Source organism: Budorcas taxicolor, chromosome 8 (assembly GCF_023091745.1).
Source record: "Budorcas taxicolor isolate Tak-1 chromosome 8, Takin1.1, whole genome shotgun sequence".
In the NCBI taxonomy this organism is placed as follows: Eukaryota; Metazoa; Chordata; class Mammalia; order Artiodactyla; family Bovidae; genus Budorcas; species Budorcas taxicolor.
Genome location: NC_068917.1, coordinates 26,987,282 through 27,563,997, shown reverse-complemented (window position 1 = coordinate 27,563,997; position 576,716 = coordinate 26,987,282). Strand labels below are relative to the sequence as shown.

The 576,716-nt window shown below is 40.0% G+C and overlaps 1 protein-coding gene across 1 annotated transcript; it reads right to left on the bottom strand.

Annotated features, from left to right (window-relative positions):
- Positions 1-295,454: 295,454 nt before the first annotated feature.
- Positions 295,455-569,585, bottom strand: MLLT3 (MLLT3 super elongation complex subunit). Its single transcript, XM_052645059.1, has 11 exons — positions 569,545-569,585; positions 567,966-568,146; positions 416,217-416,299; positions 404,896-405,039; positions 365,311-366,018; positions 315,446-315,515; positions 313,525-313,654; positions 310,270-310,369; positions 304,914-304,985; positions 303,688-303,759; positions 295,455-295,722 (listed from the first exon to the last, which is right to left on the bottom strand). Exons 1-11 carry the CDS (start codon positions 569,554-569,556, stop codon positions 295,591-295,593), a joined length of 1,704 nt encoding a protein of 567 aa, XP_052501019.1. The 5' UTR covers positions 569,557-569,585; the 3' UTR covers positions 295,455-295,590.
- Between the last annotated feature and the right edge of the window lie 7,131 nt (positions 569,586-576,716).

The window sequence follows — 576,716 nt, the reverse complement described above, 5'->3', positions numbered from 1 at the left end:
CCTGGATGAGAACCAGCCCCAGCTGTTGGAATGTAGGGTCCCTGAATCTTGTTACTTACAGTTTCAGGCCCCAGTCACAATTTCCAAGGCAGCAGGAAAAGTCCCACTATCTAAGACTATATTTGCATAAGATTGTATTTTATTATAGCACTTAAGCTTCTAGCTTACAATCCCATTACATAGGATTTTTTTCTATTTTAAATGAATTTTTCTGAGTGGGATGGGATCAGTATTGGACTGTGCTGGTGTAGCTTTAGCTATTTAGACATTTCTATGATCACCTGAAAATGTTCACAAGTGTAATAAGCAAATTTTAAAAAGTATACATGACAGTTTTACTAATGTAGGTCTGTACGACAGAATGCAAAATCTAAACCAGTGCTTTTTAAACTATGAAAGGAATGTAAAAAATGAAATCAAGTAGATCCTTGTTTATCCTAACTATATAATCCATCCCCTTTCTTAGCAATATCAGATTTCTACAGGATCAAAATGTTATTTTTAGCTTGATTCTATTGTATTATTAAAGAACTCAGAATCCTTTCACTAGGATATTGTTTTTAGGAAAAACATGAAACTGTAATAGATACTCTATTGATTGATACATACAATATCTAATTCTAGGACTTGGATTAGAAAGATATTTACTCAAGATATAAGTGAGATGTATAATAGAGAAACTTATGAAGCAGTTCATGAGGTTAAGTGAATGGTGTTCTACATTGATTCCCAAGTGATTTCCTGAATATGTTTTGCTTATAATTTTTGCTACATTCAGCCATATCCATCCACTACCAAAAAGGATCTGAGGTGACTGATTTTCTAGATTTAACCTAATCCTATGCATAATTCAAGATAAATAAACTATGAACTATGTATGATTTATTTTACTCCTCAACTAAAGCTGTATAAATATTTTCTCAAAGTATTAAGTGTTTTTAAATCATGGAGGATGTATTTAAATTCAGTGACTGATTTGTTGAAAGTGAATATAACAAAAAACCTCCAGCAACATACACACACATAAATGTTTAGGAAAAGGTATGGGAGGATCCACTCCCACCTGTGAGTGGCAGATCTTTGGGGAAGACAGTGAGAATGCACAGGGAGGGAGAAGGGGGTAATTTGGTACTAAGGAAGATAAAAGAGGGCTCCCTGTTATAATTTTCACAGTATAAATGTGTGTTTTATTTACTACACGTACACTTAAGTAAACAAGTACTGTTCTAATGAAAAGATGACAGATTTAAACTTCAAAAAGGCATAGGTCTGAATCAAAATAAAATCAATCTAAACATTCATAATAGCATGTGCATGTTAATAATTATAATCTTTTCTATTTTAAAGTATAATTAATTTAAAAGTATTGAAAAGCATGCCTTGTGTGATTTCAATTTTATAAAACTATAATCCATCTACTTATCTACCTATTATCTAATCTATCTGTGTATCTATCTGTCAAGTACGTGTCTGCTTGTGTTTCACATGTGTGTGCGGAGGAATTGGTACAAGTGTATACACTAAGGCATTAAAGAGCTCATCTCTAAGTGGAGACTGCAGCCTGTCTTCCTCCTCTTAGGCTACCTGGACCTTTGTTTTAAAATTTAGGAAATTTAGGTTAAAAACTGTTAAATCATAGACTTCACTACATTCAACAGTGTTTAAATGAGAATATACGGGAGGAGTGCTTCCTACTTGGCACTTTCCTTCTAGTCTTTATTTTTCATTTGTCCCCTTGAAGATCAGAAGTTGAGTCATCATATACATTCATGAGTACATGAGTACTTTTGAGACCACATACTGTGTATATAGACATAATATGAATAAGTGTATTTATATATTTTCTGTATATACATATTGAAATATAGGAGTAGTAGACTGAAAGATGAATATTTTCACGTTAAAATAAGTAACTATTATACAAATAATTAAATGTCTTTCCTTTTTAAAGGAGTTACATAAATTGGGAGGGATGTGCAGGTAGATGTGTGTGTGTGTACAATCCATTTTTTTTTTGGAACAAAAGCGTTTAGTGATATTTATTCCCTTCTTTATGAGGAATTGTGGGAAGGCTATATATATATATATATATATACACACACACACACACACGTATATGTGTGTGTGTATAATTTGACACAGATTCATGCATGCACACAAGATAAAATCCAAGGCAGCTGTCACAGCTGTAGTGATCCGGGTGGGTTGCAGTACTGGGAGAAGGCGCCTGTTTCTCTTTGCTCTGGAGTGTCTCCATGGTGAGAAAGTTGTTAGGGAAGAGACAAAGCAATGAGACAACACAGGTTCACTCAGAATCAGACTGTAGTACCAAAGAAGTTTGCAAGCACTCGGATGGGTTCAGTACAGCCTCCTGTATGGAAAACTCTGTCCGTCGTTCTTGGGCTGTTTTCTTTCCAACTTCCTCCTAAACTCCAGCTCAGGTTGTAGCCCTCATGTATTGGGCTACTCCTAAAAGCCATTTACTTCTTTTCCATCTGGCGTCTCTCATCATATTATTATTAGTTGAGGAGCCACCGGTCCCCTCTGCACTAGCATCGCTTCCCACTCTGCCTGTCAGGAGCTGGGAGAGGACAGTCAGTGTCAGCGTTAGCTCTCAGCAGACTCGCCTCCACGGTTGGACTCTGACTGTGATCCAAACTCAACTCCCTCAGGTCCCTCCCTCTAATGGATCTTAATCCAAGAACTTGATGTGAGGAAAGTGAGTTGGTTGTTACTAAAAACAAGCCCAGCTAACAAACCTGGCGTGATGTTATTATCCAGCCTTGGATATTCCCTTGAACAGGCATTTACTTGCTAATAAGGATGAATATTACAGATGTGAAAGGGGTAAAAGCATATACTGAAGTACCTGTTATACACCAGACATCTGTCTAGGCATGTTCACCTGAATTAACTTGTTTGATTTAAGAAGATAATAACGGGTGGGTATGACTGTGAAATGGGAGGAGGTCTGGGGTCAACACTAGAATAATCAGAATGAAATATTAAATTTAATTAGGGCTATATGCTTCACTTACTAACAAGAGAAAATGAAATGACACTGTGGATCTACCGTCATTCACATACTGAGCAGTCTGAAAAATCAGCCTACTCAATTATAAAAACTACAACAGACGGGACTGTTAAAGCACACTCACTGTATATTTTCACAATAGATTTGAGCAAGAACATGGAAATAAAATACTTTCAAAGGTTTGAAATGATCCATTTGACATAATATCAAAGTAGTGCAACGGAATATAGTTAATAAATTCAATTCACAAAGGATGGGTTTCCCATACCTGCTTTTAAAGCGTATTAATGTTAACCCCTCTGCATTTGCATGGAAACACAAAGGGAACTCCAAAGTGAGGTAAACAGGAGGTGATAGAGAAAAGGGACAGAATTACCAGCCTTGGTTGCTGTTAATAATCACCTGGGCAGCAATGACTGCTTCTGGAAATTATACAGTCTTTGTAGCTGTCACTCATTTGTGACTTCAGATTTCACATGGACTGGAAACCAAGGAGTTTGGTTCATTTCACAGGCATTCAGAAACCCCCCCAGCTACCATCACCAATTCAAGTTATGGTCAAGTACTTTTTCTCGGATCTTGCTTAGAAAACATTCAACTGTGGGAGAAAAGGCACAACCTGCTTGGCCTTAAGTTACCTACTTTTTCATTTACCCAGCTCTTGGCTCCTGGTGATTTTGTTCAGGATTAGAGAAGAGTTAGCCAAATGCCCAGAGAAGCAGCTGTTCCTCAAAAACAAATCAGGAAGCAAAACAATAGGACCTCCTGCCCCTTAATCAGAGAAGGCAAATGGCCGGGCAATGTGTCCAAAAAGGGGTGTCTTTAAGGAGTGCCCACCATTCGAATTGAAAACATATTTTCCAATGAGCTAAGGCCCATGGACATCCTAGAGCTAGGAACTTCTGTACTGTAAAAGACTATGGCACTCAGGCAGAAAAAAGAGTCAAAGAAGAAGCTGATTACTCTAGCCTTTAATTTGCCGCATCTCCACGGAAATGCTTTCCCATTTTCCCAGTTGTCTCTGTAAATCAATTTAGAGCTGCTTTGCTTAGACACCAGGCAGACAGAGTGGAATCGCAGCCCTTCCAAGAGGTGTGAGTTTCTCCCATTTATCATCCTGGGGGCTTGCTTCAAAGCCTGGTTGGGGGACTACTTAAAGGAACACAAATCCAAACAAAATGGGACTGTGCTGTCTGGATTTGGTTAAAAATCTTGAGAATGTGTGGCAGAAAATTCCAAGCACAGACCTGGAAAGCAATTGGGAGGAGACCTCACAAAGGGCTTAAAAAAAAAACAAAACAATTGTTGAACTCCTACCCACAAACACAGATACACACACGCAAGCGTTGGGACTGGAATAGATATGTGAACTTTGTTGGAACCCACAATTGGTTTTTCCGGCTTTGGCCTTCAGCAAGTAGGTTACTCCTGAATTACTGACACTGCTGCCAAACTTGACAGCCTTTTCACATTTATTGGTTCCCATTCAACCCTGTAAATATTTAAGCTGTCTGTGGCATTGGAATGTGATTATATGATCTTACATGATTAGAGTTAGTGGATTCCCTGATAAGAAAAGCCTTGTAGTTTACAAATGTAAAGAAAGTATAACAATATATGCATGTATGTGGTATGTGTGTGTTTGTATATTTAGCTAATTTCAGTCACTGTGAAAAGAAGAGACAGTTTTAAGGCCAAAAAAGAGATCTAGTCCCGAAGCATGGAGCATCTGAACCTAAAGAGCTTCGGACTAGTATTTTCAAGTGTTTTTCAGTCTGTGGACATCTGCTGACTTACTGGAAAACACCTGAGGGGCAAAGTAAAGCCTCGTAATTCAGCCATCTGGTCATCTTCTTGTTCAAGCAGCTGTCCCTCTATAGCCCCTTCCCTAGACCACCAGACCAGTAGCTTTCAATGCTTTTTGATCTCAGTCTTTTGTAAGAAATGCTTTTTACAATGCCAAGCAGGATGTTCACCATGCATTCATAGATCCTGTGGAAAGAAATGTTCATAAAATAAGACCCAAAGTGCACTTTGATATTTTCTATTCTATTCTGTTTTATTTTCTTTAGTGCTTGTCATGACCCACTAAATTAATTTTGTGTCTCACTAAATTAATTTTGTGTCTCCCTAATGAATTGTGTCCTGCTGCTTGAAAACCCTGTAGTAGAATTTATACTAGAAATTATAATTGCTCTGTATCCCAGCTCCTAATACTTGGTCACTTGGTAAGCATTTGTTAAATAAATGAGTGGTGAATAAACAAATGAATACGTTGAGGCTAATATTCTATATTCAAGATATATAAGGCAGGGATGTTGGCCAACCTGGAAAACTATCATTTACAAATTAATCAGAAAAGATACAAGCATAAAATAAAAGATAAGTGTCACCCTTAGGTGGTGGGTGATTTTGGATATTTGGGAGAACATTACTACCTGTTGGCCAGCTCTGCCATTGTTGTCATTGTCTTCACTGCTGTAGCAGTACTGGTATTCAGTTCAGTTGTCAGCCATATCCAAACCATTTCTACTCTTTGGTAATAATATTAACTAAGATAGCAGCAGTAATGCTAGCCCACTCTTGATCTGTGGCCATGGACCAGTTTCTGGGTCACCAGATAAAGCCATAAAGATGGATGCCACTAGTGCCACTCTTTTGTTTGGAATATTTATTTATTTATTTGGCTGCACGAGGTCTTTTTTGGAGAAGGCAATGGCACCCCACTCCAGTACTCTTGCCTGGAAAATCCCATGGATGGAGGAGCCTGGTAGGTTGCAGTCCACGGGGTCGTGAAGAGTCAGACACGACTGAGCGACTTCACTTTCACTTTTCATTTTCATGCATTGGAGAAGGAAATGGCAACCCACTCCAGTGTTCTTGCCTGGAGAATCCCAGGGATGGCAGAGCCTGGTGGGCTGCCGTCTATGGGGTCGCACAGAGTCGGATACGACTGAAGTGACTTAGCAGCAGCAGGTCTTTGTTATGGCATGCGGGATCCTTAGTTTTGGCACGTGAACCCTTATTTGCAGCATGGGGGATCTAGTTCCCTGTCCAGGGATCGAACCCAGGTACCCTGCATTGGGAGTAGAGTCTTAGCCACTGGGCCAGTGGCAAGTCCCGCTGTCTTGTCTTAAAAAGCTTCTACTATGGCATTTTTCTCATGCATCTTCCAATCCAGAAACCAAAGGAACTGAAATCCTAATCACAGGTGAGTTTACAGCTATTGGCCAGTATAGAAAAATGGCAGTGAGGTTTGGGAGACAGGCAGAAGTGGGAGGGTCGACACCCCCATGCCAGCAGCTTTTACAGACAGCTGCTCAATGAGCAGAGAAGCGAGGGGACAGGAAAGAAGGGATGACGCATCGTGACCACTGATGAAGTGTTTCAGACAACTCTTTTGTCCTTAGACAAAAATACTAAACCATCCTGTGGAAACCTTGCCATGACAGTAGGGAATACAGTGTGTTATTTAAGAGCTTGTTCCCTGGTCAGAAGAATTTGTTTTCAAATCCTAACCTGCTTACCAACTGTGTGGTGTTAGTTAAGTTGCATATTCTTTTTTGGCCTCAGGAATAAAATGGGGACTATGTAGTAATAAAGTGGGGACTATGTATGATTTATTTCATCTGTTTTAGGCTGTTTGAAAGCAGAGGCCACAAATGCAACTGCCTCCAGGGGTCTGAATTGAAGGGGGTCAAAATTAGGGAGTGCTCCAGTACTTTGGCCACCTCATGCGAAGAGCTGACTCATTGGAAAAGACTGATGCTGGGAGGGATTCGGAGCAGGCGGAGAAGGGGACGACAGAGGATGAGATGGCTGGATGGCACCACCGACTCGATGGACAAAAATTTGGGTGAACTCTGGGAGTTAATGGATAGGGAAGCCTAGCGTGCTGCAATTCATGGGGTTGCAAAGAGTCAGACACGACTGAGTGACAGAACTGAGCTCAACTGAACTGTGAATTATAGAAAATTGAAGAACGCAGGTCCCATTTAAAGACATTGAGATTTGTGTGCAGCAGAGTTTCCACCAGTTTGGACTGCATGCCACCAGTCTGCAATTATTTAAGACAATTATCATAAAACGCTTCACATAGAGCCTAGCACATAGTAAGCACTCTATAAATTGGAGCTATTATTAGCTATTATTTTATCACTTAAAAAAAAAAAAGCCTCTGGAACTATTTGCAGATTCTCTTTAAGAGAGAAAATAAATGGCCTCAGAATTATTCCTTTGTATGCCTCAGTTAATGGCATCATTAAAAATAAACAGGCCTCAGGCCAACCCAGGGATGAAATAAGTAGAGGAGCCTGCAGTCTACTGTCTGCAGATGAGAGAATATATATAAGCTCATGGTTAGAAAGCCAGAACCATCCCTGAGGGGCAAGGAACTCATAAGGGAGACCCTTGGACCCACGTTTTGGGGACCCGTACTGTCACAGGGCTTCCCAGGTGGTACTAGTGGTGTAGAATCCATCTGCCAATGCAGGAGATGAAACGGAAGAGACACAGGTTTGATCCCTGGATTGGGAAGATCCCTTGCAGGAGGGCATGGCAACCCACTTCAGTATCCTTGCGTGGAGAATCCCTTGGACAGAGCAGCCTGATGAGCTACAGTCCATAGGGTCGCACAGAGTTGGACACAACTGAAGTGACTTAGCACGAACACACTCATTGTCGCAACAATGAGCAGCAATACAGTCCTTTAAGGGAGCAGAGAAGAATGCATTCCTGCCAGCTGGTATTAAATTCCAGCCCTCCCTTCCAAAGCAAAGTGATACTAGACGGTTTTAGAACCAGGCAGACATGGGTACAAACCTCAGTCCCCCCAACCACTTGCAATATACAAGGTGGATTCAACCAGTCAGCCCCTCAGGAGTCTCCTCTGTCATGTCAAGGATGGTAATGGGTTAGCATTAGTGATCCAGCAGCATAAAAGGGGCTCAATACTTTTAGCCTTCCTTCCTGTCCATTTCCTGTGGGTTGTTTTAAGTTGTTGAGGCTTATTTTTTGCTCAAACATCATCTTGATTTCCGTGTGTGTAATAATGGGGGCAGGACAGTGCCCAGAGTCTCATCTGTCCTGCAGGGTCCTTACCCCTCCACTCCCTTCCCAGATTAACTCCCATGGGTCCCAAATGACCCAAATGGCTTCCCACCCTTTCCTCACTCTGCCATCCTTCACAGAAACATGCCATTCTGCTGGGGCTTCCGCCCTGCTCACGGAGCCCATCAGGTTTACTAGAAAGCTCCCCAAAGGGCAATAAAAAGTTTATGTCAATCTCACGCCCACCTGCAGCATCTCTAGAGTACACAGCCTCGTATCCATCCTCCTCCTTTGATTCCGGGCTTTGTAAATCTTTTACCAGATGTTGTCAAAAGCCTGGCAGACCCCCAACTCCTTCCCTGATAACACTTGGTCTCTTTAAACAAGCTGGCAGCACTTCTAAGTGAGAAAAAGCCCTAAAATAAAATACACCATGTTTAGTCTCTAAGGTCATTTCCTGGCTTTGTCCTGCAGTTTCTGTTTCCTCTAACTAATCACCAAGCGACAGTCCTGGATTTATTGTGGAGGCTACTTGAAAGTTTGGGTGAGCTTCTCAAGCAGACTACACACCCCCTCCATCACTCTTCCTCCCACTCCCCAGCCATTTATCACTTGCTATGATTTAGTGAGGAGGCTTGAGGTGCGACGGTAGCAGGAGCCAGATCTTTGTCACTGGAGCTTTTCAGAAGCCAAAGGGGCTAAACCCAGCTTGATCTGCAATGTGGAGCATTGTGGGCACAGTGCAGCCTGTGGATCACTGCTGGTCAGGGCAGCTGCCTGCCTCATTCCTGGCGGAAACTGTCAGTGGGAGCTGTGTGTTCACCTTGACATGCTCATCATTCATTTCCAACTTTTATAATGATACCTAACTTTTTAAAAAGATTTACATGGGCAAGGTGAATCACTTTATTTCATTGACTATCCACAGCAGGCATGCGACCTAAGAACTCTTATTATATGATTTTTCAGACTCCATAGCTCAGTATGGCAACCTGAGTGTCTTACTGCAGAGGTCATGCTCTTAACCCAAATCTTCGTTGAGCTGTCCTATACTTGACCTGCAGTGCTGATCCTCTAACGCTGAAGGGTTCCTGATTGTGAAGAAAAATAATATAGTAAAATTTACTGAGCACTTATGAAATGCCAGGCAGCTTTGAGAAACTATGGATTATCACATTTAACCCTCACAATAATCCTAGGAGTGCTAGCCCTTATGAGATCTATCTTACAAGTTCCAGTTCCATTACAGAAGCAGAATTTGAAGCCTTAATTCTGATCCTAGCTAGTTACTGGGAGCTGTGTGTGTGTCTGTGTCTGTAGGTATGGTACGGTAGTAAAATAAAACAAGCAAACAGTTTGACAAATATTACAGTGTGACAAATATTACAGTGTGACTTGGCTCATGTTAGAATTACACAAAGGGTGCTCTGCATGCATTGAAAATGGGCCTATTGTATTAGTCCATTCACGCTATCATAGCAGAATACCACAGACTGGGTGGCTTACAAACAACAGAAATTTAATTCTCACAGGTCTGGAGGCTGGGAAATTTATGATAAAGGTGCATAGATTTGGTGTCTTGTGAAAGCCCACTTCCTGCTTCATAAATGGCCATTCTTTGCTATGTCCTTACATGGAAGAAGTTTTGAGGGGGCTCTTGTTTGTCAGACACCAATCCCAGTCATGGGGAATCCATCTTCTTTATCTAATCAGGTCTCAGATGCTCCTCCTCTAAACACCGTCACATTAGGGGTTAGGTTTTAGAACACAAATTTTGGAAAGACACAAACATTTACAGCACTCACATTAAACTGGAGGTTTTGGATTGGCATCACAGAGAAGGTGATGTTAGAGGTGACCTTCGAGGTGTCACCACCACATTAACATGTTCAATGGGGTCTCTCTGGAGCCCGCATGGCAGACACAGGGAACAACATAGGCAAAGGCCTAAAGCCAGGGCAGGCTGGGGCCGGGTGCAGGCATGGCTGGAGGGAAGGGGTGTGGCGGGAAGTGGCTTTAAGAATAAAGCAGAGGCCAGATGTGAAAGGCCTTTTTAGCTGTTCTATCGCATGAAAGGTATGAGGAGGTTTGGAGGGTTTTGAGAAAAGGAGTAGGGGGGTCGCATGTGTGTTTTTGATAAATTACCATCTAAGGGAGAACCAAAGAGAGGAAGTCATACCTGAGGTCTGCGGAGAGGGAGGCAAGGAAGAGGCCGCCTTAGTTACTGAGCTCAGCAGTTACTTATGGAGAACTGAACTCCTCTCATATGATTACAATCACATAGGAATGTCATGTCCTGGCTGGTACAATTTCATCTCTTAGGAAGACTGAATCAGGGGACCAAAAAAACTGGAGGGTGAGCCAGTCACTGGTCACTTGCCATGTTCCCTCTGCTCCTGTGGGCTCGAGGCCTCCACAGTTTCCCGTACAAACCCCACTCTTCCCAGCTCCCTGTCTTTGCTTAGGAAGCAGCAGATATATTGTCTCTTAGAAGGTGATGCAGCGTAGCTAAGTGATGACTTTCCCCAGCCATGGCTCCCATTCACTGCTACCTCACACCCTCACCAGTACTTTCTGCCATAGAAATCCCTCTCTGTGAGGAACATGTTTGTTACCGAGCTTGGTCTTTGCTCCCAATAGAAATGTCATGTATGCTGTGACAATGCCACTCTGCCACTGATAAAACATAAAAGGACCAAAGACATAAATTTCATTCTGAATGCATACGTACACATACTTCATAAGCAGAAAAAAATCTCATTTATTGAAATGCTAAGAATTTGTTTAATTAAAAAAAAATTAAGGAGTAAGCCACTAACAGATTATAAATAAGTTTTAAAGTAATAGAGAATAATTGTGAGGGAAGTGTGTACTGTTTTTTTTTTTTGTTTTTTTTTTTAAATCAAAAGATTGCTGGGAACAGTAACTGTCTGTGACAGAGTTGTTTGAGGATTCAATGAGATGGGCTGTGCACATGACTGGATGTGGAGTGCAGCCTCATAACATATCAGGTCCAGGGAACAGGTTCCGAGGACAGAGCTCTAGCCTGCAGGTAAGCCTCAAAGCTGACCAGGACTCTAGCCCGGGTAGACACACAATCCAGGACTCAGTCACAAGTTGTCTCTCCTTCTCTAGGGGTAGTAGTATGTTGGTAAATGCTTAATAACCAGCACTGGGGGGAAAAGGAAAAGCCCTCATCTGAGAGTGTCCCAATTTCTGAGGGGTAAATACTCCCACAGTGACTGACTTCAGGCTGCTAATGTGATGTCAAAGGAAGCAGAGTTGGGAAGATTTGCACACCTGTCCCTTGTGACCCACTGTCTGTTTCCCACACACAACTGCTTCAGGGGACTCTAGGTGTCCAGGCTGCCTGGCTCCTGCCTTGCTCCTAAGCCCTGACCTATACCTCGGAGAACTGGCTATTAACCAACCATCTAGTCTGGTGCTTTGGTGGGAATTACCCTGCCCCACTGTAACTGGCGTGCTGCAATTCATGGGGTCGCAAAGAGTCGGACACAACTGAGCAACTGAACTGAACTGTTTGGTTCATGCTTTGGGTAGGAATTGAGGTTGGAGCTCTTGTCTCTTTCAAATGAGAGATGTGTGTGTTAGTTGCTCAGTCGTGTTGGACTCTTTGCGGCTCCGTGGACTGTAGCCCACCGGGCTCCTTTGTCCATGTAATTTTCCAGGCAAGAATACTGGAGTGGGTAGCCATTCCCTTCTCCAGGGGAACTTCCTCTTCCAGGGATTGAACTCAGGTTGCCTTTAGATTCTTTACCAACTGAGTCACCAGGGGCGCCCAAATGGGAGATACTCTAATTTAAATTCCCTAATTTTCTCTGTTACAATGATTCTAAATCTTTTCACTGTTTAATTAACAGAGAAGATTTGTTTCTCCTGTATTTTTGGCCCAGAGCAATTAAGCCACCAGCAAAGTTTGCAGGGGAAGGAAGGATGATCATTTAATTAGAGGTTAAATAATTAATTATTAATTATTGAATTGAGTTAGCATTCATTAATTAGTTTGTAAAGTGCAATAATTACATCTTTTGTGTTTTAATAGGGAACTATTTTATAATTATCTGCTAAGTCAATTATGTAGCCATTAGCATTTTGCCCAAGGGTTAGGTTACCATTGTTTTTTGTCTTCTGCAGACTGCAGATGACAGAGAAATACAGTAACTGGGTTCTTTCACATAAATGGTATCCTGTTTACAGTAAAATGTTAGACAACTTGGGTCACTGAGTCAACTAACTCACTGCAGTTATGTAGACAAAGGGACAGACAACTCTGAATTATTTACAGTAAAAAGAATTCTGTTAAAAGAGAGTTTCCTGTTGTGAATGAGATGGTTGTGGGAGCTGGTTCTAGTGGGAAGGACCCAGGCCAGGGAGGAGTGGTGCGGTGAGGTGATGATGGGTGTGGGGGTGGGGAAACACACAATGTGAAGACTGCTTCTATCTCAAGCTGGCTTAGTGCAGTGTGTATACTCAGTTGTGCCCAACTCTCTGTGACTCCAAGGACGGTACCCCACGAGGCTCCTCTGTCCATGGGATTCTCCAGGCAAGAGTACCGGAGTGGGCTGCCACTTCCTCCTCCAGGGGATCATCCTGACCCAGGGATTGAGCCCGGGTCTCTTGCATTGGCAGGCGATTCTTGACCACCGTACCACCTGGGAAGCCCTTATGATGACCTAACTATTCCTCATGCCCAGCAGCTGATCAAGATTAGGAAATGACAAGGCACAGTTTCAATTTCTTTCTTTGTCGGCTACTGTTTTTTGCCTTTTTGGGGCAAAAGACCCCTTTGAGAATCTCAAAGATAATCTCTGAATAATGTACCCACAACACCAGCACCAAACTTTGAGTGCAGTTTCAGAGTTCACAGGCTCCTGGACTCCCCTCCTGAACTCATCTAAGGATTCTCAAATTTGGATGTCAATGAGGATTATTTGGGAAGTCATGTTAAATGCAGATTTTGAGCTCCACACCCACATATTTGGATTTCCTGGGTTTGGAAATCTGTATCTTAAACAACGACTTAATGGAATTTTGATGTGTCTGAGAAATGTGACCCATGGTTCTTCAGGTTAAAAATCCCGCTTAGTGTTTTCAAATAGACTTTGAGCATCCAACTCAGAGACCTAGACCCAAAGTCAGATTTCTCCACTTAACTGCTAGGCATGTCATTTAATTGTTTTAGGGTTCTGTTCTTTCATCTGTGAAATGGCTGAAACCTAACTTGAATGGCAGCTAAGAGAGAAATGAATAAGAAAACCAATTGGAAAATGCTGGCCATAGAAATGTTCAGGATCTCCCTTTTAATCTTTAGTAGATAAGGTAGAATCTTGACAGAAACAATTTGTAACAATGGAAAGAAAAAACTGAATAGTTGCTGAAGAAGTACATAATTTTTAGTTTATGTTTGTGGTATCTGCTATCGAAGTACATCATTCTAGCTTTGATATGGTCAATTATAAATATCAAGGCCAAGGGGGGAGGGCATTAGAATGGAAAATATAAGGACCACCTTAGTGTTATAAATATTTTTTAAAACTTCATGGGAGTAGTGAGGATGAAATTGGCCAGAAAGAGAAGGTTACAGGCGTGGGGGTGGTTTTATCAAAGATCTGAGAAAGAACTGAATACACCTCAGAAACACAGCTCCAGACCAGAAGCCCTCCGTGCTTGGTTATCGACATACCCTTTCCTTACAAAATGGTTTCAATCTGCCTAAAATTTTCCTTTATCACAGGAATATTCTTCAGGTTTTGTAACAAAAGTCGATATAAAGGCATAAGATTTGCTATACACAAATTCCACTTGTGAACTACACCTCAGATGAAATGAAAGATGCTTGTATTGATTTTTCGGCAGCTTTCTTTAAGTTACTGCATTACATTTGCCTTCACCCCATTCTTCAAGATATATTTACAAATCGACTGAGCTACAGGGGAAAATGTGCTTATTTGTAAGCACTCTGGTCACTTTAAGATTAAAAAAACCAGTAGATACTGTAAAATAGAACTAGTATTGATCCCACATTTGGTGTGAATACTCAATAGGAAAAAAATCTCAATTTTACAGGAGTTTATATTATAAAATAATATTAGTGAACATGGGTATTGGAAATTCATACTGTATTTCCTCTATGCAAATATAAAAAATCATAACATTTCCTGGGTTTTCTCAAATAACCCATTGTTGTAGAATGTAGTTAAAATATACTATGTAATTAAATAGAAAAGATAGTAGAGAAAAATGCTATGCTCGTTTTAGAAGTATAGTATAGTAGGGAAAAACAGAAGCAATAGATTTAGTGGAATAGTTTTGACCAAGGTTTGAGTCCTGGTTCTGTCTTTTACTGACTTTAGGAAAAAAACATTTAAGTTCTCAGAATGTCCACAGGCTTTGATATGCATACCCATAATTCGATGTCTAGAATGACATGCTGCTGCTGCTGCTGCTAAGTCACTTCAGTCGTATCCGACTCTGTGCCACCCCAGAGACGGCAGCCCACCAGGCTCCCCCGTCCCTGGGATTCTCCAGACAAGAACACTGGAGTGGGTTGCCATTTCCTTCTCCGATGCATGAAAGTGAAAAGTGAAAGGGAAGTCGCTCAGTCGTGTCCAGCTCCTAGCGACCCCATGGACTGCAGCCTACCAGGCTCCTCTGTCCATGGGATAAATTCTAAATAACTTAAAGTTAAACTATGCTGATTAAATAAGACAGTACTTGTAAAGCACTTAGAGTGCCCATCATAAAGTAAATACTCAGTAAGTACTAGCTACTATTACCAATATTCTTCCTTTTCAATTGTTGAAAATGTAATTATATAGGTTTGCTAAGAATATGCTGCTGCTGCTGCTGCTAAGTCGCTTCAGTCGTGTCCGACTCTGTGCGACCCCATAGATGGAAGCCCACCAGGCTCCCCCGTCCCTGGGATTCTCCAGGCAAGAACACTGGAGTGGGTTGCCATTTCCTTCTCCAATGCATGAAAGTGAAAAGTGAGAGGGAAGTCGCTCAGTTGTGTCCGACTCTTAGCGACCCCATGGACTACAGCCTACCAGGCTCCTCCATCCATGGGATTTTCCAGGCAAGAGTACTGGAGTGGGGTGCCACTGCCTTCTCCAAGAATATGCTAGTTCTGGAAAACAGAGACCTGCAATGATAAATAAAGCTGAAGAAGAAAATTTCTATCCAGATTTTAAAAGGGGCATCTGTCTACTTTTGAAAGGTTTCAAAGTTGATGATGCTAGGTTGGTTTTCATCTCACCCAAATTTCTCAGCAACACATGTGCCTTAACTTTTCCTGGAAAGGGAATTATCAATAACAGAGCAGTTCCTCCTTGTATGAAATGGCTAGGATTATATTTTAGCTCATAGGAGTAAAGAGGGCAAAGAATAAGGAAATGGAGAAATAAAAATGACTTACTAAAGGTCATTAGAAAAGAATTAATAAAACGAGAGGATGTAGGGAGGGTATGAGGTTGCTAAGAACTCAGTGATTCTCACTAAGGAGAAGCGCGGAACTCAAAAGAAGTGGATTCGAATAGCTCTGCATGCCATCTCCCAAGTGGCAAGGACATTTTGCTTTAGCTCTTGGGCAAGAATGAATAAAGCACTGGTCCCATGCAGACAAGTCAGGTGCTTAGGATTTGGGCAATGTCTAACACAGTGGTTCTCACCTAGGGTTGATTTCACCTCTCAGGAAATATTAGGCAATGCCTGGAGACATCTTTGATTGTCATGACTCTTTAGAGAAAGAAAGGAAGAGCAAGAGCTGAGATGTGTTCTCAGGCTCTAGTGGGTAGAAACCAAGGATCCTGTTTGATAGCCCATGATGAACAGTCCAACGTTCACAACAAAATGATCCAGCCCAAATGTCAACAGTGTCAAGGCTAGAAATCCTGACCAAATGCTAGCTCACAACATTATTTTTAGGATTATGATGACAATATTATCATTTTAAAAGGCTAGGTCCGATAATATCAGAATTGGCAGAGTTTAGAGAAAAAAGTGATAATTCTCCCTTGTTTGATAAAGTAAAGGTTTTGGCCCTTTGGGCTCATCTTCATTCCAGAACATGATAAACTATTTTAAAAATCGAGTCTTCTCAGAATATTTCTGAAAACTAGGGGCGCTGGCTATGGATCTAGGCTTCCTGGATTGAATTCCAGCTCAGCCACACTAGCTGTTGAGGCCTGGACAAGTTACTTAACCTCTGAGCTTCAATTTCTTCATCTTTTAAATGGAGATCATGAGGAGACCACCTTCAGGAGGTTGTGGGAGATGAACAAGCTGAACAATGTAACATACTCGGCCCCAAACCTAGCAGCGGAAGTGCTCCTTAAATATTTGTTATTATCCTACTCACTGTTCTAATTGTTCATCCTCAGGCTGCCATGCACAATAGCCCAGTAGGGATGTTCTTTTGTGACTTCTAAGGGTTGAAGTGTACAGGTGAAAAGTTCAAGACAGGAAGCCTGACTCTCAAGGCAGAGCTCTTTGCACATGACCCTTTGACCAAAAATTCAGTACATACTTCAGAAACACTGAGCGGGAGGCAATCTGATACGTGGTGCTGTTACTTCTCCTGCCTTCTTCCCTTCTATGATCTTTCTTCAGCTGAATCAGTAAAAGTACCAGAAAAGAAGGCTTTCCCCCCAAATATAAAATCAGGAATTAAGCTAAAACCACCAGCCTCCTCATTTACATTTAAAAAATACTGGTTTCACAGAAAAGAAGCAAGAATGGATTGTTAGATTACAGGCTTGATGCTATAGCGGCATGGATAATAGGAAGAGCAAAGCTACATCGAGGCAGAGGATAATTTCTGCTACTAAAGGAGGCAGGAAAGATAAGCCAAGAAATGTGCTAGAATGAAAGAATCAAATGGATTTTTTTCTTAAAGTTATATAAATTTTTTAAAAAGCAGACTCAACATGTGTTTTTTAAGTAAGAAAAATGGATGAGTTTTAAATGGAAATGGAAATTCAATGTAATATAAAATGTCACAGGAATAATAGACTAAGAGGGAACAGATGTTAAGACTTAAATTAAGAAGGTGTGGGTGAGGGAGAAATAGAAAGCAAGAGGAAAATATAGACAGAGTGGGGAGAAGGAGGTGAGAGAGTGTGGTGGAAAGATGCTGAACCAGTCTGGACCCGTGAGTCCTAGGTTTGGTGTGTCTTACTCTGTGACCCTGGCAAAAATTCCTGAACTTCCTTGGTCCATGACCCACACGAGGGGTGGGCTAGATGGAGTCTGCTCTGGGCTTGCCTTGGTTAATTGCAAGAGTCTAGGACAGAGCTGGAGTCTGGAACTGGGCATGTCTGCTGGAGTGGGGCAGTTAGAGGAGGGATTGGGTGAAAGGATGGAAGGAAATCCAGTCCAGGGCAGAATCCAGTGTCTGGAGGGTATAAAGATAGTGATGCACACTAGGGGACAGAAGGAGCTGCAAAGGTGTTCCTATGGGTGACTGGCTACAGCAGGTGAAGCAGGCAGGCAGGAGACTGACATTGTGGAAACTGGCAGTGGGACCCCAGTTCCTGGGCTCTGGTTTGTGGGCATGATGATACTCTTTAGTGACTCACTGGTGAAACAACTTGGAGCTCAGTGCTGGAGACATGGAGGAACTGGGCACAGAAGATGACGATGGCAAGCAGCTGTAAGAACTAGGACACAGTGGCCACCAACTCACAGAAGGGAGGATAAAAATCTCTCCCGTATTGAGAGGGGGCAGGGCTGGAACTATAGGGAAGGAACAGCAAGGATCAAGGGTGGCATTGAGAAAGTTCTCTAGAGCTCTAATATCCATCCATTCATTCACTCAGCCTTGGGTCAACATCATATGTGGGGCTCTTAAAGTTGTGCTGACTTGTAATCACATCTCATGCTGCTACTCCACAGCTTTGTGACACTGGGCAAGTGACTGGACACTTCTAGCAGTGTATTGTGAAATAAGGTTGAGAATATCTACCTCATATGGTTGTTGTAAAGTCTTTAAATGTGTGCTTGGCACTGCTAAGTCGCTTCAGTCATGTCCGACTCTGTGTGACCCCATAGATGGCAGCCCACCAGGCTCCTCTGTCCCTGGGATTCTCCAGGCAAGAATACTGGAGTGGGTAGCCATTTCCGTCTCCAATGCATGCATGCATGTTAAGCCTCTTCAGTCATGTCAGACTCTGTGTGACTCCATAGACGGCAGCCCACCAGGCTCCGCTGTCCACAGGATTCTCTAGACAAGAATACTGGAGTGGGTTGCCATGTGCTTGGCACAGTCCCTAACACAAAGTATGCCCTTTGTAACTATAAGCGATCCTCATGCACGCAGTCAAGATTTACTCAACACTCGCCATCTTATGAATCTAAGTCAAGAATGATGGAACATTTTGTTGTTTTCGTTGTTATTTTAGAGAAATCGTGGTGCTAAATAGAACAAAAGCAGGTATATGTGAGAAGTCTGAGAGCGATTTTTGCTCTGAGAAATGTGAAAAGCAGCAGAGAAACTCATGCTAATGCATACAGTGTAGAATGATTCCAGGTTTAGGGTGGGAAAGAGGGTTGGTTAAGATGGAATACAATGAATCAAATGCTGGCTGTTTTGTTGCCAGGACTTCTGAGCTTACAGCAAGACGAAAGAGAGCCTTGCCAGCTCCATCCCAATGTGCGTCACCCAGTTCTTTTGAACTTCCACCAAATGACCGAGGCAAGCATAGCTTCAAGTAGAGGAATCTGAGTTCCATTTGGGACTGCTTCTGCAAGCTCCACTGTCAGACTTGTCCTTTGTGCCTGCAGGAAAATATATCAAGTAAGTTGGGTAGTTCCAGAACTCTCTGGGATTGTCCAGAGCTCCCCACAGCTTCCACTTGATCATGGAGAGGTGAGTCAAGTCATCCATCAGGGCTGTTGACAGCTGGTGTCCCACCTGGCAAGCTGACCCAGGGAAGGAATACTACTTAACAGCCTACTTGAGGTGCTTTCCATATACCCTATGTGACTGAATCCTCACAACAAACCTGAGAGTTAAGCCTTTTGTCCACTGGTGGCAGATGAAGTCTAAGAGTTAAGTCATTTTCTGTGGGTCACATGGGCTATACAACTGGGGGACTTGAGCACAGGCTTGCTTAACACTCTCAAGGTAGTGCTTTCATTCTTTTTTTTTTTTGCTTTCATTCTTTATTTTACAAGAGGCCTCTCTGCTAATAATAGGCTTTGAATTTTTAGAACATTTAGTTTTTTAAAAGAAGTAAAGTCTAAAAGTCAGGCAAGTTAACCTGTATACATGCACATGAGCTGAGTGGTGTGTGTGAAAAAGAGAGAGAAAGAGGGAAAGAGAGTTATTTCTTCTTTCACGTATAGAGCAACAACCCCTCCCCACTCGTTTTCATTCCAGTGTAATCTATGCACATGCAAAATAATTACTTCTTCCTGTAGGAAGTGTCAGTCCTCCAAGCAAAGAAGAAAAGGCTACAGCATATGTTACCGACACATGTTTTCGCTAGGCTTGTCTCTGTTCCGCCTGCTGTGGCAATCAGCTTTTGCAAATACTGTCACTTACCAAATACAAAAAGCATGTGAATGCCCAGCCAATGGCCTGGGATAAACACAACCAGGCTTTCTGACTTGGAACATCCACCCAGAACAGAGTCTTTGTTTCAAAAGAACAAAACCAGCCTTGTATCATCAAAATCAGAGGGGGCAGTGAGGGTAGAGGAAAGACATGGACCCAACCCAACACACGGCTTTGAGTCAACCTCATACATATGAAGGAAAATTGATAGTATCTGATAGTGGGTGTGCTCAATCCAGCCAAGTCAAAGATGGGGTGGGGCTCAAAAGCACTGCTGGAAGAGTTGGGATCTGGCCAAACGGCTAAGTAGCCAGTTGGGGGTCTGAGAAGCACATGCACAGAAGGGCTTTGAGCTCTGCCTCTTGGCTGGATGCCCACTCGTCAAGTTCTTGCAGAGGGTGTGTTGGCAATGGGCACTTCTAATCCCAGAAGCCCTTGACAGGTAGGCTGTCTGCCGAGACTAACCACGCCCCCCACCAACCCCCCTCAGGTGCCAGACTGCACTTCGGACACGGCAGTTCTGAGAACAATGATGAGACAAAGGAGGGGAGTCTGGCACTTAGAGTGGAGAGCCTGTTGTTGCAGGCATTTGTTTCATGCTTCCTGGCCTGGTGAGTGTGGTGCCGAGAGGTGCATTGTCCCTGGTGGGAAGACTGTGGCAGGATTGGCTAGGGTCAAGAGGGCACAGCTCTAGACATCTCCAACCTACCATGAGTCCAGCACTTTCTAGAAGGCAGCCTCCAAGTATATTAATATAGTAAACAGCAACAAGAAGGTGGAAACTCCTGGTGCTGGGGAAAGGACAAGGACAGTTTCATTTAAAGAGTGTCCCAAGAGACTGACATATGAGCGTGCATGCACGCGTGCCGTCGCTTCAGTCGTGTTTGAGTCTTTCTGACCCTGCGGACGGTAGCCCGCCAGACTCCTCTGTCCGTGGGATTCTCCAGGCAAGAATACTGGAATGGACTGCCATGCCTTCCTCCAGGGGATCTTCCTGACCCAGGGTTTGAACCAGCATCTCTTGTGTTTCTTGCATTGGGAGGCAGATTCTTTACCAGTGACACCACCTGGGAAGCCCAACTGACGTTTACATACTACTTTATATAAAATAGATAACTAACAAGAACCTGCTGTGTATAACACAGGGAACTCTACTCAGTGCTCTGTAATGGCCTATATGGGAAAAGAATCTGAAAAAGAGTGGATGTTTGTATACGTATAACTGAATCACTTTACTATACACCTGAAACTAACACCTTGTAAATCAACTATACTCCTATAAAAATGGAGGGGGGAGAGTGTCCCAAGAAAAATCTGAATTAAGTTTGCTTCCTATGGAGCTCTGGGATATTGAAAAGGCAACAGGGGTTCCACTTGTATAAGGACATTTGAGCCTTCTGGAAGAAATGCTAGAGAGAACTTTCAGAGTCTATAGTTAAATACTACAATCCCTAGAACTAAGGTCCCTGAAGGGACAATGGAAACCAAAGTGGCCTAAGCCTTGAGGACTGAGGCCTGGAGGACATACTGCTTCTTCCAGGTAGGACTGGACAAAGTGCCAAAGAAATACAAATGATTCTTTTCTACCGCACAATCAGAACTCTTCTGATTATCCTATTTTATTTACTTGTCTGTCTTGATGCCACCATGCATACAGCTACTACTAATTCATTGGGCTTCTATAATCTCTAGTGAAGCCAAAATCACCACAGGAACTCATAAACTGGTCATTGTTAGACTTGCACATGGCTGATGTAAGCTTCATCTTGCTGTGCTATGATTTGTCTGATGCTTCAGAAAACACAGATCATGGCATCCGGTCTCATCACTTCATGGGAAATAGATGGGGAAACAGTAGAAACAGTGTCAGACTTTATTTTTGGGGGCTCCATAATCACTGCAGATGGTGACTGCAGCCATGAAATTAAAAGATGCTCACTGCTTGGGAGAAAAGTTATGACCAACCTAGATAGCATATTCAAAAGCAGAGACATTACTTTGCCGACTAAGGTCTATCTAGTCAAGGCTATGGTTTTTCCAGTAGTCATGTATGGATGTGAGAGTTGGACTGTGAAGAAGGCTGAGCGCTGAAGAATTGATGCTTTTGAACTGTGGTGTTGGAGAAGACTCTTGAGAGTCCCTTGGACTGCAAGGAGATTCAACCAGTCCATTGTAAAGGAGATTAGCCCTGGGATTTCTTTGGAAGGAATGATGCTAAAGCTGAAACTCCAGTACTTTGGCCACCTCATGCGAAGTGTTGACTCATTGGGAAAGACTCTGATGCTGGGAGGGATTTGGGGCAGGAGGAGAAGGGAACGACAGAGGATGAGATCACTGGATGGTATCACTGACTCGATGGATGTGAGTCTGAGTGAACTCCGGGAGCTGGTGATGGACAGGGAGGCCTGGAATGCTGCGATTCATGGGGTTGCAAAGAGCCAGACATGACTGAGTGACTCAACTGAACTGAACTGAACTGAGCTGGCTGTTGACCTCTGACTAGGGCTTCTTGAGATCAAGAACCATCTTTTCTATCTCTGCCTCATGATTGGCTAATAGCACAAGGTTTGGTACAGAATGAGTGCTCAGTATATTTTTGTTGAATTGGACACAGACTTACTGATTTAGTTGCTCTAAATGTGTCTGTGTGGGGGTCACTCACTCATGCATTTGGCAAAAATTTATTGAGCATCTACTATGTGCTAGAGTCTGATCCAGTCACTGGGTATACAATGATTAAAGGAAGGTCACAGCCCAGTGGAGAAGACAGACACACACACCAAGTGATTACATTTATAAACCTATGATTGTGAAAGAAGAACAGATTTCTCTGAGGACATGTAGCAAAGTGAGGTGGAGAAATTTCCCTTAAAAAGTGACACATAAGCTGAAATTCAAAGGGAGGAAGGATGAGGATTAACAAGGTTAAGTAAGACATAAACAGGGAACACTTACATGCTACTCTTATGCGCCAACACTGTTCTGCTCACTTTACATACATGTTTATTTTATTCTCCCAACAGCCCTAGGATGGAGCTATCATCATTATGTCTAATTGTATAGGTGAGGACATCAAGGTGTAAGAGGTTGAAAACTTGACTGAGGTCACAGGCAGTGAGTAATAGGTGAACATGGTAGTCAGGCCTTGGAGTCATGCTCTCCATATATGGAAAAGCTTGTACAAAGGGTCTGCGGCTTAGCAAGCAACAGATCTTCTTAACCCCAGGCTAGACAGGCTCCCAGCTGTCATCTTATCAAATCCTTCCCAACACTGACAACTCTCCTTTCCTGAGAAGAATTCTGGCAAGGGCAATATTTTCCCTTTTGTTTTATCTGTAAGGCATCTTTCATGGTGTTAACTCACAGCCATTTTTAGAGCCAAGTCACTGAGGATGAGTGACCTAAAGGAGGAGGAAAGGCAAGTGCCCACTCCGTGGAGTGGCCAGGAAGTGTCTCATCACTTGTTGAGAGGCTTGCTGGTATCTGCTAATTGCTTTGGAAAAAGAGAAGAAAGGAAAGGAAAGGAACAGGCTGACCCAGCAGATTTCTCCATTGCATCTGGAGACTGTAAGCCACAGAGCAAGGAAGTACTTAGGTGGACAAAGCCAAATCTTTGCCCAGACTGGTAGCACCAAAGGCTTTTTCATGGGCACTTGAAATTGGTTGTCAACAGAATGTAAATTGAGCCCATCTTTGTCTTGAAGCCATATGTCCGCTGGGACAGAAAACATTTTCCCTGCTGAGAATGCTGTTCAGGGTTTACTTGGTTACAGCTTGAGCAAGTACTGCATGGTAATCAAGGGGGAATGGTAAAGGGAAGATAGAACACCCAGAGAATTATAACCAAGCTTAGACAATCTTTAGAAGGAAAAAAAGAATTCAAAGCTACTCATCCCCCATCCTCAGAGAATCTCATTTGCTGTTTGATCTCACTTACTGCCTTGCCATTTTTTTTCAAGCAAAGTTTTCTCTCTCCTTAAAAGTGTTTCTTCACAGTAAATTTCCAGGCTATTATCCTGTCTATCTACTTTCTCTTAAAACCTAGGACTCTTTTTGTTTTTTAATTTCTAATTCCACTCTCCACGTGGAACAACCAGGAAGATCATGTAGGGAGCCTTTGTTTCTTAGGGGATTGCTGTTCCTCTCCTTTCTTATGTAATTCTAGTTCAAGGCACTAGAGCTTGGGAGGGGGTCATGTTCAGCAAGAGTCTATCAAGGAAGACTGAAGTTCAGAACAATATCTGCCTTATCTAGGATTATGGGATTATCCTATTGCGTAGGATCCTTTGAGATGATCTTTAGGCAGTGCTTAGCAAAGCATATCACAAGAGTGAAAAGTCAGGTTAGATGTTAGCTATTATCATTATTAAGGGGACCAAAAGCAGTAACTGGAACCAAGATTACAGTAAATAGGTTAGTTGTGTGTGATCAATGAACAAAGTATATGTGATCAGTTGCTCAGTCCTGCCCAACTCTTTGTGACCCTTTGGACTGTAGCCCGCTAGGCTCTTCTGTCCACAGAGTTTTCCAGGAAAGAATACTGGAGTGGGCTGCCATTCCCCTCTCCAGTGGATCTTCCTGACCCAGGGATCGAAGCTGCACCTCCTCCGTTTCCTGCATTGCAAGTGGACTCTTTACCACTGAGCCATCGAGAGAAGATAATAATATAAATATATAAGTAGATAGGCTGGTAGTTAGGAGTTAGGTTAGAGTGCATAATATGGGAAGAGAACACAGGTGGGGGAAGGATCAGGTGGATTGTATATCCCTGCTTGATTGCTTGTGTGTTGGTCGCTCAGTAGAGTCCAACTTTTGGCAACTCCAAGGACTATAGCCTGCCAGGCTTCTCTGTCCATGGAATTCTCCAGGCAAGCATACTGGAGTGGGTAGCCATTCCCTTCTCCAGGAGATCTTCCTGACACAGGGACTGAACACATGTCTCCTGCATTGCAGGCTGATTCTTTAACATCTGAGCCACTAAGGAAGCTTGATTCTTTACAGCAGGGAAAGCCCAGAATCAGGATGTAAATTCCCAGATTATCAGCAATAACTGCCATGTATTGAGCACCACTATATGTCATGAATAATGCAAAATGTTTTAAATAAGTTGTTTAAATATAATCCCCATCAAACTGTGAATTTAGCTATTATAACCTTGGAATGCCTAGCACAGTGCTCAGTAAATATTTGTTAATTTTGAAACATTTTGCAACATTCTTAGTTTATCCCTTTTGCTGCTAAGTCGCTTCAGTCATGTCCAACTCTGTGCGACCCCGTAGACGGCAGCCCACCAGGCTCCCCTGTCCCTGGGATTCTCCAGGCAAGAACACTGGAGTGGGTTGCACATAATTTGCTTGGCAATTCAAATGTGGAAGCAATATTATAGACATTTGCCTTTTAAGCATCTGAAGCACAGAGCCCATGCTGATGTTAATCAAATCTATTGCTAAGGTCTTTGTTCATTGGTGACAAGACTTTTCTACATTGGCCTAGCCTGAAAGAAAGCAGCACAAGCCAATGATATGCCAAAGGGGATATTATGAAGAGAGACTGCTTCAAGTTTTACAGACTAAATTGGTAAATGAATAACAAAGTGATTAAGGGAGTCAACGTTCAAAACAAGGAAGTGAAAAATCTGAAACAGGCACCGAGACAAATAAGAGTATGGCTTCAGCTGGAAATACCAATTGATAGAACTATCCAGATACTAAAAGGAAAAAAAAATGAATTTTCTAATATAATTCCTTTTAGTATTTTTTCTTTAAACAAGGATCTCTACTTCTCATGTGAAAGAATTTTATAAGTAGTGAAACCAAGGTTTAAAAATTCTCCTAGAATAATTTAGGCCTGGGATGCTTCCTTCCAGTCCTATTTTTAACTGTTTGAGGGTAGTTTATCAACAATCCTGGGTGTTGGGTGAATATTGGAATCTTCTATCCCATTTAGAGGACAGATACCGTGGTTAAGAATAACTGTATGTGGCAAGGATTTCCCTGGGATTTATCTAGCAATATAAAACTTATTGAGATGGACAGCATACTCTATTGTCTTTCAGAAAAAAAAGGATATAGTCTAAGCACGAAATGGATTATTTTCTGTTTTGTAATTTTATAATGGCTATTGTTCCAGAAGTATCACATCAATCAGTCAACAACTATATGTTTGAACACCTATGAGAATGCCCATATAATTCAGAATGTCACAGTCACTGAGTAGGTATATTAAGTCATTCAGTGATTCCAATGATTTTTTTCCCTTGGAGATCTTGCTAGCTCGTCGTTTAGCAGCTATAATATTTTTGGCAGTGTATAGGAAGCCACAGTCACTAAAGTGGGTGACTCTAATGCATCCCTAAACATAATCAATCTCTCTCAATTTCTTTGTCTCTCCTTCCCTCTTTCCCTTCCTTTCTGCCTCCCCCCCCCCCCACCTCCACGACACACACACACACACACACACACACACACTCAATCACTCACATGGTTTCAATCATGGTCCAGCCAGGGAAACTGAAGCCACACTAAGTATTTATACAAAAAGGCATTTAATCCAGGTGACTGGTTACAAAGATGATGGGATACATGAGAAGTTGCATGGCAGCCATGGAAATAACCCAGAGATTAGCAACATCAGAAAGAATTACCATCCTAAACTGGAAAGATTTTAAAAACTCAACCATCGTCAGAAGTCACTAGGTGGAAGCTAGAAATGTACTGCTTCTGTTCAGAGGAAATTGAAGCAATAAAATGGAAATAGCCAGCTGGGAAGATGGCCACAGATACAAAGAGAAGCGGAAAACACCATGGCTTCTTCTGCCTACAGCCTGGCTAGAGTGACCCATTGGCCAAACGTAGCAAGAACCCAGCTGACAGGGGACACTGGGAAATACAACTTTCAGGTATCAGTCACCGTGATGAACTGGGCAGAGCAGGGAAGGGACAGGGGACACACCTGGTATCCATAGGTCAGAAACTAACATAAGGGTATACCCATATATGCATGTGCACGCACACACACAGCTTGGTTCCAACACCAGAACTGTCCCTGTTTGAATCTGAAGATAATTGAATCAATATAGAATCAGGCTAGCCATTCACAAAATAATTTGACTTTCCAAGTCTACTTGACTCTAAGATTCCGGAGTATTGTCTTTTAATCTGGTCAAGGTATAGCCTAGAAAAAGAAAGGGATAATAGAAACCCAGTAGTTACCATGTATTAGGATCAGTATTTAGTGCTTTTCAACATTATATCACTTTATCTTCAACCCCATAAATTTATCACAGTTTAAGCTTACAGTGGTATATCCACCTCATTGCACAAGTGAAAAAACTGAAGAAAGTAAATACATTGTCCAGGATAAGTTTTGGTACCCACATAAGATAGTCTGACTTAAAATTTTTACTGACAATATACAGGCTGTGATGCAACTGACAAAAGGTGTAAGCTGTTCATTTGCTTTGTATTTTGCTGTTTATTGTAGTGATATAACTATTGAAAAGAGGAGAATAACAACTTGAACTAAAGAATAATAAATAAAATATTATATGACTTTCAAATTAACAGGAAAAATTATATAATCAGAATAAGGGAAGAAAAGGAAAGATTGACTTTAAAAAAGAAGACTTATTGGAAAGCACATAGTAATATAGTAGATTTAAGCCCCAATATGTCCCTAATTCTATTAAATGTTAATGAACTAAATGTACCAACTAAAAAATTATCAGACTGGCTAAAAACCTAAAACTAACAATGTGCTGTTTCAAGTGACACACAGAAAACAGAACAGAGATAATTTAAGTGTAAAAGGATAGAAAAAGGTTAAATATAAGAGGATAGAAAGAAAAGTTATTTGGATAGCAAAACTAACTAAAATAGCAATGATAATAATACCAAGCAAAAAAGTTTTATTAAAAATAAGGAGGAATATTCTATGATGATAAAGTTTTATCAGACTTAAAAACCAGTCTAAATTTGTATACATTATGTAAAACCTTTAGAGCATATAGCGGAAAACTGACAGGAGTATAAGAAGAAACAGACAGTTATCACAATACCAGGACATTTACATATCTGAGTAAGTGGTAAAACAGACAACGAATCAGTATGGATAGAGACAATGTGAACAACATAATTAACAAACTGAACAATGTGATTTAAAAACTTGACATAATGGACACATATAGAACAGTATTGCCAACAACTGCAATAGAATCATTATAGTGAAGCATATGTTGAAATTCTCATACGAGTTACCATATCCTGAGCCATAAATTAAGACAAAGGCACTCTCTGACATGGTGGGTTTCTTTCTTTTCTTTTTTTTTTCATTTCCCACCCCTCTTTACTTGCCTTGGCCTTCATATTTTCTTTTGAAGTATTTCTGAAATTTATGGTGATCTTGAACTATCTGCTAATATTTAGGAGTGAAACACTAGGCAGCTGGTTTTAAGCTCTGAGTATGGGAGGCAGGGCTTTCCATCATTCATTAGGGGACCTTAGTGTCACTGTATGTGGTCATTTCCATGATTCAGTTTCACTGAGAAGGTACCTTTAATCCCCTGTTTTCTCATATGTAAACTCAGGATCACAAGTGTCCCTGGTTCACAGGGCTATATTGTAAGGATTAATGAGACAAGCACTTGATGTGTTCCTGGCATACTGAAGTATTTACTATATATTAGCTATTATTATTTGAAGTTTTCAACTACGCTCATGGTTTTGGTATCATTGATTCAAAATGTTGATGGTACCCAGATGTATACAAGCAATCATTTCTGTAACATCTCCATGTTATAGAAATGATTTCTTTCTGTAACACCAGCCATTTCAAACATAACATCCACTCTTTCTTCACTCAGTAAATAATCACTCAGTAAATCATCACTGTCTGAGTAAGCTCAAGCTGCCATAACAAAATACCTTAGACTGCGTTTGCATAAACAACAAAAATTTATTTCCCTCATTTCTGGAGGCTGAAAGCCTAAGATCAGGGTGCCAGCATGGTCAGGTTCTGGTCAGGATCGTTTTCCTGGCTTTCAGGTGGTCGCCTTCTCTCTGTGCCCTCATGTGCTGTAGAGAGAGTCGGTTTAGTCTCTTCCGCTACTTATACAGACCCTAATCTCATCATGGCCTCCCAAAGGCTCCACTTTCAAATACCATCGCATCAGGGCTAGGGCTTCTATACAAGAATTATGGGGCAAATAAACTTTAAGTTTATAACAACCACTTTTGCAATTGCTCAAATGAGAATCCCAACTCATCCTTAAATCTTCCCTTTAATTAGTTTATGGCCTTTTCTCCCCTAATCAAAATGGAAGCTATTAGACAGCAAAGACATTCTCTGTCTCCTTTTTGGGGGGTAATGGAAAGTGTGTCTCTGCTTTGGCTGTGTCTGAATCAGCGTGTAAAATAGAATAAAGGCACTGAAATAAGGAGCCATCGTACTTTACAACACTGAGTTGTGAAACTTCATTCTTTAAAGGCTGGGTTTGTTTCCAACTCCTTGATCGTCCTTTTTTCCAAGTTTTTCTGTCTTTGTTTTTACTTGTTTCATTCACTTCCAATTACTTTAAGATACAGCCTCATTCTCTCCTCCATTTAGATTTTGTTTAGTCTTTAGTTCTCTCTCCTTTGTGACATTTGCTGGTGAGAGCTTTACTTAGTTCCGAATTATGTTCTGACTGCCATTTCCAGGGCCCCTGGGCATCATAAAAAAAAAAAAGTCCTTAGATTCTTGATGGCAGACTGTTGAATTTGGAAATGTAGACTCCTTTTAGTTATTTCTGGCTTTCTCTTTCAGACTTGTGCTGGTAGGCCTTTGGGGCTTCATATTGCTTATTCTTGGAGACTTCCTGGAGCGTCAAAAATGACTTAAAATGATTACTATGCTGTGCATCCGCATATATGACATTCAATCGCCCTACTCTGAGCTGAATTTCAATGAGATTTGTGTAAATGAATCAGAAACATATGGATTCCATCCTCCCTAACTACCTCTACTCTTTAAAAGAAAAACAAACAGGAACTCAGCATTTGTGTTTCACTGGATATGAAAGGTTTGAAACAGAACAAGTTATGGCAAATCAGAGTGAGAGAGGCTTTCCCATTCCTGATAGCCATCTTGTCTCTCACATATCATCCTAGTCCATGATTAGGGGTTGTTAATTTCTGCTAAATTTCATTGTCCTCTTGCCTTGAGATTTTCCTTCCTTACTATAGTTCCCTATAAACCAACCCCTTACCTTTTGTCCTTCTGTCCTAGAAATAGTTACCTGTTGGTCACTTCCTTGCCCTCCTGGCCACTCACATCTTAGAGAGATGACAGAAGGATATATTATTATAACCAAGGAATTCTAACACATTGTGAAGGCGCCACACTAGAGGAGCATACAAAGAATTCTGAGGAGACAACAACTTTGGGGGCATTTTGTTTTTTCCTACCTTTTGTTTGCTTTACCGTTTACTCTATTTAACTTTATTTCCTTGCTCTGGTTTCCATTTCCGGTCTTTTTCCTCCCACCTGAGTTTTCTCCAGTCACGTTGGCTTTTTCCAATTCCTTGTAAAAATTCTTTCTCTCCTTCTAGTGCTGCATAAGGAAGGCACTGGTGACCCACTCTAGTACTCTTGCCTGGACAATCCCATGGACGGAGGAGCCTGGTAGTCTGCAGTCCATGGGGTCGCTAAGAGTCAGACACAACTGAGCAACTTCACTTTCAGTTTTCACTTTCCTGCATTGGAGAAGGAAATGGCAACCCACTCCAGCGTTCTTCCCTGGAGGATCCCAGGGACGGGGGAGCCTAGTGGGCTGCTGTCTATGGGGTTGCACAGAGTCGGACACGACTGAAGCAGCTTAGCAGCAGCAGCAGCAGCGCTGCACATGCATAAGGGGTTTGGTACTTTCCTCTCCTAAACTCTTCTCCATTGTCCTGAATGGAACCCTCACAGTTGGAGCCTTTTGCTGCTCTTAGGCTGCCTCAGTCTGGTGTAGGTCTCCAGAGAACAGAGCCAGCTCCTGTGGGGCACAAGCTGAGTGACTGCATTGAGATCTCCAGTTGCACAATACAGAATATGTGCCATGAGTGGCCAAGACTGATGAAATCCTGTCACCGTGAGGAGACAGAATGAAGTGTTGAGTGAGTTACATGAGTATATATACTCATAACAGATACAGTACATAGGATAGTCAGCAAGTCTGATTAATGTTGCCCTTTTCCCGACCAATCCGTATCTTAATTTAGTCACAATGCCCCCAATCATAAAAAAAGAAATATTCCTCTATGTAGTGTTTTTGTTAACTACAACAGTGATTGTGTCATCTCTCTTCACCTTTACCACATCTGAAGCATTCTACTAAAAGACAAGTTAATTCTATCAGCCATGTATATGTCAAGCCAGAAGGTTCAGATTCTCGATAATGTCCCTCTAAATCACTCATGTTATTTTTAATGCTGTCATTTCTAAAAGACTAAATTTGAGAATATGACAGTCTTTATCATTTATAAAGTATTAAATAATTAGTTATAAATATTAGTGGTCCAATCCTACTGTTTCAGGGTACCTGACAAAGTACTTCACTAGCATGAACTTTGCACGTATAACCCATCCATAAAGGAACTTGTGTCTTTAGCTCCTGTCTTCTGTAGTAGGGGTAGATTTACCTATCCAGTCTTTCCTAACCAGATACCAGTCACTTGTGAGATAGCTGATCATAGTTGGGACTGTGGTTAAAAAGTAGAGAGAAATCTCACTGGCTCAGCTCACATGGAGATAAATGGATATAATGTTTGCATTTGTCCCATTAGCCTCCTAACCCAGACATCTGAAACTCATTGTATTCTCAGATGGAGTTCTTATTCCCACAGAATATATTCATCCTTAATGATGACAATTCACATATGTGTAATTCCATTAATACCATTAAAGTTGAAGTTGTTTGTTTGTTTGTTTTCATTTGAGAGGAATGATGATCCATTTCATTTGTTTGGTATTTGACAGTGTTCAGAACATGTTCTCGTAACTCTTAAAACTGTCTGAGGCAGATATTATTATCCTCATCTTACATATGAGAAAACTGAGACTTAAAGAGATTATTCGACTCCCCCAAGATTTTGTAAATTGCAAGCATCAGAACCAGGATACAAAACCACATCATCAGACTGTACTCTAGTAGCTTATCAAAATTATTCCCAGGTTACTTTCCATTGCACTTTGTGGTTACCCTTCAAAATTTCTCTTTTTGGTAAACAAAGACTTTAAAATAAAGTCTAACAAAGGAGCTCAACACTCAACATTAAATTTACTGTCCAGAAACTTCCTGGCTCACAACTGGAGACTTCTAAGTGATGGAGAGAGGGCAGTTAACATGTTGCGATGTTCTCTCTTTCAGCCATAACTTTTCTTCTAAGTTTATGGTTATGGTTTGGCTTCGGAGTACAAAGCCGTAAAACTTAATTGAATATAAGTCAGATCAAGGTCTTTGCAAGCTGGACATAATGTGAGTAACACAAACAGATGAATCAATATTTTCTTTTAAATTTCAATTACAAAGACCTCAGTGGAAAACATAACTCCCCACTTAAAAAATCTGCCCACCATGACACTTATATTGTGTGACATACACAGGATTAGGCCCATAAGTATTATTATTAAATATTAGAAGTGTACTATAAAACTCATATCTAGAGGCCTGAAGTATACTTCTGATACAAATCTATGTCCTTAAAAAAAAACCAGAAATATTTGTGGGTGAAAATGCAGAAGAAAAATTACTTCCCCACGTAAAACCTTTTACCAAGTCACATTTAAATACATTCAATAAATACATTATAGTTTCCTAGTCTAATTTCTACTGTCCTAGAAGTTAAGCCCCTTTTTATTATGACAGAATAATATCCACATTCTGATATTTTAGAATTTTTCAAAATGCTACTTTGATGTTATATTTGCATCATATTATTGTAGTTGCATGCTCTTTTCCCAGTTTCTGAATCAATGCTGTCCTATATTAAAGGTAGAGAGTGTGCCAACTACAGATTAAGTATTTAAGTATTAAGTATTTAAGCTAAGTCTGGATAGTTACTATGGTAATGGTCTCCCAACTATGTTCACTTCCTTTCCCTGGAACTGGTAAATATGTCCCCTTAAAAAGAAAAAGGAAGGTTGCAGCTCTGATTAAGTTAATCGTGAGATGGCAAGATATCCTGGATTATTTGAGTAGTCCCAATGTAGTCACAAGGGTCCTTGTAAACAGAGGTAGAAAAACATCTAGAGAAGAGATCAACAAGGATAAAGAGAACTTGAAAAATGCTATAAACCAACTAGCAGACCTAACAGACATATATAAAACACATCATCCAATGACAGTAAAGTACACATTCTTCTCATGTGCTCAGAGAATATTTATTCTCCAGGATATACCATAAAGCCAGACAACAGATCTCCATAAATTTAAAAAGATTAAATCATACCAAGTATCTTTTAAAACCACTGTGGAATGAAACTAGAAATCAATAATAAAAGAAAAACTGAAAAATTTTACAATTATGTGAAAATTAACCACACTAAACAACCAATGGATCAAAAAAATCAAAAGGGAAATTAGAAAATACTTTGAGATAAATAAAAATGAAAACACAACATACTCAAACTTATGGAGTACAGCAAAAGCAGTGCTCAAGGGAAATTTATAGTTGCAAAAGCCTACAGCGAAAAAGAAAGTCTCTCTCTAGTCAGTGGCCTAACTGTACCTAACTTTACTCAAAGAAAGAGAGAAAGAAGTGCTGCTGCTAAGTCGCTTCAGTCGTGTCTGACTTTGTGCAACCCCATAGACAGCAGCCCACCAGGCTCCCCCGTCCCTGGGATTCTCCAGGCAAGAACACTGGAGTGGGTTGCCATTTCCTTCTCCAATGCATGAAAGTGAAAAGTGAAAGTGAATTTGCTCAGTCGTGTCCGACTTTTAAACCTAAAACTAGCAGAAGGAAGGAAATAATAAAGAATAGAGCTGAGATAAATGGAATAGAGAGTAGAATAAAGTAGAACCAACAAAATCTAAATTTAGTTGGAAAAATTTGACAAATCTTTAGCTGTAATAACTTGAGAAAAAAGACAGAGGATGCAAATAACTAAAATCAGAAGCAAAAGTGGAGACATTATTATCAAATCTCACAGAAATGAAAAGTGTTAAAGAATACTATCAATAGTTAAAAGCCAACAAACTGAATAACATAGATGAAATGCACTAATTTCCAAAATCATATAAATTACCAAAATTGACCTGTGAAGACCTAGAAAACCTGAACAGGTTTATAACAAGTAGAGAGCTTAAACCAGTAATCAAAACACTCAACAAAGAAGAGTCCAGGACCAGGTGGCTTTACTAGTGAATTCTACCAAACATTTAAAAATTTTACAACAATCCTTCTCAAAATCTTCCCCAAAAACATAAGAAGAGAGAACACTTTCTAACTCATTCTATGAAGTCATCATTATCCTGTTACTGAAGCCAGACAAAGACATCACAAGAAAACTATAAACCAGTATTTCTCACGACCATCAGTTCAGTTGCTCAGTTGTGTCTGACTCTTGGCGACCCCATGGACTGAAGCATGCCAGGCCCCTCTGTCCATGACCATAGATTCAAAAAATTCTTAAGATATTAGGAAACCAAATTTAGCAACTTACAAAAATTATTACAGTCAAAAACCAAGTGAGATTTATCCCAGGAATACAAGGTTGACTTAATATATGAAAAATCAACTAATATAATACATTATTGCAGCATAATAAAGGACGAAAACCTATGTGGCCATCTTACAGATACAGAAAAATCACGTGACAAAATCCAACACTATTCATGATTAAAATCTCTCAGCAAATCAGGAATAGAAGGGAGTTTTCTGAATATGATAAAGGGCACCTATGAAAAATCTTCAACAAATATCAAACATAATGGATAAAGACTAAAACTTGTATACTAAAGAAATTAAAGGAGGGAAGCAGACTATTTGCCGACGACATCATCCTATACATAGAAATTCTTAAGGAGTACACACACATATGGACACACAATGCAAAACTACTAAAACAACTTTGTGCGAGGTTATAGGAAGCAAGAGCAATATGAACCACTCAATTGTTTTTCTGCAAATTAGCAACAAGAAATCCAAAAGTAAATTTAAGAAAATAATTCCATTCACAAAGAATGAAGCAGAATAAGATACTTAGTTCAACAAAAGAAGTTCACGATTTGTGCAATGAAAAGTACAAAGCACTGCTGAAAGTAATTAAAGAAGATATCAATAAATGGAAAGACATTCCACTTCCATTGATTAGAAGATTCAAGAATTTTTTGTAGAAGTGACAAGATAAGACTAAGATTTATATGGAAATGAAAGAATCTAGAATAGTCAAAATGATTTTTAAGAGAACAAAGTTTACTTACTATAAGGTTACAGTATCAAAATAGTATCGTATTTGCATAAAAATAGCCCTGAGGATCAGTGAAATAGAATCGAGTTCAGAAATAGAACCTGACATTTATGGGCAATTGATTTTTAACAAAGGCTCCAAGACAACTCAATGAAGAAAACATAGTTTTCAACAAATGTTTGTACCAGCACTACACACAAAAAATAACTCAAAGTAGATCATAAGTATCAATGTAACAACTAAGAATATAAAACATCCTGAGGAAAACATAGAAAATCTTCATGACCTTTGGTTAGGTAATGATATGTTAGATATGATACCAAAAGCCCAAGCCATAAGAGAAAAGCTGGTAAATTGGATTGTATCAAATTAGAGCTTTTGTACTTCAGAACACACCATTAGGAAGATGAAAGGACAAGCCACTGAGTGGGTGAAAATATTTTCAAATTGTATGTCTGATAAATGCCTTGTATCTAGAATATATAAAGAAATCAATGTTCAGTGAGAAGACAGTCCAGTTACAAAAAGAGCAAAATTGCATATGACTGGTTAACAAGTACATTAAAAAGTGTTCAACATCATTAGTTATTGGAAAAATTAAAATCACAATAAGTTACCATTGTATACCCACTAGAATGGCTCTAATTCAAAAGACAGAGAAGGGAATTCTCTGGCAGTCCAGTCGTTAAGACTTGGCCCTTTTACCGCTATGGGCCTGGGTTCAATTCCTGGTTGGGGAATTAAGACCTCACAAGTCACACAGCGCCCCCTCCCCCCAAAACACACAACATCAAGTGTTGGTAAATATGTGAAGAAAAATGTACAGCCACTGTGCAAAAGAGTTTGGCAGTTTCTTAACAGATTACACAAGCTTATCAAAGGACTTAGTGATTCCAGTCTTAAGAGTCTACTTGAGGAGTGAAAACACGCACAAAAACTTGAATATAAATGTTCATAGACGCAGTGCCACAACCCAAACAGGAAATAGTCTAAGAGACTAGCAACCTGGCAGTGGATAAAAAAACAGGGTACCAGCACACATGGACTATTGTACAACAGTTAAAAGGAATTAAACAACAATACACACTGAAACACAGATGAGCCTCAAATACGCCATAATAAATGAAAGAGGCAAGATCTACCAGAAGCTACACTGTGTGATTTCATTTGTATGAAATGCATGGAAATGCACGTTTATAGAAACAAGTAGATTAGTGGCTGCTGAGGGAGGGGGTTTGTGAGTGAGGATTAACCGCAAATAGGCTTGTGGAACATTGTGAAGGTGATGAAAAGGCCCTAAGATCAGATTGTGATGATGGCTGCACAACTTTGTAAATTTACAACAAAACACTAAATTATGTACTTATAGTATATAAACTGTTTTCCAATAAAGTGGTTTTAGTTGTTAGAGGGAAGATAGGTTAGCCAGGGGAAAAACAATGAAGATTAAGCTCTTCTTTGATCACATAGCCTACTGTGGTTACTTCTATTCTACCGGTTAATAATACTCTTTTCAAAGCAGCTGCCTTATTCTCTGCTTTACATTTCCCATTAGAAAGGTCAACAGAGCAAGCTGATGAGTCTGGTAACTATTCTTTCCTGCTCAGGAAATTCTTCCACATTAGGTCTTTAGGTGGAGTGTACCAGTCTCGGCCAACTGACATCTCAAGCACCTGGCACGGAAACTGGAAACAGAAATCAGGAAGAGCTGGAGACTATAGAGAACAAGGGCACGTGATCTGCCGTTGCCAAGAAGATGTGGTTCGTGGGACTGTTCAACGCCCTCCATGAGCCTGGTGTGAGAACTGACTATCAATGTGCCTACCAGTCAGCCTGAGGCAGGGAAGCGATCCCAGCACAGAAGAGAAAAGGGGGAGAGAGGACAGGAGGAAGTGAGGAGAGAGAACAAAGTGTTGGCAAGTCACCCTGTTGCAGGCAATTTCTGCTGCTCCAAAAACAGTATCCAACTGACAAGCCTCCAGAGACATGTGAAGGCCATTTGTATTACCAGACAAACTGAAAACACTTGATTCAGGGCCCTAAAACTGTGAATCCTAGAACGTTATGATCACATTTTATAGCTATGGGGAAAATCAGAACAGGAAAGACTGGGCAGAGGTTCAAAGAGGAAATGCCTTCTGCCAAACCAGGTCACCTGAGCTTCCTGTCTAAGCATGGACCCAAGGAGAGTGGGTGAGACAAAGTGTCTTATTCGTGAATCAAAATTTACTTCAACAGCAAGGCAGGCTGGGGCAGGATGGGACTGGGTTCACATCTCATTTGTATTTTTCCCTGTGAAAGGCAGAGGATGCAATAAGAATGCTTTTCCTATGGATGTGTGCGTGGATATTTTCATGGGCCAGGCAGAGGAAGAAGAGACACATGGGAGGAGGTGATGCTCAGAGGATGCACTTGTGTCTTGGGGGCCTGCATGATGAGCGCTGTTGGGCACTTTTCCTTTATTTAGTTCTGCTGGCAACTTTGTAAGATGTGTGTTATTATACCTACCTGATAGATGAGGATCTGAAGCTCAAAAATCTTTCCTACCTGTAAAATAGGTAACATTATCCATGATACACATTATTTACAAGTAAGAACTTCAGGCTCCAAATTTTGAATGGCCAGTGTTATTGTTGATCAGTCGCTCAGTTGTGTCTGACTTTGCGATTCCACATACGGCAGCATGCCAGGCTTCTCTGTCCTTCACCATCTCCCAGAGCCAGTGTTACATACTTAGTAAGTGGTAGAGCTGGGCTTTAAATTTAGGTCCATGTAAGCCTGGAGCTCCTATTTTTCTTTTATATAGCTCACTGCCCATTCAGGTTTGGATAGTTTAAAAAAATGTTCAGCTTTTCAGCTTTGACTCTATTTCTTGTTTCTGGATGATAATAAGCCAGCCAACAGTCCTCCTGGGAATTCTTTTCGCCTCTAGGGCTAGAAGAATAGAAAAACACCACCATGCCCTTGAAGCCTCACTAACAATCATGACTATAAAGGCTGGAGTCAGTGCTGAGAGGATATTATTAACAAATGGCTTAAGAAAAACCTTCAGAGCGTTAGCAGCCACCCACACTATTTGTAAAATCTTAGGGAGGAAACCTGATCCAGAAAATGGTTGGAAAAAAACAAACTCCAGTATCAGAAAAATAAAAGGAGGGGGATCATTGCCTTCAGACAACTTGTTTTATCAAGAGCAATAAAAGCGTTCCAGTTGATTCAACAAAAAATAACCAAAAACAAGGTCATTTTTAAAAAAGGCATTTACAGGACTGTGGGTTTCATTTCCTTTGCTTTTAGATCTTTAGCCTCTCATTCTGAGCAGCAGATGCGATGCTGTCGTATAAGGAAGACCACCTGCTTTCCAGGGCATCTCTGCAACAAATAGCTTTGAGGGAGAGAGAAGAAAGATCACAGGATGAAAAGGAAAGAATTAGAAAGGGGGAAACGGGAAATTAAGAAGTTGGCTTAATGCACATCTTCTGAATTATTCAACTGCTAAAAAGCCGACAGATTTCTTTTGACACTTGACTGTCTCACAGTGTCGATATCCATATTCCACTTTTTAAGGACCTACTTAAAGAGAATTCTGTCCATCTGCACAGCCCAGTTTTGTGACATATTTATCTTTCTTTGCAAAATGGAGGCATAAAAAATTTATAGAACATGGGTATTAATTAAATGGTGTTTTAGTTGAGGAAAGTTGCTCAGCTTTAAAATGACTCCCAAGGGTGAATCTTTTTGTAAAAGAAAGTCTCTTTTGGAAATTAAAATAACCCACAGTCACTCATCCTTCTCACCCACCACCACACACAAAAAAAGGGCTTAGTATTTTTAAGTTTCAGAGTTTCTAAAAATGTGTTAAAAACTCGTACTTGAGGCAACAGGTATGACTTGATTCACTTGAAATTATAACCTCAGGGGCTAATCGTTTGGAGAGAACTGTATCCCCACATGCCAAGGGAAATAAGACATTAAGGGAATTATTCACACAATTCCGATCAAATTAACATACTCACCTGAAGCACACCAGTAATAAAAGTAATAACAGGAAAATGTCTACAGTTTGAAGTCTCAGGAAATAATTTGTTCTAGAAAGTTGTATGTTCCATATAGTGAAGGTTTTCCTTTTATTAGACACACAAATATTATTTTCAGTTTTAAATAGTTTTAAGATTTTTGTCAAATATATCATGCATTGCTTTGCCTTCTTAAACAGTGCTTATTTAGTTATAATTCATTCTATTAACACTTTTAAAAAGGATCTCAGAGAACCATTAAGCTATAGGCTAAACATAATTAGAACTCTCTTCAGTGTTGCAGGATCTTCATATTAAACATCAGCAATAGCACAAGACTATAATAAGGCAACGCCCTTAGGAAGATAAACAGACTTGGTCCTTTACTGTGTGGTGGCCATATCCTCCTTTAGTATTTTTTTTTTAATTTAAAAAAAAATAAAGAGCTTATGAATATTCAAAAAAAATAAAAAAAAAAGAATACAGAGCTCCTTTAGTGTTTTAATTCTTGTGTCTGCTTCTTGAAGTTGCTCTGTCTCTTCCCGTACTGCCAAGCAATCTCTTTTTGTTCCTGTTACAGGGCTTTCTCTGACGGTACCCTCCCTCTCTTAAAAAAAATTACTTCTAATATTCTACAAGCTCAGAAACCAAATGATCCACTAGAACAAAAAGGTGCTAAGTAGGACCAAGAGAGAATTGCTCTTCTAATGTATAGCCCAGCAACCAGAAAAAAGCAGGTTGGAATAGGTTTTTATTAACAGTAGCATTGACAGATGACATTCAAGGTGCAATATTTGGGACATGTTTTTGTTTAGTCACTCAGCTTTTGGAGGGATGCAACACTTACTTGTATGGCTAAAGGAAGAGCCTTTGAGCTAGGCTGGAATTTTTCCTTTCTAGATTTTGCTGATGTTCTTGTGCCTATGTTTTCTGTGCTTGGGCATTCTTAGAACTTGAAACTCTTTGAAGAATATTCTTTGCTTCTGTTAAGGTAGTTGTTTAAAAGCGACTTCAATAAACACACATTCAAATGTTGATTTTGGGGGGTTATTTAACCTCCTGGAATCTACTTTGCAAAATGAGCATTGGAACTCATATTTTTTTACCTGGGACAGCTTGCTTCACCCAAGACACTGCCAAGATACAGAAGTTAAGGTCTAAGCCTTTTGGCAAGGAGATTCTTCGACGGAGCAAACTTGGCTGTCACAGTACTTCCTATGCAATACCACCAATATCCCTCCTCTCCTCCCTTCAGAGGAGAAGAGAATCCAATCAGAGTCGCACAAAAACATCTGAAAACTGTGGATGATGTATCGTTGATTTTGATGACACATATGCCCAATAACCATAGTTTTCTTTTTGGTTATTAAATATATTCCAGATAAAATAGTTGACAATAATTGAGATCTGGATAAGTAAGATGTTTCAGCACTAGAGAAGACTAGATAAGTCAGAAGAGTTCTCTACTTCGACACTCAAAAGACAGATGAGGCTATCGCTTCTGTGGTATTACTGCCAAAATGTAGAAGCCAAATCTAATCATAATGAAATAAATAAATACCAAATAAGGGCCATTTCTATAGAAGGCTTACACTCTTCAAAAGTGTCAAGATCAAGAAAGACAATCTTAGGAACATTTCCAGCCTGAAGAGTTAAGAGACAGGTTTTTTAATCAAAACCCCCCCCAAAACCTTAAAATTGAAATACAAAGAGATTTAGGGCAACTAAGTAGGAGAAATGTGGTAAAGAAAAATGAGTGACTACCAATTCCTTTTGATAATACTGTATCTTAGAATTTGCTCTATTCTGATTCTAAAAGGAACAGATTCAGTTCATAAATGTTGTAGGAAAACAATATATCACAAAACTACATTGAATTTCTTCTTCATACACTTTCATAATGATAAACCCCAATCCAATTATCAAGATCCAAAAGTTTTCTTGAAAAATTCTTATATCTACGTATCTTTTAGAATGAGCTGAGATCATGGGCCTTCCACTTTCCAATTCTTCTTATAAGGAATTTGAAAATCCTCACTCTGTTCTCACAACAAGTAAAAAGATAAACAGGTTGAAAAATCAACTCTTCTTGGATACATAAGAGAAGAGACAAAAAACAGATCTCCATGCCCAAGATTGGAGAGACAGACAGGTGAACACAGGGTGTCACAGCTTATTGGAGTAGAGATTCATGAGTGGAAACCATCTGGTGGGAAACTACTTAAGTTAAAACTGCTCAGGAACAAGTGCCAGGGCAGGGAAACCTAAAGTTTAATTGACAATTACTACAAGCTTAGTGTGCACAATGCTGAGAGTTAAACAAACTTCAGGTGACTTAGTAATTGGTAGCCCCTCATGCTTTTGTCCCTGGAGAAGGCAAAGGCTACCCACTCCAGGATTCTTGCCTGGAGAATTCCCATGGACAGAGGAGCTTGGGGGACTTCAGTCCACGGGGTCACAGAGTTGGACACGAAGGAGTGACTAAGCACATGCTTTTGTAGGGCTACCTAGGTGACTCTAGTAGTAAAGAACCCACCTCCAATGCAGGAGACATGCGACTTGGGTTTGATCGCTGGGTGGGGAAGAACCCTTGGAGGAAGGTATTGTAACCCACTCCACTATTCTTGCCTCGAGAATCCCCTGGACAGAGGAGCCTGGTGGGCTACAGTCCATAGTGTCTCAAAGAGATGGACATGACTGAAGCAGCTTAGTAAGCATGCAGGCTTTTGTAAAATTTACCTCCAGAAACTCAACCATGTTCTCATAATGAATACTGAGGAAAATCTCTTACTTCTGATAGGGGTGGGAAAAGTAACCTGTTTGAAATATATCAGAGCATATTTCTTAAGGCCTGCTCTTAGGAGAAACTAGCTGGCTAGAGCCTAACATGCTGAGATGTTATAAGGGAAATGTCCAACTGCAGTCAATGTTAGCCTTCCACATGGAGAAAGAAAGCATTCAACACTGGCACATTCCCGCCATTCTGTGTCACCTAAGAGGGGAGAAAAACCTGAGAAACGATAGTGAAGTTCACAATCCAGAGACATACGTTCACTAAAAGACTAAGACTTAATCACAGGATTATAAAATTCTTCTTCTTTCCCCACACCATGCCACCACTTTACTAAATGCCTATTTATAGCAGTTCCTTTCACACAGTATGTCATGTCCAACTATTAAGAAAAAAATTACAAGGCATACTAAAAAGCAAAAAACAAAAACAAAAAACCCACAATATGAAGAGATAGATCAAGAATCAGAAGCAGGCATGGCAGGGGGATTGAATCTGTCAGTCCAGAAACTTAAAACTGGATAAAGTAGATCCCATGCAAGAGCAGAGGGACAATGTAAGCTGAGAGATGGAAATCCTAAGAAAAAGCAAAAATGATTTCTAGACATCAAAAATATTGCAACCAAAATAAAAATTCCTTTGATTGGCTTATTCTAGACTGGACATGGGTGAAGAAAGAATCCCTGGGCTAGAGGGTATATCTATAGAAGCTTTTAAAACTGTTGAACACAAAGACTGAAGACAATGGGACAGAACATCCTAGGACTGTGGGATAACTACAGAAGACGCACCACATGTATAATGGGAACAGCAGAAGGAAGAGAGAAAGGAACAGAAGAAACATGTGCAACAATATTGGCCAAGAATGTCTACAAATTAATGTAACAAAATAATCCATAGATCCAGAAAGCTCAGAGAACAGTAAGCAGGATAGATGCCAAAATACCCGCACCTAGGCATCTCGTTTTCAACCACAAGAAGTCAAAGAGAAAACTCCTGACAGAAGTAGGAGGGGTAAACAAACCTATAAAGAAACAAAGATAAGAATTATACCTTCCTTCATCTCGAAAATCATGCAAGCAAGAAGAGAGGAGAATGAAATATTTCATGTTGAAAGTCAAAACCACAACGACAGAATTCTGTACCCTGAACAGTTACCCTTGAAAAGTGAAGGTAAAATAAAGACTTGTTCAGACAAACAAATTGGAGGGAATTAGTTACCAATAGACCTACCTTACAAGAAATGTTTTAAAATGCTTTTTTATAGGGAAAGAAATTAATATGTCATAAACTCAAATCTTAAAGAGAAAATAATGTAAATAAATTAAAAACTTTTATTTTTCTACTTAATTGATCTAACAAATCATGTGGGCTTCCCTGGTGGTAAAGAATAAGAAAAAGTGGTAAAGTAGTAAAGAATCTGCCTTCAGTGGAGTAGAACACCTGTAATGCAGGAGACACAGTGATCCTTGGGTCGGGAAGATCCCCTAGAGAAGGAAATGGCAAATCACTCCAGAATAAAAACTTTCATTTTTCTACTTAATTGATCTAGCAAATAGTAGTTTGAAAATAACAATAGCAACAGTGTATGTTTACATATGTGTGTGTGTGTGTGTATATATAATTTGTGTGTGAAATGAATATAAGAGATAAGAGAAGGAATTAATATTATTTTTATAATGTACTAACACTACCTGTGAACTGATAGCATTATTCGAAGGTGGACTTCAATTAGTTGTAGTTCCCAGGTGGCACTAGTGATAAAGAACCTGCCTGCCAATGCAGGAGATGAGAGTCGTGGGTTAAATCCCTGGGTTGGGAAGATCCCCTGAAGGAGGAAATGGCAACCCACTCCAGTATTCTTGCCTGGAGGATCCCTTGGACAGAGGACCCTGATGGGCTACCGTCCACAGGGTCGCAAAGAGTCAGACACAACTAAAGTGACTTAGCACTAGCACTAGTATATTGCAAATTCTAGGGCAACCACCAAAGAAAAAAAGGAGTTAAAAATAGAAATATAATATGCTAAAAAAGAGAATGAATCAAATAAAATTCTTAACTAAAACCATGAGAGGCAGAAAAAGAATGGAAAACAAAAATAAGAAAATACAAAAGTAATAAATAGAAAATAGTAACAGACATGGTGAATAATGGGTTTCCCCAGTGGCTCAGTGGTAAAGAATCTGCCTGCAATGTGGGAGATGCAGGAGATTTGGGTTCAGTCCCTGGGTTGGGAAGATCCCCTGGAGGAGGACATGGCAACCCACTCCAATGTTCTTGCCGGTAAAATCCTATGGACAGAGGAGCCTGGTGGGCTCCAGACCATAGTGTTGCAAAGAGTCGGACATGACTGAAGCAACTGAGCACACACATGGTGGATAATAATCCAACCATATAACCATCACTTTGAATGTCAATGGTCTAAATACAGCAATTAAAAGACAAGGATTGTGAGTGAATCAACAAGAAAGACTCAACTATATGTTGTCTCCAGGAAAAATCCCTTTAAATAGAAAGACACAAGCAGAGCAAAAACAAATGGATGGTGAGAAACACAGCATGGTAACACTAATCAAAAGAAAATAGGAATAGCTATCTTAATTTCAGGTAGAGCAGACTTCAGAGCCTGGAGCATTATTAAAGATAAAGAAGGGAAACACACAATGATAACAAAGAGTCAGTTCTCCAAGAAGACATAACAGCCTTTAGTATGCATGTATCTAACAACAGAGCGTCAAACCACATAAGGCAACACCTAATAGAATTGCAAGGAGAAATAGATTGATTGTCATAGAGACATCAATACCCATCTATCAGAAATGGACAGGCAGAAAATCAGTAATGACATGGTTGAGCTCAATAAGCCCATCAGTCAACTGGGTATAATTAAAATCTGTAGACTATCTCACTCAACAAAGGTGAAATACACTTTCTTCTTGAGCTCACATGGAATATTCACCAAAACAGATTACATTCTGGGCCATAAAACACACCTAACAAAATAAAGAATAGAAATCATACAATGTCTGCTCTCAGATCACAGTGGAATTAAACCAGAAATCAACACAGAAAGTTAACTGGAAAATCCCCAAATATGTGGATAACAAACAACACACTTCTAAGTAACACATAGGTCAAAGAAGAACTCTCAAGAGAAATTAAAACATTTTGAACTAAATGAAAACACAATTTATCAAAATTTGTGGAAAGAAATTGAAGAAGGCACAAATGAATGGAAAGATATTCTGTGCTCATGAATTGGAAGATATTGTTGTTAAATGTTCAATATGCCCAAAGTGATCTACAAGAAAGCAATCTACGTTCAGTGCAATTCTATCAGAATCCCAAGGACATATTTCAAGAAACAGAAAACACATTCCTAAAACTTGTGTGGAACCACATAAGACCCCAAATAGCCAAAGCAATTTTGAGGAAGAAGAATATAGCTGGAGGCACTCATTTCCTGATTTCAAGTTATATTACAAAGCTATAGGAATTAAAGCACATTGGTATTGGCATAAAATAGATACAAATATCAATGGAAGAGAATAGAGAGCTCAGAAAAAAACCACACATGGGTATCAATTGATGATTAAGAGGCCGAGAGTACACAATAAGGGAAGGATAGTTTCTTCAATTTTGGACAGCTACATGTAAAAGAATGAAAGTGGACCACTATCTCATACCATTCACAAAGATAAACTCTAAATAAAGGACTTGAACATCAGACTTGAAACCATAAAACTCCTGGGAGAAAATATGGGTAAATTTCCTGACATCAACCTTTGCAATCATTTTTTAATTTGACACCAAGAGCAAAGCCATCCCTGGCACTCTCTTCGAGGACTTGCGTCTCTATCTTTGTCTTCTTGTATCCACTGTAGGTAAACTTTTGAATCACAATTCTTTCCCAATCCTAATTAAGCTCCCACATTGAAAGTATTGCCTTAAACCAGAGTCTAAAACTCCATAAATATTCTAATTTTTCCCTCTGCCCTCTGAAAGGCACTAGAATTCTGTCAAGACAAGACTGCTTAGCCCACAGTTTATGCTTTCTACAAAAAGGTGAGAATACTTTCAGGGTGCTTGGACAATATGTTTCATGGCCAACAAGCTTACTAATGCCTCAAGCACACTGAGCTTGAGAAATTGGAGGTGCATTCATTAGCAGAGGTATAGGGTCCAGAGTGGCAATTACACAAGTATTCGTACTATAAATATTACCTTTAGCATGGGAAAAATAAACTCAGATTTGTCTTATTAAGAGGTTGTTTTGATGATATTTTCAAGGAGCCATCAGAGTACGTTTGATTGAGTTTGTAAATGAACCAAAGAGACCTCAGGCAGCATATTCAGGTTAGAGAGTGTGTTTTGGCATAGCACAGCATTCCTGTGAACTGCTAAAGCACCTAACACTTTGCAAAGAATAACAGAGAGAGGCAAAGCTTTCCATGGAGATCAAATTATAAAGGCCTGATCCTTAAAGTTTCTATTTAATGCAAGAACATTAGGAAAGTCTGGACAGATCCACAGAACAAGATATTAATATTAACGATTCATAGCAGCTAAGGAGCTACAAATAGTTCTTTAACATGAGACTGCTTATCCCACATTTTATGCTTTCTACAAAAAGGTGGAAAGAGTACTCTCAGCATGTCTGGACAAATTTATTTCAGGGCCAGTGAACTTTCTAATGCCTCAAGCACACTGACCTTGAGAAATTGAAATTACATTCATTAGAAGAGGTATAGACTCCAGAATTTCTAACCATTGCCATCACTATCATCAATAATGCCTCATCGTCATCCTAAAGTCATATCAGGATAAAACAGTACAGTGGCTAAGACTTGGGCACCTTAGGATGGAAGGACTGTATTTGACATGTGAGATGGATATGAATCACTGGGAAATAGGAGGTGGACTGTAGTTGGATGAATAATGACCCACCAAATTTGTCATCCTAATTCTCAGAGCCTGTGAATGTTACTTTATAGGGCGAAAAGGGCTTTGAAGATATAATTGTTAGTATTGAGATGGGAAGATTATCCTATATTGCCTAGTTGGCCTGATGTAATTACAGTATCTTTATGAGGGACATTGGAGAAGTCAGATAGATTATTAGAGTTCAGAGTCAGAAAGCTCAGATTATCAGAAAGTTCAGAGTGAGAGAAGGTGAAATGATGATGGGAGCAGAGAGGGGAAGGATGCCCTTTGAAGATAGAAGAAGGGAGTCATATCGAGGGGATACAAAAGTAGCTCCCCTTAGAGCATTCAGAAAAAAGCAGCCCTGTTGACACTTGAACGTTAGCCCGGGGAAACTGATTTTGGACTTCCGACTTCCAGAACTGTAAACGAGAAATCTGGAGTGGTTTAAACCACTAAATTTGTGGCAATTTGTTACAGCAGCCAGAGGAAGCTAACACAGACAGAGACATTACACACAGTTCCACTAACTAAATTCAGATACTACATTCATTTTTGACTTCTCATACTTCTAGGATTGCATAACAAATTATTACACATGTGAAGTCTTAACACACATGCATTATCTGTTTTCATAGATCAGGAGTTCAGGCATGTCTTCGCTGGGTCCTGTGTGTTGGCTGGGGGTCTCATCTGTGGCTTGAGATCCTCTTCCAGCTCCTGTTGTTATTGGTAGAATTCATTTTCTTGCAGCGGTAGATCTCATGATGTCTTGGAAACTGTCTGTTTCTTCCATTTGACTCCTAAAGACTTTTTTAAATGACTCATCTGATTAAGTCAGGCCCACTCAAGATAATCTTTCTTTTGATTAATTAAAAGTCAACTAATTCAGGACTTCAATTAATCTTCAGAATCTTCTCACCTTTGCCAGGTAATATAACCTAATTATAGGACTGATATCTTATTCTATTCGCAGATCCTGCTTACGCTCAAGTAGGGGATATCATACAGTGTACATGAGGCAGTGAAAATATTGGGGGCTCACTTAGAATTCTTTCTAACACAGACACATAAAATGTCATTTTTAAGACATTTTAGATGATATAAAATCTTAGATTCCTAAACAAAAGTTCTCGTACTTCTAGGATTTACGGAAAATCTAATCCTAGCAATTGAGGAAGTTATCTTTGTAGATACATAAATACGTTCAGTGTATGTGTAGATACACAAAATATGAATACAGTTTTATATCTGTCTATATCTATATATTCTTTGGCAGGAAATAATTGTTTTACTCATTAAGAATCTTAGTCCAACAAATCAAATTATGAAACAAGCAATCCACTGGAGGCCTAGGCTCAAAATTCAGATCTCAACAATTCTTGCTTAAAGTTTTACCCACTATACCATAATATAATCAGTATTTGATTATCAGGAAACACATTATAAACTCAGAATTCAGATTTATATGGTGTTGATGTCAATAATTTCCAGCAGGAGACTATAATACAAGTCCTCATAAATGCTGGTGTTTCCCCTTCACACCCCAAGGGAAGCTTTAATCATCCAACATTATCAAGTAAGTGATAACACTGTGTTCTTATTGCCTTTTTGTAGGTATAAGAAGTTGACATGGCCTCATTACTCAATGCACACACACTATTTATGAGGTTCATGTCCTTACCATTTAATCATGGAGCCCAATAATTTATTATTCATTTAGGAAAATTAATAGTTTCGTTGACAAATCACTTTGAAGCTATAATTTGGCATTCCTGATTAAATCATGGCCAGTAGCCTCATGAAACTAATTGGAAGAAATAAGAAAGGGGGAGAGAGAGAGACAGACAGACAGAAGCAGAGAGGGAGAAGAGGCAGGCAGGGAGATAGGACTTGTATCTTTATTTTTCAGTCTTTTTAGTCATAATATTTGCTGGTAGAAGCCAGCCTGTCAGTACAGATCAAGTTTTTATTCAATATTCCCTCTAGTCATAGTAGGGATCTAGTAGGATTAGAATTTTCTCTAACATCCCATATTGCTTCTATTTTTCTCTCCTCATTTGTCTTTTCCTGGAAATCAGAATTTCTACTGCAACTCTACAAAACTCTAGGACAGAAGATAGGGGCTGTGGTTTCTGTTTTCAACTCTGCCTCTAACAGCTTATGTGATCTTGGCAAGTCATTGTTGGCCTTGGTTTTGCATCTGAGGAATATCAGAAGATTTTAAAACTCCATCTAGTTCTAAAATTGTATGATTCTCAATTGAACTGAATCCAAGGGAAATTCAGGATCTATTTTGTGAAACATTATTTTGTATCACAATTTTGGTATTATTACTTTTTATTGTTTTTTAATAGCTCAGAGGCAACTCATATTAACTATAACTGCAAAGTAGAAATGAAATCGGGAGCAGAAATAATGATAAAACTGCCATCTAATGAGCACTTAGTATGTGTCTGGTGCCATGCTAAGTGCTTTAAACACTTTATTTACTCCTCAGGACAATATTCTGATAGAATTATTATCTCTACTTTACAAACGGAGAACTAGAGGCATCTTAAAATGGTTAGGTGACCTCCCCAAGCTTGCATTGCTAAGCTAGTCAGCAGCAGAGCTCAAAGTTGAATCTGTATCACTAGAGTCTGAAGACTGTGCTTTTGGGGTTTAAGCTCTTCCAGTATCACCTGCTCCATTCACTTGCATTATGGCCAATCAAACCCAACATTGTTAGACAGTGAGGTTACCCAGACTAGGCAGCACGTGCTTTTGTACACACTCTCCCTCCCACACCCTTTGGAGCACACCGGTGGGAGACTGAAAGGCTTACAAGTGTGGGCTCATTCCTTCCTGCTTTCAAAAACTCCAGAGGGTCTCTGTTTCTCTTGTCAGCATCACCATGACCTTTAGAATCAGGGAAGTTCAAAGGCAGATCTTCCTCTGGAAAAATCTGGAAGACCGCTTGCACTACTGCAGTCCTAACTACTTGCCCTTACTAATGTACAAGTGCTGGCAGAGAGTGACCTATCTTTCCTTCCCATTTTAAAAGAAATTATTATAAAATTAACACATGACATAAAAACTTAAGGCTGATTAAAAGGGTAGAAGTAAAAAGTTAGAGCCCCCTAGAATGTGATAGTTGGATGAACATGAGAAATCACCCTGATCCTGGGAAAGAGTGAAGGCAAAAGGAGAATTCTCGGACAGCAGAGGATGAGATGGTGAGATAGCATCACTGAGGCAATGGACATGAATTTGGGCATACTCCACGAGACAGTGAAGGACAAGGAAGCCTGGTGTGCTGCAGTTCGTGGGGTCTCAAAGAGTTGGACATGATTTGGCAACTGAAAAACAACAACAACAACAAAAATATGTTGGTGAGTTTGTACAAGTCACTCAGTTCCTCAGTATGGTAGAAATAGAACTGGTGCCTAGTTCCCTGACTCTACTGCAAAAGCTACTGCTGGGGAGTTCTGATTAAGGAAAGAACACAATATACACAAGAAGAGAATGCCAAGGAAGGACCAAGGTAGAGACTGAAAGAGGCAGACATTGTAACTGCAAGCCAAGGAGTGCCAGAGAGTGACTCACAATATATGTTGTCCTCTTCTTTCAGTCCTAAGGGAAGACCAGCCTCCAGCTGAGTACCTCTTGCCTCCTAGTTGCCCCCAACTTTCTGGGGGAAATATGAGATGGGGAGAAGCTCAGAGGCATTTTTTAGAGTCTCATTCATAGCTTGACCAGATGTAGTAATGCTCTGACATCAAAGAGTTAGACATCCTTTGCAGCTGAGGAACTTTGGGGAGGAAGAGACAAATATTACCTGGGAAAGCTCCCAAGAGCCTCCAGTGGCTGCAAACTTGATTTCTATGATTCCCAGGTCAGCCCTAGTGAACCCTTTCTGATGTTCTTGTTTGTTTGTTTCTTCCCAACTAGCTCACTCTCTGCCTATTCTCTCTGAACATCCCTTCCCAAAACAGCAGGGGGACAAAATAAAACAGATGCAAGAACTGATTCAGAACTGGAGTTTAGGCTCCGTCAAAGAAAATATGTGGGGAGCATGTAAGTGCTGGTGAAGGTGGTGTACAGAGGGGTGCATCTCTGGGAGAGGGTGTGGGGTTTGTTCTCTGGCACTGGATGGAACAGGGTTTTCCAGTAGCCTCTGGGGAAAAGGGTTTTTTCCAGCCTGTTAGCATCCCTGGTCTTTATGAGTGCTGGTGGAGGGAATCCCCACTGGCCTCATGCTGTACTGGCTTGGCCAAGCCTGTGTGGTTCAAGTTCACTGTAAGAAGTAGGAGAGAGCCTGAACAGAGTCCTTTGGTAGGAATTATAATTCTTCTATCCTCCCTAGAGAATATTTCTGGGGTCATTAAAGGATTCCCCATTACTTTCAGCCTCTCCCCTCCAGAGTGGGTATGGAGGAAATTAACTGGAACAGCAACATCAGTTGTTATTCCTTGTTCAGCAGCTCAGTCATGTCCAACTCTTTGTGACCCCATGGACTGCAGCATGCCAGGCTTCCCTGTTCTTCACCAACTCCAAGAGTTTGCTCAAGCTCACACCCATCGAGTTGGTGATGCCATCCAACCATCTCATCCTCTTTCATCCCCTTCTCCTCCTGCCTTCAATCTTTCCCATCACTGTGATCTTTTCTAATGAGTAGGCGCTTCACATCAGGTGGCCAAAGTATTGGATCTTCAGCTTCAGCAGCAGCCTTTCCAATGAGTATTCAGAATTGATTTCCTTTTGGATTGACTGGTTTGATCTCCTTGCAGTTCAAGGGACTCTCAAGAGTCTTCTCCAACGCCAGCAGCATCAGAGCAGCTCCTATTCTACCCTCTGCAGAGAGCCTGGCTCTGTGCTCAGTGTGGGGCTTCCAGCCCATCTCCCCACAGGTGAAGTGACCTGAAGCCTAAAGAGCAAGATGGTGACATTCACCTTCTTGCCCTTCTTCCCTTCTCCAATACAAAAATAGCCTTCAGAAACTCTAGCTGTGAGATAGGCACCAAAATCCCACCCAGGCAGGCTGTGAATATGAACTGGCTGCTACCAGAACCATTCCACACTCCTCCAGCCCCTTCCTACTACTCCTTCTGTGCTAAGTTGGCTCCCTCTCTCCTCTGCTTTCCAGTTAGCCTCTGACCTTTCAAGTCACCTACCCTGGTTGCTCTGACCTTTTCTTTTTTCTGCAAAAGAGTCCCTCCCTGTCCCTAAATCCTCATCAGTAAACACTCCCCATGGTACCCCTCAGTCTGTACTTAGGAAGAAAACAACTGGGAGATAAGCTGAAATAGAGAACAGGGTTTCTAGTGAGCTTTACATGGCTATGCTCCCTGGAGTATGTATACCTTAAAATACTAGTATCTTGATGTAGTGAATTAAATGTTTGTGCTTGCATGCCAAGTCACTTCAATCGTGTCTGACTCTTTGTGATCCCATGGACTGTAGCCCATCAGGCTCCTCTGTTTATGGGATTCTCCCATGGGACTACTGAGTGGGCAAGGATACAGGAGTGGGTAGCCATTTCCTTCTCAAGGGGACCTTCCTGACCCAGGGATCAAACCCACCTCTTATGTATGTCTCCTGCAGAAGAGTTCTTTACCATTAACGCCACCGGGGAAACCCCAGTGAGTTAAACGGTCCCCTTGATATATATACTCATACCCTAACCCCTGGAGCTTGTGAATATGATCTTATTTAGAAAAATCATCTTGGCATATGAATTAATTAAGGGTTTAGGAATGAGATTATCCTGAATTTATCCTGGTGGTCCCTAGTCCGCTGACAAGTATCCTTATAAGAGACAGAAGAGAAGAAACAAACACAAAGGCGCGCAAGGCCACGTGAAGCCAGAGACTGAAGGGGCAGAGACTGGAGTTTACAGTCACAAGCTAAGGGTCTCCTGGAGCCACCAGAACCTTCCTAAACATAACCATGCTTAGCAGGTTTTTGCATAAGACTTCCTGCAGGTTGCAGAGCAAACATCAGTTTACGTGTGCTCATTCTTCTGTTTAACACAAGTGGGATTATATGATCCTGTCTTGCCTCTTGTCTTTTCCACTTAGTATATCATGGATATATTACATGTTGGCCATAAAAAGATTTGCTCACCTTTTGATGACTGTAATATTCTCATTGTATGGCTCTATCACAACTTGACTATTCTCTGTGGAAGGACATTTAGCTTATTTCTAGAGTTCTGCTCTTTTAAATAATGGTAAAATCACAGCAGTATACATATATCTTTGTGGTTTTGGCAACATTTTTTAGAAATGGAAGAAATTTTTTAGAGTAGGTTAAAGGGCATGTCACCTAGTTAGCTTCCAGAAGGATTGCACCCAGTTGTACTTTCACAGGATTTGAGAGGACCCATTTCCCAGGTCACTGACCATAACAGGTATAATCAGCAATTTTAACTGCTACTGGCCTGTATGTTTCATATTTTTCATGTTATTGGGTGGGGATAGGGAGAAAAATATTCCATGCCTGGGAATTATGACCTAAAACTCAAATAAAAATTCTAATTAATGTTATTTCTTCCACCTAAGGGAAAATATCCTTCCCAGACAGATTATATTGTAGCTTTATTCCCTCAACCCTGACATGTACTGTTGGGTTAACCCCAGCTGTTCCTCATCACCTTTCAGGGGATTCTCACCATGACCTGAAAAATATTTTGACTTTTCAAATCCTGATGTGATGACTTGAATGGATTTCATGCTACTCCATTAATCTTAGGTGAGAAAAACTTGTCTGTAGCACATTGTACCTGAGGTCTTTGTTCCAGTTGGCTCAGATTTTATTTGGGGCTTGTTTGACATTGATTGACAACATTCCAGGAAATAAAGATGCAAACTTGATATTCTCAACCAGAGTGCCTGCCAGAGAAACACAGGCTGCTGTATTTCTTTGGGATAAATTGCCTCCCATTAACCCTGATTTTGTGTGTGTGCACTAAAGACTTCTCAGTTGCACAGCAGCAGATCTAGGTCCTGAAACCTCCTTTTTAAGCTAATTCCCGATTCCCAGGCATGTCACATGGAAAGAATATGTTGGAGTGCCCCACATAACCTCTGTCTTATTGCAGTTTAGTCAGTCACTCCTGTTTGCAGAGCTTTGTGACTGACTCCCAAGGCAGCAGATCTGAGGTTCTGCAAACCCTCCATTCTCCTCGCATCCTTGCCAGGAGTGCTGTGGCCCGAGATCCCACCAGCTCCCACGCTCTGCGGTGACTTTCTCTCTGCGTGGCTGCTCCCCAGCACCATTACCGGTTGGCTGCCTGTCAGCACTGTGAGATATGCATGTTCCTGCGCTCTGCCCTCCTTTCCCATCTCTTGACGTTTTGCTGTCATCTAGAGATGGAGAGAGAGGATGCTCTGGATATCCCACCTCTCTTCCCCATGGTGGGGGTGGGAGTAGGCTCCTGGCTGTTTCTTAGAAATGAACTTTAACTTAGCTTTCTAAGAACCAGTTAAGAATGTCACGCTAGGTATATTTTACCCAGTAAAACAGCCCCAGACAAACAGAAAAACAAATTAACAGCTGAGTGTGTGTGTGTGTGTTAGTCATGTCATGTCCGACTCTTTGCGACACCATAGACTATAGCCCAGCAGGCTTCTCTGTTGATGGAATTCTCCAGGCAAGAATACTGGAGAATCCCCTTCTCCAGGGGATCTTCCTGACCCAGGGATTGAACCCATGTCTCCTGCTTTAGAAACACAGTCTTAATCACTTGATGGCCAGAGTGTCCCATTATTTTCCTTCCAAAAAAGCCACCAAAATAAGGTATTTGATCTGTCTGCTCCTTTGTGTTATTATGTGTCTTAATAGAAAAACATGAGGGCAATCAGGCCTCGCCTTGACATGCCTTCCTTGATGTCCAGGGTGCTGGTTAGCTAAGCTAATGAGGAACTATACTGTTGGTACTGGGGATATTAAGCATAGTAGATATCACTGGGGCAGCACATGGTGAGATGAATTTAAGCTTCTGAAACTTTCGTGTCTTGATTACAGTAGAGTCATGGATATTTTCTCCTCTGGATCCCCTCTAAGCTCACCTTTGATAACACTACATAGTATCAGATCACATGAAGTCAGGGGGAAGGCATGATAAACACATGCATTGCCAGACCTTTCATTCTTCTTAGCCTTGCTACGTCCTCTCTGGAGTTTCAGGAAAGGCTGCCTTCTACCTCTGATTTCCCCTTCTTAGCAGCTCTGCAGCACCTTACAACTGAGAATAAATAGCAGACCACATCTTTTTCATACAGCAGCTCAGGTATGAAAGGAACCTGAAAAAAAGGTGAAAGAAGTAAGAAGTGTGCCAGAAATTGGATAGAGGTCAAAGATGGAAGTGAAAAGAATAAGAGAAAGGACTTTGATCCTGGCAATGAGGCCTGATTCTAGTACCTTCTTCTGTACTGTATTAGAGATGCATTAGCAGCTGAATCACCATTTCCTTGGGCTACTGGTGTCTGGAAATCATTTTAAATACCATTTAGTAGCATTTAGGTTATTTTATGATAACACGGTACCCATCGAAAGGATTATTAAACTCGTATGTGCAGTGGCCTGGGAAAAAAAAATAATAAACCTTCTCTCTTTGAATGATAATTCCCACAATTGCCCCTTCAGCAATTATTCATTTAAAAGCCCTTCTGCCTACATTAGAACCCGAGATAAATCGGCATGTGCTAATACAGGCTTCTGCTGTGGGTTTCTCCTTGAGGAGTCCAGGCTGTCATTACCTACCAGCTGATGCTCAGAATCCTCTACCCCATTCCCTTTAGTTTGTTGTCACTGTTATGTTGTTTACTCTGAGCCAAAGTCATTTCTTTTCTATTCCACATACCTATTGCTCCTTTGACAATGGGTTTCCAGGGCAGTATTGCAAATAATAAGCCCATGGTCAGAGCTCTCTCGCTTGCCTCCCCAGATAATACCTCACTAGGAAATAGATCTCGGCCTTTCACTATGGAATGGGGAATTTTGTAAAAAGCATCACTTTTCATGGCTCACAGAAGCCCATAACTCACTGGAGGGAGACGATGTTGCCAAGTGAATCCTCAGCTTCTCTGTGGATTCCTGCAAGATGAAGCAGGTTGGCAGTGTGCTAGATGACTTGGTGTGCCTTGGGAGAGTCCACATTGATCATCTCTCCCCAAGGCCAGATTTGGTGACTTGGGTGTGTGTGTGCGTGTTAGTCACTCAGTTGTATCCAACTCTTTGTGACACCACAGACTGTAGCCCACCAGCCTCCTCTGTCGATGGAATTCTCCAGGCAAGAACACTGGAGTGAGTTACCATTCCCTTCTCCAGTTGGTGACTCAGTTCAGTTTAGTTCAGTTCAGTCACTCAGTAGTGTCCGACTCTTTGTGACCCCATGAATTGCAGCACGCCAGGCCTCCCTGTCCATCACCAACTCCTGGAGTTCACTCAGACTCATGTCCATCGAGTCCATGATGCCATCCAGCCATCTCATCCTCTGTCGTCCCCTTCTCCTCCTGCCCCCAATCCCTCCCAGCATCAGAGTCTTTTCCAATGAGTCAACACTTCGCATGAGGTGGCCAAAGTACTGGAGTTTCAGCATCAGCATCATTCCTTCCAAAGAAATCCCAGGGCTGATCTCCTTCAGAATGGACTAGTTGGATCTCCTTGCAGTCCAAGGGACTCTCAAGAGTCTTCTCCAACAACACAGTTCAAAAGCATCAATTCTTTGGCACTTAGCCTTCTTCACAGTCCAACTCTCACATCCATACATGACCGCAGGAAAAACCATAGCCTTGACTAGACGGACCTTAGTCAGCAAAGTAATGTCTCTGCTTTTGAATATGCTATCTAGGTTGGTCATAACTTTTCTTCCAAAGAGTAAGCGTCTTTTAATTTCATGGCTGCAGTCACCATCTGCAGTGATTTTGGGGCCTAAAAAATAAAGTCTGACACTGTTTCTACTGTTTCCCCATCTATTTCCCATGAAATGATGGGACCGGATGCCATGATCTTTGTTTTCTGAATGTTGAGCTCTAAGCCAACTTTTTCACTCTCCACTTTCACTTTCATCAAGAGGCTTTTTAGTTCCTCTTCACTTTCTGCCATAGGGTGGTGTCATCTGCATATCTGAGGTTACTGATATTTCTCAGGGTAGCCTGTAATTGGCTGGGAAAATTGGGAAACACTACAAATCAGAATTTCCTTCCTCCATCCTTTGCTTTCTGTCTTTCGTGCTTTTCCCAGAGCTGACGATTAAACATTTGCCACACCCAACCACCTCAACAGACTCTCCAGCGTGAAAAGTTCTCTATAGACACAGCTGGGAAGAAACCAAGGCTTGTTCACTGCTGGAGGCTCACTGTGTAAGTGGGCTGCCGGTTCTTTTCCCTGGGTAGCAGCACCAACTCTTTCGTGGCTTATTATTTCTGTGCAACTTATTCAGCCCAGTACCTATACCTTTAGCTTCTCACATATTCATCTGAATCATAACCAAAAAATTTCTGCAATGAAAGTACCAAGAGCCTGATTGTACTTGGTTTTGAAAAGGAAAATTTTTAAAATCTTCTTCTCAATGATTTAATTATGAAAGATATTGAGAGGTTGGGAGCACAGTTGAAGGTTTTGAGAGCTAGAGGAGAAGGGGAAAGGATTGCTTCTACTATTACATCTATTATTTCCCTAAAGCACGGTAAGCAGGACAAGTCCCAACATCTGTTTTAAATTCCTTTAACGTAAGCCTTTAATTATTAGTGAATCAAAATTTTATTATTTAAACTCTTATCTTTACTCTAATGTACAAGAGAAAGATTTTGATGGAGGATGAAAGATATGGAGGAAAAAGGGTTTGTGAGCATGGAGCTCCCAAATAAAACATTTCCCACTTTATTTTCTCATCATAATTCCTAGAATTAGCCTAGACTATATTAGTATTATCTGACTAATATTTTAATTACACTGTTATACTTAAGTATCACGAAGAGTACAAATGAAAAGTATACTCCCCTTCCTACTGTTCATAATTATTGGCAAAACTTTATTGTGTACCTTTCCAATCAAAAATAGAATATTTGAATGCTAAATAGACTGTTGCATTTGTTGGTTAAATATTCATTATAAGCCCACAGTAGTTTCAAAAAATGTTTTTCCAAGTATGCTTTTACTCAGACATACAGACATCAAACAATGTTCATTAATATTAAAAACCTGGCTAGTTTGCTGCATTAATTACAAAAGCCTGTGGTTTTGCTGCTTTCCCTTTGGATTTTTTTTTTTTTCTTTCAAAGTAACCTGAATACAGTAGAGGAAATGCATGGGAAGTGAGAGTCCAGAGCTGACTTAGCTTCTCTTGGCAGGATTTTTTGCCCTGAAAGATACAGGATACCAGAAGAGTGTACCCTGCCTACCTCCCAGGTCCTCCTACACCACTGGACTCATAAGACCAAACAACACCATCTCTCCTCCTCTCAGAGCAAAGGACTCTTCAGTAGAGTCCTATCTACCAAGAATCTCACAAAATGTTCACAATGGCAGCCATTGGATATCTCCTCTCCAGTAATACTAATGGCCTGTCCTCAAATGCTCATTCCTCCTCTCTCCCACTGTTTCATTTATTGGACCACAAGGGCTATGTTGCCAGGGCACCTGCTTCAGGGCCTCCCGTCTCCCAGGGCCCTGCAGCTTGAGATTCCTCCAGGTGAAGAAGAAAGTGTGGGGTTCTGATCCTGTCTAAGTGGCCCTTGCTGCCTTCACTTGTTTAGACATAGCCTCTGGACAGTTCTTCTGTCAGGAGAAGTGGGAGTGACCAAGTTCCTAGCTAAGGGCTCCTCTGTGGCTGGGGGACCTCTCCTCACAGGTATTGTTTCCACTGTTACAATCTCATCTGTCTCAGCAACAAAGCATCTACTTCTGGGCCTCTAGCCTTTGCTACTTCATTGCTCCATCCTCTTCTGGGTAACTCTCAGCTTCCTTGTGACACACAAGTCCTAAAGCCTGAATGTACTCTCACTCAGTCATGTCCAACTCTTTGCAACCCCTTGGACTGTACCCCACCAGGCTCCTCTATCTATGGGATTTTTCAGGCAAGAATACTGGAGTGGGTTGCCATTTCCTCCCCCTGGGGATCTTTCTGACGCAGGGAGTGAAGCAGTATCTCTTGTGTCTCCTGCCTTGGCAGGTGGATTCTTTACCACTGTGCACCTGGGAAGCCCAAATAGCCCTAACCAATTTGATATTACATTCATCTTTTTGCATCTTATTGAAGTCATTCATACCCTTAAGCACATGAAGGCTTTCCTGGTGGCTCAGTTGGTAAAGAATCTGCCTGCAGTACAGGAGACCTGGGTTCGATCCCTGGGTCGGTAAGATGCCCTGGAGAAGAAAATGGCAGCCCACTCCAGTATTCTTGTCTGGAGCATCCCATGGACAGAGAAGCCTGATGGGCTACAGTCCAAGGGATCGCAAAGTGTCAGATACAACTGAATGCATGACTGAGCACAGAGCCTCCAAGGGCGGCCGTGAAGATTCAGTTTGCCATAGTGAAAACAGTTGCTGAACCGCATCTACGTGGTTCTTGTCTGGAGTTTGTGCTGATTTTCACTGCCTCTCCCCCTCCCCAACACAGTAGTCTAAGGATTAGAAGTTAGAGAGAGACCTTGGTTCATTCTGGCTTCAAACAAGGACATTCATTCATTCAATAAATATTTATTGAGCACTTACTGTAAGTCAGATATTGTTCTAAATGCTAGATATATCAAGGAAGATTCTCAATCCTCCTTAGCTTCCCCATAGTACAACTGAAACAAGAATGGAATGTTTACATAAGGATAGATGTTACTAACAGAGACATAGATACCGAGAACCCAAGAAATTGAAATTATTTGGTTGACAATATACACTTGATCTCTGTGTAGATCATGTATCAGGCCACATGTGAAATCTCAGCCTTGATTTTAGATCCAGCACTCGGGAAACCATTTACATAAATCTACTGCCTTCAAAGCCTAAACCCCTTTGCTCAAGTCTCAAAGAAAGATAACATTTCCTCTCCTTACAACTGAAATCCTGTCTTACTCTGCCTTGCTCTTACTTTGCAGGAGGCAAAGTTGGTATAAAATCATCATGTATTATTTGGATGCTCTATAGCCTGTCTTTCTTTTCTTCCTACTTGATCTAAGAAAGATTTAAAAAAGATTTGTTGGTCTTCTATTTCTAGTTATCTTTCTTTCAACTTCTACTTGTAATTTGTATGCCTATTTTTATTGTTTGCTTTAATATATAATATATTTGGTTCATAAAACTTTAGGGCAGCAGCTTCTTCTTTGTAGAATGAAACCACGGCCAAGAAAAATAGCTGTCTTGGTTCTGTTTAATGATTTCTGATGTGAATTATACTTTGATAATATTTTGATTCTTGCTTCCTTTATGTTCTCAGTTTTTTAAATTTACTTATGCATCCTTTTCATTTTTGAGTTACATTTTTGATGTCTTTTTGAAATAGCATATAAATGAATTTTGTTTTCCATGAAATATTTTTCTTCTAAGAGGGTAGGTAATACAAACACCAAAAAAATGTTAGACATCTTGGGTTACAAACTTTGCCTCTCGTAATTTCTGTTGCTCCATTATATTCTCACATGTAAAAATTTTACATGTGAGAATACAAAGGTTTTTAAATGCCTTTATAGTAAACCTATTTTTGTCTGTCATGATGCTTAAGTTCAGTCACTCAGTCCTGTCCGACTCTGTGACCCCATGGGCTGTAGCACTCCAAGTTTCCCTGCCCATCACCAACTCCTGTAGCCTACTCAAACTCATGTCCATCAAGTCAGCCATCCAACCATCTCATCCTCTATCACCCCCTTCTCCTGCCTTCAATCTTTCCCAGCATCAGAGTCTTTTCCAATGAGTCAGTTCTTTGCATCAGGTGGCCAAAGTATTGCAGTTCAGCTTCAGCATCAGCCCTTCCAACGAATATTCAGGACTGATTTCCTTTAGGATTGACTGGTTTGATCTCCTTGCAGTCCAAGGGACTCTCAAGAGTCTTCCCCCACACCACAGTTCAAAAGCATCAATTCTTCAGTGCTCAGCTTTCTTTATGGTTCAACTCTCACATCCATACATGACTACTGGAAAAATCATAGCCTTGACTAGATGGACCTTTGTTGGCAAAGTAATGTCTCTGCTTTTTAATATACTGTCTAGGTGCTCACAAAATAGTGATTCTAGAAGTGTGGTCTGAGGATCCATGGTGGTCCCTGAGACTATTCAAGAAGTTCATAACCATTTTCATAATATTACTAAGATATTCTTTTGTGGTGTTGACATTTGTACTAAAGTGCAAAAGCAATGATACTTTAGCAAGAATCAAGGCAGTGGCACCAAACTGTGCTATTAGTTATTGTATATTCTATTTAATGATAATGAAGGAACACAAGGCATTTCTGCAGCACACCTGAGTATGATGACTGACTTGAGGAAACAACTGGGGCAATTGTTTGAGTAGCAAACTGAACTAGCCACTTCATGAAACACTCCTTTTCTCTTGAAAGAACAACTAAGAGACAAGCTATGGTAAATCAGACTTCAGTATTTGTCAGGCATTGTCTTTCAAATGGACTGAATGAAATTCGTTTTCAGGGAAAGAACTGACTCTATTTGTTGGCAATAATAACATTCCAACTTCCAAGTGAAAAGTTAGAGCTCTGGAAAACTTTTAAATGACCACTGTGACCTCGTTAGCAATTTGTAGCAAAATCCAATAACTGGATTTTTTTAATGATATCAGTGTTGATATTAATGAATGTGATCTTTAAAATTTGTATAATGAAATGTGTCACATTTGGAGATCTGTATAGCTCAGGGAAACAATATATTTTCAAATGATTAATGAATGAAGTTGTAATAATAATATATAGGTGGAGATCCATCCAAAGTGTAAGATAGACTAGTGGATTTGGCTATAACTGAGTATGAAAAGCTATTTAATATGACTTCAATTTCCATATCACAATTAACCTTTAAAAACTACCACATTTTAAATTTGGGTGCAGTATTTTTAAAATATCCACAATTGTCTGGAATGGCTTATACTCTTTTTACCACTACATATCTGAGGGATGATAGCTATTTTTCACACACTTCAACCAAAATAGCATATTAAAACTAATTGAATGCAGGAGTAAATGTGACTGCTTCTGTCTTCTACTAAGTTAGACATTGAAGAGATTTGCAACAATATAAAATAGGGTCACTCTTTCCAGAATTTTCTTTGTTTTGGAAAATAGAGGGCTCTTTTCTCACAAAAATATGCTTCTTATGTTTATATGAAATGGGATTAAAAAATAGATGTGGAAATGTTTTTGTTAAACTCTAATTTCTAGTATCGTAAATGTTGATAAATACAATCTATATATAAATGAAGTCCTCTGGGGTCCTGAGTGATTTTTAGGAGTGTAAAGCCATTGTGAGACCAAGAAGTTTGAAAATGTTGTTATACAGTATGAAACCTTATATGTTAAAAGTACTGCCAGAGTGTGACCAAAAGTGAGTCTTTCTATAGACTTTGGATGGGTTAGCCACCTTAATCTATAAATCATTCTTTCTGTCAAGCATATCTCCTTGTGTGTATCATTTATTATTACTTGTTATTTATTTACTATCCTTTAGGGACACCAGCTATCCATGTTGAATCCCCATTTTCCATCCTCCTCATCCTTTCTCATCAGTTTTGCTTTCTTTTTTACTTTATTCTATGGATTTCCAGTCTGTTATCGTATTTTATATACCTCTTGTTGAAACTTATGTTGCATTTTTATCCTGGCATTTTATCTCTTCTTGGCTTTCTATTTCTGTTTCTTTTTTGCAAATAGTTTCCTGATAGTTTTTTCTGGAAAAAAATCTTATAAAAAAAGAGAACATTATTTTGGAAATTTAACTTTTCTCTGTCTTCTAAAAAATTACTATGTAATACTTCTTAGGTTCAGGCTGGATTTTCCTTTTGTCTTCCTTTTTCATGTTTGTCTTTGTTAATTTTTAATTAAGTTCTTTAAAAATGTATTTGTTTTGTTTCCAAAAACACAGTATTTGGCTGAGGTGACACTGGGCCTGCTCACCGCTTTTTCTGTGTCAGTCCCTCCTGCCCCCAAATCCACACCTGAAAAGTACAATGACACGCGAGAAAAAGTGAAAATGAAAGTGTTAGTCACTCAGTCGTGTCAGACTCTTTGCGACCCCATGGACTATAGCCTGCCAGAATCCCATAGAATTCTCCAGGCAAGAATACTGAAGTGGGTAGCCATTCCCTTCTCCAGGGGATCTTCTGACACCTAATACACTGACATCGTATAAAGTCTTAATTCAATTTCCAACTTCCTGTGAACTTTCCCCTAGTTCAAAACTACTTTACCAATAGTCCTTTTATTTTTCCTCCATAATCTGATTCTTGGTCCTTTCAATCAATATTAGGTCATGAGATATATAATGTATAATTCTTAGCTTATACTTTATAATAAATATATTCCACTTCTCATTTACTTAGGAGCTACAACTATGAGAATTAACTGTGCCATTACCATTACCCCTCATCTGCCTCCTCTAGGGATCCTTAATGTTAACCTATACCTCTGATGGGAATAATCTAATGGTTGAGAGCAAGGTTGATGAACAGAGTACTCAGGTTGCCCAAGAATTCATCACACCTCGAGATGCATTCTGAGAAATTTGTTTTCAATATAACTCAACCTGTCTACATTTAGAGTCAGCAAAGATTCACCTCTAGATATTGGCAATGGGTTATCTAACAGATTTAGTGTTCAGTGTTGATATGAGTTTTTTCTCTTTTTTCTGTTTCTTTATAAATACTCTGATGGATATTGGGAAACAACATAGTAGAGACTAATAGATTCCACTTTGAAATTGTTGGCAATATTAAACCAGTCTCCAAGTTACTATAACTCTGTGTGTGTGTGTGTGTGTGTGTGTGTGTGTGCACGTGTGCATGCAGTCAGTCATGTCTGACTCTTTGTGACCCCCCTGGACTGAAGCCCACCAAGCTTCTCTGTCCATGGAATTTTCCAGGCAAGAATACTGGAATGGGTTGCCATTTCCTACTCCTGGGGATCTTCCTGACCCAGGGATTGAACATGCATCTCTTATGTTTCCTGCATTGGCAGGCTGATTCTTTACCACTGTGCCACCTGAGAACCCTATGAAATAGTCCTACAGTTTCTTCTACTGAAAATACAGATCAAACTTCTTGTAGGATAAACAGGGTACCCGAACTTCCCCTTAAGGTGGCGGGGCAATCACAATATGGATGACACCCAAGTAGATGGGTATCAAGACTGGATCCAGGATTTTAGAACTTTGAACAGTCTGAAGCAAATGGCACCAGGGAATAAATATAAAAGTTGGGGGAAAGACTCTTGGGTCAAAGCAGAGACCACTTAGTCATTAGTTCTTAGAAAGGAGCAAAGGGCCAGATATAGCTAATGAAACTCAAGGTCATTTATTCAACAATATTATTATACATATTTGCTAACTGTAAATTATATTATCAGTGCTTAAGCCTAGGGAATGTAGAAATCAAACAGGAAGCAGGAATAAAATAAGTGGGGGAGGTCTAGAACTTTTGTTGGAAATAAGGCTATGATGCCCAAAGTGTTTTATTCTCAGTTGCTAGGTATCCTGATTTTAAAGATTTAAGAACTAGATACATACTGAAATATTTCCATGACATCATACACACCCTATGTATCTTTATTTGATCTCCTATCAGTACCAACTGAATTCAGATTTAACCCAGTTTGTTCAAAGAAAATAATTGACCCTGTGTTCCAAATGTAAGTAACTCAGCATTGCGCATGACCGTTCAGTCGTGTCTGACTCTTCGTGACCCCATGGACTGTAGTCTGCAGGGCTCCTCTGTCCATGGAATTCTCCAGGCAAAATACTGGAGTGGGTTGCCATTTCCTTCTCCAAGGAACTTAGCATTAGGGTCTAGCAAAAGGCTTCTGGTCAGCCCCCTAAAGATACTGCCTGGCTATTTTCTCTTTATCCCTAAAGGGGGAAGAAACATTCGGATTCATCTTATCTCTTGAATAAACATGCTAGGTTATAAGTCTGCCTGCAAGTGATTTCTGCAGAATCCATATCCCACTAGTGGCTGTCTCTTAGTAGAAGGCAGAATAAAGATACCCGTAAATCCAAATCAAGCTCTCCTGCAAAACCTCTCATACTTTCTTTACTTACACAAGGAGTAGCTTGGGGTGGTATTTTAAGAGGTGCTGCTAGTTTCTCTTCTTTCCTCCTCTGCCATTAAATTTTGGATGCAGCGCTCCTTTTCAAACATTGATTTTAGAATACGTATAACAATGAAAAGAAAGCCAAAGAGAAATAAAAGCTTTAAGACACATCATTATGCAGATAGTAATGCCTTAGCTGCTTCTGCTGTCAACAGAACAAAAAGATAAAGGTGTATGTAGCAGCTGACAAATTTAGGTTAGACACCAGAGGAAATGAATATTACCAATCAAAAGATGACAAGAAGAAATAGGTTCCCCAAGGGAGATTGCATGACTTCCTTTGCAGGTTTTTGAAAGAAATGGTTGACAATTCTATTTCTCATAGAGAAGAGAGTTCTATCAGGGCATAGGGGAAAATACCTAGTCACTCTCTGGCCATCCCTTACCAACAGTAATTGTAAATCATATAACTGTAATAATTCATTCACCTGGAAAAGGACACTTGCCTTTATGGCCTTCTTCCTTAATTACCTTTCTGAGTTGAAATCTGCTCACAGGCTGGTTTTGGGTACTGATTTTGCCATTCATTTACCAGGCTGATGAAACTATATATCCCATAAAGTCTTTAAACTGTAATGAACTTCTAGAACTCTTCCCCTTAAATGAATAAACAAAACAAGGAAAATAGTAGGTTGTCGCAGGATAAAATGAAGACAAACTGTTCCATGTTTGTGTCTAAGGTCAGACCCCAAAAGCTCTCCTGAGGTATCTTCCATGCTTCTTCTAGGGCCAGACTGAACACCAGACCTACATAAAGCAATGAAAGATTGGACCTATAGTTTTTATTTTTATTTTTTTAATGCCTGCAAAGTAGCCTGACAAGACTCAACTGTACTTTCTAGATACCTCTAGTTTTGTGATGTGTACTGTTTGGTTCCATAGAAAAATAGCTTTGATATGTAATGCTTTGATAATGATGGAATGTTAATAGGGTTTTTTCCCCCGCTCTGGTCCTCTCCTACCCAGATATGCCCAAATTCTATCTTTCCTGACAATTTCATGTCTCCTCCCATAACCACTCACTCCTGAGCATGTTGTGCAAAATTTCTGTGTTGTGCTGACAAGTTGCATTTTAATCCCTTGTCAAGAAGTTCATTTCCATCTCTTCTCTCTTACTTATCTTTCAGTTCTCAGCATAAATGCCCCTTCCTCACAGATTTCCCTGATGTTAAGATTAGATTAAGTATCTTCACTGTACACTCCATGCTCAGCTACATTTCCCTTGCACAGCTCTCATTGTGAGAGATATTTGTACAAAATCTGCATCTCACTAGATTCAAAGGTCATGAGGGTTGGAAGCTTGTCCAAGTTCACTGCTCTACACAGTGCCAGACACTTAGTAGGTATACAGGCAAAGTTTTAAATAATTCATTCAGTTGCAAATTTTGAAGAAACCCATGCCACCATTAACACTCAAGAAGGTCAATAATACTTCTTACGACCCTGTTCTCAAGTTTTCAGGCTTCCCTGGTGGCTCAGGTGGTAAAGAGTCTGCCTGCCATGCAGGAGACACAGGTTTGATATCTGGGTCAGGAAGATCCCCTGGAAAACGGAATGACTACCCACTCCAGTATTCTTTCTGGGAAATCCCATGGATAGAAGAGCCTGGCAGTCTACAGTTCACAGGGTCGCAAAGAGTCAGACGTGACTGAGTGATTAACACACTCAAGTTTTCAGTCTTAATATTCTCTTTCACATTAGTATTTAATTAAAATTCCTTCCACCCTGATTCCTTCTCCTGTTAGGGATGGTTTCTGGGCCTTGGTTTTGCATTTTGTTTTTCTTTGTCATTTCCTCCCACCACCATGTCATCTTCCTGGCTCTTTTAGTTTGGAAACAAATAAAATTCTTTAAAAAAATTTTTTTTTTCTTGGGGGGGCCGTTCTGTGCAGCTTGTGGAATCTTAGTTCCCTGACCAGGGATTGAACCTAGGCCCCCTGCAATGGAAGTTCAGAGTCCTAACCACTGGACAGCCAGGGAATTCCTGAGAAAGAAGTAACATTCTTAACGATATACTTTTCCTAGTTCATGGAGACTGCTTACCTTGGAACAGCTCTTTGTTCTCAGAAGACTTTTGTAACAGCCCCCTGAGGTAGGAAAATAGACAAGAAGATATTTATTGCTCTTGAGGAATGGTGTGATGGATCACTTTTGGCCTCCTAAAGACCATCCCACCCAATACCCACTTGGAGATTGAACTCAGAGCTCTCTGGTCAGGCAAATTTATAAGCAGGCCAAGGAATTTCCTGGAAGGAAAGGAATGGAGATTTGACCTTTTCCCTTTTGAAAATGAATGAGGCTATAACCTCTAATAACTTGAAATGGCATCAGCTCAGTATGAAAAAAAATTTTTAAAGAAAATGATAGACACTAAGAACTGCCAAAATAAGCTGACCACGAGGGAAGAAGGAGTACAAGCATGGGAAAGAGATCATGGTGGAAACACAGCCTCACTATTGGAAGCCTGGATGAAGATCTGAGAACACTTAAGTCTAGGCTTCTGGTGGCACAGGATTAATACATCTGAGATTAACTCTAAGGAGAAAGACCTCCTTTTTCTCCTTCAATAATCCTTGAAGCATCCTTTATTCTAGTGAACAGGGACAATATCTTATGGTACCAGCTCTTTCATTTTACAATATGACACCAAATGGTAACCACAGAAGCTACAGGTCAAAGCCTGCGTTCTCTCCAGTAGACTAGACTCCTTAGTTCTTTCTTTCTCTGTTCAGTTCAGTTCAGTTCAGTTGCTCAGTTGTGTCTGACTCCCTGAGACCCAGTGAATCGCAGCACATCAGGCCTCCCTGTCCATCACCAACTCCTGGAGTTCACCCAAACTCATGTGCATCAAGTCAGTGATGGCATCCAGCCATCTCATCCTCTGTCGTCCCCTTCTCCTCCTGCCCTCAGTCCCTCCCAACATCAGGGTCTTTTCCAATGAGTCAACTCTTCGCATAAGGTGGCCAAAGTATTGGAGTTTCATCCTCAGCATCAGTCCTTCCAATGAACACCCAGGACTGGTCTCCTTTAGGATGGACTGGTTGGATCTCCTTGCAGTCCAAGGGACTCTCAAGAGTCTTCTCCAACACCACAGTTCAAAACCATCAGTTCTTCGGTGCTCAGCTTTCTTTCTCTGTAAGGAGTTGAAATTTAGCCTATGCCTTCTGCAATGAGTAAGTCCAGAGTGTACTAGAATGAGGACTCCCATAGCTCATAGCTGGGGCAAAAAATATTCCATGAAATATATTAGATTTTCTACCTCTCTGGGCAGAGAGAGGGTTGAAAAATTAATATGAATAAAAATAATTCAAGGAATATGCATAACCTCCAGTCTTCTCCAGACTGGTTAAGCAAGTCAGACAGAAGAGAATTAACATAGTAGGCCTGCAACTTAGACTTAAGGCCTGTTACTCTTAGAAAGGCTTGTTTGCAAGACTAGCCCTTGGCTGGCATCTGGTGACCTGGATTTCAGGAATGTTCCCATGACCCTAGCTGATAAGAGGGTCTCACTGTTCCTAAACTGTTTGTACAACCAATATGGTTTACACCGAACATCTGCTTTCCTTCTAGGAGTCTTGTAAATTTCAGTACATGCTAAGTAGAAGGTATCTCTATGACCAGTCCCCATGAAAACCTTGGGCCCTGAGTCTTTAATGAGCTTCCCTGGAGATGTCACATGCATTGCCACAACTCCTTTCTACTGTGAGAGTGGGAGCTTGTGCCTGGTTTCCTCCAACTTTGGCCCATCGCACATTTCCCTTTTGCTGGTTGAGCTTTGCATCCCTTTGCTGTAATAAATCCCTGCCATGAGTCTAACTGTACACTGAGTCCTCCTAGGGAATTATTAAACTTGGGGCATTATCTTGGGAGCCCAAGAAAAACACAAGAAGAGCACACAAGTAATATCCATCACATGGGATGTCACTTTTCCAATGTGAGGAGCAGATTTTGCCAGATATTTCCATCAACATTTTAAAACATTTTCTCATTTTATGTTTTACTATAGCATAGTTTTGTGTACAAACTTTTGACTCATTTTCCTTACACATTAACAGAGTTATGTTAATTTTTGAAAATGATTCCTGTTTCAAAGTCAAGCCATCTGAACTGAAAGAGATTTTAGAAGAAATATAGTCCTACTTACTCATTTCAAGAAGAAACTGAAGCCACAGTAGAAGAAATAAAAGATGGGCTTCCTAGCTTTAGAAACGAGGACTCTGGACATGCGGCTTTTGGAAACCACTTAAACCCTGCAAAGGAAGTCACTGTTTACAATATTTGAATTTGTGACATTAAAGCAAGAAAAATGATTGACACATAATGTAGTTACAGAAGGAAATTTTACTCTTACTTTAAAATTGACCCAGTTATATTAGGAGTTCAAGAAAATCTGATGATATGTAGTACCATCAGCCTGGTAAAAAGTTTTATAAAAACTTAATCAAATCAACTCCAAAATAAAATCTCACCCAAAGTAGTCTAACTTCTTCCACTACATACATTGCTTTTTTCACTCTTACCTTAACTGAAATAATTGTTTGAAGGCTGGCTTGGCTACTTTTACCATATTACAGTCCTACCATTCTTTTCCTCTTCTTGGTCTCCAAACTACATGAGAACTGTCTGCAGCCCAAACAGTAATACGTGAGGCTATTGTTCTTACATTTTCCCTTTAGTGGATTATTATGACTCATTGGTACATGAATTAAATTTTAAATTACTTTGAGGGAAGAGAAAATGTTGGCCCTTTGAAAATTCATTAGCCCAAGAATACTGGAGTGGGCAGCCTATCCCTTCTCCAGCAGGTCTTCCCAACCCAGGAATTGAACCGGGGTCTCCTGCATTTCAGGTGTATTCTTTACCAGCTGAGCTACCAGGGAAGCCCTTGCATCCAATTACTCAGAGGATTATAAAGTTTCACATTGATCTTTCCTTGGTTTGGGGCAGGATTTAAGAAAAATACATTTCCATGTTTCACCAGTTCTAACATATACATTTTTTTTCCAAATTTTAATCTCTTGAATCAGGATTCATTTTACAATCAATGGCATATCAGGTTTGATTGACAGCACTTTTCCTTGAAGTAGTGTTAGTCATTCAGTCATGTCCAACTCTTTGCGACCCCATGGACTGTAGTCCTGCCAGGCTCCTCTGTCTATTGAATTCTCCAGGCGAGAACACTGGAGTGGGTAGCCATTCTCCTCTCCAGGGGATCTTCCTGACCCAGGGATTAAACCTGAGTCTCCTGCATTGTAGGCAGATTCTTTACCATCTGAGCCACCAGGGAAGCAAGAATGCTATTGGTTATAAGTGAAATACAGCAGGTATGTTTAAAGTATCTATTAATTCAAGTAAAATATGCTGTTGAATATGTTCCTTCTCTCCTTCCAGTTCTACTTTCCCCTTCTCCACCTTGCTTGGGGCCCAGGAAGCTGAACTGTGTACATGGCATCAACCAGGCTCCCTTGCCATACTTGCTTTTGGTTAGATGTGGTTAGAGGGAGGCACTGGCAGGCAAGCTGGAGGGCAAGGGGAGAGTGAAGTGGGATATATATTCTCATTCTACCTCCTTAAGGATCACCATGAATTGGATGGGTCCCCCCATTGAAGGCCAAGGCTGATGTCAGTCCAACCATTACCCTCCAAGTTGTTCTTTGTCTTTGATTCCTGAGATCTAGGGTTAGCGTCACCATCTGGGTATTGCACCATCTCTTGCTACTTCTCTAAATGATGCCTACACATCTATAAATAAGTCCTTTATTAGTCTCTCCTCAAATTTCAATCTGAATATGCCATCTGTTTTTTGCCAGGGCCCTAACTGATACATACTTTCTTTAGCCTTTGGATTAGAAGCATCTTCATCAGTTGGGAGCTTTGGAGAACTTCAGACACTTGGGCTCCTCCCAGTTCAGTCACTCAGTCATATCTGACTCTTTGGGACCCCATGGACTGCAGGATGCCAGGCTTCCCTGTCCATCACCAACTCCCGGAGCTTACTCAAACGCATGTCCATTGAGCCGGTGATGCCATCCAACAATATCATCCTCTGTTGTCCCCTTCTCCTCTTGCCTTCAATCTTTCCCAGCATCAGGGTCTTTTCTAGTGAGTCAGTTCTTCACATCAGATGACCAAAGTATTGGAGTTTCAGCTTCAGCATGAGTCTTTCCAGTGAATATTCAGGACTGATTTCATTTAAGATTGATTGGTTGGATCTCCTTGCAGTCCAAGGGACTCTCAAGAGTTTTCTCCAACATCACAGTTCAAAAGCATCAATTCTTCAGTGCTCAGCTTTCTTTATAGTTCAACTCTCACATCCATACACAATTACTGGGAAAACCACAGCCTTGACTAGATGGACCTTTTTTGGCAAAGTAATGTCTCTGCTTTTTAATATGCTGTCTAGGTTGGCTGTAGCTTTTCTTCCAAAGAGCAAGCATCTTTTAATCTCATGACTGCAGTCACCATCTGCAGTGATTTTGGAGCTCAAGACAATAAAGTCTGTCACTGTGTCCATTGTTTCCCCATCTATTTGCCATGAAGTGATAGGACCAGAGGCCATGATCTTAGTTTTCTGAATGTTGAGCTTTAAGCCAACTTTTTCACTACCCTCTTTCACGTTCATCAAGAGGCCCTTTAGTTCTTTGCTTTCTGCCATAAGTGTGATGTTATCTGCATATCTGAGATTATGGATATTTCTCCTGGCAGTCTTGATTCCAGCTTGTGCTTCATTCAGCCCAGCGTTTCTCATGATGTACTCTGCATATAAGTTAAATAAGCAGGGTGACAATATAGATTTGATATACTCCATTCCTGATTTGGAACCAGTCTGTTTTTCCATGTCTGGTTCTAACTATTGCTTCCTGACTTGCATTACAGATGTCTCAGGAGGCAAGTCAGGTGGCCTGGTATTCCCATCTCTTTCAGAATTTTCCGCAGTTTGTTGAGATCCACACAGTTAAAGGCTTTGGTGTCATCAATAAAGCAAAAGTAGATGTTTTTCTGGAACTCTCTTGCTTTTTCAATGATCCAGCAGATGTTGGCGATTTGATCTCTGGTTCCTCTGCCTTTTCTAAAACCAGCTTGAACATCTGGAAGTTCATGGTTCATGTACTTTGAAGCCTGGCTTGGAGGATTTTACTTTGCTAACGTGTGAGACGAGTGCAATTGTATGGTAGTTTGAGCATTCTTTGGCATTGCCTTTCTTTGAGATTGGAATGAAAACTGACCTTTTCCAGTCCTGTGGCCACTGCTGAGTTTTCCAGATTTGCTGGCATATTGAGTGCAGCACTTTCACTACATCATCTTTTAGGACTTGAAATAGCTGAACTGGAATTCCATCACCTCCACTAGCTTTGTTCGTAGTGATGTTTCCTAAGGCCTACTTGACTTTGCATTCCAGGATGTCTGGCTCTAGGTGAGTGATCATACCATTGTGATTATCTGGGTCATGAATATCTTTTTTGTACAGTTCTTCTGTGTATTCTTGCCACCTCATCTTAATATCTTCTGCTTCTTTTAGGTCCATACCATGTCTGTCCTTTATTGTGCCCATCTTTGCATGAAATGTTCCCTTGGTATCTCTAATTTTTTTGAAGAGATCTCTAGTCTTTCCCATTCTACTGTTTTCCTCTATTTCTTTGCATTGATCACTGAGGAAGACTTTTTTATCTCTCCTTGCTATTCTTTGGAATTCTGCATTCAAATGGGTATATCTTTCCTTTTCTCCTTCACCTTTCACTTCTCTTTTCTCAGCTATTTGTAACTCTCCTCAGACAACCATTTTGCCTTTTTGCATTTCTTTTTCTTGGGGATGGTCTTGGTCACTGCCTCCTGTACAATGTCACGAACCTCCACCCATAGTTCTTCAGGCACTCTGTCTATCAGATCTAATCCCTTGAATCTATTTGTCACTTCCACTGTGTAATCATGAGGGATTTGATTTAAGTCATACCTGAAAGGTCTAGTGGTTTTCCCTACTTTCTTCAATTTAAGTCTGAAATTTGCAATAATGGGTTCATGATCTGAGCCACAGACAGCTCCTCCCAGGCCTATTGAAATGGAATCTTCATTTTAACAGGATCCACAGATGATTTGTGTGTATATTAAAGCTTGAAAATCACTCATTTAACATATCAGTGGATATAATCAAATATAACATAGAATGTTAACAGCTTATTCAGAGACTATTTTCTGGTCCTCACTGTCTGTTGATGTATGCTTTCCCAACTCTTCCTCCATTCTTTGAACCAAAAAGAAAATACAAAATCTAAAGTGAAAATGTCCTTATTTGGCAAACCTAGAGAATCTTATGTAAAAAGTTGTTGACTCTCATCTCAAAATAGTTTAATTTAATTTCAGTGGAGAATTTGGAAGAAAAAGGAGAGGGAAACAGTACTTACAGATATAGTAATGAACAACAACTTGGCCTGTCTGTGCCAATACCACTAAAATAAGAAAATAGTAAAGTTAACTGGACAAAAATGTTTGCCAATTGCATGCAAGTATTGGTAATTGGAGCCTCATTTGTCAGCACTAAGCCATTCACATTGATTTTTCTACTTCTGCAAACTGGAAGTCGGGATGCAGAATGAAGAAATAATTGTTAACAAGATCTCTCTGGATAGAAAAGAACAGAACATTTAGTCAAATGAAGAAAGCAATCCTCAGTAATTTTTGACACTTGTCTGGATGTAGAAAGCAAGGCAGAATCCCCAGGAGGTTTTAGAACCTGCAAATTTGCTGGTCTGTTTAAAATGCTCCACACATTACTCAAGGAAAAATCAGACATACCATGTATGTAGGTAGCTTTTAAGGCATCCTTCCAGGTTCAAGAAGTTTATGAAAGTGCAGCTGCCGTTACTCATTCTCCTTACCATGTAAGATTACCTCACTTTGCACTAGGTGTTCTTGAAAATAATCGAAAACTTCCTTACATTAAAGGAGAAATGTTTGATTTATAACTTGAATTTAAACCTATAATGAGACATTGTATTCTGAGTGATCTCATGTACCTGAAGCAATGACAGACCCAGGGTTTCAGTGAATGAAGAGCCCTGCCTGGATGGACGTTCTGTAGAGTTTGGGTCACACTTTTTTCTCCCTGCTCAGAAAGTGTGGCCTCTGGGGCTCTGGGAAGGGGCTTGGCTGAAGGTGAACCACCTCATTTTTCATGGGTCAATCTTGAACAGCTCTTCCCCAACCCTCATGCAACGCCCACCTTCATCTTTAACATCTTTCTTCTATCTAGGTGGTAGTGGCCTTCAATCTCTAGATGACAGGCCCACAGTTATGTGCTGGGAGGCACCTGGTTAAAGCGGAAAAGTAGAAGTGAAGCAGGTAGCTCTAGGTTCGCATCATGGCTCTGTTGCATTAGCTGTTTGGCCCTGTTGACAACCTAGTCATCTGTTTGATGCCCAGAGTTTTTCTAACACAAAGCCTTCTATTGCAATTGAGTACCTTCCAATTTCAGTGCTGATGCCTTGGACTTCCAGGATTCACCTGGAAGGGCTCTTTCCCAGGCTTGGTCAAGAAAGCTTCCTTAGTCCTTTCTACCTCATAGTTCTAGGTAGCAAAGCAGCATAGTGTGGTGACAAAGAACAGACTCTGGTCTAGCCTGCCTAGGGTCAGATCCTGACTTTGTCATTTAGTAACTGGGGAAAGTGACTTCCGTGCTCTGTGCCTCAGTTTCCCCTGCTGCTACTGCTAAGTCACTTCAGTCGTGTCCGACTCTGTGCGACCCCATAGATGGCAGCCCACCAGGCTCCACCGTCCCTGGGATTCTCCAGGCAAGAGCACTGGAGTGGGTTGCCATTCCCTTCTCCAATGCATGAAAGTGAACAGTGAAAGTGAAGTCGCTCAGTCGTGTCCGACTCTTAGCGACCCCACAGACTGCAGCCTACCAGGCTCCTCGGTTCATGGGATTTTCCAGGCAAGAGTACTGGAGTGGGGTGCCATTGCCTTCTCCAAGTTTCCCCTATGAAGACATAATTATTACTCTTTTAAAGGCTTGTTGTAAGGATTCAATGATTAGCATGTACAAATAACTTAGAACAGTGCTTGTTGAATAAAAGTGGGCTTTTACAATGTTTATGATTACTCAGTTCAGTTTAGTTGCTCAGTTCAGTTCAGTTCAGCCACTCAGTCGTAGCCGACTCTTTGTGACCCCATGAATTGCAGCACACCAGGCCTCCCTGTCCATCACCATCTCCCGGAGTTCACTCAGACTCACATCCATCGAGTCAGTGATGCCATCCAGCCATCTCATCCTCTGTCGTCCCCTTCTCCTCTTGCCCCTAATCCCTCCCAGCATCAGAGTCTTTTCCAATGAGTCAACTCTTCGCATGAGGTGGCCAAAGTACTGGAGTTTCAGCTTCAGCATCATTCCTTCCATCATCCCAGGGTTGATCTCCTTCAGAATGGACTAGTTGGATCTCCTTGCAATCCAAGGGACTCTCAAGAGTCTTCTCCAACACCACAGTTCAAAAGCATCAATTCTTTGGCACTCAGCCTTCTTCACAGTCCAACTCTCACATCCATACATGACCGCAGGAAAAACCATAGCCTTGACTCGACGGACCTTAGTCGGCAAAGTAATGTCTCTGCTTTTGAATATACTATCCAGGTTGGTCATAACTTTTCTTCCAAGGAGTAAGTGTCTTTTAATTTCATGGCTGCAGTCACCATCTGCAGTGATTTTGGAGCCCCAAAAAATAAAGTCTGACACTGTTTCTACTGTTTCCCCATCTATTTCCCATGAAGTGATGGGACCGGATGCCATGATCTTCGTTTTCTGAATGTTGAGCTTTAAGCCAACTTTTTCACTCTCCTCTTTCACTTTTATCAAGGGGCTTTTTAGCTCCTCTTCACTTTCTGCCATAAGGGTGGTGTCATCTATATATCTGAGGTTATTGATATTTCTCCCGGCAATCTTGATTCCAGCTTGTGTTTCTTCCAGTCCAGCGTTTCTCATGATGTACTCTGCATATAAGTTAAATAAGCAGGGTGATTTAGTTGCTCAGTCGTGTCCAACTCTTTGCGACCCTATGAATTGTAGCATGCCAGGCCTCCCTGTCCATCACCAACTCCCGGAGTTCACTCAAACTCATGTCCATCGAGTCGGTGATGCCATCCAGCCACCTCATCCTTTGTCGTCCCCTTCTCCTCCTGCCCCCAATCCCTTCCAGCATCAGAGTCTTTTCCAATGTGTCAACTCTTCACATGAGGTGGCCAAAGTACTGGAGTTTCAGCTTCAGCATCTGTCCTTCCAATGAATATTCAGGACTGATTTCCTTTACGATGGACTGGTTGGATCTCCTTTCAGTCCAAGGGACTCTCAAGAGTCTTCTCCAACACCACACCTCAAAAGCATCAATTCTTCAGTGCTCAGCTTTCTTCAGAGTCCAACTTTCACATCCATACATGACTCCTGGAAAACCCTTAGCTTTGACTAGATGGACCTTTGTTGGCAAAGTGACGTCTCTGCTTTTTAATATCCTGTCTAGGTTGGTCATTACTTTTCTTCCAAGGAGTAAGCATCTTTTAATTTTGTGGCTGCAGTCACCATCTGCAGTGATTTTGGAGTTCAAGACACTAAAGTCTGTCACTGTTTCCATTGTTTGCCAATCTATCTGCCATGAAGTGATGGGACCAGATGCCATGATGTTAGTTTTCTGAATGTTGAGCTTTAAGCCAACTTTTTCACTTTCCTCTTTCACATTCATCAAGAGGTTCTTTAGTTCTTCACTTTTGCCATAAGGGTGGTGTCATCTGCATATCTGAGGTTATGAATATTTCTCCTGGCAGTCCTGATTCCAGCTTGTGCTTTATTAAGCCCAGTGTTTTTCATGATGTACTCTGCATATAAGTTAAATAAGCAAGATGACAATATACTGCCTTGACATATTCCTTTCCCAATTTGGAACCAGTCTGCTGTTCCATGTCCAATTCTAACTGTTGCTTCCTGCCCTGCATCCAGATTTCTCAAGAGGTGGGTCAGGTGGTCTGGTAGTCCCATCTCTTTCAGAATTTTCCACAGTTTATCGTGATCCACGCAGTCAAAGGCTTTGGCATAGTCAATAAAGCAGAAATAGATGTTTTTTTCTGGAACTCTCTTGCTTTTTCAATGATCCAGCGGATGTTGGCAATTTGATCTCTGGTTCCTCTGCCTTTTCTAAAACCAGCTTGAACATCTGGAAGTTCACGTATTGCTGAAGCCTGGCTTGGAGAATTTTGAGCATTACTTTACTAGCGTGTGAGATGAGTATAACTGTGCAGTAGTTTGAGCATTGTTTGGCATTGCCTTTCTTTGGGATTGGAATGGAAACTGACATTTTCCAGTCCTGTGGCCACTGCTGAGTTTTCCAAATTTGCTGGCATATTGAGTGCAGCACTTTCACAGCATCATCTTTTAGGATTTGAAATAGCTCAATAGGAATTCCATCACCTCCACTAGCTTTGTTTGTAGTGATGCTTTCTAAGGCCCACTTGACTTCACTTCCAGGGTGTCTGGCTCTAGGTGAGTGATCACACCATCGTGATTATCTTGATCGTGAAGATCTTTTTTGTACAGTTCTTCTGTGTATTCTTGCCACCTCTTCTTAATGTCTTCTGCTTCTGTTAGGTACATACCATTTCTGTGCTTTATTGACCCCGTCTTTGCATGAAATATTCCCTTGGTATCTCTAATTTTATTGGAGAGATCTCTAGTCTTTCCCATTCTGTTCTTTTCCTCTATTTCTTTGCACTGATCGCTGAGGAAGGCTTTCTTATCTCTCCTTGCTATTCTTAGGAACTCTGCATTCCGATGCTTATATCTTTCCTTTTTTCATTTGCTTTTCACTTCTCTTCTTTTCACAGCTATTTGTAAGGCCATGTCAGACAACTATTTTGCTTTTTTGCATTTCTTTTCCATGGGGATGGTCTTGATCCCTGCCTCCTGTACAACGTCACAAATCTCCATCCATAGTTCATTAGGCACTCTATCTATCAGATCTAGTCCCTTAAATCTATGTCTTACTTCCACTGTATAATCATAAGGGATTTGATTTAGGTCATACCTGAATGGTCTAGTGGTTTTCCCTACTTTCTTCAATTTAAGTCTGAATTTGGCAATAAGGAGTTCATGATCTGAGCCACAGTCAGCTTCCGGTCTTATTATTGCTGACTGTAGAGAGCTTCTCCATCTTTAGTTGCGAAGAATATAATCAGATTTTGGTGTTGAGCATCTGGTGATGTCCATGTGTAGAGTCTTCTCTTGCGTTGTTGGAATTGTTATGTGTGTTGTTATGATTATTAGGTTCATTAAAATAGATTCTCCAAGAAACATCATGACTTATGGTAAAATTAAGCTTTGCTGGTCATTTCTTTACTGAAACCCTCATTTTTGAAAAGTTTTATTAATATTTTTACTAGATAATTATTGATTATAAAAATCTGAAGAATGCGGCACTGTTAACATTTTAGTGGATTTGCTTTCAAATCTTCTTCTCTGAACATATTTTTGATTAAAATTGAAATCATAAAAATAAATTTATACGTACACTTTTAAAACAAACATGATATTACATATATTCCCATGCCAGTAAGTATTCTTTGAAAATGTATTTTGAAATGGCTGTACAATATCACATTATACTGATACCATAAAACACATAATATGGATATCACAATTACACCATCCTGTTTGCTGTTTTTATCCACTTTTATCCTGCTTTTTGGTCTATTTCTAATTACTCTTCATAAACAATAATGCTTTGATGAATGTTCTTCTGCATAAATTTTTATGCACTGATTTCTGCTTTCAGTCAAGATGGAGTAACAGAGCTCAGATTTAATATTCCCATATTGAGACTAAAACAACAACAACAAAATGAAACAATGGTTTCAGATATTGAACAACAGGCAACTTAGGACAGTGATCCCTGGGAGTGGAGAAACAAAGGAGATAAGTCTTACAATTTAGATTATTACCTTAAAAGAGGTTACAGATCATATCCCTGACTGCGAGAATCCAGGTGGAAGACAGTGGCTATTCTATGCTGTAGAGATGGGGTTGGGAGTTCAAGAAGTCCAGGTGGCAGAGTGTTAAAGAGGAGAGAGCCGCATCTACTAGCTGGACGTTTGACTGGCTATTACAAATAATGTTGTGGGAATCCCACCCTCACCCAGTACATGTGTGAGAAAACACTCTCTGAGACTAGGGAAAGAACCACATCAAAGGAGCGTTGGAATAACACATGCAACTCATACAGAGCCAGGGAGAGTCTATGTCCCCACCAGCCTTATGCAGAAACCTCATAATACCTGGAGTATCAGGACGAGTACTCAGAAGGGAATCACCTCAGTTGTGGGGTAAAATTAGCTGTAGACGAAAAAGACTGCTCTGGTCCCGCCTAATAAAGCCTAAAAGCAAAGACCAGAAGGAACAAGCTTTCCAAGGAACTTAACTGCATCACTTGCTAGTGTTTTCTCATAGATGAAATCAGAGGAATGAAGTACATAATCACAAAAGTGCCACACTACACCTAGGGAGAAACGTCTGGAGGAAGGCAAGCTGACACTGCTGTAGAGAATGGGCAATGTTCTGGTCCAGCCATGTCCATTCATTTGTTCATTCACTCATTCAAGTATATAAGGAGCACCTGCCATGTACCACGAGCCTCCATACATTTTAGCATAAAATAGTGGAGTCAGGCCATTTACAGAGCTGGTGAAAGTGAGTGTTAGTCGCTCAGTCCTGTCTGACTTTTTGTGTCCCCATAGACTGTAGCCCACCAGGTTCCTCTGTCCATGGAATTCTCTAAGCAAGAATACTGGAGGGGGTAGACTTTCCCTTCTCCAGAGGATCTTTCCAACCCAGGGTCTCCTGCATTGCAGGTGGATTCTTTACCATCTGAGTGCTCAGTCACTATTTTAGGAACCAAGACATGGCCAATTGCACTGCCCTCTGGCCAGCCTTTCTGGAATATACCTGTCAAATGAAGGGGGTGAGACATATCTGATGGACATATCAAACCTGGTTTCCTAAGACCAAACTGCTTCCCCTGAATGTTTGATTTGATTTGTACTAAACTCACACAAGCATCTGCTGGTTGAGACCACCCTGTTATGAAATTTGCTGATGCACATTTCTGGGGCAGGACACACTGAAAGTTCTGGTTTTCTCCTGTTATTGGATCATAGGCTCAATGAATGGACTGTTTGTGGTGTGTTGAATCTCTCCCGTCTTCTTCATTCCAAAACTGTCTATTAGATGGTTTCAATTTGAGACAATTTTCAAGCAATGATTGCATCAAACTAGAGTCTAATTGGGGGAAAGTAATTTCTGGCAAAATCCCAAGCCAGGAGATTTTCTATCTGAGAAAATTATATACTGAAGCTGCCAACTTGGAATGGAAAGCTTAGCAGCCTTAAACACAACTCTGCCATTGTCCATTTCTGCGCCCTGTGTTTGGTGAAGAGCCACATGGAACAAAGCAGAAGTTACTAGGATCTATTCTGCAGTTTTTTCAAGACCGCAGAATAAATATTTGTTCCATTGTAAGGAAACTTACTGGTAATGTCTCGTCTAGTCTCCCACCTCAGAAACTCAGCACAGACCATGCTATTGTTCAAACTGCTCCCGCACTGGATTGCTATTCTCACAACTCTAAATCTATCCAAAACACATTGAAACTTACCTTATCCAAAAGCTTTTCCTGTCTGCTCCAGCCCTCATGTATCTCCTCTCTAAATGCCTGCAGATCTTAGGACCCATAAGCATTTAGTGAGGTGTGGATTTCAAAAGAGAGCATACATTGTTTATGGACTGTTGTGAAGGAGAAGCCAAATCATCCATCAGAGCACAAATCCAACTCGGAGTCTACCTCCTCCTTAAGTGGCATTCTCCAACGGGCCCTCACAGTGTCCCAGGCCTACTTCCTTCTCAGTACCTACTGCACTGTGTAATGGTCTTTTCAATGCTGGTCTCTCTCAACCACTAACCAAGAGTTCCTTGAGGCCTGAGATCATGGCTAGGATGTATTAACATTCCCAGAATATAGTACAGAACAGCACTGCAATGGATACTCAAGGAATGAGTGCCAAGTGAGAAAATAAATGAATGCATAAATGACTGAATTCTAGAAGCCCAGTTACTCCTTGCTGATCAAGTCATTGATTCTGGTACAAGGGAGCAGAAGAAGGATTGTTTTCCTCTGTGCTTAATGAAAGTTGAGGATGGTAGGTAACTCAGATCGTCCTTAGCAAGCATGCATTATATGAAGGGAAAGGAATGAGAAACAAAAGCAACCATGTTCACAGTCATGTTAAGCCCTGTGAATACCCAAAATCTATAAGATCAGTTATGTAAGACTTGTCTCCATCTTTTGTACAATTGAATACTGTCTCTTTTTTTCTACTCTTATCCTCCGGAGAACCCACTTCCATCACTTTAGAGGGAAATCAAGCCTGTCCCTCTCACTTCATTTGGTAGGATTAGGCTAGAAATGTATTTTGGCAGAGATTGATAGCCCCATGTACACCCATTATCATTTCCAGCCAAAAGTAACAGCTCCTTTCCTACCAGCTGAGTGTGGTCTAGTAACTAGGTTGTGGCCAGTGAGGTATGAGCAGAGGGGAAGCATATGACTTCTAAAAATTTTCCACAAACGATGGAAGCATGTTCTCCCCTCCTTTTTATCCATCTTCCAGAGGCTATAGTGTGGAGGAGGACAGAGCAACGGCATGGAAGAGACTGCATCCCTGATAACAAGCTATACACCAGCCCCTTCCATGAAAGGAGATAATTTTGTTATTTTATGATTTCAGGGTTTTTGTAACAGTGGCCTAACCTATATCTTAACTACTACTTGTTCTTTAGGCAACAAGAATCTAGGTCCTACGTCTGTAGGATAATACGTCTAAGAGGGGACTAGAGAAAAGATATTTTATGACAATCCTAGAAAGCACTTACAATAGTCCTCCTTTTAGAAAATGAGGACACTGAAGTTCAGAGAAATCACCTACTGGTACAAGGTCACATGGCAACTAAAGAGCCTCTTGATAAAGGTGAAAGAGGAAAAAAGCTGACTTAAAACTCAGCATTCAGAAAACTAGGATCATGGCATTCAGTCCCGTAACTTCATGGCAAATAGATAGCGAAACAATGGAAATAGTGACAGACTTTATTTTCTTGGGCTCCAAAATCGCTGCAGATGATGATTGCATGAAGGTCCATCTAGTCAAAGCTACGGTTTTTCCAATAGTCACATATGGATGTGAGAGTTGGACTATAAAGAAAGCTGAAGAATTGATGCTTTTGAACTGTAGTTTTGGAGGAGACTCTTGAGAGTCCCTCGGACTGCAAGGAGATCCAACCAGTCAATCCTAAAGGAAATCAGTCCTGAATAATCATTGGAAGGACTGATGCTGAAGCTGAAGCTCCGATACTTTGGCCACCTGATGTGAAGAACTGACTCATTGGAGAAGACCTTGATTCTGGGAAAGATTGAAGGCAGGAGGAGAAGGGTATGACAGAGGATGAGATTGTTGGATGGCATCACCGACTCAGTGGACATGAGTAAGCTCCAGGGATTGGTGATGGACAGGGAAGCCTAGTGTGCTGCAGTCCATGGGGTCACAAAGAGTGGTACACGACTGAATGACTGAACTGAACTGAACTGAGTGACTGAACAACAGCAACAACCTGGGTCTTATTGAGTCCAAAGCCCGTACTCTTTCCACCTTATAATAACAGGAATAGTGACAGTCATATTAATAGTCGGCATCTACTAAATTCTTATCACATGTCAAAATCTGTGCTGAGCATTATGTGTGAATTATCTCGTTTAATTCTCAAAACAGCTCTTTGAAATACCAGCTACTATAGTGTCATTGATTTTATAGATGAGGCAAGTGAGTTTACAGTTTAATTAAATAACTTTCCTAAAGTCACAAAGCTAGTAAGAGGCAGTTTAAAGTGTCACAGTTTAAACTATTGTCTGACTGACTTGAGCTACAGGTCCCACCCTCTGCTTGACTATGAGCACATCCTTAGATTAAATTCTTACTCAGTTAGAAAAGGAATATCCAGTTCGCAGTTTTTGCCTTAGCTTGTAGAGTAAGTCATCCTTCTGAATTCAAGGGTCTAATCACCATTTGGTGACACACATGTGGCCAGTTCGACCCAGTGTAGAGCTGGTGAAAAGTCAAAGGAAAAAAAACCTCACATTTTCTTAAGTTATCTAATGCATGAGACCTATATAGTAAGACTCATTTGCATACCTGCCACTGCCCGTGTACACCTTCTTCACACAGTGGTAATTTACACATCCAGATCAATGAGTTATTGAATAGAAGTTGAAAGAAATTCACTATATACGTTTAGCTGTTTAAGTTTAATCCTGCTAACATCCTATCAAGAAGCTAGGGATCTTATGAAGGGTGACTGACAAACTATACACATGAATAAGCTTTCATAGGCCTTTGACTGAGGCTTGAATGACAATCAGTACATTTTTAGTGGCCACTGTGGACTTCCTCTTTTATAAAAAATAAAACTATTAGTGTTGTTCTCAAACATAGTTTTGTTTTTTCTTTCATTTTAAATAATATATTCTACTATTCTGTGATTCTTTTAAGTCATATGTCCCTATCAACAATTCAACCTGGTATTTGCTTCTGAAAATCAGTTGAAAATGAGAAAGAAAGAAAGAAAAACATGAGAATAAAAAGCATTTTCAAAACTGATTTGCATAACTCAAATAACAAAACCTGACAAAGGCATTATAAGACAAGAAGATGGTAAACCAATATCTCTCATGAACATACATGCTGTGACGAACAGATCTGTGGGAGCTCCTAATGTTATTGCCCCTGTATCAGTTCAGTTCAGTTCAGTCACTCAGTCATGTCCGACTCTTTGCGACCCCATGAACTGCAGCATGCCAGGCCTCCCTGTCCATCACCAACTCCCAGAGTTCACTCAAACTTATGTCCATTGAGTTGGTGATGCCATCCAGCCATCTCATCCTCTGTTGTCCCCTTTTCCTCCTGCCCCCAATGCCTCCCAGCATCAGAGTCTTTTCCAATGAGTCAACTCTTCACATGAGGTGGCCAAAGTACTGGAGTTTCAGCTTCAGCATCATTCCTTCCAAAGAACACCCAGAACTGATCTCCTTTAGAATGGACTGGTTGGATCTCCTTGCAGTCCAAGGGACTCTCAAGAGTCTTCTCCAACACCACAGTTCAAACGCATCAATTCTTCAGCACTCAGCTTTCTTCACAGTCCAACTCTCACATCCATACATGACAAGTGGAAAAACCATAGCCTTGACTAGACGGACCTTTGTTGGCAAAGTAATGTCTCTGCTTTTCAATATGATATCTAGGTTCGTCCCTCTAATTTGAGTGCTGTGGGAACTGCAGCTTGTTTCTAATCAACAGAATATGGCAAAAGCAATGAGATGTCACTGCATAACATTTATGTAATATGTCTTGTTAGTTGGGAGACCCGAATGGCAAGAAAGTGAGGGTTCACTCAAAGAACTGAAAGCAGCCTTCAGACAATAGCCAACAAGCAACTGGGGCCTTCAACTGTACAACCACAAGGAAATGAATTCTGCCAACAACCTGAAAAGGTTTGATAGGATATTCCTCCCTAGCTGAGCCTTCAGATGAGAATACAGCGTGGCCAACACTTTGACTGAAGCCTTGTAAGACCTTAAGCTTGGACCCAGTTAAACTGCAGCTATCTAACCCATAGAAAACTTGTTATGCAGCAATAACGCGCATGTGAAAATTGTGAAGAAAATATTAACAGATTAAACTCATCAATACACTTCAAAACTGTGGAATCGGTTCAACATTCAAGAATCAATTAAAAAATTTGTCACAAATGGCAAATGAGGTAGCATCATATCTTAAAAGGTGCAGAAAAAGCACTTGACAAAATTTGATACCTCCGTAACAAACATTCCTAAGCGAACTAGGGAAAAAGAACAAATACTTCTGCAATGTGATAAAGGGCAGACCTGCAGCTAACATCATATTAAATGGTGTAAAACAGAATGCTTTCCCCAAAGATTTAGAACAAGACAAGGATGTCTACTCTGACCTTTTCTGTTCAACATTGTACTGGAGTTCCTGTCCGGCGCAATAAAGAAAAGCAAAGACGTAAAAGTCATAAAGATTAGGGAGCAAGAGGTAAAGCTGTCTTAAGGCAAACACGACATGATTGCTTACGTAGAAAATCCTAAGGGATTAATTTCCTATTGCTGCTGTAACAATCACCACAAACTTAGTGGGCTTAAACCACACAAACCCATTATCCTCACAGTTCTGTAGGTTAGATGTATATGAGTTTCCACAGGACTGAAATCACAAGTGTTGGCAAGGCTGTGTTTCTTTCTGGAGGCTCTCAGGGAGACCCTGCTTCCTCAACTCTCTGCCTTCTAGAGACCACCTACATTCCTTGGCTTGTCATCCCCTTCCTCTTTCTTCAAAGCTAGCATAATTGCAGCTCTCTGACCATTATTTGCATACAAATATTTTTTTTTCTCCACAAGTATTTTACCTTTTAGTTTTCTTCATGGTGTCTTTTGAAGACTAGAAATGTTAAATTTTGATTAGGCCCATATAACACATTTTTCTTTTATGGTTAGCTCTTTTCCTGTGCCCTTGTAAGAATCTCTGGCTAACTCTAAGTTCCATAGGTTCTACAAGGTTTACAGTTTTATCTTTTGTATTCATGTCTATGATCATTTTCTGATCCATTTCAAATGACAATTTTTGTATTGTGTGTGAAAGGGGTCAAGTTGGCTATCCAACTGATTTAGATCATTTATAGAAAAGATTAGCCTTTTTCCATTGAATTACCTTGGTGTCTTTCTTGCAAGTCAATTGATTATTTATGTGTAGGCCTGTTTGCAGACTATTCTATTCCTCATATATTTGTCTATCTTTTACCCAATATCACACTGTCTCAATTCAGTTCAGTTCAGTCAAGCAGTTGTGTCCAACTCTTTGTGACCCTATGGACTGCAGCACGCCGGCCTCCCTGTCCACCACCAACTCCTGGAGTTAACTCAAATTCATGTCCATTGAGTCAGTGATGCCATCCAATCATCTTATCCTGTGTTGTCCCCTTCTCCACCTGTCTTCAATCTTTCCCAGCATCAGGGTCTTTTCCAATGAGTCAGTTCTTCCCATCAGGTAGCCAAAATATAGGAGTTTCAGCTTCAGCATCAGTCCTTCCAATGAATATTCAGAACTGATCTCCTTTAGGATGGACCGGTTGGATCTCCTTGCAGTCCAAGAGACTCTCAAGAGTCTTCAACATTACAGTTCAAAAGCATCAATTCTTTGGTGCTCAGCTTTCTTTATAGTCCAACTCTCACATCCATACATGATTACTGGAAAACCCATAGCTTTGACTAGATGGACCTTTGTTGGCAAAGTGACATCTCTGCTTTTTAATATCCTGTCTAGGTTGGTCATTACTTTTCTTCGAAGGAGTAAGCATCTTTTAATTTTGTGGCTGCAGTCACCATCTGCAGTGATTTTGGAGTTCAAGACAATAAAGTCTGTCACTGTTTCCATTGTTTCCCAATCTATCTGCCATGAAGTGATGGGACCAGATGCCATGATGTTAGTTTTCTGAATGTTGAGCTTTAAGCCAACTTTTTCATTCTCCTCTTTCACTTTCAAGAGGCTCTTAGTTCTTCTTCACTTTTGCCATAAGGGTGGTGTCATCTGCATATCTGAGGTTATGGATATTTCTCCTGGCAGTCCTGATTCCAGCTTGTGTTTCATTAAGCCCAGCGTTTTTCATGATGTACTCTGCATATAAGTTAAATAAGCAGGATGACAATATACAGCCTTGACATATTCCTTTTCCAATTTGGAACCAGTCTGCTGTTCCATGTCCAGTTTTAACTGTTGCTTCCTGCCCTGCATCCAGATTTCTCAAGAGGTGGGTCAGGTGGTCTGGTATTCCCATCTCTTTCAGAATTTTCCACTGTTTGTTGAGATCCACACAGTCAAAGGCTTTGGCATATTAAGTAAAGCAGAAGTAGATGCTTTTCTGGAACTCTCCTGCTTCTATGATGGCCCAGCAGATGTTGGCAATTTGATCTCTGGTTCCTCTGCCTTTTCTAAATCCAGCTTAAACATCTGGAAGTTCATGATTCACGCACTGTTGGAGCCTTGCTTGGAGGATTTTGAACATTGCTTTGCTAGTGTGTGAGATGAGCGTAATTGTGTGGTAGTTTAAACATTCTTTGGCATTGCCTTTCTTTGGGATTAGAATGAAAACTGACCTTGTCCAGTCCTGTGGCCACTGCTGAGTTTTCCAGATTTGCTGGCATACTGAGCGCAGCACTTTCACTGCATCATCTTTAGGATTTGAAATAGCTCGACTGGAATTTCATCACCTCCACTAGCTTTGTTCTCATTTACTGAAGTTTTATTGTAAGTCTTAAAATTAAGTAGTGTGGCTCCTCCAACTATGTTTTTCTTTCTCAGTGTTTTGTCAAAATTCTTTTGGATGTTCCTGATGCTTTGCATATCCTTGTACATTTTAGCATCACTCTGATTATTTCTACAAAAAAAGAAAAAGCCTGCTGGTATTTCAGTTGAAACTACATTGAATTTATTTAGATCAATTTGGAGTAATTGACACATTAGCAATATGTAGTATTCTAACCTGTAAACATTGTATAGCTCTAATTTTTTAAGGCCTTAATCTTTTAGGAAATATATAGTTTTCAGTGTAGACACTTTAGATTTATATGATGCTATTGTAAGTGGAAATTTTAAATGTAATTTCACCTCTGCTTGTCCAGGGGCCAGCAAAAAAAAAAAAAAAAAAGAAAAAAACTAAACTGAAGTTAAAAAGCTTAGGTGCAGATTGCATTTACAATGTCCTTTAACAAAAGAATTAACATCATATTTGATGTTGCACCTGTCAATAAAAGTTGGTTGAGTGCCTACTAGTTGCAAAACTCTAGTTACCCCAAGAACACAAAGTTGATCACATACAAATCCTCCAGTAGATATTTTGGAGACATTGTATCAATGCTTATCAAAACCATCTACTTCGTCCAGTGAGTTTTTAACTCAGTGGTTCCCAATCATGGTTACACATTAGAAAGACCTGAGGTGCTTTAAGAAAACACCGATACCCATATCCCACCCAAAGCTACCCATAAGCAGAAATTCAAAACTTCTCTCTAGAGAACTCATTCTGAAGTATTACTGTCCTCAGCACATTCATTTTGGCCATAGTGCTGTTATTCTTCCTTCCTAAAAAAAACACTCAGGCCCCTTTTTACTGTATTACTTTCCTTCATACTCACCTAGAGCTTTATACATAGCACGCATTATACATAACCTCAAAGAATGGGTGGGTGATCGTTTGCTAACGAAAACAAAAAGAAAAGGGGAACTCTGCTAAAGCAGCATTCCAAGCCATCTCCTGAGAATGTGTTCATTGGACTGAGGACATTTCAGTGAGGTGAGCTAGGAGACACCAAACAAGCCTGGCTGCATAATTTGCCCAGCCAGGTGCAAAATGAAAATGGAGGTGCCATGTTCAAAAATTATCAAGCATTTCGAGACAGTGATAGGAGAGTATTTTTAGCCAAGCATGGAGCCCTTCTAAGCACTGATTCCTTTCTGACTGCACAGCTTACTTGTCCATGAAGCCAGCCTTTGTTCCCAGGACCAGAGGGCTCTGTTTACTTGCTGGTAATCAGGAAGGCAAAGTAAAGAAGTTGATTGTATTTCCATCCCAATGGCCTTGTCGAAAACAAAAACAAGAAAACAAAAAACCCTAGTTTAAAATTTTTGATTTATCCCTACCTTGACTCCTAGAGAATTCACGGGAGACAGAACCACCCTCTCTTCCTGTTCTTGTTTTGAACAAACATACATATTTTTAGAGTTGCAAGTTTTCTTTACTGACCAATTTCCATAAAGCTTGAAAATCTGAGTTAAGGACTCAGTTCAGTTCCACTTTTTTTACCCAGAGCCAGTCACTAAATGCCATTCCTGTAGCTTTCAGCTTTTAGCTTTAAAAAAAGCAGTATCTACTGAGCACCCTCTAAATGCTTTATATTAATTTTCTCCCTCACAATAAAACTATAAAGCAGGAAATATTTTCTCTATTTTTCAAATGACAAACCCAAGGCTCAGAGAGGTTAAATGATTTGTCCAAGAGGGTACAGAGAAGTAATTAACATCATAAACTTGAAATCAGGCAGATCTGGGTTCAAATCTCATGTTTGCAGTTATATGCATGAGACTTGGAAAAACTACTAAACTCCTATGAACTAGATTTTCTGTAATTATACCATGGAAAGAGTAATATCTACCTTGTAAGATTATCATGTGGATTGAGATAAGTAAAGTGCTTAGTACAAGGTAAGCACACCATAAACAGTAGTGCTTATTATTAAAGTCACACCTAGTAAGTAGAAGGGCCAAATTTTTACTCTTTGTTTGAAGATAGCATTGGTAAATTTCCACTCACTTGTTTTAGATAACCCCTGGATTAAAGAAAAAGCAATAAGCATCAATTACCTTAAAGTTGAGCTTAAGGCTAGGACAAGAAACTTTTAGAGGTAAATATTGGGGAAAATCAAAATACAGTCCTGGATAGCATTTTGAAAATAACACACCTAAGTGTTCAAGGCCTCAACTTCTCTTTCCTATTCCTGATGATTAGGCTTAAAACACCAAAAGTATCTTCAACTCATAGAAGAATATAAAATGTTGTCTTATAAATGCACTTAAATGAGTTGACAGCTTTTCCAGTACTTTTTATCTATTCCTTGAATGCTTGGCCTTTGTTACCTCCTATTATGATACAGTTTTTGATGAGAAAGGGCGAGGGAAAGAGAATGGGACCAGAGGATTTTCCAGGTTCCTCCAGCTCAAAAATAATCTGTGATTTTGTACTGCAGACCTATAGAAAGAGCAAATATGTCATTTTAAAAATTTAAGCTTACCAGGTGTTGTTTTTTTTAATTACCAAAAAACACCCTGCTTATTATAAAAAATAATCAGATAATACAGGAAGTTAGAAAATTTTCAAAGAAAAAGTCAGCCAAGTTTCTACCCTCAAAGCCAATCTTATTCTGATGCCTTTTCTTCAAGGACTTTATTACCAAGTCTTTGCCTGTACCCTTCTGCCCTTCCTTCCTCCTTCCTTTGTCACTTACCTAGGTCTTCATGCTGTCTTTCATTATTGCCACCACCCACACACTCCTTGTGTCTATGGTCAAGCACTGAAACCTGACCTCCCAGAGGGTCCCCGTCCACCAGACTTCTCTAATCCTCTCACTCTCTAAAAGGTTTTACAAGCACTGGGCTTCCTTCAGGGCTTCAGCCCTCTGCCCAAGCTAACCTGGTAATGAACCTGCTTTTGGTTGGCAACTATATTCCATGGAGGCCTTACTATATTCAGAAGATAAACCAGAGGGTAAGAATTTCAGGTAGCCCAGTGAAAGATCCATTCAGTGGAGCTGAGACCATTGAATGTATTAAATAAATGTGTGCTCAATACAACTGGAGGCAGGCATCATGGCAGAGTAAAAAGAACATGGACAAACAGATGTGCATTTAAATCCAACTGCTCAGTAACAGGCAACTAACTTAACTTCTCTGAACCTCTGAAAAGTGGTAAGGCCAACTTCATAAGCTTGCCATGGAGCTTTTAAAAATGCAAGTATAAAATACCTGGTCTATAACAGTTCCTTTAAAAGACTAAGTTAGTGAAAAGTGCTGTGAAATTTTTAAAAATGAATCAGACATGATTCATGTCCTCAGGGAGCTTATTATCTAAGAGAATAAATAAGATATACATAAAAATAACATGAATATTGATTTTAAAAACTCATTAAGACCCAGGTCCATAGACTCATTTTATTTTATTTTATTTTATTTTTTTCATAGACTCATTTTATAGGTGAGGAAACAAAGGCTCAGAGAAAGGGAAATGATTTGACCAAGTTTACGTAAGTAAGAAATTGCAAGGCCAGAATTTGAACCTTTGTCTGCCCAAATGTATACTAATACACCAAAGGTGCTTGCTTTTACCCCTTTTTATAAGACTAACCCTGGATACCAGAAAATACCATCTTGCTCAAGCAACACTGTAGCTTCCCTGGTGGCTCAGACTGTAAAGAGTCCATCTGCAATGTGGGAGATCTCTGGGTTTGATCTCTGAAAAAGGAAATGGCAACCCACTCCAGTATTCTTGCCTGGAGAATTCCGTGGACAGAGAAGCCTGGCGGATTGCAGTCCAGGGGGTCTCAAAGAGTCAGACACAACTGAGCAACTAACTTTCATCTTCACTTTCAACCTTGGATGCCAGAAAATACCATCTTGCTCAAGCAAAACTGTAGGTCCCGTTTTGAAATTTTTTCTACTATTTAGGCTGTGACCCATCACAGAATAGGGTTGGGAGTTGAGGCAGTAGACTTTAGGGCCTTGAATTTAGATTTTTGACCCCCCCCCTTTTCAGATGAGACTATATATATACTCACAGAGATTCACTGTGACAACTTCAATCACATGACTTAAAACTAGTCCTGCTACTGGTTCTGCAAGGTGGCTTATAGTGGTTCAATTTAAATATTTAAAATGTACCACACTTTTATTCTGCCATTTTGTTATTTTTATCCTGAGAGCTTCAAAAAATGGAAAAGGCTGTACTTCTCTCCATTAATGTTCTGATTTTCATCAAGGCTCAAACAGGAAAGAATCACACCATCATAAATGCAGGGCCTTAATCCTTCCATGTAGCCCATGTACTTCCTCAGTAACACTGTACCCTAAGAAAGAGGAGCAAAGAATTAAAAGACTAGGGAATTTCCTCTAGAACAGTTACTACCATTATCAGGTGGCCAGGCAGCAGGATGAGTCATCAGCGCCTCTGACTCTCTATACAGATCCTCTGGGTCTTACCCAGGTAAGGTTGTCACACACGCCAGATAGCAGCATCATTATTCTCAACCACATTTTCTGATAACAGCATGAAACTCTGACCAGACTCATTTTGATTGTGAGGATGTCCATGTTGAATTGTCATAAAACTTTCTTTTCTATGAAAGGTTGTGGGACTTCCAGTTTCTGCTTTGGCAAGAAAGGAGCTTGGAAACTGCTGCTGCTGCTGCTGCTAAGTCACTTCAGTTGTGTCTGACTCTGCAACCCCACAGATGGCAGCCCACCTGGCTCCGCTGTCCCTGGGATTCTCCAGGCAAGAACATTGCAAGTCTTTCCTAATAAGAAAAAAATGGAAGAAACTTAAAAATCAGCAATTCTAAGAGAAGTTGTATCATGGAACAAACCAGTGCCACCCAAATGTGAGAGGTAGACAGACAGACAGACAGACACAGAGAATCACAACTCACCAGAGCAGGAAACTCTTTGGGAACAAGTGCCAGGGTAGAAATATGTGAACTGTAATTGCTGTAGGCTCAGTGTGGACAAGTCAGAGTTCAGGGGTACCCAGACATCTGGGATGGGGGCAGCCACACTTTTATGAGTTTTTACCTCTACCAGCTCACCTCTCTTGCTTCCTACAGGAGGACTGGAAAGTAACCACTTTGAAATATGCGAAGCACTGTGTTCTTCTTTAAAAGGTTGCTCTCAGAAGAAACTTTCAGTTCAGTTCAGTTCAGTTCAATTGCTCAGTTGTGTCCGACTCTTTGCAACCCCATGAATCGCAGCACGCCAGGCCTCCCTGTCCATCACCAACTCCCGGAGTTCACTCAGACTCACGTCCATTGAGTCAGTGATGCCATCCAGCCATCTCATCCTCGGTCGTCCCCTTCTCCTCCTGCCCCAATCCCTCCCATCATCAGAGTCTTTCCCAGTGAGTCAACTCTTCGCATGAGGTGGTGAAAGTACTGGAGCTTCAGCTTTAGCATCATTCCTTCCAAAGAAATCTTACCCAGAGCCTTTTCTGTAAGGGTTTTTATCAGAGCCTAAATGACCTGGAGGAAGGGAAAGACCCAACACCAAGTGGCTCTAGACTTCATATGGAGGTAAAGGAATATCCAACTCTAACCCATTCTAGCCATCCTGCCCCACCTAAGAGGGGACTGGGAAGTACTTGTGATATTTCCCAGTCCAGAGGCACAGACTTACTCAGAGACTGAGACCTAATCGTAGGACTTAATACAAAGCTTGCCCTCCGCCCACATGGCATCACCACATTACTAACGGCCGAGTTATAATAGTTCTTTTTATCTCGTGCATCATGTACAGCTATGAAGAAAAATTGCAAGGCATACTTAAAGGGGGAAAACAAAGTTTGAAAAGATAGAGCAAACACCAGAGCTAGACTCAGATATGACAGAGATGTTGGATTATCAGATCAAGAATTTGAAAGAACAATGATTACCATGTTAAGGACTTGAATGGATCAAGTAGACAGCACTACTAGCAAGGCAGTTATCAAACTCCTTCCCGAAGTGATTCAACCCTTTTATACTTCTCTGGACACTGTATGAGGTTCCTGTGGTTCTACATTCTTGCCAACCATTAGTACTGTTCAAGTTTTTGACAGGTTTGTAGGTATGAAAACATATCTTTCTGTGGTTTCAAACTGCAATATATTGGTTAGGTTTCCCATCTCTTTGTATGTTTTTGAAAGCATGAGTATTTCTTCTGTAAAACCCTGATTATAGCTTTCACCTTTCAAAAACTAGGTTGTTTGTCTTATAGGCTTGTAGAAGTTCTTGTCTAGATATGAAACTCTCTCAGTTAATTGCCTTTAATCTCCCCATTTCCACTAGTTTATTCCTGGAAGTCAATCAATATGGTTAACTTTCTATAGGAACTTTCATCATACATGCTTTCCTAATTGTCTCAGAATTCTTTTCAGAATCTGGCAGGTAAAATTTTAAAAAGACACTTGAACACGATTAATACAACTAAACATACTTTTTCTTTCATTCTCACCCCATAGCTAGGGAAAGTGCCGGAAATGAATGAGTCTAAGGATCAAAAGTTTTCAACAGAATCTTAGTTGAGGAATTTTGTTAATTCACTGTTCCTCTTTATATTTTTGGTTTGTGAGCACAATTAAACATACATATATTTTATATTCATGAGTAGCCTTAATTCCCCTAATTATACCAGCTCTGAACTGTAGCAGCAACAGAAGGTATCAGGGGAGGGCAGGGAGAATGTGGAGCCAGAGGCAGGAAACTTTATTGATGTTGCCTCTGTCTATAGGGTGTATCATATTTTTAGGAAGAGGAGGGAAAAACACATTCTGAACTGGTTTCAGTTACTTATGTTACAAAGGGGATATCCATGCCTAGAACAGCTTTCATGGATTTATTTGCCAATTGACATAAATTAAAACCAGACCAAACATCATTCCAAATCTTGTTTTTCCTTCCAGTGATTTCCCTTTTCTTCTCCCCAGTTCTCTCTACCCCACCCCAAACCCTTCTTCTCTTAATGTCTTTAAAAATAATCTTGCTTTGCATACATTTTCTGCTTTCTCAAGAAAACATTTTCCCATTCCATTCTGCCTGAGGGAACGTTTTCTTCTCTCCTTCATTCCTTGGTTGTAATCCTCTCAATTATCTATGAGTCTCTGCCTCAAATCTCTAATAAACATTTGGAAAGAGGGAGAGGGCTCAGGCTTGTTGATTGAGTGGTTTTGATGCTTTGGTTTTTCTTTTTTGAGACCAGGAAACTTCAGTTTAAGTCTAACATCTTCTTTTAAGAAAACATCCTTTTCATATTAAGGCAGTCATTTACATTTGGGGTCATTTTAACAACAAATGAGAACTCCTTAAAATCATAAAAACTTCTAAAGCACAAAAGCTTATCCAGCTCTGGAGAGACAGCCTGAAATGATGGAAAAAATAAAGAACATTATCCTTATTAAAACCTGTGTTCAAAACCCGATTTTCTCTATTCCCAGGGTAGGGCCTCCCTGTGAGCCTCAGTTTCCTTCTCTATAAAACATTTAACGCATAGCTATGTTGTAGAGAGCTTTCCAGGTGGAGTTAGTGGTAAAGAACCCACCTGCCAATGCAGGAGACATAAGAGATGCGGGTTCGATCCCCTGGTTGGGAAGATGCCCTAGAGGAGGGCATGGCAACCCACTCCAGTATTCTTGCCAGGAGAGTCCCATGGACAGAGGAGCTTTGTGGGCTACTGTCTAAGAGGTCGCAAAGAGTTGGACTTGACTGAGTGACTAACTTTCACTTTAGCATGTTGTGGAGATTTACAATAAGCTGAATAAAAAGCAAATGTTTTCTCGTTGTTCTAGTTAGAGTTATAACTTACACTTGATCTTAGCCAAAAGGCCAAGAAGCGATTAGAGTTATCACTTAAAGTGAAGGAAATTAGAAGGATGATGGGACTAAGAGGTGGATAGAAAGTGAGGAAACATATATCACTAGGAGCATTAACTGGGAAACTCTGAACATCAGCAGCTACAGTAACTCCAGACAGCAGGCTTGGAAATGAATCAGCTAAAACCATTACTAGTCCCATGGCAGCTCCTTATCTGAAGGAGAAATGGTCCCCCTATCAACAGCCAAACCTTTCCCCCAGTCAGACAGCTAATGTCCCAAGGAAAATGGAGATTCTTTTTGGAAGGGAATGAGCGTGCCTGATAGCCAAAAATTAATGAGAGCTGTCTACATGGGTTATTAGACCTAATTTCATTCCCTCAGTCTTGATTTTACTTAAATTCCCTAAAATATAATTCCAAGGAGGAGATTCTAGAGATATACCTACTTCATGTGAAATACAACAGTCAACCACCCATAATATTCCAGTTCTTCTGTCTGCTCAAATCTTAACATCCTTTAAGATTCAATAAACCATCACCTCCTCCATGAAACTTCCCTCTGCCATCCGAAATTGAAGGATTTTCCTCTCTCGGAGCACCACCAACCCAAACTGACACCAATACTGAACATACACACGTTGCAGTCCTAGCTATTTGCACATGTGCGTGTGTGTGAAACAAAAACCTTATAAAATACTTAGCCTTAATATGTATGATGCATGTTGATATTTTAAGGTTCTAATTATTTAGTCAGCACTAAATAGTCATACTAAAATGATCTCACAATCCACTGATGAGTTTCACAATCCAGTGAGTTTCAAATAGTTTGAAAAATATCAGAGTATTCAGGATTGGGAACTCAGGTACACCCGTGGCGGATTCATGTCAATGTATGACAAAACCAATGCAGTATTGTAAAGCAAAATAAAGTAAAAATAAAAATTAAAAAAAAAAGAAAAATATCAGAGTAGTAATGGAATGTGGACCATAGACATAAAAGAACCAGATTCAAGACTTGGCTCTGTCACTTAGCTGTGTGGGCTTAAACAAGCCACTTTACCTCTCTGAGATTCAGACTGTATCAAACAAAAATCATAATAAACCCTTTCTTCTACCTACAATGACTGTGAAATGATACACAAAAAGCATATAATAACATATTGCCAGAAAAATACTAATGTTAGCTATTATTAGTATTAAGTACTTAATAAGTAACAGAATTGGAATCAAAGATTAGAAGACTGTGAAGTGGGAAGAAAAATGTAAACTCAAATACAGTAATTTTACATCATTCTTCAAATGGACAGGATCTGTCTACAAGCCTCAGGTGACTTCACTACTATTGGAAAACCCAGGAAGGGAAAGTCATGTGTATAGACTATATAGAGCCTTTCTTTTTAGTCAGATTATCTGAATAGTTCTCTCTCTTGATCCTGCCATGTGTAAGGATGGAGAGTGACCTGGAGTTTGGAGTTTTCAAGGTTATTAACGTCTTCATGGATCCATCATCTTCATTCCCATTCTCCCCATGTATGTGGCCAGTCCCGTTTCACTTCTTATTCTCTGTCTCCACTCTCTGTATCATAGTCCACCTGGTAGCTCAAACTAGAAACTTGGCCTCACTCCTCAACAACCCAGTCTCTTTCTCTTAACAATCAATTCTACCTTCAAAATATTTGTATTCACACAGACATTGCCCTAATTCAGACTTTGCTCAATTTTCCTTAGACTGTAATCGTCTTTTAAATGGTCTTCCTGATAATCTCCCTGTCCCCAAACCCAATTTCTGCTTTCTACTGTGCTCCCCGAGTATTCTTTCTAAAACATAGATCAATTTTCATGTAACTGTTTGTATATCCCACTTCTGTCACCAACCTGGGCTTATATATGATCCATGGTTCCCTAAAGCCTGAAAGATAATCTTCCAAATTTCTTTAATATTACATTTGAGGCTCCCTACAAATTAACCCTTGGCAACTTTTCATTCTCGCCTCCTGCCATCCACACACCCTCAGACTCTTCCCGTCATTTGCCATCCAGTGAATGAATCACACTCATTACTCTGCACTTGTATAATGCTGTCACCCCAGCCTAGAATTCTCCTGTTCTCCTTTTCTGTATGGAAAATTCCTATCCGTAATTCAGGTCTTATCTTACCCATTTATTTAACAAACATTTGTAGAGCACATAAATGCTCAAAAATTCTCAGCAATGGGGTATGAAGATGAAGAGAGAGTTCTTACGCTCAAGGATCTCTGTCTAATGGAGGAGTTGTGAAGCCCTGGGCAGGATTAATCACTGTCTTCCCCATGCTATCCAAATACTTTGTACATGACTTTGATTGATGCCTTTATCACCTTATACCATAGCTCTATGTTTATCTATCTATGTCTCTCACCAAATAGTAAATGCTTCAAAAACATGAATATCTTTCAGATTCTTTCAATCTCACAATACACCCCAGGGCCTGAGAACCCATAAAAAATATCCACTCTAGGAACAAGAGTATAAGCCATGTAAAACGGAATAGTGTGATCAGAGATTGATTTAACCAGGACCCATATTATCAGCTCCAGTAGGCTCTAAGTCTTCATGATAAAAGAAACAGTAGGAAAGACAGGTAATTCACATGACTTAGAAATGAGTACATATTATATTCCATGCAATTTTTCTTCTCCCCTCTGTTTTTCAGTTTTTATAATTGTGGAGGGACTGGTGTGGGGGAAAAAAGTCAAGTGTGGCTGGATAAGAGACTCATGCTCTGAAAGTAACGTTAACCTAATATTTGTTACTGGATCATATATCTTAAAAGGTTCATGTAAATAGGAACTGCCTAGAATTCCTAGTATTTTACTACTAATAATAGTGTTAATATCATCTCAGCAGGTATGATCCCAAACTACAGTAATTATAATTTACTTGACTATTAGCCTACATTCCTATAATGTGTTAAAACCAGATTATTCAGAACAACACTCAAAAGAGAACATGGAGTTTTCAAAGGCCCCTTCCCCCATGATCTCAAAATGTATTAGTAGCATCTCCATTTTTTAAAAAGTAAGATTTCCTATAGAACTGAGAGTCCAGAAATTAATCTATACATTTATAGTCAATTGATTTTCAACAAGGATGGTAAAACTACTCAATGGGAAAAGAATAATATCTGCTACAAGTCATACTGACACAGTGGATATACACATGCAAGAAAAAATGAACCCTGACCCTTATCTCACACCATATACAAAAAGTATGGTATATCAAAGACATAAAACTCTGAAAAAAAATAGAGATATGGGGATAAATCTTCATGACCCTGGCTTTGGCAAAAGATTCTTACTTATGATACCAAGAGTAGGAACAACAAAATTTAAAATAGATTAAATGGATTTCATCAAAATTAAAACCTTTTGTGCATCAAAGGATACTATTAAGAAAGTAAAGACAATCCATACAATGGAGAAAATACTTGCAAATCACTTATCTAATAAAAATCTAGTTTCTAGAATATAAACAACTCTTAGAATTCAGCAACAAAAGTGGCAAAAAAAAAAAGCAAAGCCCAATTTTTAAATGGGCAAAGGACTTGAGTAGATATTTTTCCTGAAAGAAATGGACATACAAGTGGCCAAGAAGCACATGAAAAGATTTTATAAATCCTTAGTCATTAGGGAAATGCACAGCAAAATAATAATGAAATACTATTTCATACCCACAAAGATGAGCTATAATTTAAAACAAGCAAAAAATGTTTTTTAAACACGTGAGTTGGTAAAGATGATGTGAAGAGACTGGAATCTTCACCCTGGTAGAAATGTGAAATGGCACAGCTGCTGCGGAAACCCATTGGTGGTTCCCGAATAGAAACAGGACCAATAGGAGGTATGAATAAGTTTGTTATAAGGACTTGGCTTACTCGATTATGGAGGCTGAGAAGTCCACGATCTGCCATCTGTAAACTGGAGACCACAGAGAGCTTGTGGTGTGATTTAGTCTGAATCCAAAGGCCTGATAACCGAGGGAGGTGCTGCTATAGATTCCAGCCGCAGAACCTGGAGCCCAGAACGCTAGAGTAGGTCAGTGTGCCAGCTCAGCGATCAGGCGGAGTTCTTCTTTTTCCCACCATTTTGCTCTGTTCAAGTCCTCCATGGAGTGGATGATGACCACCCGTATTGGGGAGTGCAACCAGTTTACTGAGTCCACTGATTCAAGCGCTAATTTAATCCAGAAACACCCTCCCAGACCCACTCAGAAATAATATTTAGATAAATATCTGGGCACTCTGTGATCCGGTCAGGTTGACACACAAAGTTAACCATCACAATAAGCTTAACGTAGAATTACTGTATGAGTCAACAGTTCAGAAGAATTGAAAACAGGTGTTCAAACGAAAACTTGTGCGAGAATATTCACACAGCACTATTCATAGGAACCAAAAGGTAGAAACAACTCAAATGTCTACCAGCTGATAAGTAGGTAAACATAATGTGGTATATCTGTAAAATTGGATATTATTCAGTCAGAAAAGTGGATGAAGTATTGACATATAGTACCACAGGAACCTTGAAAGCATTGTGCTAATCGAAAGAAGCCAAGAACAGAATACCACATGTCACCTGATTCCATTTACCGGAAATATTCAGAATAGGAAAACCCAAAAGATAGAAAGTAGATGAGTGATTTCTGGAGGTTTGAGGTAGAGAGGGGAATGGAGTGACTTCTTCATGGATGTGTGGTTTCCTTAGAGGTGCTGAAATTGTTCTGCAGAGAGGCGATGATTGCACAACATTGTGAATCTCCTGAACATTACTAATGGCAAAGTTTATGTGTCATTTACCACAATACAAAAAGTCAAGATTTCCTAAAATGTTTCTCTGGCCTACCGTTCCCAGTCTCCAACCTGAACCTGCTGTGAAGAGATTTTCTTCGACTCTAAAACAGTCCTCAGCCAAACACCTTTGTCACCTTACCTCAATTCTCCCATGTATAATTCCAAAAATAGCTGATAATTGTATGCCAGGAAAATTTTATTTATTTCTTAATTACTTAAAAAACTCCTATTATGTTACACCCCCTATATAAGAAACTGGAGATAGCACAGTGATCAAGACAAATGAGAAATCTACTCTCAAAGAACTTAAATCACAGGAAAAAGACAGGCAGGAAGTAGATAAATGAAACAGATAATTTTATGAGCACTCAGTGTTATGAGGAGGATAAAACAGAGTGACATGATGGAGAAGGATAGGGAAGGGGGAATCTAGTTGAGCTGAGATTCTAAATGCAGAAAGAGCTGATTAGGAGGAACCTTCCAAGCAAGAGTCCAAGGCAGGAAAGGCTCCAACTTGTTCAGAAAAGGCTACAGTGGCTGAAGCAGAGTAAATGAGAAGTGTAGGCATGCATCAGGTCCTATAAAGCCTGTAAGTTTATTGGGAAGCCACTGGAAGGTTTTAGGAGAGAGAAACCATGATCCGACTGATGGTTTAAAAAGACCACCACTCTGGCTGCTGTGCGGAGGCTCTGTAGGATGCAGAGTACAAGTGTGGAGACCAGGTAGGACAGAGTTGTGTTAGATTTCACATGGGAGACAGTGGTGGCCACAGCTGGGTGGGAGTTGCTGAGACAGAAAAATCACCCAGGACTCCTTGCCCTGTCTCCCACTTCTCTCTCTCTCTTTTTTTTTTTTGCCACTCCTGCCTTTTGGACATCATACAGTACGGTATGCCAAACCCAGCCTCGGGACCTTGCCTCATCAGACTTTCCTGCCACTTTCTCGGCAGGACCTACCCTGTCCCGGTCTCTGTGTGAGGGCAGAGAGAGGCAGAGGTCTGAGCACATCCATGAGCAGCAACAACAACAAGAAACACAAGAAGGCACAGTAGCCAAGATTTCTTCTGTTTTCCAGAATGCGGGCTCTGTTGCAAATACACTGGTCCAGACACTTCCTGTTTATAGAAAGAGATCCTGCCGTTTAAAGCAGAGCAGGCTTTAAAAGGAGGCTTGGCCTCTGACGTGATTCCATGCGGGCGATCCCACAGACCACAACTTGGAAAGCAGTTTATTTATCCCATTATCAATGGGGAGGGCAGACTGGGTGCCCAACTTCTGGTCACCTCACGTTTTCTTTCTGCTCATTCTCAAACTGAACCAGAGGCAGGTAAACTAGACAAGGAACCCAAATTGGAGAATTTGAAGGAAGGGAAAATGACATTCATCAAGATATGCCTTGGTAAACGAAACTTCTTCACACTTCAGCTTCCTTAGGGAAGACCCAAGTTTTTAAAGGAAGATGCCTCACATGGATCTTGTGTTTAAAGAAAAATATAACTTTGGTGTAACAAGAAGTCAACAGCCTAAAAAGTAAGATGAGAGAGAGCTGGGGGCTACAGGAGGCTCCCAATTATACTTATTTCAATGTGTATAGAAAAGTGGAAAGGAAGAGAGGCTGAAAGCTGGAGGGCTCCAATAGATATTTGCAGAGGTTCAGAAGTGTGGCAGTCAGAGGGACAAAGTTCACCCTAACTTTTCTTAAATTTGTAAGCAGATAGCCAGACAGCATGTGCAGGCTATTGAGTAAAAGAAGCAGTAATCTAAGTGGGTTGAACATACAGATTTAGCATTGTAATAGAATAGCATTTACCGGCAGCTTAATCTAACATATATAGCTAATGGAGTGCATAATCATGACTGTGCTTTGGGGTAATTAGGCATAAATGGTAAACAGTTTACATAATTAAGCGTAATTGGTTTTACCTTTACATAACTGAACACATTTTAGCTTTTCTGTTCTCACTTTAAGTTTTCTGCATCCATTCTGCTATTAGAAGGGCTGATTTTCCCTGATATTAACACTTATCAGTTACTTATATTGTAAGGAAGGAAGACCCAAACCAATTAATGTATTACTGTGAATGTTCAGTTTCTCTCTTCTGCCTACTTCAAATACTTTAGACAGCCTTTGTCCTCCAGAGAGATTCCTTCTTGGTTAACAGTTATTGGGGCTTTCCTGTTTAGAAGGAGAAAGAAAAAAAGAAAACTGGTACTAAAAAATTAACGAAAAATTTGCAGAGGAAAATGTAGAGGTGCAATGGAAGGGAGTTGGATGATAGACAAAAAGAGGGTTCTTCGAGTGATGTATTATTGCATCAAGAAATATAAATAAAACCTTCAAGTTGTTTTGAAATTTCTTTTGATGGCTAGATATTTATTTTATTTTTTTTTTTTTTACCATGATACAGCTTTGAAACTGGACCACATGGATCTTGATGGTGTTGATGACATTTTTAGTGTTTTAACAATTGCTGTTATCAAACACTGACACAAGTATCTTTTAAAGGTCTCAGATCTTACTCAATAATCATCTAAATTCTATTTTCTGTCATTCCCAAACTATATGTCAAGGCTGAGGACTCTTGTGTTCTATCCAATTCTCCTCTGTCAGTCTGTCTCACACAGGATTTTCTTTTTCATATGTGGAAAGCCTTGTGCACAGAAAATACTATTTACAACTATTTGGCTGATTATAACTGCTGAAACCATAAGTACTAAAACCTAGGTTTCCTCATGTCTTTCAGTTCAATTCAGTTCAGTCACTTAGTCCTGTCCAACTCTTTGTGACCCCCATGGACTACAGCACGCTAGGCTTCCCTGTCCATCACCAACTCCCAGAGCTTGCTCAAACTCATGTCCATTGAGTCAGTGATGCCATCCAATCATCTCATCCTCTGTTGTCCACTTCTCCTCCTGCCTTCAATCTTTCCCAGCATTAGGGTCTTTTCCAATAAGTCAGTTCTTCACATTAGGTGGAGCTTCAGCATCAGTCTTTCCAATGAATATTCAGGACTGAATTCATTTAGGATTTGCTGGTTTGATCTCCTTGCAGTCCAAGGAACTCACAAAAGCCTTCTCCAACACCACAGTTCAACAGCATCAATTCTTCGGAGCTTAGCTTTCTTTATAGTCCTCTCACATCCATACATGACTACTGGAAAAACCATAGCTTTGACTACAGGGACCTTTGTTGGCAAAGTAATGTCTCTGCTTTTTAATATGCTGTCTAGGTTCGTCATAGCTTTTCTTCCAAGGAGCAAGCGTCTTTTAATTTCATGGTTGCCGTCACCATCTGCGGTGATTTTGGAGCCCAAGAAAATAAAGTCTGTCACTGTTTCCACTGTTTCCCCATCTATTTGCCATGAAGTGATGGGACTGGACGCCATGATCTTAGTTTTCTGAATGTTGAGTTTTCTGAATGTTAAATTCTGAATGTTGAATCTCATGTCTATAGGTTCAGTTTATAAATGGTGTCATTTTATTTGGAAAACTAGAAATTCTATCTCAAAAGAAAATATAACTTTTTTATTTTGTATTGATTTTAATTATAAGTTTAACAGATTTTTTTTTCTAAGTCGCTTCAGTTGTGTCCAACTCTGTGCAACCCCGTAGACAGCAGCCCATCAGGCTCACTGTCCCTGCCACTAAAGGGAATGTCAGGTCCATGAATCAAGGCAAATTGGAAGTAGTCAAACAAGAGATGGCAAGAGTGAACATCAACATTCTAGGCATCAGCGAACTAAAATGAACTGGAATGGGTGAATTTAACTCAGATGACCATTATATCTACTACTGCGGGCAAGAATCCCTCAGAAGAAATGGAGTAGCCATCATGGTCAACAAAAGAGTCGGAAATGCAGTACCTGGATGCAATCTCAAAAATGACAGAATGATCTCTGTTTGTTTCCAAGGCAAACCATTCAATATCACGGTAATCCAAGTCTATGCCCCAACCAACAACGCTGAAGAAGCTGAAGTTGTATGGTTCTATGAAGACCTACAAGACCTTTTACAACTAACACCCAAAAAAGATGTCCTTTTCATTATAGGGGACTGGAATGCAAAAGTAGGAAGTCAAGAAACACCTGGAGTAACAGGCAAATTTGGCCTTGGAATACAGAATGAAGCAGGGAAAAGACTAATAGAGGTCTGCCAAGAAAATACACTGGTCATAGCAAACACCCTCTTGCAACAACACAAGAGAAGACTCTACACATGGACATCACCAGATGGTCAACACCAAAATCAGATTGATTATATTCTTTGCAGCCAAAGATGGAGAAGCTTTAGACAGTCAATAAAAACAAGACTAGGAGCTGACTGTGGCTCAGATCATGAACTCCTTATTGCCAAATTCAGACTTAAATTGAAGAAAGTAGGGAAAACCACTAGACCATTCAGGTATGACCTAAATCAAATCCCTTATGATTATACAGTGGAACTGAGAAATAGATTTAAGGGCCTAGATCTGATAGATAGAGTGCCTGATGGACTACAGAATGAGGTTCATGACATTGTACAGGAGACAGGGATCAAGACCATCCCCATGGAAAAGAAATGCAAAAAAGCAAAATGGCTGTCTGGGGAGGCCTTACAAATAGCTATGAAAAGAAGAGAGGTGAAAAGCAAAGGAGAAAAGAAAAGATAAAAGCATCTGAATGCAGAGTTCCAAAGAATAGCAAGAAGAGATAAGAAAGCCTTCCTCAGTGATCAGTGCAAAAAAATAGAGGAAAAGAACAGAATGGGAAAGACTAGAGATCTCTTCAAGAAAATTAGAGACACCAAGTGAACATTTCATGCAAAGATGGGCTCGATAAAGGGCAGAAATGGTATGGACCTAACAGAAGCAGAAGATATTAAGAAGAGGTGGCAAGAATACACAGAAGAACTGTACAAAAAAGATCTTCATGACCCAGATAATCATGATGGTGTGATCACTCATCTAGAGCCAGATATCCTGGAATGTGAAGTCAAGTGGGCCTTAGAAAGCATCACTATGAACAAAGCTAGTGGAGGTGATGGAATTCCAGTTGAGCTATTTCAAATCCTGAAAGATGATGCTGTGAAAGTGGTGCACTCAATATGCCAGCAAATTTGGAAAACTCAGCAATGGCCACAGGACTGGAAAAGTCAGTTTCCATTCCAATCTCAAAGAAAGGCAATGCCAAAGAATGCTCAAACTACCACACAATTGCACTCATCTGACATGCTAGTAAAGTAATGCTCAAAATTCTCCAAGCCAGGCTTCAGCAATGGCACCCCATTCCAGTAGTCTTGCCTGGAAAATCCCATGGACAGAGGAGCCTGGCGGGCTGCAGTCCATGGAGTCACTGAGAGTCAGGCATGACTGAGCGACTTCACTTTCCCTTTCACTTTCATTCATTGGAGAAGGAAATGCCAACCCACTCCAGTGTTCTTGCCAGGAGAATCCCAGGGACGGAGGAGCCTGGTAGGCTGCCATCTATGGGGTCGCACAGAGTCGGACACGACTGAAGCGACTTAGCAGCAGCAGCAGCAGGCTTCAGCAATACATGAACCATGAACTTCCAGATGTTCAAGCTGATTTCAGAAAAGGCAGAGGAACCAGAGATCAAATTGCTAACCTCCGCTGGATCATGGAAAAAACAAGAGAGTTCCAGAAAAACATCTATTTCTGCTTTATTGACTACGCCAAAGCGTTTGACTGTGTGGATCACAATAAACTGTGGAAAATTCTGAAAGAGATGGGAATACCAGACCACCTGACCTGCCTCTTGAGAAACCTATATGCAGGTCAGGAAGCAACAGTTAGAACTGGACATGGAACAACAGACTGGTTCCAAATAGGAAAAGAAGTACATCAAGGCTGTATACTGTCACCCTGCTTATTTAACTTCTATGCAGAGTACATCATGAGAAATGCTGGGCTGGAAGAAGCACAAGTGGGAATCAAGATTGCCGGGAGAAATATCCATAACTGCAGATATGCAGATGACAGCATCCTTATGGCAGAAAGTGAAGAGGAACTAAAAAGCCTCTTGATGAAAGTGAAAGAGGAGAGTGAAAAAGTTGGCTTAAAGCTCAACATTCAGAAAATGAAGATCATGGCATCTGGTCCCATCACTTCATGGGAAATAGATGGGGAAACAGTGGAAGCAGTGTCAGACTTTATTTTGGGGGGCTCCAAAATCACTGCAGATGGTGACTGCAGCCATGAAATTAAAAGACGCTTACTCCTTGGAAGAAAAGTTATGACCAACCTAGATAGCATATTCAAAAGCAGAGACATGACTTTGCCAACAAAGGTCCATCTAGTCAAGGCTATGGTTTTTCCAGTGGTCATGTATGGATGTGAGAGTTGGACTGTGAAGAAAGCTAAGTGCTGGAGAATTGATGCTTTTGAACTGTGTTATTGGAGAAGACTCTTGAGAGTCCCTTGGACTGCAAGGAGTTCCAACTAGTCCATTCTGAAGGAGATCAACCCTGGAATTTCTTTGGAAGGAATGATGCTGAAGCTGAAACTCCAATACTTTGGCCACCTCATGCAAAGAGTTGACTCACTGGAAAAGACTCTGATGCTGGGAGGGATTGGGGGCAGGAGGAGAAGGGGATGACAGAGGATGAGATGGCTGGATGGCATCACGGACTCGATGGACGTGAGTCTGAGTGAACTCCGGGTGCTGGTGATGGACAGGGAGGCCTGGCGTGCTGCAATTCATGGGGTCGCAGAGAGTCGGACACGACTGAGCGACTGAACTGAACTGAACTGAACTGAAAGGATCCAGTAAAAGTGTTAGTCACTCAGTCGTGTCCAACTCTTTGCAACCCCATGGACTATAGCCCACCAGGCTCCTCCGTCTATGGAATTCTCCAGGCAACAATACTGGAGTGGGTAGCCATTCCCTTCTCCAGGGGATCTTTCTGATCCAGGAATCGAACCTATGTCTCCTGCATTGCAGTCAGACTCCTTACCATCTGAGCAATTGGTAAGCCCGAAGGGTCCAACCCATTTACAAATTAATTAAAACATGTTAAACACTTTATGATGGGGTTTTGATGTGTCAACTTGGCTAGGCTACAGTTTCCTGGTTAATTAACCAAACATTAATCTAGGTGCTGCTGTGAAGGGATTTTGCAGATGTAATTAGCACCCTTACTCAATTCACTTTAAGCAAGGGAGATTATTCTGTGTGAGCCTGACTTAGTTCAAAAGCCTTAAAGGCAGAGCTGAGGCTTTCGCAGAAGGAAATAAAAAAGGAACTCCTCCTGTGGACAAAGCTTTGGCCCATGTTTATGGAGTTCTAGTCTACATATGGTCTTCTCCCCTAAGGACTTTCCTAACCTCTGACCTCTTAGCCAGCGCCCACAATCACACAAGCTAATTTCCCTATGATAAACCGCACACCCACACATATCATATATTCTCCTGGATCTGCTTCTCAGATTGAACTCTAACTGATACACATTTCAAACTTGGTAAAGCTGATTCTCTCACAAACTTCAAATAGATGACAGGGCTGACTTATAAACCCTATGAGCAAAACTTTGATTATTCTAATAGAAGAAATGGTAAATTTAACAAAAACACACCAAAAAAAAAAAAAGGTTTTCTTAAGCTTCCAAAACTGTTTACAAAGCTAATCATGTTCTTACTTTTTTCAAATTTAGAAAATCACAAATCTAATAATAATTAAGCATTGTAAATTAAAATCACAAAGCAAAGATGCCAGCTTCTTGAAGTGTCAAATTTTCTCAAAGTTTCGAATGCCTAAAATAAGTGATACAATCATCATGATAATCAAAACTTTTTTCCTAAAACACAAAGTATAATAACTATAGGTTTAATTTATTCCCCTATATCTATATTTATTTATATAAGTTGCCAAAATTGCAATGTTGTTTACCCAATTTTTTAAAAAAATCGTAAAAGTAAAATTGGACTTGAATCAGGGTAAGAGAATTTATAACTCAGGCAAATGGTATGAACAACTGAACAGTAATCTCAGCCAGTCTAAAATGTGCTCAAGAAACTTCATCTCACAAATGTGTCAGAGAGTTTTATAGACAAATACTTATGAGAAGTAGCTGAACATGAATTTCAGTTTGACCTAATAAGGTAAATTCTATTTGAATCTTTCCTGTTTTGACAGAGGAAAAACTTCCAAAAAGCTGGAGGTGTCTGAAATGAAGAGAAGGGGATGTTAACGAAAGGAAACAGGAGCAGAAACGAGAGGCCCAAGTTAGGGAACTGATCCAGCGAAGGGCAAATATTTGTTATAAACTTCATGACAACTATAACACTGAGCCGACGCTGTACAAATGGAGGGAAAGGGAAATATTCAAGAAAGCTTCCTGCAGAAAAATCGGCAAAGCTTGGTGTGGTCACAGGAAAATTCTAGTATAATTTGAGAAACGATACTTCAGGTCAGTGTCTTGATTCTAAACCCTACCTATATCAGGACTTCCCTGGTAGTCCAGTGGCTGGGACTCCATGCTTTCAATGCAGGGGGTGTGGAGGGGGGCAGGTTTGATCCCTGGTCAAGGAACTAAGAAACTATATGCTGCAACTACAGATCCTGCATGCTGCAACCAAGACCTGGCCCAGCCAAATAAGTAAGTAAATACTACCTATATCTCAACTTTGGAAGAACTATGTCAGATGAAGTTAAAGGGAATGGAGGGAAGGGAGGAAGAATGGAAAAGAGAAACCAGCAGAAAAAGAAATTAACTCCCAAGGCTGAGGAAGAGAGGTCTGGAGTCTCAGAGGCCAGGAGAACCACAGATCCCGCAGCCACTTCCAGGAGAGATGAAGCCACTGGGATCCCAAGAAAAGAAGCAAAAACAACAACAAAAGCCTTGGGTTAAAGGATCTAAAGAGAATTTTGCATAAAGTTTTGAGAATGTGGATTTAGAGATTGGTAGGAGTGAGAGTCTTTAGTTTACCAATAAAGGTCCATCTAGGCTATGGCTTTTCCAGTAGTCATGTATGGATGTGAGAGTTGGACTATAAAGAAAGCTGAGCACTGAAGAATTGATGCTGTTGAACTGTAGTGTTAGAGAAGACTCTTGAGAATCCCTTGGACTGCAAGGAGATCCAACCAGTCCGTCCTAAAGATCAGTCCTGAATATTCATTGGAAGGACTGATGCTGAAGCTGAAACTCCAGTACTTTGACCACCTGATGTGAAGAACTGACTCATTTGAAAAGACCCTGATGCTGGGAAAGATTGAAGGCAGGAGGAGAAGGGGGCGAGAGGACGAGATTGTTGGATGGCATCACCGACTCAATGGACATGAGTTTGAGTAAACCTTGGGAGTTGGTGATTGACAGGGAGGACTGGCGTGCTGCAGTCCGTGGGGTTGCAGAGTCGGACACGACTGAGCGACTGAACTGAACTGAACTGAGGAATGAGAGTAGCTAAAGATGTAAGAAAATTGGAAAGAGAGAGAAGAATTTTCCAGAATGTTATTAGATTCCCTTTAATTTCCTTTGAAAATTCAAATAAAGTCCTGAACTACATTTTAAAGACTCTTTTTTGGCTGGACTGTACGTCTAACTACAACAGCAGCCTAAGTCCAGGCCACTAGGCAGCCTGGGATTTATTCAGATCACATATTTTGGAAAGTGATTCACTTAATTCTTCGATGCAGAAAGAGAGAAGAATTTTCTGTTGCTGAAAAAAAGTACAGATTTATCAGTTGCTTTTTCCAACAGAGCCAATCTGCTTTACACAGGGTCATCTCTATTCTTTTATTTGGGGACTAGAAACCTATTGCAGATATACTTCTCAAGGCAACACATTATGTAGGTTTCAAAGAAAATCTATAACACTGGTGATAGTGTCCATTATTTAGTAAGTTATTCAGCAAACATCTGTGAAGAAGTTATCACATGCCCAGCACTGGGCTTAGGTTCTAAGATTAGAGAGATAAGACACAAACTCAGAAATTTGCAGGCTGGTGAGGAACATTGTGAACTGATTCCTCTAGTCATTTTGGAAATTAAGTTAGCCACAGCTATTAAAAGGAATAGAAATTTCACCCAACTCAGTAAATCCATGCCCAGAAATTTGACCAAATGAAATAATTTAAAACCTTTGACTCTTAATTTAATTTTTAATTAATTTCAACTTATTTGAAAATTTTTGTATTGAATAACGTTAGTCAGCCAGATGTCAGTTCAAATCCTGTTTCTGCCATTTATAAGACTATGACTTAGCTTCCTGGAATTGTGCTATTGGTAATATAAAAATAAGGATTCTAGCATCCGGAGTCCTTGTAAGTCATCGTAATTTACCGAGACATGCAGAGTTTATCATTGTGTCTGGGACATGAAAATGCTTAATAAACAATAATGTCTCCTCTGAACCACAGAAAGGTTGCATTACATGTTGTTTTGTCGCTAAGCTGTGTCCAACTCTTTGTGATGCCATGGACTTTAGCCCACTAGGCTCCTCTGTCCGTGGGATTCCCCAGCAAGAATACTGGAGTGGGTTGTCATTTCCTTCTCCAGGGGATCTTCCTGACCCAGGGATCGAACCCGCCTCTCTGCTTGGCAGGTGGATTCTTCACCACTGTGCCACCTGGGAAGCCCTACATCTCTACATGCAAATGAGGCTGCAAAAACATGTACTTTTGGGATTGTTTTTATTTTTTTTAATTTTAATTTCCTACAGTGTTGTTCTGTAGATGAAACTTTGAGCCCCAGATTCTGAATTATGTTAATTTATTTCATTGTGTTGGGGAACGTAATGCTTTTTCTTTTTCCAAAGGCAAGACGCATTTTGACACATAATAAGGAAAGAGCAATATTTCTTGGTATCCATGTACCCTCATGCTTGGATGCTCAGCCTCACTACATTAGCCATGCAATTATTAGCCACTCAATAAACATTTAGTGAAGATCTACAGTGGGCTAGATACTGGCCCATGGTTTCATTCTAAAAATGAAATTTTTGTCCTCAAGGGGGTCTTGTCCTCAAGGGGTCTATTTCTGGTATTTACAGACAAATAAATCTGTTATTACAGGACAAGTAAATCCTATCACAGAATTACATCCAGTGCTACTATGGGAGCCTGGAGGAGAGGCACCTAAACCAGACTGGTTGGTTAGAGAGGGCTTTCTGAGGTTGTGCTTAAGCCTAGTCTTTAGGATGATGAGAAGTAGTGAGATAAAAAAAAGCAGAAGAGTCGTGCCAAGAAGAAAGAAAAGTATATGCAAAGGCAAGGAAACAGCATGATTGATCATGGACAGCCAAAAACAATCATTCCGCACTTCACACTTACATTATATTCTCTGGAATTGTTCTTCAGATGAATTCAAACCAATTTTCTCAATTACCAGATATTCTCACAAGACAAGAAAGGAAGACTTAACTCTGAAATTACCCCCCAAATATTTCACCACTTTTGCTCCTTGATGTTGGCCTCTCTCTGCGAAATACAGAACAAAGCAATGATTCAGAAGAGCAAGGAGGCAGAACATCAACTAATACATTGGTTTTCTTGGCCATGTTAATCTGGCAGAAGATTGACTCCATTGGAGGAACCAAAAGCACTGAACATTTACCCAAAATGCATCTGTGCACTTTTCCTGTAGCGCCTTTCACCTCCAATCATGAACTTTTCAATTGCATTAAAGATAAGAGGTAGGAATGGGTAAATTGAGAACAACTGGCCAAAAGGGCATGTTTCTTGAAAATATAATAAATGGAGTCACATCTCGCACAGGGTTTAGTTTTAACAGTTAGAAATAAGACACAATGAGTGTGGTCAAAATACTCTTGAATATCTTATAAGCCACCCACAAAGAATAATGTGTATATTTCATGTTGACAACCCTGTTCTTCAGTATTGTGTGTGTATAAATGTATAAGGCCTATAGTAATAAAAGTCTATAGTAAATGGCACATATGCAAAATAACATTTAAGCCATTTTTATGTAAATTGTTTAGACGAGCACTTGGAGAGTTGAATTTAAAAACAAACATATGATGGGTCTATACTTTATAAATCCCTGTTCAATATGTAATGTCAGTCCAGGAATTTAAGATCTTTGTAGGCCTACGAACTAATTCCAGCAGAAAGAGCACTGGACTTGGAATCTGAAGAGCTGGAATCAAGTCCGGCCTCAGTCACTTATTGACACAAAGGTCCTAAGGGTTTATAAATCCTTTGGTGTCAAAGCCTTTTGTAGTATTTTTCCAAGACAGTAAACGTTCACGTTTCTGTTAGACATTTGATGTGTTGGCCCCACCCACCAGATGTGGATATGAAAGAGCACTGGGCAGCTCAACCAGGAACCCATGACTTCTCCCCCTTTCTGTGCTTAGGAATCAGAACTAATCAAGAATCTTTTTATTTCCCTTAAGAACCTTTACTCATTCTCTTATTTACTGCTTAATAAATGTTTAGACTATTTTTAGAATGGACTGTTTTTAAATATATACCACAATCTTTAAAGAGAATTAAAGAGGTTTCCCCACTTTTTATATGGAATGAAAAACAGCCACAGGAATCACGTGTATGATAAGTTGACCACAAGTTATTTTTCAGAAAGCAAGTCTCATTCAGGATAAACAGTGACTGAGTTCAAATATTAGAGAAAAGAGCAAACAATGAAGCGTTAACCTATCTGCCAAATTGGTACTAAGAGGGAGAGGGGAAAAAGAGGGAGATGGAGACAGAGGGAGGAAAGGAGACCAACCTTGGCTTCACTGGCTGTGCCCTGAGAATTCCAGAAAGTTATGGGTATGATCATCACTGTCTCAGGTCCCCTGATCTGTGGATCCCTCAGAACTTAGGAGAACCAGCTAATCTGAATCTTAACCTCTACACACTCTAGCAGAGATAGCCCTTTTTATATGAATGGCTATATTTCATTTTTAAAAGGTGGTTTGTAAACTGGGTTCCTTTGGGGATTTCTACAGTATCATGGATCTGTTTTCCAAATAATTCAGGCTCAATAAAACTGCCAACTGTGCTTTGTCATTTGATTTTGTTTTTCAAGTATGGGTAATTTAATCCATATGTTGCTCATTCATAAAAATCTCTACAATGCAGTTTAAGATATTTTAAGAGCCACTTGTTTTCCCAGGAGATACTGGGGCTTACTTAATACTTTTCTAGAAACTATTTTTAAATCCGATTTCAAAACAGGAGGCTCTCTTTTTCTTATGAAATCTGGATCCTGAAATTTTAGGTTGGGTTTGAAAAGTGATTCCAAATGTTGGGTCTTGTATTTTGTTTGTAGACCACTTGCTCTGAGACCCATTTCAGTGGGTAAGTCATCTCAGCTTTGTATGGAGCTTAAAATCTCTTTAAAGGGAAGAAGGGTGACCAAAGAAGGCGAGCAATATTAGTCAGACCCCATTGCACAACTTGTTTTAGGAGCAGGCATCCCAGGAGCTAATGGAAAGATCCGAAATGTCCTTCCATGTGTGCTGACTGTATTTTCCCAGGGAACTAAGGTTTCATTTAGAAAATTACTTTTTTTAGGGTTCTAATTATGCTGCTGCCCTGGAAGGTTGACTCACATCATGCAGACATGAAGTGACACGTCTGTTGCAGCAAGAAGAATCCTCCCCCAATGGAGGCGGCTCAAATTTTAACCTCAGAGAAGTTGTTTCGCTTGCAGGCAAAGGCCTCCTTCATGATGCCAATTCAGAAGCTCTGCCTTATTTCCTCCTCTTTCCAACTTTAATCTTCAGAAAGATAAAATCTGCCTCAAGAACAGAACAGAAATCTGTGCTCACCCCCATGTTCCCCTGCGTCACGGTCAGCCTCCACTTTCTTTGGTCTGAAAACAGCTGTGTAAATGCATTCACTTCTACATCGCTAATTGCTGGGGAAGCTGAGAACTCAGAGGCTGCAAACGCGGCTTTGTTTTTCCTTGACATTTTAAAAAGGAGAGCTAGTCTTTTAACTGCTTTGGGGAAAAAAAAAACCTCTACTACCCAAATGGAAGAAGCCTGAGAGAATTCCCTATTACATCATGATTAAACTATAGGGTCTCCAAAGCTGACTGCCCATGTTAAAATCCCAACTCTGTCACATACTAGCTGTGAGAGCTCAGTCACTTCAGTCCCTCTGTGCCTCAGTTTCCCATATGTCAAATGGAGATGACAACAGTACCAAATAAAGAGATTGCTCTGAGTAATGAATGAAATTAAACAGGCATAGAGCCAGGCATTCAAAACACACTGGTGTTACCAGGATCTTTCTCCTTTCTGACTAGTTTTGTCCTGTCAGCCAGCAACACCCTTCTGAGAATCCCCAAAGATTTGTTTCAGGAGACATACACTCCATGTGTGTGTCTACTTGCCATTTATTCCACAGATATCTAGCTAGGTGGCAGACTCTGTTAAGCGTTGGTGTATTATTTTGTTCCCCTAAAAATACAGACTCAAGATTCACTTTCATCAAATGGTAACAGAGAAAACCCACTACTCCATTCAGCCTGTCCCCAGCTTCTGTCTGATTCAACATGCTGAGGCTGGAGGACCCAATTTCTCCCAAAGGTTCGCCTATACCAGAGACTCATTAAATGAAAAGAAGCACGGATGCTTCTGAGAGAAAAAAGCTAGATAACATCAGCACTTTGTATTAACATCATTCACTTGGTAGACCCAGGCTCCTGACCCAGCTAAGAAGCCCCTTTCGCATGGGACGAGCCCACACCGCTGAAGGAGACGAAGTGATGCGTTCCCTTCCGGTGCCCAGGGACCTATGTGTGCTGCTCATTAACGGTAAATGGGAGGTGCGTGTGGAGATGTGGCTGGAGAGTTGTTTGTTCAGAATTTAATTTGATGCACCAGCCATTGGATCGGCTTTTATTTGGTGTTAAACTGCTACACTTCTAAGCTACTGAAGCTGACTCAGGTGTTCTCGAGGTTTTGTCTTCCTTCCCGCCCTGCCTCCCACCCCCAACCCCTAGGTTTGCAGCAAAGAGTGGAATACATTTCTTTCAAAACTTGCTTCTGCCCATGTTGAAAAGCACCTGTGTCGGGGGAAAACATGCTGATCAAGTGACACAGTAGACTGTGGTGCCTGCAGCAACTGCTGGGCTCACAGCTGGGCACAGCTGGATGAGGGTTAGATTTGGCATCTTCCAGGGGTGACCTCTCTATACCCTTATAAAGATGAAGGCCCACTGGAAAATACAGCCCGGTGTATTTATAGCTGTTGGATACAGTTTCAAAAGCAGGATAAAAAAGAGAAAGTATGAGCCCCTTATTTCCAGCCCTCAGCCACCTTATTTCCAGCCACCTGAAATCCTGACCATAGAAATTTTCACCTTCTTCCTCTGCATATCCGTGCATCTCCTTCCACACTAGCTGCTCTCTTCACCAAGCTTAGCCTGAGCCACCCATGGTCATACTCCATCTCCGAGGACATGGTGTTCCTCCTCTCTATCCACACCTTCCCGCTCTCCCACGTCCCTGTCCGGCTCGGGTGACTCCTCTCCTGCTCCTTCGCTCACTCCCTACCTCAGCTGTCCATTGGCTGGCTTCTGACTGCACTTGACCTCCTGGCTTAACCTGGGCTCTGAGGTTAGCCATATTTAGGTGACCTTTACTCATTCATCCCTTTCAGATGCTTCCATACCCAAATGGTAATCCACATGCCCAATCACTCTAACCATCTGTAGGAAATGCTCCATTTCTGAGCTTGTCCCACAGGACTTGAGAGAAGTCTTGAATTAATTATTGCAGTTATAGTGAGCGACTTCACTTTCACTTTTCACTTTCATGCATTGGAGAAGGAAATGGCAACCCACTCCAGTGTTCTTGCCTGGAGAATCCCAGGGATGGCAGAGCCTGGTGGGCTGCTGTCTATGGGGTCGCACAGAGTCGGACACGGCTGAAGCGAGTTAGCAGCAGCAGCAGCGTGTGCCCATAGAGGTCATCCTTCCAGGCTCCTTTCCAAGCCATTTCCTTCTAGATGCTCTTCTTGATGGGCTCAGCCAGATTTGAATTCTCCCACCTATCAATTCCCACAGCTCTTTTCTCATAAGCCTTTTACCTCCTTAAACCTTTTAGTGTTTCCTTTGTCTAAATTATCTCCTCTGCAAGGTTATGACCCTCTGAATGTAGGAACTATGTTTTTATTCATCTCAAGCCTATTCTTTTACTTTTTGCTATTGTACATGTGTTTTGTTTGATTAATTTGGACTGAGCAACCAAATTATCACTTGATAGTACTGGTAATCTTCAACCTTTGCACATTGAAGGTAGATGTTCATAAATCAATGCTTTTTATAAGTGGTATCTGCAACAAATATTTCTACATGTTTCTTTGCTGTTATGGCTAAGTCATGGAGCTTGAATAAGTGACAAAGAAGATAAAATTGATGAAAAACCCCACCCAACAAGAAAGAGGAATAGCAATCCTTCAGCAAAAAGGGGGAATTCAAAGAGAAGAAAAGGAAGGAGATCAGAAATGGGAAGACACTGACTCACCCAGGATTCAACTCGCTTGGATGGGGTTTAGCGAGTGAGAAATTTGAAACCTTGGATGAATTCGAGAGGAAGGTAGACAAGCAGAAATTCTAATTTACTATGGTTATACCAGATAGTACAATCTTCATAAGAAGAGATGAATCCAACATAGTCACCTGGGAGTGGTGTAGTGGTGGCCTCAGAAAATTGGGTAGCGAGAGAGCCTGAATGAGTATATTCATTAATATGTACAGTTGACTCTTGAATAACATAGGTTAGGGGTACCAAACCTCGAGTCTTTGAAAATTCACTGATAACTTCACAGCAGCCCCCCAGTATGTATGTGTGATTCTACATACGTGGATTCAACCAAATGTGTATGGCATAGTTCTATAACGCATATTTATTGAAAAAAAGCCAGTATGAGTGGACTGATGCAATTCAAACCTGTAGTGTTCAAGCACAGTTGCGGGGGAAAAAAATCAATTTCCTTTATTCCTACTTGAGGGACCCAGCAAGCTCTAGCATAATAACATAAAACTGTAGGCTGAAGTAATGAATCCATGCTGGCCCTATGCTAGGTTGGGACTAATCTTTGGACTTAATTTTCCTATCCCTGTAGTCAGCTGGTGGTTGCCTTCTGCCCCATCTCTGGCCCCTTCAAAGGCTTTATTATCTCCTGGATTTTCCACATTCAGGAAGTCGGTGTCCAAACAAGATTATTATTAGTGATTTTATGCTTTTCAAATGCCTGGTGGGCTATTTAGTAGCTATGTGACTTGAGCAAGTTTCTGTGTCTGAAAATTGATGATCATTATTTCTATGGCACTTAACTATTGTGATAATTAAGAATTAATACAACACGTGATGAATGTGCTCAGTACACCCAATTTCACCACATTGGATTTCTCCATCTACTACATGCCTTTGCTGCTTCCCATACCTCTGCTCTCTACTTTATTCCCTTCCATCATTTTATGGACTTGCCATCACAATTATCCTTCCTCCCGTAAGACTGTTCATGGTCCTCTCTTTTTTGTGGTTTACCCCTTAATCATCTAACATACTCTGATCTTCCCTATCTTGAACAAAATCTACTCAAGTTCAACTGTCTTGGCTTAGTACACACAGCCTGCCACACATCTTTCCTGTCTGGCTGTTTATTTAGACTCATATAAAGCCTCTTGGCACCCATTTTTAATTTTCATACTTTCACTTCCAAAATGATTGTTAAGAGTGTTCAGCTACATGCTAACTCCATGTCACAGCCTATAATCTCAATTAACTATAATCTAGGTTATAGATTCTTTTACTAGATTCTATCCTACTTGAAAATGCCCTTTCTCTTGATTCTTTTCAATAACCTAGTTTATCACCAGTGACCCACCCTTCCAAAAACATTACTTACATCCTTGAATCATGACACTTCCCTTTCTAGAAATTTCAGTGCCTTTAAAGAGTAAAATTCTGAGTCTTTACTTTAGCATTCACTCTCCATGACCCCAGTTTATCTTTCTACACCTGATATTTCCATAAAGACAAAATTAAAATAGAGTCTCCTGATGAAAGAAAGTTCAGAAAACTTTGCTTACTATTCCCTCTTTAGAGAGTCTCAATGTGTATTGTGATACTAATGGCTCTATGAGGAGCTCTGGGGCTTCCCAGGCGGCTCAGCGCTGAAGAATCTGCCTGCAGTGCAGGAGACTCAGGTTAGATCCCTGGGTTGGGAAGAAACCCTGGAGAAGGAAATTGCAACCCACTGCAGTATTCTTGCCTGGGAAATCCCGTGGAGAGAGGAGCCTGGCAGTCCATGGGGTCTCAAAAGAGTTGGACACAACTTAGCAACTTAACAACATGAGGAGCTCTTCAGGAAAGAAAACTTATTCAATAAGTAATTACCTATTGCACAGTAAAATCTACAAAATATTTTAATTACTATTTGACTTTTTAGTAAACAAGTCTTGTTTCAAGTTGTTTTTAAGCTACTAAAATAAGTATTTGGGGCCCTATATTTGTTTGCAGCCCTTTCCAAGCCTGTTCTAGGACCTAGATGTGGTGTGTGACCAATATCAACTGGATTTCTAGGTGGCTTCCCATCACTAGTATAAGCATGACTTTCTCTTATTTAAAAAAAGTTTTATACCACATTTGTCTGAAATGAATAGGAAGGCGATGAACTATAGAGTCTCTATGACACAAATATTTTCTTAACTCTCCCAAATGGCTCATTTCTCAATATCCTATGTGACTCAAAGGGAGGATGAACAGACTTTTTAAAATTACCTCCTAAAGCCAGAAGTCAAGCTGATTCTGTTCAAATACACAATGGTATGTATAATTTACAAGTTTATGAAACAGACATGATTATACACAATTTTACCAACGATAAACCAAGGCTCAGTGTCACCCACCAATTAAGTGACACTTTATTCAAACTCAGAAATGCTGGTTCTAAAAATCTTTATTCTTTGCACAAAACGGAAGCCTTTACCAATAGTGAGGCAAACAACAGTAACATGCCAATGCAGGTGATGAAAAGGGAGGCCACCCAAGAAAAGAAAACCATTTGGCCTGGGTGATTATCTTTGCCAAGAGTAGTGGGAGGAGCAGGAACTGTAGGCACCAGGTGCCAAATCCAGTCTTACCATGAAGAACCAAAATGAAAGAAGCCAAAACAAAGAAAAAAAATCCAATAATGTGCTCACATTGCCTCAACTCTGGCAAAGCTATTTGCTCTAGGAAAAAATCAACTGCAAGCCGTTTTTCTCTCCTTGTCTTCATGCTGATTATCTAGTATAACAAAAATTTGACTTGACTATGCCAAGTAGGTTATCTGCTGCAGAAGATGATGAAAGAAGAAACTGTAAACTTCCATTAGAGCCACTAACTGTTTTACTCTTTTTTCCCATGTGTGTTCCCCACTTCCTAACAATTAAATTCTTGAATATTCATTGAATGCTACTTGAATGAATGAGTGAATGAATGAAATAGGTTTGTATAAGAGAACTATTTAAATTCCCTACCAACCCCTTCATTAGTTTTGGCAGCCTCAATATGTATGGGGGCTTCCCTAGTGGCTTAGATGGTAAAGAATCTGCCTGCAATGTGGGAGACCCAGGTTTGATTCCTTGGTCAGGAAGATCCCCTGGAGAAGGGAATTGGCAACCTACTCCAATATTCTTGCCTGTGAAATCCATGGACAGAGAAGCCTGGCAGGCTACAGTCCGGAACAAGACATTTACAAGTAAAATGCTTTCAAAATGTGTATTCTGAAAAGAAGAAATATATCAACATTGCTTGTGGGTGGCTGAGTACATCAGTCATCAACATGTCAATATTTTTACACATATGACTGTAATATTTTGATAGTGCTTTATCACAACACCTAGTGTTCATATAACACTTCCATGCATTCCTGACCTCAGAAGCAAATCAAACTATATCTTGTGGATCTACATTGAGTGCAAGCCCTACAGATGGAAAAACCTCTCTGCCTACAAGACACTGATATTCTTTATATGTTACCTGCTGAGTTGGAAGAGTACAATGAAAAAAAAGTGGCTTGGTGGCAGCACTTCACTAGATGTTAGAATGACATGATCAGAAAATAAAATAAGAAAACTTTTGTTCTTGACGCTTTTCACCAAAGATTCTTGGACCTTCTCTGAAAATCCAGTTCTACAAGGCTTTTTCTGCAAAATTATTGGCAGATAGGAACTTTTCAGCTAGCACGTGTCAAAGCCTCCGCCAGGAATGTAAACTGTACAATAATTTTTTTCTGTCTTCAGACACCTAGAACAGAAACCTTAAACACCCAAGTGTCAAAAGAAGACAGATAACCCAATAAATTTGCTAGAGCAGGGACAGGGGAAACAAACACAGCCCTTCTGTTATACAGACGTCTGTTAACTCGCTTGGACCACTAGCCTGAAACCTCAGCCTGCCACACGTCTTTCCTGTCGGGCTGTTTATTTAGACTCCTGTAAAGCCTCTTGGCACCCATTTTTAATTTTCAGCTTGCTTCTTGTTAGTTTTCTGAAAAGCATAGCAAGATCCACTGTTTAACAAAAACACACACAAACCAGGGAAGGAAGAGATGGATAGTGGGAGGCAGTGGGTGCAGGCAACTCCGGGCAAGCACAGGAAGACCACATTCCTGGTCCCATTTGTTTGTAACGGGGTGCAAGGTTTGCAACTGGGGTCATTCCATCACGTGTGCTTGGGTTTAACCCTCTGTCCATCCTCAGGAATGGTTTTGCCTCATGTAGTCTTGTAGTCTGCGTTTACTCATGAAACATTTTCTTCATGCTCCTTGCTAATGTGTAAGAAAAAGAACCTTCAGTGGCACTTTATATTTCATTCTGGTGGCTTTGATCAGAGGGCTCGAAGAGTCTGCAAGCAATCATCATGTCCCGCTAACGAGGAAAGATAATAGACTGTTGAATTCAAAGATCATCATCAAGTAGAAGTATTTTTCTTCAATGTGACTGATAATCCATGAAGCAGCAACTATTTATCAAGCAACTGTTACATTCAAAGTGCTGGACCTGATCTATGGGTAAAGTGAACATATTTTGGGAACAAAAAATTGGAATTCAGAGTCTTGCATGAAATAACTGTGGCAGGTTCCAACTCAAGAGGCAGTCCAGACAATGAAGTGTGGGTGCCTAAAGTATTGGAATTCATAGGCATTTTGATGACTTAGGGGAGCCATGTTAAAGACTGTTTAAAAGTGGGCTGCTTGTTCTGCAAAAGCATGGCTTAGGATAAAATATCTTCATCTCTCCACTGTCTCTTGGCTCCCAGCTTCGTATAGTTGGAAGCAATCTCTCAGTTTCCTACAAGCCCAAAGACTCAATTTATACTTCTTTTATAGTGTTCATCAGTTTCTACAGTGAATAGTAATTTATCCTAGAACATAGTGATTTCCTTAAAACTGTGAGGTTGTCAAGGACTGTTGGGTAAGAGAATGAAAGAAAGAGATTCTTAAAAAAAAAAAAAAGTAAATTTCACCCATAATTCCATTACATGTGTGTGTGCGTGTATGTCTGTGTGCCCACATGCACTTATGTGCATATAAAGGAAGAAGTGACAGTCTCAGATTATCTCTAACAGACAATCCCACCCCTCCCCTGGGATTAATCACACTAGTACTTAAAGGCATTACTTTCCTAGATTTTGTTCTGGTGCTTAAATCTGATCTATAGGTTTATACATATATTACACAAACAGCCACGTATGTACTTCTTTTCCACAAAGATGGAATCTACTGTATCTATTGATATACAATTTGTTTTTATAATACCACTGTACTATATGTATCTCTAATGAAGTACATATTGTTCTATGCATCCTTTCTAATAGTTGCATAGTATACGTTTGAATAAATATACCGTCTTTTATTTAACTAATTCCCCAGCTGGATGAACATGAAACTCATCGCCAACTTTTGGTTTGACAAACAAGGCTGAAATCAACATCATTATGTATATTTTTTCATGGTGGTGGTTGTTGTTTGTTGTTTAGTTGCTAAGTTGTGTCTGACTCTTTTGAAACCCCATGGACTGTAGCCCACCGGGCTCCTCTGTCCATAGGATTCTTCAGGCAAGATTATTGGAGTGGGTTGCCATTTTCTTCCCCAAGGGATCTTCTTGACCCAAAGGTTGAGGATAGCATCACCAACTCAATGGACCTGAATCTGAGCAAACTCAGGGAGACAGTGAGGACAGAGGAGCCTGGTGTGATACAGTTCATGGGGTCACAAAGAGTTGGACACGACATAGCAAATGAACACAAAAAATGTATTTTTTTCACTGATTTTAGTTACTGTTTCTGAAAGATATTAATATCTTCCTAGAAATGGTGATGCTGATAACTGGGACTTGCCTTTAGTTATTCATGTCTCATAAGAAGGAATTTGAGACAGAAGGGGAAGAGATGATCAGCAACATAAGCACAGAGGGTCTGGAAGACAAATGTCAGCAGGGCCCATCCACATGCTGTTGGGAAAAAAGGAAGCCCGAGTCTCTAACTTCTGGTGTCTGGTCTCATTGGGAAAGGATCTCTGAGCGAGCAGTGCTTCCAGCTCTCTTAGGTGGTCATTTTAATTCTAATGATTATTTAATAGCACCTAATTCCTATAACTTATTCAGATTCTATTCTCACTAAGCGACATTCTCTGCCAAGTCTGTCTTCGGGTTTGTGTAACTCCTCCCTTGAGACACAGATCCTCCCAGCATGCCCATGAAATCCTTGAATGTACAGAATTACTGTCCTGTGGGCCATTTGAAAGCCATCTTGTTGTTAATGGGGCCAACAACTTGCCCCCATGCTATATCTTTAGTTACATGCTTGGATAGATGATGGCAAGCTTTCAGAAGGCAAGAGCCACAGTGGTTTGAGTTTGTCAGTCCTATAGCTAGAGAACAGTGGCAGAGGGGGCACTAACTGCTAAGTCAGTTTCTCAGCATCTTCAGATTGAGATCTTCCTGGTTCAGGCTGTTAGCCATGACATCAGTACTGCCTGCCATTGACTCTACTGTCTTCAGTTTCACTCTCTTCAAAAGTGCTCTTAAAGAGCATCCTATTGTTTATAAAATAAAGTACAATCCCCTAGGAGCTGGCATTTAAAACCTGAGTCCATCTTAATTTAGTGGTCCAATTTCTCACTACACTACACACTTTTTTATTCCCATTTCCAGGTCTCTGCTTCTACTATTCTTTCCACTCGAAAGATGCTTCCATTCCCACCACCCTGTCATTGAGAAACACAAACTGTATTTGTAAGATAGAAGGTAGAAAAATCTTACTAAAGGGTGGGAACTTCTGTGGAGACGTGAAGGTCTGACGAGGTTGGAGATGTGTGGGGAGGGAGAAGAGTTTGGGACAAACCAGTCAGAGTCCTAGCTCCCTCCCTCCCATCCCTGGTTTTTCTTTTTGAGCTATGGTGGCTAACCAAAGAATAAGGTCTTTTAATAATTAAAAAATATTTTCATAAATAGTCATTGTTGTGTATTGTTTTTATAAAGGTAAAACTGGCATTTTATCTCAACCTTTCTTGGGTGGCCAAGGTAGAAAAGCTGTGAAACAGACATTAAATCTTTATTTGTTAGATTAACATGATAGTGTCCCTTGGGACTGAATAAAAAGTGAATTATTCAATGAGGGGGAAGAAAACTTTCTAAACTCAACCAACATGATGCTTAGTTTCTTTTTGAATTTGGTTCATTGACACTGCCACCAAGCAATCATTTTTGAAGTTGTTTTAGAAACAATTTGGCCAAGTTGGTCAGATTCATGTTAATACTCATTATAAGTTTAACATTTTTTTTTTCTTGAGAAAAACATAGAGATTTTTTAACAAGTCATTAAATATTATTCTATAAGGCAATTCAAGATCTAGAACACTTTATTCAGAAGGACTCTTATTTCATTTTATTATATTATGTGGATATAATAATGTATTATATATTATATATAATATATTATATATAATAGTAATATGTTATATTAATAGAATAATATATAGTATATATAATATATTATGTAATGTTTTATGTATATTATGTGATATATAATATTATATAATGTTATATTATATAATATTATATATAATATATAAAATTATATAATATATTATATATTATTATACATAATATTATATTATTAATATAATAATATATTATATTATGTAATGTTTTCCAAGTTTCGAGGATAAATCTTTCCTAAAAGTTGCCCTGACTTGCTGTTTACATTGCTGTAAAGAACAGAGAGAGACCCAACCATGAACCCATCTCAAATGAAGTTCAGAATTAAGGTTGGATACCTTTGCTGCCAATCAGTTCTGCCCCCAAGAAAGTTATAAAAAGATCCAGGACACCTCTCTCCTTTGAATTGGATGTCCAGTTCTCTGAATACCCACACCTCCAAAGCTGAGATACCCAGATCTGCTATACTTATGAAAAAGGTAAAAATTTTTCCGGAGCATTGAAAACTACGTGGCAGCCTATTTTGTGCAATAAACCTTTGACACAAAAAGAAATGGGCAACATCCTATCAACTTGACTGGTTTCTAGAGCTCTTGATGTCTGGAGATTTCTGCTTTATATCTTATTTTAGAAGAAATAAAAACTGGGCCGAAGCTGGAGAAAGGAGCTAATTCTGAGTTCGGCAAGTGTCCAATATAGATGTGCAGTAAATATGTGATCAAACAGAACAAAACTCCAAGATTCAAGCCCTTAATCAGAGCTAATGATTTCTTTCTAATGGAAAATTTTACCTACCAGTTTCGGAGGACAGTCTGTGTTCAGGACCTATTTTACCAGACTTGAGCAGATAGGATCATAAAAGAGTGCAGTTAACCAGGGCAAAGGAGAGGGTGGGATGAACTTCCGAAAGCAGCATTTCCACATATTCACTACCATTGTATAAAATAAATAGCTAGCAGGAAGCTGCTGTATAATGTAGGGAGCTTAGCCCAGCACTCTGTGACTACCTAGAGGGGTAGCATGGCAGGGGTGGGAGGGAGGCTCAAGAAGGAGGGGATATATACTTTCAACTGTTAGCACTGTTGTATGGCAGAAACCAACACAACTTTGTTGGAAAGGCTTTTAAAAGAAAACCGGCCAAGCACAAAAAGAAAGAGAAGGCAAAATAGAACTATCTCAGGAGAGGAAAGGTACAAAGAACTATAAGAGGAATCTGTTTTCAAACCAGGTACAACTTACCCTTGAAGTTAGAAAAAACTATCTGCCTGTACCTTTGATGATGGCGCAAAGCCATGAGAGACATTTTTTCCAGTGAGAGTCGAATGTGAATTATGACTAGTTTAGAAGAAAATGCCTTTCACAGGAAGTCTTTGGCAGCTGTGGAAGCTGGATTTAGAAAGGAGTTAATTTAAGTGCACAAATAAATGGAATCTATATACATGGGTATTAGGAATGTCATTTTTGACATTTAAAAAGAATAGATCTTGACCTCAGTTGGAATATATATGTGATGTGTCTCCCATCTCATTCTTAACGTCACTAACTGGTGCATTACAACTTGGAAAGTAAATGAAGAGAAATGGCATTCCGTCACTGGATCAACATGTTATTTTAGAAATCCCAGTTTTAACACAAGGAATATGTTGACAATGGATGGAGAGTGCACTCTCTGAAAACCTCACACAGTGCAGCTGGTAAATCACCCAGAAAGCCAATTCTATATAAATGCTTATGGAACCTCTAAGGGGAAATCCAAAACTTTTTTTTTTTTTTTAATCACATCAAAAGTGAAACACAGTCTTCCAGCAGCAACAAACTGGGAAAGTGAATGGCAAAACTTGGGTTTCTTCTTCCACTTGGGAAGCCAATCTTTTCTTCCTTTAAGTTATTTATTTTAATGGGAGGCAATGAGGGCTTGTGTTTGTATCCAGGTTGATTCTAAAACATTGAGTAGATTTATATAACAAATCCTCAGGAGGTACAAGATCCTGATGAGAAACTCATCTTGTCTAACTTGAAACCACAGTATCTAATTCAGATGACCTCTTGGTAATTCCAAGAGCTTTCCTCTCTAATTCCATTCCAACTTGACTGTTGGGTCTCAATTTTCATCAAGCTTCTATTCAGGGCTCAGCCACACACACAGTAAACATGCACATCAACCATGAAGAGATTTAATATTTTTGTTTGTTGGTTTTGAATTCAATGAGCTGAATTTGAAACAGTTAGCAAATAATCACTTTCCAAGAGGTGATTTTTTTCATCTTGAAATGACCATTGTTTTCTTTAGTGCCATGTCTAAGATCAGAAATTGGCCAACTTTTTCTGTAAAAGGCCAGATAGTAAAAAGTTTCTGTTACAACTCCTCAATTTTGCCACCGTAATACAAAAGCAGTCATAAACAGTACATCAACAAGTAGGGCTGTGTTTCAATAAAACTTTATTTAGACATGTATTTGAATTTCATATAATCTTCACGTGTTAAACAATATTATTTTTCTTTGGCTTTTTTCCAACCATGTAAAAATATAACAGGAAATTTTAACTTGCAGACCGTGCAAAAACATGACACATTTGGTCCAAGGCCCAAACCTTGCTGACCCCTGTCTGAGAACCTCAGAAGGGAAGAGAGTGTCAAAGGACACTTCCAGGAGTTATTAAAAGATGCAACCCCTTCCTCAAAGATTAAGATCAACTAGGTATGATAGTCAGTATTGTTGTCCATGAACTATTCTCTGATTTGTACCTGGGCACAAAGATGATAACATCATCCTTTCCCACAGCTCCATAGTCAGTGTGGTTACATGGCTTAATCTGGCCAAGGAGCTATGAGAGCAAGTGACAGGTGCCCCCCAGGTGAAAAATAAAAGAGCAAATACATGACTTACCAGATTCCCTTATCAAGTTTAAAGCAGTTATAAATGGCAAAGTACCAACTACTGACCTTTAGAAAAAGAAGTAAAGTTCTGTTGTATTAAGCCACTGAGATTTGATGGTGATTTGTTATCATGGTTTAGCCCAGCCTGTACTAAATGAAATCAGCTTGTTGTACATTATGATTAGAGAACACCTATGGCTTCTTAAAATGAAACATTTAAGCCCATTTCAGCAGGAGCCAGTCACTTTGCCAACTAAAAATCAGCTACCAAATACATCATGAAGTTATTATCCTTGAGTCTTTTTGACTGCAGAGAGAACCATGAAAAGTATAGATAATTTTAAGTGATACTGTTCAATGTAGATGAAAGCGTTATAAGATAAGTCATTTCATAATCTGCTGCTTAGAAAATAAACTTCTGGAACCTTTCTGGAAAGCCACTTTCCTACACATCAAGATCTTTTACAATTTTTCCAACTTTTTGATCTCCAGGCAAGACAGAGGAGCCTGGCAGGCTACAGTCCATAGCGCTGTAAAGAGCTGGACATGACTGAGTGACTGAGCATGCATGCACACTGTAACAACAAAGCTCAGGGGCTTAATGCATTTCCTGCTCACTTTACAGTCTGATCAATTACTCGGGGGCAGCCTCTGTCTAATAATGCCAGCATCCAGTTTCTGCCATTTCATGGGACCACCATCTTCCAGGGCTTCCATGATGGATCCACTGCATTCAGCTGGCCATAAAGCAAAGAGAGCTAGTTAGGAGGAAATGGCATACACACTACCTTCATTCCATTGTCAGAGGACAATCACGTAACCCCATGTGACCACAGGGGAGGCTGGGAATGTAGTCTCCTTATGCGTTCAGGAAGAGGGAAAGAGGTTGGGAAACATCTAGGCTGTTTCTGCCATGTTCACTGCAGGCAACTGCGAGGAACTGTCTGCTCTCAGTTCTCGATAATACATACTCTACTTCAGCTCCAGTTCTTTACTAAAAGGACTCCTCCACACAGTCAAGCTTTTCCTGCCAGATTCCAAATTGGTTTTGAATCTGACCTCTGAGGAGCTTTTCTAAATTGCTCCAATCAGAATGAACTTGTCCCTTTCTCCATGGTTCCGTTGCATGAATCTCTACTACAACCCATCTCAGAGACTGACTTATATTAGAGGATATCATGTTATGTTTCTCCATCAGAGAGAAGGTGCTCTGGTGCTTTCACACAATGGGCTCTCAGCAAATGTTAACTCCCTTCCTTTGCCTTTCAATCAACATCTGCGAAAGCTAACGGAACAAAAATGCACTGACCAGCACTTCACATTAATGCTGCGGGTTTTAGCTCTCCCTCTTAGCAGCTATTATATGAAGAACAATTATAGGAAGGTCCAGAAGAACCATCCAAGAAGCGCATGGGCTTTAAACCCTCGTTGGGGATTGATTTAAGAACCAAAGGATCTAGCATAAGATTTCTTATTCCTCTGATAATCTTGTCGTATTTTGCAGATTTTAAAACCCTCTGTGGATTTTTCCTTTTCCTGGAAAATCCAAATTCTTCTGTAAATCAACTTTTCAGCTCAGTGGGTATAAAAACAGCCTGTGTAGTGAATGGGCTTCAGCTTTGCTGAGTTTGCAGGCAAACGGAAAGAAAAGCAAAGAAATAAAATAAAAGTGAGAGGTGTGAACCTTTCCCATCCATCTTAATGGAGTGCTAACCTTCCTGCCTCAAGGTGACCATTTGAATTCTAGAACTATTAAACAATGAGCTGAAATCCAAACACTCAGTCTGGGAGTGAAATCTCCTTGAGAAAGGACAGCTGTGTCCAGTTTTGACTACGGTTCGGGCTTAAGAAAACAAACACACACCAAACGAAACTGATCTTGGCTGTCCTCTGTCAGCTTTAGGCTCTAGAATCTCCCCTCTTTGCTCTGCCCTGAAAAATTAACCCTCTTTAAAAGGTGGGTGGGATGCCAAGCGTGGTCTTGCTGTTCAAGATGGCACCTGAGTTGGGGAAACTTAGAGACAAGCTTTCATCAAGGAAAGTGCCTGTTAGAATTTAGAATCTCAGCAATGGTTGGTGTCCACCATTTGGAGTGATTGGTATGGTGCCAAGTATTATACTTGGCCCTGCTCGTTTGAATCAGGGCTCAACAAACACACATGGATGATAGGGTAGAAAGGGGCCAAAAGAGAGCAAAGACTAGCCAAAAGAGCTTAACAAGAAGCCAGAAAGAGTGAACAAGAGTACTCATTTCTAGAGCATTCTGCTTGATAGCCTCCTCCTTTACAAAATAAAAGAATTGGAACCAAACAACTGCCTGCTGTTTCTGATGTTTGGTGCTGCTGCTGCTAAGTCACTCCAGTCATGTCTGACTCTGTGTGACCCCATAGATGGCAGCCCACCAGGCTCCCCCGTCCCTGGGATTCTCCAGGCAAGAACAGTGGAGTGGGTTGCCATTTCCTTCTCCAATGCATGAAAGTGAAAAGGGAAAGTGAAGCCGCTCAGTCGTGTCCGACTCTTAGCAACCCCACGGACTGCAGCCTACCAGGCTCCTCTGTCCATGGGTAGCGGGGTAAAAAAAGAACACCTGCCTGGAAGTCAAGTCAGACACGGGCTTCATTCCCAGCTTTAGGACTTAGCAAGCTGCTTTACCTCAGGCAAATGCCTTAATTTCCCTGACCTGGGCACCTCATCCTTAAATTATGAATTATAACATTGCTTCATAATTTTGTTAAATTTTGAGAACTAAAGGATATCTTGGATATAATCAGCAATCAAAATTGTACTTACTCGTCTGTGATGAATAGGGACTCAGGAGAAATTTTCAGGGAGTCTTTCCTAATAACAGACATCCCTTCAGATTCTCCTGCCACCTTCAATTTGCCTGGCCAATGGCTGCAAACAAACCAACAAGCAAAATCCCACTGGAATCTATATGAAGAAAAAAAAGTATTGGAAAGCGAAACACCAAAAGGTGAACATCATTTTGGATTGTAGGGAGTTGGCTGGTTTTGGGGTTTTCCTCTTTGTCTGCAGTTTCCAAATTTCCTACGTAAGCATATATTAAACATTTTAATAAATACTTTTGACCAGAAAGGGAAGAGTGAAGAATCAACAAACACAGAGTGATCAGTAGACTAGTTTATTAAGCAGCCATTTGCAGGTTATTAGACATAAACCATGCAAACCTACTCTCCAGGTTTTATGGGAGAGTTCTAAGTGTGGCTATTCCATTCCACATGCTTGATCTGCTCCAGTGTATATAGTTACTCTATATACCAAATGCTGTAACACATTAGGGAAAACACACACAGTCCCACCTATCTGAAAATTTAGATCCTAAAAAAGTTCTGTGTGCATATTATAAATCAAACTATGTGATGCCTAAGCAGAAAGTGAGCCCATTGGAAAGTGGTAAGTGAGGAAGTTATACTAAATACAGACAGCACAGTGTGTTTTTAGACAGAGAACTCCAGTTCCCATGGAGTACTTCATGTTGGCGGAAGAGGCGGCAAAGGAGTAGAGAATCCAGGGTAGGTGAAAAACAAATTAGGAATGATTAAAGACTTTACACTGAGGATGAAAGGAATGCAGCAGAGAAGGGGTATTGGGAACAAGATCCTGGAATTACGATGACTGTAGAGAAATTCACATATCTTCAGCCCAAAACAAAAGAGGTGTGATCCTACAGTTCCGTTAGATAACAAAGTTACCTATGGTGCAGCTAAAATCATGTTAACTTTTTTTGCCGTTAGTGTTGTTTAATGTGAAAAATTGGATACCCTACTTAATCAAAATGTGTTTGGCTGTATATAATAGAATGTGTCACTAAAAGTGATTTGAATAACAGAAGCCTAGAGGTAAAGTGGTCTCAAGGTTAATGACTCAGTAACATCAAAGATCCAGACTCTTACAGGTAGGTTTCTCTCTACCTCCACCTGAGTGCCACGACTCCCTGCATAGCTGCAATATGACCGTGACTATTCCAAATATCATATCCCTATACAATCTCTGACTCTTTGCAGACCCCATGGACTACAGCCCACCAGGCTCCTCTGTTCATGGAATTCTCCAGGCAAGAATACTGGAGTGGGTAGCCACTCCCTTCTCCAGGGGATCTTCCTGAACCAGGGATTGAACCCAGATCTCCTGCATTGCAGGCAGATTCTTTCCCATCTGAGCCACCAGGGAAGCCCTGTACAACCTCCTAGAAAGTAGGAAAGAGTCAAAATGGAGGTGAGCAAGGAAAGCCAGATCAGCAAAGGATTTCTCCCCATATGTCTCTCCATCTTTATCAGAGAGAAAGGTATTTCACAGAAATTCCCCTACAAACTCCACTGTATATTCAATGGTCACCACTGGGTAAATGGCCGCCTCCATCAAGGAAGGTAGCAGAGCAAGTATCTGCATTTTCCATTTCTGATGTGGGCTGTGATCTCTACCTGCATGAAAAAAACAGGGTAGCAGTTAGCTGTTGTGTAGACAATCAACAGTAGGCATTACAACTACTGTTTGTAAAATAAAACACGTTCCTTCTGTTAACTTACTTTCAAGTTCTCTATTCCTGCAGAAGATTCGCTATTTCAGCAAGTGACTCAATGGGGTTACTTTAGCAGATATTTCTTAAAATAAAAGTACTTGGACTCCATACTACGCCCCCACTACATACACACACGTGCGTGCACACACACAGCAAACACTCCTAATACTCGCCTCTATTTTATTTTATTTTTCTCCTTGCTCTTTCCAAAATATTTGTTCCTTGGCTGAAATTACAGAATAAGGTAATCTTACAATTACAAAAGATAGTGTTTATTTCTTGTCTTTTGGATTTTTGTGGACTTTCCTTTTTGGTTTCACATGCTATTACAAAAATTGTGATAACAACAACAAAACCCCCAGAAGCCAGGAATATGTGGTTTCTATGACTGTTTACCATTTTTTCTGCAAAGTTTGAAAGCAATATTTCACAAACACTTTTGAAATCCCACAATAAATGATGAACATTTATTCATCAAGCACTGAAAGAAAACTAAGCAAAAATAGAAGTTAGACAAAAATATAGTGCATACTATAGTAGCTTCTATTAACTTACTCAGATGCCATGAACATAATTTCAAACACCAAAGGTGAGTATACATTCACAACAGTTTAATTTTTAAACAAATAAAAATGATTTCTGAATATTATTTGAAATCAAAAGTTGTCTGTCCAGAAGGGGTTAAGAATAATTAAACAGTGAAACTAAAAATAGGCAACAATTTTTTTATCTGTTTTGTTTTACTTTAAAATAAAAACTAAATGCAACACAAAATAAGAAGAGCAATTTAAAATTGTCATGCATTACAATAATTGCTTTGTAATTAGAGCACTTCATCTTTTATAAGAGCTTATTACCTGTATAGTTCATTCATCTGGACAAATATTCCTGAATTCCCTAAGGTAATTAGCTTCATGAAATACTGCTGCATGGCACATCCTCCCTCTTCATTACTCCTGAGATTTTATAAAATACAAGAACTCTTACCACAGTGTTATGTTATGAAATGTAATTAACAGAAAATGTTGTACGATATCCATGTCAAACATTACTTGCGCAAAATGCAGAGACCCTAAGTATTCCTAGATGACCTAATTAACCAAACCAAATTTATCTCACAAACCTTGACACCGTAAACCTTCACCAGAGAAGACACAAAAAGCCTTGGAAAGCATCTGATTCTGTTAAGCATCTCTTAACCACCCAGCTTCCCAAGACTCCATATCACACAACGAATCTATGAAATGACCCAGGAGAATTCCCTTCAGCTCCTTTTCAGTGAAGTCCTTATCTCTCTAATCCACTAGGGCCAATCCCACTTCCCTACTGGCTCCCCTTTATGATGTCTCCACTACTGTCTTCTTGGAAGCCGTAGACCATAAGAGATCTTTGACTCATCAGTGCTCCACTCAAGGCACTTATGTTGCTGAATTCTCTCCAGTAATTTAGAAGAAAGGAAACTTCCTTTTGCTAGATAGTGACATCATAAAGTTTTCTTTCCCTTTCTTGTTCATATTGAATCCTGCCTTTGCTTTTCTATCTACTAATTGCTCCACCAATGTCCAGAATTTACCTCGTGTTAAAGTCTTGCACCTTTGTACTATTCTCTTAGTACTCGAAACAAGAAAATTATTTCTTTTTAAAGGTAACTATTGTTCAGCATTGCAGCATATCAACCAACAGTTCCTGAAGTCAATAGCACAAAGATCCAAGACCGAGGTAAAGGAGGGAAATGTTTTGATTCATCAAAATCAAAATTGCAATTGCTTTTCCAATTAAGAGCAGCTGTCATGAGAAGTTTGGTTCTGAGACTAGGGTGTCTGCTAAAGCCACTATCACTTGTATCCAAAGCAATAAGACAATAAAAATGATTTTTAAACATTATTATAATTTTCTTAGATCAATTCATTTGTTGGGCATCAACTAAGTCCTCATTATTTTGATAAATAACTAGGGTCAAGACCTAGGAAAAATAGAAAACACAATAACTTTGTTAAACTGAAAGTATTTTCTATTCAGGAGGATTATTACCAATGGAATCAAATCTCCATACAAAACTATAAGATCAATAAGACAGAATAAATAAAACTTCACATAATCTACATTTATCATTATCTGAAAATGCTACATACTTCAAATTACCCATAATAAATAATACCAATTTTCAAAGTTCCTTGGAGCTCCACCTTTACTACATATTTATGAATACAGAAAATAGAATGAGGTGGCTTGAGAGACTCCATGAGAAGGGGTGAAGAGAGTAGAGTACCTGGGATGAAACACAGAAAAACAATCACTCTCAAAAAGATAAAATTATCATTAATTGCTAAAAGATGTGTCATGATATTTCACAACTATGTGAAAGCGACTTGAAAGTAAAAGATGTTGGGGAGGGCAACTTCAGAGAAGCATTGCTTCGAAGAGAGAATCAGATAAATATAGAAAATAAGGTGACCTTTGGAGCTATAACAATGAAGAGAAAGAAAGGAGAAATAAAAATTAATATTCTACAGAAATTAGATAAATAAGATACTGTAATCATTCTTCCTACCCTTACCACCATCAGCATCATACTTTACAGAAATTTCACTACATGATACTAAGGAGGGCACTTTTGGAACTAGAAAACATGACCACAAATACCTAGAAATGAAATCTAAAAAGCAATCCAGATTAATGCAAAGATCCTCCAGGATAACATAAGAAAACAAAAACCAATTCTCAGTTGAAAATTCTGTCCCATGAAACATAGGAAGAAAAAACAATAACCCTCAAAGTAAATGATAAATCCTTGAGCAATCATTTAGGGAGATGTTTTAATGCCTAGAAACAGAAATTTAAAAACTAAAAATAGTGAATTGCTGGAACTCAGGAAAGAAATTTAAGAAAAAAACAATTATGAAACACTGAATAAATTACTAGTTACACAAGGGAGACTAGATTTAAATGAAAATTAAATAAAAGATATTGATGAAAGTTAGGGAAACAAGTAAGAGAATGAAAATGAGAAAAGAAGGAACAATGACAAGAGTAAAGAAGGCAAAAGGAATCCAACATATATGTAACTGGAAAACAAAATTATGGCACATTTGTTCACAGTTAGTGGGAGTGTAAACTGGTGCAGCCACTGTGGAAAATACCATGGAGGTTTCTCCAAAACTTAAAATAGAACTACCATATGAGCCAGCGATTCTACTCCTGGATTTACATCTGATAAAATCAAAAACATTAACTCAAAAAGACACATGCACCCCAGTGTTCTTAGCAGCATTACTTACAATTGCCAAGTTATGAAAGCAACTTGTGTCCATCAGCAGATTAATGGATAAAATGTGAATACACACACACAACACACATACAATGGGATACTACTCAGACAGAAAAAAGAATGAAATTTTGTCATTTGCAGCTGGGTGGTCTGGAAGGGTATTATGCCCTCCAAGTGAAATGAGTCAGACAGAGAAAGACAAATACTGTATGATATTGCTTGTTTGTGAAATCTAAAAAATACAAAAAAAAGAAAAGAAAAAAACCTAGTGAATATAACAAAACAAGCAGATATGGAGAACAAACTAGTGGTTACCAGTGGGGAGAGGGCAGATTGAAGAGGGGAGGGGCAATATAGGGGCAGAGGATTAATATATACTGTGAAATACAGGGAGAATAGTCAATATTTTGTAATAATTATAAATGGAGTATAACCTTTAAAATTGTAAATCAATATATTGTACAACTATAACATATAATATACATCAAGTATACTTTAAGGAAAAACACTGGAAAAAATGCTGTATCATGGAAGTGAATGTTTAAACTCTAACCAAGTAAAATGTTCCAGAAATAAAAGAGCACTTGACCCTATATGCTGAAAAGGCCTACCTTATGTTGGGAAAAATTGAGATAGAACTATTCTGACCAACTACTAGACCTAACCTATTAAACTATTACCTTTAAAAAACAAAGAAAAAAAGTCACCAGGAACTCCAGGCAAATGAACAAATTACCTATGAGGACCAAAAAGTCCTTAATCTGATATCAGAGTTTACAAGATCTATTTTAAAAATATATCCATAGCGAAGCTGAATTTTCAAGAAATTCCAAGGAGGAAGTGCAAGTCAAGAATTTTATGCCTATCCAAGGTTTGCTTCAAGTAAAAATTATAGAAAAAATCTTTGAACATCAGAAACTCAGGAAATATACACATGAGTCATTTCTAAAGAATCTACTAGAGCAATGTGTCTTAACTTTTTATTTTCCCATTATTGCCCCCTAAGGAGTCTTTTATGTTATGCCTGCACACACACACCCACAATCATGAAATGTTAACGTCTCACATACACTGTATATCTGTTTATGTACTATTGGTTTTTTATTTTTCAAGATCATATATCTAAGAAATTTTCACCCGAGCCCGAAGAACCAACTTTTACTCTCTTGGATGTACTGAAGAACAAACTATTCTTTAATTAGGAGATAAATGAAAAACCTTGGAAAAGTACTGATGAAGCATGTATTTCATTGTAGAGTTAGAACTAAAGTAAATGGTAGGGACATGGGTTGAAAAATAGTATTTAAACATCTTGTGTTCTGACAAAGTATAAAGAATATTAACCACCTCCCACCAAAAAAAAGGAAAATGAAAAAGGAAAGAGAAATGGTAAAGTCAAATAAGATCAATTTATTACTATATAGGTGAGAGGTTGATGTCGACAGATATCTATTTAATACAGGCAAGCCAGAGAATAAAAGAATAAGCAATATATATTTATAAACCACATATGAGATTCCAGGCTGGAGGAGAAAAAAAACACAATGAAGGACAGCACTGGAACAAAACTGGCATATGTTCAATAGAATAAAGCACTGTATGAGTGTCAATCTTCCTGAATTTGAGAACTGTATTTTGGTTATCAGTTCAGTTCAGTCGCTCAGCAGTGTCCAACTCTTTGCGACCCCCATGAACCTCAGCACCCCAGGCCTCCCTGTCCAGATTTTGGTTATATCTCAGGTTACTGATATTTTTCCTGGCAATGTTGATTCCAGCTTGCGCTTCATCTAGCCTGGTATTTTGCAGAGATCAAATTTCCAACATCTGTAGGATCATTAAAAAAGCAAGAGAGTTCCAGAAAAACATCTACTGGGCTGGAAGAAGCACAAGCTGGAATCAAGATTGCCAGGAGAAATATCAATAACCTCAGATACACAGATGACCCCACCCTTATGGCAGAAAGCGAAGAAGAACTAAAGAGACTCTTGATGAAAGTGAAAGAGGAGAGTTTAAAAGTTGGCTTAAAACTCAATGTTCAGAAAACTAAGATCATGGTATCCAGCCCCATCACTTCATGGCAAATAGATGGGGAAACAGTGGAAACAGTGGCAGACTTTATTTTTCTGGGCTCCAGAATCACTGCAGACGGTGACTGCAGCCATGAAATTAAAAGACACTTGTTCCTTGGAAGGAAAGCTATGAATAACCCAGACAGCATATTAGAAAGCAGAGACATTACTTTGTCAACAAAGGCCTGTCTAGTCAAAGCTATGGTTTTTCCAGTAGTCATGTATGGATGTGAGAGGTGGACTATAAAGAAAGCTGAGAACCAAATAATTGATGCTTTTGAAGTGTGGTGTTGGAGAAGACTCTTGAAAGTCCCTTGGACTGCAAGGAGATCCAATCAGTCCATCATAAAGGAAATCAGTCCTGAATATTCATTGGAAGGACTCATGCTGACGCTGAAACTCCAATACTTTGGCCACCCCATGTGAAGAGCCAGTTCATTGGAAAAGACCCTGATCCTGGGAAAGTTTGAAGGCTGGAGGAGAAGGGGATGACAGAGAATGAAATGGTGGGATGGCATCACTGACTCAATGGATGTAAGTCTGAGTGAACTCCAGGAGCTGGTGATGGACAGGGAAGCCTGGCGTGCTGCAGTCCATGGGGTCGCAAAGAGTTGGACACGACTGAGCGACTGAACTGAACTGCTTTATTGACTACGCCAAAGCCTTTGACTGTGTGGATCACAACAAACTGTGGAAAATTCTAAAAGAGATGGGAATACCAGACTACCTGACCTCCCTCCTGCGAAATCTGTATGCAGGTCAAGAAGTAACAGTTAGACCTGGACATCGAATGACAAACTGGTTCCAAATTGGGAAAGGAGTATGTCAACACTGCATATTGTCACCCTGCTTATTTAACTTATATGCAGAGTGATGGCTACACAACATTATAAAGCAATCCTAAAGGGGATTTGATCTGAGCTAAGAGGACATGGAGGATTTGGAAGGGCAGAAAGTGAGGGCCCATTGAGCATGAAAAGCAGAGAGGACTTGACAAGTTGCATGCTTCCATGAAGCAACACGGCACTAGGACGTTTTTGTTCTTACCTTAAAGGCGATTCAGTAAAACCTTTTCTTTCTAAAGTAAAGCCTCAGTGACGCTCAGGTGGGTCAGGTGATCAAATAAGCAGCTTAAAAATGGAGTACGGAGCCTTCTGTGTTACTCACTCAGTTGTGTCTGACTCTTTGTTGTCCCATGGACTGTAGCCCACCAGGCTCTTCTGTTCATCAATTCTCCAGACAAGAATACTGGAGTGAGTAGTCCTTCCCTTCTCCACGGGATCATTCCTACACAGGATCGAACCCAGGTCTCCTGTATTGCAGGCAAATTCTTTATCATCTGAGCCACCAGGGAAGCCTCCAATGAGCCTTCTATTCTTCCCCAAATTAGCCATTTTTCTGAGTAAAGTGATGTCTTCTGATTTAATTAATCTTAAATTAAAGTTAAGTGATTTATGGTTTACAAACTTCTAGCTGCAATTTTAGTTAGATGAGTCAGATGGTAAATCAAACCACAGAGAAAGAACCAAGAGCCTGAGGATCAATCAGAGACCATTCTAACTGAAATTTCAAGTATAAAAAGAGAGGTCAGCAAAGGTTTGGGAGAGTAGTAAGAAAGCTCTTGCAAGAACATAGTCATTAAAATAACTTCGTGTAATCTCCCCCACTAGAAATAAACTCTGGAAGGATCTGGAAACAGCAATGTCTTGGGAACACAGTGTACTATCTTGCAGATGAGAAATGCCAGCCATAGACACTGTTGGACACGCATAAATTTTATTTCCAGGAATTCAGCCAGGGATACAAAGGAGAGAGTTAGTTGATATTGATGACTATGACTCTTAGGGCTATTTTGAATATAAACATCCATCTCCATGCCTGTTCTTCTCTCACTAGTTTGAGAAAATGGCTAGTCTTGATCTATAACATACGGAAATTGAAAGATGAAAAAGTAAGTTGCAAAATATGTAAATACACAATAATGTAACACTTAAAGTTCTGGAAAATATACAGTAAACTTTTAATAGTTACTTACAGTGGGAGGTGTGTGGGGAGGACGGTGAAGCAGGGAAAATTAGAGAGAACGTCCCTACTATTTATTGTTCCTCATGTGTTTTTTTCCTCCCTTGTGTGCTTTAAGAGTAGCAATTATTTATCAACACTTGGTATGTACTAGGTGGGTTTCCCTGGTGGCTCAGACAGTAAAGAATCCACCTACAACACAGAGTCCAATCCCTGGGTTGGGAAGATCTCCTGGAGAAGGAAATGGCAACCCACTGCAGTATTCTTGCCTGGAAAATCCCAAGGACAGAGGAGCCTGTCGGGCTACAGTCCATGCGGTTGCAAAATGCTGGACATGACCGAGCAACTAACACTATGTGCTAGGCACTCTTCTAAGTGTACATTAGATGCATTAACTCATATAATACTCACCTAAACCTCATGAAGTAGGGACCATCATTATCCCCATTTTGTAAATAGGAAAACTGAGGACCAAGATTAGCAACTTGCCCAAGGTCACACCCCTGGTATGTCAAAGAGCTAAGAGTCAAACACAGGTAAAATTGCTCTACTGGACTGTACCTTCAAGCACCCAACAATCGGATACTCAGAAAAGAAGCAAAATTATAACTCATGTAAGGAGTATGACACTTATAAGGAACTATTGATATCTGGACCATAAATTTGTGAGTCCTCCTGCCCAGAACCATTATCACCCATGTAGTAGTTGCTGTTGAATTTCTTGGTCTCATCACAATTACCTGAGCCTAATTGGAGAAGGAAATGGCAACCCACTCCTGTATTCTTGCCTTGAGAATCCCAGGGATGGGGGAGCCTGGTGGGCTGCCGTCTATGGGGTCACACAGAGTCGGACACGACTGAAGCAACTTAGCAGCAGCAGCAGCAGAGCCAGAATGGGTAGGGCTGGTGACTCAAGCTGTCCAATCAGAATTGCCCTTCTGAATTTCTTCAGCTAGTGATGGAATTCCAGTTGAGCTATTTCAAATCCTGAAAGATGATGCTGTGAAAGTGCTGTACTCAATATGCCAACAAATTTGGAAAACTCAGCAGTGGCCACAGGACTGGAAAAGGTCAGTTTTCATTCCAATCCCAAAGAAAGGCAATGCCAAAGAATGCTCAAACTACTGCACAATTGCACTCATCTCACATGCTAGTAAAGTAATGCTCAAAATTCTCCAAGCCAGGCTTCAGCAATACGTGAACCGTGAACTTCCTGATGTTCAAGCTGGTTTTAGAAAAGGCAGAGGAACCAGAGATCAAATTGCCAACATCCACTGGATCATGGAAAAAGCAAGAGAATTCCAGAAAAACATCTATTTCTGCCTTATTGACTATGCCAAAGCCTTTGACTGTGTGGATCACAATAAACTGTGGAAAATTCTGAAAGATGGGAATACCAGACCACCTAACCTGCCTCTTGAGAAATCTGTATGCAGGTCAGGAAGCAACAGTTTGAACTGGACATGGAACAACAGACTGGTTCCAAATAGGAAAAGGTGTACGTCAAGGCTGTATATTGTCACCCTGCTTATTTAACTTCTATGCAGAGTACATCATGAGAAATGCTGGACTGGAAGAAACACAAGCTGGAATCAAGATTGCTGGGAGAAATATCAATAACCTCAGATATGCAGATGACACCACCCTTATGGCAAAAAGTGAAGAGGAACTAAACAGCCCCTTGATGAAAGTGAAAGAGGAGAGTGAAAAAGTTGGCTTAAATCTCAACATTCAGAAAACGAAGATCATGGCATCCAGTCCCATCACTTCATGGGAAATAGATGGGGAAACAGTGGAAACAGTGTCAGACTTTAATTTTTTGGGCTCCAAAATCACTGCAGATGGTTACTGCAGCCATGAAATTAAAAGACGCTTACTCCTTGGAAGAAAAGTTATGACCTAACTAGATAGCATATTCAAAAGCAGGGACACTACTTTGCCGACTAAGGTCCATCTAGTCAAGGCTGTGGTTTTTCCTGTGGTCATATATGGATGTGAGAGTTGGACTGTGAAGAAGGCTGAGCGCCTAAGAATTGATGCTTTTGAAGTGTGGTGTTGAAGACTCTTGAGAGTCCCTTGGACTGCAAGGAGATCCAACCAGTCCATTCTGAAGGAGATCAACCCTGGGATTTCTTTGGAGGGAATGATGCTGAAGCTGAAACTCCAGTACTTTGGCCACCTCATGCAAAGAGTTGACTCATTGGAAAAGACTCTGATGCTGGGAGGGATTGGCGGCGGGAGGAGAAGGGGACGACGGAGGATGGGATGGCTTGATGGCATCACGGACTCGATGGACATGAGTCTGAGTGAACTCCGGGAGTTTGTGATGGACAGGGAGGCCTGGCGTGCTGCAATTCATGGGGTCTCAAAGAGTCGGACACGACTAAGCGACTGAACTGAACTGAACTGAACTGAGACCTGGAAGGGCGTGGAGATCCCCATTCGGTGGTGGGAGCCATGGGCTAACAGGCTCCGAAGGGCTGGAGCAGCCATGTTTCACATCCTTTGGCGGACACACAGTAAGTGAGAAACAAGGCAGCGAGTAAACAGAGAAGCATCGGAGACGGAGAGCTTCAGACAGGGATAGCCTACACCTTGAGCTACGGTGGCCCCCAAGGCCAAGGGGCAGGTCTGCCCTGCCATAGCCTGCCTGTTCCACTCCTCTGTCACTCCCGAAGGACCTCCCATCAACCTTACATTCCCTTTCTTGTTTACGCAATTTTGACCTGGGTTTTAAATGTTTTTGCCTCTACTAGTTTGATCTGGAGAAGGCAATGGCACCGCACTCCAGTAGTCTTGCCTGGAAAATCCTATGAACGGAGGAGCCTGGTGGGCTGCAGTCCATGGGGTCACTAAGAGTTGGACACGACTGAGCAACTTCACTTTCACTTTTCACTTTCATGCATTGGAGAAGGAAATGGTAACCCACTCCAGTGTTCTTGCCTGGAGAATCCCAGGGACGGCAGAGCCTGGTGGGCTGCCATCTATGGGGCTGCATGGAGTCGGACACTACTGAAGCGACTTAGCAGTTTGATCTGGTTATTGCATGTGGCAACAATAAATCATATTTATCAAGGGGAAAGGGAAGCATTTTGATATTTTTTCTCTAAGGGCCAAGAATTTCAACTTTTGGTGCTAAAAGAATTTCATGCAGTAGCTCCAGAGAACAAAGAAAAATGTATAGTCACTTTAAAGAAATAAATTTACTAGTTAAAAAATTCATTGATTCACAAAAATTTATAGTTCTGAGCATAGTTATTTTGACTGTATGTCTCCATAGAAAATATTAGATGAACTGGTATTTATTTTTACTCATTTCTTTGAAGTGCTTTAGTTTTTTCACTTATTCTTCATAATATTTATCAAATATATGTGTGTGAATTTGTTTTATATTTTCATAAGACTTTTTATATAAATGTAAAAAAATACCTTATCAAACTTTATTTCCTGGCTCCTAAAATAGTCACCAAAAGTTCTGCTGGTACTGTATTTACTTCACCTATTTCTCTGCTCACGGTCTTTAGAAGGAAATATTCATTTCCTTTCTATAAATTATTTCTCCCCAAGGAGCTACTTTGTCTTCTCTGAAGCAACAGAACAATACCTACTCTAAAGACTCAGATCAGAGCAGATAAAGAGGTACAAATGACCCTTTTTCCTGAGGAGCAGGACTTCAGGAAGAGGTGTCCACGCTGGTTATGCAATCTGATCAAGTCTTGAGAGGAAGTGTGTGGTGTATTTGGAACCTACCGCATAAGGCTAGGGAACCAAATTCTAACCTGTACTAGCTCAAGTGAATAATAAATTAATTAAACCTATTCTAAAATAAAAGTAAAATATGAAAGACAAGAAAACTAGTATTTATTGAGTGCCTATTATGCCATATGGGCTTCCCAGGTACCTCAGTGGTAAAGAATCTGCCTGCCTATGCAGGAGACACAAGTTCGATCCCTGGGCTGGGACTATCCCATGGAGGAGTACATGACAACCCACTCCACTATTCTTGCCTGAAAATCGTGTGGACAGAGGAGCCTGGCAGGCTACAGTGCATGGGGTCGCAAAGAGTTGGATACCACTGAGCATGCATGCATTATGCCATATATGGTATACTATGTGTGATTTCAACAAATACTCAGAATAACTCTAAAAGCAGGAAATAAGCACCCCTCGTTTGAAGATGAGGGAAGCTGCGTTGCAAAGAAATTACATAAATTGCCCAAGCAGACATCCTCAGGAAGTGAAGAGCCAGAATTTGAACCCATATCTGTAGGCCTCCAGAGTCCCTGCTTTTCCCACTCTATCACACTACCTTTGAGCAAACCGTTATTCTACTTCATCCATTCTAAGAATTACTCTACCGTTGATAGCATCCAATATGCAAGAATTTGGATTGAGAAGTTTCTATTTATTCCTTTAATATAAGCTTAAATATTTTCAGTCTTACAGTACAGGTAAAAAGGTGATGATTTGAACACATCATGATGAATCTATATCCACAAACAAAATCACACTGGTTTTCCTAAGCTGATCTTGGCAAGACAAAATGTTTCTTTAAAGGCAATAAGTCATTGCAAGGGTCCTGCAGCCCATCAGCTGTAACTGTCCTCGAGCGTGAGACCGCTGTCTGCCTCCCCACGGCAGCCTGCAAAGGGCCTTATTATTACCAGCCGAGAGCCACAGCAGCTGAAGGGCACATTGTCACTACAGTTTGCTCTTCCACATGTCAACATATACTGAGAGCTAGTGACATCTGATTTTAGCTCTTTGCTGCCTTCTGTTCCTCTGGCTTTGACAGATTTTAATGAGACAAATGCTAGCTGTGGGTTTCCTGTCTCCGTATTCTTCTACCACCTTACCCCTCAGAAACTCACTTTCTGCTGTGGTCTTTGGCAAAATGGCAAATTCAACATGACAAACCACTGATGAGGAGTAGACTCATGCCCAGAGGGTAAACTTAGCAGAGCTTTCCCACCGCATCTGACACTGACTGACCCCTGCCTTCATCTCTTCAGTACTGGCAACCAGACCTGCTCCTGACATTCAGGGATGTCAACATCCAGTGCCTTGTGAGAGAGCAACAGCTGATGCTTCCAGGACTCGGATGTAATAGAAATGCTAGGATATGTGCTGGGAACTGTGTGTGGCTCAGGTTCTTAAGCAAGTTGATAGATTAGTGGTTTCTTAAGGAAACTTGGCTGGGTCAGCCCAAATACCTAGGAGGATGCTCAGAATAATGACCATTTATTGAGGATTAGTTACATGGCAGTTATTTTGTGTATGTTTTTTTTAAATCTGTGATTTAAGCTTTTTAAAATTTTAAATGTATTTATTTTTTAATTGAGGGCTTCCTTGGTGGCTCAGACAGTAAAGAATCTGCCTGAAATGTGGGAGACCTGGAAGGATAATTGCATTACAGAATTGTGTTGTTTTCCTGCCAAACATCAATATGAATCAGCCATAGGTATATTGTATATATTTTCTTAATTATCCTCAAGGTTGAACTATCAACACAGTCCTATGACACTGAAAGACCAGCTTTCAGGTTGGACAGACTTGTATCTAAAGTCATATTTCTATCACTTGGGGAGATTCCTTCAGTTGGAAAAGTTTCTTTCCATATGGCTGACCTTCATCTAGGTGAACTGAATTATTGTGACCACCTCTTCCCTAATCTGCTACCAGGTTTCCTAATACCACAATTTAGACGCTTAAAGTTTGGGGGCAGCTGGAAGAGAGAAGAGGTCTTAGAAATCCTGAGTAGGTGGGGCAAGACTCTTGGCACACACAAGGTTTATGCCTTGCTCTCCTGGAGAGTGATCACTCATAGACTGCCCTGTGGTGCAGCGGAGTGGAATGTCATCAGGACAATGGTTCTGAGGTAGTGTTCCCCATTCCCTCCAGCTTGGTCAGAGCATGTGAGATACTGAGAGGACAAAGGGAATGAAAGACAAGGTCGGGGTACCTACAGGAGAGCCAGACTATGACATCATCACAGCTGAGAGCCAGGTAGGATTGTCACACACCAGCAGATGCTGGTCCAAGTCCAGAGGCCAGGTTGGGGCCCCTTTGACCACCAAAAGAACCTGGAAAGGGACACAGAGGCCAGAGAGCCCTCCTCCTGTGGCCATGTTTTTATTTCTGAAAGCTTCCCTCTGTGCACAGATGTCTTCTGGAAGAAACAAAACAGGAGAGGGAAGGGGAAAGAATTCCTGAAAGACTGTGCTTTATACCAAATTGAATGGATTAAGACTGAGATAATAACACGTAAACTGACTAGGAAAAACCAGCATCACAAAATGGAATACAACAGATTGTGTGCTCTAGGACTTAAAAGTTGAATTCAAATATACAAAAGAAAAAATTACATTTTGGTACCTTTGAGTTGCAGAGTATGCTAATATTACCTGATAGACATGTTCTTTATGCTTTTATCTATTGCTTAAAATTACTGAACAAAACTGGACAAAGGAGAGTGCTTGGAACATGACTAAAGAATTGCTTCTAAAATGACATCAATCTATATGTCAATATCCATTGATTACATTGGTTCAACTAATTACAATGCAATATATTTACAGTCTTTATGTCCCATACTTTCCATGAAGATATCAGTAAAAAGTTGGTCATTGCCTGGATGAAATCAAGATACACATTTACATAAAGTTTAACATAATAAATAAGTGTTGGCATTGGAGTTAGAAAATCTCTTGAATCCTGTAATTTACTAGCTGAGGAAGATTCTATAAATTGCTTAACTTTTCTAAGATTCCATTTTTAAAGTTTTATTATCTGTTAAATGAGGGTCAAATTCAGCAATAGTACCTGACTCAAAGATTTGTTATGAAGATATGAGCATCAGCTGAGTCACATATGTAGTAAATATGAATCACCATATAGATGTCAGTTGTTACCTCTTGTTATATGGGTGAGTTTTACTTAAAACTCATTATTTTAGAAAGAAATGGTTGATTTAGGTATGTCTTTGTATTCAACCCATGTTGGCTCCCAGTGATCTCTAACTTTCTAAGTGCTTATAAGCCATCCATTTTAAAAATTCCAAAAATCCAAACATTTTGCCAAGGATCATTTCAGAAATCCTTTGTCCTTTCATACTCAGGAGACTGAGTATATCTACTTCTCGGAAACAAGGACTCTTTCGGCCTCTTTCCAGCTCCCCTTGATTCCATGGAGATTATTGGCACGGTTCAATGATCACATCCACAGTTCTTATGTTTCCGGAGATACTAACAATCAGAACATTAGAGACTTGGGTATAATTTTCACCATCCTTTTTGCTTCTCAATTAACCTGTTTTTCTTTCCCTACATCAAGTGAAATACACAAACCTGTTAGCCATATTGGTTTGCATCTCTCCAGTTTGAAGATACTCTTCCTTAATAGAGGGGAGGGGACAAGCGAGAAGTTCAGAGATCTGCTTTCTCTTCATTCACTTGTAACATTGCACAATGTGTTGAGGACAAGAGACCTTTCCTTCCCATTTCTCTTCCTGGCCCTGAACTAACCTCAGCTCACCCTGGGGCACTAGACTTCCTCACACGGACAGTCTTTGTGGGAATTATTCTCTTTGGTTATGAGCCCTTCCTGCTACCTTCGGCACATGCTCATGTCAATAGAAACTGTCTTCAGAGAGAGCCTATGCAGGAAGGCTCTTGGCATTTGAAACAGCTCCAGGTACCCATCCAGAGCCTGGGATCATGAGCGATACTGACTGGAAGCCCCGTTGGTGACCACTGGCAAGGCCAGTGCAGCCCGACAAGCTTCCAACATCACTAAGTCACCTTGTCCTGGGGGGCACATAAAGAAACTCAGGAGAAAAGGAACAAGTTCATGTCAGTACATAAGTATCAAGATGAGGAAACAATTTAAAGTAAATAACCAAAATCTTAACAATTGATATATTTGAGCAATAATCTGATCTTCTACTTGTCTGAATGTTCTAATATCTCTTTAAGAGGCAAGAATTACTTTTAAAATTGTTTTATAAAAACTATTTAATAGTTCAGTGCTCCCTAGAATGATGATAAGACAGAAGTTTTTTTTTTTTTTTTTTAACTGTCTTATTTTTAAAAGTTACTTAGAAGAAACACTTCCTGGAGAGAAGACAATGTTCAACTGACCCTAAAATCGAGATCCAACTTAGTGACTCATAACGGGATGTGGGAAAAGAAATTTTATTTTCATTTGAGCATGTATTGAGTTCTTATTATGTGGTCAGTCCTCAGATAGCTGGGGGGAAGACTGAGTATAATACCTAATTCCTGATTTCAAGAAGCATTTTTTTCCTAATTAACTGCAATAAAAATGTGTTCTATTTCGTGTTATGAAACATAAATATAAGAAAGAAGTTCAGAGAATAGGAAGATGGGCATAAATGGGAGAAAAATGTCTCCATGTGTTCTCTACAGACACACAAGGGATCCCCCTCAAGGACAGTCATATGTTTGTTAGTATATTTAAGGTTCTGAGATGTCTACAGTAAAGGGAGTCATTTAACTCTGAATAACTATTAATGCTATCATTTTCCAAATGTATTTGGCAATAGGAGCTCTTTTCTCATGGAATATCTTTAGTATCTTGCAGAGTTGCCCAACCTCAGAGCTAATGTTTGCCAGAAACAGATTTATGTAGGATATGCTGTGGAAAATTCTTCAAGAGATGGGAATACCAGACTACCTGACCTGCCGCCTGAGAAATTTGTATGCAGATCAAGAAGCAATAGTTAGAACTGGACATGGAACAACAGACTGGTTCCAAATCAGGAAAGGAGTATGTCAAGGCTGCATATTGTCACCCTGCTTATTTAACTTATATGAAGACTACATCATGAGAAATGTTGGACTGGATGAAGCACAAGCTGGAATCAAGATTGCCAGGAGAAATATCAATAACCTCAGATATGCAGATGACACCACCCTTATGGCAGAAAGCGAAGAACTAAGGAGACTCTTGATGAAAGTGAAAGAGGAGAGCGAAAAAGTTGGCTTCAAACTCAACATTCAGAAAACGAAGATCATGGCATCCAGCCCCATCACTTCATGGCAAATAGATGGGGAAACAGTGGAAACAGTGGCAGACTTTATTTTTAGGGGCTCCAGAATCACTGCAGATGGTGACTGCAGCCATGAAATTAAGAGACAATTGCTGTTTGGAAGAAATTTATGACCAATCTAGATAGCATATTAGAAAGCAAAGACATTACTTTGCCAACAAAGGCCTGTCTAGTCAAAGTTATGGTTTTTCCAGTAGTCATGTATGGATGTGAGAGTTGGACTATAAAGAAAGCTGAGCACATAAGAACTGATGTTTTTGAAGTGTGGCATTGGAGAAGACTCTTGAGAGTCCCTTGAACTTCAAGGAGATCCAATCAGTCCATCATAAAGGAAATCAGTCCTGAATATTCATTGGAAGGGCTGATGCTGTAGCTGAAACTCCAATACTTTGGCCACCCAATGCGAAGAGCCAGTTCATTGGAAAAGACCCGGATGCTGGGAAAAATTGAAGGCTGGAGGAAAAGGGGATGACAGAAAATGAGATAGTTTGATGGCATCACTGACTCAATGGACATGAGTTTGAGTAGGCTCCAGGAGTTGGTGATGGACAGGGAGGCCTGGCATGCTGCAGTCCATGGGGCCTCAAAGAGTCAGACACAAGTGAGCAACTGAACTGAACTGAACTGTGCTCATGCTGAGCTTTGAAGAATGGATCACTTTTTTGATGGGCAGAGGATGGAGGATGGAAAGAATCCTATGGAAGTGAACGCACAGACTCAAGACATCATAACTAGGGTCCAGATTGATACTGAGAGCTGGAAACAGGCCTCGAGGGAGTGAAGGAAGTCAAGTGATCCTGATGTAAGGATCAGAGGGATGTTGAACAGTGGTTTACAAAACATGCACGTGGACCACCTGCACCTGAATTTTCTGAGGTGTTTGTAGTAAACTCTTCAGCCTCAACCTCAGTTCTACCAAAGGTGGGTCTTGGAAATTTGCATTTTATAATAGCAGCCCAAGTGATTCTTAAGTGCTCTAAAGTTTATAGAGAGTGAAAGCCAGGCTAGAGAAGGAAAAAGAGATTTGACAGGAAAATGAAGTTCAATGGAAAAAGCTGAATCCCCACACTCGTGCTTTCATTCATCTAATGTGTATTGAGCACTTGCTGTATGCCAAGACCTACCCGAGGTGCTGGGTCCACCTTGCGGATTGTGACTGGAAAACCCCAGTCATGGAGTAAATTACATCCAGTGATCAATTATGACACACTGTATCTGCCTCTGGCCACTTGACGAGTTCTGAAATTTTGGCTTCTGCCTCATTCTCGAAACCCAACCCCACATACTCTGCCCCATTCAGGTAAGTGAATTTCTGCCACAGTCCACTGCTTTGTGCCTCTCTTCTGTTTACCCACCTACTTCTGGCCCCCTGCATCTTCTCTGCACTGCCTCTGCATTCTTGCCTTTCCCACTGGAGCATCATAGCTGAGCTCCTGCTAGCTAACAGACTGAACTCTCTGGTGCAGGCTGCCTCCTCTCCATCTCCCTGCCTGGAGCTTCACACGCGTCCACGTGCAGACTCCCAGTCTCTGTGCCTGGACTACCTCACTCCTCCTTCATGCTGAACCCTTTCTTTGCCGACCACCTACCCAAACTACAGTTGACTTTTGCTGTTGATCCAGGTGGTTTTGTAGAAACAGCTTTGGGGTCAGTCCTAAGTCCAAATCTTAGTTCCTACATTTTTCAGCCATGTAGCCTGAGGAAATAGAATTATTTCTCTGAACCTTAGTTTTCTCAACTGAAAAATGGGGATGGGTAATAATAATGCCATTCCAGACCATCAGGAATGAAACATGATGGTCCATTTTAAGCTCCAAGTGCAAAGCCTGGCACATAGCAAGTGTTCAATCAATGAGAGGCATTTTATTCATCTTGGGCATCTTTGCCTTCCAGGTTGTAATTTTCTTTTAGCACCTACCTCCATACCTGTTTCCTCAACTTCCAGGGATAGGGGCTGTTTTCTGAGTCCTGGCTCCATGTACTCTCTGCAAAAGTGGCACCTATACAACTTTCAGAAGATGATATGTGACTAGTCCACCATAAAGGCTAAGATGAAAAGCCATGAGAGGAAGCAGTGTGAAAACAAAACATCAAGATAGTGTCCCTCAACCAACCAGCAGAGCAGGTCCTGTTCTCCCCCACTCCCCATCCCATCCATGCACCCAGGCTTGTTTCCAATGGTGTCAGCACCATTTCAACCCCTGCCACCACTCTGCCACAAAATGGAGCTTAGCTGACCACAAATATGGCATTATCCTGATAAGCTCATGGGTTCTAAATAAGTCCAGTTTTTTTGAAGGCAAATTTCCTGTCCTTCATTTAATTGCCCTATAATCTGCCAATCAAAACAAGGCTAACATTCCCAAGAACAGATAGTAACAGGGATAATTCTCTGCCTGCATGTTCTTTCTCTTAGGTTAAATATCTTCTCTCCATCCCTTACTTGATGAAGTCCGTACTTCTTAGCCTAGGGCACAAGCGCCTATATGATCAGATGCACGTTGCTTGCCTCAACAGCCTCATCTCCCGCCACATTTCCATTCTTAAGCCTTTTGCTGCTGTCATTCTGAAATTCTTGCAGTTCTAGAACTCTCTTGTCTCCCTCTATTTGTACGTGCTGTTCTTTTTGCATCCTTTCCCCCAGTTCTTTGCCTGGAAAACTTCCATTCAGACTTGTCATTTCCTCTAGAAACCATCCCATTCCCTGCCCACCCAGCCTTGGCTAGGTGCATCTTCATGCTCAAAACATTTGTGGATTTGGTGGCAAAGCACTCATCAGACTTTATCATAGTGAAGCATGGGTTGATGGTCAGTCTTGCCTACACCTTTGCCACTCAAAGTATTAGAAATGCAGAATCTCTAGGTCCATCTCAGAGTCGCTCAATCAGAATTTTTGTTTTAGCAAGATCTGCAGGTGATTCCTAGGCTCAGACAAACTTGGGAGGAGCCTCAGGAGGAGAACTTGTCTTTCAACTCTGAATTCCCAGTACCTACGATAGTACTTAGCACATCATACGGGCTTTTTGGCACCATGCCTGTAACTGAACCCCACCCAGCCTCCCGATTTGGCTTTGTATCCCTGTTGAGAGAGGATTTGAGCAAAATCTGTTTTTAAGAGAGGTTTTTGTAGGACTCCTAACACAAGAAATGTTTTATGGGGCCCAGATGACAACATAGAGCCCCAACTCTGGGGCCTGACCAGGATCACAATGGTCCTTACAAGAGGGATGCAAGAGGAATCAGAATTGGAGGAGTAAGAGAGATGACAGCAGAAGCAGAGGTTGGAATGATGGAAGAAAGGGATGAGGAGACAAGGGATGAGGCCGGGGATCTAAGGGACGAGGACAGCCTCTGGAAACAGGGAAAGCAAGGGAACAATTTCTCCCCTAGAGCTTACTGTAGAAACCAGCCCTGCTCAAACCTTGATTTTAGCCCAGTGAGATCCATGTTTTAGACATCAATCCTATAGAACTGTAAGCAGAATAAATGTGTGCTGTGTTAAGTCTCCAGACTTGTGGTAATTTGTTACAGTAGCACTGGAAAGCTGGTATAAGTAGGAAAGCTGAGTTATTCTTATTAATGTGAATTTCTCTGTTTAGACAAGCTGGGGCATGAAGGATACTCAAGCTAAGCTCCAACAGCCCTGGTCTGCCAGAAACTGGTTATATTTCCAGCTGATTGGCTCTTGGAAAGCTCTAGAAAGAAACCTACTCCCTTGGGTGGGTTGGAAGTGGGAGGGGAACAAGGGCCTGGTTCTATCTTAGTTTCAGAAGCATTTTTTGAGCAAATTTACTACTCCATGCAAGAATGTTCTCCCAAAGGCATATTCCTAGCCTAATACCCCAAGCAGTTCTCGAGAGCCGAAGCTTCCAGATAACAACGATGAATTTGTCATCCTGCATTGATGAATCGACCACTGAGAGCTCTGGAGTCTTGATGGGGAAAGTTAGTCATCACAACCATGGATGAAAAGCCTGGGGACCATCAAGGCAGAAAACCAGTAGCTTCTATTAATAAATCAATCCTTTCCCAGAAGAACGTTAAAATTTTTTATGACTGTTGGTTTATGGAGAAACCTTAAAGAAAAAAAAAAAAAAGGAGCGGGCAATTTCAGATCTATCTCGACCATGAAATCCACATGACATTATGATTCTTATGGGCCATTTGAGCTCTTCTCTTTGAAAGATCTCATTAAGAGTGCAGCTCTCTCCGCAGCTTTGAATTTCACATGGCTTGAGCCTCCCTTGGGAGAGCTAACAATGATCTGGGTGCCGAAGAATCTCAAACACTGAACAGTTTCCTTGGTGTCCACAGCTAAAGTGACTCTCTCAAGATCTCGGCAAATCGCATTACTTTAGCTACGGGTAACTGATTCTGAGCCCCCGTAGAGGAGGTTTCTCCTGAATTTCCAACCCTACAAACAAGCGGCAGTGACCGCCGCAGGATGTTGCTTCTAAAGGGGAACTCCCATCTTACCTGCTTAGATCAGTGTTGTTCTCGGTCCAAGGGCAGCAGGGAGGGGAGGGGAGATGGGCTGTCTTTCAGGGTCTCTGACAGCCACCGACAGGGGCCCGAGACACGAATCCAAGAGGAATGACAGCTTCATTCCCAATTCCCCACCGGGAAGCTGAGGCAGAGGTTAATTAACTTCCTCTCCATCAGTTCCTTGGGAGAATTTCCATTGGTTCCTAGATGTATGAACCCACAGTACTCCCTGCAGGAGACCTGGGGAAGTAGGCAAAACTAGCTTGTTGCTCACTGGGTCTTTGTTTCTCCACCTCTCAGGAGAGCCAGGTAACTCACTGCCTCTATGTGGAAAGCACGACGGGCAGCATAGTTGTCAGGGAGAATAGACTAGGTTTGTATCTGGCTTCTTAAAGGAATCCTTTCAGGCCCCTTCCTCTTACAGACATCTTCCTACTTCTCTCAGATCTATGCCCTGTCGAATGAATCCAGTTGAGACAGGTAATATATGAAAAATGTAATTGCCTGTTATATACATTTAATAAGCATATAAATATCTACTCTGTGCCAGAAACTAGAAAGAACAGGTTAATAAGGAAAATGACATTTAATGAGCATCTGCTACATACCGCATCACGTGCTCTTTTATCCTTACAGCTTCATGGCCTTCTTTTTTTAGATGAGGAAAGCAAGGCTCAGAAAAGTCAAATAATTTACCCAACATCATACAACTAGTAAATCATGCACAAAGCAAGAATTTAAGCTGATTCTCTCTCATTCCAAGCCTGGGCTTTTTCGTACTAATTATGAGCTTGAAATCTGGAATGAAAAACAAAACAAAAAACCTAGGTTCAAATCTTGGTTTTGCTATTTAGTAATTATATGACTTTGACCCAATAACTTAAATTCTTTAAATCTTAGTGTTTTCCTCTTCCAAAGGGGGATGATAAAAATAAAATCTATTTCAAAGGATTAATGAGGGTTCAATGAGATAATGTTTATGTGTTGTTTAGAACAGTATTAGGTACACAAAAAGTTCTCAAAAAGTATTAACTATACATGATTTTTTTTCATGCTATTCTCAAGAGACTTATCTTCTAATGCTATTCCTTCACCAACACACTTTCACTCTTCTAAAATTAATATCTGTGAGTTGACTTTTGAAGATTGTTTCTCCAATAGCAAAAATCGCAGATTGAGTGATCTCGAGTCACTCAAGGTCATAAAATTGGCCTATGAAAGTTGTAGCCACCGTGTTTTCTAGACCACTTTTTCTTGGGACAGACTTTTAGATGTCTCACTTCCACTCATGAAAATATCCATTATAGCTTTTAGTTTATAAAGTATCCTTGATGATCTCTTTAGTGAAGGTCAAGTTTTTTATAGTCATTGTTTTAGTAGACATAAAAATATCTCAAAGAATTTTTGTAGAATCACAACTTCAAGATCCTGACTCACTTTTTTCCTATAAGGTCTTAAGTTCATAAGTGGTGCCCTCCCTTGCCATGATGGTTAACAGGGACTAAATCCTCACCAAGAAAAAGTGCACATATGAGGGGGTGGTTGCCTCAGACTAGAAGAAAGGCAACTACACAAAGAGATGGGGAGCATTCTGGGAGTATCTGGTGAAGCTGAGAAATCACCTATGACTAGGTAATCCCGTTCTTTAGCTGCTGTTTCAGAGAAATTCTCACATAGATCCATCCGGGCCTCTCAAGGAGTGGCCTTCTTGAGAAAATATAGTTGTGTTGACAGGTAGAATGTTGTGGTGAACGTCCCCTGAGGATTACTATGCAGCAGGTAAAAGTGATAAATTCGACTTAATTTCAGCAACATGGATAGATCATTAAAAAATCTAGGGTGGAAAAAGGGAGTGAGGTTTCTAGCAAAAAAAAAAAATAGGTCAGTTAGAAGCATCTACACACAAGACAAGACTTATTTTTGAGGGTTTGCACATATTTATGGATACTGTCCAAACATATTAAAGGGGCTTGCATTGACCAATGAAGATAATATGCTGTGCTGCGGGTTGGGGGCAGGATGAACTTAGCTTTCCATAGCTCAAATCCAACCAAAGAAAACAAAATACGAGAGAGATGCAGGTCAGTTGCACTAGGCATGAACAGAAAAGCATTAATAACCCAAATTTGAAAAGAGGAAACAAAGCTTCAAGGAAGCCATGGCATTCTAGTAGCTCAAGAGCAGGATTTCCACGGGCTGAGGGGGACAGGCTTTTGAAGGCCGAGGCATAAACAAAGGGTCTGAAAGAAGAAGTTAATTCCAGGAAAAGATCCAGCATGCATATCAGAGAGGGGTTGGAATAGAGATGCTGAAAAGGTCAAGAAGATGAATAAAAACTGGAGGGGAAGGCCTTCAAAGCCACCATAAAGACTACATTTTGAATACATTGGGCAATCAGGGAATGTTTTAAATTTGGGAACATGTACGTATTTAAGAAAAGATATTCTGTGAGTCAAGTTAAAAGTAGATGAGGAGAGTATAGACTACAGTAGGTAGAGCAGAAATAATTTAGATCACTGTCATGTGGGCATTTGTTATAAATGCAGATTCCTAGACCCTATTTCAGTTCACTGTACCTGAAGGTGTCTAAGTAGAGCCCTGGAATCTATATATTTTTATTTTTATTTTTTTTTTAAGGCATAATGTTTTTATTTATTTATTTATTTTTAGTTTTTTATTTTTTTAATTTTAAAATCTTTAATTCTTACATGTGTTCCCAAACATGAACCCCCCTCCCACCTCCCTCCCCATAACATCTCTGTGGGTCATCCCCATGCACCAGCCCCAAGCATGCTGTATCCTGCGTCAGACGTAGACTGGCGATTCAATTCTTACATGATAGTATACATGATAGAATGCCATTCTCCCAAATCATCCCACCCTCTCCCTCTCCCTCTGAGTCCAAAAGTCCGTTATACACAGCTGTGTCTTTTTTCCTGTCTTGCATACAGGGTCGTCATTGCCATCTTTCTAAATTCCATATATATGTGTTAGAATACTGTATTGGTGTTTTTCTTTCTGGCTTACTTCACTCTGTATAATTGGCTCCAGTTTCATCCATCTCATCAGAACTGATTCAAATGAATTCTTTTTAATGGCTGAGTAATACTCCATTGTGTATACGTACCACAGCTTTCTTATCCATTCATCTGCTGATGGACATCTAGGCTGTTTCCATGTCCTGGCTATTATAAACAGTGCTGCGATAAACATTGGGGTACATGTGTCTCTTTCAATTCTGGTTTCCTCAGTGTGTATGCCCAGCAGTGGGATTGCTGGGTCATAAGGCAGTTCTATTTGCAATTTTTTAAGGAATCTCCACACTGTTCTCCATAGTGGCTGTACTAGTTTGCATTCCCACCAACAGTGTAGGAGGGTTCCCTTTTCTCCACACCCTCTCCAGCATTTATTGCTTGCAGATTTTTGGATCGCAGCCATTCTGACTGGTGTGAAGTGGTACCTCATTGTGGTTTTGATTTGCATTTCTCTGATAATGAGTGATGTTGAGCATCTTTTCATATATATTTTTAAACTATCTCCCAGGTGACTGTTAGCTCATTGAGGATTAAGAACTATGTCATTTTCAACCATGGCAGCATACAAGAATCAGTTGGGAAATTTTTTAAATTCTTAATACCCAGGCAACTCATCAGACCAATTAAATTGAAATCTCTGGGGTGGGGTCTGGGCATCAGTATATTTTAAAATTTCATAAGCAATTCTAATGTGCAGCCCAGACTGAGAACATCCTGTACTCCAACAAGCCTTCTTTAGAAAACTCAGGAGCCAGCAAGACTTCTCTTTATTCCATCTTCATTTAATCTCCAGCTAATTTGATTCTCTACTTAATTGGATCAAAGCCGCAGGCTCTAAATCACTTATATTAAAAATATAAATTACCCAACCTTTTATTTCAAGAACCCCCAGGCACCCAGTATAGTGCTTTTCCATTCCTGGTTCTGGACAATTGACATTTGATTATCATAAAAGGACTAAAGTTGGAATTAAATAAAAGTAGCAAGATCCTTGCTCTGGTTTGGGCTGATGAAAAGAAACAACACCAGGTGGTAGAATACGGCCACATACTTTGAATAGTAAATACACCTTGAAATCATATACATTTAAAACTCAAACATATACAGATATGAGATGCAAATATCAATTAAAGTGACAGGAATGGTTTTGAAATAAAGAAAGAAACAGGCTAGATCTGCAACCTTGAGCAGCACTAAGATACATAAATTATGCCTTGGGATTCATTGGTTTTCAGTCAGTGAACAGACTTCTGATTTAAAATGGTGCCTGGCTGGAGTTTTCTCCTGTATCCTCCCAGTTTCCCACTAAAATATCATCTATGGAGACACAGAAAAACAGGGAAACTTGAAAACTCAAATTGCCCAAAACAAAGACTGTCAACTCAGGGCCAGAATCTGGGAAGACGTGCCAAATATTAAACAGAAGGAAATGGAATGTATTTTTTAAAACCTCACTGATATCCTCTAATGAAATGCAGCTAATCCTTTAATGAAAAAAATAAATATCTATTAAATGAGATTCTAAAATGAATACTGGATGCTGAAACCCATAAACAGAATAGTTTGTTTAGAGATGAGAAATATTTAGGATGATTATAAAGAAAAATAGAAAACACAATAGAGAAACATACAAAAATAATTGAATAATTGGAAACAGTAGGTTCTTGAATAAGAAAATGCTATATTGCTACTGAAAGTAATCTGTGAATGCAGTGACTTCTCTATCAAAGCCCCAGTGGGGTTTTATTTTGATTTTATCTTATTTTGCTTTAAAACGTGGCAAAATGATTTTAAGATGTATTTGATGCAATCATCCAAGAAGAAGTGGCAAGAAAATACTGGCAAGAAAGATTTTTTCTTATCAGATTTTAAAATGTATCTTAGAACAATAGTAATAAAAACATAGGAATAATAGAGGACTAGAACCAGTAGAATGGAGAGTATGTAAATATGAAATTTAATCTGTGATCAAATGAGGCATTTTAAATTATCAGAGAAAAGGACTGAGCTGGCTCTCTGGGAATACAAAATTGAGCTTTCCCTCTGTTTTTACCCTGGGTAGGATTCTAAGCAAATCAAGGACTGTAAATGTTTAAAAATGAAGAAGAGTCTTTCAAGCATATTATGAAATACAAAAGTCAAAAAGTAAAGACGAATAAACTTGATTATCTGTAAATCTTAAATTTGTGTGCAGAATAAAGAAGTAGCAGGAAGAAGAAGAGAAAATCTTGTCATCAACCAGTAGTTATGGGCTGCAGATAGGCAGTACTCTTTGGAGGCTTAAGCCCCGACTCCAGAGTCTGCGAGGCCCTCTGCTTCCTCCCCAAGATATCTGTACACACCCTGCGCTCATATGCTCATAGTCGCTACTCAGCTTTCTCAAAGAACCCTTGATCCAACTCTACATACATCTCCCTCTCTTTGAAGGGAGAAATGAACCAATTTGGTTACTTTTCTTTGATTTCCTCGAAATCTCAGACAAAATATTTACATATTTAACGAAATTTATTGAATGTCTACAGTGAGGAAACAGGTACAGCAATAGCAAATTGAATATTGAATAATTTTGTCCTAGAAACTACTTCATACACTCCACTGATTGGAAGAAATCATTAACAGTATTTTTCTGCAGGCTTCAGCCCCCTGCGATGTCATCTAGCTCCTTTTCTCCCAGTATTTCTTTTTACTTCCTGTATCCTCACTTCTTTGCATTTTTCAAGCTTCTGAAATCTCTATTTTATTGCTAAATGTAAAATACATCAGAAAAGTTTAAAAGTTAAATAGCAAACACCTACATCAAGAAAGAGATCATTGAAACTCTAAGACACTTCTCAAAAGAAAACCACACACACATACAAAAATACTCTTCCCCATCACAACCACCACCCCTAGAAACAGCCAATATTTTAATTATTGTGCATTCTAAGCTGCTTCAGTCCTGTCCAATTCTTGGTGATTCTTGGGACTGTAGCCCACCAGACTCCTCTATCCATGGGATTCTCCAGGCAAGAATATTGGAGTGGGTTACCATTTCCTTCTCCAGGGTCAGATTATTATTTGTGCCCTTAATTTTTAAAATAATTAGTAATCATGTCCTTGTTTTTCTTTGTAGTTTTACTACCTGAGCATACATCCCTAAACTATATAATTTAGTCTCTTGTTTACCTTTGTATATAAAGAATAACACCTGCTGTGTTTTTTATGCCTCTCTTTTCTTTCTCCCAATCCATGTTAGTAAGATTTATCCATGCTGGAGCATGTAGCTTTAATGTATTTGTGTTCACAGCTGTATAGTTTTCCATATCACAATTTATCTATTCTGTGCTAATGGCTATTTGAGTTTTTTTCAGTTTGAGGAAATTATAAACAAGGCTTCAGTGAACATTATTGTGTGTGTATGTGTATATATATCTATCTATCTGTATAGATACATACACATATAGATAAACATATCTTGATATAAAAAGCACACATATTTGTAGAAATTTATATATGTATATATATCTCCATCTCCCTTGGTCATGGGATATATGTATCTACATTAGGAATTTTCCTAAAGGTTTTACACTCCCACCAGCAATTCTGAAGAATCCCTGATATTCCATATTCTCAAAAACATTTAATGGCAGTAAACATCTGATAGGTTTGCTTTTCTTTATGTTTTAATTTACATTTATCTGATTATTGATTATGTTTTTAGAAATTTTCCATATATTTATTGGTTTTTGGATGTCTTCTTTTGTGAAGACAAACTCCACTATATTCAAATATTTTGTTCATGTTTTAAACTGGTTGTCTGCTTTTTTCTCTCAATTTGTAGGAGCTCTTTAAAAGTTGGCTATGTTGGCTTTAAAAAAGAAAGAAGTTGGCTTAAAACTCAGCATTCAAAAAACTAAGATCATGGCATCCAGTCCCATCACTTCATGGCAGATAGATGGGGAAACAATGGAAACAGTGACAGACTTTATTATTTTGGGTTCCAAAATCACTGCAGATGGTGACTTCAACCATGAAATTAAAACATACTTGCTCCTTGGAATAAAAGCTATGACCAACTTAGACAACATATTAAAAAGCAGAGACATTAGTTTGTCAACAAAGATCCATCTAGTCAAAGCTATGTTTTTTCCAGTAGTCATGTATGGATGTGAGAGTTGGTCTATAAAGAAAGCTGAGTGCCAAAGAATTGATGCTTTTGAAGGGTGGTGTTGGAGAAGACTCTTGAGAGTCCCTTGGACTGCAAGGAGATCCAACCAGTCAATCTGAAAGGAATTCAATCCTGAATATTCACTGGAAGGACTGATGCTGAGGCTGAAGTTCCAGTACTCTGGCCACCTGATGTGAAGAACTGACTCAATGGAAAAAAAAAAACCTGATGCTGGGAAAGATTGAAGACTGGAGGAAAAGGGGATGACAGAGAATAAGATGGTCGGATGGCATCACCAGCTCGATGGACATGAATCTGAGCAAGCTCCAGAAGTTGGCGATGGACAGGGAAGCCTGGTGTGCTGCAGTCCATGGGGTCACAAAGAGTCAGACATGGCTGAGTGACTGAACTGAACTATAGGAGTTCTTTATGTATACTGAATACTAATACACGTCAATTATATGTGCTGGAAAAATCTCCCACTTTTCTCTATTTTATTGTGTCTTTTGTTTAACATCTTCCAGCACTCCACTGTGTTTAGCTGTCTCTGGGCTTCACTGTTTTCTTATAAACTGAACCCTCATGTTTATGACCTAAATTACTAATTAATGCATTCTCTTTAGAAAAATTAAATTTCCTCTTCAAATACTGTCATGGCAGGTGCTAAAATGATAAAAAATTTTATCTCACTATACAAGGTTATGAGACAAATGAGTAGTGTTTTTAAATTTTTTTTATTGCAGTATAATTGCTTTACCATGTTGTGTTAGTTCAGTTAATATTCTGAGTATACAGAGAAGTCCTAAGCCATAAGAAAAAGTCAACAGACAATTTTTAAATGGGTAAAAATATGAACAGGCAATATAAAAAATGAAAAATGTATACCAAAGGTCAATAAACACATGTCTGCTTAATACCATTAATTAAAGAGATGTAAGTAAATATAATTTGATATAAATATTCATCTATAAATCAATGATATTAAAAAGTTACACTAACCTCCATGCTAGTGAGAGTATGAGAAATGAAGACTCTTGTGAACAGTAAACATAAATATAAATTTGTTTTAATTTGGTGGAAAACTTTGACATAATGCATTAAAGATAAATTACTGACTGTGCCAAAGCCTTTGACTGTGTGGATCACAATAAACTGTGGAAAATTCTGAAAGAGATGGGAATACCAGACCACCTGACCTGCTTCTTGAGAAACCTATATGCAGGTCAGGAAGCAACAGTTTGAACTGGACATGGAACAACAGACTGGTTTCAAATAGGAAAAGGAGTACGTCAAGGCTGTATATTGTCACCCTGCTTATTTAACTTCTATACAGAGTACATCATGAGAAATGCTGGACTAGAAGAAACACAAGCTGGAATCAAGATTTCCGGCAGAAATATCAATAACCTCAGATATGCAGATGACACCACCCTTATGGCAGAAAGTGAAGAGGAACTTAAAAGCCTCTTGATGAAAGTGAAAGAGGAGAGTGAAAAAGTTGGCTTAAAGCTCAACATTCAGACAACGAAGATCATGGCATCCGGTCCCATCACTTCACAGGAAATAGATGGGGAAACAGTGCAAACAGTGTCAGAATTTATTTTTGGGGGGTTCCAAAATCACTTCAGATGGTGATTGCAGCCATGAAATTCAAAGACACTTACTCCTTGGAAGAAAAGTTATGACCAACCTAGATAGTGTATTCAAAAGCAGAGACATGACTTTGCTAACAAAGGTCCATCTAGTTAAGGCTATGGTTTTTCCAGTGGTCATGTATGGATGTGAGAGTTGGACTGTGAAGAAACCTGAGCACCGAAGAATTGATGCTTTTGAACTGTGGTGTTGGAGAAGACTCTTGAGAGTCCCTTGGACTGCAAGGAGATCCAACCAGTTCATTTTAAAGGAGATCAGTCCTGGGTGTTCATTGGAAGAACTGATGCTAAAGCTGAAACTCCAATACTTTGGCCACCTCATGGGAAGAGTTGACTCACTGGTAAAGAGTCTGATGCTGGGAGGGATTGGGGGCAGGAGGAGAAGGGGACGACAGAGGATGAGATGGCTGGATGGCATCATTGACTCGATGGACTTGAGTCTGAGTGAATTCCGGCAGTTGGTGATGGACAGGGAGGCCTGGCGTGCTGCGATTCATGGGGTCGCAAAGAGTCGGATGCGACTGAGCGACTGAACTGATTAAAGATAAAACCATGCCCATACCATTTGAATCTAAAACCTACCTTCATTAAGTTCACCTTAAGGATATAATTGCCTAGATATGAAAAGACAGACATGGGAGCCTCTTCACCGCAGCATTATTACTAGTAATGAAGAGAAATGACATGCCCAGAAGACCCCCAAGCTAGTGGATGGTTTCACAGGATGACAACATGTCCTGGAGGCTTCATCCTGAATTGTCTATGAGTAGATTTCAAAAGGATGACCAATAGCTGGGTTTTTTGTTTGTCCAACACTTGTAGTCAACTTTTTAAATGTAAGTTTATTGTCTTCATTTAAAAATTAGTAGATTTCACTTCAAGCATTGCCTTAGGACTTCTCTAGAAAAATCAGCAACTCTGAGCTATCTGTATCTCTACATGATAACAATCAGCTGAAACTGGAGATAATCTCCTCTACAGTTTGACATTTTCTTATACCATTCCTGGTCCACTTGTGTATGTTACCCGCCTAATACCTGTGTTTTAAGTGTTAGGTATAATAGTAATTAGGCTAATAATTCATTACATCTTGCCAGGGGCATTGAGCTATCAAAGATTTGATACACCCACCTTTTAGATAACTTCTTTCTCCTAATTATAAAAGTAAGGCATAACTGCTATAGAAAAGTTAGAAGCATAGAAATGCATAAAAAATAAATGTCAGTAATCTGACCCTTCCTAAAGATAACTCTGGTGGAATTTGTGTATATATAACTTGAAATTATGCTTTGTATTCTGCTATTTTCCAGACTTGCATGTCCAAGACATTGCAGTGAAAGCAATATTGCATCATTTTGATAACTCTGTAATATTCCGTGGTACAGATGTACCATAGTTATTCTTCTAAAGTTGGACATTTAATTAGATTCTTTGTGTTTTGGGGGGGGAGGGGTCTTTTGGTTTTTTGATTTTTTGAGGTAATATATAATGCTATAGTGAAGATCTTTTACTACAGTTTAATGACTTTCTTTTTGTAATATCTGTAAGAGGGATTTCCAGAAATGGATCTTCTGAATCAAAGCATATGAGCATTTTTAAGGTCCTTGATATTGAGAGGATTGCCAAATTGCTTTCCTAAAGGTTAGTTGGATCAATTTGTGTTCTCATAGTAGAGAACAGGCCCATTCTTAAGTTTGTATGTTTTTCCCATGATACAGATAGTTTGGGGGCCACATTCTCTGTGATTGCTTCTAAAGTCAGTTTAATTCTGTTGATTGGGGTCATTATCTATATCAGTTAACACTTAAATAACTTTCGTCAATCAGAGTCTTGCCAGACTCCAGAATGAACCCAAACAGAACTGAACCAAAGAGACGAAAGGTCTGCACACTTGCCCACGTGTGTAAAAGGTGGAAAATGAAAAGGTATGAGAAACAGTCACCATGACCTCCTTTACTTTCCCCATAAAAGCTTTCCAGAGGGCCATCTCAAAGGCACAAGTTCGCTGAGGACTTTCCTGCCACTTGGCTGCATCAAGAGTGAGAGGAGTTACAAAGTGATCCACTTTCAAAGGCAGTTCCCTCCAGATGCGTCAGCCCCAGGTGCCAAGGCTCTGTACCAGATGTGATCCCTGGGAGTGAGGTGAGGGGACGAGCTTGGCGTGCACAGCTGCAGGTGATGAGGTCATCAGCCCAGTTTGGGGAATGGATGAGTTCACTCGGGAAAGGAAAAAAAAAAAATGTCACTTTTCTTTTTTCTTGTTTGAAGTCACTAAGCTTCAGGGTTCAGGAGGGAATTGTTGCTCTGACTTTATTCTCTGGGAGGCGGGTGGCTGCCTGCCAGAGGCAGCTGCATGCAGGGTCATTTGCATTGCATGTCCTCTGGTTTTGAAGGGGAGCTCTTCCTTCCCTTAGACCGTCTGCTTCTTTAGAGTCAGGGCCACTGCCTCACCCAGATTGTGTTTGCCCTTTCATCTTTTCCCCACCCCTCCCTTTCCCTGACTTACTCCATGCAGTTTAACAAGCTTCCCAGACAGGTCCTGCGGACTCATCCCAATCACTTTGAAAGCCAGCTGGCAGACAAAGGAGGAATTATTTCCTACACTCCTGGTGGCTGGGTGCTGGAGAGAGGTACTGTGGGGGACACACCGGGGCCCCCTTGCATCTCTCCCTCCCTCTCACCCTTCACCTCGAGGTGCTGACACCTAGTAGCTGGGACCTCACTGGGTCTGACCTCCTGAAGCACAGTTAAGACTGCTGAACTTTCAGCTGGCTCTGACAAACCTAATGGGGCCCTGAGAGAGCAGTTTCCCAGAAGGAGAAGCAAATTCTCTTTTGTGTCTGGGCACATTCTTGAAGTTTCACCAAGGTGATGCCGGGGCTAAAAGGGATGGAGAGCTGGTTCTCTTGATGTGGAGAAACTTGCTTGCAGTACAATGAGGCACCTCTTTTCTTTTGGAGGGTGCAGGGAAAAGAAAGCGGAGAGGAGTGAGACAGAAGGTAGCCTAGGCAGGAGACAGGGACACAAGGCCTTTTTTTTTCCTCTGCAGAAAAAAAAAGCTCATTTCTAGTGAGCCAATTGCTTATTAAGTGACAAGAATGTTTCAGGTGTCATCTTATTTTCTCTCTCTCCAGTTAGAGATGATTTCAGCCATTATTTTAGAAATGACACCAAATGGAGAATAAGTGGTCCATTTCAGTTTGATCTTTTTAAAATTCAGACTGGATAGAGGCCATGTGCCTTGAACCAATCAAAAGAACAGAGAGGTGTAGTAGTCACTGCTGAACACGGATGTCATGGAACAGCCGCCGTGTTATTAAGCCCCCAAATGTTCCTCCTATCCTCAGAGAATCTAGCAATCAACAAAGCAGAGGGCTGCTTGGTAGCTTCAGATGGACTTTGCTTCTTCCCAGTGGCATTTGGGAGGTCTTAATTCTTACTATTAATGTCACTATGAAGCATCTTGAAGAGGTTTTAAATTTTTAATTATTTAGTGTGAGAGTACTTCTAATTATCTAGAATCTAAATAACCATTCTCCTCAATATTATCTCCAACAAACCACTTTGACAGTAAACAGGCGAAAAAAGGAGAGAGGGGGAAGTAACATCAGACATTAAAAAAAAAATAACGTGTTTCAAAGACTATCACCATCTCCCAAGCTTCCTGATATCCAGTTTTTATAGCGAAGATACTGAAATGCTTCAAGTAAGAAAGAAAAGAGCTAGGGCTTCCCTGGTGGCCCAGGGGTAAAGAATCTGCCTGCCAAGGTAGGAGACATGGGTTCGATCCCTGGCCGGCAAGATCCCACATGCCTTGGGGCAACTAAGCTCAAAGGCCATAACAACTGAGCTCATGCGCTGCAACTACTGAAGCTAGAAAGCCTGGAGCCTGTGCTCGGCAACAACAAAAGCCTCACAGTGGGAAGCCCGCACATCACAAGGAAGAGTAGGCCCTACTTGCTATAACTAAAGAAAAGCCTGCCCAGCAGCTAAGACCAGCACAGCCAAAATAATACATAAGTAACTTTTAAAAAGCCTGTGTTTAAAAGGAAAGAAAAGAAGAAAAGCACGTTTATTTCCCTTCCATTTATACCAGATGCTGGTTAACACTGCCACACACCTCATTTTGTTTAATCTTCATAATAACCTGACAATATATTTTATCCCCATTGAACAGACTAGCTTCTGATTCCATACATTTCAAACCCAGTTTCTCCTCCTTAAGTAAGTCCATATTTTCAGTGCCAAGCACCGGGGGACATGTTCATACGGAGAGTTATCTTCTCCTTGTGCCCTGCCTCTTCGTGTCACATTGCCGGTCTGAAGGCATGTACCCGGAAGCCATTCTTATACCAAGATGAAGTGAAGTGAAGTCGCTCAGTTGTGTCCGACTCTTTGCGACCCCATGGACTGTAGCCCACCAGGCTCCTCCATCCATGGGATTCACCAGGCAAGAATACTGGAGTGGGTTGCCATTTGATGGACACCAATAAAGTAACCGTACGAAGAAGTGACTTTGATCTTCATAAATCTAACTCATTAAAGCCCAAACTGAATGAATCTCCAACTCAACTGCTTTGTATCACTCCAACTCCACAAAATGGGAGAAATACAGCAGAAGTCGAAACAGCAGTCAACTCATTGGACTTAAAAATACCTTATTTTTGCTACAAACATGTGAACACATTGCTAGGATCCCTCTCAGGGCCTCCAAAGGGGCCCAGAAGCTTAAGCTTTATTAGCTTCATGGTGAATTGGCCTCTGCCCAGGGATCCTGCCATTGTCCACAGCTTTTGGCATTGACTTCAGAGCTTACTTCATGCTTGTCTGAATAGTTTTGCTGGTAGCTTTATGGGTTGATTGGACTTTGGGAAACAACCAAAGTCTTTTGGACTCAAATGTCATGGGGTTCAGGTAATTGGTCAGGCTGTGGAGTCCCCTTTTAAAGGCAAAGGGTTTTCTGCTGTTGCTCATTAACTATATCTGAGAACAGTTCTCTGAAACAGGGATTGGCCCTGCAAACCAAAAAATACAGCCCAGGATCACTCCAAGATCATTCAACAGAGTACTCGCATCTCTCAAGACCCAGAGTCAGCCTGTAACTCGGCCAGTTGTCCTGTTCCTTCAAGTGCACAGAAAGCAGAACCCAGCGCTGGGGTGCCCCTTGGCTGCACACACCAGACATGGGGGATTTGCTTATCCTTACAGCTAACAGCTCTCAGGAGCTGTCTTTGGGGAAGGGTTTTGTTGTGCCCAAACTTCATCCCATGGCTTTAATCCCACTGCATTTGTCATCTTCAGCCTCACTGAATACAGAGAAAGAGAGGCTTCAACCAGCTTGCCAGAGAGGTAAATAGGTTTAAACTTCACCACAGATGGCCTCATCTCTCAGTGCCAGATTTCCATCAACAACTGGTGTAGCTAGTGGCAGGGCAAAGAACCACGGGTAAGCCTGGCTCTTGTCCACCTTGCTGATAACAGAGACCATGTCGGGGAGGACAGAAAGGGAAAAATGGAAGTGAGGGATTGAGGGGTGAAAGGGAGGCATCATGTTAGAAGCTGGAAAAAAACAGTGCAACAGAAAAAGAATTAAAACCTAAGAATATTTTGTCTGATTTATTTATTTACTAATTGCCTGCCACATTCCGTAAAAGACTGATCCCCCCTGTACCCCTTTTCTTCTGAGTTAGAGCCAGACCAAGCTGAAAACGGTCCTTTTCGTTCTCGTCTTTGGGTTTATGGGGAGGGGAAAGGTAACGGTTAAAAATGACTTGTCATTTTAAAACTTCATTCTGTCTCTCTCCCTATGTCGTCAGCCTCTACTTTCCCACTATTCTCACTTCTTTTCCTCAAAAACAGGGCAATTACAGCAAGTATGCATTTGCCAGTGCTGCACGGCCATACTTCAGCAGTTAATTAGAATGAGGAGAAAAAGAGAATCACACACAAAAAATTAAAGGAAAGGAAAGGAAAAACATGAAATGACCTATAATCTTTGGGAAGTTGCCAGAATCCTTGGCTAACAAACCAATTCCATTCCACGGTGCGTGTGCACGGGTGTGTGTGTGTGTGTGTGCACTGCACATCTCTAAGCCTGAGTGAGCACAGAACATTCAGCTCTCCATGAATTGCTGGGATATATGAGGCATAAGAAGTACTACTAGTGGCAGTCATGGTCCACGCAATTATCAAAGAACTGCTCTCCTGATCAGGTTTTGTGCTAAACACACCAGAAAAAGAAAGGGAGCGCTGATGGCTGCTTGCTTGGCATTTCTTTGTAGTCCAGCCCTTTTCTTCCCCTGAGGTGGTTGTTGTTGTTAACCGGGGTTGTGTGAAACCCCTTCTGTGCAGGAACGAGTTTCCGCTTTGAAGCCAGAGACTCTTTGTTCTTCACCTAAGTTGGTGCCATTTTCAACAGGAGCATTTGTATTGAAGTCTGGTCAATGCCTGCCACCCAGAATTCAGTGAGGCTATTTGCCAGGTGGGAAAACATTGTGATAGTCGGACCAGACGGGACAGGGTGGGTTGGGGGCAGAGGAAGGATGGGGAGGCATTGCTTGTGTATAAAAATGCAGAATAAGACACTGTAAAAGTTGGCTTGGATTTGGGGGGAGTCAGAGTTCACAGTCCTCCTCTGGGATTTGAATGCTCCAAAAAAGACTGTTTGGGGACAGAGAAGAAGAGGGGAGAGAGGTGAGTGGGATATATTGCTGGATTATAGAAAAAGAAGTGGGAGGGAAGGGTAGAAATGTATGTAATATATAGAATCCCTTAGTAACGGGTGTAGAAATGCATATAATATATAGAATCCCTTAGTAACTGGCATTGAGACCAGGAATGGGTTTAGAAGGTACCAGCATGGAGAGCAGTAGTTTTCAGGGTTTCCCCAAAATGCTTCTTCCAATTTCAGTTTTTGAAATTTATACTCAAAAATTTTAATTTGGAAAACAACTCAATTGAGTTTTGAATCTCTAATGCACCAACGTGAAGTGGATTTCCATTTACCCAGAGTTAGGTTTCAAGATTGGCAAATATTGCCTTTTAGCCAAATTGGCTTGAATATCCTTAAATCTCACATTAACTACATAACACTAAAGCTGAAGAAGCACTGACCTAAAGGGATAAACAAACAAACAAAAAGAGTGGGTTAGCTTGTCCGTTATCCTTTCCCAGCACCATCCAGTCCAGCTGTGATGCGGGTGAGAGTAGAGCCCTCTCTGGGGCTTGGTGAGAGGATTTACTCCTACTCCTTTCAGTGTGGAGCCCCCATTACCTAAAACAGGACATGATTCTTTTGTTGTTGTGACAATTAAGCTAGATGACGTAGCTCCCTTTTATGGCAGGGAGCTGTCCCTGAAGTTGCGTGTAAATCTGCTCCTAACTCAGCTCCACTGTGTATCAGAGCATTCCCTGTTGGCTCCGTCAGGGCTACTGTGGATTAGCAGGTGAACTCAGGCAAGTCACTTAAGGTCTCTTCAATTCTATGTATCCATGGTCTAGATGGCTTCAGAATTCCCTTCAGTGAGAACTGTTCATGCTGCTATTATTACAATTAAAACCTCATCTTTAGGCTGACAGCATCACACTGGGCATTAATTGTGCTGCACTGCAGTCCCATGACAGGGTCTTTCAGGTAGAGAGAGGTGGACAGCATATGAAATGGTGAAATTTGCTCTGTCCTGGAGCCAGAAGCTGTCCCTCACACTCTGAATGAACACCTTCAATCCTGGACTTGGGGCCCAGGGCAAAATGGGAAAACACATTATCACTAACTAGAAAAACATACATCTCAACCCAAACTCTAGTGCAGGGGCACTTCACCATTCCTGACTTTCGAGATGACTTGAAGTATATACACACTGCCTGCTCAGTCACTCAGTTGTGTCCAACTCGTGACCCCATGGACCGTAGGCCACCAGGCTTCTCTGTCCAAGGGATTTCCAGGCAAGAATACTGGAGTGGGTTGCCATTTTCCTCCTCCAGGGGATCTTCCCAACCCAGGGATCAAATCTACCTCTCCTGAGTCTCCTGAATTGGCAGGTAGATTTTTTCTTTACTTTTTTTTTTTTTTAGCACTGAGCCACTTGGAAAGCCCCGCAGTGTGTACGCATTAGCAGATATCTAATGTGTGACTGAAGTGACTTAGCAGCAGCAGCAGCAGCAATGTGTGAAAAGGAACCCTTTCAAATCAACATTATTGAGTATTTATTCAACATTTATTTATGGACAGAAACTCTCCTTCTAGAACAACAACAAAAGAGTGTGTTCAGGAACAGATTCACATGACTCATTCTTTGGCTGAAATAAACTCAACTTACAGAAGAAAACTCAACAAAAGTTTATTAAGAAGTAGATTCAGAGTTTGAAGTTAAAGGACTCAAAAATATTTTAAGTATAGATGTAGTGAAGACTTAAAAGCCAAAAATTATTGCTTACATCCTTTGAACTAGAAATGAAGACGCCCCAGAGGCATCTTACAGGGTAAACCATCAAACTGCATTGGCTGGAAAAGCATACACAGTAGCTGAGACAATTAGTTGAATTGCTAATTACCTGCTATATGAAAAGTCAGTAAAAAGAATTCAAGCACCATCACATTCCAATACTACAGTAACTCCTTGAATTAAAGGTTTAGCTGGAAACATGAAGACTGAGTTGCCTTTTTTTCTGTTGAATTGTACTTTTGCCTTACAAATGGAAGAATCTACAAACAACGATTTTGGTTGTATTGATATTGGTCCAATATCAGCACCAACGAATCATTAAAGAAGATTATCCATTATTTGAATGCCTGATAACAAGCATGAGAAGCGCTGAAATAATGTTCCATACATTTTCTAAAAAATCTTTTGATTAACTTTGGAAAAACCACATTGACCCTGTGTTGATGTTACAAAATAATGGTGGATAAAACTGCTCACATAAGGCTTTCCTGGTGGCTCTGCAGTCAAGAATCCTCCAGCCAATGCAGGAGATGTAAGTTAGATCCCTGGGGTGGGAAGATCCCCTGGAGAAGGAAATGGCATGGCAACCCGCTCCTGTATTCTTGCCTAGAAATCTCATGGACAGGGGAGCCTGGAGGGCTACAGTCCATGGGCTGGCAAAAGAGTCGAACATGACTTTGTGACAAGACAAATGACAAAATGTAGGTTACATCTCAATATACAGAAAAGACCTTTAAAATACTTAGAACAATATGATCATAAGATATGAACGCAAGTAATACCCCCCGAAATTATAAACAATTGAAAAAAGCTGCTTGCATCTTGGCACAAATCACAGTGATGGCACCAAACTGTTCCAGGAGTTACTGTATTCTTTATACACCGAAAGTAAAAACAAATGCTTGTTGCACTTAAGGTGATGCTTGATGAAGCAATAAGAAGATTACTTTTTATTAAACTTGACCCTTCAGCCCACATTTAAAAATTCTGTAACAAAATGGAATATAGACTCAAAGCACTTCTGCACATTGAGATATAATGATTTACTTCTATGAGCATATTGAAGAAAAGCACTTAAGTGCTTCAGTTGCAAGCTGAATTACTTTTTCCATGGAAAGGCATTTTTACTTGAAAGAATGACTTATAAAAACTGAGACTATTTCGAGCTGGGTATTTAGCTGATGTTTTCTAGAAAATGACCTAAGTAAACCTATAGCTTTAAAGCAAACAGCTGATACTATTCGCTGCCAGTGATGAAAGCGGAATTTTCAAACAAAACTGCAAATTTTGGTAAACTTGTCACCATGAGCTTTATGGTTTCCTGATACTTGTGTTCTCTTCTGATGACATCAACAGTGATGTTTATGAATTTTGTAATGTCTTATGTTTGTGATATTTTATTATGTTATTACATATTTTGTTTATATTATGATTTGATGTTTTACAAGGAAACACATCTGTGGTTCACTCAGTGAACCGATATTTTCCAAATAACTAATACCTGATGTTACAAAATCCTGCCTGGTTAAAAGATCCATTCAAAATACAAAGTGGACCAATACATTTTTGTGTGACAGAATAAACAAAAGGTTATGGATTAGTTTCAGATTCTACATTTCAATTAACTTTTAGGAAACTACCACTTGTCAAGTTTTGGTGGAGCGTCAAAGAATTTCCACAATCATCTGAAAAGCTATTGAAACACTTCCCCTTTTTCTACCTACACAACTGCGTGAGGCTGGGTTTTCTTTATGTTCTTCAACCAAAATAACACGTTGTACTCTTTTCGGTAAATTTTTGTGAAAGAAAAAGAGCGGTAAGATATAGTTACTTTGAAAATATTTATGCTGGCATGTAATTTCTTTAAGAGAGTCATTTAATTCATCTTTTACAACTTTGTTTTAATTTCTAATAATATATATATAGCCCTCATAAAAGTTTGGGGAGATATTCAATGATATTCAGGAGACTAAAGAAGCCCTAAAGCGCAGAAGAATTGATGCTTTTGAACTGTGGTGTTGGAGAAGACTCTTGAGAGTCCCTTGGACTGCAAGGAGATCCAACCAGCCCATCCTAAGGGAAATAAGTCCTGGGTGTTCATTGGAAGGACTGATGTTGAAGCTGAAACTCCAATATTTTGGCCACCTGATGTGAAGAGCTGACTCATTTGAAAAGACCCTGATGTTGAGAAAGATTGATGGCAGGAGGAGAAGGGGACGTTAGAGGATGAGGTGGTTAGATGGCATCATCAACTCATTGGACATGAGTTTGGGTAAACTCCGGGAGTTGGTGATGGACAGGGAAGCCTGGCATGCTGCGGTTCATGGGGTCACAAAGAGTCGGACATGACGGAGTGACTGAACTGAACTGAACTGAAAGCCAAAATACTTGAGAACTGTGAAATTATTTCATTGTATCTTACACTGTCTCTCTCACTACATTGGGCTGCTCAAGAATATGCACTGTATCCTATTTGAATCTGTAACTATTCTCCACGCCTGGTATTTAGTAAATACTAAGTAAACAATCACTATAGGAATGAATGCCTCAGTGATTCAACTTGAGTGTCTGAAATTTTTCTGCATTCTAAAATGCTGTTCTTGGCCTCACTGACCAAGAAAAACTCTTGCCATCACAATGCCCAGGTTGTGAAGAAAAACATAAAGATCACACATTCTTTCACATGCCTTCCAAGATCCTCCATGACATCCCCTCTAACCTCGCCTCCACCACTCCCTGCCTGAGACTTTATATTTCAGCAGCATCAAACTACTAGTCACATGCTTGATTATTGCCCCCAGCACCCACAGTCTACACACACACACACACACACACATGCACACACCCACACGCACACACACACACGCACACACACACACGCACACACACACACGTCACAGTTCTAACCCTGAACTTTGAAGGTTCAGATCAGGCTTGGACACGAGGCATCTCCCTATTCTCTGTGCTACCATAATACTCTATGCTTCATTTTCTCATCGCACATGCAATACTTTGCCTATAATTGCCTTTTTGTGTGTATGTCTTCCTGTCGCGACTATCAGTTCACACATTCTTATATCCTCAGTACCATACATAGACTCTGACACCTAATAGGTACTTAATAAGAATGAATTACACTGAAATGCTTCCTTTTCATGATAAAGCTTAGGTATAAGTCATCCAAGCCCCATTCAATTTCACTTCCTTTTATTGAACAGTTACATGTAGCAACGACTGTGGTGAGCATTCGGGATTATAAATATTTAAATCAGCGACCTTACAGTCCAATGGAAGAGAGGGACTTGAAATGACAGACTACAATAAGCAAGCTATATACATGTGTTTCTACAGAGCTCAGGAGAAGCATAGTCCTTCAGCAGATACCTAGAACACCTTCCATGCGGCAAGACACTTGTGCAAGACCCTCATGGAAACACGTGCCCTCAGTGAATGTAAAGTCTTGTGAAGGAGACAGGCATTAAACAAAGGTCACAGAAATGAGATGCGTAATACAAACAGTGAGCAGGACTGGGAAAGAAAGATCATGAAAAGATACTATCATCAGGGATCAGTTTTGACTGGGGAGGGAAAACAGATCAGATCAGGTGTTTCTGAGAAAGTGCAGGTGGGTGGGTGCATGATGAGGAAAGCGGTGAGAAGGGTGGGTCATGGGCTGGGGCAGAAGGCTTGCCGTGAATGTCAGCACTCGCCAGGTTTTCTGGGCTGGAGAGCTGGAGGAGGAAGGGAGGGACGAATATGGTGCAGCACCCAGGCCTGAAGAAGCCTAGGGCCAAGTTTGGATACTTCCCTGTTCCTCTTGTGATAGGCTGAACCTCAATTCTGGGTGGTCTGTATTCATCTCACATTAAGCCCTTACAAGATAAATAGAGCCTGTTTCCTCAAGTAACTACTGCTAAGAGAAAAGTTTTCTTATGTATTTTTCCATTGGCACTTCCCCATAGGGCACCTAAAAACTTAATTTATCATAAATGTTTCACCCAGAATACGTGTACAGTAATACGAATGAAGCATATTTAAATGCACTCCTCAAACAAATTTGCTGGCAGGGATCACAAACCATAAATAAAGGAAAAAATAGTGCAGCTGTGGTTGTTTCCAGAACAACTAGATAGACCCCTACCCGGGCTACTGCCCAGAAGCTGAAAAACAGCTCAAGAGAGTCGTGGTGATATTATGGGAACATCCATCCTGGGGCTGGGACCAACTCTTACTTAAGGGTTGGCCCCTCCAATGGGAGGAATTCACTAGCAAGGCTCCATAGTTTTTTTCAGCTGCTTTGCTAAAAAAATAGGGAGGGAGAAACCAGGGCTGACCAATGAGCAACCTACGTCCTGTCGAGTAATTAAGGTCCACTGCCTAAGTGGCTCAGTGCCTGCCAAAGCAGGATATGTGGGTTTGATCCCTGGGCTAGGAAGATCCCCTGGAGAAAGAAATGGCAACCCACTCCAGTACTCTTGCTGGGAAATCCCATGAACAGAGAAACCTGGTGGACTATAATACAGTCCATGGGGTGGCAAAGAATTGGACACGACTGAGCAACTGAGTGTGCACACATCTTAAGTGTAAACCCCAGCTTAACCACGAACTTGCCCTGTGACCTCGGTTGTTTAACCTACCTGTCACTCATGTTCCTCTGTAAAATGAAATAGTACCAGCAACAGGTGTTAACTGAGATAATGGAAATCCATGCTTAGCACAGCATTCACTACAGGTCATCTGTTCTTACCATGACTCCCCAGCCTCAATAAGTCAGCAAGGAGGATTTCCAAGACTCAGTGTGCCAGGCCTCAAGACCAGCCTAGCTGTCTGCCTGACCCCCCATCTGTAACCACTCATTTGGCATCTGAAGGACATAGTTACTGTAAGGAATCACCCTGTTTTTAATCTTCGTGCAGATAGCACTCATTTCATGAAATCCTAGCCAACCACCCTTGTGAGATTTTACCCCCTTCCTTGTTGCTGTAACTTCTATACCCTGTAAAAAATATTCTAAGAAAGTTCTCTATTAAAATCTAAAACATGGTTCTAAAAGAGCCCTTTCTTTGCAGAATTTGCTAACTGCTTCCTTTACAGTTCTGAACAGATGCTGCTACCTTGAGAAGAACAGCCCCCTCCCCTGTCCCTCACCTACCCTCCCAGCATGGGGGCGCCCAAGTCCCCACTCAGACCAGAGCACTTTCACGAGCCTTCACTTGACACCCACCAACATCCTGAAACCAAATGCCCACCACATTCACCCAAGACTGGGCAAAACATGAAGTAATCACAGATTTTGATATTTTTCCACCCTCAAGCCCCCTCAAGGTCCAATGTGTCTGTATGAGAAAAGTGACTCTCTCTTACCTAACCCACAGTGGAACAAGGATCAGTAGAAACCACATCAAGATTGTGCTTGGTGAGAAGTTAGAAAGACTTTCAAAAGTATACATTTGGCTTAAGCATTCCTGAAATATGAAATAACTAGAATAACATGCTTCTCTGACCTTTGCATAGGGCCTTTCATTGGAATATCTCAGGACCTCAAATGAAAGAAAGTACTTAGAACCTTGAAATACTTTTTAAAACCTGCAGACAGCTTAATGTGAGGGGTCTTGTGAACAGTTCGTTGTCAGGAGTTTCTAGCAAGTGTTATTTCTTCCTGAATTCCAAGAACCGAGTGCTCTGAAGTTTACATTCACACAGGATGAACAAGCCCACCACAGCATTAAAAAGGACAAAATACCTGATGTGGTTTTCTCTGAGGGACAGGGTTAACACTGGTTCACACACATCCAGACCCAGTTTCTGGCAAGGTGGCAGAGAGGCAGGTGGCCTCCCATGGTTAGCGCCACACTCACATCACTCACACAATTTAAAACAAAGCCTGGGAACTGGAAAAGTAATTTTTGACAATAAACAAATGGCTCTTTAAAAAACAAAAATCTGTAGGGTGATAGAAAGCAGGGATAAAAGACAAGCATTTGGCTAACCAGCATTTAATGAAGAAAAAAAATGGACAGAATCATCATGCTGAAGGTTCTTGTACATGTGAAGGGTGCTGAGTGATAGGGTTTGTGAGTAACAAGAGGGGAAGGGAAATCTGAAATGAGGCGATCATTGCAGTCACACTGCTGAATTCTTTTCTACTTCAGTCTGGACAGTCAACATAAATCCTTCAGCTCTCGAATGGTTCCTGGAACAGGCAGAGGTTTTGTAAGGTTTATGGTTTTTTAGGTTTTATGAGGAGAAACTTGACTTTGGCATTAGGAAGAAGAAAAAAAAATCATTATATTATGGCCATTAAGACATATCTATATCTGATTCCAGGACCTCCCTCAAAAAAGCTGCTGGTGTTCAAGGTAAGAAAACATTATACAAAGTTTTAACAAGCATTTGCTATTCTGATAGGTATGGGCACTTGTCTTTTCTACCTTTAAAAAAAGCCCTCTTTTATGGTTATAAAATAATACATACTGGTATTTACATTGGTTATAAAACACTACAAATAATTGTACAGCTAAGAAACTCAGAATGAATATTCAAGTCAGTTACACATGGATGTCAGTCTAAACAATTTCACTAAATATGCCTGCAAAAGTGAGTGTTGTCTATAAATTATTCTTAAAAGGTTAGGTATAAAATATTAAAAATAATAAACATAGCAATAATTGAATAAAATAATTTCATGTTAACTACTCAAATTATGCTTTCAAAAGTTGGGAAATATGAAGCTGGAATAAAACATGAAAAAATATAAGAATATTAAATTCTTTGTCTAAAATACAGGATTTCCAAAGATTCATGTTTATTTTTTTACTAATAACTAAGAAGATATTGGTCAAAGGACAATTTTTTTTCACTTATTTTTGTATTGGGATATAGCTGATTAACAATGTTGTGACAGCTTCAGGTGAACAGTGAAAGGACTCAGCCATATATATACATATACATGTGTCCATTCTCCCCCAAACTCCTCTCCCATCCAAGCCATCAAAGAACAATTTTTTAACTTAGAAAGAAATAGAACTGAGGTGGAAAATGAGCCTTCTAAGCACTGCAAAAAATAAAAGTAAGTAAGTTACAGGCTACATGGGGGAAAACAAAGACACCTACAGAGAAAAATTAAAGTATGACATTAGAAGTAAAATCAAAATAGCTATATCAATAAATAAAATGAAGTCATTAAAATACAAAGAACTTCAAAATAAAATTTCAAACTCAATGACAGTTTATTAAAAGTGAAAAATTTATTAAGGTTTATTAAACCATAAAGTAAAAAAGATTTAAAAATATTAACTGTATTTCCTTTCCTATCCCCTGGAAAAAATATAGGTGTCACAATAGTAGTACAATAAAAATGAAAGTTCATGGCAATAAACATGAGACACGATTATAATTTCATGTGGATAGGTGGTTCAATTCATAATGAAGATATGAGTCAGCAAATTTTGTGTGCCAAACCCATTACATACAAATGTATAAAGGAAAAATATTTAAAGTAGGGGAAAGTGACAGAAAAAAAATAGAACTGACCAATGAAAAGAACCCTCTCAGTTTTAGATGGCTCTCTAATGCCAAAGTACCTGGGACATGGAGAGCTGAATAATAGCTATTGATAGGAAGGATTTATTATATCATTCCACAGATATCTATAGATATCCATCTCAAACGTTGCAGCCTACAGATGACACTTTTTTGGCTCCCATGAAACATTAACAAAACCAGAGAGTGTTGTATACATGTATAAGAGGTAGGTAAATATATATATTTATAAATATTCACAATAAAATGTATATAAAAGACAAACATTTATAGAGAAGATATGCTTTTAAGAAAAACAGAAATTTTATCAATCTCTTATAAAATTGACCATACTGTTAAAAATCCTTCATTTTAAAAGTGAAATAACCATCAGCCATTTGAAAGTTTTAAGATGTTCCTTTAAGTAACTCTCTATTAAAATAAAAAGTAAAAACTGGAATTATACATGACTCATAAAGTAATTAAATAAATATCAACCTCTAGGATGAAGGCAAGTTTATATCAGATAAAACTTCAGTCTTAAATGTTTTGATTGTTAAGAAGGACTAAATATAATAAGCTAAGCATTAAATTTAAGAGGCCAAAAAGCAACACATTTGTAAGAAAAATAGGCAGAAGGTATGGAGGAAGAGAACATAAATAATTAACTTAAAAGTAAAAAATAAATAAATAAATATATTCAAGCATAAAAATACTTTAAAAAGTTAACATAATTTCCCAACTGCCTTTCCTTAAATCTAAGAAAAGAGAAAATTAGGAAGAAAAAGGTGTGAATAACCATAGACATGAAGATTTTTAAATTGTAAGATTATATTCTGTATACTTCTATGCTAATGATAAAGTGGACAATATTCTCAAAAAATAGACATTATCAAACTTAGCTCTGGAACTTTAAAAAAGTGTATAAACTAATAATTCAACTCAAAAAATTTGAAAAAGCTGTCAAATAATAACAATAATATTTTTTGAGTGCTTACTATGTGCTTTGCCTTAGATCAGGTACTTTATTCACTACCCCTGATATACCAACCCAGAAACATAGGTATTATTATACACATTGCTGTGATTCCATATCACTCTGTATTTCTCTTATCAAAAAACTCATTACATTCTGCTGTTGTCATCTGTCTTCTCTACTAAACTCCACCAGGCTCAGTCCACCATGAGCAGCCCCTATAATCCCAGCACCCACATTCACATAAAGCCTGAGACATAAGGGTAACTCAACAAACTAGTAAAAGAATGAGAACACTGGGAACTCGTATAGTGTGTTTGTAGTGTAGTGTAGTATACTGTAGTATGGAAAACTACAGTTCAGTCTCACTAATGCGGGCTCCCTGGTGGTGCTAGTGGTAAAGAACCCGCCTGCCAAAGCAGGAGACATATTGAGATGTGGATTCAATCCCTGGGCTGGGAAGATCCCCTGGAAGAGGGCATGGCAACCTGCTCCAGTATTCTTGCTTGCAGAATCCCATGGACAGAGGAGCCTGGCAGACTACAATCCATAGTACTGCAGAGTTGGACATGACAGAAGCGACTTAGCATGCAGACGTGCACTCACTTACGTATATGAACGTGAAAACCCTACCCAACATATGTGTGTGTGTTTTTAACTGTAATGTAAAAGTTGCATTCCAAGAAACCTCATATTATTGAGAAATGTTTTATTAAAAAAATCTTTCAGTGGGATGAAGGGAAAGACACACAATAACAAAGATGCTTTCCTACAGAAAGTTGAATAATTTTTAATAGAAAAAAAATGTGTAACTACAGTAAACCTACACCAAGGAAACCCATCCTTTGATTATGATGTATGCTTAAGCCAAGCCTTTCCTATATCCCCCTGTGCTGTCATTAGCACAGGCCCTTATACCGCTTACTAAGGTTTTCATCTTATCAGGCCACTTTCCCTTTTTTCTTGTACTGTTTCTATTGGTAGGCTGATGACTTCAGCTATCATCCTTAGAGTGCTGTGCTGTGCTGTGGGCTAAGTCGCTTCAGTCATATCCGGCTCTTGGCGACTCCATAGACGGTAGCCCGCCAGGCTCCTCTGTCCCTGGGATTCTCCAGGCGAGAATACTGGAGTGGGTTGCCATTTCCTCCTCTAGGGGATTTTCCCAACCCAGGGATCAAACCAGGGTCTCTTATGTCTCCTGCATTGGCAGGAGGATTCTTTACCACTAGCGCCACCTGGGAAGTCCAAGCCTCGTGTTTCCAACCATTTTCTGCCCCTGAGGGAGACCTAGGCTGGTCCCCTGAGACTGTCTCAGCCACAGTGAATGACCCAAGAAATGAGCACTAATCCAAAATAGGTGGACCTTTTAACCCTAGAGAGAAAGCATGCCTGTTCCTCACACTTGTTCCTGGCCTTGAGGTCTTGCTGTTTAGCCATTACTTCAAGCCTTCGATTTTCTCAGTATCCTCCCAATAAATCCTTTGGTAGTGTTGGCTGTAGTTCAGTTTAGCCTGAATCCATTTCTGTTACTTACAAGGGAGGGAAAAACACCTTAATTGATACGCCTATTTTTTAATGATAAATCCTAAAGCCGTTCAAACAAAACAAGAGGATTTTTCCTTCTATTTCCATTGCAGTGTTAATACCTGATATCAGTAACTGCCTTGGGCAGTTAGTCCAGTGCAAATGTGTTTCCTAAATAATGCATCATATTATATCCAGTTTGCCTCAGGAAAATGTGTGCTGTGAGAGACACACAGTCCCTAAAAGAACAGGATGACCTGTCAATAAATTAAGCTTGATTTTGTTTTCATTCTCTATCTCCTCTCTCAAAGAGGAAATAGAACAGCCTTAGTCTTCCTTGGAAAACGAATTTCTTCTAAAGAAGAGGTGAGGGGATGGAGTCTTGGAATAAGCATATTTTAGAGATTTATACAAATCTTGGCCTTCAGAGGTAATAAACCTCTACAGTTGTGAGTTGGACATAAAGAAGGCTGAGCACTGAAGAAATGATGCTTTTGAACTGTGGTTCTGGAGAAAAACCTTGAGAGTCCCTTGAACAACAAGATCAAACCAATCAATCCTAAAGGAAATCAACCCATTCCAATGAACATTAGAAGGACTGATGCTGAAGCTGAAATTCCAATACTTTGGCCACCTGATGCAAAGCACCGACTCATTGGAAAGACCCTGAATCTAGGAAAGACTGAGGGCAGGAGCTGAAGGGGGAGACTGAGGATGAGATGACTGGATGGCATCATCAACTCAATAGACATGAGTTTGAGCAAACTCCAGAAGATAGTGCAGGACAGGGAAGCCTGGCGTGCTGCAGTCCATGGGGTCAGATATGACTGAGCGATTGAACAGCAAGTCTTATCTTTATCAGGGAAAAGAGAATTATCAAGTGTTCCTGTTAAAGTGTCAAAAAACAAACATTTCTTTTTGATATTATGGTATACACCATCTCATCCTTTGTCGTCACCTTCTCCTCCTGCCCCCAGTCCCTCCCAGCATCAGAGTCTTTTCCAATGAGTCAACTCTTTGCATGAGGTGGCCAAAGTACTGGAGTTTCAGCTTTAGCATCATTCCTTCCAAAGAAATCCCAGGGCTGATCTCCTTCAGAATGGACTGGTTGGATCTCCTTGCAGTCCAAGGGATGCTCAAGAGTCTTCTCCAACACCACAGTCCAAAAGCATCAATTCTTTGGTGCTCAGCTTTCTTCACAGTCCAACTCTCACATCCATACATGACCACTGGAAAAACCATAGCCTTGACTATATAGACCTTAGTCGGCAAAGTAATGTCTCTGCTTTTGAATATGCTATCTAGTTTGGTCATAACTTTTCTTCCAAGGAGTAAGCGTCTTTTAATTTCATGGCTGCAGTCACCATCTGCAGTGATTTTGGAGCCCCAGAAAATAAAGTCTGACACTGTTTCCACTGTTTCTCCATCTATTTCCCATGAAGTGATGGGACCGGATGCCATGATCTTTGTTTTCTGAATGTTGAGCTTTAAGCCAACTTTTTCACTCTCCTCTTTCACTTTCATCAAGAGGCTTTTTAGTTCCTCTTCACTTTCTGCCATAAGGGTGGTGTCATCTGCATATCTGAGGTTATGGATATTTCTCCCAGCAATCTTGATTCCAGCTTGTGTTTCTTCCAGTCCAGTGTTTATCATGATGTACTCTGCATACAAGTTAAATAAGCAGGGTGACAATATACAGGCTTGACATACTCCTTTTCCTATTTGGAAACAGTCTGTTGTTCCATGTCCAGTTCTAACTGTTGCTTCCTGACCTGCATATAGGTTTCTCAAGAGGCAGGTCAGGTGGTCTGATATTCCCATCTCTCTCAGAATTTTCCACAGTTTATTGTGATCCACACAGTCAAAGGCTTTGGCATAGTCAATAAAGCAGAAATAGATGTTTTTCTGGAATTCTCTTGCTTTTTCCATGATCCAGTGGATGTTGGCAATTTGATCTCTGGTTCCTCTGCCTTTTCTAAAACCAGCTTGAACATCAGGAAGTTCATGGTTCACGTATTGCTGAAGCCTGGCTTAGAGAATTTTGAGAATTACTTTACTAGCATGTGAGATGAGTGCAATTGTGCAGTAGTTTGAGCATTCTTTGGCATTGCCTTTCTTTGGGATTAGAATGAAAACTGACCTTTTCCAGTCCTGTGGCCACGGCTGAGTTTTCCAAATTTGTTGGCATATTGAGTGCAGCACTTTCACAGCATAATCTTTCAGGATTTGAAATAGCTCAACTGGAATTCCATCACCCCCACTAGCTTTGTTCATAGTGATGAACTCCGGGAGTTGGTGATTGACAGGGAGGCCTGACGTGCTGCAATTCATGAGGTCACAAAGAGTCGGACACGACTGAGCGACAGAACTGAACTTGAGGTGAAAAAAAACAGGTTGGTGACCATCTTTGAAGTTAGTTGTGGGGTTCCCAAAAGACAATCCAGCCAACAACCCTTGGTTCTGACCCCCCCCATCATTGTCTCTCATGGGGCAATGATGGTCACCATGCCTCATCTGTAATAGCTTCAGTGGACAGGTATCCTGTGTTTTTCAGTAGTACCACTGAACAGAAAACTGCTTCAATTTTGGAACAAAGGTTTCTCGAATATGCTTATAAATAAGCCTGTATAATAATGCTTCTGATCAAGTACATAAAGATATTGGCCTCAGTTGAGAAGAATAATTAATAGTCATGATGGGCTGTTTTCATCTTTTTTCAAGAATAAGAGACAGGAAAAATAACTAAATGTGTTTTGAGCCCATGAAACCTCAGACACGTAAAGGAAATCCAAGCAGGTTATCTTGAAAGACTCTTAAAAGCTGGTTAAAAGAAATGTGTACATATGCTCACCAGAAGAACATAAATTTTCATGACAGACCCAAACTGAATATATTCATACAAAGGAATACTATACTATACTATGGAATACTATATACTACTGCTACTACTACTACTAATAATACTAATATTTATATATTTATATTTATATATAATATAAATATACTAATAATAATACCAGTGGAATACTACACTCTAATGAAAATAGGAGATGTATAACAATGCAACAACATACATGAAACTCAACAACATACATGAAACTCACAAACATAATGTTGAATGAAAGAAGCCAGGTGTAAAAACCACCAACTATATATAAAGTTCAAGATCAGGCAAAACTGATCCATGCTGTTGGCAGGTGAGTAGTGATCAGAAGAAGATATTACCATAGTGGGTGAGGGGAGGCACTTCTAGAGTTCTGGCGATGTTCAACATCTTAATCTGGGGGCTGGTTAAACAGGTATGTTCAGTTTATATAGTTCATAAAGCTGGAAATCTATTATTTGGACTCTTCTCATATGTGTACAATATTTGATGTTAAAATGTTTACTGATAATATTTAGAAAGAAGAAAAAGCAGAGTGTGTGTCTTCTAGGCCTGTAGGTCCTAACCTTTTTAAATGTATGGCACTCAGAGACAATGATAATATTTGAAATGCACTTTAGAGTGAAAAGAGAGATTGGGTATAGCATGAAGAACTGGCCCAGGGGCTCCGGCTTCCCTGGGCACTGAGAGGATTAATTTTTTTCAGAACCCTGCTTTGTCTTCATTAGCAGGGAATCTATGATTTTCTCTTCTAGTCAGAGAGATCTGAGTGCACAGCCAGGAAGGACTGGAGGAACATGGCATCAGACACTTAGACCCTAACAATAGCATCCTGTCTTTGTATCCATTGACCTTATGTGGCTTCCAAATTCAATTAGCCAGGTTTGACTACTGTACAAACATTAGAGACCCCATTTGTCTTAACTGTGTTACCCCACTACCCACTAAGGCTCTCACCCTACCACTGCTTTCCAGATATCTTTCTCCAGAAGAGTATCTGTTTCAAATTATTGTCCCCCTGATGTTTTGGGTTCTCCTTCTCCAATCTGAATCACATCTGGCTATTTCCTGCCTATATTCCTGATCTCAGGCTGCTTTTGTATTGCTTTGCTATATTCATTTGAACTTTCAACACCTTCCATTTTGCATCATTCATGCATTTTGTTAAATCAATTGTATCCGTCTTTCAATGATCTCAAAGAAAACAGTGATCTGGGAATCAGAAGTCCCAGATTTATTTCCTGAGATGATGCTATGTGGCTTTAGGTTAGCAATTTGCCTTCTCTGGGTATGATCTATAGATTGAGGTGAAGATTTTCTTGGCTCTCCATCAGAGAATTTTCTGTGGGAAGGAGGTTCCCATAATGATGAACCTGGAGCTTTCAAAAGATATTCAGGGGAAAATTAATTTTAAACAATGAGCTGTGCGCCACCATCATTAGAACCTATATCTCCAAATCCATCCATTCAGATGCTCCTGTTGGTTGTCACATCATAGTCTCCAAGGATTCTGCCGTTCATATTTGTCCACTCAGTCATTGGCGTTTCCCATTTGACTCTTGGAAATGGAACACTTTCTATGTCACTGATCTGTAATTAGACTTTGAAATTCTTCTCTGTACTCACCTTGTTAATCTTAAAGCTGGAAAGAGAGATATTATCTTTGCCAAAATAAAAAACATGTTATCCTAAGGACCTATGAGACTTCATCCATTCTGCTTTGAACAGCAATATTACTGACCATATGGCCCCTTTTCCCTGAAAGCTAGGAAACTGGGCCAAATTGGTAGCTGGATCACAGAAGCAGTGCCGGTTTGACCTGCACATCTCCTTTCACATTTCAGGGCACCTCTTTACAAAGAAACTGGCATTATCAGAAAATAGACCTCTGGCATCTTCCAGGCAATGGTATGCTTCTGGTTTTTTCAACATCTCTTCTTTGAATTATTGGTTAATGTTCAGTTAACAGCCCCTCCTTGATGCCTTAGAAACCTCAATCATGTTTCTATTACTTTGAGTTCCTGCCACTATGGATATGCTATTCCTTCTGACAGGTTTACTCTGGTATGAAAAGCAGTGCTGGGATCTACATTTTATATTTATTTCATTAAGCAGCTGATGCATCTTTTGTTGCAGGCAACTTCACCTTCCTTTTGTAAAATATAAAAAATTTCTAAAAAGGAAACTCAATATTTTCATTCCAGAACTTCAGTATGATGCAAAGGTAAAAACCTAGAAAAATATTTTGTAACTTTCTAAATATACCTCTCCTGTCAATCATTGCCCTCTCATTTAAAATATATTTTTATGGCTCATATGGTAAAGAATCCACCTGCAATGCAAAAGACCTGGGTTCAAACCCTGGGCTGGGAAGATGCCCTGGAGAAGGAAATGGTAACTCACTCCAGTATTCTTGCCTGGAGAATTCCGTAAACAGACGAACCTGGCAGGCTATAATCCATTGGGTCACAAAGAGTTGGACATGACTAAGCAAGTAACACTTTGATATTAATTAGACATTGAAATGAAGCAATGGGATAAAACAGTTAATCTAGAATTCTCACTTTTGTGAGACAAACTAGTCCCAAGTCAGTCCCTTCTTTACTCCTCCTAGGGAGATAGAGTCATCACCAAGCGCTTCAGCGGCTCAGAGTCCCTAAATGGCTCATGGTGAGGTATGGATCCCTCCAGAACAGGATAGAGAAAGGAAAGGATGGGGAGATACAAAGGACCCTAGATCTTATTAGGCCAATGTGGGGTAAATGAGTAACAGCAGCCCTTAGCCATTTAGAGTTTTAATAGAGCCAAGGTGACCCAAAATCATTTGGTACTCAAGGAAAATGATTTTGTGTATGAGGGGACCCCAATGGTGAAGTGTTGGTGGCTTAATTCACATTTAAAAAAAATGAGAAAGTTAGGAAATTGAGAAAGGAGAAGTGTTAATGAAAGAGTATCTCTGTTATTGAGGGTGAGGGAGGTAGAGACCAAGGCTTCCCAGGTAGCTCAGCTGCTAAAGAATCCACCTGCAATGCAGACGATCCCATTTAGATTCCTGGGTCAGAAAGTTCCCCTGGAGAAGGGAGAGGCTACCCACTCCAGTACTTCCCTGGGGGCTCAGATGGTATAGAATCCACCAGCAACGCGGGAGACTTGGGTTCAATCCCTGGGTTGGGAAGATCTCCTGGAGGGGAGGACATGGCAACCCACTCCAGTATTCTGGCCTGGAGAATCCCCATGGACAGAGGAGCCTGGCAGGCTACAGTCCATGGGGTTGCAAAGAATCGGACATGACTGAGCAACTAAGCACAACAGCACAGAGATAAAGACCTCCAATTTTGAGTTACTCAATGCGGTTTTGTCCACTTCAGTATTCTTGCCTTGAGAGCCCCATGAACAGTATGAAAAGGCAAAAAGTTATGACACTTAAAGATGAACTCCCCAGGTCAGTGCCCAAAGTGCTATTGGAGAAGAGTGGAGAAATAACTCCAGAAAGAATGAAGAGAGGGAGCCAAAGCAAAAGGAACAACCAGTCGTGGATGTGACAAGTGATGGAAGTAAAGTCCAATGCTGTAAACAGCAATATTGCCCAGGAACCTAGAATGTTAGGTCCATGAATCAAGGCAAATTGGAAGTGGTCAAACAGGATATGGCAAGAGTAAACCTCGACATTTTAGGAATCAGTGAACCAAAATGGACTGGAATGGGTGAATTTAACTCGGAAGACCATTATATCTACTACTATGGGCAAGAATCCCTTAGAAGAAATGGAGTAGCCATCATAGTCAATAAAAGAGTCCCAAATGCAGTACTTGGATGCAGTCTCAAAAATGACAGAATGATCTTTGTTCATTTCCAAGGCAAACCATTCAATATCATGGTAATCCAAGTCTATGCCCCAACTAGTAATGCTGAAGAAGCTGAATGGTTCTATGAAGACCTGCAAGACCTTCTAGAACCAACACCCAAAAAGGATATCCTCTTCATTATGGGGGACTGGAGAAGGAAATGGCAACCCACTCCAGTACTCTTGCCTGGAAAATTCCATGGATGGAGGAGCCAGGTAGGCTACAGTCCATGGGGGTCACAAAGAGTCGGACATGACTGAACAACTTCACTTTACTTATAGGGGACTAGAATGCAAAAGTAGGAAGTCAAGAGCTACCTGGAGTAACAGGCAAATCTGGCCTTGGAGTACAAAATGAAGCAGGACAAAGGTTAACAGAGTTTTGCCAGGAGAACGTGCTGGTCATAACAAACACCCTCTTACAACAACACAAGAGAAGACTTTACGCATGGACATCACTAGATGGTCAATACCAAAATCAGGTTGATTATATTCTTTGCAGCCAATGATTGAAAACTTCTATACAGTCAGCAAAAACAAGACTGGGAACTGACTGTGGCTCAGATCATGAACTCCTTATTGCCAATTCAGACTTAAATCAAAGAAAGTAGGGAAAACTACTAGACCATTCAGGTATGACCTAAATCAAATCCCTTATGATTATACAGTGGAAGTGACAAATAGATTCAAGGGATTAGATATGATAGATGTAGTGCCTGAAGAACTTTGGATGGAGGTTCATGACATTATACAGGAGGTGGTAATCAAGACCATCCCCAAGAAAAAGAAGTGCAAAAAGGCAAAATGGTTGTCTGACATGGCCTTACAAATAGCTATGAAAAGAACAGAAGCTAAAGGCAAAGGAGAAAAGGAAAGATATACCCATTCGAGTGCAGAGTTCCAAAGAATAGCAACAAGAGATAAGAAAGCCTTCCTCAGTGATCAGTGGAAAGAAACAAAGGAAAATAGAATGGGAAAGATTAGAGATCTCTTCAAGAAAATTAGAGTTACCAAGGGAATATTTCATACAAAGATGAGCACAATAAGGAAAGAAATGGTATGGCTCTAACAGAAGCAGAAGGTATTACAAAGAAATGTCAAGAATACACAGAACTGTACAAAAAAGATCTTCATGACCAAGATAATCACGATGACGTTATCACTCACCTAAAGCCAGACATCCTGGAATGCAAAGTCAAGTGGACCTTTGGAAGCATCACTATGAACAAAGCTAGTGAAGGTGATGGAATTCCAGTTCAGCTATTTCAAATCCTAAAAGAGGATGCTGTGAAAGTGCTATACTCAATATGCCAGCAAATTGGGAAAACTCAGCAGTGGCCACAGGACCGGAAAATGTCAGTTTTCATTCCAATCCCAAAGAAAGGCAATGCCAAAGAATGTTAAAACTACTGCACAATTGCACTCATCTCACACGCTAGCAAACTAATGCTCAAAATTCTCCAAGCCAGCCTTCAACAGTACGTGAACCATGAACTTCCAGATGTTCAAGCTGTATTTAGAAAAGGCAGAGGAACCAGAGATCGAATTGCCAACATCCGCTGGATCATCGAAGAAGCAAGAGAGTTCCAGAAAACACCTACTTTTGCTTTATTGACTACACCAAAGCCTTTGACTGTGTGGATCACAACAAACTGTGGAAAATTCTTCAAGAGATGGGAATACCAGACCACCTGACCTGCCTCCTGAGACATCAGTATGCAGGTCAAGAAGCAACAGTTAGAACAGGACATGGAAAAACAGACTGGTTCCAAATAGGGAAAGGAGTACGTCAGGGCTGTATATTGTCACCTTGCTTATCTAACTTATATGCAGGGTACATCATGAGAAACACTGGGCTGGAAGAAGCACAAGCTGGAATCAAGATTGCTGGGAGAAATATCCATAACCTCAGATATGCAGATGGCAACACCCTTATGGCAGAAAATGAAGAAGAACTAAAGAGCCTCTTGATGAAAGTAAAAGAGTAGAGTGAAAAAGTTGGCTTAAAGCTCAACATTCAGAAAACTACGATCATGGCATCTGGTCCCATGACTTCATGGCAAATAGATGGAGAAACAATGGAAACAGTCAGAGACTTTATTTGGGGAGCTCCAAAATCACTGTAGATGGTGACTACAGCCATGGAATTACCAACCTAGACAGCATATAAAAGAGCAGAGACATTACTTTGCCAACAAAGGCCCGTCTAGTCAAAGCTATGGTTTTACTAGTAGTCATGGATGGATGTGAGAGTTGGACTATAAAGAAAGCTGAACGCTGAAGAATTGATACTTTTGAACTGTGGTGTTGGAGAAGACTCTTGAGAATCCTTTGGACAGCAAGGAGATCCAACCAGTCCATCCTAAAGGAAATCAGTCCTGAATATTCATTGGAAGGACTGATGCTGAAGCTGAAACTCCAATACTTTGGCCACATGATGTGAAGAACTGACTCATTGGAAAAGACCCTGATGCCTAGAAAGATTGAAGGCAGGAGGAGAAGGGGACGACAGAGGATGAGATGCTTGGATGGCATGACCGACGTGATGGACATGAGTTTGAGAAGGCTCTGGGATTTGCTGACGGACAGGGAAGCCTGGCATCCTGCAGTCCATGGGGTTGCACAGAGTCAGACACGACTGAGCCACTGAATAGACTGAACTGACTGAAGGGGGTTTGTAAACCCCAGGATGTTCCCATTAGTGGACCATTTTGCAGACACATTGTAAACATGGATGGCAAGAGAAGACTATGTATAGTTGCTGATGAAGTGAACCAAGGGACAGCCTCCTATTAGCATGTGGATGCCCACAGTGCAGAGTGGGTTTCCAGGCAGTCATGGGAAGACCACTGGGAGCCTGCAGCAAGCAGGTCTATTACCTCTGCCAGTGTTGGAGCAGGACACTGATGTTGAGAGAAAAAAGAACCAGAAAAAAAAATGAGGGAAAAAAAGAGTAGGGATTTTTGAGTAAGTCACCTAGAGCTAGAAGAAACCTTGTTTTGTTCTTTTTGAGCCTCTTTGGCATGCTGCCTTGACACTAGGCCAGTCTTGGAGATTTTGATAAAATTTCCTGAATTGGATGGATTTGGGCATTCTAGCCAATACATTGTCTGTGCCAAGGTTTTCCTAACTGGCAAGTAGTGCTTATGTTAAGCAATTCTTAACAGTGCCTTCATTGGTAGATTATTAAACTTTAGGTAAATCAACAGTAGCTCTTCATCAAGAAGATCAATGACCCTTAGCACAGGATAATTGCCAAGAACACTTGTATTTCTTGTTCTTGCATCTGTGTGGTCTTTGGACATTGGCATGTTTAGTAGGGTACATGATGGAATACGGAATGCATAAGACTTAACAGTTACTAAGCTTGCTCCTGGGTCCAGTTGTGCCATGACTAGCTGTGTGATGTTTGGAAACCGACAACTTCACAATTTCCTCAATTCCAACTGTAAAATTCGAACTAATAGAACAGTGATTGAAAGCAATGGAGGCATCCAGCACTATACTAGATCTTTGTGGGGCCAGGAGGGTTAAAGAAATATGGCTCACTTCCTGCTTTTAAACAGTCTGTTTCCCTAACTAACAGGGTTGAAAATACTAACTAGGGTGGTTTATATGCTTTGAAAAAGTGTAACATACTATATAAACACAATTTATTATTGCATTTAGTAAACAAAACCTGCTGGTTCCCATAGATGGAAATAACTTGTTTTCCTGACAACATGATGCTTCCATGTATTTCTCAGTGATTCCCCATCCAAGAAAATGCCTGGCTCTTCAGGTCAGTGGCAGCATCCTAAAACATCATCACTGGGCAAAATGGAGGTCATCCTTTCCTCCTTCGTCATTCCTTCTTCCATTTCCAACTGAGTCCCCTCTGTCCTCCCTTACCAGGGCCTGGTGGAAAAGTAATCCCTTTGTTTCACCAGTACCTCTGATGCACCCCCATGCTGAGTCCAAACAGCTCATGTTCACTAAAATTGAGCTTTCCTCCTATTCTCACATATTCAATCAGAGCTCCAGATGGGTAAGCAGGAGATCCCAGATGGCCTGACCACTTCCTGGATCATAAAGCTTCTCAGTATATAAAATAGAAATCTCTTTGATGATCCATGTATTTGTCAGGATTTGTTACACAACACATGTCCCAAGCAAGTCTCCTGTGATTTCCAGCACCTCTGTCATAAGCCCAGAAAGACAGTTGGTTAGTTTGTTTGTTTATTTAGCTTTCACTTGGGCAGTTGGTTGCAGAGTTTCCTATTTCTGTTTTTTCTGCCTGCCCCATCGTCCTTTAACTTAGAATGCAGTCATGATGCCCTTCCTTTTAAAAAATACATGAATGCTAAGATCCGGGATGAACTGCTGATTCTCTGAAATAATGCCATGATCTTAATTATTGGAGATTACTTCTCATCATTTATTTTTAAATTTTTTGGCTCTCATTTACCTAACTGGAAAATGTCTAATTCGAATAAATTTCATCCCCAAAGGAAATGGTCAAGATAAATCTTCCTTTAAATATATGTATTTAACAAATATGGAATGAAATCTTACTTTGTGTCACACTGTTCCAGGTGCTTAGCATACAGAGTTAACAAAATAGACAAAAATCCTTATCCTTGTAAACATATTCATTCTTATCTTCCCAGAACTTATATATTAGTGAGAAAGAGAAACAGTGAAAAGAATAAGAATGAGAAGGGAGAGGGGAGGAGGGGAAGAAGGAGAAAGAGGAGGAGAAAAAAGAATAGAGAAGGGACCATATGAGTGTGTGTATATTTTTTTTAATTGTGTAAATTCCATGGAGAAAAATGGAGAGGACAAGGAGGAAGCCAGGAGAGGATGAAATTTAAAATTTCAAGTGCTGAGACTAGACTATGGGGAACAAAGGAGAAGCAGAGAGACAGTGGTGGCTTAGGATAGGAGAAGGCAATGGCACCCCACTCCAGTACTCTTGCCAGGAAAATCCCATGGACGGAGGAGCCTAGAAGGCTGCAGTCCCTGGGGTCGCTGATGGTTGGACACGACTGAGTGACTTCACTTTCACTTTTTACTTTCATGCATTGGAGAAAATGGCAACCCACTCCAATGTTCTTGCCTGGAGAATCCCAGGGACGGGGGAGCCTGGTGGGCTGCTGTCTATGGGGTTGCACAGAGTTGGACACGACTGAAATGACTTAGCAGCAGCAGAAGCAGCAGGATAGGATGGTGACATTGAGAATGGTGAGAAGCGGTCACTTTCTGGGTTTATTTTTAAATTAGAACCAATAGGATTGTTAACAGACTGAATTTGAGAGAAAGAAAAGAAAGTTAACATGAGAGAAACTAACTTGGGGAAGAAGGTGAAGGATTTGTTTCAGATGACGAGGGTAGCAGAGGTGATAGATATTTGAAGAAAGAGGAGAAGTTATGAAATAGTGATTTAGGAAGAAACAGTGTAGGAAAAAAAAGATCTGAAATCATAAGAAATTAATAGTTTTCTTAAATCGAAAAAAGACATAAGTCCTCAGACCGGAAGTACAAAGTCTTAAACTGAATATATAAAAATAAATCCATATGTCGCCACTATAATGAACCTGCAGAACATCAAAGAAAATAAGAAGACTTTTAAAGCTCTCAGATAGCAGGCTTTTCCTTAGCTCCAATCAATGCCAAAAAATAACAATACTATCTTCAGGGCTCACCGGAAATAACTGTCAATCTGCAATTTTATGCCCTAACAACCTTTCAGTTGTAAGACAAAAAAGAAGTCATTTTCACCATTCAAAAACTTGGAGTATTTACCACTTACTGATCCCTCACAAAGGGAACTATTAAATGATTTACCTTAAGAAGGAAAATGAACCCAGAAGGAAGAAACAAAACAGCATACACACAAACATGCACACATAAAAATAACTATTTATTTTGAATTTGTAAAAGTACAATAGAAGCTCTGAACTCAATAAAAAGATGGGGTGGAGGAATTGTTCCTTGGTAGTAGAAGCAGGCTAATGGATCTTCTAATGTTTGACAGGTAATAGAATTATTACATAGCTAAAGGTTGGTAGAAAAATGTATGGTTAAATATTCTGGTAAACATTTAAGAGTAATAAATAAAATGGCAGGAAAACAATCTAGTTTATGAAACAGCAGAAAGAAGAAAAGAATGTGGGTATTTGTCTATGGCCATACCACCCTGAACACGCCCAGTCTCCTCTGATCTCAGAAGCTAAGGAGGGTTGGGCCTGGTTAATACTTGGATGGGAGAATGTAGCTATCTTATTAGTCTACTAGAAGAAATGAAGTAAAAGAAAATAAGCAAGAATGAAGAGGGCAATCAGAAAACCTAAAATAAAAAAGGTAGAAGTAAACCCAAATAGGTCAGAACACAAGCAATGTTAAGTATTTTAACTTACCTAATAAAAAATGAAAATGAGAAGCATCAAACTTGAGAAGGAAACCTCAAACCTCTTCTTATTTATAGGTGATGTGATTGCCTAAAGAAAATAAGAGTCTACAAAGTTAGAATTAGTAAGAGAGCTCAGGAAGAGTTTATACAAACATCTGTCATGTTCCTATGAACTAGTAATAACCAGAGAGAAATGTAATAGAATAAGGTTACACTCAAAATATCAATTGAATATGTTTTTTAATCTTATGATACATCTAAGAAAAGATATGCTATAGTTTTATGGGGAAGACTTTAAAATAGCATTGAAGGACACAGAAAGAGACCTGAATAAATTCAGTGATATACCATGTTCACTGATGGAAAGTTTTAATAGCATAGAGATATCAAGTCTTCTCAAACTGATGTGTCAACTCAATTCCAAATAAAATCTAACAGAAACTTCCAAGAAATTTTAAAAAGTTAATCCTAAAATTTATATGGAAGAAAAAAGGACAAAAATCACCTGGAAATTTTTGAAAAAAAAAATCAGTATTTCAGTTCAGTTCAGTTGCTCAGCTGTGTCTGACTCTTTGCGATCCCATGAATCACAGTATACCAGGCCTCCCTGTCTATCACCATCTCCCAGAGTTCACTCAAACTCATGTCCATCGAGTTGGTGATGCCATCCAGCCATCTCATCCTCTGTCGTCCCCTTTTCCTCCTGTCCCCAATCCCTCCCAGCATCAGAGTCTTTTCCAATGAGTCAACTCTTCACATGAGATGGCCAAATTATTGGAGTTTCAGCTTTAGCATCATTCCTTCCAAAGAACACCCAGGGCTGATCTCCTTTAGAATGGACTGGTTGGAACTCCTTGCATCCAAGGGACTCTCAAGAGTCTTCTCCAACACCACAGTTCAAAAGCATCAATTCTTCGGCACTCAGCTTTCTTCACAGTCCAACTCTCGCATCCATACATGACCACTGGAAAAACCATTGCTAAGTCGCTTCAGTTGTGTCCGACTCTGTGCGACCCCATAGATGGAAGCCCACCAGGCTCCCCTGTCCCTGGGATTCTCCAGGCAAGAACACTGGAGTGGGTTGCCATTTCCTTCTCCAATGCATGAAAGTGAAAAGTGGAAGGGAAGTCACTCAGTCTTGTCCGACTTTTAGCAACCCCATGGACTGCAGCCTACCAGGCTCCTCCATCCATGGGATTTTCCAGACAAGAGTACTGGAGTGGGGTGCCATAGCCTTGACTAAATGGACTTTTGTTGGCAAAGTAATGTCTCTGCTTTTCAACATGCTATCTAGGTTGGTCATAACTTTTCTTCCAAGGAGTAAGCGTCTTTTAATTTCATGGCTGCAGTCACCATCTGCAGTGATTTTGGAGCCCCAAAAGATAAAGTCTGACACTGTTTCCACTGTTTCCCCATCTATTTCCCATGAAGTGATGGGACCAGATGCCATGATCTTGGTTTTCTGAATGTTGAGCTTTAAGCCAACTTTTTCACTCTCCTCTTTCACTTTCATCAAGAGGCTTTTTAGTTCCTCTTCACTTTCTGCCATAAGGGTGGTGTCATCTGTATATCTGAGGTTATTGAGTTGGACCCTATCAAATACCATGATTTACCATAAAGCTATAGCACGTGAGTAATCATGATATTTGTGCAAGTGAATAGACAAATAGATCAATGGGATAGGATAGCAAGAACTAAAAACAGATCTGTGTATAGGGGGAAAATGGACACATTACAATTAGTGGGATAAGATGGATTATTTAATAAGTGGTGCTGTGATAATTGGCTATTTATGTACAAAATAAAATTATATCCCTAAGCTACAGCCTAAAAAAAACAACAAAAAAACTATGGGTGGATAAAGATCTAAGTGTGAAAAATAAAAGCTTAAATTTTTTTTAGAAGAAAATAGACTGTTTTTATATTTCCAAGCTAGAGAAGAATTTCATAATAACTGTACCCCTAAAAAGTACAAAACCTAAAGGGAAATATAGATAAATTTGACTGTATAAAAACCTTAAACTTTTGCACATGAAGAGACACCACAAAGTAAAAAGTCAAGTCATATACAGGGAGAAGGTATGAGCAAAATTAACCCAAAACAAAAGGAATAAAACCCATATATATATATATATTCCCAAAATATATAAAGAACTCCTGTTACCGAACCAGTCTGCTCATCTGCTCAGTAAAGCCGATCTAGTGACACCACGCTGTGGTGAAGGAAAGTTCAAGTTTATTGCAAAGGCCAACCAAGGAGCGAGACAATGTGGAGTTGGCATCATCAACCTGTATCCACCTGGCCTGGGGCTTGTGGGCAGCATACAGTTAACTTCTTCCACCTTGTGGGGCTATCAGTAGCTGTAAAATAACTCAAGGATGTGGCTCAGAATATTATCTCTACCCCTTAGGGAGGAACTAAAGGTCCTTGATTTTGTTTAATGGATAAACTACTAATATTTGTCTTGCTTGACTGTTTTCCTTTGTTTCTGCATTTTCTCACTTTTCTGATTAAATCTGTGCTTCAGAACTCAGGAAAGACCTAGGAAGCTAAAGTTTTTCTACAAACAAGAGGCATGGGGAGGTCATAGGAGTGGGGAGGGGGTGGTCTGTGCACCAGAAGGCCCCATAGGGTCCTGTTTAATTATATTCCTAGAAGTCACCAAGAAGAACAAAAGGCAATGGATTATGAATGGTCAAGTTACAAAAGGAAAACATCACAGATTCACCAACATGAGGAGTTGCTCAATTTGAGTCATAATCAGAGCAATTCAGTTTACAACACTAATGATATAACCATTTCTCAACCATAAATTTAATAGAAAACCATTTCTCAACCATAAATTTAATAGAAATTAATGTCTGAAAACAACAATAAGTATCCCCGTTCATGGTGGGTGATAAAACCATATCTGGCAGAAAAATAAATCAGTAAAAACTGCTTTGCAAAGCCAGGTAGTATCTTCCAATGTAGATGCTGTGCATACCCTTGGCAATTCCTCTTCTAGGCAAATCCCAGAATGGTGTTTCTATAACTTGAGGTTTTGACCCATTAACAGATAATGAGATCAATTTTAGTAGGCAATGAACAGAATGGAGGGAGAGGAGGAAGAGAGGAGAGGCTAAACACATTTAGACTTTGACTCATCCATGAATGTGTGTATCTGTGTGTGTAGATGAGGGATATAATTTTGCTTTATTTTCTACATAAACAGCCAATTATTCCAGCACCATTTATTGAATAATCTATCTTGTCCCCACTAATTCAGTAAATTAATGAAATCAATTTAATGGGAATGAACAGAAGGAAGGGGAAGGGGGGAGGGGGAAGAAAGAGAAAGGGTAGACGCAAGGTGAGGGGAGGGGAGAGGAGAGGGGAAACATCAGAATATAGGTGCAGTCAGTACTAGCTAGCGGTGCCCTGCCCAGATCCCCTTCACTGGGCGAGGACACTCACCCGACCTGCTCTATTAGCTGCTAAACTGCTCACACCTGCACTCTTACCGCGACTTGACTTGCGGGTAAGCTGAGGGGAGTCTCTTTACCTGGAGAAGCCTGGGCAGTTGCTCCGCCCCATCCCCATGCCCCCCAGGTGGCCAGCAGCCAATGGCTGACGCATGAGGAGTATAAAAGCCAGACTCGCCCCTGGCACAGTTAAGCAAACTTGCGGTGCCATTTGTAGCTCAGGTTTTTACGTTGGGGATTTCTTTGGAAGGAAAGATGCTAAAGCTGAAACTCCAGTACTTTGGCCACCTCAAGCGAAGAGATGACTCATTGGAAAAGACTCTGATGCTGGGAGGGATTGGGGGCAGGAGGAGAAGGGGACGACAGAGGATGAGATGGCTGGATGGCATCACGGACTCGATGGACGTGAGTCTGAGTGAACTCCGGGAGTTGGTGATGGACAGGGAGGCCTGGCGTGCTGCGATTCATGGGGTCGCAGAGTCGGACACGACTGAGCGACTGAACTGAAACGGAGGCTAGTTTTTAGCAGAAACCGCATCTTTCCTAAGCTGCTTCGTCCTCTCTCTTGTCTTCCTCACACCAGCGATACTGTATCAAGCTCTGCTGTTCAGGAACCTGACCTAAGGCCTAAAACGGGGGGTGGGGGTGGTAAGTGCTTTTAAGGGTGTGTGTAGGGTATGTAGGTGAGGTCTGAGTGTCCCAGTAGGTAAAGAATCCCCCTGCAATGCAGAAAACACAGGAGACGTGGGTTGGATCCCTGGATTGAGAAGATCCCCTGGAGGGGGGCATGGCAATCCACGTTAGTATTCTTGCCCGGAAAATTCCATGGACAGAGGAGCTTGGCAGGCTGTGGTCCATAAGGTTGCAAAGGCAACTGAGCACACACACATGCAGGTGAGAAAGGTCATGATGTAAAATAGGGTTTTAAAGGTTTGAGCGCTTCTGCTCCAGAATCTTGTAAATGTTGATGCACAAAGAGATAGAGATAAGAGTGTCTGTTGTGAAAACTCGAGTGTAATCTTCTCCCAGTAAGAGCGCAGATAAAATGTGTGTGAAAATAACAAACCCCTTGCTCATGGTCGCCTTTGTCCACGAAGGACTAAGGTTGAGGAAACTTGGGAAATTTCAGCCTTTACTGGAGGTGGCGGGGTAAGGGGGCACTGGGTGGTTCTGATATTTTTTATGCTTCTCTTTTCTACACTTCTCTCTTTATCTGAAACATTTAATGAGCAAGATAAGGGCCTTAATCCTCACTTACTTACCCACACACCTTCTCTTATACACCCCCACGGATAAATGAGGAAGCAATGTGTTTCCCACTCTTTGATAAGTTATGTAAGTTAAGTTTCTCTTGTTCTTTATTCTAAGGATACACAGGAGAACTAGGTTATACGGAGGCTCAATAATATTAAACTCCTGGTGTTTACAATCAGCTGGTACTCTCAATTGCCATGGGGCTGGGGTTATTGCTTCATTGTGGTTCTTGTTTACTCAAGCCTTTCATGAAGGAAGAAAAATACGTAGCAAGGTGGGAAGGAGAGTTGGAAGGAAAAAGTCAAGTGAAAAGGCAAAAGAAACTGTGAATCTCACAATTTCAGTGAAAACGTCATGGTTTAACATGGAGATGGTTTGTTTCCTTGCAGTTTCTAAGGGTGAATCGGGACCACTTGGGAGAAAGCCCCTGTGGTCAACTACATTTTTGACTGCAGGTGACTTCCTTTTTTGATTTTGCTTTTTGAATGCCTAAGGAAATCAAGGAAAAGCTGACATTCCCTCCCTTACCATTGTAGCTTCTCATGCCGCAGGTCCACGAGGAGTAGAGGCTTCCCATTTTTATATGTAGAAGCTCCCAATAATTGCATATTTTCTTCTAGCTCATTTTGGAGTCTGGTGAGACATATGGGAAATTTGCAGGAGATTGAGTCCATCAGCCAGGCATCAATCTGGAATGATTTGTGGCCATGTACATATAAAGAGACCATAGTTGTCTGCTAACTGCATACATATGGCATCCGGGAATATAAACTCACAGCCTTTGCCTTCAAAACCACATGCTACCCAGGGAGGTAGAAGCGTGGTTCACAACATGTGGGTTGTGACCCGGAGGAGTCTGCCAACTTTTGGCAGGTGGGCAGCTGGAGATGAATTGTGTGCCTGCTGCAATTTCTTTTCTTTGAGGTTCCCTTGGGTGTACACATACACATACTCTCTAGGCCATAATATATACCTGGAGTGGAGCTGGAGCAATGCTGATAAAGACTTGGACCAACACATATACATATTCCTGTCTCGTCATTTTGTGGGCACATTCTTCCATCTGTCTTTATTTTAAATACATTACAGATACATGTTTATATATTTCATGGACCTATGCAATTTTTGTAATCTCTCTCAACCATGTGTGTGTCTTACAGCCCCTGTGGGGAAACCTGACCGTCTGCAGATAGGTATATCTAGCCAGGGAGGTGGGATCTGACATCAGGGAAATAATTTAAGACCAGAGTATTTGTTCTAATTTTGAGTTAACAGGAGTAGGGGCTGTGGGGAACGCCCTACTTGAATAGTGGTCTTTCTTATTCTTGTATCAGAAGCAAATTTCCCAAATCTTTTCTAATCAATGAATTTTATTGTTCATTCTGTAAATCCAACATCCACAGTAACTTCATCTTAGCATTGTAATATAGTGAGTTCCTTTTAGACTATTTGACTCTAGTTGGTTCTGAATGGCTTGAAATGTTGCCTCTTTGCAAATGGTCAGATTTTCATATATGCTATGACACAGTTGCTTTAAAATATAAATATGGTATGTTGACTCTGCTGCTGGAGTCAATTAAATATTTTAGCTGCACTTCGCCAATAAAAATCTTTGGTTAGTTTATGGTATCTTTGGTATGTGATGGTGTGTAACCTCACTCTTCTTCAGGCTTGCGATGTTGTAGTAACCTGGCAAAGTGGTCCATACCTATTTGCATCATCTTTCTGGTGTTTTAATAACCATTCAGCCATGAAAATATTTAATGACAGCTCAACCCCTTGAGTTGAAATTCTCGTGAACTAATACATAATCTTTTGCCAGCTTACACATTTTGAAGAAATAGCCTGAGCAGAATGAATTAAAGATGACTGCTGCAGAAGTCAACTATGTTTCTGTAATGCACTGTAACAAAAATAGTGTCTGCTACACCATTCCAAGCATAGCCATCAGCATAGCCTTAGGGCATTCCAGAACAATCTAGGCAGCCAATTATGTTCAATAATCACCTGAGCTCAAGCCCAAAGACTTGATCTCTTAATGTGATTGCCTGAAGTTTTACCATGTCTCTATTGGGATAACTGCTTCAACCATGTCTCACACTCGTGGCCCAACAGCTAACACTCAGGTGATTGTGTGGTATGCAGTGTGTTTTTTCCTAAAACTAGTCTCAAAAATTGCACCCCATCCACCATGAAAACAACCTGTGCCATTTTAGCTATTTGGAATTCAAGCCTAGAATTTTTTCCAAATGGGACCTTCACTTCCCTCTACAAATGGGCTTCCGCAATGGCTCAAGCAGTAAAGAATCTACCTGTCAACGCAAGAGACATGAGTTCAATCCCGGGGTCAGAAAATTCTCCTGGAGGAGGGTATGGCAACGTATGCCAGTGTTCTTGCCTGAAAAATCCCATGGACAGAGGAGCCTGGTAGACTATAGTCACAAAGAGTAGGACATGACTAAGCATGCATGCACATTCCCTTTACAAAATCAAAGGGCCCAAGGAAGTCAGTCTTCCATAAAAACAGGTTATCATTCCCCCCCACATCTTCACCTCTGGTCGCACAAAGAAATGCAGGAAGCTTTGGCATGACAAAATCCTTCACTTACATATTCTAAATTCACAAATTTTCAAACATTATGCACAAATTCTTTTAGTCACAGCTCTTGAACAAAAGGAATTTGCAACTGCTTTGACCTAGTGTCTCCACAACTGGAAGATATGCTGAACTGTGTTTTCCAAAGATCAGACCTTATGGGCTGAAGTCAAAGGCCTCAGGTTTCCTTTTGTTTTCTTCTGCAAGACACTAGCTTTTCTCCAGCTCTTGCTCTCAGGTACAGAGCACCAGCTCTGGTAGGAGGGTCACAAATGCATCAGCTGTACCTACAGTTTACTCAGTTTCGTGTACATAAAGCACCCAGAGCAGGAAAATTGATGAAGTATGAATTCCCAATTACGGGAGTACACAGTCAAATTAAAAGAAAAACAAGAAGGGAAACGTTAGTGTGGAGAACAAAGAGGACAAGATAACTCAATCTTCCCAGGTGTGCAAGTGGCAAGGAAACCACCTGCCAATGCAGGAGACATAAGAGATGCGGGTTCAATCCCTGGGTCGGGAAGATCCCTGGAGGGAGGGCATGGCAACCCACTCCGGTATTCTTGCCTATAGAATTCCATGGACAGAGGAGCCTGGCAGGCTACGGTCCACAGGGTCGCAAAGAGTCAGACATGATTAAAGTCTGAGTCAAGTGGAAGGGGTAGGCTGGTTTGCGGGAGGATGGGCACCAGAAGTGATGATTTCGTCAGATGCTCCCTACTATAGCCCTGAGAGGGAAGGAGAGAGAATCTCATCCTCCCTGATCCAGGAAGGGATTGAAGCCTAGATTACAAGCAGATTGTGATGGCTCTGAGATGGATTCAATCCAGTGTGGCACCCAGGCCCCAAACTCTTGTTTACCCACCAACCCCATGTGGAGCTGGAAGCACGCAGAAGAGACTTCCTTCAGAGGAAGGAGAGATGATGGTGAGGCTGAGGCTGCTCACTCTGGGGAAGGGGCAGCTGCTAGCACTCCATGCAGGATGAGGCACTGTAGTGGCTATAGCATGTGGACTCTTCCAGAAGGCCCCAAGGCCACCAGCCAGAGCCAGTCATCCCTGAGAATGCAGATTTCCATGGAGTCGAGGAGGAAGATGCCTGCTTTAGGCCAAAGAAAGGAATTTAGCAAACCTGAAGAACCTGGAGGCAGGTGATAAAGGGCAAGTTGTTATAAGCTATGTTATTTCTCTCCTTGTTCTTTATAACCCCCACCATGTCTTCCCTGGAGGAAGACATGCTATTGACATTTATTTCTTTTATATCACCATAGCTCTTCATGTGCCTTGAGTCTATGCAAAGCTTCTTAACTTGACTAGAAGTAGTGTTTCGCAGTGGTTAGAGATTGACGACCAAGGTTCAAATCCAGACTCTGCCACGCAATGAATTGTGTATTATGTGACCTTGATGAATTGCCTCAGCTTCTTTGTGCATTGATTTTTTTTCTTTTAATTCTTACTTAAGTAATTGAAGGCACAGTGCTCATACCCACCTCAGAACTTTAGGGGAAGGATGAACAGACTAATAGACATAAAGAATTCAAATAGTGCCTGGCCCATGTTAGACACTCCATAAACACTATGTACAAGTTTTTACTTGTTAAAATTGGAGGCCCTTGAGTAAAACGGGCCTCATAAAAGAAACTTCATTCACACAATAGACTGAAAATGTCAGGCCCTGGGGAAGCGTCTAGAGATAAAAGAATGATTGTGCTATGCATTTCATGACTTTGTCAACATCTTCCTGCAACAGTTTACCATCTTAATTTCCTAATCTTATGCTCTTTTTCTTCCCGTTTTAAAAACTATTTTTGCAATAAAATATTAATCACAGTGAATAAACTTGGATTGTTCATGATTTTTCTTTAATATTGGTCACTTGCATACACTATAGGCTTCCCAAGGGCAGGACCTGGGATCTGTCTATTGCTGTATCCCCACTGTCCAACCCAAAATCACATATGAGATGCTCAATGAAGGTTTGAGTGAATAAATGAGCCAAGAGGAATTATCATTTTCCAGAAGTTCTCACTAAAACTCAGCACAGAGACAGAGACAGGTGGTTAAATATCTCACCACCAGCAGTGATGATGCGCTTCCTGAGAGTAAACCACATGCTTCTCTGTGCTACATAAGTCATCTCTCTGAAAGATAACATGGAAACCCTGCCACCTCATCTTCAGGTTAATTGCTCATCTGAAACCAGGAAGTGTGGCATCTTGGTAGCCAAGCAGGTAGCTTACCCTCAATTTAAATATTCAAGAGAGGATACATAGATACCATTTTAGTAGGAGACAGAGGAGAATGTATCTGAAATAAGTGTCCTCATTATACATGGATGGCAGTTTATTGATTTCCAAAAATCTTTCTGCCAGTGTGTTGAAAGGGAAAGGATCATGAAAGTAAGCACTCTGCATAAACCACAGGTTGTGAATCAAAAACTTTCAAAGATAAATTTTTCTCTACACTTATTTCTCTGCCAAAAGGATGGCCACTTCTCTTGTCCAGATTCACTGTCACATTTGAGAAACACAGAGCCAAGTTGAATCTCAACCAATCAAGTCTGGGCTTTCCAGCCAGCAAATGCTGAATTTACAATCGTGTACTCAGAAACCCCTGAATAATTGAACTAAAAAAAGACAGCAGCATCCTGAATAATTGAAAGGATTCTGCTGCATAAAATCAGTCTTCTCCAGCCCTGAAAAGTGGAATTGTTTTCACCTCCGGTGGGTGGAACTGTTTGCATAGTGGGTCACAGCAGGAAGCTTGTTGGGGCACTGGTACCAGCCAGTGGGGCGATTATGCTATCTGAAAGGTATGCGCCTGCGATTTCTTAATGATGGCTGCCTGCTTGTTTAGTCCTGCAGGTAATCAAGGATGGTTACGGGGAAACGTGAGCCAGATCAATGAAGGATAGAGGAGGTGGGGACAGACAACCACAGCGAGCCAGCAGAGTGAGGCGTGCCTCACATTGTCAGGCAAAGCTGGAGACTGAATCACAAAAGCCAGAGGCTCAAAGGAGCCCTCCAATCTGGGGACTCAGGGTTGGAGGGAACCCCCAAGTTATGCCTTTGGCTGACTTCTGCTTTTGTGATCCTGAAAAACTTGAAAAGGCAACCTTTCCGGAAGTGGTTCATTCATCCACTCGTGTATTTATGCTTTATTGAGCATGAAGTATAATCTTATATATACTGGGCATTATCTTCCACAATAATGATGGCCCCCATTTAGCAAGCACCTTCTAGGTGCCAGGCACTGTGCTAAATGAAAGTAAGTTGTATTATCACTGTTACAAGAGAAACTGAGACGCAGAAAGGTTCAGTAGCTTCCCTAGGGTGATGCGGAGGTGGCAGAGCTGGGACCCAAGTCTTTCTGACATCAGAGTCCTTGTTTCCTGCTTCACAATGCACCACCTTCCTCTTGAAGGTTTTTCTGAGGATTTCTAGCTGACGATGAGAAGCTAATTTGTTGGGAGGAGGGGAAGAAGAGGGAGGGATGAATTAGGAAGATGTGAGAATATCAACTAGTGAAGACCAGAGAAACCCTGTGTTGGGAATGATTTGCTTTTCTGTTCATTCACCTGGCACTGAAAAGAAGTCGGGCTTTTATTCAATAATTCTTAGTAAGACTTGATCTTAGTAGCCTTCACATAGTTCTAGGGAATAATCCAGACCTTTGTTCTGATGAGTGACTTAGCCCTATCCTGGTGAGGAGGGTCCTCCTTGTCCCCCAGACAGAAGTCATCTCATAGGTCCTATGGTGTAGTGTAATTTTGAGTTGCAGATGTAAGAGTTAGATGGTTCTGGAAGGTCATGCTCCTAAGGTTCATTGATCAAAATACTCCAGAAGGCCTGGATGAAGGTGACTTCGCTTCTCCATGACTCAGGAGCCATCTTGGCCTCACGGAAGATCCAAGGGCCCCAGACTAGAAACGGAAGTGTGGGTGGTCCAGCTGAGCCTAAAAAAAACAACAACAACAAAAAAAAGAGGCCTGCTCCTGACTATGCAGACCCAAGTGCATTTATGAGGTTCGACACCTGTCAAGTGCTTGGATATTTTCACATATTAATTCACTTCACCCTCACACTCACTCCAGGAGGCTGGGATATTTCTCATATGTTATGAATGGGGGAAAAAAATGAACTCAAGAAGTGTAGCATCTCATTCATGGCCAGGCACCCTTTACACAGAAAAGTTGAAAACGTAGACCCCACATCCAGCAGCTTGTCCTTTTTACAGACAGAGAGCCCCTTAAGACTGGACTTCTGAGTACCTTGGTCCAGCCCCTCACCCCAGATCCAGCTGGAGGTGAGGTTGACGAAAGGGGTCATGTTCTGGAAACTCATGACTATGGAAAGCACAAATGAAAACTAAGCTAGTTAGATGATAAAGCAGTCTATGCTTTAGGTGTGGTCTGGGGAACAAGCACATTCCTAACAAGGATACAAATGGAGGGCCCCAGTTGGCCCCCTTTTCTCTCTCTTCAGGCTCCTTCTGGCTCTGAGGGGGCCCTTGCCTGCCTGCCTTTGGACACTCAACTGTGCACGTCCAAGCTCTGCGCAAGCGCCACCCAAACAGCCAAATCCGGGAAGTGGGCTGGGGCTAGGGTTGCCAGAAAACACAGAAGAGGCAGTCGAACTGGAATTTAGATAAATAACTTTTTAGCATTATGCATGTTCTGAATATTTCATGGGACATAATTATACTAAAAAAATTTGCTGTATCTAAAATTCAAATTTAACTGGTCAGCCTGTATTATTTGCTACCTCTGGCAACTCCAGCTAGGACCCCTTGGTGAGGGAGTTCCAGGAGGCTAGGCATCCAGTGTATAGTCTAAAATGTAAGGAGGGCAGGGGGGCAGCAAGGGGTCCCTGGGTAGGCAGAACTACCCAGTTTCCCAGACTTTTTGCCTCCTAGGAAGGGCCCTCTAAAGCCTGGAGCCTGGGGTAGGGACTCCTGGTGCCCAGATCTAAGAGCAGTCTGGTTGAAGGAAGCTTGGAAAGCCAGCACATGGGAGAGAAAGGCCTGCAGCTGTGAAACAAAGAAACTGGGCTCCACCATGAGCCCTGGGCAAAATCATGTTCTCTCTGAGCCTCAGTTATCTGAACTGTGTGTAGAATGGAGGCTTTCCTGGATTCCTATTTGTCAGAAACCTGGCCTGTGCTCAACACTTAGTAGGTCTCAGTACTAGGAGCTTTTATTATCACCTTAAAGGGAGATCCCTGGTGGCTTAGAGGGTAAAGCGTCTGCCTGCAATGTTGGAGACCCGGGTTCAATCCCTGAGTCGGGAAGATCTGAGACGGGAATGGCAACCTACTCCAGTACTCTTGCCTGGAAAATCCCATGGACGGAGAAGCGGCTACAGTCCACGGGGTCACAAAGAGTCGGACACGACTAAGCAACTACACGTTTGTAAAGCGAGATCAATGCTAGGAAAATGCTGTGAGTTTTTCTGCTTCTTGCTTTCTGTTGTTGAGTTGATTGACCTCAGCTGAGCTGGGAAAAGGTATCATATCAATGTTTCCACTGCTTATACCTGGATTAGGAACACTCTCTCTCCGCTCAATGTAGCAGCCAATGAAGCTCAAAGAGAGACACTGGGGCTAAGTTTTCCGGGAGAGCTGAGGGCTTCTTCCGTTCCCCACCTGCCCTCACTGTTCCCCAACACCTATCTCTGGGCTGGTAGGTAGGTGAGGCACTGCCCTTTCCAGGGAGAGCGGGAAGGCAAGGAACAGAGCAGACACCTTGCCTGGCCTGATGTGCGTGAAGTAGTTACTCACTTAGCTCACAGACTTGTCTTCTGTCTTGGGTGGAGCCAGCCAGCCTTCTATGAGAATTTAAGCCCCATCCTTGTAACTCAGGGCTGTAGGGCTGCACACAAAGGGAGCCCAGGCAAGCTCACCCCCAGGCAAAGTGCTCAGTGTTTGAGGAGAGAGGTAAATGAACTTGGACCATCATGAAAGCTAAGACTCGTTTCTTAATTTCAGTCTCATTCCTAATCACCACCCCATGGAATGAATCTGACTCAGGGTATCTTTCTGTTTAAAAGTCCAGAGTAAGAAGTAAGGGGTGAGGGTGGTAAGCGCAAGGTGGCTCAGAGTCAAAATGATCAGCTTCCTTTTTAACTTGGGTGATTTAATGGGAGTAGAATTTTTTTGAACTTTAAGGCATCCAGGTTTCTTTCTTTTGCAGATTACAAGAGTTTAAGTTGACTAGGGGCTGAAATGACCTTGTTTAGGGGCTTGGACTGTCCCTAGGACCATTGTGGTTCTGTATTTTGGTGCAAGCAGATGAGATGGTGCAGGGAGTTGGGGTGGGGGTTCCCAGGAAGAAGCATTACCCAGAGTTCAGATGGAGCTCTGTCAGTTAAGGCGATAGCACTTCTCCAGCCCCTTCTGCATCTCTGAGGGTCTCGTGTAACCAGATGTAGAGCCTTTGTCCCTGAAAGACCATTGCACGAATGGCCTCTCTGCCACATCCAGGTACATTCATGAATCTTCATAAAAAGTGAAGCTGCTTTTCCCTCCTTCCTCTCCTCCTTTCAGATCCACCCTTCTCCCAGAAAAAGGACTCTTTCTTCAACTTTGTTACAGTAATAAAGAAAATATAAATGAAATAATAAAGTGCAGATATCTTAGCTAATAAAAACCATATGTCTTTAGAACCCCCACCACCACCTGTAAGGACACATAACCATTTTGCTCACCTGATAATAATGCTGAGGGTTTTTTTTTTTCCCTCTATTCATGTTAGTGTCTATGAGAGTGACTGTTTAGACAAATACATGGCTTTTCAGGCAGGAAGAGAAGAGGGCAACAAAGGATGAGATGGTTGGATAGCATCACCAACTCAATGGACACGAATTTAAGCAAACTCCAGGAGATGGTGAAGGACAGAAGCCTGGCATGCTGCTGTCCCTGAGGTCACAGAGCACTGGACACAATTTAGGGCTGAACAACAACAACAAATGGCTTTTCAGATTGACTGAGTTTTGAAATCAAATGATTAAGCACCTACTACAAGTAATAAGTTGCCAATTATTTTGGCAAATTGCCAATGCAATTTAGCAAATATTTTGACCGCTAGGGCAGTGGGTAACACGATCAAGAGTGAATCCTGACTCCACCACCTACTAGTTGTGTGACCTTGAGCAAGTTACTTTAATCCCTCTCCCTTACAATATGAATTACTAAAACACTGCTTCATTGGGTTGTTGTGAGGAATCATTGAAATCATGTGTGTTAAGCAGCCATCACAGTGCCTGGCACTATTGACTGGTCAAGGAATAAAGACAATCATGTGGTTTCTGTCTTTTAAGGAGCTTACTACCCTGAGCGAGAATAAAGGCAGAAAATTGCCACCTCTCCTGGAAAAGGATATACTACTGTGCTCAGTGAGTATATTAATCAGGATTCTTCGAAGAAACATAGCCAACCGGATATACAGACAGAGGGAAGATTTTTTTAATGAGGACTAGTTAATGCCATCAGAGAGGCTAAGAAGTCCCATCTTCTATCTGCAAGCTGAAGGAAGGCCTGGGAAAGCCGGTGGTGTGGTTCAAGTCCAAATCTGAAGGCTTGAGAACCTGGGCAACTGGTGGTGTGTAAGTTCTGGTCAGAGTCCGAGGACCCAAGAAATGTAGAAGCCAATAGTGCAAGATCCAGACCAAGTCTGAAAGTCCAAGAACAGGAGCACCAATGTCCAAAGGTGATTGCAAATGCCCCAGCTCCAGCAGAGAGCAAATTCCCCCTTTCTCTGTCTTTTCATTCTATCTGGCAGATAGGATACCACCCACCCACACTGGTGAAGGTGATCCTTTTTACCCAGTCTACCTATTCAAATAAAACACTCTCACACACACACAAAAACAAAACACTATCATACATATACCCAGCAATTATGTTTTACCAACTATCTGGGCGTCCTTTAGCCCAGTTGAACTGACACATAAAATTATCACAGGGGTCCATGAGCTGCTAAACTCCACACAGGCATGGGTAGAGAGGAGTTTGGGGGGCCAAGCTAGGCCTTGAGAGTTTACTAGCCTGCACTGAACAGGTTGAAGGGACAAAAAGAGCAGAGGTAAGTCATACCATCATGACTTCTGAAAAACACAGTAACCGTATTTATTGTCTATTTCGACAAATACCTGGTCCCTTCTAAATCAAATTAGTTGCCCCTACTCCTAAAGCTTACCCCTTCATTCTCCTTGACATTTTTCTCTAAATTTTAATGACTTCCCAGCCTTGTTCCATAGGGGCTCAGTGGTAAAGAATTTGCCTGCAATGCAAGGAGACTGCAGCTTTGATCCTTGAGTAGGGAAAATCCTTTGGAGAAGAAAAGGGCAACCCACTCTATTTCTTGCCTGGACAAAGGAGACGGGCAGGCTTCAGTCCAGGAGTCACAAGAGTCAGACATGACTTAGTGAGTAAACACCACCAGAAACCTTGTTCACCAGACACATCTTCTGCCCTGAGCATCCTATCCACAATTACCCATTCTATGTACTAAATTAGCATCCCCACTCAGTAGTTCTGGCCCAGTTCTCAGCCAAGCTCCAGGAGATTTGACGCTCTTTGTCCGTCTTCTCCACAATTTCCACATGAGCTTGGCTAAAATAGTACTTTGCCTCAGTGTTTCTGTTCATAAATAGACACATGTACTCTAGCCACCTAGATAAAAGGAGTCTGGCAAGCTGCACAAGCCTACAAAGTCTCAAGAAATGGAGTGGAAAAAAAACCCACTTAGAAATGGGCTTCCCTGGTGGCTCAGTGGTAAAGAATCCACTTGCCATTGCAGGAGACACGGGTTCCATCTCTGGTCCTGAAGGATCCCACATGTCATGCAGCAACTAAGCCTGTGCACCACAACTATTGGGCTTGTGCTCTAGGTCCCAGGAGCCACAACAAGAGAAGCTTGTATGCTGTGTCTACAGTAGTAGTCCCGACTCTGCAACTAGAAAAAAGCTCGAGCAGCAACAAAGATCCAGAACAGCCAAAATAAATAAAACTATAAAATAAGGCCAAAATTTTTTTAAAAGACAAATAAGTAGCAAAAAAAGGAATGGTATCTGACTCAGTTCACTGGGTTGGTGGGCTGGCTTGATCATATCCAAGAATGCTGCTTACAGATCAACTGGAGGCAAGGAAATCCAGCTGGAAGCTCAGGCTACAGCAAGATGGACCTGTATGTGTTAGAATTATCCCCCAAGTTAACGACTAACCGCAGTTCATCCAACAGGAGACGTCAGGTCTCCCGCAGGAGGATCCCAACCTCTAAGGCTCTAGCACAGGAAGGGGAAGGGGCTTTGGAAGAGACGGCCGGTGATTCTGGCTCCCGTTGAATGTGTTGGGGTTTTCCTCCCCTCACCACATCCAACTCTAGGATGCAACACCTGACAAGGGGAAGAACCTCCTTCTAACTGGCTGCAAGAAAAACATCCTGAGGCTAATTAAAAACAGAACTTAAGCTCAAGTAGAAGTAAACATCGCTCAATGAATGGCTTTGTCATTTGCCAAAACCTCACTTCTTTGCTGCCTTCATTTAGTTAATTAGCCTTTCACTGTCGATCTGCCGCTGTCAACTAGGCAGCGTATGCAAACCACATCTCTAACTCCAGTCGGCTCCTCAGTCTTTGAAAGATGGGAGGGAGGGCGTTGTAACCAACCTACAAGCCAATTGCAAAATGAAAAGTTTCATTTCCCAGGCATAAGGTGCCAAGATCTTTCTTCAATAACCCAGCAGAGTTTTCTTTCTCTGCTGGTGGAATTTCAAATTAGCAGAAGCTTCCGTGGTTTCTTGCAGACCACCTCAGTTCCAGATGAAAGGGCCCCCCAAGCCCCCGTTTGGCGTGTTTTCACGTCTCCTTTTATTGCTAAGCTTGCACTTACATTCTTAACTTTCTGTGCACAAGTTTTTTAAAAACTATAAATTAGCACCTTCATTCGCTCAGAGTTGACATCTGCTGCATTTCAAGTGAGAATTCATTAAAATCACCTGTTCATGAAACTATCGTTATCATAAAAGCATATAAGCAAAATACTGACCTCCTGGCTCCATCATTTTTTGTGATTATGTATATCAAATATTTCATAGATATGAGATATTATAAAACTTCATAGCATACTAAACAGTATATAATACTGTTAGTGAATACATGTATACAAGTAGTACAAATATTCGGACATGCTTGAAAATGATAAACATCACTTTCAGCAATTGAGGAGAACTTCCACCCAGAATACTTTTTTCTAGCCAGGTTGTAAACACGTTTATACACACACACTATTACATGTACACACACATTCTCAGTTTCATTTTATATATATCTTATATGAACAAGGCATTCTGGAGTTTGTCTTAGAAGACTTCATTCTACCTTTAAAAGAAAAGGAAGGCAGAGCAAGTGAGAGTTTGTTGATGTGGGGGGTGTTCACGACCTCACTTTCAAGGGTTTTGAGTGCCTTCCAGTAGCTCCCCTCCTGGGTTCATTTTTTGAGGCAGGCTCAGGCTTGGCTCGAGGCCAGTGTGACAATCAAGGCTGGCGCAGTCTCTTCTTTCAGAGATTATTTCTCAGGTTTCTTTGTTTTATTGGTGGACGGAAGGAGAGACAGTGAGCAACCGGGAATGGGAGGGAGAGGAGATCAAGCGGGAATTTCTCAACTCAAAGCGGCGTGTCCTGCTGCCGCCCCAGCCCGCGAAGTTGTGCTCACACAGCCAGGCTCACCGCCCAGGCGGGAGGGCTTCAATTAATCCAGAGAGTCTGGGCAGCTAGACTGATCCCTTTGAGAGGCTCCAAACCCGGAGGAGCACCCCTGACTCGAGCTGTCTGGCCAAGGTGGTTTCGAAGAATGGTGAACTCAAGGGAAAATTAAAACAGAAAAGATAAAACTATCAGGTTAAAATACGTGCCTTTAAATAGCTATGGGCCAGACACCAAAATGAGTCTTTATAAGCTTCCAAGGAGGCAATTAAAGGAACTGGGAACAAGCTGAAGAACCAGATGATTTCAGCGTTGGAAACAGCAGAAGGAGGGAGGAGGATCAGAAAGGGGGCCCCCAGGCCAGCAGTAGGGCAGGATGAGCAGACGGACCTCACCCCCAGGCCAGCCAGAGGAGCCCCCCACCCCACACACAGCCCTCTTGTGAAACGTGTGCCCCCAGATCCTGCTGGCCTTACATCCGCCTTCAGCGGGGACAGAAGAGGAGAAAGGGCACCAGCGCTGAACATCTTTGAAATTCTGCTTGGGTTCCAAATGAAAAATCGTTCTGCCTTCAAAGCCTAATGGAAGTTTGGGAGGAACATGTGCTTCCCCCTTAGGTTCAAAAGAGAAATTAATATCCCTCTCATTTCTCTGTGCATTTATATTTCCCTTTCTCAAGCAGAGAGGAGAAATTATGATAAGAGGCATCCTATAAAAATAGAAGGTATTACAGAATAACAGTACTGCTCCTTTATAAAAGCAGATGTTTCCATATTTTCTTTAAAACAGAGAAACATAATTTGCTTTAAAGTCTACCATAGTACCAGCGTATCTAATACAAAAAAAAGATTGTTTTTTATAAGGAATCATCATGATTATTTACTCCTATTCCATTTTAAAACATTGTGTTTGCAAGGCAGATGTCAGAAATTATGTCCATAAGCCTTGGCAGAGATAGCATTGGGTGCAGATTACAGGGAACTTTCACATCTTAAATCATTTATTCCTATAGAGATGTTCTTTTCTGATGAGAACATTTTAATTTCATAATAGGAAAAACAAAATTAATTGAGCAGAAATCCTGTAACAGGCCCTACTAACACAAAAATGGTTAAAAGATCTCATGACCTATTTCTGCCCTGAAAGAGCCTGTGTCCAATAGAGGAAGAAAGCAGGTGAAGAGGAGCAAAATGATGAGTGTTACAACCGAGTCAGGCGATGACATACCTGAAGGAACAAGTCTCTCCGTAGGATGACTACCAAAGAAAACTACCCCTCCATGATACTGCTGAAAACAGAAAGGCAAGGTAATCAGAGACAAATAATAAAGGCCAAGAGGAATGGCAGTCTGATTTTTTCCGGAAGCAGAAAGGAGTCCAGTGTGGCTAGAGTGTGGAAATGGGCCAAGACTGGAATGGCTGGAGCTGGGCTGGGAGTGTGGACTTGGAGCCGGAAGGCAGTTCATCAAAGGCTTAGACTGCTGTGCAAAGGAAGGTGGCTGCTAAGAAATAGGGGAAGGAAGTCAGTTTAGAAAGAACCCCCTGGTCTTCAGAAGCTGTGTTGGAAGAGAAAGGGGTCTTTCAAAAACAAGCAGCATTTGTACTATGGCAGTGTTAGGGTGGACTGAAACAGGGAAAGGTGAAGTCAGACTGGATCTAGTGAAAGGAAAGGCGAGCTTGAGGATCAAGTTCCTAACACAAAAAGTGGTTGGCTAAAATAGGAAGTGCTAAGTAACATTTAACATCCACCATGTGTTGGTATGTGCCAGATCCATGCTAGTTTAATTCTCACAACAACCATCTAGGGCAGGAGCTATTATTATACCCATTTTACAGATGAGTATTGGTGATGGACAGGGAGGCCTGGCGTGCTGCAATTCATGGGGTCGCAAGGAGTCGGACACAACTGAGCGACTGAACTGAACTGAAAATGAGGCAAAGAGAGGTTTAGTAAAGAGCTAAGATTACAGATGACTCAGTGAGGCAGCCAGAATTTAAATGAGGGGAATTCAGCCCCCTGGACACTTACTACACATATGCTCATGGAGAAGAAGACATAGTATTTAAAGGGAAAGAAGTGAGATCATGTATGAATGTAAATTTTGAAGTTGCTGCAGGATATCAAACAGAAGAGGGCAGCAAAGGATGAGATGGTTGGATGGTATTGCCAATTCAATGAACATGAACTTGGGCAAACTCCAGGAGATAATGAGGGCAGGGAAGCCTGGTGTGCTACAGTCTATGGGGTTGCAAAGAGTCGAATACGACTGAGCAACTGAACAACAGCAAATCAAGACAGATGTCCAATAAATGGTTGGAAAAATAGGCCTGGCACGTGGAGCAGCCAGCATACCCAGCTCTGTGTCAGAGTTGGAGTTATGACATCATCAAAAGAGTTAGTACCCACAATGAAAAGTACCCGTATACCAGATTTTGTTATTTTTGGCCACATGGCGTGGCTTGAAGGATCATAGTTCCCCAACTAGGGACTGAACTTGTGCCCTCAGCAATCAAAGTGCAAAGTCCTAACCACTAGACTGCCAGGGAATTCCCCGTCCCTTTTTTTTTTTTGGTAGAATATATCAGATTTTTTACCCTGTTCCCTGGAAGCTCTGTGATAAAAGAATCTGTCTGCTAATGCAGGAGACATGGATTCCATCCCTGGGTCAGGAAGATTCCCCTGGAGAAGGGAATGGAAACCACTCCAATATTCTTGCCTAGGAAATCACACAGACAGAGGAGCCTTGCAGGCTACAGTCCATGGGCGTCACACAAGAGTCATACATGATTTAACAACTAAACAAATATCAAGTTTTAGTCAAGCAAATAATTTTCAACACAGAACTGAACACATACCCTAAAACAACTCAAAGATAGATTCTTCTATAAAATAATTCATCCCTTTTAGTACCTGTTCATATAACTTTGGAATGATGCCTACTGGTTTTCAATTAAAACAAAATACCTCATAAATGTGTAAAAATTCAGTTAGGAAGAAAGGGTTCATTTTAATTTTATAAACCACTTAGCACATGTGTTGGGCTGGGGAAATAAAATATGTCTCCATCACTTATGTTGATAGAACTTCATAGGTAGCCCACAATAGTGAAGAGTTCCTCATAGGTAAATGGAATGCAGACCTCTCTCCAGAAAAGAGAGAAGAAAGTCAATCATGAAATTGAAGATCACGGGGAGGAAGGGAGAAACCCCAGTCCCTTGGCCTCAGCTGTACAGTCCACACAATCACCGACCACACCGTTCACAAACATTGAATACTACTTAGATTTTTGTGGCCTGCCAGGATTGCCCATGTAGATTCTTTGCATTCATACCACCCGCAACTAGAGCCCCCCCACCCCCACCCCAAACACAGCTGTTGTGTGAAATCTGCTCTCTGGCTTCAGCTTTAAGGGGCTGGGGCACCAGGACCCTTATCTAGTTCCAGAGAACACTGCTATCCTGTATTGTTTCTCGGCGCCAAATGACCATTATGCAGTGTACTGCATTATAACATGAGATTCCTTTCACAGAAGAACATTTGAGACCGTTTATGTCTTGTTCACTTAGCCCCCCTCTGCTAAGTACCTCAACTGACTCTCAGATACCATCTTATGAAATCTTCACAGGTTTCTGTACTGGAAATATTTTTATGCAGTGGCTTGGAGCGCAAAGGCATTTCCATGAATGCATGTCCTGGTTGAGAGCAGGTATTCATTTATTCTTCCACTGGGGAATCAGCAGATCATTTTCTTCAGCAAATCCCATGGTGGTCCAACTCTCACTTGGGCAGCAGTGGCCCTCTCATACAGTACATCTTGCCTCTCTCACTGACCTCCATACTTCTCACCACCGTTTTCAGTTCAGAGGCTTTTCAGAAGACTCACACACACACACAAACCCCCAAGAGTTAACAGAATGTAATGGTCTAGTCAAGGCTATGGTTTTTCCAGTGGTCATGTATGGATGTGAGAGTTGGACTGTGAAGAAAGCTGAGCGCCGAAGAATTGATACTTTTGAACTGTGGTGTTGGAGAAGACTCTTGAGAGTCCCATGGACTGCAAGGAGATCCAACCAGTCCACACTAAAGGAGATCAGCCCTGGTGTTCTTTGGAAGGACTGATGCTAAAGCTGAAACTCCAGTACTTTGGCCATCTCATGCGAAGAGTTGACTCGTTGGAAAAGACTCTGATGCTGGGAGGGATTGGGGGAAGGAGGAAAAGGGGACAACAGAGGATGAGATGGCAGGATGGCATCACCGACTTGATGGACATGAGTTTGAGTGAAATCAGGGAGTTGGTGATGGACAGGGAGGCGTGGTTTGCTGAGATTCATGGGGTCACAAAGAGTCGGACATGACTGAGCAACTGAACTGAACGGTTAACAGCGTAGGCTTGAAATCAAGCTCATTTACTGTGTTAACTTGGGCAAGTTTTCTAACATCTGTAAAATTCAGTGTCTTCATCTGTAAAATGGGAATAATCACAGTCCTTCTTAATATGCTTGAGAGTTGTTATAACATACAAAGTGTTTGGACAAAGCTGGCAGGTGGTGAGTGGACAAAGCTGGCAGGTGGTGAGTCCTCCATATGTAGTGGTTGATTAGATCCACCAGTCCATGTGCATAAAGCAAAGAGCCAGGAAGTGGATGTCAGAGGTTATTTTTTTATTTTAATTGGAGGTTAATTACTTTACAATATTGTATTGGTTTTGACCCAGAGGGATGGTATGGGTAGGTGAGCTTTCTTGATAAAGTCAAGTTCTCTGGGACTCAACTTCTGCTTCCTGAGGTGGCATGGATTATTCTCACAGGGGCTTTGGGGGAAGTAACTGCAGCTGGGGGCCAGTGGTGAATACAATGGGCCCTTTTAGGAGCTCCTGCTGGTCCACAATGGGTATCAGACAGCTCAGGAAGGTTTCTTAAGTCCCTGAGGCAAGTCCCTGCCTCAGGGACTTAAGAGTGGTTGAAGAAAAATACCCCCAAAGAAAGAACTTTTCTCTGGCTCTGCCTCACAAGCAGAACTCTGAGACTTCATTTCCCTTTCTTATCAGGAATAAAATAACTACCCAACTGCAATCCTATGCACAACTATATCTCTGGCACTTATTTTTCTGAGGCACCTACATGGCAGAGCTCCTGTAGGGTCTTCATAGGCAATAAAGTATCCATTAGCCAGTCGTTTCCTCCAGAGATTTGCTTATGGTTCTTCCTGCCCCTGTTCTCTCTCTCTCCCTCTCCTTCTAGAAGCTGCTCAGTAGAGCCACAGACCAGCTTCAAAATTGGGAAAGGAGTGTGTTAAGGCTGGTTGATATTTAGACCACAGGTAATAATTAGCCTCCCATCTAATGCCTATGGCAGACATCATCAATCAATAGTGGTTCTTTTCTAGTAAACCCAAGAGTCTTTTTCCAACACAACCATTCAGGAGCCAATATCACACAATTCAACCTGGCAAGTGAAGTGAAACTTCTGTGTCACCCAGGCACTAGGCCTTAAAGAATGAAAACTCAAATCCCTCCAACAGGGACTAGGCTGATCATGCAAATAAAATGGGTGGGATGTCAGTCCCCATGGACACTTCATGTGAGAGTGCTGAATGAAGCATCTGTCCTGGATGAAGGGGCAGCCAAGTCACTTCAGCTGTTGTCTTCCCATGTTGAAGCGCATGTTTAACATTGCTTTATCTTCATATTTTTTAGTAAAAACCTGAGCATGTGAGCATGTATCTCAAAATCTCAGTTTTTCGACACTGTGCAGCTGAAACAGAATGCACATTTGGGTCACACACAGCTCAGAGGCCATCATTTTATAACCTCTGCTATAAGCCAAGTCTGTAATCCTTGCCTTTCTCTGAATTCTGAGCATCTGGGTAAGTTTCATGACTTGATTTCCTGGAAGCACAGCTCTCGCCTCGATTAATGAGATCCCTAAGATGCATCTGGACAAACCACTCATATACGCAAGGCACCAGCTGGCTCCAGTGTTTGCCTTCTCCAGACAGAAGGGTCAAGGCTAGTCTCTGCCCAGCGTGGCTCCCAGCAAACAAGAAGAAAAGGAAAGGCCTGTTTTCCTTAACACTGGCAAGAGAAACCGGAGAGAGGTGTCTGACCAATGTTTGGGAAAATCTCAAAGGTCACATGTTGTCTGAGAATTTCCAATTCTGTCCCTTCTCGAATGTCTTGCACTCTGTGGTACTTTCTCCCAACAAGGTTTCCCAGATATGCCCTCATTGTTCTGGTAATATTTTTCCTTCTATACCCCCGGCTGTCTCAACACCTGGTCCCAAATTAGCAATCTTACCAAAAAATGTAAGATACCCACTCCAAATTGTCACACTCTAGAGCCCCTTCTGGCTCCAGGCTCCCCTATGAGTCTTCCGTTCTGCCTGACTAAGCAGCTGGTGCTCTGCTGCTCTGAGCTCCTGCCATCTCCCCTTTCATTGTTGCCTCAGGGCTCTCTGACCTTGCAATGGGATCATTAGTTAATCTTATCAACTAATTTGCTGAGGAAAGACACTAGGCTCTTGGCCTTCTAGGGGAGAATAACAATGGAATTCTAGAAAGAGGGCACCCATCTTTGTAGTCTGTCTCAGGGCAATTATCTCTGTAGTGTGTACTTGTGGGCAGGCTAGAGGGAAGGCTTGACCCTTAGACCTTAGGTGGGTAGGCTTCATTCCCATAATTATCCTAAAGGAGGGGAAAGGGAACAGTGTGATACAGCCCAGAGAGAGGCCTGATCTTAGAAAAGACATGTCTACTATATGCATGCATGTGCGCTAAGTCGCTTGAGCTGTGTTCAACTGTTTGCAACCCTATGGTCTGTAGCCTGCTAGGCTCCTCTGTCCATGGGATTTTTCAGGCAAGAATACTGGAGTGGGTTGCCATGCCCTCCTCCAGGGGATCTTCCCGACCCAGGGACTGAACCCGCATCTCCTATGTCTCCTGAATTTGCAGGCAGATTCTTTATCACTAGTGTAACCTGGGAAACCCATCTACTATATGATCTTATGATTAATATCTCAGTTCCCATGTATAAAATAGAGATACTAACTCCAGCCCAGCCCTCTTCCCAGGGCTTTTATAAGACTTTATCAAATCATTTGTGAATGAGTCTTGAGCTAAACAGATGGGTAGCTATTAAAGAGTTGCATTTAGGGCCATAGATGCTTGAATTCGGCATGACTTTGATAATCGTTGTTTGCATTGTCTCACTTCTGAGGGTTACCAGGTGAACAACAGGAGAAAGACAGATCCCACTGCTATTTATCCTAGGCTAAGTTTCCAGGGCAGGGTTCTCAGCCTAGGCTGTATATTAGCATCATCTGGGGGAGGTTTATAGACCGTAATGTCATGAACCAATTAATTCAGAACCTAATATCTGAGGCGGTAGGACCCAGATATCAGTACTCTCTTAATAGCCCCTCAGGTGATTCTCTGCACACAGGATTGAGAACCCCTGCCCCAGGGTAAGTCAGCAGCATAGAGATTAATTGGAGTCTTCTTCCATCAATCATGCAGCCACACTTGAGGGACAGAGTGACACGGTCAACTCACAAGGGCTCAGAGCACCCTTGGTTTTCTTTCTCGGCAAGTGGGTCAGCATGGGCGGTGCTACACCGTGACCCACTCTGGGCGTTGCATTTACTCCTCAGAACTACTGGGGGTTTCATGTCAAAGGTTTTTAAAATGTCACAGGGGCTTGGAAGAGGGAGGGCAGTGAGGAAGAATCGTGTTGGAGAAAGGGAATATAAGGTTGAAAGAAAGAGATAAAAGCGAAAAGAAAAAAAGAGAGACAAAGACAGGCAGGGGGTGGGGTGCAGAGAAGCAGCAGCAGAAAATAAAACTGCTGATAATGGCTTTCAGAATTCAGACCTGCTTTCAAACCATATGGCAGAGATATTAGCTTGCCTGTAATTACTACAACATTCTCAACTGCAGAATGACTTTCATTAAAACCCATGGATTGAGGCACTTGGAATTTGTGAATAATTTTGCTTTGAGCTCCAGCTCTATTATGCTTCTGTTTGGAGTTGATATTTTTTAGGGAGGGAGAGACTCCACTTGTTCATCAAGCAACTATTTTGGAAATAATGCTGTCAAAATCCACTTAACGAGCATTTGTTGAGCACCCATCATGTGCCAGGCTGTGTGCTAAGAGCTGGGTAGTAGGAATAGATAAAAAGGACTGATCCCATCCCTTGGAGCCACATCCATTCAATAAATATGTTCAGGATCAACAGCTTGCCAGGCACCCTGTGAGGTGCTAGGGGTTGAGAGAACCCTAGAAACTGACAAGAATGCAGTCAACTACTTGTAGTAGGGTCACTTGAGTGTAACCCATCAGACATCCATTAGGCTGCCTCCAGTGATGAAGGGAGGAACATGGTAGATGCATTTATTTTTGACTGCAGGGGTACCTAGAGTAACAAGAGTGACCACCTAGTGAGCCAGGAAAAAGGCGGAGGTGACAACTTTCCATTTCCTGATGGAATCAGGTTCCAAGCAGGTTCCTGCATGGAGAATGTCCCTCTCTTTCTAGAATGGAATGTGACCAAAAGAACTCCCAGTTTCAGGGCTTAGCTCATTTAATATCTATACCATCCTTGCTAGCCATTTGCCGCTTAGCCCAGAGAGGACAAGCTGCTTGCCATCCCTGATCAATTGGTAATGACTGCTCAGAGTGCTGCTGATAAGGTTTCTGAGCTCAGAGGCAAAAAGTTTGGTGACTGATAGGTAATGTCTGCCATGGTGTCGCATTAAACCGTATAATTTGCATCCCTCTCTCAGCCCCATCTCGTTTGCTATCTATTGCTGCACAACAAACCACTCCCAAGATAGCAGCTTATTTTCCTCATCAGTCTGCAATGTAGGCGAAACTCACAGGAGACAGCTGGTCATAGATTAGGGCAGAAGATCTCCTTCTAAGATGGCTCATTCACATGGCTAGAACATTGGTCCTGCCTATTGGCTGGGAGCTCAGATGGGGCTACCCTCCAGGGGCCTTGGTTCCTTTACACATGAGCTTCTTTAAGGGGCAGCTTGGGTTTCCTCACAGCATTGTGGCTGGCTTCCGAGAGACGGTAAATGAAACTTCTGGTATCTTACAACCTGGTCCTTGACACTGACCGAACATCCCTTCTGCCGTATCCTGTTTGTCAAAGTGGTCACAGAGCCTGCTCAGGTTAAAACGAGTAGAAAAAGCATCAGCAAAGTTGTGGCCAGCTTTCTTCAGCCAAATTTTTCTATTTTGTGAAGCAAGTTGAGTCTAAGCTTCAACTGTTGGTTGAGTTTATCATAAAAGTGGTGGGTGGGGAGCTCAAGACTGATGACTTGGGCAAAATGGTTTCGAATGTGAGAAGTATCTTTGCAATCGATTTTGTGCTGCTGTCTCCGATGTCCTTCGTGGTAAGCCTCTGCTCTCCTGTACCTTCTCAAGAACTTCAAAGGTTTAGTCCTTTGTGAAGGCAGAGCGCTGCCAAGCCTTTGCCAGTTGTTCCAGGAAGTGGGCATCTGTACTTCATAATGTTTTCCTCTCTCTCTCTCTCTTTACCAACTGAGGCCTCCACTTTCCCCATTGTGTCTTTTGCCCAACCTCTACTTCTTGGGGTGATTGTCCCAAAGCGTCTCTTGTCCCACTCTTCCAGGCTCTGTCATAGCGTTATAAAGGCTGTGGCTTTCCAAATCTAGCTGTCAACTTCTGTGCAGGGGCGGGGATGGGCTCATGGTTTCTAGAGCTGTGCATTCAGCAAGGATTTTCTGATGAGCCCAGGGAAGGGAGAAGGTTCTCCTACCTCCCCCAGGTAGCAGAAGCCATCTTTGGAGTTAACAAATTCTAAGCAAGTCTGTGGCTCTTTTTTTATTGTTATTTGCTCCTGCCATGCCCATCGAGCATGAAGTGGCTCCCAAAGAAAGAAAGGAAACTGGGAGGAAAAACAGAACAAAACAGAAAACTCTAACATGCACATTCTTCCCTAAGGTGAATGAATGTGCGCTGACAATCCTATTATTCTTTTTAGAACAAAAAAATTCTTCTATTTGCCTTTGGTTACTGAAAGCTTTATGGGTTTCCCTAGTGGCTCAGATGGTAAAGCGTCTGTCTGCAATGCAGGAGATCTGGGTTCGATCCCTGGGTTGGGAAGATCCCCTGGAGAAGAAAATGGCAGCCCACTCCAGTATTCTTGCTTGGAAAATCCCATGGACCATGGGGCCTAGTAGGCTACCGTCTATGGAGTCGCAAAGAGTCGGACACGACTGAGCGACTTCACTTTCACTGAAAGCTTAATCACTTCATATAATCAGAGGATTCAGCACCCTAAGGTACGAAGGTACTCTAAATGAGAGGCACTATCAACCTGGTTTTAAAATTGGTTGTGAGTTTTCCAAGGTATATTATTTCAGCTTATCCACAATGTCTAGGAACCCTCCCAAGTCTCTTGGTAGACTACCAGACTGATCTGATGCTAATTACAATTAGTGATAAATACTCAGTAAAAAATTTTGAATTTAACGATTAGCGATTTCCAGACAGGCTGCCAAAATAGAAGAAAACTCTAACCTAAGCTTTAGAAATGTTAAGGTCCTAAGATTAAAATCTTCCTTTTTATAGTTGTTAACCAAATTGAAGAACAATGTCATAACTGTATTTTTTTCATGTAAAATTTGCTATTTTTTATTGGTAAAGCCTGGTCTTTGGAAAGCATGGAAAACACCAAATTATTATTATTTTTTTAATCACACCATTGACAAAAGACAGCATTGTTTGCATTTTATTTCCCCAGAACTAATAGAAAAAGGAGAAATAACCCTGTGGTACATTATTCCTGGCTACCCAGATTACTCAGAATTTTACTTTTGAGGCAATAAAACTGACCCTCCCAAAGGCATAGTGTTCCACTGGGGTGAGACGCACATAGTTTGAATCTTGGTTTTGGGCTTTTCTTACCTGTGCAACCCTGGCAAATCCATTACCTGCAGCTGCCTCAGTTTCTTCATCTGTAAATGAGAATCATCAGGACTGCCTCCTGGGCTTTTGTGAGGGTTGGAGATAATATATGTGAAGCTTCTAGCACAGTGCTTAGCAAAGGGAAGTGGTCAATGTTGGCCCCAAATTAACTTTTCATGAATTTGTGAACTGGATTCTTGACTACAGATTTGCCAGCCACAGGAGTCTGAGCCATCTGCAACTTGGCTGCCAGAAAGGGGCCTTCATTTCAGCATAGCCCAGAAATAATTAGGTCTTGCCAGTGGTAAAGAACTTGCCTGCCAACGCAGGAGACGGAAGAGATGCAGGTTAGATCCCTGGGTCGGGTAGATCCCCTGGAGGAGGGCATGGCAACCCACTCCAGTATTCTTGCCTGGAGAATCCCATGGACAGAGGAGCCTGGTGGGCTACAGTCCATGGGGTCACACAGAGTCAGACATGACAGAAGCGACCTAGCACACTTAAACTGGAAAAATGGCTCTTTCCCACTATGTACGATCTCACAGGCACCCTCTCACTTCATATTTGGGCATCAGCCTGTATAAAATGGAAGCTGTCGTTCTAGAGCACCCACCGTCTGGATGCGTCCCTCTGGCTCCCCTGAACAGACTTCCTCTGCGGGAATGCTCTCCCTCATTCTCCCCGTTCTCATCATGTTCTCCTGCCATCCACTCTGGAGTTGGTACATTTTTCTACTATCACATGTCTCTTTCTAATCTGCAAAGTTGGCTGTAATGTTTTTTCTTGAATAGGAATTTTCCCTTCACCCCTCTACCCCCTGTATCTAGCAGAGCAGCACTTAGTAAATGTCAATAAACGTTTGCTGAGTAAATGAATCAGAGTTGAGTAAAAGGGTGGATAAGCAGCATGCTTTCCATAACCCAAGATCCAAGCTATTTTCCAGATCATGAACAATGGACGTGCACTTTTTCCTCTCTTCACTACTGATTTGTTCTGAGGTTAACTGGGGAGGTATTGACCAGCAAGGTTCACCAAGACCTGGGCAGGGGAATCTGCAGGGGAGAATTTGTTACAGTTCAGGTCACCACGAGCTTTCTGGTGAGAAACTAGGAAGCTTGTAGAACTCCAAGGGCTCCAAGTCACTTTCCACTGACTCCAAGTGAATGATGGCCCCTGCGTCACAGTGCGCTCTTCTTATATGAATGATGCCCTCTGGGACAGTTATAGTCCAGTGCTAGTTTCACCCTATAATGTGTCCCTTTGGGAAGAATTTTGCAATATTTCTTGGTGCTGTTGGAATAAAGCCAGCCCTAAACACTTCCATGCTTGTAGGGAGGAAACCAGCTTATCCACTTCCCTTGGGCCCTCCTGGTATCCTCCTTCAAGCCCCACACAATTAAGGCTCTGAGTCAATCTCAAACCTGACAGAGATACACATCTCCTCCTCTCTCGCCCCGGGCTCTTACTGGTCTCATTCTTGCTCTTGCACCTCTGGGCTGGCCAGGTGTCTGGAATGACTAAATTTTGACAAGAGACCCAGAAGCCACTTCCTCCTGCCAATCTGACTTCTATCACTGTCAGCCCTGAGGGCCCCCATCTCCAGCAATACCAAGCAAACTGTCAGCACTCACTAAATAATGCAAGAGACCGGGAGAAGCTGATGTATAACAAAGGTTGTGGAGAACAGGGGCACTGAGGTTACTATGCCCCCATTCAGACAGCTCTGACTAAGCTGAGCCACTGACTGGGGTAAATTCCACAAACCACTCTGACCCTCAGTTTCTACATGTATAAGGTTAGGATAATGATACCTACTCTACAGGATAGTTGAGGGAATTAGAGTTCCTATTCAAGTGTCTGAATAAAGCTGGCACCTATTCAGCCCTTGATCAGTAATTGTGGGCTATTCTTTCTCAGATAACTCAGTTTATCTCCTCCACTCTGGGCAGGACCAGCAAAAAGCTGAAAGTCAGATCAGTCGACCTTGGTTCACATTACTACAGCTGAACCTTGTCCTTCCTCAAAGATTTTTTTCTTATGAAAACACCAAGTCAAAGAATTTCTAAAACAAATCTTTCCTCCATGGAATGGCGGAAAGAGTTGAGCTAAAGCATTTAAAACAATTGATTCCATCACTCACTCACCAGAATTCAGGGCAAAGGGCAGTCTCAGGTCCGGGTTTCTCCTCTGAAGATAGGAGCAATGAATGACATCCACATCAGTTGGTCATTGCAAAGATTAAGTGAGATAATATGGAAGATCCTCTGGGACAAAATGTTGGTACTAGTTCCTCCCATTCCTAATGTTTCCATTTTATAGAAAACTGAGATTTAGGGACTTGCCTTGTGGTCCAGTGGCTAAGACTCCACACTCCCAATGAAGGGGGCTTATGTGCTACAACTAAGGCCCGGTGCAGCCAAATAAACAAACTATGTATATATATATTTTTTTAAACTGATGTTTAAAGGGTTAGGCAAGTCACTTAATATCTGTGAATGTCATGTTTGCAAGTTAAGTCACTTCAGTCATGTCAGGCTTTGTGCAGTCCCATGGACTGTAGCCACAGGCTCCTCTGTCCATAGGATTTTCCAGGCAAGAATACTGGAGAGGGTTGCCATGCCCTTCTGGAGTGGGTTGCCAGGGGATCTTCCCAACCCAGGGATCGAACCTGCATCTCTTACATCTCTTGCATTAGCAGGCGGGTTCTTTACCACTAACACCACCCCTTAGTGGAAGCCCCTTTATGAATGAGCATGCCTATAAAATGGATTGATATAAAAGGCCTCTGAGGGGCTCTCCATGCTAAAACATGTAAGTCTCTGAGCTACAGCTGATGCATGGAATCACCGCTGTTACAACATCTTCCTGATGAGTGAGCACTGAAGTAGACCACTGAGTCCAGGACTCAGACCAAGATTCGGACCTTGGGTCCATCTGCATGGCACTGTTACTTTTGAAGACTATTTCCAGGCCAGTCAGAGAAGCAGCAGCCTGCAAATGTCTGGAGCATGTCCCTGCTCTTACAGCGCCCACAGCAGGGCATCCATGTAAATGATTATCCATACTGCTGAGATCTCTCCAGTCACATGAGCATCACAGCAAAGAGGACAGGTGTGGCTGCTGGCAGAGCGCTGGACAGGCACTGCCATCCCCTGTGTGGATTCTGGGCAAAGGCAGAGATTTAAGTGTCCCCAAGTGATGATGATGATAAAAGGGAGCTGAAACTATTTACAATAGCTAGAACATGGAATGGCAACCGAGTCCAGTACTCTTGCCTGGGAAATCCCATGGATGGAGGAGGCTGGTGGGCTGTGGTCCATGGGGTCGCTAAGAGTTGGACACGACTGAGCAACTTCACTTTGACTTTTTACTTTCATGCATTGGAGAAGGAAATGGCACCCCACTCCAGTGTTCTTGCCTGGAGAATCCCAGGGATGAGGGAGCCTGGTGGGCTGCTGTCTATGGGGTCACACAGAGTCGGACACGACTGAAGCGACTTAGCAGCAGCAGCAGAACATGGAAGCAACCTAGATGTCCATCAACAGATGCATGGATAAAGAAGTTGTGATACATATACACAATGGAATATTACTCAGCCATTAAAAAGAAGCACATTTGAGTCAGTTCTGATTAGGTAGATGAACCTAGAGCCTATTATACAGAATGAAGTTAAGTCGGAAAGAGAAAAATAAATATCGAATACTAAGGCATACATACAGAATCTAGAGAGATGGTACTGAAGAATTTATTTGCGGGTCAACAATGGAGAAACAGACAGAGAATATACTTATTGACATGGGAAAAGGGGAGGAGATGGTGAGATGTATGGAGAGAGTAACATGGAAACTTACGTTATGGTATGTAAAATAGATAGCCAATGGGAATTTGCTGTATGGCTCAAGAAACTCAAACGGGCTCTGTATCAACCTAGAGGGGTGGGGTGGGGAGAGAGATGGGAGGGAGGTTCAAGAGGGAGGGGATATACGCATACCTATGACTGATTAATGTTGAGGTTTGACAGAAAACAACAAAAGTCTGTAAAGCAATTATCCTTCAATTAATAAACAAATTTAAAAGAAAAAGAATGGAGCTGAAGAAAAGTCATCCCATCCCTGCCTTCAGATACCTGCTTTCAAGGTTTCACAAAGGCCCAGTTTTCCTTGTGCACATCTGCTAAGCACCTAATTAGCTTCCCTGGTGGCTTGGCAGTAAAGATCTGCCTGCCAGTGCAGGAGACACAAGTTTGAACTCTGGATTGGGAAGATCCCCTGAAGGAGGAAATGGCAACCCGTCCATATTTTTGCCTGGAGAATCCCATGGACAGAGGAGTCTGGCAGGCTACAGTCCATGGGGTCACCAAGAATCAGACACGACTGAGTGATTAAACAATAAGCACCTAATACATGTTTCTTTCTAAGGCAATTCAGGAAACACACATCACCATAAGTCACGGTGTTCCAAAACTTCCTGAAACATAAGAGCTACATTTCACAACCTATATTCTTAACACCAAGAGGCTTTCCAAATTCAATAGGTCCCACACATGTGAGTTTGAAAATTTCTGCATCCTTGGAGATTTACAGTGCACTTCATCACAGCCAAGGCACCGAGTGATGAAAAGAAAGCTCATTTGATCTTATTTAATTGACAGGTCAAAAATTAATGTAAAACCCAAGACTTTTTTTAAAAAATGAGAAGCAAACGTTCTTCAGACCGAATTTGGAAACTGCCATGCTCTAATTTTTTTTTAAGTTTTTATTTTTAAAATATTTTTGGCTGACTGGGTCTTCACTGCTGCAAGGGCTTTCACTAGCTGCAGCGAGCAGGGTACTTCGTAGTTGCTCTGCGCAGGCTCTCCATTGCAGGGGCTTCTCTTGTTGCGGAGAACAGGCTCTAGGCGCAAGAGCTTCAGTTGCTGCAGCTCAAGGGCTCTAGAGCACAGGCTCAGCCGTTGCGGTGCACGAGCTTAGTTGCTTTGTGGCATGTGGAACTTTCCTGAACCAGGGATCGAACCAGTGTCTCCTGAATTGGCAGCCAGATTGCTATCCACTGAGCCACCAAGAAAGTGCATCCTATAATTTTACATGGAGATTAAATGTCCTCTTTTCACCACAAATAATGGTATTTTCACTATGTTGCAAATAGTTTTCACCATCACTATCACCCACCCACACTCCCATCCCTACCCATCTCAGGTATCATGTTAACTTTGGAATAAGCATATGGCAACTGCTTGCTCATATCCCACTTAGAACTCAGTCTCACGGTTAATATGGCCTCTTAAGCCCCCTGCAGGGTCAGGCCCGCCTCCCCGACAGCTGCATTTCCCTTGGGGTTCGGAGGCGGGGGAGCTTGGGTAGCAGTGATCCTCATCAGTGGCAGGGGAAAGACAGCATTCTGACTACAGGGATTCTGACCTTTAAAGGGGTGTTGCATAGGCAGTCAGGGGAGACCCCAAGGTGAGGAGTTAGATGTTCCACCCTTGGTGCTTCCCAATCCCCCTCTCCCATCTTCCTACCCCTGTCCTCCGTCAACCCCAACATCCTCTCTCCCTCCCCATGTCCCGGCTCCCATACACCCTCTGAAGGCACGTTCCCAGAGCCTAGAGCAGAGTCTGCCACACGGTGGGTGATCAGCTATCAATGAATCAATCACTTTTTCACATTGCAGGGCATCATGCTCTTCCATATGCGGGAGAATCTTTGCCTCTGGACTGTGAAACCTGTAAGGGAAAATACACGTCCTCTTAGTTTCGTGTGTCCAGGGTCCACACTGGGCTCAGCTTGGAGACTTAACCAACAAGGGGGTGACTGGGTGAATGACCTTGAGCTTCTTGGGTCTGCCTTCTGGGTGCCAAGAATTGGAGGTGGAGCACCCAGCCCTCTCTCTATTTCCTCTTCTCCCCCTTTCCACTTCCTCCTCCTCAGCTGGGTTCTCTGCTACTTGGTTCCTGTGCTGGAGGGAGGGAGAGAGGGACAGGACTGGCCTGAGGAGAAGCAACCCCTGTAGCCACGCATGCATGAGGAGGTTTGCACTGACTGGGAACCAAGACTTAGGGATCAGCTCCTTCACTCTCAGAGTTGGTTCACAGCGCTTTGCTGGAGGTCACTCTGGAAAACTAGACATGCAGGAGGAGCCGGGACGTGGGGAGGGAGAGAGGATGTTGGGGTTGACGGAGGACAGGGGTAGGAAGGTGGGAGAGGGGGATTGGGAAGCACCAAGGAGGGAGCTCCCCCACCCCCACCCCGACTCCAGTCACTGGCCACAGCCCCAGGCTCTTCCTTTGCATCAGGCCTCTAGTCCCACCTCTTCAGGCTGAGCTCTCTGCTCTCACAGGATGCAGGCACTCTTCCAGGGCCCATCTGAAGACTTCAGTTAAGACCTTTCCCATCTGCCCACTGCTCACAGTAGGCAGTCTCTGAGCAGAAATAAGTGCTGTGTTGGGGGGGGGGGGGGCGGTGGACAAGAAAGCAGGCTTTCAGAGGGGTGCGCTTCCAGTACACCAAGGACCTGCCATTCTGGGACATCATCTCCAACAAAGAGCCATAGGAGCGGCGCTCACTGTGGACACTTTGCAGCTAGGGATTTTTTTTTAAGGCACAATTTTGCAGCTAAAGATTTAAATTTTGCTGCTTTGACATTTTGCAAGTGACTCCAATGGACCACTGGGGAGCAGAGTCCTATGTCACTGTGCCTGAGGCATGAATTTCAACTTCCAAGAATCCAGGCTGGTGTTGGGGAGGGAGTCCTAGCCGGATGCTAGATGTCACCTAAACCTCACCAGTTTTGTGGCTCACTTAATACAAATGTGTATGAACTTTTCACTTTCCCTGGTAGGGTAGCTGTTATTATACCAGTTGTATAGATAAAGAAATGAGATACACATGTGATGCAATGCCCATTTGATTTGGGGAATTATGGATATAATCCTCTCAGGAGGAAAAAGCGAAGTGAAAGTCGTTCAGTCATGTCCGTCTCTTTACAACCGCATGGACTTCTCCAGGCCAGAATACTGGAGTGGGTAGCTGTTCCCTTCTCCAGGGGATCTTCCCAAACCAGGGATTGAACCCAGATCTCCCGCATTACAGGCAGATTCTTTACCAGCTGAGCCACCAGGGAAGTCCAATTAATTGAAAGTGCATGCGTACATGCTAAGTCACTTCAGTTGTGTCTGACTCTTTGCGACCCCATGGACTGTAGCCCGCCAGGCTCCTCTGTCCATGGGATTTTCCAGGCCAGAATACTGGAGTGGGTTACCATGCCCTTCTCCAAATTAATTGGAAGGACTGATGCTAAAGCTGAAGCTCCAATACTTGAGCCACCTGTTGAGAAGAGCCGGCTCATTGGAAAAGACCCTGATCCTGGCAAAGACTGAAGGCAGGAGGAGGAGGAAATGACAGAGGATGAGATGGTTGTATGGCATCACCAATTCGATGGACATGAGCTTGAGCAAACTGCAGGAGAGAATGAAGGACAGGGAAGCCTGGCATGCTGCGGCTCACGGGGTCGCAAAGAGTCAGACATGACTTAGTGACTAAACAACAGCAACAAGCCACTCAGGAATACCCACATATTTGGTGATTCTGGATCCAAAGCCCAGTGGCCCATTTCTCAGCTCATCTTTCCCTCCCACTCCTTAATTTCCCAAACTCCCTTCTCATTCATCTGTTCTCAGCTCTTAAGTTCTGAAGGAGGTGGGGGACAGTGAGAAGGGGAATATGGGGATAGAGCAGAGCTCTGGATGTTTCTTTTCATCCCCAACATCTGTTTCCTCTGCTTTCTTTGTCTCCCTGACATCAGCTATCCTTTAACATCCAGACAAAATCAGCCTGAAATCCCCTTCTACAACCAGAGAGAAATATAAGCTCCCCTGAAGATTTCTTCAGCTTCTCAGAAGTGTGCCTTTCCCTAGTTACCTCTATCTCATACTTGGTTTTTCCTGAATTTGTCAATCAGGGTCATCTAGTCATTTACTGTTGCTTTTTTTTAAAAAATCCTCTTCTTGGTATTGACCCAGACAAAGAACTCAGCCCCTTCCTCTTAATGTCTTAATGTACTTCCCAGTCTCACTCACATGGAAGACTATATTTTTACAGGAGTTTGGGGGTGATGGTAAGGTGTTTCTACACAGTACTGTACAGCCTGTAATTGAAGAGCATTATCATGACTATTCATAACAATCCCCGTCACTTATCCTCTCCATCTCTCTCTGCTACCCAACTTCACAGCACCTCCTCTCTCCCCTCCCACCCCGACCACCAACAAGTTCAGTTTTATTATTTAAACAAAACCTTTAGTTGTCTCTTGGTTGCCTTTTTCCCCTAAGTGATTTATCAAGGAATTCCTCTAAAATAAGGCTCTTTCCCTAAGCAACTCTGGTATCTACCGGAAAACCAGTAGAAACTTTTTCTTTCTCAGCCTAAACTTCCATCCTATTCATTCATTCATTAGCCTAATTAATAAATATTTATTGAGTGCCTTCTAGGTGAGAGTCTGGGGATACAAGGGTAAACAGCAAGGCAATAATCCCTGTCCTCATAGAGATTACATTCTAGGGAACTCTGCAAACCCTCATTTGGGAAATAAAAAGGTTTCAACACAGTAAAAGCTTGAAAGTTGATGTCTTAGAATCTTTAAGAAAACATTTAGAGTCAACCATAGCAGGTTGCTAATTTTCCTATTTATTCCTTTTAAATGGAAGGAACTGGCTCCTGTTTTTTGGGATCCAGTTTCCTTTTTTACTTTCCTCCTCTTTGAAAGGACTATTTCCTCCTCTATTCTCTTAGGCTGTGCTAACCACCTCCTATTTCCTGCTTAACCCTCTCTGAGATATGCAAAACTGCACTTCCCACCCTACCCCCACTCCATCTCACCCCTGCCTTCAAGGTTATTATATCCAAGGGCTCCTTCCCACTGAGCCCTGTTGCCCACTCATCTACCTCACCACGCTTTCTCCTCCCACCTAAATTAGTTCTCTTGCCCTATTTTGAAGATGTTATCTGTGCTGGCGGGATGTGCTGCTTTGCAGGTCATTAAGCCGTCCCCATATAATTTACCGATCCCTCCAATGATGCATGTCTGACTGTAGATATCACCAACAGATGTCTGGGGAGTTACATTCTACCCGGAATATGCTCTCCTGCAGTTTTAAGAGTTAGACTGTGCATCTTTATTCTTCCTCTCCTCCTGGGCTAGTGGGTTTCACCAGACATGTGCTGCTATTTCTTTTATGGGATTTCCTTTTTAATTTCTCCAGCCCATACCCAACAGATCATCTTTGGAAAGTCACTTTGCAACTGGCTGAGATCATCAGGACATGGAAGGCCTCTGTCACAGCACTACTAGGTGCAACAAACAAGAGACCTTAGATGGGTTTCTACAAGTGCCTCTACTCCTGCGACAGCTCAAGAAAGAAAAGCTCCAGCAGGAGACCGGTGCAGACGCCACAGATGAAAGAAAGCATCTAGCAACACGCACTACCCAAACGATTCTCTACTTTTATTATTTACCTGGACTCCATCTTGTTAAAAGAAAAATTGGGGAGGGAAGCTCTAGAGGGAGGGGATCCATGTTGATGTATGGCAGAAACCAACAGAATATTGTAAGTATACTTCAATTAAAAATAAAGTTGAAAAAATTTGAGGAGGCTTACAAAAGTGCATATACACTATTATAATATGTAAAACCCAACAAAAAGCAGGATGCAGCCACATGGATGGACCTTGAGATTGTCATGCTGAGTGAAGTAAGTCAGAAGCAGAAATATCATATGACATCCCTTATATGCGAAATCTAGAAGGATATGATACAAATGAATTTATTTACGAAGCAGAGACTCACAGACTTAGAGAATGAACTTACAGATACCAGTGGGGGACAGGGGGGTAGATAGAGGAAAGAGGGTTGGGGATGGATAGGTACACACTGTCATATTTAAAATGGACAGATAATCAACAAGGACATACTGTATAGCACAGATAACTCAATGCTATGTGGCAGCCTGGATGGGAGAGGAGTTTGGGGGAGAATGGATACATTTGTATATACGGGTAAGTCCCTTCACTGTTCATCTGAAACTATCACAGTCTTGTTAATTGGCTGTACTCCAATACTAAAGATTTTTAAAACACAGTAGGGAAATTCAGTTAAAAAAATAAGGAAAGAAAAATGAAAATATCCTTTTGCAAGAATTGTATATAACTTGCCTGTGATGAGAGTCTTTGTAGATCTTTGAAGGCACTGACTAGCTTTGGCTCTGAGCTTCCTAATGGCCAAAGCAAAGAGGAAAACACAGCTTCACATGAAGCCCATCTGGAAAGAGGAAGGAGGTCCTATTAGGGCACGTTTATTTTTTCACAATGACTTGAGAATATTCTATACATCTAGTGTGTGGGGCCAGTAAGCCTAAGTATCCTGCAGTACATAACCCTCCATAGCAGGGTTGTCCCATCCAAAATGCCAATCACACACCTTTGAGAATGACTGACTTTTATGATTCATCAAGTCTAAAAGCCAAAAATTCAACCTAGTAATTCAGGAGAAGCACTGAGACCAGAAGACAATACCCTTCTGAGACCTAATAGGGATTCAGTGGTGTAACAAACAACATCAAGAGCCTCTAACAGATATAAGGAGGAGATTTCTATCACCATTCCTAACATCATCCAGAGAGAATTGCTATTGAGGGGTTTCATGGTTTGACGTAGCCCTTAATGGAGACATTCAGCCTGATAAATCTGTCCCACGAATGTGTGAAATGAGTGCCAGGTTCTGTTCTAGACCCTGCCCTGGTACCCCTGAGGGCTATAGACCCCATCTCTATCTCAAGGAACTGATCTTCTAACAAGGCCACAATCCCTTCAAAAGCAAGTTAGGAAACTGACCAAATAAAACCCCAAACTGTCTCACTTAATTTCTCTGATAAACATATAAACCAGTCTTTGAAATAAACCAGTAAGACTGATCAGGCAACTCAAAACAATGAAGAAAAACTATGGCAGCAACCTCTGAGAAGTCTGTTTTGTTCTGGTCAGGGTGCTTGGTGCAAGCTCTAGAAATTTATTCTGGCTCCCTTCGGCAGAAAAGAAACTTGCTGGAAGATTATCAGTGACCCATGGTATGCGTAGGAAGCCAGAGCCAAGTGAAACATCAATAGGAGATTCTCCACAGAGCCCAGCAGTAATGCCCTTGGTATGGCGCAGCTACTGTAGATGAAGACGGAGAGCCCTCAGGGCTTGTCACTCAGTCCTGATCCAAAATCCCAGGCTGGGATCTGATTGGCCAAGCCTAGGTTACACTTGGCTGCCAGGGTGCAGATGAAGAGCATCCGCATCCACCCTCAGCAAATTCTACAGAGGGAGGAAGGCTCTGTGTCCAACTACTACCACACACAACAGGGGATGCACACAGCTGAAACGTGACACTTGTCCCCACCACCTGATGTACATCTCCGCTCAAACAACAAGTGTGTGCTTGACACTATTCTGAGCACCAAGGATGTGAGTGAGGAGACCAAAGTTTCTACTTTCATGAAGTTTATATTCTAATGTGTGGGTGGGTGGTGGAGTAGTAACGAACAAACTAATTAAGACACCATGTGTTATGGCCTCAAGGACTATGGATATAACAAAAAGTGGGGTTAGAAGAGCTGGGGGCTGCGATTCTACATAGACTGGATGGGGGTGTCATGTCATATGGATGGGGGGTCATGCAGGTATCTGAGGGAGGAAAATCTCCAGCCAAATGGACAGCAAGTATAATGCCTGAATCAGGAGTACACTTGCTGTGTTTACAGACCAGCAAGGGGCCTGTGGCTGGAGTGAAGTGGTTGGTGAGACTAGACAAGCAGTGGTGGTGGGGAGATGATGCAGGGTGCTCTAGGCCATGCTGGGGATGTGGGCTTTAACCTTAAGTGAGCTAAGAAGCCCTTAGAGAATTTGATCAGAAGAGTGGCTGGATTCAACTACTGTTTGAACAGGATCCATCAATCTTCTGGGTTAAGGATCAACTTTTCAGGTGCAAGGGGGAGGCCAGTTCACCCCTAGGTCCCTCTCCTGACCACTGCCCTATGACTGTGGAGTGAAGAGTTTACAGGCAAAGGGGACCCCGGCGAGGTTCCAGACAAACTGTACTGAAACTCAGGAGTGTGGAGGGTCCACTGTGCTTTACTGCCAGGGCTGAGGGGAGAACCAAGCCTCCTAACTCGGTCCTGGGCTGTTTTCACCAAGCTGCAATGACAATAGACGAAGCTTGGTATCTTTCTGTTTTGCCCAAGGATGATGGAGCGTGGCTTACATGCTGGGGGTGAAGAGCCTCTCCTTCTCAGGCCTCTCCCCCACACTGGGAAAGGAATAGAAGCTCGAATGGCAGCCCTAGACACAACAGTCCCTTTCCCTGCTTCAGGCACCATCCACGTGAAAGAGGCAGTCTTTATGCAACTACATGTTGTGACACGTGACTTTCTCCCTCAACCTTCACCCCAGTCTGACTCCAGACGATAGATTCAGGCTGGACTCTTGATCTGAGCCGTGCAATCTGAAGGCTGGCCAGGCAGATTGAGATGACGCAGCCTGGCACGAAAAAGACGAGAATGGCCGATCGGAATCCCTCTCTGGAATCTGAATTAAGAAATAGCAATAAAAAGAGGTTCTCAGCAGTGGTATCTGAAGCTAAAAGTGAATATAGATGTAGAACTGGGTTAAGGCTTATGGCAAACACGTGGTGAAGGAGCAGACCCACAGAGGAAAGCACAAAGGCCGTGAGTACTGTGGTTCCCGTAAGAGTCACAGGAAACGTTGGGTTGTACTTATGCCGGAGCACTCACAAGGAGAATCACAAACCAGCTTTGGTCAAACTCCCTTGAGTCACCTTGCCCTGAGACCAGCGGCGCTGCTTTTTCTGAAAATGGGTATATGTACAGTAGCATCTACTTCTGAATGTCCAAGCCATAAAGTACCCACCTCTGCTTAGCCAGTCTCCATAGGAACACACCCAAGATAATATCACACATTCTCCTTAGAACCACCCCTTCACATAACTGAGATCATACAGTACTCTTTCTCTGATTGACTTATTTCATCTAGTATAATACTCTCTACATTCATCCATGTTGACCCAAATGGCAAGGTCTTGTTATTTTTTATGGCTGAGCAATACCCCATCATCTGTGTACCTGTAACAGCTTTTTTATCTATTGGCACACACAGAGGTTGCTTGCACATCTTGGCTATTGTAAACAATGCTGCAGTGAACATAGGGGTATAGATATCTTTTCAAATTAGTATTTTCATGGGAAAAATACCCAGAGACAGAATTGCTAGATCATATCATCAGTTCTGTTCAGTTGCTCAGTCGTGGCCGACTCTTTGTGACCCCAAGAATTGCAGCACGCCAGGCCTCCCTTTCCATCACCAACTCCCAGAGTTCACCCAAACTCATGTGCATTGAGTTGGTAATGCTATCAAGCCATCTCATCCTCTGTCGTCCCCTTCTCCTCCTTCCCCCAATCCCTCCCAGAATCAGAGTCTTTTCCAATGAGTCAACTCTTCGCATGAGATGGCCAAAGTATTAGAGTTTCAGCTTTAGCATCAGTCCTTCCAAAGAACACCCAGGACTGATCTCCTTCAGAATGGACTGATTGGGTCTCCTTGCAGTCCAAGGGACTCTCAAGAGTCTTCTACAACACCACGGTTCAAAAGCATCAATTCTTCGGTGCTCAGGTTTTTCACAGTCCAGCTTTCACATCCATATATGACTACTGGAAAAACCATAGCTTTGACTAGATGGACCTTTGTTGGCAAAGTAATGTCTCTGCTTTTGAATATGCTATCTAAGTTGGTCATAACTTTCCTTCCAAGGAGTAAGCGTCTTTTAATTTCATGGCTGCAATCACCATCTGCAGTGATTTTGGAGCCCCCCAAAATAAAGTCTGACACTGTTTCCACATCTACTTCCCATGAAGTGATGGGAACAGATGGGACCAGATCTTAGTTTTCTGAATGTTAAGCTTTAAGCCAACTTTTTCACTCTTCTCTTTCACTTTCATCAAGAGGCTTTTTAGTTCCTCTTCACTTTCTGCCATAAGGCTGCTGTCATCTGCATATCTGAGGTTATTGAGATTTCTCCTGGCAATCTTGATTCCAGCTTGTGCTTCTTCTAGCCCAGCATTTCTCATGATGTACTCTGCATAGAAGTTGAATAAAAGGGTGACAATATACAGTTAGATGTACTCCTTTTCCTATTTGGAACCAGTCTGTTGTTCCATGTCCAGCTTGAACTGTTGCTTCCTGACCCGTATAAAGGTTTCTCAAGAGGCAGGTCAGGTGATCTGGTATTCCCATCTCTTTCAGAATTTTCTGCAGTTTGTTGTGATCCACACAGTCAAAGGCTTTGGCATAGTCAATAAAGCAGAAATAGATGTTTCTCTGGAACTCTCTTCCTTTTTCCATGATCCAGCCAATGTTGGCAATTTGATCTCTGATTCCTCTGCCTTTTCTAAAACCAGCTTGAACATCTGGAAAGTCATGGTTCACGTATTGCTGAAGCCTGGCTTGGAGAATTTTGAGCATTACTTTACTAGCATGTGAGATGAGTGTAATTGTGTGGTAGTTTGAGCATTCTTTGGGATTGGAATGAAGACTGACCTTTTCCAGTCCTGTGGCCACCGCTGAGTTTTCCAAATTTGCTGGCATATTGAGTGCAGCACTTTCACAGCATCATCTTCCAGGAGTTGAAATAGCTCAACTGGAATTCCATTACCTCCACTAGCTTTGTTCATAGTGATGCTTTCTAAGGCCTGTTGGGAGCCAGCGTGAGGAACTCCGCCCATGGCAAAGGTCATGAGGAAGGAAGCTTGGCATACACAAAGGTGTGATCAAGCCTCAGGAAACCTCCTGTTCCCGAGCATCTACCCCCAAAACCAGAGTACTTTACGGGGAGCTCTCCCCCATAACCATTTCTCTCAGAGAAGGAGTTAACTTGCAACTCCAGTTAGTAAAAATTCCTGGGCGTGACAAGAGTGTTTCAACTTACAAACTCTGGAGGTTCTCTGGCCTGCCTGATCAGGCTCATCCGCCCGCATGTGATTGTTTACAGCCTCCCAACTGTGAGAGGCACGGGATGTTTTAAAACTTTCTAAAAACAGACTCTTTTGAGAAGTTAGAAGATCATTAGTATAGTATTAGTAGGATGACTAGGAATTATATTGGTGAAGGGTTTTTTCATTTGTCCTGCCAATAATTACTGCTAATTCCCTGCCCTGGGTGTGACAAGGGTGTCTCAGGTCAAACCTCTCTGCTGACAGACTAGCTTGTGTGACAATCTCTCAACCATAAACAGCACAGAGAGTTTGGAGTATTAGCATAGGGCTTTTTTCATTGACCAGTCAATGATTGCCATCAGGCCTCCATATCCTTAGGCACCTGGGAATATATTAATCAATGTATTTGGAATATAGAAAAGGAAATATAGTAGTTTTTGATGTTAGCAATACTAGACTTTTGAGTTAATGAATCTTCTCTTTTGTTATAGATCATTGTACTTTGTTATAAATCACTATCACTGTGTCCTTGCTATGCAAAAATGTAATTTATCACTATCCTAAAACAAAATAGATCTTAAGGGGAACACTGGTGAAGGGTTTACATTTGTTGAGCCAATATTTGCTGCTAAAACTTCATATTCCTGCCCTTATAATGAATATAACTAGCATATAGGAAAAATAAGTATTAACCTTTAAGATTAATCATGTTAAACCTTAGTAAATTCCTTTCTTGATTGTAACTCACTACACCCTCACCCTATAGGAATGCAACTTTATTTGGAGGGTGGCGCCTGATTTAAGAAAAAATCACCCCTGGAAGAATAAGTTTTCTGGTTAACTGACCAGTATCAGAAAGGGCCATAAAATGTCAGCAGACCTCATGGCTAAAAGATGATGAAACTCATAAGACCTTTGTATAATTTTATATGAAGCACCTGATTGTGACAAGGGTCAGGTCTACTGACCCCCGCGTGACTCGGTATTCATCCCTATGTGTAACAAAAAGGTATATAAACAAACCTGAAAAATAAAGAAATCGGATCAGTTTCTGGAAAGACTGATTCCCCCGTGTCGTCTTTTTCTCGCTCCCCGTTTTCTATCTGAATTCAGCCTCTTTTTCTACTACACTATCTGTTCCTAATCTCCCTCTACATCTATAATTAAATAAGTTTTTTCCAGGACGCCGACTCCGTCCCCACCTTTGAATCACCCTGGATCCACCGGGGCGGGACCCCGGCAAAGGCCCACTTGACTTCACATTCCAGGATGTCTGGCTCTAGGTGAGTGATCACATAATCGTGATTATCTTGGTTGTGAAGATCTTTTTTGTACAGCTCTTTTGTGTATTCTTGCCACCTCTTCTTAATATCTTCTGCTTCTGTTAGGTCCATACCATTTCTGTCCTTTATCGAGCCCATCTTTGCATGAAATTTTCCGTTGGTATCTCAGATTTTCTTGAAGCGATCTCTAGTCTTTCCCATTCTGTTGTTTTCCTCTATTTCTTTGCATTGATCACTGAGGAAAGCTTTCTTATCTCTCCTTGCTATTCTTTGGGACTCTGCATTCAGCTGCTTATATCTTTCCTTTTCTCCTTTGCTTTTCACGTCTCTTCTTTTCACAGCTATTTGTAAGGACTCCTCAGACAGCCATTCTGCGTTTTTGCATTTCTTTTCCATGGGGATGGTCTTGATCCCTGTCTCCTGTACAATGTCACCAACCTCCGTCCATAGTTCATCAGGCACTCTATCTATCAGATCTAGGCCCTTAAATCTATTTCTCACTTCCACTGTATAATCATAAGGAATTTGATTTAGGTCATACCTGAGTGGTCTAGTGGTTTCCCCACTTTCTTCAATTTAAGTCTGAATTTGGCAATAAGGATTTCATGATCCGAGTCACAGTCAGCTCCTGGTCTCATTTTTGCTGACTGTATAGAGCTTCTCTACCTTTGGCTGCAAAGAATATAATCAATCTGATTTTGGTGTTGACCATCTGATGATGTCCACGTGTAGTCTTCTCTTGTGTTGTTGGAAGAGGGTGTTTGCTATGACCAGTGCATTTTCTTGGCAAAACTCTATTAGCCTTTGCCCTGCTTCATTCCGTATTCCAAGGCCAAATTTGCCTGTTACCCCAGGTATTTCTTGACTTCCTACTTTTGCATTCCAGTCCCCTATAATGAAAAGGACATCTTTTTTGGGTGTTAGTTCTACAAGGTCTTGTAGGTCTTCATAGAACCGTTCAACTTCAGCTTCTTCAATGTTACTGGTTGGGGCATAGACTTGGATTACTGTGATACTGAATGGTTTGCCTTGGAAACGAACAGAGATGATTCTGTCATTTATGAGATTGCATCCAAGTACTGCATTTCAGACTCTTTTGTTGACCATGATGGCTACTCCATTTCTTCTAAGGGATTCCTGCCTGCAGTAGTAGATATAATGGTCATCTGAGTTAAATTCACCCATTCCAGCCCATTTTTGTTCACTGATTCCTAGAATGTCAACGTTCACTCTTGCCATCTCCTGTTTGACCACTTCCAATTTGCCTTGATTCATGGACCTGACATTCCAGGTTCCTATGCAATATTGCTCTTTACAGCATCGGACCTTGCTTCTATCACCAGTCACATCCACAACTGGGTATTGTTTTTGCTTTGGCTCCATCCCTTCATTCTTTCTGGAGTTATTTCTCCACTGATATCCTGTAGCATATTGGGCACCTACCGACCTGGGGAGTTCCTCTTTCAGTATCCTATCATTTTGCCTTTTCATACTGTTCATGGGGTTCTCAAGGCAAGAATACTGAAGTGGTCTGGCATTCCCTTCTCCTGTGGACCACATTCTGTCAGACCTCTCCACCATGACCCGCCCATCTTGGGTGGCCGCACACGGCATGGCTTAGTCTCATTGAGTTAGACAAGGCTGTGGTCCTAGTGTGATTAGATTGACCAGTTTTCTGTGAGTATGGTTTCAGTATGTCTGCCCTCTGATGCCCTCTTGCAACACCTACCGTCTTACTTGGGTTTCTCTTACCTTGGATGGGTGGTATCTCTTCACGGCTGCTCCAGCAAAGCGCAGCCGCTGCTCCTTACCTTGGACGAGGGGTATCTCCTCACAGCCGCCCCTCCTGATCGTGAATGTGGAGTAGCTCCTCTCGGCCCTCCTGCACCCAGGCAGCAACCGTTCCTTGGACGTGGGGTTCCTCCCTTCGGCTGCCGCCCCTGGCCTCAGGCATGGGGTGATCATATCATAGCTGTTTTCAGTAGAACTGCATACTGTTTTCCATAGGGGCTACACCAATTTACCTTCCCACCTACAGTGCATAACAGCTCCCTTTTCTCCTCATCTCTGTCAACACTTACTTCTTGTCTTTTTGGGTAATAACCTTTCATACAGGTGTGGGGTGATATCTCATTGTGGTTCTGATTTGCAGTTCCCTGATTAGTAATGATGAACATCTTATGCATCTGTTGGCCATCTGCATGTCTTCCTTGGGAAATGTCTATCCAGATTCTCTGTCCATTTTTTAAAATAGGTTATTTGTTTTTTTCTAATGTTGAGTCATGTCAGTTTTGTTGTACATTTTTTATATTAACCCCTTATCAGATGTATCATTTGCAAATATCTTCTTCCATTCTGTAGGTAGCCTTTTCGTTTTGTTGGTAATTTCCTTTGCTGTACAAAGGTTTCTTCATTTGTAGCCCCATTTCCTTGTTTTTGCATTTGTTTCATTTGCCTGAGGAGACATAACCAAAAATATGTTGCTAAAATTTATTTGAGTGTTCTGCCTATGTTTTCTTCTGGGGGGTAAATTTAAGACCTGACACTATAAAAGTCTTTAATCAGTTTTGAGTTTATTTTTGCATATGGCATGGCAAAGCCCATTTCCTTTTGCATGTAGTGGTCCAGTTTTCCCAACACTCCTTACTGGAGGCTGGACAGTAGCTGTAATTTTGATGTGTCTGTGGGAGGAGGTGAACTCAGTATCTTCCTACTTTTGCCGCCTTGACCTCTCTCCAAGTCTGCCTTTAAAAGAACTAATGTTGATTGTGTTTAAGTCCATCAGCAACTTATTGATCCATTTCTAACTAAGATGTCTGGACAATCCTCCTGCCAGACTAATAGCTCACTTGGCTCATAGAATTAAATGCTGGGGAGTTCTAGATTTTTTACTATCTTGTTTAAAGTATAATTGGAAAGATAAGATCACATTTTAGGAGACAGAAAAATCTTTTCTCAGATTAACTGACGATTTCATCCCCACCATAAAAATAAGTCTTCTTCCATTGGCTTGTGGGGCTGGTCACAAGTCCTGGCCTCAGGGACTCTCTCTCATGGCATTAATGATTTTGATCTTTCAAGCTAAGATTTATAAAATTTTCCAGTAGAACCATCCAAGGTCAAAATTGAGATTCCCATCCTTAGGATCTTCACCTGTGCGTGCCCGAAGCACTAGGGTCTGGCAGGAAAGGTAGGCTGTTGCCAATGGCAGTCATTGTCTTAGTTTCGATCTCCAAGAAGCAAAGTCTGAGATGGGGATTCTTAAGAAAGCAATGTATTAGGGGAGTGTGCTCAGGAGGAAAGGAGCAAGAAAATAAGAATAGGGCTGAGGAGAAAATAAATGAAGGATATGGCTTAGATGGCTTCAGTGTGGTCCCATCGGGAGCTCTGGGACATAAATTGTACCGCAAAGTTGATCTTATGTGCAGGAAGGATTACCTTCTGCCCCTTGTCAGTCATCAGCCTCTGGTGGGAGGTGGGATACGTATGCATAACCTCCCGATGGAGACAGCCTCCATGTGACCAAGGGCACCTCTGCGAAGATAGCAACTGTGAGTTGCTAGGAGCCAATAGAGCACTGGAGGACAGGGTGGATCCACCTGGTGAGGAAGGTCTGGGCCAGTCACCCACTCATCCTCTATAAGCAGCAAGAAAAGATAGGGTGCAAATTTCCGATGCATTCGGTCTCTGCACAGGACAGAAGACACTTTGGGGCACCTGAGAAGTTGTCCTGAATGACTGTATAAACATCAACTGTGACCACGGCTACCAAAGAAGAAATCTCTAGTACTGGAGCAATGTCAGACTTTAGATTGATGGTTTTGATTTTGTCTTTGTTTTCATTTTAAACCTGGGCCCCTACCATGGGCTGAATGGTGGTCTTCCTCAAAAGACATATCCATGTTCTAAATCCTAGAAGCTGTATATGTAACCTTACTTGAAGAAACTGTGTGGGGGGAAGTCTTTGCTAATATAATTAAGGATCTCGGGATGAACTGGGGTCTAAATCCAAAAAAAGTGTTTTTACAAGAGACAGAAGAGAAAACACAAACACAGAGATAGACATGTGAGGATGAAGACAGAGATCAGAGACATGCAATCTACAGCCAAGGAATGCCTAGATAGTACTTCCAGAAGCTGGAAGAGACAGGGAGTGGAATTTGTTCCCTAAAGCCTTTGGAGGGGGTGCAGCCCTAAGAAAACCTTGATTTTGGACTTTAGCCTCCAGAACCGCCAAGGGATAAACTTCAGTTGCCTTAAGCCACCCAGTTTATGGTGGTTTATTACAACAGCCTCATGAAATTAATACAAATCTTTTATCTGCCTGGTGTTTTTCAAGTTAACTACTCAGAGCCTCAGCTTCCTAATATGTAAAAAAGGATAAAGAATCTCATAATTTTGTTTGAGGGGGGAAAAAAGCACATGGGTACTCAAGAATTGACACATAACAGATGTTCAGTGAACTTTACTTTCCCATCTCTCTTCTGCCTATACTGGCCCTAAACGAAGCTGTATGAAGTAGGTTCTCACTCTGCCTTTCCACTGTGGCAACCCTGACACTGTAGCCGTAGAGCCTTAGCACCTCTCCTCTCACAGATGTATGATGTCGCTCTGCTACCAAAGATCAAAATAAGGCCAAACAGGAAATTTTCAATAAAGCATAACTTCAATGATAGCCTATTGGAGGATCAAATATATACATATTATTAGTAGAGAGTCTGAATTGCCACAAACTGAGCACAGTCATGTAACCAGCATCTAGGTCAAGACACAGAACATTACCAGCTTCCCCTCTCCCAGAAATTTCACTTGTGGTCCTTACCAATCACTATTCCACCACAAGGGAAACCATGATGCTGATGAATTTTGCCTGTTTTTGAACTTCATATAAATGGAACCACATGTGTCTTTTGTGCATATCTCCTTTTGTGCCATGTAATGTTGATGAGACTCACCCATTTTATCTGTAAGGGTAGATTGCATGTTATCATTGCTGTATAACATTTCCATATGGGGACTATACCATAGTTGATCTCTCTATTTTACTAACGATGAATATTTGGGTTGTTGCCAATTGTTGGCTATTACAAATGGTGCTACTATAAACATTCTAGTTTATATATTTCAGCAAACATGCTTATGGGCTTCCCAGGTGCCTTAATGATAAAGAAACCACCTGCCAATGCAGGAGACACGTGTTCGATCTCTGGGTCAGGAAGATCTCTTGGAGAAGGAAATGGTAACCCACTTCAGTATCCTTGCCTGGAGAATTGCATTAGCAGAGGAGCCCAGCAGGCTACAGTCCACGGGGTCACAGAGTCCGACATGACTGCGTGACTAAACAACAGCAATAACAAAGCGTACATAATGGGTTAATCTGGGGAAATTGACCTCCCTATAGTATTAAATCTTCTAGAACATGAACATGGTACATCATTCCTTTTATTTAGGTTTTTTAAAATAATCTCTCAACAATGTTTTATACTTTTCTTTGAAGTCTGTCAACATCTTCCCTTAGATTTACTCCTAGTGTTTTATTAATACATTTTTGATGCTATTGTAAATGGTACTGGGACTCTGTGGGACTTTAAGGGGGCTTCCCAGGTGGCTTTCGTGGTAAAGAACCCACCTGTCAATGCAGGAGACATAAGAGATGAAGGTTCGTTCCCTAGGTTGGGGAGATCCCCTGGAGGAGGAAATGGCAACCCACTCCAGTATTCTTGCCTGGAGAATCCCATGGACAGAGGAGCCTGACAGGCTACAGTCCAAGGAGTCACAAAGAATCAGACATGACTGAAGTGACTGACGGACTGGGATTCTCAGGAGATGGAAATTTTCAATAGCTTGAGCTTTATTGCCTCTCTAGACAAGGAATATAAGATTTCCTTTAATTAAAATTGTAGGAGGAAAATTATCCCAAACTGTTAAAGCTGGCAAAGGGGAAAACAAATAGGATCAGAGGTTGCAATTAGTCCATTTCAGTCATCAATGACAACTTCCAGCTTTCATCATCAATGGTATCTAATAAGCCCTAAGAAACCCTTTTTCAGAAAAGTACCCAAAAGAAACAAGTTGAAATTTTGTGGTTTATGTGAAATAGATTAATTCTCTTGATCTTTGGCCAGAGTTTAGTACTTCCTCTGATTTCAAAAATTTGAAAAGGGAGACAAAATCCAACATTTATATACTCTATTATGTGTCAAGAGTATTTACATAATTATCTCTTAATTCTCATGATAAACCCATATGCTGTTAGCATTTACTTGATTTTGCAGTTGAGGAATCTGAAACACAGAGAGATAAATGCCCCGAATCACACTGCATCAGCGATAGAAATGCAAATCAGGCCTGACAGATGCCAAAGGTAATTTTCCCCTCCTTTAAAAGTACATTAATTAGTATCTTTTCAACTATTAAAGGAATGTTCATTATGGAAACTCTGAAAAATATAAAGTTTGGACTACTGGTTTTTATAAATACATATTTTTCAGTTACTATTGCTTCATGGTAACTACCTTATAATTTTACATATTCTTCTGACATCATTCTAATGTATATACAATTTTTTATCAGTTAAATCCAGCATATTTTTTTAACCACCTATCTTTCATGCTGGACCCTTAAATTCTTTGTGTGTGGGTTATTCTTTTTTTTATTAATTAATTTATTTTAATTGGAGGCTACTTACTTTACAATACTGTAGTGGTTTTTGCCATACATTGACATGAATCAGCCATGGGTGTACATGTGTTCCCCATCCTGAACCCCCCTCCCACCTCCCTCCCCATCCCATCCCTCAGGGTCATCCCAGTGCACTAGCCCTGAGCACCCTGCCTCATGCATCGAACCTGGACTGGCAATCTATTTCACATATGATGGACCCTTAAATTATTTGTTTTGCATTGAATTGATAACTCTGCAATGAACTACACAGGCATTTGTATCATTACAACTTTGCATACACTTATAATTTCTCCTTTATGATAAATCCCTCAAAATATTCTCCCGAGTTCAAGGGATAGATGTATGTGAAGGCTCTTTAATATACCTACACCTGATGCCCCACGCCCTTGAGATGGGTCACTGTCCCCACTCCCCACTGTCTGAGAGAGTGGCCACCGCTTTGTCTTTGCCTGTGTTGGGTTTTATCACTTAGGAAAATAGTTAACCAACTGGATAGGTTTAAATCATATAAATTTATATTTCTTTAAGTAATAGTGATGTTGGACATTTACTTATAGGCCACGTGTATTTTCCCTTTGGGACACCACTGTTTCTCAGAATAGGGTCTGGTAATCCTGGATTCCCTGTGTTAGAATGCTGAGGTGCACAGGGAACAGACAGATTCCTGAGTTTCAAACCGGACTTGATCAGACCTTAGGTGGTGGCCTGAGAGGGGAATCTGATTCAGTTAGTGCTTGGCTATCGGTTCATATGCTTCTAGACTTTGATAACCACCATCTTCCTCCATCCTGCCTCTGCCAAGTCCGTCCCTAGGAGCCACAAGCCAATAGCCAAGTCTTCATTCCATGAGAAGCAATAATCCTCACAGGATGCTCTTGCTCATCTATATCATGTGAAATGTGCATTCAGGTATATTAATAGTTGCAGAGAGACTTGTTGAATGTAATTATTCCAACCTGGCCGTGGGAATAAGCTACAAAACAATTTCAGTGGTCCAGGGTAGGCAGCCACTGTGAATTTAGCCTCTGTGCCAAGAGATCTTAAAAACAGTAAGGTAAAATTTTTATTTTGAAATATTCAGAAAAAATACTGTAAAAGCTATGAAAGCCACACCTAGAAAGCCAAGCAAAATAACATGCCATCTAGTGCTGGCCTTCGAGGGACAGAGGTGAGGTACAGCCGGGTGGGCTGCTCAGCCTCTCTGAGCTCAACCCCCTCCACTGACTCTGGTCTCATCAAATAGTGACAAAAGGATTGTTTTTCCTGAGGATGGCATGCGTATGTTTACAGCCATTTGGTTTCCGTTTCTCATGCCTTACAGGGAGTTCTAAGGACATAACATCTGCAGTGGTATTATTTGGGGGCCAGCTATTTTTTATTATGCCTGTGCAATTCAAACAAGCAAAACTTAATTTCATTAGCAGTTTTATAACTTTATAGCCCAAGGAGTACCTATGGGTTTTTATTACCAACAGGCCAGAAGACCCGGATCATGGGCCAGGACTTACAGGATGAGCAGATGATGACACACCACGATCTAAGATGCAGACCGTGTGGGAACCTCTTAAGGAAACAAGCTAAAAGTGTCCTCTTCCTGGGAAGGAAGAGAAAACAACTTTATGTATGGAGCCCCTTAGTCATGCAGGTGCTACATGCTATTCATACATTCCCTCCTTTATCCTCATGACACTGACCCAAGGTGACTCTTCATGTCTTCATGTGGTTGGTACCCAAGCCATGATGACTTGACCAAGTGAAGGGTTGTTTTTACTTATGTGCAACTTGTGTAGATAAAGTGCCTTTGACAGAGTTGGTGCTCCATGGATGATTAGAGATGAATGAATGAACAAAGGAAGCAACAGCAGACACTGACCTGTGGTCTACTGATGCCAAACCCCCTCTTCCTGTTGCATCACGTTGACACTGAGGGCTGGGCGTCAGCAGAGTTGCCTTTTCTGGCCAGAAACTATGAGCTGGCTTGACCCAGAATGGACATATTGGAATGGTGGATTCATGGACATGCTCAAAAATTCAGAATTTAACCACAGGTCTCTCTCCCTCTCTTTCTCTCTCTCTCTCTCACACACACACACACACACACACACACACACACACAGAGGTGCCATCACCCAGTGATCATAATCAGGGCTGGGATGCCCACTTCTCGAGCTCTACTGCCCCAACCTCAGCTGAGTTCTGCCAGGAAAAGAGCAGACAGGGCTCCCTTCACCCTGCTCCCAACCCCTCCTTGAACCCTGCCACTTTCCCAGCCCAGCAGAACTGTGCTCGCGGCTCTCTGCTGAAACCCAGGGAGGGAAATCATTTTCTTTCTAGCCATGCTGAGCACAGCATGCTGGGTAAGGCTGAACTCTGTCAAACAAACAATGCAGAAAACCCAAATTAATACTGAGATGGACCCAATTCTCTGACAGGCGTGTTAAATGTGATTAAAGCTGCACAGCATTCCCTGCATACCCATCTGCTGCGTTGAGGAGCCCACAGCTGTTCTAATTTCCGACGGCGTACAGTTTCTTGTCAGTTGTGGCGAAAGCATCTCATCTTGCGCAGTCTCCAGACCCTCCCTCCCTCGTTGGCTGGCCCTGGCCAGCTTCTCTAAGCAGTTGCTGATATCCACATGCCTCTGGCGGTGGGTCTGTGGAGGAATGTGTGAGCCCTGGCTGGTGCAAAAATGTGTGATCACAGGGAAAGCTTAGCGCTTTGGCGGCTGGAATCTCTTGGATCCTAAGCTGTGGTGACGCCACCACCTGCGGCTCCTGCTGGCTTAGGCTGTGGGGTGAGAGGAAAGAACAGGGATGCAGCATTTTGGATGCTAAAGGGAGCTGCCCCTGAGCAGCCCACCAGCTACCACAGAAAGAGCTACCATAGATTCTGAAAGCTCTTGAAATCCAGTGAGATCCTGAAGGTTGAGGATCCTGGGGGAGGCAGAGAAGCAGAGACAGATGGGGTTCTACTGGGTGAGGGAAGGGGGATCCACAGAGGCCACTGAAGACCTTGAGACCCAAGGGCACAGAAAAGGCAGAGGACAGCTAATTTCGGGATAAGAACCAGGCTGGCCAGCATCTTCATGAAAAAATTTTAAATGTCGCCCGCTATAGCAGTGTGGCCTTGAGCCAGGATGCGCACCAGACAAGCATAGGATTGTTGCCCTATTTGTCCCTTTGACCAGGAGTCCTTGTGCAGTGAACCACCTGTGCAACCATACCCACCAGCTCTGGACAGAAGAGGTCAAAGGTTACCTGAGGAAATCTGAAGCAGGGAGACAAGATGAGGGGAAAAATACCTGCCCTCAAGCAACCAATAGGAATAAAGCTAGCATATGAATGTGGAAAATACAAGGGAGCCAAAAAGAAGAGCCAGGAGAGAAATAGGAAAACAGTAGCAAGTGGATTCAAAGAAGCTGAAGTGTCTTCTTAGCTTCTGGTGGTTTGCCAGCCAGCTCTGGCATTCCTTGGCTAGATGCATGTCAATCTCCGCTTCAGATGTCACAGGCATTTCCCCATGTGCCTCCATCATCCTATGGCTTATAAGGACACCAGTCACATCCGAGGGAATTCTTTCTAAAGGACTGATTGTTGCTTTACATCTGTATGAAACGAAGCATCATAACTTGCTCCACCCAGTTGACCAGCCTGGGCAGGGCTATTGTTTTCTATTCTGGGAAAAACCTGGGCTGGGGCTTTTTCTTGTCTCGAAAACAATTCAAATTTTTCCTCAAAGTCCCTGTTTTTTAGGTTTGATGAACCAGTACTATCACAAGCTTAATGCAGAAAACAACAGCTCTGGATTAAGAGAAAAACCTAACTGAGCATAACCCCCTGAGTTCTATCAAAGATATCAGAAGTTATGTATTGATTTTCTTAAAGAAAAAATATGAATTGAGAAAAGCTGGCCATTATATGAGAGCTACAGTTTAATTCAGTAAGTATTTGCTGGACAAATACTACATTTCAGGCAGGAAGGATGCAAGAAAAATAAGACATTCTGATGTCAAGAAGTGTCTGGTGGTGACAGAAGTACCACATGCAAGGCCACAGGACACCAGGGGACAATGTCAGGAAGTCACATTCCTTCAAACCCAAGTTCTTCCTTCCCCTAAACTTCAGATCACATCTGTACCACTCTAAGATAACTACAAAATTTCAGTTGTCAGCTAGTAACAACACCAATTTTAGATCAGGTGTAAAATAATCAGATAAACACACAGATACATATGTGTGAGTGTCTATGTATAATACACATAGACCTATACAAATACAGTGTGTATATGAATTAAAAAAAAAAAACCCAAGTGGGCATCAAAAATAAAACCAACTTTATGATACAATAGACCAGTTAGACCTAATTGATATCTATAGGACAGTTCACCCTAAAACAATGAATTTCACCTTTTTCTCAAGTGCACATGGAACCTTCTCCAGGATAGATCACATCCTGGGCCATAAATCTAGCCTTGGTAAATTCAAAAAAATTGAAATCATTCCCAAAATCTTTTCTGACCCCAATGCAATAAGATTAGATGTCAATTACAGGAGAAAAACTTTAAAATTTAAAATTCCAACATATGGAGGTTGAACAACACGCTGCTGAATAACCAACAAATCAGAGAAGAAATAAAAAAAGAAATCAAAATATGCATAGAAATGAATGAAAATGAAAACACAACAACCCAAAACCTATGGGACACTGTAAAAGCAGTGCTAAGGAAAAGGTTCATAGCAATACAGGCTTACCTCAAGAAACAAGAAAAAAAGTCAAATAACCTAAGTCTACACCTAAAGCAACTTGAAAAGGAAGAAATTATGAAACCCAGGGTTAGTAGAAGGAAAGAAATCTTAAAAATTAGGGCAGAAATAAATGCAAAAAAACAAAAGACACCATAGCAAAAATCTACAAAACCAAAAGCTGGTTCTTTGAGAAAATAAATAAAATTGACAAACCATTAGCCAGACTCATCAAGAAACAAAGGGAGAAAAATCAAATCAATAAAATTAGAAACGAAAATGGAGAGATCACAACAGACAACACAGAAATACAAAGGATCATAAGAGACTATTATCAGCAACTATATGCAAATAAAATGGACAACTTGGAAGAAATGGACAAATTCTCAGAAAAATACACCTTTCCAAAACTGAACCAAGAGGAAATAGAAAATCTTAACAGACCCATCACAGGCATGGAAATTGAAACTGTAATCAGAAATCTTCCAATAAACAAAAGCCCAGGACCAGACGGCTTCACAGCTGAATTCTACCAAAACTTTAGAGAACTAACACCTATCCTACTCAACTCTTCCAGAAAATTGCAGAGGATGGTAAACTTCCAAACTCATTCTATGAGGCCACCATCACCCTAATACCAAAACCTGACAAAGATGCCACAAAAAAAGAAAACCACAGGCCAATATCACTGATGAACATAGATGCAAAAATCCTTAACAAAATTCTAGCAAACAGAATCCAACATATTAAAAAGATCATAATCATGACCAAGTGGGCTTTATCCCAGGGATGCAAGGAGTCTTCAATATCTGCAAATCAATCAAAGCAATACACCACATTAACAAATTGAAAAATAAAAATGATACGATTATCTCAATAGATGCAGAGAAAGCCTTTGACAGAATTCAACATCCATTTATGATAAAAAAAAAAAAAACCCTCCAGAAAGCAGGAATAGAAGGAACATACCTCAACATAATAAAAGCTATATATGACAAACCCTCAGCAAACATTATCCTCAATGGTGAAAAATTGAAAGCATTTCCCCTAAAGTCAGGAACAAGACAAGGGTGCCCACTCTCACCACTACTATTCAACATAGTTTTGGAAGTTTGGCCACAGCAATCAGAGCAGAAAAAGAAATAAAAGGAATCCAGATTGGAAAAGAAGTAAAACTCTCACCATTTGCAGATGACATAATCCTCTGCATAGAAAACCCTAAAGACTCCACCAGAAAATTACTAGAGCTAATCAATGAATATAGTAAAGTTGCAGAATATAAAATTAACACAGAGAAATCCCTTGCATTCCTATACACTAACAATGAGAAAACAGAAAGAGAAATTAAGGAAACAATTCTATTCACCATTGCAATGAAAAGAATAAAATACTTAGGAATATATCTACCCAAAGAAACAAAAGACCTATATATAGAAAACTATAAAACACTAGTGAAAGAAATCAAAGAGGACACAAATAGATGGAGAAATATACCGTGTTCATGGATTAGAAGAATCAATATAGTGAAATTGCTTACTACCCAAAGCAATGTATACATTCAGTGCAATCTCTATCAAGCTACCAACAGTATTTTTCAGAGAACTAGATGAAATAATTTCACAATGTGTATGGAAATACAAAAAAACCTCAAATAGCCAAAGCAATCTTGAGAAAGAAGAATGGAACTGGAGGAATCAATCTGCCTGATTTCAGGCTCTACTACAAAGCCACAGTCATCAAGACAGTATGGTACTGGCACAAAGACAGAAATATAGATCAATGGAACAAAATATAAAGCCCAGAGGTAAATCCACACACCTAGGGATACCTTATCTTTGACAGAGGAGGCAAGAATATACAATGGAGAAAAGACAATCTCTTTAACAAGTGGTGCTGGGAAAACTGGTCAACCACTTGTAAAAGAATGAAACTAGATCACTTTCTAACACCGCACACAAAAATAAACTCAAAATGGATTAAAGATCTAAACATAAGACCAAAAACGATTAAACTCCTAGAGGAGAACATAGGCAAAACACTCTCTGACATAAACCACAGCAGGATCCTCTATGACCCACCTCTCAGAATATAGGAAATAAAAGCAAAAATAAACAAATGGGACCTAATTAAAATTAAAAGCTTCTGCACAACAAAGGAAACTATAAGCAAGGTAAAAAGACAGTCTTCAGAATGGGAGAAAATAATAGCAAATGAAGCAACGGACAAAGAATTAATCTCAAAAATATACAAGCAACTCCTGCAGCTCAATTCCAGAAAAACAAAAGACCCAATCAAAAAGTGGGCCAAAGAACTAAACAGACATTTCTCCAAAGAAGACATACGGATGGCTAACAAACACATGACAAGATGCTCAACATCACTCATTATCAGAGAAATGCAAATCAATACCACAATGAGGTACCATTTCATGCCAGTCAGAATGGCTGCGATCCAAAAGTCTACAAGCAATAAATGCTGGAGAGGGTGTGGAGAAAAGGGAATCCTCTTATACTGTTGGTGGGAATGCAAACTAGTACAGCCACTATGGAGAACAGTGTGGAGATTCCTTAAAAAACTGGAAATAGAACTGCCATCTGACCCAGCAATCCCACTGGGCATACACACCAAGGAAAACAGAATTGAAAGAGACATGTATACCCCAATGTTCATCGCAGCACTGTTTATAATAGCCAGGACATGGAAGCAACCTAGATGTCCATCAGCAGATGAATGGATAAGAAAGCTGAGGTACATATACACAATGGAATATTACTCAACTATTAAAAAGAATGCATTTGAATCAGTTCTAATGAGGTGGATGAAACTGGAGCCTATTATACAGAGTGAAGTAAGCCAGAAAGAAAAAACCAATACAGTATACTGCTGCTGCTGCTACTGCTAAGTCGCTTCAGTCATGTCCAACTCTGTGCGACCCCATAGACGGCAGCCCACTAGGCTCCTCCATCTCTGGGATTCTCCAGGCAAGAATACTGGAGTGGGTTGCCATTTCCTTCTCCAATGCATGAAAGTGAAAAGTGAAAGTGAAGTCACTCAGTCGTGCCTGACTCTTAGCAACTCCATGGACTGCAGCCTACCAGGCTCCTCCGTCCATGGGATTTTCCAGGCAAGAGTATTGGAGTGGGGTGCCATTGCCTTCTCTGATATAGTATACTAATGCATATTTATGGAATTTAGAAAGATGGTAACGATAACCCTGTATGCGAGACAGCAAAAGAGACACAGATGTATAGAACAGTCTTTTGGACTCTGTGGGAGAGGGCGAGGGCGGGATGATATGGGAGAATGGCATTGAAACATGTAAATTATCACATGTGAAACGAATTGGCAGTCCAGGTTCAATTCATGATACAGGGTGCTCAGGGCTGGTGCACTGGGATGACCCAGAGGGATGGGATGGGGAGGGAGGTGGGAGAGGGGTTCAGGATGGGGAACACATGTACACCCATGGTGGATTCAAGTCAATGTATGGCAAAACCAATACAATATTGTAAAGCAAAATAAATAAACTAATTTAAAAAAAGAGAGAGAGGAAAGAAAAAAAACTTTATCACAGTCATCCCATGCCCCAATCTAAGTTGAGGTCAGCTGAGAATGTCAAATAGCACAGAAAAGTCACATCGAGGAAGCAAAGGCATTTTATCCTTAGTGAGGATAAGAAAAAAAAATAGTCATGCTCGAGTGCTTATCATGCGCTAAGCATTTCATTTATGTTTCACATCATTCTTTCATTTAATCCATGTATTTGGATTATCTCATTTAATCCTTACCTTGACTCTGAGAAGAAGGTCCATAATTTCCTCTTTTTTACCAGTGAGCAAGCCGGGGGTTGACAAGCAATTGACTCAATAAATGGCAGAACAAGGATTCAAACCTAGGTCTCTTGCATTCCAAACACAATCTAGGGTAAGGTTCTAGAATGAGCCCCAAGGTCCAGGCTGAGCTCCAAGAGACCAAATCAGCACTTTTACATTAATTCTGATGGAAGAGAGAACCACACGAGGAGACCAAAGTAGCTGTATCCAGGGGTGAGGGTGAAGTTGTCAATAGGAAATCAGGCTGCAGCTTGGAGACCAAAGGTTCTGAAACCTTGGGGGAGGAAGGCAATCAAAGCTGAGCGTGGGGAAGGGTTGGACACATGGACTGTGAGGGAAGCAGGGGTGTCTGGGCTTCTAATCAGACATTCGTGGGCCTGCCTGCCTAAAGGACAGTGAAGGTCTGGAAAAGACTCAGAAGACTCAACAAATTCTCACTGGGCCTTCCAGGCAGCTGGCACCTCCCTGGCACATATCCCTCTGCAGCAAATAGAGCACTTACCCAAGAAAGAGCCAAAGCAGGCCCCACGCAGGCAGCTGCCAGGAGTCCCATGCAGAGTCAGGCAGAGCTGGGTCTGGCCTGTGACAGCTCTCAGATACAACACAGGTAGCTGCCTGGGGTGCTCCCTTGGAGAGGCCAAGCACAGTCCAAATAATGGACCACAGGCTTCAGTGGTCCTCCTGACCAAGCCTTTTTAGGTCACAGACGATGCTGTGTTTATACTCCCTGGGACGGAACATCCTTTGCTCATAGCCCATGCCCCACCCCCACTCACCACCTCCCTCCCTTTGGCAAATGGCTGGACTCTTAGCAAGCTGCGCAGATACATCGTGAATCACTGTCAGTTCAAGTACACAGTATTCCCTGACTTTAACCCCCATCTGCTTGCCCCACATACCTCCCACTCTAAGTGCAGATGGAAGCTGACTCCACAAAGCAGGAGTTCCCTACTCTCAGCCTCAGTCAGCCACAGCAGGCAAGGCAGCCACAAAACTGGCTGACCAGGACCCCGGATGCAGAGCCAGTGCCAGTGTGGCCCTAGAAGCTTGAGATCTCCACAGCCCTGTGAGCAAGCATGGATCACGTCTACTACAAGGATGAGGAAACAGGCTCAGGGAGGCTGATCCGCACAAACGCTAATGTGAATGAAAGAGCTGAGATTCAAAACTGAGTATGTTCTTTCTCATAGACATCTCAAATCAATTATTTTTATTAGCAGTCATAATATAGCAGCAGCTTGGGGGCTACACCCTGTGTTGAGTGCTTGTATTAAGTTATTTAATCCTTCCCAAAAGTGCTGAGGAAGATAAGGATTATGATCTGTTTAGAGATAAGACTCTGGCACAGACAGCTCAGCAGGCAGGAGAGGATGAGGAAGAAGGCGGTGAGCCACCCATCCCCTGCAGTCCTCATTTCCTCGACTCCTCTCCTGGCAGAGGCTACTCAGTGAATCTGGGCAGACTGAGACTCATGTGACTTCAAGTCATTAGGTCCTCCACAGACCCTTGCTAGGGATGGAAGGATCCAAGGGGATGGGCAGCCATGGAGTGTCTGAGAGATGTTTCGATGGTTGAGATATGTGTGTATGTGTTGGGCTTCTTTGGTGGCTCAGCCATAAAGAATCCACCTATCAATGCAGTTTGATCCCTAGGTTGGGAAGATCCCCTGGAGAAAGAAATGACAACCCACTCCAATATTCTTGCCTGGGAAATCCTATGGACAGAGGAGTCTGGTGGGCTACAGTCCATGAGATCGCAAAAAAGAGTTGGACACAGCTTAACAACTAAAAAACAACAAATAATATGTATGTATATATAGATATGTATGTCTATATGTACATATCAGCCTCATAAAATTGCTCCCTGAGGAAAGCAGAGAAAGAAGAGGTGGGTTGGAGAGGTCTTGATCTAAAGAGGCAAAAATGTACATTGGAAAACTTGGAAGTTTCTAAAGACCATGGGTGTGTGCAGGATGAGGCAGGGCAGGACGGGCAAAGGAACAATAAAGACTAGCGCTTCCCTGTGGCCAGCCCTTCATCCTGGGTCACAGAGGACCTCCACAGACTCAAATGCATATTTTATTTAGCAGAGACTCAAAGATTCTGTGTATAAGGCAAGATGACATAGGGAAAAGGAGCATGGAAAATTGGGAAAGGATATTGAGCAAGTGGGAATGTATGGAGGGTGGTCCCAAGAGGAGCCGGCCATGCCAGAAAGATTGATGGGCTCTGGAATGAATCAAGTGAGTGATGGCAGAAGCTACCCCAGCGTCAGTCATGTCCAGCCACACTCCTCATGCTCCCTGGAACACGATCCTTCCTTGAGAGGTGTCCAGTATCTCAGTGGGTGTTTCTCTACTTCATTGGTAATTTTGGCTATCATGGGACAGGAAGGGATGGCTCCCAAAAAACTCACTGAACTGCTGTATTCCTGAAGACCTAGAATGGGCCACAGGGGATTGGAGAACAACTTCTCTACTCCTCACCCCAAGACCAGCACCAAATTCAGCTTTTATTCATCTTCACTAAGCATCTGCCAGGCCCAGTGCTAAATGCAGGTCTAAATTTGAAGACAAGGAAACTTGCTCAGGGAAGGGGCATGCCCAGTCACAGAAATCGTAAGTGGCAGAGCCAGGATCCAAACCTTAGACCTCATGCTCCACATTCTCAGCACGCCATGTTGCCTTCCAGAAACATCAGCCGACTCTGTGCTTCTGTAGCAAACATCATGTTCAATAATTCTGATTATTTTGAATTCAGAAAAATGCCTATCAGTTAGATCAAGATCCACAATATAAGCTTATCTTTATATCTAGTACTTTCTGAGAGAGAGAAAGAGAGTGTGTGTGTGTGTATAAAATACAGTATTTTGAAATAGAGATAGATGATTGATAGATGATAGATAATGGATAGATGATGGAATGATAGACAGACTTTAAATTAAGCTTTGGACTTAGCTCCTCCATCAAGCTTGGTGATCTTGAAAAACAGTTTTGTTTTTCTGTAAAATGACCCTGTCAAACCCTCTCTTACAGGATTCTTGTAAGAACACAGTCTTCAACAATGCCTGGGGTACTCACAGGCTCTCACTATTCTTCTCTGTCTTAAAGCTGCCCTAGAATTGCATCCAAATTTCACAGCAAGGACCCAACTCAAACATTGTTGAAAACATGTGAAGAGTCTGTTTTGGACCTCAAGTTGGCCTGGAGGTTTAACAGCCTGGTACCCATTACGTCCCACCCAAGAACCTTTCCTTCAAAACAGGTTCCTGTTACAGAAACAGCCAGGGTTTTCAATATACTCCCTCTCCTTATAAAAATGCCCCAACCAACTAAACCCATCCTGCCTAAAATATTTAATTAATACCCTCACAGCAGTCTGGTCCATATTAAAGACTCTTGAGGACCATGTCTTAGGGGCAGCTCTTAGTTCTAAGCAGCTCTATGTGTTGCAGATAAAGTACTGGAGCGTGCTTTCTATTAAGAGCAGAGAGGCTGGTCTGCCCACTGCTGCAAACCCCTTTTGTCATCAGAGTGACACATTAAACCATAATCCAAGCACAACACACAAACAAAAACAGTGGAAATCCACCCACTTAGTAAAAGGAGTCCTGGTAAAACCACAAGAAAGAGCTGGTGATTAGCCGAGGGGATTAAAAACTTGGATGAGCGCTGCCTTTACCTCGGCTCCCCAGTGAAGAGGCCACAAACTCCTTCTGCTCCCCAAGCAAACAAGAGCCAACCTAGAGGCACTCGCTGTGCCCTGTAGTCCCCCCCAGCATCTTCTGGGCTTCTCAGCCTTGGGCAGGTGAGAGGAGCCTGGGCTAACAGTCTGCCCTTGCCAGAGGCAGGCCCAACCTCTGCCCACATTTGTCTCCCCAGCCAGAAACTGGCAAATGCTTCTTTATACTTTTCGGTGTTAGAGAAGTAGTTGGTCTTGTTGTTATAAGAGTGTAAGCTCAATTCTGAAAATTTTGGAACAAACAGGAAAATAGGAAATAAAAATTAATCTTAATCCCACCACCTAGAGATGTACATGTAGGCTCAGTTGGTTGCATCTGACCCCTTGGACTGTAGCCCACCAGGCTCCTATGTTCGTAGGATATTCCAGGCAAAAATACTGGAGTGGGTTGTCATCTTCTCCAGGGGATCTTCTCCACCCAGGGATCGAACGGACATCTCCTGCATTGGCAGACAGCTTCTTTACCACTGCACCACCTGGGAAGCCTCAGGATACATTTCACTTCTTCTCTGTGCACCGTTTCACATGACGATCCCATAGATTTCCACTCCATTTCCTGCCTCTTGTCTTACTGTTCCTCACTGAGCACTTCTCTCTGTCATTTCTTTTTCATCACCAAGGAGGAAACCACTGGAGGCTGGCCCACCAAGACTATAACCCACCATTTCCTTGTGATAAACATGGAGGTTCTTTGAATTTTTCCCTACTGTAATCAGTGCAATGATAGCATCTTGCTACATCAGTCTTGGTCCATTTTTTGGATTATCTCCTTCAGACAGACTCCCCCAAAAGGGTATGGCTAAATCAAAGACTAGGAATATTTTGAAAGTATTGATGTCTTTTGCTAAATTTATCTCTCAAAATGCTATACCACTCTATTGCTTACATGTGAAAACATATATCTCACTACACTTTAAAATTATTTTTTAATTACTAAGATATATAGATAGCTACATTTTTTAAAGCAGAAAACCACCAGGAGGCTATTGTCCTTTTTCATGTATCATAACAGCACAGTTACCCCCTCTCTGCTGGCCCTTCCATTTACACAAAACGGAGTTCTGGGCCCCCTAAAAGAAGGGTGCACCCCTCCTTCCACCTGAATGAATTACCAGGGAACGCTGAGGGTTTTTGCAACGTCTAACATGGTTGCGAGCAGGGATTTAAACTTCAGCCCTTGTACTGCAGCCAAGATCTTCGAAGAGTTTGTTTATTTTTCTCTACTTCTCCCTTTGAAAATCAACAAATTTAATGCATTCGTTTAAAATCCCACAAGTCTGTTCCCTTTCCCAGGAGCAGAATGAGTAATCTAGTTCCCACGTTCTGACAGCCCTGTCTGGGGGCCACAAAAGATGATAGCCCCCAGCCTCCGTAGAGCCAGGGGTGGTTCAAATAACTGGACATTTGCTAACACAGTCAAGCAAAAGGACATCTGCACCAAAGCCTTGGAGAGCTTCTAGCACTTACCTACCTATTATTCCTTCCTACCAGAGTGTCCTCCACCTGATTGTAGCCAGAGCTTGACATTTAACTGAGCTTTGCTGTCAGAAGATTCCATTGTTGCCTTCTTAGAGTTGCAAGTGATGCTTTTCTTGGGTAGGCAGAGCCTCTTGGTGTAACCTCACAGTGTTCCAGGTCTTTGCATCCTGTTCGAAGTTAACACGGAGACATGGAGGTGGGCGCTCAGCTCAGTGTGTGCTGAGTATTCTAGGCTCTGGGGGTTTGGATAGGTGAGACTTGGGAAGTACTTTTAGCCTTATCATCCCTAACCAACAGTGACCACACAAGATGTCCCCAAGCCCACTGAGGGTCTCAGTTAGGCTACATCTCATGATGTGGCTGTAAAGCCATCGCAGGTATGGATCTGTTAGTTTCCGGTTTTATGCCAAGTGACGGTGAGGCTAGCTTCCGTTTGCCCTCTGAAGGCCTGGCTGGGATTTGTTGCTGCCCCTACACAGTCGCAACCTGGGTCTACCCACTTAAGTGACAGGCAGGCAGGCAGGTTAACTATTTCACTGCTGCATACCAGCTCCACCCCACATCCCCCTAACTCCCAGTTCACAGCCCTAGGCATCCATTCTGCAAACGCTTACCAGGCTCAGGGGAAAACTGACCATCTGACCTGAGTTCTCCTTTTTCAAAGGAGAAGAAGATATTGAGAACGAGTTCATTGTACTGAACGCATTTAAAATTTGTTTTAAAGTTTTAAAAATTACAGAGAAGAATCAAAAAACCAAAATAAAACAACTCGTCAGCCAAATAATCCCTATGGTTATTTTACATAAAACACATCTGTAAGTTTAGAAAGTTTAGGTTATTTAGAAAGGTGCAAAGTTAAAAGTGTGAAAAGGCAAAGTCTACTTTACCCATCAGAATAAATATAAAACTCATAATATATTTTTCCTATTTAATTATGCACAGTTTGAATCACACTAAGAGTACAATCCTTACATAAAATGAAACAGCCTTGCACTATTTTCATCATTCTGTTTTATACAGGAGGCAACTAAGGTAAAGAGAGAAAAAAAAATAACTTGCTAAAATCTCAGAGATACTAAGCAACAGAGCAAGGATGTCTGTCCAGAGTCACTGGACCCATACATCCCAGCTCCTTACAGTTCACCTGGGTCATCGGATAACAGACCAGCATTTCTGCTGCCAGATCTAGCATCCACCAACCTATGCCCCTACTCAAGTCACTTAATGTCTCTCCACTTCATATGCGCTCACTGGGGAACAGATTGGGTATGGGAAATACCATTTTGAGACATGCTTTTTAAAGAGAATATGCAGGGTGATAACCATTTTAGTAGTTACAAAAGAGTTAGTGTAGGTGACTGCCTCTTCCTGTTAAGGGCTGTAAGATAATGGCTATTAACCTCTTATTAAGATTTAGGTCAAGAGTTGGCAGTAATAGTTGGTTGTGTGTATATGGGTGGGTGGTGTTTGTTTTCATTTTTGTGTGTGTTTTTTTTTCTTGCCTTACACCCCTTTTGAAATGGGAGGAAAAGGGAGATTGATCTAAGCAAATAAAAATGAAATAGTTACTAATGGTTTGCAGGATCTACAGTGCAGTGGGCATTTTGCCAAGTGTTTTACATGTATCAGCATATTTAAGCACATACCTCTGAGGTAAAAACTATCATCCCAATATATACATGAGGACATTGAGACTCAGGGAGGCTATACCACCTATCCACGGCCACCCAGTGGTAAAATGGAGTTAGGGCTAGTTTGCTAAGGCTCCTGTAACAAAGTACCACAGACTGAGTGGCTCAAACAATGAGCATTTATTTTCTCATAGTCCTGGAGGCTGGTAGTCTGAGATCCAGGTGCTGGCAGGGCTGGTTTCTTCTGAGACCTCTCTCCTTGACTTGTAGAAGGCTGCCTTCTCCCTGGGTCTTCATATGGCTGTCCCTCTGTGTGTTTCTATGTCATCTCTCTTCTTACAAACTCACTAATCCTACTGAATTAGGGTTAGTTTTGTTCAGTCATGTCTGACTCTTTGCAATGCCATGGATTGTAGCCCACCAGGCTTCTCTATCCATGGGATTTCCCAGGCAAGAATACTGGAGTAGGTAACCACTCCCTTCTCCAGGGGATCTTCCTGACCCAGGGACTGAACCTGAATCTCCTGCAGTGCAAGAACATTCTTACTATCTGAGCCACCAGGGAAGCCCTGTTGAATTAAGGCCCACCCTGAGACCTCATTTTAAATTACCTCCCCCTTTAAAGACTGTCTCCAAATATAGTCACATAGTCAGGTATGGGGTTGGACTTCAACATATGAACTGGGGAGGTTCAGTTCAGCTCAGTTCAGTTGCTCAGTCGTGTCCGACTCTTTGCGACCCCATGAATTGCAGCACACCAGGCCTCCCTGTCCATCACCAACTCCTGGAGTTCACTCAGCCTCATGTCCATCGAGTTGGTGATGCCATCCAGCCATCTCATCCTCTGTCGTCCCCTTCTCCTCCTGCCCCAAACCCCTCCCAGCATCAGAGTCTTTTCCAATGAGTCAACTCTTTGCATGAGGTGGCCAAAGTACTGGAGTTTCAGCTTTCGCATCATTCCTTCCAAAGAAATCCCAGGGCTGATCTCCTTCAGAATGGACTGGTTGGATCTCCTTGCAGTCCAAGGGACTCTCAAGAGTCTTCTCCAACACCACAGTTCAAAAGCATCAATTCTTTGGCACTCAGCCTTCTTCACAGTCCAACTCTCACATCCATACATGACTACTGGAAAAACCATAGCCTTGACTAGACGGACCTTAGTCGGCAAAGTAATGTCTCTGCTTTTGAATATGCTATCTAGGTTGGTCATACCTTTTTTTCCAAGGAGTAAGCGTCTTTTAATTTCATGGCTGCAGTCACCATCTGCAGTGATTTTGGAGCCCCAAAAAATAAAGTCTGACACTGTTTCCACTGTTTCCTCATCTATTTCCCATGAAGTGATGGGACCAGATGCCATGATCTTGGTTTTCTGAATGTTGAGCTTTAAGCCAAATTTTTCGCTCTCCTCTTTCACTTTCATCAAGAGGCTTTTTAGTTCCTCTTCACTTTCTGCCATAAGGGTGGTGTCATCTGCATATCTGAGGTTATGGATATTTCTCCTGGCAATCTTGATTCCAGCTTGTGTTTCTTCCAGTCCACCGTTTCTCATGATGTACTCTGCATACAAGTTAAATAAGCAGGGTGACAATATACAGGCTTGACGTACTCCTTTTCCTATTTGGAACCAGTCTGTTGTTCCATGTCCAGTTCAAACTGTTGCTTCCTGACCTGCATACAGATTTCTCAAGAGGCAGGTCAGGTGGTCTGGTATTCTCATCTCTCTCAGAATTTTCCACAGTTTATTGTGATCCACACAGTCAAAGGCTTTGGCATAGTCAATAAAGCAGAAATAGATGTTTTTCTGGAACTCTCTTGCTTTTTCCATGATCCAGCGGATGTTGGCAATTTGATATCTGGTTCCTCTGCCTTTTCTAAAACCAGCTTGAACATCTGGAAAGTCATGGTTCACGTATTGTTGAAGCCTGGCTTGGAGAATTTTGAGCATTACTTTACTAGCATGTGAGATGAGTGCAATTGTTCGGTAGTTTGAGCATTCTTTGGCATTGCCTTTCTTTGGGATTGGAATGGAAACTGACCTTTTCCAGTCCTGTGGCCACTGCTGAGTTTTCCCAATTTGCTGGCATATTGAGTGCAGCACTTTCACAGCATCATCTTTCAGGATTTGAAACAGCGCAACTGGAATTCCATCACCTCCACTAGCTTTGTTTGTAGTGATGCTTTCTAAGGCCCACTTGCCTTCACATTCCAGGATGTCTGGCTCTAGATGAGTGGGGGGTGGCAATTTAGTGCATAATAGGTAGCTGAGCCAAGATTCTGATCCAAATCTATGACGTTGGAATCTGGTATTGTTTCTGTTGCCTTATGTTGCTTTGGAATTCAGAAGGATTCTTTAACACCTTTGGCCAGTTTCAAACTGATTTAGGGAAGGACAAAACTGACAATATCTGTTGATATTTATCATCACTATAGCTCTTTTAACCATACTGAGCAAAGAAACTCGAGGCCCAAAGCACAGCAACTGATTTGTCTCTACAGTACATAAATGCAAGAGGATGAGCCTTTATGTAGCCAGATTGCTCATTTTCCCCCAAAGGCTCCGCAGATAGAGAAAAACCTGAAGACATCTGCTTAGCCATGGATGGGACTTAGGTGCACATCCTTGGCTGGGATCAAGACATATCCACATGCTGTCTAGAGATGCTCAGGCAGAGTTACCAGCCCAGATCTAGCCATGTGGAGTGCCCACAGGTAGAGCAGGGCATGGCCAGATGGCTGGGTCAGGTGCCTTTGTTTCCCTTCGTGAATAATACAGCCATACCCCTTTACATTCCCTTATGTTCTCATCCCAGATGGACTCACTTGACTATTACCTTTATAATTGTTACCATGCCTATATTCAACCTATGATATTTCTTTGTGTACAGTTGCTCTACGATGTGGGATTAGTTTCTGCTGTACACCATGAATCAGCTATATGTATACACATACCACCTCCCTCTTTCAACCTATATTTACTTTTTTGGAAATCATCTTACATGTGTCATCTAAAGTTCTCTTCAAAAGGAAGATTTATAGAATTGTCTTAAATGAAAAACCTACATGTTCTGCTACAGATAAAAGGTACCCACAAAAAAGTACAAGAAAACAACATATGCTATTAATTTCTGACTAGATAGAGGAAGTGAGCAACTCTATGAGCAACTCTATCTGTTTATAAGGGGGCTTTGTCTGGGGGAGAAAGGATATGAGGAAATGTTTAAAAGAAGTGTTTGAGACATTTTAGTATTAAAGTGAGATTTTCTTTGAAATTAGTTGGAAAGTTGGAAATAAACTTAAAATGGGAATAGCTCTTACCCGATGATCGATGTTCTCTGGGTCTCTGTCCTACCTAAAATCAATTCCACTCACATCTGGGAAATGCTGCTTTCTATTTTTCAAAGCACTCTCATGACAACCCTCTCATATAAGCAGAGCAGATATATTTTACCCTTGTTTTCTAAGTGGAGAAAATTCCAGCAAATTGTAGGCACTCTTAGAGCCTCCTAAAACCCAGGCAAGCCTCTTAATTAGAGTTGAGAGTTGGGCAACTGTTCTGGGCTGGGGGGCGGGGGGCAGGAATGCAGTCCAGACCTGGGGAGGAGGGGACGACAGGAAACACTTACGGCTGAAGAGATGACTTTCTATAGTTGGCTCAGCCCCTCTGCTGGTCTTGAGCCAAGTGCTACACAACTGGAAACCAAACCTAGGTTCATACACACACACGCGAGACCCAAGCTTCCGGGACCTTGTCTGACCAGGCTGTGGAGGGTGTGGGGACAGTGTCCGCTTATCCCAGGAAAGGAGGGACAGCTCTCTCTTCTCTTTGCTCAGCTGCAGCAATTAATTTGACTACAAGATTTACCAGGTCTTTCCTTCCCTGCCTTTGTTTTACAAATAGCTATCCCAGTTCTCAAGTCAGAGGACCGCTAAATCCTGGCTCTTAAAGAGTCACCTGGGAGCTTGTCAGAAATGCTCAGCGTTCCACCCTCCCCACCGCCCTCCCTACCACACAGGTCAATGGATTCAGAATCTCCAGCTTAACCAAGTCTCTGGGTGATTTGAGAAGCATTGCTTTAAAAGATGGCAGTCAAGAGGTCATCCTGGACTCGGGCCATGGATCATTCAGCTGTGTGACCCCCAGGCCCAGACCTAGGAGCCACTGCTCTGAATGTTGCAACAAGGACAAGCATGGTTCTCACCCAGGGTCTCCTTCTTACCAGCTAGGGGCTCTTAAACAAGTTACTCAGCCTTTCTGGGCCTTTGTTGTGCATATGTACATGCTAAGTCACTTCAGTCGCATCTGACTCTGTGTGACCCCGTGGACTGTGGCCCGCCAGGGCTCTGCTGTCCATGGGATTCTCCAGGCAAGAATACTGGAGTGGGTTGCCATGCCCTCTTCCAGGGGATCTTCCCAACCCAGGGATTGAACTCACATGTCTTAAATCTCCTGCACTGGCAGGCAAGTTCTTTACCACTAGCACCACTTGGGCCTCTGTTGGTTTCCCTGTAAAACAAGAAAGACAAGATCTACATCCCAGGGAGGAGTCTGTGAGAAGCCCTGCCCAGCTCTTCCCCCAGTGACCCAGGGCGCTCATGCAGCACACAGGCATGGAGCGTGAGGTGTCCAGCCTCTTCTCCAGGCCCTGCGGCTACAACACTGAACAGGACAGAGAGGATCCTGCTCTCGGGGTGCTTCCACTCAAGGGGCTAGAAAAAAAAGACAAGATTTTCAGTAGTGATAAGGACCCAGAACAAAACAAATCCCATGAGAGAGAAACAGGAATGGGACTTGGCACCATGAACAGGGTGGTCAGGCATGGCAGGTCTGAGGAAATGACATTCCAGCCAAGATCCAAATGAAGGAAAGGGGCAGCGAGGCGGAGATGTGAAGGCAGAGCCTTCTGGACAGAGGGTACCACGGGCAGAGCTGGGACAAGCTTGGTGCAGAAGAGGAAGAGAAAGGTCAGGCTGGCTGGTGTGGAGGTGTTAGGAGATGAGGCTGCAGAGATAGCTGGCTTCATTTCTATCACCATGACGATCTCTCCATCGGCTCATCCTTCAGCTTTGTGGTCATCCACACCTGCCCATCAGCTGTACCCTGAAAGTCACTCATGTTCACTGGCAAGGCAGAAGGCAGAGAGGCTTGGAGACCAAGAGAGGTCCTTGTTCCAATGTCTGGCTTCACAGGGATGTACCTGCCTGTGTTCTTAATGGGGAGAAAAATGCAGACCACCCTCAAGCACTTTAGAAGGGAGAGTGAGACCCTGCCAGGAATATAGCTCCGTGGGCTTTGGCTAGACGGAGTGGATGGACATCTCTGGGGTGGGATGATTTTCTGCTAATTTCACAGATAAGCCAACACAGATGTCAAATAGTGTGAAAAGCATTCCCAAAGCCACCAACAAGATCAGATTTGGAGTTTTCACCAAATTCAGGGTGTTAGCTCTGAGCCAGACCTGATAGTTCAAGGTTGCCTCAATTGTGTGAGCCAGAATTCAGGGAAACTTGGGGCCAAAGGGCAAACAAGTAGCTTGCCTCAGAGGCTGACATCTCACATGACACCATGTTATAGACCCAGAATCACAGTTCACCGATAATAGTTGCTGCTCCTCACTTGATCCTAACAACCCTGGAGGCAGAGGAAGTCTCCCCATCACAAAGGACAGTTCTGATGTTCAGAACAGTCTGGAGGCATCACCAGGACTCAAAAGCAGATCTTCTGGCCCCTGACTGGCTTGTGAAGTGCATGAGGCATCACCATAGGTGGCATACCCATGTCTTCACAAACTTCACGAACAAGAACGTCTCCCTCCCCCACCCCCTCCACTGTTCCAACTTCCTGTTTGCCCTTCCCACTATTGTCATTGCTAACTTTGGTTTATCCTCTCCATTGCTATCTCCATTTTTGTCCAAAGCATAAACCAGGATAATCTCCCTAGTTTAAAATCAGCATCTTAGGGACTTCCCTCATGGTGCAGTGGCTAAGATGCCGAGCTCCTAATGCAGGGAACTCAGGTTCAATCCCCGGTCAGGAAACTAGACCCCACGTGCAACTAATAGATCCTGTGTGCTGCAATGGAGATAGAAGATCCTGTGTGCCACCACCAAGACCTGGTGCAGCCGAGTAAATAAAATAACTGTTAAATCAGCATTTTCATTTCCCTTTGCCGTGTAACCTAACGTACCCCCTGCCTCTGGGAATAAGGACTGTTTTTGGAGGGGGCTGACTATTTAGCTGACCGCAGGCAGTATCCCCCCGAGCTGCCATTACTTGGCAATAGCTTTTCAACTGTGGAAGATTTACTGCCACTCTTGAGAATTCACCACTGTCATCTTCACCTTCGCGTCTCCAAACACTCAGCCAGGTGTTTCTAGTTTGGGGTGATTTCATCGTTAAGAATCTTTAATTCTGTAAACTTGATTGGCTCGATTCCTTTTTTAAAAAACCCTTCCTACATCAGAAGGAAGAACAGTCCCTCCCTCACCTCTCCATAGAGAAAAACTAAATTCCACTTTGAGTGCAAACCAAACCTGCAAGATTCAGTTTCAGGGGAAAAATGCACTCAGAGCATTTCAGCTGGAGAAGGGGGAGCCATTTCACAGTCTTCATGAGAACACGCTTGCCTCTGACAGTCAGCCTAGACAGTGTTTATAGCTGTACGGTCTCTGTGCAGCGTGCAGCATCCCACCTCCTCCCAAATGGGGCCATTTGCTTTGAAGAATGCCTCAGAGGCTGCACAAATGCATTCACCTAGTTCCTTTGCTAATTACATCACACATTCCGGAGTTACCGTGGCTGGCTGAATCTAATTACGGTAAATGCATCTACATGGAGATTTCCTAAACACCCAGAGAGAGGTTTTGAAGATTTCAAGCTTTGGGGAGAAAAAAAGGCTGTAATGGAGTCTGGCCACATTGTTCTGTTGGTCTGGGGTAATATAAACACAAGGCAGGGCTCTGTGTATCTGCTTCTTCCTGCTATAAACCCTTGAAGGGGCCATAAGGAACAGAGTGTGCCTTCCTCATTGGACGGCTCCCCTTAGAAACTCGGTATTAAGAGTAAAAGTATCCCAGCTCTTTGGAAAAATTCAAGACGCATACCTGCCTCTTTCATTTCCAAACCTTTACTGAGCATCAGCCTTTATTAAGAGCTCTGGGTGGTGACATGGGGAAGACAAAGATGGTTAGGTAACTCAAGATAGGCCAGTATTGGAGGATCCTGAGCAGTCTTGTTATCTGATGCCACTTTTAATGAATATTCTTTAGGTATTTGTTAGATATTTACTTAGTGGGGATGGGGAAAAAATGATTTAACAATCATTGTATGTAGCAGTAAATTCACTTACTTGATCTCCACTGGCTAAAATAAAATGTTCTTAAATTTTTAAAGTTTGGGGTTTTTTCCCCCCCAGTTTTACAAACCAGACTACCTCTTAGGCAGAGGGATACATTGAAGAGTTTTGAATTCAAGCAAGAAAATAATTCATCCATTGCCAATAAATAGCCCCCTACTGGCATTATGTGGTTTCAGAATTATGGCTGTCACTGCAGGCCACTCTCCCCGGGGTAGTGTGGCCATTGGTTCACTGTGAAAATTACATCTGTGTGTCACAAAAACTCTCAGCAAACTTAGGTGGACCTTGGAAAGAGATACTGTCTTTCCATTCCAGGATGCTATCTACTATAGCAGAAGAGAAATTAACTCACATTTTGTCATATACCTGAGTTCATTGGCACAGTGCACACATTTTTTTTTTCATTTATTCAACAAATATTTATTATGTGCCTGCTGCTGCTGCTGCTAAGTCGCTTCAGTCATGTCTGACTCTGTGTGACCCCATAGACAGCAGCCTACCAGGCTCCTCCGTTCCTGGGATTCTCCAGGCAAGAACACTGGAGTGGGTTGCCATTTCCTTCTCCAATGCATGAAAATGAAAAGTGAAAGTGAAGTCGCTCAGTCGTGTCCAACTCTTAGCTACCGCATGAACTACAGCCCACCAGGCTCCTCCGTCCATGGGATTTTCCAGGCAAGAAGATCCAAATACTGAGCCTCCTCCAAAGAACAGCTCAGACAATGACCCTGTTCATATCGAGTTTGAATTTTAGTAAGGGTGTGGGGTGAAATAATAAACACTGAAATCTACAAATTTCAGGTAGTGATAGGTTCTATGATGTACGTAAAATAGAGAGATATGATAAAAAGCAAAAGTGCTGGGTATTTAAGAGCTCAACAGATACTCTGTGACTGTGGAATGGAGAGCAGATTTAGGTTTTTATTTGTAATTGAGCTGAGATGTGACTAGTGAGGAGGATCTGCCCAAGCAGAACCCTGAGGGAAAGCAGTCCAGGCAGAGACAACAGCAAAGGGAAAGGCCGAGCTGAGCTTGTGGCAGGAGAACAGACAGAAGGCTAGTGCTGCAGCAGCAGAGTGATCCAGGGGTAAGAGCTAGGGAAAGAGAAGGGGAGAAGGGACCAGATCTTCCAGGCTATGATAAGGAGATTAGATGTTATCCTAACTACTAAAAGGAAACCATTAAGGGGTTTAATAAAGGGAGTGACATGATCCAATTCACTCTTTTAAGAGATTATTCAGTTACTGTATGGAGAATGGATTATGGTGGGGAAAGGAGTAGAAATGGGATGAATGCTTAGGCACATTGCAAGAGTCTAAGCCAAAAATAAGGGCAACTTGGACTATGATTATGAGTGTCCAGGGGATGTGATGAGAAGTAGCTGAAATCAGGAGATATTTTGGAGGTGGAGCTTTGTGGATTTACTGATACTGCACTGTTGAAGGTGTGGGAAAGGAATCAAGGGCAATTCCAGTATCACTGGCTGAGATGGGGCAATGTGGTGGGGCGGGAAGAGGGGGCTGTTGCATAAAGAATCAAGAATTCTGCTTCAGACATGATACATACAGTGGTATGGCCTGGATTTGTATACATCAAGTTGGCAGTTGGTTGCAATTGCTCAGTGGACAGATCAGGGAAAGAGATGATTATTTTGGGATCATTCCCTGTAGACAGTATTTAAAGCCATGGAACCAAGATAAAAGCGTAGACAGAGGTTAAGTGCAGTGATGCATTAGTGTCCTTCATCACATAGGTGTTCCTGGAAGCTGTTTGGTGTGTTCACTACTTACCAAGCTCCAAACAAGTTGCTTGCTCTCTAAGGGAGCTCAGTGCATAAGGAAGGACGGCAGGTAGTTACAAATCAGAGTATTATGTGTTACATGATGTTAAAAGATGAGCTGAGTATTGTGGGAAGGCAGAGAAGAAGCAGATGGCTAATAGCCTAGGTCATAAAGAAGATGCCATGCTAAAGAAGGTATTTGAAAAGAGCTAATTTAAGTATGGGCTTCCCTGGTGGCTCAGCAGTAAAGAATAGGCCTGCCAATGCAGGAGACGTGGGTTCGATCCCTGATCCAGGAAGATCCTCTGGAGAAGGAAATGGCAACCCTCTCCAGGATTCTTGCCTGGAAAATTCCGTGGACAAAGGAGCCTGGTGGGCTATAATCTGTGGGGTTGCAAAGAGTCAGACCCAACTCTGCGACTGAACAAGAGCAACAAATCTAAGTATAGGTTTCTCAAGTAAAGGAGAGGAAAACAACATGTGCAAAGCACGAGGCAGGCCATATTGGTAAAGTTCCATGAAACAAACAAAACGTATATCTGTATTTCCCACGTTAAAAGCTGGAGCCATGCTCAATGCAGAGACAAGAAAAACATTCCCATTAAAACCAGCAACAAGGCAAAGTTTTCCATTTTCACTACTACCTTTTAACACTGATCTGTCAATACAATCAGAGAAGTTAAGGAACTAATGAGTTTAAAACTTGCCAGCAGGTTAAATTCTCAGTATGTATAGATGATATGATCATACACCTAAGGGGAAAATATAAAAATAGGAAAAAAATTAAAATGAATATGAAAACTCAAAAAGGTCGTTATAAACAAAGTTAGTACTAAGAAACCAGTAGCTCTATATATGGGAACAATAATCAACTGGAAAATATAGTAGAAGAATAGGTCCTATTTATGGCACCCCAAAGAATAGACCAACTAGAAATAGACCTAAACTCTGAGTTCAAAGAAAATACTGACGGAACTTTATCTCACTAAACAAACTAATTTTAAAATGTATATGAAAAATGCATAGTAACAAGAATATCTAGAAAATTCCAAAAAAGAAAAGAAAGGCAGACTGGTCCTACCAGCTGGTGTTACATAAAGTTAGAGTAATTAAAACATCATGGGACTGATTAAGAAAATAAAATCCAGAAATAAACTCTAAAACATATGAGAATGTATAATATGACAAAGGTGGCATTTCATATCAGTGTTTGAAAAACACAATTCAGCAAATGATACTGAGACAACCAGGAAGCCATTTAGAAAAAAAAAAAAGTTGGATTATTAAATTTATTATCAGATCAAAGTAAATTCTGGTTAGGGGGAAATCATTAAAAAAAATACTAGAATTATTTTATAATCTTAGAGAAGGAAAAGCCTAAGTATGGGGGGAAATCTCAGAATCAAGAAAAGAATAAAATTGATAAACTCTAATGCATAGATACTTAAAGTTGCATCATGAACAGAAGAAAGTTGAAAGACAATGGCAAGAGATCTGGGAAAGTTTTTATAACACATGTATCAAAGGACCAATTCTCTAAACATATGCAAACACTGTAAATCAATTTTACAGAAAAAGGCCAAAACACAATAGAAAAATGGATAAAGGAGCTGATCAGACACTCAAACAACACACACAAATGCTAACACACATCCACCACAAATAGATTTAGAATACCTAGAAACGATTAAGAGAGAGCAAATAGACCAGACTTCTCACAGTTAAAATTGGCAAATATTAAACCCCTGAACGCAGCCCTCGTGGAGACAGTATGAGGAAACAGTCCTCACTGTGTTATTGCTGGGACTGTAAATTGACGCAGCCTCAAGGCAAGGTAAGTTGAATACTTCCATAGAAACCATAACACGTATATCCTTCAACCCTGCTATTCCACTTCTGAGAATTTATCCTACTGGCACATGTGCAAAAAGATATAGCCTCAAAGCTGTTCTTGCAGCATTGTTTATATTAGCAAAGGAAATAACCTAGGTGATAATCAATAAAGGACTGGCCTAATAGATTACAGCATTTCCTTACAATGTTTCAACAGAAGCCATTCAGAGATGATATGCTCTATCCATATAAATATGGAATTACTATCAAGATAGTGTTTCAAAGTTTTAGAATAATGTGAAAATTTTACAATTTATTATTCTAAATCTCTACTCTACCATTTCTGCAAAATCCAACAAACAAACAAAAAATACATGTATTTATGCATGTGTGCAAGAGACCAGTACCAGTGATTGCCTTTAGGGAGGGGAACAGGATGGTTGAGATAGAGAGATGGGAAGGACTTAACTTTTCACATTTGGATCTCTAGAATCATGTGCATGTGCTTAAAAACCAATTAAGCCGCAGAAAGATGAAGACCATAGTCATTTTACCTTGTGCTTTGAGATTACATTGTGCGGTGGGAGGAACAGAGATGAAACTGAATAACAAAATGGATCTTGTGGAATTTTGAACATTAAAATGTTCTTAGCACTTAGCAAAGTGCCTGGCCCATTTTAGGTGTCCAATAAACGTTAGCAATTATTACCCACAGATTACATAACAGAATCACACATCATTTAGACAGTTGGGAGGTTTGATTTTGCAGGTTTAACTAGAGTAGAGTGAATTCTCCTGTTACCCTGTGTTGCAGATGGTGGAGTCTGGTGAGAGCCAGCTGTGAGTCCCGAGGGCCCGACTGTGAGGTGAGAGCTGGCGCTTGGCCTGGAGCCACATCTGGTACCCAAGTATCAGCCCAGAGGACATCAGCCCAGAACACACCTTTCTTCTTAGGCAAATAGACCTTGCAGTAAACACCTGTCCATCCCTTAGCACTTGAAACTCTCCCAACCAAACGGGGCAAGTGCCCACCTTTTGAGCACAATAAGGTATGGACACCTGACCTAAGCCAAGCCAATCAGATTTCCTTCTTTGGGAATACGGAACTTGAACCAAAGGAGAGTCAATTTATCTTTCCTGTGAGGCTAAGAGTATAATCTGTACAGGTGGGAGTTGTGGATCAGAGCAGCAGAAAATTTCTGTCCTCCCTGAGGAAAAAGGAGGTCTTTTACTTTTCACAACAGAGGGTTTCCAGTTTCTGGTTCCAGTCCCTTCCAGAAGCACAATTATATTAGTACTTGTTTTTCATCTGGGTTCTTAAATTTTCTGCCTTTTTACCCCCTTAGGCTAGGTTAACTTGATTTCTATTTTCTGTTTTGTTTTTTTCAATGAAAACATCCAAACCAATACAGGTAGTGAAAACAGTAAATCTCAACCTCTTGATAGTAACAGAGGATCCATCGTGGGCCTAAGGCCTTCCCAGCTCCTCCAAAGACTCACGTGCCCACAGCTGGACTGGAGGCAGAGGAATACCTCTGAGGCTGCCATCTTGGGCCTCCTCTCCCATCTAACAACTTAGGCAAAATAGGATGTCCCTGGAGCAGGGGCTGGAGGCTCTCACCGTGCGTTCAGAATACTCACGAAAGCCCTGGGCGTCCAGTGCAAACCCAGGAGTTGGAATTTCCTGCTGTTCTGGCAGGAGGAGAGCTTACAGTCAGCTTTGATTTTAAGAATATAAATAAGTGTGCATTTTCACACATGAATTGTGGACCGCTGTTCTCAGCCATTCGATTTGTTTCATGTCAGACTTCCCTAAGTCCCTGACAGCCAAGACAGTCAGCCTTAGCTTACAGCCCAGTGCAGACTAAGTGCCTGTCAATATTTGCTGAATTGAGCGAATGAGCAATCTTGGAAGGCAAATCTTGGAAGAGCGGGCATTAGCCCCACGAAGCCTCCGCGCTCACTGTCCTCTAAAGCTGGTTGCCACAGAGCAGATGCTGCAAAACGGCCTGGGTGGTTTCTGTCTAGGCAAGCATCCCTTCCTGGCGAGCAATACCTCTGAAGCTGCCTCGCATCTCAGGGCTTCATGCCCATCTTTTGAATTTTCAAGTGCCCCAAGCTATTGTGAATGCATTCTATGTTTATATTCCAAGCAGCTTGAATCTGTGCCTAGCAAAAATGCAAGTTGGAAAGTTAATTCATTCCTTTATGTCAAGTTAATTGCAATTTCACCCTAATCCTCTCTTGTCAAAGACGTTTCTACAATGCAGGGAGTTATCTTTTACAAGAGACACTTCAAGGTGATTTAATAACAGCACTTGCTATGAGTCACATTTTCCCTGTAGTCATCCACTCTTTGGCTTGGGAGAATAGAGTTTCAAGTATAGAAGAGAAAAGGCATTTGGCTAGGCTTAGAACCCACTTACACGCTCTCAGCCAAATGCACACCTTAGAGAAAGAACACCCTAATGAGTACTTGTAACTAAGGTGCTAAACAGATCTTTCAAAGCAATGCCATTTTTGTTTGTTTCCTTTAGGGCAACTGCTATTCATGCAGGGCTCTGAAACTTCTTAAGACATTTAGGAGTTTGACAACTGTGAACAAAGGGGAAATTCAATATTGAGATCAATTATTAATTCAAAAAGTATTTTGAGTTTGGATTCAAGTGCACACAAGGTTTGCCTGCTAGCTGCCCTCACCCAGCTTAGAATCTACTGAGTAGCTTCCTCGTCCTCACTCTCATTCTCTCAACTGGAATACTAGGAATTTATGTCCTAGAAATCCTCCTTTTTCTCTTCTTAAAAATTTTTTTTACCCTAGCTTCCTAGTAAAGCGAATAGGAGTGGATTTCTCTGATCTAACAGTTTTTCCCCTGCATGATGGGGGAAAACTTCCATGTGCTTTATGCTTCCTATTTCTCATCTCACACTAACTCATACCAAAAGGCAGAGAAAGAGCACTGGCTGGATTGTGGCTAAGGACAAGGTGATTTGAGTCTAAAAAGCCAGCAGGTGGCCCCATGTTGAAGACTTCTTGGCCCCAGAGAGGTCAAGTATTCCCCTGTAGCCCCGCCTCTAGAGCTCTCATCTAATGGTAACGTCTACCCCTGAGAAATTCCAGGTGAAGAAGAGAACTCTCAGTAGAAACTATCTTCAAAAGACTAACCATAATGTCTCCCAGAAAACTATACACAATATACTTTAAAATCAAGGCTAGACAATTAGGACAGGAGGACCCCTTTGCCAAGTGCCACCTACTCCCACCTCCAGTTGGAATTCCCTGGGCATGCTGGCACTGGCATTACTTGCTGGAGGCAGATTCCTACCCATACTTACAAAAACCCAAACTGGCTACTCCTCATGGAGTTCTTAGCGTGTCTCTTTCAACTGGATTTCTAAAACAAGGAACAATGTAATTGGCAGGTAACGACAGGTTAACAGGATTGTCTTAACAAGGTACTGGTGCATTTTCAGGTGACTTTCACTGGCCAGGATGTTCCATACAGATGTCTGAGCCATGGGAAGAGATGTCAAAACACCAGAGAGCTGTAACCCAGACTAAAAGAGTCAGGCTTGTATCTTAATGAGGCAGGGGGCGTAGGGGAAGGCTACTTACTCATCCTTGTGTGATGTCCTACTTATAGTTCAGATATAAAATTACTTGGGAGTTTAGCCACCTTGAAACATTTGTGAAATGAAACAGGACAGAAGTGAATTAAATGGTGGAAGGCGTTAACTGTCTATGCCACACTTTCAAAACTTAGAAAAACAAAAGAGCAACAGCAGCTATCTCTGTGCTGACAATCATTCCTTCTCCCAGAAATTGACTTTGCTTGGTTTAACTGATTCCTTTGCCTTAACTGAGAATCTAACCTACCAGCAGAGTACCCTTATGTACAGGATAGATTCCTATGAAAACAGAGCAGAGCCTTTGAACCAGGGCTCCTTACCCCAGTCCCCTGTGGGTCTGAGTGTCTGAGTCTCTCTCCAAGGGGCCCACCGTGTCACCAGCCACAGCCCTGTGGGGAGCAACTCTCCACCCTTGCCTTCCATAAGTTGCGTAACTCTGTCCCTGATGACCTTCGTATGAGCTAATGACCCCACCTGAAAGGCATAGACACTCCTTATATGATTTCAAGACAGAGGCTTAAGCTGCCATAACCACAGAGGGTTTAGTTAAAGCCCAACTAAATCTCTAGGTGTGGGGCCTTGGGTTCTCTCCAGGACTGAGAACCACTGACTTACGTTAAAACAGCTGTCTTGGGACTTTCCTGGTGGTCCAGTGGCTAAGACTTCACACTCCCAATGCAGAGGGCCTGGGTTCCATCCCTGGTCAGGGCACTAGATCCCACATGCCACAGCTAAGAGTTTATATGCCACAGCTGAAAGATCCTGTATGCTGCTGTGATGATTGAAGGTCCCATGTGCCATAACTAAGACCCAGTGCAGCCAAATAGTAAAATATTTAAGAAAGCAACTGTCTTTCTTGATCAAAATATGTGGGCCACTAATACACCCTGTCTTCCTGACAAATAATACAAGTAAGTGCTTTGGCAAGGTCTTTCTGTCTCCCCCAGGGTTGGTGACAAGACAGCTGGAGAAGGATGGCTGTGGGGTAGGAACACAGTGGTGCCAGGAGCCAGACATGTAACTCCCAAAGCAGAAGTCAGTGCCCTAAAGTAATCAAAAGGGAAGAGCTAAAGGGAGATCTTTACTATGAGATAGGGTGAGGAGCCCCGAAAGGAAGCCCAGGCAGTGTTAAAGGGGACACAGAGCAGGGCTGTCAGCAGGGGAAGGCAGTGATGGTTTACAGACAGAAGGAAGTCAACTTCCACATTGCACACCCAGTGGGATGGCCATAAGCATGGACCTGCATCCCTGGGTACTTAAGGTCTTCAGTGGCTATAGTTAGGTTCTGCATATGAGAGGCAACTTGGAAGGGGATGTGGGTTTTAGATCAGCAAAATATGTGTATACTTCCTGGGTATCAGGTCCTAGGGTTTCAAAACACTCGACATTGATACAATTCAGTGATAAGAAGGTTAAAACTCTAAGCCACTCTGGAAAACCCACATGAATCAGTCACTGAATTATGGTTTTCCAAAGAAACAGAACCAATAGGACATCTACAGACATATAAGAGGAGATTTATCGTGGACATCAACTAACGCGACACTGAAGGCCAAGATGAGCTACCATATAGTGTCTGCAACCTGGAAAAGCAGGAAAGCCAGTGGTCTAATTCAGACGGGGTCTAAAGACCTGAGACCCAAGAGCACCAGTGTTTCTGGGAAGAAGAGAAATGACTCAGCTCTAAGAAAGAGAATTTGGCTTTCTTATGACTTTCTGTCCTATTTGGGTCCTCAGTGGATTAGATGATGCCTGTCTACCTGGCTAAGTTACCCATGACCATTGGCACTCCACTGGGACTCTGGCCGTGACAACCTGTTTGCTTAACCCAACCACACTACTGGCCCAAGGATGGTCCGTGACATTTGGGATGTCTTGCTCTAACAACTTTAGAGTAACCAATCCCATTTTTTCCCTACACTGTGCAAAACTTAAAACTATTCCCTTAATATATCATGTTGGGTCTCTGTTACTGGGTCCCATATTCTCTCTCCAAGTTCAGGGGCCCAGAACTGAGTCTTAGTTGCATATCAGAATCATCTGAGAAGCTTGTAAAAAGGTTAGTGCCCAGTGCCCCACCACTCAAGATTCTGATGTAATCGTGCTGACGTGGGACAATGATGATAGTTTGTTTTTTTTTTAAACCTTTGCTAGTCTTCTTATGGAGAAGGCAATGGCGCCCCACTCCAGTACTCTTGCCTGGAACTCCCATAGACGGAGGAGCCTGGTGGGCTGCAGTCCATGGGGTCGCTAAGAGTTGGACACGACTGAGCGACTTCACTTTGACTTTTCACTTTCATGCATTGGAGAAGGAAATGGCAACCCACTCCAGTGTTCTTACCTGGAGAATCCCAGGGACAGGGGAGCCTGGTGGGCTGCCATCCATGGGGTCGCACAGAGTCAGACACAACTAAAGTGACTTAGCAGCAGCAGGCTTCTTAATATTTCAGCCAACTTCTGCCCATTGTTCTTAGTGAGTGGGCACTTACAACCAGCCTCCCTGAAGCACCTATATTTCCTTTTTGACACTGTTCAGCAATTAGCCATCTCCAGTTTCCTAAGTGGAAATCTAAAGATTATAGGGACCTTCTTGGCTCACTGGAAGCCTGATATTTTTAATGAAACTAAAATATACCAACTCTTCTTGGTGAATGTATTCTAAGAGGTTTCTAAGAATTCCTCATAACATTGGAGGTTGGTAGTGTAGTTTATTGACTCTCATAGCAGGAGGGTGTGTTTGTGGAATAGAGTTCTCCTTGCCATCTTCCAAACCTCTTCCTACTATCTTTGTATTTAATGACCTTAAAAGTACTGACATCGAGGCAACCTGCATTCTCAATCCAACTTTAATCCAAAAGTCTTCATTAAGAATGTTTTTATCAACAGCAGAAAAATCTACTCCCAAATTCTGCCCCATTTCTCTCCATCTTACAAATTAAAGAACAAACTAGACTGACCCACTTGAATCTTATCTTGAGGAATTTTTAAGAAAATGCTTATGTTAAGGGTTGGGGAAAGAAACGGTGAGGACTGAATTCACTTTAGGCTCCCTTGTAGTTTCTCAGGGAACTTCAAATATATGTCACCTCTTGATACATATGTTTAATCCTCATCATGAAAGCAGTGGGGTAAGTTCTCCACCCTGCAGGAATTTCTCAAGGCTCTCTCAACCCAGTCAAAACACCAGGTCCTGGTTCTGAGATACTTTTCAGACTGCTGTGCCTCCTGGATTTTCACTACATTTTGTCTGCATTGGTACAAAATTCATTATCATGGTTTGATTAGCTGGGTTTGTTTCCTGTCTCTCTCCCATGAGGTCCTTCAGAGCTGAGGCTGCATCTTTTCTTCTAAATATATCCAACCTGACACAGGAAGTACTCAAATGTGTGGCCATAAACAATGACCCAACAAATGAAGAGTCAGTTCCCCCCAAAGGTGGTTGAAAGTGGTCTAGTTGGAGGACAAGAGAGAAAGGTCAGGACCGTGGGTGCCCTAGCAGGGCCTGGACTGCAGAAATTTATTGCTAAGTCTTCTGCTTTTGCCTCCATTTGTCCACTGTTGTTTTGCCAATCAATATCATTAGTTGTTGAATAACATTCATTTATACATTATTTAGTAGGGGCAATCAGTCAAAGTCCCCATGATTGTGGCCCAGCTTTTTAAACTTGCCTCTTATCTGTAAACACATTTCCTGAGCTGAGCTATCTTTTCCTCTTGTCTAGGTGATCTATAGCAATATCCCCGAACCTGCCTGTTTTCTTTTTAATCCCCTGATGGATTATAAATAGCCCACTCTCCACCGTCCCAAAGCTTTGAAGGCAAATCCCGGCTCCCTAAATTACTATCAACCTCTTGCTCCACACTCAGACCCCTTCAGGAGACTGCACTCCTTCTCCAGGACAGACACACAAAGCCTCCTACACTTCTCTGCCCTCGGGCTGAAGTAATACTACAGCAACTACCAATGTGTGGAAAGAAAGTACTCACTGTTTTGTACTCACTCAAAACAGTGAGTAAGAGGGAAGAGAGAGCTGTAAGAATAGATGTGAGGGAAATCCAAGGAATACAGACATGAGGCCAGGAAGGCAGAAATGAACAGAGGAAACCCGGGAGAGCCTAGGCTTGCTCTCTTTGACATTAAGGCACCACACTTGTGGTAAAACACCCAAGTTAGCCCAATCTGCTCTGATGTCAAAGGGCGAAATGGCCTGGAAAGAACTCAACTGTCTGCCTTATGGATCCTTTTTACTCTCTGCACAGAGAAAAAGCGCCCCATTACCCACCTTCCTAGATTTCAGACAAGTGCCTCCATCAGGGCACATTGTGGTGTTTGGGACCACAGTTTTTTGTTTTAATTGGAGGATAATTGTTTTACAATGTTGTGTTGGTTTCCACCATACAAAAACATGAATCAGTCATAATTATATATAGGTCCTCTCTCTCTTGAGCCTCCCTCCTGCTCCCATGCCACCCCTCTAGGTCATCACAGAGCACTCTGTGTTACAGAGCTTTCAATTCACTTTAATGAACACCTCAGGATATTCACTGACAACAGGACCGAGCTCCCAAGGCACCCTTCAGTCCCTGCTTGTAAAAGCCACTCACAGGGCAAAATGGAATCTTCTCTTCCCCAGATCCCCAGGCCTGCCACTCAGACCAGAGGTGAGAGCGAGGGTGCCCTTCTCAGATTTCCATTCTTTCTGTGGATTCACTTTGCATTTCTGGTTACAGGCTAATCCATTGAGAAGCACTTATTCTCAGAAAACCTCTTGAGCAAGCTCTAAGTTTCTGCTTCTCAGTACAAAATCATTCAACTAGAATGCAGTTGCAAGAGGGGAGAATTTTTTATTCCCTTCTGAACCCTCACAGTCTAGAACAGTATTCTGAATGAAATATTCCTGAATAAATAAATTAAGATATTATTCTTCCCTCCATTTTACAGTTGAGATGAGAAAGAGTTTAGGGTGACTGATTTTAACTTGTCTAGGTCATTGAGCCAATACATGACAGAGCTACACCAATAGCAGTAGGGCTTCTCAGCCTCACTCCCCAAGCTCAACATGCCTCTGTGGGAAGCATCTTTGCCAGGATCACTCAACTGGGGGTTCAGTCCAGTTCAGTCACTCAGTCGTGTCTGACTGTTTGCGACCCCATGAACCGCAGCACGCCAGGCCTCCCTGTCCATCACCAACTCCTGGAGTCTACCCAAACTCATGTCCATTGAGTCTGTGATGCCATCCAACTATCTCATCCTCTGTCGTCCCCTTCTCCTCCTGCCCCCAATCTTTTCCAGCATCAGGGTCTTTTCAAATGAGTCAGCTCTTTGCATCAGGTGGCCAAACTATTGGGGTTTCAGCTTCAACATCAGTCCTTCCAGTGAATACCCAGGACTGATTTTCTTTAGGATGGACTGGTTGGATCTCCTTGCAGTCCAAGGGACTCTCAAGAGTCTTCTCCAACACCACAGTTCAAAAGCATCAATACTTTGGTGCTCAGCTTTCTTTATAGTCCAACTCTCACATCCATACATGATGACTGGAAAAACCATAGCCTTGACTAGATAGATCTTTGTTGACATTCGACAGATGTTTAGTAAACAACTTAATGTCACTGGAAAAGAAATTTTAGATTTTCCTAGGAAAATATTGGATACTGGTCGTCTTGTCCAGGCCAGCCAGCTACATCCACCTCCGTGAAAATAATGGTGACCGTTTGAGAAATTTGGTTGGGGGCCACCGAAGTTAATCACATTTGAGAGGAAAGTCATAATCCTAATGGAAAGTTTGAAAAACAAAATATATAACTAGTAGAATGGAACCTCCTTGATAACAAGAGAGAAACCCGGAGCAGAATCTGTCATGTTAGTTCTGCCCAGGAATACACAGGGATGGGATGTGAGTTCCACAAGTCAAGCTGGGAGGTGGGCTGCTTTCCAACTCCTAAAAACACTCCAGAAAGAAAGACAAATGGCCGTGACTTAGAAAGCAGAAAGTTGAGTTGGTGAAGCATAAACAGGCAGTCCACGGAAATCCAAGCTGACACCCTCTAATATATATATCTTTTCTCTCTCTGTTCCCCTTGTGCAGGCTTCAGAGTTTTGCCACATTTCCTCTTAGGGGAGGAGGATGCAGACCTGCTAAGGAACAAAAATTCCTTCTCTGTTTCCTTGAGTCTGTCCAGGGGTCTGGGATATCAGGAAGTGCCTTCAAGTTCATAGCTCTTTCGGGTCAAGAAATAACATTGCTCCTTATCCACTACCAAGCTCCATCTGAGAGGAAGGTTAGTGCCCCACATGAGGACCCACCTAGCTGGCAGCTCCAGATTCCTTTTATTGACATGACAACAGAAGGAATCTCTCCTTAGGTGTCAACTGGACCTAGTGACTTGCTTCTCATGAACAGAATATAGAAAAAGGTAATGGGTGTCACTTCCATGATTAGATTATAAAACTATGCCTTCCATCTTGCTAGCAGACTCTCAGCTTGCTGGCTTCTCTCTGCAAGCTGTCAGCTGGAGGGGCTCACACAGCAAGAAACTGAGAGTGTCCTCCAGCCAACAGCCAACAAGGAAATGAGGCCCGCAGTCCAACAGCCTGTAAGGAATTGTTGAATCCTGCCAACAACCACTAAATGAACTTGGAAGCACATCATACCAAACTGGAGCCTTGAGATGACTATAGCCTAGACAGCCAGCAGCTTTACTGCAGCTCTTTGAGAGGCCCTGAGCCAGAGGACCCAACCAAACCAGGCCTAGACTCCACAGCAACTGTGAGATTTAAAAATATGTGGTGTTTTAAGCTGCTAAATGTAGGGGTAATTTGTTATGTGGCAACAGATAACTAATACAAGGGTATTATTAGAGATGCATGTTGCAGAGGTTCATGTTAAGGGTACCAAGAGAACACAGAAGTTTGGGGTCAGAGGATACTTAATAGTACACTGTTAAGTATACTGTGGAGGGGAAGAGTAGGGGACCCTACCTAATAATGCAAGGCTGGCCTTGCTACTCCTACCCACTACAGCTGCCCATTTATCTGGCGGGTGAAACCCAAGTTTATTAGTCTGGCAACAAGGATGGCCATCATGTGGCCTTTGCCTACTCTTCCAGTTTTATCTCTTGCTTTCCCCCTATCTGTAGCCTATCTTCGAGTCAAATTGAATTAGATGTCATTGTCCTCAGTAGTTTCCCCTTTGTCCATCATGGGCTCTCTTCCTGGAATGACTTCCTGTACCAGGTGTTACATGCCTCCTGGGTTCTCTGTGCAGCTCCATGCAAACCCCCATCCCTGGCCCTATGGTGACTCCCTCATACCACACATTGGCCTGCCTGCAACTTCTGTTTTTCTTGCCTGGTATTCCATCTAGCTCTAAGCCCTGAGCCTCTTCTTTGAGCTCGTATCCTCCAAGTTACTCAAAGTCTGGAAAATCCCTCAGTCAGCAGCCAATGAAATAACCATGGGGTGGACCTTCTAGGAAGACGAACAATTATTTATTGGCTAAATTATAATTTCTATCCTGCTACTGAATACAGATATCTGACTCCTTTAAATCAGTGGCATCTTATCTTGTGGATGCCTTCCATTTTGAAGAAAGAGAAAAATTGATGACTTAATTTGTCAAAAATTTTGATTCCATACAAATAAACTTATTGTCCTGAAGGATTTCAAAGCAAGATCAATAATGACCAATAATGACCCTTGGAGAAAAAACTTTGAATTCTATGAAAGTAGGATGACCTGGGGGAAAAAAATACTACTCCTCCTCAGTCAACTTACTGGGAATTACCATCATCTTTGGTCCACAGAAAACATCCAAAACTTAAGTTGACATCTCTGTTCCTTTAGGTCATAAGTCAACACTAGTCAAATCTGTGGAGATTCCACACAGCAAGTGACTTTTGAGTCCCTTGTAGCTCAGTTGGTAAAGAATCTGCCTGCAGTTTAGGAGACCCAGGTTCAATCCCTGGGTTGGGAAGATCCCCTGGAGAAGGAAATGGCAACCCACTTCAGTATCCTTGGCCTGGAAAATCTCATGTACAGTGGAGCCTGGTGGGCTGCAGTTCATGGGGTCACAAAGAGCCGGGTACGACTGAGCAACTAACACTTAACACTTAAGTTGGTGAGGTATGAGGACACCATCAGTGGGCTGGGGATTCAACTATGGTGCTGGAAAACCACCTTTGAGGAGGACTGGATGATTCTGTACAAAAATTCTGGAGCCTGAACATCCATACCATAGATCCTATTGAGGCTAACATAGTTACAATGGAGAAAGCTACATAATTTCAGGGAAACAAGTTTTCCACCTTGGTTACCCAGTTAAAGACATGAGGAAATAATCCATTTACTGAAAGGCAAAACTAAAACAAGAATAAACAGCGATCTTCTTATGTTAGAATTGCTAACAAATTGGATCATATAAAAGAAACTAAAAATGTCTACCTAGTGGAGGAAAACAATCAGGAAGCATTCAATGTTTCAGGGCCAACACGTTGTCTCCACCAGAGGAAATCTGACTGGTGCCTTCTTAAGTACCTCTGCTTTATTTACACCCAGATATTATTTGCCTCCTTCCTATGTGTGGTACTTTAATGTGGTGGTCTCCAACCTTTGGGGCACCAGGGACTGCTTTTGCAGAAGACAGTTTTTCCACAGACCAGGGGGATGGGAGAGGGATGGTTTAGGGATGATTCAAGTATGTTACATTCACTGTGCACTTTATTTCTATTATTTTTACATCATTTCTATTATTATTACATCAGCGCCACCTCAGATCATCGGGCATTAGACCCCAGAGGCTGGGGATCCCTACCGTAGGACATCCCTCCTTCTTTCTTGCTTGAACCGATCAGATGACCTAACAAGGAAATGATACATCACTGTCCAGACAGCCATCAACAGAGCAGAAAATCCAAGGAGAATCAGTTAAGCAAATGGGCCCATGCTACTCGGGCAATGCCCCATCCTCGGTATGCCACCAAACCAAGACCAGGAATACTGGCCACAAGGGCAAGTCAGCCAAGTGCAGGGAACAGAGAGTGGGTCTGTGGGCTAGATTATAAATCAGCGGAAGTCAAGGCACAACTTTAAGTTCTTGGCCTCAGGATCCTAAGGAGCTCTACAGTGTTTCCTACAATTTCCAGGTAAGAGTCACCTAGAGAACTTGTTAAGCCCACAGCTTTTTAGCTGCAGCCCCCAGAGTCTGGATCGGGAAGGCTGGGGTAGACACACATTCCAGAAATCTGTACCCGGAACAAGTCCCTGATGAGCACTGGGGATCCCTGGGAAACAGAATCCTGATAGCTGAAGGCGCCAGAAGGTTGTTGCTAGGACTGTAGCCTCCAAACCTGGCGACCTGTTAGAAAGTTTAACGATCAGGATCTGATCTTTAACGATCTTTAACGATCTAGGCTTATTAAATCACAATCTCTGGCAGTGGGAACCAGGACTTTAATTTTTTACACTCCTATCCTGGCTGCACGTTAGAATAATCTAGGGAGCATTTGAAATTACCGATATCCAAGGCTTCGTGCAAATGAATTAAATCAGAGCCTCTGGAAAAGGAATGGCTTGTAAAACCTCCCTGGATGATGCTGATAAAACCAGACCACAGCTCAGCATATGGGAATCACTGGGGTAGCTGGTGTAGGATGATGCTGATGTCATCAGGTTCTCGTCTTTTTAAACAAAACAGAGCAGCGAGGGGTAACTACACACTGAGTGGGTGGCAGCACTGTGGGGCTTGTTCCTTTGTCCTGTTAGGGCCCCAGACTGGTCCCTGTACACTGTTTGAACTATTTATTCTGATGCTGGGAAAGAGAGGGCACGAGGAGAAGGGGGTAACACTTGATGAGATGGTTGGATGGCATCACTGACTCAATGGACATGAGTTTGAGCAGACTCTGGAAGACAGTGAAGGACAGGGAAGCCTGGTGTGCTGCAGTCCATGGGGTCACACACAGTTAGACACAACTTAGCAACTGAACAACAACAAATTTACTTTAGGCCATTCTTTAAAAAGGTTGTGAAACTCAGGTCAGATTAAGAAGTTTGCCATCAGCAATGGGAGTGAGAAGGCTGAGAGCCCAGAGAGGCTGTTTGGTCTGTCTGCCAGTTAAGGATTTCCATATTGCTTCAAACAAGTCCTAACCACATGATGACATTGTAGGTCAGGAGGGAAGAGTCTCTGTCCCAGGAAAGTGGGAGGGAAATTCTGCAGCCATCACGGCTACATTTTCACAGGCTCCTCAGGAGACTGGTTGGCACATGGTAGATACTCAATAAATATATGTTGAATGACAGACTGAATTTCCATCACCACAGCCAGAACCTTAAATAACCTTTCAAGATGGTTCACTGCAGATTTTTCAAAAATCGCTACCACAGTCATCATCACAAAGTATGATGCTGTGAACTATTAGAACTGGAGGCAAAATTAAATTTCATTTTTAATGTGGGATGGACAAATTCTACTTAGTTACCTAAGTAGAAGTTTATTTCCTTAAACTTCCAGAAGGATGGGGATTTCAATACTGGCATCTTCCCACTGTGGTGGACACAATAATTGCCCCCCAAAGATGACCATATCCTAATACCTAAAACCTGTGAATATATTACCTTACATGGTAAAGGGGCAAGTTTGATTATGATTAGTAAAGAATCTTGAGATGGGGAAATTATCCTGGATTCTCTGGATTGTCCAAAGGTAATTACAAGAGTTTGTAAAAGATGGAAGGAGGAGGCAGAAGGTAAAAGTCAGGGAGATGTTTTATAAAGCTACACTGCTGACGTTGAAGATGGAAGAAGGGACGGTGAGCCAAGAAATGCAGGCAGTCTCTAGAAACTGGAGAAAGGCAGGGAAACTGATGCTCCCCTGGAGTCTCTGGAAGACTTTGTGCAGCCCTGCCGACATTCTGAGCTTAGCCTGTGCTCAGTGGCTTCTCTTGTGTCTGACTCTTTGCAGCCTCTGGGACCATAGGCCATCAGGCTCCTGCGTCCATGGGATTCTCCAGGCAAGAATACTGGAGTGGGTTGCCATTTCCTCCTCTCCAGGGGATCTTCCCAACCCAGGGAAAGAACCCGCATCTCCTACGTCTCCTGCACTGCACACAGATTCTAAATGTGCATTGTTTTAAGCAACTAAGTTTGTAATAATTTATTATAGCAGCAATAGAAAACTAATACATCACATAATTAAGAGAAAAAAGAATATAGGGAGCAGTAGTCATTAAAGTGGGCATTTCTTTGCCTTGCAACATAGCAAAGGGCTATATGGGGGTCCTCTACAAAGCGATATGGCCAACCACATCCCATCAAAACTGTGGTATGGCTTTTAAGAGTACAATACTGAAATAAGAGTTACGGAGATACTTGCTATAAATCAGATCACAGGATTATAAGATAACAGTTCAACATAGTATACATATCTGCTTTCAAAAACAAAGGAGTAATATCATCCTAAGGTCTATATGTGGAGAAGGCAGTGGCACCCCACTCCAGTACTTTTGCCTGGAAAATCACATGGATGGAGGAGCCTGGTAGGCTGCGGTCCATGGGATCGCGAAGAGTCGGACACGACTGAGTGATTTCACTTTGACTTTTCACTTTCATGCATTGGAGAAGGAAATGGCAACCCACTCCAGTGTTTTTGCCTGGAGAATCCCAGGGACGGAGGAGCCTGGTGGGCTGCTGTCTATGGGGTCGCACAGAGTCGGACACGACTGAAGCGACTTAGCAGCAAGGTCTATATGATAACTGAGTAGAATGTCTGTCTAACCAAGGTCACAACCTTGGTTTATTCCAGGTGAAAATGCCAATATTATTGAGAGGATGGTCACCCAACCAAACACCCTTTACCAAAATAGTAAGCCATGGGTGCCTTAAGATGGCAATGATGATAACAGTGTACAATAATCCCCCTTCAGAAGATGTTATGAAGTCATGTTTGAAAGGACAGGCTCTCTCTCTGTCCTTCTAAGACCCTGGACTTCCAAAGACTGGAAAGTTTGTAGCCATACAGGGGGGAAAACCAAATGGGCTCAGAAAGGGGTTGAACTTATGACCTCAGCTTCACCAACATTATCTCCATCAAACAAGCTCACCAAGAGAAAATATGTTCAATTCAGTTTAAGGTGACCCAGCCCTGAGGCCAACAAGAAACCTGAACACTGTATCCCATTACCTCTGCCCGCTTTTCTTTTCCAAGGGCTGAAAACAGCTACCAAAGCAGCAGTCAGTTGTGTAACTGATAACTGTTTTGCAAGAAAGCGCATGTGAGGATGGCCAATGCTCATGGCTGTTTGAACCATGGGCACATCACAATAGGTGGCCAACTAGAATAAAGACACTCGAGGCTGAACAGCAAACAGCAACAAGGTCCTGCTATGTGTTGGCAAAATTCTCAACCACGAGAGTGAATTGGAGGCTCTCATCAGACCTCAACAGCAGAATCACAGTAAAAATCACTCCATTGCATGTGAAGTGCTATTACAAGTATGTCATCTCTGTAACAACCTTAAAACAGAAGTACATTTTTATTCCCATCTCACAGATGAGAAAACCAAGTGACAAGAAAGGTTAAGGGTTTAAGGACTAGGAGTGGCAGCTCTGGGATTCAAAACCAAGCCTTTCTGACGCCAGCATCTGTGGGTTTTGTCCCCATAATATACTGCATTTAAAACAGTAGCAGAATAAGGGAATTTTGGAGAAAGAGGCAGTAGAGAGTGACAATGTAGCAACCCCCTTGCAAGCCAAGAGGTTTATTTACAGTCATTCATTCAACATTTTTGGTCTTTGTTCCGTCTCTACTAGGAATTATACCTGTGCAACCTAGAGCCACTAAAACATCAAAGGATATCACATGGCAGGGCATGGAGGCAGAGTAGAGAGCAGCGAAATTCCAGAGCACACTCCAACAACGAGCAGGGAGAGGGTGCCAACCCCCAGGAAGCAGCAGCAGCAGGAGGCAGAGAGACTCAGCAGGTGGCAATGAAGAGGTGACATTTGGTGCAAAGGTGGCAGATATCCTGTGTGGAAAAACCCCACAATCTCAACATGCAATAGGCTCTGGGAACAGGGCCAGGGACCCAACATGTTGGGTCCATACACATACCTGCATGGTGCATGTATTGTAGAAAGGACTGATCAGCTACAGCCTATTCACCTATTCAAATAATAGGCTCTGGTGTGGGGTGGGTCGGGGGGCGGCGGTTGATGATGAGGGATGGCCCAGGGGCCACTTCAACACCCGTAGATCTTCAGCAACTTTGAAAATGCCCTTTCCAACCTGGATCCTAAGGGCCTGCCCCTACCTTGAGGAGGATGCTCTTGTTACCATATATAACCCAACCACTGTTTATCATGTACAGGCAGAAATCTGAGGGTAGAAGCAGAAATCTGAGAGTAAATTTTCAGTTCTCCACATCCAATAGTGCGTTCCTTGGAAATACGATGCCCTGCCACATGTCCCAATTTGCCAAAGACAACCCACTGTACTCACATTGTCCTGGGATAATTCTCCAATGTTCCAGTTTGGATGGTAAGTGGTCACCTAACCCAGAAAACAATTTCTGGGGATATTAACAGCTCTACTGTCCTTCTGTGAACCTGCAGCATCCCAACTTTAGGTTGTAAGCCTTGAATGAAATATAGTGTAAAATTATGTTGATTAAGGAACTTTAAAGCAAAACATGTTACTGTCTTCTGCAACTCCTGTTGTTACATACAGCATAAGAAATAGTGTTCAAGTTAAACCAGTTTGGTGGTTGTTGGCAGAATATATGGCTTCCCAGAGATTTACTAGAGGAGTGAGTGATGAATTTCCAAGAGGGTCAGATACTGGGCAGTTTTCCCAAACTCACTTTAACACAAAACCTTTTTTCATAAAATGTCAAAAGAGGTCAATGTTTTACAAAATACTCCCACATTTTCACTCAACAAATATAGGTACCTAGTTTGTCCAGGGATTGTTCTCAGCAGTATAAGAAGACAAAGCCTTTGTCTTCATCAGGCTTTCATTTCAGTTGGTGGGGGGAGGGGTGGATAGGAAATAAACCTGTAAACAAGCATACATTATAATGTGGAAAACAATGATCTATTCCCCCAGTGATGGATATTCAAAATAAAGACCACAACAGTCATCCATTCTGAGGAATATTCACGAAGCAACCTGTCTTCAGACAAAGATCCGTGTCTGTCAAAAGCCATGAATTGATGGGCACCTTATTTTCTGAGTAGAAGTCTCCCGTAACAAGTCTCCCCCTTTGAACTGAGTGTACTTCCTTTGTCATTAATATATATGTGCCTTTGGGGGGAGTCCGTCTGCCTTTGGCTTTTGTTCGTGGACTAGATTCATAACACGTGCTTTTAATACTCTTTCATGTCCTATCTAGACGGAGGTATTATTTAAAATAGCATCCCTTTCCAAAGAAATGTGTATAGTTGCCTAGCACTCAGGGGATAAATTAGAACAAATGGAGACTTACTACACTCCATCCCATCCCCTAGAGCTGGGACACGGGACAAGGAGGTGCTTTAAAACACCCGCACACACACACACAAAGCTCCTACCCTTTGATTCTGTGCAGAACAGAGACTCATATTTAAATGAATAAGCTAAGTTAAAACTTTCCCTCCTGGAACAAAGCAAAAGGAAAGCCTCTTTATGTTGCAGGGGCTATAGATGCCAGGGGCTGAGCCTGTCCCAAAGCTTCCCTCCGCTGCTCAAAAACTAAGCCAGCTTGCTGCATTTAGCACTTCTCCCCAGACCACCCACCCAGACACGGATACACAAACCACATGTGTGAGGAATGCTGTTCGGCTAGGAAATCGGTATCAGTATTTCAGCCTTATTACTTGCACAGACGGCCTTTTTAGTGCGACTCATTTGTTTTATCTTTTCAATAGCTTTGATTATTTTCTTTTAATGGCCTGGATTTATCCTTTTCTACCCTTTTGAAACTTCAGAGCTCCGCAGTGGGGGCTACATGTGCTGGGAGACACGTTACCAGGCAGAAGGAGCAAATTGCTTTGCCTTCATGCACCACCATCTCCCTGTTCCCTGTGGCCACCTCTTCTGTGCACATGATCCCAATGCCCTGAGTTATTATCAACGTGGACTCAGGAGCCTTCTCATTCCAGCAGTAGATTATTTTTGTACGGCTACAGGGCCCAGTTATAATTAATGGAGTGTTTTCTCGTTTGTGCCTTGTATGTCTCTCCCTAGTGCCTGGGAACCACACTGGTTGCCCTTCTCTAATTAAGGGGAAATTAAGACCAAGAGGCTGCACCGACAGCCCAGGGCAAGTTAACAACCTCTGGAAAAGACTGGAAATGCCTCCAAGAGGAAGAGGCCACATAAACAGGAAGGTGTGGATACTATTACCGGGTGGAGAAAGCAGAAGCATTGAAATGTGCTCAGGCTTTTCTAGCTGGGTGGTGCGCTGAGCAAGGGAACCCATAAAATACCCTTAGTTGCTCCACTAATCAGAACAAATGAGTCCATTCGTTTTGGACACCGTATCCCCAAATTCCCAAGCAGAGAGGTCTGGGCGTCAGGCCTCACTTCAGCTGCCATCTCTCTCTCCAGGACTCCCTGGGTATCCAAGCGGGAATGTGATTCTGCGTGGCGTGGGGCGGTGGAGGGGGGTGCGGAAGTTTGGGGGGAGACTGAGGTTCAGTACACTTCCCATGTGAGAGCACTTGGGAGACAACATCCTGTCTTCAGCAAGCCCAGGATGCTTACCCTGACTTTCTCCATGTTGGAGAAAATGCAAGGCCATTATTTTAAAATAAACAAATGAATAGCTAGGCTGAAACAAAGGGAAAAGATAGTCCAATTCAAGCATGGTCATTAGAAAGCTTAGCTGTCAGATGAGCCCATCTGGGACTGAGGCTTCCACACCTAAAACCAGTTGCTGGTTGATAAGATACAACGCAGTCCACTATCATCCCCTCAAGGGCTTGTCACCTGAAGATAAGGTTTCTCAAATCTGACCTCTCTCTACTCTTAAGCAGCATTACATAGAGCATTACATCCAATCCTTGGTTCCTTGCCAAACCAAAAGCATTCTCTGCTCTCTGTTGGTGTAGTCTTTCCCCTTCCTGTCTAAGCAAGGTAGCATTTCTTGCCGCTAGAGTAAATGCAAGACCTTTGTTAAGTTTGTAAACAGAACCTCCCAGAGAAAAAAGGGGAAAAAGAAAAAAAATACCATGCACAAGTAACTTGGTTTATTCCAAGAATGAACCCTATCATTTCTTGCCCAATCTTGGCAGAGCTTAAAAATGTACTGGTTTTAGGACACAGAATATGGTGCTAGACCCTGGGGACTCAAAGATGAAAGGAGCAAACCTGTGCCCCCAGCTGTTTCTCATCTCACCATTCATTCTTCCTTAAGACCAGCATCACTTGTTGAGAAAGGCTGGGGGCTCATTTTTCTTGTATGCAAAGGGAAACCAAATCTTGGTCAAATGACTCTTAACAAATCAGGAAGACTGTACGCTGAAAAGAAAATGGAGCCACAACAAATTTGATATGAATTTAAGTACAACACCTATTTCTGTCCATCTGTACTTACATTTCAACATGGGTTTTAGAGATGGGAAATACATCTTAACGAATGCCTTGTAGTTCACATAGTAGCATCTACACACACATACACAGTGTATCTTTCAACATTACTACACATACACACTCCATTAAAAAAAGATACTGACAGATTTATAAAACGTACTGGCCTTGCACTGTTAATTTCAAGAATACAATTACTTAATTTATTTTTGCACTGCATGGTAGCTCTAGCCACCCTTAGGGATCTGTCAGCATTTCCATCATAACTCTACTTTCAGAATACTGGAGTACAAGTGCCAAAATACATATTTACAGTTTACAGACAGTGGTGGCTTTGTCTTCCTTTGACTTCTTCAATGCATCTTTACAAGGGATACTCAAGGATGGCAGTGCCTACATAATAAAAAAGCATCATAGAAAACAAAAGAGGTCAAAAGATGTAGACTTCCAGTCCAAGACCAGACTAAACCATGGGAATCGACTCCTCAACATTCACTGCAGTTGTAGCAGTCTGTACATTATACTCATAGCTTTAGAGCAATAGTCCAAAGCACGATTTTAAGATATGTGTACGTATGGGGTACACAGCATTAGTACACAAAAGTGCTAAGGGTGGAAAGTAACAAGTACACAGCAAACTTCTCCAGAGCAGATCACCTCCAGTGGGAAAAATGAACACACACCATCCAATAGCAACACGGGCCATTTCCAACACAAAACATCCAACTCCGTTACCTAGGGACACCTAAAACATTTTAAGAATAAAGCCTCTCTCAAATAGAAGTATGTCAACTTATTCACACGTGTGGGGCTCTAAATAGTACGTGGGATGGTATGCAAGCTGAAACTTTTTTTTTAAAGAGTAGCTGAGTCTGTAAAAGTTACCAGCAGAAACATTTTTGGTAGAAGACGTGTTTAGTGGAAGAAAACCAATTTTATTGGTTCTTCCCACAAAACAGGTGGGTAATTATTCAGATTACAGCAATTTGCTTTGCAATTTAAAAATGTTTGGGACACTCTCCTAGGAATTTTTTCTCCTAGAGATTTTGTCTCCTGATCTTAAGTTTTTATGTTCTTCCCTACTTTGACACAAATGCAAGCATATATAGACATATCTATTTGTCTACATAAAGAGATGTGGATTATAGTGAAGAAACAAAATAGCTGCACGCATTTTTGTTGCTAACATGCCTGCTATAAACTAAGCATATCTTTTTCTAAATATCCAGCTGCAAAACCAGAGGCAAATGCTAACTGATAAGGGGAGGGGAGGAAGTTCTGTACATAAATTTTTTTTCCTTTGAATTGCTGAGGGAAAATTTAAAGTTTATTATACTCTGGTTGGCTTAAACCATATTCACACTCACCCAATTAATTTTATTGGAAACATCTATCTAGCTATATATATATATATATATATATACACACACACACACACACACACACAAGAAATTAAACCCTGCCATTTTCCCTTCATGCTTAAAAAAAACTGAAGCCACTGTTAAAACACACATGTCAAAAATATCTAAACAGGTTCCAAAGGTGAGTGTACATAAGCTTGGCAGAACTCAGTGGGTTTCTAAGTATAACTATTAGAATTTAATTGAAAGGGGGTTTATCATTTCTGCATTTAAAAATCAGATGAGAGCAAGAGTTCAGCTTCTAAAAAAAAATTAATGACTCTTATTCTATTGGAATTTCATGGAAAACTCATTTTTCTGTCTCCGTGAAGGGTTAAATTTTCCTGAATTTTATCCATTGCAGACAATATTCTGAAGACATTTGCTTTATTACCTAAATTTTAGGCCTAAAGTTTATCACTGTAATAGCTTCCCTTCTTACTATCCTTTTGTCTGCTTACGTCTTATGTTAACCAGTTTCTTGGTCAGTAACCTAGGGAACAAAAACATGTTTATGTTGCCAAATCACAGTTTTGGTCACACAACTTAGACACAAAAATAAAAATGGCCCATACTACATATATACATTTCTAGTTAAACTGCACAGATATTTTAGTTAAGCTACATACATTTCTGGCTTAATTAGAATGTGTGAATTAACATTTGGAAAAATTTCAAGAGTTTTAAATGTTGCAAACAATTCCATATAAGCATTGTCCGCCCCTTTCACCTGTAAAGTTAAAAAAGAAACAAAACACAACTAAAACCACGCAATTCATCAGTCACCTGACGTTCAAAATAACTCGAAGTTCCTCTGTAATTAAACAGTGAGAAGTGGACTACGAAACAAATGCTTCAAGGATGGTCCTGCCAATCATAGAAGTCATAACATTATTGAAAAAGTACATTTGTCCTCAGCGAGGATGCTTCTGAGAAGTAATTTACAAGGAGCATGGCTGTATTATAATTTTTTTAAAGGAAAAAAATAGTGTCTTTGGATAGAAAAAAACAATGTAAAAAAAAAAAATCCCCTTTTTCAAATGCAGAAATAACTCCATTATCAATCTGCATTTACATTCCTGCCCAAAAGAATGGGTCTGGAAAGACCATTTTCTGTACAGACCCTAGTTAATCTCTGTATGAAAAGACAGCATCTGGCGTGGGAATCAACAAGGGAGATACTGGTCTATTAGCACACATAGAGACTTTCTTAAGGCTGATCCAGTGAACGAACCTTTGGATCCAGAAGTATTTCTTCATTTTCTTTTCTTTTCAGTTGAATTCCTAGCACAAAAACTTGGTGCTGAGCTGTTCGTATTTTGCATGTCTCCATTTATGGAGAAGATGGAATAATGACACCAAAAGTACTTTGGGGTTTTTTTTTTTTTCTTTTAAAAATAATTTGCTTTCTTTTGCATGCCACAGGACAGATTTCTAGTTTCAAAACAGGGTACATCAAGAACAAAGATATCCCCCCTCCCCAACCATCTTTATTGTCAACCATCTTTATTGTCACCAATACAAGAAATCCTTCTGGAAACATAAGCAAGTGACTAAATAGGTATCGAACCACTGAATCTACAAGTTAATACATAATCTGTTATGGCAGAATAATCAAGAGTTTTCCCCCAAAGAAAGATTTTAATTTTTCAAATATAAAAGAGTCTGAGAGGATCATATGAGAACAAACAAAAATCTCTTACTCCAGGTTTGACGGTAAAGATGGGTAACACACTGGCAGCTGAAGAAAGCTGAAACTCTTACTAATAAATAGATCCAAATTAAGAATTTCTACAACATTTCTTTAGAAAACAGAATCAGAATTCCTTTTTTTTTTTTCAAATGATGATCCTGTGGAATGCATTCACTTCCATATTTATCTAATATCATAACAGTGAAACAGACACAAGGATGTTGATGACAGCTCAACAATGTAGGATGCAGGACGTTTACAGGTACACGTTTGTTTAAAAGTCCTACAGGTTTATTGACTAAGGCTAGACAGCAATTCATATGATCCTATTTGGTGCATTTACTACCATGGTCCAAGATCATTCATTATATGGATACAGCCAAGGACTGTAACTTTCAGGAAAAAAAGACCACAAAGGAGAAAATCAGGGTGGCTATTTGGTCCCCCCAGTTGATCATTTGTGTCCTGGAACTGGAAAAAAAGGTGGAAAATACAGACTGCAACGAGTTAAGGGACTTGGAAAAAGTTGCTGGAGAGTGGCACGGTATACGGAGTAAGGTCACTGGGCTTGGGATGGCAAGGGCGCTGCATTGAAAGAGCATCCACGGGACCGAGAGATTAGAACGTCTTGTGGTGTCATTCCCTCAACGACTCTATAGTATGCGATTAATAAATAGATCAGTTATGTAATAAGGCAGTGTGTTGAATATGCATTCGTCCTGTGGAATGAACCACCACAGAGAGAGACACGTGATACCATACACATTCTTTAAGTTTTCTCGTGTTGTGTTTGATCTGTTTGTTTTCAAGGCTATCCAGGCTAACTCTTCCCAGGGATTTCCTTGGAGAGAAGAGTGGTCCACTGAGGCTGGTTTGCTGAACCTCTCCTTTATCAAGAGATGATGACTGGCTTTAAAGAAAAATAAAGCTGAAGGTTGTTTGCTTTTTATTTTTTTCCCTTTTGGTTGCATCATTCTGAGTGTTTTCATATAAACAAACAAGGAAAAAAAAAACACAACCAAAAAAAAAAAAAAAACAATAGTTTTTGATGCATCCAGTTGTTGTATCCTCAAGATGTTCCAGATGTTTCCAGGTAACTCTGTAGTTTACGAACTGTGGTTTTGTCCAGCGAGCAAAGGTCAAAATCAAATGTTGTGTTTGTGATATGAAAGTGTCCAGTTTCTTCTATAAGGTTCACAATCTAGAGAAGTGAAGAAGAGAAAGTTTAGGCAATAAGCAATAGGCATCAAAATGCAAAAGGAGAGGGAGAGAGTCAAATATGGAACCCAAGGGGTTAAGAGACTCATTTATAGAAAGAAGGTCCCATATTATTGATAGCACCAAACTACCTCTTAGACAATTTGGTAGGTCAAAGGAATGTTAACCCTTTGAACTTCTCAATGAGAGAAGATTACCTGTTCTCATCATTCATATTCTTTAAACTGATTCCTAACTTTTAAGTCATCAACAGACTATTTTACTATAGGGGTGGGAGTGAGAATGGGTAGTTAGTGGGAAATACAATTTCAAGACCCTTTTAAAAATTAGTTACTGACCCAAAGGACAGTGGTTGTACTTAATAGATGAAAGGAAATTCCAGCCTAGGAATAACAAAACTCCTTATAAAAATATGTACATGCAGAACACATATCAATATAATGATCATTTTTCTTTCTGATTACCTTATTGTTGAAAGTTTAGAAAATGCAATAAACCCACCAAAAAAAAAAAAAGAAACCATTTCCATTTCCACCTCCCTAAAGATATGGGTAGTGACTATAGAGGGGCTCAAGGAAGACTTCTGGGGTGCTGGGACTGTTTCATTACTTGATTTGAGTACTGGTGACGAAAGATGCATTCACTTTGTTAAAACTGATCTAGCTGCACATTTTGTTATGCTTCCACAAAAAATAAATAAAAATCTATATTCATTCCATCAGTCATGTTCAGTGGATGGCCTTGAGTATTTGGAGGTAATAGGTATTATCTACAGAAAGAAAGGATGCCTTTGTCTCCCCATTTGGAACAGTTCTACCTCATTCCTTGAATTGGCTCCAACTTCCAGAAATATGATCAACAAAGTGGTGACAGAGGCACTGTTGGTTTTGCCTGGTTTTCAGAAGGACACTTTCTAAGGTTTCAACACTAACAGTGATGTTGGTTATCCTGTTATGTGTCTATTCCTATTTTACAAATAATTTTATCAGAAATAGATACTGTGCCTGGGTAGTGTGGGTTTTAGGTATGTTTGTTGTGAGTAAATTGGAATGGAGGGGGGTTAATTTTAGCAAGCTTTGTGAAGGAAAGAGGAAAATCACCACCAAGATGAAAGAAAAACTATTTGTGCAGAGAAACCAACTGGCAACCCATTTGGCTTATTTGTAGTTGTCTGTTATCCTCTATCACTTGCTTCTGTTCTTTTTCAATCATCCTAAGAGGAGTAATTTTAATTATTCAGTCTATTATTTATTCAATGAAGTTTTAGATTACCTAATCTGGAGCTGAAAACAGCAGAATGGAAACTTTTGACCTTCTCTTCTTACAATTAGTTTTCTTCAAAAAACAGTAAATTTGCGAACTGTTCCCTATGGGTCAGTGGCTCTCAATAGAAAATGCGCTCCCCATTCCTGACATATTTGACTGCCACAGAAACATAAAAGGCACAGTGAACCTCAATCCAATTAATTGCACAACTCCAGACTGAGCTGTTATTGCCTTATTCAACTTCTGGAACTTTTTTTTTTTTTTTAAACAGATATAACTATGGGTTTAATAACAAAACCAGTTACTCCCCTTGCAAAATCATGACAGTCACAGCAGACTGCCTACCTCCTATTCATGTGTTCCTTCTTCTTTCCTAGCAGAAGCTTGACTTTCTGGGAGTGGCAATACACCCAGCTAAAACACTGGCCTCCCAGACCCACCTGCAGCACTAGGCAGACGCTGCTATTCATAGTTTGTCAAAAGTCACTGGGCTTTTAGGAAAAGTTTCAGAAAGGTATGGACTATGGGCAGGTGGCTTTTGCCCTCTGCTCCCTTCCTGTCTGGAAAGAAGATGCAACTCTGGAAGTGCAGCAGCTGTCTTCCCTTCATGTGGATGAATCAATGATATGAAAGATGGCAGAGGAGAATGGCAATGAGTCTATGTCCTCAGCTGCATCTTTTAAGCCACCACACCAACCATGAATCACTTACCTCCAGGCCTATTATTATATGGGATGGCAGGGAGGCAGGATGCAGGGGTAGAGAGGGAGCCTTATTTGCTTAAACCACTAAACTCAGAGTTCAATTATATGCATCAAGAGATTATCTGAAGGCCTGTTTCTGATTATGATTAAAGTACGACATTCACGTAAGAATTTATCAAGCTAGATCTTATCAACACTAAAGATCTAAAATGAACTCTCGTTGGCTTTATTAGTTAATAGTTACAGGATAAGTCACCCCCATACATCTATATGCATAGAGAAATACGCACACACAGCTATGTCCACAAATACAAGCCTTTCAAGGCAATCCAATACTTACTATATATTTAACATTAATTGAATTAACAGTACTTTCCAGAGTAAATTATCTTTTTTGCTACTTTGATTAGAAATACTAAAGACCAACTGAAAATGTGTAAACTTCAGTACAGCAACAGACAGCCCCTTCAGAGAGCTCTTTGAGGATGGAAACAAATAGCCTTTCAATTTATGCAATAGAAGCAAATAACAATTATCCCAGAGTGTGGCTCCTCTTCTCAATGAGCTGGCCAGCAGGTAAATGCCCAAGCATTCAGAACAGAGAATCCTGAATTTGGCATATTGAATCCTGACTCTTTTCATACTGTTCATGGGGTCCTCAAGGCAAGAATAGTGAAGTGGTTTGCCATTCCCTTCTCCAGATCATGGCATCTGGTCCCATCACTTCATGGCAAATAGATGGGGAAACAATGGAAACAGTGACAGACTTTATTTTTCAGGGCTCCAAAATCACTGCAGATGGTGACTGCAGCCATGAAATTAAAAGACACTTGCTCCTTGGAAGAAAAACTATGACCAACCTAGACAGCATATTAAAAAGCAGAGACATTACTTTGCTGACAAAGGTCCATTTAGACAAAGCTATGGTTTTTCCAGTGGTCATGTATGGTTGTGAGAGTTGGACTATGAAGAAAGCTGAGTGCCAAAGAATTAATGCTTTTGGACTGTGGTGTTGAAGAAGACTCTTGAGAGTCCCTTGGACTGCAAGGAGATCCAACTGGTCAATCCTAAAGAGATCACTCCTCAATATTCATTGGAAGGACTGATGCTGAGGCTGAAGTTCCAGTATTCCGGCCACCTGATGTGAAGAACTGACTCACTGGAAAAGAACCTGATGCTGGGAAAGACTGAAGGCAGGAGGAGAAGGGGACAACAGAGGATGAGATGGTTGGATGGCATCACCAATTTGATGGACAAGAGTTTGAGCAAGCTCCAGGAGTTGGTGATGGACAGGAAAGCCTGGCAGTCTCAAAGAGTCCGACATGACTGAGCAACTGAACTGAACTCATCCCGACTCTGCTCTTTGAATGACATTGGACAGAACATCAGAACCTCTGAGCCTCAATTTCCTCATCTGTAAAATGGGGACAATGCCACCCATTCTACCTATCATGCAATGTTGTTTAGAGGGTCAAATAATATACAGAACATCAAGCTTCTTTATAAGCTGAAAATTGCTGCACAGATGAGGGCAACATGATTATGACTACCATGTAGACATAAACTTATCCTCAGTTATCCAGGAGGTAACCACACAGCACATGAGTTTTCATACCCAGTGCTTTTTCCTTTGCCCCTCATTGACTGTTGGCCATTTCATCAGCACTAAAACAAATGAAGCAGGGAAAATGCCAGAAGCTAAAAGTCAGAAAAGATCTCCTTGAAATTAAAAAAAAAAGTTTAATAAAATCTGTAGGAGGGAGGAAAGAAAACAGGGAGAATAGCAGCTGAAGGAAAGTAGTTGAAATAACAAGGGATTTCCCTGGAGGGTCAGTGGTTAAGATTTTGCCTTCCACTGCAAGCAGTGTGGGTTCAATCCCTGGTCGAGGAGCTAAGATCCCACATGACTCATGGCCAAGAAATCAAAACATTAAACAGAAGAAATAGTGCAGTAAATCCAATAAAGATGTTAAAAATGGTCCACATCAAAAACAAACATATCTTTTTTAAATGAAAAACTAAAACCATAATGTGGGGGTAAAGAAGCAGAGTCCTACATTTTCCCTTGAAAATGACAGGTAACTCACCATTGTAAGAAAATAAAATTCTGTGACTCAATCTAGTTGCTCACTAATTACTAAACAATAAATAGAAGACAGAATAATAAAAATACCTTCTAGAAAAGGCCACTTGGTTTTAAAGCAAATAAACACTTTTGCTCACTAGGATATTCAACCCTCTCACCTCATGGGCACTGTACTACCTTGTAGGTTCCGGGGCTTTGATTACAGCTCTCCTGCCCCCTCCACAAACAGCACATCCCACCCTGCCTGCAGCCACAAACACACAAAGAAATGAAGGGGATCTGATCAATCTCACTAAATGAGCCCTGCATTTTTATGGGAGCTTGTAAGAATGCATCAAGGTGGAGCCAAAGACAGCCTTAGAACAGTAGCAGTGCCAACAGATGGGGTGTTCAGGACTATTTGCCAATGGGAACAGCATTAATGATTTGAATTATTAGAGCATGAATCTACACCCTCAATTAAGTAAAGACTTCATAAAGAAAAATAAATGTGGGTTTCTTTCCAGGAATCCTGGTAGTTCGAACATCAGAAACAGAGCATTAACATGCTTTATGGTAATGGCACAAGCCACACAGCCCACAGACACCACCCCGCTGGTCCCTGAAGGACGCCCTGCTGCCATGCCATAGGGTTCCCCGATCTGCAAGTGCACATGGTGCCACCCTGGTGTCGTTACCTTGCATCATACTGCAATGATGAGTCTAACTCCAAAATAGTAGTAATAATAGAAGACAGAGTGACTGCAGAGGGGGAAAGCAGGCAAGGGCACACGGTATGTTACAGGTAGTAAAAGAGGAAGAGCATGTAAGTGGCTAAGCCCATTCTTCAGATGATGGTGGTCGTGAAAATATTTGTGATGGATTATTTCCTGCCACATCAGCTTTGGAGGGGGTATGATGCAGGTTTTGTTTTGTTTTTTAAGGGGAAAGATCCACTTGTTTAAGTCTATGGCTTCTTCCCCCAACCCTGGTTATAAAAGTCATAAAAAATTATAAAAAGGTAATAAATTATTTGTAGTCTGATTTACATATATTTGCATATATGCATATATGTATGTCTGTACATAGGCTTCCCTGATGGCTGAGCGGTAAAGAATCTGCCTGCAAAGCAGGAGATGCAAGTTTGATCCCTGGGTTGGGAAGATCCCCTGGAGAAGAGAATGGTAACCCACTCCAGTATTCTTGCCTGGAAAATCCCATGGACAGAGGAGCCTGGCGGTCTACAGTCCAAAAGTCCCAAAAAGTCAGACACAATTGAGCGACTGAACACACACACACATACACACACACACACATATATATATTTTAAAGGATTCTTTTTACTCAAACAGCCTCTTCACTGAGTAAGAAGTCATGAACAAGTTTTGCTTCTGTCTGGAGGGGAGTCAGGGCTGGAGTGAGCTAGGTTTCCTGCAGAATGGCCCCTGCTGTGCAGACAGGGAAGCCCCCTCTATGGCTGTGACAACATGTGCTCTACTGGAGTTGGGAAGTGGGACATCAGGCTCCAGTCTTCAAGGAATTCTAAAATACACCAGGAGATTCTCCAGGGTGGAGAAGATCACTTTCGGCAAAACACTTCTCAGGGAGAGTTCTCCACGTTGTTATAACACTCTGCCATACCATTTACTCCCCATCTCCCTAAAGAAAATTCTGAGTATAATAGCTGTTACCTAAACTGCTGAACCAGCCTCTAAGGAAGCCCTGGTTTTCCTCAGAGGTTATTTTTTTCCTCCTGAGGAGGATGCAAGCCCAGACTCAGAGCTGGAACTGCAAGAGAGTTTAGAAGTGTTCAAACTCCCTTTCCAAATAAATGTTAAACATGTGGTTTACAGAAGAATGAAATTATCAGTCACTCCAAGGTACTGACATCTCTGGTTTTGACTGTGTCCACTGTACCTCATTGTTACCTGATGGAAAAAGGCCTTAAGAACACAGCCTCTCTTGATCCAATGCTTTCTGTTCATTAACCTAGATGCCGGGTGCCAGCACTGCATGACCCCAGAGTAAAAAAGAGAGAAACCACTTTCTGTGGGCCAAATAAAAATGTCAGGCCAGATTTTCTGATAGGATGCCTTTCATGGGGAAAGAACTGGGATGGGCTCCTGGGGTCACTAGAAATCCTATCTCAGGTGCTGTGGTCTGCGTGGCAGAGAAGATGTAGACTCTGCGGAATGCAGTCCACAGGACGAGCAGCGCTCAAGGTGGGGAGTAACATCAGTGCTCAACAGTGCTATGCTTTACAGCAGGGATTAATTAAGCAGTAAACCACGACAGGACATGCATCATGGTATCATAATCACAAGCCTCAGCTGCATTACAAGGCAAAAGGCCAAAGACTGGCAGCTTTCAACCGGCCTGGGAATGCAATTAGGTTGAAACGCTGTGGGCCCTGGAGTGCCTTTATGCCAGGTTAAAAATTCATAGATACCACTCTCTCCCTCTAGAATGCTAAAATAATCCACTTCCATGAAACTCTCCTGTTAAGCCACCTTCCCTCACAATGCTTTCAAAGGTCAAAATAAAGGGCAATGTGAGATTGGGAATGCCAATGACACCCCATGGTAAGACCTTGCCCAATGGCATAGTATCCTCGATTCACTGGCTGGCTTTCTGTAAGAAGGGGGTCCCAATGCTGCTCAAACATCTATCTTGCTCTCCTGTGAGACACTATTTAGGTCCAATTTGTTCAATAATAACTTTATTAAGCTTTTCCACAGTGGTTCAGAGCTGGTGCTCAGGGAAAAATGGGAAAATCAGCTAAATAGATTTACCATAACCATTCAGGCAATGGGCCCCAAATAATTGCCAAGTGGCAGGCTAACTGACTAGTTTTCAGTTGTGCAGAAAAAAATTGAAGAAAATACTCTTGATATACTAGGATATGTCTTAGAGCAAGCCACTCAGATCCTGCTCCCTGACCTATTACACACTTAGATAGACATGCAAGAAATGCAACTTATCCTCAATTAAGAATTATAGGTCTATAGTCTTCTGTTCAAGTCTGAAACTCTGGAAGGTTTAAAAAGCTTATCAGACCAATCAGGGAACTTGCAAAGTTTGAGAGTATGTATTTATAGATTTAACCAAAAATGTACACAGAATATAAATGTGACCATCAGCCATTAAATATTAAAAACACACACACATATACACACAGCTGGGGTAGATTAAGTACTAACATCAAGTTATTTGAAAGCAGTCTTTAAAAAAAATTCAAGCAGCAAAATAATCTACAAACCTACCCTGGAATTTAGAACACAACCTTCACTTTGAGTATTTAAGAAAAATTATTTTATCTCTAATTTTTGATGCAATGGGCACACATACTGTAACCGTATGAAAACTAAAAACCACCCTCCTTCTCAAAACATCAAATTGTACTAATAGAAATGTCCCCACTCTAAAGTATTCCACAGTTGAGTTCATAATAACAGAATGTATGTTAAACAAGATAAGACAAAAGAGGAAAATATTTATTTTCCTTAGAATAGCATTGGCAAAGATTACTAAATTGAATCACAAATGTTTACAGCACTTGACTGCAGTTCTTATCACTGTTTTCCCATGAAACCAGAAGCCTGGCCCCAAAGGTTTCTGCATTCCTCCCATCCCCTCCGTCAGCCCACATGACAGCATCAGACGGCTTGAGATCAGTATATTGCAGCATCGTCACTTCCCCAAGTGCCCCGTTTTCATTGTCTGTGGCACCAAGGAAGCCCCAAAGCAGACTTCCAGGTAGCCTTGGAAATAAGCCTCCTCCCCAAATAGTCTGCAAGTGGCACTGGCCCGGAGAGCATGAGGCCAGTGTGGCCTCCAGGTGCTGTCACACCAGCGCAGGACAAACCAGACCTCCAGGCTTCTGGAAAGGGTGGTATTCAGAAGCCTTCCTCACCTGCTGCAGAATGTGTCTTTCCCTCAACGTCATCAGCCTTCTGTGAAGCTCTACCAGTTCATCGAGGTATGCCTGAAAGAGAATGGTATGCCCCCAATGACGAGCATTTAGGAAGCAGTTCAAAAATAAAAGGATCAACAAAGTAAGAACATACCAGAGGTGGTTAGAGGTTGCACATTCTACCTTCTACCCTAAGCTGTGTGGATGCACTGCCCAAGGCCTTTGCAGACCAACTCTCCTTTGGCCAACTAGTACTTTTTCAAGGCAGCTTTTTTTACAAAAAAGGGCAATCTGTGAACTTATTTGCTCCCAAGTAAACAGGATTAACCCTCTCCCAACAATGCCTCTAAAGAGAGAAAAGGAATTCAATGAAAAAAAATGTGAGCTTAAGCATATTATCACAGTACATATTCTTTTTTTCAATTAATCTTCCATCTTAGGTTTTTTTCTCTTAGTTATAATGTTTCTAAGTTTGAACATGGAAGTATCAATGCACATTACTAATTATGTAATTACGGCAAATTGGAGGGGGTGGGGGGAAACCTCTCCTGGTCATATATCTAACATGGCCAGTGAACAGCAAGTAACAGGACAGAAGAATGTCTTATGAAAAATAGAGGTCACTATCCAAATCAGCATCTGGCTTGTCAAGAGTTTCCCTGAAAAAGGCAGAGGTACACCTTCATGTGCTCAGACTCGTGTCTTTGTTAGCATAAACGCCTGGGTATTCTTTGTGCCATTTTCAATGAAAGCAAATAAAGGTTTGTGAAGCATTATCCAGGCCTACCCCGATCCTGCAAAGCATGTGAGGACCCTGCTTACAACAGGACACAAACTCCCAACAACTCTTGAAGTCAGATTTTGGATGCGTGACTGCACACGAGGGGGAAACACACTGCACTGTGATCAGATGTCCTGCTCACTCAAGTCTGAGGTTCCTGAACCCTCCACCTCCACCACAGCTCTCTCACCTCCTAATCCCATGTGCCCCAAATCCCTTGGCAATCATGGATAGCAAAAGGCCAAGTTTATCTTGTTTACTGGAGATGTAAACAAGACTTGGAAAATAAACTACAAAGCACTGGGAAGAAGCGCCTGTCATTTGGGGATTTCAGGCCCTTCTGATGAAGAAAGTGAAATGAGAACCAGCAAGAATGATCAAGGGAAACACAAAGAAACAAGAGCGTCAGTGCTACCTTACTCACAGTAACAGCCTAGAAACCTACCTTGTCACATTCGCCATTCTTTATTTGCTTATCTGATTTGCTTTGCTTTATTGGACTTTTCACTTCAAGAATCTAGGGATCAAAGAGAACACAGTTAAATTTGATTGCTAGCACTGCTTGGCTAACCTGCCACATAAACAAAGGCACTATGAATGAAATGCATAATAACATCACTTTCCAAAGGGCATTTTTCCTCCTCACACTTTATTTCTTCTCCTCTAATCTGAGTTTCTCTGGGAAAATAAACTACTTATATCTGAAATGCTGAGTCAGGGCAATAGAACTTAAAAAAAAAAAGTGAGGATAAGGAAATTGATCTAAGCTTCCAAGGCTGCTTCTCTTTAGTGACAACACTCTCACACATATGCACAGCAGCTGAGTTGTAGTAGATTACAGTCCCCTCTGGCAAGAAATGTTTCTTATTCATCCTGTTGTTTCACATGACTACCCGTGTTCAGTGCAGTAAGGATAAGACAAACACTCAAATACCCTTTCTAGTACCTGCCTCTTGGATTCTAAAAAGTACTCCTGTCTACTAAATTGAGGAAGGTTTGGAAGTGAAGGTGGCTGCCACACTGGCCTCTCCCAACTTGGAATCCTCCTACTCAAGAAATAAAAGAGCCAGGACCATTTTCTGTATTCTAAGAAATAATGTGTTTACCCATGATAAAATCCCCAGTGCCTTTCCTTTGATCTGAACCAATTATAGCTTAGGTTATGAACAGCAGTTTTGCATACTGTTCAGACGGTGGGGAGTTACATTTCTAATTAACAAAAAGGAGAAATACATTATTACTTAATAAACACAGTTGATTAATTAGAATTTTTAAAATTGAGAATTATGCTTAAAGAGAACCACTGAAATTACTGATGAGAGTTTACAGACATATAAAAACATAAAGGCAAAGGTAATTTGTCTTTTTCATTATATTCTCATTATCAAGTGAGTTACAATCTGAAGCTAATATTGAGGAAGAAAATGCCAAAAAAGAAGATATTGAAGAAGTTTGCTAACACACACACAAGCCTCACAGTTCTGTTCAAAGGTCTACCACTTCCAAAATGCACAGAAGATTTTTAAAATGAGTCCACATTTATTTTGTAATTTAACTTGCAGAGAGAGCATTGACTGGGCTCAGAAACCCAAGTTCAGGTACCAGCCCTATCATTCGGTGTTTTTTGAACTTTGACAAAAATGAGACAAATAAAATGAGAGCTAGGAGCAAGGGAGCATCCAGGTTCCCATTTAGCCATGGAATTTTCTACTGCTAATAAGTACTTTACTTGCTGAGGATGACATTCTAGAAAAGACCAAATACTTCTCAAAAGGAATACATATTCATTTGAATTTAGGAAAATGTATAAGAAGTGAGCTCCTAACAGCATCTTGCCTGAGAATAGCCTTTCTTCCTTCGTTTTTAAGATTAAGATACCAGATGACCAACGTGACCGGGCTAATTTCAAACATAATACTTCTGGCAACACAAGGAAATTACTTAATCACAGAGGCAAAGCAGTAGCTTTTAGTAAAGGAAACCAAACACCCCCCACTACACGCAGAACTCCCTTCTCTATGTTGGCTGGAAATGGGACCTCGAGGGAACGTTCGTTCGCACTGAGACCTAGGAGTAAGTAGGTCAGTAGATGGCACTCCTCGCCAACTCAGATACAGGGCTGGGCCAAGCAGAGCCGATCTGCTGTGAATGCAGGCAAGAGGAAAAATACAGCCCCTGTCTGCCTGCCTTGTGCATTAGAAAACTGAATTTTGTTCCCATCACATCCTTTCCCTGAGTACCCCGCCATTCCCTGCCCCAAGTCATTGTTCTCTGGGGACCAAGGGACCGAGAACTCTCTATGGGGCACACAGAGTTGTGAACTAGGTTGAGAGAGTTCCACCACCTTCTCTTCAAAGCAGAAAATAGAACACGCAGGGCGCTGAAATCCCATCCTACACATTCCATAAGGGCTGCGGCACAGGAGGCCCAATGACACTGAAATCCTGGTTTCTTTCTTCTGAAGCTGCAGAGGCAGGAACAAAAGCCCCGGGTGTCAGTGATCCGCCTCGAGTTACTGAGTGGCTGCCCAGAGAGGGCTCAGTTAATCTTCCTGCTTTGATCTCTCCCTGCTCCAAAATAAACAGCTTTGTCAAAACCTCATTCTGAGAGCTGATCCATGCTGAAGACAATTGTTTTATTTATGATCATTTCTTATCTTTAAGGAAACGACTCCAGAATAGAAAAATATGGCACCTTGTCTTCCACAGGCCGATTTCAAACCAGTTTAACTGGATGGACTCTTTGATTTCATTCAACACGCCTCGCAGGCTGATAGGTGATTTATGATATTCTGAATATTAACTTGGGTCCGATGGATCACTTCCTTCCTTTGAGGCCCCTCCCTCTCCTCCCTCCCCTTCAATAGTTTCAGCCAAAAAGGATCTAGAATTTTGATTTTGTTTGAAATTCACATAAAGAAGTTTGAAGTTTAAAAACAACAACAACAACAAAAAAAACCTTTGGTTAAAATGGCACAGCATTATTCCTCTCTATTAAGCTGTAGCGAGAAGAAACAGCCACCCAAACTGCTGAGAGGCACCAAGTATGCACGTGAGAGTCTCTGAAAATAGAACTATGATGAGTTGCACTTCTATCCTTAATCTGAGGATCTGGCTTGACAATCAGATTTTCAAGATTATTATTTTTCTGTATTCTTTTGTGAGGACTGACAACTCAATTACTCAGCAGATTCTCTACCGCTGGGTCTTTGATGTTAACGATCACTAGTAGCTCCTAACAATACTCAGGTTAATTACTTGATTTGTTGACATATGGTCTCTCTCTGTTCACTTTTTTTCCCAAGAATTAGAAATGTCTGACTCAATGAGCACTTTCTCTCTTCCCTAGTCCCTAGAAAACTGAGAAAAGGTAAGGAAACCATAGCTTTGCCTGGTAATTTATAGAAACTTTGAGACTATTATCAACCTACAGAGAGAGAGAGAGAGAATAGTGAAGGGATATGAAAGAAGAAGACGACTCAAGAGTCTGCCCATTTCACAGCTTGGCCTTCCTGGTATGTTTTCGCTTCTTTCACGTGAAATTTCAGATCATCTCATCATCATCACTATCACACTCACACACACACACGACTAAACACACTCCAGTTCTAAGACACAGGTCCAAAGAGGAAAGCATCCTAGGGGTAAATATATGTACATATATATACCTATATTTCCTACCCTAAACTACATATATTTCCTACCCTAAACTAGTGAAAAGTGAAAGCATATGGACCTCCTTATTATCCTTATAGGTGTATGGAGAAAGTGACATATAACTGAGTATTCCTGACAGATTGATGACTCACATGTGTGAAGCTACATTTGTCAAATAAACATATGCCAAGAAACCAGCGGTATGCTATTTAATCGGCTAAAGTAATTTTTACCCTTTCTAGATAGATGGTACCATTTCAATTTTGTTTTGCTTTTTTTCATTTTGCCAGACAGTCAATAAAAAAAAAGTCTGACAAAGAATCTAAACCTTTCCCTGAAACCAGGGCCAGGTCAAGACTGCAGCAGGCCCAGGAAGAGACTAGCGCAGTTCTGTCTGCAAGGGAAGACGGTAGCTTGTTGAAGTTGTATTTATTTAGCAAGCGTAGTTTTCACTCCACCTGGGAACAGTGCTGAAGGAGACTACTGTAGGGCACAAAAGCACATCCTATAATGCCCTGCACTCCTGGCCCTGCCAAGGCCACCATCACCGGCCAGGAAGAATCCTAATTCCAATACACCACCCACTGGAAGCAGAAATCAGGCCTACATAGGTTGAAATTGAATATAAAAATATATTCAAGGTCCAAATGCTATTCTATTGACAGCTCCTATTGAAGCACACAATTACAAAAGAATCCTCCAAGTTATCTAGTCAGCCAGCCTAGGGCCCGTCTCAACTGACTGGCAACGATGGCTATGCCCGTGGTCCTCACTTTCCCCTGACGTGCTTGACTTTGGAGTACTGGGCAGCCACACTCGAGATGATGGCTGGCTGGGTCATGGGTATAGCTGGCCCTGGAGGTGGGGAGACACATGGACTGTGGGGAGTTAGGATAAGGAAGAAGAAAGTACAATCGCTTGCAGGCCAGCCTGTAATGGATGATGAGGTTGGGCCTGCAGTCACATGCAGGACACAAAGAAACTGCAGTTGAACTGTAACTGGTGAGGTAAAGAACACTGATATTATTCCTACTTAACAATGGAGGCTTTAAGTTGTTGATCAATTAAATGAGGAATTTTAAATTTGAAGAGATTTTTGCTTTATATGAAATTTGAAGTGAAAAAGTCTTCAGCTATAAAAATCACATCTTCCCTATTAAAGAAAGATCACAAATTTCAAGAACAAGGCCATTTCAAACAACAGGTAGGACACCTGTGAAACAATAATTTTACAAACCACATTTTCAACTTAATATTCATATGGTAACTTGAATTAAGCAATTATTATGAGGTCTCATGGAATCTGTCTAAATAGGGTAAAAAGAATAACATGGTAATAGAGAATCAACCCAATGCATAATGAGGTTTTTTTACAATACTTGAAAACAGCATATTTTAGCAAGTGTTTAAAATAATCATTCATTTAACAAAAGTTCCTCATCACAGCTTTGCAAGCTCTGCTTAGACCTATCCAAATAACTATATTCTTTACTCTGATTATCAAATTAATAAGCTTTCCTTTAGCTGGATTTATAACAACAGTGATAATGACCATTGTCTACTCTATATTTTATCAATGATTCCTTACAATCCCAAGTGATAATCCTTTTTTCCCGGGTAAGCAGAGAGGCAGAGCACCTATACTAACCATATATCATCAACTGTTTGCCAAGAGGTATGACCCATGCTTCCTGCTCTTTACACGTACTTTTTTGTCACCTTCCCAGTAGCCCGTAAGGTAGACATTAATATCCCCATTTACAGATGAGAAAACTGAGGCTAAATTTAAAAAATGTTTGTACCAATAAACTGCTATAAATCAATAAAACAGAGAACCAGGCTTTATACTAGCTCCAAAGGTCATATTCTTCCCAATTGACAGGGGGGAAATATACAGAAATCAGGAGTAAATGGGCAACACTTTCTGTCACCATCCTGTCCTGCATCTATTAACATTTAACTAACTCATCCAAGGTCATACTTTTGTGACAAATTAAGTACTTTTACCCTATGTTTTTAGTCCTAAGGTTGTAGATTCCCAGTTATTTGCTGTCAAGAGGGGCTTCGTTTAAAATTTAAGGGGTAAAATGCCTGGCATACTTTGAGTTCTGCAGAATCATGAGAAGTGCAGCCCTAGAAGCTTACCTGGTTGTTGTTGGTTTTTAATAAGGGTGGCGGGGGTTCATGATGTAGGGGTGAGGAAGCAGAACTGCTTTCACTATCACTGCCATCACTTAAGCTAACTCTGAAAAGAAACAGAGAAGTCAGTCGCAGGGTTACAGACAATTCTTGAAATATCCAAAGAATTAGGGCTAGAGAGCAAGGCATCCAAACATTAATCTTTGGGAACTTGTTTTAACTCATACAATCGCTACTACATGCCGGCGTTTACTTTGTATCTAGAAAGGGGTTAAACGTTTGACTTGCTCCTTCTCATTTAATAATCTCCATTTCATAGATAAGGAAACTGAGAAAAACTGAATCACTCACATAGGGTCCCAGAGGTAAGAGTGCTGGTCCTAGGATTCAAATCCAAGCAAAGTGACAGCCCTGGTACTCAGCCAGTATATTTTGCCGCCTTCATTTATTCATTTATCTCCCTGTTCCAGATCCATCCACCTACTGTCATAAGCATGTCACCCAAGCTGGAAGTTCAGCAAAATCAGATAGTTCACAGGTTACTACCCTTTTCCCCCTTCCTTTCCCTCTGCCTATTTGTTCCAGGTGAACATTTTACAAGTACGGCTGAAATAAAGGCTGCAGGAATGGAAGTAACTGCTAAGAAGAATGTGCACCACAGCCCTGCAGGACTGACAGTTCAGGGTGACATCTGAGGGTGGGAGGCGTGAAGCTCAACATGACAGACCCATCACCAATCATTTCCAATGTGTCATGATGCAAAGTTGACCCTAGTTCTGATGCAATTCCCTGGAAATACACCACAGAACAGGAAAAGACAGTGTGTTTGGGAAAACTGCTTTAGAAAAATACAGTATCTTTCAACAAGGAAAAACAATAAAAATATCACCTCCTCATTTTTTTTTCCTTTCCATTAAAAATGGAATTTTCTTTCAGTGAGAATAGGAGATATTTCTTTGTTGACTCTGCTGAATGTATGCACTCTTTTAGAAATGTCCTTCAGTGTTTGCTCCCTCTCTTCGGTTGTATCGTAACCTAATACAATATTCTTCTCAGAAACAGAAAATGCTTTAGAAATCAGGATAGTTTTTCTGTCGTTCTGAATAGGCAATCACATTCCAGCCCTATAATACATTCAGATAGATAAGAAATGAGATAGGAAATGAAAAGGATACACTGGGACATCCTTTTAGGAAAAAACTGACGGAACTTGTTTTTCTTAACTAAATTACATTAATGAAGTGTTCAGTTGAAGCACTGCTTTAAAATGGTTCTTGACTGAAGTGGAAGGCTGAGTATTTAAAATGATTAAACAGTTGAGACTTCACAAGTGCAATGAAGATAAAATGTTACCCAGGCGGGGGCTGTGCCAACAGCATATGTTAGGAGGGAGGGAGAGCCTTGCAAACAACATGCATCACACATCAGTCAACTCACAAACATGTATGATCTGACCCGTGTTGACTCAGGGGACTAGGCAAAGAGGAGACAGGCCACAGCCCATCACAGAGTATCTAGATCTTCTACAAACTAATAGTAAGTTGGGAGATGTCCAAACTGGCTATGCATTTTTTCACCAGCTAAATGTAAAAGCAGTCAGTGGTCAGGATTTCGATTGTTATAAAGATGCTCCTCACCTACAAGTGTCAGTTCATTTTTAGGTGGGTTTTTTTTTTTTTTTTTTTTTTTGCCCCATCAGTTTCCTTCTTGTCAGATTAAAGACTTGTAAAGGGAAACATTATAAGGCCAAGACCATAAGGTTCCTTATGTCTCTCTTATTTAAAAGGAATACATATGGGTGATTTTGGGAGATGAGTAGAGAAAAAGGAATTGAGTACAGCCATAAGGAAAAACCACTGAGATATAGGACAGGGCATATATTCTAAGGAGACTCTTCTCCAAGGACACGAAGGAATTACCAATTAGCAAACATATGGTCTGTCCTGTCTGGATTAAGATCACATCATTTTGGGGAATTTTAGGGCCTGCTACCCAGAAATGGATAATGGGAAAAGACTTAATGCAATATATTATCAATGTAATTGGATTTTAAGTTCAAATAGATTCATATTTTTTCCTACTCAAAACCCATTAAAGTAAGCACAGCTATTCGTTTTGCTCATGATAAATAAAATCCTCGAGGCAATTTCAAGTTGACTATTAATTATAAGTGACATGAATTAGCATCTTTCCAATGCAGAAGTATGCCTCGCCGCATTAAAGCTACTTAAGTAACAGTCAGCACACTTAAAAGGAATTTAGTTTCTGGAAAACACACAGGTGATCCTAGTTTTAATTAGGTCACACATAATTCATTGAAATCAATCATGCATTTCTAACTACAAACAGCGAACACATTTCCTCAAATTCTGAGTTATGAATACCTACAGCAACGAAGCTACACAAATTCTTCAAATGAAAGCAGAGTTCATTTCAGCAGCCAGTCCAGCCACCATGGCATTTACTTTGAAGGGCAAAAGCTTGCAATAGTACTTTTTCTCTGTAAAATTAATGGAGGAAAAACCTCTCCTTTCTGAGAACAAGGGATAAAATAGTTCCCTGGGGAACAGTGAGTGTAAGCATGCCAAGGTGCCCCAACTTTGTATGGCGTATAATCTATAAAAATAGTATATATTATATACAAATATGTGTATTGACATCTATAAATGGAATCTAGAAAGATGGTACTGATGAACCTATGTGCAGGGCAGGAATAAAGATGCAGACGTAGTAAACTGACGTGTGGACACAGCAGGGGGTGTTAAATAGTTAGTGGGAAGCTGCTACGTAACACCAGAAGCCCAGTCTGGCACTCTCTGATGACCGAGAGGGGTGGGATGAGGGGTGGGTGGGATCGAGGTTCAAAAGGGACCTATGTATATACATATATATATATATATATATATATATAGAGAGAGAGAGAGAGAGAGAGTGTGTGTGTGTGTGTTGTGGCTAATTTGTGTTGTTGTATAGCAGAAACTAACACAACAGTATAAAGCAAGCACCCTTCAGTGAAAAAATACATACACATTATACTATCGAATTACTATGCTGTACACCTGAAACTAACATAATATAGTAAGTCAACTATACTTTAATAAAAATAAATAAAACAAATTAAAAATACTTTAAAAAAGTGAATGTGACTATTTACTTGCCATCGGTTTTGGTGTTTCACATTTTTGCTGTGGTTATACTCTTAGATCCAGTGAAAAGGTATGATTCCATCCCAGGGAACCTCATCTCTACCAAGACACTCACCTGCGACTCCGGCTGCCCCCTCTATTTACAGGTCTCTCCATTTCGGAGTCATTGTCATTATCCTCTGCTTCATCTGATTCCTCCTCGTTGTCATCAGAATGCAGATCTTTCATTATAGACCTTAAAGGACCTGACCAATGAGAATGAACCACAGGCAATCAAATACACTTAGCCATAGCTGACACAGGCGGATAGCTCACCAGCAGAGAACACCGCTTAAAAATTACCATCATCAGATACAGTTATACAATTCACATGATAAATCTGGCAGGTTCTGGAATGTAACCTCTGCCAAAACACTACTGCTTTCATAATACATGCCCCAAAATGTTCTTTAGAAAATCTCTATTTCCTAGGAATTTTTTTCCTATGCATTTTTCTTCCCTAAGAAAAATCACTCCTAAAAAGAAACAGAAAGATCTGTTAGTAAATTGAATGTTTTGTTAGGTTAATCCATGTATTGAAAAGTTGAGACTAATAAATCACCATGGTTGTAACTTGTTCTTAGCAAGGCGGCCTTTGTGTGGTAGTTTTTGATCTATTAAGGTTTAGCTGTTCCTTTTATTTCAAGGTCAATTTCAGGTCAAGCAAGCATTTCAGTCAAGTTCAGATTATAAAGTATTTCAATTCCATGGTGCAATGTCCTATTTCTGATCTTCATATTGATCTTGGATACAAGGTCTTGTTGCAACAATTTTGTGTAGCCAATTTTATTTTACTTTTTAAGAATTCCCTGGCAAAATATTGGCATGAATTTACCTAAATAAGACCATGTAATAAATCAGTGCCCAGAACATTCAAAACAGTATCCAGTATTAGATGGGAGAGAAACATCAAGGCAGAACTAATTTTATTCTAGAATGTAAAGTTAAATTCACAGAAAAATGCATTAATGTGGCTTATTTTCATCATACTACTAAAAATGTAATGAAATCAAAATAGATATTTCTAATCTTAACAGAAGAGATTGTAAGGACAATGGAGAGAGTGAGAGAGGCACCTTTATCCTAGATTAGCCAATTCCTAAAGGCTCATCTGTGAGAGGACTATCTGAGCTATCATTGCCTTACTTCTAAAATAAGTGTTGACTCTGTGTAATCTCACATTCTGCAAACTCCAAATTTCTCTGCTTTTGTCACGGGCTTTTATCTTGGGAAGTCAGTGGAACAAGAACTCTAAACAGCCAAAATGAACAGTGTCTTTTATTTTTTCCTGGAAGCTTAGCCTTAGCCTAAATGCACACAACAATTTAATCCTTTTCAAAACATGCAAGGCCATCAGGAATTCAATGCGGTCAATCAAAAAAGGTAATGTGCAATGTGATGCCCAGAAACAGATTATCTCTTGATATAATCTCAGTTTCCCTGTTTAAAAAAAAAAAAATTGAAAAACGGGCCTGTGTTTGTAGAGTTTCCACACATGAAAAATGGAACATATATTTAGTTAATGTTCCAGTTTAAATTTTTTTACTAAATTTATTTTGAGTTTGAGTAGAAGAAAATATATTCTAAAGACAGCAAATTAACACCCACCACAGAAAAAAGTCTATTAATCTGTAGAAAAATAATAAAATGAAAGATGTCCAGGAGGGGGACTAAAAACCTATTTCTCTCTGTCAAAGCCTCTCAAGTCTAGCTTTCGCTATTGTATTTCCTTTGGGAACTCCCTGGAATGGGCTGTGTCTATAATCCTTTTGTAAAATGGGACTCTGATGGCAGGGACTGGAAAAAGGGGAATTTCTAGAGGCTGGCCTCATACATCAGAACAATACTCAAGTGCATTCCTAGGGGAAATAAATACAACTGCATAAAAGCCAAGTTATCATTCAAATAATAAAACAGTAGAAAATAGGCCATAAATCAAGTCATTAAGATGTTTTATGAGAAAGATGTTTCCGAGCTGGCCTGGGAGATGTGGATACCTTGTTGCCTGGTCTGGGATGGTGTGAAGCTGGAGCTGGAGCTGGAGCTGGCAGGACTGGGCTGTTCAGACTTGAAATAAGAAGAGAAAGGCACCATCAGTAAATGGATAGGACGCTACACCTAAAATTAGAAACACCATTGTTGCTCAAACAGATTTTGCCCTACAAAAACAGTCTGACACTGTGCAAGAAAATGACTACAAATTGCCTCATGTCAAAAATGCTAACACAGGAAAGTCAGTGTCCTTTTTGTTTTGTCCACAATATTTTCGTTAGGTGTAGAAACAAGTGTAAAACCTCAAGGATAAAGAGGGACACAGCTCATAAGGCAAGAAACCTGGCTTTGATTCCACTCCTGTGTTTACTGTCATCTGCATTGCTTTCTGAAAGATACCTTGATTACCCTTTCTGCAACGTTTGATTGACTCAACTGGTTAAAACATAGTGGTAATGAGGCCAAGGTCATTAGTTCAATCACATTATGAGCCAGTTAATTTTACTCTGGTCCAAGGCCATGACCCAACCCTAACCCCGTTCATCCACAGTTCACAAATGGAGGCCAATGATTGCAAGGAGATCTGGCCAAGTCCCACAAATGAGTCAGGGGAAAATGTTCCCACCACTTAGAACAAAAAACACCCTTTAATTCCACAGTAGAGTGATGCAGGGAAAGAGCATCATGTACACACCCCACTCTCAACACATTCTCTTCATTCCTTAGTATCCAGAACAAGTCCCACATCCTCCTTGACCTACCAACTCAGAGTTCTCTTCCGTTCCCAAACCCACTGAAAATGTGGATCATCTGTTTGCTTAGAAGATCTGCTATGGAATCATGCTACCTCTGATGTGGATGTTTTTTCTTTCCAGCAACCTGCCAGTACTTGAAAAGGCTGGGATTGGAGCCTCCGCCTTGTGCTTCTTGTTATGCCCTCATACTCAGCAACATGTACTGCATACAACAGGTGCTCTTTCTCTGTGACATTAGGCCCTCTGGTCCACCATCTGTTTTCTTTTTTTTTATTTTAAATTTATTTATTTTAATTGGAGGCTAGTTACTTTACAATATTGTAGTGGTTTTTGCCATATATGGACATGAATCAGCCATGGCTGTACATGTGTTCCCCATCATGAACCCCATTCCCACCTCCCTCCCCATCCCATCTCTCAGGGTCATCCCAGGGCACTGGCCCTGAGCACCCTGTCTCATGCATCGAATCTGGACTGGTGATCTATTTCACATATGATAATACACATGTTTCAATGCTATCTGTTTTTGTGAGACTTTCTGGTAGGCAACAATGGGAGGAGAAAACAGATGGACAGAACTGTGTAGAGAAAGTGATCATGCCATCCAGACACTTGAATCGTAAACATTTAAGGCTTCTCTGGTGGCTCAGATGGGAACGAATCTGCCTGCAATGCAGGAAACCTGGGTTCAATCCCTGGGTGGGGAAGATCCCCTGGAGGAGGGAATGGTAACCCACTCCAATGTTCTTTCCCGGAGAATCTCATGGACAGAGGAGCCTGGTGGGATATAGACCATAGGGTTGTCATTAGTTTTAAATAACTTAACGTTGATCAATTTGGTTGGAAGAGGGCATTATTTTTCTCCCATTTCTAATATGCTCATAGTTTAAACTACATGCTCATGTCACTTGAGAAACTTCTGAGGTCTTCTGAAGGTCAGGACACATCTTCGTTGCTCAGTGGGTGACTACGTTTATCACGGCCACATGGAGGACAACCTGGAGCACAATCAAAAGCTACTCCATGAGGACGAGAATCTCAGTTCCATTCACACTACAGTTTCTCCCCCTTGATCTTCTCAGCTCCCCTCCCTTCACCGAATCCACTACTCCCTCCCCTCCAAGCAGCACCAAGCTCCACAGACTCAAACACGAGGAAGCACTTTCAGGCATTCCTAATGCATACTTCATATCCCGAGGCTGGATGGGAAAACAGGTGTCAGCAATCTACCACTCACCCTCCAGGAAAAGAGCCAGACGGGACCTCTAATTAGCAGCAGGTGGCCCACCAACCCACCACCCCTGCAAAATTTCCTTGAAATTTGCAGCACGAGGTCCACATTGCTATTCGTGACCCACAAAGTAGAGCCGGTGGACAAGTACAGAGGCCTGTGGGAGGTACCCTTCACTCTGTCCAGCGTCTTCCACTTCCCAGACCCTGCAGTGAGTCACACAACTGAAAGGGGATGAGCACAATGCCCAGCCACAAACATTTCTCCTGGGGTCCACGGAGCACTTCCTTTTCTCTCCAAGTTGCTCTCTTCAGCCATGAAAAGTGTCTGCAAATGCTAATATTTTGATAGTTCTGGAAACCATTTTGGAGCCAAAAAAGAGGTTTCCTTAGAGAGAGCTGCAATCCCCACCCTGCCTGGCCAGTACACGCTATGCTGGACATCGAGGAGATGTCCTGCCAGAGCTATTTGCTGTGAGTGACATTAATTAGGATCAAGAGGACAGTGGCCGTCTCTCCAACTCCCCCATGCTAAATGTGACCCATCTGTCTCAAGCATCATGCCAATGCCGGAACCAAACCTGGAGGCAGCCTTCTTTTAGTTTCCTAACCATAAACAAGGTTAATAATGCCACAGTTGCTAACTATCAGAAAACTGGCAAACGGTAAAGGACATAACACAACCAGAGCAAAAGGCTTTCTATTCAATGTTTATCATTAACACTCTGGCTCTTTCACCAAGCATTTGAAGGGGTTTACAGAAGACACAGTCATTCAGTGAGAATATTAGAATGGAAATTATAATATGGAAACTTTTCATGGTTGAAAGCAATGGAGGTGGATGGAGAAGGATAAAAATGTTGAATGGTGGGCAGAAAATTCCCCTGTCCAGAAAGTTTTTTGCAATCAGGACAAGGACTTGCAGAATGTGAGAGCTAAGGAGACCTTTGAATCATCAAAAGGAGTGATAATCATACTTCCATGAGGAGTAGAGAACCAACTGGGAGATCTGGTAAAATGCAGACTCCTAGGCCCCACCTTTCCCTTCCCTGGTAGCTCAGAGGTTAAAGCATCTGCCTCCAATGCGGGAGACCCGGGTTTGATCCCTGGATCGGGAAGATCCCCTGGAGAAGGAAATGGCAACCCACTCCAGTATTCTTGCCTGGAGAATCCCATGGACGGAGAAGCCTGGTAGGCTACAGTCCACGGGGTCACAAAGAGTCAGACACGACTGAGTGACTTCACAGGCCCCACCCAGTGTGTCTAAGTCAGGGATAGTGGTAAGAACCTGGATTTCTTACAAGTTGCTGTTCTGAGGGCCAACCAGACTTTTGAGAACCACTGGCCAAAGACTCAGAGATTCATAGCTGTGAATATTCATCAGAATCAGCTAGGTGGATTCTACATACAAGGAGACTCTGATCCAATATATTTGGCAGGGCCAAATCGGGGAAGCCCTCTCTTTTTATACATGCAAAAATATGTTGTTATAAGAATCTTAACTTTAAGAAAGCATAAGAGTTTGCATCATGAGAAAAAATATAAACTTATTGATCTATCCAGAGGTAACAACCCGGCATAATCTTCAAAGTATTTGGCAAAAAAGCCCCCTGACAGGACATGGCTACCAGTGAATATAAATGTTCATGAAGCATGTAAAATTGTGTGTTGGTGGATGGACAAAATTCAACTAGATGTTAACTACTCAAAAAGCCACTCTGCTACTAGATGAGGCTGATCCAGCCTTAGATTTTATCCAGTCCAACAAAACCAAGCTGGAGGTCACCTTAAGCTTGTTTGTTTTAAAATCAGATTTACCCACCAAAAACACAAGTCAAAGATGACTATATAAAACTAGGTAAGGATGTGTGTGTTACAAAAAATTTTCACCATAAACAGAGCTAGATTAAGATCTTAACTAGGTCCAAGGATTAGAGAGATTATGTATCTTCCTTTTCCCTCCCTAGGTGTGCCAAAAACTAACTGCAGGGAATTCCAGTGAGGTTCTGATGTCCCCCTTAAGACTTATTTTTGAACATCAAAATTTTCACTAAAAAAAATTTTTTTATGTGGTTCTTCTTGCTTATGCCCTAAGCCCATGTTTAGCTGATGTACTAAGCAAGGCACACTAGACATGAAGTTTCTTTAAATAGTCTGTTCCACAGTGACAAAAGTATAGGCTTAAGAATCTCAAATTCTATTGCTCACTAGTATATGTTTTTAGGAAGATTACTTAAGCATTAGTTTCCTCAGAGAGTGAGGACACTGAACCTCATGTAGAAGTGATAATGTTAAGTTGATATAATAAAATAAAAAATCCTAGCCCATGGCTGTTATAATGGCAGCTAATCAATACTTAGTTGCTACTATTTTTTTTTTACAACAGATCACAAACTCCTCTATTGCCTAAAACAAGATATATCTTTACTACCAAAACAATGGGCCTACCAAGATTTGCAATGCAACCTTCAACATTAAATGGCTATGCAAAACCATTTTGTAATGGATTTTCTATGGAGGATTATTCTTGTCCAAGACAAGTAAGAAAAACCGCATGTTTACAACTCCTAGAAGTTAAGTCCTAGAAGTGTTGTTGCTTCAAACAAGAACACCTGTCAATGTAGGTCACATGACAGGACTTGTAAAATCTGCCCTTGTTCCTTATACTTGGAGCAGATTTCCTCCTTAGGTAATCAGAATGCAGAATTTTCACCTTTTCTAACGGGCAACTATATTTTTGAACAAAACTTCAACTTGATCTTTAAAACAATAAAAATAAAAGGTGGGAGAATTATATACACCTTTCTTCAGGAGAAAGGAAGAGAATATGGTATAACTAAATTATTTCAGACATGTTTTAGACATATTGCTACTTTATTTCCACAAATTTTCTATTTTGTTTAGGAAAAAAACACATACTCTGCAATAAAGATTATCTTTTCTTTGCACAAATAATCAGACTGTGTCAAGGATGAGTACTAATCAAAGAAGAAAACACATATGCAATACACTTTTAAAAGACTACATCATGCATGATGGATATTAACTAAATTTATCATAGCAATCATTTCACAATATATACATATATCAAATCACTATGTTATGAACCTTAAACTGATAGGATGTTTTATAACAATTATATCTCAACAAAACTGAGGAAAAAACCTACCTCATTTAGTTTCTCTACTATAAGAAACTAAAGATAATCAAACTCAACTTTCAAATAAACATTGGATTTTAAAGAAAAATGACATTCAACATTCTAGACAATGTTCTTCATCCTATGAACACACTCTTGTCTTATCAATTCCCATTAATAGGAAATATATTGTGAGAGCTATGTCAGTAAAAGGTAAGGTAAAAGTTAAGCTAGGAAATAAGTATTAAAAGTTACAAAATAACACTTAAATTTAACAAGGTAAATGCAACAGTGAATTGTCAAAAGGCTAAAAACAACAGGGTTTTAATCTTCACTTGGTTTTACATTAATAACTTTTTCAAAATAAACATGCTAAAAGAACAAAACCTTGTTACACAGAAAGGTATATGAAAATAAGATTGGAGAAATCAGTCAATAACTCTAGCCTCTTAAAGGATCTTTGTGTAGGTCTATCATGGTCTTTATTTCATTTGCTCTGCCATGAGAAAGGCAAGTAGTGCTATGGACTAAATGTGTTTCCCCCCACCCCCCAAAAATTCTATGTTGAAGTCCTAACCCCCATGCGATGGTATTTGGAGATAGTCTTTGGGAGTAATCAGGTTAGATGAGGTCATGAGGGTGGGGCTCTCAGGTTGGGATTAGTGCCCTTATTTAGACAAGACACCAGAGAACTTGCTTCCTCCCTTGCTTTTCCTATGTCAAGACACAGTGAGAAGGTGACCAGCTGCAAGCTAAGAAAACAACCCTCACCGAGAGGCCAAATTGACCAGCACCTTGATCTTGGACTTCCCAGCTTCCATAAACAAATATATTAAAAATTTTTTCTGTTGTTGAAGCTACACAGTCTATGGTATATTATTATGGCAGGCAGAGTTGGCTAAAATAGCAGAACACATTTTTCATCTCCATTTACTGGTGATGAAACTGAAGCACAAGAAAATGAAGGGACCAATGGGTCACTCTGGACTTTCCAGGTGGCTGAATGGGTAAAGAACCTGCCTGCAATGCAGGAGATATGGGTTCGATTGCTGGGTCGGGACAATCCCCTGGAGGAGGGCATGGCAACCCACTCCAGTGTTCTTGCCTGGAGCATCCTATGGACAGAGGAGCCTGGAGGGCTACAGTCAGTCCATGGGGTTGCAAAGAGTCAGACATGAGTGAAGTGACTGAGTATAAGCATGGGTAATATTTAGGTGGATTACAACCAAGTTTTGTGACTTCTAATCTAGCCCTCTTTATACTACACCTATTAACACTGAAGAAGATCTATCAGTTTAGAGCAGAGTTCTGAACATACTAGCACCATTTTATAACACTAGTGTCAAGGAACAGAGTTTTCTATGTCACTGGGAAACTGAATATCCCTCTAAGGGACGGCTTGTGAGCAGCATCCAAAGCAAATGAGTGGTAAAAACACTTCACCCCTGGGGCTGTATGTCTGTATCAACTGCTTCTAACATTCGTCCAATCAATACTACATTAGATCCTGGCTACTCACCTCACTAGTACAGTAAGGTTTTTTATCTTTTTTTCAAAAAACAAGTAAGTTTCCCCTCTGAACTATCCTGATCCTCTTGACACTGGCATTGATCAAGAAGACTGGCAAACACATCAGGCAACACACTACAATCATTTATTTTATTTGCCTTCAAGGATGAACTATCGCTTTCCCCAAGCCTTCTATACAATTCCCATGAAATCCAGGGCTTAAAAAAATAGATTTAATGCTTTAAATAATCTGTTGACAATCTTTCTTTGAAACCAAGGTTTAATTGGAGAAAGAACACTAGAGTAGGAAGCTGGAACCCTTATTGCCAATTACTCAGGTCTGTGAGCACACAGAAGAAACCACATCTCTCTTGGGCAAACCCTCTCCATTTGTAAGTATTATGACAACTTGAGTAAATCTGATGTTAAATTATAATTGTATTTAGTCTCTTGGACCCTTGTATTAGCAAAAGCTGTTGGTATGTCCACCATGCGCTGGTAATAGAGGAAGATCCTAAGAACTACCTTCCCTATGGTTAGCAAAACAGAAAAGATCTTTATTTCTATTATATTTTCAACTTACAGACAAAGTCATTCTGGGGGCCAAGATAATTGGCTTTATATTGAGGTGCCTCTGTTTTTACAACTGCATTTGTTTTCTTCATTATTATTGCCATCATCACTACTATTATTAAACGCTATCAACATTTGTCACCATCCCTCCCTGTCTGAGAACACAAAATCCCATTAGAAAATGAACTGGCCTTGGGGAACACGGGTCTATAAATCTTTCCATAATACCCTTTTCCACACTTGGGGATGGCTATAATTTTCTTTCAGCTTCTTCTCTTTTAAACAGAGGAGCCTCAAGTCTTTTATCTCTCATCACCAGTTGTACTTTGAAGGCTGTTACTGACTATTGTGGACAGAACATGTGATCTTTCAAAAAAAACCCAGTTGTTGCAAGATGGTGCATGCGCCAGGTGTGTTCTGAAAATCGCTCACTTGTTAAGAGTTTTAGGAATGAGAAATCATCTGGAAAAGACCATGTATAGTTGTGCCACCTCTAAGCATGTAAGCATTCCCTGAGTAAAGACTGCACACAGAAGCTGAGTTTCACAACTGGCCATTAATTATACCACCTAGTTGTAATGTTAGAGACATCTTTTAACTAGTCTTTTTTTTTCTCTTTCATACACTTTAAAGGTAGAGGAAGAGAAGTTACAAGAGAGTTTAGAGCTATAATGCCTCATAAAAGAGAAACAGGAAAAAAAAAAAACAAAAACAGTTTCCTGATAGAATTGCCCCATAATTAACTGTTATTGAAGCTGACCAAGGAACATCACACCACCACTGCTCATCAGCTAACAATAAGATCACTTAACTGTTGTCAGAACTACTATTCAGTTGCTTGTGAAATAACCCACCTGTGTAGTGCACGAGACACTTGAAATAATGAAAAAGTATCAGTGGATTTTTGTATAAGGGCAGGGCCCAATTGAATAAAATACTAAAAGTACATTTTATGTGGTTATAACTCTCAGTTTTGGATTACATTTTAAATATAAAAGTAAATTACATAGAATGAATTCAGAGTATCATAAACATGGTAAATAACTGAAATCAAGTGAACCAGAGCTATATCTAAAGAGATCGTCTTGACAAGACATTTACCTGCATTTCCTTGTGAATTTTAGACCCTTAAAACATGGCTTACTTAAAAATGGTCATAGAGTATTTGATTGACATTTGTGTAGAATCTTTATAGGCCTACACAAATGTCAGGACATTTTATTAATTTTAATCTTTCAGCTATCTTAGCGAATTTTCCCCATTAAATGTGAAGCTTAGATTTACCACCATGGCCACAGCATTAAGAGTTCATTTTATTCACTAAATGCTTAGATCCATGGTATTTGGACTTCCAAAAACAGCCAAAACTCACTGGGGAAAAAAGTACTGATTTAAAATTAACCAATCAGCATTAGGTTAAAAATGCAACACTTCTCATGGTCAGTCTACACAACAAAGATTGTTAATAGTTACAAGAACTGTTTCTTTACAAACCTGTATCTTCCTAATCAGAGTAATAGTGTAATTTTTCAGGTTATGTTACTGGAACCCTTTCTTCCGGATGACAGCATCTCAAAGTTCCTTGGGTATGGATATGCACATGTGTTCACAAAGATGTGTGTAATTTAATCCATAGGAGTAAGAGAAAACAGGACCTTTATTCATGTTTATTTTCTGTCTTTACCTTTTAAATTTTCAATTTTTTGTATGTGTTTTCCTATACATGTTAATATGGCTATTACTATATGCATAATTTGGAAATATACATATACTTGGGGACACATGTCTATTAAGAGAAGAGTTTTAATATCAACTCTATAGATGATAATTGTCAGTTTGAATTCTGTAATTTACCTGCTCAAATCTTAATTATATGACAGATTTCAAATTCTGGGGTGACGTGTGCTAAACCTATAAGGCACCATCATTACAATTTACTTAGGGATTGTCCAGATTTTTGTGTTTTGTGCTCAAAATTGACTTGGAGCTTAAATGTTTAATTTTTAAGTTAAACAAAAGTATTTCAACAGACTTCCTTAACAAATAAGAGGTAACACAAACCTATAAAAGATTTTAAAGTGCACATATGTCTTCTTAAAATAAAAGTCCAATGAAAAAATACTCTACATGACCTCCTTCTCCCCAAAATTTGAAATTACCTTCACTGTGGCTCTATTTGAAGCTCTCATTTTATAGTGTTGGCTGAAAATTACACAATATTAAGTGAAGCTGAAAAACTTTTTTAAACAGGCTAACATCTAAATATTTTATACTTGTATTCACTTCTCTTAAAATATTAAGTACTAACATTTTAAAAAATAAAGCTATTTTTAAAAATTCCCTTCTATAAAAAAAATAAACAAAAATAGCAAAAACACAGCACATTTAAAAGATTGTTCTCACGTGAAAACATTAGGAGGTGAGCTTTTTGTTCTCAATGTACTCCCTTAAAAAAACGTGGTATTTAGAATAAACAGATTCTCTATTAGTAATATTAGATTCTTGTCAAGAATAGGAGGAATGTTGCTGCTTGTGAGGCTGTAAAGGAACCTACATTTCCATGCACACATCTTATATGGGCCTAACAGTTGCTTTTCTTCATAAATCAATCTATTGTTGCACTTCATAATGAGAAGGCAGATTTACTGCCTTTTACCGCCTTTTCTCACCATCAGAAAGATGCCTATTTGGGTCATAGAACGTTTCTCTTCTTCAAGGGTGTTTGGGATTAGGGAGGCAGGGGCAAGAACCTTTAACATCTGCTCCCTTCAAGTGAATGACACCTCCAGTTCTCACAGCCGGAATGTTGAAAAGCAAATACCCATAAGTTGATAAAATTTTCTAACCTGAACAAGCACAACACTTGAAATCCACTGAAGACACACACATCTCTAAAACACAAGTTTGGGATTTCAGGGTTATACTGTAAAAAACAGTAAGATGTATCATTTTGATTGCTAACATTGTAATTCAAATGCCATGAAATCATCATCATAGTTAGAACAATAGGAGTTTAGAATAAAGACCTCTGAGCCCATCATCTTGAATTTTCTCTAACACTGAAAAACAATCTAAAGTGCTGGGCAGTAAGACTAACCATTTGTCATCTCAATATTTTGTGCAGTAATAACAAAATAGTTTATAATATAGGTATACACTCTTCTGTTTGTATTTATTTAATTTATTCTTCCCTTGGGGAGAAATATTTAAGAATTGTGAACTTTAAAAACAAGAGAAAGACACTTGTCAGCATCTAATGCTTAACCATCTGCCTTTTGAAAATACACACACATGTACTTACCCGCTCCCTCTAGTTAGGCTAAACATTCTTAGTAAGTAAGTAGATTTTGATGGGTCTAAACAGAAGTTTCAGTAACATAGCTATACTTTTGGAAACACAGCTATCTTTAAACAAGACATCATGATTTCTATGAGCAAATGCAATCAGCCATAAATTAACAGCAAATAGACACTATCCAAAACAAATAAATAAAGTGAGGCAGGTATTGGATTCAAGGAAGAACCTCTTTTTTTGAAGAAAACTAAATTATGTCTTCTGTCCATGAATATGGAGTATTGCCTAGTGAGCTAACACTTCTTGTTACTTTGGGCCATCTTTTGTCACTTAAGCAATGCTTTCTGACAGTTTTACAGGCTGTTATCCCAAGGACTTCAGTATTTATGGCCTTTATTCACTTGGGCTTTCTGCTCTTATCCACTAGTTACTAATCACTAAATAGATTTTTTTTTTTTTATGGGACTGAAATTAGCTCAAAGGATGTCCTTTGACAATGGCAGCTCCGGACAGTACCGGCTAAAGGTCTTCTCAGCCTCTTCTTGCTCTCCTCAATTTTCTCTTCCTTACAGACAAGTTAATGAGGGTTCAGATCCACGCTGTTCAATTAGAGCAACAGCACAAATGATTTACAGCATTCTTAGAGGACAGTTTTGAAACATCTGTGAATTGATTCTCAGAAACTCATTCAATTTCAATAAGTTAAGGATGATTTAAAGACCTAAATTTATTTTTAATCTTCATGAAACTTGCAGAATCATTATTCAGGAAAAGCTACAAACCTTATTATACATACAGTATTTATAGAGTGAGAAATTCTACAAACCTTACTATACACAAGCATGCATAGATGTTTCAAATATATACATTATATTTTAAAACTTCGGCACATTTAGTTTACAATATGGTACTCCAACTTCTCCCTAGACAATAAAGGCTACTTAATACCGTTTTATCCACTACACTTAAAAGAGCCAAGTGCTGAAAAGCAAGTAGAAAACACAGACACTTCTTTCCACTTAATTGCATTTGACTTAAAACATCTCCTAAGAGCTTGGGTTTTTATCTTATGAACAATGTGAAATGTGTAATAGATTACGTCCTCTACCAGCTGGCTGCTAGAAGCTTGTCAAATTACTCTGGAAAGCAGTGTATTCGTATAAACTAAAAATCTGAAAGAAAACTGAAAATACTGATATTATTACTCTCATAAACTTCTGGATGAACTGAGCAGAGGCACAATTTCTTCAGTGTGTGCTAAGCAACAAGGTGAGAAGGGAGTGGGGAACGGGGAGAGGGAACTAGCTCTGAGGAGCAGTAAAGCTCACTGCTCTACAACACAATTCACCCAATATGATTCTTCCAGGAATGAAAGAGATTATTATGATCAGCTTCTGTTTTCTCTGAAATTATGCTGAAATGAAACATTTTAAAAGGAAATGTTGTTTTGAAAAAAAAAAAAATTTTTTTTTTTCTTTAGTCTTTAGATATTTCCATGTCTGGGTATAAACAATATGTTCTACCCTGTCAGAAAAACAGTTTTAACTTATTGAGCTTAGTATTTACATGAAATTACTTTGCCCATTTATATATAACATTAACTATTTGGACATCGAGTGACTACATTTAATTTATAGAGACCCATATGGTAAATTCTTGAATAGGGTTCCAAGAAATTCATTTCTGCCAATGAATGTGCATGCTTTCTGACATTCCAAATATAAAAGAATATAACTCTATTTCTATAGGAAGTTTTGCCTAAGTCTGAATGAGTGCTATGTTCTTTAAATTTTGTTACTTCTTCTCTTAATTTATATCTGTCACATATATTAATGTGTAAGCCTAATTCCATTCAAACTGTCCTACAGTATGACTGTTAAAGAAGTTAAAAAATTAAATAGTTGTATAGGAATTTACATACTCATAAATTTTAAGAAAATAAGTTAGTATATCTAGGATTATCAAAATAATATTAAGAAAACAGCATTTTAATGTGCAATTAAATGATAGCTAATCTGTAACAAATACTCTAGCGGTTACATGACAAGGAGTGTCCTGTTATTTTTTTCCATAAGTTAAAGATAATACGTGGCTTGCTTTTACATCTAAAAATATGTAAATGGGAAAAGAAAAACACTTTGTGTGCATAGCTTTGTAAAATATGATAAGCTATATAATTATAAAAAAGGAAAAACAGTATTATTCTTTTCTAAAGGAAAAGATTCATTACAGATTAGTAAGATATTTATGTCTAATAGCTTCTCTAAAAAAATAAGTCTATAATACAATAATCATGAATAGAAAAACTTCAATTTCTTTAATATGCATTTTAATAATTCCTAGGTAGATAAAATACACATAAATACTTCAAAGGCATAGGAGAAGGGCATCTTTTATTATTCCTACCTTAAATCACACCAGGGCTCCACTATAAAATGAGTTATCATAAAAATTATACCTCATTCTATAAATACTTTAATTTTTTAATCTAATTTTTCTTAGATTATAGCATGCTAGGTACAAATCAGTGATCTAAAACTGAAATTCTATAAACCAAAACCTGTAGGTCTTTTCATTTCACCACCCTCCCCCCCTCACCCTTTCTTTCATTACCTTGTAGAACATCCTAGAAGCTATCTTTCCTATGAAGTTACTGCTCATGGTAAATAAACTTAACAGACGGATGGCCTTTAAAAATCAGAAATACAGCAAGCAAAGAAATCACCCTCACCTCTTTTAAAAGAAAACAGAGTAGCCCTCAGGAAAACAGAAGTGCCCCAAAGTTCATGTGTGTCGGCAAGGACTTGAGAGCTGTTAAGAATGATCCTCTTGAAAAGAAAGAAGTCTCCTTAGGCACCCACATGTATATTTAGATTAGATTGGCAGTTTAAATGACAGCAAACACATGGTCATGACTTCCCAATTGCTCACTCATCCAACACACACACACAGGCTAATCAGAAGCAAACATCCACCCCGAGCTGTTTTAGAAACGGGCTTCTTCCATCTGACACAGCCGTATGTGTGGTAAGCATACTTTCTGCTGGAGAGGTCAGGTGTCAAACACTGAACAATCTCTCCTAGTCTACCCGGATCTTGAATCACATTGCTTGAGTTTTCCAGGACATTTCTCTAAAGTCTGACTTATCAACTTAAGTCACTTGAGTAAACTGCCTGCTCTGTCTAACCTGCAGAGTGTTATGAAGTACACAGTCAAGAAAGGGCCATGGGAAGGTTCCAGGATCTATTTGTCTTAGGAGTATTTTAACTGGAAGACCTGCCCATCCTATCAGTAATGGCACACACTCCTATTCCGTAAACAGGGCAAAGTCACTACAGAGAATCACATTTGCTTGTGCAAATCAAGAGTAGCAGAGTTAAAAGGCAGAGATACTGAACATGGACTTTAAGCTCCTATTCATTACTGGGGTTCCAATAACATTTTCCAGTATATAAAGGAAAAAAAAAGAAAACACAGAAGGCACTATTTGGAAGCAGCTATGAACTACACCTACAACACTGCTGTGCTATATATTTTCATATTACACTGTGTTGTATATATGCACAAATATTGAGATTCATAAACATTAAGATGTGTTAGATTCATAAAGGGATTCCCTAGTAGCTCAGCTGGTAAAGAATCCACCTGCAATGCAGGAGACCCCTGTTTGATTCCTGAGTTGGAAAGATCCTCTGGAGAAGAGACAGGCTACCCACTTCAGTATTCTGGGCATCCCTGCTGGCTCAGCTGGTAAAGAATCCACCTGCAATGCAGGACACCTGGGTTCGATCCCTGGGTTGGGAAGATCACCTGGAGAAGGGAACGGCTGCCCACCCCAGTATTCTGCCAGGAGAATTCCATGGACTATGAAGGCATAGGCTATCCACTTCAGTATTCATGGACTTCCCTGGTGACTCAGATGGTAAAGAATCTGCCTACCACACGGGAGACCTGGCTTTGAGCCCTGGGTTGGGAAGATCCCCTGGAGAAGGGTATGGAAACCCACTCCAGTATTCTTGCCTGGAGAATCCCCATGGATAGAGGAGCCTGGCGGGCTACAGTCCATGGGGTCACAAAGTCAGACACAACTGAGCGACTAAGCTCAGCACAGATTCATAAATATTAAGATATGTTAGTAAATGAGATGCAAAAAGTCAAATGCTCTGACAGAGGAACAAGTGAGAAGAAACGGCAAACAATTTTGCACTTAAATCTAATGTCAGATACCCCAAAAACTCAAGACTAATATGAGTGTGAAGGTGAAAAGGGTAGGATAATAAAACGATTTGGGGCTCAGGTTCTGGAAACTCAGATCTGGTTTGAATCCCAATTCCACCACTTTCTTGCTGTGTGACCTAAGCCAAGTCATATGCCTTCTCCAGGTCTCAGCTTCTTCATCTCCAAGTGAGGAAATTGAATTAATAACGGTACTAGTTCATGTAGATAGCATGAGAACGTAGTTAATGCAAGCAAAGCATTTAGGACAGAGCATGGGATAAATGGGGCTTCCCAGGAGGTGCTAGTGGTAATGAACCCACCTGCCAAGAGACACAGGTTTGATCCTTGGGTTGGGAAGATCCCCTGGAGGAGGGCATGGATAACCCATTCCAGTATTCTTGTCTGGAGAACCCATGGACAGAGGGCTATAGTCCATAGGGCCACAGAGTCAGATACGACTGAAGGGACTTAGCGTGCACACACACACGCATGGGATGACTAAATAATTAACTACTACTATCACCAAGAAGAACCGTGAAAGTCTGATATGAGAAAAGTCACGTCTGAGTCCATTTGGCTTGTCCACCTCTCACCCTATGACAATCTTCCCTGAAATATATTGGACACTTTCAGAAATAAGGCAATCTCCTTCAACTGACCCCAAATTTATTTTCCCTCAAACTTCTCTTAGACCAGGGAGCTAGCTGGCCAAATGCCTCATTAAATGCCTGGTATAAAAAAAGACATCCTAGAAAGTACTTCCATAGAACAAAGACGAGAATGAAAACATGGCCATTAATCTAAATACAAATCACCTACCGGAAAGTAACAAATAATTACTGGTCAAGTAACTTATTGGTCAAGTAATAATTAAGAATTTGCAGAAAAATGAAAGTGAAACTCATTTAGGGCATTCCACTGACTGAGATCCAGAAGTTTATCCTCCTACAGAAAAATGGGGGACCCTAAGACTATCAGTAAAAAGATCCATTTAAAGGAAATAAATATCATGATATGTTCTTGATATTTCATCTCAATTTTACAGATGTATACACTTCAGTCATAGGTTAATTTGTCTTAGTATTAAAAAGACAAAAACAGATGGATTCTGATGCTTTAATGGCAGAAATATTTGTCCTGTGGTCTGTTACTTTATAAAAGTATTACTAAGGAATTCAGAAGTGGGGTGAAACCTCAAACTTAATTGAAACTCCTTTACAGTGTCTGACAAATTAAGATTGTAAGTAGTCTTTATTATATAACATCTGCTCATGTGGTAACATCAATGTCAAGTTATTTCCCTTTTTTCTTTAAAACCACAGTCACTGCATGTAGTTCCTGCACTTCTCGTTAAGAAGTTCTGTTATATAGTCAAGCAAGCAAATTTGATGTACTTGAGAAATAAGATTATTTCCAATGTTAATACTATCCAAAAACTTGTTTTTAATATTCATCTGTATCTATCGTTAAAATGTAATATAACCTAACACAGTTATCATCAATAGAATGCAGGTGTCAGCTAATTATATTAGTATCAACACTACAGGCAAACAAAGATTTCTTCCCATGTGATGGAGTTCTGATTAATATCAATTCCTTGGCTTACTGAATCCTGAAGATCAAAAGGCCTTGCATATGGCACTAATAAATCAAACAGAGTCATCAAATCTACAGTCTGTTTTCTTTGGCTAAAACTGCAAAGTTTTACTCACAGAGCCTTATCTACTCCTAAAAATTCTCTGCCAAACCAAATTTAGCTTACCAAGAGTACAGAAAATATAGCACTCCCCAGCTGCACCCTCTTGGGACTTTTGAAGTTCAGGGATACTATTGTGTGGTCTAGGATATCTGGGCTTTTCCTCTTCTGTTCTTTTCTGCATCTCACAACCAACTGAAAACTCATCCGAAAAGTAAAACGCTATCCCTAGGTTCAGACTGAAAAGTTACAAAATACTTCGACTTCAAGACCAAACATAAATGAAGGTACTAAATAAAAACTTTTAAGTTATGATGAACATACACACTAAAAATACTAAGATATCTCACAAAATTTGTCTCTCAAATACCAATAAGAATTCCTGATGTTGGAAATTCTACAAAAGTTATTTATAGTCTAAATAATCACTTTCTGATAAACTGAACCTAAACTGTGTGTGACTGTAGTGTTATTTAAAACAGAAGAGGCTAGGAAAAGATAATAGAAGCAGGATGAAAGCCCAGAAAAAATTCCACTATCTTTCAGTTGCTTTCTGTAAAGAGAATATCCTGATAGAGAGACCATTATCTTTCTTAACATTTCCAATCTTGAAAGAAATACACAAATGAGTGATGGAATCAGGTTGTGTCTAATTTTTTTCTCTATAAAACCAGCTTGTAGCTTTCAAAGTTTTTTACGTAACTATATTGAAAACATACAAACAAAAATAACAAAATTTATTTCTTTGGCTAATGAAACTATCTTAAAGCAGTAAGAAATACTCCCTTTTCAGGCCCAAAAGGATTTTAGAAAGGTTTAATAATTTGTCCCAATAAGCAGAAATCTCAGCTAAACATTTTTGACCACTATTCAGAGATCTTCAACATTTGCATTGTTATGTAAAACTCAAAAATTCTTTGTTGTAAGGGCTGGCCTGTGCACTGAAGAAGATTCAGAAGCATCTCTGGCTTCTACCCACTAGATGCCATTAGCATTCCTCCTTCGCCATCCCCTCCCCCACACCCAGGTGATGACAAAAATGCCTCCAAACAGGAAAGACCTTCTGTGCAGCACAGAAAACTATATTCAATATCCTGTAATAACCTATGGAAAAAGAACCTGTAAAAGACTAGATATGTATATGTATATATACATACATATATTTTATATATATATATATAAATGAATCACTTTGCTATAGCCTGAAACACTATAAATCAACTATACTTCAATAAAACAATTTTTAAAGTTATAATCAATATATTCTTTAAAAAGCCTCCAAACATTGCCAAATGTCACAGGGTAGGAGAAGGAAAGTCACCTAGTTTGAGAACCACTTCTCTAGACTAATATTTTCTTTACAAGCCAACGACAGGAGTTTCACAGACTTATGTACCATGAATTGGCATGGCATTTCACTTTAATAAAGTTCTAATTCTGAGATCTCCAGGAAATGACACCTTTGGTCTGACAAGATCCATTTCAATGGGCTCTCTCTGGTCTTTATGCAAAGATGCATTTTGGAAAAAACTAGAATCTCTTCCTTCTGCGCTATCTGCATTCAATCTCTCCCTTTCGTATTCCGGCCTATCACTTCACGCCACTTTAGTTCTGGGTTGAATCCACCACCGTCTCTTAGACTGAAATCAAATTCCCATTTCCAGTTGGCACTGCCGTGTTTGTATTCCACAGGCAGAATGAGGACAGATGCATGCCATTTGGTAAACAGTGTCCAGAAAGCACTTTGTGAGACTTCATACATAATGTCATCTGAAGTGAGAAAGGGCTTCCAGTTAGAACTGGTGGCTACAAGAGTGGTGTTATGAATCAGTTTACATTTCGAGAAAGCTTGTTCTGAGCTTGAAGTGACACAAAACAATGTTTACAGAATAGCTTCCAAGGCACAGTATGTCACAGAGTGGGGAGAAGGATCATTCAAGCAACTCTCTGGTCAGGAGTCCCAAGACTACTACTCCCTAAGAAGCCAATAACCCCAAAGTCTGTCAAGTCAGCCTCTGAAATTGGGGGTCTTCTTCTTCTTGGCCATAGCTTCGCTAAAGAAACACCAAGAAAGAACTAGTCTGGTTTCTGTCATCAAGATTTGTTTGGAGGCCCAAAAGCTGGACAAATGAACCTTGCGGGAGTGGACAAAGCCTATTAATAAAAGCTTTCAGCTGCCACAGACATCACTGGAGGTGACAGGATCCCATTCCACACATGCCCCAAGCTTCTATGTTAAAGATGTGCTGGAATGATACAGCCCAAGGAATACATGACTGTACTGACTATTCTAGACCTCAGAGAATTCCTGGTAAGGAATGCTGACTGTCTTTTAGGGCTATTCGTATGAGGCAATCTGTTCCAATGGTGATAGCCATGTTACTTTCTGGATAGAGCGGGCGGGCGTGCGGGCGGGCGGGCGTGCGTGCGTGCGTGCGTGTGTGTGTGTGTGTGTTACTAACTGCTACATAAGGATGAGGGTGAGACTATAAGTGAAAGTGAAAGTTGCTCAGTTGTGTTTGACTCTTTGTAAACCCATGGACTATATAGTCCATGGAATTCTCCAGGCCAGAATACTGGAGTGGGTAGCTGTTCCCTTCTCCAGGTAATCTTGCCAACCCTGGGACTGAACCCAGGCCTCCCGCATTGCAGGTGGATTCTTTACCAGCTGAGCCACCAGGGAAGCCCAAGAACGCTGAAGTGGGTAGCCTATCCCTTCTCCAGTGGATCTTCCTGACTCAGGAATCAAACTAGTATCTCCTGCATTGCAGGCAGATTCTTTACCAACTGAGCTACCAGGAAAGGAGGGTGAGGCTATAAAGTACATCTTACTTAGCATTCTTTATAGAAAAGGTTGATAACTTTTCCCCTGAAAGAGTCCAACAGTAAAGTTTTAGACTTCACTTCTATACATTCTTTGTCAGAACTACTCAACTTTGGCCTTGGAGCGTGAAAGCAGCCACAGACAATACATAAACAAATGAATATGGCTGTGTGCCAAGAAAACTTTATTTACAAAAACAAGCAGCATGCCAGATTTGGTCCAAGAAATATAGTTTGCTGACCTCTAACTTATAAGTACTCAGCATAACTTCATACTTACAGTGGGTTAAACCAAATTTCTCTGATTTAATTTACCATATTATTTCTCCTGCTCCATTTCTGTTTATATATACAACATACATTGTGGTTTTATTTTGGGAAAAAAAAAAAAAAGCAGCAGCTTAATGATCTCAGTCACTAGCTATGTGGCTTACAACTCCTTTAAGACACTCTCCTCTGGCAACTAAATTTTATCCCATAAAAGAGCAGCGTTCTGAATGTGTTGTCCAAGTTTCTCACTCACAGTTACTACAGAGACATAACTTTTTATTATGCTGAAAAGTGAGTTTTCAAACTAATCATACTATTGATTGGACTTCCCAGGTGGCTCAGTGGTAAAGAGTCTGCCTGCCAATGCAGCAGACACAAAAGATGCAGGTTCAATCCCTGAGTTGGGAAGGTCTCCTAGAGAAGGAAATGGCAATCCACTCCAGTATTCCTGCCGGGGAAATCCCATGAACAGAGGAGCCTAGTGGGCTACAGTCCATAGGGTCGCAAAGAGTTGGATACAACTGAAGCAACTTAGCATACATGCACACATATTGTTGATTGTATACAAATAAAAATCTCATCAATTAAATAAATTACTCTTTACCAGACAAACAGCAATTCCTCTAACAAAGCAGAGCCTTGGAAAGGCAGCTAGAAAAAAGTTACAAACTTAGGATTCTAGAGTCACTGCAAACACCTACAGGAAAGCTATCCAATGGTTACTCATTTATCAAGTGCAATTATGAACTTTTAAAAGTTCAAAAGTATTTAAAGTGGGTAAGTCGTGGTGCTGGAGAAGACTCTTGAGAATCCCTTGGACTGTAATGAAATTAAACCAGTCAATCCTAAAAGAAATCAACTCTGAATATTCACTGGAAAAGCTGATAGTGAAGCTGAAGCTCCAATACTTTGGCCACCTGATGCAAAGAGCTGACTCATTGGGAAAGACCCTGATGCTAGGAAATATTGAAGGCAGAAGAGGGCAACAGAGCATGAGATGGGTAGATAGCATCACTGACTAAATTGGACTTGAGTTTGAGTCAACTCTAGGAGATAGTGATGGACAGGGAAGCCTGGTGTCCTGCAGTCCATGGGGTTGCAAACAGTCGGACAAGATTTAGCTACTGAACAACAAGTTTTAAGTATCTGCAGGGTCAATTTCTGTAAACAGAAATATAAGACAGGCTCATGGTGGGGGTGGGGGGAGTTTGTAACATCACAGTCACCCAAAACAATATCTAATCAAATAGACATTTGTACTTTAAGTTCAAATTAACATTTAGAAGATCAATGTTTTGATTCTTATCTAGAAGAAACTTACCACAGTAGAATCTTTAACCACACTGATTGCTGTGTAAATCTCAAAACAAAGCAAGCAGATCAAGTACTGGATGAGGAGAAAAACTTGTACTTGTTTTCTTTTGAATATTTATTTTGTTCTCAAAAACAGTAAAACTGATCAACTAAAAAGAAAAACCAAAGGTTGATGAAGAAGATGGTAAAATTTACCTTAAAAAAGAAAAAAAAAAAACTATTCCCCCCCACAAACAATCTCCTATTAAAGAACAAAAATGTAACTGTCAAAAACAAACTGCCAACTTCTAAAATGTCCAAGTTTTTCTAAATAGTTGCATAACTATATATGCAACTACAAATAATAAAGCTGTGGGTGGGGGCATATTGTCCTGAGGATACCTAAAAGACTGACCGAGAGGGACATTCCATGGGGAGAAAAATAACCCATCTCCCTGAACAATTATCAAAATTCTCCAAACTTTCTCAAGATGCTCAGAGGTAAGAAGAAATAGAAAAGTTATACCAATAAGAATGTCAGGGATTCTGAATGCTGCTGTCAGATCAGAACATAGTATTTCATCAGTAACTCATTATGTAAAAATAGCAGTATTCACAGTGGCCAAAAGATGAAATAAATAAAAATCTCTTATCAACTGATGAATAGATAAGCCAAATGTTGAACAGACATGTAATGGCATATTATTCAGCCATAAAAAATGAAGTTCTGCTACATACTACAGTAACAGATGAGCCTTGAAAATATCATGCTAAGCGAAAGAAGCCAATTACAAAAGACCATATATATCACGTGATCCCATCGGCATGAACTGTCCAGAAGAGACAAATCTATAAAGACAGGAAGTAGATGCACTAGGGCTGGGGTAGATGAAGGAATTGGGAGCTGATAACTAAAGAGCAAAAAGTTTATTTGTGGGGGGGAGGGGACAATAAAAATGTTTTAAAATTAACTGTGGCAATGTTTGCACACCTTTGAATATACTAAAACCCACTGAATTGTACACTTTAAATGGGTTAATTCCAGGTATGGGAATTATATCTCATTAAAGTTGTTTGGAAAAAACTATAATGAATATATACTGATACTTGTTCATTCAATTGTTTTCCTTTTTCTTATTCTGTCCAGTGAGGCAATTTGATTCAAACCCTATGTTTTTAAAGATTAAAACATAGTTAAGTTATGTATACTTTGGGGATATTTAGTACATCAGATTATTATGGCAGTTTTAAAAATGGAAATGTTATGAGACTCAATCAAGAGACTTTAATGGTGAATTTGGCAGTCAAGTTTCCAATGAACTACAGATACAATGTAAAATATTAGCCAAAGAAAATAGTAGTAGATTTGATAGTGTTACATTAAGAAGGATATAAATTAGAAAAATATGTTGAGATATTTGGAGATAAAAGGTGGTTACGTTTAAATGGAAAACTGAAAAGTGGGATATTAATTTTTCTCCAAGATTGTAAATATAGGCAGGGCTTTGAAAATAAAACTTAAACCTTATTACACAGACAAAGATATACTCACTGACAAAGAAAAAGCAGCATTAAGGTAAAATGAAAACAGAGATGTAAGTATACAGACAAAAATAAAAGTCAGATAAAATCAGATGGAAGAGAAAAAAATCAGATAAAAATCAGATCACAAAATAATCATAAATTAATTCCTCTGAGTAAAGCATGTCAGAAAATTTTGTATGTCAAAAGTTGTCTTTTACTGACTTGTTCTTATATGCCTTATATGTTCTTATATGTGTGTCTGGAAATGTATTAGCACCCTAGGAAAATAGTGCTGGGCAATCCAGATATGATTCCTGACCCACAGGCTTTCAGTCTAGCTTATGATTTAACATTAAACTGCCTTTTGCTTCACTTTTACAAAGAACTCTAACAAACTGGCTGCTTTTATTTCAATGTTTAAAATCAAAGCTAGAAGTACAGATTAACAGTCAGATAAATCGCTTCCTTCCTATAATGGCAGGACGAATTAGATATTTCATAGGTTCAACTAAGGTGTAACTTACACGCAGTAAAATGCACAAATCTGGATATATAGTTCAATTAATTCTTACATAGGTATACACCCATGTAGACACCACAGGTCAAGGCACAAAGCAGTTCTCTTGATAATGATTATAGTTTGCTACTATAGTGTTGATACTAGATGGCTTGCTGGCTCCCAGCAGCTCTCCTAGGGCCCTGGACAGAACATTTTGTAAAAGGAAAACCAACTGATATTAGTCAATCATTCTGAGGAAATAAAACCACATCTAGATGACTGGTTGTCTTCACATAGAAAATACTAGCTCATTTCTATCAAAGGGAGAAAGATGGGATAAAGGAAGCAGAATGGGTTCCTGCAGAATGGGCAAATATAAGTGGTCAGTAAGAGTGACTTCGCATGGGAGGAATTCTGTTGATTTTCCTCACGTTTATTTTGCAGGGAAAGTACGTAGTGGGAGGAAATAGTTACTATAAGGCATGGAACCAAAGACATCAAAGCTAGATTTGACAGCAGCCTAGGGGAATCAAAGAGCAGCCTGAAGCACGTGGAATAATTGTTTCATCCCATCTACCCATCCATCTGGGCTTCCCTGACAGCTCAGCGGCTAAAGAACCCACCTGTAATCAGAGACACAGGAGATATGGGTTCAGTCCCTGGGCTGGGAAGATTCCCTGGAGGAGGACATGGCAACCCACTCTAGCATTCTTGCCCAAAAAATCCCATGGACAGAGAAGCCTGGCGGGCTATGGTCCAAAAGGTCACAAAGAGTTGGAAATGACTGAATGACTAAGTACACAGGCATACATATACCCCTCCATCTATATATTTGTTTAACATTTTCATTAGAAAATATTCCAGCCTGTGAAAAAGACCCCGGGCTTATCTGTCTCCTGACCTACTTCCCGTATCTACCTCTTTTAAATTTAACCACACGCTGTTGCATCTAAGCATTATTTCTATGAGCTACACGATTTTTTTCTACAACAAGGTAGGGCAAAAAAATATGTCATTACCAAACATCACTTTCTAATGTTGAAGTTAACTGGAGGAAGCCGAGGATGTGACAGGTGTCTAATGAATAGCTAGAAATTATGCAAGTTTGGGAAAGTTAAGGTTTTAGTATGTATCTACTCATATTTCTTCCATCTTATTGCACTACAGCCCAGGTGCTGCAGAAGCTTAAAGACTGAAAACAACTAAAGAAAAAGACAAAACTATATGGAATTCAGTAGAGGGAGTAAGAAGGGGCCTATCAATAGTGGATTACCACAAAAATCAGCACAGCAGGTGGGTAAGAGAGACCCTCCCCAGATAAATACCGTAAAACTTGCTCATCTTAGGCTTCTCCTGAGCTGCTTTATCCTGCCTCAGCTCCCTGAGTTTGCCAAGAAGCCAAATCCTGTTGATCAGAGCACTGAGTTACTTCCAAGAATAACTATTTCAAAAAATTAAGAGAATTATTATGTCTCTTTTCCCAATCTTGCTTCCTTAAACCATGACTGATGGTTCCTAGACCCATCAAGAGGTCGCAAATTGCTCTAAGGACTCTATTTCTACTTTGTCAGCATCTTTAAAATGTGGCACCAAACACGTGACTCAGATGTGGTCTGATGGGGGCAGCAGGTAATGGAGCTGTAATTTTTCATGATTGACACACAGTGTTTCTAGGAATACAATCTCAGATTAAACGAGCTCACAGAGCACTTGTGACCAAGATCATCATCCCACCCCTCCCCACCCTTAAAAACTGTCTCTAAGGTCAATGTCCCTTATTCTTTACTAATCAAAACAATTACTTGCTTTTAAATGAAGGCGCTTACATTTATCTCTGGTAAATTTCTCTTTCTTGGGTTTAGCCCAACATTTCTATTTGATAAGACTTTCAAATCTTAATTCTCAAACAATACGGAATATATGATCCTTCCCATTTTTAGGTCACTGGTGAGCATGCTTTCCATATTTTTAGGAAACTCACTATAAAAATAACAAACAGGACAGCAAAAATGCAAAGCTCTGCAAGAGCTCTCCACAGGGGATCTCTTGACAGGTTGACATAGATTTTTTCAAGGACACTGTTCAGGAGGTACAAATTCACCTGTCCCAAGAACCATGCAGCTTTCATATCTCCTCCACCCGATCTTAATGTATCATTAAAAGACTGATGAGTCACTGTATTCTCCAGTCAACCTTATAATTAGAATGTTAGATTCCTTAAGTACAATAAGCTATTAGAACCTAGTGACAGCCACAGTCTTTTGCAAATGCTCCTTGACTATATATTTCAAATTCAATTCTAGAGTTTTATTAGGAAATAATATAGGACTTACCAATTCATTTTCTAGAATAGAAGGAATTGTGAGGTCTACTCATAGGAGATCACGCTTACTTTATCACTGTTTGTTGACTGTTGCAGTTCCAAGGCTAGAGGAGCCTCGTAGGTTGCAGTCCCTGGGGTTGCTAGGAGTCAGACACGACCGAGCGGCTTCGCTTTCACTTTTCACTTTCATGCATTGGAGAAGGAAATGGCAACCCACTCCAGCGTTCTTGCCTGGAGAATCCCAGGGATCGGGGAGCCTGGTGGGCTGCCGTCTATGGGGTCGCAGAGTTGGACACGACTAAAGAGACTCAGCAGCAGCAGCAGCATGTTATATTACCTTCAGTGGACTTGCTATAAAGATTTCCCATCAATTTCAAAATTATTCAGTGACGGTTTGGGTTGTTTGATAAGAAAAGGCCAATGTCTGAAAGTTGTAAATGTGCAATGCCTCTTTTTGTTGTTGTTTTTTTTTTTTAATATTTATTTGGCTGTACCAGGTCTTAGTTGTGGCACATGGGATCTTTAGTCTTTAGTTGCAGCATGTGGATATAGCTCCCTGAGCAGGGATTGAACCCAGGCCCCCTGCACTAGGAGCACAGAGTCTTAGCCCCTGGACCACCAGAGAAGTCCAATGCCTTCTTTCTTATCCCCAAAGCTATGCCTGGCATAACTATGTTTAATTGCCTGGCAAAAGTAGTGCTAACTGAGAGGGGGAAAAGTCATTATTGGCCCTATGTAATAATTAATCACGCTTTTTAAAAGTACCAATCACTTGATAGAAATGGCTATAAGACCACAGACAATTGGAGTAACAAGAAAAAGTGATAACCCTAACTTGAGATATTTTAATACTTGTTACTGTCATCATTGATTTTTAAACATATATAATAAACTAGTTCTGATTATTTGATGCTTTACTTGAAAGCATTTCATCATTGATTAATAAGAGCTATCATTCCCGCAAAGCTTCACATCTAATGAAAAAAGATTCAGAGCCATTTTAATTATCCTTTACAACATCGCAATCAAATCTCAGTGCCACCATCCCTGCTTCGAGCCAGGTGAGGAAAATGACTCTTAAACACTTCGTAGAATTTTCACCAACTCCTCCACAAGGAGCTGGCTGGATTCCTATATAGGCTACAGGCTGCAGACTAAGAGACTCAACACTGAGGACCTGACTCCCCAGAAAGAGGAGAGGACCTCTTCCAGACTCAGAATCGAGTTTTCAGAGGGAGGCAGGGGGACTAGAGAAGCTCCTCCCAACCTGAACACAGAATAAGACGCTAGCTGTGCCAAACAGGTGGATGGTGAGCAGTTTTAAGACATCTGACTGTGGTTCCACCTACCTAGCTGCTGTTGCTGCTGCTGAGTCACTTCAGTCGTGTCTGACTCTGTGCAACCCCAGAGATGGCAGTCCACCAGGCTCCCCCATCCCTGGGATTCTCCAGGCAAGAACACTGGAGTGGGTTGCCATTTCCTTCTCCAATGCATGAAAGTGAAAAGTGAAAGTGAAGTCACTCAGTCATGTCCGACTCAGCGACCCCATGGACTGCAGCCTACCAGCCTCCTCCGTCCATGGGATTTTCCAGGCAAGAGTACTGGAGTGGGGTGCCATTGCTTTCTCCATCCACCTACCTAGACAATGAGCCAATTGGTAACCTGGCCCTGATTAGAGGATTAACAGTTCAAGTCTACCAGAAAGCCTTAATCAGGGGTGGGAGTATCGGGTAGAGTTGTGTAAGGAGGGGAGTTAAATAGTGATAATTTAACTCAATACCCCAGTAGGAAAATTTGGGGTTCACAAAGCCATCAACTCCATGAAGACATCAATTCCACCAAGACAAGAGAAGAGAGAATTGCCCTACTCAGAAGACAGAGTTGTAAGTTTCCTCCATCTGTCTTTGAGAGATCACCTTGTCCAGGGGTTATCTTTATTTACACAGGCTGTAAGATACACTTGTAAAAATCATGGAAAGTATTCTTAACTTTTTCCTCAAATAAGACAGGAAAAATAAGGAACAGAGTAATAGAAACAAAAAAGCTTGGGGGAAATAAAGCATCCAGAGAAAAACAGTAAGTCCTGGCCTATTTTATCTTTTTACTTTTTAATGGATCTATTAAAGAAGCTGTGTCCTGATATTGTGTTGGCAGGTGGGGAGGAATTTCAGTGCAAGGTGACCCATGTGAGAGAAGGGCAGCTAAAAGAAAGGCCCCACAAGAGTCACAAAGGCCATAATCACCCCAAGTTCATCGGTCACCACCTGTGAAGCTCATACTGTATTTGGAGAACCAACCCATAGTGTCTCTCAAAGCAGCAGATGGATCAAATGAATTAGTCGGAGCCCTTCCCAGGACACCAGGCATACAGCACTTTGGAGGGAAGGCAGTTCATCAGTGCACCCTGCGACAAGAGCCTGACATCTGCTTAATCTTCTTCCTCAGACTCCAACTTCACACTGGATATTTCAAATGGGCAACAACGTGAAAGCTCCATGTGGACTTCCCTTTCATTATTATTATTTCAAATGCTAAATGTTATCTACTTAAAGATCTTACCTTGGCTCCCTGCCTTGGCAGAAGGCAAGATTTTTTCTGCTAATAAGGGCCTGGAGGCTTTACAAGACCATGGGAGTTTTCAAAATATTCCTACATATTCATAATAGTCAAATTAATAGATCTGATGCCAGATGTAAAGTGGCATTTTATAGATAGCTTTAAAAGGTACTAATGGAGTAACTTTTAAAGCTACTTTAGAACATGCAGCCATGAATCTCAGCTACAAGCTTGTTGCCTTTTGATCTTGGCTGTGTGCTCACTGTCCTATAACTAACTAATCAGAAAATGGTTGGCATATTTCTTTCCTGAAAAGATATCTGGCATTCAGGAAAGAAATTTAGGTTAAACACCTTTCAACTATTCTCTCTGTAACAATTAAAAGCTTTTCCTTTGACTTACTGACACGGTTCACAACCACACACAATGAAGGCAAAATAAATCTTTCCTGTGCAGTACATTATACGCTCTTAGATGGATTAAGACATGCTATCCAAGTCTGCATTTTTACAGGTTTCAGGTCTGCTAAAAAGCCATCACAATTAGTGACAGCTTGAGCAGCAGGTAAACACGGTGAAGGAAAACCACTGGTAAGATCTACTTTGGGATCTTCTGACCCTGAAGTCAGGACAGACCTGGGCTTGTTTTCTGAGCAAGCAGAGTCCCCACCTTCCTAATTCACAAGCTCAATTGTGAGACAAAAGGAAATATACTGGGCAACAGTTACCTAACACGTATGAACAAAGCATCCACAGCAGCAATTTTACATCAAGCAAAACGAAATGTGTCAACTAGAAGAATAAAACGCTTATTATAGATCGTGTTTTCAGCTATGCATTTAGATAAAGTCATCTCTTTAAAATCTTTGGAGCAGCAATTTAAAATTTGAGAAGTCCTTTATACAAAGAATCCTAATAATCCATGAGGTGGGTGTTATTAGAATCCCCATTTTATTAAAAGTAAGGAGGAAGGGGGGAACAAGTTGAGAAATATTCAGATTCTACTACATTGACAAACTAGCAATGCTGTGTCATTTGGTTCATGCAATTGAGGGAGCTCTTTAATCACATTTCAAAAATTATGAAATTAAGATTCAAAGAGGTTATTTTGCCTCAGATCGCAAAGCTAGCATAACTGTCAGACCTGGAGCTTTTTCCTAGTTCTCAAGACTTTTTCTGGGATATCGTTTTCACTTGGTTTATAAAAATGGACGGTCTGTCTTCCTCACCAAAATATGGACAACCTGCTCTCTGGGCCTGACACACTATGGTCACAAGCAGACGCCTGGGTCCACAGTGCATTACATAAGCACACTGATGCTTAAGGAAAAGGTGGAAGTAGATGCTGCCAAACTCACTGATCCCATAAACTCATTTGGGAAACACTCTATGTAAGAGGTCGGATAAGAAGGAGATCATCGTTCACAAAATGGAGTAACAAGGGAAAGGAGAGGAAAGACATGGATGTTGATGCAGTCTCACCTTACCTCCAGGTTCAAAGGAAAAGTGCCAGAACCATAGGTGAAGGGCAGTCAAGATTTCTGGCTAGTGGACATCTGTCAGATGAACATCTGAAATAGTCTAGAACTAGTTAAAAAATTAACTCACATCCCTTAAATATTTTACTTTAACTAAAAGCTTATAAATATTACTATATATTATTCACTATAATATACTATATAATATGATATAATATGATATTATATGTTAACAATCATATAGTATATATGTTAATGATTATATATATTATTGATACATTTTAACCAACCCACTCCAGTACTCTTGCCTGGCAAATCCCATGGACAGAGGAGCCTGGTAGGCTGCAGTGCATGGGGTCACTAGGAGTTGGACTCGACTGAGCGACTTCACTTTCACTTTTCACTTTCACGCATTGGAGAAGGAATGGCAGCCCACTCCAGTGTTCTTGCCTGGAGAATCCCAGGGACAGGGGTGCCTGGTGGGCTGCTATCTCTGGGGTCACACAGAGTCGGACACGACTGAAGCGATTTAGCAGCAGCAGCAGCATTAACCAACCAATTTTCTGATGTAGGATCAAGAAGTTTACTTTGAGTGAAAAAGTGCTTGTTATATAAACCACCTTCAATACATTATCAGTGATTACCACCTACAAGCAAGAGTCCAGAAACTTGCACAGTTATTGAAAAGGAAAAAGTCCTTCTAGACGCTTAAGATTTTTTTCTTCCCTCAGTGTAAAACCTTCAGTTCACGTTTCAATTTCGTTTTTTGCAGAAACAATCACTTTTTGTGTATGTTACTGGTTTATATAAGATTTAACTAATTAATGCAATCACAAGTGGAACACTCATACACGTTTGAGAACAACTACATGACTTCTTGGTGAGTTTACCGTTCAATCTATGGAAGCAGGAATGTACAGTGGAAGAAAGCACCCCCCAGCAATAAGCAACAGCGAGGATGTTTCATAGGCAAATGGAGAGCCCTGTTAAGAGCGCAGGCCCATCAGGGGAGCTTCTGGGTGCAGACCATGCAGGGTCACTTAACAGCTGGGTAGAGGGGCTGCAGTTCAGGGCACACTAACACATAAGTTCCAACTTAGGAGATGCCCAGAACTGGAGATAGAAGGGAACACATCTTGAAGACACTGCAGATTCTGTTTTAGACCCACTGTAACAAACAAATATTGCAATAAAGCTAGTGCCACAGACGTTTTGGTTTCCCAATGACTATCTATTAAGTGTGGAATAGCATTATGCCTAAAACAATGTACATATTTTAATTTTTAAAAAATATATGGCTGGGACTCCCCTGGTGGTCCAGTGGCTTGCCTTCCAACACAGCGGATGTGTATTCGATCCCTGGTCAGGGAGCTAAGACCCCACACATCCCATGTCCAAAAAAGTAAAACATAAAATAGAAGCAATACTGTAACAAATTCATAGACTTTAAAAAATGGTCCTCATCAAAAAAAAATCTTTAAAAAAATTTCTAACTATCATCTGAGCCATAATCTTTTGGTTGGTGAAGGGTTTGAAATATTCCAGGAATTACCAAATAAGACACAGAGTGAGCAAATGCTTGTGAAAAAAAATGGCGCTGATAGACTTGCTCAAAGGAGACTTTCCACAAACCTTCAATTTGTAAAAACAAACAAAAAACCCCACAATATCTGTGAAGCATAATAAAAATAGTTACGCCTGTGTGAGTTTTAGGATACCTTAGTAAGGTTTCAAAGTACATATGCTGGGGCAATGTCATTCCTTAAGATATGAGAAGATGGATGTGGTAACATTTTCCTCTCCAAAATGATGGCTGCTGTGTTTGGTCCATTTTTTCTTTTAATAGATTCAACCTCCCACAGTGATAAATTATACTGGTTATGATTTTAGTTTTAGAGTAGAATGATGACTCTCTTAAAACCACCCTTAGAAAGGCTAACAGTCTCTGAGGACTATAATTAAATATATATTTGAGTATAATTAAACATATATTTGAAAACTAAGATGATAATTCTTTAGGGAAACTAAGTGAATCCCCCATGTCTTGCTTCTCTCAGGATGTTATTGTTCAGTAGAACTCTCTCTCTTTTGTTTTTCTAACAATGCTTGCCCCTTGTGGTTAGGAACTTTAATTGTTTGTGAGTATGGTTTCATTCATTCTTCCACATATACAATAAGCATTTAATTGGACAGTTGCACATACTCAAGTGTGATGGTTTAATAATTATTTAACAACCAAATTATCATTATTAATTTAAACTAATCTGTCACGGTCATTATGCAACCTGAGGAAACAGAAGGGGGGGAAAAATAGTTCCTTTTATACAAGTGGTTTTTTACCAGTTCATTTTAAGAGTACATATAAACACTAGAGAGAATATAACCATATTTCATGATCACAAAGACAGCAAAAACAAGGTGGTCATATAGCTTTCATGTTATCACGCCTCCACACAGTCCCTATAGGAAACAGGGAGGCAGAAATTTCTTTCACTTCAACATCCTGTTATTGAAATTTCTCTGAAAACTATTTGCTTTTTCAAAATACAGAAGCAAATGTTTTGGGATTGTACACTCTGACATCCCTCTGTTGTCTCAATAAAAGATTAATTTGTGGTCCTTGCCTCCCCTTTGTTATTTTTGTGGTTTAATACTCCTCATGATAGAATCAGTTACCAAAAAAAAAAAAAGAAATCTCGGGTCTTTTCATGGGCAGTTTCAAGAGCTCCATACTCCTTGGCTAGTTTCTGTCCCCCAACACAGAGGCAAAGGCTACAAAGACTGCTTGGTCCCCAACTGATCCCAGGATTCTGTTGTATAAACTTATTCGTACAAGGGTGGGTTAGTCCCTGAACTGTGGTCGTCTAAGAGGCCCAAGACTGGTCTACCAGGGAGTCTCCCATTCTCTGTGGCCTGACTACTCTACCACCATTAAGGGGAGGAGCCAAGCATCACATTTCCAGATCATCTGGATGTATTTGCAGTTAAGACACTGCAACTATGAATACAGAAATCAGTTAACAGAAGTCAATTACAAATATATAAACAAATGTTTGCATTTTTTAACTCAAAATTTCTTGAGCACCAATTAAGTACCAGGCACAGTCTGAAGTGCTGAGAAATCAGATAGTTAAGCATCTGTATCTTCCCTCCAAACACCTTACTGATCAGGAGAAAAACACTTTAATATGAGACAGTAACAACTATAATCAAAATATAGATAAACTGTTAATGGAGGGAGCACACAGGAGGGAGGGATTCATTAAAGTGGGGCAGATTATTTAGAAAAGTTTCAGAGAAAAGGTGAGTATTAATCAGGTCATAAAGGACCAAGGGTATTTCATGAGGACATTAACAAGATGGCTAATATATTAGGATCACTACAGTATAAGAAAGAGCAAAGAAAGATGAGGGTGGATAGGACACATTGAAGAAGTCTTAAAAGCAATGCTTAAAAAGCTGCTGCTACTGCTAAGTCACTTCAGTCGTGTCTGACTCTGTGCGACCCCTGAGACGGCAGTCCACCAAGCTCCCCCATCCCTGGGATTCTCCAGGCAAGAACACTGGAGTGGGTTGCCATTTCCTTCTCCAGTTAAAAAGCTAGCTATTGTTAAAAGATGCCAGGAAGCCAAACCCACCCCTTTGAAAACTGTTGTTTTTTTATTTAAAGGGAAAAAAATCAAGAGCCATGTTTGACTTTCTCTATACAAACTAACTGCTGGTTAAAGAAAGGGTAGAAGAAGAAGAGTTTCTCTTGATAGGTGAGTTCTGGCTGATACTATCCATGAAGAAAGAATGATGGGATAAAAATACCACTGATTCATAACCCATAATGGACTAATGCATCCAGGGTCCAAGCATCAGTGGGTACTAACCTCACGAAAAAAGAGATGAAGTCACTTTATAGGCCTCCCAATGAAAGAAAACAACTCTGTCCATGAAATAGTCTTCCCCCAAAACCAAAAACCTAACTTAAATCTGGCCATACCCCTAATTTACAGAAAATACACCACAAGAATACTCTCAGCAAAATTCAAACTGAGAAATTTTATAAGGCAAACAATCCATTTTTTTTTCTTGCACTTTTACAGAAAAAAGAGAAATGAGAGGATCTACAGATTTGTTGTTGTTCAGTCACTAAGCCTTGTCCAGTTCTTTGTGACACCATGGACTGTAGCATGCCATGTTGCCTGGAGAAGCTATAGATTGAAAGTGACCTAAAAGACATCTTTACAAATTACAAAATGTGAGCCTTACTTGGGTCCTCATTCAAACAAACTGTAACAACAGAAAGAAAATTTACAAATGTTGATTCTATTGCAAATTTGCCCAATGACTAGATATTTGATATTATGAATTATTAATTTGCTCAGATGTGATAGGATATTTTAGTTTTGTTTTTTAAAAGTTCTTATCTTTTAGAGAGTCACACTGAAATATCTATGAGTGAATCTATATGACATCTAGGATTTTATTAAAAATTATACTGGGGGAAAAGTAGATGATACTACAGTTAAAACAAGAATGGTCAGCTGTTAATAGCTGCTGAAGCTGAGAGATGAATGAACAGGGAGCTTCATTATACTATTCTGCATATTTTGTATCTATTTGAAATTCTCCATAATAAAAGATGACAAAAAGAAAAGAGAGAACTTAGTATTTAGCAGACATAGGATCTGAGATTTTGAAATAATGAGATACTCTTTAAAAATAGTGATATTAAAGATATTTTGAAAATGATCCACAGTACCATTTTAACTGGTTGTTTTAGATTCTTTCACATATCTCCTTCCAGAATCTATCAATGTTTTAGACAGTTATATAGAGAAGGGTCTGAGAATAGAAACAGGTAAGCAGTGACTGTCCCGGGAGAGATTATAGAATAGAAAGGAAACTGGGGATGGCAACATAAGGTTGGTAGAGGAAGATCAGTTGTTGGAAGAGACTCACAGAGAATGGTTAGAGGGGTCAGGGCAGACATAACAGGGCCAAGGAACAGAACAGAAAAGCAGGTCAGAGATGCCAGAAAGGTAAAATCCAATGCTTAGAAGATGTTTTCTACATAAGAATCTGGAAGGCACTGGTGACCTTTACCAGTGGCAGCTTTAAGGATAGTTTCTAAAAGCCAAACCACAATGGGTTGAGGAATGAGCTTTCGAGATGTCTGTCAGCAGGAAAGGAAATGAAGAGATTATAGCATGAAGAGCATCAGGTTAACTGGAGAGCTGGAGGCTGTATGAGAGGCTGGTTGGTGTGAAAGACGCTGTACTCTCTTCATTCCTCTTGTCGAAGAGACTAAGGGGAACCACAGGACACAGAGGCAGATTCAGAAGATACCCGAGGGTAGCAGGGAGTAGGACCCAACTCAAGTTCTACCTGGTAAGAATATCAGCTTGTCCAAGGAAAGGCTTCATTTATGCTGGAGGTTTTTAAAGCTCTTCCCATGTTTTTATTATTAAACAACATTAAGGCCTCTGATTTGTCAGACATCTAAACGTGCCATTTTCTGTTTTGTCCATATCATGATTTCCTCCCCCCCCCCCCCCCCCCCCCCGCCCCGAAATGTACCAACCCATGATTACTCTGGCTGGTGTCTTCCCTATGACAATTCAAGGATGACCAGGGAACAGGTCTATCAAATCTTCCACCGACTAATCTCTGTAATACCCACCGACACTAACACCCTATCCTCACTTAGACGTGACCTGAGGCTTTTCAAGGAGATTCTGCTGAGGATGTGAAAGGTAAGGGCCATTCATTCAACAAAGAGACGTAGAGTGAGATGCAGGACCAGGAGGTCTCATGCCTAGTGGGTAAAACCACTCATTCAGGTCAGTTCAGTCGCTCAGTCGTGTCCGACTCTGCGACCCCATGAATCGCAGCACGCCAGGCCTCCCTGTCCATCACCAACTCCCGGAGTTCACCCAGACTCACATCCATGGAGTCAGTGATGCCATCCAGCCATCTCATCCTCCGTCGTCTCCTTCTCCTCCTGCCCCCAGTCCCTCCCAGCATCAGAGTCTTTTCCAATAAGTCAACTCTTCGCATGAGGTGGCCAAAGTACTGGAGTTTCAGCTTTCGCATCATTCCTTCCAAAGAAATCCCAGGCTGATCTCTTTCAGAATGGACTGGTTGGATCTCAATTAGGAAGCAGATAAAAATGTTCAAGTGGAGAAGAGTTTGAGAAAAGGATGTGTAAAGCGTTATAAACTGTTGCAAGTGGACATGACAACAGCACATAAACTAGGCGCCTCCCTCCTGAGGGCCTTTCTGGGGGGCAATGAGAGCATCCTGATCTTGGGCAGGTTATAAAACCTGGTCTCAAGGTCTCCTCTGCAAAAGACAAGTTGTAAAAGGAAATTTCCAAAGTCTTCCTGCTTTCTAAAGGGTGAAATAAATGCTGTATTAAAAATAGATGTTCATGCCTTCCAAATTTGGTCTTATATCTTTAAAAGAGTACATAGTAAGCTGTGGAGGGTTTTCTAAAAAGAGAAGAGAGACAACAAAGCTATTAACAAGATGAAGATAAAAAGACAGGCAACGTGGAATACATCACCACCTTCCTTTAAACCTTAGTTTTGGGAGAGGGATCTGAAACTCACTGGTCTATTGTACAATCCAAGGAGGACAGTGCATGGCTTATCTTTAAAAATGGAGAGGAGGGACTTCTCTGACTGATGGTCCAGTGACTAACACTCAGCACTCCCAGTGCAGGGGGCCCAGGTTCAATCCCTGGTCCAGGAACTAGATGCCATATGTCACAACTAAGAATTTGCATGCTGTGACTAAAAAAGATCTCACGTACCACAACTAAGACCTGGTACAGCCAAATAAACAAATACTGTTTGAAGTATGAAAAAATAAAAACATAGAAGTGGAGAGGTGACTTGTTGCACATTTCTGAAAGTTAGTTGCTGGACAGTGAAGGCAAGCTTCATAAACAAGTGTAAGGCATGACTCTCACCTAAGGTTATCAGATAACCTAGCACTTTAAAATAACCCATCATGGGACTTCCTTGGCCATCCAGTGATTAAGACTCTGTGATTCAAATGTAGGGGGTGTGGGTTTGATCCCTGGGAGGGGAACTAAGATCCCACATGCTCTGTGCAATGTGGCCAAAAAATAAATAAATAAAATAATCCATCAAAAGATCAGCAACAAGTTTGATGTTCACCTTTAATTAAAATAACCCCGGAGAATAATGAGAAAGAAGAGGAAACGTGAAGATAGAGTGAGCACTTTACAACTCTGTAAATGTGTCAGATTACCTCACATAGAATCTGTCAGATACTAAACATTTTAATCCAGGGTGGACTTTCAGCAACACTCTGCTTTGATTCACAACATGATCTAAGGGTAGGCCAAGTGGAAAGTGACACCTTAGAAACACTACTGAAATTAAAAATACATGATGACCATGGATTATAAATCACTAAATTCCTAGACCGCAGCTTTGCCTCTTAATCTTTACAAGAACACCTACCAACACAGGGTCTTCATAGAACACTATGAGTAAATTACTAAACAAAAACGTTAAGCCTTTGTCTATGACATATTTAAAATTTTTGCATGAATTAATACCTGAGTGGAAGTTTGCATTCATAACCTCATCATTATCATTAGAATCCACATTTTACAGCCTACCACTAGAAAGTTGATTTGGTTCCATCTTTAGATTCCAAGTTGATGCTGGAGGGCCATGCCTTTCCTGCGCCCAGGATGCGGGCCCAGGGATGGCCATGTTCTAGGACAAGGGAACTCTACATTCATAATAGTTTCAAAGGATTAGATCTGGTAGACAGAGTGCCTAAAGAACTATGGATGGACGTTCATAACATTGTACAGGAGGTGGTGACCAAAACCATCCCAAGAAAAAGAAATGCAAGAAAGCAAAGTGATTGTCAAAGGAGGCTTTACAAATAGCTGAGAAAAGATGAGAAGAAAAAGGGAAAGGAGAAAAAGAAAGATATACCCATTTAAATGCAGAGTTGTAGAGAATAGCAAGGAGAGATAAGAAAGTCTTCTTAAGTAAACAATGCAAAGAAATAGAGGAAAACAATAGAATGGGAAAGACCAGAGATCTCGTTAAGAAAATTGGAGATACCAAGGGAACATTTCACACAAAGGTGGGCACAATACAGGACAGAAGTGGTATGGACCTAACAGAAGCAGAAGATACTAAGAAGAGGTGGCAAGAATACACAGAAGAACTACACAAAAAAGGTCTTAATGACCCAGATAACCATGATGGTGTGGTCACTCACCTAGAACCAGACATCCTGGAGTGTGAAGTCAAGTGGGCCTTAGGAAACATCGCTATGAACAAAGCTAGTGGAGGTGATGGAATTCCAGCTGATCTATTTCAAATCCTAAAAGATAATGCTGTTAAAGTGCTTCACTCAAAATGCCAGCAAATTTGGAAAACTCAGCAGTGACCACAGGACTGAAAAAGGTTAGTTTTCATTCCAATGCCAAAGAATGTTCAAACTATCATACAATTGTGCTCATTTCACATGCTGGCAAGGCAATGCTCAAAATCCTTCAAGCTAGGCTTTAGTTGTATGTGATCTGAGAATTTCCAGATATACAAGCTGGACTTCGAAGAGGCAGAGGAACTAACCAGAGATCAAATCACCAACATCTGTTGGATCATAGAAAAAGCAAGAGAATTCTAGAAAAACATCTACTTCTGCTTCACTGACTATGCTAAAGCCTTTGACTATAAGTACAACCTTAAGACAATACAATGTGGTAGATGGGAGCTCACACAATCACACTGGCCGTGTCCTAGCCTCTGGTATAATGTGTAAGAAAAAAGCTAGTAAATCAGTACATCAGTAAGTACCCTTGGATAGACTCTAAAGAACCATCACTTCTTAATATATTCTGCAATTCTACTGCTTTGAAAATGATATAAAGCATGAGTTGATCAGCACTGTGGAAATCAAAGCCAGCTCACTGCACCCATTATTCATAGCCAAGAACCCAAGTACGATGGCTTTGTGGCTGTTTAGTCACTAAGCCATGTCTGATTCTTTTTGACCCCATGGACTGTAGTACACCACGCTCCTCCATCCTCCACTATTTCCTGGAGGTTGCTCAACTTCATGTCCATTGAGTCAGTGATGTCATCCAACCATTTTATCCCCTGCTGCCCCCTTCTCCCTTTGCCTTCAATCTTTCCCAGCATCAGGGTCTTTTCCAATGAGTACATGACTAATACATCTTACTTCTCATTCCCTGCCTTTCACTGAATGGTGGTACCACTGTCAGGGGGTCAGAGGAAGCCAGAAGGTCAGAGAGTTAATGCTACTAATTAGACTTTTTTCTTGAAAAGATTTAATCAGTCCCACAGTGGTTTTAATTTGATGCAATTTCTTTCTTTCTCAACAAGGTGTAATCGATGGTATAGTACATGGGCTTTGGCATGGGTCAGACCTGGATTCAAATTCTAGCCCTGCTGCTGTCACATAGTAACATGAGGGGGGATAAAATCTACCTCACATATTACACAGAATGAATAAGAGGCTGCAGAGTGACATGTGACCAGGACATGCCTCACGAAGTCGAGTTCAACTAAGGTTTCCTTCATTCCTGACAAACCAGTTTGATAAGTTGACTGCAGGGATTCGTACATAAGAGCTCTCTTCATTTCCAGTCAGGTCTACACAGATTTGTCTACATTTGTTCCTCCAGTCATAAACTGCCTTCTCCAGACTTCCTTGTGGTGCAGCGGTTAGGGATCCATCTGCCAATGCAGGGGACGCGGGTTCAACCCCTGGTCTGGGAAGATCCCACATGCCACGGGGCAGCTAAGCCCATGTGCCACAACTCCTGGAGCCCACGAGCCCACGCTCAGCAAGAAGAGAAGCTGCCACAGTGGGAAGGCCGTGCGCTGCAACTAGACAGGTGCCTCCGCTCAGAGCAAGGAGACGAAGCCTACACACAGCAACAAAGACCCGGTGCAGCCAAAAAGGGAAAAGAAGAGAAAAGAACGCCTTCTCCTACCCACCTACCCCTGAACCCCACTAATGCATGCCTCCCTTCCTTCAAAACTGAGCCTAAGTTCCAATGTTGTACCATCAGTACCACCTAATACTGTGTTTGTATATAGGAGTACCTACCACATAAATACTTTCAAATGTCATGAAATAAGACAAATGTAATCAGAGAACACTGAAACCAAACATGTTTAGAAGGAAATGTTTGTAGTTACTCAAAGGGACATGATGATTTTATCCTATTTAAAGCACAAACAGAAGAAGAGTCAGAAAATAAAGCAAGGGTCAACAATTTAATTTTCAAAAAAACAGTCCTGTGATTCTAAACACTGAGGTCCTAAACCAGGACACTCGAGTAATTACCTTACTTATTTACTTAAGTAACATCTGAGGACCCCAGGCATATCTTTTCTTCCCATGACCAAGCAAGGAAAGGAAATTCCCTTTTCTCTGTCACCGACTCTGACAATTTCTCCCTATCCCAAGCCCCCACCATCCCCATCCCCCACATCTTCAGAATTCAAAGGCAAAGCCTGTTGTCTCCACACACTTCAATAAATGCTTTTCCATTTTCTTTCACCTAATAGAAGGATCTTTGACTTTATCTGGGAACATCTCACTGTGCAGTCACCTTTAGTGACCTAAAGAAGCCTCTTAGGGGTAATTTTTCTTTGTGGACCTTGACACTGCCTTCAAAGTTTACAGTCATAAATTGTCACCCACTGAGAACAATTTCTCAAACTTGGTTAAATAATTACGTAGACACTAAAAGAAAACCACCCTCTACCTAAATCCACGGCATTATCTTGTCTCCTAATTCAAAGAAAGCCCAGGCGATGTTTTGAATACCTTAGAGGCATTGTAACATGAAGTTACAAAATGGAACTAGAAGATTCAAAACGAATCTTCAAACTGGAGGACAGCATTTGTTATTTGGTGGCACCTTCTGGGAAAGCTCAAAATTACAGCTCAGCTCTGTTAAACATAAATTCTCACACAGAAGCAAGGTGGGGAAACTTCTGAGAGCTGGGAACCAGTGCTGATGATACATTGCAATAATGCTAAAATTCAGAACTACGAGGGTCGGTTTTATTTTAAGTGAATATATGTATGAAGTGAGAGGTCCCTGGATGTTTCTTTGCATATCCCTCAGTTCTGACTGTGCATGCCAAACTCACCCATGAAGACAACCTGTCACCTCCTGAAGGCTGCTGGTAGAGCCCAAACAAATGGATAGGTCAAAGAAACAGGATTCATAAATGGAATAAGAAATACGGTATCAAAGGCTTTCATCGAAACACACACACACACACAGACACACACACACACACACACACACACACACAAGAGACTTCCCTGGTGGTGCATTGGTTCAGTTTCTGCACTTCCACGGCAGGAGGGATCCCAGATTGGGGAACTAAAATCACCCATGCCAACCAGAGTTGGCCAACACACAAGTAAACACAAAAGTCTTTCACAGCAATGATACCAATTTCATGAAGCACATCTCTGCAGTCACAATATGAATTCCTGGAACAGTAAGATTTGCCTCACCCCTGAATCCTCTTGAGTGCATCCTCTACCAAGTAGGATCAAATTCTGGCTCTACTTTAAACACGGTGATGTTGGGCAAGTTTCTTAATCTTTGAGCCTCGGTTTCCCCATCTGTAAGACGGGAATAATGAGTCTTTCACAGAGTTGTTTTGAGAGTTAAGTGAGTTAAAACAAGTGAAGTACTTAGAAGGGTGACTGGTACATAGAAAGCACTGAAGGAAAGTTTAGCTACAAGTATCAGGCATCCTGATGACATGGTAAAGCTAGCTGTGCAAATACCACGTTGAGACACATCCTTGACTTTGTGTCTAGATGACAGATGGGACAATGACATAAAAATCACGGGCCCTAGGATAAGAAACAAGAATGCACTGAACAGGCAAAGCAGCTTCCTTGAAGGAGGCTCACGAAATTTACTGGGAGAGAGAAAATTCAATACAAGCAAGTGAAAATGGTGAGGGCTGGCAATTCTTGATGACAACCAACTCTTCAATGATAGGGCCCCCTGTCTGTTCATGACCCTCAGCTACCTAAGGGCTTCTAAGGAATAATTTAACTTAAAAACTGAAAAACCATTTGGGCATGGCATAGCACCCAAACAAGGAAGAGAAAGAGCCTCTTAGTTTTTTAATATATCCGGTTTAATTGTTTCAAATCCTTTTTGGAATAAGTGAGGAATGTGGCTGAACAAAGGACCAGAGGACTGGCTAGGCTGCGCCTCTTCCATCTGATCACGTTGAGCACAGACAACAGGCACCAACCAACCAAGCATTAGGAAACAGGTCAGGTGCAATGTCTCCTGGCATCGGACAAAGTTACCTTTCTGGCAAGGATGTGAAAGAATGTTCCACCCCAGGGCTACATCTACAGAGGAGAAGTACACGCCTTCAGGTACTGTTTATTTCCAGTTATAATATGCAGAGAATAGGAGTCCAGAACAAGAGAGCACCCCCCTCCCCAGAGGGTCAGGGCAGCCCTTTAATGAATGGCCTCTCCAGCTGCTCACTCACCATCCTTACAGACTTTACAGCTCTTGCATGTGCTGGAATTACAAGTCATTAAAAAGCCACTTTGAAAGCACAATAAAGACCTTCTTCTCTGACTGCCACAGAGTTCCATCACATAAAAACCTGAGGCCAGTGCTTCAACAGCAGGACATTTACTGCCAGCTCCAGACAGTGTAAGCAGGGCAGGGGACAGGGCGGGGCCAGAGGAAATAAGGCACCACAAAAGCGGGGGTTGGGGGGGGAGTGCAGGGAGGAGAATTTCTTTTTCCTTCTTCCTTTTTTTCTTTCCAAAGAAACTTTCTGCTAAGCTGGTTTGAAGTCTTTACTCTGTATCTGAACCACCAACCACCCTCAGGAAAACCCATTCCATCTGATGAGATTTCATTGTTCTTTGTCAAGATTTTATCTAAGAAAACACTGGTAAGCCAAACTATCAAGATATGATTAAAATTTCATTTCTCACACTGCCAAATATAGTCTGCCCATTTACAAGGAAACGTAATGAAAACTTTTAACTTCTGTACTTTTAAATTACGATTAAATCTCTACAAAGCAAGATTAAAATAAAAGTGAAGGCAATGATAAGGAAATTACTACCATAACTGAATCTGAGCATAAATGGTTATTTCAATTTTCTTTTACTGTCTTTCCCTCTTTTCTGCTATGAATACCAAACTTCCTCATATCACAAAACAACATCAAGTCAATAAACTTCCCTTTAGAAGCAGCTGCTAAGTCACTTCAGTCGTGTCCGACTCTGTGCGACCCCATAGATGGCAGCCCACCAGGCTTCCCTGTCCCTGGGATTCTCCAGGCAAGAACACTGGAGTGGGTTGCCATTTCCTCCTCCAATGCATGAAAGTGAAAAGGGAAAGTAAAGTGCTTAGTCGTGTCCAATTCTTAGCGACCCCATGGACTGCAGCCTACCAGGCTCCTGTGTCCATGGGATTTTCCAGGCAAGAGTATTGGAGTGGGGTGCCATTGCCTTCCCCGTTAGAAGCAGAGTTACATGAAAAAGAAAAATTAGGGAACTACAGTTAAAGGATTTGTTTTTATTCTAAATTAAAGTTTCAACAGGTTAATGAAAAACAGAATTACAAGCTTTTAGTTGACCCAGATACACTCGGATCCTTACCCTTTCTTGCTGCTAGTTAGTGTCAGTTACTAGTAAGAACAATCACTTGTCACAAGTGACCATTATGGCTACAAAAAGATGAATTCTTCAACCAAGAACAGCTTTACTCTAATGGAATTACCGAAGTTCTTAAATGCAAAATATTCTTAATGCTGACGTTTACATACACAACAAAAACAGGGCCTTATCTTGTTTTCAGTCTTTGCTAAATGTTCACCCACTATGAAAACAGTCCTCCTGCCTCTCTCCCCACCCTCCCAGCTTCCACCTCCCAAATTCTGCAAAGGAAAATTATTGATGGACTTTTATGTGACAATATTAGGTTTCTTTATAAAATGAGAAGCATTTCAGGAATTTCAAATCCTATTTAAAAATCACTCTTTCAGTCATATTAATAGTAATCCAAAGATAAATCATGTCTTAGGATGTCTTCTTTTAATAGTAATAGCAATAAAAAAAAAAATCTACCAAGTGCCTACCAATGCAGTACTAGGTAAGCCCTAGCTCTTTATTTCATTTAATTAAAAAGCTAAAAAGATCCTGGGAAACTTTGGCTTAACTTTTGATTTAATACTGAGATTTCCTGTCCTGTGTTTTTCCAGTTACCATATTACACGTGCATATCACTATCAAGGCCATATACCTCCTCAACGCAAAATCCAGGGCAAAGTGACATATATTTCAAGTGCTTTTCCCCTTTAAAACATTTAACCCACACTTGAAAAAGTACACTAGAATTCTAAAGTATTACTGAATATAAAAATATCTCCTTCAAAGCTATAGGTAATAAGGACTGCCAGAAGCCAAATCATGGAACAATAGCTCATAACATTTTTTGGTTAGTGTGTTAAGTGCTTTACCTAAATTGACTATTTTCACAATAATCCTGAAAAGTAAAGGCAATATCTCTATTTCACAAAAATAAAAATGAAAGAAAAGAAAATTAGAAATATAGAAGGTCAAATTATTTGCCCAAGATTACTGGTAGAGCTGGGATTCCAAACACAGCTTATCTGACTCACAAATTTAGAGAACAAACTCATAGTTGCCAGAGGGGAAGAATAGTGGGGAGGGATAGTTAGGGAGTTTGGGGTGGATGTGTGCACAGCCCTATATTTAAAATGAATAACCAACAAGGACCTACTGCATGGCACAGGGAACTCTGCTCAATGTTATGTGGCAGCCTAGTGGAGAGGAGTTTGGGGGAGAATAGATACATGTACATACATATATGGCTTGAGCCCTTTTACTGTCTACCTGAAACTATCACAACATTGTTAATTGGCTATGCTGCTGCTGCTAAGTCACTTCAGTCATGTCAGACGCTGTGCGACCCCAGAGACAGCAGCCCACCAGGCTCCCCCGTCCCTGGGATTCTCCAGGCAAGAACACTGGAGTGGGTTGCCATTTCCTTCTCCAATGCATGAAAGTGAAAAGTGAAAGTGAAGTCGCTCAGTCGTGTCCGACTCCTAGCGACCCCATGGACGGCAGCCTACTATACAAAAATAAAAGTTTATTAAACAAACAGCCTGTCTGACACCAGAGTACAGACTCTTAATTACTTGATTACTACCTCCCTACCCACATGCACATCAACAAATAAATGGTTCCTCAAAAACCATACAGGCATATAAACCAAGGATGCACTTCTTTTTTCTCTACTCATATATCAAGTCTATAAAAATCAGGGACTTTTCTGGTGGTCTAGTGGTTAAGAATCCACCTTGTAATGCAGGGGACATGAGTTCAATCTCTGGTAGGGGAACTAAGATCCCACATGCCATAGAGCAACTAAGCCCACAAAATGCAAACTTCTGAGTGCATGCCACAAGTGGAGAGCCCGTGCTCTGCAACAGAAGACCTCATGTGTCTCAGCTAAGACCCAATACAGCCAAATAAATAAATAAGTAAATATTTTTTAAAAACCAAAGTATATAAAAATCATAACCAAGAAACATACAGAGAATCAAATGAAGAAACATACAAATCAACAATCTAAGCTTCCTAATCCATCTTAACAGCATTGATTTTTATTTTTTATATAAAACCCAAATCTAACTTAATTATGGAAAAGATTTTTTAAAAAATCTTCCTTTTAATTCTAACTATCCTGTGCCAAGGCAAGATACTTTCTTTACAGACATACCAGGTGAATAATCTTTTTCCCCTGGCCCTTCCCAATTCCTCATACTTGATTCAATTTCTTTTTGTGTCCTTCTACTGTTCCTCAAGTCCATGATCTCTGCCTGCCATGTGTAAAATTACCCTCTACCCGTCCCTCCACCAATGAACATAAATCTGACTGATGTTCAAATAATGAAGCCGGAAAGGTCCGCAGACAGATCAGGTCATCAGATCCTACTTACTGAGATGCAGACAGGCTCACCACCAGGACAATGGGAATGGTGTCCTTGAAGGTGGGTCTGTCCCAAGCTATCCAATCAATTGTTTGCCAAGGGAGGCTGGGGGTAGCTTAGTGCTTTCCATCACAATTGCTTCCTGTTCCTTTGGTCTTAACCACAGAAGGGTCACCAGGTAGCAGAAAGGCCAAACACAAGCTACCTTAACCAGTGGAGAAAGGGAATTTCAGCCCTCTTTTATCCTCCTTTGCAAACATAGTCTTTTGGACCCTGGCTTACGTGAAACAACTTTTAGTCAATTCTTTTCTGTTCTACCACCTATATGTAGAATATTAAACCAAGAGCAGCAACGATAAAAGCACCACTAGAAAACCAATACGGAAAGTACAGTTGTTGATTTTACACCCAAATAACCCCAAAATGAAGCACAGCAAAGGCTAGCAGAGTTTTGCCAAGAGAGGGCACTGGTCATAGCAAACACCCTCTTCCAGAAATACAAGAGTTGGCCAATACCAAAATCAGATTATATTCTTTACAGCTGAGGATGGAGAAGCTCTATACAGTCAGCAAAAACAAGACTGGGAGCTGACAGTGGCTCAGATCATGAACTCCTTATTGCAAAATTCAAACTTCAATTGACGAAATTAGGGAAAACCACTAGACCATTCAGGTATGACCTAAATCAAATCCCTTCAATTATACAGCAGAAGTGACAGATTCAAGGGATTAGATCTGATAGACACAGTGCCTGAAGAACTATGGACAGAGGTTCGTAACATTGTACATGAGGAGGTGATCAAAACCATCCCCAAGAAAAAGAAATGCAAAACGGCAAAATGGCTGTCTGAGGAGGCCTTACAAATAGCTGAGAAAAGAAGAGAAGTGAAAGGTAAAGTGAAAGGTATAGTGAAAGATATATCCATCTGAATGCAGAGTTCCAAAGAATAGCAAGGAGAGATAAGAAAGCCTTCCTCAGTGATCAACGCATAGAAATAGAGGGAAACAATAGAATGGGAAAGACTAGAGAACTCTTCAAGAAAATTAGACACACCAAGGGAACATTTCAAGCAAGCAAGAGAGTTCCAGAAAAACATCTACTTCTGCTTTATTGACTATGCCAAAATCTTTGACTGTGTGAATCGCAACAAACTGTGGAAAATTCTGAGAGAGATGGGAATATCAGACTACCTTAACCTGCCTTCTGAGAAATCTGTATGCAGGTCAAGAAGCAACAGTTAGAACTGGACATGGAACAATGGACTGGTTCCAAATTGGGAAAGGAGTATGTCAAGGCTATATATTGTCACCCTGCTTATTTAACTTATAGGCAGAGTACATCATGTGAAATACCAAGCTGGATGAAGCACAAGCTGGAATCAATATTGCCGGGAGAAATATCAATAACCTCAGATATGCAGATGAAACCACTCTATTTTTAGCATATGTGCTGCCAAAGCGAGCACCAGATGACACCACCCTTATGGCAGAAAGCAAAGAGGAACTAAAGAGCCTCTTGATGAAAGTGAAAGAGGAGAGTGAAAATGTTGGCTTAAAACTCAACTTTCAGAGAACGAGGATCATGGCATCTGGTCCCATCACTTCATGGCAAATAGGTTGGGAAACAATGGAAACAGTGACCGATTTTATTTCCTTGGGCTCCAAAATCACTGCAGATGGTGACTGCAGCCATGAAATTAAAAGATGCTTGTTCCTTGGAAGAATAGCTATAACAAACCTAGGCAGATATTAAAAAGCAGAGACATTACTTTGCCAACAAAGGTCCATGTAGTTAAAGCTATGGCTTTTCCAGTAGTCATGTATGGATGTGAGAGCTGGACCATAAAAAAAGCTGAGCATGGAAGAATTGATCCTTTTAACTGGGTTGTTGGGGAAGACTCTTGAGAGTCCCTTGGACTGCAAGGAGATCAAACCAGTCAATCCTTAAGGAAATCAGTTCTGAATATTCATTGGAAGGACCGATGCTGAAGCTGAAACTTCACTACTTTGGCCACCTGATGCAAAGAACTGAGTCATTGGAAAAGAACCTGATGCTGGGAAAGATCGAAGGCAGGAGGGGAAGGGGACAGCAGAGAATGAGATGGTTGGCTAGCATCACCAACTGAATGGGTATGAGTTTGAGCAAACTCCAGGAGTTGGTGATGGACAGGGAAGTCTGGCATGTTGCAGTCCTTGGGCTTGCAAAAAGTTGGACACAACTGAGCAACTCAACTGAATACCCAAACATCTTTCGAGGCTTTCCTTGTATGAGATGCAAACTACTACAAAACCCCTGTTACGATTGATGGATAGGTGGCTCTAATATGTCATGAACCATCTTAAAAATTTCCTATCTACCAAACAGAATTACAACTAGAACTCTTCATTCCAGAAGGTTTTTCAAGATATTGCTTTGGATAAATTTATCAAGTTGAACATGAAATTTAGGAAAAGTTGTATCTTAAAAATTACATATGAAAGGTGGGGGGAGCAAGAATCAAACAAAACTAAGAATACACAGAGTTAGAGGAAGATCATTTGTGAAAACTTCATGTAGAAAGCTCATTCTATGGTGCTTTATGGGGACTTCCCTGGTGGTCCAGTGGTTAAGATCTGCCTTCCAATGCAGGGGACACAGGCACAATCCCTGGCAGGAGACTAAAAACCCACATCCTGCAGGGCAACTAAGCCCAAGTGGCAACTACTGACCCTGTGCTCTAGAGCCCGAAACCTGCTTCTCCTGAAGCCTGAGAGCCACAACCATGATTCAATGCAACCAAATAACACAGGATTTTTTTTTAAATAGTGTTTTATTAATGTTATTTGGTCTTCTCACAAATCAGCAAATATTCAAGAAAGGTGCATTTCAAAATTTTGTGATGACCTACTACTGTAAGAAATATACACACAGTCCCTAAAATAAAAATTTCACAAACCATTACTTACCCATACTAGTTACAATATATTCTTGTTTCCTTTTTTAATGCTGGTGATGACATGCTAAATTGATTTCATGGCTCACTAGTAAATCACAAACCACAACTGGAAAACCTCTGTTCTAGAAGAACTACAATGGGACAGAATACGGAGAGACAAAGTTGCTAAGCTTGACAATCTTGATAGACTGGTCACACCCCAACAGCATCAATGAACATTTCAGAGTGACTTGAGATAAAAGTCAAACATACCAAAAAAGTTCTGTACTGAGAGCAAGTTTTGAATTAACAGGAGAGGAATAAAGCAAAGGAGGAAAAATAAATGCTTGTGAAATTCACTGCTTTCATCTCCACTTCACAAATGATCACTTTAAGGCCTTTACCAAACACTGCAACAGATTACCCCATCTCCAGTGTTCATATGCTGCTCTGCCCATAATCTTATTTAAAATTTTGACATGAGCTCAAAATACTCTACAGAAAGTAGGGAGGAAGGAGGTGGTCTCTTGATTTGATGCCATGTCCTAAGCCTGGCTGCCTTTCTACCCAGACCAGTGCAAATGGGAGAATCTGCTAAGGCCTCCTAGCCCTTGTCAGCCTTTGAGCTAGGAACTTTAGTGTAGCCTCTGTATGTAACAGAAAGAGAAGTATTCTAAAATGATCGGCGATATTTAGCCAGAAATCTTCCCTGACCATTGTTTAGAAATACTGACAACTCAAAGAGATTAGTGGGACCAATCATGACTGTAAGTAACAGCAGAAGACCAAAGTTAGAGAAAAATAGGAAATGAGGAAGAGATAACTTCATAGTAAATAACGTTCATTCTCCAGAAATAGAAAGGAATAACTAATAGTACTGTCACTAGAAATGCAGGATCTCCGACAATGGAAGGAGGTGAGAATAGGTAACCTGAAATTCCTTTCCAACTCTAAGAAATCTGTAATTGTAAGTTTAAGTCTTAACATCAAACAATATTTTGGGGGATTATTAGACGGCCAGATGTTCTTTAAGTAACACCCAAAAGATAATACTGCCCGTCAGCAAACATTGTAATGAAGATTATACACTCTTCTCCTTTCCAAATGGGCAGTTATATTATGGGAGGAAAAATTAAATATTTCATCTTGAAAATACTATTATCTGGTTTCATGACATACATATACATCAAAATGTATCAAATCACACATTTAAAATATATTGTTATAAAAATTGTGCCTCAATAAAAGTACTAAAAAATACTATTGCCAATTTTTAGTCTATGTAAACAAACTACATAATTCTACAACAAAAAGATCAACACTGTAACTGTACCCTAATATTTTATTTTTAAAATCTACTTTCTGATGTATTCTAGTTTCATTGCATTCTTCTCACTTTCCAAAATCTGCAGTCACTGAAAAGCACAGCAACTAAGTTCTGATGAGCATCTAGATTTTTCAGCTGCTATTCAAATGACCCATTATTAAACTATGGAATATATCTTTCCTGAAACAACTTAAATCATAGCCTACACATCTGCAGATTCCTTAATGATTTCATTTCCTTCTTTCCATTGGTCAAGGAAATTCATTTCTAGGCCATGTCTCTTTTCTTGCTACCATTTTATGGTGCAACTGTCATTTTTCTTCCTCCATCTTTATCCTGAAGCTATCGAAAAATTAACAAGGGAAAGGAGAAAAAACAAGCAGACTACTCACATCAGACTTAGAGGACATATTCTCTTCCACGTCAGAATCATTGGGATCCACAATATCATCAAATGGTGGTAAAGTTGATTTCTTCTTCTCTGATGCCTCACTTTCAATTTTGACCTTTCCCATCTTGACATGAGATTTATCTTTTATCTGTTTTTTATCAGCAGAACAAGTGAGTATCAGTGGTGGTGCGCTAGAAAAACTTTTAAATAAAGCCTCTGAGCTACTCTTTTTCCTTTTTTTGGCTGAGAGTTCTTCAGAATCTGAAATAGGGGGTCTTTTACTAGGAGCCTTCTTATCTTGCTGTCCACTGGTGATCGTGAGTAAGTTACTGTCGGGTTTTGGCTCTTTTGACATGGGTTTCGGTTCCTTGAAGGCCATCTTAGGAACGATTTTTTCTTCTTTCAGTGGTTTATTTTCTTTGGGTTTCTTAGAGGATTCTTTGGAAGATTTGGTGTGATCCCTGGAAGGTTCTTTGAAGGCACTTTTATGTTCTCTGGAGTCTTTAGAAGGTTTTTCCTTGTGCTCCTTCATTAATTTGTGAGGCTTGGAAAAACTGGTGCTGCTGCTGCTGCTGCTGCTGCTGCTACTGCTGCTGCTGCTGCTGCTGCTGCTACTGCTGCTGCTGCTGCTGCTACTGCTGCTGCTGCTGCTGCTGCTACAACTGCTGCTGCTGCTGCTGCTGCTGGTATGGATACTCCTGTTAGGATCCTGCAGAAAGGTGGGAAGAAAAGCGAAACTCTCAAAATGAAACGTCAATGAAGGATAAACGCCAGTCCTCTTGCACTCCAGCTCCTCAAAATGATCCTCTGTTGAGTGCTCCCAAGTGCATTTTAATAGAACCCGACAAGCACCATAGAACAGGTGGGGAGTAGGGTATGCAAGCTACAGTGAGTGCGGGCAACCGTGATCGAGGAATTTAATGAGGCAAGTTGTTTTCTCAATCATGACAAGCATGGCATTCTGAACATTTCAGTTCAACAAATGTTCGCTTGATGCTTGTCCTAGAAGAGACAAAGCTGGGTACCACATGGGCCCCACTCTTAATAACCATGACACATCCATGATGAAGAGCTAGCTGTTTCGGAGCCACCTGTAAAGGGCTATGACGGCAAAAAGAAGAGAGGGAATTAATTCTGCTGGGGGATGGAGAGAATAAAAACTCAGAGATTTGTGGAGAACCAACACCTCAGTTAGGTCCTCAAGGATAAGCAGGTAATTTCTGGAAATATAAGAATGAAAAGGTACATGGAGGCCATGGATTATAATCAACTAAAACAGATTATATTTAGGGAGTGGCATGCAACTACAGCGAAGATTGAAAAGGAGGCAGGAAAAAACAGCCAAGGGTCACATGCTGAGGTAGATAATATTAACTTTTAATAACTTTTTAATATGAAGAATCACAAAACCTCAAAAAGAAATAAAAGAATTCTGAATTTTAGATAAAGAGCAATTTTTTTCTAACCAACCTTCTTCAGTTAAGGAATATGTCTCCCACCCACTTAGCAACAACAACAAAACCGAAAAAAAAAGGGGGGGGGGGGAGGGGAGGGAAATAAAAATCTAAAAGAACAAAGATTTTGGGCTTCTTGTTCAAGATGGAGGAGTAGAAAGACGTGTACTTATCACCTCCTGTGAGAGCACCAAAATCACAACTAGCTGTTGAATAACCACTGACAGGAGAACGCTGGAACTCACCAAGAAAAGATACCCACATCCAAAGACAAAGAAGGAGCTACAATGAGGGGGTAGAAGGGGCACAAGGATGATAAAATCAAATCCCAAACCTGCCGGGTGGGTGACCCACAAACTGGAGAACAATAATACCAAGGAAGTTCTCCCACTGTAGTGAAGGTTCTGAACTCCACATCTGGCTTCCCAGACTAGGGATCCTACAAAGAGACTGGGAATCCCCAGGGAATCTGCCCTTGCAGGTCAGAGGGATTTGATTATAGGAATTCCACAAGACTGGAGGAAACAGAGATTCCAGTCTTGGAGGGCACAAACAAAATCTTGTGCACACCAGGACCCAGAGGAAAGGAGCAGAGCCCCCACAGGAGACTGAATCAAAACTACCTGTTGGAGGATCTCTAGTGGAGGTGTGATTGGCTGGGGTTCACCACAAAGACAGGGGCCCTGGCAGCAGCAGTCCTGGGGGAAGTCCTGCACCTCCCCCTTGGTGTAAACCCTCTTGGAGTTCACAGTTAACCCTACCATACAGCCCACAGACCCCAGGACTGGGTTACCCCAGACTGAACAGTGCAATCCCATCCATCAGCAGATAACTGGATTAAAGCTTTACTGAGAAAGATCCTGCCCACCAGAGCAAGACCCAGTTTTTCCCATCATCAATCCCTCTCATCCAGATGCCTACACAAGCCTCTTAGTCTCCTCCATCAGAGGGCAGACAGAAGAAACAAGAAGAACCACAATCCCACAGCAGCTACAACAAAAACCACATTACAGAAAGTTAATCAGAATGAAAAAGCAGATAGTTATGTCCCAGATAAAGGGACAAAATCAAACTCCAGGAAAACAACTAAATGAACTGGAGATAGGCAACCTTCCAGAAAAATAATTCAGAATAATGAATAGTGAAGTGATTTAGGATATCACTAAAGTGATTTAGGGATAGTGAAGATGATTTCGGATCTTGGGAAAACAATGGAAAAGATGCAAGAAATGTTTACCAAAGACCTGCAAGAACTAAAGAACAAAAAGAGATGAATAATACACCAGAAGGAATCCACAAGAGAATAACTAAGGCAGAAGAACAGATAAATGACCTGGAGGACGGAATGGGGAAATCACCACTACAGGACAAAATATAGACAAAGAGAAAAACAAACAAAAAAATGAAATAGCCTAAGGGACCTCTGAGACAACATTAAATGCACCAATATTCACATTATAGGGGTTCCAGAAGGAAGAGAAAGAGTAAGGACCTGAGAAAATATTTGAAGAGATAATATCTGAAAGCTTCCCTAACATGGGAAAGGAAACAGTCAACCAAGTCCAGTAAGCACAGAGAGTCCCAGGCAGGATAAACCCAAGAAGGAACACACCAAGACACATAGTAATCAAACTGACAAAAATTAAAGACAAAGATAAATTATTAAAAGCAACAAGGGAAAAATGACAAATGACATACAAGGGAATTCTCATCAGGTTATCAGCTGATTTCTGATTTGTAGAAACTCTACAAACCAGAAGGGAACGGCATGATATATTTAAAGTGATGAAAGGGAAAAAACTACAACCAAGAATACTCTACCCAGCAAGACTCTCCTTCTTATTTGATGCAGAAATCAAAAGCTTTCCAGCCAAGCAAAAGTTAAGAGAATTCAGCACCACTAAACGTTTTACAATGAATGCTAAAGGAACTTCCCTAAGCAGGAAACACAAGACAAGGAAGAGACCAACAGGAAATAAACCCAGAACAATTAAGAAAATGGTAATAGGATCATACATATCAATAATTACCTTAAATATAAATGGATTAACTGCACCAACCAAAAGACACAGACTTGGCTGTGGAAATGAAAACATGTATATTTCTGCACTACTACTTACCACATCACTCTGCTTGACCCCCCAAATCATATGTAACTATTTTATATTGTTAGGCTAATCATGTTCCCATCATGGTTGACAAATGTAATTATCAATTTTTTGGTCTGACTATTGATTGCGAAAACTGATAAACATCTTTTACCATTGTGATTATGTAACTATTACTCATTTAATACCACTGCATCTTGATTGGTCAATGGAAAAATAACAGAATTCTATTTCATCAAAACTACCATTTACTAGAAAAACCTGTAATCACTTTTTAAAATCCAGATGCATATCAGAATTATCTTGGAAAATTTGAAAAATACAAATGCCCATGTATTGCTTTTTTTTCTCCAAAGCTCCAGATGTTTCTAATGAGCAGCCATGTTTAAAAACAACTGGACTATATGATGATCTTTTACTTTTATCTAGTTTGTCTCACTTTTTTTAGTTCATATTCAGTGCTCCCATTTGATTTAGTTTATGTTTTCCAATTTCTCCATCTCTTTCTTTTTTTTCTTTTTTGACATTCTTTCTCAAGCCTTTATCAGCATTGTAGAAAAGCTTTTCTATACATATATATAAATAATATGCATAATATATATATTTTAGAAAACTTATGAACTTTTTTGCCTAACTAAAAATTTATGACATTTTGATTCCATTTGTTTGATAGTATGAATACAATGCTAGATTTCTAATTTAAAAAATAGATATGCAACAAGCAACAAAGGTTTACTGTATAACACAGTGAGCTATAGTCAATATCTCATAATAACCTATAATGAAAAATAATATATGTGTATATGTATAACTGAATCAATCTTGCTGTACACCTGAAACACTGTAAGTCAACTATACTTCCAAGCAAAATAATAAATAAAAGAACAAAGATTTCACCTAATGGTCATCAAATGGACTGAAAATTTTCCAGCAATTACTATTGTATAATCATGAGGAAAGAATTAATCTCTATTTCATTTTAAATGTGTTACCAATATTTTTACTCACTTATAAATACCTCAGAAGGTAAAACCTATAAATAAGCTTTCTATCTAGGAACACAATCTAAGTTCATACTTACCAGTTTCTGAACCTCTATCATGAATAGTAAGAAGAAGAAACAGAAGAAAATAAAGTAGATTTTGCATCTGGACATGCAAAAATCCAGACCAATTCTAAAAGACAAGCTCTTTCCTGTTTACTTCCACCTCCTAACAGAACCACAGGCAATTAAATGCCCAGGTTTTCAACTAGAACCTGTTATTATCTTTCACCTGTAACTTACCCACTGAAGTCTAATGATATGTAAACCAGTCTTATATTCCTTAAATATCTAGCAGGACCCAGGAAAGACCAGTAGTCAAAGACTTATGCTTTTCATGAAAATGAACAATCTACCAATTGGGTCTATACAAGAAAAAAAAAAAAAAAAACCCACAAAAACAAAAACAGACTACACAAATATATATAGATCAGCTTCATAGAGCCATATTCCAAATGAAAAATTATTGTTTTACGATAGTGGAATATATATTTTTCTTATTACAAAAAGTTGTATCTTATTTGCTCAACAACAAAATGACATATACCAATCATTCCATTTATTGTTCTCAAGTGAGCATTTGATTTAAAAATTATAAAATGAATGAAGTTACTAAGCAAAGACATGCTTTTATCCATTAAAGTAGATAATTCCTTATAAAATATTTTAATCTGAGATTTAAAAGCAGAACACTAAAGACAGTACATATTCATATTACTGAAAGGACGTTATTTTATAAATTCTATTATAAGACATTTCCTGGCATGTTAAGCAATACTATGAATAATAAATACAAATACAAAGTATAATGGACAAACTAAATTAAGGAAGAACATTTTGAAATCTAATATCCTTAAGGTTTTTTTTTTTTTAATTGGTTTGTTAACCCATTGAATTTTGGCAATTTGCAAACAGTATTCTAATTATGGCTCTAGGACACCCAAGCACTGCTGTTTAATATTCAGTCTTCATGGAGTATTACATACAGTTTTATAAATACACAAATTTTAACCTACTAACATATTTTCTAGAGTTAAGAATTTAAAAATAATAACATTTCTGCACCAAGGGAAATAAAGGATTTCTATAGGGGTCCTTCCATGATTTATTTGCAAAATCCTTTTGTAGGACAAACTGAATTCTTAAGGCAAAGTACATAGTGGTAACAACACAGGTTCTTGTGTCATAGAAAGTTCAAGTTCTTGTCTTAATTACATACATATGATGTTAAGTACAAAACTCAAGAAGTTTTATAACTTTACTCCCCATGTTGGTCTAGGTATTAAATGCCTACTGTCACCTTTTCACCCACCCAACAAATCTTAATATAAGCAAGTAACCAATTATTCTTGCTCCTTCCACTTTATCAAAAAGCTTTCTTTAAGCTAAAGCAACTCAAAGTTAAGAAGGGAAACATAAAAAAAAAAAAGAAAAGAAAAGAAAAAAAGAAGGGAAACATATTTCATAGTAACACCCCAGACAAAAATTTAGAAAATAACAAAAAGGCGAGAGAACAGTTTCTGTTCCAGAAGGTTACATTTTCTTTGGCCTGGGCCTGTGATAAAAGGCAAAGTTCACATGTAGTCACCTGCCTCCTTATTCATACATATAATAAATGTAAACAGAGACTTAGATACAACATCAGGAAGTAAATTCTTACTGACACAGAACAGAAGCTTTCACTAATTCTCAGTTTATCAATCCCATGTAAATTGGGGATCAAGTCACTGACTTTTAAAATTTTTTACTGAACTATTAACCTCAATATTAAGTGCCACTAAGCTGCACAGACTAATTACCATTCAATGTGAAGTTTACACATGTTGTATAATTTAAATTCTCTTTGCCTGAGGCTGATTAGCACAAACTGAATATTAATATTAGGGAGAACATGTGTGCATAATTCAAATCTCAAATATTTAAGGCCAATGTTTAAACATAAATATACATACGTTTGTACTAACTTTACAACATGTGAATATAGGGTACAGTATTTTCTTTCATCCACTGAGATTCAACTGAATGCTTCCTTGTTTTAATTTTCTGGAACAGAATGGGTCCCTTTAATTCATAATCTCTTCTAATACTACTTGTTGGCAAGTCCAATAGATGGCTTATGAAAAGAACAGATTATGACTATTGGCCAGAAAAAGGTTTTCTGATTATACATGACTTTCAATGTCCATGTTATTACATCCTTTTTCTAGCACTACTGATAACACAAAGCTGATTCTTCCTCCAGCTCCTATTTCTTCATCTATCTATTCTCTTATTTTTGGTCCCTATCCTACTGTAACTGGCTTCTGTGTTGCATAAAGATATTCAGATCATTCATGTCTTGTTTAATAAAATTTGCATATGAACAAATAAACTGTCTCAGAAGTGTATCTAAAACCAAGAAACTCTCCAAAAGGAGTTTATTTGTCCAAAGCGCATCTTAAAAGGGCATTTCCTAGACTAGCCCAAGTATAGTACAGTCCACTTTCTAGTAAAGTCCAAGAGGTTATGCATATGGGTTGGAGAAGACAGTCAAAGATAGGCTTTCCAAATAGAAAGTTCTTCTGAAATGCCACTAAACACATGATAAAGACATAGAGGGATGAAATACCAAGCAAGGCTATGAATAAAGCATAAAAATTCAAGACTCTGGGGAGAAAAAGAACCTTGGATTTGACTTACCTTCTCCACTTCAATCCCAAATCCAACCCATTTGCCTCTCTTGAGCCAGCTGGTGATATAGAGGCCAGCAGGTTGTGAGCAGGGCCTGAAGAATGTGGCCATGGATTATAAGCATCTTGAAAGAGGACTGGTATAGGACTTGTTCTGCTCTGGGCTCCAAGCAAGACCCAGAAGAGTTCTACACATACATAACTGCACAAGTGTGTGCTCAGGGGGCACTCAAGAGGAGAAAGAGCCCCTTTTCCTCCTGAGGCTGGGAATGCAAGAAGATTAGAAGGAACCCTCAGTGCCAGGCTGAGGGTTTTTTATAGGATTAAAACACCCTAAGGTTCGCTAACAGCTCGACCTGAACCCCAATGCACATGTGAACCACATACCCAATGAAAGGAGAGAGAAGGAGAGAACAGACCTAACAGATTTCCCGAAGGACAGGGACAGAACAGTGAGGTCAAAAACGGTGTGACTACTTAAGAAAAGTCGAGTAGAGAGCAAAAAGTAATTTCTACAGATTTTAAGAAAATAAATTAAAATAAATAAAGTGAAAAATTTAAAGCTGAATAATTCAGTAGATAAATTAAAAGACAAGATGGACTGTAAATGGTGACTAACAGTGACTAAAGGATCAACTGGAAGAAATCTCAAATTATGAACTGAAAAAATGAAGAGGTGAAAATCATAAAGGAAAAAGAACAAGGCCTCGAAGAACAGATTAAAGCAACCTAACGAACATATCAACCACAGGAAGAGTTCCCAAAGAGGCTTTAGGAGGGGGAAGAGAAAAAGATAATAGAAGAAAGGCAACAGCTAAAGTAATATGAAAGAAAACTTCTGTGAACTAAAGAAAAGACTGAATTGCAGCCTTACAGGGCATTCCAAGATCCAGGCAGGACTAAAGAAGCGAAAGGTACACCTTCAAGAATATCACACTAAAATTCCTAAACTTTAAGGATAAAAAGAAAATCTTACAAGTGACCAGAAAGAATAATTACTTAACACTAAAAAATAATCAAATTAACATTGAACCTCTCATTTGTAATGCTGGAATTGACAAGAAAAAACAGTAACATCTGGATTGCTAGGAAAAAAGCAGTACAAGCTAAACATCCTTCAGTGGGAGAGAAATGTTTTCCAAAATTAAAGATTCAAAGATCATATCAACTACTGCCCCAGTTAATGAAAGAACTTCAGAAAGGATTCTAATGGATCAATAACTGAATCAGAAATAAAACCATTCATGTAACCAACAAAGAATATAATTATTTTACTTTCTATACAGAATTAACTAAATGAAAAATAAAATATACATAATACATAATAACTATTCAATATGAATTTTTAACACAGAAACGTCTAACAGAAATCTGGACCTAAAAATTAAATTATCTCCAAAGAAATTTAGGAACATTAAAGGAGAGGATCAGTGTGTGAAGGCGAGGGAAAATGTTACTATCATTTTTCATGTTAAAACAAAGGGAAAAATTGGATTTATGAACAATCGAAAGGGAAGGTGGCCAATAATGAAATGGAAAAATACAGAATAACTGACACATAAATAAGGGGAAACTGGGAAATAAATATAAACTTCAAAATATATGCTAAATTAAGAAAAATGAAAAAAGCCACAAACATAAGTAACAAGGTAAAAATTAAAAAAAAAAAAGAAAAACATCACACACTAGAATTCAAAAGAAAGCTGAATTCTCCCACTAAAAGACAGTTAGATGAGTTAAAAAGACAAAGGTCATATACAGGCTGTTTATAAGAAACATTTAAAATTGAATGACTAGGAAAAGTTTAAAATAAAGGGAAGAGCCAAGAAATATCAGCTAAAGTGCCCCCCAAAGAAACCATGCTGCTGGTAAGTCGCTTCAGTCGTGTCCGACTCTGTGCGACCCCATAGACGGCAGCCCGCCAGGCTCCCCCATCCCTGGGATTCTCTAGGCCAAGAACACTGGAGGGGTTGCCATTTCCTTCTCCAATGCAGGAAAGTGAAAAGCCAAAGTGAAAGCATGAGTGTTATATCACACAACATGAAATTCAAGGTTAAGCTGACTAAACAGCATAAACAATTTAAAAGTTAAATTATATAAAGCAAAGGGTATTGAATATGCAAAAAAAACTTATTTCAGTGAAATAAGACATCAGTACATTTTTGTCAGAAATACACAGATAGACAAAATAAAGTGAAGTGAATACAGAAATAGTGAAATTAATACAATCCACAAACTTGATTTAATAACTATACAGAAAACTTTCTTTCTCTTAAACAAAGCTTATAGTTTTATATATGCCTATGAAACACTGACAAAAATTAATCATAAAGGTATCATAAAATGAATTTTTAAATAATCCTTTAAAATATCTGAATAGATTGTATTGGTAGATCATACTCTAATAAATTAGAAAGCTAAAAAACTAAAAACAAAAGAAAATCAGTCAAAAGAAAATAATGAAAAGATCGTTTCACATAAAAAATATAGGGGCAGAGGAAAACATTTGCTCTAAAGAAAATGTATTGTTTTTATTGCATTTTTTATTTCTAAAAGCAGAAGAGGAGAGAAACTAGGCCTAAAAATACACTTACTACTCACTCTAAGAAACTTTTAGAAAAAGGTCCACAGATATAATACCAAATACAATAAAGTAAATGAAACAAATTTCACAACATTTCTGCTCTAAAATAATAGTGTTCAATGTACATGTAGGAATCAAATTCTAAAGAGAAATTTAACAAGTTAATTCTGATTTAAAGGAGACTATAATCTGCTTTTTAAAAATCTACTAAAAGAGGTTATCCCATGGACAGAGGAGCTTGGTGGGCTACAGTCCATGGGTCACAAATAGTCAGACATGACTTAAGAACTAAAAACAACAAAGAGAGGTCAAGTTTCTTGAATTTAAAATTTCTTACATGTAAAAATCATGATCTTCCATGAAAGGAATAAAATCAGTGAAAGGATAGCAATTTACAGATATCAGTATCTCAAAATAGGTAGGCAAATGCCAGAAGATAGAATCAAACAGTTCAAAATGACTGAAAGAAAAAGAGTCCAGGGAAAGGATGGAGCAAAGTGGACCGCTGATGATTTTTATAGGCCTTAGCATCATCTGAGTTTTGTACTATAAATGTTTTATTAAAAATGAATATTATAACACAATAAGATGGTGAAGCAGAAAACATTTCAACAACAAATGATAGGACTAATTTTAAAAAATGAATCAAAATTTACTTAAACATCAAGGCTAGAGAGGCAACAAGGCCCCAGATTTAACATGCATCAGTCAATCAATCAGGAACTGAAAGAACATTATACAAATGGAAAAGAAATGGCATTTGAGAATAGTAACAAGGGTCTTTCATTCAATAACAATCTAAATGGCCTGTGCATAAAAAGAACATGAAATATTTAGACTATAAGAAGGAAAAAGAAAAGCGTGCCATTAAAGGACACAATGCTTTGGAATGTTTTACTTGTTTTGATTTTTTAATAACATTGTACTGTTCTTGAAGGTGATACTCCACCAGGAATTTGAGAGAACTCTACAGTACACCCCCACAGCAGAGAGAGAGAGAAAAAGAAAAGAAAACCATTTCAAGATCTGTCCAGGGAGGGGCAACAGACAGTTTGAGGAAATGAAGACTCATCCTCAATTCCTCAATTTGCCTGGATCTAAATAAAAGACAACAAATAAAGATATAACTACACCTCTAGCTGCTGCTGCTGCTGCTAAGTTGCTTCAGTCGTGTCCTACTCTGCGACCCCATAGACGGCTGCCCACCAGGCTCCCCCATCCCTGGGATTCTCCAGGCAAGAACACTGGAGTGGGTTGCCATTTCCTTCTCCTAGAGAGATACAGGTAAGTGTGGATTTTGCACAAATAACAGAAGATGCAGCAAGCGTTCTATCAGTTAAACATGAACCCACAAGTAACATGAAAGAACATCAGAGATGATGCTGGCCATTCCAAGAGAGAATCTGAACAAGAGTAACAGACACAGCAGTCATACCTGGCTAGGAGTCCTGCCAATCCTTTACAAAGAAAGACTGGCCTTAATAACAGCTACAAAGAGCAGTTACATCTAGGAAGCCAAGGAGACCCATTTGAGGACTTCTAAAGAAAAAGTCAATATTAACAACTATCCAGCAAAGGAGGATTATTCAGAAGCAATGTGGGAGGGAGGCTGGAACAGGCAGAGGGTGAAAGAGGAAGGCTACTTAAGGAACCACTGTACTATGGGATGTGTGACAGTGACGGTGGTGAGAGCAAATTAACAGCTCACTGACACACAGTCCACACACTGATGTAGGAGTTTTACCGTTATCTTATGAACCAACTTCTATTTGCCCATTTTCCAAGTGAAGAGACTGAGGCACAGAACCCAAAATGTCCAAAGATACATCCATAATTTAGCGCTAGAACTGAGATTTAAGCGCCAGCAGTCTGCCTTCAGTGCCCATACTATCAATCTCTATGCTTCTACTGACTCCCAGAAGGAGAGCTGGTATCCAAACCAACTCTTCATAACCTGAGCTCTAAACGAAAGAAGGATGGGAAGAAACAGGGAGGGAATCAATGTCTTTAAAAAAAAACACTGAACATGCCTGAGGTCTAGGCATAACTATATAAGGAAGTTCTATTTAGTTCCAGCAGAGGGGGTACGATATATTACTTTGGGGTAGGTATTAAGAGCAAATAACATATTCTGAAACCAGAGGCTCTTCCTGTATATTTCAAGCGACTTAAACTTCAAGTCTTTTGTTACTAAATAAATATTTCAAACTTGACAGACATGAAAATAGTTGTGTTCTGTCTTAGAGAATGAACATATGGTCACCAAGGAGGATGGATGGGGGAAAGGGATAGTTACTGCATTTGGGATGCACATTGCTATATTTAAAATGGATAACAAGGACCTACTGTATAGCACAGGGAACTCAGCTCAATGTTATGTGGCAGCTTGGATGGCAGGGGAGTTTGGGGGAGACTAGATACACGTATATGTATGGCTGAGTCCCTTCACTGTTTACCTGAAACTATCACAACATTGTTAATCAGTGATATTCCAATACAAAGTAAAAAGTTAAAAATAAAGGTTGTGTTCAGAGGGTGTGTTCAACCTTTCCTATAATATTCTTTCAGAACATGTTATCTTTAATCATTTTAAAGAATATCACAAAATTATAGGAAACATTTCTCTCATAATTCAGTTTTCAAAATCAATGTAAAAATCTGCCACAGTATATAATTCAAAATAACAAAAATTTATAGTGCTCAAATGAAATAAATGCTCACCTCCAAAAAGGGTGAGTTGAGGAGATCACTGAATAAGAAAACTGCAGAAATTTTATAAAAGCCTCCGTATTTGGAAAGAGAGGAAACAGGAATTTTAGCACAAAAACAGGAGGCAATAAAGAAAAACAATAATTTTTAAAATCACAAAATAAATGCTATATAAGAGAGGAAACATGATAATAGTATATATCTTAGCAGTGGCAACTTTTACAGTCACAGCTGTAAACAACATTTACTGATTTTCAATTTCTACATTTTAACCTGCTCAGCTCTACCACTTCCTAAGTGACTTAAATTTCTTTGTCAGTAAACTGGAGACTATAATATCACCTATACCATCAAGGTCAACTAGATGATTAAGTAGGTTTAATAAATGTAAAATACCTGTGTGTGTACACATGTATGTATTATAAAATAATATAAATATTTATATATAATACATGCAAAGTGCTTGGCACATAGCCGGAACTATCAAGTACTTTCAATTACCACCACTAGCAGCCATGAAATTAAAAGATGCTTGCTCCTTGGAAGAAAAGCTATGACCAACCTAGATAGCATATTAAAAAGCAGAGACATTACTTTGCCAACAAAGGTCCGTCCAGTCAAAGCTATGGTTTTTCCGGTAGTCATGTACGGATGTGAGGGTTGGACTATAAAGAAAACTGAGCACCAAAGAATTGATGCTTTTGAACTGTGGTGTTGGAGAAGACTCTTGAGAGTCCCTTGGACTGCAAGGAGATCACCAGTCAAAGGAAATCAGTCCTGAATATTCACTGGAAGGACTGATGCTAAAGCTGAAACTCCAATACCTGGGCCAACTGATGCAAAGAACCGAGTCATTTGAAAAGACCTTGATGCTGGAAATGACTGAAAGCAGGAGGAGAAAAGGAGACAACAGAAGATGAGATGGTCAGATGGCATCACCAACTTGATGGACATGAGTCTGAACAAGCTCCTGGAGGTGGTGATGGACAGGGAAGCCTGGAGTGCTGCAGCCCATGGGGTCTCAAAGAGTCGGACACAACTAAGAGACTGGACTGAACTGAACTGAATTATTATTACTACTACTGCTACAGACAAGCACAGAAAATGTAAAATTTCTATTATATAAGACACTGTTATCTCCTGTGACAATGCGAAAGTAAGTGTTTGGATAATAAACATGAAAGGTAGATATATAAATAGGGAAGGGAAAGAAACTCTAGTATACTCTGAGGCTACAAAGTTTACAATCAGGAAACAAAATCCATGATCAGTGGGACAAGAAATAACCATGCAGAAAGCTATATATAAGGTAAGAATTAAAAATGGTATCATACTGGGAGGAAAAAAGATAGAGCAAACAGATTGGGTTCTCACACAGAAATAGAAGCATAAGCACACAGTTTGGAAACTTAAAAAAACTTAGGCAGTAAACCTAGAACTTCAAAAAAATAATAAAGAAAAGAGTAAGAAAGAAAGTTAAAGCACTTCTTTCTAGGAAATGGAAAGAAGATTGGGGAAGAACACTGTATAGGACTTCTGGATTTTCTTAATACCATCCTTTGCTAATTCTTTTAAACTATGTAAGTGAACTATTTTGGCCGAAAATACATGTCTTAACCTCCCAAATGTACTTCTGCTTTCTCTCCTCTTCATCCACCCATTTACACTTCAGAGATTTTGTGAAATAAACTTTGTGTTTGAAAAATAAAGAGAGAAGCTGTTCAACTACATCACTGCTATGTGGTTGTTTAGTCGCTCAGTTGGGTCCATCCAACTCTTAAAGACCCCATGGGCTGCAGCACGCCAGGTTTCCCTGTCCTTCACCATCTCCCAGAGTTTGCTCAAACTCATTGTCCATTGAATCGGTAATGCCATCCAACCATCTCATCCTCTGTCATCCCCTTCTCCTGCCTTCAATTTTTCCCAGCATCACAGTCTTTTCCAGTGAGTCAGCTCTTCGCATCAGGTGGCCAAATTATTAGAGCTTCAGCATCATGCTTCCAATGAATGTTCAGGGTTGATTTCCTTTAGAATTGACTGGTTTGATCTTGAGATCAAACTCTTGTCCGGCAGCAAAGTTCAAAAGCATCGATTCTTCAGCACTCAGCCTTCTTCATGGTTCAACTCTCACATCCATACATGACTACTGGAAAAACCATAGCTTTGACTAGATGGACCTTTGTCAGCAAACTAATGTTTCTGCTTTTTAATATGCTGTCTAGGTTTGTCATAGCTATTCTTCTGAGGAGCAAGTGTCTTTTAATTTCATGGCTGCAGTCACCATATGCAATGATTTTAGAGCCCAAGAAAATAAAGTTGGTTGCTGTTTCTACTGTTTCCTCACCTATTTGCCATGAAATGATGGGACCAGATGCCATGATCCTCATTCTCTGAAAGTTGAGTTTTAAGCCAACTTTTTCACTCTCCTCTCACTTTCATCAAGAGGTTCTTTAGTTCCTCTTTGCTTTCTGCCATAAGGTGTCATCTGCTTATCTGATGTTATTGACATTTCTCCCAGCAATCTTGATTTCAGCTTGAACTTCATCCAGCCTGGCACTTTGCATGATGTACTCTGCATATAAGTTAAATAAGCACGGTGACAATATATAGCCTGATGTACTTTTTTCCCAATTTGGAACCAGTCCATGTCCCATTGTTCCATGTCCAATTCTAACTGTTGCTTCTTGACCTGCATACAGGTTTCTTAGGAGGCAGGTAAGATGGCCTGGTATTCCCATCTCTTTAAGAATTTTTAACTTTCTGTTGTGGTTTCAATGTTATCTTCTCCCCGCCCCCCGCCTCCAAAAGCAAACTACAATCAATCTCTAAGCTACAAATTTAGCTTGGATACTTAGATTGCATTTTGAATTTTATTCACTATACTAAGATCATTAAAAGATGAAGAAAATAAAACCTATAAATCATATTCACAATTGAGAAATGGAAACTGAAAATAATTTCTTTCAGTTCTAAAGAGAACAGAATTAATAGTTAAATTTTCATTTCCCTAGCCTTCTATTCAAAAGCCTTAACAGTAAACCTAAAATATGTCTTCTTCAAAATTAAAAATATATTGAAGTACTATATGTGCATTTAAATATGAAAGTTAACTGTAAAGTATCATTTGCAAGAATATTCAATATTTTATAAAATAATATTCCAAGTACATTTCCAAATGTCTTGCTTTCTCAAATGATTAGTTTTAGCTATATTCTATGTACTAAAAAATACTTTTGTTTCACAATTCAATCTCATTTAAAATGATCCATTTTATATACTACTCCCTCACTTGCTATGGCTTTAAGTCTAAATTATAATTAAGTACTGTTAAAGTAAGTTATATTTAGAAGACTTTGCAGTTTCAGGCAAACTTCTGTTTACATTTGTGGTTTTAAATTAGAAACTCAAAGTAATAATTATGTAACTTCTCTTTCTAGATATATATACTTAACTTTGTACAATTTCTTTATACAAGCTTTAAAACATATTGGCCAGATCATTTGGTCTCTTTCAGTACTAGCTGGAATTCTGACAATGAGCCTTGATAAGTAATTGTTACTCATAAAGAATAGTCAAATCTTCAATGTTTTATGTACAATACTAATCACAATAGAGTGGCTGGAGGCATAAGATGAAAAATGGTGCCCGATATTTAAAAATTCAATAAATCTACTGTAAAAATAAAAAACCCAAAGAGAGATACAATTAAACAAGGGAAAAATATAAGCAGGGTTAGGCTGTCTTGCCACCTTCTCTCAATAGTTCTTCAATTCATATTTATTGAGTCTCTAACAATGCAAAGTACAATGCTGAAACTGCTAGACATATCATGGTTTTTGGGGGGGAAATCCTTTTAATTGGGCGATATAGTAGACTCTTTGGGAATACAATTAGATATTGGATAATTAAAAACTCTTCACTGTGGAGCTTATTAAAAAAAAAAAAAAGAAAGAAAATTCCAAGAATGATGAGCATATAAGAGATAGAGATGGAAAGAGAAAAGAGAAGGGAAGAGTTAAAAAGTAAACTGTGAGCTACAGTCAGGAATGAGAGATGAGGATGCTTAAAGGGCATCATAGGTCCACATTCTCATGAGTTTCTAAAGACCAAACTTGGGGCCTAACTCAATAGGCATGAGTTTGAGTAAACTCTGGGAGTTGATGATGGACAGGGAGGCCTGGCGTGCTGCAGTCCTTGGGCTCACAAAGAGTTGGACATGACTAAGCAACTGAACTGAACTGAAACTTGGGGCCTACAGCATATTTGGAGACATGAACTTCAGACTCTCTCAGAAATCCAGGAGAAGCCTTGACAAATCTGCCACTGGGGAAAAGTACTCTGAATTCAGACCTCAGGATTGCCAGAGTTCAACTAAGTCAAACAGAACTCACGATTTTAAAATATCCCTAAACACCAAGAAATAAGCCACTATGATCTGAGAGTCTCTAAGAGGGTCTTAAGGGTCTTAAGGGTCTCAGATACTGGAATCATCAGATACAGAATATAAAACAATGACATACAAGTTATGGAAAGGTAAAATGTCGGAATCCAAAGCAATAAGAGATGAGTTTGCTCAAACTCATGTCCACTGAGTTGGTGATGCCATCCAACCATCTCATCCTCTGTCATCCCCTTCTTCTGCCTTTAATCTTTCCCAGGATCACGGTCTTTTCCAATGAGTTGGCTCTTTGCATCAGGTGGCCAAAGTATTGAAGCTTCAGCATCAGTCTTTCCAATGAATAATCAGGACCGATTTCCTTTAGAATTGACTGGTTTGATCTCCTTGCAGTCCAAGGAATTCTCAAGAGTCTTCTCCAGCACCACAGGTTGAAGCCATCAATTTGTCAGCACTCAGCCTTTTTTATTGTCCAGCTGTTACATCTTTACAAAACCACTGGAAAAAACACGGCTTTGACTATATGAACCTCTATTGGTAAATTGATGTCTCTGCTTTTTAATATGCCGTCTAGGTCTGTCATAGCTATTCTTTCAAGGAGCAAGTGCCTTTTAATTTCATAGCTGCAGTCACCATTCACATTGATTTTGGAGCCTAAGAAAATGAAATCTTACACTGTTTCAACTTTTTCCCCATCTATTTGCCATGAAGTGATAGGACCGGATGCCATGATCTTCATTTTTTGAATGTTGAGTTTTATGCCAGCTTTTTCACTCTCCTCTTTCACCATCATCAAGAGGTTCTTCAGTTCCTCTTCACTCTCTGCCATTATAGTGGTATCATCTGCATATCTGAGGTTGTTGATATTTCTAGGCTCACAAGAGTCTATCGTTAAATTTTCAGGAATTTTGTCAACAGTTTTTAAACAAGGCTTTTGTGTGTATGTGCTCAGTTGCTCAGTCATGGCTGTCTCTTGCAACTCCATGGACTGTATGTAGCCTGCCAGGCTCATACCATGGAATTTTCCAGCCAAGAATACTAGAGTGGCTTGTCATTTTCTACTTCAGGGGATCTTCCTGACCCAGGGGCCAAACCCCCTGTCTCCTGGGTCTCCAGCATTGGCAAGTGGATTCTTTACCACTGTGCCCCCTGGGAAGCCCCAAACAAGGCTATTACGAAGTGTTAAATGATTTAAAAAAAATTATAAGAAGAAAAGTATTAAAAACATAGGTAACAGATAATCAAAATTCGTCACTCACTAGTTTACTACATTTACTATTATCTGTGTTCTTGGGGTTATTATTGATGTTTATTGTATCAGGATGGTGGAAATACTTCACAATTATATGCTACTGCATGCCTATTTTCAACTGTACAATTATTGACGTACATGGTAATAGAGTATTTACGCCACAGAAATAAGCAAACACTAAAACTCAGGAATGTTTCCTCCAGAGAGGGAGATGCTATATCTCTAGGGGTATAACCCTGATTTAAACAGATAACAAACTTCAAAAAAAACAAAAGAAATATTTTCAAAGCATTGAAAGTAAACATCAACCTAGAATTGAATAATCAGCAAAACTACTTTTCATAAGAGGGACAACAAGCAAAATTTGTACAGTTAACAAAATTGAGAATTCACTAAAAGAAAACATCACTAAAAGAACTTCAATAGGACTTACTTCAGGAAGAAGGAAAATACTTTCAAGAAGAAATTATGATAATACAACTAAGCTAAAAATCAAACAAATTATTTTTATTTTAAAAATTTCCACACATTTGGAATTGTAAAAATATATTTCTAAATAATTCACAGGTAAAAGAAGAAATTAAAATGGAAAATTTCAAATTTACCATATGGAACTAAGAAAATACTACATATTAATACTTGTGGGATGTAAATAGTTAAAGCAGTAATTAAGAGAAAAAATTTTAGCTTTGATGCTTATATTTGAAAAAAATGACTGATAGAGAATTTTGCATAATAACTCAAGAAAAAGCAGACTATAAATACTTTTTTTAAAACTAAAAAATTCAACAACATAAGAAAAGTGCTTTGCAGTAAAGAATCTGCCTGCGTTGCAGGAGACTTGTGATGGAACTCTGGTTCAGGAAGATCCCTGAAGGAGGAAATGGCAATCCACTCCAGTATTCTTGCCTGGAAAATCCCATGGACAGAGGACCCTGGCAGGCTACAGTCCATATGGTCATACAGAGTCAGACACAACTGAGCAACTGAGCATGCATGCACAATGAAAACCAGTCTTCTCACTAAAACTGACCCCCAAAGAAGTAAACATCAAGCATAGTCCTTCATATAAGTCAAGTCTGTAGTTTACAATCTTCCTACCAAGAAGGTGTCAAGCCCAAAAGATTTTATAAGCAAGTTCTAGGAAAAGACAATATTAAACTTACAGAAACTCTTCCAAAAGATTAAAAGGAGATAACATTTCTCACTTCCTGCAGTGAATATTATCAAGCACAAAACTTGCCAAGAAGAGTAAGAGAAAGAAATATCCAAACTAACCTAAAGAATATAAATGCAAAAATACATATATATAAATGCAAAAATTTTAAATAAAATATTAACATAATTAGTCCAATGGAGGAGGGACCCTAATAGGACTAGATCAAATTGGCTTTATCGGCACTCTTAACCAACTAGTATTAGGAGATAAATTCCTTAAGGTGAAGAAAAATAGGTACTGAATTCCCATCCAAACATTACTCTAAATGGTCATTTGTTAGAATTATTCTTTTTAAAATCAGGAATATTTATACCTAACATTTTACTAACATAGGACCACAAAAGGCAGGGGAAAAAAGAAAACTGAAAATGAGAGACATATGTCATTATTCACATGATATGACTGCCTACAATGAAAAACAAAAGGAGCTTTATGGAAAAATTATTGGAATTAATAAGTTTAGTAAGATAGAAATATGCAAAGGTAAACTGCATGTTTGCACATCAACAAAAAAGAACAGGGAACATTCAATATGCTATTAATAATAGCAACAAAAAAAATGAAGTTCCTAGGAATAAACAAACCATAAAACTATGTAAACTTTTATCAGAAATATCTTAACACTTCAACACCACTAAAGAATGCCTAAATAAACTCATAGAGAGATTAGTTGCATGGATAAAAATACTCATTACCTACAAATTCAATGAAATTTCAATCGAAATCCCAACAGAGGTTTTCAAAGAACTTACACTAAACCTAAAAAAGAAAATGTAATAGAACTTGTCATGCCATATAGCAATTATAAAACTACAGTGACTACAACTCTGTGGTCTTGCTGCAGAGGTCAATGACCTGACCAAGGGAACACAGTTGAATCACATCCCTCCAACAGCTTCACAAATATTTGAAAATCTGAAATTTGACAGGGTAGGCACTAGAGACAACTCAATGAATTGCTCTGGGACTGATTTTCTATATAGGAAAAAATTTAAATTAGACTCTTACCTAATACCATACATAAAATCAACTCCAGATGTTTGAAAATATTTAAATACTAGGCAAAACTTTTCTCAAATGTGTTGAGGAAAAAACAGCAGATCATCTATATGACTATGGAGTAGAAAGCGTATTAACAGGACACCAAAAGAACTAGCTATAAAAAACATCTGACCACATTAAAATTAAGAATTTCTATCAAAAGATATAAAGAAAATTAAAAAGCCACTAAATAGGCAAAGTAGGAAAAGATATCTATAACAAGTATAACTAACAATGCATTCATATTTCCAGAATTAAAAAAAGATCTTCAACAAATAAATAGAAAAATGAGCAGAAGACATGAACAAACCTTTCAGAGAGAAAGAAACATGAACGGCCACTAAAATGTATGCTCAGCCTTATTACTAATCAGTTAAATATAAAATAACAGTGAGATATTATTTAAGCACTCTATAATGGGCATTGACGAACAAGTTTAACTAGAAAAGAGAACAATGGTACTTCTTTACTCATTGCAGATATAGAATTCTAAATTGTAGCAACTACTATATAAAATAATAAAAAGTTAAATATGTGAATATCCTATTGAGACAGGAGAGGTGCAGAGCACAACCTTTAAAAGAATGACACAGTTGTTGAAGACACGACATAAACTGGTTAGAACCAACCAGGTCCAAAATGGTGGATAAGTCAACTTCCAGTGGACCTTGAGCCTCATTATATGCTCACTGTTACTACATTAGCTAATGTCACAGTCACAGGTGCCATGACAGTTCCGAGGCCAAAAAGTAGGTGGTGGCCCAATTTCTGGAAATCCCTGCCCTCTCCCCAAAATAGTTGGAATACCCCTCCCATTCATTAGCCTATGAAATTACCCTCCCCTATAAAAACTGACAACCTCGTACCCTGGAGCCTCTCACCTTCTGAGATAGCTCATACTTTGTTTGTGGAGTGTGTTTCTTCCATACACTCTTGCCTTCTGAGATGGCCCTCAATCTGTTTATGGAGTATGGATCTATCTTAATAAATCTTCTTTCACTTTACTACAGCTTGCTCTTGAAGGCTTTTCTGCACAAAGCCAAGAACTCACACTTGGTGCCCCAACCCTGGGATAAGCCTGAGACCTGGGACATGCGTGACCATCCTCTAGCCCCCCACTTTCTTTCTGCAACACTATGACTTGGCAATTTCATTCACGAGTATATACTCTATAGAAATATTTCTCAAACGTGTCAGCAGGCCAGCAACATCACTATTACCTGGATACCTATTAGAAACAGATTTTTAAGCTCCATCCCAGACCTTCCAAATATGACTATGCAGCAAAGCCCAGGAATCCTCACATATACCGACTCTCCTGGTGACTCTCATGGGCCCCAGAGTTTGAACCACTTGTTCAGAGCAATGCTATTCAAACAGAACTTGTTAGTGAGACTGGAAAGCAAGAGTGGATTACATTGTTATTTAGAAGTCAACCTGTGTAAAATAAAGTAGATTGAGTCCCATGTAGTAAAGGTAAGTACTGATTTGTAAAAGTTTTGTCCCATTTATCTATGTAGACTTCTGTGAGTAGGTATTTACTTTATTACGGAAAACATATTTCTTACTATGGGTCACAGTCATAAAAGTTTGAAATCCACCACCCTAGAAAAACTTTTGTATATGTGTACTGGAGGCATAGCCTAAAAAGTCTACAGTTTCATCATTCAAAATAAAACAAAATAAAAAGGAGAAGTCTAGACATCTAGATAACAAGAGAATAGATATACCAATCATACTGTACAGACTAGTATAATGCAGAGAAATCAATAATATGCAATAACAATGGCAAATCTTACACAGTGCTGAGTAAATAAAGCAAATCACATAAAACTGCATACAGTATCACACTATTTTCACAGAGACCAAAAATAAGCAAAGCTGAACAGATATAAGAACACATACAATCGAGGTAAAACTACATTTAAAAGCTCAGGAAAATTCAGGCGCACAGTTACATCTGGGGGACACAAAACAGTGGACTGTGGAGCTGTATACAGGTAATCTGAATGGTACTAATGTTCTCTCATTCTTAAGCTGAATGGTGGACTCATGGTGTTCTTTTTATAATTTATACACAAAATACATTTAACCGTCACATATATCAATTATAGCATAACATTTTTACTTTAAGAAAAACTTGTAATACCTGATGTCAGAATCCTTGAGTTTAGTAAGGGAAATAACACATTCAGATTCAATGCACACTCATCTATTAGCTGCTTTGACCAAAGCATACACATTGTCTCACTGAATCCTTTAAGAGTCCTGAGCGGCAGGCACTTGGCAAAGAATAGGCAATCAAATATATTTTGAGTGAATGAATGCCCAAATAATTTTCTAATTCAAAAAGAGAGTTTGATTATATGCTATGTGTTACGATCCTACCCATAGGAGGTGAATGAAATAAGAGATGATTAACTCTGTTAATAGAAAGGAACTTACGCTCTATTCGTATTGTTCCTACAGTCTAATACTTATTACCAAATGTATACTGAGAAAAATCACTTTTCTTGCTGGAATTATCTCTGGTTAAAGGTAAGAAAAAAATTAACAAACTACAGGGTACAGCTAACTAATATAACATTTCTACATTACTAGGATTTCCATTTTGCACTTAGAAGCCAAGTTAGCTACGTGCAAGGCACCAGTTCTCCTCAGGGTAGGGAAGAGCAGAGCTATAATGATACAAGAAAATAGATTACCAAGGCTAAAAAAAATCTATGGCATATTTAGTCTAAAGCACTTTAATAAGAACTACACTTTAAAAAGTGCAAAGTCAAATCCTTTTTTCATTGAATACACATTAATATAAATGAACACACTGTAAATGGCTGCCTCACAAAATTATTTCCATCCTTCACAAAGAACTATTTCCCTTTACAGGGCTCCCACAAATGTATGCATTATGTTTTTCAAACTTAGTTCATTGTTGTGTTCCCCCCCCCCCAGCACCACCACCCCCAGAACCTGGAATAATGACCAACCACTAACAGACAGAGAATTAAGTATTTGTCTTTGAACGAACTTACAAACTTATTGAGCATTTATAATAGGCACTTGGGGATGCCAGATCAAAAGTGTTATAGTATATACATATATATACACACACACATATATATATGTATGTGTGTGCCCATGTTGTTGTATAATAAATATAAGAACAGACTTAAATTTAAGGAGGAACGGGATATTTACATTTTCTCTAAGTATCTCTCAATAAAACACTTACTAATTACAAAGGTGAAAAAAAGGGTATTTTGCAGTGGAGAAGCCAGCTGACACCATCTGAATCAAGTGTTCAGAGCAATATTGCAGTAGTAATGGTGGAGTACACTGGAAATCATGATCATATGGTTGGAAACAATGAGAGGAGCCCAGTATCACTTCTGTAATATTCCTGCCAGAGATGCACAGACTGAATCTGGTCATGAGGAGATGTCATACAAACCCAGATTCAGGGCCAACTACTAAATAACCAGCCTGAAATAATTCAGAGAAGTCAAGAAAAGACCAAGGAACTCTTCTCAGATGATAGAGACCAAGGAGACATAATAACCAAATGCTACATATGATTTTAGACAGGATTCAGTTCAGTTCAGGTCAGTTCAGTTGCTCAGTCGTGTCCAACTCTTTGCGACCCCATGAATCGCAGCACACCAGGCCTCCCTGTCCATCATCAACTCCCAGAGTTCACTCAAACTCATGTTCATCGAGTCGGTGATGCCATCCAGCCATCTCATCCTGGGTCATCCCCTTTTCCTCCTGCTCCCAATCCCTCCCAGCATCAGGGTTTTTTCCAATGAGTCAACTCTTCGCATGAGGTGGCCAAAGTACTGGAGTTTCAGCTTTAGCATCATTCCTTCCAAAGAACACCCAGGGCTGATCTCCTCTAGAATGGACTTGTTGGATCTCCTTGCAGTCCAAGGGACTCTCAAGAGTCTTCTCCAACACCACAGTTCATAAGCATCAATTCTTCGGCACTCAGCTTTCTTCACAGTCCAACTCTCACATCCATACGTGACCACTGGAGAAACCATAGCCTTGACTAGACAGACCTTTGTTGGCAAAGTAATGTCTCTGCTTTTCAATATGCTATCTAGGTTGGTCATAACTTTTCTTCCAAGGAGTAAGCATCTTTTAATTTCATGGCTGCAGTCACCATTTGCAGTGATCTTGGAGCCCCAAAAAATAAAGTCTGACACTGTTTCCACTGTTTCCCCATCTATTTCCCATGAAGTGATGGGACCAGTTAGACAGGATACTTCTGGTATAAAAACAAAGGATATCAGTGCAACTCTCTAAAACTTGAATGGAATCTGAGAAGCAGAGGCTGGTAATGTATCAGTGCTCCAGTGCTAAATCCTGCCTCTGATAACATTAACATGCTTATGTAAGAGAATGACCTTGTTTGCAGAAAATAACCTATTCAGGGATGACGGAACATTGTGTTGGCAACCAATTCTCAAATGGTTCAGGAAAGAAAATCTCTTTGTACTAATAACTTTCCTATAAGCTTGAGATTATCTCAAAAAAAAAAAAAAATTTAAAGTATATAAAGGATTTAGAAGAACCCCATGTCTTAATCTGTGCCCAGTGGACTAAGGAACCCTGGGAGGGACATCAAAATCAGAGGATGCTCAAGAAGCAGCCTCAGTCTAATTTGCTCCCTTGGTTCTCTCTCCAAGGACCCATATCATGTTAAGAAGAGCTAAACTGCACCATATTTCTTCTGAGTGGAATCTAAACACCATTCCAAAGCAAACTAAAGCTTTCTAATAAGTTATATTTGTCAATTAACTCGAGGCTTTCCTAATATAAGAAAAAGCAGTGGTTTGATCTCAAAAATGCCAAATGAAGTTGCATTTTTAGACCATACACAAAAACAAAGAAAACAAACACATCTGATCTGGGGCTCTAGTTCATTTCCTCTCTATTAAAACCAATTGTTTCTGTTGAAGTAAAAGACAATAAACTTGTTATACAATTTCAAGATGTACTTGGAAACAACTTATCTATTGCTTATTTGGGAAAATCTGTTCCACTTGGTAGAATCTGTTGTGGAAACAAAACAATTTTATATGCATTCATTATAATCATCTAACGGCTATACACAAAAGATCAAAGGAGAAAACATTGTTGTTTTTGCCATCCTTGGCCTTCAGAAGCCCTCAGAATCTGCTTGGAGTATGACAGCAATGGGGTCCAGTGAGAAAGTGTCTGGTCCCCCAGAAAAAGCAGTGAATAACTCAAAGTACTGCAGCTTCTTCTCCTAAAAGCACACCCAGGCAGCCTGGATGAACAGGTAGACATTTGTCTTTCTTTCTTTCTTCTTTCTGTTCCTTTTTCTTTTTTTAAAGAAACCGATATGGGTTATTTTAGTTTTTTGAGAAGATGAGAATGCATTTTCCCTTGAAACTGACACAGAGTAGAGTTGATAAAAAGAAAGAAAGAAAGAAAGAAAAATCCAGTGTTCATTCACTGTATACCTAGCACCTGGCATTAAGTATGGCCCATAGCAGGCCCTCAAATATTTTAAAAGTACTTATGCTTTCTAAGGATAAGGCAAGCGCTAAGCTTAAAAAAAATACAAACACACAGACACAGAGATTGGTACCTGAAGACATGGGATAGGACAAGACTTATCAACACTTAAGAATGTCCTCTCAAACTTGATTTTCAGAAGAAAGAAAACTCAGTTTTGTTCAGGGAATTTTCATATATGAAGCAAGAAACAAAAGGGTAAAAATCTCCTGCTAGAAATCTTGTAGGATTTTAAAGGCATCTTGGATTTGAGCCAAAGGTGTCTTGAGCCTGTCCTACCTGTCCCAGATTCAAATATTCTGAACCATTTTCAGGTCAAGTATCCTGATTTTGGTGCATGTGTGTATGCCTGTGAGAGAGAGAGAGAGAAGGGAGAGAGAGAGAGAATCCCAAGAAGTTAAAAGCAGCTTCCCAAAGAAAGAAGTGGCAAGCCAGCCTCAGTAAGCTGATTCTAATAAAGCATATTACCAGCCAACTTTCCAACCCTGAGGAGAAAAATCTTTTAATATCTAAGCACTCAAAATCACTCCTACCCCATGACTTATTTGCATCTCTACTTTGAAAAACTTGCGAGATTACAAACTTATTTGTTGACTTTATTACAGCCTTTTTCACATGCTGGTTAATGCCAAGAAAAACCACTTCTAAAGTCATGCATACCCTTCTATTCAACTGAGAAAAAAGACTCCAAAACTTATGTTTGTCTCTAATTCATGGAAAATGAAAATGCAACCCATCCCCACAGACAGGCTGATGTTGGCTTAAGAAAATTTGGGTGGTGGGAGCACAACTTCTTAATTATCATTTTCTTTACAGAAATTGGATTTTCAGACACAAGATACAGAGAACGTCAGTCTACAAAGCAAGAGACAAAAGGATAAAGTTGGCTACCAGCAGCAAATGCAGGGCTCTACTCTGGCAATTTATCTATTAAGGGCTTCAGGTTTAATCCCTGGGTTGGGAAGATCCCCTGGAAGAGGGCATGGCAACCCACTCCAGTATTCTTGCCTGGAGAATCCCATGGACAAAGAAGCCTGGCGGGCTACAGTTCAGGGGGTCGCAAAGAGTCAGACACGACTAGGCCACTAACACTTTCAGGAGGGGACTCGTGTATAATTGTCCTAGTGGCCTGAAGGCAACTAAAGGAAGTGTCCCTGGAGATTTGTTTTATTTTTACTACTATTGTCACTTTTAATTGCATTTTTAAAAGAAAACTAACATTCCTCTATATTATGATAGAATATGCCAGAACAGTGAACAACAACACTGACTCCACTATGCCTTGATTGGCCAATCATTTCAGTATTTGACCACTTACGCATTTACAAAGCAGGAAGCTTGACCTATTATATCAGAGAATCTCTTCAACTATGAAACTACATGTAAATGCATGTTTTTCTCCTTTTACAAATGAGGAAACAGAAGGATGGAGATCAGTAATTTGTCCAAAGTTACACAGTTACTAAGTGCCGATGCTAGCATCTGGGCGGGGGTGGGGGTGGGGGTGGGGAGTCTGTTTTCTAGAGAATTCTACTCTTTCCACCGCTGTGCTATGTTTTCTTCATCAAAAGACATCAGAATAAGGTGTTCAGAACACAAAACAGTGAGAAAGTGACCACCTATCACAATAATCAATATAGGTTGTATAATCACCTTCAGGGCTGATTAATCAAGGAAGATCTTTGTGCCTGTGAGACATTCACCCCTGTGTTGCTCTGCAGGTCAGAGGCTCATACATCTTTAACCTCAATGCATTTTCTTTTAAGGAAGGTAAATCAGAATAAACATTTAATTATAACATGTTTTTCCAATTAAAAAGAAAAAAAGAATCGAAGCCAAAATCAGGAGTATGTATACAAACCACAAAAATCCCTTCAGGAAAAGTATAGAAAAGAAGATTCATACGAGATGACCGCAGGGGACACTATAGATGGAGAAGAGAAGCCCAAGAAACCTGACCCTGGCAGGGAGCACGATGGACATAAGAAATGGAGCCCTTCTTCATCAAGAGGAGGAAGAGGAATCTAGGGAAAAAATACAGAAGGGACATAAGGGAAAGCAGACTCATGAACTGGTTCCAGCCCTGGCCTGGGGAACCATCCATGTGCTGTGCTCAGTGACTTCAGTTCTGTCTGACTCTTTGCTACCCTATGGACTGCAGTCCACCAGGCTCCTCTGGCCATGGGACTTGCCAGGCAAGACAACTGGAGTGGGTTGCCATGCCCTCCTCCAGGGCATCTTCCCAACCTGAAGATTGAACCTGTGTCTCTTCTGTCTCCCTCATTGGCAGGCTGGTGCTTTTACCCTTAGCACCACCTGGGAAGCACAAAGGAACTATGAACGTGAAAGTGTTAGCCGCTCAGTCGTATACAACTTTTTGCAACCCCAGGGACCATAGCCCGCTAGACTCCTCCATCCATGGAATTCTCCAGGCAAGAATACTGGAGTAAGTTGCCATTTCCTTCTCCAGGGGATCTTCCCAACCCAGAGATCGAACCCAGGTCTCCCACACAGCAGGCAGGCTCTTTACCGTGTCAAGAGTCAGATCAGATAAAGTGCATCTTAAATCTGGAACAAAGTGGAAGGCATTCTTAAGCAAGAACGGTCACTGTTAAGCCCTAGAGTAACCCTAATCTGGAGCACATTGATGCTCTCTTTACCGTAGCATTTAGAGGTCAAAATTATCAAAAGAGGAAATGTCCACTTTATTTCATCATTACATAAAAAAAAATAAATAAATCACCTCCCACTGTGTGAAATTCCCAATAGCAAAGGCTATATTATTCAGCTGGTCTTCCAGGTTTTGTAGCCATGTCCTTTCGAAGTGTTAGCCTGGTTTAGCACAATAGTCTGGTCAAAAGCCTTCTTGCTGCCTGTGCTTAAACCAGATCTTTATAGTGATCTGTGGATGATAAATAACAGTATCATAAGGTAAAAAGCACAAAGCAGAGGGGTAGAATAAGCAGCCAGGCTAAACCTTGAAAGGACATGGGCATTCAAAACTGGAGAACAAATTTTCAGGAAAGTTTTATTTATTATTTCCCTAGAAATAATAAATCACTCCTGCCTAGACTATCTCAGGCAAGACAGTTTTAACATCAAAATCACTTTTTTTGCCTGGACCCATAAATAGTTCTATGACCGTAAATGACTGTCCAGATGGTGCACAAGGATGCTTGGCCAATGGGATAAGGACTAGCTGAGGTCCAGCCGTGCTCATCCTAGCCATGCCATGTTCCTCAGTCTAGGGTGTCATGAGGCAGAGGAGCAAGCGCTTACTTCTAATTTGCCCAAAGACGCCATGGACACAGTATGAGCAGACTTCTGTCGGTATAACCCAGTATAACCCACTCAAAACCATCTCTTCAGTCACCCAGAGTTCATGTGAAGACTAAAATTTGCAAGGTTAACCAATTTTTTATTATATTTCCTTTTTACTCAAACTATAGTTGAGTGGACTAGTTTGTTTTTGGGATAAGGCATTCTCATTTTACTCAATGTTTCCATTAATGTCTTTTTATATTTAAGACTTCCCTGGTGGCTCAGACAGTAAAGAATCTGCCTGCAACGGAGGAGACATGGGTTTGATCCCTGGGTAGGGAAAATCCCCTGGACAAAGGAATGGCAACCCACTCCAGTATTCTTGCCTGGAGAATTCCATGGACAGAGGAGCCTGGTGGGCTATAGTCCATGGGGTCACAAAGAGCTGGACACAATTGAGTGATGTAACCATTTCATATTACCCACAGGTCTCCAATCTACCCTATAAAGGGCAGAAAGGCAAAAACAGCATTTACAAAGACAAGCTACCAAATCTACACCTATAATAATCTATATTAAAATATAAATTTTTCCAAATAACAGACCTAATTTGGCCCATCCCACTGCAACAACAATAAACCTAGACTATCATTCTTCTGTATTGTCAGAACCATTAAGAAACAACCTCAAATTTGTGAAAAACAAATTTTCACGAAGTTCTTTTGTCTCTAATTTCATCTATAGTATTTAGGCCTTAAGCCAGTGACTTTAATTTTGAGAAGCTGAGAGCATAAGGAGAAAATAATAACAAACAAAAACATAGAACACATTACCAGTAACTTCTTAACAAACAACCAAAAATTTTACATCAATACTCTTAAGTTTGAGAACATGTTTTTATAAAGAACAAAAATAAAGTAAGTTATGTAGTCTAAAATGTATGAAATTCATGTTTAATATATTAAGTGCAAAACACAAACATTTTGTACAATCCTATCTACATGAAAAATGCAATGTAAAATACACATTATGATCACTAGAGGGATTATAAATGATTCTTCTTTTTGCTTTTCTAGAAAGTCTACATTGTTCTAAAGTTAGCATACATTTATTTTAAAATCTGTTAAAAAAAAAAACAAAACACACCAGATTCCTTCTTGAGGCTAAAGCATGTTCTTTCTTAGCAGAAAACCATCATTATGTCAGTCCTGAAATGGAAATCTTTCATTTTCACCTTTCTAGGTAATAAACAACGTGGTTTAAACCAAAACATAATAAAAAACCTATAGAAAAAAAGAGGCTGAGTCAATGAATAAAATAATTATATTCTGACTGCTTAACTATGTACCACATTTTATTTAATAATCTCAGAAGGAAGGGGATAATTCAGATTTATACCAATCTACAGCCCAAGGTAAATTAATAGCAGATTCAAGAATTGAATTTGTGCCTTTAGATTTCAAATCAAACACTCTTTATACCACACACCATGGCTGTGTCCTTTGTGGAATAAAGGATATTATATTAAACTACCTACCATTTGTCCTTACTCCTCAAAATTAAAACAAATATCTATTTTAAAAGTCTCAGACATTTATTTCCAAAACTGCTACTACAGATCCTAATCACTGTCAAGTTTTCTTATAACTTACAGGAAACGAAAAATTTAGAAAATAGAATGTTAATCTGTTTCCCTTTCCCTTTTCTACTCCCTCCTCCCAAACTGTTTCTCTTGTAATATTATAGAGTATGAACCCAAAAAATATCCAGGGGTGACGATCAACACAAAAATTCCTTTACCATCCTAGGAGTCTGGGAACGGATTCAGATACATTAGATAAACTTTCTGTGCAGCTTTGAAACCAGGGCATAAAGAACCACCTGAGCCAAGAAGGGAGAAAGAAAGTGAACCAATAGTTTTCAACTATAGTATTTTTGTTTTTAAAAAGAGAAAGAACTATTCATTTCTTAACTTCAAATTCTCCGATTTCTTCTTTTCTTGGCTTTTTTGGTCTGTGCGCATTGGAGACAGGAGCTAGGGGCAGGGCTGTGTGACGGTTTTCTTTCAGATATTACAGCATTTCCTTTCAAGACTACACTAAGGTTCCTACGCAGGGTCAGCTGAACTGCTGCTCCCGAGTGGCCAGCCGAAAGCAGCATGGCACAGCATCCGGCACTAACAGTTCAAACGCTCGTCACGGCTTTTCCTGCTCCACGCTGCAGGAGTATCTGCCTGTTTCTTCCTCAGCTTAGCCTTTGCTCAACTTAGGCAGGAGAAGTATCTGAACTCTGGACTCAGTGAAAAGTGTGCCTCTATATTTTTCCCTCCTTACTGAACAGGTCAACAGGTAACCTAGAAGAAAGGGACAAACGAAGGCAGGAAGATCTATAGCACAGATGCTTTTTTGGTGCCTATTTTCAAGTCTTTAACTGTCCTTCAAACAACATATGTGATTTTCAGAAGATGTTAAACTATAAATTAACCATGAAGTATGCTGAGTGACATAAATAACTTTTCTACTATCATGACCATACTTTCCAATTGATTTCATAACTTGGACATTCTAGTTATCATGTATATATCTGTTCTGCTTTCATGATTTACTTCTCCAGACTTTTGATGAGGGGCAGGGGGGTGGGAGTCAAAGAAATGGAAAGGAAAAAGCACTAAATATGACATAAAATTGACCTCAGTTCTGAGAAACAACCAAATAGATGAGGCTGCCTGCTTGATCTTACATTCATTTAAATATATCACGTTTTATCAGTGCTGGTGAAAAACAGCAGCATGCTTTGATCTCTTGAGGCAGACGTTTACAGGATGATATATATTGAAAAATTACATAAAGGCACACTAGTCCCAAAACAAATATCCAAAAATTCAATGAAGCTGTCCAGTAACAGCAACTAAAATAATTTTCTATGTATTATTTCCTTTGAGTTATTTTAAAAATAAGCAGCCAGCTATTCCTCTCTGGGCACTGTTAAGATGAGTTTGCCACAAAAGCCACTTATATTTTTAGAAGCCAAAGTCTTGACAAATCAGTTCCGAGGAACATAATTTGTTACACATTGAAGAATGCCCGAAAACACAGACCTTGGTTAAAGAGGCTTCCGTATCTTTTTGTAACCTTTCCAAACGTAAGTATGTGGGAAGAATACTCATAAATTTAAGCTGAAACATTTAGAACATCTCCAATTTAGAACACATTAAAATGCGGTCTTTGAAGGAAATGAAAATGGCTTTAAACACATGAAAAGATGCTCATCATCACTTGTAAGAGAAACGTGAATTAAAAATGAAATATCATTTTTCACTCATCATATTAAGGGGAAAAATGTTTAATGAATCACTGGATGGCGAAATAGGCACTCTTACACATTGTTGATGCAAGCATAAAGTAGTATAACATCCTTGGCAGGCAATTTGTAACTGTCTATCAAAACCTAAATTCCACTTTGCCTTGGAGCCACGATTTTACTCCCAGGAATTTATCCTACAGATACACTCATCCATGTGCACAAACAACGACAGAAAAGGTTATTCACTACAGCATCGTTGGTGGCCTGGAGGAAGACTCATTATATGTCATTTTGTATTGGATGTGTATTTACCTACTAAAAAAAAATTAAAATTTGAGGGGAAGAGAATGTGATCTGTACTGTTTAGAAATTCAAAGTGTTCTGAACTCCCCTACAAAAGGCAATACTAAACCATCCTACACAAGATTCATTCCAGAACCCTGAGATCAAATGCTATGTTCAGATGGCTTGACACGGCTGCATTAGTGAAAGCTCCTTATCATAAGATCCCATTGGCCCTTTAGTAACCAAAACCCTTTGTTGGGAGTCCACTGTGGGTCTGATTTCTACTTCACAATAAGTAGTGCTTCAAAAAAATTCCAATTTATTCCTTGCAAAAACATATCAGATATAAATGAGACTGTCACTCTGAGAAACAGGACTGCATTAGGCTGCAGACTTAACACAGACTGAAAGCATGTTCCCCATGTCTTCTCCAGCAAATCCTGCCAAATGGGCGTCTGAAACGTCCTATTGAAACAGGTGGTGTCTGAACAGAATTGGATTTCTGCCTATAGAAACCCTAGTTTTAACAACTGCTGTGGTTAGTTTTAATTTTCAGTCCTCAGAATTAACTGCTTGCCAGCGATTCAGAAATAGACTGAACAACATGTTTAGACCTTGCTCTGTTTAATTGAGGAAAGAAAGAAAGGGGAAAAAAAAAAGCCCACCAACACCCTACCACCATCCCATAAAAAACAACAGAACCAAAGCAGACCACTTGATTTCTAGGCCAAAAAAAAAAAGGGAGCAGCTGTAAAACAAACTCAACTCTCTTAAGATGATTGCCCCTTTTGTGCCTTCTTCATAGAAGCACAAGATGTGCATACATACTCGCTGAACACACTACTTAGGAAATCTAAGGGTTTTGAGAAACTTTTAATCTTCTGGAAATTTAGAATTAAGAACAATGATCATTTTTCTAATGAAAGTGGACATCTTAAAAAATGATATTGCCAACAGACCTCTGTTTCAATTTATACAAGCAAAATACAAACAGCCAGAATGTAAATTCGTTGAAGAAAGATACAAAGGGCTAATTCCCTTTAAACCCAATGGGTTGTGCACACTTGCTGGTGATAAAACACATATTCTTGTGAATAAAGCTAGCGTAGCTTACACTAAATAACGAACTTTTTCCACTGTACCTTTAAGTGCTTGATATAAAAATGGATAAAGCTGTAATTTTCTAGGCCAGCAATCAAAGGAAAAGGAATCCAGGGACTGGTTATCGACCATTGAGCCGCACAACATGGTTACCCATTCTCAATGAAGGAAACACTGTTTTGACCACTATACAGATGATGAACTGAGATTCAAAAACATGTAATAATTTTCCAAGGGTCATTCAGCTAAAAGATGACAGAGATGAGGTTTTAATTTAAATCTGCCTGATTTCAAAATGTCTCCAATTGTCCCATACTTCCTCCCAGAAGAAAATTCAGAGAGATAAGTTAATAAAATGACGTTTCAGTTATATGACAAACACTGTATCATTGCTTTGCCAACACCCACATAAAAACTCATCCTCTCTCAATCAAAAGTGATGGATGTCAAATCCTTCTGCATTTTTCAGTGTGACTGAACTCCAGCTAGTAAGAAGGTGATCAAGCAAACAGAGAGAAACCCATCCATCGCAATCATAACTCCTTAGAAAAAAATCCTGACATTGTAAAGAGCATATTTGAAAATCCTTCCACATGGATTCATCAGTTCATGGAAAAAAAAAAAAGCATCTCAGTGAAAGTGAGAGTTGCTTCCCAGTGGGGTACATTTGATCCTTTTGCTTATAACTCAAGTATAAATAGATGACATCAAGTCTGGCCCTCACAAGTTTACAGCTCACTGTGCCCTACCTCTCCTACCAACCAAAGAAGAAAATAAGATCTCAAAATGAAGGCAATCTCCTTCCAGAAGTTTTTAGATTGTTATTGTCCATTTTTAACCTCTGGCCTGGTTTAGTTACTAAGTTGTGTCTGATTCTTGCAGCCGCATGGACTGTAGCCTGCCAGGCTCCTCTGTCCATGGGAATTCCTAGGCAAGTATACTGGAATAGGTTGCCATTTCCTTCTCCGGGGGACTTTCCTGATCCAGGGATTGAACCTGTATCTCCTGCATTGCTGACAAATTGTTTACCAACTTAGCCACAAGGGAAGCCCCTTTCTGACCCCTATCTTCTGTCTTTTTCTTACACAGGCCCCAGAGAGGCTAGCTCTTAAACCAAATCTACAATTTCCCTATAAGCGCCAGTGACATCTCTCATTTAGAGAAAAATACCTGCATGTAAATAAAATCATTTTGTATTTCTGTATTCTCTGAAAGTGATGCTTAAATCCAAAATGTCCTTTCCACACATTTTTTCTCTTTTCTTTGAAAGCAACGATTCCTTAATTTTAGATAGCTGTTAAAGAGAAGAACACAGACAGTGTAAGTTTCTTCCAAGGGGGAAGCACACCAAGATTTCTTTGACACTATTTAGAAAAGAATTACAACCTTTTTTTTAAGAAAAAAAAAAAAAAGAGTAAAAAGAAGAAAATCTCACTGACCCCCTCCCACCAAAAAAAAAGTTGTCATATAGCTTACAGGTTTATAGATTATGAAAATCTGCCATTTTTCAAGATTCTTCTGGCAAAATGTTCTTTGGAATCATTTTCGTCTGAAAGCTGAAAAGCATTTTCTAAGGTGTTGCCAGCTCTAAAAACAACCTTTCTGATCCCTTGGAAAGCCAAGTTCTACTTTTAATAGTGCTATGTGCTTTTGTTTTCAAAGAAAAAAGTGACAGGAAGGAACTACAGCCAAATGGTAGGTTTACTCTACTCATGCCTCAAGCTACATATGATTTCACACAGTACACATGAAGAAGGGATTGATTTTTTTCCTTTAAAAACAACATACACCTCCATGGTACATATGCAATACTTAAATATGAGGAAAAACAGCACCCCCTTTCACCCCAGGCTCCAGTTAACAAAAACGTTTATACAAAGAGACAGTCATGAGCATAAGATTTTCTAATAGACATCAAAAGCAAAAGCAACAAAAGCAAAAACAAACAAGCAGAACTACATCAAACTAAAAAGCTTCTGCCCAGCAAAGGAAACCATCAAAAAAATGAAAAGAAATGGGAGAAAATACTTGCAAATCATATATCTGATAAGAGATTAATATCCTATATATATAAAGAACTCATACAACTCAATGGCAAAAAAAAAAAAAAAAAAATCAAACAGTATGATTTTTAAATGTCAGAGAATCCAAATAGATGTTTTTCCAAAGAAAATATACATATGACCAACAGGTACATGAAACGTTACTTGACATCACTAATCATCAGAAAAATTCAAATCAAAATAAGCTATTACCTCATACCAGTAACAATGGCTCTCATCAAGAAGACAAGAGCTGGTAAGTGTTGACAAGAATGTGGAGAAAAGGGGACCCTTGTGTACTGTTGTCAAGTGCAGTCACTATGGAAAACAATATGACCCTTCCTCAAAAAATGAAAAATAGAACTCATATGATCCAGCAATCATACTTCTGGGTCTATACCCATTAAAACAGGATACTGAAGATATAATATATCTGTCCTCCCATGTTCACTGTAGCATTTTTTACAATGGCTAAGATATGAAAATAACCAAAGTGTCCATCAACAGATGAATGGACAAAGACGATGTGGAGATTTGTGTATGTGCACGCGTGTACACAACAGAATATTATTCAGCCATGGTAAGGAAGGACATCCTCCCATTTACAACAACATGGATGAACCCTGAGGATATTAGGCTAAGTGAAATGAGCCAGACAAACTGTATGATATCGCTTATACGTACAATCTGAAAAAAGTTAAACTCATAAAAACAGAGGCCAGAATGGTACTTACCAAGGGCTGGGAGAGGGGAGGTGCGAGAGAAGGGAAGGTATGGATCAAAGAGCACAAACTTCTAGTTATAAGAGGAATAAGTTCTAGGGATCTGATGTGTAGCATGAGAGTTATAGTTAATAACTAAACTACATATGTGAAATTTGCTAAGAGTAAGTCAAATGATAGAGAAATGGTAATTACTTGATGTGCTGCAGGTGTTAGCTAATGCCATGGTGATAATGATTCTGCAATACACAAGTGTATCAAATCAACATGCTAGAACCTTAAGGTATACTTCATGAAGCTGGAGAAAGATCTCCAATCAACTCAAAACGGCCCATAAAACAGCTGACACCATGACAGACTGCATTAATAGTAAAGAGTTGGACACTACTTAGCAACTAAACAACAATAATGATAAAAATTAAAATGTCAGGTGAACAAAATACAAGGTATACAAAAATCTCAGTAAGACAGTTAAATAGTTCAGATTCTCTCATTTCCATCAAAGACTGTTTTAACCCTCCCATGTGAAATGGGTAGAATCCATGAGATTACTGGTATTTCAAATGAATTTTTAAATGTTCATTTTACTACAATATTTACTCAAGTCAGTTACTTAAAGAACTTATGTCGAATAATGGGTGTGCTTGAGAACTTCACATTTTAGAGTTGTCAAGATACAATGTAAATCTAATGGGGGAAAACAGGCAGGCTTCGAATAGCACTTAAAGAAATACAAAGAAGGGAAGTTAGAAGTCAAGGAGGATAATTCTGAGATAAAAGCTGAGTGGAGAGAAAGACAGAAATCAACGAGAGACCTTATCAGGGTGCAGTGCTACACTCTGCCGCATTATCACTGACCTGTAACCTCTTCTCCAGCTCACAAACAACCCTTGAGTACTCCAGGACTAAGTGGATGTTTTAAAAAGTTCTTGTGTCATATTTACTTTTTCCGACGACCCTTATCAGAAGCCTGATGTACTCAAGCTCCATAATTCACACACTCCAATTACCTACCTAACTACATACCCGAGAGGAATAACCAGAAGCGTAAAATGCCACCGTCTTAAAAAGAAAAATAATGGGAATGATTAGGATTTAAAATGGACAGGCTCATTTTTAAGGGCATAGTCACAGATAAGTAGCATCAACACTGTGCTCTAGATAACTAAAAAGAATCAAATAAGGTTTGTTTAAAAAACATTCCTGAATAAATATATAATAAATCCCTAACTTTAAGTTGTATGACAAAAGCCCATTTCTCTACTGAGATGCATTTCTCCATGAAGCACTATAAATCGTCATTCATTTCCAAAGCTGGCCCATCAATATCTATTTAACCCATAATCTACTGACATGCAGTACAGTGTGGAATGAAATGTGGTAGAAGTTCTTGTAGAATTTCAGATGAATGTTGGCCTGTATAAAATCCAATTCTTTCCTACAAAGCTCTCAGGTAGAGTTTATCAGCGCAAGGAGGCATCTTGAGAAGTTACCATCTACATACCCTTCATATAATAAGCTCATGAACGCAAAACTTCAAAAACATTTCAGTAAAACTAAAGGAAGGAAATCCTAAAGAATGCACTGGAAAAAAAAAGGGGGGGGGGGGAAATATATAATAAAAAAAGAAAACAACATGCTGCAAAATGTCATGGGATCTGAACTGCCTACATAATATGACACAAGGAGTTCAGCTAAAGTAGAAGCTGATGGTCCCAGTAGCACTCAATGTTAAGTAGATTTCGACCCATCAATAATGTTTGTCTGTGCAGCTGACTTCGCTGCAAGCAAACATTCCATGTTTATGAGAAATTCCACTTAAAAGTCTTTCCCTATCCTAGCCAATTCACATGGGCAAAAACTTACCATGCTAATGATCATTATCTTAAAAAGAAAAATCCATCTATTACCTACACACAATTCAAACAAACAAAAATATGCTTTTAAATGAAAAATACATAATTTGAATAAGTACATCTTTTCTATTAATTTTGACCTTAAAATTTGGACAATATAGTTTTTAATGTAACTTTCAATACACCAAAATAAAATTAAGGCACTGTTCTCAACTGAAAATAGTTTGGGTTTGGACTGTTGTCGAAATAAATCTGAACTGTGTAGACTACACGTGCATGCTAATTCGCTTCAATAGTGTCTGACTCTTTGTGACCCTATGGACTGTAGCCCACCAGACTCCTCTGTCCATGGGATTCTCCAGGCAGCACTAGAGTAGACTGCCACGCCCTCCTCCAGGGGATCTTTCTGACCCAGGTACCAAACCAGAGTCTCTTGCATTGTCTCCTGCACTGCAAGTGGATTCTTTATCGCAGAGCTAGCAGGGAAGCCCAAATAAGACTATAAGGCTGTTCTAACCAACAATGTAATTTCAGACTCATACCTACTTAAAATACTGTTTGCTTACCGCTTCTTTTCAAACCATGAGTACACAGTGAGGTCATTAAGGTGCTTCATTTCTTTTACCTCTCTCAAAACACTATCATACTTCTGGACACACTGCTGCTACTGCTGCTAAGTCGCTTCAGTCATGTCCGACTCTGTGTGACCCCATAGACGGCAGCCCACCAGGCTCCCCCGTCCCTGGGATTCTCCAGGCAAGAACACTGGAGTGGGTTGCCATTTCCTTTTCCAATGCATGAAAGTGAAAAGTGAAAGTGAAGTCACTCAGTCGTGTCTGACTCTTAGCGACCCCATGGACTGCAGGCTACCAGGCTCCTCCACCCATGGGATTTTCCAGGCAAGAGTACTGGAGTGGGTTGCCACTGCCTTCTCCCTTGACACATTAGGAACTAGCTTTCTATGGGAAGGCTTTTCACAAGAAGACAATATCACTTACCCCTCCTGCCTTCAGCAACTTTCTTCTGAACTCCTCTGTGGGATTGTTGAAAGTCAGTTTTTCACAGCGGAGGTGATTCACTGGTGGATGGCCTTCAAGATGCAGGAATAAGTCATAATCAAAGCGAACTTTCTTAGGTTCTTCCTAAAAGTTAAAAAAAAAATAAATAAGAACACAGAGAGTCAGGCATAAATAGAGATTTAGAAAGCAAAAGTTTACTCCTGATAAGGATCAGAAAAGACCCAGAGGTCTAACAGCTATAGTGTCAAAGAAGTACCAGGGGAAAAAGATCATCATGAAACTATCTACAAAGCAAAATGGAAACATCTGAAAAATTAGCTTTTCTTCGAGGAAAACTGAAAAGAATAAATTCATCATCTTTCTTGCAATCTCTCAAGAGGTATAACACCACTAACACAGTCACTCAACTGGAACCCTAAGACATCCCTGCAGCCACTCTTCCTCCCCTGACTCTACCACCCTACACCCATCATCAAGAGCTGCCATTTTCTCTTTTAAAATACTTCCTGAAAAAGCCCTCTAACCCATACCTGGCATGCTCTTACACATTGCCCAAACTACTATAAAATCCTTCCTCTAACAAGTCTTCCTACTTTAGGATAGATTATCAATTCCTTCTTCATTCAAGCCTCCAAATTATCCATATGAAACAAAAACCTAGCCATTTTCACTCCTCGATTAAAATTTCACAAGTTCCCAGTGCCATCAGAATAACAATCTGAGCTCACCTATATGCCACTTAGGAGAAGACAATGGCACCCCACTCCAGTACTCTTGCCTGGAAAGTCCCATGGACGGAGGAGCCTGGTGGGCTGCAGTCCATGAGGTCACTAAGAATCAGACACGACTGAGCGACTTCACTTTGGCTTTTCACTTTCATGCAATGGAGAAGGAAATGGCAACCTACTCCAGTATTCTTCCCTGGAGAATCCCAGGGACGGGGGAACCTGGTGGGCTGCCGTCCACCAGGGTGGAGTCGCACACAGTCGGACATGACTGAAGCAACTTAGCAGCAGCAGCACATGTCACTTAGGATTTTCAACATCTACTCTTGGTTCCAAGTCTCACCATAGCCTTTCCACCCATCTGATGGTCTAACCACATGCTGTAGTTGGTTGCTCCCAGATTTTATTCATTCTCAGTTAACTCTGGGTTTCACTCTGGCTTTACATTTCTATGGTCACTATCTACCTCCATTTCTCCACCTTCTGCTTTACATGGGTAACTTCTACTCATCTCTCTCTCTTCAGGTTTTATTGGGAAGGCTTCCTTGAACTCCGATCCTAAACGCCTCTCTTCTGTTCTGTGTGCCTCTCTCTCTGATCCTTGCCACATCTTAGAATAACTCTCTTCTTACTATCTCCCTTTACTCTGCTGGATCATAAGATCTTTGAAAGTAGGAATAATGGCTGGGTCATCATTGTACCCTCAACAACTAGCTTAGTGCCCTGTGCATCATAAAAATGCAATAATGCCTGTGAAATGGATGAACATGTGGCATTTTCCTGGAGGACAAAACAGCACCGTATCCAAGAGAACACAATAATTATAATTCCATGAAACTCAAGGTTCTACTCTCCAGCCAGTACTTTAGCTAGCTAAACATCTAAACCTTTCTACTGTCAGATTCTCAGGCATCCACAGGGAAATGAATACTCAGCATAATAATAACAATAATATGTTCTTTAACATTTATCTCATTTAATTCTCATAGCTCTCCTTAGGGTCAGTTGTCAGCTCTGTTTCACAGATGAGGAAATTAAAGCACTTAGAATTTATTACTTTATATAAAAGTCCTTGTGTATTATAGATATTAACCATCTCTGTGAAATGTTACATTTTTTCCATTTGTCATTAGTTTCACCATTTTACTTTTTTAATAACAGCTATTTATGTTTTTTTAATAATAGCTTTATTGAGAAATAATTCACATATCATAAAATTTATCCATTAGGAGTGTAATAGTTACTGGGTTTTAGTACATTCACAGAGTTATGAAATTATCATTCTAATTTCAGATTTTCATCACTCCAGAAAGATATCTCAAGCTCATTGGTAGTCATTACCCATTCCTCCAGATCCTGCATCCCCTGGCATCACTGATCTATTTCTGTTTCTATGGAGTTGCTTATTTCAGACATTTTGCATAAATACATGAACATACATAAAATGTGTACACAATATGTGATCTTTTGTGACCGGCTTCTCACACTCAGCATGATGTTTTTGAGGTTCATCCATGTTATAGCATCTGTCAGTTGCTTTTTACACATCATATGGGTATTCTTGGTTTTGGTTATCCATTTGTTGGTAAATAGAAATGTGGGTTGTTTCCATTTCTGGCCATTATGAACAATGCTGCTGAATTTCTCCTGGGTATACACCTAGGAGTGCAATTTCTGGGTCATAAGGTAACTCTATGCTGTACATTTTTTAGGAACGACCTTACTGTTTCCCAGGGTGACCGCACCATTTTAAAATCTCACCAGCAACATGAGGAATTTGTGTGTTTTTTTTAAATACAGTATTTTCTAAAATTACACAGTCAAATAAACAATGTTTTTCTCTTTCAAAAAAGAGTTATATTACTCACGTGTAATATAATAAAGTGATTTGAACCCAGTTCTTTTGACTAAAAAGTCTTAGCAACTGAAACTGTCAGAATGTAGGCATTACCTACTACATATTCATGGGTCTCACCTCTTCATTCAAACTTACCTAAATCATAGTCTCGACTCATTCACTCACCATCGCTCACTTCTATTACGCATCTGGCAGAAAACTTGCTGCTTCTTTCTTTCATCAGAATGCCATTCTCTCTCAGGGTGCCCTTTTCCTCACACTTACTGGCATTCCTTCTTAGTTTTCCTCACAAGCTTCTGTGTTTCCTTTCTCATTGACTCTTAAATGCCCTTTATCTTTTTGAAAAGTTCCCCAGGGAGACAACACCCACTTATAGGAAGTTAGTTCCTCCCCCGTGACCCTGACTCCCCTCTCTTTACCTCCAGCCCAACACCTGACTCCATTTGTGTGTGTTCCAGTCTAGCCACACTCCACTGGGATGAAGCACAGCAACAGCAAGCTCATGCATTATCCTAAACTGAAGTTATCTTCATGTGTCCTTTCCCCCATACTCTATATGATGGCAAACAGAAATCTGACCACTTACCAAGGCTAACATTCACAAAAATCATCCCTAACACTTCCTTCTCCCTTACTCATCACAGTCAAACTGTTCCTGAGATCTATTCAGTATTCCTCCTTCAGTTCAGTTCACTCACTCAGTTATGTCGGACTCTCTGAGACCCCATGAACCGCAGCACACCAGGCCTCCCTGTCCATCAACTCTCGGAGTTCACTCAAACTCACGTCCATCGAGTTGGTGATGCCATCCAGCCATCTCATCCTCTGTCATCCCCTTCTCCTCCTGCCTCCAATCCCTCCCAGCATCAGGGTCTTTTCTAAGGAGTCAACTCTTCTCATGAGGTGGCCAAAGTACTGGAGTTTCAGCTTTAGCATCAGTCCTTCCAATGAACACCCAGGTCTGATCTCCTTTAGAATGGACTGGTTGGATCTCCTTGGAGTCCATGGGACTCTCAAGAGTCTTCTCCAACACCACAGTTCATAAGCATCAATTCTTCGGCACTCAGCTTTCTTCACAGTCCAACTCTCACATCCATACATGACCACTGGAAAAACCATAGCCTTGACTAGATGGACCTTTGTTGGCAAAGTAATGTCTCTGCTTTTGAATATGCTATCTAGGTTGGTCATAACTTTCCTTCTATGGAGTAAAGGTCTTTTAATGTCATGGCTGCAGTCACCTCTGCAGTGATTTTGAAGCCCCCCAAATAAAGTCTGACACTGTTTCCACTGTTTCCCCATCTATTTCCCATGAAGTGATGGGACCAGATGCCATGATCTTGGTTTTCTGAATGTTGAGCTTTAAGCCAACTTTTTCACTCTCCTCTTTCACTTTCATCAAGAGGCTTTTTAGTTCCTCTTCACTTTCTGCCATAAGGGTGGTGTCATCTGCATATCTGAGGTTATGGATATTTCTGCCGGAAATCTTGATTCCAGCTTGTGCTTCTTCCAGCCCAGTGTTTCTCATGATGTACTCTGCATAGAAGTTAAATAAGCAGGGTGACAATATACAGCCTTGACATACTCCTTTTCCTATTTGGAACCAGTCTGTTGTTCCATGTCCAGTTCTAACTGTTGCTTCCTGACCTGCGTATAGGTTTCTCAAGAGGCAGGTCAGGTGGTCTGGTATTCCCATCTCTTTAAGAATTTTCCACAGTTCATTGTGATCCACACCATTAAAGGCTTTGGCATAGTCAATAAAGCAGAAGTAGATGTTTTTCTGGAACTCTCTTCCTTTTTCCATGATCCAGTGGATGTTGGCAATTTGATCTCTGGTTCTAAAACCAGGAATAAAAGTATTCCTCCTTCAGTTCAGTTGCTCAGTCGTGTCCGACTCTTTGCGACCCCATGAGTCACAGCACGCCAGGCCTCCCTGTCCATCACCAACTCCCGGAGTTCACTCAGACTCACATCCATCAAGTCCGTGATACCATCCAGCCATCTCATTCTCTGTCGTCCCCTTCTCCTCCTGCCTCCAATCCCTCCCAGCATCAGAGTCTTTTCCAACAAGTCAACTCTTCGCCTGAGGTGGCCAAAGTACTGGAGTTTCAGCTTCAGCATCATTCCCTCCAAAGAACGAGCTCTCAAATCTATGCCCTGTGCTCTAGTCACCCTAACCACTGCCTTAGCTTGGACCTTGATCATTCCTCATCTGGTTGCCTCTGTTTTTAAACTTACCCCTTTCTACCACCCACAATGACAAGACAGTGATCTTTCTAATACAAAAAGTAAGATTACTTCTTCCGATTGACATAAAAGCCTTTAATGGCTCATCATTTTCTACAGGATAAAATCCCACTTCCTGGTACTAACCATTACAGTCTTTTAATACCTTTCCTGCATTTCCTTTGTGCTCTTACTATGCTCTGTCCTTTCACAAAGGTGAAGCACTTGCTGTTCCCCAGCGTTTCCTACTATCTCAGTCAATTTGTCTTTCACATATAGTCTTCCCCATTGTCAAAAATGTTCCCCCTCCCAGCAAACAGACTCATCATTCAAGACCTAACTGAAGCAAGAACTCCTGTGAAAAGACTCCCAAACCCTCCCAACCCATCTGAATTAGACATCCCTGTTAAAGCATTCCTTTACTAATATAATTACCATAATCGTTTTTTTAGCTTATCTGCCTTTTCTCTGAATTGAAAATAGTCATTATAACTATAGAATTCATTTGAAAAATAAGAAGGGCCATTTTCTATCTTACAATTGGGAATGCAAATTGGTAAAGCCTTTGAGAAGACACACTAGCAATATCTATCAACATACTAAATGCATACAATGTTTAACTCAGTAATTCTGCTTCTAAGAATCTCCTTCACAGAAATACTCAAATATGTGTGCAAAGGTACATAAATGTAGATATAGATGTAAAATAAAATGTTTGAGGTAGCATTGTTTATAATAGAGAAAAAATATGGATAATCTGCATGATATCATTACCATGGAATACCATGCAGATATTTCCAAAAACTTGGAAAGGCATATCACTAGGGAATTAAAGGCAAGTCACAGGAAAACATTAAAATGTGATATATTGTGCTCTTGCCAAGCTCTACACTGACATACTTTTTTATCTATGCAAATGCATGGGGAGGAAACTGGAAAGGATATACCAAATAGTTAACAATGATCAAATGAAGTGAAAGGAATAACACCTAACTTTTATTCCATTCACTTTTACTAGCAGTATATTCCTGCACACTTTTTAAAGGAAAAAAAAAATACACTGATGAATATAATAATTACCAGAAGAAAAAGAGTGAGGTAGTAACATCACTTTACAGTTCACATCAGTTTAAAACCAAGAGAAAAAAGAAGAAAAAAAAAATCACTTTTCAGTAAAACTAAGGCTAAATGACCACAGACAGTGGCTATCTTTGCGTGAATCCTAAGGGCAATTTTTTAAAAAACTTTATTATAGTAAGTAAAAAGTACCCATAAATTTGTGTTCTGACCAACAGAATATCTTTCTCAGAGGGCTGACATCAATCTAACGTCAATCTATGCTCCATAGAAACGATTTTTCTTCAAAGTTCAAACAAGGAAATACGTATTTATTCTCCATATAAAATAAATACATTTCCTAGAGGTTGGAAATCTGGTTTTGGCAACATTAAATTATTCCTCTCAGTCTGCTTCAGTCCTTGACATTTACTTGTGTACTTTTCTGAGGACAGAATGAAAGAGAGAAGCATGGGATCTTTTCAAACCTGAAGTGCTACAGTCAATTATGTTTCAGTGGGCCTGTCGTTTTAGTTTCTGAAACACACATGATTCTCACAGATAGGCTTGTTTCATTGCATACGACCACAAAATAAGAGAATAAACAAACAAGAACTCAAAACAAGCACTGACACTCCACCACCCCTCTTGACTCTGACCTCTCAAATAAGTGGGCAAAACCGAAGACAAGCTTATTGTAAGCAGGAAAAGTACTAGGATGGAGATGGGACCAAGGACGGGATGATATATACTGGATATGCAGGGGCAGGCCCCTTCCAACACCAAGTGGAGGTCTTTTGCTGCTTTCTCTCATCCCCTATGAAAACTTGAAATAATACTTTCTAATAAACCATTATTATAATGGATGTTCTTTCTACAAGACAGAGTTAAGTAAACTCCAGGGATAAATACAATGATATACACTCAAAAGAAATGAAATGAACATTCTGGAGTTTTCACCCATGGGTCATTTTAGTAGGAAGAGAAATAAGAAATATATCCAGCTTGGAGATCCAGAATAAAGGACAGCAAAATTTTGGTTTCTAAGACAGTCTAAGATAAATTAAAAGAGATGACACAGCCATAATTTTAATTAAAGAATCAATAACATACAGAAAAACACTTAAAATACTACATCCATGCATTTTCCACACAGTTTAAACAGATGATAACACTTTCACCATGTTAAGTTTGCCTTTTTCTCTAAAGAAATGAAGTTTTATAAATACAGGCCTTTCCATCCCTCTTCCCCCAGTAAGCCATGCCCTTTGGTTCCTGTGCTGTGCTTTCCACTCAGGCTTTTGTACTACATATGTGTGTCTCTGTGACCTCATTTATTCTTGGCTTCATACATAAGTGATGGCTGCATACATAAGTGATATTGTAACCATATACAATGACTTCTGTAACATTTAAGTCATCATTTTTGTTTTATAGACATGTCCATCTTGCTACATTAATTGCTAGATAGCAGTGTGTGCATTATTAACCCATCAGTAATTAACCCCCATCTCTACAATTAGGTATATCCTGGTACTGCTGCTACTGCTAAGTCACTTCAGTTGTGTCCGACTCTGTGCGACCCCATCGACGGCAGCCCACCAGGCTCCCCCATCCCTGGGATTCTCCAGGCAAGAACAGTGGAGTGGGTTGCCATTTCCTTCTCCAAGGCATGAAAGTGAAAAGTGAAAGGGAAGTAGCTCAGTCGTGTCCGACTCTTAGCGACCCCATGGACTGCAGCCTACCAGGCTCCTGTGTGCATGGGATTTTCCAGGCAAGAGTACTGGAGTGGGTGCCATTGCCTTCTCCAATATCCTGGCACAGTGGTGAAGAATTCGTCTGCCAATTCAGGAGACCCAAGGGATGTGGGTTCCATTCCTGAGTCAGGAAAATCCCCTGGAGGAGGAAATGGCAACTCACTACAGTATTCTTGCTGCGAAAATTTCATGACAAGAGGAGCCTGGTGGGCTACAGTCCATGGGGTTGCAAAGAGTTGGGCACGACTGACAACATGTATGTATGTATGTGTGTACTTTATCATATTATAAACATTGAAATACTTTTCATTGTCCACCTGGGGTTGGGGGGGGATGGCAATTATTAAGTACAAAATCTTAAAGAAAATCTAAAACTAGAAAATAGAAATCAACTGATCTGGACACTAAATAGAATACCTACAAAACAGTGGTCAGCCAACATGTCTATTTCACACTGGCTCCCAAGGAATAACTATTTTCCATCTCAAGTGCATCTTTCTTCTTTCATATTTTAAGAAATTGAAACTTCCTCACAAGTGAATAAATAATGTCTTTCAGTTACAAGAGTTGCTCCCCAAATTACCAAGAAGGCTGCATTTGTGTGGGCCCACATGTTACACACATTACTTGCTGCCTCTTCATCCTGCATTTATTTTCTTTTTAAATCAGGTGGATGAGGAGATTCCAATTATTTCTGTAAAGAAGGGAACTTGGCAGTTGAGAAAATATACTTCTCTGAAGAAATGAGAGCTTGTAAAAGTGACCAGAGAAGTTAAAAACAAAGTAGGAGGGAAGATACTTCATTGCAGCATTATTTTCAAACTAAAGCTTTCAATGTACCTTTCATATACTGCCGGTAGAAATGTAAAATAGTACGGTCATTTTGGAAAACAGTTTGGCAGTTCTTCAAAAAGTTAATTTAAACACAGAGTTACCACATGACTCCACCTAGGTATATGCCCAGCAGACTTGAAAACGTATATCCACGCAAAAACTTGCATAGGAATGTTCATAGCAGCAGTATTTATAGGGCAAAGATGGAAACAAGTCAAATGTCCATCAAATTATGAATACAAATATAAATAAAATGAGGCATATACAGTGGGATACATTATACAATGGAACAGTATTCAGTTATAAAAAGGACCAAGTATCGGTACATCCTATAACATGGATAAACCTTGAAAATACACTACATGAAATAAGCCAGACACAAAAGGCCACACATTGTATGCTTCCATTTATAAGAACTGACCAGAATAGGATATTACATAGAGAAAGGAAATAGATGAATGGTTTAAAGGAAACAGATTAATCCCAGGAGTTGGGAGAGGAAGAAATGAGGAGCAGTTGCTGATGGATGCAGGGTTTTCTTATGAGGTGATGAAAATGTCCTAGAATTAAACACTGGTGATGTTTGTACAATATATTAAAACCCACAGAGTTGTACACTTTTAAAGGATGAATTTTATGATGTGTAAGTTATATCTCAATTTTTTAATGAAGGAAAAACAGAAAGCTAAAAACTAATTTCTTAAGGGAAATCTTGAAATGAGAAAAAAACAAATCCATACTTCAGCGTGAAAGCATGTCATATGAACAGACATAAGCACATCTCACCAAATTCTGATCCGATGAAAAACATGTGAACATTTCAGTGGTATTACTACCGAGGAAGGTAGTTATTCTGGCAAAGAGTGACATCTGCTAAGGAACAGAAGTTAAGAGAATTGCCAATGGAGAGAAAAACCTAGATTAAGAATCTGATTTTAACACTTTCCAACTGTGTGTGGCCTTGGACAAGCCATGTAATTTTTCCATGACTCAGTTTCCTTTCCTGTAGAGGAGGAATAATAACCTCTCACACGTTCTTATAAACCTGCTGAATAAAGTAACATATGTATAAGGTTTAGCAAACTGCCATGGACAAAGTAAATACTCAAATATTTACACAGAAATAGATTATGTGTAATACTGTGTAATACCACCAAATAATGTTCCCAAAATACAAACATAAAGAAAAACAATTTAAAAGGGTATCATGTGTAGGAGGCTCATGGAGCAGCAATGTGGCACATGAGGAAACTGGCTTTTGAAAAAAAATTTTAAATATGGAAAATAAAATCTACCCCTGTTTTCTACACATTCCAACTTTTCAGGATAGTTTCATTAGAGCTTATTTAAAAGCAAATTATCTCTTAATCACAAAGAGGCTTTTATTGAATCGAAGGCTGGACCTTCTATACATTGAAAAAGTCAGTGGAGGGACTTTCATGGTGGTCCAGTGGTTAACACTTCACTTTCCAATGCAGGGGATAGGAGTTCAATCCCTGGTCAGGGAGTTAAGTTCCCACATCGTCAAAAAAAACCAAACCATGAAACAGAAGCAATATTGTAACAAATACAACAAAGACTTAAAGAAAGAAAAAAAAAAGCCAATGGAACACAATATTGCAATCAACTATACTTCAATTAAAAGGAAAAAGAAAAAGTTGGTGAGACAGTATTCCAGGAGTGGCTTATCAGGGTTCTCATACTTACTGGTGTTTGTTTACCTGGAAGGCCAGTAAACATGCAGATTTCCAGGCCCCATCCCAGAGATTCTGATTCAACAGATCTGGGTGAGAACCTGAGAATCTCATTTCCAACCAGCTCTTGGGTGATGCCAATGCTGCTGGTCCAAGCACCAGACTTTGTGGAACACTAGCTTAGAGGACACAACATTCTAATAGCTCAATTCTTTTTTAAAAAAAGTGAATTATCTCACTTTAGGGCAGGTTTTAGGAACTATGATTACCTTAGTAATCAGGAAAGGAATGAAAGAAAGAAACAGGGTGATTAAAAATAACAGCTAAGATTTACTAAGTTCTTACTTACATATGAAGCATCATTCTAAATACTCTACATTGCTTTATTTGATCAATTCCTCCTAGCCACTTTATAAGGTAGGTACTCTTATCCTATCCCCACTTTATAAATAAGGACAGTCAGCCCCACAGAGGTTGAGCAATTTGTCCAATATTATATAGTCTGTGTGTTTGCCATGTATGCACTGCTGAAAATTTTAAAATTCAGTAGAATCCATAATATCCACTTGCTGATTTAACCGGAGAAGGCAATGGCAACCCACTCCAAAATTCTCTCCTGGAAAATCCCATGGATGGAGGAGCCTGGTAGGCTGCAGTCCATGGGGTTGCTAAGAGTCGGACACGACTGAAGCGACTTAGCAGCAGCAGCTGATATAACTGTATATATTTGTGTTGTATGTGTGTATCAGATAAAGATCAGATAAAGAAAAAAAAAAGACAATTCTTTGAAAGTCTCAAAATTCTAGAAGTATGAAAATAAGAAAAAGATCATTTCACTGAAAAGCCATAATTTCTCTTTTCTATTTTACAAACATATATTAATCTTCTTTTTCAAAATGATAATCACTCATCTCTTAAAAGACATTTAATGAATTTCACATAATCTGACTCCTCAGAACTGAAATTATCTTTCTCTAGCCACTTCCTCTTTATTTAAGGACAACAATAGCCAAAATTCCTAGAAGACAAATTTAACTTTTATTTTAAAACCATCTAGTGATCAAAGTGCTTACAAATCAAAACTATTTTAAACATTGTTTGGTTAATGAAATATCTTCTATTGAAAGATTAATGAGTAAAGATTACATACCTTGTTTTTAAAATAAACCTCAATTGGCAAAATGAAACCAGCATACCCAGATTCTTCTACTTTGTAAGGTGGATCTTTGCACACTGAAACATTAAAAAAAAAAAAAAGAATATGTGAGTTGAGAATTATAGGCAAAAAGACATTCTTCTTTCCTTTAAAAACAAGAAAAAATAAATAAATAAATCCCATCCTTCCACCTACATCGTTCTCAATTTTCATGGGCCCTTGCCAAGCCCCAGCTAACTCTCTGAGTTATTCTTTATTTCTTGTTTAGAATCTACAATAATATTCCTATATAAATCAAATACGTTAGTTATTTATTCAAGTCTTGATAAGGGCTACAGCATCAGTGTCAGCCATGGCCATGAATGACTTGACCTCAGTTGTTAAACCCTGCCCTAACGCTTTAGGGAAATTGAGGACAGCTCCTTGTGACCCAAAGCTTGAATACAACTATCAGTTTCCTAACAAACATACTATCTATGTCTAGTCTGTGATGTATATCACTCTATCCCAAACCTCTCAGTTCTCCGAGATATCCTAATTTTCATATCAAAAAGTCACAGGACCACCCTCCTTCCTTAGAAAAATCCCAAACCCGGTATCTCCCAACGTCATTAAGACTCACTATTCTCCATTACCTCCACCAAAGAATATTTACTGAAATATTGTGATACATATAAACACTTCAAATCTATTTATATCATAAGAAAACATAAGAAACAATAAGGTTTTTGTATTCTTACAAAGAAAGACTTATTTAGACTTGGGAAATGAGATATGTCCTATGAGCTAAATATGATTCACCCCACTAAAATTTCCATTCATTCAAAATCAATCACAAGCCAACTGAAACTATTCTAGCTAAGGCTGCAATACTGGTAGTCAATATCACAAAGAAGTAGAAATGTACATGTTGTACATCAAGACCGTATAGCACATAAGCCAGTTCTGCAGGGCTCCAATCTACCTTTTCAACCTTCCTCCTTTTGTTACCCACCAAACCTCTTATGCTGCATCCAGCTGCACTGATTCACCACCAACAGGCCCAGTATTTCCCACCTATGATCGGTCCTCTTCCTGTCTCTCATACTTTGATGCTACTCTTATTTTCTGCTAGTTCCAATCCCAGTTTCCTCACAAAGCCTTTCCAGCCCACAAGGTACTATCACCTCTCTCTCTTTACCTTCCTGAAGTATTAACTGTCTGAAGCACTGATTTGACACTTAACAGACTTCCTTTTTATCATATATTCAGGGGCCTCATCTCTAATTCCCTTTCACTCCTTAAGGACAGAAACATTTGCTCAGGAACATGAAGAGTGTCCAGGGCTTGGGTACACCTGGATGCCAATCTGGGATCCATCTCGAATTAGCCAGGCCACCTTTGCAAAGTTACACCAGTGGTCTGAGCCTCAGGTGCCTCATCTGGGCCATGTAAGGGTCAAACAGGATGATGTATGTGGAAGACCCAGCGCAGGTCCTGGCACACACAAGTTCTCAAGATGTGACAGAAGCGAGGCAGGAGCTCTAACCTGCACAACACCCAATGTTCACGTAACTTTCTCCGATGAAAACAGAAAAAAGAAAACAAGTACAAAGCCCTGGATTTGGATTAGAAGACTGAATTCCAGGGCCCTGGACTAAGGATTCTCTACACAGCTACAGCTCCATTCCTTTTAAAAGGGAGGGACAGGTACACAGTGCTATATTTAAAATGGATAACCAACAAGGATCTACTGTATAGCGCAGGCAACTGCTTAATGTTATACGACAGCCTGGATGGGAGGGGAGTTTGGGGGAAAATGGATACATGAATGGCTGAGTCTCTTGGCAGTCCACCTGAAACACTATTAATCAGCTATACTCCAATATAAAGTAAAAGTTTAATGTAAAAAAAAAAAAGGGAACATGAGTTAAATAAATAATTTTTAAAAGAGAGAAAGAACACCATGTGTACATTGTAAGCACGGCTGTCAAGACTCAAGAAGATTATATATGTGGGGAAATACAAGTCTAAGGCATTTTTAATGCAGAAGATAAGGATGATGTACTTAAAAATTAGTTAGACATTCCATGAATACAAATACAATTACAAATAGTTATACTGAAGACAGGATTTTAACATTAGGCTATCTCCTGTAGCCCACTTTAGGAAAATTTCTCCAAACTGACATCAGAAGAAGTAAATGATGAATGAGGCATCTCACCTGACCTTACAAGTTTCTCTAGTAAAAAATGAAAAAAGCAAAAGGACTCAGAGTGGCTTCAGCCCATCATCCACTGACCATCTGCCAATCTATCATGAATTATCAAATACCCTGAATGCTGAGTGGGGGCGGGATGCCACTAAATGCATGGGCACCCCCACCCCACCCCACCCAGAAAGCTAGTATTACACCCATGACATTTCCAGGCTGCAGAGCCCCTTTTCAGAACAGCAGTTTCACTGGCCAGGTTGCTTGGGATTTAATCATGCCAATGTCATTTGAAGGAAGTTTATTCCGTGGGCTGCTGTACATGCCAGAGAAGTTATAGCTGTTCCTCTATACACCCTTTTGTATAATTCATTTTCTCTATTTTGCATGCAAATTGCTCCTATTATAGAAAACAGCTGTTAATGAGCACATCTTATAGTTGACGGTCTTAGTTTTCTTTTTTTCCCACCCTCTAAAGGAAATGATCTGTTATGTATTACTATTCCATAGAAGTCTGGTTTTATAAGAAACTGTTTACCAACTCATACCTCAATTATTTTTAAATGCAGTATTTTTCATCAAAATGAACAATGTCTGTTGAATACCCTGAGTTCTTAATTAGAAGCAAACAACAGAAACGTTTTATTCACAGTAAACAGGACAGAAAATCAGTAGCAGTGCAAATACAAATTTACGGTTCTAATCTGAAAAAAAAGTCAAATTGAGGGAAGTGGTTTGGTTTATTTATTCAACTGTTTTATAATCAGAATCATTAACATGAGTCTCTAACCCTAAGAATCTATTAAGATCTATGTAATAAGATGCCAAACGTCATAAGTTATTGAGGGTATACCCATCTTTAGAAAGCTATCAATTTTTTTTAGGTGATCATAAAATGAGAGATTCATATTCACTTTTAAATTACATGCATTAATTAAGTAGAAATCACTGGGAACTCTTATTCCTGTCAAAATCCAGCCCAGATGTTAGCTCTTTCTGAATGTCTTCCTGTTTTTCTTCCAAGCTTCTCCTGTTGCACTTATGAGGCAGGCTGATAATATTCATTCACCTCTCGGACTCCTCACTAGACTAAGCAACTTAAGGTCAGCAACACCACCATTATTATTTGAGCACCAAATAATAGTTGCTCAATAAATTGTTGAATTGAATTTCTTAAAGATTCATGCCACTCTTGATTTTGGGGTTAGTCAATGCAAACTGGTTTATGTAGAACAGATCAACAAGTTCTTACTGTATAGTATAGCACAGGGAACTATATTCAATATGCTGTGATAAGCTGTAATAGAAAAGAATACAAAAAAGAATGTATGTATATGTGTAACCGAATCACTTTGCTGTACAAAGGAAATTAACACATTATGAATCAACTACATTTCAATTAAAAAAAAAAGACTCGTGACCCTCTGCTGATCTACCATTGCTAAAGAAATTGCAATTCCACAAGCAGCAATGAACTGATATTAACCAGTCAAATTCCTCTCCAAACTCCCTACAATCAACATAATATTATAAAAATGGTAGAAGTGATAAAAAATGTTGCCACAGAGAGGTCTTCTCTTGAAAGTTGAGCATCTAATGTGGAACTGGTTCTAACTTTTGTTAAGGACTTGCCCCAGCTGCCCATCGATAATTATTGCATTTACTTGATTCACTGTGCTAAGCCCTCTAGAAAGGAAACATACTAAACTCTCTCGGGTTTATGTAGAGACTGGGTATTACCGTGGCTTTGGGCCCAATGTCCCTTCCAGTTGGACTCCTCTGCCTGCTTCCGTTGTACCACATCAGAGCCCCTAAGAAAAGTGAAGCAGGTACTATATGGCCATCTTGCTGTCCCCAACTGTTCCGTGCATCTAGGATTAACATCTAGGATGGGCATCGCCCTGCCACTGAACATGGCCAAGACTTTACATTCCTGACATTTTGAAAAGAGCAAGAATCAACAGCTGGATTTTCTGTTTTAATAAGCACATGCATGCATGTGTGCACGCACACACACACACACACAGATTCGGCCATTGCTTCTACTCAGCCCATTTCAAGACAGGTATTTCCAAATTTAAAAAAAAAAAAAGTTTTTGCACTTTGTGTCACTTCCTTATTTCCCTGAAAATATATTAAAGATAACATCAGGCAATTCATGAATTGTATTGTTGAGTTGTTTTTACCTTGTTGACTTTTTTTTTTTCAAATTCAAATGCAATTGTGAAAATCTAATTGTTTTCTATGCAACAGAAAACAGCGGCCACACGAGATAACGCCGAAAAACTTTCACAAAGTTATAAAGACGCAAGCTAGATATAGTTAGCTAGCTGGGCAGATGTGAAACACATGGCTCCCTCCTCAGGACTCACCACTCTAGGACCAGCTCAAACAGACTTCGGCTGGAAAACCTTCAGCCAATACTCCACAACAAAAACGGCCCTGTCCCTCTCCTGGGTTCAGCCTTTTTTCTCATTGATCCCATTAGCTAATCCTAATATACAAGCTACGATCAAGCCCCACCCTCACACTAGATTAATTCTGTGCTTTCCAATGGCTAAGGTTGTGTCTCAGGCCTCTTTTCATCTCTGAACCCAGCCTACTCATTATGAAACGCAGTAGAATTAAAAAAATGTAACTTTAGTATGACCTCAAAGGAAGAGATGGAGCAAGCCTGGAAGTTGAGAAGAAATGCCTGGGTGACAAACAGAAAGTATGAGCCTGAGTTTTGCATCAGGAAAGTAACAGCATAACAGAACAGTCAGTATAAGAAGAAACACTGAAGATGATGAAGACAAAAACAGGTAATATGGAAGAAGCTTATACACTTCCATAGAGAATTCACACCAAACACACTTAGAAATTCACATCCAAACCCAGGAAGGGTGAAATGGATAACACATATAAAAAAGGCATTGTTAATTTTGAATGTTACACAAAACTCCTAGACTTGGAGTAAGAGTTCAGGACTCCAAATTGGCTATGTTGAAAAAATCTTAATGATGATACATAAAAACAGCTTCATTGTTTAGCAACTTGGAATCTTTATGTATAGACTCAGAAGATCCATGGCTCTCTCCAGAAGGGGGAGAAAATAGACGATTTTTTTAAATGTATGCACATTTTCAGCTTTCGGAGGAGTTGTATCACCAGCCCATCTAGCTGAGGTTAAATCAATACATTTCATCTGGAGAAGACATAACCATCTTATTAAAATAAGACCCCATTCATAATCATTTCTTCAAGGATCATACAACAAGCCAGCAAAGGAGTAGAAAATGGCAACCCACTCCAATATCCTTGCCTGGAAAATCTCATGGACAGAAGAGCCTGGCAGGCTATACCATCCATGGAGTCACGAAGAGTCAGAAGACAACTGAGCATGCATGCACACACACACAGACTGCAGGACTTTAGTTCCCTAAATCCCAGTACACAGCTGTGAAAGCACAAAGTCCTAACCACTAGACTGCCAGGGAATTCCTGCCATGTCTTAAGATGTCAGTTATCTAGGTGCAAAATTCACCAAAACACGATGTCATATACTTCAAAGTTGCACAAGGCTGGATTTTAAATGTCCTCATCACAAAAAAGAAATGAAAACTATGTGATGGAATGATGGCGTTAGCTGATGCTATGGTGGGAATCATTCTGCCATATATAAATGTATCCAATCAACATGCTAGACACCTTAAACTTATATAACGTCATATGTCAAGTATATCTCAATAAAACTGGAGGGAAAAAACAAGCCAACAAAATACAGAGATTGCCTAAAACAACATATCATCAAGAAATGTTAGGAAATATTAAATATAAGTCTTCAAGCTTATGTCTTTCACTAAAGTTGATAGCACCGACACCAGTTTGTCCCAAGCTCCTTCAGTATAACTCAGTATATAGCACTGCTTCAGATGACTGGCCCAGTGGAAATACATATCCCAGGTGATATGATAAGAAAGAGCAAAACTAAATCTTCAGAGAAAGCTCAACCTGGAGACAGACCTAATTATTTTATTGAGAATTATTAAATCAAGAGATCTATCTTAAAGAGACTATCACTTTTAAAGTTAAACCTCGGGCAAAACATTTTTCAGAATACCATATTGCAGAAGGTCCATCAGGGAAAGCTACATGGAAAATGATCTCTTAGGGAAACTAGAGAAGTAACAAAGACCCTCACAATACGTGGCAGGTGCATCTTCATTTCAATGCATACTACCACATTAAAAACACACACACACACAACTGGTCATTAGAACTGTTAGTAGAAATCTAACTTTTCAGAGCCACTGTGAAAAACAGTACGGCGGTTTCCTCAAAAAACTAAAAACAGAACTACCATATGATCCAGCAATTCCACCCCCAAGTATATACTCAAAGAAAACAAAAACATTAATTGGAAAAGATACATGCATACCAATGTTCATAGTAGCATTATTTACAACAGCCAAGATACAGAGGCAACCTAAGTGTCCATCAACAGATGAAAGGATACAGAAGATGTGGTGTACATATACCACGTGAAAGAGCACTCAGCCATAGAAAATAATGAAACTTTGCCATTACAACAACATGGATGAACCTGGAGGGTATCACACTTGGTGAAGTAAGTCAGAAAACAAATATGTTATCACTTATATGCAAAATCTAAAAAATAAAGTAAGACAAATCAATGAATATAACAAAACAGAAACAGACTCACAGACACACAGAACAAACTAGTGGCTACCACTGGGGATTAAAAAAAAAAAGAAGAAGAAGGGGCTTGATATGGGTAGGGGATTAAGAGGTCCAAACTATTATGTATAAAATAAATGTACTCATAAAAGCTACAAGGATATATTGTACAGTGCAGGAAATACAGCCAATATTTTATAACAAGTTTAAATGAAATATAAGCTATAAAAATTTTGAATCATATTGCACATCTGAAACTAAATATAATATTGCTTTTCATTATTTAATCAAATATATTAAGAGCCACTGAAGAATCTCACTTTCTAAAATAATCACCTCATGATTTTTGGAAGAGCGTTTAAGTCACCAATCCTTGGGACAGTTCTTCAGCATCAAAGTTTTACCCAGTTTTTTATCCCAGGTTTTATACTTGGTCCCTCTATCACTGAGACTAATATCGCTTCTTATTTAGAGGGAAAAAAGGAATGGTATGTCTTCATTAATAAAGTTATCCTACCTTCTCACTTTTTTCAATTATGTTAGCCTAAATAATTCAGTTCAAGAGGCACTATATAATCATAGGGCTACAAAGTTAAGGCTGGCTTCCCAAATGCCTCAGTGATAAAGAATCCATTGGCCAATGCAGGAGCCACAGGACATGTGGGTTTTATCTCTGGGTTGGGAAGATCCCCTGGAGAAGAAACAGCAAACCACGCTAGCATTCTGGCTGGGATATTTCCATGCCCAGAGGAGCCTGGAGAGCTACAGTCCATGGGGTCCCAAAGAGTCGGACACGACTGAGCAGACACACACAGAGATAAGACAGAATCCTGCTCTCAGGCAGATGACAGTCTAGCCAAAGACACTGTCTGCTAAGTGCAGGTTCTATTCTAGGAACTGGAAATAGAGCAATAAACACAGCTGACATGGCCCCACAGTGATTAACCTTATGTCCACTGCTGGGAGGCAGGGACATAAGGTTTTCTTCTCTCCTAGAAGAAAAAATACATGTACAAGAAAATACTGAGAGAGTATTGGATAATAGGGACTTCAGTGAAAATACAGCAGGCTGATGTGAAGAAAAATGGGAGTTCCTCCTTATTTTAGATGAACATTTCCCTCCCTGAGAAAGTGACATTTAAGCTGAAACCTCAAATAAAAAAAAGAGCAGGGTATGTGTTAGCCAGGCAGGAAAAAAAGCCCTATTTATGTTGCTTACAGAGACAGATGTGTAAACAGCCTAAGGAAAGCCTGTCTTTACACCTGCCTCCAGGGCTGCTTACCCGGATTTTCCTCTTCAGCTGAGGTGAAGGCTACTTCCTCCTTCCTGAACATTCTCTCCCATTCTGTATTCACCAGGTAACACTCACAAAGTTTGGCTCTTACAATCTCACAGTTTGATTTCTCAAATCTTAAATTCTCCCAATGCTATGAACTTCCAAGAGAACAAAACATCTACTTACAAAATCTTCAGGAAGATCCTTCATCATGAAGGTTTCTTTAGGGAGCCAGAATTCTTGGGAATTGCATAATCTAAAGTAAGAGTTGTCTGTTTGTTTAAGTCTGTCCCTTGAAATAGAGCTCCTAAACACAGCACAGAAGGGAGCATCTAGACTAAACGCCAACCACAAAAAAGGAGTGGATTTTAAGTGCAATCTGAGAAAAAGAAAGATCATAAGTATAAAGCTACCTACTCAAGGGGAAGCAAACAATGCTGCAAGGGGAAAAAAACCACATGAAGCAAGAAACAAAGGAAGAATACAGAAGTGATGACACCCGAAATATTAGAATACAGAAGTTACGATTTCCTCCCTTTCCTATTAAAGGGATATTTTTCAACTTAATTTTTTTCTTTTAATAAGTACACAGTGTGTAAGAGCCACTTTTAAATGTGGTACATCCATCTTTTCATGTAAAGCATGCAATTCTTACTACTTGCCCTTTAAGTATTCAATGCAAAAGATGAGGAAGTGATGTTATACACAAGACAGATATCGACTGCATTAGGGTGACAGAAGTGGCAGTGTGTTATAAAAATAAACAAATATAGTCAATTAAAGTTAACACTCATTTTCTGTTTTAAAAAAATATACAACTGCCTAAAAGATCACTACAACCTAACTTCACAGAAAGTCCAAAAGATAATCATCCCCAAAAGGTCAATGATTCAGATTTTCTCTTAATTTATTTTTGCTTTATTCCCTTTTCAGTAGGAGAAAGAAAAAAAAAAACTTCCAGGAAAGCAAACCAAATTGTCCTAATTTTAGAGAAAGAACTAAAAACAAAATTCCTTTTCAGCATCTTGTGGATTCTACTTTGTTTTTTCTGTTCGGCATTTTGCACAGAGATAGCCTATCCTAAGTACACTAATTGATTTAAGCTCCATTAGATATTACAATCGGAGAAGGTAATGGCACCCCACTCCAGTACTCTTGCCTGGAAAATCCCATGGACGGAGGAGCCTGGTAGGCTGCAGTCCATGGGGTCGCTGAGGGTCGGACACGACTGAGCGACTTCCCTTTCACTTTTTACTTTCATGCATTGGAGAAGGAAATGGCAACCCACTCCACTGTTCTTGCCTGGAGAATCCCAGGGATGGCAGAGCCTAGTGGGCTGTTGTCTATGGAGTTGCACAGAGTCAGACACGACTGAAGCGACTTAGCAGCAGCAGCAGCAGCAGATATTACAAATGAAGACAGAATGGGGCAATGCTCATATGATGGCAACTGTTCATACATCGTGCATCCAAGAATGTGGTTCCTGTTACGCCTGACGATCTTTCAACCTTCCCAAATAAACCAAGGAAAACACTGTAGCTCCACTCTCGTAAAATGAGAGTTTTAAAACTGATTCCAGAAAACCCTACACTCCAGTGTAAGGATTGCTTTCACAAAAGCAATAGAGCACTAGCCCCAAACAATGAAAATTTAAATAGCCAAAGGACCAATCCTGGGTTTTAGAAACAGAATTAGGGTTCTTTTTATGTGAGAAACAAAAAAAAAAAAAAAAAGAAGAAGAAGAAGTAAGGCACTGCTAAAATAAAATCTGATATCACTCCTCAAATATACATTATAAAAATTTAACCATATCATTAAAGTTATGATTTTTTCCCTTGCTCCTACTAAACACAGTAGTGATTTGGTGTTTTCTGTCTGTCCTGACTATAAAAGTGAGCTACACTTATTTCTCAGTGAGATTTGCAGTTCTGACATGTCTTTGAGCTAAACAGAGATACATACTAAGAGGAGAAAACCAGCTTCTACTCTTCGTGAAAGGGTCAAATTTTATAAAATACCTTCTTATTATCAAATGCAGTACTAGTTGTTAAGGTACTTCTCATGGTCTCTGAATTCCAGGATTTAATGGGGGAAATGTACAAATATAAAAGAGAAATCAGAATGAACACAAAACCCACTAATAGTCAACATTATAGGTCAATTCAGTTCAGTCGCTCAGTTGTGTCCGACTCTGCAACCCCATGGACTGCAGCATGCCAGGCTCCCCTGTCTTTACCAACTCCAGGAGCTTGCTCAAACTCATGTCCATTGAGTCAGTGATGCCAGCCAACCATCTTATCCTCTGTCATCCCCTTCTCCTCCTGCCTTCAGTCTTTCCCACCATCAGGACCTTGTCTAATCAGTCAGTTCTTCACATCAGGTGGCCAAAGTATTAGAGTTTCAGCTTCAGAATCAGTCCTTCCACTGAATATTCAGGACTGATTTCCTTTAGGATGGACTGGTTGGATATCCATGCAGTCCAAGGGACTCTCAGCGATCTTCTCCAGCACCACAGTTCAAAAGCATCTATTCTCCAGCAATCAGCTTTCTTTACAGTCCAACTCTCACATCCATACGTGACTAATGGAAAAACTATAGCTTTGACTAGACAGACTTTTGTCAGCAAACTAATGTCTCTGCTTTTTAATATGCTGTCTAGGTTGGTCACAGCTATTATTTCAAGGAATAAATATCTTTTAATTTTATGGCTGCAGTCACCATGCGCAGTGATTTTGGAGCCCAACAAAATGAAGTCTCTGTTTCCATTGTTTCCCCATCTGTTTACCATGAAGTGATGGACCGGATACCATGATCTTAGTTTTCTGAATGTTGAGCTTTAAGCCAACTTTTTCACTCTCCTCTTTCACTTTTATCATGAAGCTTTTTAGTACTTATGCACTTTCTGCCATAAGGGTGGTGTCATCTGCATATCTGAGGTTATTGATATTTCTCCCAGCAATCTTGATTCTAGTTGTGCTTCTTCCAGCCCAGCGTTTCTCATGATGTACTCTGCATAGAAGTTAAATAAGCAGGGTGACAATATACAGCCTTGACGGACTCCTTTTCCTATTTGGAACCAGTCCATGTCCAGTTCTAACTGTTGCATATAGGCTTCTCAAGAGGTAGGTCAGGTGGTCTGGTATTTCCATCTCTTTCAGAATTTTCCACAGTTTATTGTAATCCACACAGTCAAAGGCTTTGGCATAGTCAATAAAGCAGAAATAGATGTTTTTCTGGGACTCTCTTGCTTTTTCCAGGATCCAGCGGAGGTTGGAAATTTGATCTCTGGTTCCTCTGCCTTTTCTAAATCCAGCTTGAACATCAGGGAGTTCACGGTTCATGAATTGCTGAAGCCTGGCTAGAAGAATTTGGAGCATTACTTTACTAGCATGTGAGATGAGTGCAACTGTGTGGTAGTTTGAGCATTCTTTGGCATTGCCTTTCCTTGGGATTGGAATGAAAACTGACCTTTTCCAGTCCTGTGGCCACTGCTGAGTTTTCCAAATTTGCTGGCATATTGAGTGCAGCACTTTCACAGCATCATCTTTTAGGACTTGAAATAGATCAGCTGGAATTCCATCACCTCCACTAGCTTTGTTCATCGTGATGCTTTCTAAGGCCCACTTGACTTCACATTCCAGGACATCTGGCTCTAGGTGAATGTTCACATCATTGTGATTATCTGGGTCATGAAGATCTTTTTTGTACAGTTCCTCTGTGTATTCTTGCCACCTCTTATTATCTTCTGCTGCTGTTACATCCATACCATTTCTGTCCTTTATCGAGCCCATCTTTGCATGAAATGTTCCCTTGGTAGCTCTCATTTTCTTGAAGAGATCTCTAGTCTTTCCCATTCTATTGTTTTCTTCTATTTCTTTGCATTGATCACCGAGGAAGGCTTTCTTATCTCTCCTTGCTATTCTTTGGAACTCTGCATTCAAATGGGTATATCTTTGTTTTTCTCCTTTGCTTTTCGCTTCTCTTCCCTTCACAGCTATTTGTAAGGCCTCCTCAGACAGCCATTTTGCCTTTTTGCATTCCTTTTCCATGGGGATGGTCTTGATCCCTGTCTCCTGTACAATGTCACGAACCTTTGACCATAGTTCATCAGGCACTCTGTCAATCAGACCTAGTTCCTTAAATCTATTTCTCACTTCCACTGTACAATCAGAAGGGATTTCATTTAGGTCATACCTGAATGGTCTAGTGGTTTTCCCTAGTTTCTTCCATTTAAGTCTGAATTTGGCAATAAGGAGTTCATGATCTGAACCACAGTCAGCTCCTGGTCTTGTTTTTGTTGACTGTATAGAGCTTCTCCACCTTTGGCTGCAAAGAATATAATCAATCTGATTTCAGTGCTGACCATCTAGTGAGGTCCATGTGTAGAGTCTTGTGTTGTTGGAAGAGGGTGTTTGCTATGACCAGTGCGTTCTCTTGGCAAAACTCTAACAGCCTTTGCCCTGCTTCATTCTGTACTCCAAGGCCAAATTTGCCTGTTACTCCAGGATATTGATATTTATCCTGGCAATCTTAATTCCAGCTTGTGCTTCATCCAGCCTGGCATTTCATATGATATACTCTGCATAGAAATTGAATAAGCAGGGTAACAATATACAGCCTTGACATACTCCTTTCCCAATTTCGAACCAGTCTATTGTTCCATGTCTGCTTCTAACTCTTGCTTCTTGACCTGCATACAGGTTTCTCAGGAGGCAGGTCAGCTAGTCTGGTATTCCCGTCTCTTGAAGAATTTTCCACAGTTTGTGGTGATCTATACAGTCAAAGGCTTTGGTGTAATCAATAAAGCAGAAGTATATTTTTTTTCTGGAATTCCCTTTCTTTTTCTATGACCCAACAGATGTTGGCAATTAGATCTCTGATTCCTCTGCCTTTTCTAAATCCAGCTTGAACATCTGGAAGTTCATGGCTCACATACTGTTGAAGCCTGGCTTGGAGAATTTTGAACATTACTTTGCTAGAAGGTGAGATGAGTGCAACTGTGTAGTAGTTTGAACATTTTTGACATTGCCCTTCTTTCGGATTGGAATGAAAATTGATCTCTTCCAGTCCTGCTGAGTTTCCCAAATTTGCTGGTAAATTGAAGTCAAGAGACACTTGGAGTAACAGGCAAATTTGGCCTCAGAGTACAAAATGAAGCAGGGCTAAGGCTAACAGAGTTTTGCCAAGTGAACTCACTGGTCATAGCAAACACCCTCTTCCAATAACACAAAAGAAGCCTCTACACATGGACGGCACCAGATGGTCAATATCAAAATCAGATTGATTATATTCTTTGAAGCCAAAGATGGAAAAGCTCTAAATAATCAACAAAAACAAGACCAGGAGCTGACTGTGGCTAAGATCGTAAACTACTTCTTGCAAAATTCAGGCTTAAACTGAAGAAAGTAGGGAAAACCACTAGACTATTCAGGTATGACCTAAATCAAATCCCTTACAATTATACAGTGGAAGTGACAAATATATTCAAGGGGTTAGATCTGATAGCCTGAAGAACTATGGACAGAGGTTTGTGACACTGTACAGGAGACAGGGATCAAGACCATTCCCAAGAAAAAGAAATGCAAAAAGGCAAAATGGTTGTCAGAGGAGGCCTTACAAATAGTTGAGAAAAGAAGAGAAGTGAAAAGCAAAGGAGAAAAGGAAAGATATACCCATTTGAATGCAGAGTTCCAAAGAATAGCAAGGAGAAATAAGAAAGCCTTCCTCAGTGATCAATGCAAAGAAATAAAGGAAAACAATAGAATGGGAAAGACTAGAGATCTCTTCAAGAAAATGAGAGATACCAAGGTAACATTTCATGCAAAGATGGGCTCGATAAAGGACAGAAATGGTATGGACGTAACAGCAGCAGAAGATATTAAGAAGAGGTGGCAAGAATACACAGAGGAACTGTACAAAAAAGATCTTCATGACCCAGATAATCACGATGGTGTGATCCCTCATCTAGAGCTAGACATCCTGGAAGTGAAGTCAAGTGGACCTTAGGAAGCATCACGATGAACAAAGCTAGTGGAGGTGATGGAATTCCAGCTGATCTATTTCAAATCCTAAAACATTATAGGTAGGGACCAGCAAACTGAAAATCTTGGGAAGAACCTAGAGAGAAACAAAGAGGGAGTCAGTCACTGGGTTTCATTTTGTGTGTATAAAGAACGCAGGTATGAATCTGCCAAAAGGAGGAAAAAAATTTTAATGAGTGGTAATTATTCTAGAAAAAGCTTAGTAGGAAAAGATTATAGTCCAGCTGGAGTGTGGGAGAAACATTCCAGTGGATGGGTAACTTTATTAGGGATTTCTTCATGGTTCTTTTCAATCTTGAGATACTAAGGAAATAAGTTCCCTAAGAGGAAGGTGAAAAAACAGGATATTAGAAAAGAATTAAAGAGCCAGTGGCTAGCCACTTTAATCTTATTTGGGAATAATAGAGAATCACTTAAAGCTTTTTTGAAAATAGAAATGAAGGTATCTAAATTAAGCCCAATGCACACTGAGTTGTTGCTCCAAATGAGTCAAGAAAAGGGAGAAGTGCAGAAAATTGAGACTGAACATGAAGAAGGAGGAGGAAAAAGAGGCTGCAAGTTAAGATGGTCCTAGAAAACTACTGTATCCCTAATAAAAGTGAGAGAATTCTCAAGCATATGGCCAAAGTTTACTGAAGGAATTGTAAAAAAGTTCGCTAACCTAAAGCAGTTCAGTTCAGTTCAATTGCTCAGTCGTGTCCGACCCTTTGTGACCCCATGAATCGCAGCACGCCAGGCCTCCCTGTCCATCACCATCTCCCGGAGTTCACTTAGACTCACATCCATCAAGTCCGTGATACCATCCAGCCATCTCATCCTGGGTCGTCCCCTTCTCCTCCTGCCCCCAATCCCTCCCAGCATCAGAGTCTTTTCCAATGAGTCAACTCTTCGCATGAGGTGGCCAAAGTACTGGAGCTTCAGCTTTAGCATCATTCCTTCCAAAGAAATCCCAGGGCTGATCTCCTTCAGAATGGACTGGTTGGATCTCCTTGCAGTCCAAGGGACTCTCAAGAGTCTTCTCCAACACCACAGTTCAAAAGCATCAATTCTTCGGCGCTCAACCTTCTTCACAGTCCAACTCTCACATCCATACATGACCACAGGAAAAACTATAGTCTTGACTAGACGGACCTTAGTCAGCAAAGTAATGTCTCTGCTTTTGAATATACTATCTAGGTTGGTCATAACTTTCTTCCAAGGAGTAAGCGTCTTTTAATTTCATGGCTGCAGTCACCACCTGCAGTGATTTTGGAGCCCAAAAAAATAATGTCTGACACTGTTTCCCCATCTATTTCCCATGAAGTGATGGGACCAGAGCCCCTTGAAAACTTTTATCAGTGGGTGGCATTTTGTGGCAGAGGAAATTATATGTAACATGGAGGCAGAAGAGTTTATGGTCAAGAGCCAGAGCTTTTGAGAACTCCGTGGTTCAGATCCCACCTTGGACACTCACATAATACATTGTGTTTTCTCAGTTACAAAATGGGAGTCAATGCTATTACCTACATCATCCCGCTCTTGAAGCTTTAAGAGATCATCCATGCTAAAGGCATAAATGAGACAATCCCTACAAAGCTTTACAACACTTTCTGGAAACTAGAAACCATCCAGTAACCTAACGGTGGTCAAACACAAACCATAAACATTAAAGAACTTCTTTTGAACTTCCCCCAAGATCTTTCCGAAAAGCAGATTTAAATTTACATACTTACCATCAGTTTAATTAAACATTCTGGTTTTATTTTGAGCCTTAGGGATTCTTGACAGGGATAGATGAAAGAGGAAAATATTCTTCACTTCGGAATTCTTTCGACTCAACTCACCACTAAAAGTCCTCACAGGAAGTTCACAGAGTCAGCCCACCTTCAGACTCATGAAGCCTAAACTAGCACAGATTGTGAAAAAGCCATACAGCTTCTAAGGTTATGTATGGGCTTCCCTGGTGGCTCAGTTGGTAAAGAATCCGCCTGCAATGCAGGAGACCCAGGTTCGGTCCCTGGGTAGGGAAGATCCCCTGGAGAAGGAAACGGCAACCCACTCTGATATTCTCGCCTGGAAAATCCCATGGACAGAGGAGCCTGGCAGGCTACAGTCCATGGGGCTGCGAAGAGTCGGACATGACTTAGTGACTAAACCACCTAACCAAGGTTATGTATTATAAACAGTAACACTAGAACACGGTACTAAAACAAAGCAACAGAAAAGAGAAGCGTAATCCAAATTTGAGTCCTGTGGTGTAGTACAGGTAAATTAGTCAGAAATCAAGAGATGCGGTTCTGGCTTCATTTCTACCACAGTTTTGCCATCTGACCTTTAGAGAGTTTCTGTCGCCACGCACACTGGAACTCTTCTGTGGTATAAAGAGCCAGGCAGCTTCTAGATCTACAATTCTGTTATTCCAAAGACAAGTCATATGTGTAACTTCTATTCTAACTTGAAGGCAAATGCATTTTACCTTTTAGTATCTTCCTTTAAGCATAAGGCATCTATCAGCCAAATACCATACATCTCCTATAACATAGCCAGGAAACTGGGACAAAACAAAAGAATACAGAAACAAAAGAGATTCAGAATCACTTGAATTATTAAAAAGGTTTCATGGTAAGTGCTTTTCAGAAGAGAATTTTTATTAGGCCAATAAGTAAATAAATACTGGATTTCTATAATAGAGGGAAAAAATTCTATAAATTAATTTTTTGTTTTCTACTTTCCATTTGATTGTGAAGTCAGACTAAATCTACTAAGTGAGAGCCTGTTTTACCTGCATAAATCAACCCAGAAATTCAATTCCTCGGGAACTTGACACAATTGAGCAATAGCAGCAGATCAGCTCAAGTATTAAGGGATGAAACATCAGAACATACTGGCAGCATTTATGAGAAGCATCATGCTTTTAAAAGCTGAAGTCAAAAACTAAATCAACTGTTTGCACATTAGGCGTAACACATTATGTTAAAAAAAAAAACACCCTTGAGTGTTATGATTTTACTATATACTGCACTTGTAACACCCTTGTTCTTGATCACACTGAAAACATATTACATTGCTTTTTAAATAGAATGCACCCTGCCACAATGCACTCAATATTAATAGTATTCCAGAACAACATGCCCATATGAAAGACAGGCTGATGAATAGGTTTATGTCCCATTCAAGGAGATGAAACAGCTCAATAGCAAGATTAAATAAGGCTCCTGCCAATGACCGAATCTTAAGGTCAAAGAGAAGAACACAACTCAAACCAAATGTTACAGGCAAAGGTCAAACAAGAGAATAATTACGACCCTAGCTTGAAGAGCCAGCTAACGTTCACTCATTCAGTGTAAATCAGAAGAAAAATTCCTCCTCTTATAGTGGGACTATAAAACTTTCTACTGAGTCGGCTTCAGAGATCCATTATAAAATTGAATGAATGAAGGTGAACTAAGTCCCAAAATAACCTTTAGAGGAAACCACTCCTATTATGGAACTATTGCACATTAAATGCAAAATTCCCTAGTGTCACACTGTACTTTAAAAATTTATTCTAGATTTATTAAGTATCAAATATTAATAGAAATAAGAATTTTGCTAAGAACCTTTTGATTAATTCTTTTGTAAAGCTTTATTATAAGCCAATTCATTTATATAAAAAGAAAGTTTATAAAGAGTAAACCAGCAGTTTATGTTTCCAGGGGTTTTTCTTGTTTGTTTGTTGACTTGATTTTCCCACCACTAGCGACTTCCCTTTTACTTTTCACTTTCATGCATTGGAGAAGGAAATGGCAACCCACTCCAGTGTTCTTGCCTGGAGAATCCCAGGGACGGGGGAGCCTGGTGGGCTGCCATCTATGGGGTCGCAGAGAGTCGGACACAACTGGAGTGACTTAGCAGCAGCAGCAGTCCCAACCCATTTTAACAGGAGATTTAAATGGATGAACATATTTCTATGTACACACACTAGCTACAGAATGGAAACACAAGCCCAGCCTTAAGAAAATCTGGGAAGTATAAAATAGTGCTAAAACAATAGGAAAAAAGAAAAGTTGCTTTTCAAGCTAGTAAATATTTTGAAGGCATTGTAATCCCATCTGGAGAAAAGCTTACTACATTGAAATTAATCATGGGAAAATAGGTACATTTGTGTTTTTTAAAAATCATTCTCTACATGCACTGTCATACCCTATTTTGAAAACTCACTATCTAACTTGTTTCTCTTCCAAATAACCATATTTTTGGACAATGTCACTGGTATCACCTAATAAACTAAGTAAATTACATGAATTAATATTCATATACCCCTATAATACTCATGAAGTAAATACAATCAATAAGAGAGAATACCAAGAAATCAAATAAACTTTCCTGACTATCAATTTCTTTTCCCTGTTATTCTGTTTTCATGAAGAAAGGCTGGTAGATAAAATCTAAATCCATCCAACTATAGTCTGGGCTCAGGGAGGGTGGAAACTAAACAACAGAACTGAAAATATCATAGGAAGAAGTTTTTAATATTTTATAATGATGATTTATGTATAAATAAATACATTTGTTCTCACACATACTCCCACCCAAATAAACACATACCTTATATTGCAAATAAGTCATTTTCTTTCTTGTGACAAACAGTAGTAAGATATTTAGAGACAGCAAATTTCAAATAATTTCTTCCTCAGAGATAATAATAAAGGTATGATTTATTTAACACCTTTCACCAAGTCCCTGAAAGATGGCTGATGTCAAATAAATCTATAACGTAAGCAAATAAGTAGCACAAGAGCCCTGCCAGCCACCTCTTTTTACAGATGGAATATGACAACTTAAGCAATTTACCCAGAGGTCAGGGAGCTAATTCCTGGCATTCAATCAATAGATATTTATTAATGGCTTCTATGCCCAGCACACTGTGCTGAATGCTTGGATGAAAAGTATTATCTTCTTTTTGCTTATTTGCAGCTTCTCATTTTTCTACAAAAAAAAGTCTTGTACAATAAAAGAAAAATGTTTAAAACAACAATAATAATGAGATGCTGAATGAATGTGGAGAAGAACAAGGTATCTGGAATATGAAACATTTGGAAAGTAAGAAAAAGTGACATCAAAGTCTCCCATCTGCATGTCCCTTCCAACATATATACCTTTTCCTTTGAAAAAAAAAACAATATACCAGTAGTTGAATTTTATAGAGAAACCTAATTTAGAGCTAGCAAATCTGTATTGTCTCACTCTGATATTTCCTAGCTGGAATAATTAATTTTTGGCAAGTTACTTCTTTCTACCTCAGATTATTCTATCCATAAAAATGTTTTAAAGTATCACTGTGTAGATTCAAAGTAATATGTAGGCGGTTATGAGAAAATCATCTTATAACTGCTAAATTCCCACAATTTTGCCAACACTTATGCATATTTTCAATAAGTAGGGACAAAGGAAAGGTGCCATTTAGACAAAATTTCTGACAAACCAAGAGTTTGGTGTTAGAGATATTACAACACAGCCTCTGTCTGCACTTATGAATATCTCCCATCATTTCATGATTTCGGTCTCTAGTAGAATCTGGATATTATGCCCCAGCCAACAATGTAGCAGGGAAGATAAAGACCTTAAAAAATTAATAGATTAGGATAACATGATTCTGTTAAACTATTAAAATGAATGATATAAATTCAGAAGTTTCTTAATTAATTTCACGATTAATTTGGAGGTTTAATTAATGATTAATGATATGAATGATCTAAATTTGGAAGTTTAATTCCTTTACCAATATAGCTTACTTGGACTTCATATTTTATGAAATGCTTTTGTTATATCTCCATGGCTTTAACCCTGGTTTCATTTAGATAATGTGTATGCCTGTCAAAAATAATGTTTTCTTGAGATTCATTTTGATATTAAAAATTCAGATATCATTTAACTCTACTAGGATTTTCAGTTTGCCTAAATTTGTTGAGATAACAGAAACTATATTAATAAGCTGTGTACTGTGCTAAGTGTGTGTGTGTGTTAGTTGTGTCCAACTCTTTGCAACCTCATGAACTGTAGGTCACCAGGCTCCTCTGTCCATGGGATTCTCTAGGCAAGGATACTAGAGTGGGTTGCCATGCCCTCCTCCAGGGTATCTTCCCAACCCAGGGATCGAACCTGCATCTCTTATGTCTCCTGCATTGGCAGACTGATTCTTTACCACTAGCGCCACCTGGGAAGTCTATTAATAAGCTAATATGCAAGTTTTTCAAACCATCAGTAGATTTCCTATGTGAGTTATCTGGGGTGGGTCCCACCATTACCACCATGGTCTAATTATTTCCAACAAATGTGCTACTGGCCATTTATTCACTCCTTTCACAAACACTGTACACATTACATACCATGACTAAAAATGCAAGCATGAAAAAAAATGAGAATTTATCCTTGAAGAAATCATAAGCTAGGCATTTTCTATACAGACATTTTAGATCCAAATTAAGGAATTCAATTAACTCCCTTCTCTCCTTTTCTGGGCTGCAGTATTAAATGAATACAAGTGCCAAGCCTCTAGTAGCAATAGTTGAACATTCCAGATAGAACAAACTTCAGGATGGTTTGAAACTACATATGTAAGCAAATGCATATTTTAATGTAACAGCTCTTAACCGATACCAAGTAAACCCAGTTTAGAAACATATTAAGTTCTAAACCATATGATTTTGTTAATCATATTAGTTCAGCCACTTAATTATAATTCGATCCTCTCCTAGTCAACCTAGAGTCAGTCAGTCACCCTCTCGAACAAACTTCAACTGCCATTCTTTCCATTTTCTATGGTGTTACCAGCACTACGCTTAAAAAGGTTTCTTAGCTAGGACGCCATTAGTTTAGACTCCATTAGACCACTACAGCAGCGGCCTCTGGATCCACAACATGACCATCACCCGAGGAAACTGTGGTACATGCCGACCAATTCTTGGTCCTCACCCCAGACCTCTTGCATCAGAAACTCTACGGAAGTCTCTGGCAATCTACTGCCCAAAGTTTTCCACATGATTCTGATGCCTGTGCACGTGTGAGAAACTCTGCCCTTGAGCCCTTCTCTCACGTACTCAGCCTAGTCAGAGCAGAGAGTATCTCTTTCTGTGAATCACTTTTTCTCACTGCTTCAGTTACATGGCTGTTTTTTCCTCCACCAGCTGGGTGAACTTACTTCCTTCCTGATAAACTACATCACTTTCTAAGACATGATTAATTTTGAAAGGACCACAGGATTGCGTACAATCATCCCCTACAGTTTTCTTTTCTAAGACTACTTAATAATAGAAAACCTGTTATAACATTCAATTTCTCCCACTGTAATTTGTCTAAAAAGAGACAGAATAAACAACAAAAAACCAAAATGCTCAGAGTACCCTTGTGATTCTTAATGTGATGATAACACAAGAGGTATGTCTATTTACTGCTCAAGCAGTGCCTACCAGGAAGACACAGACATGGTCATAGAAGGAACTTTCAAAACAGCAGAGGCTAAATAACAGTTGCTTTTCATTTGTTGAGTAGGAGTAGAACTAGGTCCAATAGTCAAGCTTAATCCACCAGATAATGTGCAAACTTTTCCCATAAGAAATGTCAAGAACAAAGTAATCCCATAATGTCACTACTATGGAAACCATAATCCTATAAAGAAAAAAGAAGGAAAAGACAACAACAACAAAAAATCCAACTGTGCTAATAAACTCGGAGCAAAGTAGTTGCAGGCTGTTTAACAGTAATGGACTCAAAGCCTGGCCCATGCACAACAATGGAGCACAATACATAAATAATTATTGTGCAACTTGCAAATTCTTACTGCACTTTCTAGTCATTGCACAGACAGAATTTATTGTACCACACTTTTGCTTGATGTCCGTTCCTAGAAGGTTAGAGATGATGCCCAATAGAAGCAGGAGCTTCAAATTTGTCTCTACTCAAATGCCTAGAGACAAGAAATAATGTCGACTCCCTTAACTGATAAAATAACCAGCCCCTTAACACACGGGGGCCCTGACCTTGCTGCAGCTGCTTCTGATTTGTGAATGTCAGCTGGGAGTATCTTTTTCTGTCTCTTGGCTCCTAAACTTGTAATATGTCATTCTGAGGATCCTACATTATTTCTATAACTCTAATTACTGGACTGATTTGAAACCAAAGGTTCTTTGGTGACTTCAGCTCAAGACCACACAGAAACTTTTATAATGACCTATTTAAATGAATGAGTTGTGTAAACGGGAAGAGAAGGTTTGGAGTAGTGGTAAAGAAGTAACTGTTATTATCTAAACGCTGGCTAAACTCAGACGACTAAACACCTTGATAATTAGGTTTGGGCAGATACATAAATGTTCAAATGCAGCTGAGAGTACTTTCATTTTCAGTGACTAGCTGGCCCACAATCAATATTCACTATACTAAGTCAATTACTTTCAAGTTATTGCTGATAAATGAACTAACCCTACCTTGTCAGTCTGCTCCTGTACATGAATCCACTTACTCATATATTACAAGCCTCAGTCTGAACACAAAAGCCTCTGCTTCATTCAGCATAGACCATGAGCATCCTATACACCTTAGCGTCCATCCCATCCTGCTCTGATTTCACCCTACATACACCCCCTCTGATCTAGCTGTTAGTTCAAGAAGACAGTGCCCTACAGGCAGTCTGACCAAAAAGGATAAAGAAGCAGACCAAAGAAGTATCCTGTGACTGAAATTTAATGAGAGCAGCTTTCTCCCACAGTTCTAAAAGTAATTCTGAAGACAATATCCACGAAAAGCACTTTAAACAAATATACTCATTTGCAGGGATATGTTTTAAATATTTCTAGCCTAAAGCCCATCAAATACTTGTCAAATAAACTTATCAAATAAATGGTTGATAGGTGCAAGAAACAGTGTTCTAACTGACCAAGGACTTTACTGTCATAAGTTAATATCCAAAGCTCATGGATGCACTAGAACAATTTGATTCTATGAACTGGCTACAAACCACTCATCAACCCAAAGCTTTGAGGTCACCTGACATTACAAAGCAATTGCAAGAGAAAAGGAAAAGAGAGAATGAAAAATCCTTTGTCTTACAATTTGATTCCTGCATTTTAAAGGTCGGTATGATTTATACAACCTTAAGGCTCAAAGTGAAGTTATTTGTGCTGATGGGAAGGCAGTCTAGAAAGCAGAAATTCAAACACAGCAGAAATGCCAACCACTTGATTGTTAATGGCTGTGCTTTCTACAGTAAATTTTTATAATGTGAAAGAGGGCAGCTAAACAGATATCCCTCAATAATTCATCTAAAAAAGGCACATTAATACCCCTAAGCCTTAACAAATTTTCTCAAAGATAACCATCAAATCTCCCCTTCCAAGAAGCCATCCTGCACTCTACTCACTTGATATAATTTTCAAATTCTGATCTGCTGCATTAAAACTAAGGCACAAATCACCTTCAGTGAAGAAATATGTAAGAATGTGTGAACATTTATTAAACGGGTTCATACAATTTGCTACAATTAGGCTAAGGTATTGAATTAAGTAAGTCATGCAGATATTAAAGGCAATCCAACAGCATCAGAAATGTACCATTTACAGCTGATGGGAAATGGTGCTTAGCTCACTGGGACTGGCCCAAAGTCCCTGGGTCAGGAATGGGGGCCCGCATGGGTTGTATGGAAAAATCACATTTGACTTCCACTGCTTTTATTTACATTACCTACCTTTTCCAGAAAATTGACATATTCTAAATATGAGGGCCACTGATCCACCAAAGTTGAGTCCTCCTTCAAAATACAGACATTGTGAGTATTAAACATAGCATATCAGTCAGGGTGCTATTCAGCAACAAAACTGTCCCACCTGGGCAAACCATACATTTCACTAAGGCATATTTGCTAAATATGAAATACGAGAATGCTACCTGAAACTTTTCTCAACTGTTTCAAATTTACTTGATCCAAAACAAGGTAGGAAATGATGGTCCAAACATCAGTCCTTCTATTTGGTGAAGACATTTCTGGATAAAATGTCTTATGATAAATAAAGCTAACAAAACACGGGAAAACTAATACAATACTTGAGCAGTGTACACACTCTTTCAATTTTATGCCATTTCCTCTACAAGGACTGAAGGGGCAAGTCAGTGGGTTGGTTCTCTAAACAAGCTAGTTCAGTTCAGTTCAGTTCAGTCGCTCAGTCGTGTCCGACTCTGCGACCCCATGAATCACAGCACACCAGGCCTCCCTGTCCATCACCAACTCCCGGAATTCACTCAGACTCACGTCCATCGAGTCAGTGATGCCATCCAGCCATCTCATAGAAGACCCAAATCAGAGAAATACTTTACAATAGAGTCCTGAGACAGCAACTTTACTTTGATGAATATATCCCAGAGTCAAATATACTCCAGCATGCCTCACCCACACATTCCTTCTTTATATTATGCAGATTTGTTACAGCAGTCACTTGTGAAACAGTACCAAAAAAAAAAAAAGTCAACGATTTACACCTTTAAGACAAAAAAGAAATGGCATCTTAATTCAAACATCATGGAGAAATAGATGTTTGAATAAATGGTGAAGTGAAGTCGCTCAGTCATGTCCCGACTCTTTGCAAACCCATGGACTGTAGCCAACAAGGCTCCTCTGTCCATGGAATAAATGGTAACATAATTATAAACCAAAATTAAACAAAAGTTTTCCGAATTATACTGGAACTCTATTAATCATATCATACCTGGTTGAAATTCCTTGGAAACACATTGGAAACACCAATGAAACCCAATTTTCTAAAAATTTGAAATGAATGATGCTTTACTTTCTAAGTGTCATATTGAAACCCCGCTATGCCCATCTAAAAATAAGTGGCATCTTCATCCTAAAGACTGATATTTTATTGATTTCTCAACCTCAAACACTAATTGTTGGTAATGAAGATGATAAAAATCATCAGTTGGCTAAAATGCCATGGTTTAAATTCATGTCAATTACTATGGAGCATGTTAAGGAATGTATTCTTTAAAGCAAAACAAAACAGTCTTTATCATCTGTGAATAAAAGCCAGGCTCTAAAACCTAAGGTCTTTTGTTTTTTCCATCATGCTATAAACATGCTGTAAATAGTCTGACAGACAGCTTCACCTTCAACTGAACTAACCCTGGCTACAACAGGGATGTGGACTTTTGTCTCCTCCCTTCCCTGGGGCCCAGTGGGATAAATGCCAGAGGGATTCCACGCAAGCTTTAGATGTCTTGGACTTAGACCCTATTTGTTTTGGAACCACGGGTCCCTTTCTTATTAAATTCTCCTACTTGCCAGGAGAAAACTGGAACAAAAATGAAAAAGTCTAATGTGTTGACTTCAAGGTTTGTTCCATCAGTTATGATAGGAAATTTCAAGACTTTTTTTTTTCTTTCCTTTTTAAGGCAATAAACTCGACAAGTTGCTTATGGCCTTTGCTTTTTTTTGAAATAGACTTTTAGAAAAGTGAAACAGAGGCTCTGGTTTATAACTGCATTTGGCTAGCAAACCCTGATGCTGTTGCGCTTGCATCTGCAATTTAAAATCTTTGAAAGTAGACCTCCAAAAATGAAAACAAAGCCAACACTGAAGCAGACCATTAACCTATGACCGGAGGATGATAAAACTGGCCAGAAAAAACCTCAATAATACCTTCCTCTCCTACCTGCTCTGGGGTCCATGAGGCCTAGGCCCAGATTCAGTCACACACACAACTTCTCCCTGAGACTCCACTTCTTCCACAAAATGAGGGATGAAGACAGTGTCCTTTCAGGCTCTATGGGCCTTCCATTCCAAAGAGACACTGAGAAGAACCAGTCCTTAATGGTCTGAGTTATGTTTGCAAGCTAACATCTACCTGAACACGGGATGCTCGATCACTGGGATATAAAAGTAACAGAGAAAATTTCAAGGAGAAAAAAAAAAACAGTTTCTATGACTGTATGTTTCAGATTACAAACCAGTAAAACATTTAAGTATGTAGGGTTTTATTTTGTTTTTAATTGCATTGCAAAGCCTTTGCCAACTCCACCCCCTATTCACAAGTGCAAAAGTAGAAGCACAATCATTGTCTGGGCTAGGTCAAGAAAAACAGCCTCCTTCAGATACAAAATGCCCTAAACCTTGCCCTAGGGCTGAGTGTATGAGGGATGAGGAGGTCCTTTGCCAACCATCCATGACCTGGGATTCCTATTAAACTGACAGGAGCAACATCCTGTCCTCGACCTCTGCACATTAAATACTGAAGTTAACATGGCATACTTCCCAATGTTGAGAGGGCTCTATAAACACTGCTGGCTCTTCTTGAAGAGGTAACCAGAGGAGAGGGGATGCAAGATCTGTGCAGAGTTGTTAAGCCTTGTTCTGTCCCCCTGTGCCTAGCACAATACCTGGCACAGAACAGATGCCTGATGACTCTACACCAGTTGATGGGACAGACAGACCTCTTGAAAGTTCACCAGAAATGTGACCCAGAATTCCGGCTGGTGAACAGCAGAGGGGGACACTAAACCCTATGCAGGGGCAACTCAAACTACTGATCGTGGCTCCAAGATGAATTAAACATCTCTTCCCCTGCAAATGATCGAAGCACTTAAGACGGAAGAGACAGCTATGGCAAGGTGAGAAGAGCTCAGGTCTGGGAATAAGATGACCTGGTTTTAAATTCTAAATCTGCCACTTAATAGCTATGACCTGGGGCAAGTCATTTTAACCTCTCAGCTCTCCTCCAGTGTAACAAGGGAATACTACTTACTTCACAGTCTAGTTGTATTTAGAAAGGAGGCCAGGTCTGTGAAAGCACCTGGAGGGAGGGAGGGAAGAAAGGAGGTGGGGAGGCGGGGACAGGGAGGAGCGGAGGGAGGTGTGGAGAGAAAGGAGAAGAGAGGGAGGAGGCTGGCTCCGGCAAGGGGAAGTTCCACTTCTAGGAACTCTGAACGGAATTTTCCACAGCGGCCGGAGTAGAATAGCAGCTGTGGCAATGCACTTGAGAGGCTATGAAGAAAGAGATTGACGGGACCTGATGACAGTTTGAATGTGAAGGCTCTCAATTAAAGAGATCCTGGCCTGCCCTCCTCTGGCAGGGCCTGAACTCGTTTCCCCCCTGTGTTATTCCTAACATGATGGATCTCTTTCATTACTGAGGAGGAGGAATAATTTGGAAGGCACTGCTTAAAATGGTTTCCTTAATATGTCTAATGTCCTAGTATGACATAATCCTGCTGGCCCGTTTGGTTTTCTATTTTTTTATTTTGGGGGGTGCCGGGGTGGGGGATAGTGCTGGCTCTTTTGATGCTATTAGGTTTCTCAAGAAAGTTTTTAACTTTGTACTAGAGCCCCGCGGTGATTACTGTGAGAAGTGCTCTTTAAACAATAGGACAATTTCTCTAATTAACTTGCTTCTTATGTTTTTACTGTTGTTGGCCATTCTTTCCATCTGGAGCTAACTATCTGCCTTCTTTCTTATAGCATTTTTTTCTTTTTTAAAGAAGAACATAGGTGATTCCATGTCTCTACCGCAAACAAATTCTTAAAAAAAAAGACAGAAGTTTTTCAAATTAGTGCCCAGTTCTAAGCTGAGACCTTGTGCTTGGAGGAGTTCACTTATTTGACTCAAAGCAAGCAATTTAGACAGGAGAAAAGACTAAGACTTAGAGAAAGCAGGTACTGTGGTTCATCTGGATCGCCACTAACTAGATTAACTAGAAGAGTCAAGGTAAGACAAAATTTCCTTGTGACTCAATTTCCTTAATCAGACACAAGTGGCAGCATCTGTCTTCACTTTCTTGGGATGTGAAAAACCTTTTTAAAAAAATAAAAGTATTCTAGAAATAAAGAGTATGAAAATCAACATGTGAAATGTCACAGAGATAACAGTATTTATCTGTGGGTAGAACCAAATTTGAATAAAGACTGTGAAATATTTTCAGGGAAATCATGCACAACATGTTTTTTAATTTCCATAACTTATAACAACGCTGGGGCATATGTTACACAACAGGCTGACTCATGCCCAGGTATGAGTAGAAATTTCCTAAAGCCTATGCTCTGAACCAACCCAACAGTGTAAAAGGTGAAAATATCATAGCCCATAACAAGGTACAGTCCTTTTGGCAAATACAAGAGGTATATTATCTGCCCCCTTCCACAGCCACACCCTGTATCCTTTTTCCCACCAACCTGGCCTTTGGAAAGCGGGTTTAAGGCAACAAAGCAAAATGCAAAGGTAAGACACAGGAATTTAGTCACTCAGTTGTGTCCAACTCTTTGTGACCCCATGGACTGTATAGCCTGCCAGGCTCCTCTGTCCATGGAATTCTCCAGGCCAGAATACTAGAGTGGGTATCCATTCCCTTCACCAGGGGATCTTCCCAACCCAGGGATCAAACCTTGGTCTCCTGCATTGCAGGCAGATTCTTCACCGCCTGAGCCACCAGGGAAGCCCACAGGAATGTAAATAAAATAAAAAATTAGCAGAAAGAATTGATGCTATTTCCCTGAGAGCCAAACTACAGGCCACAAACCTGGGGCCTTTCCATTTCAATCCTTCTTGTGGCCTTCCCCAAAACAAGGGGGCCTAGAAATCAGTATGCATGTGACATAGCTTCTCCACTGACTCCTGGGACTAGGCCTTCACTGCTTCCACTCCCAGCTCCTGGTCTTTCACACGGAGGCTTCTAGAGCTAGAAGCTTCCTTTCATGTAAACAGATATACCTGAATTGTCCCAGCAGAGCAATGACGAATGGCCACATGGAAACTCAATGACGGTGAACTGACAGATTCAGGTGGAGCCAGCGCACTGTCGGCCTACACCAAAGCCACCTCTCTCTGCAAAGAGAGTCAGGACTCCTTTTCCTCCATATGTTGGAGAAACAGCCTTGCTCTTCTGGTGGGCACTCAGAGCAACTGCGCTCTTAAAGACACAAATGTGTTTCTGAACAACCCAGCAGAATCAAATCATAACCCAATTAATTCACAAAACACTCATGTACTAACTCACTTAAACAAGTCTTCCTACACTTTCAGAAGAAAGGCCATTCATTAAGAATCCATTCATTTTAAAATCTCAGAGTTCCTCATGTCATGATGAGTACACAGTAGATACTCAACTGGTTCTCTATTGACCACCTGTTAAGTACTAGATGATACGCATATAAAGATCACTGGAGCAGAAAGACCCTGTGTAAAGGAGAATAAAAGACAAACCTGTAGAAATAAACTATTATAATGTCAGAATTGCAGTTTTAGAAGTAACAGCAAGGTAAGGGTCAGAAATGGTTTCATAGGAAGTATTTAAGAGATATGCCTAAAAAAGAGAGAGAGAGAGAGAGAGAGAGAGAGAGATTCCTAAACCTAAGCCTTGAAAAATAAGTATTGTCAGTAAAAACTTACTTATGATTCAACAACCTGAAGTAAGCAGAGAGAATGAGAGTGAGAAAACTATTGCCAGTCACCCTACTGAAGTTAAGCTTTCCTTAATGAACTCTCTAAGTTTGGGGCAGCTGGAATATTAATATACATTTCCTAATGATGAACCTATATGTTTCAGCCAGAAAGCTAAGAGTTATTAAATCTCTCATTCAGATTGTTGGCCAATTCTTAAATCAAAACTACAGTGAGGTTCCACCTCAAGCCAGTCAGAATTGCCATCACTAAAAGGTGCTGTTCTTCAGTCACCAAGTTGTGTCTGACTCTTTGTGACCCCATAGACTGCAGCACACCAGGCTTCCCTGTCCCAGCGTGTGGAAAAGAAGAGAACCCTCCTACACTGTTGGCGGGAATGTAAATTGGTGCAGCCACTATGGAACACACAATTGAGGTTCCTCAGAAAAAAAAAAAAAAATAGAATTACCATGTGATCCAGCAATCCCACCCCTGGGCATATATCCAGAAAAAACTATAATTCAAAAAGATACATGCATCCCAACGTTCATAGCACTAGTCACAATAGCCAAGACATGAAAATAACCTAAGTGTCTATCAACAGATAAATGGATAAAGAGGACATGGTACACACATACAGTGGAATAATACAAAGCCATAAAAGGAATGAAATAATGCCGTCTGCAGCAACATAGATGCAACTAGCGATGATCATACTAGACGAATAAGTCAGAAAGACAAAGACAAATATCATACCTATATGTAGAATCTAAAATATGAAACAAATGAGCCTGTCTGTGAAAGAGAAACAAAATCAGGGACATAGAAAACAGAATGGTGATTGCTAAGAGCGAGGGTAGGATTGAGACTTCGGGATTAGACGCAATTTGGTATACACAGAGTGGATGAACAATAAGGGTTAGGTAGCACAGGGAACTACATTACATATCCTATAATAAATCACAATGGAAAAGAATATGAAAAAGAATGTATAAAAACGGAGTCACTTTGCTAGACACCAGTAACTAACACAACACTGTAATTCAACTATACTTCAATAAAAATTATATTAAAAACCCTTACCAAGGAGCTGCTGGGGAAGCCCCAAGAACAATTTAAGAGACACCTAAATGGGTAGCCTCAAATTCTACAGTTATCTGATTTTATCATACCTGATGTCACTGTGAGGTAGCTACCAGGAATTAGGAATCAAATTGCTCCATACACCTACCCCAACTCACACCCACCCCCTGCCATCTAGGTCTTCCTCTCAAGAATGTATCATGGGTTAACAATGCCTTGTACTTCTTAGTCATGGAGCGTTGGGAAAAAAATGTAATTACTTCACGCACACTTGGAAGAGGTTGCAAGCTGCTTATCAAAGTCAAGACTGTGAAAAGTTAAAACAGCATTTTTCTAAAAGTCAAACAAAAGAAAAGTTCCTTCCGTAGCACTACAAAATAAGCAATGCCATTGATTTGGGCCAAAATCACCCTAATGGTAACCTGAGCCAACTACAACTTCAGAGAAAAAAGTTTTAACTTCTTCCTGTCACTGTCAGGGTGGTGGGTGGTTTCCTATTCAGAGCACATAAACACGAAAGTCAATGATTTAAAGGGTCTATTACCCATGGGAGGACATGATTTTAAAAAAGACATTATGGATACTGCAGAACAAATGGAATGGGGAAAGAGCTGGCTGTCTGCTAAAATAACTGTGGTGGGCCAAATCCTCACTACATGTTTTTTCAACCACAGCCTCATCTGGTTAACTTTCCTATGATTTCACCACTAGAACCAAACTGGCAAATTGTCTTTCAAACGAATATTAAATTCCAGGGCCAGAAGGAACAGAGAGGTCATTCAAAACACCTGCAATTCAAGATGACCAAACCTGAAAGCCATCCTCAAATAAATAAAAACGCAACAGCTTCTTAAAATTGTGCAGAGAAGGCATTTTAAATGTCTAACTTGACTTGCATGCATTTATTATGCTTGGTATTTCAGGAAATATTTATTGACTTCTCACCAAAGTCTCTCTTGCTGTAGTTTAATTCTTATTTCATCATTTCTTATTTCATCATTCCAAGTAATGTTTTCTACAATTTTAAAGTATGCATTGTAAGCTCTTGTCATCTCCAAATCAAGGCATTACATTTCATTTTTCCTGTAGTTTTTGGCAATATACAATCTATTACTATTTTAGACATTTTTTTTCCTTAGAAATTTAAGCTAACTTTGAGTTAGATAAGTTCCCACTATTAGCTCTCCACTTTAGTATGCAAATGAGAAACCAACTTTCTTAATATACACAGATAGGACATTGTTCAGTGAGAAAGATTTTTGTAAACACTGCCTTTTGAAAGTTCATCTTCTAATTTTATCTTATTAGCATGCCAGGCCCATGAGCCTCTCCTAACGCTTTACCACTGAGAGTAGGTAATTCCCCATTTCTCCTGAAGCTAAATCCTCTGACACCCAGAGGTCTTGTACCTGCCTTCCTGTTCATAAATCTTCAGAGTTTCAGTACACAGTCCACTTGACATCTGAAACCTCCAACCTGAAGAAATGTGCTCTAAACTCAGTCCTGTTTAGATATCTGTCAATCCAAGAAAGTCTGCTAGCAACCAGACTTTTCATCATCACATCCTCTATTTTTCTTAGTCACACCTGAATTTAAATCTCTAAATGGTGCTGTCTCATAAAGATATGATACCATACACTATTAGGAGTCCCTATTACCAGTCAGAAGGCTGAACAATAGATTATCATAAAAATACAAGTTCTAATAAGCCCCAAAGACAAGAATGCATTAGTGACTCAGATAATGTAAGAGGTTTTAAAGGATTGGTTTCATTTTATTATCACTATTTTTTAATCAAAGAAAAGTTCAAATGAGTGTACATTTACTTCTCAGGTGATGAACCCCTTTCGTGACAGGGGACATCCACACATCTATTCTTTCCATTTACATATCCCTATCATTTTTCTTGTACAAATCATTAAGTTTGACACATTATCCCATACGCTGTTGGGTGATTGTTTATATCCTAAAAACGGGTCTTCCACCTCTTAACTCACTCCATGTCCAATTTTCTTTGCTGATCTTAGAACTGTACCAAACTCTTCCGATGCTAAGAACTGGAACTGACAAATGACAAGTGACTCTGGCATCTTCAGGTGCAAAAATGTTGTGAAAAAGAAAAGGACAGCTAGAGGTCAACAACTATGAATCATTTCAGAATCCTTAAGGGAAATGGCAACCCCATACCCAGTAACCCTTACCAAGGCAATTGATCAGAAATACTCCATGGCATACCATCATTGGAACTCAAAACATCACTGAAAATAATTACAACTTTTTAAAGTAAGAAAAAAATACATTTTTTTTTTCAATGACAGACCAAGAAAATATTAGCATTGTTATTTCAAATTTAAGATGCCACTGACAGCAAACAGATGTAACACTACTTTATGCTACACTAGAAGAAAACACAGCCAGGAAAACTCTGACTTAGTACTAAATAGTAGACATAAAGGACATTCAGAGATGTTAAAATGTAGATCTTAAAATCTATGAAATATAGTAGTGATATAATTACACTTGACTATTTGTGGGTACATGAGCACATTCCCTGGTGGCTCAGAGGTTAAAGCGTCTGCCTGCAATGCAGGAGACCCAGGTTCGATCCTTGGGTCGGGAAGATCCCCTGGAGAAGGAAATGGCAACCCACTCTAGTACTCTTGCCTGGAGAATCTCATGGACAGAGGAGCCTGGTGGGCTACAGTCCACGGGGTCACAACGAGTCAGACACGACTGAGCGAGCAACTTGAAACTTGAAAACCTGAGCACATTATAAGAGATTTGGTTAAAGAAAATGTGCTCAAAGGGGTAATCCAGCAAAGTTGATCAGGGGGTGAAGTATCATCAAATCAGATTTATTTTCCTTCTAGTATCACTATATTTTCCATTTAGGCCTATTTGAAACTTTGGGGAAAATGGTTCTCCTATCAGACTCAGTTCAGTCACTCAGTAGTGTCCAATTCCATGCAACCCCATGGACTGCAGCATTCCAGGCTTTCCTGTCCATCACCAACTCCCAGAGCTTGCTCAAACTCCTGTCCATTGAGTTGGTGATACCATCCAACCATCTCATCCTCTGTCATCCCCTTCTCTTCCTGCCTTCAATCTTTGCCAGCATCAGGGTCTTTTCAAATGAGTCAGTTCTTCACATCAGGTGGCCAAAGTACAGAAGTTTCAGCTTCAGCATCAGTCCTTCCAATGAATATTCAGGGTTGATTTCCTATAGGTTTAACTGGTTTGATCTCCTTGCTGTCCAAGGGACTCTCAAGAGTCTTGGCCAGGACCACAATTTAAAAGCATCAATTCTTTGGTGCTCAGCTTTCTTTATAGTCCAGTTCTCACATCCATACATGACTACTGGAAAAACTACAGCTTTGACTAAACAGACCTTTGTCAGTAAAGTAATGTCTCTGCTTTTTAATATGCTGTCTAGGTCTCCCTACTACCTACCCACCTGGAAAAGTACTACTCATCTTTTAAATCTCAACCCCCAAATTACTTGTTTTCCCTGCCTTCCTCATTGGCTTTTCTGACATCTTCCTCTTAAATTCCCCCAAATTACCAATTTCTACTCTGGCATCTAAATACTTATCCTCATTTTACTGAACTTGAAATTTGCTTCTCCATCCTTGCTACTATCTGTAACCTATCAGTTCAGTTCAGTCGTTCAGTCGTGTCCGACTCTTTGCGACCCCATGAATCACAGCACGCCAGGCCTCCCTGTCCATCACCATCTCCCGGAGTTCACTCAGACTCACATCCATTGAGTCGGTGATGCCATCCAGCCATCTCATCCTCTGTCATCCCCTTCTCCTCCTGCCCCAAATCCCTCCCAGCATCAGAGTCTTTTCCAATGAGTCAACGCTTCTCATGAGGTGGCCAAAGTACTGGAGTTTCAGCTTTAGCATCATTCCTTCCAAAGAAATCCCAGGGCTGATCTCCTTTAGGATGGACTGGTTGGATCTCCTTACAGTCCAAGGGACTCTCAAGAGTCTTCTCCAACACCACAGTTTAAAAGCATCAATTCTTCGGTGCTCAGCTTTCTTCACGAAATCTGCCAAAAGAACTATTCTTTCTCCTTTTATTTTGCTTGACATTACCAGAGCCTAGTATGGTGCTTAACCTGAAGTATTCAAAACAGTTGATAAAATACTAAAATTTTGAACATAAGAACACTGACCCAGAGAACAATAGCTATATAATCGTACCCACATCTTGGATGTAGTTAAGGACTGTGGCAAAGGTTTTTGAACAAACGAATCAAACTTATACAAATTCCCTGCTATAAAATCTATAGTTACTTTTCTTAATCAGATCTTTAAAGCAACAGCATATTCAAGTCTCAGTTAACAGCTTGATTTTTACATTAAAAAATACCTGTTATATTTAAATTTATTTTGATTGGTGAAATTCTTTTGAGTGAGTGAGTGAATGAAGTCGCTCAGTCGTGTCCGACTCTTTGCAACCCCATGGACTGTAGCCTACCAAGCTCCTCTGTCCATGGGATTTTCCAGGCAATAGTACTAGAGTGGATTGCCATTTCCTTCTCCAGGGGATCTTCCCAACCCAGGGATCAAACCCAGGTCTCCCACATTGTAGACAGATGCGTTACCATCTGAGCCACCAGGGAAATATAAATCCCACACATGATTTTAAGGCAGTTTTCACTAACTGGCTCCTAGGAAAACTGATTTCTATATGTATGAAAATCAAAACTATTTTATTTTCAAAGAAGACATTTACTGTGATATACATTAACTTGTTTATTTCTCATATATATGCCCTAAACATAAAAAAAGTATGAAATGTCACCAACATAATAATAACAACGTACAGAACACTAAGCAAAGGCTTTTAAAATGACACTAGAAAGAGACATATGATATATTTAATTACTAAGTTTTTAAAAAATAAACCTGCTATACTTTCTGCTTTAAATTATCCCATATTCATGAAAAAATATATAAATACACACACACACACGTGTGTGTGTGTGTGTGTGTGTGTGTGTGTGTTTGTGTGTGTGTGTGTGTAGAGTGATTTAATACATATAGGAAACACTGGAAAGCTACAAAGCAAACTTAACAGTGATATGCCCCTGCGAGTGGGAATGGAAAATAAGGAGAGATTTTTATAATCTTAAAATGATAAATAAATCAATGCCATTAACTGCAATAAGGTGTTCTTGAACAAACAAATTTTACTTGGCCTAAAATTTTCACTGTAATTCATCAGTTGTCAAAATGATGATAAAATTGTAAGAAAGGATTCTGCACACAGATGGACAGATCATATTATTTTCGGCCATAAAGTAACACTTTCTTCACATGCCAAGTTATGGTCAAGTCATACATTTCCTAAAATGTATTTTTGTCTGTCATCAGCTATAGTCAAGTGCTGAGCTCTGCTTTTTGTGTTTGCCAGAATGGTATCGTTGAACTCTTGTATGTCTTCAACAGGAATGACCACTAATAGCACCATAATTCAAAATTATTTTGAAAATCCTAGTGAATATAATAAAGATTTAAAAAAACAACCAAGAGCCATACATATTTACTTACAGAAGATTACTGTCTACTCAGAAAAATGGATCTCTGGTTAGGGAACTAGATCCCACTTGCCACAGCTAAGACCTGATGCAGTCAAAGAAATAAATAAAATGGTTTTTTCAAAAAGAAAGTTTATTGAGAAAGTATTAGTATCAAAAGGATTTCCAGAAATAAGGTAATATACAATAATATATTGATTTCCTTCATGGTCTCAATAACTACTTTCTGGAATAGCTACTTCTGAAATACAGTGGAACAGAAGTCTCCATTTATAAAAGCAACAAAAACTTAATGACCTTAAGAAATAAAGATTACCTATAATTACAGCTATATAACTTTAGTGAAAGAAATAAAAAAATAAGACCTGAATAAGTGAAAAGAGATGACATACTCTTAGACAAGGAAGATGAAATATCACAAAAAGATTAATTTCCCATAAATCAATCCATACCTTTAACACAGTTCCAACAAACATCCTGTCCCCTATAGGCCAACATTAACATAAAGTGGTCTTGATGATTAATGAGAGAAATGGGGAAAGCACACTAGTTGGCAATCCTCCAAAGAAAAGAGTGCTAGTAAATATATGAGAGGCTATTCCACCTCGCTGAGATCAAAAATGCCAAAGACAATTTTTCTAAAAGATTGGCAAAGAGTTTAAAATAAGATAAGGTCAACTTATACAACACAAATCAGTATCAGACACATCGCAATAAATCTTTCTACCTATTCTTCAAGGTTCAGCTCATGGTTTGCCTTTACGAAAGTTTAAACTTTTTGGCAAAGGTGCTCCCACAATGCCCCCAGAGTCTTGCATGCTTGCTCTTTTCAGTAAATGTCTAGAAGCACCCATGAACTGGTTTACTCTGCAAAGGTAAGGCACATACATTTTAAGTCTTTATCAGCATTTGTTGATTAATAAAAAATTGCAATAGACAGGAATCTGGAAGGAAATAAAGAGCCATTTAACTATCCATGACACTGTAACAACGAAACCACTTTTGAATGTTACAGAAATGCCCTAATGATTATCAATTGTTGGTTGTCAAGATTCTAAAACAGAATAACTTTGTAAAAAATAAATTATTTACATACATAATCAGCTATGTTCATCACCTAAAATTATAACACAAAGAACATCAGTGAAAATGTTCTGAAACTGGTACAGAAAAGTTGCAAGACAGAAAGTGAAAGTGAAGTTGCTCAGTCGTGTCAGACTCTTTGCAACCCCATGGCCGGTAGCCTACCAGGCTCCGCGGTTCATGGGATTTTCCAGGCAAGAATATTGGAGTGGGCTGCCATTTCCTCTTCCAGGGGATCTTCCCAACCCAGGGATCAAACCCAGGTCTCCTGCAGACAGATGCTTTACCGTCTGAGCCACCAGGGAAGCCCAAGACAGAAGCAGTCAATACTAAAAGGTTTCTCATCTCATCTTCATGTGTCCTCCCGGTCTACTAGGTGTTGAGGAGGAGAAAACGGTAAAAAGACTCTTGGTGAAGCCATGGTTTCTGTTTACCTATGTGTGCGTGCTAAGTTGCTTCAGTTGTGTCTGACTCTTTGCGACCCAATGGACAGTAGCCCGCCAGGCTCCTCTGTCCATGGAATTCTCCAGGCAAGAATACTGGAGTGGGTTGCTATTTCCTTCTCAAAGGGATCTTCCTGACTCAGGGATCAAACCCACATCTCCTACTGCATTGCAGGCAGGCTTTTCACCACTAGCCTCCTGTTTACCTATAATTCTGACTATTCAAGGTCAAAATCTTGCTGCTATCTGGCAAAATCACAGGACCTTAACTACTAGAATGCAATTCTATTTACATTCAACAGATCACTCAACTGTCTACAAAAAGAATGAATGTGATTATAATCCTCCACTGGGAGAAGCTTACAGACACTACCCAGAAGACAACCTAAGCCATTTTTTAATTCAAGCCTTGCTTTCCCATGCCAAAAATCAGAAAATTGGCTCATATTCCTTAATCAGTACTATTCAGAAAACTCCTTAGTTATCAGGCAAAGTATCTACAATCCAAATGGTATAATTTATCAATAGTGCATTCTTATCAAGCTAATTTCAAACAACCTGTGGCATATGAGACATACTGCTGTCAAAAATCAAGGCATTAACTGTGTTAGAAAACAAGGAATTATTACCATTAAATACTAGTAGCACAGACTAAACATTCAAGATGGAAAGTCAATTAACCAAAGAAAATCTAAATTGAAAATACATATATTTGAAAGATAGGAATATCAGTAAAACCCATAACTCAAACTTCAAAGCTTTACTTTTTTCAAAGACTCTCTATTTTAAAGACAAGTTATATAGTCATATATTCCTAGTGTTGAAATCCTGCAGATGAAAAGGATTCAAAATATACAAGGCAGGTAAAGGTTACTTATTAATTCCTTAGGCAGTAAATTAAACAGATGCCTATAAATCAAGTCTTCCTCCTTGTCCCTGGACCCTGGACCCACCTCACTCAGGCTTTGAAGGATAAATTCTTAAGGTGAACATTACAAAAACAAACCAATTAAATCAAATTCATAGAGACAGAAAGGAAAATGGTGGTTGCCAAGAGACAGGGGAAGAAAAGGATGAAGAGTTATTGTTTAATGGGTACAGACCTTCACTTTGGGATGATGAAACAGTTCCAGAGATGGAGAAGGGTAACAATTGAACAGTGTGAATGTTCTTAATGTCACTGAAGTATGTACTTCAAAATGGTGAAAATGGTAAATTGTATGTATATTAGCCACATCTTTAAAAAAGTAGTAATTGGATAAGTTGACCCATAAAAGTTGAACGAGGTACATCAATTTTAAAAAAGACTGAAAAATTGTCGATACTTCAGAAAACTTTAAACAGAGTGCTAATCACTCCCCTGATTATAAGCTAATGAGTTCAGAAAGAATCGCAAATCCCTCAACAAACTAAGCAAATACACTTCTAATTTATTCTGGTAACAGGATAGCTTTTCAAAAATAGTCCAGAATAAGCAATACAGAAAATGTGGCTCTTTCAAAGAGATTCTAAAAGCTTTCTCCTGAAAGAAAATTTGGTTTTTTAAAAAAACTCAAATTCAGTTTAAAAATAGTTAAAGGAAAAAAGCGAATGCCCAGTTTTCCATGAGAGAAACTAGACTGCCAGAAGAAACTGCAAAACATATAGAAAGATCAAAGAAACAGTGAATAGACACTGTTGATCCTAGATTTCGAGAGAAAGGCACTTTTGAAAGGACTAACCAACCATACTGAATGTTCACCCAGCCCTTGTGATGAAATTCAAAGGCAGCAAGGTAAACAAGGAACTCTGGCAAAAGGTGCTTAAATTTTCTGGTACAAAAGAGTGACTTTACGTTTTGCACCTTTTTAGGTGGAGAGAAGAGACAACATCTAAGTGTCAGAAAAAGCAAGAAAGATTAGAAGACATCATTTATGAATGAAAGAACAAAGTAAATACTCTTCCACAAAAGGATATTAAACAAACTCATTTCTCCTGGTATAACACAGGATTATAGGGGTAAAGCTTGTAGCGAGTGGAGGGCTGAGGAAGTCAATCTGATGAAAAGAGTAAAAGAAAAAAAAATTTGTTTAATTTTTAATGAGTAGAGTCCCTGAGACAAACAGGTGTTCATATCTACAGAGAAAGGTCTATGGAAATATCCTAAATACAGTATCATTAGATGGCTTTAACCATTTTTTCAAAAATCTTGCCATCTTCAAGGTAAGAATTGCTACCCTTTTTTTCTTGCCAGGTCTCCAATACATCTAATAAAATCAAAATTATCAAATGGAGACTGAAATTTGTTTATCAGGGAAAATCCAAAACTGGTAAGAAGAACAGTGGCTGATTAGCACCTAGCAGATGTGTGTAGTCATAGGTTCAATAGTTAAGGATACCACCTTGAAGAGGCCAATAGGGTACCTGCTTCTGCTGGAGCAGGTGGTCACCTTTACACTCAGCTATCAACAATGTTCTATACTCACAATGTATCTCCAAATACAAGTTATGGAAGACTCGGGTAAGAGTACATACAAGTCCAACAAATGCTAAAAAAGCATAAGGCAAGGTGGCTCAGAGGGTAAAGCGTCTGACTGCAGGTTCAATCCCTGGGTCGGGAAGATCCCCTGGAGAAGGAAATGGCAACCCACTCCAGTATTCCTGCCTGGAGAATCCCATGGACAGAGGAGCCTGGTGGGCTACGGTCCACGGGGTCGCAGAGTCGGACACGACTGAGTGACTTCCCGTTCCCATTCAAAGAAATTCAAAACATGTGCTCCAATGACACAAGGTCAGTTGTGACAGCTTCCTGTACCCTTGCACCCAAGCCATTTTATCTTTGTGATTTGATTACAATCAAAAGCAGGAAAAAAGGGGAAACTCAATGTTATAATTCATCTTTCCAAGGAGGCACAAGAGATATTAAAACTTTCACACTACTGGTAATGATTCAGAGACAGAAAATGAATAGAATCAAAAGATAAGTTACATTCAAGTTATCAACCAATGGCAGGTATTTAAATAGCTATATGACAAACTCCAAGGTCCTATGGATATGAAAAAAGTAAGTGCCTACCTACAAGGAATTTACAACTTACTCTCTGTTCCTCTGATGAAGATACGATTTCTTTTGTCACTGTTGGTCACCTCCAAGGCAATTCACCACCATTTCTGAGCACCAGGATGGGGAGAATTTCAAAGCTGTTCCTCAAGATTCCTGTCCTCTGGTTATTCAATCAAACACTAATCTAGGTACTGCTGTGAAGAGATTCTGTAAATGTAATTAAGGTTATTAATCAGCTGACCACAGGCTATGGAGATCATCCTCAATTATCCAGACAGTCTCAAGCTGATCACATGAGACCACAAAATGGGGAGCTTTCTCCAGCTGTAAAGAGAGCGATGTGGTATAAGAGGAAGAAGAGATGCAGTAGCCGAACAGAGGCTTCCCAGCTGAGAAGGCTGTGCCATGCCCTTGCTGGCTCTAAATGTAGGGGCCCATGAGCAGAGACTAGAGAGAAGCCTCTAGGAGCTAAAGGCTGGACTCACCGACCGTTCTCAAAGAAACAGAGACCTCCGCCCTACAACCAAAAGGAACGAGATTCTGCCCACAGTCTGAATGAGGCTGCGAGCAGATTCTTCCAACTCTTCCAGTAACAGGCCAGCTGACAACACCTGGATTTCAGGCTCACAAAACTCTGAACAGGGAAACCAGGTAAGCCAATCCTAGCATCTACAGAACCATGAGATAATGAATATGTGTTGTTTTAAGCAGCTAAATCTGTATTATTTTCTTCTGGCAGCAATAGATAATTAATGCGAGCACTTACATGAAAGTGCTAGGACACAGTAACTTGTTTAAGTCTCATAACAACCCTGAAAAGTTATCCCTCTCCATTTTACAGATGAGGAAACTGAGAATAGAAAGGTTAAATAACCAGCTTACTTACAAACTGGAATCACTAATGATCAGAGTGGCTTACATATACTAAAGGCATTGATAATACAGAAAGAAAATCAGGGGGGAAATACAAGCCAAAAATGAAACATATTATTTAATTTATGGGAAAGACTGACAGACACAATCACTAAAATGTCTATAATGAGAGGAATGAAATTTGTTTCCTAACATTCAAAGTGTTATTGCTAAAGACAACAAAATGTTTTCAAGAATTTGGGTTTCTTTTCTTTGAGATTCAGTCAAAATTCAGATACCAACAACTGTTACATTCTAAAATAGTAATTAACAAAAGTACAAATATTTTGAGGGGAAATATGCAGAAACCTTTAAACAGTCATACATAGACCTTGAACTTTACTAATTAATAGTACTTTCTTCTAGCAATGATGTTTTGTTGCTGGACTTTTAACCTTGCACTCTTGATTTCTAGAGTTAGAGGCAAAAATCTCAGATCACAGAAAGTCTTTGGCTGATAAAATACAAAATTTCCTCTCAAATAAACCAACCTTGGATTTCCAACATGTATTGGGAATTTAAGTCATTAAATGAACACCTACTTGGTCTTTTATGTATGAATAGTGTACTTGTATTGTTTTAGATTCAGTAATAAAAGATTTTTTAAATAGCCTATTAAGAAAAAACAGAGACACAATTTCCAGTTTAAGAAATTTATAGGAAAAATTTTATATCTGGCCATAGTTAAAATTTTCAATGCTAATGTCCTATTTTTAAATGTCTTTGTTATTATGAATTATGTACATGCATGCATTGATATCCATCATTAATTTGCAGATGCTTCTAACATAAACTGCATATACCTCTTTAGATTAAGGCTACTAGCATACTAATTATAATTTAAGAAAAGAATGTGGCAAGATCTTTCCAACCTGTACCTTTCCTACAGGCTAAGAAAGGAACTGAGAGGTACTTTGGTCATGTTCTAGTTCTTGAATTGGATGGTAAACTCATGGATGTCCATTGGATAATCTTGCTTTGCCACTTACACACTACCTATGTTGTCCTATATGTACGAAGTGCTACATAGATTAAAATTAACAGGTGGTACAGTTTCTTCAAAGTATAGTCACAAACATAAAAATAAAATTACGAATATTACATTTCATGACTTCCTATATGCATATAGACACGAATGCCTCGGAATTTATAGAAAAAAAATCCTTTACAAAACTTTAACTATACAGAAGAGCACAAAATAGTTGCAATCCAGAAAAATGTAAATCCACTTAAAAACCATAATTTCTAAACTAAATTAAGAACTTTAGTAAACTATATATAGAAAATACAGCTTGTAGATCTGGTTTTGAAAACCTTTAGTTCTGGCTATAAATCCTTTATGGGAGACTATAGGGTAACTAACCTATTGCTGATAACCCAGAAGTCTGGGTCGTTTTTAACTTTATGGAGTAACTAGGATGGATCCAGTTGACAGGATGGAGTATCTAGTTGATTACCTGACCTCTAAAAAACTGGCTATGAAAGAGTATTACAAATCAGTCTTCAGTCTGAATTGTAATCTGGTTTCTGATTTTTTTCTACTACAGCTATTATTCTTGTCTCCTTTTTTAAATTTGCTTAGTGAATCCCAACTATCTCAATACTTTTGCCCTAAATTAAATTCCAGAGAGTCAGGCATTAAAGATTACAAACTTGTTCTTATTATTAGAAACTTTATCATCAAGTACTCTCTTATTCTTATTTATTAGCAGAATATTTTTTAAGGCATTTGCCATGTAAACAATTCATTTCTTCAGAAAACATCTTACCTCTCAAAACTTACCAAAGGACAAGTTTCTGGCCTTTTCCCCTCACTTCAACAAGTGTTAAAAACAGGTGTCAAAGATAGAACCAGGTTATTCTGACCTATCCAACTCCAGCTTAGCTTCTAACACCGTGTCATAACATCCTTATGGGATACAGTGGCTAAGCAGTGAAGAATTCGTCTGGAATGGAGGAGATACAGGAGATGCAGCTGCAATCCCTGGGTCAGGAAGATCTGGAGGAGGGCATGGCAACCCACTCCAGTATTCTTGCCTGGAGAATACCATGGATAGAGTAGCCTGGCGGGCTACAGTCCAAAGGGTCGCAAAGAGTCAGAACAACTGAGCACTTGCATAATGTCCTTATTTTTTAAAACCCAGGAAGGCTTAGTATTTCTTTGTAAACAGTCCCTCAACGTCACAGATGAGCTTTTAAGGAAAGGTTTTCTGTAAGACTTAAGAATATTAATTTCAGTTCTGGCAATCTGTCCTAAGCAGAAAATTCTTATCAAAGAATAGCATCATACTCTTATGATGTTCATTATAGTATTATTCACCTGCATGCATGCCCAGTCGCTAAAGTCGTGTCTGACTCTTTGTGACCCTATAGACTATAGCCCTCCAGGCTCCTCAGTCCATGGGATTCTCCAGGCAAGAATACTAGAGTGAGTTGCCATGTCCTCCACAGGATCTTCCTGACCCAAGGATTGAACATGAATCTTGTGCATCAGCTGCGTTGCAGGCAGATCCTTACTGCTGAGCCACTAGGGAAGCCTGATATTATTCATCTGAGAAAAACACAGAAATCCACTTAAATTCTGATAAGAAGGAATGGCTACCTAAGTGGTACACCTTTTATAAGTGGAATATGACACAGCCATAAAAAATCAGGGTCACTGCTAAAAATGTGCAATTACATGAGAAACAGCTTATGTTACAGGAAGTGTACAGAAAAGGACAATTACAATTTTTGAAAACTACATTGAAAAATATTAGAAAGGATACAGGGTATTTTTTATTGTTTTTTCCCAAAAGGTATATACAATGTACATATACAATTTTTTTAGTAACACCATAGCTATGGTCCTTCTGCTCACATTTTATGGCATGCAGCTATCAATACCTCCTTGCTCACTTTCTCAGAATGCATACTTCAAACACATTCCACAGATGAAAATTTTTCAGATAGAAACTAATAGCCTCTGTCTTTCAGAGGATACACTTGGGTGTGTATTATCTGAAGACTATTAAACTATCATAGTTAAAAATAATTGGGCTATCAATTATTATTATAGAAGATAAACACAATTTGACTTTCAGGATCCCTGGGGATTCTTTTTCCCACACGTGTCAGGATCCTAATGAACTTTCACTGTTGTTGAATGATTTCTATATAGAGACACATCATTCCCCCATTCTTCAAGGTAGATCAGATTTATGCAGCAACCCAGAAAGCTTTAAAGATGATCATTTAATCTTCAATTACACTACAAGGGTTTGACCTAAATTTAAGAAAAATTAGGCTACTTGAAGAAATCAGCAAATAATTCCTTGAAGTAGTTGAACTTATCTCCCTCTGAACATTTTTTTCTTCATCCCAAATTCACATTTCAATGATATTTCCCAGATAAATCCAGCTGCTTGAAGTTCTCTTTGAAAATATTCAAAACCAATACATGTTAATAGCCCTGGGGGCAAATTTACCAACATTTTACAGGCTGCCCTTCTTCAGGGGCTCAAAAAAAAAAGACAGTTAAAAAGTATTTTCAAATTAGTCTCCCATTTTCATTTTTCAAACAGACAAGTTTCCCCACCAAGAACATTTCCTCATTACTAAACTATTCTTCATAACCAGTCAAGTTGGCCCTGAGTTTAATACCCACCACACACTCATTTTTATTTTATATACATTGACATTCAATGATATAATTATTTTATTGGTTTTACAGATACCAAAGGGATATTTCCAGGGGAAAGAAGTAAGCCCACAGTTGTACTGTACATACATACAAAATGATTTTTTCCCCCCTCACAGGGAAATTTGCATCTTGATGAGAGGTTTTCTTTTAAACTAGTCTACTTTCATACATTTAATAGGCAATAAATTTAATAAAATTTAATAAAGGTAATAAATTTATAGTTAGTTGAATGGGAAATGCTTGTGCCTCATTTCTGCCGAACCATAAGCAAGCTACTTAATTAAAGGGAGTTCACCACTATCTTTTCGTCTTCAAGGAAAAACTGGGGATTGTGAAGACAGCCGTTTCTATTTCCACCACACTTGCTGCACAGTGTTGAATACTATGCTCAACCACACCAAAAATGATACTCAGAAACGCCTACTCCCTTGCTTCTCAAGAGTGTGGTTCACAAATCAGTAACATCATCACCCGAGAACTTGTCAGAACTAAAAATCTCAGACTCCACCCAAGACCTACTGAATCACAATCTAAATTTACCAAAATGCCCAGGTCATTTGTCTGCACTCTGAAGCTTAAGAAGCACTAGTCTTGAAGTTAAGGTAGAAGGCAGCACGGTAAACTATCTCCTGCTTGTACGTGCTAAGCTATTGTGAAAAGCTGCAGAAAATCTACAGTCAGCAACAAATAAATCATTCCTAGAGACTGTTAATAAATCTTTTAATTAGATCAAGTCTTTCCACAAAGATAAAAAACATGCAAGTGACTGATGCTTTGTGCCTATTAACAGGATTTTCATTGCACTACCAGAACTAGATATTTTTTAATAACAAGCTGAAAATACATACATCTGTTCTCCATTCTCTATTAGAAATCTTGCTAAAAGATTTTCCCTCTTCTGCTCAAACCTAAAATGGATCTTGTGGATGAAACCTATTTTTAATTGTTCCAAGTTAAAAATGAGTCAAGGAACCTTAATAGAAAAATCCTAATTGATCAGTTTTAGGAACCAATGTCATTCACCTTATAAATGAATGAAGTATGCATATTTAAATCAAATATATAGCCCTTATCATAGTCTGTGGTCTCACAGTAGGTCTCACAAGGAGGTATCTGTAACAAAGGTCCTCACACTTTCAAGAATAACTTTCATAAGAACATATCAAATGGCAGGCTTCTGGGAATTTACAATACAATGTGACTCACAGAAGTGTAATTTATACAACTTTCCAAATGTGTATCCAATCTGTAACATGGTACACCTGTACTGACCCATGCTCTATTAGTCTACAGATCTTTAAACAAGCTGCTTCTATAAGGACTTCAAATATAGCCTACCACAAAAGTGTTTTGGGAATAACTTTATCCCCCTACAATCATAGTCTTGTTCTAAACAGAGCCCTTAAGTAAATTAAATCTTTAGAAAAACACACTTTTTTGTTTGTAAAGAAAGAAACATTTCCTGGATGCCAGAGAATGTTTCCTTGAGAAACTGTTTATGTTACTGTGTTGAAAAGGTGTTTATGTTGCTATAAACACCTTCCTTATAAGAGGGTATGCAGAGTTTCCCCATTGTTTACATTATAATCAGCCTTATTCTGAAAAGATCTACCCTGATTCCTCATGCCTGGACTCATTCTTCCTCCATTCTGTCCCAATTAGATCACTCTCAAAGATATTCTGTATTTGTTTAGCCAGATCAACTCATCTCTTGTGAACAAGGGAGTTTAGGTTCATAATCAGGACTACAATTACCAGCCTCATTAATGAGCAAGCTGTGGTGGTTTGTACTATTGTCAACTTCATTAAGTGGAAATTACATTTCCTGGAAAATTCTCTGTGTAGTTCCAGGTTAAAGTTAACCAAAAGTAGAACTGGCCTAGACTTGGAAGGAAGGATCTTCATGGTTATGGCAACCAATGTTCTCTGAAGGTTGCCATGGTTAGTACAGTGACCAGGCATGGCTGTGTAGGCGGGTTCAAGCTTATCTTTGCTCTTCTCAGATCACTGTCCAATTTCCAAGCCGGTCCATCAGGTCAATAGTGACTCCAGGCCCACCAACAGACTCATAGATGGTAACTCCACGGAGGCGCAGCCTTCCACAGACCCGCTCCCATGAGCCGTGTCTCATGTTTGGCTTCTCAGGCTAGCTAGCTGGAGACTTCACTGACACTGTGACTTGCCTCCTGAACCTTCAACTCCCAAGCACCTTTCATAAATATATAAGGAATAATTTCTATAATAAAACTCTTACTCAATAATCAATTGTAGTCTTCTTCCATGATTAAACCCCAACTGATTTGAAAGGCTTGGTTTACCTGTTAGCTCTGCATTTAATGGTCTTTTGCCATTAATGACATGGCATGTTCAATAGTAAATGGCACAACAAACTTCGCTTGCTGATGTTCAGCTGTGCTAATATATGGCCTAAGGTTTAAGCCTATCACTAAACCCTACCTTTTTCCCATATAACCTTTTTCTTTTTGTTCTGGCTTCATTGAGACATAATTGACATATAAGAAGCTCATATTTAAAGTACATAATTTGATATGTTTTCATCACAGTTAATAAAATGTACATATCTATCAACCCCAAAATTCTTCTCACCTCTCTTTAAAATTCTTTCCCCTATCTGCCTTGCCCCATATCTCCCATCTCTAGGCACCACTGATCTATGTTCTATCACTAGAATTATTTTACATCTTCCACAATTATATATACACATGGAATCACACAATATGTACTCTTTTTGTGGGTGAGCAGGGGTTATCTGACTTCTTTCAGATTCATTCATGTTGCTGTGTACATTAATAGCTCCTTCTTATTATTTAGTAATGTTTCACTATGAAGATCTCTAACAGTTTATTTATACATTCACTTATTGGTGGACATTTGAGTTGCTTGTAGTTTGGAGCTATTACAAATAAAGTTCTCAAGCACATTTGTGTAAAAGTCTTTGCATGGACATATACTTTCAAGTCTGTTGATTAAGTACCTATGATTAGAACTAGGAAGGTATATGCTAATGTTTTAAGACACTGAAAGACTATTTTCCAAAGTGATTAAACCTTTTCAAGTATCAATCAGCAATGTATGAGAGTTCTGGTTGCTCCATAACCTCATCAACATTTGGTATCATCAGTCTTTTTAAATTTAGCCATTCTAATGGTTAAAATGGTGGTATAATGATATCTCATGGTAGTTTCAATCTGCATTTTCCTAATGACACATGATACTGAGCATCATTTCATGGGCTTACTTGACATTGTGTATTTCCTCTGTTGAAGTGTCTGTCCAAATATTTTGCCAATTTTTTACTGGATCGCTTTATTACTGAATAGTTGTTTTGTTGTTCTAAGTAGTCACTAAGTAGTCACTAAGTTATATCCAATTCTTTGAGACCTCATGGACTGCAGCATGCCAGGCTTCCCTATTCCCCACTGTCTCCCAGAATTTGCTAAAACTCATGTCCACTGAGTCAATGATTCCATCCAACTATCTCATCCTCTGTCTTCCCCTTCTCCTCCTGCCTTCAATCCTTCCTAGCATCAGGGTCTTTTCCAATGAATCAGCTCTTTCCATCAGTATTGGACTTTCAGCTTCAGCATCAGTCCTTCCAATGAATATTCAGGGTTGATTTCCTTTAGGATTGACTAGTTTGATCTCCTTGCAGTCCAGGGGACTCTCAAGAGTCTTCTCCAGCACCAAAGTTCAGAAGCATCAGTTTTTCAGTGCTCTGTCTTCTTTATGGTCCAACTCTTTCATCTGTACATGACTGCTGGAAACGCCCACAGGTTTAACTATATGGACCTTTGTCAGCAAAGTGATGTCTCTGCTTCTTAAAGGCTATCTAGGTTCGTCACAGCTTTTCTTCCAGGCAGCAAATGTCTTTTAATTTCACTGAATCGTAAACCCTTTAAATAATCTAGATTCAATTCCTTTGTCAGACATATGCTTAGCAGATATTTTCTCCCAGCCTGTGGCTTTTCATTTTCATAACTTTTGAAAAGCAGAACTTCTTTCATTTTCCCTACTTTAGGCACAAAGTCTGTCATACTAAAGCACTAAAACGTCTTTGATCCTGGAAGTCTGAAATCAAGGTGACCAAAGTGTCAGCAGGGTGATGCTCCTGCTGAAAGCTCTAGGGTAGAATCCTTCCCTGACTCTTCTAGCTTCTGGTGGTTGCTGGCAATCTGTGGAACTCCTTAGCTGTGGTAGCATAACTCCAATCTCTGTGCTGTCTTCACACAGCATTCTTCACTGTGTGTCTCTGCGTGTCTGTATCTTCACACTGCCTCCTCATAAAGACACCAGTCATTGGCTTTAGAGCCCACACTTAATGCATTACAATCTTAACTTGATTACATCTGCAAAAAAACCTATTTCTAAATAAGACCACATTCACAGGTGAGGGGGTTAGACTTTCATCCTATGTTTTGAGGGGGGGTACAAAATTCAATACACAGCAGGTGCACAGATTTTAATATTTTTAAAAAAGCACACTGAATGATAAATTATTCAACATGAGTTCTAGCCTCCTTGACAACAGTCTGTTTTTGCCTCTTTCACTGTTCCCATAGAGATATCCCCAAGCACATTTGCAGAATGTCTTGCCCATGGTCTTACTTCCTCAAAACAGCTGGATTCCTTGCAAGAATCAGTTCAGTTTAAGCTTCTGCCCTTGGTTCGTTTGTCTGTACCAACTATTAGGTAAATGAACATGAAGAAAAACAAAAGTTGCCATGATTTTCTCTTTTATGATCTCTCCCCCTTGGTCTTCCCTCAACTAGGGTACTAAATTTGGGGGGAACAGGGTTAATTACAGTTAATTAGTCAGTGTTAGTTGCTCAGTTGTGTCTGACTCTCTGCGACCCCATGGACTATAGCCCGCCAGGCTTCTCTGTCCATGGAATTTTCCAGGCAAGAATACTGGAGTGGGTTGCCATGCCCTTGTCCAGGAGATCTTCCTGACCCAGGGACTCCTGCTTTGCAAGTGTATTCTTTACCTACTGAGCCACCAGGAAAGTCAGTGACATCCAAATGTAAGAGATGCGTCTAATTACAGACCTGTCTTCCTTCAGCATCACCTAGAAGAAAATACAAATTGCTTCTCCAAAGAAACATGTTTTAATTATCAACTGTTGCATAATAAAGCACCCTAAACTTAGTTTAAAAATAATAACAGCCACTATCTTTCCCTCAGGACGTTGGGAAGATCTGGCTGGGCAGGCCTGACTCAGAGTTTCTCATTTCTCACTTGGCGGCAGTCAGACGGTGGCTGGAGCTGGAGCGACAGTACTCTCGGGAGGCTGAGGGCCCTTTCCTGTGGTCTTGCCTCAAAACACGATGGCCTCAGGACAGTTGGACTGCTCCCATGGTGGCTGCAGGTTTCACAATCAAGTCTTGCTTTCCAAGAAAACAAAAAAGAGGAAGCAGCACTGGCTCTTATGATCTCACTTCAGAAATCACAAAGGGTCATTTCTGCAGGACTCTGTCAGTTGATATAGTCATAAAAGCCCACTTAGTTTCAAAGACGAAAACATAGACCTATCTCTTGATAAACGTGTCAAAATCAAATTGGGAGATGAACATGTCAGATGGGAGATAACACTGTGGAAATCTTTGGAAAGCAAAATTTGCTGCAGAACATATCCTATGTCTCCCTGGGGCTCTGCTCCATTTACATTAAATGCCAAGTTCAAGGTATATACTCAAATTCCTAACACTCAATATTTTCCCCATTCTTGTTTCTGCCAATACTGTCCTCCATCTTAACTCCTACGGTCTAGCATACACTAGTGATTTATGCCCTCTGGGTGTTCTGTGCTATAAACAGTGGATCCAGAATTCTTTACTCAAAGTCAATACAGAGAAACTAATGGCAACCACTTAACTCTGTAATTAGCAACTCCCTCCATTCCACCCTTCTCCTCATGATGAAGGCCCAGAAACCGAGGTTCCATTCTAGCCCTACCAAAACTTATTCAGAACTATTTATAATTCAGTTTCAAATCATTCTTTCATGGGTTTGAAGTTAATCTCTCACTGTAAGACACACACACACACACACACACACACACACACACACACACACACGCCAACACCTTCTTCAGTCAAATGTGAATGTCTTTTGGGTCATTCATCAATTATGGTTCATGATAGCTATTCATTAGTCTGAGTGCCAGGGAAATGTCCCATGATCATTTCTACTTCCATAAATCATGATAAATCTTCATTCAACTACACCATTTTTAGGCACTTCCTTTAAGATTCCCTTCTTTTCTATAAAATACAATGGAAAATAAACTAAATTTCATACAATAAATATTTATGGAACCCTGACTGCATGCCAGGCCGTCTACCATGTGCCGGGCCACAGAGAGAAGTAAGGCACAGTCTCCTTCCCTTTATGGAGCTAAGCTTCCAACATGGGAGGCGAATTTACCAGCAACCACTATACACCTTCACCACAAACAAGATATGACTAAGGCTTAAGTGACTTGTTTAAAACTGTAAATAAAAGAGATTACCCAGGTAGGCAAAAAAAAAACCTAAGAGCCCAGAATATAAAGAAGACATGGCGGATAAGGAAGTACCAGTGAACTTGAAGGTTCCTCTTACAGATATACTCCAGGTCCTTGACTGTCTGTAACCAACCATGAGGCTAGAAAGGCAGGCAAGAGCTAGTCTGTGTTGTTCCTTACACAATATCGTGAGGAGTTGAGTTCTACAGGCAACAGACAGCGACTAAACACTTTTAAGAGGTGAAAAGACTTAAGGAGACCCAAGTTTTCAGAACGACAATTGGCCACTATGTGGAAAATGGTTTGTGGCAAAAGAGCCTGGAAGTAGGAAAAACTAAGTTCAGGCAAAAGGAAAAAGGGGCCCAGGAATGGAATGAACAAAGCAAATACAAGACCATCCAATCTGGTGACAGATACCTTGAACCAGGGCTGGAGGGGAGGCGGGCGATAAAAGCATCCTGTCAGAATAAGAATCTACAGAAGTTGGAGAGAATCATGTGTCAAAGTCAAACAGATCAAAAGGCTAAGAGAGGAAATAAACCAAGACGACAGTGATTTTAAACTTACTTTCTGCAGGAAGCTTGGTTAATTATAGAACAACATCACTAAACGACACGTTAAGTGACAGACTATGAGCTAAGTACATAATCACAAACTCAAGGAGAGTAACTTTTCACCCTGGTGATCGTCTTACTCGCCTTAGAAACCATGTTTCTCTCCTACCACAAAACTAGAAGGTAGAAACCAGAGGCCCTTAGATGTCAGGGAACAAGAAACTTTAAAAACAAAGTCATAAAGAGGAATAACAGAATCAAAATGGAATCTGTACAAAGTACACATATATAACAGCAAAAATAACAACTGGGAGAGGATGAAAACTGTAAGAGGTCAGCCTGTAAGCTCTCAAATAAAAATGTTCCTATAGGAGTAATTCCTCATCCATTCTTACTTTGGCTGTAGCCCTTCTTCCCATGCCTCACTTGAAGATGTCTGAAGGGCCCCCTGGTAGCAAGCATGTCTCTTACTACAGACAAGAAATGAGCTTGTAGTTGCACCTTCAACAGGTGGGTTTTTTTCTCTTCCCCTTTGCTTCTCTATCCCCTCCTTGGGAGGTTTATATTATAGGTGAGCAGTAGGTCCGGCACATAACATTAGAATATCTCCAAGTGCTAACTGTTCATATTAGCTACAAGCATTAGATACCACTTCTGCCTGATCCAACTCTGCCATTTTTCTGCTGTTTTTTGATTTGTTTTAATATTTATTTATTCATTTGGCTGCACCAGGTCTTAGTAATGACATGCAGGATTTTTAGCTGCAGCATGTGGGATCTAGCTCCCTGAGCAGGAATCAAACCTGGGCCTCCTGCATTGGGAACCTTGAGTCATAGCCACTGAGAAGTCCCTCACTGTTTTAAAGTAAGCTGAAATGTCTTTCATGATCCATCTTCACATTCCCAAAGACACCAAGGAAAATATGCATTTCTGTTTTGTCATCTCTGAAAAATAAATGACAGTGGTCACTGACAGGGGTCACCTACCCAACTTGTCCAAGAGGAGAGGCTGGTGAGCACTGTGGGGGCACTGCTGGCTTTCCCTTGCCACTGCAGCCTCTCCATCCTGAACAGCTTCCAGAGCCATAACCATCGAGTAAATACTATTTTTTTTTACCTTTTAAATATTAAACACCCATACAAAGCCAGTCTTCAGTGAAACATGTTGTTGGTATAAGGATACAGATTTCTGGCTTTGAATCACATCCAGTTATTATGCATTCCAAATCACATGCCAAAATTTTAATGAACTTTCAAATTTACATTTATGAAAACAGACCTTGGCACACATAAATGGGTTATTTTTCCATATCACTTTTCAAAAGGTGCCTCGTAGCTAAAATGATTCTGAGCTGTCTTCTGTCATTCAAAATGAACTCTACAAAAGAACTAAATGTTCCTACTTTTACACTAATTTATTCTACATTGGTTTTACTCAGCATATGGTAAACATATGGGAAAAAGAAGTGTATCTGGAAGCTGTTAGAACTGCATGTAATCAAAATCTACCAGTAGAAATCTAATTTGATTAATTGAAAATTAAAGTAGTAGTTAATCACTAGCTATTTGAGAAAGTAGGGGGGAGTGGGTATCACTAAAAGAGGAATCTTTCTCAAACACACAAAATTAATTCTCTTTGTTCCAAATCAACACTTATTATTCAATTGGCAACAGCAAGAGTTGCCAAGGCACTCCTAAAATCTTCAGTGGGTCAGCCCTGGCTTAATGCTAAAGTGAGCAGTAAATTTTAGAAATGAAATTTATTTTTGGCAAAGAACCCTGTTCCTTAAAACATCACTTTAAGAGCTAATTGATCTTTAAGAGAGAAGGGGATAAGTGGAACCCAGGTCAAGTTTTCCACCCATATCTAACTCCAGATTTTCATGCCGACATACCATCTACAAATTCACATAATCTGTTAGCTGTGCATCTAGAGCAATCCACTTCCTACTAAAAGAATATCACCATCCGATGAAAAGCTGAGAGAATTCTTACGTTTTCTTAAATTCTTCTTAATTTTCTAAAATTGCCTGCTCTAAGTGACCAGGACCTAAGGTCAAAACTTTTATCATTTTCTAAAGACGAAAATGGTATTATCATAAAAGATATTTATGGTATGATCAAATTTTATATAACCTTTCTAAAGCCTGCTTTAAAAGTCAGACCCTTATTCTTCCCTCCCAAACCTCTGGGATACCAAAATTAATCCCACGTTCAAAGCTAGCATATGATTTCTCAGGATTACTCAATTTCCTCCTGCCCATGCATGCAAGATTTTGCTTACTAACTATAGCAAGTTCACTGTCTTCTTCAAAGGTGGAGCCTCAGTATTAGAAGAACATTAATCAATCACACAATTTCATGCAGGTCTATTTTTAAAATGGAAAAAACAAGTCAAATCAGGATAATAGATAAATCAACATTTTAAATGTTAAGACCAAATAAAATAAAATGTAAACAAAAAGTGCATATTACAATAAAACTATATCATCAATCCAAATGAAGTTAAGTTCATTTGGTTAGCCTCTAGGTTAAGTGTCAAAATATAACACATTAAAAAAGAATAAAAGAAAACAGCTTATACAGGGGTTGAAGCAGGCATACTAAATGTGAAAATAAGGAATATTAAGATATAGAATTTTACATTCCCTGCCTCTTAATACAAAAAGGGAGATTCTATTTCAGTGTTATCACAATAAAATATTTTAGGGTCCACTATTGACCAGAATCACAAACAGTACCATTGCTTCTGAGACTGCTCTAAATTTAAAACATTGCAACTTTCCTCTCATAAAATCCATTTGTATTGGCCCCAGAAAATCCAAGGTAAATGCAAAACCCACAGAATGCTTGAAATGCATAATGAGGACAACAAATCTATCTCCTTACCTTTCCCCCACATTCCACCCTTGCTCTTTTATGAAAAAAAAAAAAAAAAGTCTCTTCAGTCTTATCAGTTTCCTTTCACAAACACTCTGCTTCATGTATCCTCCAGAGGCCCATCCACTAAAGGCAGAATGAAAGTGTTTACAGATGGTAGAAAGAGATAGGGGAGGACACCACCCCTGAGCCAACACTATCTTCCTAGGATCTAGAGACCTAAAGAGAAGAAATTCTAGTCCACAAAACCCCAGTCATAGCTTCAGTGAGGAACTGAAAGTAAATCTTAGAGGTAAAGAATGAAGACAAAACATAGCTAAAGATTCAGGCTCTAGGAAAGGATTAGACAGATAAGCAGAAACTGCTTTAGAAAGTCAGACTCCAAACAATTCTAGTCTCTAGAAACTAGCCTCTTGAATTAAAAAGAACTAAACAAAAAGGAGGACAGTTTTTTAAAAAAATGTTTTAAACCCAGATGGCAAACTATATTTGCCATATTCACTAAAATAAGTATAAAGACTCCATCAACCCAACTGAAAAAAAAAAAAGTATGGCTGAGAATCCCAAATTTTACTGTACTCAAATCATTTCTATTTTATGGTATCACTAATTTATACACCTGTCCTCTCTATGGCCTCAAGGAACTACGAACCAAAAGAGCATAATACATGATTTCATTTTAAATCATTCCATTTTAGAAGTCAAGTTATTCTGTGTTTGGAGAAGGGTGGTGAGGACATGACAAGGAATTACAAGCCAAAATAAGCCAGTGGGAATTAGAAGAAGTAGGGCTCTGCTCTTTTCATGCAAAAGAGATCCCTATTGTGGTAGGCACCATATTTTTTTAAGTATGCACAATGCCCACAGTTAACATTTTGTGAAGATCTAAATGAACACCAGGTCAACTTGGGCTCCTCAAATTCTCTCCTTTCAGAGTCCAGACTGGGGCCCCTTCACATTCTGGTAGTACAATAACTGGCTACCTAAGCTGGTGATCTATTTTTTTGAGTATGTTCACTATGGGCAGTATGCTCATTAAAATGTGTGCTGAAAGGTATATTTACTTGGTTCAAATTTCAGATGAATATAGTGGGAAGAAATGTTTACTATATTCTTTGTAATTCTTCTTTATCTTCAGATAAAAGCGGTTATTACTCTCTAGTAGTGCCTGGTCTGAGTCATTAAAACATCCTTGTTGAAGGGTTGTTTCTTTTCTACCTTGCTTCTTCTCCCGAGACAAGTACTCATTAACTATCTGCACTTGAGGTTTGTTTTTAAGCACAAGTAACTGAAATACTGAGTGATACACCATATTAAAAACAGCTCACCTCTGCAAAACTAATTATACCACAGTTCAAATTGTTTTTGTTATGTATATATCAATGCATCTTTCACTAACAAAATAACTTATACCTTCTATCACATGTATCTTTAAAACAGATTACAACTGTTTCATTAATAACCACAGATTTTTGTTTTATATTCTGCAAAGTGACTTCAGTAACTTTTATTGTAAGAAGAACTATCAATCAGAGCACAGTGCAATGGCCAGGGTACAGTATTTTTAAAACAAGTTAATTTGAATCTGGTAGGCAGCACTTACAAACCTGGGCAGGCCACCTGGCTTCTCTGAAAATCGGAGTCCTCATCTAAAGATGAGAATATCAACATTAGACCCTATTTATCTCGGGGATATTGAGAGGATCAAACGTGAAAATGTTTTATATATCCTAAAAATCCTATACAAAACCATAAAAGAAAGAACTGATAGGCTGAATTACATAAGAATTTACTATTTCTGTATGGCAAAAGACAAGTGATAAACTAAAAATAAAATATTTTCAACACATCTGTCAATACCTCTAAAGGACTCCAAAAATTTGATGAGTGAAAGAACCCAGAAGAAAAAAAAAGATGACCAAGAAATAGAAAAAATGCAAATAAATTAAAAAATATACAGAAAGATGTTCAACCTCACTGGTAGGCAGAGAAACGCAAATAAAAGATCAAGTTTGCTAAAAACCGGCATTCTCATACACTGCCTTTTTGGAGGAAGGGGGGATAGTATGAAAGTCTACAGTCTTCTGGAAAGACACATACATTATTTAAACTTTAAAAGTCATATATCCTTGAATTATGGGCTTCCCAGGTAGCTCAGTGGTAAAGAATCCACCTGCCAAGTAGGAGACATGGGTTCAATCCCTTGGTCGGAAGATCCCCTGTAGAAGGAACTAGCAACCCACTCCAGTATGCTTGCCTGGGAAATCCCACGGACAAAGTAACCTGATAGGTTGCACTCCATGGGGTCGTAAAAGAGTTAAACATGACTTAGCAACTAAACAACAACAAAAACATCCTTCAATTAAGGAACCCCATTTTTCGTATTTATTCAACTGAACTTCAAGCACCAGTATTTAAGATATATATTCAGGGATATCTTCATTACTGTTTAGAAGAACAAAAGCTGGAACTGCAGTTTCCATCAACAGCAGAAAAGCTGAATAAATCACAGTTGATTCTCTCTATAGAATATTTATCCATTAAAAATAATGAATTCTATGTCTGCATCTGTTGATCTTGAAATATGTCCAAGGTACATGTATGTTGAACTGAAAAGTTCAAGTTGGAGAATCATGTAAATGGCATTATCTAGTTAAGTTTTACATGTCTATTTTATTAGCCATATGAGAAAGATGTGGGAGAAATATACCATAATGTTAATACTGGTCATCACAAAAAGTTGATACTAATGGGGCTGATTGTGTTTATTTGCATATGTGTATGCAGGGATATTTATTCATTTCTGGAGTGACTGACTTATGAAAATTAAATGTATTACATTTTATAATTTAAAAAATTTTCAAAAGAAAATAAGATGAAAAGAAACTGATTGTGCCCAATATTAGAAAGAATACATATAAATATGCAATTAAAAATAATCAATATTCCATATATTCTTTCAAATAGGAAAAAAGAAATCTACCAAGACAATCAAAGTATAATACAATGAGTTCTATGCTGAATACTTTACAATATTCTATCTCATCACTCCTTGTCCCAAACTGCTACCAGAAGTAAAAATAAGAGAAGCAGAAAAAGTAAGCTATGAAACATCATTAAACACATCATTTATAGATGCATAGATACCACAAGTGCTCACACATATACATACACACACATTACTCTGTCACTGAAGGGAAGGAAAAACAAAAGTGAGAAGACAGGTGCCTGCTGCTGAGGTTGAGGGCAGCGGATGGCAAGAGTAGTCACAGCAGACATTAATAATCAATCATGTGTTCATTGATATGGAGCTGAGAATTCCAGTCTCAGAAGTGAAAAGCAGGAGAAACCCATCTGCCTTCCCTGGGTCAGAAAGGCGGATAGCCTAGCTGTCTCTGCCGGAGGAAACAGGTTTCCAAGTCTGAACCAATGATGAGATGCACACCCTTGCCTGCCCCTTGCTACCTAAGCAGTTTAAGAGCAAGTCTTCAAAAGTCTTCCTTCAATAAAAGCTACTAAAATGCTCATTCTTGATCTGCCTCCAAGAAAGGCTACAATGGTGTAGTTTTAGGGATTGTGGAACAATAGATCCCTCCCCATCTGGCGGCTGGTATGAAATTCCATTAACAACCATGTTTTCATTCCAAAATAGATCTTTCTTAATTTCATATGGCAACAGCATACCAGCATGAATTGGTAATATCGGACACTTGCCCATTTTGATAGGTCCTCCTCACCTTTAATCAGCAGTTATCAAACTGTGACCTCAAGACGAGCAGTATCAATACCACCTTGGAACTTACTGGAAATGCAAAATTGATCAGACCTCACCCTAAAACAAATGAATCAGAAACTTCAGGGGAGGAAACCAGTTCATTTTTCACCCAGCTTTCCAGTTTGTTCTGATTCTGATAACCACTAAAGTTTCAGAAGCACTGCGTCAAACTACCTGTGTGGAAACATCATCAATATCTGTAGGTGTTTTTATCCTGCAGGTCTGCAAAGTTTAACAGCAGTAATACTATTTCAGTAGTAGCATAACATGTAACAACATCATTAAGTAAATTTCATTTGTTATTTGGGTTTTTTTTTTTAATGTAGCTAATTTTTTTTCAAGAAACTCTGTTCCTAGAAGTCAGTAACTGAGGTTACTAAAATAGCTATGGCAATCACTAGAACTGCCTCTAACCTCACTGCCCCTGACAAAGCAAAATACATGACCAATCCCTCCCCATACTAAGGATACAGTTTGCAGAGCCTGCCTTTTGGCTGGAACGCCTGCTGTTTATGGTACTTGCCTTTTTTTTGCATCACCAGCTGTAAAAATGACTTTACTTAAATGTATAAATCCATACTCCACTGTATAGGACAATTCAACAAACACAGATGATCTAACATCTACTATACATAAGACACCATATGAAGAACAGCATGGAAGACCCTGACTTCAGCGAATTTACAAACCAGCTGGAGAATACCACGCAGAATATGGCAGAGCTTCCCAGATTTCCACCAAAATCTGCTCCTCCCCCTTCCGTGATTCACAATAATGTTTCCCGGCTTCCTTTGCAGTGGAGTGATTGTATGAACAGCTCTTACTAATAGAAGGTGAAAAGTGATGTATGACGTTAGACATCTTAGGCTTTAAACCATCAAATATGTTTCTCCTTCTGTCCTGTCCCCAGAAAACCTGGACCTGGTAGCCACAGGGCTTCAATCACACAAATGACAACAATGTGTCATGGGATGGGGACAAAGAGACTTGAAAGGCATCTGGATCTCTGAATAAACACAGGTCCCTCAATCTGGATCATGCCTATCGAGACTTACATAAGTGAGAAAAACATCTTTGCTATTGAAGCCACTGTATTCTTAGGCCTCTTTGTTATAGCCGCCTGGCATAGTTTGACTCTTTGACTATCTAAATCCTTATATACTAAGTGGTATACAAAACAGAAGAGGCTGCAGAGAGGTGTTCCCCTCTATAGGGGGCACCAGAGAGAAAACAGAAGTTGTAGGAGCCTAGTAGTAGAAAAGATTGTCAGCCCCCTAACCCCAAGCACCAAGCAAAGTAGAGGGAAGACATGAGAGAGGGTGTGGCATGATTTGCTAGGGAACAAGCTACTGTATCTGGTGCTGAGTCATAATGCCATTCACAGGGATTTCAGTTTGATGGCCCTCTGTACAGTTGTGCCTCAGTGAGCCCTGAGACCGCAGTTGTTCTGAACTGTTTCTGAAACCCTGATGTAACCTCAGACAATCCACTCAAAAATACATGTGCAAAAAAATTTTTTCACACGTAAAACATTTCTGTACCATTTCAAAAGGCTTGCGCCCCACACACCAAGTTCATGCACAGATTCCCTGATAGAAATAAGCTTTGTGATCAAGCTTATGTCTGAAAAAAAAAAATGACATACATTCTGCATCAGACAACATGGATTCTGTGAAGGTTTTCACACAACAAATGATACGCAAGCAAATGTCACTAGATGTGTTATATCATGTACCACGGGAATATAATGCATAATGACAAAGAAATACAAAATGAAAGCAAAGTCACTAAGAAAGGCATTCAGAAGACATTAGCCATAAACCCCAGACCCAGCTCCAGGTCTTTACAGCTGTGGCACTGATCATTAGCCCTGCTTCAGATGTGCTCCCCGAACTCCTACAAGACTTCACCAACCCCACCTGTGATGTACATGAAGGAGGAAGCAGCTCCATCATAAAAGCCTGGAAACAACGTTAACACTAAGTGGCTCTTCTGATCACAATGAGGCTTTATATACGTGTACTGAAAAGCTATAGCAACTTTAAAAAACTGATGTAGAATTGACATATAACATTATGATTCAGTATCTGTAAATACTGCAAAATGATCACAATAAGTCTAGTTAACATTGTAAATTTTTTAAAGTCACAGTCCAATCTGATAGATACCCTTACAAAAATAAATAGAAAAGCATAAAATTCTAAATACATACACAGCCAAATACGTTAAATTACAGTTAATGAGAGAACTTCAACAGTCTTACTGTTCTCATTCTTTGGCTTATCTCCAAAACTTTCATTACCTATCAGGTCCCCCTCTTGTTCCTCACTTTCCGTGTCTACAGAATGTTATTTTATTAAATAATTATCATGCCAAAAGGCACATACTACATAAAACTTTATTTGTGATGCTGAGCAGAAACATCTATTTCTCTTTTGTCAAAACGTATTATAATGGTCTATCACCTACAGAGTGTGTAGTATGATTTCCAGGTACACTTGAACTAAAAAAAAAAAAAAAATCTGTTTTTCTCCTAAAAGGGTACCAATAGTTGCAATGATGTAAAAAGATTATGTGGTAATCTTGAATAGGCAACATATTTCATGTTTCCAACTATCTTAGCAGGTTGGATAGAAGACTAAAAGGTAAAATCTTTCCTAAGTATATTATTTTTACACTATCATGAGATCATTGAAAATGTGTTCTAATAAACTTGACTCACATTTTAAGTACCTACTAAATTTTCAGTAATTTGCTGGAAATTGCTAGCCAGTTTAAGGATATATGTTCCACTTTATTAACTATGAGAAATAATTATACTTAATATGGTATCTCTATTTTTTTAAACTAGTTTAATTCAATTTGTTAATGAACATGTACTTACTGCCCACATGGTAATATAGGGTTTTTTTTTTTCAGACTTTAAAGAGTTCAAAGTCTAACGTTTCATAATGCTTATTGAATATCAGTGTCATTAGAATTCTGAACATATAACCTTAGAGACATAAAATGGTGCTAAAGTCTATACCAGGATTTTTTTAGTGGGCTAATAGTAGAGGGCAATACAAACAACATCAAAATGGAATCTCACACACTTAAATCATAGCACTATCCACTGAGAGGAGCAAGAAGAAATGGCACTCGGTAGCAATGATCACAAAAGGTGCCCCGATCTAAATACTAGTCCCCAATAAAAGAAACCAAGGCTCTCTAAAAAACTGGGAAAATGAAAATATAAGATGCACTTGGATAGTCTCATGGAGTCAGAAAATTTGAAAACAGGGCGGTTCTGGGGGTGGGAATGGAAACACGTCTTAAAGCCCCAGGAAGCAACCTGTAGGAATTCCCACTGGCCAAAGTTGGGACAACTTAAATAACAAAATACACAACAATAGAAACATGGAAAAAAATATCCACGTGGTATAGTGATATAAACAAACAAACAATCAGGGAGAAGTGATAAATTTTCTTTCTGGGAGAATTCCAGTTAGTAAATGAGAAGAAATAAGTAAAACTTATTTAGAACTGCTGCAGGAAAATTCATGGGTGAATGCCAAAACAGGTGGGCAAAAGTTTAGGCAGAAACAAAATATCATGAAGTCTCAAAAGCATCTTTCCCAAAATATTTAATAATCACAAACAGAAAAATAGTAACTTTACAGTGGAGTATCCTGGTAGATACCACTTAAACAAAGGGAACAAAGTAACAAATATTGATAACATGCAGCCGCTGAGATGATGCACAGAGAAGGGCTCAGCAAGGCTGTGCCATTCTTCCCAGCACCACATAACCACAGTCTAATCATGAGAAAACATCAGACGAACCCCAAATTCAGGGATATTCCACAAACCACCTGGCCAAGACTCTTCAAAAATATCAAGGTCAGGAAAGACAAGGAAAGACTGAGAACTGCCACAGACTGGAAACCAAAGAAACCTGACAACTAAGTGTGACGTGGGATGTGAGACTGGATTCTGCAACAGAATAAAAAAGAATGCTAGTAGAATCGATAAAGTTAAAATAAACTCTATATTGTACCATAACTGTTTTACGTTTATTTAAAATGTTAACATAAAAGGAGCTAGGTGAAGCACGGACAGAAATTCTTTTTCCTATTTTTGCAAATCTTCATTAAGTCTAAATTATCTCAAAATAAAAGCCGTGGAAAGCACACCAGCAAAAAATAAACCAACTGCACCATCAGCAAAAAATTACTAGCTATAAACCTGACAAAAACCACAAAATAATTATAGAGAACATTACAAAATTTTATAGGACATAAAAAAGAAGGCAGGAGTAAGGGAAAATACACTAAAATCACAGGATAAAAAAAGCTAACAATTCTCAATAAAGGTTAAGATGGATCACTATTTTGAATTTAAAAGAGGCAGGGACTATTTTCATTTTGCTGGTCCTGTAATACTTTTAAAAACTTAATGGTTCAGTTAACTAACAGTGAGTTCAATCTTCCTGCATGACAAAGATCTTCCTACATGACAAATATCTTCCTTCATGACAAAGATAAAAGAAAAAACAATGCTTTTAAAAAATTAAATCAGTGAATTGAGATATGTATATGTTACAAAGAATCAAAATTAAGGATGAAAAAAGAGAAATAAAAGTTAAATAGTCTTCCAAAACTAAAAAAAACAAAATAAGGAAAACTATAGAAATACATATTAAACAGAAGAAATTTATGTAAGTATTTTAATTAAGATTTCTAACAGTTCTCCAAACACTTCTAATGTGGTGTCTAGACTGGATTTGAAACACAAAAAGGATATTAGTATAAAAACTAAAGAAGTCTGAATAAAGTCTGGAGTTTATTTAACAGTGATGCACCAACATTAGTTTCTTAGTTTTTACAAAAATATCATGGTAATGTAAAACCTTAACAACAGGGAAAGTGGCTAATAGCTACACAAGAATTTCTTGTACTGTATTTGCAATTCTTCTGAAAACTTCATTCATTTCAAAATAAAAAGTTTACTGAAATACATGTCTTATAATTTTCAGCTGTACAAAACACTTCCTGCATTGGAGTATGTCATTTTATTAAACCATATTGGTTTACTTGATTATATGGCAGATATTGTTTCCACACATGTACATACATACATTGATTCCAATCCCAAAGAAAGGCAATGCCAAAGAACTACTGCATAATTGCATTCATCTCACACACTAGCAAAGTAATGCTCAAAATTCTCCAAGCCAGGCTTCAACAGTACGTGAACCATGAACTTCCAGATGTTCAAGCTGGATTTAGAAAAGGCAGAGGAACCAGAGATCAAATTGCCAATATCCACTGGATCATCAAAAAAGCAAGAGAGTTCCAGAAAAACATCTATTTCTGCTTTCTTGACTATGCCAAAGCCTTTGACTGTGGATCACAACAAACTGCAGAAAATTTAAGAGATGGGAATACCAGACCACCTGACTTGCCTCCTGAGAAATCTGTACACAGGTCAAGAAGCAACAGTTAGAGCTGGACATGGAACAACAGACTGGTTCCAAATCAGGAAAGTGTACATCAAGGCTGTATATTGTCACCCTGCTTATTTAACTTATATGCAGAGTACATCATGAGAAACGCTAGGCCGGATGAAGCATAAGCTGGAATCAAGATTGCTGGGAGAGATATCAATAACCTCAGACATGCAGATGATACCACACTTATGGCAGAAAGCAAAGAACTAAAGAGCCTCCTGATGAAAATGAAAAAGGAGATGAAAAAGTTGGCTTAAAACTCAACATTCAGAAAACGAAGATCATGGCATCTGGTCCCATCACATCATGGTAAATAGATGGGGAAACAATGGAAGTGAGAGACTTTATTTTCTTGGGCTCCAAAATCACTGCAGATGGTGACTGCAGCCATAAAATTAAAATACGCTTACTCCTTGGAAGAAAAGTTATGACCAAACTAGATAGCATATTAAAATGCAGAGACATTACTTTGTCAGAAAGGTCCATCTAGTCAAGGCTATGGTTTTTCCAGTGGTCATGTATGGATGTGAGAGTTGGACTACAAAGTTGAGCCCCAAAGAATTGATGCGTTTGAACTATGGTGTTGGAGAAGACTCTTGAGAGTCCCTTGGACAGCAAGGAGATCCAACCAGTCCATCCTAAAGGAGACCAGTCCTGGGTGTTCATTGGAAGGACTGATGCTGAAGCTGAAACTCCAATACTTTGGTGATCTGATGTGAAGAACTGACTCACTGGAAAAACCCTGATGCTGGGAAAGATGGGAGGAGAAGGGGACAACAGAGGATGAGATGGTTGGATGGCATCATTGACCTGATGGACATGAGTTTAAGTAAGTTCCAGGAGCCGGTGATGGACAGGGAAGCCTGGCGAGCTGCAGTCCATGGGGTTGCAAAGAATTGGACACAACTGAGTGACTGAACTGACTGACTGACATACATACATAACTCATGATACACATGGTTGAACTCACAGAATTCATTGTCTCAAATGGAATAAGCCGAGCTACAATCATATATTGACTCACAAAACTCATCAGTTAAAAAGTACTTATTTTGAGTTTAGTTTGTACCAACCACGTCCCATTCCAAGTGCTCTGAATTCCAATTTCTTTCATGTAACATGAACTAGTAAAATAGAAAGGCATGTAAATAATTGGAGAATCATGTAAAGACTAATACAAGAAAATAATTAGAGAGTAAAGAGAAGACCACCAGAGTGAAACCATAGAAGAGTTAGGTACACAGAAAGAAGGGTGACTGATTACCTAGTAGACAGAACAGACCGTTTCCTAGAGGTGATTGTGGAACTAGTCTGGAATGAAGACTGGACACCTGGAGAAGGAGAGAGAATGTCTCAAAGGCACAAGGACAGGAGAATTCAAGGCACATTTGAAAGTGGCAAAACGTTAAGAGAGAATGCTGACCCATGGCCACAGTATACCAACTACACAAAAAGCCTCAGAAGCAGCGGTGGGTGTTTGTGGGTGTGTGTGTAAAAGAGAGACAATGCATCTCAGATGAGTTAACATTTAGCAGAAGATTGACAGGAGAGGAGAATTTAATTGTAACACAAATCCAAGTCTCTACAGAGATTACTGTGACTCTACCATAAAAGGAACATTTAAACTGCAAAGAATTTTAAGTGTACACGCTCTAGACAGGAAGAAACCAGTAGGAAAATGTGTTCTCAAACACTGTATGAAAAAGATGACAGTGCTTTCTGTTCTTTAAACCAGAACTGAATCCTGGACTTAATGAAGAGAAATCTCTTATTGTCCATGATGCCATAAGCAATTAAGACCAGCTAGAACTCATTAATTGCTAGAAAAATAGCCATAGTATGCTCATTCTATTTATCCAATGCAGCCTGGTATTCAAGACCAACGGCAATCTAAAAATGGAGATGTAAAAAATGAATGCATACGAACCAAAGAGAGAAAGACAGCATCTGACAGTAAAGGGGACTTATCCTTTCATTGTCACAAGTTTCTTAATATTCTTGAAAATATGTTGTGAGCAGTTTCCTCATAAACTAAATGTAAAAACGTAAAGCAAATTTATTCCTAGAACCCAGAATCAAGTTTTGATACAAAAAAATTTAGGAAGAAATAAAGACCCTCTTGTTATCACCAAACTACTAGTGTTTTTTAAATTACCACTGAAGTAGATGAACAAGCTTTACACAGAAATCCTTTTGGTAATTCACACTTCAAATAAGACCACGAAAGTCACCTCTTTCAGCTTTGAAAGCCACCAAAGAAAGCATTAGTTTAAAAAATTAGAGTAATCCTGTACTGTACTCACTGTTCTTAGACCTATATTCTACTTCTGATTTATTGACTAGGCTGAAGCCTTTGACTGTGTGGATTGAAACAAACTGGAAAATTCTGAGAGAAATGGGAATACCAGACCACCTGACCTGCCTCTTGAGAAATCTGTATGCAGGTCAGGAAGCAACCGTTAGAACTGGACATGGAACAACAGACTGGCTCCAAATAGGGAAAGGAGTACGTCAAGGCTATATATTGTCACCCTGCTTATTTAACTTATATGCAGAGTACATCATGAGAAATGCTGGGCTGTATGAAGCACAAGCTGGAATCAAGATTGCTGGGAGAAATATCAATAACCTCAGATATGCAGATGGCACCACCCTAATGGCAGAAAGTGAAGAACTAAAGAGCCTCTTGATGAAAGTGAAAGAGAAGAGTGAAAAAGTTGGCTTAACACTCAACATTCAGAAAACGAAGATCATGGCATCTGGTCCCATCACTTCATGGCAAATAGGTGGGGAAACAGTGGAAACAGTGTCAGACTTTATTTTGTGGGCTCCAAAGTCACTGCAGATGGTGACTGCAGCCATGAAATTAAGAGTCCTTAGAAGGAAAGTTATGACCAACCTAGACAGCATATTGAAAAGCAGAGACATTACTTTGCAAAGGTCCACCTAGTCAAGGCTATGGTTTTTCCAGTAGTCGTGTATGGATGTGAGAGTTGGACTATAAAGAAAGCTGAGCACCAAAGAATTGATGCTTTTGAACTGTGGTAAATGAGAAGACTCTTGAGAGTTCCTTGGACTGCAAGGAGATCCAATCAGTCCATTCTAAAGGAAATCAGTTCTGAATATTCATTGGAAGGACTGATGCTGGAGCTGAAAACTCTGGCCACCTGATACTTAGGCGAAGAACTGACTCATTGGAAAAGACCCTGATGCTGGGAAAGACTGACGGTGGGAAGAGAAGTGGACGAAAGAGGATGAGATGGTTGGATGGCATCAACGACTCAATGGACACGAGTCTGAGTAAATACCGGGAGTTCGTGATGGACAGGGAGGCCTGGAGGGCCGCAGTCCATGGGGTCGCAAAGAGTCGGATAAGACAGGGACTGAACTGACTGACTGTACTTAGACGTATATAAACTGGACGCTTAAACATTATTTGGAGGAAAACAATGGGACATTTTAAAATTAGCTTTACCTCTCTGAAATATTGATAGACTCTTTTTGGATCCCAGTACTGAAGTCATTACTCTTTAGAAGATAGAATTATTGCCCACTAACGGAGTTACAGTTAAAGGTGGCTCTGTTTGTCTTATATCAAATTTCAAAGTCATATTTAACATTTATTCCCTCTTGTTTCAAATATCTAGGGAAGTTCCTGCTCAGCATGTGTAGCATAAGGAAGAAAATAAAAATAAATAAAAAATAAGTATTCTGTCTCTTAAAATACTATTTGTATCAAGACCAGAATTAATAGTATCCTTATCCTGATTCTTACACGACAATCTCCATGAAAACATCTATGAAACTATCTCACAGTACAATGGCATGATAAAATATTTCTTCCAGAATAAAATTTACTACATAAAATAAAAATTTTCATCCTAATTTTCTAAAGCAGAGGAACAGAATGACTGACTAACTAGAAAGAACACTTTAAAATAAAAATACTGAAGAACATGATTGGGATGCAGGGTCGGTAGCTGTCATGAATGGTCCACCACAAGCTTTATCAATGGCCCCAGGAATGATTACCACACATGAGCATGCTTCCCCTCCCATTCAGACGAATCCAGCCCACCTCTGAGTGAGGCTCCAGATGGTCACTGATGCTTCCCAAACTACACAGCCCCCCATCCCTGCTTAGTTTTCTAGATGTATCCCAAAGGGAGACAAGAAATTAAAACTCTTCCTTCCAAAGGAACACAACAAATGAAAGCCCCTTGTGTGGGAGCCAAGGCAGGCTCAACAGTCTGGAAGACCACCTACTCTCTAGGAAGGGGCATGGGGGGAGGGACGCACAGGATGAAGACACAGCGCACAGGGAAGCGGGCATGAACGAGAAACTCAAGAACTAAAGAAGCAGGACCGGACACAAAGGAGCAGTGGAAAAAGCACTTGGTTCCTTAACATAAATAAGTTCTAGCAACAGAAAGACAAAAATCAGTTTTTGAGTCTTCTGTTTTTAAGGGCCAAGGTTTTTAAATGAAATTTAAAGCTCTTGTTTTTGTTCCTCCTATCAAATGTAACAGTATCCCCACTACACATGCTTCTTATTTCATCCATTTGTAAACCATTCCTGTCAACTCTCAAATGCAGGTCTAGTCAATCTCAAGGTCACTGGGCACACATGCTTCTCTGTTTAATAGGTTTGGGATACAACGTCTTTGCTGTACAATTTTTTTTAGCTCTTTTAATGTGTCAGTTCAGGCTTTTAATACCTTTCATCAAACTATTACTCATAACTGGTCTCACAAGACCCATAGTAGTTTAGCTTGAAGTCTGACCGTCTAAATTTACATGTTGTGACATTCTTTGAAGGCATTTATTAAAAATCATGGCAAGGGTATTTGTACTGAGACCAAATAAGAAATATCTTTTGTAATTCTGGCCATGGCTAAGGAAGATTTGGAGGTGGACAAGGTTGGAGGGAATGGAGAATGGGTAGGGTTGCTGTAGAGAAGATATGCGTGTTTAAGATTAGAAAGCAGTAGAATATCTCGTGTGAAAATTTTCATAAGGTACTAGAAATATAAGAAGCAAGTAAAACCAACAAATGTTTATTAGGCAATTAGGCACCAAAGAACTGCCAAGCACTTCGCTGACGATGATTAACTTTTTGTAAAGTAAAGAAGTTCAGTATACATGCATACAGAAAAATGAAGCAAATCCTAAGAATACAGCTTGATATACTTCTCAGCAAATCAACAATCCAGAATAACCACCACCCAGTTCAAGAAATACATTATAAGCTTCTCAGAAGTCTGCTCCTCCAAACTCAGCCTATCCAAAGGTGGTTGTTGTTCAGTTGCTCAGTCATCTCTCACTCTTTGTGAACCCTTGGACGGCAGCACACAAGCTTCCCTGTCCTTCACTATCTCCCGCAGTTTGCTCAGACCCATGTCCATTGAGTCAGTGATGCCATTCAACCATCTCATCCTTTGCCCCCTTCTTCTCCTCTTGCCCTCAGTATTTCCCAGCATCAGGGTCTTCTCCAACGAGTTGGCTCTTCGCTTCAGGTCGCCAAAGTACTGGAGCATGATTCCTTTTTTGAACTTTCTAACAACAGAACCGTGGAATACATATTCTTTTGTGTCTGGCCTCTTAAACAAATATTGTCTGCGAAATGCATTCATACTGTTGAGCATAGCAGTAGTTGGTTTATTTCTCTAATGTACAAAATTATATTTTTCCAGTGTAGAAACATTCAACAATGTATGTATCCATCCTGAAGTTGATGGACAGTTTTAAGTTATTACAAGTAGTTCTGCTATGAATATCCTTGTGCATGTCTTGTACATGTACACACACATACATACACACATTCCTAGAAGTAGAATATCTGGGTCATTTGAATATGTCCATGTTTAACTTTACTGACAGTTTTCCCAAAGTGCTTGCACCAGTTTACATTCCTACAAGCACAGTTGGAGTTTTTATTGTTCTACATACCCGTCAACACTTGATCGTCTTTCTTAATTTTAGCCATGCTGGTGAGCGTGTAGAGAAATTACGCTGTGGTCTAATTTGCATTTCCCTAAGGACTAATGAGATTAGGCAACTTTCATATGTTTGTTGTACACACTGGGCACTCAGTGGAGTGTTAGTTGAGGTCTTCTATCCACTTTTACTACTGAGTTGGCTGCCTTTTCTGTATTTTGATTTGGCCGAGTCCTTTATGTATTCTAGATACAAGTGGTTGGGCAGAAGTTTGTAATCTGTTTGATACAAATATAATATATACACATGAAAAAGGTCTACCTACTTCTAAAGTCTATGACTTTTTCACTAAAGATCCTACATCTCAACAACCAAAGTTATTGTAAGATATAGTTTCCACCATTGTAGCTCTTGAAAAACAGTAATTAGATCAGAACACTGGAAGTTTCAGAGCTTCGTATAGGTACTGCTCGCCTTCTAACATAATGCATTTCAGAAAATGTGCTCAAACTGAATATCTAAGAGTCGAATCTGAAAGTCCAACAATAGACCTGTTGAAGTGTCACAATTCTACAACACCTTTAATTCAGAATGACATCATTTTGGAACATCTTTGGGTGAGAAAAAAAGACATTAAATGAACACATCTGTAAAGGAACACATTGTAAGATCTGAATTTGATAAAAGAGACAAGTGGTACAACTTAGAATCAAAGAAGCAGAGTAAATGTTATAAGAAATGATCTATTCCCAGCGCAATAGAAGTTTATTAAAATCTCTAATTATCACTCACATTTTTAGAAATAATCTTCAACCAGTTTCAGCTTTCAGTACATGTTCATTAATTGTGTTCTTTTACTTCATCATTAAACACAGCTTAAATCTAATGAGCATCTAATTGAGGTCAAAGACCCATCCTAATGATTTCCATCTTTATTTCAAAAACATTAAGATTATAGGCTACACTACTGTGTATGTGTATATATAAACACAAACACACATGTGTTCACAAACACACAAACCTTTCTGTGATTTCAACTTATTTTTATAAAATGGGGTAATGCAATTAAGGATTTAATGGATTACACAAATATATACTGCTGTGTAGAAAGAGAGCAGGCCACCAAAACCCAACTGCTATATGGAAAGCAGCTATGTTAGTTTACGCTGCTGAATGCTGTAACAACTAACCACAAACTTGGTGGCTTAAAGCAACATACATTTAATCTCTCACAGTTCTAGAGGCCAGAATTCCAGAAGCAGTTTCTCTGAGGATAAATTAGGCATCACGCAGGTTGCACCCTCTCCGGAGACACCACGGGAGAGTCTGTTCCTCGCCTCTTCCAGCTTCTGGTGGTTGCAGGCATCCCCTGACTTGTGGCCCCACCACTCCCACCCTCGCCTTCATCTTCACATTGTCTCCTCAGTGTGTCTGGCCAATTTCCCTCTTCTTTCCTCATCTTAAGATCTTAATCAAATTTACAAAATACTTCTTTTCCATATAAGGTAAGATTTACAGATGCTAGGGACTAGGACTCAGACAAATCTCCAGACCACATTCAGGCCTATTACAGCACCCTGCTGTAGGGTTGTTTAAAGTACTCATCAGTTTGTATGTCGAAGTCCAAACTGTAGGAAAGGGTAATGCAGGGAATTTCAATTCATACTGCATGAAAGTTCAGGGTGCAGTGAAATACGATGTCCAGAAAAATCAGACGGCCAGTGTCATACTATAAATATCCATTACAAATAAGTGCCTGGCACAAGGTTATCAACTCTGGCTAGATATTAAATCACCGGGGAACGTTTACAATTACTGATTTTACAATTACTGATGCTAGGGCCCCACCTGAGATCACTAAAATTAGAATCTGGATGTACAGCCCAGATTTGGGGATTTTTGTTTCCTTGCTCTTTTTTTAAACTCAGGTGATTTGCATGTGCAGCCAAGATTGAAAAACCACCATCTCCAGCAGAAAAAAACAAATAAGATGGAAAACTTAATTATACAGGGAAAGATTTGTTTGTTTTTACAATGAATTTAATGGAACCACATTTTCTCCTTAGGGAAAAAGAATATCTTTAATAATCATATTCTTAATTTAATTTGAAAATATGTTGAGATCTTAAGTTCTAAAAACTTAGATCTGTAACTATTTTACCCAAATTAGAGTATGTGAACTGGATGGCCGACCAAGAAACTACAAAGTTTCATTACAAGGAACCTCAAGTTTGTTCATTTAATTGACACAGCTTTAACAGGCTCTGAAGGTAAAGAGTCTGCCTATAATGCAGGAGACCCAGGTTCCTGCTCTAGGTCAGGAAAGTCTCCTGGAGAAGGGAATGACTACCCACTCCAGTACTCTTGCCTGGAGAATTCCATGGACATAGGGGCCTGGCAGTCACAGTCCACAGGGCCGCAAAGAGTCAGACATGACAGAGTAATTAACCCTTAACAGTATTAAGCACTGCTAGCCTAGAATAAGCAACTCATGGAAATATTCATGTTACATTGAGGTTATTTTAGAATCATGCCTACTGTTTCATGATTTTATTTTTATATAGAAAACCATTACCAAGGCATGGGAAATGACAGTCAAAACTCAAAGATGATAAATCAAATTTTCTATCACCCAGGTTAATTATCCAAACTGAGGATTTTATATTCATATCTCTGACTCCTCTTCCTTCTTTCTGCAACTGCTCTTTTATTCAGCTACCTAGGGGTTTTTCTGCACCTTCATGACAGAGAAACCAAAGGAAACTCAAAAGTCAGTTGATTCTATTTCTAAATGTATATTTTTTTAAATGCTCATTAGAAAAGGGGAAACCTATATATGTCAAAGGTTGAACAAACAAAGTTACTGTTTGTTAACTCTGCTTAGAAATATCTTTATTTGGTTGATCAGTATGATAAGTAACTATAAAGCCAGCAAAAAAAAAAAAAAAAAACAGTACCTCAGTATACTGAGTTCACAAATATAGGACGATCAGATCAGGAAGCAATAAAAAGGCTGAATTTCTACTGTTACCCCTATTTGCCATTATGTAAATAAAAAATTACCAAGATGAGAACATACATGTTTTAATATGAAAACTGTAAGAAAGAGTCACTACACTTTTGAACTGAGATATGCATTTCATTTTTATACAATGAAAAAGCACTTCAAAGTCCCTTAGGAAATATTCTACCCAACTCACCTGTCAAATTTTCCAGAGCTTAAACCAGCCAAGATATAGAGGTTAAGGTGTAGTTCCTAGCTGACATAAAGGGGAATTCATCCAACAACTTTCAAAATCTGAAAAATGTTCTTCAGAAAATCACACCTATTTTTCACATTCTGTTTCCTGGTAAGTATCCTCACAAAAACAATTACTGAATATAAACTGGTATTCAGTCCACCACAATCTGAAAGTCTTTTGTAAACTGCTTATACAAAGATGAATTATGGATTATCTCTTTCATTTACAACATACTTCTTTGTATCCAAATTTATTTTAATAACCTACTTCTATTCTTTGATACCTCTTGCTTTCCCCTCAAAAAGAAAAATCCAAGAATAGCCTAGTTTTGCAGTTGGCTTTCACCATGACAGAGCAATCATTGTTTTCTCCTCTCTGTCCATTGCACAGTTGCTTTTTCAAATACATTTTCCTTTCAACTCTGTATTCATTTTATTTTCTTTTTATCTTTTTTAAAGCACTGCTTGTCTTTATTTTAATTCTTTGTCACGTACTTAATTAGGATTTCATCTTGGTGGCGGCCACTCTAATTCTATAGACTCCTCATTGAGAAGCAAGTTTTGCTTCTCATTTATCTTCCCCTAAACTTTTTTCTTTTTTCTCACTTTCTCTAGCAATTTTAATTACAATCAATTTCTAAGACAGGAAGTATGACATGAAATGTGTCACTGCATTTTATATTAGACTAAGAAACTGTTGATTCCATGTCATTTCCAAAATATAAAAACCACAAAACTAGTCAAAAACAGATTCTAAAAATCTTTGAGGAAAAGGATGGCTTGATGTCTCCTCTCACAGTTCCAGTAAGGCCTCTCAATCTTATCTGTTTTAACAATCAGTGTAAATTACTGATTTACAGTAAAGCTAAAAAAAAAAAAAAAACCTCAATTTTAGTTTATACAAAATAACTAAAATATTTACAAATCATCCACTATTTGTTAATACAGTGATAGGCAGCAGTACTCCATATCCCACAAAAATGACCAAATTAAATTAATCTCAAAGTTGTTTTCATAGCTGCATTATATTGCAGATTTGGGCCCTAAATGTCAGGATTTCAAGCAAAAGATTAAACCTTATAGCCTTCGTTTAATCTGTAAAATTAAGATATTCAAGCATACGATGAAGTCTCTGCAATAATCGAGAAAATATTGCTCGACCCTTTAAAAAGATTCACCAGCAGCACTTTAGAGAGTTTTTTGTTGCTGTTATTGTTGTAGACACAGAGTATGGAAAACCTAGTAAATGTAGAAATCTATATAAAAGTTAAAATCATTCATAAACCTAACAACCAGGATGAACCAATGATAACATTTACAAACTAGAAAAAGACACCAACATGATATGTGTTCATAAATGTGAAAAAGTAATACAGCTGCATCACATGGTATATAATTTGGGCCTACTTTTTCAACTTATATCATGAACTCTGTCCTCCATCACTAGAATACCTAAAAAAATAGCATCTTAGTGGCTGACATCTACTTCCAGAAAATTTACTACACAAATGCAGTTTTTCAAAGGAGAAATATTTAGCAAATTTATTTGTGAAATTTTGTAAGACACATTTTCGGAAAGCTCCTCTGGAAAGGAATTACTCCAACTCTTAAAAAGCAAATAAGATAAACAGCAATGGCAATGACGGAAAAAAAAAAAAATCTTCATTACAGATCCTTGTTTAGAGTCTTCCATGGCTAAAATAGTTGGGGAAAGATCCAACTGAAACACTGATCCTATGTTTCTGCTTCAGTCCTATGTATACGCAACCAAACAACTTTAAGTTAAAAATTAGTTATGAATTGACAGAATCATGTGAAAAGTTCTGAGCTTCAGGGACACTGCCCTTCATTTTTACCCAACCTTGTCCTACCTGGATGCATGGAAAATGAGTTTGAAATAAAAATTTAAAATATGCTGCTTTCTGCAGAGCCCTCTCAATAAGCACATGAAACCCACAAGCACTCACAAAACTAGAAAAAAAAAACAACTGTTTAAAGCCAGCACTAACCATGATCTACACAAACAAGAAGGAGCATTCCAAAATGCAAATACTAAGTCTTCCACAGGCATGTAAACATTAGGAAAGATACTCAGCAACAGTTCATCAGGTCTAACCCCTGGGAGCTCTGGTGCCAAAGAGGCCAGAGCCTGTGATGCTTTTTTAGACATGATGGACTTTTAATAGAAACCAAGAGGAAGGAAGGGAATGTACATCCGAAAAAATCAATCAGAAAATATTCAAGTAATGAGAGACATAAGAGTTACTGAAAGAAAACTGCATTCACTCAGCAGAAACAGACTGCAAGGAACACATTTAAGGTTCCAATAGGTACTATGGGACAGTGCTGAAGTGGCAAGGTCTGGGAGGAGATGTTCCCCACAATTAAGGAACATCCAAGAGACCTGGGGAGCTGATCATCTCAACCCCCACCTGCTCCACATCCCAAAGACACCACCACATGTTCAAAACCTGTTCGATACTAGCAAATGTTAAAAACAGACAGAAATGGGAGGATGCCAATCCAGACATAACTCAGCTAGAAATATTCATGCAAGGCAGAAATTTGGCCCAATGAGGTTGTCTTTGAATCCATCAAGAGGCAGACAGGGCTATGTGACTCTATTACTAAACAGGAGGTTGTAGCAATTCAGGGGAGAATGCCTCCAACTTACAAAGACCTCCTGCACTTATTAAATATAAAAAAGCTTTTAAAAGTCCATCACAGGTATATTTCTGACTGTAATTCTTAAAAGGGGATTTTTTTTCCTTAATGTAGTCAAGCAGGCAAAAAGCCAATCAATCCATTAGAAAAATCAAAGAGAGAGAAAGCTATGCTTTGTCATTAACTCAGTCATGCAAAAAGCAATACTACGGGCATTCTTGTTTGTTTTTTAACAGGACAGCAGTGGATAAATGGATAACAGAACAGGAAGCGGATAATGCCTTTGTAATATTTACCCTACAACTGAGACAGAGCTCATACTTCTGCTTCACACCATGTCCTCGGGCCTGAGCAAGTGTCCCAAGTTTCAGGGGCACGTGTAAAGATAAAAGAAGAAAGCATGTTGTCACGAAAAAATTGTTTCTGACTCTAGATTTTGATGACTATCATTCAGGCAGAAAGAATACACTGTGTTTATCCAAATTTCTCCCTCAACCCCCTTAAGGTGAGAATTTCATAAAAACCACCATTGTTGTTGTGTTCAGTCGCTCAGTCAGCTCTCAGTCTTTGTGACCCCTTGGACTGCAGCACACCAGGGTTCCTTGTCCTTCACCATCTCCCGGAGCGTGCTCAAACTCATGTCCATTGAGTCAGTGATACCATCCAACCACTGTGCTATGCTAGGTGGTAAATTTAATATGCTATATCCCTATGGTTCTTCCATTACCAGTCTAATGAGCCACAGTTGACCTAGAAGAAAAAGCTGAGTAAAGGAGAGGGTAAAACCATTGGCGAGGCAGAGAGACCCTACGTCCTGGTTACACAACACTTTAATCAGAGTCCCTCCAATTTAAATTTGTTCTTGAATGCTGATGAGTATTCCTGAAGGGTGATCTTTTATATACAGAACTGTTTTAATAAAATCTACCACGTGCAATTTTTTTGAATTACAAAATTATTTCATACAATAGCCAAGGCTATTTCTTCTCGGCTCTGGTATGTGACTCCTCCTGTAGGTAGTGGCTGTTTAACTAGAAAAACAAAAACACTGCCAACAGGCACATACTGTGCAGAAAATATAAGTGCTACATTTATAGACAGGAGCAGCTTTGTAGAGCATCTAAGATCGGCAGCCCAAGTGAAGAACAACCATCTGGTTTTTCACTTATGACCAGGGTTTCTCAGGCACACAAACATCCAGGAGCATGAAACCTAGGTGTCTGTCCTGCCCACTGTCAAGCTAGCAATGGGAAGCCATTAAGTAGCCAATTACTTAAGGCCTTATAGGAGGCATTCAACATAAGCATTCACGGACACTTACCCTTCAGTTAATGGCAGATATTAAAAAATGTTACACATTCCAATATGGCTTGGAGAAAACAGACAAGTATTCAGTGTTATTACAGCTGGGCAAGAAACTGCTACAATTCAATCAATGTATACTACCATAGAGGATTTGGGGAAGGCAATGGCAACCCACTCCAGTCTTCTTGCCTGGGAAATCCCATGGACAGAGGAACCTGGTGGGCTACAGTCCATGGGGTTGCCAAGAATCGGACATGACTTAGCAACTAAATAACAATAACTACAGAGGACTGGTGCTCTACACAGGTGTGCTGCCCTTGATGCCAGAGATGGATGCTACAAAAGGGAAAATATTCCAATTGTCTACTGGAAGGGATGATGTGATTTTTAATACACCAGAGAAATGTAAAATGTAGAGAAAGATATGTGTAACATTCCTTTTGTGCAAGAAATCTTAGCTTCACTTTCTTATTTAAAGAATGCTTTTACTTCCCTAGAGATGATCATCTCACCATTCGTGAACATCTTTAATTATAAGCTCTAGTCCAAGATTTTCCTAATAAATGAACACTTAAGACTTTTCATTCACTTACAGCTTAAAAAAAAAAGTGGGGGGGAATGAGAGAGGGTGAAGGAGTCCTGCCCCTTGATATATATATATATTTATCTATATATTTATTTATATATATATAATTATATATAATTCAAATAAAGCAACACAAGCTATAAAAGTTCAATGTAATTAAAACACCAAGAAAATGAAATTTAAAAGCACTACCATTAAGTTTTAAAACTTAAGATCCTTCAGATGATTTATTGCGGTGTGAAAATAAAGTCTAAGCTGCAAAATTTATTTGACAGACACGGCATATTATAAGCACTCCAATATCAAAGCGTCACCATGGTTTACGCTATTCAAATACATTAATCTTCATCTTACCCTAGGTTTTACACATACATTAAAAAAACTAATTACAAGCCCAAAGACAAATGATAAACTACACAGCAACATTTGTAATATCCCTTAATATAAATGTAATGTTCATATAATCATTAAAAGATTTGGAAACCTCCTGATATAAGACTGTATAATCTCCTGTTACACCATTTGGGTGTTAAGAGTTCTCAATGACACAAATAATGTGTGCCCGATTTGTTCATTATTTCTGGTGGACTAGAAAGGCTGGTCACCTCCAAACCCAAGAATTTAGCAAGTGTTCTAGTTTTTAACATTCAGAGTAATAAAACACACACTTATACAGCACTTAGTATGTGCCAGGCACTGTATTTAATTCACTTTGCCCTCTGAATGTTCCTGTGAGAATTTCTGAACATTCCTGTTCAGAGCTTCTAACATTAACTTCATTTTATAGATGAGGAAACTAAAACAAATACGCAAAAAAACAATTATTTGCCCAAAATTTACAGCTAAAATTCAAGCCTTGGCAAGCTAGCTCCAAAGTCTTAATCTTTCTTACCACATTTCTACCACACAGCATATTAAACAACCCCAACCATCCTCCCTGTCTTCCCATCTCCATCTGAAGATCAGGAATACCTGAGAAGGCAAGCATTCCTAACTAAATTTACACCATCTGCCATCCCTTTGGATAAGTAGATTCACATACTTACATTGTTCCAAACATGCTTGAGGTAAAAGAGAAAAAGAGAAAATACAAATTCCCTTATTCTTCTCGGAAAGAGATACTGGATACAAAAAATGCAGCAAGTTATAAATTATAAAGAATTAGAGAAGGTATTGTCAATAGAGTTTTCTAAACAGTCCTACTGAGATCCTTAAAAATATGAAAAAAACTCAATGCTTTTTAAAAATTACTCTAATGAGATAATCAAAACACTATGGTACTGGCATAATGACAGACATACAGACCAATGGAATGGGTACACGGGTCAAATAATCTTTGACAGGGAGCAAAGACTACTCAATGAGAAAAAGACTCTGTAACAAATGGTGTTGGGAAAACTAGATATCCATACGCAAAAGAAAGAAGTTGGACCCTTAACTTACATCCTACGTGAAAATTAACTCAAAATGAATTAAAGACCTAAATGTAATACCTGAAAGTATAAAACTCCTAAAAGAAAACACGGGCAGGGGCGAAGCCTCATTGATACTGAATTTGACAAGGACTTCTTAAATATGACACCAAGAAGGCACAGGCAACACAAGAGAAAAGACACACATGCACTGTATCAAATCTTAAAACTTTTGCACAACAAAGGAAACAATCAAAAGAGTGAAAAGACAATCTATGAAATAGGAAAAAATATTTGCAAACCATGCATCTGATAAAGAGTTAATATCTAGAATATAGAAAGAACTCCAACAGCTCAATAACAAACAAATATCCCAATTTAAAAATGGATAAAGGGTTTGAATAGACATTTTTCAAAAGAGATATATAAATGACCAAGAAACATATGACAAGACGGTCAACATCACTAATCCCCAGAAGAAATGTATATCAAAACCACAAGGAGACATCATCTTATACCTGTCAGAATGGCCACTATCAGAAACAAAGAAAGTAATACATATTGATGAAAATGACGAGAAATTGGAACCCTTGTATACACTATTGATGGAAATATAAATTGGTTCAGCCACTATAGAAAACAGTATAGGTGTTCCTCAAAAAATTAAAATAGAACTTCTGTATGCTAGTGTCCCACTTTGGGCACATCTGCTGCTGCTGCTGCTAAGTCACTTCAGTCGTGTCCGACTCAGGGCGACCCCATAGACGGCAGCCCACCTGGCTCCCCCGTCCCTGGGATTCTCCAGGCAAGAACACTGGAGTGGGTTGCCATTTCCTTCTCCAATGGAGGAAAATGAAAAGTGAAAGTGAAGTCGCCCAGTCGTGTCCGACTCTTAGTGACCCCATGGACTGCAGCCCACCAGGCTCCTCCGTCCATGGGATTTTCCAGGCAAGAGTACTGGAGTGGGGTGCCATTGCCTTCTCTGGGGTATGTATCTAAAAGAACTGAAAACAGGATCTTGAAGAGATATTTGCATACCTGTGTGACTTCCAGCATTACTGATAATAACTAAGTAGGGCTTCCCTGATGGCTCAGATGGTAAAGAATCCACCTGCAATGTGGGAGACCTGGGTTCGAACCCTGGGTTAGAAGATTCCCTGGAGGAGAGCATGGCAACCCACTCCAGTATTCTTGCCTGGAGAACCCCCATGGCCAGAGGAGCCTGGTGGGCTACAGTCCATGGCATCCCAAAGAGTCATACACAACCGAGCGACTAAGCACACGGAGCAACATGAGTGTACATGGATGGTGAACAGATACAGAAAGCACAGTGTATTCATACATGAGAAGAGTCTTCAGCTTTGAAAAAAGAAAAGAACCCCTGGCATATGCCACGACATGGATGAAGCTCCAGCACACTATGCTAAGTGAGATAAGCTAGTCATAGGAAGACAAATACTCCATGATGACACTTGTATGAGGGAGTTATGTGAGTAGTCACATCTGCTCAGGGAAACAAAGTTGAATGGTGCCTGCCATGGGTTGGGGGTAGGGGGAAGGGGGGAAGTCGTCAGGCGAGTGTAGAACTTGGGTCGTGCAGGAATGGGGGGCAGGGTCTGGAGATCTGCTGCACAGTGTACATACATGTGGTTGACAATATTTCACTGTCAACTGGAAATGGTTGGGAGGACGTATTTTGTTATATATATTTTTGTGGCCAAAAGCAGGAATATATTACTTATACCTAAAATCTTATATAACGACCTCATATTTCAGTCATGCCTCTTTAACCCTATTAGATTTAAATCAACCGCAGCAGCAAATATACTTGTAAGACACTCATTTGAAATCATAAAAGGGTTCAGGGTTGAGATTGTTTTTCATATTCAATAAACATTAACCTCATCATTTTATTTCCAGATGATTTTTATTTCTCATGAACTCTTCCAGAACATGATCTCCCAAAACACAGGAACATCTGAGTATGTTAAAAAGCTTCCAAAGACACAGATAGGGGGAAACAACCTAATACAGCACTGCCCAATAAAAAAGAACATGAACAACACACGCAATTGAACATTCTCTAGTAGCCACATTTTTTTTAAAGTAAAGACATTTTTGAAATTAATATTAAAAGTTATTGTGGCATTTTACATCCTTTCATTCATACTAAGTCTTTAGAATCTAGTGTATATTTTACACTTACCGCATATCTCAATTCAGATGCTAAATGTTCACTGGCATCTACTTGACAAGTATCTAGGTTTCAAAAAATTTACAGCTGAAAAAGTAGATTCACATACTCAAGTTGTTTTAAACATACTTACAGTTTTCTAAAAATTTGAATTAAATCTGATTTAAATCGCAATTTAATTAAAATTCAATAAAATTTAAAACGCCATTTTTCAGCCTGAGACACATTTCAGGGGCTCAACAAACACCAGGAGTTAGTGACTACCAAACTGCACGGCAAGTGTTTCTAACAGGAACATGAAAAGGCATCAGTTTCTTTGGTTTTCATTCTCCTTTAGCCCTACAACATTCATTTATGATGACTCTCAAAGTATCTAATTGGTGCAGTCCCAGATTAGCCAAGAAGTTCCTTCTCCCCAAGGAAGCTGTTTTTGTTTTTCTGGAAAGTAGTCAGCATTTGATGCTTGAAAAATAGGAAATGAAAAAAGTGTAAGTCATCCAGCTGCTACTGCTGCTGCTAAGTCGCTTCAGTCCAGGGCGAGTGCTAAATGCAGATTAGATTTTACATCCCATTGGTGTGCTTACGGTAAATGAATTTTCATTGTAATAATTAATTGTTGGAAACACCAGAGGTAAAATATGCTTGCCCTAACTATGTGAAATTGCTCTGACTTCCATTTGGGATGGTCCTCATAAGAGTAAGAGCCAAAAGAAGCCACCCCCTAAAAAGGGAGCTCTTCTACACTGTCGCTGAGAATGTAAATTGGTACAGCCACTATGGAAAACAGTATGGAGATGCTTTTAAAAACTAAGAACAGAGTTACCATATGGTCCTGCAATCTCACTCCTGGACATATACCTGGAAAAGACAAATACTCTTTAACTCGAAAAGAAACATGTACCCCAATATTCACGGTAACACTACACTAGCCAAGACATGGAAGCAACCTAAATGTCCACCAACATATGAATGGACAAAGAATGGATACGCACACAATGATGTTACTCAGCCTTAAAAAAAAAAAGAATGAAATAGTGCCATTTGCAGCAACCTGGATGGACCTAGAGATGGTCATACTTAGTGAAATAAGTCAGACAGAGAAAGACAAATATCCTATCACTTGTATGTGGAATTTTAAAAAATGACACAAATTAACTTATTTACAAAACAGAAATAAGAGTCACACTCATAGAAAATAAACTGACGGTTACGAAAGAGGAAAGATAGGGGAGGATAACTTAGAAGTTTAGAATTAACAGATACATACTACTATTTGTAAAAGAGACGAACAACAAGGACCTACTGGATATAGCACAGGGAGCGATAGTCAATATCTTGCAATAACCTATATACAAAAGAATCTGAAAAAGAATATCAGTTCAGTTTAGTCGCTGAGTCGTGTCTGACTCTTTGCGACCCCATGAATCACAGCACGCCAGGCCTCCCTGTCCATCACCAACTCCCAGAGTTCACTCAAACTCACATCCATCGAGTCGGTGATGCCATCCTCTGTCGTCCCCTTCTCCTCCTGTCCCAAATCCCTCCCAGCATCACAGTCCTTTCCAATGAGTCAACTCTTCCCATGAGGTGGCCAAAGTACTGGAGTTTCAGCTTTAGCATCATTCCTTCCAAAGAACACCCAGTGCTGATCTCCTTTAGGATGGACTGGTTGGACCTCCTTGTGGTCCAAGGGACTCTCAAGAGTCTTCTCCAACACCACAGTTCAAAAGCATCAATTCTTCGGTGCTCAGCTTTCTTCACAGTCTAACTCTCGCATCCATACATGACCACGGGAAAAACCATAGCCTTGACTAGACGGACCTTTGTTGGCAAAGTAATGTCTCTGCTTTTCAATATGCTATCTAGGTTGGTCATAACTTTCCTTCCAAGGAGTAAGCATCTTTTAATTTTGAATCACTGTGCCATACACCTGAAACTAACACACCATTGTAAATTAACTTATTTCAATTTTTTTTTTAATAAAAAGAAGTCATCCTCTGTCTCAGGTATAATCTTCCCTGGGAATTCTGGGCAGCAGGGTGATTAAAGGCCAGCAAAGAGCTACAAAGGAGAAAACTATTCACGTGAATGTCTTTGAAAGTTACTCATGAACAGTATTCTTTGTTGGGAACCTCAACCTGCTCAGACTGACCAACACACTCATTTCACTCAAAGACATTAACAAAAATGATAAAAATTAAACAACGTGTTACAAATACAGCCTTCCTTGGACAAGGCATAAATCACTCAAATCACCAATAAATGATGAGAGCCTCCTTGGAAACTACCCAAAAGAGAAAAGGCAACAAGTTATAATGTGTGTCGATACAAACACTGGACTGAAAGATAAAACTGAAACAGGCTTTGCTTTCTCTACCAAGAAACAGCATTTCTGTTACCATGATAAAAACATGGTTTATAGCAGCAACGACTAACTCTGTAAGAATAATGATAATAGTAATAACAACAATAGCTAACACATGTGTGTCACTCTGTGCCAGGAATTGCTCTAAGCCTACATTACATATTTCACATATATTGTCGAATCTGCACTCTGACTCTATAAATATTTTATAACCCCTACTTCGAAGATGAGGAAAGTAAGGAAAGTGCAGTTAAATGAACAGAGGTCACACAAGTGATTGGCAGAACAACACCTGAGATTTGAACCCCAACAGTCTGACTCCACAGGACATGACCGTAACCACGACAACATACAGCCAAGACTGCAGCTTTCACCATGGCTGGTTTGAGAAGAACGTAAGACCACTAACTACCCAGACCCTCAAACCGCAACCTGATAGATGATACTTCTCCCAACCTCGCCGCCCAAAGATGCCCAGTGATCTTTCCACTGTGATCTCTCTTTTCTTAGCATACATAGGTAGGGAATCTGGTTCCAGAACATTCTCAATATAATCACATTAGGGAATTTCTACCCCCTCTGCCCTAAATACAATCACCTTAGGGAATTTCTACCCCCTCTGCCCTCTCCAACCCCAGGGATTTCATGCAGCTGAATGTTGATCCCAACAGAAATCCTGTGGCTTACCAGTGATAGACAGGAGCCTGTGAACCGGGTCCTTGCTCCCAATATCACAAACCCCACACCACTTTGAGTTACGGGTGCATGAAGCATGCACTGAAATCTTACCTACAATGTGAAAACTCACAATCCCACTTTAGACAACATTTCCAATCCCGCGCTGTTATATATATAGGGCTGATCATGAGTTGCAAACTGTTTCAAGTCTCACTCCTCTTATTTGCCCTAAATGCTCAAAGCACTTTATGAGGGAGGTAGCTTATAAATAATAAGGAGACACCCAAGTGGAAGAAAGAGGAGAAAAAAGAACCTAGATATGCAGCCCGTCCTAAATCAGAAACAGGTATTTAACCATGGCTTTCTACTCTGCGTGTTCCTATTGAGTTCATTTGGGTTTTTCATTTGGCCAAAAAGTTCATTTGAGTTTTTCCCTTTAACCATCTTACAGAAAAAACTTTTTGGTCATAGCAGAAACTTTTTGGCCAATGCAATATATAACTTACCTTTTTCCTCCATTTAGATTTCTTCCTTAGTGCCACTGGTATGTATCTATATCTATACAAATATATAATATATGTAATATAGATAAAGAGATCATACATATGTACATGTGTATATATATACACATGTACACACATATACACATGGGATTTCTTTACTATATTAAAGCTTGTTTAATATATTTAAGTCTTCTTTAAATGACTAAATTCTATTGAGGAAAAAAAGTACTATGAAAATTTAATAGGTAAAGAAACAAAAACCAACATCTTGGCTAAAATTTCCAAATGGTCTTTGCAGCCAACAGACATGAAGGTAAAGTACGACACCCCCAATTCTTGAATTTATTCTTGGGCCCCCCTGGTCTAACTTCTAAGGTACTCCCATACTTAATAATTGAATGAGCTTCTTCTTACAGCCTATGCAACTCGGAAAGACTGATTTTAAAGTACTCTACTCAACCACCCCCCTCAGCCTCCTGCCCCAAAGGTGATATTTCCCTTTTTTGATTCCCTTTCGGTAAATTATTACTTGGAACTGCATTCCTTGGGAAGAGTCCAGAGGAAATATGTTCTAATTAAAGGAATTTACCAAACATTCTGAGCCCTATAAATTCTCCTGATTGGTCATGAATTTAACAACCATCCTTCCCTGTGACATTTTCAATTCAAAAACAAACCCAAAGCAACCTTCAAAGCTAAAAAGTGCTGAAATTCCAGAATCAGAAAACAACTTGCTTAGTGACCAAGATGGTACTGTTTCTGAGTTCAGTATTCAACACGGAGTTAGTTATACTAAAATCAACTTTTCATAAACTCCCAGTGATAATATATACAAACTATTTACCTGGAGGCCCCCAAATACAAATTCTATGAAAGGAAGCAAGCCACATATTTATTACAAGCTCTATGTTAACAGAATTTGATATCATTTTTATTGAGCATTAATAACATACCCCATGAAAACGGTAATATTGCCTGAGATTTATATAGATTTTTATAACCTCTTGAAATTAATGTTAATTGTTATGTCTGTACTCAATCCCCATCCTCGTATGCACACACACACACACACACACACACACACACACACACACACACACACACACACACACACACACACACACACACACACACACACACACACACACACACACACACACACACACACACACACACACACACACACACACACACACACACACACACACACACACCTGCTCTGATAAAATCAACAATTACACCTGCTTCCCTTTCTCAATTGCCGAGTCATCAGATCCACCCACCCGGGTACCCTTATGACTGTAAAGTTTATGGATTACTTATTTCTCATGCTTTGTTCCTGACACACTGTAACCACTTTCCTTTTATGAACTCTGATCAATTCTCAGAAGTTTATTGGGGGAGGATAGTAAGCAACAGAAACAAAGACGTTTTAAGATTTTTCTTTATTACTTGGAGGCTTGTTTGCGAAGAACTTTACAGTCATATCAGAGCCTTCTTACAACACTCTAGAAAAGGCAGCATTCTTAATCCTATTTAAAGCAGAAAAAATAAGGTTAAGCAAGTTGCAGAAGGCCACCCAGTAGATCCAAGGTAGAGTGCAGATACCAGGTAGCAAGTGCCACCTTTAAAAAAATTATCCTTTTAATTTCCTAAGCTACCAAAATTTTAATTTATTTTTTATTATGGCTGACATCACTCACATGAGAGACAGTAAGCTTTATCATTACAACCACCTTATTACCTCTGGCACCACTACCAGCTAAGACTCTAGTTGGTAAGACATCTCCCTGACGAGTTTGTTTGGGTGTTAAAAGGGGAACAAATAAGAGATTTTGAGAGTGAAGGGGATGAGAATAGAACCTAGAAGGTCAATAACTGGTACGACATCAAGGATAAGCTTTGATTTTCTGATCAACTTTTGTTTTTAAGGCCCCCAAACACTCTACTGTGGCACTCTTCACAAGTAATATATTAATGTATACACTGGGCAATACTTCAATTTGTTATTCCAATAAGCCTTAATTTACTTGAAAAACAATTTTAATAGAAAGTTTAAGAAGCCAAATTCAAGACTGCAGTATTTAGTTAAAAAAAAAATCACATAGAATCTTTTTCTCCTCTGGCAAGATTCCAAAGACAAACCAGTTTTAGTCATGAGCCTCATAAGAGTACATCCTAAATGTTACTATAGGTTTATTAAAAAGCCTATGCCAAAAAATAAAGTTTTTTAACACAAAAATTGAAAAACACACACTAAAACACTTTTTCTAATAAGGATATTCTTTGCATTAGATATCTAGAAAGTACCAGAGAAAATCTGAGAATCTGACTTTTTATTATGAGTAACGGGTGCTTATTCTTCACCACCAGAGGTCAGAATCCAGAAGAGAGTCCTTGCTTTATGGTCACTTTTATACTTTAACTCCATGCATGAATCTCAGAGAAGTTTTAAATGTAGCTTCAAACAAAAAAGCCCTCAATTCTCACACCAAGTATAAATCTGTAGAAAACAGGTTCATCAAGGAAAAAGAGACAGGAGGCTCTCACTTTGGTTATTTCTTCTTCCAAAATAATTAGAGGCACTTACATTCATATCCACAAAGAGGCTGCAGTCCTTGTCCTTGCACATACCTCATTCACAACAAAGGACAGAGGAGTGCCATATACTGGGCATGGTTTTAGGTGCCTTGAACACACTAAATCAGAATCTTCATCCATACTCCCGAAGTCCACCAATGCCAGCTGGTCTCAACTCATCCCTAACACCCAACAAATACTGAACACCTACTAGGTCAGCTTCTATGCTTTGCATCAACATTTTGCCTATACATATAGAATATTCGGAGAAGGCGATGGCACCCCACTCCAGTATTCTTGCCTGGCAAATCCCATGGACAGAGGAGCCTGGCAGGCTGCAGTCCATGGGCTCGCGAAGAATTGGACACGACTGAGCGACTTCCCTTTCACTTTTCACTTTCATGCATTGGAGATGGAAATGGCAACCCACTCCAGTGTTCTTGCCTGGAGAATCCCAGGGATGGGGGAGCCTGGTGGGCTACCGTCTATTGCTCATTTTCTTGCCTCAGTCTTAGAACAGGTTTCATCCCTCACCTATGATTGAATATTCAACTCCAAATATTAATGTCAGTATTCACTGCGGCTTTCTCACTGAAGCTGGTCAAATTACTTGAACTTTTAAACACTCTTATCTTACAGATCTAGAACACAGGAAACAAACTGGAGCCTGAATGTGTAACTAAGTTTTCAGAACTACATTAGATGCTTTCCTAACTTCTCAAAGGCAGGAAACAGTATATATTTTTTAAATTTACAAAATGCAAATACAGACATTCATAACACTTCTAGCAAGGAAAATGTCTCTAGAATACTAAATAACTAAGTTACATGAATTTTAAAAAACTGTTTTCACAAATCTTTGAATCAAGTATTTCTCTCTAAACAAAAGCAAATCACTTATAACAGCCCAGTAGCTTTCTATATCCTTGAAAATGACAATACCTTTCCTATAAAAATTTTCCTTTTCTTCTCTGTTCAATTCCAAACACTGCTTTTTCAAACTAAATAAATTTCACATCTATGATTTTTAACTAGCATCACACTCTCTGCCTAACATTTTTCATACAACTCCCCATTAAGGAGACATTAATGATTTCAATCAGACCAATTTCACTTCCTTAGCCCAAAATTTAATTTCCTGTACAGTACTGCTTTCATTTCACCTTTGGAAAAAAAAATCTTAGTTCACAATTTTTTAAAGACCTCTGTTTTCTATTTAAGAAAATTCATAGCCTGGCTGAATATAAACGAATACAAGTTGTTACAAGTTCTGTTACCACTCTCTGACAGAGGAAAGCTGCTAGTACACTTATAAAACCGGTCCCACATTCAAGCAACCGTCCTTCCTTAAAACTCTTTTATAAATTACTGAACACCAAAGATAGATGATAGGAATAAAACATGTTCATAGAACATTACAACAGACAACATTACATGCAATAGGAAAGAAAATCAATGAGAAAGATTCTTATTTATTGGGCAAAACTCTGACAAGGGCACCTACTTTCCCTCTTTAATATACACATGTGATGGCCTCCATATAACAAATGCTTAAAGCTACTGAATACCTCCTGCAAAACAATATACTTACCAGAAACATTTTGTTTATTCCCAAATCTGGTTTGGTTTTGGGTTTTCAGGGTGGGGGTGGTGGTAACTATTTGCGTTCGTAATCATAATGAAATGAAAGTGAAAAGTACTACCTTTAAAGAATGAAATGAGGGTGAAAAGCATTATTTAAAAAAAAAAAAACAAAGCAAATGCTTTTGCAAATATTCAATGAAGGGGAGCATCTAAATTAATATCGGCCCCAACAACTTTGGCTCAGCTGGTGAAGAATTCGCCCGCAATGCAGGATACCTGGGTTTGATCCCTGGGTTGGGAAGATCCCCTGGAGAAGGGAAAGACTACCCACTTCAGGATTCAGGCCTGGAGAATTTCAAGGGCTGTATAGTCCATAGGATCTCAAAGAGTTGGACACGACTGAGTGACTTTCACTTTCACTTTCCAACAACTTTGGGAAGAGAATTTGAGACTAGAAGTAAAAGAATAATTTTAATCTGCAAAGATTCTAACCTCAGATTACAGAACTTCAAATTCTTGCTTCATTTTTTAAATGAATGATGTATTAGTGTGTGGTTAACCCAAGAAAAACCACACAGAAAAACCACTCAACCCCAATCAGTGGAGATATATATACAGACACTCATTTTTTTAAATGATCATTCCTCAGGATATGGAGAATAGGGTATATTTATGTTTTAAGTTAAAATGCCTAAGATAAATGTATATATCTTAATTATTCCTAACTAACTAACTAGAGCTAGGCCCAGTAATAGGCTCATATCAAACTAAGGGTTTCAGGGAATGGAACAATGATATGGTGGCCACATCACCAACCACCCTCCCCACTGTGGCCAGCCCAGTCTTCTGCCAGCACTCCTCCTGAAGGTCACATAATGGACGCCACAAATCATCTTCTCAATCTAAACTTAAACTGGATTCCCCAGTTGATCTTCATGCTGGAAATTGCATTTTGGTGTAAAAACCAGTCTCCTGTGAAAGTCTAAATGTATACAAGCCCCCAAATGACACTTCTAGAAGCTAAAACTGAATTCTTGAACACACAGAGCTGAGCGAATAAATTTAAACCTCACTGATACACTACATCCTACAACAATAGTCTTCAAACTGGGCTATGTTTACCCTTTAGGGTACATGGAAACTGTTCTAGAGGAAAGAAATCAATTTCTCCATTTTCACCTGCTTCGAATCCTCTGTCCCAAAAATGACATGGCTGGAAACGTCACCATTTCTTTCTTAAACTGCCCTTTCCTCACTTGCTCAAGTAAGGACACTTCTCAGACATCTCACCAGGGATACAAAACTTTCAGGGCACCCGAGAGGAGAGCCACTTGATACAAACTGGTCAGAGTGCAAAGAATCATGTAAGAAATAGCAGCATCTACAAACATGAAAGCAAATACTTCTTCAAGTCAGATTGCTTCAAACAAAACATGAAGATCCAAGCTTTGAGTCTTCAGCCAATTATTAAACCTAATTTTTGATGACAGATCATTGTGTGAGTTTTACCATGCAACCTCAGAAAGTGTCCAAAGGATTGGCTGTCTTTGACATAATACTCCTCCCATTTTCATTTTTGGGAACAAGTTCTTTTAGTCCCTGCATATGTTAAAAACAAAGAGAGAGAGAGAGGAAGGAAGGAGAGGAAAAAAAAGAAAATAAGTGATGACTAGTCTTTTATCAGCTACTGAAATATGAATAACTTGTAAGAGAGAAGTTTTAAAAGACACATTTTTACTTTTTATTTATCATATATCAGAATTTGTAGTAAAATGCTATTTTCATCAACTCCGTTCTACTAATTATTGAAATGTTTAATCAACTACTTCTAGATTGAGTAATTCTTACACTTACAAGACATTTTTAAAGTTTTTAAACATTTTTATAACTATGACATGAAAATCAACAAAAGACTCTGAAACATGAACATGTATTACATTTGAATAAATGCTGGAGGAGAGAATAGGATAAAAAACAATTCAAGGTTAAGGGGGATAGATAAGTTTCCGATTAAAAAATCTGTTTTTGTTTTAATGAATAGTGGCTGGTATGAAAATGTTAGATTTATTCAGCAACTACACTTAAGAGCAGCATGTAAAGAGCATAAATAAAAAGGTTTATTTTTAAAAGTAAATTTTTATAATATGCCTGAAATTATCTTTTGATACAAACTGAACCTGTGGTGAAAGTTGAGATATCAGTACAAATCTGAAGACCGTAGAGCCACAGAAGTACAGCCTGTTGGCACCCATGGACTCTCACTGAGAGGAATGCCCCAGCGACCCTTCTGGCCTCTACTGCACTTGGAGTCTCTTCTATTTTCGTGCCCCCTCATCCTTGTCCAGACTGCCAACTGCCAGAAAGACAGACCCAGCCCTCTTTCAAATTTTGCCTTTCTCCCTTGAAAGACCAGCTTCTTCTGCTCAGGCGCTGTGACCTGATATGTTGGTAAGAGGGTCAAATAACATAGTGGGATTGACAGCGTGGAAGAAGGTGACAGGTGGCATCATCTCAAATGCTGGCTCTGCCACTCACTAATTTAAACCAGTTACTTAATCTCTCTATGGTCCAGTATCCTCATCCATCACATGGGGATTACAACCAACACTGCCTGTTCAGGGTTGCGTAAAAATTGAACTAGCTAATTCATTAAAACTCTCAGTACTACTTGACACATCGTTTTTGCTACATTATCATCAGTAATAGCACCACCAACCACAATTATTACTGCCTGCATGCTCAGTTGCTCAATCGTGTCCAACTCTTTGCAAGAAACTCTTTGTCCTACTCTGTAGCCCACCAGGCTCCTCTGTCCATGGGATTCTCCTGGCAAGAATACTAGAGTGGGTTGCCATTTCCTCCTCCAGGGGATCTTCCCCACCCTGGGAGCAAACCTGCATCTCCAGCATCTCCTGTGTATTGGCAGGTGGGTTCTTTACCACTGAGCCACTTGGGAAGCCCAGAATTATTACTACAACTACTATAATCACACCTTATGTCAGGCCACCATTTAGCTGGAAGGAACAGACAAGAACATCTATCCACCACGTTTGTTCCCTCCTGGAGAAAGACGGCTAGTGAAAGCATAACTGGGTCCAGAAAAACTCTACACAGATAACTCATGTTAAGAGAGAGGAATATTAGCAAGGATATTATAATTAACAAAAAATTCTACCCGGGCCTTTTCTCAGGGTCTCACCCTTTGTTCCAAAAACAGAAAAATCTAGTAGCAAGAAATACAGAGAAAGAGCCCTAGGAACAAACACCTGGGAAAAGTCACCCTTTCCATCCTCGGGGCTCCTTTCTATTCCTTATCTTGCATCAAGAGACAATTAAGTGGAAAATAATTGAGGCAGAGGGAAAATCTCTATCCATGACCAAGAAAAACCAAAAATAGAACTGTATGGACTCACTCTTCAAACTGATATGCTGGTACAGTGGATAAGAACCCGCATGCGAATGCAGAGAACACGGGTTCAATCCCTGGTCCAGGAAGATGCCACACGCCATGGAGCAACGAAGCCCATGTGCCACAGCTACTGAGCCCACGAGCTACAGCCACTGAAGCCTGCCTCCTAGACCCTGTGCTCCACAGCAAGAGAAGCCACCACTATCAGAAGTCCATGCACTGCAACAAAAAACAGCCCCACCCTCCGCAACTAGAGAAAATCTGCACACAGCAACCAAATAATAATAATTAAATAAACTTTTAAAAAACTGATATGGATACCACTGCCTGCTGCCCTCCAATCACTGTGGCTTAGCTGCTGCTGCTCTAAGTTGCTTCAGTCGTGTCCTACTCTGTGCGACCCCATAGACAGCATCCCACCAGGCTCTGCCATCCCTGGGATTCTCCAGGCAAGAACACTGGAGTGGGTTGCCATTTCCTTCTCCAATGCATGAAAGTGAAAAGTGAAAGTGAAGTCGCTCAGTCGTTTCCAACTCTCAGCGACCCCATGGACTGCAGCACACCAGGCTCCTCTGTCCATGGGATTTTCCGGGCAAGAATGCTGGAGTGAGTTGCCATTGCCTTCTCCATTGTGGCTTAGAGCTGGCTGTAAAAAGAAAAGTGCAGGAAGGAAGCCAAGAAGAAGACCACCAGAGCAGCCCGGGAGCACATGGGCTGGCAGGTGTATGGCTACAGAAGAGCTGATTTCACTGACTACAACAACAACCCCTTCCACCAACATTCCCTCCAAATCACATCTTCAGGAAAGCAGTTTTTTTAAAAATAAATAATTTGCCATCATAAGTATGAGCCTGTATTTGACCCTGATGAAGCATCCTTCTAAACCAAACTGCCATAAACCTAACTTATTAACAGCAATAAACTTAAACATAACTTGCACCTAAAGTAAACCAACATCCTCACATCCCAGGTGGAATAATAGGCTCTCATCAATTCAGTAGCACACAGGAGTATTAGAACCACCTGGACTGTTTGTCTGAAACACAGCTTCCTAAATTCCCCAGCCAGCTGGTTCAGTCTGTGGTGAACTGAAACTGTGAGTCCCTCAGTTGTGTCCGACTCTTTGTGACCCCATGGACTGTAGCCTGCCAGGCTCATATGTCCATGGAATTCCCCAGGCAGAACACTGGAGTGCATAGCCATTCCCTTCTCCAAGGGATCTTCCCAATCCAGGGATCGAACCCAGGTCTCCTCCACTGCAGGCAGATTCCTGACCATCTGAGCCACCAGGGAGGCAAGAATCTGCCTTGTTAAACAAACTCTCAGAGAACTCTTGAGTATATCCACTATAATTTTACAACCACTGCCTGGAGGACATCCCTGGAATATCAGGCAGTAAATGCAACTCATATTCACTTTGCCCACTTGGAGAAACTCAGATGTGCTGGTATCCTTTTCATCAGTGAGCTCTGGCTCCACAAGGCTGGAACCAGGACTGCAAACTGCTCTGGGTTGGAAACGTCCCATGCTGGCAAGCAGAGGAAGGGGAGAGCATCTTTCCCACAGCTTCAGGCAGCCCAATCCTGGCATAAAATCCAAGTTGGCCTGACTTGGATGATGAGACCACACTGCTGTCTTTGTGTTAGATGGGGGACGGTGGGCAGAGACACTGAGTTTGGTGTGTCCTGTCCTGAGTCCACTGCTGGCCAAGATCCCCAATAGGAGGAAAAGGGTGCATGTGCGTGCTAAGTTGCTTCAGTCGTGTCTGACTCTTTGAGACCCCATGGACTGTAGCCCACCAGGCTCCTCTGTCCATGGAATTCTCCAGGCAAGAATACTAGAGTGGGCTGCCATTTCCCTCCTCCAGGGGACCTTTCTGACCCAGGGATCAAGCCTGTGTCTCCTACACTGGCAGGTGGGCACTTTACCACTAGTGCCACCTGGGAAGCCCAGGGAAAGGGGGCTCCCTGCAAATGTGGCCCCTGGAGAATCACTCCTATTGAGGCAGTTTCCCTCATTTGTGTCTACAGGTTTATATAAAAATATTAAACTATTATACTTTATAATATATTATAAATGTATTATACTTTATAATATGACTCCATTTTAAAATTCTGATATAAATGCAAGTATTCTGGAATGTGGGTGTTCCTAAAACAAGCAGTAAAGGATGCTGGTTCCTACTCCTTAAAGATGGATGTTTGAGTACTTTTAAAAGATGAGACTCTTTTAACTTCTGTTATGAAAAAGTGACTTAAACCAAGCTTTAGCTAACTGGTTGAAGCACATGGTGTTCAAGTTAACATTCCAGTTTCCAAGCTGCTTTTATGAGGGAAAAAAAAAGCCTCAGAGGGGGTTTCTACATCAGAGTCGGGGGCAGGAAGACATGCTCTGGTAGGCTGAAAACCCTCTTCATTTTGGTAATCCATCTTAACTTACTGACTCGCTCCTCCAAATAAATTGCTGGGTTTATCTGATGAGGGATATCTGTTTCAAAGTCTCTCAGTCGGGCAGCACAGGGGCACCGTGACAGGCCCAGTCAAAAGAAACCTTACTGCTATGGAACCTTGGGCCAAATCACTTCGCACCTTTGAAATGAGACACATTGTGTCCTCCAATTTGAGTGACACCTCCACCTGATTTATGTAGGATAAAGTACTTCATACTATCAAATGCTGGATATCTGTTATGACCACTACCTGAAGGAGTGTAAAACAAATAGTTATGGGGCAGTCATTCATGAATGCTTGACGCCACTAACTTCCTCAAGAAGTTGTGATGCAGAGAAAAACTGACTTTCTGCCAAATACGAAGGTTTTGTTGCACCAAGAGGACCAATGTGGACTCGGGTGACGGGGTTCTTAACCCTACTCATACTAACCAAGTTAACCAGTCATTTCATTTTGGAGAAAGACAAGTAACCTCCTTGTGTGCTTGGGTTCATCAGATACAAAATGAGGGAGTTGGACAAGGAAATGGCAACCCCTTCCAATATTCTTGCCTGGAAAATTCTATGGACAGAGGAGCTGGGCAGACTACAGTCCATGGGGCCACAAAGAATCGGACACGACTGAGTGTACACACACACACACACACACACACACACACAAAGGCAAAAGTACCGTGGACCCAACAAAAGTACCGTGTGACCTGGATTGCCATCATCTTCGAAGAGTCAACTCGGTAGACTGAGCGTTCCTAGGATGTGGCGAATGTAACCTCCCAGGGCTGTGTCCTGTAATTTTTAAACACTGGAAAAGTCCCTGATGCTGACAAGATTGAGGGCTGAAGGAGAAGAGGCCGTCAGAGGATGAGATAGCCAGACTGCATCACTGATGCAACGGACGGGAGATGGTGAGGGACAGAGAGGCCTGGTGTGCTGCAGTCCATGGCGTCACAAAGAGCTGGACACAACAACAACATCCCCAGTCCAGTGCCTGATAGTCAGGACAGGCTCAGTCAACGCTTTCTGAAGTAAGTGGATAAGCAAATGAAAAGAAAAATAGATGAGGGAGTCAGGAGACATTAGGTCTGAGAGCTCTCACTCTGTGACCCTGTTCTTTTCAAGAAGTCTCAGGTGTTGTTGCTATTTGTACCAACAAAGATAAAGAATATTGTACGATTTAGGTACAAATTCATTACTGCCTCCTTACTCCTGCTGTGGGTTCTGGAAGTATAAGCTTGGGAAAGAGCAAAAGAATAGCTGGGAGAAAAAAAAAAAAAGGAGAACATCTGGATACCCAGGCAGCAAACTTTTCGAATATGCACAACCAGAAGGTATGCAGTCATTTAACAAACTAAAAAGCCACAACTGCTATTTGGGAAGATGCTCTATATGAAAATTAACAAAAGGGGAAAAGTGATATATTTATACATACTAAGGAAGCACGATTTACATCGACTGTACTATCACTTACTCAACAAATATTTACTGACTACACATTACAAGCCAAGAACTGGGACTAGAGCGGAAAACAAGACAGAAACAGTTTGTTTTCTGGAGCCAGATAAATAGCAGGAGAGCCAGGTTAATAAAAATTAAAAAATTAATTATTACAAAAGCGGCGGCCACTGCACCAGAGAAGAATGTAAAGGGTGTGCCCAGAAAATCTAATAGTGTAAGAAGCTGGGTCTGAGAGCCCTGAAGACTTTCCCCAGGGAATAATAATTTATCTAAGATGTGAGGGATTATGGAGATATCACATGCTAACAGGAAAGAACATTCCAAACACAAGGGAATAACCTTGGAATCGATCAAATTTTATGTCTACAGGGCCAAGTTTCAATTCCTGTTCTGCCCTCCAGATTTAACCCTACCTATGAAAGCTATTATTAAAAAAAAAAAAAGGTCTATAAATGGAGACTGTTTAGACAGTTTAGATGCACTGCAGAACTTAACCAGAAAACAAAGGGATCAGGGAATATGCAGCTACTTTAAATAAACAAAAGTGAGTGAAGTCGCTCAGTCGTGTCCCACTCTTTGCGACCCTGCGGACTGTAGCGTACCAGGCTTCTCCGTCCATGGGATTCTCCAGGCAAGAATACTGGAGTGGGTTACCATTCCCTTCTCCAGGGGATCTTCCCGACCCAGGGATTGAACCCGGGGATCCCGCATTGGAGGCAGATGCTTTAACCTCTGAGCGGTTATACTCACTGTGACCATGATGGAACATATATACAGTCACTAAAATCAAAGGGAAGAATGAAACTGGATCATTTGGAGAGACATGGATGGACGTAGAGACCATCATACAGAATGATGTAAGTCAGAAAGAAAAAGAAATAGCAAATATTAACACATATATGTGGAATCGAGAAAAATGGTATGAATGATCTTATCTGCAAAGCAGAAATAGAGACACAGACGCAGAGAATAAATGTATGGATACCAAGGGGGAAGCGGGGAGTGGGATGAATTGGGAGACTGGGATTGATACATATATATATATACTGTATAAAATAGATAATTAATGAGAACCTATTGTATAGCACAGGAAAGTCTGGTAATGCACTGTGGTGACTTGAATGGCAAGGAAGTCCAAAAAGAAGAGGATATATGTATATGCATGGCTGATTCATTTTGCTGGACAGCAGAAACTAACACAACATTGTAAAGCAACTATATTCCAATAAAAATTAATCTTAAAAAAAGGTGGGGGGGGGAATCATTGGCACACATATTTTCCTTTTGTCCTTTGAAAAATAATCAAAAAACTCAAACACTTAATTCTGAAGACTATCCCCAAAACAATTAATCTCAAAATAAATTAGTATAATTGAAAGTTTTCTGATTAAGAGAAAACTCCAGTCCCTTCCAGAGACCACCTGGGCAGCCTCAGAACCAGTATTCTTCTATGTTAATGATTCCTGGTTTTAATCATCATCTTTATGAAAAACAAATAATCACTGCATTCCAGTTGACAATCCATGTTCCAAGTTTCCTTTCAAAAAGTTGTCTTTAAAGTTCAAGGCAAACAGAAACCACGATACATGGTTGCTTACAGAACTGACAAGGACTCCTTTACTCCAAAAGACCTGGTTGGCATCAATGATTCAAGCACATTATGAAAATCTCCACACCACTCAAAAAGTTTTCAAGTACAGAACTGAAGTTTACATCCACAAATCTGTTTGATCTCTGCAGTTGCAAAACCATATGGCACACAGAGAAAAACAAATTATCTCTGCTTATGAAATAAGAACCTTCTGTAGGCTTTGGGACAGACCAACAGCTACAATTGTCCTACTTGCTATATATCACTATAATTTAACTCTCTCTGCTCCTTTTGAAGAATTGAGAGTTTGGATTCTGTTTGTCTATTGGAGGAGGGGAGTGGGTGATCAGAGGCAAAAAGGAAGGTGGATCACCACCGGGAGATGGGGAGAGCATAACAGTAACCTCAGACACAAGAATTTCCATATTCTCTTTCTACAAATATTTTATAGGTAACACTTTTGTGCTTTATTTAATCGCATTTATTACTGAGGAAATAGACAAAGCCACACATGTCAATATTTACAATGCAGGGCAGAGAGTTGAGCTGGTAAAAAGCCTATGTCATTTATTATACTCTGTCATTTCCAGAATAAAACCAGTTTCACAATCCATGTAATTCCCCACTCAGCAACGACACAGAAACAACAGCAAAAATACAGCCTGGCAAATGAAATTAAGCAATTTAAAATGTGGTTAAAACTTGCTGTCCCTGTTTCCATTCCTGCCACTAGCCTCCCCTTCCATTCCTGCCACTAGCCTCCTATTATTTACAAAATAAAAGCTTAAAAATAATTTAAACTTCCAAAAGCAAAAGGCATCTCTTTCTATCTCTAAAGTAGTGAGCAAAGAGATTTAAAATCTGATCTGACACTAACAGGATTTAAGAAACTAACATAAATATAAACAGCCAACCAACTGTTTAGCACCAGCTGACTCTTAGCACCAACAAAGACAATTTCAGAGACAATTTCGTTAAACAGATCCAGAAATGTAATAAAAGAAAATGCAAGTGAAAGTGACAACAAAAAAGGGCGGAATATTCTTAGAGGTAGCAAGCTCACCTCTCATGGATACATGTATGATTTTACATAGAATGTGTATTTAAGGACTGTATATATCGGGGTATAATTTGCATTTCCTTAGGAAGACACTACTCTTAAGAAGAACAGCCTCAAAGCCCTGCCCCTCTTTCCACTTGCAGGCACTGGGTTTGTGAAAGCGTTTCCCTATGGCTGGATGGCATCACCGACTCGATGGACATGAGTTTGGGTGAACTCCGGGAGTTGGTGATGGACAGGGAGGCCTGGAGTGCTGCAATTAATGGGGTCGCAAAGAGTCGGACACGACTGAGCGACTGAACTGAACTGAATCGCTTGACGTGATGGAGCAGGTAATGCAGCAGGATCTCCAGGGAAGGCCTGGCTTTGAGTCATAACTTTTGGGAGTTGTGGGATCGCAAAAACCCTGGGTCACAGAAGCATTCCTGGCATTTTGTCTTCATTTTACTCATACTGCACCCAATCCAACACTACCTTCCAGCAACACTGCATCCCACCGCCACCAAACCACAGCTGGCTTGAGACACCCGGAGGGATCCAGAGACCTGGGACAGAGGCGCGTGACAGCCTATCGGAACTGTCCGGCAGGCTGGGGAACATTCCCAAGAGGCAAACTAGGCAGGATTCAAGGGAGGAACCGTATCTCTTCTGCTATGATGGCCTCCAAATTTAAATACCTTTAAATCATACAGATTACAGGTACAGTCCTGGGAAAACCAGTAACACACCACTGGGTAAAGGCATTAATGGGTTTACCTGGAATTCGATCTGCTCATCTCGGAATATCCTTACACTTTTTTTAAAAAAAAGATCACTTTCTATACAGAGGTGAACTACAATGGAGAACACCTTTTATTCATTCACTATCTAATCTTGCTGTCCCCAAGCCAGGTCCCTACTGAGGTGGGGCAGCGCATAGTTGAAGACTGCCTTTTCCTTTTCTTTTCTCTTGGTTGACAGTGTATTCAGATAAGCTGTTCTAAATACATTTCTGGATTGTTTCAGGGTGGAGGAGAGAAACAGCCCATAAATGTCCACAGGGACATCCAGAATATGCAACATCTCTACCTACTCAAGAATAACCATGGCTTTTCTGCCTTCCCAGTGGCACTTCTAACTCCTCCCACAACCTAAAGCTTCTTGGCTGGATTAGAAAGCTCATTGTTTTGTTCACTTTTCCCTTTAGTGAAGGCCTTGTCTACACCTCTTGGCTACAGACAGAGAGAACAAAGGGTAGTCAGGCCTATAGATTTCTGTACTTGACCTTCTTTATGTGGTAAAGATGTTAGTGTCCAAAATTGCAATAAGAAAAAAGGGATCTGAGTTGCAGGAATGACAAACAGAACCTACAAAAGAGGGGAAAAAAAAAAACAGCCTGAAGTTCTTTGTTACCCAGTTTAGGATATAACAAAACAAACAAACAAAAAAAAGTGACTTCTCAAATAAGTAAAAGAATCTAGTGAGGACAGAAATTCACTGAACAAGGAAACACCATCCGCATTTTTTTTTTTTTACAGTTGCATGTTGGTGTTTTCCTGTTTTGATAAATGAGACACTGACTGATATACTTAGCCAAATATTCTGATCTGTCATCATTCTAAATATATGGGCCCATCTTTCAGCAAACAAATTAGCAGGTAATTATCACTGACTGCTCACCCTTCCCTGGAAGCTCTATAAATATAGAGTGATCATGACTGGCAGTTAGTGAGCTTAAAACTTAAAATACTACTAACTTCACTGGAGTCACAAAGCAAAATTCCAGAGTATCCATCAAAAGGAGGGTGTTAGGGAAAGTTTTGTGCATTGAAAGTCTTCCAGGAGAGGGAAAATAAGGAGACACCCCCTTTATTTAATCATGGAGAAAAGAAGAAAGGGTCTCGGATGATGAATGACTCCAGTATTTTTTTTAAGTGGGTCCAAGTTAGGATGAGCCCCGATTTTGGGAAAACTGCAAACTCAAAGGAAAAACAGCCCACTCCCCCACTCCAAACCTCCCTACTAAGAGCAATGTTAGAGCATATAAGCTTCCAAATACAGTAAGAGCTGCAAAGCGAACCACAGCCTTCAGGACTCAGAAGTGACTCATGCCGTCTCCAAGATTCTGATTTAAACAAAGACCAACTATTTTCTGAGGGCAAAAGGGGAGTAAAGTTCTTAAATCATTTAATTCTGCCAATTAGTTCCGCAACTATGGCATTAAAGAACTATGGATATTTATCCACTGGAAGTGGATCAAAAAGTGGACTCTCTTAATGCCTATTAAATAGTGCTGATTTTCAAGCATCACTGACCAAGGTCAAATCTGAACCAATGTGAAAGCCTCCACTTCCCCATCACTAATCCCTTGAGCCATCCATTCTTCCAAAAGGCAAATGTTTTGTAGGAAGGGGAAGAAATACCACACAGTACGTGTAGGCACTTCATATGACTGCTTTCTACACTCAACTCAGCTCACATACCTACCATTTATCTATGGTTAAAGAATGAAAACACCCTGGACACTTCCAGAAGTGATATCACTACAATATGGACATGAACAGAGAATTAAATAACTAAGTGCTTTATTCCACATAAATTAGGTAAAATCTCGGTGGTATTGACTGACCATGTGTTTTTTTTTCTGGGTATGTAGCTTTCTTCCATCAATTCAAAAAATAAAAGGACGCCCCCTTGACAGTGTGTTTCCAGCTGACAAGATTATCTCCCGCAAGTGCTACTGCTGCTGTTCGGTCACTAAGTTCGGCCTGACTCTTTGCGACCCCACGGACTGCAGCATCCCAGGCTTCCCTGTCCCTCACTATCTCCCAGAGTTTGCTCAAATTCATGTCTGTTGAGTCGGTGATGCTGTCTAACCATTCTGTAACCCTCTTATCCCTTGGTCTTCAATCCTTCCCAGCATCAGGGTCTTTTCCAATGAGTCAGCTCTTCGTATTGGATGCTTTTCACATCAGAAAGTGTGCTGTTGGTCAAACTGCACAATGGTCAAGTTTAGGTTCTGTTGTTATCAGCTACACTTTAAAAAAAAACAACTGGGGCTCAGGAGCTGGGAGAGATGAGTTTAAAACAAAAACAAAAAAAACCACTGTGAGTTGTTAGGCAACTGTGCCCTTGGTGGGGCAGAAGACCTGAGAATTTACTTACCAATTCATAGCCCAAAAGAGAAAGCTTCCAAAGTGCCCCAGTTGACCCAAGAACTTAACTGTTCCCTTTTTTTATGGGACAACTGCCCTAAAGACCACCCTGCCACCCTCCCAATCTAATATGTACTACAATGTAACCTTCAACTGAATGTTATGCTGCTGCTGCTGCTGCTGCTGCTAAGTCACTTCAGGCATGTCTGACTCTTCACGACCCCATGGACTGCAGACTACCAGGCTCCTCCGTCCATGGGATTTGCCAGGCAAGAGTACCGGAGTGGGTTGCCATTGCCTTCCCAATGTTATATTCCTACTGAAACAAAGCTAAGCATAGTCCAGTTTAATTGTTCACTTCCAATCATGTCTACTCACCAATTACGGCACCTTTTCAAGAATACTGAATATATTTGAAGTATATTTAAGCAAATACGTTCCAAGTCCCCCAAGAAAATACGACTGCATGTTACCTCTCCACTCTCTGGGAAGGAAAAGCTGTAGTGCCCAAAGAGCTGGTGTATCTAGTCACTACTGAAATTCCATACAAAACAAGGGGCTACATCAGTCTTGGGCACATTCTAGTCTCTCTTGCATGAAAAGCTTTCTCCCTGTCTCTGCACTTCCCCCTCCTACTCAGGGAGGAGAAAAATCTTTCAAAAAATATGCCTTGGCCTCTGCTCTCCATGGAGCTAATCACTTTCCCACTGTATTTTAATATGTCTCATGTATCTATCACAACATATCTTCTTTTTATTTTAATTGCCTGAACAGTATATGCTTCTAAGCAATTCAAACATTACCTAGACATCTACAGTAAAAACAGGTCCACTCTCTCCTCCCTCCAATCCCTGCTAACCATTTGATATGTATGCATCCATGCCAGTGTCTATACTTGGGAAACATGTACCTGTTTGTCAGTTTATATATATCACATCTGATAGACTACACACCCAGGAAAATCTCCTACCTCCATTCCCCACCCAGAGCTGCCTTCCAGGACAAATAAGATGTTGACTTGGAATCCTGGTTCCAAAACTACTCAACAATTGCAGATTAATGAGAAAAATCAACTCACAGAATCACTAAGCTACAAAAAATTAAATACAGTGACCAGAAATAACTACCTGAATATACTCCAAAGTATAAGAGGTACGCGGGGGTGGACGTAGAGGTGGGGGAGTAGAAACCGTGACACATCACATTTTAAAAGTATATGTCACTGAGATATTTATGGGTTAAATGATGAGATGTCTAGGACTGAACTCAAAATAAATCCATTTAGAGAGAGGGAGGAAAAGACGCTGGGTGATGGTACTAGGAACGCTAGACTGTCTGTGAGTTAACAACGGTTGAGACTAAGTAGGCTTCCCAGGTGGCTCAGTGGTAAAGAATCCACCTTTCAATGCAGGAGACGCAAGAGACTCAGGTTTGATCTCTGGGCCGGGAAAATCCCCTGCAGAAGGGAATGGCAACCTACTCCAGTATTCTGGCCTGGAAAATCCCATGGACAGAGGAGCCTAGGAAGCTACAGTCTATGGAGTCGTAAGAGTCAGACATGACTGAGCAACACACACATACACATATACACAAACAGTGAATACTGTTATTATACTACTCTGCTTTTCTGAAAATCTTTAAATTTCCAAAATAAAAAGCAAGAGAGTGGGGCATGAAAGTATGTATATACATACGGTCAAACACTAATACTAACGAGCCCTCAGTGGAGAGATTCAGGATTATTTTATTTTCTTCTACGAGCTTTTCAACAAAAATATCACTTTTGTGTTCAGAAAGTAAATATTTACTGTTAGCTTGATGATGATTGCTAAAATATTTCTGGTGAAGAATGATGCTCTAATCTAGATGCCTTTAGAAGCCACTCCTGTCACGGTAAACCAGGTTGTAGCAAGATTCAAATTTAAGAGAAAACCATTGTGCCCTGAGGCACACACACCCAGAAATCCACATAAAAAAAGTTTCAAGTAAGGATGTAACAAGTACAGAATGAAAAGAATCTGACAAAAATATCCCAACAGAAAGTAAAACAAATTAATTCCTTTTCCTGAAGGGCAATATCATCTTTTAAGAAGGCTTATTTTTCCTTTTCAGCTAAAGTTGATTGAGCCCTTGCTAGGTACAAATAACTTGACTGTACTTTCACCTAATCCTCATAATAACCCTGAGAGGAAGTTCGAGTATTACATCCTTTTCAGAAATGAAGAAACTGAGATTCAGAGAGTTTAAACAGAGTGGAGCTGGGAGTAGGGATTCCAACCAAGAATGTGATCACATCTTTGTCTTCAGGATGTCTGAGAGAAAAATAGGAGATGAAAGTCCCAGGTGGATACAGAGAAATTAATCTACTTCAAAAAATTCCCAAAGTAAATAACCCAGAACCTGAACCCTGTTAGCATTTGCATTCCTTCTGTCCATCCTCAAGACCAAGGGAAGAAAGTGAGTGTAAAAGGAATATATCAAGAAGAATTAAAAAGTTTCATAAACTAATTCACAAGCCAATGATTACTACCTATAATAAAACTCCAATAATCTGGTGGCTCATTGGTAAAGAATCTGTCTGCAATGTAGGAGACGCAGGAGATGCAGGTTCGACCCCTGGGTCAGGAAGATCCTCTGGCGTAGGAAATGGCAACCCACTCCAGTATTCTTGCCTGGAAAATTCCACGGACAGAGGAGCCTGGCAGGCTGCAGTCCCTGGTGTCGCAAAGAGTCAGACACGACTGAGCATGCACACAAACTCAGGGATGCCCTCAGTGTTCAGAATACCCAGTTACAGAGAGAGATCTGCAGTAAAGACACAGTTTCAAATCCCAGCTTCGCAGTTTACAAGCTCTATGACCCTAGGCATGTCATCATTTAGTCACTTCTGCTCTCACTTTTGGTGCCTATTAGTGGTATCAGCAAGACCTATTTATATGGTATTTATATGTAATGGTCAATCAGAGCAGCTAGCATTTGTGGAATGTTTATGCGCCTAGCACTGTGTTATTCACAACCCCTTCTAAAGAAATCACTGTCATTCCCATTTTACTAAAAGTGAACCTCAGGGAAGCCGGGTAACTTGCTCAAAATAACCGCTAATAAGCAAAAACTGTCTTTTAGATCCCCAAAGTCCCCAGGAGCTAGATATTGCATGCATCAAAACACAGTGATGATCCTTGAAATATAGGCTCACTCACTCAACGCAAGCCATAAGTCTACCCTGCAGAGCAAGCACCTATGCTCCCAAATTAACACCCAAACAAAATGGTTACCAAGATACCTTAAGACTTTTCAAAGTTTAAAGGTGTTAGGAAGATTATAGAGTAGATTTCCTACAACCTATTTAAAACTTGGATCTTATGAAAGATACACAAGCTGATGATAACAACCGATAATAAAACTTTAGCAGATTGGTGCCATGGGAAACACCAGTGGCGTCCTTGGTATTCAGAACACCCAGTTTCAGAAAGAGATCTGGAGTAGGGAGACAATTTCAAATCCCAGCTTCACAGTTTACAAGCTCCGTGACCCTAGGCATGTCATCATTTAGCCACTACCAATCTCACTTTAGGTCCCTATTAGCAGCGATAACAATACCTATTTATATGTAAAGCGCCTAACTCAGGGCTTGGCTCTAAACACTGAGCAGACGCTCAGTAAAGGCTTCATCCCCACATAAAGCACTGTGGCCAATACCAGCCAGCATTCTTCCTCCTCAGTAACCCCAAGGGGAAAATGAACCCTCAGCTCCCCATTTGTGGATCAAAGTAATACCCCCAGCTGGCCCAAACTACCGCCCCTCCCCTCTCATAACACAATAACATCTTTATAGTAAAGATCCTCAAATTGTGGGGATTTAGTTCAGTAACTCTCTTATTTTGCAATACTATAATTTTACTTTATTGGACTTTCAGATGAGCTTTGTTTGGCATTTGATTATTTCAGAGCCAACTTCCCACTTAAAATTCTAGACCTTGGCTTTAATAATAGAATATGAAAAATGCCAGGACATTATATCTGTCCAAGGGACAAAAACTCTGTGAGCAGCCAGAGATTGTTTTATTTGTTTATACAGTGACAACAGTCAGAATTCCAAAGAATCAAGTCATAGAATCTTAATTTTCTTCCTTACTAGCTAATTCTGCCTTATTAGCTTGACAGTCATAAAAAAGCTACAGAGTACTCATACTCAGAGTATTTTGCTTTTTAAATTTTGTATTTTGTTATCTTAATGCTTAATATAAACTAGAGTAACATTAATAAGGCTAACCACTGCATTTTCAAACAAACATATAAAAAGGATCTCTCCTACATCCATTATTGTTTTAACAATATTTCAAGCTAATTACTTCAAACTACTTTTGTTTAAGATTTTTGGAATGTCTATGACAACAAAACAGATTTAGATGTATGCATATTTATGACATGAGGGCAAAAGGAATTCTGAATCTCTTTCTTAGTTTGTTGTTTTTGTCAATGTGATACAGAAATTAAACATTTAAATAAAAATTTAAATCCAAAGGCCTGCTTTAATGAACAACACATTAAAAAAAAAAAAAAAAGATTAAGTCTCAAATTAGTTGACAATTCTGGGGATTCCTCACAATACAGACTGTTCTCCTTCAAAGAACAACCCCTTCCCCCCAAAAACCTACTGGTCTAAATCCAGACTCAACAAAGTCCATACTTTTTAATTCTTTTGACTCTCACTTCCCAGTTAGAAAAGGCAGGGTTAAGGACTAAACAGACTCTGACCTTTAAGTGTAACTTGAAAAAGCCATAGCCTGAAGATGAGTCATACAGAGACTTTGTAAACTAACTACACAATTGCTAGACTGTATTACATACAAAGAAGCTGCGAGGAAAACTACTCACTGAAAATAGAACTACATGCCTTTGTAGTACAGAAACACGCTCAGTCGCACAAACAAAACCAGGACCGCCACTCATACACACATACACATCACCCCTTAACCAACAAAGACGTATTTTCATACAGTGCCATTTAACTTTGTAAAGGAATGTTTTATTTAAGTCTTATGAACTCAGGTGAGCTTACAACTTCTAGATTTCTCATTCAACTTATTAGCTTCAGAAACAAAGAAAATTTCTGACCTGCTTCTTTATTATCTGAAAGAAAATAAAAATAAGAAAACCTCTTCTTGCTCAAAGTGTTTTCTCCATGAATAGATACCATCTCTCTTTTAAAAAAGTATACACTTACATACAAAAAGAAGTACCTCCAGGCTGCTGTCTAAAGAAAGCTTTTGGTTTGTTCTCCTGTTGATCTTTCCATGTTGCCCACAAGTTTGAAAACTAGGTCAGAGTCAAAAAGGATTTTTTAAAAACTGCAGAAATACGATACACATAACACCACTAAAATGGAAACAGAAAAAGGCCTAGAAAAGAAGCTAGAAGAAATTAAAATAACTTTAATTTTTTAAACGGGATAAAAACAAAGTTGCAATAAGCTAAATGCTAACTGAAATATAAATTATACACTCTGACACAATTTAAGAAGACTAAACCAAGCAGGTTAGATATATTTCCATCCTGCGTCCCCTTGGTAACAAGTGGCTGTGCTGTGCTAAGTCGCTCAGTCGTGTCCGACTCTGTGAGACCCCATAGACTGCAGCCTGCCAGGCTCCTCCATCCGTGGGGATTCTTCAGGCAAGAATACAGGAATGGGTTGCCATGCCCTCCTCCAGAATCAAGTTGCTACATCCAAAGTATTTTTGAAAAATAAGCTATAGTAGCAATAATCATAGTAGTATTTATTGAACTATCTATGCACGATATCAATCATCTATCTCATTTAATCCTCCCCAAAACATAGAACTACACATTTTCTCATTTCACAGGAGAGAAAACTAAGATACAGAGGCCAAAGGACAAAATTTTTTGCCTTTTACTTTTTTATTTTATTTACAGAGAACTGACGGGTAGGAAGAACTGGTGACTGGCAATCCCTTTAAAGAATATGGATTCATTTAATGTCTGTGTTCTTAAAGTGCAAATCAAAATCACCTGGAGGGTTTGTTAAAACACAGATTTCCCTGTGCTGAGCACCACCCCCAGGGTCTAAGATTCAATAGGTTTGAGGTGGAGCCCAAGAATTTGCACTTCTAACAAGTTCCCAGGGGATGCTGCTGCTGGAGGTCCCATATAGAGACCCACTGCTTATACTAATCACAGTGAGATACACTCAATATTTAGAGATGCAATAAATGAAAGTGAAAGTCGCGTCCGACTCTTTCTGACCTCATAGACTGTATAGCCCATGGAATTCTCCAGGCCAGAATACTGGAGTGGGTAGCCTTTCCCTTCTCCAGCAGATCTTCCCGACCCAGGAATTGAACCGGGGTCTCCTGCACTGCAGGCACATTCTTTACCAACTGACCTATCAGCGGAGCCCAGAAATGCAATAAAAGAATGATAAATTGGGTATAACCGAACCTAATTCCAGTATCTGAATTTTCAAATTATTTGATTTATACACATTTTGAAGAACAAGTGTTCTGTGAGAAGTTGCTATAGTATAAAGTATGGTATTTTCAACCAGGATTAATTCTGTAACACGGCCCAATGTCTATTATCTTGACCCACAATAATCCCATGGAAACATAACTCTTTCTACTTGTCTGTCCCAAAACTACATTCTGCTCCTTATAGTGATTTATCCCCATATTTGAGATATCTAATAATCCCAGTTAGAACAACAGTAGGGCAAAAATTTCAATGTACTCTCTCCTCTTTCATATTTTAAAGATCTTGAATGTTCAGACACACAAAAACATCACGAAGTAGGATAGAATACTAACATAAATATTTAGATGACACTGATATATTTATGTAGAATCAAACTCTCAGATTTTCAAATTACAGAATAATCAAGTTTGGTCCAGGACTATTACCACTTATCCATAACTTTCCAGAAGTTATGGACATGGAGAAATGATCTCAAGAAAAAAATACATATAAACTCAATACCTTAAAATAACCTATAATGGAAAAGAATCTGAAAAAGTATATGTGTGTGTGTGCGCAACTGAATCATTTTGCTGTACACTTGAAACTAACACAACTTTGTAAATTAACTACACTTCAGTTTCACTCAGTGAAATTATCTCTGCAAGACAAATAGCCCCAAGTTCAGTGGAGATTTCCACTGGTCCATCTTTGACTTCTGTATCAGTAAGTTAATAACCACTTGGGCAACTTGTTCATTCACATTATTCTAGCCCCTGGATTGCACAACATAGAACAGGAGAAGACCACACTGCCAGAGCTTCTGCCATACACAGCGAGACAGATCTGAAAGGAAGAGGGAGCACTATCAGGCAGGGCTTTGCTTCTAAGGCTGAGGTCCTGGTGTTCAGCCCCCAGTTGCAAAGCCAACAGCCAACACCCACACCATTTTGCCAGCTTAGCTTATGAGGTCCTGACTGCAGCTGCTGTAATATGGGAGGCTCCCTGCCTGCTCAGCTTTTTTTATTACAGCCCAGGTGGCAGTTTCCCTGGCTAGCCAGTCTTACAATGTTATTCTGAGTCTTTCTTAGAAATTCAACCCAGAGCCTGCTCTTCCAGCTCCTCCAAGATTCAGGAAGGACCTAATATCCTATACTAAACCCCTCCCTGCTGAACCTGGCTGGAGTGTATGATTTCAACAGGTTTCAACAGGTCAATGCCACTAAACAGAAATGGATTCCTTTTAACTTCTTATCACCTGTGAAAGGAAATGCTCCATAGCAAGGGGAATGAGTAGAATTTAGCACAAGGGAAGAGACGGACAGCACTCTGGAAGATCTGGATTCTACCCCAGACTCTGGCACTGATCTTCACTAAGTAGGAATTTAAGAACTGCTAAATGGATTAAAAATAAATCTAGGTAAATCACTCCTTCCCTCAGTATGTGTTCTGAATATTATAAGAGCATAATGAAAAAGAGGTGATTGATTAACTATCTGATTCATTATCTGAAAATGGGAAACTATCAAAGAGAGAATGACAGATGAAGAAAACTGCTATTCAATACAGCAGCCACCAGCCACACGTGGCCATGGCGCATTAGCAATGTGACTAAGTGCAAATGAGGAACTGAATTTTTATTTTACTTCTTAATTAATTTAAAATTTTTATATACAACTGATCAATAACCAGAAAATTTGAAAATATTTGAAACAATTCAAGTATATGAATCTGCTTTTTAAAAAAAAAATTTTATTTATTTATTTGGCAGTGCTGTGTCTTAGTTACAATATGTGGGATCTTTAGTTGCGGAATGTGCGACCTAGTTCCCCAATCAGGAATCAAACCTGAACCCTCTGCACTGGGAGTATGGAATCTCAGCCATTGGACCCCCAAGGTAGTACCAAGAATCTACCTTTTCAACTGCATTATTTTATGAAATCTAAACACAAGCCAGACTTTGAAGACTCAGTACAAAAAAATGTAAAACACCTTAGTGATTGTTTATATTGATTACATATTGAATGATAACATTTTGGATATATTCAGTTCAGTTTAGACACTCAGTCATGTCTGACTCTTGGCGATCCCATGGACTGCAGCACGCCAGGCTTCCCTGTCCATCACCAACTCCCGGAGCTTGCTCAAACTCATGTCCATTGAGTTGGTGATGCCATCCAACCATCTCATCCTCTGCTGTCCCCTTCCCCTCCTGCATTCAATCCTTCCCAGCATCAGGGTCTTTTCCAATGAGTCAGTTCTTCACATCAGATGGCCAAAGTATTGGAGCTTCAGCTTCAGCATCAGTTCTTCCAATGAATATTCAGGAATGATTTCCTGTAGGATTGACTGGTTGGATCTCCTTGCTGTCCAAGGGACTCTCAAGAGTCTTTTTCAACACCACAGTTCAAAAGCATCAGTTCTTCAGGGCTCAGCTTTCTTTATGGTCCAGTTCTCACATCCATACATAACTATTGAAAAACTATAGCTTTGACTAGATGGACCTTTGTTGGCAAAGTAATGTCTCTGCTTTTTAATATGTTGTCTAGCTTGGTCATAGCTTTTCTTCATCAAAGGAGCAAGCATCTTTTAATTTCATGGCTGCAATCACCATCTGCAGTGATTTTGGAGCCCAAGAAAAGAAAGTCTCTCACTGTTTCCATTGTTTCCCCATCTATTTGCCATGAAGTGATGGGACCAGATGCCCTGATCTTAGTTTCCTGAAAGTTGAGTTTTAAGCTAACTTTTTCACTATCCTCTTTCACTTTCATCAAGAGGCTTTTTAGTTCCTCTTCACTTTCTGCCATAAGAGTGGTGTCATCTGCATATCTGAGGTTATTGATATTTCTCCTGGCAATCTTGATTCCAGCTTGTGCTTAATCCAATTCAGCATTTCGCATGATGTACTCTGCATATAAGCTAAATAAGCAGGGTGACAATATACAGCCTTGACGTACTCCTTTCCTGATTTGGAACCAGTCTGTTGTTCCATGTCCAGTTCCTGACCTGCATACAAATTTCTCAGGAGGCAGGTCAGGTGGTCTGGTATTCCCATCTCTTTCAGAATTTTCCACAGTTGTTGTGATCCACACAGTCAAAGGCTTTGGCGTAGTCAATAAAGCAGAAGTAGATTTTTTTTTCTGGAACTCTCTTGCTTTTTTGATGATCCAACAGATGTTGGCAATTTGATCTCTGGTTCTTAAACAAATTATATTGTTAAAATTAACTTTACTTGTTTCTATTTTTTTTAATATGATGACTAGAAAACTTAAAATTACAACCATGGCTTGTCTTCTATTTCTACTGGACAGTGCTACCTTAAGGGTTGTAAAACATTTAACAGTTTTTGAAAACAGGGTTAAGAATAAGGATACATCAAATCAGCATCACAGAGAAAGAAACAAGGGAAACATGCTTTTATAAAGAGCCATGACAAGACTTAAAAAGCATCTCTCCAAAAAAATAAAATACAAAAAAAATTTTTAATACAAACAAAACTTTTAAAAACTGAAAAACAAAAAAGCATCACTCCAAATTAAACGTTTAAGTATCCTAGTAATTTACTCACAAGACTTCTGACTTAGGCATTAACATATATAAATTTTTTTTTTTAATTTAGCAGGAAGCTGGTAAGAGCCATTATGGGGGTACACAAAGTTAATATTCCACAAAATAGCAAAGTACGAAAGGTATGAGGAAATGTAGACTTGTGGTTAGAGTGAAAGAGCTCTGTCTTCTAACCCTTTTTACCCAGGACTAAGTCCAAAATCAGGCTAGGGACACAGAGGGAAGACCAGGCAGGACACGGTAATACCGTACGTGTGAAGCGGACCTCCTACCTGCTGACCTATAGAGATCAGTGTGGGACACGTAGGGAGGGAGAAGGACGGGCCAGTAGCTTTATTTTCTTCAGGCAAGGAGCAGGTATCGGGTGGATCCACCTTACAAGCAGGCCCCAGGCAGCTTTCTCTAAGTACAACTAATTAAATCTCACCAGACTTGTGTGAGGTAAATAGGGAGCAAAGCGGTCCTCAGTCATACTAATGAGGCCCCAAAAAAGCAAGCCCTTGCTTGTTGTCACCTGAGTGAGACCCAAGTGCTCTGGCTTAGCGACCACAGCCTCACAATAGAAAGAGACTACCCATCTCAGGCATGGACAGGCACACAATGCCACCCACCTCCTTCTTCGCTCTCTTTCTTCCCTGTGAACATTTAGTAAGTCCTTAAAACAAACAGAAAGGTCACATCTCTTCTCTCCATTGATGGAAGTTAACCAAAGTAAATCCATTGCATAACTAGACAGAGACAAGAGTTACATCTAACACCTTGCCTTGAGTTAGTAAGATTTTTTTTTTTTCATGTTGAACTGGAAAAAAAAAAAAGTCTTATTAAACCAATCTCTTGACAAATACCATTCCACAGACACACTGGCACTCTTTTCAGTCCTGAATAAATTCAGATTGGGACCCACCACTGGTAAGCTACAAACTTTCATAAGATAAGTTCTTAGGCTGTCTTAGGACAGCTTTTTAATCCACTTAGTTTCAGCAGTTTTATCCAGAAACTCAGTATATAATAAGTCCGAGAGGAGACCAAGATTTCAATCAAATGCAATCATGGATGGAATGACTTGAAATACCTTGTACCAGCTGACCCCTGAATGATGCAGGTTTGAACTGTGTGCCCGCTTTATAACAGCTATTTTTTCAATATCACAATCTGTGGTTGGCTGAACCCGATGATGCTGAGGAACCAACTATAAAGTATTTGTGGACTGATCCCCACGTTGTTCATGGGTCAATTGTAGTTTTCCTTTCAGACAGGCGAGCCTTACCAATGTTTCCCTTTTGCACCCCCTCCCCAAACATGCCCAGGTAGCACCCAGAAATAGAGTGTCAATGCTCATTTTTATTTAAAACAGCTGCCATATCAGACATAGCATTCTAATCATATCATATCAGAGTGCTGAAAGAGACAGTACCCCACCCTCTAGTTTGAGGGATTAAACTAGACCTACAACAGCTAACAGCACCCCACTCCAGTACTCTTGCCTGGAAAATCCCATGGACAGAGGAACCGAACAGGTTACAGTCCGTAGAGTCGCAAAGAGTCGGACGCGACAGGGTGACTTCATTTTCACTTTCACTTTCACAACAACTAACACAGGGCCAGCCTGCCTAACCAGCTAAAGAGAAAAGCTTCTGTCACCAGACTTTATTTTTAAATATACACTCTATTCCAAACAAGCTATGCTACATTGTATTTGTTTATTCACAGGAGAGGATAGTTCCAAATTTCAATTCAAGATTATCATAGACAACACCCAATACTTCTTGGTGCTTTTTAAATTCAAGTTATCAATAGATTCATTTATGACTTAGGGTTGATGGACAAACCTTTCAAGATGATGTTTCATTTCAGAGGATGGTTGAACTCAATCCCTGACTTAAATGTAGTAAACCTCGACAATTCAGGCGCTGCTGTTTCTCAAGTTCTTTGATATTAAAGTGAGACGGAGAAGTTAATGTTTACCTTAGCAGTATCAACGTGAAGTGGTAGTGGGGGAGATTTTTAAGCAAAAGAATTACATAAACAAAATTAAAGAGGTGTTAAACAAATTCTTTTCATTCCCTTTAGAAGTTCCATTTACATACTCACAATGTAAACAGCAGCCACAGTAGAGCTTTGATCTGCTAATTACAAAACATTTTTATCGGTTCATCAAATCAGGAGTTCTAAGAGGCCACTTTAATGATTAAAAGAGCAGCCTGAAGAAGTCTTCTCTAACTCACACTAAAAATTCTCTTGGAGGAAAAAAATTATTTTTTCAACAAAAAGAGGCTATGCAATTCACCTTTAATTCTTGGGGTGGTTGGCTCTATTCTAACAGGCAAGTCTCAAACCAAGGTTCAGGAACAAGGACCACTGATTAAAATGCTCAAGCTCTTAGGGCCCTGGCTAAGAGATACTCAGTCCATGAAGCTCCTTATCCTGATCTACTACCCACTCAAAGACTGGGAAATACTACACAATTTTATCAAGTATCAGGAAAACATTTCACATCCAACATTTCTTCCCAGATCTAACCCTTCAGTTTGGTAAGAGAAATACTATCACCTTTGGTTCTTTCTGTAAATGATAAACAACAACAGAAACGCATTTGACAAATGGCAATGAGCTGCTGAAAGACAGTAAATCCCTTCCAGTTGGAAGATACCTCAATTTTCCTCTTTTGTTTTTCTCTCACTTTTAAAGCAACAGAACAGAGTCTTTTATCTGATACTCAATTGGTGAAAAAAATTTTTTGAATGTTTTTAATTACCTTAATTTCAGTCCTCTATAATATTAATTAACTGTTCATTTTAGAGCAGTTTTAGGTTTATAATTTTAAAATGAGCAGAAAATACAGAGTTCCCATATATTCCCTTATTCCATCTCACTTCACCCCACTACATTCCTGTTTTAAGCATCTTGCACTGGTGTGAGACATTCGTTGCTACAGACTGCACCAAAACTAAAGGTTATCGTTTACGTTAGTGGTCACTCTTTGTGTGATAATTCAACTGGTTTTGACAAATGCCTAATGTTTTGTATCCACCATTACAGTATCATACAGAAACATTTACTGTCCTAAAAATTCCCTGTGTTCCACTTATTCATCATCCCCTCCCTCCCCACAGAACCCCTGGCAACCACTGATCTTTTCACTGCCTCCAAAGCTCTGCCTTTTCCAGAAGGTCACAGAGTTGGAACAAAACAATATGTAAGCTCTTCAGACTGACTTCTTTCACTTAGTAATATGCATTCAAGATTCTTCCATATTTTCTTGTGGCTTGATAGTTCATTTGTTTTATTCCTGAATAACATTTCAATGTATGAATGGACCCCAGTTTGTTTCCCCATTCACCTATTGAAGAATATCTTGGCTGCTTCCAATTTGGGGCAATTATGAATAAAGGCTGTTATAAACATCCATATGAAGGTTTTTCTGTGTGGACCTAAGTTTTCAACTCATCTGAGTAAAAACTTAGGAACACAATTGCTGAAGGGTATAGTGTATTAGTGTATTATCAGTCTGCTTGGGCTGCCATGACTAAATACTATGGACTGGGTGACTTAAACAATGGAGATTTACTTCTCGCAGGAGTGAGAGAAGGAGGCTAAAATGTCGAAGATCCAGGTGCCAGCTCATTAAGTTTCTACTGAGAGCTCTCTTCCTGGCTGGCTGGTAGATAGCTACTACGTCCTCACATGCCTGAGGTGTGGAAGGTTGGGGAGGAGAGCTCTAATCTCTCCTCATAAGGATACTAATGTCATCAGATGAGGGTCTCACACTTACTATCTCACTTAACCTTCAGTTCAGTTCAGTTCAGTTCAGTCGGTCAGTCGTGTCCAACTCTTTGTGACCCCATGGATTGCAGCACACCAGGCCTCCCTGTCCATCACCAACTCCCGGAGTTCACTCAAACTCATGTCCATCGAGTCGGTGATGCCATCCAGCCATCTCATCCTCTGTCGTCCCCTTCTCCTCCTGATCCCAATCCCTCCCAGCATCGGGGTCTTTTCAAATGAGTCAACTCTTCGCATGAGGTGGCCAAAGTATTGGAGTTTCAGCTTTAGCATCAGTCCTTTCAATGAACACCCAGGACTGATCTCCTTTAGAATGGACTGGTTGGATCTCCTTGTAGTCCAAAGGACTCTCAAGAGTCTTCTCCAACACCACAGTTCAGAAGCATCAGTTCTTTGGTGCTCAGCTTTCTTCACAGTCCAACTCTCACATCCATATATGACTACTGGAAAAACCATAGCCTTGACTAGATGGACATTTGTTGGCAAAGTAATGTCTCTGCTTTTCAATATGCTATCTAGGTTGGTCATAACTTTCCTTCCATGGAGTAAGCGTCTTTTAATTTCATGGCTACAATCACCATCTGCAGTGATTTTGGAGCCCCCAAAAAATAAAGTCTGACACTGTTTCCACTTTTTCCCTATCTATTTCCCATGAAGTGATAAGACCAGAGGCCATGATCTTAGTTTTCTGAATGTTGAGCTTAGCCAACTTTTTCACTCTCCTCTTTCACTTTGATCAAGAGGCTTTTTAGTTCCTCTTCACTTTCTGCCATAAGGGTGGTGTCATCTGCATATCTGAGGTTATTGATATTTCTCCCAGCAATCTTGATTCCAGCTTGTGCTTCTTCCAGCTCAGTGTTTCTCATGATGTACTCTGCATAGAAGTTAAATAAGCAGGGTGACAATATACAGCCTTGACAGACTCCTTTTCTTATTTGGAACCAGTCTGTTGTTCCATGTCCAGTTCTAACTGTTGCTCCCTGACCTGCATATAGGTTTCTCCAGAGGCAGGTCAGGTGGTCTGGTATTCCCATCTCTTTCAGAATTTTCCATAGTTTATTGTGGTCCTCACAGCCAAAGGCTTTGGCATAGTCAATAAGGCAGAAATAGATGTTTTTCTGGAACTCTCTTGCTTAATTTAACCTTAATTACCTCCATAAAGGCTCTATCTCCAAATGCAGTCACACTGAGGTTTTGATATACAAACCTGAAGAGGATTCAGACATTCAGTCCATAACACATGTTAACAGTACATTTAGCTTTGTAAGAAATTTCCAAACTGACTTTCAAAGTGTCTGTAACATTTTACACCAGCAATTGATAAGAGCTCCTATTGCTCCACATCCTTGTTAGCATTTGATGTTGTCAGGGTTTTAAATCTTAGCCATTCTAATAGGTGGGAAGTAGTATTTCATGTTGTTTTAATTTGAAATGTTCTAGTAACACATGACGTGGAGACTCATTTCATATGCTTATTTGCCATCTGTATATTTTCTTTGGTGAGGTGTCTGCAACACATTCTATTCACTACTCTAAATGTACATTTCCCAAAGTGTGATCCTACAGGCACCTTAGGGCTCCCCTGGGGGCTCAGCTAGTAAAGAATCTGCCTACAATGTGGGAGACCTGGGTTTGACCCCTGGGTAGGGAAGATCCTCTCGAAGAGGGCACGGCTACCCACTCCAGTATTCTGGCCTGGAGAATTCCATGGACTATACAGTCCATGGTGTCGAAAAGAGTTGGACACAACTGAGCAACTTTCACTTCTAGAGTGAGATCACCTGGGCAGCCTGCAAGAGACGAAGAAGCTTGGGCCCCATCCAACACTAACATACAGACTCTTCTTGGGTTTCCCTAGTAGCTCAGTGGTAAAGAATCCACCTGCCAACTCAGGAGACTTGGGTTCAAGCCCTGGGTCAGAAAGATCCCCTGGATGAGGAAATAGCAACTCACTTCAGTATTCTTACCTGGTATATCCCACGGACAGAGAAGCCTGGCAGGCTACAGTCCATGGGGTCACAAAAGAGTTGGACATGACTTAGCAAGTAACCAAAGATTTTCTTAATACATTCAAGAGAGAAACATTAAAGGGACAGATACACAGTGGGAGACAGGAGAGGACACTTATTAAGAATCACCAATGGGTAGCCTCACTCTTACTGGGCTCACTTGTTAGAGACCTGCATCCTTATCTTTTCCTCACTGGAAGCTGACAAATTCTTTCAAAAAGAATCAATATAATATGGATGGGTATTCTGCCATGATCAGGAAGTCAAGGTTACTCAGTGATGAGAAAAGGGGGGTCAGAATAGGAATTGAGTTGTTTGACCTCAGTCCCCCAGGAAAATCACTGGAAGCAGGGTGAGGGGTGGTGGGGTGAGGTGGGGGGAGACAACTGGTTCTACTCCTTCCAAATAAGCTAAACTAACCTGCCAAGAAGGAGAAGAGGCAGAAGTTGGGTATGCAGCTGGGAAGCTGAGATAAGCAAAATACCATGGAAGCAAATTATTCAAACTACGACAGGTCACAAATCAAACTCATTTTTAAAGCCCCTAATAAGCCTCAGAGTTTTGGGTTTTGTTTTGTTTTGTGTTTTACTTCTTTTCTTCCAAGGAAGGAGAGGAAGGAAGGGAGAAAAAGTAGTGAAGCAGTGGGCCTTACTGGTGAGGACAGGAAAAGAAACAGTTGCCCCTTTTTTAAGAGATGGGGGTGGGAAACAGAAAAAAAAAAAAAAAAAGGGCAAAAATGTAAGAGAATAAAAACTATTGCTAGCATAATATTCTTTCCTTATCTATATTCTACATCCTTTATTTAGATTTTTAAGTCTGAAATGAAACCTCCAATCTGTTTTTAAACCAAAAGCATGATTCTTTCCTGAGTAGTAAATCTGATTAATCAATTTTCTCCAAACAAAAACACCCTTCAAACTTTTAAACACCCAAGAAGGCAGGATAGACAAAAATGACAGTTATGTCCTAGGAATTTCAAATCTCCTTTTACATTAGTGCTAAGTAAGGACAGTCCCTACACTTTTTTGCTATTCTGACACTAAAAAAGAAGAAGAAGAATACAGGTGACATTTAATTACATTAACCATCACCACCCCCACACCCAAAATATATCTATTGTAGTGAAATACAAAATAATATCAACATTTCGAAGACTTGAGTATCAAGGGGTTTATAAATCCATATTACTTTCAAATAATGTTGGCACTTTAGTGACTGTAGTGGCACTTTTCAACTTGTTGGGCCTCTTTTTCAAATCTGGTGTATTGTTCTTCCTAATTTATTAAGGTTTTTTCTAACTTACCAGGGAAGGGCTCTGAAGATGAGTGAAGTGGCTCCCCCTATTCCACAGTGGAGGTGCTCCAATTCAGAATCACCAGGGAGCTTGCTTAAAATGCAGCTACCCAGAAGTCAAGTCAACGTGACTGGGAGAGTGTCCAGGAAGCAACATTTTAAGATGATTCCAGTGTAGGTGGTGATCTGACAAGTGTGTCCAGCAGATGCTGCCACAAAAGGATTCACCCTGGCCCACAGGACAAACTTATAAACAGACATTTTTAAACAACCGGAGAGTACCGCAGGCTGTAAAAAGGAGACTGACTCCAGGTGAGGCACCAAGGGCATTCCAAAGTAAGGGGGCACAACTCACTTACACGAAGCAATGCAATACTGAAAGGCTCAGGGAACAAAGAATCAGCTGAAAATTAACCGATGTCCAAACAGTAGACTCAGCCTCTGAGAAGTATCTTGCCCTGTAAAATTGTTCACAGAAAAAGGTTTTTAAGACATAGGCGTTTAAGCAAGGAAGTGACTGATTGGATGTATATTAAATGTGAAGGACAGTTTCTAAGGAAGAATAAGCTGAGAGCAGGAAAATGACTTCTCCAATAGAACAGAAAGGAAGCGTATTTTTTAAAGAGATACTACAGAAACAGAATGAATGGAAACTGGTGAGCTACCAATCCTATTACCATATTTCTACTCCCAAGTGAAACCAATGAAGACCTATATCAGAGAGAAAACGGGGTGAGTTCACAGATGGACATTTTAGCCATTCTAATCACATATCTCAGTAACGCCAACTGGAAGATGAGAAATTGGACTTTAAAGCTCACAATCCATCTTCACTTTAGCCTGTGGTTATTTCTAACCTATACTGCCCCTACCCTGCTTTGTAAGTAGCTTTAGATACAAATCAAAATAATTACACATTTCATTTTAATACACAAATAATTTTTGATAAATTAAATGTAATATATATGCATTAATAACAGCACTAACTGCTGGATCATATGGTATTAGTCTGCAGAGGCTGCCACACCAGAACACCATAGACAAGATGACTTAAATAACAGACTCCTTCTGCCACATTTCTCAAGGCCAAAAACCCAAGATCAGCGTATCAGCCGCACTGATTTCTCCTCCTCTTTGGCGAGTAGATGGCCATCTTTTCCCCGTGTCTTCATGGGGTCTTTTCTCTTTAGGCCTGTTTCTGAGTCTCCTCCTCTAGAAGGACATGATACTGGATTAGAATCCATCCTAATGGCCTCATTTAATCTTAATTACCTCTCTCAGGGCTCTATCTTCAAGTAGTTATATTCTGAGGTTGTAGGGGTTGTACCTTCAACGTAGAAATATGGCAGGAGGGAGGACACAATTCAGACAATAACACTATTGCTAGCTATACATGTTTTTTTCATTTAAAATAAACATTACTTCAGAAAGTTTGAAAATTCCCTTAATAAAGCTCATCAGCAAAAGAAAAGGAAAGACAAGCAAATAGCAAGAAAACCACCATTACACTCAGGACTCCAGATCCCTCTTAGAATCCATGTTCACTTCGGGAAGAGGATTACCGAGAGGTCTGGTCCATCATTCCAAGATCAAGAATCAGCTCTAAAACTATCTTGGGAATTTTAAGTCACTCCCTAAGGGCAACAAAATTTCAGACAAGTTGCTTTCACACCCATCCCTGGTGATAAAACCAAAAAGGCAGTGAAAGAGAAGAAAAAAGGGGGAAAAAAAAGTTTACATAGTTACATTCCAACACTTGCTTCCAAAGCTGTTAAGAGTTTGATGGCATTCTTGATATCCATGCCCAGAACTTAATAAGAGCTCACAAATTTTTCCTAAACTGTAGCTAAATCTACAGAGGCACAAATTTCTTCTGAAACAGCATAACTCTTCAGAAGCCATAGCATATTTAAAAGCAAGAAACAAGGGCTTCAAGACTGTAAATTAAAATGACCACAGACTAGAATTAGTTCCCTCCGCCTAGACTCACCTTCATCAGATCGCAACGTTTAAAAATTATTGGAGAAATTAGAGTACACAGAAAAGTTTGTATTATCACATATTTCTCTAAACCATATAGTCAGACAGAAAGCATTTGCCAAGATATAAACTGTTTCAAAAACTATATACCATGGATAAAAATGGGTGACGGAATAAATCCTTATTCTCTTAAACATAAGTACCACAAAACTAAGAAAATAACCAATATGCAATCCCAGTGAAATAGTTAACCATGTTCACCACAAACGATCATCACTAGATGCTAAAACATTACACAAAGACTAATGTGTAACATGGGCTTCCCTCATAGCTTAGTTGGTAAAGAATCTGCCTGCAATGAAGGAGACTCTGGTTCCATTCTTGGGTTGTGTAATAGGACATGGGAAAGATACAAAGTATCATCACATGGCCACTTTGTAATTATAAGAGGAAAAATGTATCTTTTCAATAGCTTTTGCCACTTCCACCGAGTGATAAAGCTCTGTATCACTAATACTGGGGTAATCAACACTAAGTGCCTCCTGATGTGAAACACAACAATACCTATGGGAGTGTCTTGCTAAAAATATTTAACTTAAATGGAATAAAACTTATAGATCTAACTCCAATGCACAAGAAAGAAAAGGGATAGAAAATTCAAGTTAAACGAGTCTATAAAGAAATGATCAAACAAATCCAGACTGTAAGAGGTTCTATAACACAACTGGCCTAGCCACTATAAGACAACAATGTTAAGATCAAAAGTGGGGAGAGGGTGGAGGCAGGGGAAATGTCCTAGATTAAAGGATACCAAAGAGACTTGACATCTTAAGGCTAATGTTAAACCTTACATGTGATCAATGGCTTTGTGGTTCACTGGAGAAAATTATTGTTCTTAGGAGATACACTGTTAAGGACTTAGGGTTAAGAGGCCATGATATCTATAATTTAATTTTAAATAACTGAAAGGAATAAATATAAACAAAGAGATAAAGTACGTGAAGCAAAGCATTAATAATTGATGAATGTGGGCATTCCTTGTACTTACTACTTTTCAACCTTATTGTAGGTTTCAAATTTTTCAAAATAAAGTTGAGGAGGCTATAATTTCATGATAATAAAAAATTAAAGTTGTAGGGATGCTCAAAACTACAGACTTGCATAAAACTTGATGGCACCCTGATTTGGGAAATGAGAAATTTAGGAGACAACTGGATGTTTAAATAGGCCTGGCATTATATGGTATTACGAACAAATTTATCATTTATTTCTTGAGTGATGATGATAATATTGTTACCCAGAATAACATTCTGGGTTTTAGGGGATGTGTGCACTAAGTATTAAAGGCTCAAGTATGGTGACTGAAACTCACTTTTAAGTGATACACACACAACCAAATATGATATGGTTGCATGTTAATGAATGGTGGCATATGAACATTTGTGCCATTATTCTCTCAACATATGTTTTCTTTTCATCCTCATTAAATGTTAAAAAAGCATATATGACCAAAGCCATGAATAGCTTACTAAATGCTTAGGAGCATACAGGGGGAACTTTTTAATAACACAAAATTCCATTGAAAAAGCAGCATGCTGCTGCTAAGTCACAACAGTCGTGTCCGACTCTCTGCGACCCCATAGACGGCAGCCCACCAGGCTCCCCCATCCCTGGGATTCTCCAGGCAAGAACACTGGAGTGGGTTGCCATTTCCTTCTCCAGTGCATGAAAGTGAAAAGTCAAAGTGAAGTCGCACAGTCGTGTCCGACTCTTAGCGACCCCATGGACTGCAGCCCACCAGGCTCCTCCATCCATGGGATTTTCTAGGCACCCTTTATTAAACCTTGCATAAAAGTACACAGCTCTGTTTCTTTGGCTCTTCATTTCCTTATGAAGGCTCCCATGTCACATAAAACTTATTTATATGCTTTCATCCTGTCAAAAAAAGAAAGTGTAATGTATACTTTTAAATAAAAAGTCCCATCAGATCCTTTTCCTCCACTTTTCATTCCCCACAAAAGCACATGGACCACCTTAATTCCTATAAAAAGAGTGGAGGTTACCATTTCTCTAGTCCTGTTCTGTCCAATATGGCAGCCACTGGTTACACACAACTATCAAGCATTTAGAATGTGGCTAGTGATCAAGGAACAGAATTTTGCATTTTATTTAATACTAATTAATTTACATTTAAATAGACACACATGTCTAGTGGCTATTGTTTTAGATAGTGCAGCTGTAGCATATGTACAAAAATATAGGCATGAACGGCAATATAATTTACAAGCTTAAATTAAGGACAGGTTTCAGGGAAAAGTATTTTATAAGCTTTTATCACCAGCTAATTCTAAATCGGGAATTGCCTCCTTTGGACTTTCTTACAGCACTTTCTCTTTACTACAAAAAAATAGGTCCTCAATAAAAGTTTGCAGAATGAAACTAATAAAGCTTTAAACCTACCCCAAATCAATAGAATTACCAGAGAAATTACTGCACTCAATCAAATGTATAGGAGTGCCCTGATTTAAGATGTCACAATTGTCAAGACTGATAAAAAAGAACTGATTTATTTGCCAGTTTCATTTAAAATAATAGGCTCCTTTAGCACACTAAAAATATGGTTTCACTTACAAAAAGTTATTTTAAACACACACTGCCAGAAACATCTATCGTATAAGGTAAAATAAGCCTGGCCCAGAATAATACAAAACATTGCTGCTACCTAGTACCATATTCTGTCACTTACCTATTATTTGATTTTGAGTAAGTTATCTAAATCCTGTGCCTCAGTTTCCCCATCATTAAACCCAGAATTACTATGTTTACTTTGTAGAATTATTGTGAGATGTACTGGATAACACATTAAAAATCACACAGAAAAGTATCTACACATGGTAAGTCTTCAATGAACACTTGTTACCATTTCCTATCAACTAAGAACTTGAATTTTTGATGAATGGAAACAAAGCAAACATACATATAAGGTAACTTAGAGTAAAATCACCAAAGCAGCCAGATATACACTTTTAATTAGGTCTTGTTCAACCCAGGAAGCAAAGCTCTTTAATAAACCATACTGGGGCAACCAACAACCCTGAAATGATGACATGTGCCTATCAAGAGAAAACATATCCCATCAAGATTTGTTTCTCTAATAAGGGCTTCCCTGATAGCTTGGACTGCCCTGGTGGCTCAGACGGTAAAGCATCTGTCTACAATGCAGGAGACCCGAGTTCAATCCCTGGGTCGGGAAGATCCCCTAGAGAAGGAAATGGCAATCCATTCCAGCACTATTGCCTGGAAAATCCCATGGGCAGAGGAGCCTGGTAGGCTACAGCCCATGGGGTCACAAAGTGTAGGACACGACTGAGCGACTTCACTTTCACTGATAGTTTAGTTGGTAAAGAATCTGCCTGCAATGTAGGAGATCCCGGTTCGATTCCTGGGTCAAAGGATCCACTGGAGAAGGGATAGGCTATGCACTTCAGTATTCTTGGGCTTCCCTTGTGGCTCAGCTGGTAAAGAATCTGCCTGTAATGCGGGAGACTGGGGTTCGATCTCTGGGTTGGGAAGATCCTCTGGAGAAGGGAAAGGCTACCCACTCCAGTATTCTGGCCTGGAGAATTCCAGGGACTGTATCGGACATGACTGAGAGACTTTCACTTCAATGTATAACTAAAGATATTGCTTATGTCAGCATTTTTACTAATAAAATAATAGGCTTATTGAGATAGAATTCACGCACTATATAGTCACCTTTTTAAACATGCAATTCAATGGTTTTAGTATATTCAGATATGTACAACCATTACAATTCCACAATATTCTCATTATTTCAAAAAAAGAAATCCTGTATTCTTCAGCTGTCATCTTCTCTTTCCCCTCAAACTCCCCAGCCCAAAGCAACCACTAATCTTCTATCTGCCTTTATAGATTTTCCAATTCTAAGCCTTTAATAGAAATAGAATTATACAATATGTGGATTGTGACTTTTTTTTTCAATTAGCACAATGTTCTCAAGGTTTATCCACATTGTGGACTTCCCTAGTGGCTCGGACGATAACGAATCTGCCTGCAACATAGGAGACCTGGGTTTGATCCCTGGATTGGGAAGATCCCCTGGAGGAAGGCATGGCAACCCATTCCAGTATTCTTGCCTGGAGAATCCCCATGGACAGAGGAGCCTGGTGGGCTGCAGTCCATGGGGTCACGGAGAGTCAGACATGACTGAGCAACCAGGCACACACACATCCATGTTGTAGCATGCATCAGTATTTCATTCTTGTATATGGCCAAATAATATGCCATCGTATGAGTTTACCACATATTACTTATCCATTCTTATTTCACGGACATGTGGGCTGCTTCCAGCTTTTGGCTACTGTGAGTAACGCCGCTACAAAAATTGACGTGCAAGATTTTGTGTGGACATACGTTTTCATTTCTCTTAAGCAGATGCCAAGGGGTAAAACTGTTGGGTCACATAGTAACTCTATGTTTTAACTGTTTGAGGAACTGCCAGGCTGCTTTCCAAAGCAGGTGCATCATTTCACCTTTCCTGCAGCAGTGTGTGAAGGGTTCGGATTTCTCCACATCCTCACCAGTACTTGTGACTGATTTTTTATAATACCCATCCCAAGAGATAGAAAATGGTATCTCAACGTGCTTTTGATTGGTATTTCCTTGTTAATTAATAACACTGAGAATATTTTCACATGCTTATTGGCCATTTGTTCTTCTTCTTTGAAGAAATGTCTATTCAGATTCTTTGCCCATTTTTAATTGCGTCGTCATATTACTGAGCTGGGTGTGTATTCTAAATATGAGCCATTATCATATAGATGATTTGAAGACATGTTCTCCCATTCCATGGGCAGTCTTTTCATGTTCTTGAAAGTGTCCACTAAAATCGAAAAACTCTTTATTTTTATAAAATCCAATTTATCTAGTTTTTCCTTTGTTGCTTATACTTTTGGTATCATATTTAAGAATGCATTCCCTGCCAAACTCAAGGCTATTCCTTGACAAAGATTAATTCCTATGCATTCTTCTAAGAGTTTTATAGTTATAGCTCACATTTTTGATCCATTTTGAACTAAGTTTTATGTATAGTATTAGGTAAGGATACAACTTCATTATTTTGCATGTGGATATCCAGTTTGCCCAGCACCATATATCAAAAAGATTATTCTTTCCCTACTGAATGGTCTTGGCAACCTTGTTAATCTGAGACACACAGGTTTAGTTCTGGACTCTCAATTGATGAACATGGGTTATTTTTCACTTATATATTCTTTAATTTCTTTCAAAAATGTTTTATAGTTTCAAAGTATAAGTTTTATGCTTCTTTTGTTAAATGTATTCTTAAGTATTTTATTCTTTTGATGCTATTATAAACAGAACTGTTTATTTCATTCTTTGAATATTCAGAGAGTGTATCGAAATACTACTGACTTTTGGATACTGATCTTGAATCCTACAACCTGGATTAACTCATTTATCATGAGGGTAGTACTAGCAGTGTTCCAATTCATAGGGTGACCATTAGACTAATTAGGTAATTCTTTTAGGCCACTTCAGTACTCTTGCCTGGAAAATCCCATGGACGGAGGAGTCTGGTAGGCTGCAGTCCATGGGGTCGCTAAGAGTCGGACATGACTGAGTGACTTCACTTTCACTTTCACGCATTGGAGAAGGAAATGGCAACCCACTCCAGTGCTCTTGCCTGGAGAATCCCAGGGACGGGGGAGCCTGGTGGGCTGCCGTCTATGGGGTCGCACGGAGCCGGACACGACTGAAGCGACTCAGCAGCCGCAGCAGCAGTATGTGTTAAATACCAGCTATTACTACTAAAGTACTTTTATATATTAAGTACTTTACAAAAGTATCTTACTATAAAATGTTTATTCAACACTTCCCATGTGCAAAAGTGTGAGTGATACAGTGATAAAAAAAAAAGAAAAAAATCCTATCCTTAATGAACTACCAGTCTAAGAGCAGAAATAGATCCTACCTGTCCCTCAAGTGATTTGTACAGATACCACAATAAAAGTTCAGATAAGCTATCTTTTGCAACAAATTTGCCTTCAAACACTCTTGAAGAAGTGAAGGAAGCTATTACTTTGAACCATGCAAATGAGGTTTAGCCCTCCTTTTCCTTCATGCACGCAAACCCTTTCAATGCCTCTGACCAGACTCTTCCATACTTCTTAGGAACACAGTATGGTTGCAGAGCAATGCTCCTACACTGCCCTTGACCAGTATGACAGGAAAGTTGTAGTGTCTTGCAATTAGTATCATTGTACTTTTCATTTTCTGAAATCTATTTCATGCTTTTGAATTTCCAGGAAAGGGAAACAGAAATGAGGATGCAGGGAAGAGAGCGAGTAGGGGGGGATTACAACAGGTAAGGATCCGCCAGGACTTCAGTCTCCAATCCTACGATCCCACAGAGGTTTCCTAGTATTTTTTCTCTAAAACAATTTCATTCCAAACAGCCCTTTAAGCTGAGACACCTGCTTTAGCACCATTTATAAATCAACCAGGCCCCCTTTTGTCTCAGTAACATTTGCTTTACTTCTTTCTAAATAACTTTTAAGTTACAGCTATTTGTTGGAACAATAACAGCCACAACCTACAAACCAAAATTCGTGCCATGAAGTCCAGTCTCAGCCCAGATCTATCTTTGGCTCCACAACAGCTAGAGCTAAAGAAGAATTTCATTGTATTGTGCAAGCTGGGTCATAAACTGTCACTGGGGGTGCGGGGGGTGGGGGAAACAATGCAAAAAAACATAAAATGCTTTATAAACCAAAAATGGTACAAAAGATGAAAAGAAACTCAGGTTGAAACATGTGTTACATAAATGGAAATCACGGTGTTCATCTTCAATCTCAACTTGCCCGTTTGTGCACCCACAAAACTCCATTCTGACATCAACTATAATTCTTAACTTACACTGAAATGTATCGGAGTATCTGCTTACAAGTCAACCTACCCTTCTCCCCACAAGCTTCTGAGCTTTTCAAGGGCAGCGAAGTCATACAACTGCACAGAATTTCAGATGGGGCCCAGAAGTAGGATGAGAGCAACACAGGGCATTTCCATCCCACCCTAACCTGACCTATCCCAGAAGTTTTTTGAAATGGCTTTATTTTGCTTCTACCCCTCTATGTGATTCAAAGGCTAACAGAAAGCTGACGTGAGTCCCCCTTCAAGTGAAGAAGACTACAGCCTCAGCGAGGTACAGCTCAGATCACACTGTCTACTGATGAAGTATCACAGAATGTGAAAGAAGTGACACGAAAGTTCTTTAATTACTAGAACTAATTATTAGTAAAATCGATCTATTTAGGTTTTAGCTAACCTACCTGATAGATAGTACACATCTAAAACTTCACCCTGCTTAAGTGTTGAGCCTTTTGCTGCTGCTGCTGCTGCTAAGTCGCTTCAGTCGTGTCTGACTCTGTGCGACCCCATAGACGGCAGCCAGCATGGGACCAAATAAAGGTGACATTCTCAGTATTCATCCAGCAAAGCTGGTGGAAAAGCTGACCCATCTGTGCAAATCAGAACATCAGTTTCCTATTTTCTTTTCCAAATTAGAGTTACTTTCTTCAAGCACTCTTCTGCTGCTCTAAGCTTCTGATTACGTGGGGGAAAGGAACAAAAATTAAAGGAAAAAGCAGCATGTTCAGTGATCAAGAGATGCCACAAATTTCCATTTATCCAGAAGACACAAGTCACCAGAATTTTCTTGATTAGTACCATGCAATGATGACTGATATTTACAGATATGTTCCCAAGACTTGAAGTTCCTTTAATGCCTAAATTTCCTTTGAAATTTCTGAGGGAAAATTAAATCACATTCTAAAACATTTTGGTAACAGGATGTTTAGAAAGAAAGAGAGAGGAAGGAAGGAAGCACGAAAGCTACTATGTTTTTCCCTTTCACCCATGATAAGCACCGCCAACCAAGTACTGAGTACTGCCCTGAGCCAGATCTGTCTCAGCATCCTTCTCATCAGACCAACCATGGAATTAGAGTCATGTCCTACAACCACAGAAGAAACAGGGTGTAACAGTGGTGAGCCTGAGATTTGGAGTTTAAATCTTAGTTTGAAGTGAAGTGAAGTGAAGCCGTTCAGTCGTGTCCGACTCTTGGCGACCCCGTAGACTATAGCCTATCAGGCTCCTCCGTCCATGGGATTTTCCAGGCAAGAGTGCTGGAGTGGATTGCCATTTTCTTCTCCAGGGGATCTTCCCGACCCAGGAATCGAACCTGGGTCTCCCGCATTGCAGGCAGACGCTTTACCGAAAATCTTAGTTTAACGCCACTCAAAAACAGAGTAGTCATACAGCCTATACAGAAGGCTAAGTGCTGAAGAACTGATGCTTTTTGAACTGTGGTGCTGGAGAAGACTCTTGAGAGTCCCTTGGACAGCAAGGAGACCAAACCAGTCAATCCTAAAGGAAATCAGCCCTGAATATTCATTGGAAGGACTGATGGTGAAGCTCTCTAATTCTCTGGCCAACTCATGTGAAGAGCCAATGGAAAAGACCCTGATGCTGAGAAAGATTGAAGGCAGGAGGACAATGGGATGACAGAGGGTGAGATGGCTGGAGTGTATCACCAACAAGATGGACATGAGTTTGAGCAAACTCTGGGAGACGGCGAAGGATGGGGAAGTCTGGAATGCTACAGTCCATGGGATCACAAACAGTCAACCACGACTGAGTGACTTAACAACAAATTATTGAAAAAGCTCCAGTTCTGAGAGTGACACATGACAACAGGCAAAAACTGGTACTATCCCCAGCCAACAGGACACACTGTATTCAAGCCATACAGACCTTGGACAGCTTATTAATATTGAGTCTTGGATCCACATCTGTAAAATGCGAATAACAGGGTACAGAATTAAAACTTCACCAACTATCAATTGCCTTCCTACTCCTGTTCAGCTATATAACCCTCTATTCTACCATGCTAACCCAGAGTTCGGAAACTGAAAACATCACACAGAAACACCAATCATGTGAGAGATACTGGATACTTTTTTAATCCATGTAATTTTTATTAGATGTTTCATTTGCAATTTTTTTAGCTTAATTCAAATTCTGATATCTCTGATTAGTAGAACTAATCTCTCAAAATTTTGTTTCCACAGCTTTGCTTTTTGTAACTTCATAAAAGCGTTCTTTTTTTTTTTGGCAAGGGTCAGCAGTGGGTAGGGCGGATCATGCCTGAGGCCAGACTAAGTGCCCCGAGTAGATGAGAACTGCTTCAGTTCCTATTGGTATCTTCAATGTTTGAAGAAGTTCCTGTCACACAGTAGGTAGTCAGAGTTGGCTGAATAAATGATGACTACTTTAGAAATACAGTTCTTCACTAGCCAGCCCTAACCTCACAGTACATCCTCAACCCATAAAGGAGATCTGTAACTACCTATGTTCTTATCTTTCCCTACCTGAGTTTTCATATTCCTGAGGAGTACCAGCAACCCAGACTGTTTCTTCTCTATAGAGTGGTTTCACCTACTTCCATAGAGGGAATCCATCTTGAAATCCAATCAAGGTTTTTAGAAAATCTTAATTTTAGAAACCTTTTAGAAAATTCCCATTTTAAATCTTTATTCAGATGCTCCTGATCCTTCACACAGATTACCAAATTGTAACTCTTCATTCAAGTAAAAACAAAACTGACTGTCCCAATACCAGATTTATCTCTATGGGTTCCCACACTTTTTCCCTACCCTCCGTGAACTCTCTGTCCAATCAAAACTACAGGGCCTTCCCCCAGAAATTAAGGTAAGCTTGACAAAGACCATTCTCCTTATTACTGGAGGATCAGGATCTGATGAAAAAAATTACAGGCAAATTAATACACTCTCAATTTGACAGCCCTAAATGCCTCCAGTGGTAAAACAGTTTTAAATTGTAACAAAGCCCCACAGGTCCCTAAGACATTTCTAGGGTTTCTTTTAAAAAAAAAAAAAAAAAAAAAACTGTAGTCAATCACAGGCATGTTTGCTTTTTCTTTGCACAGTTGCCCCCAGACTCAGACTGCTCCTGGGACTGGGGGGTTTCAAGGCAAAACAATGAAGCATTTGACAAGCTCAAAAGGTCTGAATGACATTCTGGTAAAACAAACTTCGCTTTGGGCTGTTCACTGACTTACAGTCACATCATGATACACTGCCCACCTTGAGCTTGGCATATACTCGAGGCGAGAGTCCCAGTGTATTCAAAAAGACCTCTATGAGCTGACAGATTAAGAACAGCCATTCGAAAGTTCTCCTGCATGTTTCCTAAAAGCCAGGAAAATTTACCTGGCAAGTCCTCACCCACTACTACAGTAAACAACCTATGACTGCTTGTTGAAAATATAATTTTTATTTGGAAAGAAAAAATTCGCTGTAGCAGCAGCAAATGGCACTTAACCTGAGCTACATAACAACAGTAAAATGAAATATTAAAGGTCTGTTAAGAGAGAATGGAAAGCTCTCAGATTTTCACTGTCCCTCCTCCAGAGAGATTCTTTTGCTCCACAAAAATAACTTTAATCAGATGGGAATGGGGTGAAAAAAAAAAAACTGCCAACAGAAAGAAGTATAGTTTCAGTGTGAGTACAATATTAAACGTCCTAAAAGCAGACAGTTCCTCAATAACGTAGCTTCAGTAAAAACTTCCTAAACCCTTTCCTTTTTTGTTCCTTTGAGAAAATGGTGAAGCAATTTGCATTTACAGCTTAGTTCCTGTTTCCAAAATACCCCTTTAACTTTTTCTTTTCTCTTTTTATGGCAGGTATAAATAGCACCAAATTGTCAAATCACAGCTATTTTGTGTGCTACCTATACAAATAGGTCTGATTTCTGGCCAGCCATAAAACAATTACTGCCGAATTCCTCTGGTTCTTTGATATCCAGCTTGTCCACAGGGCTTCAAAGCTAGTCTCCAGGACTTTTCTTGGGGCACTGCAGAGAAACAACCTCAACAGAAACACAGAAGATAAAATGTTCCCACTCCTATAAACACACAAAGACATAACTACAGAAGTAAAATAATTCAGCAGCATTGTGGTGTAGTTTCTTCCCCGCAAAGGAACGTAAGATGGCCAAGTACTGTGAATTATTTTTCAGCGATGGGAGCCAACTAGACTTTTCCCCCCTCATGCATAGGGGCATATCCCCATTTTCAAGCCACCAAAAATTAAGAATTACTTTGCTTTCAAAGAAATTCTCTGATTCACTAGAATAACATATCCCATGGGAATAGACTGGGCTTGAACGAAAGTTCAGCTTCTTAAGCACATAAATAACTGTATATCACAGTATTTGTGCAACGTTGCAAAATGCATTCAAGCTAGGAGTTCTTTGTATAAGGTTAAATCTGGTCAGAATATCATGTAGAGGAAATTTATGGGTGATTGTACATTTTGCCTATTAATAGGACTTTATTACCACATGACTTATGAAAAATCACTACTTGTAGTTAAATGGGATGGCACATACAAATACCTAATATACATCGCACACACGTGTGCTCAGAGTGCCAGTCAGCCTATTTCCTATTAAGCCACAGCAAAATCAATATACATGTCTATTACAAGGAAATAAATGCTAAGTTCCATTAGAGAAACTTCTAATTGGGCATCTTAGAGGAGTGACAAATATGATATGATTATAAAATCTCCCACTACCCAGGTTCATATAATAAAACTTTATCAAGGTTGATAGAAATATACATACATACATGCTTCTATCTATGCCTATACAATATGCATCCAAAAAGACATCACTTTTTTTTTTAAATTCTTCCTACCAACAGCAGCATGCCAAATCAGTTTTCCTTTAACCCAATATTTTTGGCAGCTCTATCATATGCCAGTTAGGTGGAAAAAGTATTTCACAGATTAAGTAGCTGGCAAACGTGATTCTGAATCAGAAGTATAAATGATAGTATCCTTGTAATATGAAAAGAGATCATTTCAGACACTGCATAAATAGTAAAAACTACCTTCGCACCCCAAACCTGCCTCTTATTTCTCTCTTCTCTACCTGAAAAAAACAAACACTTTTAAAATATTAATACAGATTGGATTTCAGCACCCTTCCATGACCTTATCCAGGGAACCACTTGTAGATATTTTTCCAAAGATAGAAAGCCATGTTGTTTTTTAAATCTACATAATAAATCAACTCTTAGTAGTACATAGATGAGCCTTCCTCATTATAACTGGAAAACTTACCACTCAAAATTAGAGCCACCTGTTTACAGCTCTGATCTCAAGTACATAGCTTTTATCTCATAGGTCAAATCTGGCACCTAACATTGGTACTAAATTTCCTCATAACGATATGATTATGTAATCTCTCACATTTAATTATGTTTTTTCCCTTCTGGATTTTTTTTTAAACCTAGGCCAAATGCATTAACATACAACAAAATTCTCAACATGAATGATAAAAATGCATTAAAAGTAACCTTTAATCCATGCTATTAACTGATTTTATTCTATTTTGGCACGTTTGAAGTAACTCATCTAAGGATTAGTTAGGCTTTTTTACACTTCTTTTTTATCAGGTCTCTACCATTCTTGATTTAGTTTTGAGAGAAAAGGGTTTGCAAAAACTATAATAATCTCACAGCTGGAGATGGCTGGAAAGTCCGTTAGTACTCATTGTGCCCTTAATTTGCAGGAAGCCTTTGTGCTCTTCTACTCCTCGTTTTACATGCTGAGCAGTTTTCACTGATAAAGTACTTATAGACCAGTTATTTTAGATTAATGAAAAGCCCAGTAAAATTTTATGTAAAATGGCTGTGAACTTTCTCTTTAAAACATTGAAATGTACCTGCAGTCTTAATTGCAAGAAATTCTTAACCTTGATCACTTGCCTCAATAGTTTTCATGTGAGCAAGCAAGAGAAGTCTTAACATTTTCAAGAAGTATTATTTTTCAAACAGACGAGAAATCCAAAATTTTAAACTATGAATTCAGATTGAATGGCTCAAGCCTCAGGGCAAACACACTGATTTAATCACATAGCGGTAGGTTTCCAAATCTTGCCCTCTTTAGCCTGAACAATAAAGTATTTCCCTGCCCTTTAAACCTCTAGCAATAATGCAAACACATTATACAAAAGGAACCCAACATCATTGGGATTTTCAACATTATGACATCAATTTCAGGAGTAGATGGCATTGTTCTAATTTTACACTTATCCAAAACGAGATATTAAAGTCGAGGACTTAGTATTTCCTCTGAATTTCAGGCCCCAAAAAGGATATTTAACTATCCAGTTATAATATATTATAAGTCACACTCAACTTTCACAATTTTTAGAATTCCCTAAAGGTCTTCAGATACAAATGCAAAGTCTAACTTTGAAAGGTAAAAGCTGAAGTTTTTAAATCTGTCTGAATATAAGCAAAAATGTTGAGCTTGGTCATATTCAAGACATGAAACTATTGTAGCAGAGTGCTAAAATTACTCATTTTCTGCTATACTGCCTTCCCATAAATTAGAAGTTCAAATCATAATCAGAGATTCATATCTAACACAAGTATATCACTCATATTGAAGAAAGAAAACCTATCTGCAAAGTAGAAATGATAGTGTCTGAAACCAACAGGGTTAAACAATTTCTTTTGTGAGACCACAGGCAAAATCTACAGCAGCTGTCTAACTTTGCCTTTAACGATCATAGCAAAAGCTCAAGGAAGTGATCCAATACAGCACTGGTCTTTAGTAACCAGATCGTTTCTATTTCATTTTCAGCCAGGGGACTGGATAATGAAAACAAAATTATTCCTCAGTCAGTAATTTTACTTGACAAGCTAATTTTCACCAACCTTTAACTTTTATTCACATATATAGCCAGAAGACCTGTTTCTTTTTTGTGTGTAGACAACCTTAATAACTTTTAAATACTGGCTACACAAGATAAACTTCAGATGACTATCACTTCTTGAAACCCACTTGTAAAAACTACTGGAAAACTTTTTAGCTATTCAAGGACTAGTACTGAGCTAAAAAAGAAAAGGCAAACATTTAGTCATTGCTGTAAGCTGTTGAGCCACAGAGCTTTGAGTCTACCAATGAAGAAAACTACAGAATTCATACCATTTTCATATGACCTAAAGCAAGTGTATACTAATTTCTGTTAAAGAAACAAATTCTTTAAAAATTACAATTTTCCACCTAAAACTACTGACATTGTTTAAAACAAACAAAAATGCTCTCTCATCATATATCATCATTCATTTATTTATCAATATATCTGAGATGCCTACTCCTAAATTCTCTACTCAGCCTATGGAAAATAGATAGGTCAGACTTCAAACTAATCAGGACTTATATTTATTTTAAATACAAATTCAATATTCTCCATAAATGAATTTTGTGGAGAATGTGAATAAGGAAAACAAAGTAATCAAATCAATAACCCAATAAAGTTATGTTATCACTAATGACAAACTTACACTAGATATTCCAAAGTAATTTTACACTAAATTATGTAGGAATAGGCATGAGTGCAACATTCCCCATTTCCATATTTACAGAGCATAAGTACATGTATTGTTTTACTCACGTTTAAGTAAAAAGAATTTTTTTCTAAAAAGCAATTTTAATCAGTATTTAATGTATCATTGCAATCCTGTGTGTTTTTACAAAGGTTTGGCCCAAAGCAATTTTGGTTATAAATTTCAGGGTAGGAAGCATTTATGCTACTTGCCACAGCTAAGAGGTAATGCTTATAAAAATACCTGATACCCTTTCTGATTATAACAGATCCTATCATTTTACACTATCTCCATAAGGAGAAATAAGGCTTCAATTAATAAACATTTGGAAATGACCACTAGGTGTTGGTTTCTTAAAGGAGGAGAATTAAAACAAAAAGACACCTATGAACTAAAATATACACACAAATGAGTATTACTGAATTGACATATATACAAATGTCTTACTTGTTTTAAAAAGTAGAACTCAAACACTGAGTTAATATGTGTCATTTTTAGGGATTTAAGCCATAAATTCTTCCGATAAAATTCAAATAAATTGGTTTCCCAGTAATTAACGATGGGACTTCAATAGTGTAAAACGACCTCTGTATATTCTCTACGGCTTGGGAATTTAACTAGTTATGTTCAATATAATACACTTAGTGGGTCTTGGAGCCCACTGCCTGTAAAAATCTCCCATGGAGATTCAAGACCACCCATTGAAAATAGTACGACATTATTGCCTCCAGCAAGAAGCGGGTACATAGGACTAGTTATTCAAGTCTTTTAAATACTATTTTATTGAGGGATTGTGGAAGGCGGGGGAGGAGGAGAAGGGGGATTCATGAGTGGATGGCGGAGAAAAACTCAGACACAGAAAAAAAACAGCAATTTCTAAAGCAGAGGTTCCTATGGCATCCCCCTTCCTTATCCCACGCCCCTCCTTTTAAACAACTAGGTAAACAAAGTAATAAGTGCTCAATTTCAGAGCATTACATTATACTCCATTTGAACAGGCTACAAAGTACTTTTATTTGTAAAGCAGCTTCTCTTCTGTTACAAACAGTTTTACTCTGCACCAATTTCAGACAAGAGAAGATGACTAGGGAGGTGGAGGTGGCATTAGGAAAAATTCACTCAGTGTCTTTCAATGCCTTAAAGAGTTGATCCAATAAAGATCCTTTAGAGGAAACTTTAAGTCTATTTTTTTTCCTCCAAATAAGCAAATCATACAGGAGGGCTTTTCTTTTCTAGGGTACTGCACCCTGTCTCTTTAAATTCCAGGCCTGCCCCATTTCCCACGCATTCAATGAAAGCAACACGTTTGCTGGCCTCCGGCCCACAATGTCAAGTAGTTTTCTTGCTATTGAGTTTCAAGATTATTCTTTTGGATCATTTGCCCTTTAGTTTTAAGCACGCCAAAGCAAAAATAATGTCTTTCTACAATAACATAAAGAAAACTCTGAGGTCTTTACAAGTAGAGAACACCTTGTCCTTTAGTCTCCCTTTCACTGCAAAACCTGCTCCCACTCTATATGCTCCAGATAAGAGCCAGTCACACATTTTCTTGGTCGATCACAGCTTTGTCTGTCCTATAATAAAATTCTATGAGTATATTTATTTAATTTATGCCAAATTGGGAAGCTCTTCTTAAAATCTGCAATATTCAAACCAAGTTTTCGTCCTGTTGAAACTTTCAAGTCTTCAGTCTAGTCCCCTAAGTGTTCTTTTAAAGTTTTCAAAACAGTTTCAAAACAGGCACTTTATTTTCTATATCTGCAATTAAGACATCTACATAAATTAATTTAATTAGAACAACAGGAAGCAAACATGGTACGTTGTAATCAAGGTGCCAAAGACTGGATTTTCCTCATTTTCATACACACCTTAATCTTGAAGAAAGGAATCCAGGCCACTCTGAATCCCATTTACGATTCTCTCAAAAAGACCAGGAATAGTTAAATAAAAATTTATCAGCAGAACTAAATTAAAGCTCTGTGAAATATAATGTTATTCCAAATGCTACCCAATAGAACTTAAAGTGGCAATCTTATTCAAGGAGCTAATAAAGAAATGCTCAAATGACCAACATCCATTTTTATATTTTACATTCTATGGTAGAATTAGTCTGGCTACCTACTGAATATAATTTATGATTTTTATAAATGCATCTAACACTAAAGGGAAAACAGTTTTGTTTTTATTTGACATACAGTTTTGCTATGCATTTGAGTATAATATACTTGTAATAGTGATTTTTTTAATGTTAAAAAGGCAGAGATGTTTTCCCATTAATCATAATATTGTGGACTTAATCAGATAAACCAAGACTGCTAAGAGATCTTTTAAGACAACTAAAATCAAATCCCTCATTCTGCAGAAATTCCTTTATTTAGGAATATTCATATCAATCTATCTGCATTATCTATAAAACATGAAATTATAGTTTATTTTCTTTTAACTTCTAGTTATTTTTTAAGCCTATATATTGAACAGTATTGAAACACCTTTTAATGCTAAATGCTGTTTGTGTTTATGCAATTATGCATCCATTCTCCATCCAAAAAGGACTACTTACTTCCCTGCCCCAAACATTACTCTTGCCTTTGTTTTGGCAGTTGTTTTTGTACCTTTTATTTCTCATAATTTAATGTTTAACTTCCAAATTATATACATGCATGCATGCTAAGTTACTTCGTCGTGTCCAACTCTGTGTGACCCTATGAACTGTAGCTTGCCAGGCTCTCTGTCCATGGGATTCTCCAGGCATGGATACTAGAGTGGGTTGCCATGCCCTCCTCCGAGGGACTCACAAATAAGAATTTCCAACTATAGATCCCATTTATTCCTAACACACCACCATATATCTAAGCATAATGACAGTTCTTTCATTTGCAGACAATTTTTAAGTCAGATGTAGGCTCTGGAAATTTTTCTACCACTATACATCAAGATAAACATATTAATCAACAAAGTTATATTTATCAAAATTCTATAGGTTAAAAAAGGTCAAACTTCTCAAAACATTCCTAAGTACTTCAAAAGTGTATGTTCTACTGAAATAATAAACACAGTTGTCTTTCTGTTACAAAGAAAAATTTATAAATATATCAAGTACTTATATATCTAGTTAATCTGATTAGTTTTACACCTTAACACAATTAATTGTTAAGAAAGGTAAGAATATGATTTACATGTGTCTCTTTAAAGGTTACAATCAACTTATGAAACATTTATACATATATTCATAGTAATATTAAAAGAAAACACTCAGAATGACAAGGTGTTTAAATTTCAAATAACAAAATATGAAAATGTTCCTTGGGGAAGACGTTTCTGTTAATGCTTCAAGTGAGATTACTTTTCAAAAAAACTAAAAAGCTTATTGTAAACATATCCTTATGTACATTTAAGTATCTAGTTTAACTTTCACATAAATAGTATGTATCATTCAAGAAAGCTTGAAAAGTCCAACAACTTTTACTGGTGACAAGAATTTCCTGATATCCCACCTCTCAGAGATAACTTTCATTAACACTGTGTGAAGTATTTTCTTCCCATCTTTTCACTGATGTATTTTTATCTGTCATACAATTCTCCAAATGTGGATAAAGATGAACAATTCCGGCCATTCACCAGAAATTTTTAGTTCATAAAGAAAAATAAACTAAATCATACTAAAATCAATGATCATAATAAATCCAAAAAATAGACTCCACAGAAAGATACTAAACCGAGTAGCATTAACTACATGCTACTGGAAATTTTTGTAGCCTTTACAATTAAGAAAATTCTCATTCATTTGCTACTCTCTTTAAAATATCTGCGTTTGTGTATTTTGTATAATTAAATTCTTGGCTCTAGTCGATCCCTCAACAATTCCCAGTAACAAGCTGGAGTGATAACTAGAATTATTTTTCTTTAACCTAAAAGTTACGCAGCATGTTGCAAGTGAAGACTGAAACGGTACTTGCTTTTCAAGGCCACTTCAATTAAGCATCTGCATTCTTAAACAGAAAGTCCTGCAAATATGTTGTGATCAAAGATCTGACATACTTTCTACTAACCTGTTCACCTGATAATGTAAGTCCAAGCCCCCACTTATTACTGGATTGATAATAGATATATGAATAGTTACCTGAAACATGATACTTTTGAAAAGCAAAACAAGTGACAAAATTTCAAGGTCTGGCTGATGTTATATAAAAAAAATTTTTTTTTAAATTATCAGTCAGCTTTCATGAAAAAACCCAAAGATCTAATGACCTGGTCAAGAGCCATATTAGAGGGAGAAGTTTCAAATAAACAGTCTCATGAATTCCTGAACTGCTCCAACCTACAAGAAGTAGTTGATAGTAGGTATAAATGGCACCAACATAGTCAGAAAGTAACTTCATAACCAAAACTTAACCACCTACTTGGTGAATTATCCACATTATCGTCTACTTCCCTGATATTCACAAGTCTTTTACCCATTCCACCGTTCACACACCATTTAATTGGTGTAATATTCCAAAATACTGAAGTTCATGCCAACATTTGGCCTTTTTTTTCTTTTTAGTCATTCTCCAAACTGCTACACTTAGGAAAAGTGAGGAATTAAACACATCAACACATGTCTGCTGTCTAGCATGATAACAAATATACAGCTGAAATGTAATAAGTGGTAGGTATCTCATCATTATAAAAAGAACAAGGTAAATCAATGACATACTCAGAATGTATCCTTTTTTAAAAACCAAGGAAAAATAATATTTTAGAGCTGGAAAAGCCCACAGAGTTTTCTCAGTCCAAACACATCCCTTTAACTTCCCCCGGCCAGAGTCTTTTCTGCTGCATTGCTAAATACTGCTCCTACCAGTTACTGGAATACATCTGACTCCTATTTTTAAGCTAAAAGGCTAGTTCTATTTCACGGATTAAGTAATTAAAAAAAAAAAAAAAAAAAGGACCTGGCCAAGTTGCTCAAATTTGTGTCCAGTTTTTAAATAAGCACTTGAAGTAGGTAAGAAAGAAAAGAGAGAAAAGGAGAAAAATTCACTTTTGCCTATAACTACTAAGCTAAAACAATTCTAGAAAATGTGATTCTGGGCCAACACAATGTTTTTTGCTAAATTCAAGTGGTGGTTCTGTTTACATGAAGTCAGTTATTAGAGGTACAGAGGAAATAAGTTTCAGAAGACTGAGTAATAATTTACCACTTAGAGGAGGGGACGCTTAATCAGGATTCTAACTCTTTCTGACTTGCGATAACCGCTTTGATATTATACTGCTGCCCGTGTCTAGACTACATTGATTAAAGGCAGGAGTACTAACCATAGTGATAATATTGGTCCCAGCTCCTTGGATGTGTAACTCTAAGGCAGCACAAAAGAAACAACAGATACAACAAGGAGAAATGAGCACTGGACTAGCGGAAACATGTAATGCATGCTTTGTGCTCCCTGTGGTGAAGAAGGTAGCTCCCCACTTCCCTGTACTACTTCTGGGCATAAGTAGGAAAAGTCATAAAACAAGCATCTCTGATTAGACAATCTGGAGCTATGTCAACATTTTACATAACTTATCCCACCAAAGGGCTTCCCAGGTGGCTCAGTGGCAAATAATCCGCCTGCCAATGCAGGAGACACAGGAGATAGTTTCAATCCCTAGGCTGGGAAGATCCCCTGCAGTAGGAAATGACAACCCACTCCAGTGTTCTTGCCTGGAAAATTCCATAGACAGAGAAGCCTGGCAGGGTACAGTCCACGGGGTCGCGAAAAGTCAGGCACAACTGAGCACCACACACACACATATCCCACTATTAATAAGAGCAACCAAATCCCAGTGGCCTGAACTCTGTTTTTCCATAAAAGTCAGTACAAACCAGCTGCTTATATTATAGGAACAAGGAAAGAACCCAAATGAAGAAAAACATTTCGCAAAATAGAAGAATATTTCTTCAACACAAAGGAAGCTTTCATTATTCAGCAGCTCATATCAATGGAGTACTTCGGGTAGAAGGTATGGATGACACGAAGCCTACAATGAACCTTCGTTTGTTTTTTTATTCATGGTTCTATGTAAATGAACTTTGTTATTAAACATTCCAAATGTTATAAATGCTTCTCAAAATAAATAGACACATGGAATCATCTGATCTTAATCTTCCCCAATACTACCCTGGGAGGAAGGGAAGAAGACTACAAAACCTATCTGCAAACATTAAAGGCATCATGCAGATTAAATTTATATCCAGAAACAGTAAAAGAAAGTAAATCTCTCCACTGTCTAGGCCACTATTATTGTATTAATATTTTAGGAAATTGTTCATGTATATTTTGCTCTTAAAAATCAATACTTACACATAGCATTTGGCCTAGTATTGATGGGAAAATAACTAATGATTTCTGCTGGAAAGGAACAAAGAAAAACATTCATATTTGGCAAAATTAAATATATTAAAATTTACTTGCTCTGAAAATATCAATCTTCTAACATGGGTCATAACTAATTACATTCAACTGATCATCTTTATAATCACTTATGAACATTATTTCAAATAAATGGACCTCAGAATTAAGCTCAGTATAAGCCATAATTTTCTCTCCTAAAAGACGATGCATTGACTTTATCCAAAAAAGGTAACTGTTAACTACTGACATACCAACTAAATCACACCCAGATGCTAGACTCTTTGGGCCTTGATCACTACAAACTTAACACACTTAAGTTAAAAGGATTAGCTTTTATTTCTTAAAACAATGTTCTATATCCTTCAAGGAGCTGGAATCTTACCATGGAGATGGTGGGGGTGGAAAATATCAGGGAATACCTACCATTCAGAAGCAATTTTTCCTAATGATTTAATTTCAAAGGAAAACCTTAAATTAATCCATAAAATGAATTTGATTTTACCCAAAAGTGGCTATAGAGAACCTCTTCATTTTAAACGGCTTCTACCATGGTTACCACCACTTAATTAAGTCCTAGATCATGTCTACAAAAGCAGTTATGGCTGAACATTTGTCTGCTAATATAAGTGAATAATTACTCAGTGTTTTCAAAGTAAACATTCACCACCATTTATTACTAGTTATCTTTGCACCAGCACACTTGTGACTCATTGTGTCTACATGCAAGATCACTTCACATTTCTAGCCTTCTGATTAAAAGTAAAATGAGAGGGTAAACAAAGATGAAGACTCTCAAGAGTGCTTGCCAACTCTAAAAGACACAAGCACATTGAAGGCAGGGACCTCCTCTTTCTGTTATTTACATCTCCCCCAGTCCTTTCCCTGCATCCTGCATGTACAAAGCCTGTTGGTTAAGCACATTATCATGCCCACAAATTATATTCTTCCACAAAACCCCAAAACCAGACAGGAAAACAAAATAAAACAAATCAATTTGACAAAATTAAAAACTTATGTATGCAAAAAGATACCATACATTAGGCTACCAAGAAGCAGACACAAAAATGGGACAAGATGTTTTCCACACAAATAACAAAGAATTAACACCCCACAGATAAGGCAAATCTTTTTTTTTTTTAAAGACAGAGGATATAAAAAGAAATCAATATAGGCAATCTCCCTCTGTTTCCAAAAGAGGGAATGTAAATGGTCAGTAAGCAGATAGAAAATGCTTACCCCCATTAGAAACAGAGAAATGCAATTGAAAACAAAAAGACACTACTGCAACTAATAACAAAAATGAGAAATTTTTAAATATTCAATGTTGGCAAAGATGTAGAGAAAATGATACTCATTCCCTGACAGAATATAAACTGTCACAACTACTTTGTGGCGCAATCTGACAATGTCTGTTGCAAATGGAAACACCCACAGCTGGTATCCTAGACCTATATCCAAAATCTTGCTCATTTGCACAAGGTAACAAGTACAAAGATATTCACTGCCCAGAACAGAAAAAGACCCATATATTGCTTAATAGAACAGAAAAGTTAATAGAGAACATACTCCTAAACAAAATACTAAGCAGAAAAATTTTAAGGGAATGAATTGGGTCTCTCAAGATAAAATGGGGAAAGGCTCAAGATGTACTGAGGCCAACAGAGGTGAGGGGAGCAAGACACAAAATGATTTACTCATTGAATTAAATAGTTTTTGCACAATCTTATGAATATACTAAAAATACTAAATTTTCCACTTTAAAAAGGTGAATTTTATGGTATATGAATTATATCTCAATTAAAAAAATGATTCACCCATTATGATACACTTCATGAAGATTTTAAGACACAATATACTATCACCTGTAGCAGTATAAATGTGCAAATGTACATAAATAGATGGGGAAGAGATTGAAGACTTGGAAGAAAAGATTGGGAATCATTTAAAAACTTGAGCCATATCTATAGTACTTAATTCCCTCAAATCAAACACGGAATCAAATAAGAAAAATGAGCCAAAAAGGACCTACTATATAGCACAGAGAACTCTACTCACTATTATATAAAGACCTAAGTGGGAAAAGAATTCAGTGAAGAAGAGAGATACATATATGTAAAACTGAATCACTTTGCTATATACCGGAAACTATCACAACACTGTTAATCAACTATACTCCAATATAAAATAAAAAGTTAGAAAAATATGATAAAATGTAAATATATGTTCATTCTCAGTAAAGGGATGTGAATGTTTATTACATTATTCTTTCCTTTGTATTTTCCTATACCTCCCTTTTTTGAGAATACAAAAAGGGTTCAAAATAAGCATTATCACCAACAGCAAATGGTAAATATATATACACAAAGATATGTGGCATTACTAATCAAATAAATGCAAATAAAAATGAGGTATCAGTTCATGCAGCAGATTGGCAAAGATTTAAAAAAAACCTTTTAATCCCCAGTACTGGCAGCCATGTGGGGAAACGGGCAGTCTCCCAACTCCTAAAGGAAGTATAAACTGGTACAATCTTTTTGAAGGGAAGTTTGGTAATGAATGTCAAAATGTAAAATCTATATACATAAGGAAATTATTGGAAAAACCGTAAAAATGAATGTCAAGGATCTTCATCAGAGCGTTATTTATAACAAATTAGAAATGAGAACAATATAAATTTTCAAATAAATAAATCTATATTTAATGTGATACCATCGAATTCAGCTTCAAAATGATATCCCACCACATACCATGAGCGCAGGAATGCTCATTTGTCCCCAACTTCTCACTTCTCAATGCTCATTTATCCCCAACTTCTGGACATACTCTATGCACATGATAAGAGCTCCAAAAACCACTTGCCGAATAAATTATAATTTAAAGTTAATTTTTGTCTGTATACACATATAAACATAATTATAAAAAGATGCCTACCAAAATATTAATTATGGTTATCTATGAAGAATTTTCAGGTAACTCCTTTCTTGATATTTCTATGGTTTGATTTTTCTACAGTGAACATATATGTATAAATTAGAAAATATAATTTTAATTTGTATATTAAAAAATAATATATGCATTCTTCATAAAAGCTAAACTGTAAAATTGTGCACTGTAATGTCTCAGTTTCTATGATAACATAACAAAAACTTGTCAATTACCTGTCATATCATCTATGGGAATTTATTTACCTAAAAACTCCTTTCAGACAAATCATATTCCCAAAAGTGAATATAGCACTGCAAAATAATCAGAACCACGAAATATAAGAGAAAACAAGATTAGTGGATTAAAATATCTGTTATGAGGAAGAGAATGAAGTAAAGAGATTCTGGCCAGACACACAAAATGTTTTAAAAGAATATAAATTTGTATCACTGAGATAAGAGAATCTCTCCTACATATTAGTAGCTTCGTTGAGGAGTGAAAACACAAAAGCAGAGAGAAAAAAAACTACAAAATTCTGTATTATTTCTATTGGGACAGTGCGAAACATTGTTTTAGAGATGAAAAATATCCTGAAATCTGGCCAATAAAGATTAAAGTCCAGTAAGTTGAGTCCAAATATATTGTCCAGTAATATATTGAGTCCTTGCTTAATTACTTAACTGCTATATTTGTGTTTAACATTTCCCCCGTTCCCAAGTATCTAAACTTTTCCAAGTTCTCTTTTGAAGACTTAAGTCACTAAGAGATTAAAAACAAAAAAGACACCAAAAATGTTCCACATCTCAGAACTGTAAAAGCTGTATTAAGTACTGGGTATTACTGTGTTAGATGATCAGGAAAAGACCTAAAGGGCTCAGGTTGGTCCATGGAAGACCATTAGAAGGAAACTTCAAAGAGCCAAGAGAAGGAACAAAAGAAATCTTTAAAGAAAAATGATAAAACTGACTGATCTCCCAGCTCTGTCTACCTCCCAAAAGTACTTCTACAGAGGGTTACCCAAAATAATAGATGTAAAGGGCTTCTGCTTTGTAAAACAAACAGCAATGTTAACTATAAAATATAGCCAGTAAAACCAAATTTGGATTTTCCTTTTCAGAAAAAAAAAAGTGTTAGATAATTGTTACACTGGAATTTAACCGTGCAAATACCTTGGAAAATTTACCCTTTCTCTTTCCACTAAATAAGTATTTTTATTAGCAACAATAATAGTGGTTACAAAGAAAATCACCTTCCACATCTTAACAGAGCTGTTTATCTGTGTCAGGTAGTATTGTGATTATTTTATACCAGAGGTTCACCGAGTTTACGTCTGCAGATCCCAGGATGCCCATAACCTTTCCCAGGAACTGGCAAAATTAAAACTATTTTTATAACACCTCTAAGACGTTACTTGCCATTTCACCCTTGTTCTCTCGTTAAGTGTACGCAGAATTTTCCAAAGGCTACATGATGACTGGTAACACAACAGGCCAAATACAGAAGACATAAGCAGATCCGGTTGTCTTCTACTAAGCAAAACATTAAAGAGACTGCATACAAACACAAATAAAATGATGCTACCCTTCTCACTTTTCTTTTTTCTTTTTGTTTTAGAAGATAATTTTTCATTAAAATAGTATCTATACACTCACCTAATGGGCTGATGATTGTTATTCTTACATTAGTAAGTAATTTGTTTAAACTATTTCTGGTTAATTTCAAATACAGGCAATCTTAATACATACAATTTATATTAAAATTCCTAAATCTAATTCCTCCTCACCACTGGTCAACAACATCTACCCAAGAAAGTTCAAGAGCACTTTTAGTGGTAATCCTTGTCCAAAAGGCAGTAGCATACACTGGGCCTTTACTTTCATTGTTTTGTCTTAAAAAGAAATGAGTGCTCATTTGAAGGCTTTAAATGTAAAGAATTAACAGTTATCTTTAAAAAAATCAAACATTACCAAAAAAAAAAAAACCTCTCATCACCACCAGTACCATAGCATCCACTTAAGAAAACTATTAGTAAGAGTTTGATGTTCATTCATCCAGAATTTATTTTATCCACATACATACATATACCTTTTATCTGTATAAGAACATTTTTTAAATGGGATTACATTGATTACCTTATTTCACCTAACATCTCTTGAAGCTCTTCCTGCATCTACAAATAGATTTACCCTCTTTTTTAAATAGATCACCAAGATCTAACTGTACCCCACTGAAGTCCCTTCTATGGATTGCTTCCAAATGTTTGCTATCAAAATACAGCCCAAAAAAATGCTGTAACTCTGTGGAGTTGTAAAGCCATATCTGTTGGAAAATTCCTAGAAGTAAAATTGCTGGGTTGATGTGCATAAACATTTAAAATCTTAATAGATTTTGCCAAATGTCCTCCAAAATGTCCGTGCCCAATTTACATTCTTATTAACAGCACATGAGATTTCCTCTAGCAATTCAGCTTTTTAAGTGCGCTTTGGTAAATTATACTTTGTGTTGCTTCAAAATGTCAAGCTGTAAAACTGTTCTCACTGGTCATCTTAATTCCGTACAGAATTCTACACAAATCTCGTAACACTCACTGACTGTATCAGTATAGTCACTCACCTTTTTTTTTTCTTCTATAAACCTTTTAAGTATCTCAGGAGACAAAATGCACCAGGTGCACACAATATTTTCAACGAGTAAGCCCTTAAATTTTAGATACCCTGATAAAAAGTTATTCAAACTATTTTGGAAGACTAACACAAATCAGAACTACACAGTAAAACTGGGCTCAAACACTTAAAGGAAAGTTACAAGTACAGATTTACTGCGCTTTATCTGCCCACTCAAAGGACTAAGGCTGCAAATAATAAGCTATCAAATCATACCAGTGGCCAAATTAGCTTACATACAATAATAAGCAACAGATTTCATATCGTAAACGTCAATGGAACAGATTGCAATAGTAAGGATGGCAGTAATTGAAAAGAAAGTTCACTCAAATTCACATCATACTGAAAATGAAAACATTAATATTTCAAATGAAATGTTATGAATGTGACTATTCATTTCAGTCATATCAGACTATTATAAATCTGTGATAATAATAAATAAGATAGAGTCTTTTTTTGCAAGCAGATAGTTTTAAAATGCATTATAGTTTGACATGCCTATTCTGTAATGGCTAATGGATATTCCAGGCTGCACTATTTCATCAAAATCTCCTTTCTAGGATTTTGTGCTAGTAGTTTTAAATGAAACTGTCTTTAGGACAGAGTAAAACCTTATCAATTCAAGTCCAATTAGTTCAGTTTTGAAATGGCATACATAGTTCTCAATGGGCAGCAAGTTGAATTTACTGTAATTTTTTCCCCTGTAAGTTCTCATAATATTACTATAGAATAAAGGAATTCAACATGAAAATCAATTTGCTTTTCCAAACCTAAGATTTATGAAACTAAGAACTCATCCATCTTAATGGCTTGAGCAGTTCATTCTCAGATCTAAGTCCACTTCTGTTTATCAACTACCATACATTTTGAAAGTGACTTAAACTGGTATTATTAATAGCCATTTACAGTTTACAGCATGCATTTCTTGTAATTCAGATTTCTCACAAAGTCATTTGCAGTTTCTCCCATTTTCAATCCCCTTATTTATAGATCTATAATATCAAAAATATAACACTTTAAAAGGTACAGAAGTAGACTTAGAACTGCCTGGCATTCTTATTCTGGATTTATTCTTATCATTTCAAAAGGCCTCATAAGCCAAAAAATAAGTCCCCAGGATTAAGTGGCATGTTTGGTGTTACTTGAATTTACAACTAACTATTCCCAATGAACAGAGAAACCTTCTCTTGCAGTCTGAATCATGTGTAATTACAGTATGACAAGGTCTCTCCTGGGCTATGTAAGCTGGCATTTTTCCCAGGACTTGTCACATCATGGGAAGCACACATACAAATAAAAATCCAAAAATAAACATTTTGAAACAATGGCTTATAGACTACATCAAGAAACTCCACAATTGAGAATAAAAATTGAAGAACCCTACCAACAAGCAGACATCTCTCACTAGAGAGGTCTGAGAAGACCTTGGTGTTATCAAACCACTTACCACACCTAGCAACAAAACTCCCAGGTGTGGGCTATGCAGGCAGCCCTCTCATGTCCTCTCAGGTGGACAGAAAATCATTAAGTATGGGAAATAAAAGGAGACATCACCACACACACCCACTGAAGCAGAGAAACAGTGGTGAAATGCGGAGAGGTTGATCACCTCTAATTTCATAATGCCAATTTGTGGATTGTTAAGGAGCCTAAACAAAGTTATCTTAAGAGCTACATCTTCGGCCAACTGGCTTAGTTTTCCTAATACAATAAATATTGCTTTGTTGTTGTTAAGGGTGTTTCACCTGGAAGTGAACAGACAGCCAAGTAGTCCTAACAGCGTGTGCCAACCAAGGATCTTAGAAGGTGGTTTCTTTTGTTTAAACTCCTCTGCTGTGGCTCTATGGACAGATAGAAAACGAAAAACAAGATCCCAAGAAGCATCAGACCCAACCTCACAGAGGGACAGAAACTTGACAATACTCCTCTTCATCACAGTTCAGAAGAAAAATTAAGTATACTATCTCTGGCTATCTTCTGATACAAAGTGCTAACAAAATCTAAATGTTATTTCCAATAGGCCATGCATATCCCTACCCCTCTGTGAGAAGCCGGATTCATTTATTAACCAACCAGCAAAGCCCATCAAATTCAACTGTTCGAGTTTTCAAGAGAAGCTATAAAACAAACCATTATAGGCAAAACATACAATCCTAAGACCCATTACAGGAGCCCTGGAAACAAAAACAAGTGTCAACACAAACCTCTGCCACCTCTAAGGCACACAACATTTCTCCTTTCTTTATTCAAGCCCTTGAATGTTCAATAATTTCCACCGCAGCTCTAAGCAGAATGGATTTATTATGATGTTAAGCTAAGAAACTGCAGGAGTTCTAGATGCCAATAAAGATTACGGATCAAATGGAAGATAACTGCTAACCATTGTGTCCACTTAGATAAATAAACCTGATCACAAACAAAGCACCTTACTGTATCTGTACTGTTACCTCCACTAATCCAACTAAAACAACAGGACAGTAGCTTTCCAGAGGCTGAAGGGACCAGAAATTGGGATTTCTCAAACCCTCTTTAAATGTCTTGTAAAATAACACTCCGTTCCTTTTTTCCAAAACTGTCCTTTATGGAAAATGTTTGGAGACCTCAGAGGCTGAGGAGAATTATGCAAACCAGACACCAAGGCTGCTAAAAACCAAGGAGAGGGAAGACTGAAGAAGGCAAGACAAGCCATTCCTCTGAAACTTAGCTTCGACCTCTGGCAGGGACCCTCTCCCCTGCAGATCACATCGGGCAAACACTTATGAACGTGGCTCAAAATCGAATGAGCAATCAAGTGCCATTGGGGGGCTAAGGCGCCCCGCTCCCCCCACTCCCAACTGAACATAAAATCCTGACGGTGGGAGGTCGGGATGGATAACCCACAAAAAAGAAAAGTCTATGACAGCTGGCACATAACGCCTCACACAAGGAGGAAGGTGGAGAGGATCCTAAAGACAGGTGACTTCTCAAGACGGAACAATAACTACATCCCACGCATCCTCTGCTAACAACACAGGTAAATCTCAATTTCTCTAGGTTTAAAAAAAAAAAAAAAAAAGCGCAAGCTGTTTATTCCCTCCAGCCCCACTCCCCACGCCTCCAAACCCAGCAACTAATTGCAGTTTCCCCGCAGAACCCGCGGCTAACCCCAGAGGACCGGTGAGAGCTGGCTTGGGATGAATAAACACTCGACACCTGACGGTCCTTTCTCTGCGGTGACTTTCAAGGAGCCGAAGTGGCGCGCGCGCGGGCGGGAGCGGGGACCTGGCCAGCGCGGCGCCGCGCACCCCGGTCCCGAGCTACGCCGGCGAGCGCGACGCGGGGGGCGGGGAGAGGGGCAGGGGGACCGCCCGGACCAAGCGATTGTTTCCACCGCCAGCAAAGACATTTTTTATCAAGCTCCTTTTGTATTCGAGCCCTACCTCTTTTTGGCCTAGGAAAGCTTTCGTGCAAGTGGAAGACGACTTTCTCCACAAAGTGCTGTATGTTACTGTGCTCCGGACCGCGCACGAACACCATCCAGTCGTGGGTGAAGCCCTCCACGGTGGGTTTTTTCCTCACCTGGGCGCGGTGCCCCAGCTCCAGCTTCACCTGCACGGCACACTGCGGGCAGGGGGAGGAGAGACAGCCGTGAACAACAGGAAGGCGACCGTTCGACACTGAACATTGCGCCTGACATTTTTTTTTTCCTCCTTCTTGAAACGCACATAAAAGGAAACGGCAGTGCCCTCTGCATCCACGTTTCACGCGCGTGGGCGCGCACACCCCACACCCCCCAAATGCAGCCTGCCCGGCCCCCGGCACCCCCGGGCCCGCATCCATACAGGCCGGGATTGTAACGGAATGTTACCCCCGATCGGGAAGGGGGTCCAGTGGTCGGGGCGGGGAGGAGGGTTAAGAGGAGCCAGCACACTCAGCCACTATAAGCACGACAACGAATGCATCGGAAACAAATTAGAGACAATTAGGAGGCGATGCCGGGGCGGTTGCCTGGCGTGGGAGGGGAGGTAGCTGGGACGCCCGAAGGGGGTTCTCGCAAGCCCCCACCCCGAAAGTGCTGCGGCGACAGACACACGCCGAGGAAGTCTTTGTGTACGTGTGTGTGTGCGTGCGTGTGGAGCGCTGTGCCAGGCGGAATGGAAACTACGAGCAGCCTCTGCCGATGGGCACAAACTCCCGTGTTCTTACCACGGGGTTTGTGCACAACAAAAATGAGACGTCGTCACACACACACGCACACACGCCCGCAGGAAAACACGCCTAGGCGTCCATAACTTAATGCACCCCGCACCCCCCAGCGAAAAGCCCCACGCGATCGGCGAGGCCAGCCTAAGAAAGCCCCCGCAACACACTTCCAAGAGCCAAAGTGGCCCCAAAGTACCTCCCACCTCCCCCAAAAAATGAAATTCAGAAAGGCAGGGCGGCGGGCGGACAGCCGCGGAGCTCCGACTGCGCACAGCCCGGCGCGGGGGCAAAGTTGCGTGCGGCCCCGCGGCTGTCAGCCCGCTCACTCCGGCTCACACTCGCGCGCCGCGGAGAACGCACCATCGTAGCGGCCGGCGAGGCTGCTCGCCGCGTCCCCCGACTGTGCCCGCGGCTCCCGGCGGCGGCGGCGGCTGAAATATGGCTGAGTTATTATTCGCCTCCTTCCACCGTGTGTGTGTGTGTGTGTGTGTGAGTGCGCGCGTGTGAGCGAGAGTGCGCTTCTTGCGATTGCAAAGAGGCGAGGAGGGAGGGAGGCGCGGGGGGTGGAGGGGCGAGTGTGTGTTAGTGTGTGAGTGTGTGTGTGTGCGCGCGCGCCGGGGAGGGGGGGTGAGAGGGAGGGGAACGGAGACTGAGGGAGAGGCAGCAGCTCCCTGCAAGCCGTACCAACCTTTCTCTAATTGGAACCGCTGAGCGCTGGCGCTGTCTGGGCTGCGGTGGCGGCGCAGGGCGAGGGAGGAAAGGCGCGGGGGCGCGGGGGGGGGGGGGTCTTTTATTATTATTTTTGCAGGTACTTACCGAGCTAGCCATGCCTGGGGGCCCGGAGGTTTGCTGGGGTGTTGTGTGGTACCCCCCCTCCCCCGCCCCCCTCAGCTGTAATTCATGAAGAGGCTGCTATGAATGAGAGCGCGACCAGGAGCGGAGGGTAGATGGCGGACATTCTCTGCCTTTTTCCCCCCGCGATCGCTTGCTCGCTCGCTCGCTCGCTTATTAAACTCAGCCCCAAAAGCAAAAGCAGCAGCAGCAGCAGCAGCTCCAGGGCCAGAGGATGAGATTCCGGAGCATGCGCCGTGGCGCCTGACACCCGGGCTCCGAGCCTCACGGGGCGGAGGGAGGGCGCGCGGGCGGGGCGGAGCGCGCGGGGAGGCCGAGCGAGCGAGCCAGGGGGAGCTCGAAAGAGCCAATCGCCGGCCACCTTCCGAAACCCGGGCCGCCAGCACCGCCACACTGGAACGCCTTGCTTAAAGTAACAGGTTCCTGCTGGGGGGTGGGGAGGAGGGCGGGGAGGGGGCGCTGGATTGGGGAGAGCGGCCAGCTGGGGAGCCGTCCCAGTCTCTGTGTAAACTGCTCTCTCCCTACAATAAAAAACGGATTAAAACTGCTGGAATGTAGCCACTGCTTAGAGCCCCCAGCCGCCGGAGAAAGGGTGTTAAATTAAGTCTTTGGCGTTAGTTAGCACGCTCTGGGAAGGGAGGGGGTTTCTTTTACTTTCCACCACGTCTTTTTTATGGTTTTGTGCTGAAAAGGCAAGAACTCACACCCAAACAAACTTATTTAAAGACAGAGCAAGAGAAATGCCACCCTTTCAAACAGCACCTAAAAGCAATCACTCAGTTTTATAACCGGCAATGATTCCCTGGCCCCCTTTCCCATCCACTCACCTCGCCCTTCTGCTACTGCTACCGAAAATTTTAAAATGAAATGAACAAGAGCAAGAAATAAGAAGGCTATTTCCTTCCCAGGGAACGCCTCCCGCGTTGGTAATCCACAACTGGGAGGCACCACAAAGCGGTGCCCAGGTGAATTGCGAGATACCTGGGAGTGCTGGGCGCAGACCTTCCGGGACTAGGCTGGGAGTTGTATTTTGGGGGAGGTTCCCACTCCTGACAGCCTGCTGGGTTGCATCAGAACGTGAAAAATTGTCCTCTAAGGACGCGGGGGGCAACTGGGAGTCTTAAAATAGCAGATAAAGTTAATACTGACTGTAATGTGCATAAATTGGATTATAATCTTTAGGCGTATTGGTGACAGCGAACGTAATCCATCTCTGGGTATTAATCCTGTTAGGCTCCCGGGTGATACCAGGCGCAGGAGTGTTCCCAGAGTCGCGCTTCTACAAAGGTTTCCACTCGGATTTTACTTGGTCTCGGCGGCCGAGACAGAACAGCGCAGACACGCGTGGGGCGGGGTAGGAGGACTGACTAGCTTCCTTTAGCAACACAGACAACCTTTACAAAGGAAACGGATAAGATCTAGACGATTGATTTGAAAGTGAAAGATGGGTGTAACTTTGGTTCGTTATAGAAGGATCCTTGCATCTTCCTAGCTCTCATTCCTTTTTTTGCTCCCTTTATCTTCTTTCTTTTCTCCCCCTTTTCCTACCTCCCAACTTCTTTCTGAATCTTTCCCCTGGTTTCATTCTCTTCTCCCTGTCTTCCCTCTTTACTTGCCTCTCTTTTATGTTTTTGGCTCAACTATATTGCTTTCTTCTTTTAATTTTTTTCTTTCTTAAAACCACGAAAGCAAGTTGTCTGGGCCCTTGGATTAAAGAGAGTGATATAGGGGAAAGGAGTTAGCTGGGACATCAGGGATCCTCGATGTTAATTTGTCAGTCCTTCCAGCTGCTCACATGAAGATAACCAGAATTAGATCGGACCGCTTTGGGCCAATTTTAATTTCCACTGCAAGCCTCCAACTTGAGTGGTTTGAACCCCTAAAACTGATACTCTGCTCTCTTCCCACTTACAACCAAGAAAGCTTTTACTGGTGGATCCCAATTCCTCCCACCCTTTTACTGGACCTAGTAAAATAACTGGACCTAGTAAAATAATGGAGAGAACGGTTGCGGATAGAAACATTTTAATCCAAGTCCAAGAATTTAGATTCTCAACTGACCCACGTGTACACTGATGCATGTTATCTTGCAGGCATATGTGTGGTTGTGTCTGTTTTTGTATATCAAAACTAAGTTGACATGCACCCAAACAAACTGTGTTGGGATCTAAGTGAAGGATGGACCTACTTGCCATGCATTATTAAAGTTTTAAATAAAATAATCAAATTAGAACGAAGTCCTTTGGAATAATAAGATAGAAAACTGATGGCTATCTGGGTGTGCCATTAATAAAGCCATTTCCTATAAAGCACAGCCATTAGGCAGCGAATCTAGCTTAGCACACGGGTGAAAAATAATAATCCATTCTTCACTTGAGTTGACTTCAGGGTTTGGCTAACTTCTTCCAAAGCCATCAGGGCTGTCTTGGGATTCTGATTCATACTGCGCTGAGGGACTGATGTCTCCTTTCTGAATTACGTGCTCGCCGAATTCAGATTTATTCCAGGAGTCATCTAAGCCATAGAGTCAGAGAGGATGTTTTACCATTATCTCTCCTTTCTCGAAGAGTGCTTTAAAAACCTTAAGGGTAATTCTTTCTTTCTCCGGACCCTGGAAATATAGATTCCGTCAGTAGATGGCGCACGGAGCCCTTCCACGGACGTCCTTATGTGACCTCTTTGCAACAACAACAAAAAACTCAGGATGGGGGAAAAGAAAATACAACCCTGCATACTCCAGATTCTACTTTTGGGCAAAGGAATTTATGCCAGTCTTTCAATTTATGCCAATATATTACTTATAGCCTATTCTAGAAACTGTCTATTAATTAAAAGGATTCAAAACAGAATTAACAGGTTAATTTTGTATTCAGCATATCTGAAGCTCTTTGCACTTCAGGTGAGGTACAAATGTGAAACAACCCTTTGCGTATTTGACAATGTAATTATAGAAAGTATTTTGCAAATAAATTTTTCAACCAATTTTTTCAGTTCTAAATATCACACCCCCCCCCAAAAAAATTAAATGGAAGTGATGAGGGATAAAACCATTTATTTATCCAAAAAACAATTATCTTACCAAAATTCATACTGCAGTGCTTGGCAGAGTGTGAACCACCATAGAGTTAGTTTTTGAGGAGCAGAAGAGAAAAGCAATTGACATCATCAATACTTGATAGAGAATACAAGAGGAATCTGTCCAGGATGGATCCTCATTACTGGATCACTGCTACCACCGTGGCTACTACCATGCATCATCTTCTGGTTCCAGTCCTTTTATTTGTAATTGATTTGTTTCGTTTAGAAGCTGAGGCCAGTTTGGATGTTCTAGCACCACATAACTCCTTTAAAGAGTAATTAGGGTGTTGCTTTTTAATACAATTTTAATTACTTGTGAAAGATTATTGATGTATAAACTCCAATAATTAGATCAATTAAAATTAACCCCTGCTCATTCTTTGCTGTCTCAATTTTGGGGGGAAAGGAAGAATAATGCGTGGGGAAAAAATAGATGATGAGATACCCACAAACAAACATCTTTCAAATATTAGATTCAGAATAATTAGGGATTTTTTCCATAATAGTGCACTTTTTCTATATATTTCACCCGTATGTTCATTCACCAAAATGATATTTCTCCTATTCCATGTGCCAGGCATAGAGCTAGGCTCTAAGAATATAAGAATGACAGGGTTCCCGCTCTCTGAGTCTATGACCCAAGGGAGATACTTTATCAAAACCTTATCTCTGTTTTAAATTTTATAATGCCTGAATTTGTGATAGAGACCTGTGTCACACATAAGCAAGCAGCATACAAATTTGACTGAAACATCACAAGGATAGGAAAAAGAGTGAAACAAGATTAGAATCCCAGGAGCATTGTTCTTATTCCACCTTTCAATAAGGTAGAAGGGGAAGAGCATCTTTTTTGCAACAGCAGCCAAGTTGATTTCTTTTTCTTTGATCTGAAGTGTTTTCTATGTTCACCTTATTGCAGCTCTTTTAAGGGAAAAAAAAAAAAAACTCGGTCAAAGAAAGCATACAAAGCCTTTCAAGATCATGAGCATATTTTCTCATTTGAAACAATCTCCATTTTTTTATGGAAATTTTTGGTCAAAATGTTGTTTTTTAACATTACATTTAATTCATAATTCTAGAATAGTGTATTGGGAACCCCTGAATAGTACAAATCATTGCCACTTTGAAAAAACAATTGCTTTGATACCCACTTAAGCACCTAGTCCCGAGATAAGAAACACACAAAGCCATTTTAGCCACCAGAGCCTCTTCATGTGTAAATTATTCCCTGAGAGTAATTTAAGCAATGTACTTATACATTCAGAATATAAGAGTGCCTCCGTAATAATAATTTATTAATTTAGTGGGCTGTGTCCCTGATTTAATAAATAGCACCTCAAGGCCTGAAAATTAATCAAAGATGTTATATAAGACCTACAAATGAAACAAGATAAATATTGGAGGGCAGTTGATATGGTGTGATTGAAAATGTCTTCCTAATATATATAAGGATCCCAGTGGAATATTTATAGGTGAAATACTTGTTAAATTGAATCTGCTTGCTATAAAACAAGCTATCTAAAAAGTAGACCATTTTACTGTACGTGTCTCTGGCATCTTTTCAAAGGCCACTGTGCAATTTCCTATCTTTCTTTAAAGAATGATTTAACCTCCTTGGTTTTCAGTGCAAATTCTGTTTTCATACATGATTTCACCTCTCCCATTCATATATTACAATAGGAATGGAGTTGTTAAAACAACTTAAAATCATAAACTGTTTTTGGCCTTATTTGATAAAATGGAAAAATATTGGGTCTATGAACTAATGTCAACAGGTAAAACTTCAATCAAAAGTACAAAAGAAATTTAGGAAGAAGAAATTACTCCCTTCCTTGTAATAAATGACTTGAGAGTGGTTTGAAAATAATACTAAGCCTCTGAGAAGTGAGTGATTTACTACTTTCTGGTAGGATCAAGTATCCTGGTGGAGTTAAACTATTTACAGTCAGCTCTGAATAACCCATGAGCATATTATCCACTTTGTAGATAATCTACAGTGACACAATTTACATGTGTGGGGTTTTTGTTAATGTAAATTTATGTTAGAGTCAGATTTTTTTTAATTGTACAAAATGTGCAAGACTGCCTCTATTTGTCAGTTTCCATTCATAGTTTTCTCATAGAGAAGTCCATATTTCCTATCTTTAGCACTTTGTCCAAAGTCCAAAGACCTCTTTTGGACGCCACTTTCTAATTTTTATAAGCAATTTGTTATCCCAGAGATAGACTTACTTGGCAAAATAAGTCTATTTTATTTTATTTTATTCCTTATTGGTCTGGGAAGCAACAGAAATCGATAGCAAAGAAAGACTACTCATTTACCAGTGTAGTGAATCAAAAGAACTCCTAGGGACTATGATTATTTCTATAGTTCTAGTATGTATTCTTCATGAAATCAAATAAGGGAAAGATAGGGAAGGATGATCTTTTTTAAAAAAAATAAAAGATCATTTATTTACAATATTATATTGGTTTCAGGTGTACAACATAGTGTTCAATGTTTTTATAGGTTAAACTGCATTTAAAGTTATTATAAAATATTAGCTATATTTTCTATACCACGCAATATATTCTTGTATCTTATTTATTTTACGTGTAGTAGTCTGTGCTCTTTAATCTCCTACCCCTATATCGCCCCTTCCCCATTCCTCTCCTTACTGGTAACTGCTAGTTTGTTTTCTATACTGAGTCTGCTTTTGTTATATTCATTCGTTCTATTCTTTTGATTCCACATGTAAGTGATAACATACAATATTTGTCTTTCTCTGGGAAGGACTATCTTCTGAACTGTAGTGGTAGCAATGTGGCAGAAATTTCAAGTTTCAACAAGGAGATAAAAGTGACTGAGGAATAAAAAAGGACTTTACTTATTTCTATACAATTATATCCTTAATATATATTATTTCAATCTTTTGGCTTCTGCTTCATGACTTTGACATTTTGGTTTTATTATTAATTCAGTGCATTCAATTAACTTTTATTGGCTGTCCACTGAAGGTCAGCCACTCTTCTTGGTCCTTTGAAAAATCAGGCTACAAGTATAGGATACCTTTAACACCATCATTTATTTTAAGTCATTTATAATTGTTGCCTTAGAGTTGATAAGTTGTTACAAATAATAAAAGATGTTTATTAAGCACTTAACAATAAATCTTTGTTATTCACTTATATCTCTATAAGAAAGAAAGATTTAGCCATGACATTGGCAATAATCCTTACAAAGGAAAAGGAAGAAAGAAAGCATGGTTGAAATTATTTACTAAGGTCACAAGCAGGTACCGAGTGTACTTCCAAATCAAAATTTCATTTTTAAGCCTACAATTGGTCCATTTGGGACAATTTGAGTCTCAAAAAAGAATCTATGAGTCTGTAATGATACTTTGAGAAAACTAGCAAGCAGATAAAAAGGAAAATATCTCCTCATAGAAAAATACTAGCTAATTAATGTATGTAAAAGGAATGACAGACTTTGAAAGATCATTATTTTGCAGCAACCAATGCAGTAATAGATTTAGTCAAAACTCATCAATATAGGTTGAAAATAAAGAGTGAAAGATTTTTGGAGAACATATTATTCACAATGATACCATGCCTCATTGCATCATTCCACAGATTGCATATGAATTATAAAAGAAGAAAAGAGTCTTTACAGTGGAGAAATCTGGTGGAGATCACTTAACCAAGTGACTATAACCAATGATAAGATGATCTGACATGTCCCTCTTGATATGATTAACAAAAAGCATACAGCATCACCTATGTCATATTCCTGTCAAAAATGTTTGCATCTGTGAGGAAGAAATCAGACAAATCCAGGTCATGTGGGATATTTTACAAGATAACTGGCCTGGAGTCTTCAGAAATCAATATCATAGCTGACTTCTCTCCTTGAAAAGTGAGGAAATGTTTCAGACTAAAGGCAACGAAAGAAACATGACAACTAAATACAATACCTGATAGTTGACTAGATTCTAGATCCAAAAGCAAACATATAAACAACAACAAAAAAAAACAGTTTAAGGAAATTCCTGAAATGACTGGGGAAATTTGAATATGTA

Coding starts and splice junctions, on each gene's coding strand:
- MLLT3 (XM_052645059.1), bottom strand. Junction 416,300..567,965: donor CTTTCCTAGGCCAAAAAGAG/GTAGGGCTCGAA, acceptor TTAATGTTTCAG/TGTGCAAAGATCCACCTTAC. Junction 295,723..303,687: donor AAAGACACATTCTGCAGCAG/GTGAGGAAGGCT, acceptor TCACTTCTCTAG/ATTGTGAACCTTATAGAAGA.